This window comes from Ceratotherium simum, chromosome 5 (assembly GCF_057802395.1).
Source record: "Ceratotherium simum simum isolate JZ-2026a chromosome 5, ASM5780239v1, whole genome shotgun sequence".
Lineage (NCBI taxonomy): Eukaryota > Metazoa > Chordata > Mammalia > Perissodactyla > Rhinocerotidae > Ceratotherium > Ceratotherium simum.
Window position 1 is genome coordinate 33308956 of NC_141904.1, and position 481045 is coordinate 33790000.

At 37.8% G+C, this 481045-nt stretch overlaps 1 protein-coding gene and 1 long non-coding RNA gene across 11 annotated transcripts in view; both read left to right on the forward strand.

Moving 5' to 3' along the window:
- The first annotated feature begins 1333 nt into the window (after nt 1-1333).
- On the forward strand, nt 1334-254360 carry LOC147916995 (uncharacterized). 2 transcript variants are annotated; one of them, XR_015552182.1, is made up of 3 exons: nt 1334-1481; nt 63267-63335; nt 254228-254360. It is a non-coding gene; the product is annotated as an uncharacterized LOC147916995 (long non-coding RNA). The 2 variants fall into 2 exon arrangements; XR_015552181.1 differs by lacking the exon at nt 254228-254360 and adding an exon at nt 216164-216277.
- Nucleotides 254361-421146: 166786 nt separating this feature from the next.
- Nucleotides 421147-481045, forward strand: part of RBMS3 (RNA binding motif single stranded interacting protein 3) — a 674890-nt gene continuing 614991 nt past the window's right edge. For 3 of the 9 annotated variants that reach the window (XM_004419445.3, XM_004419448.3, XM_014790099.2), the window contains exon 1: nt 421152-422096. In XM_004419445.3, the coding sequence (XP_004419502.1) occupies nt 422022-422096 (75 nt within the window). In that variant the 5' untranslated portion in view covers nt 421152-422021. Of the gene's footprint in view, nt 422097-481045 lie in introns of all 9 variants that reach the window. The other 6 variants (XM_014790089.2, XM_004419451.3, XM_004419446.3 and 3 more) reach the window with 4 other exon arrangements.

Consider the following 481045-nt stretch of genomic DNA (forward strand, 5'->3'; position numbering starts at 1 on the left):
TGCCCCCTTGTCTCGCTCTTCTCCTTCCGGGACACCTATAACACGGATGTTAGTGCGCTTGATGTTGTCCCAGAGGTCCCTTAGACTGTCCTCACTCTTTTTAATTCTTTTCTCTTTTACCTGTTCACCTTGGGTAATTTCTTCTAGTCTTTCTTCCAGCTCACTGATCCGTTCTTCTGTATCCTCTACTCTGCTTTTGAGTCCCTCTAATGAGTTTTTCATTTCCAGTATTGTATTCTTCCTTTCTGATTGGTTCTTTTTTATATCTTCCATTTCTTTGTTGACATTCTCACTTAGTTCATCTATTCTTCTCCCCAGATCAGTGAGCATCCTTAACACTCTTAGTTTGAACTCTCTGTCAGGTAGGTTGCTCATTTCTGTTTCACTTAGTTCCTTTTCTGGGGTTTTGTCCTGTTCCCTTACTTGGAATGTATTCTTTTGCCTCTTCATTTTGCCTCCTTCCCTGTGCTTGTGTCTACATATTAGGTAGGTCAGCTACGTCTCCTGCTCTTGGATAGGTGACCTTAGGTAAGTGATGCCTTAGGAGGCTTCCAGTGTGCTTCCCTCAGTTCTCAATGTTCCAGGGGTGGCCCCTATGTGGGCTATGTGTGTCCTTCTATTGTGGCCTGTTAGCTCTCCCTATAGGCACCCAGGGAGGTTGAGTTATGCTCCTGGCCAGCTGTTGTAATGCTCAGCTGCTTGTAGTTGTTGTGGACCCTTCAGTCTCTTTATCAGGTGTGGGGAGCCCCAGCACAGTTGGCTGTAAGTTCTAATACCACATTTGTGTTGCAGTATTTCTTTTAAGTGAGTAGGTCCCCACCGTGGCAGGTTGTTAGGTTCAGGGCCTTAGAATTGCTGTAAACCTCTAGCCTATTAGGTCTCTTGTCAGCTCTCTGGGGATTGCAGCTGGGTGGGGCTGCCCTCAGGCACAGGAGCACCCAATTGTTTCAGGCTTTGGAAGGTGGGGCAAACCTCCTATGTGGGTCTTTGAGAAGCACAAGTCTTCTGCAGCTGACAAGCCCTGTTGCCCACAGATCCACACACACAGTCAACACAGTCCTGCCCCGTGTGAGCACCCCGACCTCCCCAAATGGACCCAGTCTCTCCACGGCGGGAGCCCCACACACTCCGCCACCACCCCACACTCTCCACCCGCTCCTTGTGCATACCCTGCCCCGCTCAAGTCAGCTCAGTTGCCAGGCTGCAGAGAATCCAGTCACCAATCTATGCAGGCCCACACGTTGCCTGAGGGCTTGTTGTTGGGTGGGGCCAGTCTCTAGGGTGGGCTGCCTGCCCTGGCTGAGCTGGATTAAATCGGTGCTCTAGCGGGTGGAGCAGACCCTGGGCTAGCAGGTCTCAGGAAAAACTCCAATGGCGTCTGTGTCAGCACGCTCACACCAGGCCACAACAATGGCTGCCGCCAATGTCCCAGTCCCTGGAGAGGTCTCACCCTTCACCGAGATGCACTCAGGGCCTATTAGGTGAGTCTCTTGTCACCGAAGCACTGTGCACCTTTCTTTCTGGTGATTTTAGGATGCTTTCTGGAACGGGTGAGTTTGTGCGCGGGCCCTTTAAGAGCCAGTTTTAGTTTCTTTGTGAACCGGGTTTTCTGGGGATGCTCCCCAATGTTTTAGTAGCAGGTAAAGTCAGATGTTATGCCGCTGGTCTCGATTGTGCTGGGTCCACAAAATGCCCACAGGGGGGGCGCTTCCGGCTCAGGACCCCGCGCCTCCAGGGAGGCTGCGTACCTGTGAGCTGCTCCCGGCGGCCGTGAAGCTGGCGGCTTGTGAAGGCGGCGTTTTTCCTCTCCGGAAGGGAGTCTCTGCCTCTTCCACCTCAATTAGGATTGTCCGTTGTTGCAGGAGTTCCTCTTATCCAGTTTTCAGTTCTGTCTCAGGGGTAATTTTTCCACGAGTAGTTGTAAATTGGCTGTGTCCACGGGAGGAGGTGAGTTCCGAGTCTGCCTACGCCGCCATCTTGACTCCGCCCCTTCTCTTTTAAATATTAAATTTTTTGTCTCTTCTATCACTTTATGGATTTTGGTGTTCAGATGAACATTACCAAACAAACTTTGGTCTAACCGAAATGAAATATATATTTTTGTGTGTCCTTGTGTTTTGTATTTTTCAGTAGTCAGACTGACTCCTCAAAGGGGACTAAATCACCTTTAAAGTCCTGTCTCACACTGAGATTCCCAGAAAGTGATTGTAAACTGCCTAGGTAAATAACCAAGGCATATTGCACACAGACACGCTCTTCCATTTCCTTCTAGCTTTTCCTTACACGAACTAGGTTGCCATGTTACCCTGCTTCCCATAGAGAGCACACCTGTACCCTCTCCAGTTTCACCCTGATATTTCCTCCATCACTGCCCTCACTGATTTCTCCTTTGTGAATGTTTTCAAAATTATATTACTGCCTCTCATTCACTTAATTCAAACCCTAGGCCAGAACAAAAGGTTATAAATCCCAGTCTCTTATGACCTCAAACTGGGACCAACTTGGTCTGTATTATAAAGAATATTTGCATGTGATTTACGTAGAATGATCCATCTACCTTCAATAATTTTTCATGGCAAAGCATGATTAGGACTTCTTTCCTTCCTTTCTGTTTTGATTTTCCCTATTATTTTGATGATGTCCATTCCAGGTTTGGCTCCTCTCAGAAGTTCCTAGCAGAATGGATTTCAAGAGATGCCTTGAACCACATACATGTTTACTTAAGCTCTAGCTCGTGTGTGGTAAGATCTTGCCCTGTGCCAGGTGGTGTACCATGAATTCCATACCTAGAGTTTCCTTTATTCTCTACATCAACACCACAAAATAGACGTTTTTATGCTTTTTTCTCCCTTTATAGATGGGGAGACTATGGGATAGTAATGTTTGGAGTAATGACAGCTGGGTAGTTATACCAACTTTCTGCAAAACACAAACCTCACCATGGTTGAGCAGAGGTGAGCTTGGGTTTTCTAAGTGATGAAAGATGCCACCAGTTTCACAGCCAGGCTCAGGGGCATGCTGCTGTCCCTTCCTCTCTACCATCAGCCTCAAGAAGAGCCTTTCTTTCTTCCCCTTAACTCTGCTGCTCTCTTCCCAGGGCTTTTGTGACCAAGGTGCTTCCATCCTTATTATGGAAGTACCTCACACCAGTTTGAGAACTTGGTAATTTGGAAATAAAACAGACACTACCAGCTAAAAGTAGGGTTGGACCGAGGTTCCAATATAAGGAGAGCATGATGAAGGCATCAAACCTAGCCCCAAAGATGAAGTGATATTGGGACATGCCACATGGTAAATTAATGTAGCAGGAATTTTCAAAGGGTTGAATATGTGATTCAGAGTCATGGGTGAAAGCCACAGTCAAGGCAAAGCTGAAGAACATTGGCTGGCCATGATGAATTTGCTCAGAACACCTAGAGAGTTTGGGACTCCATTTGAAGTCATGAAATCTTACCACTGTGAGCCACCTTTGTTAACCGTTGATTCTGCTGGTTATGAAAGTTTTGCTATATGCAGGAAAGGAAGTCATGGGCTTCTTCTTTGCCAGCTGCCTCACTAAGTCTTTGTAGGGACAAGAATAACCACTGAACACTGACCTCTCCTTGTATCACATATCAGACAGAGGCAGAGATGGAAAGAAAATGGGCGTTAGACTCTCACGGAATCGAATTTCGAATATGTTACTTTCTTACAATGTGACTCTGAAACATTTGATTATGTATTTTCAGCCTATTTCCCCTTTCAGCCAAATGAAGATACCATCTAGCCTACTTCTTGTGAGGATTAGAGCTGTATTCTACATGACCATCATACTGATGAATGTCAATTGTAGGTTAATATGGATGGAGAGATCAGACACAATGAGAACCAGGATAAACAAAGAGGGGTTATTTGTTTAAAGGATACAGAAGGAAGCCTGCACATTCAGGAAACAGGGAAAAGAGATAAACATTTCCCAATTCCACACAGAACCATATGTTTCTGACTTACTCCTAACATGGCCTCAGCAGAGGGCATGCAGTTGAGAAGAATGTTGAGTGAGAAAAGGCATATCCTGCTGCCTGCCTCCATGACCAGCTTATGTAACTAAAGCTACAGCAGTTCTATACTTATGCTAATCAGGACCAGTGCCAGACACCATGTCCCCTGACCTAGGTGCACCTCGTGATTCAGAGTCACACAGTGTTTAATATGGCCACAGAAGAGGGAGTGCTATGGTGCCCTTGGGCATGATCACAGCCCTCATTTGTGGGCCACAGCTTCATTTATGGCCTACAGCTGCCAAAGTAGAATAAGTGTCAGTAGCTCATGTGCCTCTGGTGTCATGTCAATAGGCCCTTAGGCTCCCTCTAGGACTTGTCATGAATAGATGTGAAGCACCTGTCACTGAGTAGACATACAGTCATAGCAGATATCATCATCATCATCTCATTATTTTTATTGATGTTTCTCTTTTTTTATTGCATGACCATTAGTCTCTTGGGTCACTCACTCATCAAACATTTGTTGAGCATTTACCATACACTAGGTATCAGCCAGGCACTAGTGATCCAAAGTTGAATAAGACAGGTACAGCACCTGCCCTCATAAATGTAAAAATGCCATTACGGCACAATGTGACAATTGTCATAATGGGGGAATTACAGGGTGCTTTGGGAGCACATAAAAGGAACACCTACTCCAGACTTAGAGAATTTGGAGAAAGTTCCCAAAGGAAGAAAAGCCAAATTTGTAAGCTGGAGATTTCTCTTATTCATTTATTCAATTATCCACCTTTACTCAGTCAACAAAATTACTTACTAATAATATTTTAATTAATTAACATATCCCAAATATTATCATTTTACATATAATCAATGTAAAAATATTAATGAGACAGTTTACACTTTATTGTGCTAACTCTTTCAAAAGCAAATACGTATTTTACACTTACACATTTCAAATACTCAGCACATTTCAAGTTCTCGATAGCCGTTTATGGCAAGTGGCTTGTATATTGGACAGCACAGGTGGGGTAGCTTCCAGGCATTGTACTAGTTGCTAGAGATACCATGGTGTGCACACTAGACACAGTCCCTGTTCTAACTGAGCACAAAATCTAGTCATTAGCTAGGTAAAAAGGGATTAGCAGGGGAGGAAAGAATGTTCTGGTCAGAGAATCAATAAGTGTGAAAGTCTATAGGTGAGAGACCATGGTGAGCTTTGAAATGGAATAAAGTCTCAAGGAGAAAAAGGGAGGGCAAAGCAAAAAGTGAAAGAAGGGGTACAGAGGTAATCGGAAGCCAGATAATGAAGCTCTCAAGTCATATTTAAAAGCTTAGACTTGATCTTAAAGCTAATGGGGAGCGCTGAAGGGTTTTAAGCAGGTGAGTGACTTAATCAGATTTGCATTTATGAAACATGTTGCTGCCTGCTTTGTGTAGAATGGATTGGAGTGAGTTGATCAAAGACGTGGAGATCACTTGGGAGGCTGCCACAGTAAACTTGATAAGAGATAATGTTGGCCTGGACTGGAATTGAAGAGAAGTGGAAGGATGTGAGAGAGTCTTAAAACGTGAGGGATTTGATGATGGATAGGTTGTAGTGAGTGTGATGAAGAGGAGTTATCCATGATGTCCAGGCTCTGGATAGTCCTAGAGGATAGATAGTAGAGCCATTTACTGTGGCAGGTAGTACAGGAGAAGGGTCAGGAGAGGGGTGCTGGGGGTGGAGAGATGAGGGATGATGAATGTCCAGTTTGGACTCAGTGAATTTGAATACAGATGCTTACTCAGAAGGCATAATTGGAGAGAATTCTAAGGGGGTAATGGAGGCCCATTCAGGAAAGAGTCTTTAAAAGAGAATTTAAAACAGTCTTTTTACAAAGTTATGAGCAGGGTAGAGTGAAATCAGTGGTGGCTAGTGAAGCACTCTGACATGAGCAATAACGGAAAGCCATTCTCACTCTCTATACGTCTGAAGGTCACAGAGGAGAGGTTGTTTTCACAACTTACTTTACCAATAGAAAAGTGCCACCAACAAGCCTTATGGACTTGGGTGGAGTTTTGTGGACTTGTCAAGGCATAGCCTGGCTGGAAGGAAACTGGAGAAATAAAGAACTCAGTCTCTTTCCTCTCCTCCTCTGAGCTCCTGCCGGTGGCTAAGTGAACTCCCCTAGAATTCAGAAAGCCAGGGAAATAGTTGATGAAGTTCATAGAGACAGTATCCCAGAGCCCAGAGCACAGTGAAGAAAGGAGGAGAGTGTGTTTCGAGGGACAAGTGAGAACTCAATAGCACACACTGCCTCCAAGATATCCAAGTGGAAATATATGGTAGGCTATTGCCTACGTGGGTCTGGAACTCAGGAGGATAGTTTGGAATAAATTTATGGATGTAGGAGTCGATAGTTTAGAGTGGAAATGCAATCCATGAAAGTGGATGACATCTCCCAGGAAGAGCATGTAAAGTGAGGACAGAGCCCTGAGGACCACCAGTATCCACGGTAGAAACTCTTTCCTGAATGGGCCTCCGTTGCCCCCTTGGAAGAATGACTAGGAGCTGCATAGCATGTTGGTCTGTTAATTTTTTAAAAGGCCCTTTCATGTATAAATCAAACTGCTTGCAAATCATTGACTTCACAAAATTGGCCACTTCTGTGATTATTTTTAATGCTTTTTGCTGTGCAGTTTTCAGGTTTTCCTTCTTTATTATTTCTTTAAACACCTAATCACCACTCCTGGGACCAACTTGCTTCCTGCTAATGATATGTACTTGCTGAGTCTGTATTTTTTCTTTTTTATTGTAAGATCCCATCATCTAGTTTCCCACTTCAGACTGGTGGATAAGACTGTTGGAACTTTCTAAAAGAAAATGGATATGGAAAACACAAATTTGGGGGAACTAAAACATTATGGGAAATATTTTATAGAAAAGAGGGCAACAACAGAGAAAGAATGAGAGGGAATGAGAGATAAGAGCAGTTCTAGAAGCTTGCTGTCAACTGAACAGGATGCTGGAATCTCAGTGCGAATAAGTAAAGGCAGGAAATATGGAAAAGAGAAGCGGCCTTTGGACGTGAGGTTGAAGGGGCTTCTGTGCAAAAAACTGAACTTTTGGATGTATGTTGTGGTGGTGGGGTTCCTAGTGTTGCTTCTTTGAATTGAATAGTTTGCAGTATTTGAATTGTGAGTCAGGAAACTACCTTGAAAGCAGAGTCTGGTCACCTGGGAATAGAAAGATGACAATACTTAAGTGAAGAGTTCAGGGCCCAAATTAGGGTTTTTGATGGGGCTCTAGTGACTGAAAGGAAACTAGGAGTCAGAGCCTGAGCAGAAGCCTAATAAGTTAAGCTCATTGGAATCAAATGGTGGAGATTAGAGAGTGAGGCTGCTGCCTGATGCTCACACAGGTGCCTGGGCACCAGTCTACAATGGGCACACGGGGTGTAAGTTTCCATTCCATCTCTGCACTATTGAGGGCACAATCTGGCAGTAAACCAGAAGCTCCTTCTCATTAGAAAGTGTGAATAATCTGTTGCCTTCCTACCATCAATTCTAAAACAGAATCATTAGTGCCGTAATAAAGGTAAGTGTAGTGCTATGGGACCATCAGGGATAGCTACTACCTAAGTCTGGTGGAACCTTGAAAGATGAGGAGGATTTAGTTTGGCATAGAGGGAAAGGTTACAGGTGGAAGGGACAGCATATGGAAAAACATAGTTGTAAGTGTGGGTATTGATGAGGAAAATCAGTCTTCATAATAAGCAGAATTTTGTGTCACTTATTCTAGAAGTCAAAATCTCAAAAAAAAAACCAATAAATCTTTAATGTAGTTCTCCAATCATTTATTAATCAAATACCATAAACTTTTTCACATATGTGTTATCAGCATCCCTCTCGGTTAGCTTTCTTGGATTGGCTAATTCATGTCCATATCATAAGGGCTACAATAATGGAAATTACAGGGAGCTACAGAAAAGCTCACGTGGAATCTAGCCTTGAGGAGTCAACGGAGGTTTCCTAGGAAAGTGACACCTAAGGTACATCCAAAACATGAGTAAGAGGTAGCCAGGTGAAGAGGGTGGAGGGGAGATAGGGAAGAGTTTTCCAATCAGAGAGTGAGGTAGGTATTAAATGTGGCCTCAATTCTTTACCTCTCTGGATGAATCAGGCCCATTGCCATGAAACATTGCAGTGTCCCCACCCCTCCAAGTCTGGGCTCAGCCATGTGACTTGCTTCGGCTAATGAGATTTTAGTAGACATAATGCAAACAGAGGCTTGAATAAGCAGTTTTTCATTTCTGCTTACCCTCTTCTTGCACTCTGCCATCATCATGAGAACATGCCCGCGTGAAGATGCTAGAGGATGAGAGACATGGAGCCAAGTCTAGTTGCTCTAGCCATCCTGCTGAGGCCATCCTAGATCAGCCAGAGCCAGCCAGTCCTTAGACATGGGACTGAGTCCAGCCTAGATCAGCAGAGCCACCTACCTAAAATGTATGAGCAGTAAACACATATTATTGCATATCACTAAGATTTTGTGGTTGTTTGCTCTGCAGCATTATTGTGGTAATAGATAACTGATAGAATAAGCTTGGGAGCCAATGAATGAATAGGGTACTTAAATCACTAAAAGGAGGTCAAATAGTAACCATTCCCATTAGTTCTTCATGTATCATTTCTGGACTGCTGTAAGACAGTTTAAAAACAGTTCCCATTGTATGATCAATACCAATAGAAGGACTATTGAAGAGTCTTGAGGCAAATACTGATGTGAGTCCTATTGACCTTAGTTAAGGAAATTGAACCCAGCTTAATGGAGTCTTATAGCTAAAGGGCTGGAGATAGCGGTGGAGGAAGAGTTCAATGGATTTGTTATTTAGTCTCCCTGAGTAAAGATTTATAATCAGTAGTACTCTTTTTTGTTGTTTCTTCAAAATTAGAACACAACTTGATATTGCTTGGACTATCAGATATGCCACTTAAACATGGAATCTATCAAGTAACTAAATCCCATGCAAGTAAGACAATTAATCACCTGCTCCTGTGTTAACACTTCTCTTTATGACCTAAATATTGAACCTAATATCCTAGTCCAGTGGTTCTCAGACTCTGGTGTGCATCAGAAACACTTGAAGGGCTTATTGAAATAAGATCACTGGGCCCCAGCCCCAGAGTTTCTGATTCAGGTGGTTGGTCTGGGGAAGGCCCAAGAATTTGCATTTCTAACAAGTTCCCAGGTGATGCTGACATTATGCTGGAAACTATACTTTGAGAACTACTGCTTCCATGACTTTGATGGTTTTTTTATATGTCAACTTGGCTAGACTATGATTCTCAGTTGTTTGGTCAAACACTGGTATAGATGTTGCTATGATTAACATGTAAATCAGAAGACTTTAAGTAAAGCCAATTATCCTCCATAATGTGGGTGGGCCTCATCCGATGAGTTGGAGCTTTGAAAGCAAAGACTAAGGTTTCCAGAAGAAGGAATTCTGTCTCAGCCTAGAAATCCTGACTGAGTTTCCAGCCTGTTGCCCTGTAATTTGGACCTAAGGATGCAACATCAACTCTTGTGTGAATTTCCAGCCCACTGGCCTGCCCTACAAATTTCAGACTTGCCAGTCCCTACAATCATACAAGTCAATTCCTTAAAATAAATCCTTCTCTCTCTCACTCTCTAAAGAATCTATTGGTTCATTTTTGTTCTGGAGAACTCTGATTAATACAGTGAGACTACAACGAAGTTTCCTAAAAAAAAAAAAAAAAGTTACAACTTTGCACATGTTGTTCTCTTCACTCAGAATGCCTTTTTCTACTTTTTCACCATTGGGAAGCCTCCTCAGCCAGAAGAAGATCCATCTCAAATATTCCACGTTGGAAGAAACTTTCCTGACTTCTTCTGGAGTCAGTTTCCTTGTTCTGTGGGCTGCCCTGTGGTTACATTATAAACTTCACCACAGAAGATGTTCTAGAGAGCTGGGCATCATTTTAACCTTATCTGCATGATAAAATTGTTCATGAGTTCTGGCCTGTAGTTAGCATTTAATATATGTTTTGAATGAATAAATGAGTGAAATAATGGCTTCTGTTCCTATTGAAATTTATTAATGCATCAAAGGGCTATAAAAATAAAGAACTGCCAATTAGCCATAAGAAATAGTATGAACACAAGCATATATTTTCACTTGACCAAGCTCACCAAAAACCTATGAGGACAATAGCTGCCAGATAAATAAACAAGCTGTTATTGTAATAACTGAACTAGGCTCCTGATTTGTGCGTGAGCATTTGGTCATGTAACTGTAGACTCATTCAGCCATTCAAAAAGTATTCATTGAGTGCCTACTGTGTACCTGGCTGTGTCAGATGATGTGTATGTTACTGATCACTCATTATGGCACTTTTCCTCAATGCTCTTAAAAAGTTTTCTCAAGCAATATTAAGACAATATGTCTTCACACATCTAGAAAATTAGAAATGTTTTTCTTACATGTTTTTAATTCCAGAAATAAAAAGAAAATTAAGCAAATGGCACTAGAATTAGAAAGAATGAGCAATTCATTAGGCAATAAGAATATTAACTAGAAATTGTGAATCTCTTTCCTATTTTAATATGCACTTGAGCTTAATTGGCTAAGTTTTGAATATGGGGTGATGAGTTGAGTTGTTAACACAAATCACACACCTTTTATATACTTAATAAAATCCAAGAGTCTGGGATGCATTTGCGTTGCAGACAATTTATGTGCAGGAGTCAGTGAGTTGAGTAATAGAAAGGGATAATAGGAAATCAGTGGCTGAGAAACCTATAAAGTAAATTAATGCGTGCCTTACTTTATTAATTTATAACAATAATGTAATGGATAAATCAATGAGGAGTGTTTTGAGAGAAATGGATGGAAGGAAGAGTTCCTCCTTTTTGCAATTTGTTGAAATCATTTCCTCTGCAGAGGAAATGTTGACAAGAGGTAAGGAAATGTCTTGCTCTTGGCACAGAGGGAAAGCTTGTAGTGTAGCAGAATCTGCTGGTGCTCTGCTCTATGCCTTAGGTCTTATGATTTTAGAGAGTTCCCTTTGACATCCAAATGCTAGTATTTGCATCTCTTTGCTTGAAGACTTGTTTCCAAAGCCTCCACTTTAGGAGGCTGGGAGTGCTTGGAAAATAATTTGTTCCCTGCTTCTCAGCAGCCCTCAACTAATGACTGATAGGGGTTGGTGTATAAATACCTCAGCTCCCTAATTCCTTGGGTGGTATAAATTTTAGGTATTATTTTACATAGTTTCCATTCAGGATTAAGTCCCATTTATCTACAAGAGAAGCTGGACTGATGGGCTGCCTTCTCTTCCCTGTGTCACTTCCCACTTTCTTAGTAGTGCGTCTTGCATCTCCCAAATAAATGCTTTGCACTTGAATCCCTGCTCAAGGTTAGCTTATCAGAAAACCTGAACTAAGATAGGAACAATGAAAAGAATAATAAAAAGAACAATGAAAAGAATGTTTGTTCCTGCTATTCTTTGTTGGACGCTGGCAGGGGCCTGATTTTTCAGGTTGTGCAGTCCTGACTTGGAAGTACTGGTTACAGAATCCAATTAGCTGGCACTCCCAGGTTTCAGAGTTTTGAAGAGCTGGTTAGAGTAGGATTCTGCTTACAGAGGAGCGTTCTGGATAGATGGGGGTCTTTTAAGGCCATTTAGCCGAACTCTTCCTTATTGTCCTTCCTCTCTCCCTATCAGTTGTGTCCTGTAGTCTTCTCATCAACACACACTTGCAGAAGACCGATTAGTGCTAATCAGACTGAGCTTTGTTCATTTTCCATTGCCTGTCTTCACTGGAGACAGTAAACATTTGTCTCAGTAACATTGAAAGCGAGCATTTTTCTCCTTTTACTCTTTGCGTTGCCAGCTTAATTAGCAGTTTGCGCAAGGCTACATAATGCCGTTTGGAGATGCTCTCTCTCTGTTCCATTTAGGGAGAGAATGTCCCCTTTTAAAACTTTGTGTACATCTCCGTGGAGGGAAGTTGTGCAATGTGAATTTTTCTCTCAGGTATCATCTTCCACCTAACTACTATAAATATTCTCCTCACTCTTCTTGTAAACCACAATGATCTAGTTTCCAACCAGCAGCCAGAATGGTCAGTTAAGATAGAAATTTGTTCATGCTCTTTCTGCATAAAACCCTCTGATGGGTTTCTTATGTACTTCTTATAAAATCCAAACTCTTCCCCCATATTACAAGTTCTCATTCCCTTATGCCCTTCAAGTCTTTGTTCAAACATCACCTTCTCAGAGAGGCCTCTCTTGACCACCCTATTTGAATTTGCTAGTCCGTACTTAGCACTTCCTATCTCCCTTCTCTGCTTTGTTATTTTTATAGCACTTGTCACTATGTGATTTACTGCATGTTTTGCTTATTTGTTTGTTGATCATCTTACTTCACCAGGACAGAGCTTCTCTTACTCAGCAAAATGCATTTAAGATTCATCCATGTTGTTGTGTGTATCAGTGGTTCATTCCTTTTTATTAGTGAGTAATATTCCGTTCTGTGGATGTACCTAGTTTGTTTATCCATTCACCGCTTGAAAGACTTCTAGATTGTTTCCAGTTTTCAGCAATTAAGAATAAAGCTGCTATAAATATTTGTGTACAGGTTTTTGTTTGAATATAAGTTTTCATTTCTCTTGGGTAAATACCTAGGTGTGGGATTACTGGGTCATATGGTAAGTATATGGTTAACTTTATTAGAAACTGTCAAACTGTTTTCCAAGGTGGTTGTACCATTTGCACTCTCACCAGCAATGTGTGAGAGTTCCAGCTGTCCTAAATCTTTGCCAGCACTTGTTATTGTAGGTTTAAAAGTGTGATGGGCACTTTAAAAGAGTACCTGAGACCCATCATTCTATTTAATCATAATTTCCAGGTGGGGCCCAAGGGCAGATCTCATTGTTTATTATTTTTAATAAGATTTATAATTTAAAAAATTATTAATATTAATGAGTTTATTTTTTAGAATGGTTTTAGTTTAGCATAAAAATTGTGAAAGCACAGGCAGTTCCCACATCTCCCTTTCCCCCTGCACGGTTTCCCCTATGATTAGCATCTTAGATTAGTGTAGTACATGAGTTACAATTGGTGAACCAATATTGATACATTATTAACTAAGGTTCATAGTTTATATTAGGGTTCACTCTTGGTATCATACAGTTCTGTGGTTTGGACAAATGCAAATGTTATGTGTCTACTACCACAGTATCGCACACAATAGTTTCACCTCCCTAAAAATCCCCCATGCTCCACCCACTCATTCTTTCCCTCAACCCACCCTGAACCCCTGGCAACCACTAATCTTTTTACTGTCTCTGTAGTTTTACTTTTTTCTGGATGTCATATAGTTGGAATTTTACAGTATCTAGCCTTCAAACTGGCTCCTTTCACTGATTAATATGTATTTAAGGTTCTTCAGATCTTTTTAAAAATCTTCTCAGGAAATTGTAATGTGCAGCCAGGTTTGAGAAGCACCAAATGAGAATATAAACGCCCAGAGGATATTTCTTTTCTTTGATGATGTTTTGCTGATTTGTATATCCTCAGGGCCTAGAACACGGCCTGGCATAGAACAGGCTCTCAGTAAATATCAAATGAGTAAATGAATGAATGATAAGGCTAAACTAGGTTCACAGAGATGTGAATATTCCTCTTGATGATCCTTTCATGATCTCTAAGGTAGTTTCACAGCAAATGATCCTCTGAGTTGATCATTTTCACTTGACTGGAGTTTACCACTCCCTATCTTGCTGTACCCATACATGGTTACTCCTCAAAATACAATACACCTTGAACTTCCCTCCATAACTTCTTTGTCTTCTTTGTTTGGAAACCTTCTCCTTCATTCTGCCTTTAAAATCCTTCCAGACTGTCTACACACAACTCAGATTTGATTTCTTACAAAAGACCTCCCCAAGTACCCCAAACCCTTCTCTAGACTCTAAAGATAATTATTGCTTTTAGATTCATTGGACATTGTGAAATACTATCTGTTCTCTCTATTCTATTGCTCTCCTGAAATCCTATTTAAACTTGATTGTGTTATTTTTCTGTGTTTCTACCCAGTTACCCAACCAGACTCTGAGTACCCTATGGGCAGGGATTATATTATTATTCACTTTAATCCCCTCTAACACCTAGCATTTTACCAAGCTTGATAAATATTTGTTTATTTGCTTTTTTTTTTAGTTCAGGAAATGATGAACTATAGGGACTGGGAATGATGTAATGGGAACCGCACAGTCCAGGCAACCAGACGTTGGGATACCAGTCATTTAACCTCTTTGGGCCTCAGTTTCCTTATTTGCATAATCAACATTTGTACTCACGTCTCTAATTTCTTCTCTATTTGTACCATTCGTGTTTTGATTATCATAACAACAATATGGTAATTGGACAAATGATATAATTGGCCTAAACAGACATAGCTTCTGTTGGGATTAAACATCAGTCTTTGAAAACAACAAACAAACAAGACTAAAGCTGTTGGCATGAGATCGGTTCTAATTTTCATGGAAAATTTTCATGAGTTGTTTTCCTTTCCCCTGTGCCCTATCCCTCACCTGGAATACCTTCCTTCCTTCTACACTTTCCCAGTCTTCAAGAGTACACTCAAGTTCCACCCCATAGAAGCTTTCATGGCTTGTAACGTTTTCATTTGCTTTTCACTTGTTTTTGTATCTTTCCCCTGACACCTACTAGCTTCATGAGAAAGAAACTGCACAAACCATGTTAATCATTGTATCAGTGCCTGACATGTAATAGGCCTTCAGTAAACATCTGTTAAATGAATTAATGATATTAACAGATGTGCTCTGAAGAAAAATATTCCATCAACAAATAAGTACTGGAAACACTGAATACTCTACTTTTCCTACTTGGAGTATTACAGTCCTGCATGTAAGAAACCTGTTTAATTTTATCACCCGAGGATTTGCCACATTGATTTGATCATGGGCCTCACATTTTTATTTTGCTTAGATCATCTATTTATTCAATAATCTTACCCACATCAATAAAAGCAGTAGCTAAGCACTATTAAACAACTCCCACGTGTCCAGGACTGTTCCCAGCACTTTATATGTATGATCCTCAGAACAATCCTAGTTTTACTATTTTTATTTGAGAATTATGGATGAGGAAACAGAGGCTTGGAGAGTTAAAGTAACTTCCTAAGTCACACAGGTCCTTGAGAAATGAGTAATCAGATAGCTCAGTATGAAAAATGCTGGTCTAATGGAATTCATAGGCTCTGGTATATGACCAACCTGCATTTGAATCTAGCATGGAGTGGATTCTGGAATGGACCACTGCTTTCTAAACATGGGTCTGGGCCTCATTTACCTTTATCTGTAGAATGATGACGCTCATACTCACTTGAAGGGCTGGTTGTAGAAATTAAATGAAATAATTTATGTAAAGAAGTCAACACTGTATATGGCTAGTGATAAATGCTTGAAAAATTTTAGTTATCATCAGCAGAGGCTTGTATGAAATAGTGCTTGATGAACATAAGTTACATTTCCTACCACTCTGCCTTTTCACCTTTGAGCCTTTGGTGATTTGGTTTACCTTGAAACTTCTGAGAGCAGTGCAGTAGTCAGGTGGGGATAAATACAGCCCTAAAATACTATAATTCTACTCAATAAAATTTATGTCTCTCTCACAAAAAATCCAAAGTGGATTTCCTTGTTTGGGCAGCTCTCTTCCAAGCTATGACTCAAGTCCTCCACTGCATCCTCTGCCTTTGGCATGGAGACAAGGAAAGGACAAGCAGACTGTCTCCGAGGGTTTAAAAAAATAATTAAAAACACAACACTGTTTTACTGCCCAGTTCTTAAAACACTGGCCCTGGATGAAGGCTCAGGCACCTCATGTACTTTCTGATTATATTTAGCTAATTGAAAGTCCAGTAGTCAAAATGTGCAATCTTTCGTAATTAGCACGATTGTGAACATGGTTTGAAGTTATTAGTTTTCCCATCTATAACTAGAGCCTGTGGCAGGTGGTCACTTTACAGTGGGAGCGGGTGGGTATGGTCGTTAAAGCTTCGCTATTTATCATCCCCACTCCTTCTCACCTTTCTGTAGACCTATTTTTAAAAATTATTTTATTGAGTCATATTGGCTTACAACTTTGTGTAAATTTCAGGTGTACATATTTCGGCTTCTGTATAGACTGCATTGTGGTCACCACCAATAGTCTAGCTCTTATCCATCACCACACATATGTGCCCCTTTACCCCTTTTGCCCTCCACCTACCCCTTTCCCCTCTGGTAACCACAAATCTGTTCTCTTTATCTATGTGTTTGTTTGTTTATTTATCTTCCACATACGAGTGAAATCATACTGGGTATTTGTCTTTCTCTGTGTGGACCTTTTTTTTAAAATAAACTTTTATTATGTTAAGAATATAGCTTGATGAATTTTCACACAGTAAAACACAACAGAAAAACTCATGTAATGGCAAACTTCGTTTTTTGTCCACATTGAAATGTCTTATTTCACTTTCATTTTCTTTTCTCTCTCAACACTTTAAATATTTCATTCCGTTGTCATCTTCTTGCACGCTTTGTGAGGAGAAATTGGATGCAATTCTTATCTCTGTTCCTCTATAGGTTGTTTTTTCCCTCTTGCTTCTTTCAGGATTTTTTCTTCATCTTTGATTTTCTGTAGGTGTAGATTTATTTGATATGCCTAGGTGTAGATTTTTTGACATGTATCCTTCTTGGTATTCTCTGAGCTTCCTGGATCTGTGGTTTGGTGTCTGACATTAATTTGGGGAAATTTTCAGTCATTATCGTTTCATATATTTCTTCCATTCTTTTTTTTCCTCTCTTTCTGGTATTCCCATTATGTATAACACCTTTTGTAGTTGTTCACAGCCCCTGGATGTTCTGTTCTGTTTTTTTCAGTCTGTTCTCTTTGCTTTTCAGTTGTTGAGGTTTCTACTGATATATCCCCTAGCTCAGTAATTCTTTCCTTAGCCATATCCAGTCTACTAATAAGCCAATCAAGGGCATTCTTCATTTCTCATAGTATTTTTTGTCTCTACATTTCTTTTCGGTTCTTTCTTAGGATTCTGCTTATGTTGCCCATCTGTTCTTGTATGCTGTGTACTTTATCCATTAGAGCCCTTAGAATATTAATCATAGTTGTTTTTAATTCTCAGTCTGATAATTTCAATATCCCTGCCATGTCTGGTTCTGATGCTTGCTCTATCTCTTCAAACTGTTTTTTGCCTTTTGGTATGCTTTGCAATTTTTTCTTGATATCTGGACATGATGTAATGGGTAAAAGGAACTGCTGTAAATAGGCCTTAGTGATGTCTTGTAGTGAGCCTGTGCCTCTGGACTGTGAACTTCACAAGTGTTTCTCGGTTGTTTCCTTTCCACAGAGGCGGGACAGAATGGCTAGAGTGGGCTAGAGTTGGATATCTGCCTTCCTTCAGGTGAGTTAAGGTTGGATAATACCCCAGCAGGTTAGGCTTTAGTTAACTGGTTTCCCCTGAGGGCAGGCCTTGTTAAGAAGAACAAAGTGCTCTGGTGTATTTCAAAATAGTTTCTTATCCCCTTTCTCTGTGGGAAGCCTGAGGGGATTTTTCTCAAATATTTACTGTGGGAATCTGGAGGAGCTCCTAGAGGTAAATCTCACAATATTGTGGGAACTCCCTATGACTGGGTCCCTCTGGAGTTTTTGACTCTCAGAGTTGTCTACACTGAGCCTCCAGCAATTCATCAATTACAGTTCACGTTTTCCTACCCCAGCACTGGTTCCTGTGGCAATTTCCACTTGTAGTCTCTGCTCTGGGAAGCTTTGATGATCTGTATTCACTGTCTCTCCAATCTTCCAGGCAGCGGTTTGCCCTTTGTCCTCCCTTCTCTTGTGGATCCAAGAAGAGTTGTTGATTTTGTCTCTTTAGTTTTTACTTGTTGTTAGTACAGAGTGGTGACTTCTAAGCTCCTTACATCCTCCTTACCTTCATTTTTGAGGTATATTTTCATGCGGTATAAAATTCTAAGTTGTATTCTTAATTTCAGTAATTGTATATTTTTTTTAATTCTCGAATTTCCACTTAGTTTTTCATAGATTCAAGTTCTCTGGTGAAATTCTTATCTTGACACTATTTTCTTGAACATATTAATCACAGTTATTTTCAAGTCTGTGTCTGGTAGTTCAGATATCTAGATCACCCTTAGGTCTGTTTCTGTTAACTGCATTTTCTCTTCTGTCTCTTTATATGCCTGACAATTCTGAAATGAATGTCAGACATTGTGCTTAATAAATGTTAGAGTCTATGGATACTGTTATCTTTCTCCAGAAAGGATTTTGTTTAGTTTCTTGCTAAAGGATTAGAGCTGATTTGAGGCTGCATTTCAGTCCTTGTAAGATCTGCTTTGTTCTAGCTATAGAGTGTAATCCTGCAGAGATTCTGCACCTAGATGGGCCCTAAACTTCTGAATTTACACCCTCAGCAAGTGCAATGCCAATAGATCTGCTTAGCTTCTCAGTTTCCTAGCAGCTGCTTTATGCTCTGTTTCTCCAAATTTGGCCAACTTGTTATATACATTGATAGATGATTAGATTGGTAAAAGTGGTATAGAAAGTCATGCTCACCTCAATGATGTTTTTGTTTCTGGTCAGTAACATCATAGTCCTTCAAGTTCCATCTGCTCTGATAGCTCTGTAATGCCTTCAAACATCTCTGATGACTTCAAAGAGACATTTTTAGTTTGTGTTTTGTTCTAGTTTGTTTTTCCATTCCATCTGTTTTTCTAGTTGTTCTCAGTAGGAGGATTGGTCTGACAGAAGCTGACACATTAGATCCAGAAGTATATAGGTTTTAGTGGCCAGATCTAGGAGTGGTATATATCGTATTCTTTCAGATTCCGTTGGCCAGAAAAGATCTCATGGATCCTCCTGGATACAAGTTGGGCCATGAGATGTAGTCTTCCTCTGTGCCCAGGAGGAAAATAAAACAGTTTTGTGCACATATAGTACTCTTTTTCTGCCATAGGCAATGATTTGTGGATTTATTATGTACTTTGAGGTATATAATAAGGTTTCAATGTGATCTTTCTGCATTTTCAGCCGAATTTTAAGATAATGTTTAAAAGATAGGGAAAGGGGCCAGAGAACAGTCTGTGTATAATTTTTTTGAAACTCAATATGTATTAAATTCCTTTTTTGTTCTGGGCTCTATGCTAGGCACATCCATATCTGTTTTATTCTTGAATCCTGACATGAACCCTACAAAGTAAGTATTATTATTTTCCACATTTTTCAAATGGTAAGTGTGAGACTGAGGTTGTTATTTAATTTGTGCTTGGTGATGCGGACTGAAGACTGATTCATTCATTCCATAAGATGATATTTTTTATTGTTGTAAGTTATTCATAATATCTAGATGCAATATAATATAATAATTAAAACCAAGAGCTCTGGAACTAGGCTGCTAGGTTTCAATCCTGTCTCCACCACTTCCTAATTGTTCAACCAGTAGGCAATTTACTTCTTTTCTCTGTGCCCCAGTTTCCTCCTCTGTAAAATGGAGATAATAATAGATTGTTGTACTGAAAAAATTAATTGAACAGAGCCTAGAAAGTGCCTATTATGTAATGAGCACTCAATAATTATTAACTATTGACATGATGATTCCATTGCTATTTCTATTACAGATTTACATAACACTTTGTAGCTTTGTAAGAGCTGGGCCCAGTGTAAGTTCCATGAGCTCAGGGACTTCGTCCCTCAGTAGCAAGTGCAACACTTGGCACCAACTAAGGTGCAAGCTATTGAATTTCAAATCATAAAATGAGAAATGTTTGGCTCCATTTTTTCTCCTAACCTTGTCAGTTCCAGCCAATAGTGTCTATCATATATTTTTTGCTTTTTTATTCGCCCTTTTTTTTTTTTTTTTGGCAAAGAAACTCTTTTCTCCAGTGTTAAGATCCTAAATAGCTCTGAATATGTTACCAACTTCCCTCGCTTGGGTTGAAGATCGCTGTAAAGCATGACTAAAATGTTGGGAGGAGCACATGCGATTCGGAGGAGGTGGTAGATACTTATTTTCTAACTTGATGGGAAATGTATGCATTTACACTGTCACAGAACAACTTGTACTGTGACTCGTGTTTCACCATTTCTGTCCTCGATAGCATGTACTTTTGACAGTTCTTTCCTGTTTCTGACAGATATTTTTTTCCCTTTTAGAAGTAGGAAGGCACACGTTTCTGTACTTGTTTTCGCTTTTGCTCTGCTTGCGGTAGTACCTCTCTCTTATCACACAAAATATAGTTATCTGTCAGGAAGCATTGACTCAGCACTTACTGCATCTCCACATGCACATCACTGCATTAGGGTCTGATTGCTGGAAAAGAGCATGCAAGGAAGAAGAAAAAGATCACATCTTAAATTGCTAGAGATGGCTTAATCTGTGCAAAAGCACATTGAAAATAAGCGAGGTCTTGTTTTCTTATTATTGTTGTTATCTTATGTATTAATTTCTTAGTGCTGTTAACAAATTACCACAAACTGGGTAGCTTCAAACAACAGAAATTTATTCCCTCTCAGTTCTGGAGGCCAGAAGTCCAAAATCAAGGTGTCAGTGGGGTTGGTTCCTTCTGGAAGATCTAAGGGAGAATCTGTTCCATGCCTCTCCCTCCTACGTTCCAGTGGCTGCTGACCATCCTCGGTGTTGCTTGGCTCATAGACACATCCCTCTGATCTCTGCCTCTGTCTTCACATCACCTTCTCTGTTTCTCCTCTTCTGTTAGTATCATCTCCTCTTATAAAGACACTTGTCATTGGATTTAGGGCCGACCATTTCATTTGCCAAATAAGGTCACATTCACAGGTTCTGAGTAGACATATCTTTTGTGGGACCATCATTCAACTTACTACATCTGCTATGTGTTATTTTTCCTTGAGGTTTCTCCTTTTTCAGGTTCCTAGAAATCTCCCTCAAGGACAAGGAGCATATCTTATATCTCTTGTGTCCCTAGAGCCCAGTTGAGTGCTGTATCTGGTAAAGCCCTCTTAATGTATTAAGATGTATATGTGTCTTGATGTATCTTAAGAAGTACTAAAGGAATGGATGGCACACTTATATATGCGGAGGAACAAAAGCAAGCTCATGACATGGAATGACACTGTTGGAGTTTAGTGATGAGACTGACAAACAGGAAAACACAACATGGTGTGAGAGTAGAAAGTGCTATGATATGGCTAAGTGCATGTAGAATAGTCATCTAACTCTAGTCTAGGGGAAGTTGGAAAGGCTTTCTGGGGAAGGAGACATAGCAAATGAATTTTGAAGGTCTGAATAGGAAGTGACCTGTGAGGACAATAAGTAGAGTATTCCAGGCATAGAGAACAACACATGTAGAGATTTACAGTGTGAGGTCTCTGGGACCAGCAAGAAGTATTTGCTGTGGCTGGAAGATATGGTGCATGAGGTAGAAGTATCACTGGGGTTTGGTGAGTGAAAGGTAAATGGCAAGAGATAACACTGGGGTTTCATGAGGACTGCATCATGAAGGATCTGGTATGCTCTACCAAGAAGTTTGTATTTATTCGTAAGAATAACAAAATCATTGACGTGGTAGCTGAGATATCATCAGATTAATTTTTCAAAAAATGGTAGTAGTTGCAAAAGAGATTGGGTGTTAGTGAGGCTGGCGGCAAATTGGTCAATTTTACATTGTTGGAGTAATGCAGGTGAGAAATGTTGGCGTGATGAATCCCTCAATTATGACAGTTTAGGCAGAGGGTGGAGGCGTCACATTTGAAAGTTATTAAAATGATATAGGACTGTTGGGATATGGTGGCTGATTAGAGTTAGCCATATGGAAAAGAGAGGCATCAAGGATGATTTACAAATCTCTTGTTGACTCTATTGGACAAGTAATGGTATCATTCATGGCAACTGAAGACAGAGAAGGAGGGGCATCGAAACCTTCTATGCCTCACTTCTCTCATCTGTACAATGACTAACTAATCCTTGCCCTTCCCATCTCAAAGCACTATTAGGACTAAAAAAGGTAAAGCGTTTTAATGTTTTTAAAATTGTAAAGCAATTTCCCAAGGTATTTTTTACGATTGGTTTACATTTAACCAAAATTTGTAATTAAAACAAAACAAAAATCATGAAGAAGTATGTAACTCTATGAAGGTAAAAAATATATATATATATTTGTGTGTGAGGAGATCAGCCCTGTGCTAACATCTGCCAATCCTCCTCTTTTTTTGCTGAAGAAGACTGGCCCTGGACTAACATCTGTGCCCATCTTCCTCCTCTTTATATGGGATGCCACCACAGCATGGCTTGCCAAGCAGTGAGTCGATGCACGCCCGGGATCCGAACCGGTGAACCCCGGGCTGCTGCAGCGGAGCGTGCGCACTTAACTGCTTGTGCCACCGGGCCGGCCCCTAAAAAATATTTTTTTAATAAAAGGAATTCATCTTTTGCAGATGGCAAGAAATATGTATCTATAATCCAGGTTCTCCTTTCCCTCTCTCTGCTTTTCTATCCTGCACCCTGATTTCGTCATGCCATATACCAAAGAAAAAAATCCACAACCATTCTCTAAGGCCTGTTGTTTCAAGCCCAGACTCTGCAGTTTCCCATTCAAGTTTTCTCAGTACCTTGCAACTTCACCACGTGACCATCCCACCTCCATCCCTGGCACACGTGTGCCCTCGCCCCCTCCATGTGCACACACTTACAGGGATTAAACTCAATAATCACTGGTTAAGATCTTGGGCACCATTCAGTATTCTCATCTGTAAAATGGGTGTAATTTTATCTATCTCACAGAACTGATGACCAGATGAAATTGAATGCACATAATATATGTGTGAATTGCTACTTACTATACCTGGCAAAAAGTAAGGACTCAATAAATAGAACTTTATTATTATTATTTTCCGACACAAACTCTCTGCAGACAGATCTACCTTGCCCTTGGAAATCTTTCTTTGCTGCTCTCCAACTTTACAAATTACTGAGACCCTGATGGACTTTGATCTCTGACTTCAAACTTAACTGTGTCACCAGATCACCTGGTTTCCCCTTCTCTACACTACCCACCTCTCTAACAATTATAGTGTTATCAATTTCTATAACATTTAGGGTCTGTCTCACAACATTTAATACTAGATTATTGAACTATCTGCTCTGTGTTCATTTTGTCTTTATAAAGTACAGTAGACCCTAAATTCCTCAAGTAGATGTATCTAGCACAGTGCAGGGCACCCAGAAGATACGAGAATTGGGATGATTTGATAATCAACGCGTCTTTTTGATCTTCACAGTTCTCAACATCTCTTCTTTGGGGGTCTTGTTGAAGTTCTTACTTCCTAGTCGTCTCTCTGTATATCAAAATCAATCTTCATGTTTGAAAGGAAGAAAGAAAGTGAAAAAATGAGGTGGAAGATATAACTTTTTTAAACTTTGCTCTCAAAAAGGTAGAGAATGTTGGCTTTAGAACATTTTGATCTTCTTGGATTTATTTTCTTTCATTCTCTGACAATTCAAAAATTGCAATAATAATTGCATTGTCCCCTAAATGCCCTAGTTAGAACCAAAGCCAAGACTATTTCATCCAATTATTAGGAAAGAGCTGGAGGAAGGAGCCCATAAAACACCCTTGCTTTCTTGATAAGAATGCAGATCACCTCACAGCTGAAGAAAAATCAGCCTCAGGCAGTGGAAGTCTTGGCCAGACTGCACTACTAAATGGCTTCAATGAATGCCTGGAGCAACATAGAACATTAGCAGAAAGGGGCTGCTTAAGATGGAAGTGTATTTATGTGGCAACTCTTTAATTTCATTTTCTAATCCTATTCATGGAATCTAAAGGTTGTATAACTTGGGGAAAAGACTTAGGCATCCTTTTGAGTACAAGCTTTGTACTTTTAATAAGGGCAAATATATTTAACCTTTTCAAGCTCAGTTTTCTTCTCTGTTAAATGGGAATGAAAATATTTCCTCCCAAAGAAAACATTTAATATCTTTCCATGTAGCTATTTGGAGAGCAATAATAATAAGACTATCCGTCTCTTAGCTCTTTAAGCAACCGTAAGCTACTTATAAATGTTTTGGCAACTCTTCCAACTTTCTGCCTAAGTATAATTAAAAAAAATTTTAAAACATGACTATCATGTCAAAGATGTATTTAACTCATTAGTGAGGGAACCAGCAAGATGTTAAAGCTGATTCAAAGAGAATTTGAAAAACTCAGTATATATAGGCTCTGAAAGAATTAATGCTGGGATAAGATTGCTAAATTTAGATATAAAATTTGTTCACTTCCTACAGGGCAATAAAACTGATAAAATGGTAAAAATATAAATAATAATAATGGTAACTTTTGGCGTTAGCATTTCCGCTGTTCAGATATTTGCATTTCTATAAGATAAAATCTAAAGTTAATATTTAACATCAAAGATTATGAGACCTAATCAATGGTAAATAGTTAATCAAACAAAGATACATTCTCCTAAAAAATTAAATAATCCTGGGGAAGACTTTTAGACAATATTCCTAATGACATTGAAAGGACATGCAGTCATTATTTTATCTTATGCCCAAGTTTTGAATATATATTTTAATATGATCTATTTGTTTTCAGTATTTCCCATAGTTTTCATTTCTGATTGGTACTTTCAATTCTTCTATTTTTTTACTTCTCTTTGTACCTATAAGTCCACCTGTCTCTAACTTTTCTTTTCCCATCAGTCATTTATTGCCCAATTACATCCTCTGATCTTTTTGCATTTTGTTTCCTCTTCAAGTGATTATTTGGGTCTGCCTTAATTCTTATGCTAAAAATTGACTCAAACCTAATTGGCTATGCACAACTATTAGCTTCCCTTTAGTATTAGAAATAGGTAACATTTGCTAGTCCCTTCCCAGTATCTCTACATGATATAAGGAAAACAAGTCTGAAACAGCATTCTTCTATACATCTGAAATCTGAAGCAAGCAAGCACAAAGTTCTATAAACTCAATGAAATCCTGGCTCTCTGTCCTTTTGTGTGCTCCAAAATCACTTTATATGAAAATTTCACTTACGGCAAATGTGCAATATTCTGTGGTATAAATTTTCTAATCATTTTTTTGTTTTAGAATCAAATGATCAATAATCTTCTAAACCAGCATCCCAGGACCAAACAGAAATCCAACTTAGGGAGCCAATACTAAGAGTGGAAGGTGTGCTAGATTTTTTAAAATTTCCTGTTCATGTAAGAGTAGGAATATATCTGTGTATTCTAGCCCATCCTTGTATGTTGAACACCATCACTTTCATCAAGGAAAGCCCATATCTAATATCCATTATGCTTATTGATTTCACTCATGAAAATCCATTTATAATATTCATTATTCTAATTAACAAACTTCTGTGTTGATCAGAGATAAAGCTAGCTGAAGCCTAGCTTTACATGCCATCTCTGGTGTGTGGTCTTCTGAATAAATGTCACGAACCACCCTGGAGTATCCTTGAATAGGGAAACTATCCTCCCCTAGAGGTGTCACATTCATTACATTATACAATCTACACTGGAAGTATTTTAAAATAAAATAGATTCTGCATCACCACCTGGACTTGGCCTGTTTCTAAACGGAGATATCACAACCCACCACTCTCTGTGGAAGGCAGGGGAGACATGGTATTTGCTGTGGTGGAAGTTTCCCATCTCCAAACTATGGAAGCTGGGACAATGGCAACACATCTTTGGGAATATAGGACGCATTTACCTTGGCCATAGGGAACTGAGCAAGGAAAGCACTAGAGTCTCAACTTCTCCCTGGATGGTTGAGATATTATCTTGGAAGAGACCTCATTGCCCAACAATTGCCATGGCTATTGGCTACTGGGAAAATATGAGGGAGTGAAGTAAAGCACCCTGACTTATTATAAAGAAAGAATATCTTTTTACATTGCTAAGTTCTTTTGGGCACTAGCGTCTATCAGAGCTTCCGGGAAAAACAAAGACCAAAAGCAACTCTGGTTTAAATTCAATTGTAATTGTGTCAAGTTTTATATTATGATAAAATCTTAGCCTGCTTATAAGAAGGTTAAATCCCTAGTTGATTCAAAGTGAATTTAGTTTCTCCAAAGATGAGCAGGATGAGACAAAAACGTGACCCATTTTTTTTCTCCTCAGAGTCCAAATTCTTACTATGTTTTTTTCTTTTTCCCTCTATCTTAGGAAGTTTTCTCACAGCCAACAGTGCAGAGGCATGCTCTTGCTGCTTGGGGAGTAGAAAGATTCATGGCTTCTTCCAACACAAAAGGCCCTGGATTATTTTGAGCAAAGAAAGCAGCCTGGAGTGATTCATTGGGCAGTGTGCATGTTGCTCCCTGGCCAGAGCTTTTCCCTATTTACGACAATATAATTTCATTTGCTTTTAGAGATGCACTTTATGCCCCCTCTGTCAGACTAACTCAGAAATATGTCCACCAGGCAAGATACTTAACCTCTCCTAGTGATCTACACTGCGTGTAGCTGAGTGGCAGGAGATAGAATTGGCGGTTGATTTCTATTCTTCTTTCTAGAAGTGAAGGGGTTGCAACAGTTGCTGAAACTCTCAAAATTTGTGGTGATGAAATTTCTGAATCCATGCAATACCGTGATCTGCATGCAAGGACTTCCTACAATTGAGAACACAGTTTAAGTGATTATTTCTATAAATGTTCTAGTGTTAGAATCATTTTTTTGCCACGCAGATAGTAAGGTATGATGTCTGGTTTTTGTGTGTTAACCTTTTGTGTGTTAACCAGGTTTCATCTTACTTTATTCCCTTTTTTCTCTTTATATTTATTTCCCAAGTTTTTTTATTAATGTAATTTTTAGAGATTTTACATATGCAAGTGATTTTAGTGCAAAGATAATGAGCCCCTGTAGATAACCTTTCCGCTCTTATCAGATCATGATGTTTTCCCCAGACTTGCTGATTCCATTCTTTTGTTTTCCTTTCCAGAAAGAACTGTAATCATGAATGTGATGTTTTTTATTCTCATACATGTTTTCATATTTTTAATACATACTTTTATATCCATAAATGATAAATAGTTTTGGTATGCAGGTTTTAAAATTTTGTAATTACTGTATGGTTTTCTTTTGTATGATTTTGCCATAATTTATTTATCCATTTTCTTAGGATGTTTCCAGTTTCTCACCATTACAAACAATGCTGCAAAGAACATTCTTATCCATGTTTCCATGTGTAAGGGTTCTCCAGAGAATCAGACTACAATGGAATTGCTAAGTTTTTGGATATGAATATCTTCAACTTTACTAGATATTGCCAAATTGCTCTCCAAAGAGAAATGTTGGAGTTCTTTATATATTCTGACTACTAAAATATTGTTGGTTATATACACAGAAAATGTATTTTCCAGTCTGTGGCTTGTCTTTTCCTTTTGCTCATAGTGGGTTTTAAAAGTAATTTTAATTCTTTATAGGTATCAAGTTTTCTTTTATGTTTTGCGCATTTTGTATCTTGTTCTAAAATTTCTTTCATTTTACATTGTCATGAAAATGTCATCCTCCCTCTCATTTTCTGGTTCCTTTGTCTATGTGAGCAAGCTTCCTGGATTGCCCTATTCTATATGAGCACTGGTTTAATCTATGCTAATCTACATGGAAGATTTAGCACCTCTTGGTATTGTCAAAATGCATTAGTGAGCAAGGTAGATTTTACAGCAGGGACAAAGGAGGAGTTCACATCTACTCCACGTTAGATAAATCAACCCCTCCTGTTAGCTATTTCTGTTCTCTCTCTTTGTTAAATCTTGACCTTACCAGCACTTTCTCTACCAGAATTAGTCCTGCTTTTTTCTCCCCTTGGGGAGCAAAAATAACTCCTGTCTTTGAAAAACTCTACCTGTTTTGCTATAAAATGTGGGTAACAGTTAACTTATAAATTAACAAGCAACAAGAATATAAGTGTCATCTCAATCGTAGTGGGTCTCTCACTTAAAGAAATTCTTACATTCATTCATTTCCTTAATATTTATTAAGCATCAACTAAGTGTCAAGCATTATACAAGACACTGAGTGAATAAAACAATGTCCCATGTGCGAAAGATTGAAGAGGGTGATCTGAGAAGGCTTCTCTGAGGAGGTGATATTTCAAGTGAGATGAGAAGAATAAGGAAGTAGCCATTTCAAGGTTGGGGAAAATGTTTAACAGGAGGTTAAATGACGCCAAAGCCAAATGCTATGAAAAGAATTTGGCATGTAGGAGGAACTAAAAGGATGACAATTACAGCGAAAAGTAAATGTTCAAGAAGGAAAATGATATGGAATGTGGATGGAGAGCAGTAGGGGTGAAATTATTTAGTGCCTTTTAGACTTTCATAAAGAGAGGCTAATGATTTGATTTGTGTTTTAAAAATATAACTTTGGCTGTATACAGTAGATAGACTGGCATTACCCAAGAGTAAAAGAAGGAAACCAATTAGGAAGCCATTGCTGGGGTCCAGGTGAGATACAATGGTGACCAAGATTAGTTTGGTGAAAGAAGAGATATAGAGAAATATAACTTAGAGGAAGGGATGACAGGATTTTTGAAGAGATAAAGACAGTACGGAAGAAAATGTAATGCAAAATGGTTTCTGGTTGGGTGACATGATTAAGAGTGGGGCATAAACTGAGATGGCAAAGACTACCAAGGTAGGTTTGGGGTAGGACAGGGATGGTAGCAGTGAAGAGTTTTGTCTTATGCACATCACTTGCAGCTGCCTATGTTGCATCCATGTGGAGACATTATGTATTCCGTTGGATCTAGAGCTCAGAGAAGAGGTAAATTTGGGAATATCAGCTGGTAGGAAAAGACAATTTTTTTCCATTTCATGATGAAAAGATAGATACATAGATAGGAAAAAGGAATGAAGGAAGATCTTGTTTTTGTTCCAGCCTAAACTTTAGATTCCAGTGACTATCAGCCGTGGCCGTGAACTTCTGTGCACGGATAGGGATCTTGGACAGACTGTATCTTAGGAAGAGTCAAAAGATGGCAATTATCCATTTGGTCCCGTTTATGGATCTCATTGTTCCTCTAGGAATCTGTTGGTTTTTAGAATTTTTAGAGTTAAGTGCTAGAAAGTACTGCACCAATATACTCCAAAAGTAATGAGGTTGATCACACACTTTAAAGGAAAAATTGAATTATATCATTGGAGGTTTGTTGAGAAATTTGTATCATAAAATGTGCATGTCAATAGGCAGCAAAACTGACATGCCTGTGTTTGAGCAATATTAAGAGTTCCAAAACTTTTAGTTGGATTTTTTTAATATTCCCAAAGTAGATTTGTTGATTATTTCTGTGTAATTGACAAGGAATTGGCACTTCAGTAGACTCTGCTTACTTTTTTTAATCGCAGGCAAAATGTTGAATAGTTGAGGTTCTTTGGCTGAATCTTTCGTAAGGTCATGAATGAAAGTATTTGCAGCTTATACATTGTGTTTACTGTTTTCTTAGTGTTTACTACACTTATATATACCTTCAGCTGCAACTTGCGGATGAAATTCTAGGCTCAGTCATCCAGTCTTACCAATGACAAGTATACCTATTAGTCAGAGAATATTAGGTGCCTACTGTGAACCAGCTGCTGTGGTACCCATGAGAGTTACCAGAAAACTAGGTCATCATCCTTGAGTCCAAGAAGCTTAGAGTCTGGAAAAGAAACAGGTTTGTAATTACCTACATACACTGCAAGATAGAATGGAAAAATGGTTATAACTGATTTAAAAAAAAAAATGTTGGGGCTGGCCCCGTGGCTTAGTGGTTAAGTGTGCGCGCTCCGCTGCTGGCGGCCCGGGTTCGGATCCCGGGCGTGCACCGACGCACCGCTTCTCCAGCCATGCTGAGGCCACGTCCCACGTACAGCAACTAGAAGGATGTGCAGCTATGACACACAACTATCTACTGGGGCTTTGGGGGAAAAAAATAAATAAATTAAAAAAAAAAAAAAAATGTTGTGTCACTTCCAGGTAACAATGACTGCATGACGTGGGTTTACAAAATATCCCTAAGGAAATGAATGAAAACTAGTAAAAAGTAGCAAGTAAACAAAATGTAGATCACCAGGAGAACAAAATAAAGGAAGGGAAATAATTGAATGCCCTAAATTTCTCCAAGTGGCAGCCAAGAAAAGAATTAAAATATTATAGTGTGACATAGAATGTTTCTGAACCACAGCTCCAAAATTTAAGAAGCAATATTGCTGAGTATATTATTCAGGGTAGGCTAATTGTTGAAACACTCAATGTTAACACCTCAGTGTCGAACATGTTACAAGTTTCTTTCTCACTCATTACACAGCGAAGTGGTTATTCCTTGTGAGGTAGCTTCCACGCTCTTTTCATCTATGAATCCTCCCTCCTCTAGGTCCTCAGAGTCCTCTCCATTAGGGGGAAGAAAGGGAGAGGATCAGAAATGAGAAGTTTTTAAGGAATACGTTTGGAAGTGGCTGACTCACCAAGCCAGAAGACCTCCGTGACATGGCCACCCTTAACTGCAAGGGAGGCTGGGAAATGGAGTCTATATGTGTGCCCAGGGAGAAAGGGAAAGGTTTTGGTGAATGAAGCAGTCTCTGCCACAGAGAGTCTACCAAATCCCTCAAATTCCCATTAATCATTTCCAAACTGGAGAAAAGTGAAACAGATTTTTCTTCACTTTGCTCTCTTTTGACTAGGGGTAGTGAAACAGCTAAATGAGAAGTGAACAACTGAGAAGGACCCTCCACGAGGAAGGAAGGGCTCCAGGGCTCCCCTATAAAGTGGGGAGCACAATCTGAACACTCAGGACATCTCCTAGGGGGATAGGATACACTGTTACATAGGTGGCACAAACCCTGGTTTAAAACGGACATCTATCGAAATCGGGAGACAATAGAGAATCTAGGTCTTCTAATAAAGACTGCTTGCAGCCTCAGCTAAGCTCCCTCTTTCCTTCTCATTCAGCCACTCCACTCAAGCTGGCTAGGTCTGCCACAAACAAAAACAAAGACAAAAATGAAAACAAAAACAATTTGCTAGGACCTGGAATGCCCAGGCATTATTATAGTTTAGAGAGATACAAATGGGTCTCCACGGAAAGGAACTTATGGGGAACTCACTCACTCACCCCGGAGCAGATCAAATAGAAATTCCAGACAAGTGTCTCATGATGACCATAAGATGAAAAAGAAAACCACATGGCAGCTATAAAACTCACCTCAGCGGGGAAAACACATAAGAGGAAAAGACAAAGAACCTAGTCTAGAAGAAAACTATAACTTGAGGAATAAAAGAAAACCCCATGCATATGCTCTCTGTCGTAGAAGAGCATAATAGGCTCAAAAATTCAGTTCATCAAAACAGACTCAAAGATGAAACCACAAGGTGACAGGGTATTACAATGGCAAGGGATCCTGGGTGATGACAATCACATTGTCAGTCCCCAAGGCACAGAGCAGGGCAGAAGACAGTCAAGCCTGGATCTGAGGGGGCAGGCAGACAATAATCATCATGCTCATCTATGCAGGGGAAGGAATTGAAGGTTTCCTAAAACCCAAGGGCAGGAATAAAGCCAGGCTGCCAGCAGAGAGCGGAACCAAGGATTGGGAAGCCCCCAGAACTCCCACAATTTCTTGCCTCTGCTGTTGTATTGTAAACTTCTCTCTCTTTCTCTGCCAAGTCTTCACAGGTTCTCTGTTCACATGGAAGAATATGTTTTATGTTATACTTCCAGCAACAAATAGACTCACTACCTGGCTCTCAGTCACAATTCCAAATTCCCAGAAGAAAAATTTGGTAGACCCAACTTATGTTATGTCCAATCACCTTGGTCCAGTCGACCATAGAAGAGGCATAAAGTCATAAAGTAATAATAGTGAACAATTTCTGAATGTGACCTGGATGTCAGACACTGTGCCAAGTGCTTGATATGGGGCATTTCATACAACCTTCACATATGAGAGATAGTACTATCATTATTTTAAATGGATGATTACACTGAAGCTCAGAGAATTTAAGTTATTTGCCCAATGTCACACAGATATTATGTTTCAGAGCCAGGTTTCAAAACCATGTGGCCAGCTCCAAAATCTGCCCTCAGCCTGTATGCTATATTACCCGTATACACAGGAGCCAGTTATCAAACAACTGAGGGTGATGGTCTATGGATTGGACAGATCCCCTAAAAAATAAGCATTATTTTCCTAAAATTTCTTCAGGATAGATTCTTAAAAGCAGACTTATTGGGTCATTGGATATATACTGCCCAGTGGCTTTCCTGAAAAGTTGCTCCCGTTTACATCCCGTGAGAAGCATATAAAAGTGCTTCTCTTATCACATTATCGCCAACATTGAGTACTAGCATTTTATTTCATCTTTGTTAGTTGAGTAGAGAGATAGATTAGGAAGAGTTTATTCTGACTGGGGTATTGGGGAAATCTTCACAGAGGAGGTCAATGAGGGTACAGCAGGAGCAAAGCAGAAAGGTCTGGAAGTCCACGGGCTATTTGGAGAAGGCAGGGCAGTCTGGGTGGCTTGAAAATAGAGTGTAGAGGGCTGGATCGAAGAATAATTCTAGAGAACCATGAAAGCGAGGGTGAAATATTGTGACTTTATTATAAGCATTTTAGAGCTGAGAGGTGATATTTTCTTAAAAAAAAGTAGCCCCTAAGTAATCTTTGTGTGAGATATTTGCCTATGATAAATACTTACATACACACATTTAGGTATACGTATATACTTTCCTTCACCACCACCCCTCCGCTCCATACAATCATTTTCAAACAAGTAACCATTTTTTTCTAAATGCTGATGGGGTTCATATAGGATTGCTTGTATTAGGGTAAAATAAATTCACTAATGAGATGACAGGTGTGAGGGCTTTTCAGCTTGGAAATGCATCCGACTAGCGACATTTGCATTCTATGAGAAATCTATGCTAATATAACATTCACACTCAGAGGAGAAGTTTAAATTGCAAATTTTGAAAAGCTTGAAGTCAGTAAATAATATTTTTAGGAGAAGGGTGGTAGTGCCAAGGCCATATCAGGGAGGAGAGCTGAATGGAAGGAAGGCATTTGCCAGGTGTGAATGTTCCTGGAGCTGAGATCACCTGTGAAGCCTGGGGTTGGTAATGAATTCTGCTCCTCTCTGACAGGGGATTGCAAGCTTCAGAGTGCATTAGAATCACCTGGGGGGCTTTTCAACACAAATTGCTTGGTCCCACCCCCCAGAGCTTCTGACTCAAGAACATTAGGGGTTGACTGAGAATTTGCATTTGGGGAAAGTTCCCAGGTGATGCCTGTCCCAGGGACTACACGTTGCGAATCATTGCTGTAAGAAAATCCTAATAGTATATTTTCTTGTCAAAATGGGAGGAAGAGAATAACTAAATAATAATAATAAATATTCTGCCTGATTAAGTTAAGTCTGGTTAATGTTTCTCTATAGCTTTGAAGGATTCCCATATTTCTTAAAAGGACCTGATGGAAGGAAGGAGCAAGGCCAGGAGACAGGAACAGAGATTTCTCTCACACTCTCAGGGACCAGACCTGGCCCCTCACTCCTTCCTCTTCCTCTGAGCTGCCAGTTTGGAGGAGAGAAATCCAATGTCTCCCGGGCTGCTGCAGCCGCTGCTGAGAGCAGCTCTTATTGCCAGTTTTCCCTTGCGGCTTCTGAGCCAGCCAGCCGCTCACCCTGGGTGATGATGTCAGCACTCTCTGCTCCATCACACCTGGCTGAAGGGATCAGATAAGCTCCGCGGGAAGAGCACAGTCTTGACAGGTGAACCAAAGACCCTTTTGTTTTCTGAGCTGGGGCCGGCTGTCAGGTTTGTGGATTTCTGTCAGTCAGCTGGCTGCTACACTTCTCTGCTTCTCTATTTTCCTGAAAAAGAAACCATTAGTGACTTGCAAAGCTGCTCCAGAGCACATGGAGCTTTAACGTGAGACCAAGATTGAGTTAGGATTGGGTAGCCATCTCCCTACTTTGGCAGGAAGCCACCTACAAGAGTGGGGTTCATTAATGAGGGCAACCAAAGGGGCTGGGCAGGGACACAGGTGCTCACTTGGGAGTGACTGAGTCCTGCCTGGAATCTTTTGGTGGAATTCCTGAGCAGTGCTGTTCCAGGTGCGGTGTGTGCTGATTGTGTCCCTGAGAAGGGGCCAGGCAGCGGCTTTTTGTCCAGCCCCTCCAGGCAGGTGACTCACCTGGGATTGTCATCTGATGCTCCTCTTCTGGGCCCCCACCGTGATTGGTGCCCTGTGCTTCTGGTGCCCTGTGCTTCTGGTGGAACTCACGGTGATATCTTTGAGAGTTAGAACATTTGAGGAAAATATTTTTTGTTAGAGGATTTTGAGCCAATCCTACTCATTTTGGACCAGCCAAAGTGGCAATGGGCTAACCTCAGCTTCTGGCTTTCTCTCTCACTGTGGTTTGTTGGGTGTGTGGGGATGGGGAGCTGTGGGAGGGAAAATGGTGACTTCCTCTTGGGATATGATTTATTCACACATCAAAAAGTTTGTAAAGGGAGTTGGCTTTTTTTTTTTTTTATATTATTGTAATTGTTTGCAGGTCTAGAGAATGGTCTCAAGAATATTCTCCTTAGAGAGAAGGGATAAAGGGCAAGGTGATATGTCCTTTTGATACTGGCTCTAGACAAGGTTGACATAAGGGAAGCCATATTGTAGAAAAGAAGCCCTATTGTAACTTTGAATGACCTCTGACAAACTAACCCAGCTGGATATGCACCCTCCAGGAGATCTAACTGCTCTGTAGATTTTACCACCCCTGCTTGTGCATATGCCTCCCAGCTGCGAAAAGATGATAACTTTGTTCTTTTGAGTTCCTTAGGAATGTGATGACCCCCAAACAGAGAATCTATGCTGATAGCCATCATCAGTGAAAACTGAAAGATCTGGTATGGCACTCCCAGTCTGTAACACCAGAAGGTCAACATTCCTAACCCCCTCCCCAATAACACAATGGCCTATATAACTGCTGTAAGATTTCCTGCCCCCTTAAGATGGTTCTTTTGGACATGAGTCGGCCATCTTCCCTCTTGCTAGCAAGCTGTAAATAAAAAGTCCATTTTCTCCTACCACCTTGCCTCTTGACTATTGGCATGTCTTGCGGTGAGCAGAAGGCCCCATGTTGGGCGGTAACACTTTCTGTGGTGCAAGATTTAGAAATGACCGCAGGGACTCATTCTGAGTTACCTGGACAAGCAGCAGCACCAGGGTCTGTCTTGTCCCAGCAGGAGGGGCCCACACCAAGCTCAGCTTCCCACAGGACTGTGGCTTCCTCTCCTCTCAGAGGGACTCCAACTTCTCAAGGGCCTCCAGGTGCTGGGCAGATGGTGCTCCCACATACCTCCTGTAAATTGCTGACACCCAAATCTAGGCACCAAAACGGTCTGATACTTCCCCACGGACTGAGTTGCTCTCTTGCTAGCTCTATGACAAGATTTCTCAACCTCAACATTATTGACACTTTGGCCCAGAAAATTCTTTGTTGTAGAGGACTGTTCCATGCCTTGTAAGATGTTTAGCAGCATCCCTGGCCTTAACCCACTAGATGCTAGTAGCAACCCTCATCACCTATTGTGATGAGCAAAAATGTCCCTAAACATTATCAAACGTCTCCAGGGGCTCAAAATTGCCTCTAGTTGAGACCACTGATCTATAAGAAGGGAGGCACGGCATGGGTGGGGATCTTCCACTGGAACAAAAGTCCATTACTGCATGACCAGGTGCTTGCTCAGGACCTAGCCTATGTCCCATCGGGAGAGTGGGCGGACAGGAACTTGTGCCTTCTCTTCTCTCACTGACCCCATGTCTCAGTTTTGGTTTGTCCAAAAGCAGACCCTGAGATGTGGGTTCAGGTAGTTTATTTGAGAGAACAAAGAAACACAAGTGAGAAAGTGACACTGGAAACAGAGGAAAAGTAATAAAATGTATGTTAAAGTGTAGATTACTGCTGTGGCTAAATGAGACTCAATGCCTCTGGGATCTTCTGAGGAACAGTGCACTTCAGAAATATCCTTCCAAAGAGTGGAGAGTTGGGCATTTATCCACTCATTCCCATCCCTCATTTGGTAGAGGCTGCCCCTGAGGACACAGTTCCCCTGAACTTCCTGGTTCCACCTACTTGCTAACTAGCAAGCTCAGGTGATGTTGGGAGAAAACCCTTAGGCAGAATTGAAGAGAGATGACAGATGTTTAAGGGAGAAAGCTTTCAGCATGCTAGAAACTTCCTACCATTCGCTGTAGGCGAACTCAGGTGTGCTGAGAGGATCACTAGGTTGGGGCCTCAACAGCATCTTTCTGTCTTTGTGAGTTTCTTCTTTCCTCAATAAAGTCTGTTCCTCAACCCATAGCATGTGATAATTGAGGAATTTGTCCCAAATCCTGTGCAAGACAAGTAGGATGCACAAAGGGACCCAACTTGCAAGACAGTCTCTGATTGCCATTCTGTGGGCTAAGGAAATAGGTTCCTGAATAGACCGTGGTTAAAAATACCAAAAACTACAAGTAGAAGTAGGGGAGAAGAGAAGCTCAGTGCTTTCTGAAAATGCCAGTGTCTGAAAGTTTGTTTTGCCGAGGGCCCTGAAAGTGTTAAAATTAAACGTTTACCCTTTTCCATGTTACATGTCTTTATAAGGGGTTTCTGATTTATTAGGGCCAGGCACGTGTTAAAAGAGCATGTGGAACATCCCCAGGACTTAGTATGCAGACAGCATTCTTACTAGATACTCTGTATTCTGGAAAATCTGATGAAAAATGGGAATTAGAGTTATTGCTGTCTTCTGTGAATAAGGAAATTGAGACTCAATGTGGAGGGTCTATAGGGATTTCAAAGACCTTCATCAGTGTTATGAGAGGCCACAATAACACAGGCTTATTGCTCTTGCTTATGGGTGGACAGGTTTGAATGCCAAGCTGAGGGGTTTGGATTAGCTATGACAAGCCACAGGAAGCTTCCAAGGCTTGCCTAGTAAGGAAGTGACACGATGAAAATGGTGATGGAGGGCTTCATTCTCACAGCTGTTGGAGGACAATTATTCTAATGGTGGCATAGCTACAGAAAAGGTTGAAGGAAGGAGAGACTGGAGTGGGAGAGGCCAGCCAAGAAGCTGTTACAATAATACAAGGATAAGATGGTGAAGATTGTAGAGTCAAATCTCAATCCAGATAAGAATTTCAATCTTCTGGCATCCCTTTCTAGATCTAAAAATAGTGAGGCAATATCAGACTGTCCTGATATTAATGAAGAAAGTGTTCTCCGAGAAGTTTCTCTATAAATCATGGAATCTTCTAATGTTGTAGCCAGAAAGATCTAGAGTCATGTACTCCAGTGGTGGCTAATTTGGATGCCTACCGAGCCCAGACAGGTAAAGTAGTGTGTGAAGCAGGTATGATTTTAATACTTATACCTATGTTGTGGGTGTGGAGTGTTGGGTACTGTGTAGTGGTGTGTTGAAACCATGGTAGCATTTGCTTATACCATGGTGTGCTTGTACCAGCTCATGAGAGCCAACTGTTAAATTTTCAGGAAATGTGTAAGTTGGTTGATGCATCAATGGTAACTTGAAATCAACTGTGGCAGGAGTATTTATACCATCGAAACTGTCAAATACTACAAATCAGGGCTCTCTCTCTCCCAAGAGCTGGTTATTAAATATTTACCAGCAGCACACCACTGGCTCTGTGACAAACTAGAGCAGACATGCCTAGGCTAAACTGGGCAGCTGCCACTCACCTTCAACCTCAATGGCCACAGTGGCCTGGTGGGCTCATTATTTCCAGATGTTCTAATTTTTCAAAAATCAAACACCTTCCTTTTACATATGATGTAACGCAGGCCTAGGTGGATGTGGCATATTTGAGGAAAGGCAAAGAGGCCAGTGTAGAGGGACTGAGGGGACAGATAGATCAGTCAAAATGAATGTTATTAAAAGCAGTTATCCATTCTTATCCACTGCTCTAAGGGAATTGAACAAATGGCACTCCACAAATAGGAAAAAACAAAGAGGCCATGGCATTCTTCTTCAGCCTAAGAATGTAACATTTCTTTCTTATTATTATTGGGTTAGGTGTGCATAGCCAAAGAACTGAGGAGAAGTGATCAGGGACTGCCAAGGAACTGAGACGAGTATTTCCTACTTCAAATATTCAGTTTCTTTCACTTAAGAGCAAGTATAAGTGCAAATATAAGGAAAATTAGACACTATGAGATTCAACTCTTGAGTGGGTCATCACAATTCTTGAATTTCCTCTATATCCATGGAAACAAATGAGCAATTTCTGTGATCCCTCTTAATTTAAACTTTGGGAGACAATTTTGCATGGCTGACATAAATGGCTTATGGTTACCTTATACTATGTGAATAGATGATGGTCTCTCACATGCCATTTTTTTCTTTCAATATTCAGAACTTCTCATCATTCTAGGCAACTCAGAGGCAAGTGGGGAAGGATCCTAAATTCCCCTAATTTCATAAGAAAGGATCTAAAGTACACTTCAGCAGCTACATACATGCTGAATAGCAAAAGAAGGCTCTTCTAATTGGCTGTTGTGCGTGTGGAATGTCCTGGAGAAAAAAAATAACCGTTGAATTAAAAGCTACCTTTGCATCATAAATCTAAGTACCTTGAAAAAGATGACATTTTAACTTAATTGCAAAGACGTTTTTTGTGATGCAGAATTTTGAAAGACTTTCTTCACAGAGAGAATAATATAGTAGTTAAATTCTTTCACTTTGCTTGGGAACTTTAATTAAGGTTTTGTGTTCTATAACCTTGTCAGATGACTGTCCTGACTTGGTCTTAAAATAAGTTTTATGGCCTTCTTGACCTTCATTTACCTTAGAAGCAAGCCAACTTTCTCTTCCTCAAAGTGAAAGTAGAAAAGGTCTGTACACTTTAAAATATTGCAGACTTACTGGGCTGGTGATTTGGGATTTAGTGGTTCTTTAGTGTTCTCTTGGAAATGCTCGCTAGCTCATTAACCACTGATCATGTCCTCTTTAATTGCTCTTTATCTTTACACCATTCGAAGTTTTGTTCTTTCCAAAACTGGTTTAATGCAGGAGGGCATCAGAAAGAGAGTTATTTTATTGACTGCACACAATGAGCAGAGCCGTACTATTTATACTTCAGATAAAGTCAAGCCTTAAAGGAAGGCTATGCATTCCTCCACTGGTCTCCTCTCTTCTGAGCACATGGGACAGTTGTACTTCTTAGATCCTTTTTGGCAAGTTGAGGCCCCACGAGCAGTTCTAACCAATGAGTTGTGAACAGAAATGACATGTGCTACTTCTGGGCTGGAGCATTTAATCGCTGATGCTAGAGCCTCTGGAAAACTCTCGTTCCCTCTGGTTTGGCAGTAACTGACTAGCAACATTCAGATTGATACCTGATTGATCAGCTGGGCCTCTGAGTGAGTGATTTTGACAGCAGAGGGCCTCCATTACCCTCCTCCTCTGGTGACCCACAATGGATGTGTAGTATAAGCAAGAAATAAATTGTTTTTATTTTAAGCCACCCAGATTTGGGGGTTATTTGTTACTGCAGAATAACCTATCCTGTCCTGACTGATATATATTCTCAGGAGGCCTGTGATTCTGAGAAAAGTGACTCAAAGTGGGAGGAAGTACCTTCTACCGAGCATGCTTTGTTGTTTTCTTAGTCATCTGATGACGGGGGGTGTGAGAGCTCAGAGAGTCCATCAATCATGAAGAAAATGTATAGCCAGTTTTATGACCACCACCACCACACTTGTCTCTTTCAGTTTTTTCAAATTGACATTTGAGCTAAGACCTGAGGGATTAAAAGAAGCTTGTATGTTTGTGTTTGGATTGGGGTAAGGTTTTAAAGTTAGAACAGCAAGTGCAAAGACCCAGAGGTGAGAAAGGGCTTGATATGTTAACCTCTATGAGAGGGTAAGAAGTTTACTGTAATGGATGCTGTGGGTGCCCCTCCCAGGTCCCATTTCCAGGACAGTACACTCAGGGAGTTGACTGCTAATGGCTCCCAGCAGCTGTCTTCTCTAAGCATTGCTCTCCACCATTGGGAGGCACCAAGGGAAGGAGATTATAATCCTCCTTTCTCCCCACCAAGGAGGGACAGCCCACAGCCAATGACTGGCTGATTTGGGAATAAAATGCTGGCCCCTTTGCCTCTAGGCAAGATAATTCTGTTTTGTAGTTTATGTTCCAGAGCTTCTTCTCACCCCTCATCAGGCAAATCTGAACTCTACCTGAAACTTCATCCTTGCTTAGCCCCTGTTTCTTTTCTGTCCTGCTTCCCTCATTCTATTATGTTTCTTCAGGTCTTCATCCAGGTCCCCATCTCAGGCTCTGCTTCTCAGGACTCAACAGAAGATATGTGCTAAGATAGGAAAGGATCCTATGGGCAAAATATGTGGGGAAACGCTGCATGCTATTAACTCCTCTTGGAAGTTCCTTATAAGTATTAGGGCACTAAATCCTCTTAAGTGCCACAATAGTGAAATTTGTTTAGCCTCAAATAACATATGCAACTTGGAGAAGTTAAGGAGCTTGGATATGGAGTCAGGAATCTCAGCTTGAGAGACCTGCTTTGCAGTTATTAGTTGTGTAGTCTTGAGCAAAGTACCTATCCTGCTGCACCTCCCTTTCCTCTCAGGAAAATGGGACTATATTCATTTCTGGTGGAAAGGTAGACAAGTAAAAGGACATAGCCACATTAGAAAATAGTTCAGCAGTTTCTTATAAAGTTAAACAAAAACTTATCTTATGAATCACCAATTCTCCTAGGTTTCTATCCTTCAAGATAGTGGACAATATATGTCTACACAAAGACGTATACACAAGTGGTCATAGCAGTGTTATTCATAATTCACAAAAATGGAGACAACCCAAATATCCATCAGCTGTCCTATAACCATATGATGGGATACTATTCAGCAATAAAAGGGAAAGAACTACTGATACATGCTACAACATGGACCTCAAAAACATTGTGCTATGTGAAAGAAGACAGGCATAGATGACCACATACTGTATGATCTCATTTATATGAAATTCCCAGATCAGAGGTTGCTTGGGCCTTGGAGTGGTAGTGGGGATTGACTGCAGGCACGAGGGAACTTTTGAGGATGATGGAAATGTTCTAACATTTGATTGTGGAGATGGTTGTGTAACTGTATAGATTTACTAAACATTTGAATTGTTTACTCACAATGGCTGAATTTTATGATGTGTATGCTATACCTTATTAGAGCTGCTATAATGAAACCCTTTGAGAATATGAGTGTGTGTGTATTTTCTTTGACATCCTCTAAAAATTTTGTAGATATCAGAATCTGTTCCTAATAAAGGAAAAGACAAGTTCTATATGATAGTAAAAAAAAGCGGGTAGGCTGTAATAGTTACCTCCTGGGGTTGCTGTGAGGATGACATGAGATAAACACATAGTGTTCAATACATGTTAGCTATTATTATTGTTATTTTTGTTGTAGTTGAGTCAACATTTCCCCACTTGTTTTTAAGAGCAAAACTTCTTTTTCTCAGAGTACTTGGTAACGGGATACTTTGGGACTGGTTGTATAAGACATTTTGTCCATTGGTTGTTTTTCTTTTTAACACTCTTTAGTTAATTTGTTTTTGCTTCTCCTTATAACTTGATTAGGGCATATTTAATCTGAGAAAAACTTTTTTATTTCCTGTGTACAGTCAGGTAGCAAGACCTGGTGACTCCTCAGTATTTCAGATGCAATAAAATGTGAACTTGTGGGTTCTAACAAGGACACACAATTCTACAACAGGTGTCACATTCTGATAAAATTCATATTATTTTTGAGAAATTGAATACAGTATGTTGGGCCAAATGTCTCTGAAAAGCCAATACATATATGCTCTTTATATCTTTTTTACATTAGACACCCAGAAAATCCCACCTAGATGGCCTTATGTTTTTGAAAGGCAAATACATCTGCTGGTGTGCTGTTTTTTTTGGCTTAGCTGGAAATGATTGTTAATTTTGCCCCCGAAAAGGCAGATTACCAAAATACATTAGTGTTTTGGGCATGTGCAGTATAGACCAATTTGGCCCAATTTAAGCCGTCAGAGCAAGATTGCACCCAAACAGAAGTGCTTGTAGAAATGAATTGACGACTCCAGTGGTTTTAAATCAATGCATGCTGGGCAATCAGACTCTCTTATCGCTCCCCAAAATGACCTGCTTAAAGAAAATTGAAGCACTGTTATAGTTGAGATAGCTGTGCAATCCACATGCTCAAAGTGGTGATCACCTTCAAATTTAAGCACTTAATTTAAGAGCTCCAATAATTTTAAATTGCTATGTGCCGCAAAGAGTGACAGACGGTTACAAGAGTGCGCCAGTATTTTTAAAACACTTCAGTGTTCAGTGTAATATATTTCTGTGGAAAGGTTCACAGCAAGTTGAATCAAATTTCCAAATTAACATTGAAAAACGAAATGCGACATTGCAACAAACTTCAGTTTGGTTTTCTTTTCCTTTCTCCTTCCCTCAGCCAAAAGAAGCCCAGTCACTCATCTTTCCTTTGGATTGAAAAACCTTGGAGATTTGTCAGGAGTTAAAAATAAGTCCTTATTTTAAAGTATGGACCCCCCGGTGGAGATACACTTGGCAGTGGAATATCTCTGTAGAGGGAACCAGGGAGATTGGCCCATGAAGCCAAAAGACAAGGGACAGTTTGCATCCTCAGGGCTCTGAAATCCCCGCTGGAGGCTGGAGTTTAGCAGCACCAGTGGGGGCAACAGCAATCCAGGCCCTCGGGCAGTAAAATTTAGAGCATGTGACCAGGATGGCTCAGAGAACCAGTGGCTACGTCTGGAAATGCCTCTGTGTCCACATACATCTCCTCTCCTGTCCTGAACCCCCACTGCATGCCAAATCCCTTGTCCCCCACCCCCAGATTCTGCTCACTGGGCCAGGTGCCATCCTTCTTTCCTCCTAATGCCTCTTTCTTCTTTCTTCCTCCCTTGATTTGAAGTTCCTCTGCACTCTCCTTGAGTATCTAAATTGCTAATTATGGCTCAGCACTGGTCCCTCCCGGCCTTCTCCGCTTGAATCTCTATCCATCCTGTCCCCAAAAATTCTTCTATTTTCTAATAGGGCCTAATATTTTTCCTGCAATTGGATTCATAGTCAACAGCCTCCTTTAAACTCTTAATTAAAAACTGAAGGCTTTTAAAAAATCGATTTTATTTTGTTATACTTACTTACAATCAACTATACCTATTTTAGGTGTGCAGTTTGTTTTTTGACAAATGCATACAGCCATGTAACCACCCTTACTAGCAAGATAGAATATTTGTCACCCAAGATATTCCCTTATGCCCCTTTGTGGTCAATTTCTCTGATCCTAGCTCTAGGAAATCACCAATGATGTGTTTTCTGTCACTGCAGATTAGTTGTGCCTGATTCTTCATCAATGAAGTGGCAATAGTAACATCCACCTTACCTGCTGTCCTGAGGTTGAGTGGCACCTGGTGTTTCCCAGAAACCCTAAGGGCAAAGGAGAGAGCCTGCCTATCCCTGCCTTCAGCTCCAAGAGCCTGAAGTAGCCTCCTACAGGCCTGAATTTCTCTTGAAGTTTTCTATTCTAAGCTAAAAAATTGTGCGCTTTTTTCTCCCCCTTGACTTCATTTATATCCATGTTTGTTGTAATTTTAAAATTATATTTTAAATTACTTACCATCCAGTAAAAATAATGCTCCTGGAAGAGGTACTATATTTACTTTGTGGTTTCTAGCATGTTCTAACATACTGAGACTCTCCCCCTAAGTGAGGAGCTATGTTGGCTTGGGGAGCTATCTAAAATATTTCTCCTGGCCAGTTCTACCACACAGCTGTGATTCAGGATCCTCAAGCTCTTATTAAGTTTAGTCATGAACAGAGCCTAGTCTAGCAATGTGAGGCTTCCCAAAGCAGTCCTTGGGAAGGAATATAGCTTGGGGAAACTTCCCTTTGGCAATATGGGTAGAAGGTGGAGATGAACCTCATCTGCAAGCCTTACATATTTGGGGGCTACCTCTACATGTGGAATTCTTGACTTTGCATTTATAGGGTTTATTAAAATACTATTGTTGTTTCTATTATTATGATTAGGTCATATTTATTGAACTTCTCATTCGCACCAGGCACCATTTGAGGTGCACAATTGTTTTTTGCATTTAATTTACAAGACAATTCTGCAAAGTAGAAACTAATATCTTCATTTTGCTGATGAAGAAACTAAGCGCCCCAGAGGTATTTAAACAAGTTATTTAAACTTGTACATGGAATCATAGCCATGTCAGACTACAAACTTATCCATCAGCAGTATCTCTCGATTAAAAAACATCTGGCACTCAAAAGGGGAAAGGCTAATGAACTTATGTCAGATTTAGTGGGTCTTTACATTGCGGAATGAGGTGATTTTCCTGGAGTTTTCAATGACGCGTGTGCACGCGTACGTGTGTGTGTGTGTGTGTGTGTAACCCCCCCCCCTCCCCTTCATTATCCCTCTGTCCACTTCATCTCCCTCTCCCTCCCTGGTTCAGAACTGGAAAGGATGGTTTTCTCTGGAAAGTCATATCTCTGGGGAGAACAAATAGCTTTGGTCTTCCACAAGAAAATCTCCCAGAAGGAAAATCCAAGAATGATAAACCATGGGGCTGGGCTGGGGGTATAAGTTATGCTGGGCTGCCTGGACCCCCGTGATGTGGGCTGAAAGGGGTTATGGATTCCCGTTAGAGCAGGAAGGGGGTTGGTAGTACTCCTTGATTTGAGATGCTCCTATTCTGTTGCAGGCAAGTAGCACAGCAATAGACAGGGCCTGGCTTCTGTGAGATGTGGGGGTGAGGGCACAACATGTCCTTGGTTCTGGGGAAGGATCTGGTTCCAAATGGAAGCTAAACATCTCAGTGCCTCCTGGCTCCCCGGCAGCCCCCTCCAATCCCCATAGAGGGAGGGCGACTTTTCATTTGGAACAATGCTAATGGAGTCATTCAGGTCAGTGTCTCCGAGATAAAATCTGTCACTCCCTTCTGCAGGCTCATTATTTCTACCTTCAGGCTGCAAGGAGACAGCGGAACACTAGAGGATAGGGCTGACTCTCAAAATATAGAGATGTGACTGTGGTCTTAAGGGTGTGATGAATTACAAGCAAACTTTTTGTCTTAAACAAAGAGGGTGTCAGTGTTTAAATTCCTTGCATAAATTTTATTGCCCCGAAACTCTGCTCCCAATCTACTTCTGGATATGCTTTGGTATTGCCGTTTAACAACAACAACAAATATGAGCTGCATACAGGGCTGGACTCGACCTGGAATTACACCCTACATAGTTCTAATTGTTTGGTAATTTAAACAGAACGGTGGCATTATGTTGACTCGGCGATTTAAAATTATGCTAAAGCAGGATTTTGCCAGCTGGATCCTTGGCCTCATTCAGGAACATACTTGGCTGTGTACAACAGGGACCACTAATCCATGAGGGTAGAGAAAATGAAATTTTTTACAAAGGTAGAGTTTTCCAGAAACCAGCGAACAATTACCAATCAAGGGACTAGAACTCTAGGATGGGTGGGGAAGCTGTGGTTATTTAAAGCAGAATTCACAACTTGTACTTTAGGAGAGAAAGGGGAGCATCTATGAGCTCAGCTGTCATTCAAAGGTGAGAGGACACCTTTATGTAACAGCAAAGTCAGGGGCATGTAGTCTGGATTTTTCTTCTCTGACATTTTAACAGATACATCCTTTCCTAATGACACGGCTCAGTTCTGCACCTTCCTGTCCAGTATCCCAGGGAAATGTTGACATTTAAGTGCCCCAGTCTTGGGGATCTCTAGGTTCTTGCAGCTGTCTGAACTCAAATGCCTGCAGGGTTTTCCTGGCTGCAGGTTGACTGGGGACTGTGGTGAACTGAAGACCGAGAGGGCAGCGCTTTATTTTCTGTCATATAAGTCCACATGAATGACCATGTGGCTACATTAATGACCATCATATAAGACCACATGGCTGCTTTACAGCCACCATGCCCCCGCTTTCCTTCCCTCACAACCAGAGCTGAGTTTTGCAATGTCTAAGAATCTGGACTCTGTGTTGAGAGATCTTCACAATTTTCATTCTGGATTATAACATAAATTTTTCCAATATTTGAATATAGGCAACTGACTAACCCACCAACAAACCAAACAAACACTGTTCAGGCTGGAGAAACTGCTTCTATGGGCCAGAGAGGGCTAGTGGACCACTAGTTTTGACGCCTGGTCTCCAGAGCCTTGGGTGCCCATGAATTGCTGTATGGGGTTCTCCAATCTTTCTTTCGGAGTAAGGCTGTGTCTTGCCTCCTCTGGGATGGCGCTGTTGTAGGAGGTGGAAGCACTGCACTTAGCATTAGAATTGCTTTAGGACAGGTCAAGCTTTTGGTGCCTTTTAACTGAGTGATCATAAGCAAGTCGTTTCTCTACTCTGCACCTCACTTGGCTGCCCCATCAGTGAAATGTGGACGAGTGCTGGCCTTACTCATTTCTTGGTGTTTTTGTCAGGGTTTAATGCAGAATGGATATGAAAATACAATATATTGTGAACTCTTGTGCATGCCAGAGGAAAGCTGCCCGGGCTGGTGGTCGAAGATCGGGGTTGTGTCCTGTTGAGTATACAACTAACCAGCTGTGAGATCTGGTCAAGTTGTGGGGTCCTTCTGGGTTTTGGTTTTCTCATCTGTAAAGACCAGGTTTTCTTAGGGGAGGCAATCGAGTGAGTAAGAGAAAGCAAAGCTGAGGTCTAGTCCAGGCTCAGGCGGTTGTTTGCTATGTAATCTGGGTCAGGCATGTGATCCTTGCTCTCAGCGTGGTCTGGCAGCATCAGCACCTCTTGGAGCCTGTTAGACATGCAGAGTCTCGGGCCCCACCTCAGACCTGCTGAGTCAGAATCTGTTCCCCAGGTGATTTGTAAGCACCTTAGAGTTTGAGAAGCTTTGACTTAATCCAGTGCTATTCAAAATGTGGTCCTGGACGAGCAACATCATCATCTGGGAACTTGTTAGAAAAGTGACTTCTCAGGGCCCCCTCAGACCCACTGAATCAGCAATCTGCACATGAAGACTAGGAAATCTGTGGTTTAACAAAGCCTTCAGACTATCCCGAGGCACCACTGATTTTACCTATTTGAGCTTCAATGTAATTCATCGTCGATGTAATTGCAATAATAATACGTATATCATTAGGATGTTTTTTTTTTTTTTTGAAAGATTTTATTTATTCATGTTTTTCCCCCCAAAGCCCCAGTAGATAGTTGTATGTCGTAGGTTCACATCCTTCTAGTTGCTGTACGTGGGAATCGGCCTCGCGTTGGACGGAGAAGTGGTGCCTTGGGGCGCGCCCGGGATCCGAACCCGGGCCGCCAGCATCAGAGCGCACGCACTTAACCGCTAAGCCACGGAGCCGGCCCTCATTAGGATGTTTTGAAGATGAAAAAAACATGATATAGTAGGGTGTAATATGGTAGAATATAACATACTATAATATATATTATGTATATATAGAGAGAAAATAACATACAGTGAGCAGACCTTGATAAATAGTGTGCAGTGGAGAGTGGAAAGAAATTGGAAACAAGGTAATTGGTAAGGGTCTGTATCAGTTATGGTACTTTGATTTCAAGCCAACAGAAACTAACCTTGGCTAACTTAAGCAAAATGGAATTTATTGGAAGGATATGGGGTAGGTCATAGAATTAGATTTAAAAGAAATAAACAAGCTTCCAGTGCTTGGAAAAGGCAACAAGGAGGGAAGCTCCAGGGGTCTAGGACGGTTATGGAAACTAATAAATGGTCTCTCCAGGGCATCTTTGTCAGGATGAATCCCCTCCAGTTGCCCGTGGGTCATTCCTCTCAAGATCCAAATTCTTGGTAAAGAAACTGCCTGGCAGGCTTGGGTCACCCGGGAGACAAGGCACCTGAACTGCCACGTGTAGTGTGGGTGGAGGAGTTTCTCAAAGGAATATGCAGTTGTTATCAAAAAATGTGGGAATGGGAACTGGGCAAGCAAATCAACAGACGCCCACTACAGATATTTCTAGCTCCAATATTCTAACAGTGTGCATGGACCTTGGACCTGGCACAGTGATAAGAAATCCTGCAGCAACAAGCTGAAAGACAGGTGCTAGCTCTTTCAGGAAATCTCCCGACTGCTCTCTTTCACGGCGCAGCTGTAGGACTTTTCTTTATATCCAGACGTGAGTGGTTTTGCCTTGGTGACTAAAGGAGTTGTGCGCGCCACCAGAACTGAAGTGTACCTTCATGTGCACAACTGTTGTACACCTTCCTCCCTGCTTATGGTAACGCTGTGAAGTTTCCCTCGAGAAAGAGCAGCTTCTGCCCTCTCACGAATGAAGCCATGAAGCAAAGCACGGAAGAGTGACACATGGGGCATCTTTTTTTTCCTCTCCCACAGTTTCATAAGTGATTATTTATAAAAACATGCTCATGTCTGAAATTTGCCATATTGGCTCCATGCGCTGTTTGTTTTTATGAATATTTTGTTCACGTGGGACAAATAGCTGTGCGTGGCTTGAGCTCCCGCTCTGTTATTTTTTTCTCCTTTTGATTCTGGCAGTTAATCACAAAAATGACCCTTCTGTGAGTGGGGGTTTTCCCTGGCGTGTGTCTGTGCCATGGTAACAGTAGCTGGTAATGGTTTGTCAGTGAGGGAAACTGGCGTGAATACTGGCTTATTTAATGTGCGTGTGAGGGAAGAAGGGGTTTCCAGAGCCTTTTAAAATGATTGTGCTGATACCTTGAGCATAATCTGATGTCTCATAACATTTGGTAATCAAAGCACAGAGACCTGGAGAGGCTGGAGGTCCACTGGTTACAGTACCTGCCTATCAAGTAGCCTTGTCCCAACATTAGCCATTAACTTACCTTTTCACCAAACACATTTGGTGTCTTATACTATACCTTACAATGGAGACTATTATACCATAAAGTAGTATTTAAAATAGTCAGTAGACCAAGGCCAAGATAGCCAATACCAATTCAAAAAACTGATTAGTTTTAGATCTGAAATTGTATGGAGTTCCTGAGCCCAGTATTAAAGATGTGTTTATGTCTGCAGGAGGAGGAAGGCTTGTGAAATGCTCTCTTGAGAATAGATATAGTGGTGTCTCCTCCTATGAAGAGGTTTTCATTCTAAAGTCCTTGTGGAAGTTAGAAATTGTGTACAATTAAGATTACCCTTGAAAATCTCTTAAATTTCAAATTAAGTTCAGTATCTATGGTTTTGTAAATATACATATGCAATAGTATAATATATAGTATATATAATATGTAATATCATTATATAGCATATTATATAATTAATATACTTATATAATTATATAATATGTGCATATAATGAGCAATATATATTTGTATTTAATATGTAATATATTATATAATTATATCAATATATAATACATTATATATGTATTATATAGTATAATATATATTTTATGTAATATGTAATATATTATATATACTTATGTATTGTACATGCTAATAAATATATTCATATGTTTATAATGTATAAATAAAATAATAAATATAAATAATGCATATAAACATTTATATTTATAATATACAACATATAATATCTATAATACATAATGTTTATATTATGTATATATGTGAACTATGTGGTTTATAAATTTGTATACATGTATATGTAGCATCTATAGTTGGATACATGATCAAAATGTAATTTTATAGAATTTTAATTATATAAACAAATGTACCTATATCTGAAATCCCAGAAGTTATGGTCCATGTGATTGACTTCTCTGCACCTCAAGGCCTTGCACTAGAGTAGAAAGTGCCTTCTGTTGGCTCCATTTGGGATTTCCTCATTTTATTCTTACATATAGGCATAATCTGAGTTCAGCTTTTTGCATTATGCTGGCTTTTCTGCCCAAATGCTATGAATATAAGCTATATGTAAATATGAAGCCTGGGTCATATTTGAAGCCTGGTTGTCTACCAATCTTAGTTTTGGACCTGTGTAGTTTGGGAGCATAAGAACCCAAAGAAATTACTTGTGTGCTAGAGATGCTTTCAGAAATGTCAATTGTTTAGTGTCCATTCAAAGAAAAATTGAGTATTCCTGGCAAATGGATGATATTTTAAATCCTCATAATTTATTTACTCTTATTTTAACCATCATAAAAATTGTATTTTATGAATTATACATGAAACTGAATGTTGCAAAACAGGGGAGAAACATGCTGGCACACATTTCCTTTCAACCTGGTCACCTCACATTAGAAAGAAGTTCTATATTTATATTTCTCTGCAAAAGTGCACGTGTATATTACATACGCTAAATATTATGTAAATCAGTAGTTATCATTGTCCCACACTCCATTTTCCTACAGACTCCAATTTGATTTTCATAAACAACTGTTTCTCAAAAATGATGTTTAGAATTTCCCTCTCCAATGATCTCTGTTTAATTGAGTATATTATGTGCCTTCTCTTTTCATTGCAGTTATGAAGCCAAAGAGTCCACCTTGCAAACTAAATTTCTTCCTGTCCTTGTAGAAGATGATACAATGGGGCTATTTTCTGATTCATTGCTAAATTGTTTTTTGCTCTAATTCATTCTGGACTGACTATAAAGAATTGAAATAGTTTTTTGAGTGCGGTTCTTGGAATCCATCTCATTATATTAGACTTATACCTTGCATTTGGTCATTGAAAAAGTAAACACTGTGGGGAAAAAGCCCAGATCAGGAAACAGAAATACAAGTCGTGTTTCAAATGAAATTTTCCACTTGGTTCTCCCTATGATCTATCTGTAGAGTATTCTAGGGAAACTCTGCTGACAGAAGAATTAGTGCCTTCCCAAGGTCCCAGATATGCACAACACCATCCGTTATGACAGGACTCTCTTAATTGTCGTTTCAGGTTGTTCAGAATGACAGGAATAAAACAGTAAACAAGAGTTTTATGTGGAATAAAAGAAGAGTTCATCACGGCTATTAAAAATTCTAATGACATGAAAGCCAATTATTGTGACTTCATGTGGTTATTCTGAATGCACTTAGATATGTGACAGCTGAAGTAAACATTTCAGCCCCAGACAGCTCCATTAATTAATTACTGCTCAGGATTCTAAAGCTTGCTAGTTGCTTCAAGAGCCATGTGGAATACTTATAAGATACGTATTCTAGGCAAGTCCAGACAGGCCAACTAGGTACTTAATAACATTTTTTCCATGTACTTGTTTGATATTTATTTATTAAAGTAAAGCTCAGATTTGAAAATATTTTACCCCATACTCCATTTTCCCCTATAGAGAAACTTATATAGAAAAATCTACAGCAATTTAAAAAGAAAAAATAGTGTGTCTGAAGAGGGCAGCCTTTCCACAATTTCTTGGAATTTACTCCACTTAAATACATATTGCATTGGGCAGTTAATTTTTTTTTGTGATTTAATGCTTTTGAATGCTTTTACACGTGCTGGCCCTAAATCCTGTTCTCTTAAAATTAAGCTCAATGCTCCACCTCTCCTCCTTCCTCCCACATTTTTTAAAAAGTTTCAAATAATATAGATGGCAACAAAATTTGGCTGTATTTGGAAAAATTAATTTTACCCCCAATTTAGTCATGAGTATTTTAATGGAATACAGTTGTTTATTTGGAGAGGTTGAACTAAAGTCAAGCTTTCTGTGAAAATATGAGCCTATTAATAGTCATGTATTACTTTATATATTTTCAAAGCATTTTCATATTAATGATACCACACAGTAGACAATGTTAAGTGGGAAGGATCCGGTCCCAAGCTGGCTAGTTTTAAACTTTATGGTTAAGTTGCCCCTTATTTTAAGAATTACGAAATCTTTAGTTTCCTGGGTGGAGAAAAACTGAAGTGCAGTTTTCTATTTTTCTACATCTTTTATGCCCACAAGAAGGATCAGCCACATGATAGTTTTCAGGAAGAATCATAAAAGTGTTCTCTTTGACATATTCCATTCAGTCACAGAGCAAGGACTTCAAAAGTTTTCCACTTGTAAACACACTCATCCTGGAAAGTGTGAATGCCAGGAGTGTTTTGTACATGGCAATTAGCATGGAGGACAAACCTGATCTGTTATGACAGCTGTGGCCATGCTCTCCTCAATACCCACAGCCAAATAGTCAGATCAGAGCTTTGTCACAAGTGCCCATAGTTGAGAGGCTCATTGCAGCTGAGGTGGAATCTGATGCTATCTTTGCAGAGGAGAACTTGGTCCTCCCATTCTGTTTCATGATGAAGATGAAGAGGTGGGATGAAATCCCTGGATAAGAATGGAGGGCTGCACAGTGTCCCAGGACATGTTCTTATGGGGGAAAACTTCAAGAGCTACATGTCTCTGTGTGATGAAGGCAAGTCTGGCAGATAGAAAGGGGAGTCTCTAATTTGATGTGGAGTTGATAAACCACTCTTAAAATTCAGCAACCACCACCACCCTCCTTAGGCTTTGAAAAGTTCAAGCTTTGAAAAGCTTTGTAGATTATAGTGCATTGGTGGTATCTAAGCTCAGGGAAGTCTGACTCTCCTGAGGATTCTCACGGTTTTGAAGAAAAAATGATTGGGTTGAAATTCCACGTTAGGGATAGCCACCTTCTGGGAAACTGGGTTCTAGCCAGCTTGGGACCAGATCCTTCCCACTTAACATTGTCCACTCTGTGGTATCATTAATATGAAAATGCTTTGAAAGTATATAAAGTAATACATGAATATTGATAGGCTCATATTTTCACGGAAAGTTTGACTTCAGTTCAACCTCTCCAATTTATAGATGAGCAGAAATGATTTGGTTAATGCCACATAATTAGTATCAGATCCAGGAGGACAAAAAAAACCTGCTTCCCAGATTTCTTTCCACATAACTTATGTGGCAGGCAGTCTCTAAGATGGCCTCCAATGGTCCCTGTCTCCTGGTATTCACACGCTGGTGTGGTCCACTCCCACATTGTACCAAGATTTGTCTGTTTGGCCAGTAATCACCAATAATCATAGGCCACTAAGGGAGAAATTCAAGATTTCTTCTGTTTAAAAGGACTCTGGCAATTCCTGACACCACTTTGTGTGTTTTATAAGTTTCTAAGACACTTTGCCAGAAAATCTTCAATTTGCTAACGTGGCCAATGAAATCAACTTTGAGTTTTAAGTTCTAGACATGTTAGTGCCTTGACATTTTCTCGAGGTAACGATCTAATCCATAACTTCCTAATATGATGGTTTTCTTACTACAAATTCCAAAAGTAGCAGTCACTTCTGGGATGGGGATGAGGGAAGGAGGAAGACACAGGAAAATGTGGCAAGCAGTCAGTCAGTTTTCCACAAAAGAAATAAACGAGCAAACAGACACAAAAAACCCAAGCACTTTTTAAGTTTTCTATCTTTGGGGCCATCCTATGTATGAAAGTCAAGGTATTGCTTAAAGTGTTCACTGACACTTCAAGTTCCAAGCCAGTTCTCTGGAGGGTTAGAATCAAATTGTTCACTCAGGATGATATACACTACAATTTAAGTAACTCATTATTTCCTCAGGTAGGTTCTACGGAAGACTAGATCTCTGAGATGTTAACAAATAAGAAAACAAGTTGAGAGAGAGAGAGAGAAAGAGAAGAGAGGAGGAGGGGAAGGGAAAGGTGAAAAGGTCAGGAGAGAAATAAGTGAATAGGTTCTTTGGACAAATAATTTTGGGAGACTAGATTGGACAAATTGATCCTGGGATGGATCTTCAGAGCAGAAATTCTCAATGCCTTTTATATGCCACAATGTCCCGAGATTCTTCAAGAGAGAGATGTCCTTGTGTTAACCTTCCTGCTTACTGGTGCTTAAATATTCCAGTGAAGGATAAGAACAATATACAAACTCCAGCCTGCAGAGCAAATCTGACCCAAGCCTGTCTTTGCAAATAAAGTTTTATTGGAATATAGCCACATCTATTTATTTATTTATCATCTATGGCTGCTTTTGTGCTACAATGGCGGAGTTGAGTAGTTGTGAAAGAGACCATATGGCCCACAAAGCCTAAAATATTTGCTGTATGATCCGTTATAGAAAAATTTTGCTGACCCATGGGTTGGATCATTTGGGAAATGTAGCAGTTCCCCAAACTGACCAAAGAACCATTTTTCAATAGGTCATTCTGCGGGTCCAGTTTCTGTATAACACAATTGGGGAACACTGAGTCAGCTCAAGCTTTCCTTATGGATCTGTGTGTGCCTCCCCTCCCCTTAGTACCTTGAAAGCAGAACACTTTACACTGCCCTGTTATGCAGCTGCTAGAGGAGGATTTCTGTTTCTCTGAGACATGGAGTGGCAGATTGAGCCCAGTAGCTAAAGAGAATCAGTTCTTTTTTGTAAGATACAGCAAGATCAAGTTGAGTTACAGAGAAAGCTGTATGATAACAGGAAGCTTATCATTTATTTACTGAGCATCCTGTTCACTGTTTTTAGTCTTGTGCAGAAAGGGAGCTGTAGGTTACCTTGTGCTCATGTCTTCAGGGACTTACAGTTCTCTGTCTCCTTGAAGAAAGTGACTGCAAGACATGTTAAATAACAATGTGAAAATTCAGGGACTTGATTTTTTTAAAAGATCTAAAGGAGGAAAAATCCTGAAACTTTTTTCCATAATTCAGAAGAATAATGTCTTCCTCTCCCTTAGGTATAATTCACAGGATACCACATGCTTTTCACAGACTTTTACCTGTATCATGGTAAGAGGGTAATAGTTTTTCTGCTAATAAGGTGAATTAGTTATCTATTGCTGTGTAACAAATTACCCCCAAATTTAGCAGCTTAAACAACAAACGTTGGTAGTCTTGCACAGTTTCTGAGGGTAGGGAATATGTGAACAGATTGGCTGGTAGTTCTGGGTCAGGATCTCTCTCAAAGTTGCAGTCAAGATGTTAGCCAGGACTGCAGTCTCTGAAGGCTTGACTGGGGCTGAAGGATCAACTTTTAAGTACACTCATGTGGTTGTTTGCCAGAGGTTTCAATTCCTCACCACGTGGAACTCTCCATAGGGTGGCTCATGACATGCCTTCTTTCAGAGTAAGTGATCCAAGAGTGGAGAGCATGCCCAAGATTAAACCTAATCTAGGAAGTGACATATCATTATTTCTACTGTATTCTACTGGTCAAACATACCAACCCTGGCACATTGTGGAGAGGACTACAAAATGGTGTGAATATTGGGAAGGAGGAGTCATTAGAGGCCATTTGGAGCCTGGAGACCACACTCTGGTTATTTAAAGCAGGGTCTATTGGTGAAGAAACATCTTATGGCCTCATTCCTTGCCCTGGCATAGGAAATTCAAAGCCTAAGGCCAGGGAATTGGGCCTAAAATCAACTCTGCCCATGCAACACCATTGCTAGCCTACAGAGCACCTTTTTGTAAATGAGAATAAGGTACTCTCCCTAAGATAGCTTACTTCCACTTGTTGGAAAATTGTCCTAATATACCAATTTTGTTAGAGCAAGACACTTTACTACTTCTGCTGGAAAAGTTGTAATATACCAATGCATGATTTTTTTTGTGTTGTGAATGGCTCCCTCATGCAGTGCACAACCTGCACAGCCTGCATATGTGTGAAAGGAGCAACACTCCTTCTTGCAATAGACTTGTGTATGTGTCAATCTCCCTCACTGGACTGTAAACTCTTTGGGGGTGGGAACTGAGTCTCTTCATTCATGTATTCATTCAACTCATATATAGTGGAACACTGCTATGTGCATGATAGTAAAAGTGATGGTTAAAAAGGAAAGTGGTAAAAAAGATAAAAACCCTGCTTTCCTGGTACGTACATTCTAGCAAGGGACATGAACAGTGTACAACAAAACAAGTCCATGCACAAGATAATTTCAGTAGTGATAGGAGCTGTGAAGAGATTACAATAGGGTAATGGGATAAAAAGTGGCAGTGGGTGGGCTTGCGTGTGGTTCTTTGGGGCAGAGTGGGAAGAGGAGGAGAGGAAAAAGCCTCTCTGAAGAGAATCTCACCCATCTTTGCAACCCTATTGCTAACAGAGTGCTTTGCACATACTAGGTATGCAACAAAATGCTTGTAAAGTTCAAGTGCAGTGAGGGCCCAAAGAACTAGCAAATAAAAACCCTGGGAACAGGGCCAACCTGGTGGTGTAGTGGTTAAGTTCGCTCCCTCTGCTTCAGCAGCCCGGGGTTCACAAGTTTGGATCCTTCGACGCGGACTGACGAACCGGTTATCAAGCCATGCTGTGGCAGGCGTCCCACATAAAATAGAGGAAGATGGGCTCACATGTTAGCTCAGGGCCAATCTTCATCAGCAAAAAGAGGAGGATTGGCAACAGATGTTAGTGCAGGACTAATCTTCACCAAAGCAAAAACAAAAACAAAAACACTGGGAGCACCGTTTGATTTCAGTAAATACCTACAGTATTTCAACTCCTAAAGGAAGGTGGAGCCTGTATTATTCTACCCCTGCTTTTTGTAACCAAAACGCAAAGACTTGGTTAGGAGTCTTTAAATAAGACTCATTTATTTCTCCTCCATCACTGAAAAATAAATAAAGCCAAGAGGCAAAGCCTATTGAATATACTTACTAAATCAATCTTTAGTACTTAACTGTATTGAGATTTTCTCCCTTTTATTTTTTGCAATGAGGCTAACTTAGATTTATTTTATTTTCCATTTTGTAATGGAAGGAGGACACAATGAGTAACTCATCCAATTTCAGATTTCACAACTTCAGAGGGACGAGTGGAGATTTTGGAGGTGGCCCAGAGGAAGGCGGTGAAATGACTGAAAGGCTGGAAACTAGGGCACACAGAGAAAAGTTAAATAAAACTGGTTGATTTAATTGAGAAAAGAATACCAAAGGATGCTTAGCATTAATAAGAGATGGAGAATATGTGAGCTGCTTGTCATATACCTTAATGATCTGAGCTTTTATGGAAACTGGAAAGATTTAGGTCAGCTTTTAGGTACCATTCCTTCCCCAACTATGAGGGTTTTCTATAGCATTAGGAATATGATAGCACTCCTTGACTAAGATAGTTGGGTCCAGAATTCTGTGATTCCATAATTGAGCTCAATAATTTCTTATTAAAATGAGGGTAATTAGTCTGTTGTTGTGTTTATAAAGGATAGGGAGAGTAGAGACTGTTTCTTATGTATTTCATGGACACTAACAGTATATAGATCCTCAGGAAAGGCCGAATCAACGTAGCAACACATATTGGAGTCTGTGTTCCAGGATATCACAACAATAGTGAGAAAATCATGCTGCTTTTTCAATAGCAAAATTGTTAGAGAGACTCCAGAACTTCACCTCATACTCTTTTGTTCTTTATCAATTTCCTTTACTTGGCTTGTCTGGTATGCATGATTTTTTTGGTAGCTACTAAGGTATGCATGGGTAGAACTTTTATCACTTATACTTTACAAAGTTTCTTGCCTTGTAAGAAAGGTTTCCGAGTCATCTCTCCATACTTTACTTCTTAAAAATATGTTACTGCTGTCTAGGTTATTTGCTTTTTTGGTCTTGTTTCTTACATGATTCATCTGGTTGGGGTTGGAAACATGATTTTCCATCTGAAATTAATATCGCAAACATCATGTCTGTCATCCAGAGTTCAGTCTGTCTGAAGAACCCATGTTGGTTCCTGGATCATATTTGTCAATGATTTTTGCCCTAAGATGTTAAATGCAGATGTCCTATTGGCACCTTCCAATGCTATTTATTGGTTTTTCGTTTTTCATTCTTTAAATGTGCTCAAGGTTTAATGCAGGAAAAACTTCTGCATTACTGAAAAATGTAAATGTTCTCGAAGTTTCTTGTCTTATGGTGGTGGGCAATTAGACTTGGAGGAAGCTGGCCAAGCAAAGGACAGTTGTGGGATGGAGTACAGGGCTGACTGGCTGGCAGTCTTACTGCAGCATCTGGCAGCTTTCCTCAATGATGAACTGCCATTGAGTTTGGTCTGTCTTCTAGGTTTCTGCATAGCACTTCTTTTTCTTTGTTTAACAGAAGACTGTTAAAAAGGAAGCCTCTTAATAGCACTCTCTGCATGCTTTTGTCACTAAAATGTTCTACACTGTACTCCTCCTGAACTCCCTACTCTATGATATAAATAACCTGGATTTCCACAAGCCTTCCCAGCCTGGGAATGGAGAGAGAGAAGATGCAAAGTGGGGTAAATATTTTAGTCTCAATATTTCTTTGACTTCTAGCTTCTGCCTGCTTTTGTAGAGCATCTAGTTCTTTCAAAGTTACTCCACAGTATTCCTGAGATGTTTAATGTGGTATATGACACGCACCCATTAACCCATACTCTCAACTGCAAAGTGGTGTCTGCCATTTTCCTTATTGCTTGCCTTAATTACTTTAGCAATTGATATTTTCAATGAAAGCATATTAAGGAACTCCCCATCCCAATATCTTGAAGTCTGGGCCAATGGTGCTACACTTTCTAAGAAATTATAGTAGCCATTGGGACTCTCGAATCCTACCAGTTTTTATGAGTATTTGCCCTCAAGAATGTCACTTCCATCACCACTGTCTCCTGTTGAAGCAGTCTCCTATTTCATACCTGCCAAAGTTGAATAGCGTTATGTTTTCTGAACCTATTAATTAATTAATTTGATATTTATTGAGTACTTACTATATTTCAGGCACAGGCATACCTGGTTACATGAGTAAGTAAGATCCAGTCCCAAGTTGCTACACCCCTCTCCCCATAACCTTGTGGAATGTAGAGTCTACAAGAGGAAGCTGCATTTAGAAGGCAATTACAAGACAGTACAATAAGAGTTTTGATAAGGGGTAAGTGTAGATGTGTTGGAAACATATCAGAAGGGCAGTAGCCCATTCCCTGTATTCAGGGGAGGTTTTCCAAGGGCAGGGGCTGGATATCTAAACTGAAACCCTTGCCCAAATATTTAATTGGGCTGTGGTGGTTCAAGGTTCAATCTATGTTAGTAGATTAAAGATTAGATTCTTTTCTCCCAAGGATCTTCCTACAATTTCCAGAAATATTTCTTTGGAGTTTGAGAGTTCATTTTATCTGTTTAGATAAAACTGCTATCAATAGTATCCTTGGGTCTTCATGCCTCTACTCTTCATCATTCTTGTCTTTCAAGGGAGGCATGTAGCAGTAGAAGAGAGTGCTGGGATTATTCTGATATTTTTCTTTGCTTCTAAGATTTAATGTGAATCTATTGAAACGCCTCTTAAAAATGCAAATTGTTGGATCCCACTCCCTGAGATCTGTAAATTCCTGGGGTCAGAGAATTTGCATTTAAACCAGCATGCTTCATTATCCTGATCTGGATACTGCCCTTTGATTAACCCCTGATTACAAATTCTTAGTAGGAGGAGAATGAGGGTATGAACAATTACTTATCTGGTTTGTCAAGTGAGTTTATTTTTGTCTAAACTGAAATCCAAGCCACATGCTATGGCTAGTTTATTCAAAAATATGTGAAGGAAACCCAACCAGATTTTGTGTTTTGTGCTATGAGACTGATTTTCAGACACAACCATATCTGTCAGAAGCTATGATTATAATGCTGAGCACTGTCATGTCTTTAAAATTTGTAATTAATGTTGACTAGCTGTTTTGTTGTCTCTCTGGCCTTTTACATTTATCGTTAGCACTAGAAAGGACATGAAGTATGTGAATCACAATAGACTGCAATTACCATTATAAAGTTAATTATACTTGTGTCAGTGCTGAAATGCAGTGTGACCTTTAGGAAAAAGTTAAGCGTGGGCGTGGAAGTATTGTGATACTTATCAAGAGGAGATAGATGTACATTTCATATTGAATTATCATTGCATTCAAATCCAAAAGTGCTCCTCTTCTGCCCTTCCCACTTAAAGATTCCTTAATAATTTGGGTCACATGTTCCAGGTCACACATCTTATTTTTCTTTAAAATGTATTTTGAATGTCAGTGCTCATATCTTGACTTTGCTTACCATAATTTTATTTTGATTCAAAAACCAAAACTTCTAAGAAGATGAGATAACAAATGTTGGCAAGGATGTGGAGAAAAAGGAACCCTTGTATACTGTTGGTGGGAAGGTAAATAGGTTCAGCCACTATGGAAAATACTATGGAGACTCCTCAAAAAATTAAACAGAACTATCATATGATCCAGCAATTCCACTGCTGGGCATATATCCAAAATAAATGCAAACAGAATATTGAAGAGATATCTGCACTCCCATTTCTTTTGCATCCTTTTTCGCAATAGCCAAGAAACAGAAATAACCTGTCTGTCAATGGATGAATGGGTACAGAAGATGTGGTATATATACAATGGAATACTATTCAGCCATGAGTAAGAAGGAAATCCTGCCGTTTGTGACAACATGGATGGAACTTCAGGGCATTATGCTAAGTGAGATAAGTCAGAGAAAGACAAATACTGTGTGATATCACTTATATGTGGAATCTAAAAAAGCCAAAATTGTAAAAACAGAGAGTAGCATGGTGGTTACCAGGGGCTAGGAGGTAGGGCAATTGGGGAGATGTTGTTTAAGGGTACATACTTGCAACTAGTAGATAAATAAGACCTGGAGATCTAATGCACAGCATAGAGATTATAGTCAACAATACTGCTACTAGTATTACTAGTAGACTAACAGTATCTAGTCTACTCCTGAGAGACTAGATCTTAATTGTTCTCACCACAAAAAAGAAATGATAATGTGACATGATAGAGGTGTTATGCTATGGTGGTAATCATATTACAATATACAAATGTATAAAATCAACACATTCCACACCTTAAACTTACATAGTATGTCAATTATATCTCAAAAAAAAAAAAAAACCCAAAGTTTTATTTTTCTGATAATAAAGATAAAACCTATCGCTACAATTTCAGAAACCCATATTGTGGCTTGAAACGATGGTGAATTATGTTTTCAAAACATAATGCCTCAAAAATTAGTCTGATGGTGAATTCCAAAAGTTTGTGAGTTAAAGAGACTTGAAACGACTCTGCTGAAGTCCAGATTGTTAGGCTGAAAACCAGCTGACAGCCCCTTCCTAAAGATTCAGGGAAGACAGAATCTATTAAAATATTCAGGCAAAGGGCTCTTTTGGATTATTAACATTATCTAATTTGCTGAGATTTAAGAAGTTTCTTTCGTATTTTAAACACATAATATTGAAAGGAATCCAATCTTTCCGTGGAAAGTCAGTGTTGCTACTATAATCAGTAATCATTTATATACTCTAAAAATGTAGAATCATTTAATTGAAAAATAGATTTGGGGCTGGATTGGAAGGGAGCATAGGGACTGTCTAATTTAACCTTATTTCATAATCAGGAAAATGAACGTCAGAGAAGGTACATGGTCATTCAATGGTAAAGTCTATTTATTTGAAGTTCATTCCTATTGCTTCTCACTGAGGAAATATGATTAAGCTTTTAGTTTAACTTCTAGCTACTTCCTTGATAGTTCTCCCTTTATTCAAATTGAAAACTGAAATGCTCCTCTCACGCTTTGCTGTAGGGCCCAATCCCCTTAACCTCAGTGGGCAGAAGAGACTGGGAGGGCCTGAGAGCTGGTCCCAGCCCTGTTGCCTCAGAGGGGCAGATGCTAGAGGGAAGTTGAATTGAGCAGGCGGAGTACAGCATTTAGCCAGCATGCCAACCTCATGGTGGCAGCGAGTCAGAAAAGCTGTCAGAATCAGCAAAGGCTAACACAGAATTACACAGAGATCCTGGAAGGCAGATAGAATGCAGTGATCGTGAAGGCAGGAGTTGGCAATACTATACTGATCTATTGATCATTTTCCAAACATACCAATCACTTTCACTTTTTCATGCCTCTGTCATTATGTTCTCTCTGCCTGAAGCATCCAGAAATTTCTGAGGAATTGAAATCTTGTAATTTGACTCTTCATTTGAATGAGCTAGCAGAATGTAAGATTACACTCTGCAAGTAACAGAAAACGTGATGGTATTCAATTACACAAGGAGGGTTTAGGCAAAAGTAGCAGCCCAAAGTTCTGGTTCAGCTGCTTAACAAGAGCAAGGTTAGCAGCTCTGTTCTTCTCTTGGCCTTTTCCTCATGGTCACAAAATGGTTGCTCCAGCTCCGTGTAGCATATCTGCCTTTAGAAAGAAAGAAGAGCAATGGGGACGGTACAAGCCTTATCTTTTCCCTTTTATCAGAAAAACAAAGGGTTTCCCAGAACTCCCCACCCCCTCAAAGAATTATGCACATGTCTCATTGGCCAGCACTAGTGGGAAGGAATGCTGAGAAAGTGACTGTGTAGCTTTTCTGGCTTCTACAGTACAAGCAGGCAAAGAAAAATGGTGTCAAGGTGGTTTTGGATTAGCTCATCTACAGTGAGATGGGGCATTTTACAAGCCCAGGTTGCTGGTAGCAATGGTGTTAGCTCTTTCGTAAGATGAAGGATCTTTTTGCAACAAGAATAACCGACTCTCTTGGGGCCGGCCCGGTGGCGCAAGCCGTTAAGCGCGGGTGCTCCGCTGCGGCAGCCCGTGGTTCGCCAGCCCAGATCCTGGGCACGCACCGAAGCACCACTTGTGAAGCCATGCTGTGGCGGCGTCCCATATAAAGTAGAGGAAGATGGGCATGGATGTTAGCCCAGGGCCAGTCTTCCTCAGCAAAAAAGAGGAGGATTGGCAGATGTTAGCTCAGGGCTGATCTTCCTCACAAAAAAAAGAATAACCGACTCCCAAACGACCTCATTTATTAACTCGCATATTTCTATACCAGTTTCGTTTCAAGCGGAAACTTACAATAACGTGTCATTTTCTACTTGTTGGATGAATGCTTTATCTATGTATGGCACTTTACTGTACCAAGTGCTTCACACCTGTTATCATGTTTGATCCTCACAGGAATCCCGTGACATAAGAATTATTATTTAGTCTCAGAGAAGAGAAAGTTGAGACAGAGCACTTGGGTGCCTTCACCGGGTCAAACCCGTAGGACAAACTGAGACTTGGATCCAGGTGCTTTTACTCTAGTGTCTATAAATTACACTTGCTGAGGAGAAGATGTTTTAAAAAAATGAAACAGAAAGATTCAGTTCAGACAGAGTGTAAAGTGATAATCTTTGGAACTGTAGACACTGAATAAATAATTTGTTTAGAGAAACATAAAGTGTGTTTAGTTTGTGTTACAGCCTGAAATCTTCTTTTTCTTCCCTTTTTCAGAGAACCTCAGCCAGCAAGTCTTCAAGTGCTGCTTCCTATAGCAGATGGTCCAGTTCACAGCCACATCAGGTAATATGCTCTTTTTAAGAAACTTGACATATTGTTTCCCTTGTAGTGTGCTTAAACTTAACAATTATTTCATCACTGGGCCAATGTGGCGGGTATTGGGATCCTGTCTGTTCTCACCTTGAAGGCAGGCCCCTCCACACAGGACTGTGCAGTTCCTCACTGGTTACTTTTCTCTACCCTAAGTTTTGGGTCAGGGCTATGTTAGGGGGACAGTGACAGAAAAATGCCAAAGTTCCACGTTCAAAGCCCTCTTCAGTGGATAGCTGATGAAATCATTCTAGCAATTGTTGGAAGTTAATTTTGCCTTTTTTTTCCTTCAACCAAAGATTATCCCTTCTGTCCTTTTTATTCCAGGAAATCGTGTATGCTCCCACATGTACGTGCATATGTGCACGTGTGTGGATGGCACACAGCGTCTCTGTCTGAGGGTATACACCAATATATCAGAAAATGTGCTAATATTGCAAAGAATCGCTTTTTTTTTTCCTCGCCTAGTTACTCAGAGTGATTAGCAACTTCTATTTAGGTCAAACAATAGTGAACATTATTTAACCTCTTCAGGGGAAGTTAAGCCAGCAGAGTGTATTATGTCTCTGTGTGTAAACAAAACAGAATCTTTTCTGTTGGTGAGCAGTTTTTACAGGTGACACACTGTGACCAGGTGGGCTTCTTTTCGAGCAGCACATGGTGAGAACATTAACTTTGAACTCTAAAAGCTGAGCAGGACTTACATTCAAATTACCTACCAGTTATGAGACCAAGAAGAAATGAACTCCCAGTTGTCTTTTGCTTTATTGGTCAGAATTCTCTCTTAGACTTTTCAGGTCACTTAGGCTGGCTGCAGTGATTATAAGAGGGGCAGAGTATAAATGGTTTATCTTCACATTTCCCCCCTCATTTTATTGACTTTCTGCAGAAATGTAGTGTTGGTGATAATTTACTCCAACATCAGCGTAATGTGAAAACTCTTTTTGTGTATTCTTTTACCTTTTTTTTTCTTTTGCAATTACGAATTGACATTTGTCAATAAAGCAATATTAAAGAATATTAATAAGAGAAAAATCAATGCTTCCATTATGCAATATTTTATCACAGTGCCTATTTTTATATTGAATTGGTTGGTAAAAAAAAAGTGGAGGTGATGGCTCTGCCTCCATTGGTATCAGTTTTGTGTGGATGCTATAGCTTCTGGTAAATTACTTTGTGAATGCTAGCTGAGAAAAGAGGTGGCACAGAGAGATAGGCAGTGGCACCAGTCAAGAGAGATTGCTTTGAATATCTAGGTTTCCTTTACTTCCTACATGGTAGGCACAACCTGAAAACGTACACTGGGTTATGAATCAGTATTTCTGATTTTCGTTCTCACACTTTCCAGAGACTGAGTTGAACAAGTCACTACTCACACCTCTGTGCTGAGACCCTTAACATTGGAGAGATGCTCTGATCTAATCTTCACAGTCTAAGGAAAGTGAGACCCAGAGATTATGTTGTCCAAGATTACATGAATTTAGTTGGTCTAGGATTCTATGGTTTTCTACTCCAGAACGTATTCAGTTTTACAAGTCCATACAATCCTTGCGGGAACTACACAATGAGATAATCTGATGTAGTCATTCTGTGACTCTGTGCTGGTCCTGCAAACTTTTCATATGCAATGAAATGAGAAGAGTGAAGACAGGGTATTATTGGGGACAGTCTTTAATTCTGAGAATATATCCTTTTAGTTTTCTGATATTACAGTGACCTTATTTTATGAAATCAGGGAATTAGTAGATGGTATTTGTGTAGTTTTTAGCGTCCTGGGCAAATTAAAGTGGTGACCACCCTACACACATTTCCCAATGTTTTTTTTTTAAGTTCTTACAGGTCTATGAAATGCAAAAGCAACCAAAAATGGGTTTCATTTTTACCCTCTCACGTATTGAAAGAAATTTGGTTATGTGGAGAGCCTTTCAATATTAGCAATGCCGTTTTGATTGAGGAACATAGTTCGATGGCATTTCCAAATGGTACTCTGATTAAAACTAATATTGCTGACGTCTCTTTTGTATTGAGGGTCCTTTTTAAGTGACAGGAGTGGTAAACTTTTCTGTATTTATAAATTTCCTTGGCTAGGGCCTATTGTGCTGGTCATTTGCTTGTTTGTTTTCAGATCTGCTCCATGCCCATCCCTTGACATCTACTTCCCAGGCTCCTTTGATAACTGATTCCTATGTAAGTTCTCCCAATGGGAGGGACTGTTGGCAGATTGGAAGGAGATAGAAAGGGAAAACCCAGGATATATTTCTCCCTTTCCATTTGCTTTGGGCAGTATATCTCCATGTCTGAGCCTCTGTGTGGATCCAGCTCCCATAAGGCAGCCCTGGCTTGTAGTGTCTAGGTACAATCCCCCACCCCACCTCCCAGGGGAGGTAGCAGCTTCCTCGCCTTTCCCTGTTTGTTTTTTTAGCTCTACTAACACCCTGATAATGGGCGCCCTATACTAAATTCCTTCTCTTGGACTACCTAGTATGGGCTCTCTTTTTCCAACAGTTCCTCCGACTGTTTCCTGGCTGATACACCTACCATGGGATGATGCACTTCATTCTTTTGTTTCTATAACAGTGGCTTTTAATTTTAGAAATATTATGTGAATATTTACAGGATCGCCAGGCTTGCAGCTGCTGAAAACTGTAATTTATTCTCTTGAGCTGGCCTGGTGCGTGGTAATCCTTTTACACCCCTATCCCACACAGAATAATTATTCCTCTTCTTTGTTATTCATGCTCTAATCCTTCCCTTTTAAATTTGTGTTTATTACAAAACCTTTGTCTTTTGTGTTTGCAATATAATAGGCTTATTGGCTTCAGTCTTTGAAAGTACCTACACAAATTCTCAGCCTGAGGTAGAAAGTACAATTGCAACTCAATCCTGGATTCCAGCTTTGTGTCTTCCTCTGACTTTTGGCATCAGCAGAACATTTAGGGGAAAAAAAATGAGCCATGGATTTATACTCACTAAGAATCCAAGTGGATCTTGTCCTGTTTGTTTTCAGAACACTATTTGTCAACCTCAAACATAAACATAGGTACAGCAATGAGTAAATCAGTACACAGGCAGAGACCTACTCATTTGAGAATTAATATCATCACCATTCCATCATAATCATTACCATCATACCTAACATTTATTGAACATTACTATGTGGGATCTGCTGGTTTCTTTACATGCACTATCTCTTATAATCCTCTTAATATCTCTATGATAAGGATGCAATATTTTACAGATGAGGGGACTGACAACGTAAACATTTAACTAACTTATCCAATGACACAGTTAGTTCTGTCAGATTCCAGCTCCCTGGTCCCTTAACCAGTGGTCAGTACTCTCTCTCTAAAGTTTTTAGACTAATTTAAGGCCACTGAAAACCATTTTAACAAATAATTCTGTTTTGAGCTGACCAGAACACAACTTTTTGGCCTCTAGTTACTGTTTCTACTCTGAAATTATTTTTGCATGATTAATTTTCTGTGTTGAAACAGGGGCTTATGTCTACTCAAGCATAGGTCAATCTATTTGCAGATAGACAACTTCTAAAACATAGACACTAATATATTTATTAACAAGTTTTGGTTAAAAATGCAGTATTTGGTATTTTATTTGGAATAATTTGAAAACATATTTGTAAGAAAGAAGTTACTCCTCCCATCGCTTTGCAGCTTGTGAGGAATGTACATAGAGTTTTATACGCCTTGCAAATACCTACCAAATAAAAGCCATTATGAATTGCACTTCAAATAAATGAAACAGATAGATGAGAATGATGACTGTCTGACTGGTATCTTCAAATCTGAAACACAGAGCAGTAAACTGAAATTGTGATAAGTTTTTTATGCTATTGTGTACTTCTTTTTAGAAAAGCTTCACACTGCCCATCATACCTTCTCTCATATTCAGAAAATTTCTTATAAATATTAAATAGCTATCTTCTTATGGTTTAGAAATGGAAAGTTTTTCTTTTGGATAATTGGCACCAATCCAAGCATTGTGTCTTAAAAACCCTCAGTGTAAAGTTTTGGTCAATAATGATCCATTGATCGATGATGACTCTTTAGCCTTTTAGTAAACTTTGTGTTTAGAGTAGTCCTGGGTAGGTAAGAACCTTAAAATTCATCTAATTGAAAGGGAAAAACAGAGCCAGCCCTAAGGGTCTAGTGGTTAAGGTTCGGTGCTCTCACCGCTTGGGTGGCCTGGGTTTGTTTCCCGGTAGAGGAACCACATCACCCGTTTGTCAGTTGTGATGCTGTGGTGGCGGCTCACAGAGAAGCACTAGAAGGATTTACAACTAGGATATACAACCATGCACTGGGGCTTTGGGGATAAGAGAAAAAAAAAGGAAAAAACAGTGAATTAAAAAAAAGAGATATAATATGTTAAGGAGTAACAATTGACTCAAGAGAATTTAACCACATGGTCCAGTGTCATCGTTTTCTGGTAGCAGATAAAACTGACAGCATTCAAGGCTGACAGCAGAAGTTTCAGTTATGGGGAAGGATTAGTGTTAAGTGAGAGAAGAGAGCATTTTATAGTTTTACTGTGTTTTTATAGTAAGGGAAAGAAGACAAGTGCACTCTACTGATAAAAGGCTACAGTGAGTATTTTTCCTGGATTGTCTTACATATTTTTTTCATACCTGTTGGTGAAACTCCCTGGACTCAGCACGTAGTAGGAGCTCATGAAGTATTTGTTGAATGAATGAATGAATAAATGAATTGTATGAAATGACAGCAGGAACAGAATGGAGAAGGTGGGCCCACAAATCTACATTTAGTTTTTTTCTTTCTTCCCAATTATTAGTTTCCACCTTCTTAACTGAGGCTCACATCAAAGATGATAATTATGAGTTGATCGAAGTAAAATGGATTTCACCTCATTGCTGCTGTTAGTTCTGATGATAAGCATTGTGATAGAAGTGGAGGCTGCCAGACGCCGGGAGAGTCTACGTTGATTCATTGGTCAAACTGGTGTTCTTCACTTACGTTATCCACGTTATGCATTTGGGATTAATGTGGTTGCCATGAGATTTCAGTGATGAAATAGTCAATGTTGAGACTCTGTGTATGGTTACTTGATGCTCTGGGGTCCATGGAGACAAATGTAAACTCCTAGTTTATTCTGTTCAGAATTCTGAACAAAATTGATCCCCTTTATCTGTGTGTGGGATTTTTGAACTTTGTTTGCAATTTAAAAAGATAGAAAACATTTTGTTTATATCTAAATAATGCTCGTCAACCAAAGACCACCAAGAACACACACGTGTTCAACCAAATTTGAACATATTACTTGTTGCTTGCTGCTATAAAGGAGACTGAACACCATGGAAAATTTAGACATCTGAATGAGAGATTGTTGTTGGGAGGGGCTTATTATGGAGCTTGGGCTTGGCTTAGGAGATTTTGGTGAGAAGTGAGGAAGTGGAGTTTGTTCTGGATTGAGTACTGTTAGGAACTGGGGGTAATTCTGTGATTGGGTATCTTAATAATTTTATCCAGAAGGTGGTAAAAATGGAGCAAGGCAAAAGATGTAAGTGATAAAGAAGCAGCAGTCACTCATGTTCCCTGAGGGTGGGGAATGTTTGGTCACTTTCGTGATTTGGACAGTGGTCTTGTTTTTCTCTCTACTTGAATGTAATTATGGAGTGGTCTTGTTTTTGTCTTATTCAATAAGGGTTATGAAGTAACCATGTCTAATCTGATGTTGATGTTCTGTGAATTGTTTTTGTTAAGTTTGGAACTCCTTAGCCTAGGGGCTAATGCCAGTCTATCTACTATAGACAGTTATATTATATATACATATAAACACACACACGTATACACACACATGATTTATATGATTGTACATATAAAATGGAAGGCCTGCACTATCCTCCCTGATCCTAGCATTCCTCATGATACCTGCACTGATGTATTTCAGAATCTGACCAGAATAGCAAGGTGGCAATGTTCTTAAGTAGAGTTGACACCTAGCTGACACCCTAGCATTAATAATCTAGAGATCAGAGAAGATCTACAATACCAATTCTTAAGCATTTGCAAACTGTCATGTCCTGTTTACAGTGTTTTAAAGGATAAGGAAAAAACTGTGGAAAAGCAAACTTGACATAATATCAACCCTTACAAATCTGGACCTGCATTTGAAAATGAATTATTTAGAGTGTAGGAAATTAGGGTCTGATTAAATGAAATGTCTGATTAATGATAGCTTGTCTCCAAAGATGGCACCCCCATGAACAATGCCTCCTAGTATACTCACACTTTTGCATTCTTTCTTGCAAGCTCAGCTGGCCCTCTGACTCACTTTTGACCAGTGGAGTGCAGTGAAGTGACACTGGGGGACTTCCAAGCCTAGGTGCTAAGAAGTCTTGCAGTTTTGGCCTTGTGCTGTTGGAATGCTTACTCTAGGAGAAGCAATCTGCCATGTAGAAGCCCAACTATCCTGAGAATGCTATGCTATGTGGAAGCCCAAACCAGTCTTGTGGAGAGTCTGCATGGAAAGAGAGATGCCCAGCCAGTCCCCAGCTGTTTCAGCCATCCCAGCAGAAGTATCGGACCTAGGAGAAAAGATGCCTTCAGATGATTCTAACCCTAGCCACCATCTGACTGCAATCACATGAAAGACCTCAAGTGAAACCACTCATTGAGCCTAGCTGGTAGTTTGTCATGTAGGAATAGACAACTAATACAGTCACTCATTGTAAAATAAACATTACCATTATCTGTAGCAATGAAAAGGTCAGCTATGCTGGTTTGAATGAATTGTTAATATTAATTTGCATTAATCATGCCTCTTACATGAAAATGAATACTATTTAGTGCTTGAAAATGTTAGCCAGAAATTTCACCCTACAATCATCTTTTCATTATTAATTTGTTGAATAAATATTTTCAGACATATCAATGCCATTTTAATTCTCATTCAATATTCAGCTCAAATTCTAGGATTTAAGACCCTAGAAATCATGAGCTGTATATTTCTTAAGGTATTGTCCAAAGGAGTGATGGGGATATAGTAGAGACAGTATTACTGACCAAATATTCCATTTGCTCTCCTAGATTTCTCTTTCTCTCTGCAGTCAGATGGTACTGTATGACAAATTGCAACCAATGAAGTGTTGTGGAAGTGACATGTCACTTATGTTCTGAGGCAAAAGATAGCCCATGTGTGATTCTCCAGTCTCTATTGCCTGACACAGGGATAGAGGAAGCCATGTGTTCCAGATGGTGCAATTACAAAATGGTAGAGTCTCCACTGGCCTGGATCCCTGGGTGAGTGAGGGGAGCAGAGCGCCTTGTTAATCCTTGACAGACAGTAGCACAAGCCAGAAATAAGCTTTGGTTTTTCTTAAGCCACTGGGATTTGGAGTAATTTGTATCTGTAGTATAGTCTAACCTCTTGTGACTAATATAAGAGGCTTTAATGTCCCGTAAGCTCCATCACATCTATCCCAAGCCATTCAAAATCAACTTGAAATCTAAATAAAAATAATGTGATTTCTATGTAAACAGATCTTCAAGACAGAATTTCTGATTTTTTCTTCAATTAGATTTATATCCCCAAGTCCCTCAATATAGAAATTCTGGCAACAGCACTCTTTATTTACTTGGGTAATTTGAGAACACTTGACACTTGAATCATTCTCAATCAAGTTGTTTTCCTTTTTATTTTTCAAAGTAATTTATTTTGTAGCAAGTCGTTAATAAAATAATTTATTAGAAGATTTAAGAATATTTATTCAATCAATGTAGTATCAACAAAAACATCTAAGTTAACCATTTTTTAAAGTAAAAAAAAATTATTATGAAATTTCCAAACACGTATGAAAGTAGAGAGAATAGTGTAATGAACCCCATGAACCTATCTACCCAGCTGCAACAATTATCAAGATATGGGCAGTTTTTCAAACAGAAGTTTGGCTACATAACTTTTATTCTGTTTTGATCATCCTTTCAAAGACAAGATAACAACTACCCTTTTCCCCCTACCTCCAAAAATAGATCTGAATTTTCTATGAACACATGTGCTTTGTGGTCATGATGGTATCTTCCATATTCCTTTCTGACTTTGCCCAACTTCAGAATATTCTGAAGTTATTCTCCTAGTTCTGACCTATTCTGACCATTTCTCCTAGTTTGACCAGGAGAGTCACAGTTTACACTGCTGTCTTGGGATAATTATTAATAGCACCCCTTTTCATTCTCAAAAGTGTCCTGATTTGGAAAACAAATTATATGGTCACCCTCATCATTAAACAGGTGTGCCTGCTCCCCTGTCTAGTTTGTCCTGTTTTTGCTTTTTCTATCTCCTTGAGCTGGATTCTGTGTCTTGCCTTGCAAGACCCAGACAAGTCTAAACCAGTCAGAATCAGTGAAGCCTTATCCCGATGTCTGTGGGTGCTTGCAGTATCTTCAGTGTCTGAAATGTCTTTGACGTCCACAATGGCCTACCCAGGACCAGCTACATAATTTCTGGGATCGAGTGCAAAATGTTAAAAAATTACTGAGAATTTCAAGATGGTGACAGCAAAGCATTAAACCAAGCATAGGGCCATGTGCGACAGCAAAGGTGGCACACCTGTGAATCCCCCTCTGGGCCTACCACTCCCCCCACCAACTCCTCACTCTCCACCTAGTTCCCTGTGTTGACCAATTCCAGGACTGCATTCCTGCACTAAACGCTCTGCTGTAGTCTGCATGGTTAACTTATTCCTCAGTTCTTCTCTATGGGTCTGAACATTGGCCTATCTGGCTATCGTTACCATCTAATGAGTACTTACTACTTACTAATGAGTGGCAGAGCCATAATTACAACACAAATGTGCTTCATTTCAAAGCGAATGATCATAACCCTTCTGCTGTTTTGACTCTTAGCCCTCATGGCCTAGCTAATTCTTGGCCGAGTTCCCGTCCTGGTCCAGGATTCCAAGGAATGGAATTTAGTCATTTATGAACAGATGTCCAAGAACCAAGATGCACTTTTGCTGCTCTCTATGTTCACATCGGTCACCTGGAACTTCTTTCTGACATGCGCACTGGGTCAATTGTACCTCCTCCCTGCCCACCTCCCCCTTCCCTAATTACTATACTTACCAAAACAAGCCTGAGCTTGAACTTTGGGGGTCTCCTGGCTAACCTTTGGATCTAACTTAGTTTTACCATCCACTCTTAAACTCATTTTGCTGTCTCATTGGTTACAGTGTGGCTTGAGCCTGAGCTGGTCCCCCCAGCCACAAATGTTTGGAGTTAATTGGAACATACAGACTTTTTGGGGGGAAATGCATGCATAATCATACCCATTGTGTTTTCTCCCGTGCTGATTATTGTTAGTCTATAGAATTAACTTTAGTCTTTCTGATGACCTCTAGTATTACTGAAGTTTTTATGTAACCAACTTTTATCTGCTCTAAGAGGTGGAACTGAGAAAAGGGATCTCTTGTGTACTGTTTTTGGGAATGAAAATTGGTGTAGCCATTATGGAAAACAGTATGGATGTTCCTCAAAAAAGTGAAAATAGAACTACCATATGATCCAGCAATTCTACTTCCGGGTGTTTATCTGAAGGAAATGAAATCACTATCTTGAAAAGATATATGCATCCCCATGTTCATTGCAGCATTATTTACAATAAGCAAGACATGGAAACAACCTAAGTGTCCATTGATGGATGAATGAATAAAGAAAATGTGGTCTATATATACAATGGAATATTGTTCAACCATGAAAAAGAAGGAAATCCTGCCATTTGGTGCAACAAGATGGATGGACCTTGAGGGCATTATGCTTTTAAATAAAACCTAAAAAACAAACAAACAAGGGGTGGAACTGAGATTGTTGCATGACGACCATTTCCTTGACGTAATCTCAAGATTTGTTTCAACTCAAAAATGAACAATCCTAGTGAATTCTATTAGAAAAAACAGCTGAGAGAAATAAAGAGGAAGGACGAAGAAAACAATTTAAATAGTGTCAGTGATTCCACTTGACTTTCTCTTCAATAAACACAAACCCTGGAGAGATGAGTTTATATATCTCCTGTTACCCAAAATATCTCAGTTACCATAAGCCCTCATGAAGAGACCATTTTGCTGTCATATGTATGATTTTACTGTTCAAAGACGCACAATTTTTGTATAATGCGGCTTGTAAATGTAAACTAGCCATCGCTGGATGTCCAAAGTGACAGAGATCTGTTTCATCTTTGGAGGAAAAGAGAAGGTGTTGAATGTGTTGAGCAATATGTATTTACATCCAATGTGATGCCTTCCTAAGGGATTTTCAAGTGAGTTTTGATGGTATTTACTGTTTGTGGAACTTAACCTTTTTTAAGACAGGTCTCCACTCACTTCAATATAAACATTGTATTTATCTTGTTAAAAGAACCCACTTGGACTAAAACTCCTTCAAGTTCCTTAAAGATAGCTGCTGATGGAGGAGAGAAGTCATTGATGGAGCTCTGTTATCTTAGCAGCCAAATATTCAACTACTTTGTTTAAGGGGTAAGCTCGGATTTCTTCTTGATTTTTTTGTGTTATAGTGAAGAGTGAGATTTCTGTAAAATTATTAAGATGCATCATTAATATTGAAATGAAAAATGAGGCTTGGAAATAATGAGGCTCTTGTCCTTTTCTATATTATTTTTGTTCATTTCACCACAAATGGAGATTCTAAAGCATCTGTTACTGGATCAGTAGTGAACGGGGCATTGATGGGTGTTAGAGGCCACTTGATATCAAATAATTTATGAATAAATGTTTTGCTGTGGGAAGAAGTCATGAGTTGAACAGGAAGAGAGTGCTGTGTTCGTCTGATGTTGACACTTCGATGTTAAACCATGACGTACTCTCACCCAGAGTACGGCAACTTCCTCGCTTCCACCTTAAGGGAAGCATGGCTTTATCAGTGGTCATCAGTGCTCCTTAAGACAATCTGTGCACTTAAGACTTAAGCGGGTCCTCAGTGGGATAAATGGAGAGACGTCTTGATGTTTTTTGGGACCATGGAAAATGGAGTAAGTTAGAGAAGCCAGGGGTGTTACTTCACTGTGAATCTACTCGTCAGTTTAAATGTCCATTAGCAAATTAAGTGTGAAAGCCTGAGGTACAGAAGCCTCTCCTGTTAACATGAGGCAGAGGAAAAGCTAGAAAATAAAGACAATAAAATCTAGGCAGTTGTTCTTAGCAAGTGGTTCAGTGGAGATGGACTTGGCGTCTTTCTTCTCCAGTTGCTGATTGCTGCCTGGAGCAGCAATAATGGCTTCACTGGCTTTGCTGCTGAACTGCACTGCAGTCTCTCCTGTATCGCCATTACTGCCCTCCTATGGAGCTTGATAGAACTATTTATCTTTCTTATGGCTACAGAATCTCCAAGTGTGTCTCTTTGGAATTTGGGAAATAAGATACAGGATTTGACTTCAGAATGATATGATTAGTCTAAAAAGTCTTTAGTTCCGTAGTGAGATACGGTTTTATAAGATAAGAATATCTTTATGTTTTATAAGATGTGTGTGTATGTGGGTATACAAAACCTTTCATACTACAGGTAAAAAGAAAATGATGAGACTGATGGGCTTGTTATTTTGGATGGGAGAGGCTGGCGATTCTTGCCACAATAATGGTTAAGAATTTGGACTCTGGAGACATGCAAAGCTAGATTCATATTCTATATGTCACTAGCTTGATCTTGGGCATGCCACTAAATCTCTCAATGCTTGTTTCCTTATCTGTAAAATACGGAAAATGATTGTAGCTAACTCATAGGGTATTGTGAGTATTAAATGATATCATAGTGTTAAATGATAAAACAGTCAGCAAAACCCCTAGAAGTTTAGTTTTCTATGTAAAGCATGCCATGATAATAGCTAAGTCATTTCTACAACTTGGCAATGGAATCGCATTTCTCTGCTTAAGGGTTGTGGTCTGAATCATTTCTCATGCCTACTGAACTAGTGCTATGTAGACAGTCTGAGATTTAGACCAGCGCTCATTTGCCACCATTCGAGGTTGGATTGGTCAGTTTATTAATCCAAGTGAAGATGAATTCTTTTGACCTACAGGTCAAATTAACTGGACACTTAATATGAAGATCATATTAGTTCTGGTCACTTTCCAGAGTGTATCTCCAGACTAGTGAATGTTTGATCAATGGTGTTTGTCTCTATAACTGAGAAGGGAACCAGAAAACTCTGGCTGTTAAGGAAACTTAGTTGACGCTTGGGATTATTAGAGGAAAACTCTCCACCCCAATACATATAAATCTGTCTTAGAGCTTATATTGACAGAGTTGGCCCTTCTCTTCATGGATAAGCTAAACATTACGACTATTATAAGTTCTAACTTATATAAAATATATTAAATTGCATCTACATCTCACACTAACATACTATTTCTCTATTAACATTTGTAAGAATTTTTGTTACTTTGCTTTTGAAATCATTTGACTACAAGAAGGAATACAATTTATGAGAGGCTATCATTTCTCAACAATTATTGTGCATACATGAGCATTCTTGCAAAGTGAGAAAAATTGAATCTATAAATTTTTTTCAAATGCAATGATATTTTATGAATACTAAATATAACCACTGATGAAGTAGCTGATATAAGTTTTATAGATTTTTGTGGTCTATGTTTTGTAGATTTTATTTTATAGTTTTCTTTTCTTTTTTTTTTTGGAGCTAATAGCTTTGTTTTCCAGTTCTCATATTTTTGTAGGATGTTAGAAATGTCATAAGCCTTGGATACTGTGTGGATAAAGTGACCCTGCTTGGTGACCTGTTTGAGAATAAGATGTAGGCTTAGGCTTATGCAGGGAAATTTAAGTTGAAGGTTAAGCATTTTGGACCATGAAAAAAATAAATCTAGGTGTTTGGTTATATTTTATATATTATTGTCTTTGTTTTAATGCAAGCCCATAGTCCCACTGAGCAGGTATACTTTAAAAATCAGAATATTTTTGATTTTTTAAAAAGGTAAAACAGCATATATTCCATATACTTTATAATACTCCTGAAAGGGTCTTGAGCAGAATCCTTAATCAATCCCATTAGCATTTCTGCATTGAAACTTATGAATATTCACCAAATGGGACTAAATAAATAAAAAGCTTCAAATTCAGGTCAGGTTTTACCACCAAATCTGTTCATGTCAGGTGAAGTTTTGCTGCCAAAATGACTTATGAAAAAATTTTGTTTTCCTAGCTTTTTGAATTTTGGAATACTATTGAGGAATTATAGACCTATGACCTACAGGCTATTACTAGTGTTAGATAATTTTACTTGACTTATAAAAAGGGAAGATATTAACATCTTCATTTTATGGATGGCCAAACTGGGATATAGAGCAAATTAATGACTTTTTTCTAGGTGACAGAGCAAGTAAGTCATGAGAATGGAGATGAAACCAGGGTGCCGTGACGTTCCACCCCAGGGATGTTCTCAATTTTTTCCTGGCCTACTGAGTTATCCAAATGGCTATTTAACTTGTAGCTTGCTTGGCCCGTGATGGCAGCCATGTCTCTCGACAGGCCAGGACTTCAGCACTTCTCAACACAACAGGGCTGTGTGCAGTTTCGTTAGCTTTTGATGCACTGGGGTAACTGGTTGTGTAATTGCTCTAAAGAAAAGCTCTAGTACTTACACATCAAGATATACATGTATGACATTTGTTGGGATGAGCTAGATTAGGTATGTCTGCTCCTGTCAAGGCCCATTTTGCTAGTGTTTTCCTTTCCTCCCTTTGCTGAAGTCAAGAGAACTGAAGCTAGCTTCCTGCTGTATCTCCTCCCAGCGCTTAAAATTTCCTGCTCTGTTTCGCTGGCACCACACATGCCAGTACCCATGGTGCATTTTATTGCTGCAGCTGTTTCACTCGCCTATTTTTGTCAGCACAGAGGTTAGTCTCAGAAGCGACGGCTTAAAATAATTCACCTGATGTAGACTTCTTGGACATCTGAAACCTGAATTATTTTCACAACACCTGAGGACACTGAGAAGCCTATTTCATCACTTGTGGTGTCTTTAGCAGAAAGCCAACATTAAAATTCAGGTTTCCTCTTTGCATGCCGGCATTCATTCATTCCTTTATTTGTTCATCCAGGAAGCATTTATCAAAACCCTAGTAGTGAGCTAGTTGCTAAGAAGGTCACATGAAGATCACTGGACAGCTGTCTCTTTGGAAATACAGTGGGGAAATAATGCTTTTCTGCACTGGCACAGCAAAGTCATAAATTAGCCTAAGCATTCACAACTTTCCAATGGAGTAAGCCAAGGCATCATTCATTTTTTTACAGCCACAGATAAGAAGCCAGGCACGGTAGTTAAATGTCATGGTTAGCAGTGTTGGGCTTTGGTGACATATGGCTTGGGTTCAAAATCTGGCAAACAATTTACTAGGCTGGCTACTTTGGAGAAGTTACCTATACATGGGGTACATTTGTGGTATGTTTGAGAGTCTCTTGACTTTTGGTTCTGCTGCCTGTGAAATGAGGGTTGCCAAGGGACTTAATGAAGCCATGTGTGTGTGTTAATTGAACCTGATGGTGATATAAACAGTAAATAGTTTTCTTTCCTCCCATTGCTGTCCTGTGAACTATTCCATCATATCTCCTTCTTCTGTCTCTTGATGAGAGATTCTCTAAATTTTTACTGCCTTCAACAATAAGGATAGTATTGTTTTCAGGCGTTAAAAAGTTTCAGTCTAGTTTAAATTAAAAAGTTACATAAACAACCAAAAAAGTTGGAGAAGATATTTCAAATATATAGACGTGTATTTATATATATTATATAATATATATATGACTCATCCAGAATACATAAAGAACTTCTACAAATCAGTGAGAAATAGACAAACAACCCAATAAAAAAATGAACAAAAGACTTGAACAGCCACTTCACAAAAGGGGATTTCTTAGTGGCTAATAAATCTTATGAAAAATTGCTTAAATTCATTAGTCACCAGAAAAATGCAAATTACAAATATAATGAGATATTACTACATAGCTACCAGAATAGCTAAAATAAAAAGAGAGAAACTCCTATGTATTGAAGAGAACATGCAGCAACAGGAAACTTCAATCAGCTGCTGATGGAAATGTAAATTCATTTTCCCAACATGGGGAAACTCTTCGGCCATATCTATTAAACCTAGACATAAGCACGTGCCATAACCCAGCAAATCCACTCCTAGGTATATACCCAACAGAAATGCATAGGTATGTTCACAGAAGGCATCCTCTGGAATGTTTATAGCAGTACTATCCATAATAGCCTCAAACTGGAATCTATCCAAATTCCTGCACAATCAAATATCATATGACATTGCAAATTAACGATTTATGACTCTAGGCAGAAACATGGATAAATCTCACAAGTTTAGCATTGAGTGAAAGAAGCCAGTCCCCAAAAGACTACATATTCTATGATTCAATTTATTCAAAGTACAGAAACACGAAAAACTAATCTCTAATATTAGAAGTCATGTTTTTGGAGGGTAATAATTGGAACGGGGCAAGAAAGAGACTCTTGTTTCTTGATTAGGCTGTTGGTTACATGGTGTGTTCAGGTTTTAAGAAATTATCAAACTATACATTCATGATATGTGTACTTTTCTGTATGTTATACTTCAGTAAAATTCTCTTCTCTTCTCCACAACTCTGGAATATATTTTCGCCAATCTTTCACTTTGCTTTCCTATATCTCTCCATATCACCTACCCATTCTTTTTACATTCCTATTATTAACAACACTCCTTTGAGCTTTAGGATTCTACAATCCAGAAGCCCAAGGAGACCCGTGCTGGAGTAAGCTCTTCTCTCTCCTTCCCTCTTCCCAGCCATTGCCTTGCACGTCCAGGCATAGCTCTCTCTACAGCTCTAGTCCCTGCCCCTAAAAGCTACTTTGGGCTACAGGTTTCTTAAATTGACCGACACTACCAAATATTGAAGTCTTCCTAAAGATTGAGAGGTAGATGAAGCAGGCAAGTTCACCCTATCAACAAATCTACAAGTTACGCCCAAATAGCTCTGTACCTTTGGTCCTCACAATTTTCTTAGAGTTTCCTAATAGTCTTATTTTTCAATTTTCTCAGTCTCTTTCTCTCTCCTTCCTCCCTCCCTCCTTCCTTCCTTTCATTAAGAATTTGAGTACCAACTAGGAACTAGACAATGGGCTAAGTGTAGAATACATAAAGATGAAAAAGCCATAAACTTGAGCTTCAAATACCTTCCTTTTAAGGGTGGATGGGGACACAAAGCTGATTAGCTGCTAACTTCCTTTCTTTATTACCATTACTTGAAGGCAGAAGGTTGTTTCTTGGGACTGCATGCTAAAAATAAAATTACTCCTGTTAGTCCCTTCTGGGCAAATGATCACCTAAGGGACACATTCAAAGGACAATGTCTTTGTGTTCAAAAGACATAAAATTGCTGTCAGTAGGGAGGACAACACCTAGGATATTAAGAGTTAAGGTAAACAAAGATCATAGATTTAAGTCAATGCTAGCTGGAGTCTCCTGGTTGCTTAAAATTTAAATAAGATTGATTCCAACACCCAGGTTATGGTCTTTAGAAGTCCAAAGCTCTTCTTAAATTTCTCTATCTGTGTTCCCTTTAAGTGGGAATGGGAATTTTTGTTCTCCACCTTGGGGTTAACACAAATGTGGGACTTCTCCTTGATCCTCCCTCCGAAGGAACTACAAATCTAGAACTTTTATTGCATGTTTTACATTAAACATGGAAGAGTAGGTTACATTGGATACCATAGAGCAAATAACTAGAGTATATTAATGAATTCTATTGAAATTTTTTTTTAACACGACCATCATCATGTAGCACTTGTAGCACGTTTCTCAGCATCTTCATGGCTCCTCTATGGGCCAAGCTAAAATCTTCTCTTTGTCTGATGGTGAGAATTTTATCACCTGTCTTTTTGTGGTATTGGTTTCTGCCAACCCACATGCCCACAGGTTTGCACACTTTCCACACCAGTGGTGTTATTTTCCCAAACAAAGATATTTTCATCCTTAAGTAGAGTTCTAGTACCCACTCTTGGTAATAAATTGTTAACATTCATTACCTAGGATAGTAGCTAAATCCAGCTTTGCAGATAGTTTTCTTGATCCCAGCTTATCTCCATTTTCCAAAAGCAGCAACCTCACAAAACATCCTCAAAGGGAAAATAAGAAATTGAGTTTGATTAAATAAAGCCTGGCCCAAATTTTCTCAGTGACTATTAGAACCATAGGAGTCAGGGATGAAATATCAAAAAATAATTGAGAAATGAGAGGCAAAGTGGCTTTCTTTTTCACGTACTCTGAGGAGTGATTTTGCATCTTTGCATTTCTAGTTCCTTCTTCCTGAAACGCACTCCCAAAGGCCCTTTCTGCCCTTTTTCTTCATACTTTGAGTGTTTCTTCTGTTATAAAGAACCCTGAGAGACATTTTAAAGTTAGCTACAGAAATTTAATCACTGTCTACTATGATTTCTTCTAGCACTTCATCTCTCTAATAAAGCTGTTATTTCAAGATAGTACAATCTGAGTTTGTGTTACTACCTTTCTTACTAAACTGTGAATTATTTGAAATCTGGGACTATACCTGGCCATAAGATTTGTTCTGAAGCAATGTGTTTTTATTTAATTAAGTTTAATTAATGAATTAATTTTTTGGTGAGGAAGATTGGTGCTGAGTTAGCATCTGTTGTCAATCTTCCTCTTTTTACTGAGGAAGGTTAGCCCCGAGCTAACATCTGTGCCCGTCTCCCTCTATTTTGTATGTGGGATGCTGCCACAACATGGCTTGATGAGCCGTGCATAGGTCCGTGCCTGGGATTCTAACCTGTGAACCCCCGGCCACTGAAGCAGAGCACGTGAACTTAGCCACTATGCCACCAGGCCGGCCCCATGAAGGAATATGTGTTTCTTAATGTGATTGGTAAATAAGCGAATGATGGCAGAATAACAGGAAGTTGTGTGGATTCATATGTGAGTTTGCCCAGCGTGTTAATGTTTTGAAACTATCAGATATAAGCTTTCTTACAATTAAAGAAGACAATTTAGCAATATATAAAGATCTTAAGAAAAAAACCTAAAAATTTTACCAATATACCTTCCTTTATGCAAGAAGTAGTTGATTTAGTGGCTTCAAGAACTACTAACTTTCCACTATGCTAAGTTATTGAGAAAGACTGCAAATGCAAAAGAAGATGTTGCAAAGATATTTCCCCCTGTGTTTTTAAAAAAAAATCATTGGTGTAGAGGGGTACTGTTGGGTTTGTAGGAGAGGAGAGACTTCCTCTATCCTCTTAGGTTCTGTGGCTGGACCTGAGAATTAAGCTGACAAAAGACAGATTAACAGGAGAAAAGCATACCAATTTTATTTGATGCTAATATTTTTATGTGCCATGAAAGCCTTTATAGAAAAGAAATGAAGACCCTAAGAAGTGGGTAGAACTGAAAGCTTATATGCTGTTTTAACAAAAAATGACAAATTGTGCAGATATGACAAGACCAAGGAAAAAGGAGTTTGACCTGGGGAGGTAAATGTGGAAAAGTTATTAGGGAATATATGGAGGAGACTCATGGAAGATAAAGGTTATTTTAGTATATTTGTTTGCAGAGATTCATCTTGGCATCAACTTCTTGCCACTGGTAATAAGAATGTTCTCCTCTCTCTGGTGCAAGTAGAGCAACTTCCTCATGGGAAATTTTATGCCTGCTCTTAGGTAGAAAGGAGGAGCTCAGAGAGCCCTTCCTGCATCTGCCGTTTCTCATGTTTCTTCGGCTCAAACGAAACAATATTCCTAAGTAGTGTATTTGGGAGGGGCATGATCTGATCTCCTTCAGATTGTAGTTTTAATTTTCATGAAGCTGGCTTCTATTAAATGTAAATGAATGTCTTCAAGGACCTACATCTCTGAGGAGGAGATGCGAGGAGGAGCACAAACCATAAGGTGTAAGGATTGCAAAAGATGGTAGAGATTTACTCGTGCTAATATTTTTTATTAAGGTTATTATGGTTTGTGTTAAAGTTCTAGTTTAAAGTTTCATAAGTTTATTTTTAAATGTTGTTGCGGTCACATTGGTTTACAACATTATATAAATTTCAAGTGTACATCATTATATTTTGACTTCTGAATAGACTACATCACATTTACCACCAAAAGTCTAGTTTCCATCATCACCATACACACGTGCCCCTTTACCTCTTTTGCCCTCCCCCTACCTTCTCCCCTCTGGTAACCACCAATCTGTTCTCCATATCTATCTGTTTGTTTATCTTCCACATATGGGTGAAGTCATACAGTAATTGTCTCTCTCTGTCTGACTTATTTCGCTTAGCGTAATATCCTCAAGGTCCATCCATGTTGTTGCAAATGGCACGATTTCATCTTTTTTTATGGCTGAGTAGTATTCCGGTGTATATGTATACCACATCTTCTTTATCCATTCATTCCTTGATGGGCACTTAGGTTACATCAAGTCTTGGCTATTGTGAATGATGCTGCAGTGAACATAGGGGTGTATATATCTTTTTGAATTAATGTTTTCATGTTCTTTGGATAAATTCCCAGAAGTGGAATTGGTGGATCATATGGTAGTTCTATTTTTAATTTTTTGAGAAGTCTCTATACTGTTTTTCCTAGTCGCTGTACCAATTTACATTCTCACCAGCAGTGTATGAAGGTTCCCTTTTCTTCACATCCTCTCCAGCACTATTTCTTATCTTTTTAATAATAGCCATTCTGACAAGTGTGAGGTGATATCTCATTATAGTTTTGATTTGCATTTCCCTAATAATTAGTGATGTTGAACATCTTTTCACATGCCTGTTGGCCATCTTATATTTCTTTAGAAAAATGTCTGTTAATCCTCTGCCTAATTTGATTGGGTGTTATTTTGTTGTTGTGTTGTATGAGTTCTTCACATATTTTGGATGTTAACCTCTTATTTTATATGATCTACAAATATCTTCTCCCAATTGGTAGGTTGGCTTTTCATTTTGTTGATGATTTCCTTTGCCATGCAGAGCATTTTAGTTTGAAGTAGTCCCATTTGTTTATTCTTTCTTTTGTTTCCCTTGCCTGAGGAGACAGGATATTCAAAAAGATGCTGCTAAGACCAATGTCAAAGAGCGTATTGCCTGTGCTTTCTTCTAGGAATTTTGTGGTTTCAGGTCTTACCTTCAAGTTTTGAGCTAATTTTTGTGTATGGTGTATGATAATGGTCTACTTTCATTCTTTTACTTGTGGCTGTCCAGTTTTCCCAACACCATTTATTGAAGAGACTTTCCTTTCTTAATTGCATATTCTTGGCTCTTTTATTGAAAATTAGCTGTCCATAGATGTGTGGGTTTATTTCTGGGCTCTCAGTTCTGTTCCATTGACCAGTGTGTCTGTATTTCTGCCAGTACCGTGCTGTTTTGATTACTATAGCTTTGTAGTATATTTTGAAATCAGGGAGTCTGATGCCTCCATCTTTGTTCTGTTTTCTCTGAATTCTTTTGGCTATTTGGGGGTCTTTTGTTGTTCCATATAAATTTTAGGATTCTTTCTTCTATCTCTGTGAAAAATGTTATTGGCATTCTAATTGGGATTGAATTGAATCTGTAGATTGCTTTAGGTAACATGGACATTTTCACTATGTTTATTCTTCCATTCCATTATCATGGAGTATCTTTCCATTTCTTTATGTCTTTAATTTCTTTCATTAATGTCTTATAGTTTTCAGGGTATAGGTCTTTCACCTCTTTGGTTAAATTTGTTTCTAAATATTTTATTCTTTTTGTTGTAGATGTAAATAGGATTGTATTATTGATTTCTCCTTCTGCTAGTTCAATGTTAGTATAGAGAAATGTGGCTGATTTTTGTATGTCAATTTTGTACCCCGCAACTTTACTGTATTCATTAATTATTTCTAATAGTTTTTGGTGGATTCTTTAAGGTTTTTCTATGTATATATAGAATCATGTCATCCACAGTAGTGACAGTTTTACTTCTTTCTTACCAATTTGGGTCACTTTGATTTCTTTTTCTTGCCTAATTGCTCTGGCTAGGACTTCCAATACTATGTTGAAAAAGAGTGGTGAGAGCGGGCATCCTTGTCTTGTTCCTGTTCTTAGAGGAATAGCTTGCAGTTTTTCACGGTTGAGGATGATGTTATCATGGATTTGTCATATATGGCCTTTATTACGTTGAGGTACTTTCCTTCTATACCCATTTTATTGAGATTTTTTATCATAAATTGATGTTGGATCTTGTCAAATGCTTTCTCTGAATCTATTGAGATGATCATGTGATTTTTATTCTTCATTATGTTAATGTGGTGTATCACATTGATTGATTTGCAGATGTCAAACCATCCCTACATCCCCAGAATAAATCCCACTTGATTGTGGTGTATGATCCTTTCAATGTATTGTTGTATTCTATTTGCTAATATTTTGTTGAGGATTTTTCCATTTAATTTTATCAGTGATATTGGCCTATAATTTTTCTTTTTTGTGTTGTCCTTGTCTGGTTTTGGTATCAGGATAATGTTGACCTCATATAATAAGTTAGGAAGTGTTGTGTCCTCTTCAACTTTGTGGAAGAATTTGAGAAGGATAGGTATAAAATCTTTGAATCTTTGGTAGAATTCACCAGAGAAGCTGTCTGGTCCTGGATTTTTGTTCTTTAGGAGGTTTTTGATTACTGTTTCAATCTCTTTACTTGTGATTGGTCTATTCAGATTCTCTATTAATTCTTGATTCAGTTTTGGAAGATTGTATGATTTTAAGAATTTATCCATTTCTTCTAGGTTATCGAGTTTGTTTGTGTATAGCTTTTCATAGTACTCTCTTATAATCCTTAGTATTTCTGTGGTATCTGTTGTAATTTCTCCTCTTTCATTTGTGATTTTATTAATTTGTGCTTTCTTTCTTTTTTTCTTAGTGAGTCTAGCTAAGGGTTTGTTAATTTTGTTTATCTTTTCAAAGAACCAGCTCTTGGTTTTCATTTGTCCTTTCTATTCTCTTTTCAGCTTCCATTTCATTTATTTCCACTCTGATTTTTATTATTTCCTTCTGTCTACTGACTTTGAGCTCTGTTTGTTCTTCTTTTTATAGTTCTTTGAGCTATGATGTTAGATTGTTTATTTGAGATATTTCTTGTTTCTTGAGGTAGGCCCATATTGCTATATACTTCCCTCTTAGTACAGCTTTTGCTGCATCCCATAAATTTTGGTATGTTGTGTTTTCATTTTCATTTGCCTCTAGGTATTTCCTGATTTCTCCTTTGATTTCTTCATTGATCCAATAGTTGTTCAGTAACATGTTGTTTAGTCTCCACATGTTTGTTACTTTCCATCTTTCTTCTTGTGGTTGATTTCTAGTTTCATACCATTGTGGTCTGAAAAGATGCTTGATATGATTTTAATCTTCTTAAATTTATTGAAGCTTGTTTTGTTTCCCAACATATGGTTTATCTTTGAGAATGTTCCAAGTGCACTTTAGAAGAATATGTATTCTGCTTTAGGATGGAATGTTCTATGTATATGTGTTAAGTCCATCTGGTCTAGTGTTTCATTTAAGGCTCATGTTTCCTTGTTGACTTTCTGTCTGGATGATCTATCCATTGACGTAATTGGGGTGTTCAAGTCCCCTACTATTATTGTATCACTGTCAATTTCTCCCTTTGGGTCTGTTAATAGTTGCTTTATATACTTTGGTGTTCCTATATTAGGTGCATATATATTAATAAGTTTTAGGTCTTCTTGCTGGAATGTCCCTTTTATCATTATATAATGTCCATCTTTGTCTCTTGTTATCTTGTTTGGCTTGAAGTCTATTTTGTCTGATATAAGATGGCTACACTTGCTTTCTTTTGGTTGCCATTTGCTTGGAGTATCCTCTTCCATCCCTTCACTCTGAGCCTATGTTTGTCTTTAGAGCTGAGATGGGTCTCCTGGAGGCAGCATATTGTTGAGTCTTGTTTCTTAATCCATCCAGCCACTCTGTGTCTTTTGATTGTTGAATTCATTCCATTTATATTTAGAGTGATTATTGTTATATGAGGGCTTAATACTGCCATTTTATCTTTTGTTTTCCAATTGTTCTATATTTCCATTGTTTCTTCTTCCTTGCATTTCTGTCTGCCGTTTCAGTTTGGTAGTTTTCTGTGATCTTTTTCTCAGTTTCTTGTTTTTTTATGTTTTGTGACTCTGCTCTGAATTTTTGTTTTGTGGTTACCATGAGGTTTGTATAAAAGATCTTATAGATGAGGTAGTCCTTTTGCTGCTGATAGCATCTTATCTCCATTAGCCTATGTAGGTTCTGTCTTTTTTCTCTTCCCCTTCTATGTTTTTGTTGTCACAAATTATCCTTTTTTGTATTTTGAGTTTGTTACCAAATTGAAGTGGTCATAATTATTTTTGATGCTTTCTTTCCTTTTAGCCTTTACATTATAATTAAGTGTTTACTAACCTATTCTGATATAGAGCTGCAATTTTCTGATTATGTCTGTCTGTTTATCACCTTACTCAAAGCTTTATATACCTTTGCCTTCTTGTTTCAGGTATGAGAGCTCCTTTCAACATTTCTTGTAAGGCAGGTCTAGTGGCAATGAAATCCCTCAGCTTTTGTTTGTCTGTGAAACCCTTTATTTCTCTTCACATCTGAAGGATAACTTTGCTGGATAGAGTATTCTTGGCTGATGGTTTTTATCTTTCAATATTTTGAATATATTATTCCACTCTCTCCCATCCTGTAGAGTTTCTGCTGAGAATCTGCAGATAGCCTGATGGAGGTTCCATTGTAAGTTATTTTAGTCTCTCTGGTGGCTCTTAATATTCTTTCTTTGTCATTGACTTTTGAAAGTTTTGATATAATGTGCCTTGAGGAAGGTCTTTTTGCATTGAGATAATTAGGAGTTCTATTAGCTTCATGTACTTGTATATCTAGTTTGTTCCCAAGGTTTGGGAAGTTCTCAGTTGTTATTTCTTTAAATAAGCTCTCTGCTCCTTTCTCCCTCTCTTCTCCTTCTGCAACACCCATTATCCAGAATTATGTTGCTTTTCCTAATTGAGTCAGATATTTCTCATAGAATTTTTTCATTTTTTAAAAATTTTAGTTCTCTCCTCTTTCACCTGAATCATTTCTAGATGTCTATCTTTGAGCTTGCTAATTCTCTCTTCCATATCATCTGCTCTATTTCCAATACTTTCTACTTTATTTTTCATCTCATTAATTTTGTTCTTCATCTCCAGAATTTCTGTTTTTTTTTTTTAAGAGTTTCAATCTCTTTGGTGAAGTACTCCTTCTGTTTATTAATTTTATTCCTAAACTTATTGAACTGTCTTTCTGAGTTTTCTTGTAATTTGTTGAGTTTCTTCATGAGGGCTATTTTGAATTCTCTGTCAGTTAGATCACACTCCTCCATGACTTCAAGTTTGGTTTCTGGAGAGTTGTCCTTTTCTCTCTGTTATACTGTATTACTGTAGTTCTTCAGGGTGCTTGATGAGTTAATCCTCTACTGGTGCATTTATGGCAGTAAATGCCTTTCTTATTTGGGTAAGGCATTGTTTACTTTGATTCTGAGCTGCTTCTGGTTGTATTTAAGAGCCTGCACTTTCAACCCTCCACTGTCTCTGCCAGAGGCATCGTCTAGTGCCCTCCTTGTGCTGCTTGTGGTTCTGAGGTTTCTGGTGTCTTGCTGCTTATGATGTCACTGCAGTTGCAGATGTCACCACCAGGGTCACCAGGCTGTGAACACCTCTGCTGCTTCTAGTGTCTCCTGGGTCTCATGTCCCCCCACTGGCTCTCCATGGGCTCTTCATGGACCTGGGTGTTGCTGCCATGTGCACCATCCGTGTTGCTGCTCCTAGGTTACCTGGGGGTGCTGGCAGTGTTGCTGCCAGGGCCACTGGTTTCACAGGTGTCACTGCCACTGCTAGGGGTCTGAGGTCTTGTATGAAGCACCTGTTGCTGATAGGGCTGCTGTTGGGGGTGCCGCCACTGGGAGCTGGATCACGGGTATGCTGTGGTTCCTGAAGCCTCAGGTCACAGGTGCCACCTGCCACTGCTGGGGGAGAAGTAAAGGGCTGAGCCATGAGCACCACTGCTGCTTCTGCAGCCTCTGGTCTCTGGCATACTTTTTGAAACCTCAGGTCAGGACCCCACTGTCCTTGCCATGGGTATCCACATTTTGGATGCAACCCTTGCTGCTGGAAAGACCGGCATCTGAGTTGCCACTGCTGGGGGAGGGGAAGAGGGCTGGGCTGACTGCACCACTGTTTCCTGAAGCGTCAGGTCATGGATGTCACCTGCCACCACTGGAGGAGGGGCAAGGGCTAAGCTGCAAGTGCCATTGCTTCTCCTGCAGCCTCTGGTCTCTGGCACTGTTGTGCTTTTGGAAACCTCAGGTCAGGGCACCACCACCACTGCTGGGGGTATCCATGTTTTAGATCTCTGCCACCAGGGGAGGGGGAGAGGGCTGCTCCCCTAGTTCCACTGCCTCCTAGAAGTTTGGCCCACCCACCTTCAGATGTATAGATGTGTGGATCTCTCAAACATTCTGGTGTGCTGTGCTGAGAGTCCTTTGTGGGTCAATGGATGTTTTACCGGTTGTAACTTAGAGGGGAAAGACAAAGGGAACAACTCACTCCACCGTAATGCTGATGTCACCCCCAGAGTTTCATAAGTTTTGATTGGCCTGCATGAATCCTTTTATTCCTATAAAATCTGTTATTTTTCACATAGAGGATGCAAAGTTTTTCAGTAAAGTATATTTAACATTAGAGCAAAAATGCAGATGTCTGCAATTCGTAGCGAAAAGAAGTTCTCTAAATATTTGCTAAATGGAAAGGAATTATAACTCTGCAAGTATAATATTCCTAGAACTTTTTATCTGACTGTCTCTTAGTTATAGCTGAGCTCACCTTTTCTCAGATTTCTAAAGAATCACTCCCGTGACAGTCTCAATTCCTTTGTGAAATAAACCATTTCTGGTTCTCATTATGCCTTATTTATTCTCCTCCCAACACAAACTCTTAATTACCTACATGTCTGTGTTTTCCTTTAGACTGTGAGTTCTGCCAGCCCTGGTACCTGATAGGCACTTCACAAATGCTAATGGTTGAATGAACAAATCAATGTTGAATGAGTGTTTGAATCACTTTCCGACCTAGAATCTTAATTTCTCTTGGGAGAGATGGAAAAATGGTAAGGTTTATCCAACAAGAACAACCTTCTCTGGTTCCACAGGGAAGCTCTTTCTAATAATATCTTGCATTTATTAAGTAATAAATACGAACTAGTGTATTAATTAATATAATCCTCACAACTACCGTATCAAGAAGTACTTTTATTATCCCCATTTCATAGATGAGAAAACTAAAACTGGGAAAGATTACACAGTCTGTCCAACACCAAACAGCCAATAACTGGCAGAGCTGGTGTTCATATCCAGGCAGTCTGATTTCAGAGCCTCGTTGTTAACTGGCATGCTATATTACCTCCAGATTTCAACAAAATTATTTCACTCTCAATGTTGTGCAAATGTGTGTGTGTAAATGCTGTGTTTCATCACAACTGAAGATGTTAAAGGACTTATAATTCTGACTTCAGTAAGCTGCTGTCATTGGATATAACTGAAGAGTCTTTCTATAGAAGGAACAGAGAACTTACTTTAACCAACCTTATTCAGACTTATGGACTCATTCCATCTTATCCAGAATTATAGTTTGCCAGCCTTAATTAGCCTAACCACCTGAACCACGCCACCTTTCTAGTGCTTAAAAAACCCAGATTTCTCTGCCTCCCTCCTCTCAACTATTCTAAAAATGTCTTCTTTGCTGTTGTTTTCTCTCGCTTGGCAAGGTAATAAACTCAACAACCCCTCTTCCTCCTCCTCCTTTTTCTTTTAAAGTTCTCATAGTCTTTGATTTATTCTTTGATAGTGTGCAGTGCGATGGGAGAATATTCCAGAAGGATATTCACTGCCATTAGAATCCAAACTCCAGGTTTAGAAAGTTTGCTCTTTTTCAATCTCAGTCAGATAATTAGACAAATGTACTTTGCTTCTGAAATGCCATAAACCTGTATAGCTTAAGACATACAGACAGTTATGTAAAATAGTGACAAGATGACATAAGATAATGCTTTAAAAAATGCAGAGTCCAAGTTCTGTATTCCTATACAGTAATGAGAAGCAGGTCAGCAAGATTTTGCCTAATGGAGGCCCTTTGGGATCCTGTTCAAAAGGGTAAGGAAGAAGGACTTAGAATTAGTTTACCAAAGGTTTATTAATGATTTCTACTCCAGGGTGTAGTGGTGCTGAGCATATTTTAAAACAGGTTATTCTTTTAAGCAAGTTAAAATATACCCCCCACCCCAAATTATCCTCCAAATCATGATCCCCAAATTATCTGGGTCATTCCAATTATTTTCACAGCCAACGTTTTATGCATAAGCTTCCACTGAATTCCAATAACTGAAAATTCAGTATTTGGGAGCCTGTGTTCTTAAGGTTTACTCTATTATATAAAGAGTGGAATTTGTGTGTGTGTGTTTGTGAGAGAGGGCAAGCATGTAAGAACACATGTGTGTGTATGCTTATCTGTATGTAGTGTAGATTTCTGCATTCCGTACAAAAGTATTCTTATTAAAAAGAAGAAAATTAAGGAAACAGACTTATGTAACTCCCCTATGCATATTCTAAGGAGGTTTTTTTTGTTTTCTTGTTTGCATATGTGTTTTCTCTGTAGATCTCAATTGATTATCTTGTGATAGGTATTCAAAGTTATTTTGAACATTTGACTGAATAAATAAGGAAAGAAGAGTGGGAATAGAGACAAGTGGGTATAATCTGTGATTTTGTGGGAAACCAGAAGGAAACTTGAAAGATTTTTCTCTAATTTGAGATGTAGAAGGAAACGGTGCCCTTTACAATTTGCTATTCTTTGAAGTTGGTATTTCAGAGATTTTTTCCCCTTTAAATTGGAAAATTTATAAATGAAGGCTCCCAAAGGAACTCTTAAAATCAAAGAAAAAATATGCTGCTTGAAAATTGATTTGTCACCAGTACTTTTTAGCCTAAATATTTTTCAACTCTGATAATTATGTGATTTTAAAATTCCATATGCTGAAAATTAGGAATATGCAAATAATGTAGATGGGAGGAATGAACCTGGTAAGAGTGTCTCTTGGGGAAATACTTCAGCTACATCTCTCATATCATCTTATGGAAATAAATCATTACTTCCAGTTACACTTATATGCCTCAATTTTAGTACAGTCATGCACCATATAATTATGTTTCAATGAAGGATGGACTGTGTGTATGACGGTGATCCCATAAGTTTAGTACCACATAGCTTAGGTGTGTAGTAGGCTATGCCATCTAGGTTTGTGTAAGTACACTTTATGATGTTTGCATAATGATGAACCTGCCTAACGATGCATTTCTCAGAATATATCCCCATTGTTAAGCGATGCATGACTATATTTGGGTTGAGGTGGGAAAGGAGAAAAACAATATTCATGCTGGGGCATCTGATCATCAGGTGCTATGCCTGGTGTTTTCTGGATGTCTGAATAGATATGATTTACTTCTCAAGGCATTCCTGTGAGGAAGGTGGTATCCTGATTCTACTGATGGAGATGGAATTTTACAAAGAGAGATTGGGAAATTTGCCACATTGACAATGAATTTAAACAGTTTTTATGGCTCTTCCAAACCCCTCCACTATACAAGCAGTTCTCAACCTTGAATGAACATCAGAATCATCTGGAGGGCTTATTAAATGCAGATTGCTGGGCCCTACCCTCAAACGTTCTGATTTAGTAGATCTGTGTTGAGGCTGAGAATCTGCATTTCTAATAAATCCCCAGGCAATGTTGATGTAGCTGGTCCTGGGGCCACACTTAAAAACCAGTGCCCTATCACATACAATAGGTTCCCTAAACGTATTTCAAACGTGCCCTGTTAATAAAAAGTGAGTATTCAGATTTCACTGAGTGAAATCTTGAAAATTCGTGGCCTGTTGTGCATTATGCTCCTTAAATGCAGTATGTGTTCCTTTGGGGAGTGAGGTGGTTTGCCTGGGGGTCCTCAAAGCTACCGGGTAAACATGATGCACCTCCAAAGAGTGCCAGTTTCCCTTGATGGTAAATAGTTTAACATGCTATTTTTATATTAAAACAAACACACAGCTGTGTTGTGGAGTAGAATACAAATGCACGTAGATTCCTAAGATAAAGCTCTAGATTTCAAAGAACGTTTGCCCTTATGCTAGACTGCTTTAGGCTACTCTTCAAGTCTCAGAGGGCACAGGTTAGCTCTCCTCTGGCAATAAGTGGATTTAGCTGAGGGAAAAAAATGGTTATTTTACATCCATATTAAATACCTTCTTGAGCTGAGAGTTTGTATCTCTGGATTCGAATTCTAGTCTCCTCTCTGACTTTATAGTGAGCGTTCTTCAGAGTCTACCCTTCAGGATCAGGTACACCAACCTTTTCCTGAGGACATATAGAAACCACAGCATTAGAGATGACATTTCTGTTTAATACTGGATACCATACACTTCAAATTTAAAAAAATTTTAAGGAAATTAAATATATTTTAAGCCTATTGTCTTCATGGAAGAAAAGAATTCAAAGTCAGTTGTGGGGGATTATTCTTCCTTCCCTGTGGGTCCTAGAAAAATTTGAGATTCATTGTATTGGTATATGCATGCATGGATGAACACACACACATGCACACACACACACACACACTCACACACCAGCAAATAGGGTCCTAGGTTTTGCTATACACTGGTTTCTAAATCAGGTGTCCGTTGTCCTAGGCTGTCTTATCCATTTGAAGTGAGTGGCCCTATTCTTTTATGCCAAGCATGAGCTTGGAGACCTTTCTTTAGATCCCTAATTTGTGGCTCTACTAAGGCCGGTAGAACTCACTCACCTCCTCCTAAAAGTTATCTCATTTTTCTATGGCTCACAAGCTAAGAATGGTTTTGCAGTTTTAAATGGTTGAAAAAAATCAAAATAGGAATAATGTTTCATGACACATGAAAATCATAAGAAATTAAAATTTCTATTGTGAGAAATGCAGTTGCCATAAATAAACTTTTATGGGAACACAGCCATACTCATTCAGTGTCTTATTGTCTATAGCAGGTTTTGGTTGCTTTCATTCTACAAGGGCAGAGATGAGTCACAGAGACCTTGCAGCCCACAAAGCCAAAACATATTTACTATTTGGAAAAATAAAGTTTACAGATCTTTCTCTAGACTGTACAGGAGGCAGGTGGATTTCTGCCTTTAGGGAACCTGTATATCTTAGATCCAGAAGCAGACTTGTTCCTCCACCGAGTAGGTTCTCTCATCTTTCTATTCTTCCCCCGAGGAAAGCTTTGGTAGCTAGTAGTTGTCTGAATGCCTGACAACTCTTTGCAGCAAAAACATTAATGTTTCCTTAAAATAGGGTGCTTAGGTTCAGAACTCAAGGCTTTTAGAGATGAGAGAGGGAAAATTACCTCTTATTCTTTCTTATACCAGTATTAAAAAAAAAAAACCCTAAATTAATGTGTCAGTACATTTTCTTGTCCTAATTCTTAAAGTCTTTGAAAGGAAAGGCTCTGAGAGAATAGGAATGTATATGGGGTCTGCCCCTTATCTCATCAATACAAGTACAGCAGGTAAAGAACCTTGTGAATCTCCCTAGGTGATGATGTTGATAGCAGAATCATCTTTTGACTTGTTCTCTAAGTTGAAATATACTCACTTATTCACTCACCCCAAACACATAGCTCCATTCTGCATTCTCCCCAGAAAGCAGAGCCTGAATCGGGGCTTGCATGCAGCTATTTTATTATGGAAGTTGAGCCAGGTTATAGGGACTTGGGAGAGGAAAACAGGAATGGGGGAAAAGTCAAGGCAATGGTGGATTTTTTTTTAAATTTCTTCTTTCTTAAAAAAAAAGAAGCTTTATTGAGATATAATTCACATAACATAAATTCCTCCATTTAAAATGTACAATTCAATAGTTTTTAGTGTATTCAGAGTTGTGAAACCATCATCACAGTCAATTTTTCATTATCCCAAAAAGAAACCATGTTCCCGTTAGTGGTCATTTCCCATCTTTCCTCAACCCTTTCCCAGATGCTGGTACACACCAATCTAGTTTCTGTCTCTATGGATTTGTTTATTCTGGATATTTCATGTAAATGGGATCACATGAGACTTGCTTCTTTCACTTAGCCTGTTTTTGAGGTTCATTCATGTTGTGGCATGTATCAGTACTTCATATCTTTTTATTACCAAATAACATTCCCTTGTATGAACAAACCACATTTTATTTATCCATTCACCAGTTGGTGGACATTTGAGTTGTTTCTACTTTTTGGCTATTATGGATAATGATGCTAGGAACATTAGTGTAGTGTACAAGTTTTTGTGTGGACATATGCTTTCAATTTTCTTGGGTATATTCCTAGGAGTGGGATTTCTGAATCATATGGTAACTCTATGTTTGACCTTTTGAGGAACTGCCAGTCTGTTTTCCAAAGTGATTGCACCATTTTATATTTCAACTAGCAATGTATGAGGGTTTAAATTTCTCTACATCCTTGGCAACACTTGTTATTGTCTGTCTTTTTGATTTTAGCCATCATAGGGTATATGAAGTGGTATCACATCATGGCTTTGATTTGCCATTCCTTGATAGCTAATGATGTTGAGCATCTTCTGCATGCTTATTGGCCATTTTTATATCTTTGGAGAAAATGTCTATTCAGATCCTTTGCCCATTTTTCAATTGAATTGTATTTTTGTTTTTGAATTGTATATCGTGCTATATGTCTTGTTATTATTGAATTGTATATTTGTGCTGTATATATTATAGATACAAGTACTTTATCAGATATATGATTTACAAATATTTTCTCCCATTCTGTACATTGCCTTTTCACTTTCTTGATGGTATCCTTTGAGGCACAAAAGTTTTAAATTTCTATGTAGGCCAATTTATCTATTTATTTCTTCTGTCACTTGTGCTTTTGGTGTTAAATATAAGAAGGTTTTGCCTATCCCAAAGTCATGAAAATTTACTCCTATATTTTCTTCTAAGAGATTTATAGTTTCTCTTACATCAGGTAGGTCTATGATCCATTTTGAGTTAACTTTTGTGTATGGCATATGAAGAAGGGGTACAACTTTATTCTTTTGCATGTGCATATCCTGTTGTCCAGAACCATTTGTTGACACACTGTTCTTTTCCCCATTGAATTGTCCTGGCACACTTATCAAGATCAATTGACCATGTATATGAGGGTATGTTTCTGGAATTTCAATTCTACAGGCATACTTCATTTTATTGTGCTTCACTTTATTGCACTTCACATTTTGCAAATCGAAGGTTTGTGGCAACCCTGCATTGAGCAAGTCTAGCGTCACCATTTTTCCAACAGCTTTTGCTCAGCTTGTGTCGCTGTGTTACATTTTGGTAGTTTTTGCAATATTTAAAACTTTTTAATTATTATTATATTTATTATGGTGATCTGTGATCAGTGATCTTTCTTGTTCCTATTGTAATTGCTTTGGAGCCCCATGAACTGCACCTGTATAAGATGGTGAACTTAATTGATATATGTTGTGTGTGTTCTGACTTCTCCACTGACCAGCCATTCCTCCATCTCTTTCCCTCTCCTCGGGCCTCACTATTCCCTGAGATGCAACAATGTTGAAATTAGGCCAATTAATAACCCTAAGTGTTATTATGAATAAGCCTCTCAGTGTTCAAGAGAAAGGAAGAGTCGCAAGTTTCTCACTTTAAATCAAAGCTAGAAATGATTAAGCTTAGTGAGGAAGGCATATCAAAAGCCGAGATAGGCTAAAAGCTAGGCATCTTGCACCAAACAGTTAACCAAGTTGTGAATGCAAAGGAAAAGTTCTTGAAGGAAATTAAAAGTGCTACTTCAGGAAAGACATGAACAATGATAAGGCAAAACAGTCTTATTATTGATATGGAGAAAGTTTTAGTGATCTGGATAGGAGATCAAGCCAGCCACAACATTTCCTTAAGCCAAAGCCTAATCCAGAGCAAGGCTCTAACTCCCTTCAATTCTATGAAGGCTGGGAGAGGTGAGGAAGCTGCAGAAGAAAAGTTTGAAGCTAGCAGATGTTGGTTCATGGGGCTTAAGGAAAAAAGTCATCTCTATAACATAAAAGTGCAAGATGAAGCAGCAAGTGATGTAGAAGCTGCAGCAAGTTATCCAGAAGATCAGCTAAGATAAACAATGAAGGTGGCCACACCAAATAGCAGATTTGCAACATAGAGGAAACAGCCTTGTATTGGAAGAGGATGTCCTCTAGGACTTTCATAGCTAGACAGGAGAAGTCAATGCCTGGCTTCAAAGCTTCAAAGGACAGGTTGACTCTCTTGTTAGGGGCTAATGCAGCTGGTGACTTTAAGTTGAAGCCAATGCTCATTTACTGTTTCAAAAATCCTAGGACCCTTAAGAATTATGCTAAATCAATCTGCCTGTGCTCTATAAAAGGAACAACAAAGCCTACATGGCAGCACATCTCTTTACGACAAGGTTTACAGAATATTTAAAGCCTACTGTTGAGACCTACTACTCAGAAAAAAAGATTCCTTTCAAAATATTACTGCTCATTGACAATGCACATGGTCATCCAGGAGCTCTGATGGAGATGTACAATGAGATGAATGTTGTTTTCATGCTGCTAACACAGCATCCATTCTGCAGCCCATGGATCAAGGAGTCATTTTGACTTTCAAGTCTTATTATTTAAGGAATACATTTTATATGGCTATGGCTGCCATAGATGGTGATTCCTCTGATGGATCTGAGAAAGTCAAAATAAAACCTTCTGGAAAGGATTCATCATTCTAGATGCCATTTAGAACATTCATGATTCTTGGGAAGAGATCAAAGTATCAACGTAGACAGGAGTTTGGAAGAAGTTGATTCCAACCCTCATGGATGACTTTGAAGGGTTTAAGACTTCAGTGGAGGAAGTAACTGCAGATGTGGTAGAAATAGCAAGAGAACTAGAATCAGAAGTGGAGCCTGAAGATGTGACTGAATTGCTGCAATCTCATGATAAAACTTTAATGGATGAGCAGTTACTTCTTATGGATGAGCAAAGAAAGTGATTTCTTGAGATGGAATCTGCTCCTGGTGAAGGTGCTCTGAAGATTGTTGAAATTACAACAGAGGATTTAGACTATTACATAAACTTAGCTGATGAAGCAGTGGCAGGGTTTGAGAGGATTGACTCCGATTTTGAAAGAAGTTCTACTGTGGGTAAAATGCTGTCAAATAGCATCACACTACAGAGAACTCATTGATGAAAGGAGTTGTCAGTTGATGCAGCAAACTTCATTGTTGTCTTATTTTAAGAAATTGCCACAGCCACCCTAAACTTCAGCAACCACCATCCTGATCAGTCAGCAGCCGTCAACATTGAGGCAAGACCCTCCACCAAGAAAAGGATTACAACTTAGTGAAGGCTCAGGTGATGGTTAGCATCTTTTAGCAATAAAGTATTTTTTAATTAAGGTATATATATAGTTTTTTTACACACAGTGTTCTTGCACACTTAATAGATTACAATATAGTGTAAACATAACTTTTATGTGCACTGGGAAACCAAAAAATTCATGTGACTTGCTTTATTGTGATATTTGCTTTATTGCAGTGGTCTGGAACTGAACCTGCAATATCTTTGAGGTATGCCCATATTCCATTGGTCTATATGTCTATCCTTATGCCAGTGCCACACTGTCCTGATTACTGTAGCCTGGTAGTAAGCTTTGAAACTCAGAAGTGTGTGCTATAGACTGAATATTCGTGTCCTGAAAAACTTGTATGTTAAATTCTAATGCCTAATGTGATGGTATTTGGAGGTGAGGCGTTTGAGAGTTGCTTAGGTCATGAAGATGGAGCCTTCATAAATTTGATCAATGTCCTTGTAAAGGAGATTCCAGAGAGCTTCTTTACCCCCTTTTCACCATGTGAGGACACAGTGAAAAGAAGGACATCTATGAACTAGGAAGTGGGCTCTCCACAGGCATCAAATCTGCAGGCACCTTGATCCTGAACTTCCTAGCCTCCAGGACTGTGAGAAATTTCTGTTTTTTATAAGCACCCAGTCTATGGTATTCTGCTATAGCAGCCCGAATGGACTAAGACAGTGTGAGTCTTCCAATGTTATTCATCTTCTTCAAGATTGTTTTGGCTATTCTGAGACTTTTGAATTTCCATATGAATTTTAGGATCAGTCTGTGAATTTCTTCTGCAAAGAAGCCAACTGGGATGTTGATATGGATTGTGTTGATTCCATAGATTGTTTGAGTGAGTGTTGCCATCTTAACAATATTAAGTCTTAACAATGAATGTCTTTCCATTTGTTTAGCTTTTCTGTAATTTCTCTGAGCAATGTTTTATCATTTTCTTTTTTTTTTTTTTTTTTTTTAAAGATTTTTATTTATTCAGTTTTTTCCCCCCAAAGCCCCAGTAGATAGTTGTACGTCATAGGTTCACATCCTTCTAGTTGCTGTACGTGGGACTCGGCCTCGCGTTGGACGGAGAAGTGGTGCCTCGGGGCGCTCCCGGGATCCGAACCCGGGCCGCCAGCATCAGAGCGCGCGCCCTCAACCGCTAAGCCACAGGGCCGGCCCTGTTTTATCATTTTCAAAGTAATGAGTTTACATTTCTTTTGTTAAAATACTTTATTCCTAAATATTTCATTCTTTTTGATGCTATAGTAAATGGAATTGTTTTCTTAATTTCATTTTCAGGTTGTTCATTGTTAGTGTATAGAAATACAATTGTATTTCATATATTTCTCTTGTACTGTGCAAACTTGCTGAACTTGTTTATTAATGCTAATAGTTTTTTAGTGTATTTCTTAGGGTATTCTATACACAGGGTTATGTTGTCTGAAAATAGAGATAATTTTACTTTTTCCTTTTCAATCTGGATGCCATTTATTTCATTTTCTTGCCTGATTGCCCTACCTAGCACCTCCAGTACAATTTGGAATAGAAATGGGGAGAGTGAACATACTTGTCTTATTCTTGAGCTTAGCGGAAATGCTCTCATTTTTTCACCATTAAACTTCATGTTAGCTGAGGATTGTTTCATAGATACCCTTTATCAGGTTGAGAAAGTTGCCATCTATTTCTAATTTCTTAAATCTGTTAATCGTGAAAAGGTCTTGGATTTTGTCAAATATTTTTTTCTGCATCTTTTGGAATGATTATGTGATTTTTGCCCATATTTTCCTAATTTTATGGTGTATTACATTGTTTGATTTTCAGATGTTAAACCAACCTTACATTCCTGAGATTAATAATACTAGGTCATGGTTTGTAATTCTTTTTATATGTTGCTGGATTTCATTTGATAGTACTTTGTTGAAGATTTTTGCATATATATTCATAACAGATATTGGTCTGAAGTTTTCTTTTCTTGTGATGTCTTTATCTGGCTTTAATATCAGGATAATAACTGGCCTCACAGAATGAGTCGGGAAATGTCTTCTCCTCTTCTATTTTTTAAAAGAATTTGTGAGGAATTGGCATTAATGCTTCTTTAAAAGTTTGGTAGAATTGCCAGTGAAGCATTGATCAGCAATGTAGGTTCCTAAGGCTGGATTCTGTCATATCCTTCTGAAAGATCAAGTGGACTGTATTTTAGAATTGTCCACCAAAGGGAGAGAAGAGAGGAGAATTTGTCTACCCACCAGCATCCATCCCCTATTTTTCAATAGTTTCTTTGTAAAGTGTTAGCTCCCTTGCACATTTGGGATTTCCATGTGTGAGTGCCAAGTAAATTTTTATAGATATTCTACACTGCAAAGTCAGAGAAGCGGCTTTATGTACAACTGCAGGTAGAAGCTTCCAGGTAGATGCTTGTTTTATCAATGGCTGGAGTAAATGGTTTGAGAGAAGATGTGAATTAGAGCACTAAAGCTATTCAATATAGTGCATACATTGAAGCACTTTAATCTGCGTGTGCCCTCTTTTATGTTTAATTATTCACAGAGACTTTAAGGTTGAGGTCACCCCCCAAATCTACAAAAGACTTAAACATGAGGGTTAGTGGAACAAACTCAGCTACTACTTCTGCAACTCATTCTGGGGCCATGATTAATATTCATCTCCTTTCTCCATCTCTCATTATAGATTTTACCTCACCTTTATTCAGTACTTGAGTGCAGACAAGTTGTTGACCTGGTAGGGTAACTCAGAGCTACATCTCTGAGGGATATGAGTCCTTAATTGTTGATCTTTGTTGAGCCATGGTTTCCGCAATTTCTTATTGATACTTATTACTCAGCATGGAAGCACTAAGTGATGGCCCAGAGGATCCCCTAGGGACCACATGTACTCCTTCCTGCCCTTCATTTTATAGCAGCAACTATACCTTCTCATGGTAACAAGATCAATTGCAATTGCTAATGTAATAACACCTTTCTTTGCTTGATGTTCTACTGTCATGAAGAACCCAAAATGGCAAGGTGGTAGTTAGGTTCAAGTTCAGTGGAATCCAATCCAGCAGAGCCTAAAGTTTTCAGGACAAGAAGAAAAAAATCCCCAAAATTGGAAACTGGACATGATGAGCATTGTCTATCTTACTTTAACCCCTTGGTTTTCTGGCCAGTTGATTCTGGCTTTGAAGGACACAGCACCATGTGCATCAGCCATCACTTCAATACCTAATCCCAGAGCATAGTGTCCCAAACTCATAGGATGCTGTCCCTGAGGTAGACCTTATTTGAGACTTCAATGGGCCATTCCATCATACTATTAGGCTGATTTCTCCTGAGTGATATGATATATGACAGGATTAGTGGATCAAGTGATCGACTGCCTGTCATTGCACCTCCATTGCCATAAAAAGTGTCCCTTAGTTGGTGATGATTGGTAGGATATGCTGCTGTAAATGAAGTGTTCTGTAAGTCTGTGCATAGTGGTACTGACAGAGGGACTGTAGGCTAGGAAGGCAATCCCATATCTGGAGTATGTGTCAATTCCGGTAAGTAAAATTCCAGGTAGAAGTTGTCTAATAAATCAATCTGCCAGTAAATGGCTGGCTGGTCTCCTCAGGAGATAGTGCCATACTAAGAGTTCAGCATCAGACTCTGCTCTTTGCAGGCTGAGCATTCAGCAACGACCTTGGTATGAGGAGTCCTATGCTGTTTGAACCATGCATAGTCTTCATTCCTGCCACCATAGCAACTCTGTTCAAGGGCCCTTTGTGCAAGCTCTTGGGGCAGTGGTGACTCTATAGTGAGCTATAATATGAAACAGCAGCCCTGGTGGTGTAGTGGTTAAGATTTTGTGCTCTCACCACCACAGCCCGTGATTCAGGGAATCATACTACTTGTCTGTCAGTTGTCATATGGTGGCAGCTGTGTGTTGCTGTGATGCTGAAAGCTGTGCCACTGGTATTTCAAATACCAGCAGGGTCATCTATGGTGGACAGGTGTCAGTCGAGCTTCTAGACTAGACAGTCTAGGAAGAAGAACCTGACCACCCACTTCTGAAAAAATTGACCATGAAAACCCTGTAAATAGCAGTGGAGCATTGTCTGATATAGCTCTGGAAAGTGAGAGGATGGCACAAAAAACCAGGCAAATTTCCGTTCTGTACACAGGGTGGCAAGAAGTGGGAACTGACTTGATGGCACTAACAAAAAATAATATGAAATGCAAATATGAGCATATTTTGTATCCTTTCCAATTGGTTCATCCATATGCCTCTTCCTGAAATTTCTGTGTCTTTGATCTGATCTTATTCCTTCCAGGCAGCTCACCAAAAAGATAAGCCATTCAGCAATGCCCAGAATTTGATGTTATTCTATACTTCGGGTCAGGTCATTTCTTCCTCCATACAAAGCAAATGACCACGTGTCCTATTCTCATCTTTGCCCACCAGGAGGATTTCCCTTCACCACTTTCCCTCAAGGCCTCCTATGACTGGGCTTCAGTGTGGCAGCATTTTCAGCTAGCACCAACATCCAGAGCCAATCCAACAGGGAACTAGACCTAAGTGTTTTTGTCCTCTGGCAATTGATCATAGGATCTCTATCCCCCTGGGGCTATAAGATACGAGTTGAGAGAGATGTATGAGTACAACTCAGGTAGAGGAAGGAGCCCTAGGAATCTGGGCCACCTCTTTATGTAAGTTATTCGTGCCTTTAAGACCTGCCTGTGCCTGATTCTGAATTTACCATTTCCATCATATGATGGATTGCTGCTGCAGCCGTCCAACATTACGACTTGATGGATCTGATAATATCAGTTCATAGTGGGCAATTCCAGACACACAATTACTTGATGTCCTGTGGTCAGGCTCTTAAGATTCTACTAGGGCTCCTTAGCACTCCAAGAACAGTTTTTCAAATGGTGAGTAGTTTTCTCCTGCAAAAGGCATGTCCTTATTTTAGAACCCAAGGGGTATGCACTTGATTCTTCTATTGGGACTTGTCAGAAAAAATACACTGTATTCAACACGAATACCTCTAGCACTGTTAAATCTGTTGGGTCGTATGGCCTGAGTGGCAGGACAGCTTGCACTGCATCCTGAAACTGCTGCAGAATCTTTTCTTGCTCTGAATGCCACTGAAAACTGGCACCTTTCTGAGTCACCTGATAAATGGCTTGGTACCATATTCCCAAATGTGGTATAAGCTGCTTCTAAAATTCAAAGAGACCCACCAAATGCTGTACGTCTTTTTTAGAGCTATGGGGTACAAGGTGCAGCAACTTGTTCTTTACTTAGGAGAGGATACCCTGACATGCCAGAGACTACTAGACATCTATCCTGCTCCCAAGAATACTATGGTCTGTTAGCTGTAGTCACAGATCTTTGCGGGTCAAGACACACTGGTTGTCACCTTGGCTTTGCTTTCTCGCACAGTAATTTCATCCATCTTGCCTCTGTCTGTTAAGTAATGCCACATGGCCTCTGCTATTGTGCAATTCCATTGTCCTTATTGAAGCTATAAATCCCAGTTCTGTGTCAGCATCTCCTACTGTTAATTTTATCTTGCAGAGTATAGCATTTAGGGAGCTTCTTAAACATGCTGCTGTTCCCCTCATCAGTGTAATTTCCAGGCCACCACTGACTCTACCCCCTGAACTTGTCTTTATGTCCAATCTTGGGGTATTATAGCTTTTTGAATCTTCTAATTAAATCTTCTACCAAAGCCCCTGTAAGCCACTGGGTATCAGGTATTGGGGATGGTAGCCTCATCCCACCTCTCCAGGATGCCATAATGTGGCTTCCTTGTGCCCTGAAAATATGTGGTACTTTGGGGAACCTCTTGCTTTCAGACATTTCCAGAATAGAAGCTAGTCAAGCTATCTATTCTCAGAATTACCTGAAAATCCAAGGGGACTCGATTCATATACTTCTTGTCCCTTGGGGCTGAATCCAAGAGGGATGGAATTGACACTAATTCCTTACTGGTTCTTGCTTTCTTTTATTTTTTCTGAAAATTTGTGTGTCTTCTTCCCCAGCTCAAAGCTTGTTTAGCTCTCATTTGAGGGGTGCGTATGGAGGTGTGATAGCCATTACTAGTGCTTACTAATACCTAGTTCTCTTTTCCTTCTGGGCATATGAGAAACAGAACTTTCTAGCCTCCGTGTAGTTAGGCAGAGCTGTTTGATTAGTTCTTGCCAATGGTCTGTGGTCAGATGTGATGTATGTCACATTTGAGCTAAGGCAGTTGTATTATTAGTCTGCTCAGGCTGCCGAAACAAAATATCATAGACTGGGTGGCTTAAACAGTAGACTTCTATTTTCTCACAGTTATGGTAGAAGGTGCTGGCAAATCTGGTTTCTGGTGGGAGCTATCTTCCTGACTTGTAGACTGCTACTTTCTTGCTGTGTCCTCACATGGCCTTTCCTGCATGTGTGCATGGAAAGAGAGAGAGTGCAAGCTCTCGGGTCTCTTCTTCTTCTTATAAGGTCACCATCCCTTTCAGATTAGGACTCTGTCCTTATGACCTCTTTTAATCTTAATTAACTCCATGAAGGTCCTGTCTCCAAAAACAGTCACATTGAGGGTTAGGGCTTCAACATATGAAATTTGAGGAGACCCAATTCAGTCTATACAGCAGTGAAAATCCTCTGAGCCACTCTCTAGCTTCTCTTTCCCTACCTTGGCAATCCTGGAAGTCATGTGTTCCAGGGGGCACAGTTACAAGGTGAAAGTCAGCTGAACCCTGAGTCAACACTTGAAGGGTGTTGCCTTGGAGAGCTAATGGGACCACAGAGAACTACTTTGATTGAGTAAGAAACAATATGTATTAAGTCATGGAGATTTGGGGCTGGTTCATTACTGTAGCACAACCTGTCCTATTTTAGTATAGGGGGAAAATAACTCCTGATATGTATATACTCCCTAGTTCTTTTTGTCTCATGACTGGCACAAGGTCCTTTAATTCTAGGATTTTTTTTACCTCTTTCTCTATAGGAGTGGTCACAGGGGAACAAGACACACCTTTTGAAGTTTCAGTGAATTGTTCTGCGTAAATGAATACGTCATATGCCATCCTGCTTTTTCATGCTTCTTTCTTCCCCATCTCTCATATAGAGGGTGATTTTCTTAGTTTTCTTTGTCATATTTAAATAATAGGTAATATTTTACATGTTTCTTTCTCCTCATGTCATCATATAGTTTCCGTAAAGATCATTTTATTGGCTCCACAATGTTTCAGTCTGAAGGCTGACATACTCTAATTTTGAAGACATTCTTTTCATACAAGTTATTATTTTATGTATAATTTTGTTTGCTAATGAAAAGACTTTCTACCATTTACATTGAGGAAAACAGTGCCTCTCCTGGAGTGAATTATCAGAGTTTAAAAACACACCTTTATTTTTAGTTTAAAGTTAATATAATGTTCAGATTCATTAAGCAATTGTATCTTTAACATCTCAAAACATGACATTTTCCGTGCTCTCTCTCCCTTTGGCTCTCAGGTAGCTTCATTTATGTGCTACTCTCAAGGGACACAGAGCTTTCTCATCGAATGATTGTGTTGAACAAATAACAAAAAGTTCCCACCCTAAGGAGCTTGGAGTCTGCAGGCAAGTCACCTAATCCAGGATGCAGAATAAAGAGCAAGCACTGTGTGTGGGTGAAGGTTGTTGTTTCTGGAAAGATCAACAGCAAAGGTGTGTTTTTAGCCTAGTGACACACAATTGATGCAATGGTACAATGATTTATCAGGTAAAATGAGACATTTAACAATAAAGCAGGCCATTAGGGAGCCACCGGTGAGTCATTACAGTAGGCATTTCCATTTTACAGATGGCCTCAACCTTGTAGCAGGGAGTGACAAAGAAATGGCTTACCCTTCAGGAGATCTCGGCATGGCTAAGCTATTTTTTACTGTTTTTACATGGTACCTGAAGGGAATGCAAGAGAACAGAGAAACAAATACAGTCGGCTTTCCATCGCCACTAGTGACAATACCATCGCCAATTATAGCCTTCCAAGAGATCTCTGAAATTGTATTTCTGAAATGACCATTTATTAAAAGTTTAAGGCTCTTCTGATAAATAAGCTGGGAGGTTCTGTCACACTCTTTATAGGGCCAAAGCAGACTGCGTTCATACTCAGTGTGAGATCAGCGGTGGTGTGGGCCAATGGGGGAGACAAAGTGCAGTTCAGAGCTGTGATTCAGCTCCATGAGTAATGAAGTGACAGGCTGGAAGGCAACTTCATTATCTGTGGTGCGGTGGATCCATCCATCTGTGGGAAGTGAAAGCACAGAGAGAAAGCAGGAGGCGCATAATTGGAAAGGAAGTGGCATGCGCTAGTTAAGTGGGAGGTCTTGGGAGTTAGGGAAATTTAAGTTTGAATTCTGGACTAACTGAGAGTTTGGGGACAGGTTACTTAGCTTCTCCTAGTAAAATGGAGATAAGAGTAGTGCCTTACCTAAAAGCTGTTGTACATATTCAATAAAGTAATTTTGATAGAGTACTGAGGATAATACCTGGTAACAACCACAATAATAATAACAACCATATATTTCTGTGACTACCTGCTAAGTGCTTTATATGTTATCATATAAAATCTTCTGCTTACAGCCTAACAAATTCCTGCAAGGTAGCCACACTCACCATTGTAGGAGGAAAAACTGAGGGAAAGTGAAGTTCAGTGACTTGCCAAGGGACACACAGGTAATAAGTGGGGTAGCTAGTTCTTTTAGCTCCAAGATTGGCCCTCTTTGCACTACATCATGCTGCAGATAGCTTGAATAAACATTCAAGATAGCCAGGCGGGGACCATTAGCTCAAGAGGGATATAGAAACAAAAAAATATCTTTCTGATAATCCCTGTGACATAATTTCAGTGTCCTGGCTGTTTGAAAGATGACAATCTAGGAGGATGGTTTAAGGGGAGTAATTCATAGTGAGTGTTTCAATATTTAATTTGGGATGGTAAAAATATTTACTATCTTCTTCAAGTATGCTGAGAAGATCAATTGAGACAATACATATACACATTATAAAATACTAGATATTATTAAATGACTAATGATGATTATTTTAATATAGATTCTATAGTTTCAACCAGTTTTTCTAGAATCAGATATTCTAAGCTTCGTTAGTCCCCTGGGGCCTGTTTGGTTACCTCAGAAAACCGGAATAAGTGTTTTATATGAGGATTGCTTCCAAGTGCCAATAGGCCAAGGTGGTGATATCAACACACCTTACAAAACACTAGACTCTTGTGCTAGTTGGGGCTGGGGCAAGAGTTAGTGGACCTGATTTCTAGTCATGGCTCTACTATTCATTAGCTGTGTTCACATTCATCAATAATTTATTTATCAGATATTCGATACAAATTTAACTAAGACTGAGTCCTGGCACCAAAGCTAATAGTCTAATAAAGAAGACAAACTCATAAGCAAACAACAAAATCTCTCCCAGAATAGACATGAAAGAGTATGTTGTCATTTCAGTTTGAAAGGATGAGGTGAATTACCTATCTGAAACAATAAAAGGATTTTAATGGCACCATTCACTTTCACACACATTTTGAAGTGCCTACTCTACATTAAGAACTGTGCTGTGGATTGAAGTTACGGGAAGGAAAAAAACACAAAGTTATGCCTGCCCTCAAGGACTTCACAGAATAGAATCATGTATATGAAAAGGGGAATTGTCATAGAGTGAGTCGGATGCAATAATAGAACTCTGGACATGAATGTTGAGGGAGGAGACTCATTGGTAAGACCATTGTATTAGTGGGGTTCTTAGTGGCAAGCAACAAAAATTATTTGTGGATTTTTTAAGCAGAAAAGGAATGCATTAGGACTGAGTTAGGTACCTCACTGAAGTGCCTGGAAGGATGGAAAACCAGATTGGCAAAATAGGCAGAAGTAAATGGAAGCCAGATACCCCAAACCAAATCTTGCCACTGAGTCAGTCAGCTAAGGATACCTTGGCTGTTCCCATTGAGCATCAGTGCACTATCCTGAACCATCACCACCGCTGGTACTGGATGCTGCCCCTGATCCACTCTGGACTCAATGTCTTTGACATGTGCGTGTGTTTGATAAAATATAGGTCTCATACTTTCTTTCTAGTTGCAAAGGGAACTGGAAAAGTGAGTCTTTGGCAGCTTCTATAGTTGGAGCAGATTCTGTTTCCCACTAAGTTTTATAAAATGAGGAATTCTCCAAAGGTAGAAAGAGAGTTCAGAAACTGGCCAGCCAAAAATACATGTTGCAGATAATGGAAGGTCATGTTTTTATCTTTGCTGACTTTCTTGTGCCTATTGGTAAAAAGCAAGTTGATTTATCATCATTTCACATTTATGGAAGAATATATGTAAAACTGCCATTACGTGCTATAGTAATTGATCAAAAGAAAATCTCATGTACCAGTGTCTCCATAAGCTGTGTGTTTGTTCCTTATTTCTTTGCAAGCCAGGTATAAGATGTGCACTTACACAAGCTCCCCAACTCAAAACATGGCTTCATACCAAAGAACTAATAAGCAAGCCCAGGGTTCTTTTTTTCCTTTCTTGGGGCGGGGGGGAGGGAATAATTACTTTCCCTATTTTTTTCTTACCAATTCAGCCAACACACTTTATCTCAAGGAAATTACATTTGCTCACGTAGGAGTGTGAATAAGCAGAATGACAAGAGTTCGTTTCAGCTAGAATTAGATGGATATTGCAATTACTTGGGGAAAGAACATTTTCCTAAATTCGGCTATGAATCCTCTACAGATCAGAGCAAGGATTACTTGAAAGATGATTCTCTTACCTTAATACATATTGTATTTTGTGAGCATATAACAACAACCTCTTATTTTGTGGTAAAATACTCTTTTTGCCACTGAGGAAAACAAATATATTTTGAACTTCACCACGATAGGGGATACAGATAAGCTGAGTTTTTTGGTCAAACAAAAGGGGATTACGAGCTTTTTAAGTGTGAGTGATAAAGACTGAAAAGGAAGTGTCATGATGTTTTTGCAGCTCAAAAGAGCATTAAACCTAGAATCCCCATTTAGGATTATAACTAGAGTATCCTTCCCTGTCCATTTTCTGTCAGGCTCTTTTAGGTGCCCTTTCCTTGGGTTTCTGTTAACATCCCATGATCCACTCTGCCCCAGCATCAATCTCAGTTTTTAGTTTACTGGTTTGTTTACCTAATGGTTGGTAATCTTCTTGAGAGCAAAGACTGTGTCCTTTTTCTCTAGAACCCTTAGCTCTTGCCATAGCTCTACTAACATGTAGTTAAGTCAGAAACCAGGACATCTGAGGGCATGAATGACTTGAACATAGAAAGCTCAATGGCATGATGGAATTAAAGTAAATATTTATTTTTTATTCAGAGTAAATATGTTGCTCAAATAGTAGGTTTTGAGTAGGTATTATAAGCCTGGTAGCATGTTAGGTGTTGATGTGAGATATGACACATAGCAGATGTGATACTTCTCTCTTGGATCTTGGAATACAGAAAAATGTGCTTCCAGAGACAAATAATGTAAAATTACATATGGTTTGAGGGTCAGAGAAGAAGTTCCAAAATGCATTTCTGGCCAGATGATTGTGAATAATCTAAAAGAACAAAGATATTAATGTATTTTAATAGAGATGAGCTGATAAACTTAGATTTTAAAATATTTCTACATTTTTTATAAATCTTGTCTGGTTAGCAGACAGTGATGGCAACTTCTCACCACTTCTGTCAACTATATATATATATGAAAAATGACATATATTAAATTAAGGATATGGAAGAAAACCACATCCTACAATATGTTAGAACAAAAAGGGATAAACCTAAAAGGTAAAAATGTCGCAGATGGAGATAGAAATATTATAGGTTTTCCTGAAAAATAATCAAGAACCACTGGAATAGAAGCAACAACCAAAAACATAATGAAAGGAAATATTCTGGGTTTGGAAACGAAAGTGGTTCTGAATATGTACATTGAAAGCCTGGAGGGAGGGAGTGGTTTGTAAAGATATCATTTCTTGGCAATATTTAAAAAAAAAATCCTCTAATAATATATATGGAAAAAAAATCCCACTTCAGGAATTTCTACAAAGAGTATAAATCATTTTTTATAATTAGAAATAAATGCAGATATATAAAAAAATAACTTTTTAAGGAAAAATACTTAAAGATTTTTTTTTTAAAGAGTAAGAGGCATATGTAAGAGTTTTGTCAAGAATTTAAAATTCTATAAGGATTTCAGTCTTTGAAAAGGACTCTCCCTGGCATCCTGTATCCTCCTTCCCAAATCACAGTGTAGCTATATTCATATCAAAGGAAGGCAGAATTAGCATTCTGGGAGATGAAGTGTAATGCTAACAAATGCCATGAGTAAGATAGAACTTATTTTTTATTTTGCATCTGACTTTTTTTGCCAAAGTGGAAAGTAGAATAAATGTTAATAAGAATATATTATTATATTATAGCCATGTATCACATAACGATGGGGCTACATTCTGAGAAATGTGTCCTTCAGCAATTGCATCTTGTGTGAACATCATCAAGTGTACTTACACAAACCCAGATGGTATAGCCTACTACAGACCTAGGCTATATGGTACTAATCTTATGGGACCAGCATATATGGGACCGGCATATATGCAGTCTGTCATTGACCGAAATGTCGTTATGTGGTCCAAGACAGTATATATGATACATAATAAAAATATAAATAATAGAAATAAATGTATACATAGTATATATCTAATATTATATTCTATATTATTATTTCAAGAAAGGAAAGACTACATTAAGCAGATACCCAGATATTTCACATGATTTCTAATATCAATCCCAGATAAATTCCACTCTGGAGAAGGGACAAACTTGTAGAGTAGATATGAGGAAGGAAGCAGAAGCCTTGAGAAAAATTTATACTGTTTTACTTTGTATATATGTGTATACGTATATATTTACCAAAAAAAGCGAGAGAGAAATGGATTATGGATATGACAGGTTGGTAAATTCAACATCAATTTCTACGTACAACTTGAGCAAATTAATAACAAATGATTTGTGAGTTCATAGAAAAGGGGCAACCACTAGATTTCAGAATGTGTCCAAAAGAACAGTCATACGAGTTACTCTTGATTTCTTTTCCGATAGATTACCAGACTTCTGATCAGGTGATTTTTAAAAAAATATCAAGGTCTTCATTAATTTGATTGAGACATTTGACAATCTTTACTGATTTCCTGTTGACAAACTGAAAAGCCATCAATAAAGAATGTGGGTCATGAGATTTTGCTCTGCGAGTGGTGTAGGGATGCCCAGCCTCACTGTTCTGCATTTGTCCCTGTCCCCATCTCTTTCACAAAGCTGGTCAACATTTAGATGTGGACTGAAAAGGTACGCAAATGCCTGAAAACTGAGGATCATATAATAAATATGGAATTCAAGATGATTTAGGCTAGTTGGAACAAACAGCCAAAACCAAGACAACTTCATTTATCATGATTAAATTCAAATACAATTGTTTAGGTTAGAAAACAAAGAAGAACAGAGGTGAGTAGACCTATTTGGACTGCTGTTAGTAAAAACATGAGTAGATTTTTATACAAACCAAATCTCTTACAGGGAACAGAATGATGTAGCTATTAAACATTCTCATTTCTTTTTGGATTGCATTAATAGCAGGTTAATGTCAGGTCCAAGGGAACTGATGGTCTTGTTTTAAACTGTGTTTCTCAGTTCACATCAGAGAATGGTATCTAACAGGTGCAAGCCAAGAGGAGAGTGATCAGAGATTTTCCATGAAATTAAAACAAAACCTCTCTGATCGTACTTTGGATATTTGGCTTATGGGAGAAAGATTTTAGGGCCACCCTGAAAACAGTCTTTATTTATTTAAAGGGCTTCTATGTAGCAGAGAGAATAGATTCATTTTGCATTATTATAGTAGGTGGTAGACATTGTTATAAGGATACAGAACACAATTCATCATGAAGAAGTTTTTAACTATTAGAACTGTGTGAAATTGGAGTGGAAATCCTTAGGAAATAATGAGTTCCAGTGATTGTTAACACTAACAATCTGACAGCTCTCCAGGTAGGGCTTTTTACATGGAGTGAAAGTTGAGTTGAATGGTAGTCTAAAGACTTCTAACTCTAAGGTGGTCTGAGCTTGTAGATTCTGTGTATGCTTACTGTTTTTTGTGGGGTTTTTTTGGTGAGGAAGATTGGCCCTGAGCTAACACCTGTTGCCAATCTTCTCTTTGCTTGAGAAAGATTGGCCCTGAGCTAACATCTCTGCCAGTCTTCCTCCATTTTGTATGTGGTTCGCTGGCACAGGATGGCTTGATGTGTGGTGTAGGTCCATGCCCAGGATCTGGACCTGAGAACCCCGGGCTGCGGAAGCAGAGCATGCTGAACTTAACCACTATGCCACGGGGCCGGCCCCTGTTTATGCTTACTTTTTAACTCCAAAAGCTAACTTGTAATATCTTAAAATCACCCTTATATTACAAGATGGCTTGGTAAAGATAGTAAACAAAATTGGGAGGAGATGAAATGCATTTGGCTTGCTATTCTTTGATGTCTTAGCTGAGTTTGACATTAACCATGATATATGTATGTATCAGGGTCCACCTGTACTTATGATTGTTGCTTTGTGTTGTATTTGATGCTGTCATTCTTCAAATATTTCAATCTTTCTTTAACTCCCCTCAGAATTAGCTTTAACAGTGAATAAAAACTTTAAATCACGATATTTTAGTATGCTTTTAAATAACCAAAACAAGAGTTTTGCATTTGAATGGAATTCTAATTTACCTGGCACACAGATTGTTAATGTCAACTTCCACAGCCTAGCATGTAGGCAACATTATTTGGCAAGTTTACACTTTGCATTAATACTATAAGTATGGCCACGCTTTTTGCATATGTACCCTTTGTGGAACATACTTCTGGTCACTTTATGTGCTTTATCTCGTTTAATCCTCACAAAAATCCTGATAGATACTCCTGTTTTATGGATGGGGAGCCTCAGGTTTAGAGAGTTCAAGTTATTTCTCATGGTGATTCAGAGCAAAGAGTTTTACCATTATACCTCATTTGGCTATAGAGTGGTGAGATTTATTCTGAATACACAAGAATCCACAGTTCCATTCCACTCTCCCCCTCCAGCCACCCAGGAGCAGACACTTCAGGAATTTCCTTTTATTCTTGCCTTTTTTTTTCTTTTCTTTTCTTTTAACCAGCTACACATGAAAAAAAAAGAAATCAGGCTTTGTTTTTTTGTCTAATCATTCCTCCTATCCAGCCTATTTTCAAGTTTTATTTCTTAACATTTAGGACTGCTTCCAAAAGCTAAATTTTAAAAATTTTGTACTCAGGTGAGTCTAAACTATGTCATGTTCCCAACCATCATCCTTCCGGGACCCTAAAATGTCTCCAAGCCTCACCTAAGATAGTAAATCAACTGAGACCATTCATTGGTGTCTGTAATGGATGGAGTCCTGACCTAGTTCCCGTGGAGAATAACCAAAGAAAGACTGCCAGCCTGTAAAACATGAAGTGATGTAGGAACACATTCAGAGGGATGTACATGGAGCAGGGATGAATTAATCAGACTGTAGGTGGTCAACTAGCCAATCTGTTGTATTTCTATGGAATGTAGACTACCATGGGTGAGAGTCTTATTAAAAGTTTTTCAATGCAAATATTATAAAAGATATTCTGCAGTCAGAGCAGATTCTCTACCTTTTTATTCCTTCCAGCCATGCAGGATTAGTCACTGATTTCAGCAACAAGGAGCACATACAATATTGTCACCTGCCGTTGATTGCCTCTCTCTTGTTCACTAAGCAGGCTACAGGAGGCAGCAAGGTTACTTAGTGGGATATATTAATTCAACCATTATCTAAATACATAGCCAACCTTATTGAGATAAGGCTGTAACATATCTGTAAAAATTCTCTTCTCTCCTCTTGTTTATATGAGTAAATTTGCTTTCCTCATGGATAAATCCTTTGAGACCCATTCTCGTTGGATACCCTATTGCAAAGGGGCCAGACACGGTATCTTAATCATTAGTTCCTTAGTAGCTTAGGGACCATAGGAAAAATACTTTAGACAGTGAAAACCTTTTCTTTCTCTCTCTCTCTGTCTCCATCTCTCTGTCTCCTTCCCCCCTCCTTGCCTCCCTTAAGTATATGTTCACTCTTATGTCCATTCCTCAGTTAAAACAGAGTTTAGTGTGAATAATTAGCTCCTAAAATCACAGAATGGGAGAAGATCTCTCTATGCTATAATTCTTTAGGGAGACTGATTGTAAAGAAATTATTTTGGTGCAACAGTGGTCCAAATTTCCGTTGAAAAGTCTCTAGCTAAAAGCCTCATGCTTATTCAGAGACATGATTATCTGATGGGATGAGGGGCTTGGCAGAAATCACTTTTCATCTCAGACATGGGATGGCGACAGAGTCTCATTACGCTAATTTTATTTACAGGGCAGACTGGTTTCCTGTGCTGTGAGCTGGGTGCTTATTCAGCTGCCTTGGCTTAGGTGGGTTTGCCGCACAGCGTATTTTTGTTTCCGAACCATTTTGGCCCTGGAAAGATGTCTGGCCTTGTTTCACTTTCATAACTCTGATGAAAGCCACAGGAGTTTCCAGGGAGCCAGAGCAGGCAACTTGTGGGGCCCTTCCTTGCACCACGTGAATGGCTACTGGAAGGTGGGAGAGTGCCACCCCTCCAACTCCTGAGAATTTTACCTTTGAGGAGGAAGGGAATGTTGTCACTGAATGTGGCATTGACCTCTGTGTGCCACACATCTAAGGCAGGGCTTACAGCCATTAGTGTCCTAGATCTGCTACTTTTCTTCTTGGGTTGTAGATGTGGAGTCATAGTACACCCTCTTGCTCTCCCCCAGGATGCTCTCAGTGTTAGTACTTATTACAAATGATGTGAGAAAAACTGAAAAAGAGTCTGGATTTGACTTTGAGGCTGCTACTATTGTTTTTGTTGCATTTGTTCATTCAATTACTAATGTTCTTACACATTACAGGGTGCCTACACGTGTATTCTCTCATATCAGCATCACAACACATGGATGAAGGAGGGGGAGACACTGATGATATGCCCACTTCGTAAAGGAGGTTCAGAGGGGCCAAGTGATTTATGCAGGTCACACAGCCCGAAAGTGCTGGAGCTGGGATTTAAACCTAAGTCTCTTAACAAATAATCAATGATTTTTTTTCTTATTCAAGAATGGCCTTAATAAAAATTAATATATTAATAATTATATTAATATTTATAAATTATTAAATTTGTCATAAACATCATATCACGTTTAGAAAACAATTATAGATTAGCCTGTACTCAGATCACAAGAAGATATTAATGATTGCTGAGAAATGAAATCATAAATAAATTTAAATTTATACTCAGCAACAAAAATGAAACATCCTTTCAAAATATTTGCAGCAGACAAAATTGTATTTTATGTTGGGTGTGGCTGCATTGAATAGGCTGTCAATGAAAGAGACTGAAGTCTCCTAACATAAGAGTTTTGGGGCTGACAAAGGTCTCCAAACAGCCCTGTTGTTTTTTTTTTTGGTGAGGAAGATTGTCCCTGAGCTAACATCTGTGTCAATCTTCCTCTATTTTGTCTGTGGGACACCACCACAGCATGGCTTGATGAGTGGTGTGTAGGTCTGCACCCAGGATCCGAACCCATGGACCCTGGGCTGCTGGAGTGGAGCGTGTGAACTTTACCACTATGCCACTGGGCCAGCCCCAACAGCCTTGTTTCTATGGTACAAGGTTAACTGGTTCCGAAAGCTCATGTATTTGCACTTCAGGACTGTGCACATGCACTTATTTATGCATATATAAGGCAAGAACGATTACTAGAGCTCATCCCAAACCAACTCAGACCAGTAGCTCATGTTTACCAAGCCCATGCTAAGTGCTTTGCTTATGTTATTTTGTAATTTACTAGTCACTATCAGGCAGCATGTTAGGTACCGTTAACCTGATGAAGACATGGAGGCCCAGAGAGTAAAGCATTTGCTTAGTAACTGGGAAATGGGAGTTGGAATGTAGGCCTAGCTCAAGAGCCCATACTTACATCTCAGTCTCCCACAGCCACTGCCATAGGTATCTAGCAGGATCTCCTGCTACTGATAGCTGCCTCCATTTGTCATCCTAGCCCAGAGCTTCTTTAGTACTGCAACAACCGGGAAGTAAGGGAGACCAGAAGCTCCTACTCTCATTATGACTTCCCTGGCCCACCCCCCACAAAAGAGTGACAAACTCAGTTTCCAATCGGAATTGAAATGTCAGACATTTATATTTGTTTTAGCACGGTTTTGGTGAAATAGGAACTTTCAACAATTATCCCTATGTTTCATTCCAGGAAAAATAAAAAGAAAATAGAGAGGGGAAAAAAAAGAAAAGAAAGAAAAGCCAGCGTTTGCTTCAGTGCGTAGACATATAAAGACTAAAATGTTTCTCTTATCCTAGAAGATCTGGGTAATTGCCTCAATTTTCCACTTCTCTTTTCACGTGCAGACAAGGCCTCATTTTTTTGAGAGCTTTTTCTACCAATAAGGTTCCGATATATTTGAGGTTTTCAATTGTCTCAAGTAGAATGTAATAAGATCTTTTTCTTTGGGGCCTCTTGTAAATGTATTTTAGAAGAATCATTAAAATATGCATACTTGACTTGGCAGTGTTAGCAAACGTTCACATCCTTTCAACAGAGGAGCTTTGTGGGATGATAGAAACTGTGTAGCAAGTTAGGACTGCAATAAACCATTGATAAATAAATGACAAGCAATAGGATATGTTGGAGTATATAAGGAAGCCATTTGGTGTAAAACTAATTCAGGCTGAACTTGTTTTTTCCAAAAGGGCCTCATGTGGCTGTTGAGCATGCATTGTATATCTGCTTCAAGTATTTACTATGTCCCAAAGACAGAAACAATGCACTTAAAGATAAGGATGTAACTTCCCCCACATCAGCATTTCCCTGGGGATAAGCATCTCTCCCTAAACTAAGGATTGATTGGTGACCTGCTGTGCTCACCTTGTGACCATCCACCTTGCAACCACTGACCCACTGTGTTCACCGAATTGCTGTGCCATCAATCGTGACTATTGTAAAAGGGACATTCCAATCACATGTGATGCATGCTCTTTGATGGAATATAACCACTCTGTACCCCCAACTTCTTTGGAGTGCTCCATTCCTTTGTGAAAGGACTCTCCTGGGCTATATGATCCTCGTGGTTGGCTCATAATAAACTCATCCCAATTTTGATTTATAGATTGTTTATGGATTATTTGAGTCGACACCATTAACACTGACCATCAGGTATGAATGTCATTCTTCTGCCCCCTCCTACCTCTGAAAAAAAATTAAGCTGGATTTTGAACTGAACACTTCTCAATTGTTATTTAAAAAATATAATTGTCTTGATTTTTCTTAGATGCTCAAAATTAAATTTCCAGTTTTCTAGATTTTTAAGGTTGACAAATGAAAAGAGGATATTTTAGAATGGATTTCTTCAGCAGCTGAGATTATTTTCTGTAACATTTTGTTCAAAAACAATTTCCTTAGTAGAATCATCAACCAGAAAATCAGGACTGATATGGAGAAAGCTACAGCCAGATGGGGACCACAGTTGGGTGGCAAAGTGTTTGGAATATAAAGAAGAAATAGTCTGTAAATTTCATAATGGGGAAATTGGATGAGCAGTTCAAATTTATGATCTCAACCCTCTGATTGAGCCAAAGGCAACTCTTGGTGCTTGAGTCCTGGTGCATCTTCCTTGTTCTACTAGGTTTTCTGACTTCAGGGAACCCAGCTGGTGGATGGGAAAAGTGATAGTAATAGTCATGGTTCAAATCGGCAACTAAGTTCACCTAACTTCTCCTTACTATCTTAATTAACCTCATTTAGAAATTTGCTTTTATATGGAGATTATCTTAACATCTAGAAAATAATGTAAGACTGTATTATTACATATTTTTATATGCATAATATATTGAAATATTTCATTTACATTCAATGCCCACAAATTTTAGCTGCTAGAACTCCAACATATAGCCAAGAAAATATGCCTTTTTTTAGTGTCCAGGAGTACTTGATAAACCTTTGGAGAATTAGCAGAAAATACTCCTGAGTCTTTTTCTCCTGATTGTTCAAAATGTCATAAGCAATATTGGCACGTGTAATGCAGAAACAGCAAAAGAGTTTGGGTCCTGCCTTCAGAGGTAGCAACTGGTTTTCAGGGAGGCCTGAAGCTCTGTGGAATATAGCAATAAAGTAACGACTCCCCATCTCCCAAATTAACAGTTGAGGCCTGACCCAGGAGAGCAGGTAAAGATATGGTGTGTCTGTCTTGAGCTTTTATTTCCTTTTCATTGAGTTGTCCATTCATTCATTCATTCAGTCAGTCAGTCAGACATTTGACAATGAGTGCCTATTTTCTGCCAGGCATAGTGCTAATTGCTGGGGGCAAAACAGTGAACAAGACTGAAGTAGTTACATTCTCCATGGAGTTAAGTGGTGGATATAGATAAATAAATGGGTAGTTACCACATAGGGTGCCAACACCATGATAAAATTGTGTAGAGTGATGAGGGTGCATATAGAAAAGCATCTAACCCAGGCTGTGGGATGGGGGTAGGATGATATGAGGCTTCCTTGAGCATGTGATATTTGTCCTGAAACTCAAAGAGTTGCTCAGGCAAAGGAAGACATGCTTATTAAGGTGGGATATTGTCTCCCATGAAACATTTATCTAAAATATGAGATGCAGGGAATAGAAGAATGCTCCAGAAGAATCTTCTGTGAGAGTCACCTTATCTCTACCAGGAGGTGAAGTGCCACCTCAGGGCATTTGTTTTTAGGTAGATATGAACCTCGAGACATGTCAGTTGAGTCCACCTAGTCTCACTGCTGAGTTTAGAGCTATCTTTAACTGTAGCTGTTTCTACTCAAGGATATTCAACTAATCCATCTTGTTCTGGATCGACTCATTAAGAATTGAACTGACAGTTGTGTGGACAAGGGCTGATGTCACGCTGACCTTTGGTCTTGTGTTCAGACAGTAAGAATTTATTTATTCTAGTCGCTATGATCATCCTAAAATCACTGAAAACTCAGGGCATCTAAAAGTTTAATGAAACCCCTAGAGAAGAATTTCAGTCTCCTTGTACCTGTCACTGGTTGACACTTTTAAAATATATTTTAAAGTCTTTAGGCTCAGTTGGGTTGGGAAGTTTAGATGGAACATAAATTCTGAAAATGGCTACTGTCTTCTATCCTTTGCTTGTATTAAAAAGAAAAACTCAAAAGAAAACTATTACACAGTAGTAAGAGAATCAACATGAAAAGTAGATTATCCTATTTTTTGAATTTGTAATTCTGTATCACCTATGAAATTGTATGAATTCCTATTTTACATTTGTATTCACTTGCTCAAGTTTCCATGACACCAGGTGAAGGGCTACATTCAATAAGTTTCAATCTTCTGCCCAAATAAGCTGAATGACTCACAGCCATTTTTGTGTTGAATATCATATCAGCTTTTAAGCCACACAAAAGGATAAATAATCCTTATTGGAATTATTTAATGTGAAAAAAATCACTTAATAGTCCCATAGCAAAATCCTGGAAATATTGCTGAATATGTTGTAAATAGTGGCAAATTTTAAAACTAGGGCTAAACTTTAACTTGCTACTTCAATACAAGTTCATTAAAATGTTACTAAATGGTTTCATGGACAATGTATTTGCTTTGGTCCAATTCAATAAACATGTATTAAGCTCCCACCATGCACAAAGAACTTTAGCTTTCAATGCAACTGTTCCACTCTTCTGGATCCCTTAGAGCTTTAATCCTATATTTTTGGGCATTGTATTAATTAGAAGAGAGACTAAGCTGCTGTAACAAAGATACCTGACCATTTAGTCATTCAGGTATGATAGAAGCTTATTTCTCTCTCTTGATACAGCAGAGATAGGCAGGTAACCTAGCTGTGATGGGTGGCTTTACTCTGTGAGGTCCTCTAGAAATCCACATTTCTTCTGTATTGTTTTTCGTCCATCTCTAAGAGTGTTGCCCTCTTCTGTGTGGTTGGAATTATTTCGTGAGCATCATGTCCTTGCCCTTTATATGAAAGGCAAATTACTTCCTTATAAAAATGTCATCTATTAAAACCTGGAGAGGAGAGTGGTGGTGTTATTACAAAATGAAGAAGGAGAGAATGGAGAGTGGGAGGCAATTAATTATGTCTGCTATAGGCATCTAGATTTTTTCCAATTTTTTCTATTATAAATATTATATAGAACTTTCTTGTACAGTATATCAGTATTAATGTGTATATTTGATAACTGATTTGAGGTAAATATGAAATATTAGGTAAAAATATAGTGTGCTTTTATAGCTTTTGATCTATTTCAGAAAGGTTCCATCTTGGTTATTATCTTTTATTTTAGTCTTTGGCAATTCTTTAGTTTAAAATGGCATTTCATCATGATATTCATTTGCATTTATTTCATAACTAGTAAGCTTCAGTATTTTTCAGGATTATTGACCATTTATATGTATTTTGTTATTTACCTATTGATATCCTTGGACAATTTTTCTTAGAATTATTTTTTTTCTGATATGTCAAATTCTAATGACCTGTTGTCATACGTATGGCACATTTTTTTCCACTCTATCATTTTTCTTTTAATTGTATTTTTTCTTCATACAGACTTTTTCATTTTTACATGTTTGGATCTATCCCTATTTTCTGTGATATCTTGTTTCTTTTTCTTTTTTTTGCTTTTTGTTTGTTTTGCTTAGTGAGGCTTACAAAAAATTGAATTGAGATAAATAATCGACATTTTTTCTTTTAATTGTTATTTTTGCTTTTTTCTGTTACATCTTAAATTTCTATGTGGTTGAAAACCAACAAGTATTTTTCACTGAATTAGTCAACAGTTCTTTTTATTGATTGTTGAGTATATGCCAGGCATTCTGGTAAGTAGACACCATAGACCTAAGATAGGTCTTGTGCGCTGAGCATAGTACCAATGAATTCTGTCTTTCTCTAGAGTTTGAAATGCCATTTTTCCATATATAAATCCTTATATATTTTGGATCTGTTTTTGGCTTTCTCTTCCATTAGATTCTGTTACTTTCTACTCCGGTATCAGTCTTAGCTAAGATTGGGGGCAATATGTTCCAATTAATACAAAAAAATCAAACAAAATTCAACACTCAATGAAACAAATCTCACCTATATTCCTAGAATGATGGTGATAATAATATTATTTTGCTACATAGTTCTGAGGAAGCTATTAAAAAACAAAACAGGGCTGGCCTAGTGGCGTAGTGGTTAGGTTTGCCGGTGGCCCAGGGTTCGCAGTTTCGGATCCCAGGTGCAGACTGATGCACCGCTTGTCAAGCCATGCTGTGGCCATGTCCCATATAAAGTAGAGGAAGATGGGCACAGATGTTAGCCCAGGACCAGTCTTCCTCAGCAAAAAGAGGAGGACTGGCAACAGATGTTATCTCAGGGCTAATCTTCACACACACATACAAAAAAACAAAGCAGATAAGAAAGTATGTATTATGTTTTTGTGTTAAATATATTTTAATACTCAATTATTAGGGTAGCCTTTGCTTTTTTTTTTTTTTTTGTGAGGAAGATTAGCCCTGAGCTAACATCACTTGCCAATCCTCCTTTTTTTGCTGAGGAAGATTGACCTTGGGGTAACATCCATGCCCATCTTCCTCTACTTTTATATGTGGGATGCCTGCCACAGCATGGCTTAATAAGTGGTGCGTATGTCCGCACCCGGGATCTGAACCTGCGGACCCTGGGCCGACAAAGTGGAGCACGTGAACTTAACCACTATGCCATCGCGCTGGCCCTTAGGGTAGCTATTTTTTAATTGAAAGAATCAGGTTTGGCAACACAGTCCTTGAACTGTCGTCAAAATACGATAGGTCCCCAGATAACTGAGTATAATAAAAAGTATAATAATAGTTTGTGAGCAGAAATTCCAGTAATTGGAGCAACTGCATTACCCACATATGTTCTTTTCTTCTTTCATCCTTAATCATTTTTGTACTGTGTGAAATTGCTACATGAGTAAGTTCTGATGCATTATGTGTGTGTGATTAAATATTTGCCCTCATTAATCGGTAACTACCTGTTATTTATTTCAGTGCCCTATGTATATATCTTTTTCAATGTTCTAGGTATGCATATTACATAGACTTCCTATTTACAAATACATACTTGCCCTTTAAAAATTAGTTTGATACATAATTTTATCATCACAATTATACCTGTTGCCAAGGTAGTTGAGTGTTTCTCTGTTATTAGTCCAAGTACATCAATTTGTTTTCAGATTTCATCTGCTATCATCAGTGACTATATTCTGTGTTATTATACTACATTGCAATCATCCTATTTTCAATCAAAGACTATTTACAAAAATTAAAGTCTCATAAAAATGAACTACCATCAATTACAGTTTGAGCTACATGATCTTGGCTAGATAGATACTGTGTGACTCTTTTTGCAGTCAGATTTAAATCTGTATCTTAGTGATAGATTTTCTGATGGTTAATTCTCTAACTTTCAAAATATTAGTGATTTAAAGACAAGCATTTTTTCATGACCCGACTTATATTGGTTATGATCTGAGCTACAAACTTATCCATGGCACTCATGTCTCTATTTGGTGGTCTATGAGTAATGCCACTGAATCGTATTTATCCCTCACTTTGTGCCTTCAATGTATCATTTATTTGGCATTTTAGGTAATATACTGGGAAATGTTTTCTATTCCCTTATTAAATTTAAAACTTTTTTTTAACGTTAAATTTGATTCATTTTTTTACTGTGATTTTCCATTAGCAATTACAGGTGACTGTGACAAAAGCAGATTTCAGATCACTAAATTAAAACAGTTCTCTTTACACAATCTTACACAAATTTCCAGAATTATATCAGTTCATCACAGTAATCCTGTAAAGAAGTGAGAATGTGCAACAATGTTTTGTAGTCTGTGGACACTGGGAGGTTCAGAGATGTTTAGCGACAGCCAAAGTTGCACAGTTAGAAAATATTAGACACATTCTTGAATTCCGGCCTCTAACTATAAGCTCAGAACTCTTTTCAGTATATACAAAAATCCCCCCAAAAACAAAAAAAACTTTTATAGTAGCATATTGACTGATATAACCTTCTAAGAATATTATTGTTTATCAAAAATATTGACTTGAATTGAGAATATTTCATAATTACATAGTAAAAGCTTTACTTAGTAAGTGCAATTGGTTACAATAAATAGTGAAAATTTGGTCATTCTGTATTGAACATTGGCTTACCTTTAGGTTTTGTTTTACTCTGCTTTTGAATTTATAATTCTAATCTCTTACACGTAAAACAAATTTGTTTATTATTGTTGATATTAAGCTTTTTATTTAAAAATGATTACTTTGTATTAATTTAAGATATATTGATTATAGGAAATTTTGAACACATTAAAGAAAATGAATTATAGGTAATTTCAGCATATAGATTTGACAAATATTGGAGATATCTTTTGTCAACCTGTATGTATATGTACATATATATGTATATATGTATGTGTGAACACACATGAACACACACATACTTAAATGGAAATATATACAAACGTTTTCTTTTTTGAACAAAATTGAGAATGTACTCTTTATTTAGAGTATATTAAGTGTATTATCTTTGATAATATGATTTTAAAATTTGCGTTATATCAATTTAAACAAACCATGTTTATTCCTCTCTTTACCCCTATTTTCACTGAATTGCTCAAACCAAATTTTTTATTACTACTGATAAATTTTAATATAACAATAGTAAAATTTAGTGCCTTTATTACTAAAGTACTACTATGATAGGAAAGAAAAAGTAACAACTTTTACCAAAAGAAAATTGTAGTTAATAATATTATACACTTTGTCTCATTAAGCAAGATAAAGCAGTGATACCAATAGTAATAGACCTTTTAAGCCCATATAAATCAGTAAGAAATAAGATGGTGGAAGAACTTTAGAAAACATAGACAACTGAGGAATGGGCCCTGTGATGTTCCAAGGATGTTTTGAGAACTGACTTAATCTTGAGGCTTTTCCAGGAATAAGAATCTTTGGATAGCCAACCACCATGGCCCAAAGGGTCACTGATGCTACATCCTCACCAACTTGTCCTCAGGACGGGTGTAGGTCTAGGAGAATTTCTGGCCCCGGGACTAGAGGTAGAAGATTAGATGGTGCTACTTTTCTCTTCTATTTTGGCCATACACAGTACGTAAAACTTTGTACTTTTTCAAGGACTTGACATTGAATGTTCAATTTAATGCCTTTCATGTGTAGGTTAAGGAGGATTGTGAGAACATTTTTCTTTATATATATGTGTGTGTGTGTATATATATATATATTATTTTATTTTTTTAAAGAAGATCCGCCCTGAGCTAACATCCATGCCGATCCTCCTCTTTTTGCTGAGGAAGACTGGCCCTAAGCTAACATCTATTGTCAATCCTCCTCCTTTTTTTTCCCTTTTTCTCCCCAAAGCCCTAGTAGATAGTTGTATGCCATAGTTGCACATCCTTCTAGTTGCTGTACGTGGGATACCGCCTCAGCATGGCTGGAGAAGTGGTGCGTTGGTGCGCTCCCGGGATCCGACCCCGGGCCGCCAGTAGCAGAGCGCTTGCACTTAACTGCTAAGCCATGGGGCCGGCCCCAGAGAACATTTTTCTTTTAGCTCTTAATTCCTCTAACTACTTCCAAGTCTGGCCATCCAGAAAACTCTAGTGACCATCTTTTAATTAAAAAAAAATTTGAGTTTAAATCAAGAATGAAAAAAATATTGATGACTCTCTCGTAAGATGGTAAATCGAGAAAACTTTTATATCTTCTCTTCCTGCAGGGGTATATGAGAGAGGAGAAAACGTTTGTTTTGAATTATCTGTGACTTTCAGTCTACATTATTACTATTTATTCATATAATTTCATAAATTATTTTTATATTCGCATGATATTTCTTTGCCAAATAATTGAAAACAATTATTTTCACCTGGGATGGGAGTCCCTTTCATTAATTGCTCAGGTGTGATTTAATTTTCCTATTTCTTTATTCAGTCTAGTCTTACTTGTCTTAGATCTTGTTGTAATTACTTAAAATGTCTGTCTTGTAGATAACATCCTTACCTTGTTTCCAAGGCTAGCAAAACATCTTCCCCATTTTTAATTTTGGCTTTTGATGTCAATAGGAATTGGGAGTGGAGGAGACTTAAAAATATGGATTCAATGTACTATATTGAACTAGGCCTTGGAAACATGACTTTGCAGCATTTTCTGATGTAGGGATAGATCCTAATTTATTTAAATATTTATTTCTATTTTTGACATTTAATTTATTTCTAAATTTTGTTTTAATCAATAATGCTATAACAACTTATGTGTATCTATAACTTTATCCATATATTTCAAAATTTCTCTGTCTTGCATTTATTCCCTCTTAACTCTAAGAAACTCGATACACTGTTTCTGGACAGCTTTTAAAGTGACATAGGACACACAATAATGGTGGCCAGTTACAGATCAGAAAACCAGTCTGTTAATAGTGCACCTCTATCCCTCCTCTCTCCTGCACCTGCATAATTCAAAGTGAGAACTATGGAGCAGACTCAGGAGAAGGTGTAAATTTTAAGGTGATATTTGTATTCCTGTATCTATAGTCTTTATCATTTCAGACATTTACAACATTAAAATCTTTAGCTTATAAAGGAGACTTAGGATGAGTTAAGTTCAACTACTATTTATCAGATATTTATTACATGCTAAACAATGTACTAGATAGTGGGAGGGCAGGAAATAAAACAATATGTAAAACAAGATTCTTGCCTTCAGGTACTTACTGGTTTCATTGGGAAGCAAAGTCATGCAGTTTTTAAACTTAAGTGTCAAATGTGTTAAGTAGATAATAAAATCTATTGAGTATAAGAGTAAGGAGAACTATTGGTGGCTGATTTATTTTATTTTTTTAATTATTGAAGTCACATTGGTTTATAACATTGTGTAAATTTCAGGTGTACATCATTATGTTTTGGCTTCTGTATAGACTGCATCATGTTCACCACCAAAAAAGTCTTATTTCCATCTGTCACCATACTTATGTGCCTGTTTACCCCTTTTGCCCTCCCCCTACCCCCTTCTCCTCTGGTAACCACCAATCTGTTCTCCTTATCCATGTATTTGTTTATCTTCCACATATGAGTGAAATCATACGGTATTTGTTTTTCTCTATTTCACATAGCATAATACCCTCAAGGTCCATCCACATTGTCACAAATGGCACAATTTTGCCTTTTTTATGGCAGAGTAATATTCCATTGTGCATATATACCATATCTTGTTTATCCGTTTATCCATTGATGGGCACTTAAGTTGCCTCCGAGTCTTGGCTGTTGTGAATAATGCTGCAATGAACATAAGGTTGCATATATCTTTTCAAATTAATGTTTTCATGCCTTTTGGATAAATACCCATAAGTGGAATAGCTGGATCATATGATATTTCTTTTTTAATTTTTTGACAAATCTCCATATTGTTTCATAGTGGCTGCACCATGTTGGTGGCTGATTTAAATGTACAGTGATCAATTGTTTGGAGGATTGATTGTAGTCATTGCTATACCAAGAAAATTGATTCTGGGATGAGTTTGTAAAGCTTCTTTTATTCTTAATATATTTACTTTTAATTACCTAAGTAACAACTGTGTATATTTGCACAAATTCAAATACAGAAGTATTTAGAATAAAACAGCAAGTCTCTCTTCACTTCCTTCCTTAGAAGTAACCATTTTGCATATACTTCAAAATCATATATACATACATATATATATATATATATATGATTCTATTTTGTGTTTTTGAGTTTTGTAATTCTGGAAATTGGACCATACTGTATGTATTGTTTTGCAATTGGCTTTTTTATTTTTTATTAATTATTTTATTTAATAAATCTAGAGAGTTTTGTGTCAGTAACTATAAATATAAGTCAATATTTTAACTGCAAATTACAATTTCATGAGCTGAATAAACAAATGTTGTTGGGGAAGTTTGTTACTCAGTGACATATAAACAGAGCATCCAACGAGAACTGGAATTTTGCATGGGTCTTAGCCTCACCTTTTCATCTTTATTTGATGTCTTACACACACACACACACATACACACACACACACATACATATCATATACATGTTTTCCCCTTGCTTAATAGCATCTTTTAAATAACCGGCTATCAAGTAAATGGACAAGGGTTAGAGTTGGAGAGAAGAAAAAATTATTCTTGTCGTATGTGATTCATTTTCCCGGATGGAATGGAAAAAGTGTCTGATAAAAGTGAGATTGGTGACCCCAAAACCGTAATCTGGATTTTATTCCATAGCATAAGATTCTGTTTGTTCCTGAGAGAGGCAGGGACAGCGGCCATGCAGTACACATGGCTGTGAGGGTCGCAGAGTGTTAGGAGACTTTGTACCTATTGGCAGCAACATTGACCTCCTTTTCTCTACCTACTGTATAAAAAGAACCATTTCTTTTCAACTTCGTTCTTCCTCTCACAAGCTTTCTCACTTAAACCCCGAAGCAACTTGGTTGATCGCAATCCCTGTCTACCTAGTCCCACCCCTAACGGAACCGATGAGCTCGGTTGACAAGTGAGTTTCACTTGTGTCTGCAGCATCAGCTTGTAACCTTTGGGGTATGTTTGCAACCAAATTTCAGTCATATTTATCAGCTGGAACCTAGTTCCCCTAAAAAGAGACTCATAAAGGTGCCAGACATGCTTGGTTACCTAACAGGTACTCAAGCGAGTACTGACGGTGGAAGGTAGTGCACTGATTCAGAAAAGAAGGAGGTTTCTTACCAAACTCCTAGGACTCAGACATTCCTTTTAAAGTCATAGACATGCTCCATGGAGAGGTAATGAAGTCAACTCTCAAGGACAGATAGTCTTCTACTCCTGCACTCCCCTCCTTAGGGTGTTATAATCAAAGGGGAAACTTTGCCTTCCTGGGAGCGGCACAATCCACAGTCTTCCTTTCACAGAAAACACTGAGCATTTACTTGATGAGTTCATGAGCAAACAGTCCTTGAGCCATGCCTTGAAGAATTTAGTTGGATGAATTTTTAAAATTAATACATATTCAACTGACTTATTCAAGGTTTCCAAGAAGAATGAAAGAAGAAAAAATCTAAGGACTTATTCATATCACCACGGAGACATCCAGGTACTGGGTGGAGGGCTGAGGAAAAGAGAGTCAGTGACAGCCAGAGATCTGGGGAAAGAATTTGGGGGATCTGTATTCCTTATAACCACATGGAGGACAGTGGCTCCATCTGCTGCAATGGTAAATCTCCTCCCACCGCTCAATTTCTCCTCCTCCATCTCTCAGAGCTGCCCTCACCTCCATCATCATTTCAGGTTACATGTTTCTCGGGAGTTTTACTTTGCTGCTTAGTAGGATGTGGCATGCCTGAGCACTGGGGGTTAAGCACATGCCACTCTTGGCTTATGAAACTAAGCCTGGTATTGGCAGCATTGACATTGAAGGACGGTTCTCTGCTCCTAATAACCTCCCACTGAGACCTGCCTGGCTGCTGCTGCTTTATGCAATTGTCCAACAGTCTTCGCCACCTCCACGGTTGATCCTGAGGTCACTCACAGACCTTTTATGAACCAATAATAGGAGTGATTGCCAGTCGTAGTGGAGAAGTTTGCCAGTCAAGAACAAACCACACCTCTCTGTTGGCATCCAGTGGTGAAAGTGGATGGTAGTTACTCTCAACTAATCACCGTAGAAACCAGGGACTTTACCAAGCATTAGAAATTCACTAACAGGAGGTTAAAGTATTCAGAAATTTACTAGCAGGATGTTGATCCATCCCTACACCTAAATAGAGGATTTAGGAAAGAGGAAACGTGGTGGAAGGAGAAAAAGGCAGGAAAAGAAAGATTTCAGAGAAGAGTAATTTATTTTATCTACCGCTTAGGGAAAATTCATAAACACAGCAATTTCTCCTTTGGAATAGAAACTTTGCTAATTGTTCCAGAAGCTCTGCATTCATGATTTTAAATATGTCTGAGATTCTGTGATGATATTTTATTTTTAGGGAAAATGGGAGACAGACTCTTTAATACCTTAATTTAGAAGAAAACCAGACCTACATTTCTTGAAACAAAATTGGCTTCTTGAAATTGAAGAGTTAAGTGAAATGAAATCTCTTTATCAGCTCCAGCCTCTTTCCTCATCTCTTCATGGAATTTACTAGCATTTCCAGTTGTAGGCTTAGTTCCCATCTCTAGTTTCTGAGCCAGTCCTCTTTGAGGGATGGACCTCTGCTCTCTGCCCCTCCACTCTGGTGGGAGAGGAGCATTAAGCCCCTTTTTCAAGTATATTGCCCTGAGAATGAGGGTCCTAAGGCTCACCAAGGCAGAATCCCTGCATCCTGTATGTTTCTCACTATGCTACCGATGGTCCAGTTCTGATCATGGGATTCTATAGCACAAAGGTACTTTGTTGGCTAGCCTCCGTAGAAATGGCTTTCTTTCCTATCCTAATCCTGATTTCCTCTGTAAAGACTGAGTCTGCAGAGTCTCCTTGTAACTTCAGCCTGGCTTCACTCTTAACAGAGCCCCTCTTTGGTGAAGCCTCTCTGTATCTAGAGGCCTCCCAGAACTCAGCTCCCTGTCTGGACTTCTGAAGTTTGGTCATTTCCTCTATTTCCAGGTGTTGAGCCTGGTCCACTTTGTAAGACCCCTTGCAAAGTTATCTTAGATCAGAGCTTGCAAACTCACAGGACTTCTGAATGGAGAGGGCTGGGTAAGGATTGGGATGGACTGGAAAGTGCATTCCTCATTTAAAGAATGAGGGGGCCACAAGTCATATCCTGCTGATGATTGCAATTTCAAGAGAGGAAAGAATCTGAATTTTGCTGTGGAATTTCCTGATTTGAAAATATTAGCAATTAATTCATTTTTTTTAAAAATGACATGTGTGCCAAATAAACTCTGTCTGCATCCTGACCTGTGACACAGCTATATGTGTATGACGTCTGTCTTAGACCATGTTCCTGAGCTATGTAATAACCCTTGTGGCTGTGCTTTTGTCTAAGTGGCTAAGCCTGTGCTGTCAGCTCCTGGGGCTGACACCTTACTATTTGTTCTAGCCAAGCAGATGGTTTATCTCCAGAACCATCTACCTTCCGCTGCATTTCCCATCTTGTTGCATGTTGGGCATCAACATATTCCCAAGGAACAATCCTTGGAAATATAATTTTCTAATCCAAGAAATTATTATTAAGCAACTCTAGTGTGCAAAGCACCGTGATGTTTGTTAGGAATATAAAAATCAAATATCAGTAAGACATAGACTTTTTCTCCAGCGGTGTGGAGGACACACCATAAGGTGAACCTTCAGTAAATAACATCCTTGTATAATCTCCTCCCCTTGATGACAGGCAGAGCCTGTGACATGCTTCTAACGGATAAAATGTAGAAAAAGTGTTGAGATGTCAGTTTCTTGATTAGGTTACGTTATATGTCAGAAGTGATGGAGTATCATGCCCATGATTATATTTTGTTATATGAGACTCCCTATTAGCAGGCAAGAGAAAGGAAATCTCCTGTTGGCCTTGAAGATGCAAACAGCCATGCTGTGAACTGCCTATAGAAAAGTTCTTGTGGCAGGGAACTGTGGGCAGCCTCTAGGACTTTAGGGCAGCCTCCAGACAAATGCCAGTAAGAAGCTTGTCCCCTAGTCATACAGCTGCAATGAATTCTTCCAACAACCTGAATGAACCCAAAAGTGGATTCTTCCCTAGTTGAGCCTCCACCCTCGCCACCACTTTGCTTACTGCCTGTGAGATCCTGAGAAGAGGAAGTAGCTAAGCTCTACCTGGACTCCTGTCTTATGAAAACTGTGAGATAATACATGTGTGTTGTTTCAAGCCACTAAGAGTATGGTAATTTGTTATACAGGAATAGAAAATGAGTACAACAATTTACAGCTTACCATGGAAAATGCAACACATAGAACAAGGTGGCGAGACATTTATTTACTTGAATTCCTCTTAGAGAGAGCACTGTACTCGTTTGGAAGAAAAGACTTGATTAGCTGAGTGCCAGGGCTGCCCCCGGGGCTACTGTGTAACCCAAAAGAAGGTGGTATTATTTTCTTTATCAAGAGAAAGTTGTGTGCTTGTGGATATTCTAGAGCTAATCAAGACTGAGTTCTTCTCTCTTGGGCATGTACTCCCTTGAAGTGGGTACATTCTCCCTGCTCAGCCACAGGAGGGCTGGCTCCTGGAATCTGCTTCTCACCAGATACCACCAATGGAAAGTACTGGCAGGAAAATTGGAGAGGGAGAGTGATGGTGAGGATTAGATATGTCAGGCACTATCTCCTTGACCTTCTCTAGCTCTGGTGGCATCTTAGGCAGCAGCTACATGTCCTCCAAGGCTCCAGCTCCCAAGGGAATGGCCTACTATGGTTTTGGCTTCTAGAGCTTCAGTGTGCAATATGGTAGCCACTACCGCATATAGCTCTATGCAGTTATATACATTTAAATTAAATAAGCTTAAATAAAATAAAAAATTCAATTCTTCAGTTACACTAGGCACTTTCAAGTGCTAAGTAGCCACATGTTGCTAGTGGCTACCATATTGGACGGTGCAGACGTAGATCATTTCCATTTTCTTAGAAAGTCCTATTGGACAGTGCTATACTAGAAAGTAATCTGTTCCATGGGCTCTGGTAACACCACCTCCTCTCTTTGCTATTCTAGTCTAAAGGTGGTAGTGGCTGCCCAATGCTGCTAATCTCTGGATTGTCTCACTGTCCTCTGAGTTCTCAGCAATTCTATCACCTGTATAACCAGTTACTTGCACTGAGTCCCTCTGTTCTAAATAATCAAGTGATTTCTTTTCTGATCAGACTTTGATTGAGATACCAGAAAGTGAAAGAATAGGATAGTCAACATTCCTATACTAGCTACCCATTATTATGAAACAAATTGCCCTCAAATTTAGCAGCTTCAAATGACAAACATGTATTATTTCATAGTTTCTGTGAGTCAGGAATCTGGGTAGCTAGGTGTTTCTGGCTTAATCTTTCAAAAAATTGCAGTCAAAATGTTGGAAGAAGCTGAAGTCTCATCTGAAAGCTCAGTTGGGATAGGATTTGCTTCTAGGTTCACTTCTGTGGTTGGTGGCAGGACTTAGTTCCTCGCCAGCTGTTAGCTGGAACTTCTTGCTACCTGGGCTTCTCCATAGACTGCTTGAGTGTTGCATGGGACTGGCTTCTCCCAGAGCAAGTGATCTGTGAAAAAGGGAGAGAGAGAAATTGATTGATTGATTGATTGATTGAGAGAAAGACTGAGAGGGAGAGAGTATCCAAGATGGAAGATGTCATCTTTTATAACTGAAAATCAGAAGTGACCTACCATCATTTCTTTTTTTTTTTAGATTGGCCCTGTGCTAAAATCTGCTGCCAATATTCCTCTTTTCTTTTTCTTTTTTCTCCCCACATCCCCAGTACATAGGTGTGTATCATATTTGTAGAGTTGTAGCTCTTCTATATGGGATGCCACCTCAGCATGGCTTGATGAGAGGTGAGTAGGTCCGCACCCAGGATCTGAAGTGGCAAACCCCAGGCTGGGCCGCTGAAGTGGAACACGTGAACTTAACCGCTATGCCACCGAGCCAGCCCCCTACCACCATTTCTACTGTATTTCACTGACCACAGACCAATCCTGGTACAGCATAGGAGGGAGTACACAGATTGAGAATGCCAGGTGGCAGGGATCATTAGAAGCCGTCTTGGAAGCTGCCTACCACAAGTGCTCCAGAGAGGTCGAGTAGATTTGGTATATGGGAGATTGTTCTTCCTCTCTGTGACTTAAATGGGAAAGGGCAGAAGTCACACAGCAAAGGGTAAATGAATGTCCTGGTGTAGAGGACATTGATGGGAAAAGGCCAGCAGCTCAGTGATGTCGTGTCAACTTTGAATTGTATGTGGCATTTGGAGGACAATGCTCACTGTTTTAATTCAAATCCAAGAAATGATGGAAAATTGTAAAAATGTTATAGTACTTGCTCTGGAAAATGATTTGAAAGCATTGACCTACTTAAAATCAAGATTTGGGGCAAACGTTGTAACATTCAGATGTAATTTTTTTTTTTTTTTGTGAGGAAGATCAGCACTGAGCTAACATCTGATTCCAATCTTCCTCTTTTTGCTGAGGAAGATTGGCCCTGGGCTAGCATCCGTGCCCATCTTCCTCTACTTTATATGGGACGCCGCCACAGCATGGCTCTATAAGCAGTGCATCGGTGTGCGCCCGGGATCCAAACTGCCGAACCCCGGGCCGCCGCAGCAGAGCGTGTGCACTTAACCGCTTGCGCCACCGGGCCGGCCCCCAGATGTAATATTTTGTCCAGAAGGGTAAAAAAATGCCTGGCTGGAGCAAAATTTATTCTAAGCTTTTAGGTTGGCTGGTTCTGGTTTCACATTCATGTGTGATGGTTTAGCAGCAGAAGCCCAGTGAGCCTTGGGTAGTTGTTCACCATGTAGGAATTTCTACAAGGAAAGATTTAGAAAGCACAGTTCTTAATCTGTCAGCTAACAGGTGAGTAAGTCAGGGACTGTTTGGATAGGTTAGGATGAAAGGAGAGAACACCTTCCTTTCAACTGTGGCTGGTGGTAAGGAGATGAGGCAGCCTGTTGAATATCAGCCTGTTCTTCCCCCATGAAAGTGAGCCTGAGGAATAAGTGACACTGAGACCCATGTGTTCAGTTGTAGCATGTGCATTCCTTGTCACTTCCTACTGAAAGAGGTCCCATCTTATCCCCAGTCACTTATATTTATGTTTAGCGGAACGCAATCTGCCTGGGAAATGACCCAGATCAAGAAAATTGCCATTTCGGAAAGAAATTTACCATCTACTACTCAAAATGGAGAAAGGAATTTCTATGAAGCATTTTTGTTCTCCTGTAAAGAGAAAGAGACAAAGAGTGAGAATGAGAAAGAAAGGAGCCTGAGGCTGGAGTAAAGGATGCAAAGTAAAAATTTTTTCCTAATAAACTTCAGCGAATAGTTTTTTTAAAAAATTTAAATTGAAAGGCATTTTTGTGGTTGAAAGTTCTAAGCTGTAAAAATAAACCCCGGAGTCGATTGCCCGGGGTAAGACTTAATTAAACACTGTACAGTAAATTAGCATAATTTGATGAGGATCAGCTTTAGTTCCTAGAAACTGCAACAGGCAGAAATTTTAATTTTGTAATATCTTTTAAAATTCTGCTGTCTCATCTTCAAAGTATAGTTTTAGAAAATAAAAACTAAACAAGGTGTTACCAAGCAAAGGCAATTTATTAGAGAGATGATGTACTGGCAGGGGGATATGAGGAGGGTCTTAATGCAGATACTAAATGTTTGTAAGAGGAATGATCCTTTGTAAAACAAAATATATGGAAAAAGGTGTTGAATTACTCAGCTTGAAGCAGAGAGGTTATCCAGTATTATCATACTAATATTTCCCTGGGCTGTGACTTAACTAGAATTTCAAGCAGAGGCTGGTCTGCCAGCCTCCCTCCCTCCCTTCTTCCCTCCCTCCCTTTCTCCTTCCATCTCTTTCTCCTTTCTTCATTTTTTAAAATTTTTATTTATAGTATATAATTATTTACTTATTTAATGTTTCTATTAAAGTCACTGGTTTAGAATGTGACATAAATTTCAGGTGTATATCATTATACTTTGACTTGTGTATAAACTAAACTGTGTTAAATAGAAGGGCTACTATAGATCATAGATAAGAGGTAAAAGTGGAAGGAAGGAAGGAAGGAGGGAGGGATGGAGAAAGGAAGTGTAGAGGAGGAAGAACTATTCCTCTACCCTCTAGATCCTTCAGGCTGGTCTAAGAGTTAAATTGACGTGAGACAGAATAACAGGAGAAAATCAAAGTTCAATAACATGTGTACATGTGGGCCGGCCCAGTGGCATAGCGGTTAAGTGCGTGTGCTCCGCTTTGGCGGCCCAGGGTTCACAGGTTTGGATCGTGGGCGCGTACCACTGCACTGCTTGTCAAGCCGTGCTGTGGTGGCGTCCCATATAAAGTAGAAGATGGGCACAGATGTTAGCCCAGGGCCAGTCTTCCTCAGCAAAAAAGAGGAGGATTGGCATCAGATGTTAGTTCAGGGCTGATCTTCCTCATTAAATAAATACATAAATATAATATGTATACATGGGAGAACGCCAGGAAATTGTGTAACTTGTCAAAATGACCAGAGCCACCACGCTAAATATATCTTCAGCTAAAGACAAAGGAGGGTGTTGGGGGTAGTGGTTTGGGACTTCAAAGAGGAGGAAGGCAATTTACATGGAGATGGAAAAGCAAATGTTTGATTTATAAACAAATGTCAATAGACAATGAGACCCAAAAGAGATCTTTTGATAAAATGCCCGTTGCTAGATGCCTTCCTATCTACCACACCTAGAACTATCTATGGTGATAGCTCCTTCCCAGGACAGGCCCTTCTATCTTAAATTCTTTTAGGCTGTTAGGGGGAAGGTCAAAGTTTCCTTCAGAGTCTTTGGTCCTTAAAAATAATCAAGCCAAAGAGACTCATTTTAGGTTGGCAAATTATGATCCCCCACAGAAGGAAGGAAGGAGGGAGGGAGAAAGGAAGGAAGGAAAAAAGAAAGAGAGAGAGAGACAAGCAAACATACATAAGAAAACCCTTCTGAGTGCAACAATGTTTTTGTTGCTGTTTTGCTCCTGCCTGTAATTCACCAAGCACATGTCCTCAGTATTACTCAGTGTACACCATTTGTTTGATGCCTAAGGAACCATCTGTACCCAAGAGTCACAACAGGCTAAATATGCTCACTCCAGAAAAAAAGGGGAAAGGGTTCCCGGACCACTAGTCTCCAGAGAAACCTCTCCCATGGAAGTTTTTTAAGGTGAAATGAAAGAACTTTTTAAAAAGTTTAAATCATTCTAAATGTGATAGGATTGCTGGGCTATGAATTCTGGAGAATTATAAGTGGGTCTTTATTGTGAGTGCATTCTCAGCACCAAGGAGGATGCATGGAACGTAGTGGGGGCCCCATTAATTGTGTTGAATGAAATTATGGACAGTGTCTTGCCCCATGTCTGAGTGGCTTACATGAGTGAAGGTTAATGTGTCCTCAGGTATCTTTACTTACCTACAACAACAAGTTTTAGAACTACAGACTTGTCTTTCCAGCTCCAAAGATTAGAGTCCTGAAAACCCCATAGTGGGAAAAGTAATGATTAAGAAACTTTAAATTAAAAGGAAACCAGAATTTCCTTAAAAATATATGTTATTTATTATAAATGAGTTATAATAGCCACTACACTCCTCATTTCCATTCCGCAGCTCTTATTTGCTAATAAAATTTCATGTTCTCCCTTCCATGCAGTTTCAATGTCATGTATATAGAGAGGTGTGCCATCGGTGGAGGGCACTGACCATTCAGAATGGACACTGGCCTGAGCCGGTCCAGTTTATTTCCTGTTCCCTGGTCTTGAGAATGCGTATGGTTCCCAGGGTCCCTGGGGAGGCGTAGGGGAGTAGAGGTTGCTGAAGGCATCAGCTATTTCACAATCAGTACAGACATATTTCAATGTTTTAATAATGAGTATGATGCAACTACAGTGTTCCAGGTGAGTATTGGTTATGTTCATAGAGTTGCTTCACTTTGTTGCCAGTGATGAGCACATTTCAAGATGTTTTCTCCCCTCTGTGTCTAGGATTTATCCCAAATATTCAACACCTTTGGGATTTTATTGGAATTTTATAGCACAAAAGCTGTTGACTCCATCTTCCTATGTCCCATCTCTAGCTTCCTCCTTGCCTCTAAAATGCAGAATAATGTAGGTGCTTAGCTTTGTCTGATATAAATTTATGCCCAGTACAAACATCAGCAACTATTGCACATACTACTGTTTCTCTCCTCCCAATAGGCATAAGGATTTAGTTTTAAGACCTAGGTTTTACTTGACTTCATGCTGCTTTGTGCAGTAGTCAGCAAGCCATTGTGGGGGGCTGGCCAGGCATAGGTTCCAAAGATAGGAGGAGTCTAGCTGATATGGACTTGTCCAGAATTTTGCTATTGGGGAAAAATAAAATAAAACTAGGAAGAAACTAATTTAATTTTGGTATACATTACACCCAATGTATAGGGTATAAATTTTTTGTTTTGAATTACATATAGAGTGAGGAGCTTACCACAATCTTTACACTATGTATCAGTCCCTAAAAGTCTTAATCTGGCTTTGATTTAAACTTATTTTCCTCTCTTCTCTCTGTCCACGTTTTATTTCCAAAATTTCTACACTGATTCTGCCTTCTGAGTTACCTCCTTCTTCCTCTGTAAACCTTGGTTTCTATTTTTTCTAATTATCCTCAACTGGAGTAATTGGCAAATCACTTATACTGGAACCCAAATTCTTGTGGGTTTGCTGAAAAAGGTTATACAGAAGTAAAACCACATATACTTGGTTTTGCATAAGGGGAACTCAAGGCCAGGGAAAGGTTGTGGTTTTGTAGGAAGATCACTCTCACTCTCAAAAAGCCAAGGGCATCTTTTCTTTAAAGGAGTCCCCACGTTGTTTATGTGGGAGGTTTTCCAGGGCACAGTGAGTCTCTGGCAGGACTTTTCTGGCCTTTTGCTTTCTAGTTGGCTGTTGTAAGCAAAACCAGTCCTCCAGAGTCTCCATGTTGAGGTGACATGTGTAGCTGCAGTTTGCAGGGAAGAGGAGAGGGAGAGGAGAAGAAAGAGAGGATGTTCTAACTCCTTTCCCGTTCAATTGTTTCAAATTTTGAGTTTGGAACCCAAATAAAGTACAGGGTAGCTGGAAGCTCTGGAATATCCACCTAATTTTCCTTAGGTCAGTCTATGAAACAGAAGCATTCTGAAGTCTGTCCATGGATTTTAACTTCCTGCATTCTGAGCTCTACTGAAGGGGAGGTTGGGGGGCCCTTCCTCTCAATGGTGTCCCCAGCACCCTATAAACCAGCCTCTGGCCCAGCAGGTATTTTCAGGCCATAATTCTTCACATTTTCTTTAAATCTCATGGCCAAGTCTAGACTAGCTGCTTAAGGATACATTTTTGGGTCCTTAAGATAAGAAACTTGACAACAAATAGGTTAATTTTAAGAATCTCGTGGTTTCAAAAGATGTTCAGACTTGAATTAGAGTGGACTAGAGATGAAGAGCCCACACTCTGTAGCTGTACTGCCTGGAATTCTCGTGTCACCTCTTATTAGCTGTGTGACCTTGGGCGAGTATTTGTTTAACCTCACCGAGCCTCTGTTTCCTCTTCTACAAAATAGGGATGATAATAGCACCTACCTCATGGGTTTTTGTGAGGTATAAAAGAGATCATTATTGTAAAACCCTTAGAACAGTGCCTGGCCATAATAAACACTCGGTAAATGTGAGCTGCTATTGTGTTTGTGGTTGTTGATAATGATGTCACTACTGTTACTATTATTATTATTTATTTATTTATTTTTTGGTGAGGAAGATTAGCCCTGAGCTAACATCTAGTGCCAATCCTTCTCTTTTTGTTGAGGAAGATTGGCCCTGGGCTAACATCCGTGCTCATCGTTCTCTACTTTATATGTGGGATGCCTGCCACAGCATGGCTTGATAAGCGGTGCAAAGTCCGTGCCTGGGATCCGAACCTGCAAACCCTGGGCTGCTGAAGCGGAGCATGCGAACTTAACCACTATGCCACCGGACTGGCCCCCTGTTATTATTATTATAATTATAATTTTTTATTGGGGGTAACTTAGGTCAGATTTTCTAGAAGCAAAGCCTGAGAGAGGGATTCTGGTGCAAGTATTTATTGAGGAAATACTCTCAGGTGAAACATATAAGCAAGTGAGAGAATTACGATAGGACATGGAAGAATCTAAGCAAAGACGTAGTTTTAGCTGAGGTCTAACCTCAGCCTGATCCCACGGGGAGCTCCAGAGTATGAATCACACCAAAAGCTGTCCCACTCTGAGACAAAGGGACAAACTTTTGTACTCCTGAAATAGTCATTGGCTTCAGGCTGCCCCCAGTGGGGAGAGCATAACTCCCAGGAATTTCCAGGGGAGGTGGCCCTGGGAAGGGGATCTGGGTGAATTAGCAGGAAATTATAATTAATTTGGAACCAGCAGCAAGATTCTATGAGTGCATCTCATTTAGAGAAACATTCCTATTGACGTGGTTGTGTGTGCCCAAGACCAGAGCATCAAAAACACGCGGGGAAAAGCTGAAGGGACTACCTTTTACAGACTTGCTCCTGGCTTCTTGGATGGAGACCAAGAGCACTCAGTTTGGATTTTCATTAGTATTTAGAGTTTGCAGCTTCTTAAGTCTCCCGCACAGCCTCACTGAACCAGGATTGGTGAATAACTTCTAACTCATGACCCTGGAGTGATTCATCTGCCTGTATTCCCTGGCTCCTTGTTGATGATGCTCAGAAATCATGCACAGTAGGTTGCCATAAGGTGTTGTTTGCCTTGTGGTTCTCAATGTTTGAAACCTGCTATTTTGAGGCCTGAGGCTGTTGTCTTTTCTTTGTTTGCTCTCTTTGGGAATGAGAAAAATTAGGTAGTGAGGAGATCAGAACCTGCCAGAATTCTTAAAGTGATTGGAATATAAAGCATAATTTTCAAGTCTCCTCCCTACCTACTGCTGTGGCACTTCACTCCGCCTCTAACTTCGCACGCCATTCATTGAAAGAGACTCTTTCATTTTGCACCATGCTGGGTTAAGTTCTTCCATTATATTCATTCACTGTGCTGCTTTGAATTGAAGTAGAAAAAATGCCTCCCATGCCCTGTGAATTTTTGACCAAGTTGAGGAAAGCCCTCTAATTAGTGCCTGAATTTGCAATTATTGTGCTCTGCTTAAAAGACCAGTTTAACCTTGGATTCTTGAATGTAGAATTAATGAAAGCTTTTGAGCATATAGCTAACTCCTTGTGTGTGGCTTCTCCACTTTGCAAGCCTAGCCTCTGTAAATATTTAAATCCAGACTCCCCTGCCCATTGTGTCTTAACCACTGCTTCCCACTGCCAACTGGTGACTATGCAGTGTGCTGAGTAATTTTAGCATAAGCCCAAGCAAAGTGTAATAAAGAAGGGAAATCAGATAAGATGGGAGACAGACTGCCTCAGTATCTTCCTAAGCAAATATAAGGGTAATTTTAAATATCTTATGTTTTGGAATATCCATGTTTCTTCCTTTCGTTTCTTCCTTTCATTGATACATGTTTTCAAGAGTTGGTTGTAAATGCTCTACTGGCTTTTGGTGAATTAATGATTCACAAAATACCATCAGAGAAACCAAGATTAAAAAAAAATTATTTTATTTGGAAGGTTTGTGTGTATGTGGTTTTTAAAATAAACTCTGAATTTTTAATAGTTTTAGATTTAATAGTGCAAGTTACAAAGGTAATACAGAAGGTTCCCATAAGCCCCATACTTAGTTACCCTATTATTAACATCTTACGTTAGTATGGTACATTTTTCACAGTTAATGAACCAATATTTTTGGTTTATTATTAACTAAAGTCCATATTTTATTCAGATTTCTCAGTTTTTACCTAATTTTTTTTTTTGTCCTAGGATCCCGTCCAAGATACCGCATCACATTTAGTTATCATGTCTTCTTAGGCTGAAACTGTGGTAGTTACTCAGACTTTCCATGTTTTTGATGACCTTGAGTCAGTTTTGAGGAGTACTGGTAGATATTTTGTAGAATGTCCTTCAATGGGGTTTTGTCTGATTTTTTTTTTCTTGATTAGATTAAAGTTATGGGTTCTCGGGAGGAAGACTGCAGAGGATTCTCATCATATCATATCAAGAATACATGCTGTCAGCATGACATTTTACTTATGATATTAAGCTTGATCACCTGGCTGAAATAAGTTTCTCCACTGTAAAGTTACTCCTCCCCTCCTTTTCCATACTGTACTCTTTGGAAGGAAGTCCAAACTTCCTTCTATGTCAGCCCACACTTGGAGTGAGGTGGGGAGGGTATGTCCCACCACTTTGAGAGGGAGTGTCTGCATTAATTATTTGGAATTCTTCTGCGTAGGAGATTTGCCTATTCTTCCTTATTTATTTATTTAATCATTTATTTATGTCAGTATGGATTCATGGATATTTACTTTATATGTTGGGCTATAACCTAACACTATGTTATTTATTTTGTTGCTCAAGTTGTTCCAGCTTTGGCCATTGAGGGCACTTTCAGTTGGCTCTTGTGTCCCTTTGGCATATGCCTATCATTTTGTTTTTTGAGCATTTCCTTACTTTCTGGCATTATGGTATACTCCAGGCTCCTCTTGTATATTCCCTGCTCTAGCTCTAGAATCAGCCATTTCTCCAAGGAGTCCTGGTTCCTCATATTGGAAAATGGTATTAGAAACTAAGACCTGGGCACTAGATGTGCTCATTGCCACTGGGATGTCATTGCTTTAAGGTCCACTCAGCAAACAGAACTTGGAAATACATATATGTTTACTCACCTGTGTGTATATACACGTCAATAACCATTTCTATATTTGTTCATCTGTATCTATATTAAGCTAAACACGAGTTCATTCTGGTGTCTCCAACTCTAATCCAGTATCACATGATTCATTCTAACCTCTTCTCCTTGCTTATCTGTAACCTCCCACTCTAACCATGAGAAACCTAGTGCCTACTATCCACCATCCATTAACCTAAATGTTCGGTTCCTGTATACATGTAAGGTGGTTTCATAACCCCGACCCCCATGAGAAACAACTTTATCAACTATAGTACTATGCCTATGTGCAGTTCCTTTTATCTTTAACCTCATAGTCTCCACTCATTTCCAAAGTTACTTAGATATGCACCTATTTTCTCCCACCCACTTCCACACAGTTGTCATACATTTGTTATGTAGATTATTTTTTCTAGGTCTAAGTTCCATCTTGGGAACTAGGACTTTTTCCTTTTACCTTCCTTTTACCTTTCCTTTTACCTTTCCTTTACCTGTGAAGATCTCCAATAGCTCTGTGGATAACCTGATATTATCACCATAAAATTGAATACAGAAATGGTACAAGGAAGTGAGAGAGACATAAATTGAGAAACATTAAAGAAAGAATGATTGACTAATAAGCCTTGCATGCCTCTAAGTAGCTGTCATCTGGCAAGTCACCTGCTGGCCTTGGTTTTCTTATCTATACAATTGGGTCCAATTTCTCTGGATTGTGATGAGAATTGAATTGGATAAAGAACGTGAAAGTGTAAATGCTGTAATAGACTTTCAAGTACAATTATTAAATGAAAAAAAAATAAATTCAAAACTTCTGGCAAAGAAGGGTCAGGTCAGGGATGTGAAGTTATGACTTTCATAGAACTGACTTATTTATGGTAGCTCTCCAAAGTTTAAACAAATGGATAGCTTAACGCAATTGATTTTAGTAACCAGGGTATTTTCTTTTCCTCAGTGGCTACATATGCATATGCACACATATGTGATTCTAGATATGTGTGTCTGTATAAATATATCACTATTTATATTTCCAAGGAACCTAAGGGATCTCTTGAGGGTCTTGGTCTTGTTAGATTCCTTGTTAGTCTCTCTAAGTAATGCTTGGAAAGACATCATGAGTTAGAGTTTTAAGAATTTAAATATTGTCCAAAGCCATTTGGAATTTTTTGGTTACTTGGCTTCTCCTCTTACATACCTATAACTAATTTCTTTTTCCCCACTTGATGACAACCTAGACCTGTTTACAATGTGCCTGGTGTTTTAATTCTCTAGGCCACATGTAACTAAAAACCGTAATGGTACTCAAAGTCAGAGAGGTTGGAGATACATTCTGGGTATGACACTATTGTATCGTTAGGATATATGAACTTGAAGAATTGATTTCCTATATTGGAATAGCCAAGTCTCGCAACCCTGGCAGTAGGGCCAATGAAGAGGAGGGAAGTGGGCAGGGCCTCTCCTTAAAGCCACATGTGTAGACTGCATATTTCTATGGGCGTCATTCCTATATATTTCAATGTGAATGGAACCCCCAGATCAGGGCAATGTGGTTTCCCTGAAGATCGGACCTGTTTCATTGTTGGAGGGGAGGTGGAGGGGAGAAAACACATTTAAGAAACACACACAAAAACACTCACCAAAAAAACCTTTGACTACTATGCTTCCTATGGTTTGATTCTTGATGCTTCTGTAGTGTATTTCACACTACTTCATCTAATATTTTTATCCTCATTCTCTCTTGTTTTTTAAACATTATCTTAACAAAGGGCTTGTGAACATTTTTAAAAGGTGCTACTTCTGGAAAATGTGCTACTGCCACTCCTAGGGTACTTCTGACTTATTATCTAAGCCTGAGTCTCCTCATCTATAAACTGAACTAGAAAGGGTGAAACAAGATAATATATAACACATTTTGTGAAGAGTGACTCATTCTGCTTTGATGGCCTATGTTGACCCTACTTTCCATCCAGTGATACCCTTAAGCTTCACAAATAAAACAGTAAGGCCACAAATACTTCTTACCTACCTCTCTCTTGGTTCCTTTCATGTGCTTGCCTTCTCTCTGTGCAGTGTTTCATTGTAAATATCTGTGGTATTTTGATAACTACATTAAAATGAAGGCAATGTTTGTAGCAATTTATTTATACAGCTTTTTACTTTCAGCTCAGCTGAATCCATAAATAAAAATGTCTTTTCCTTCAAGCAGTTGACTCTAAAAACACTCGTATTTAAGAAAACCTGCAAAAGAATATGCTATCCTTATGATTTATTAAAAGAAGATAAATGAGGAGTTAACAAAATACCTTTCAGCCTACTATCATGAACTAGAGGGAAAATATGTCAACTGGTATATATGTCAAGAAATGCTAGAGAATTATAGTTTTATTGCTCAAGGTCTATTTCAGACAAATGGGTGGAGACAAATATTCCTTGTACTTTGTGATTTATTTTACAAGTAAAGCTCTATCTATGCAGCACAGCTTAAAGTTAGGATTTGAATCTGATTGTCAGCTGTAGCCAAGCCAAGCAATTCAAACTGTGAAGTGAAACTTGGAGTTGAAATCTCCATCTTGTGTTAAGATAGAAGGCTTCTATATTGAGACTTTCCTATTGAAAATAAAGGAAACACTTTGCTTTAGCTATTTTGATCCCAGGTTTCCTGGAGTAGACCATCTCAATTTCAAATATTCCCTCCCATTCTATTGTATGTATATTCTTCTTGATTAGGATGTATATCCCTGTTTGTTGTTCAGCAAATGTAATTACCATTTACGTTGAAATCTAAATATTTCTACAATTTAGTTCCCTTTGAGAGCCCATCCTTTTAGCAAGATTTGTTGTTTTTTTAGTTTTAAAGTAATGGCTCCTTTAGATAACCATCTTTGATGGGAAATAGCATGGAATAGTGCAAGGTTTCCTAAACTGAGCTCCCCAGGATCCTGTTTCCCAAAATGTTAATGAAAGTTTTATAGAGAATGGATTATGTGACCAGATACATCTAAGAAATATTGAGTTGAACACAATTAAAGAGTTTTTCATTTCTGCAGCAATTTCCAGAATTGTTGACATGCACTCACACATTATGACTCTCCAAGAAGGAAATATAATTTCATTGGTTCCTGAATTTCTATGTGGAACTTCCTTTTTTTAATCCCACAAAAAGTCTGTTTTTCCAGTTATCTATTGTGGTATAACACACAAACCCCTGATTTAAAACAAGTTCTGACTATCTCTCACAGTTGGGGCTTGACTGGGTTCGGTTGGGTGCTTCTTGCTTGGGGTGTCTTGTACAGTTGCAGTCAGTCAGAGGCTGGACTTATCTGAAGATGCAACTAGCCTGGACATTTGTACGATTGGCAGTTGATAGTGGCTGCTGTCTGAGAGCTCAGCTGTGACTGTCAACAAGAGCACTTACCATGTCCTTGCTGCATGCCTTTGGTTTCTCACAGGGATTCTGTGAGGGAGCATTCTCAGAGCGAGCATCTAAAGAGTGAACATTCCAGGAGACCCAGGGGAAGCTCCCAGGCTTCTAATATTCCAGGCTCAGAAGTCTCAGAATATCACTTCTGCCATAGTTTCTTTGTTAAGCAAGGCCAGATTCAAGGAGAGGGGAATTAGACTCCACATCTTGATGGAGACTCATGAGCATAGAAGGAGGGGAGGACTGAATGGTGGCCTTCTTTGCAGATTACCAGACTTTTAACATCTTGTGGGACGCTGACATTCTGTGGAACAGTTCAGGTGGTGGTGAATCAAAGTGTGTGGGGGGAGGGGGTAGAGGGAAGTCCACCCATCAGAGAGAAGTATTCTGTCACTGACGTTGTTTAGAATTGCTGGGGTATCTTAATAATAAAATACATACCAAGTTTTAAATGATTTTATTATTGTTTTAAAATTCTCTACAGATAGGGTTGCTAGGAAAAACACAGGATGCCAGTTAAATTTGAACTTTAGATAAACAACAAATAATTTTTTACTGAAGATATGTCCCAAACATTGCATGGGACATACTTATACAAAAAAAAAAAAAAAAAAAAAAAGGTTATGTATCTGAAATTCAAATTTAACTGGGTGTCCTGTATTTTTATTTGCTAAATCTAGCAGCGCTATGTACAGATAAGGTACTCCTTTACTGCCAGTGTTGTTGTTGGACTCTTCCTCCTTCTCCCCCCAATCCCCCAATATTGCTACACCATTGAGTTTGGAAAAACTTGATGTAATGAAAAGTCGCGTTTTAGAATCAGGGCGATCTGATTTCAGATCCTGGCTCTGCCACGTACCAGCCTTGTAATTGTAAGTTATTGAACCTTAGTGAGACTTAGTTTCATCCCCTCTTGGGACTAGTCATAATTACCTGGCAGGATTGCTAGGCGCTTCGGTGAGATGATACATGCAATGCACATAAGTCTGTGATTGGGGCATAACAGGCATGGAGCCCAAGGTAGGCCCGACTCCTGTTCCCTCAGATAAAGCAGAAGCAAGAGGGAAATCCCCTGTAACTTTGTAGATGTTGTTTATTTGCCGAAGAATGTCAACAGGCAGGAATCTAACTGAGGTTTTTGTTTGTTTGTTTTAGTTTTTACAAAAGAATGGGGTAGTAAATGAGATATCATCTTAGGAGTTGCGAGTTTGATTCATGATGGAGAAGAAAAAAGGTTTTTGATTGATGACAACTGTGCTGTGAGCAACGTGACCAGCCCATGAGGTCTATTATGTAATTCTGAATTACCTACTCAATGACATTTTGATTTTTATTTCATTGGCTTGCACATCCACACTTTTATGTAAATTGTTACCTAAAAGCTGGTATAGTATAATTGACTGTAGGAGTAAATGTCATGATTGTTATTCTGATTAACCCCACCAAGAAAAATTCGAGGGCAAGTGAAATCTGAATTAATGCCGTGAGAGCACAGTTTTCTTGGATGAATGTTGAACATGCACGGAAATATGTGGTGAACATATACTCTGCCAAACACAGTGGAATTCTCTCTGAAGTAGATGTGCTTAGCTCTGTTTTTACAGCTAGGAAAATTGAGGCTCAAATTGGCCTCAAGACTTATTCACAATCACAAAGCTAATAGAGGTAAATATGCCGCTGCCCACCCACCCGTTGTTACAACCTTCAAGTAGGTCGCCAGTGGCATCCTTGTCATGGAATGCAATGGACATTTCTCAGGACTGATATTAGTTGCCCTTTTAGCAGCACTCCGCAGTGTTAACCATGACTTGCCTATTTGAAAGGCCCTGTTCTGGTCTCAACAATATTAATATCCTAGATTCCTCCTTCTCCAGCCTTTCCTTTATTTTCCTGGAGGCTTGTCCTCCTTGATTAGATAATTATGGTCTGCGATTCCTCAAGACCAGGCCTGGACCCCTTCCCTTCCATTTTGTTCCCCCTTTATTTCAATCACATGCACAACTTCAATTAGCACTTGTCACAGTTCTCCTGGTGTCACACATCTTTCCACTGCCCACATTAGAAGTGCATGTTTATTTTTATTGGTGTCATTTTTTCATTAGCTTCATGGCTGCTTTTACTCACCGTGAGATCCTTAGTGCCTTGTACCTAGTAAGCATATAATACAGACTTGAGAATTGAAGGAGTAAATAAATGAATGAACACAGATAGTATGACCTCAAACCTCTTTTTTCCACTCCCTATTCTCCTCCCAAATGACTTTCAGGATCAAAAAAATCCAAAAACTTCACTTTGCACACAAGAGGACTAAGATTCAGAGAGGTTAAGGAATTTCTCCAAAGTCACGTAGCCCTCAGAAGCTGGGTCAGGAACTCTGCTCTCTCAAAGGCTGGGGCTCCCAGTCTCTCTATAGATTTGATCCCAGCTTACCTGCAAGGCTGAACATGCTCACAAGAAGGCTGGTTTTCTTTTGCTGGTAATGGAAAGAAGGTCTTGGGGAATTGGATCAGCGTTATGTTGGTTCTACAATTCATCGCTGCCTTTTAGATCTGGCCAGAATCTGAGGTATGCATCTGTATCAATTTCTCTGTACTTTTCTCTTTTTCTCTCTGTCCTCTACAATGACTCAGCATTTTTCATCACTTCTTTTTTTTCCCTTTTCAGCGTATCTAAGAAAAATAGCCCTTTAACAAGAAAATATTTCAGTTTACTGAAATTTAATAGAATTTTTAGAGATGTTGATATGCCTAAGATTTGAAGTTTTATGTAGAAATGCCAAAAATATTAGTTAAATCCTATAAAGCTAAAAGCTTTTTCTAAAATTCCACAAAAGGAGTCCTCTGTTTCCATGCAAGAGTCCACACACATATGCTGTGGTTGGTGGTGTGGTGAGTGGTACCTTTTTTATTGACTGACAGAATAAATAGAGTATAAAGCCAAAACAGCCCACAGCAGATGACTAAATGCATGTTAAACTTAGCTAAGAGTAAAGGCACTTGTCATTTTAAAACTTTCCTTTGCTTCCTCTTTTTTTCCTGGTGGTGGTGGGGATGTGGTAGGGTAGTGTGGATCGCCAAAGCAAGCAAGAGGGAAAGGAAAAACATGAGAGATGTTAGGGGAAAAATCAAACAATATTTCCATTCTGTTACGAAGTTATAGAATTCCTGACTGATGGAGCTGAGAAAACTCTTAGAAACTCTCATCTTCCTCCCTCGTTTTATAGATTAAAAATTACAAAGTCCAGAGAGTTTATATGACTTATCCAGGATCACACAGTAATTTAACGGAAGAGTTGAGAATTGAGGTCTTTGATGTCAGTTCATTCTTTAAGGCTCAGCTCATTCGCTACCTTCTCTGTGATGCCTTCTATCAGCCCCCCAGGTATGGTCATGTGCCCCACCCCCAATATTACCATTGCACTCGATATTCTCTGTGCACCCCCCGGTGCTGTTTGAGTCTTTCTATCTATCTGTCTGCCTCTCCCTCAGTTTTTGAGCTCCACGGGCTCCAGGATTCTGCTGTTCATGCACTGAGGAGTATGGAGGGAAGAGGATGATTGGCATGTTCTCGCCTCTGATGGGATTTACTTCTCTTTTTCTTAATACAGGTCTCTTTGCCCATCACTATGTATGAATTTCCCAGGTGGCTCTTTTGTTGTCCCTCAGTAGTTTCATTTTTGCTGATTTCTAAGACCCAAGTGCTTTGCTGTCAGACCTGAGATCCTTTCTGCATCTGTACTAATGAGCTGGTTGATCCAAGGCAGGCTTATTTAGTCTTTTTGAAGATTTGTTTTCTCTTTTCTGTGAAATGGGTGTATAAGATCTTCATTCAGACTATATGAGATAAGGTAGAAGAAAGAAAATCCCTAATAGTTGCCTGGTCTACCTTTTGTCATTTTTCTATTGGCTCCCTATAGGACTGGGCTGAACTGGTGAGGCAGCAGAGTGGACCACGTGCTTCCTTAAAGACTTGATGAGTGATTTCAGCTGTTGCCGCATTGTTATGATTGTCGCTGTTTTGCTTCTGATCCTTAAGATTTTTTTAATATTTTGCTCATTTTATGTTATCTAGAATTTCCTGTTGATAAGATGGATTACACTGATTGATGTTTGAATATTGAACCAACCCTACATACCTGGAATAAATCCCATTTGGTTGTGGTGTAGAATTCTTTTTATGCATTTTTTGATTCATTTGCTAATTTTTGTAAGGAAGTTTACATCTATGTTCATGATAGTAATCATTTAGATATTAGTCATTAGTTTTCTTTTCTTGTAATACCTTTATCTGGTTTTGGTAAGAGGATAATGCTGGCCTCATGGAATGAATTAGGAAGTATTTCCTCTGCTTCTATTTTTTGTAAGAGATTGCAGAGAATTGGTATAATTTCTTTCTTAAGTGTTTGGTAGAATTTACCAGTAAAACCATCTAGGCCTGATGCTTTCTTTTTTGGAAGATTATTAATTATTGATGCAATTTTTTAAAATTACATATAGAGCTATTCAGCTTATCTGTTTATCCTTATGTGAGTTTAGTAATTTGTATCTTTCAAGAATTGGTCTGTTTCATCTAAATTATCAAATTTATAGGCATAGAGTTGTTCATAGTATTCCTTTATTACTGTTTTAATGTCTATGGGATCAGTAGTGATGATACTTTGATTTCTGAGATTGGTAATTTGTGTCCTCTCTCTTTTATTTTTGGTTAGCCTGGCTAGAAATGAGTTTAGGTGATGTTTCCCTGTAGGCTTTTAGAGCCATCTTAACCAGAAGACTTGTTAGGCAGTTTGTATATGTTGTTCATTCAGTCCTCACAGCAGATTTATGGGTCAGGTATTCCTATTAATATTTTACAGATGAGGAAACAGAGGGCTAAAATCCTTTTTTGTGAGAAGAGGGAACAATATTAAAGTTTTATAGGTACTCTTCTGTGCCTTAAAGTAGTTCTTGATTGCTTTCCTACCTCATCCCCTCTTCTCATAGGAATGGAAACCTATGCTGCATTAACTGGACAATCTTAGAGAAGGGGATCATTTGATAGAAACAAAACAAAATTGCTCAATGTTGGCAGAGTGTTGCCTTTCAGTTCCACTGAAATTAAAATGGCAGTGGTGACTCTAGTTTTATTACTCTTAAGTAATTTTTAATTAAGGGTTGATTCCATGCACAGCTGGTTGCATCATACAGACATGCTCTGTGCTCTCATTTGGTGCTACTTCCCAGGGAGAGCAAGCCAGAGATTTCCTTGTTCAGCAGTACCACTGCAGTGGGGTAAAAGACATCTTGGTTCTTGGTTTTACTTCCTCGGCTAAATTACATGTACAGCACCCTACTGACAGGGCATTTTGCTGTCACTTGCTAAATAGAGAAGCACAGGTAAGTAGGTGAACCTTGTTTGACATTTATAAGCAACCTGGGCAATTCCAAGAAATGCGCTAGATAGTAAAGACACTTCCATAAAAAGTGGCTGACTGATGGTTTAGCCAAAATACAATACCTGGTAGTTTATGGCAATTTTCTCTAACAGGAGTAGATATTGAATTTATTTCAAAAGTGCCTCAAGAGTCCTCCTTATGCTACCAAAGCATTATCACATTTTTGCAAAGCACACACTAGAAGAGAAGATACTTCAGGCCATAAAATAAGGACATTGTGTGCATGTGTGTGTGTGTGTGCATGCTGAAGGGAGGAGTGCTATTGACTTCTTGTAGACAGATTGATAGACTGCATTTTATGACTTTGTGGAGATTGCAAAATCATTCCCAATGCAGAATTTGTTAATGAAAAGAAAAAGGGAGTGATTTAAAGAAATTTATTTGATTTCAATAAGCAACCTGTGGGTAATTCCCTCTACAATATTTTAAACAAATATGCCAGTAAAGGCTTGCATCCCATTCTCTGCACAACTTCTCTCGTTCCTCTTTCCAAATTAAGTTATAGAATAGCGAAACCCAATCACCTACTTTAAAATTCTCTCAGGCATTTTAACTACAAAGTAAGAACTTTTGCTTGCTACTTCAATGGGCTGCTGGCATAATGTGAGAGAAGAGGGTGTGTTCTTTTCAGTAAACACTTAAGAGAATCAGGATATGTTTTAGTACTGTTTCTGCTGCAAATTAACTGTGCAACCTCTGCAAATAATGTGCCCTCTTGATGTCTAAGTTTTTATTTTTTAAGTGGAGATTAAAATACCTGTCAAATTTATATCAAAGTGTTGAAATGGTGATGAAATGAGATAGTATACTTGAAAATATAGTCTTTTCTGAATCTGCAAGCCTCTCTGGCCCATTTTGCATTGATGTGGCATATTTTGCAAATATGAATTTTGTTTCTAAAACTTTTGGAAATCCTATGTGGATAGCTGTGGACAAATTGTTGACACAGCATTCAGTTCTATGAATACTATGCCTTGCCTTCATCTGTTGAGATTCCTACGTTTTAGCACATAGAACTGAGAAATAAGAATATGCTAATATGTGTGTTTGTTCATATATATATATATGTATATACAAAATCTTGGCAGAGGTGAGGTATGATTCAGTGTCTCCTTCCAAACACTCCAAGCCCCAAACACAGCGCTTTAATAAAGATAGCTTAACTTGAAGAGACAATGAAGAGCAAATAATACCTTAGAATATCATGGATTTCTTTCCTGTAGGAATATATTGCTTCTTGGCCCACTCATGGTTATTTGAAGACGTTTCAAGTTCTTTTTACTTGGGGCAATGTAATTACTGATGATAAGAACACACAATGGTCTTACTTGTCAGGTTAAAACACTTTTCATTATATGGACATATGATTTAGCACAGTGAATATTTGAAAACTTTGAACAATACTGTGTTTTCTAAATGTATTTTCTGCCTTCGAAACTGTCAAGGACAGGGTGACCTACTACTTTATTCTTTTAAATTTATATATTATTCACATACCATCAAATTTACCCTTTTAAAGTGTACATTTCAGTGGTTTTCAGTGTATTTACCTACTTGTGCAACCATCAACACTATCTAATTTGTTTTCATCATCCCCAAAGAAACCCCATACCCATTAGCAGTCACTCTCATTACCCCTGCCCCTAGTCCTTAGCAACTGCTAATCTATTTTCTATCTGTATGGATTTGCCTATTCTGAAACTTTCATGTAAGTGAAATTGTACAATATGTGCCCTTTTGTGTCTGGGTTCTTTCATAATGTTTAACTTAGCATAACTTAGCATAATGCTTTCCAGGTTTCATTCACATTATAGCATATATCACGACATCATTCCTTCTTATGGCTGAATAACATTCCATTGTATGGATATACCACATTTTATTTATCTTTTCACCAGTTGATGGACATTTGGGTTGTTTCCACTTTTTGGCTGTTATGAACAATGCTCCTATGAAAACTTATGTACAAGTTTCTGTGTGAAAATTTTTTAAATTAATAGATTTTATTTTTAGAGTAGTTCTTGGTTTACAGAAAAATTGAGCTGAAAGTATAGAGAATTTCTATATATTCCCTCTCCCCCACCACTCACCACCACTCAGAGTTTTCATTATTATTAACATCTTGCATTGGTGTGGTACAGTGGTTACAATTGATGAACCAATATTGATACCTTATTATTAACCGTAGTCCATAGTTTACATTAGGGTTCACTCTTTTTGTTGTACTTTCTGTGAGTTTTGCTAAATATATAATGTCGTGTATCTACCTTTACAGTATCATACAAAATAATAGTTTTACTACCCTAAAAATCCCCTGTGCTCCATCTCCGTCCCTCCCTCTCTTCTCCCTCCCTCTCTCCTTCCCTTCCCCTGATCATTTTCCATGGTTTAGCCTTTTTCTAGAATGTCATATAATTGGAATCATATAGTCTCTAGCATTTTCGGACTGGCTTCTTATACTTAGAAATGTTCATTTAAGGTTCCTCCATGTCTTTTCATGGTTTGATAGTTCATTTCCTTTTATTACTGAGTAATATTTTCTAGTATAAATGTACCACAGTTTGTTTATCCATTCACCTATTGAAGGACATATAGGTTACTTTTAATTTTGGCAATTATGAATAAAGCTGCTATAAACATTCATGTGCAAGTTTTTGTGTGGACATAAGTTTTCAATGCATTTAAGTAAATACCTTGGAGTGTGATTGCTGGATCATATGGTAAGATTAGGTTTAGCTTTGTAAGAAACTGTCAAATCCTCTTCCACAGTAGCTGCACCATTTTGTATTCCTGCCAGCAAAGAATGAGAGTTCTTGTTGCTCTGTATCCTCACTAGCATCTGTTGTTATCTATGTTTTGGATTTTAGCCATTCTAATAGGTGTGGGGTAGAATCTCACTAATGTTTTAGTTTGTAATTCCCTAATGCCATGTGATGTTGAGCATCGTTTTGTATGCTTATTTGCCTCTGTTAAATCTTCTTTGGTGAGATATCTGTTCAGATCTTTTGCCCAGTTTTTAATTGGATCCTTTGTTTTCTTATTGTTGAGTTTTAATTGCACATATGCTTTTAATTTCCTGGGTACATACCTAGGAATGGAATCCTGGGTCATATAGTAACTCTATGTTTAACTTTTTGAGGAACTGTCAAACTGTTTTTCAATGCAACTGCACTACTTTACATTGCCACTAGCAATGTGTAAGGATTCCAGTTTCTCCACATCATTGACAACACTTGTTATTTTCAATCCTTTTTATTATATGCATCTTAGTGGGTGTGAAGTAGTATCTCATTGTGGTTTTGGTTTGCATATAATCAGATCATAGTTTTCTTTAAAAAAAAAAATCCGTTCCACCAAGCTGTGCCTTTTAATTGCAGTTTGTATTCCATTTACATTTAATGTAATAAGGTAAGATTTATGTTTTCCATTTTGCTATTTGTTTTCTATATGGCCTTTTTAATTCTATATTTCCTCTTTTAGTTCCTTCTTTGGTGTTAGATTTTTCTAGTGTACCATTTTAATTCTTTTGTCTTTTCTTTTATTATATTCATTATTTTCTTAGTTGTTGCCCTAGAAATTACAATTAATGTATTAATTTACAACAATTTAGTCAGATTAATACAAACTTAATTTCATTAGTATAAAAACCTTTGCTCGTATATAGTTCCACTTTCCTCATCATCCTTGGTGCTATTGTTGTCATACAAATTACATCTTTTTACATTTTATGCCCATCTACACAGATTTAGAATTATTGCTTTAAGGGGTTTTCTTTTCACCAGATAGGAGAAAAAAAGTATTACACACAAGACATACATTTATAGCATCTTTTATATTTATCTATGTAGCTAGCTTTACTGGTCTTTTTATTTTTTCATGTGGATTCAAGTTACTGTCTAGTGTTCTTTCATTTCATTTTGAAGGACTCCCTTTAGTATTTATTGTAGAGTACATCTACTAATGACTAGTTCTCTCCATTTTTGTTTATATGGAAATGTTTTAATTTCTCTCTAATTTCTGAAGAGTACTTTTGCTGGATATAGAGTTCTTGGTTCTATGAAATTGCTAGTTCAGGTCTTGGTTGACAGTCTTTTTCTTTCAGCACTTTGAATATATCATCTCACTGCCTTATGGCCTCTGTGATTCTCTGATGAGAAATCAGTTATTAATCTTACTGAGGATCCCTTTTATGTGATGAGTTACTTTTCCATTACTGCTTTCAAGATTTTCTTTTTGTCTTCAGATTTGATAGTTTGATTATGATGTATTGAAAAGTTATTTGCACTGGGTGAGCTCTCAGTTAGGTTAAATGAAAGCAAATCCTGTGAGAGTGGCTTTCCAGGAAATGGACAGACAGGTCAAATGATGACAGTTCTCTTGGTTTTGGAGTAGCTCCAACCCTGTTATACTACTTCCAGTGGCTGTTAGAATGTTGGTTTTCAAGGCTGGCCTGGTGACGTAGTGCTTAGTTCACATGCTCTGCTTTGGCAGCCCAGGGTTTGCAGGTTCGGATCCTGGGCACAGACCTACACACCACTCAACAAGCCATGCTGTGGCGGCACCCACTATACAAAATAGAGGAAGATGGGCACAGATGTTAGCTCAGGGCTAATCTTCCTCAGCAAAAAGAGGATGATTGGCAACAGATGTTAGCTCAGGGCCAATCTTCCTCACCAAAAAAAAAAAAAAAGAATGTTGGTTTTTACTGTGATTGTGAGACTCTTGGTTTTCAAGGCTACTGCAGAGTTGGGAGAGGGTGACAGAAATAGAACAAGTTAAAATGCTACAAGCTGTCTGTTCTTACTGGGATTCTGCCATTTTTCTTGAATATATCTTCCACAGATTGTTGCAAGTCTTTGGTTAATCTTCAGAGTTGTGAAAAAGGTGACTTTGTACAATTTTTTCTAGTATTCTCATTGCTTTTATGGAGGAGAGGGTTTTCTGAAGACCTAACTTCTCCATTCCCCCTTGATACCACCTCCTGATGCTTTAAAGATAATATGCATTTCCTCTTGAAGCTTTTTAAGATGGAATATCATCTGAGCAAAGGAATGTGTATTATTCAGGATTATGTAATAGGTCAGTTTCCCAAGAACCAGAGCCTGAGATGAGAATTACTGTGCAAGTAATTTACTAAGGAAAGGTTCCAGGGAGAAACCACTAAAGGATTGGGCAAAGCAGGCCAGACAAAGGGAAGAAGCCCAAGAAAGAATGTGATTTTAGACCAAGTCCTAGCCTTAGCCTTATCCTGCACAGGATCTCTGGAGTATCAGTCATGTCTCATTGTTTGTATCTCCTTGAGACAGAAGAGGTCGCTGTTATTGGCTGAATTGTGTCACCCTAAAAATACATATGTTGAAGTCCTTACCTCTCAGTACCTCAAAATGTGACTATCTTTGGAGATAGTGTCTTTAAAGAGGTAATTATGTTAAAATGAGGTCAATAGGTGGGTCCTAATCCAATATGGCTGGTATCCTTATAGGAAGAGATTAGGACAGAGACACACACAGAGGGAAGATCGTGTAAAGACATAGGGAGGAGACCAGCCAAGGAGATCTGCCTCAGAAGAACCAACCTTGCCAACACCTGGATTTTGCATTTCTAGTCTCCGGAATTGTGAGAAAATAAATTTCTGTTGTTGAAGCCATCGGGTCTGTGGTACTTGGTTATGGCAGCCCTAGCAAGCTGATACAGTAATTTTCATACTCCTACGCCTGTTGCACATTTGCCATTTTGCTATGGGGGACATTAGTTTCCAGACACTTGCAATTCTTTGTGATTGTGTACAAAACAGCTTTATAGTCAGAGGGCAGTCCTTCAAAAGAAAGTTGCAAGAGTTGCCTTTAGAATCAAAAGTACACAGAAGCTGAGAGAGGGAATCACAGCACTGATGACTGGAATCTGAGGGAACCCAAGCAAAGCATGGGCAGTGTCCACCACAGGGTTTTGGTTGCAAACAAGAAAAATCAATTCTTAGTGGTTTAAGCAGAAAATAAGCATATTAAATTATATTGATTAGGTCACAGTTTCTGGGAAGCTAGAGAAGTAGGTGCCAGGATCACATAGCAAGAACCAGTGAGCCATATCACCAGTTCAGTACTGGTCAAGCAGAGAAACCATGGCAGACACTTTTAATACTAGACATTAGGCACCAGCATAGAACCTCTGTTTGCTGTCTCTACAAACTGGGAGTATTTTAAGCCAGAAGGAATTTGAGGCAAAGCCTCCTTCTTTGTGCTCCAACTTCTAACTCAGTGTTTGATAGGCATGCTCTTGGTTATAATCACCTTTGAGGAGGGCTGTGTAAGTTAGACTTTTTTACGGAAAGGTAACCTCTGTTTTACACCAGGATTGACAAAGTGAGGAGTTTTCCCAAATGAGCAAGGGTCTTCAAAGCTTCTGGGCATCCAAAAGTTATGATAAATGTCTACTAGAGAAGGTTTTTGTAGAAAAAGAATTCTTATTCATCAGAATTCAAAGGAAAGATTGACAAGGCAACAGAGATGATTGTTGATTTATGATGGATTATAATTATTGGCCAAGGACCAGTAAGTTGTAGATGAAGGAGGTCCTCTGCTATGCTCTTTGCTATCGCTGTTCTAAAGTACTGCAGTTTCCTTAGGCGACCATGCTCCTTTTCATACATAGTTTTTTTGGCCATGCTGTTTTATTTTCCTGAAAATTCTTTCAGCTTTGCCTCTCCTCCCATCTTTCCCTGGATAAAAGCTTCTAATCCTTCAGGCAATTCTTTGCATATCTTCAAAGATAGTTTCTTTTCTGTATTTATTACAGGAAAGCAGATGTCTTTTCCACATGTTTCTCTCTGGTGTTGGGCTGTTTCTTAGTGCCTTGTTGCTACAAATATTCCCACTCCTTTTCCCATGTAGTGACCGTATCTCTTTAGAATAGGAAAACATAGAGAATATAAATATTTGTCTATCTCCAAACGTTAGGAGGTCTTATTGACTTTGCGATTCCTGCCAATTTCAGGGTAGCAGGCTATTCTCCAATCCACCTATGCTCAATTCATCATTTCAAAATCTCCTCCTAGATTGGCCCCTGTCATTCCCCATCACCATTAACAACTATGTCTCATATCAGGCAGAAGAGACATTGTCAGAAGAAAAGGAGAAATGAGTCCCTGATCCAATATTCAACTCCAATTTAAGAGAATTTCCTCCTTGAAAGTATTGTGAGATCTTGACACTTCCTATACACAGGGAAAAGATCTAGGGGGATCTGTTGCTCTTGACATTTTGACGTTAGTGGAATCTCCCATGTCTATCAACATAGATAAGATGAATATCACATTTATATAAAAGCTACCTATCAAGGGAAAAGGTAAAGGTAAAGAAAGTTCTAATTTATTTTCTGGTGTCCTTATTTAATCAACAAACATGAAGGATTTTTTTTTTTTTTTGCTATAATGGTGCCTAAACCTCGAGAAGAAAAGGAAAGAAATACTAAAGGATATTTTATTCCACATCCTCATCATGTATGCAGGGATTCCAGTTACAATATGTGTTTATGGCATACCCTGGTAAGTTAGAGTTGCTAATCTAAGTAGATGTCAAAATGGATCAAGTCAGTGATGTATAAATGAGCCCAGTGAATAGAAGTCAGACATCAAAGACACGGAGCTTTTAATTGGTAGAGTACTAAAATGGAGGAGAAGGCTGAACAAGTATAGTGGTAACTGGCAAACATGGTATTGTCATCTCAGAGAGATACAGATTGATTTCCAGGGCAGATGGGCAGTGAGAAGCACAGAAGTGAGAAATCCAGAGAAAGAAGAAATAAAACCAATTATTTAACTTTCCCTTTAGATCTTTGATTTGATATCAAAACCCTCATAATATGGAATACCACATGTAAGTGTATAGCAGGACACTCAGAGTTCTAAACAAGCCTTAAGAATGATCGTATACAGAAAGTTGTTCTCTTGTGTTGGTCAGGATACGTTAAGCTATGCTGCAGTAACAAACAAATCCTAAAATATCTGTAATTTAACATAGTAAAGATAATTTGTCACCCACATTATACTATAGTGTAGATCAGGCATCTCTCCTCAGTGATGACTCAGGGACCCAGAATGTTTGCATATTGAGGCTATGTCATGTGGAACTTGTCATTCCCAGTGTCACCACTGAAGGAGAAGAGAGGGTGGAGGAACATGAAGCATGTTTAAAATAATTTCCCTCTCTTATAGCTACATGTCATTGACAAGAACTCAGTGAGGAGGCCCCAGCCTAACTGCAACAGTGTCTGGTAGCCTGCCCGTGTGCCCTGGAAGAAGACATGGAGTCATTATCTCCGCCTCTGTTTTCAAGATTATAAGGAGAAAATGCTGTCTTGGCATGTGGCATGTGTGTGAAAGTCCCTGGAAAGGGTCCGTTGCTAAAATGAGGAAGAACCTTAGTGGTGATGGGAGGCGGAATAAACCGATGGTTGAGCTTTAAAAAATATATTAGCACTGGATGTTCTTAACAGAATTATGAACTATTTGAACTAATAAACATTTGAAACCTCACATAGAGAAGAATACATAGAGAAAAAAGAAAAATTTGGACATACACTATCAGAATTCCCGTATTAACATCTAATGCTTTTTAACCATAGGATTTCTAAGAATACATAGAGAAAAAAGAAAAATTTGGGCATACACTATCAGAATTCCCGTATTAACATCTAATGCTTTTTAACCATGGGATTTCTATCTGCTATTGTTACCAACTTTAAACTCTCCAGGCTGAGGTTTTAGCCTCTGTATGAGGATTAAACATAGTCTCTAAGGTCTTTTGCACTTCTGTCATTCAATGATGCTATGGTTTTCTCTTTTTTTTGGACACTTGATGGTAGATTCAATATAAACTCTGTAGCTGACAGAATTTTTAGTTGGGAAGAAAATTGTTGAAGGTAGAAACAAAAGACTGTTTTCTAATCTCATTTGTCTTATTCACCAGTGTTGGATTTTAAAGATTCCATTTGCCATCTGTTATTTCCTTTACTCCAATGATCATATACACATACTTTTTTTTCTTACTGAAATACTAATTTGCTTTCTGGAGTGACTTATTCAGAGATGAAATTCACATTCTGAGGGATCTACAAACCCTGCTCTCTGTAGTTTTTATTGTTTTTTCTTTTCTTAGAATACTGTTAGTCCCTTGGACTTAGAGTTTGTAAAAAAAAAAAAAAAAAGGGGGAGAGGGGATTTTGCATAAATATGAAATAAAGGTATTATTGTGTGAAATGTGCAGGTGAATTTTTACCCAAAGTTTAACCTAATTATTGGATATGTGTTTACAATGTGAGTACTCTCTGTTTCCATTGTCAGTTCTGTAAACAGGCACGTGTGGTTTTGGAATCTGATTCCACATTGTATTACTTCTGTGATCTCTTAAATAAGTTACTTGCCTCTCTGTGCATTAGTCACCCATCTGTAAGTGGGATCATTGTAGTACCTACCCAATAGGGTAGCTGTAAAGATCAAAGGAGGAAGTGCTTGACAAGTTCTTAGCATAGTGATACTGGTAAGCGAACGTTAGGTATTATTGTGATGATGATTGTTAATACTAGCATTTTATTCAATTATCAATTAATTGTACAATGATAGTTTAGTTAATCTTATTATTTATGAAACCCAACAAAAACATCTCCATTTTTATGGAGAATATGCCAAATTCTTCTATTACAGTATGAAATTTAGCCCAAGCTTTCAAGGGCATGGGATGAGGATCCTTTCTTTCCCTGGCTCTACCCAGAGTGAGTATTAAGGAAACATTTGTCATTCTTCTGCCAGATCTAGTTATAATGATATCTCAGTTTAATTGTGTTTTTTGTGGGTGATCCTCTGTCTAATACTGTACCAGGCACATAATAAGTACTTAATAACTATATACTGGATAAACTAGTGCATTTATGCAAAGAAATTACAAGCCCCCACTTAGAAAGAAGGAACTTGCTTCTGAAATTATTTTCCCAGAGTATACAATCATATTACCCGAACACTCATTATGTAAATTTAGAAATTCAGCATTTTTGTAACTAAAGCTCATCTATCTAAGAGGCAGACCAATCAACTTCCACGTCAAACACTCCAAGAGAAGCCTTATTAAAGAAAAAAAATGTTGAAATGATTGACTTCAGGTAAGTAGAAGAAACCTAGCTTCTGGTAGCCTCCAGTATTCCTTAGCTTGTAGATGGCCGTCTTTTTGCTGTCTCTCTTCACATCATCTTCCCTGTATGCCTGTCTGTGTCTAAATTTCCCCTTTTTAATAAGGGTACTGTCATATTGGATTAGGGCATACCTTAACGACCTCATTTTAACTTGACTGCCTCTGCAAAGACCCTATTTCAAATAAGGTCACATTCTGAGGTCCAGGAGGTTAGGATTTCAACATATCTTTTTGGAAGGACATTCATCATTAAATCAACATGTAAATTTTATGGATGTTTATTGGATTAGAAGTAGTTCAATCTATATGGAAAGAGTTTGAAAAGTATAAAAGATTTTAACACATGCAGGGTATTATCATTATCATTATTGTTATTAGAAGGGGGAGTCATTTATTTACAAGTGAACCTGAACATTGAATAGATTATACACTACTTTAATTTAAACAAAATGCACTCAGTAAATGATCTTTAGTCTTTAGGCTACTATTAAATCTTTGCCTCAGTTTTTCTGCTGAGGAAAACTTTTATAATTCTGTTTTCAACAAAGAATAATCAGTCCTGAAAACAGGATTCACTTACAGTTAATGAAACTTAAATGGAATGAGCTTATTTTGCCACTTACTGTTAAGTTAGGGGTGTATCTACATGTGGTGCCCCAGTCCCCACTGTGAATCGTTGTATTACTTTGCCTATCTTCGTAAAAAGAAGACTATTCTCACATAAACCTCAGAAATCAGAAAAACTACAATGACTATCTTAACCTTACTTTGTTATGATAGTTTCAAAAAGATAGAACCTTGGAAAGCCTCAAAGAGTAGAGTTCTTGATTCTCATGCTGTGACATGGTAAACACAAGTATTAGATCTGCAAGCATGATTTTTCTCTAATCAAATCAAAGTGGGGGAGGGGGAGATGCCTCCTAATGGGAAGGCATTGGTTACAGCTGTTGTTGCAGCGGTGGGTGACTTACAACTTTAGAAGAACGCTGAAGCTTTTAAAGCAAAAAACAGGAGACATGGAGCCTACTTTTGGCAATCCCAGTGCTGGCTGTATCCCCACAACATGGTGGTCACTTGGGATGAGTGATTAATAGTAATTAATAGTAATATGGCTTAAGATCTCAGAAAATCCCATTAGAAAGCCCCTTATACGCCTGGCTTGAACTAACCCACAGGACTGAGGCCTCACCTCAGATAACTCCTGAATGGCTACCTTGCAGTTAATTTTTCACAACCCTCCTACATCGTGTCAGTTGAGCACTATTTGAAGTGTATGGAACAGGGGCAATGGTCTTCAAGCAGGTCCATGTTGGCCCTCATTTCTGGTCTCCTTGATGCTAGAGCTATTAACAAAATGGCAGCTGTGTAGAATCAGGCAATGGTAATGCTGGTGTTGCTTGTACGTTAATACCATCCAAGGGTATATTGAAGCCGTCTTTTCACCTGGCAACTCTGCAGTTCAGTGTCACTCCTACTCCTCTCGTCCCCAAGGATGAGTGTAACTTGGCTCACAGATAGGTAAAAAAGCAACAATCTATTTTCTCCTCCCAACACTTTTTAGAACCAAAAGTATGATGTCATAGTACTAATTTGGTGGTGTTGCTTTTTAAAGTAAACTCTTTAGAACTGTATTTTGGAAAGGATGGGAAAAGTAATATGTGGGTGGTCCTCGAGTCTCTGTACATGACTTTTTTGTGTATCCTTTCTGCAAGAGCTGAGAGATTTTAATAGATAATAGAAAATTAAATAGAAACATCATCTAATAAGCATGATGTGTGCTGTCACTGTTAATTCAAACATAATGAACAATGACTGAATAATAATGGCTGCATACAGAGGTCTGCCATATGCTCATTCTGGATGATGGTTCCAGGATGCTTCTTTAAATATGGATGCCATGAGCTAGCCAACAGCACTCCAAATAATCAGATTTTCTGCTGCTCTCAGACTGTCATAGAGATTTTTGCTTTTTCCATTAGTTGAATCATAAAAATGAAATCAGATCTTAAAGGGTTTTATAGATGTGTATGCAGTGGCAGAGAAGGAAGCAGTGGGAAGATAAAGAGAGAAGGAAGAGAAGACAAAAGAGGGAAGAGAATGAAACCCTAATGCTATCTTTTCCTAGACAATGAGAAGCATCTTCTGAATTAGAAACAGCCTGTTTACCACTCCATTCCCCTGTAGGAAGGTAAATTAACTTCTGTTTTATATAAAGCTGGCATACTAATGGCACACAGTATATTTAAGTGGACATTTCTCTCTGTATAGCATTCTAATGTCTAGTTAAAATCCAAATTGCAATGTATTCTGATATGTAAGTAAAGCCAAATTGATCCTTCTATTATATTGTGTAAAATTAATTGATGTAATTAGTTCATACATTGACTAGATAATAGTTAGTCTGAATGAACTGATGGACTGCAGAATTTGTTCTGATTTGCTCCAAAAGACTGGGTGTCTCACCTGGGAGAGGTACAAGGTAAAGCCCTCTTTTGAAGTGGAAAGGAAATTAGATTTGTGTCAGATTGTATAGGTTGGAGAGTCCACTTTATTTCTTATGATCTTGAACAAGCCCCTGAAGCTCTTAGAAACTTACTTTTTTTCACTCGTTGGTATGGTGGGGATAGGGTGAGAATTATATAAGATTAGGTAAGTTAAAGCACTTTGTGAACTATAAGATGCTAGGCCCTGCTACTCAAAGAATGATATGTGGACCAGCATCATCAGCATCACCTGGCGGTGGTAAGAAATGCAGAATCTCAGGCCCAGCTCCAGATCTACTGAATTAGAATCTGCATTTCAACAAGATCCCTCGGTGATTCATATGCACATTAGAATTTGAGAATTACTTTGTTATGTATATATTAAGTTTGAGCGTATTGTAAAAATATTATTCAAAAATAATAAGCTATGAAAAGCCTAACCTATTTGTTGGACATAATCTTATAATCTTTTGAGAGAAGATATTAATGATGAACGAACAAGTCCCCTGCAAAGAAAAAAAACCTGAACCGAAAACAAATAATCAATGTTTTTTAAATCCAGAAACAATGCCCACGTATCTCTCTGAGTCATGTCCTAGGATACATAAACAGAAAGTTCAAACAATCCACCTTTTATTTTAACGTTTCTATGGCATGAACATCATTGATTAGTATAATACTCATGAATGTTCACAATGATCTAAAGGTTTATTATATTACCATTATAATAGTAAAGAAGGAAATGCATTTATAGATTCATAAAAGATTTTCATCCACAAGTATTGAAATATATTCTTTCATTATATTCAATAACTAGAAGATTTAAACCTTAATCCTTGCAAATTCTGGTAATTCATGCCTTTTATTGCATTTTCCTTTTGTTGCAACAGCAGCAGCAGCAGCACTATCTTATACTGGTAGAGTATGATTGAAGTGTCATGGAAAATTTCAATTCCAAACAGAAATAGATGCTGAAATTTCTATTCTTTTTCCAAACGAGAATTTGTTGATTCAGAGGAAAAGAAAGAGGATGATAGGAAATATTCTTTGATTAAATTTTTTAATCATGAGAAGTTTTGGGAAAATATAATCTGTTTACTTCTTACATCACTTTGATATCAACTCTCTATGGCCTGAAATTCTATGTTTTAGCAGCTTTTGGGAGGTACAGTGAATGTTTAGCAACAACACTCAATCTGAAATAAATAAGGTTTGAAAGTGACCTGGTTAACAAAAAAGTAGGAAAGCTTGTTATTTTTAATCACTGACTTAGATAAATAGTTTTTTAAATACAAGACTAAAATTCAAGTATGATTTATACTCTATGTCTATAAAACAAAAAGCGAATTACAGACTTACCAACCATCAAGTTTATTTCTTTACGGTAGAAAAGACACACACACCCAAAACCTTTTGAAATCTGAAATAACTGGTTTAATCAAATATGCAATATGACTAAAAATTTCTGAGTCTTTCCAGTTTTGAATACCCTACATATGAACTTTCTACACATGAAATAGTTCCCTCCATTTCTCTTTCTTCCCCAAATACTCTGCTGTCTCCAAGGGCCATTAGAAATGCTTTCAGATGCAAGTCATAAAACAGTGACTTAGACAAAAGGACATTTAATTATCTCAAAAAATACAAGAAGTCCAACAGTGGACAGTTTGCTTGGTGCAGTGGCTCAATCATGTCATCAAGGACCCAGGCTCTTTCTAACTCTATTTAGCTATTCTTAGTATGATGGTGATGTCTTCTTTAATTAGTCATGAAATGGCTATCCTAGTTATGAGCAGCACGTCTTCACAGCAGAAATCTTACAATGGAAGAACGTAGGAGGTGGCAAAAAGAACTTACCTCATTATCTCTACTTTTATCAGATAGGAAAATCTTTACCAGAAGCCACCCAATAAACATTTTATCATGTCTCATCATCCCCAGGGTGATCATTGCTACTCTTAGCTGCAAGAGTCATTTCTATACTCTTAGAAAGTACCTGGCTTTTTCAGTTTCATTAGTGGAAGGCGGGCAAGAGAGAAGGGGTTTGGGAATGGTTGATGTGTGGGTCACTGACAATGTCAGACAATACCCTAGGGAGCAATCAAATTGTCCTACTTCAGAGGGTTCCTATGTATTGTCCACTCGTCAAACTTTAATGAACATATGAATCACTTAGAGATCTTGCTGAAGCACAGATTATGATAAAGTAGGTCTAGGATGGAGCCTGAGAATTTGCATTCCCAACAAGCTCTCAGGTGATGCTCATGCTGCTGGATCATGGACCACACTTTGAGTAGCAAAGTTTTATATCATGTCTGGTCTATCACCTCTTCTCTTTGGTCCCGATGTATTTATATCTATCCAAAATCTGGTCCTTAAATTTCTTTTTTTTTTGTCATTCTCTGTGTACAGTTCACTTTGTTCTTTATCTCTTGTTTTCTCACTTATCACCATAGGCACTTTTAATCAGATAGTGTGTGTAGAGTGTTTAGCCCAAACAAATATTTGCTGCAAACCCCTTTAACCTTCCCTTTTCTTTTTCTACCCTTCCTTATTTAATTGATGAAAGATTGTTTGCTTCCCTTCCTTTTTCTCCTTCTTATAAAATTCCATTTATTAAAGCAAAATATAAATACCTAAACTGATAATTGTAAGTTTAGTGGCAATAATATCATCATGTCAAGGAAAATAAAAAGCTCTATGTTGTGATTTAAAGATAAATTGTAACATAGAATGATTTGTTAGCCACCTGTAATGTTGATGGAAATGCTGAGAATATGTTTAATGAATTGTCAGAGAATTCCCTATTCAGACAGACACCTCTTTCTGTAATTCAACTTATTACTTAACTACAGCATTCACTGGAAATAAAGCACTATTTCTCAGGCAATATTATCGTTTTCCTGTTTTGATTAATTACAAGTGTACAATAGAATTGTTTACAACTATGTTGCATTGTCAATTTGCAGGATTTCAGTTATATTGAAAGCTAAACAGACTTTTATGGACTCACCTAGAAATCATTTGTACTCGTGATTTTATTAGAAAATACATTTTGACCTCTAATCAATCAGCTTACATATACAATTTTAAGCGTGTTATCTTTTTATTAATCAAAGACAACTTATCTTCTACAAGTAATACTCTCCAATAGAGTTTTCTGTGATGATAGGAATGTTCCATATATGCACTGTCCAGTGTGGTAGCCATCAGCCATATATGACTACTGAGCACTTGAAACATGGCTAGTCCAACTGAGGAACTGATTTTTAAATTTTATTTAATTTTAATTAATATACTTTTTTAAAAATAATTTTATTTATTTATTTATTTTTTCCCCCAAAGCCCCAGTAGATAGTTGTATGTCATAGCTGCACATCCTTCTAGTTGCTGTATGTGGGACGCGGCCTCAGCATGGCCGGAGAAGCGGTGCATTGGTGCGCGCCCGGGATCTGAACCTGGGCCGCCAGCAGTGTAGCGTGCACACTTAACCGCTAAGCCATGGGGTCGGCCCTTAATTAATATACTTTTAAATTTAACTAGCCATTTGTGACTAGCAGCTACCATATTGAACAGACACCTCTAGAGGCTTGTCTGAAAGGTTGTTGGTTTTGTTGTTTTTTCCCACCATCGTTAATGATTGGTTCTGAAGGTTACCACTTCCTTCTTGTATACAAGTATTGTCTAAGAAATGGAATTTTTTAGAAATGGAATTGTGAAATATAAATGGGGCTAAACTAGCTAATTTTAGATGTATATCTAGTAAGAAAATGCATAGTGAATATTTTGGATAGGAGGACACAGATGTGGATTAAAATTTTCTGACAGGATAAAGCAAGGGAATAGGAGATTTTAATAATTATTTGAACAGTAATTCTCCTTTTTGGGTTGAAGACCTCATTGGACTTTATAGTTGTATTTCTATCTGAGTGAAAATTATTCCCATTTACTAATATAGTCGTCATCTAATTATTCATGTCCATGGCATGGATTATCGTCATGACTTTTCATTACTGTCATTAATTCACTCATTTATTATGCATGCTACACCAACTTTCAAAAGGAATTGGAGATGATTCATTCATGTCATCACTTTGGTTAAGCATTTGTCTGGATATTTATAAAGCTTGAATATGGCTTCTTAACATAGTAAAAATGCTCAGCTGTAAAGAACCTCACAATATTTATACGTTAATATCACACCTATCCTCACCTCATTTTTCTTATCCTTAGTTTCCATTTGATCATACTTTTTTTACTCACATTTTTTTATCTTGTATATAGATTAAAAAGCCAGCTGAAACTCTTTTGTAATAAGGTGGGATAAAAACCTACAATTAAAAGTAAATAAATATATTAAGATAAATACTCATTAGAGTTTACTTGGGGGCTAGAAATGTGAATATTTATAATCTTCTGGAGTGAGTTTTGGAAATATGTATCCAAAACAATTTAAAATGTACATACTTTTGATCTACTTCTAGATTTTTTCCTAAGGAAATAATTAATCTAGAAATACGTAGGTGTAAGCATGTCCATTGTATTTTTATTTGTAATAATTACATACAAAATTTTGAAAATAACATAAATGTTCACCAGTCACGTGTTGGATAGGTAAATTATGCATGCAAAAATTGAATATTAGGTATCGTTAAAATAACAGCATAGATCTTTACTTATTGACACTGAGAGATACTGATATTATATTAATGAAAAAACAGGTTGCAAAATAGTAGTATATGAAGAGTAATCTTGTTTGGTTCAAAATAGTGTGTGTATTTATATTTGTATATTAAATATATGACAACATTTTAATGGTGGCTAGCCCCATATGGTGGGATTAAGAACGATTTCAAGTTTCCTTTTGTTTTTTTCCTCTTTAGTGTTAACAACGTTTATATACAAGGCTGATTTTCAGCTGGTATGTTTTCTTAAAGCCATACCAGTGGTTAAAATATGGAAATACTTCCATATTATCTGAAAAATAGCTAATATCCTGAGCCCACTCAATAAGTGTGACCCTGTCTCTGCTGCCCTGGACACCTGGATCCCCTCCTGTGACCTATATCTCCTCTTCCTGTGTCTCCCCATGATTTAGCCACTAAAGTAACCTCGTGCTTTGGGAACCATCCAGGGCCTGCTTTGGTTTTAGCCAATGTCTGCTGATGGCTTGGTCCCCATGACACATTGGTTGATAAATATTTGAACATCATCCTTATCTATATATAACTTTCATGGTACAAAAATAAACCTATTTTTATTTTGAAACAAAAGCAAATCGAACATAGTTCATCAGTTGCAGTGGGAGGATGTGTTGCAAGCTAAAGCAATTATTTTCCTACGTCTGTAAAACTCCCTAGCACACTTTTGTTCCCGGGCAATTGAGAAAAGAGAAGTTTAAAATGAAATCCTAGCTTCATGTTGTCTCCTTACACCAAAAGATGAGGCAATGGAGATACATCCAAGATTGGAGAGCAATCAGAGTAAGACAGGCCAGAGTTTTCCTACCATCTCCATAGTTGGCCTTCACAGAGTAGAGATTTAATGTTATTTTTAGAACTGGTTTGAAATTCCAAAAGAGCATCCACACCTTTATTTAAATATAGGTACAATGGCACCTCACTTCTCTAGATCACACACCTTTCAATTTAACCTCTGGGAAAGAAGCAAAATCTGGGACCAATCACAAGAGGCTTATGGACAGTCTAGAGTCGGGTTTCAAAGTCAGGATGCTATTCTAAGGAGACAACTGCTCCCTGAGGGCCTCTCTCTTCAGATAGTTCCAATAAGCCTGGGGACCTGGTTTTGTCACCAATAGCAGATTTGAGGCAGGCAGGGTTTAAAGGCAGCTGGGAAAAACATGCATGGCCATGACAATATTTAGAGCTGACACCCATTCTGGTAGGGAGGGCCTGTGTCCTACTAGCTATTTATTTTGAATATGACAATCTCACACTTGGAAGTTTCCAAACAGAAGTTGAGAAAATCAAGCGCACAATCCATTGACTTTTATATAATAGTATTTTTTTCTTTAGATTATGGGGGTGGGTGTGGGTGTGTACATCCTATTAGAGCATCAAGAAGTGACTTATAATGAAAAAACAATAATTAAGTAGATTAAAAAGCTTAAAAAAAAAACCAAAAAACAAAACTAAGGCAAAACCCAGGCAGTTACTGTGGCCACAGTATGCTTCAAGTGATCCATTGACGTATGTGATGTTGGTCAAATTGTTTTATATTGCCCTCTTTTCCTCATTTAGAAAAGAAGGAATTGACTACATCACTAGTTCTCAAAGTGTGCTCTGCATTAGAATCACCTGGAGGGTTTGTTCAAACCCAGATTGGTGGGCTCTAAGGCTAGAATTTCTGATTCAGTGGGTCTGGGGTTGGGTGAAAGGATATACATTTCTAACAAGTTCCCAGGTGATGCTGATATTTCTGGTCTGGGGACCACATTTTGAAAACCACTGGATTGGTGACCTCTATCTACACTATCTACTAGCTTAACATTTAGTGTAGTGGTTATCAAAGTGTGAATCAGAAACTATGGGATGGGGCCCAGCAATCTGTGTTTTAACAAGTTCTCCCGTAAGCCATGACTGTATTATTTTCTTTCTTTTTATTGAGATATAATTGACATATCACGTTATATTAGATTCAGGTATACAACATAATGATTCAATATTTGTATATATTGCAAAAACGATCACCACAATAACTCTAGTTAACGTCTGTCACTGTATGTAGTTATAAAATTTTTTTTTACTCTCATGGCAACTTTCAAATGTTCAGTATAGTGTCATTAACTATAGTCACCATCCTGTACATTACATCCCCATGACTTATGTATTTTATAGTTGGAAGTTTGTACCTTTTGACCCCCTTGACCCATTTCACCCACCCTCCACCCCCCATTCCCTGCCTCTGGCAACCACCAGTCTGTATCTATAAACTTTTTTTTTTTTGTTTAGATTACACATGTAAGTGAGATCATACAATATTTGTCTTTCTCTCTCTGACTTATTTCACTTAACATAATTCCCTCAAGGTCCATCCATATTGTTGCAAATGGCAAGATTTCCTTCTTTTTTATGGCTAAATATTCCGTTGTATATGTATACCACATTTTCTATAACCATTAATCTATCGATGGACACTTAGGTTGCTTTCATATCTTGGCTGTTGTGAATAATGCTGCAGTGAACGTGGAGGTGCATTTATCTTTCTGAATTAGTATTTTCATGTTTTTTGGATAAATACCCAGAAGTAGAATTGCTGGATCATATGGTAGTTCTATTTTTAATTTTTTGAGAAATCTCCATACTGTTTTCCACAGTGGCTACACCAACTTACATTCCTACTAACAATGCATAAGGGTTTCCTTTTCTCCACATCTTCCCTGACACTTGTTATTTCTTGTCTTTTTGATAATAGCCATTCCAACAGGTGTGAGATGATATCTTATTGTGATTATTTTTTTTTTTTTGTGAGGAAGATCAGCCCGGAGCTAACATCCGTGCTAATCCTCTTCTTTTTTTTTGCTGAGGAAGACCGGCTCTGAGCTAACATCCATTGCCTAATCCTCCTCCTGTTTTCCCACAAAGCCCCCCAGTAGATAGTTGTACGTCATAGTTGTACATCCTTCTAGTTGCTGTATGTGGGACACGGCCTCAGCATGGCCGAAGAAGCGGTGCGTCTGTGCGCGCCTGGGATCCGAACCTGGGCCGCCAGTAGCGGAGTGCGCGCACTTAACCGCTAAGCCATGGGGCCGGCCCTATCTTATTGTGATTTTAATTTGCATTTCCCTGATGATTAGTGATGTTGAGCACCTTTTCATGTACCTGTTGGCCATCTGTATGCCTTCTTTGGAAAAATGTATTCAGATCCTATTCAGCCCATTTTTATGAGTGTATGATTATACACTACTTTGAGTTCTAAATAATGATCCTATAAAATCAAAATGAGTTAAATTTTAGAAAGAGTTCCTTCCAAATTAACAGAATATTTTAAAAAGTTGCTGTGTTATTCATGTTGGAAGTAACACGTTGGAAGGACCTGTCTCAAACAAGAACATTTTTTAGCTCACATAACTGGAAGTCCAGTTGGTTGATAGACTCAGGTATAATCTGCAGCTTAATGACACATTCGAAAATGGAGAACTTTCCATCTCACTGCTCTGCCATCTTAACGCTGGTTTCCCTCATGGTTCCAAGAGGCCCACCAGTCGCCTTTTAGGGTACTTATTTCGTTGTTTATTTCCAGCAAGAAAAGGAGAGAGAAATGCTCTCTTTCCCAACTGTGGCTCATAGTGCTTTCCCTCAGGGTGACAGCACTTCTTGGGTGACCTTCCTATGCTTAGAATGTTATCAGCAGAATGCCTGAGCTGACCGACTGAGAGTGATTAAGATCTACCCTGTGTCTGGGGATGGATCTCCATTCTCTGAGTCACATGGGGGAATGGAGGAGACCTGAAAATACTGAGTTTCACATTGTGAAGGCAGAAAGTGTGGGGTTGATGCTGGGTAGGCAAACAGCAGTGTCCATTTCAGGTGCTTACAGATTTGGTTGTCTACAGATTTCATTCTGGTAGAACCTATTATTCCTTTATAGTGTACACACACACACACACAAGCATGATTTAAAACAAAAAATACCATTATATAAAAGTGAATGGATTGTGTACTTTAGGATTAACATCACTACTTTCTTTACAATAGACATTATTATGAGTTGAAATGTATTTATTTGACTTATACTGCACCTTCATTACAGTGAGCCTAGGATCATGATGCCAGTGGGATCACACATACGTACATACACACACAGTCGAAGTTGGCTTCAAGACAAGCATTCGTGTGCAAGCAGCATATTTATGAAGTTCAGGGAACACTGGTAGGCGACTGGGAAATAATTACAGCAAAGAAAAGACAGCCAGTGTGTGAGTTATTAAGCAAGTCACTATTATAGGCATTTGGAGCAGGGAAACTATATAAAACATGGTGGCTCAGAAGTGTCCTACCTGAGTGAGGGATCTGGAGAATTTATGCACAACTTCCATCATTTATTTGTTAAGGGCTTGCCTCCATGGGTGTTAATTCTCTGGTACTTCTGGTTTACTGCATACACAGGCTAAAGGACCATCTTAGATTCTGGGGAAAAAAACTCTTGGCCCAGAGAAACAGATTCTGGTAGTTGGAAGTCATGGAGCACAGCGACATGATAGGATCTGAGGGATAGGGGTGGGGCTCTGATAGTGTCTGTTACATACCCACGCATATATATATATATATATATATGTATATATATATATATATATGTATGTCTCCATAGGCTATATATATATAAATGTATTTGAGAGATTATATATGTGTGTATGTGTATGATAAGTTACTATTAGTTAGTTACTATTATTTAGTTACTATTATAATCCCCATTTCACAAATGAGGAAACTGAGGCACAAAGAAGTTAAGAAACTTGTCCAAGGTTGTGCAGCTAGTAAATGGCACAAGGGGAATTCAACCCCATGTCGATGATGCGTGGGCCTCTCCCCTTAACTGCTATACTATTGGAATGAGAATTTTTTTTCTCAGTGACACTGTCTTATGGAATTAGATTATTGTACAAGGCCTTGTTACCACTGTTTTCACTTTCTTCTATGTCATACTAGGCCTTGGGGCAAATGTCATACTGCCCTCTGGAATAGGCCACCTTGTACAGAATCCAGGCCTTTTATGGCCCCATGTTTACATTGAATTGAATTTCCATTAATTGATAACCTTTAAAGGACAGGATCTCTTTGAGCTAATGCAACCAGGAAATTAATTTCAAGTGGTTGCAGTACTGTGTCACTGAGGCCATAGAGTCCTAGCAAAGGTTAGGAAATGCAAACGGTGACTCTCAGCATGACTTTTCTTGCACAGCAAACATGTAAAAATTTAGAGACCCAGTCAAGCACATACTATTTATTTCTGCTTTAATATATATTCTCCTATGATCAAGCCAGCACCTGGGAGCATCTGCCTTGTTTTACTGTTGTGCATTTCTTATCTGACACTTCAATATTGCTTTTGGTATTGTTGTCTAATACACTTCATTATCTTAAAGTGTATTATTTCCCAAGTTTGAGAGCATATTTGGCACCGTACAATGTGTAAGAACAGAAAGATCCATTCTGGGTGCTGGCGGCTGTCATCTTTCAGCTCAATTTGGGCGTGCCAAGAAGAAGCACCACTAAGTTGGGGGATGTATGGATGGGTTGCAGGAACGGAGGTTGAGGGAGCCTCCCTGTGCCTTGTCTTCATAGCATCTTTACCAGTGTCTCTTTGAACATCACAGAAATCCTGTGGATAAGATATGCCTCTCCTCCTTCTCATGATTATTCCTGTGGTGTAGAGAGAGTCATCAAAAGAGTGGACTAAGTATTCAGACTGCTTGTGTTCAAATCCCAACTTCTTCACATATTTATTTATTTTGCTTCTATCTTAAGGAACATATGCTGGCGCTGGCTTGCACCAGCTTGTAAGAGCTGATTTTGTATCTCTTCCATTCATATTCAGTGATGTCACGTTGGTAGCTTGAAATTGGCCATGGTTGGAATATAAATATAATGGAAAATGGCAGATTCTACAAACCAGGAATTCAATTCTTTTCCTTTCTTTTCTGGAGAGCCAGTTTACCAGCACACGACAGGATATAATACACATTACATTAAATTGCATATGACACTCCTCTTGAATATACAACGTAATGATTTTTACTTATGTATACACCACTACCTAGGTCAAGATATAGAGTATTACTCCAAAAATGTTCCCTCATGTCCCTTCCTGTCAAAACCATTCCCACACGAGGTAATTACTATTTTGACTTCTATGATCCTCAGGTGGTTTTGCCTTTTCTTGAAGTTTATGTAAGGAATCATCAGCATGTCCTCTTTTGAATCTGACTTCTTTTTTCAAGAATATGTCTGTGAGAATCATACACGTTTCTGTGCTCTGCTCGTTTTTTATATTTATGGAGTTGTACTGTCCCATACGTTGTATGGTAGTCCATAGCCCCATGCCGTTATTGAGTGCTTGAAATTGTGGCCTGGGTGACTGAAGAAGTGAATTTTTAATTGAATTGAGATATGCTGTAAGTGTAAAAACTCATTGAAGTTGGAAGTTTTTTAGAAAAGAAAATCTCCTAGCTTCTAGTGGTTGTTGGCAATCCTTGGCATTCCTTGACTTGTAGATGCATCGCTATGTTGTTTTCCATGTTTAGAATTTCTGTGTTTTTCTTTTTCACAGATTCCAGTTCTCTAGTGAAATGTTTGACCTTAACATTGATTTTCTTGACACATTAATCAGTTACTCTGGCATCATATCTGTTTTCTGGTGCTCATATCTGAGTCTGTTTCTGTTGTCTTTTTGTTTTTCTCCTAGTCTTATTTTAATAGTTGGTAATGGTTTACTGAATATTTAGCATGTGTTTGAAACACTGTGGAGGTCAGGGTGATACTGTCCTTTTCCTAAGGTGATACTCTGGTATGGGCACAGGGACATCACCTCAGCTAGGGGCTGAGCTGATGCAAAGCTGGGTTGCAGTTTTTATATGACTCAGTCTACCTTTGCTTCCAACCGTCCTAGCTTTCAGCCCTTGAGGTATTCCACCTAAGAACCTGAGAGATTTAGTAGGATCTTTTTCCTTTGGCAATTTTTAAAGTCAATTTTTATCTTCCTAGCACCATATGACTGTTAATAACTTTTCTGTGCTTTCCAGTTCTTTTCTTCCTTTCTACTCGGCTTCTTAGTATTTTGTCCAGCACAACTTAAGAATTGGTAAATACTTCAAGGGTAAAACTTGTGCTGAGAGTTGAGATCAGTTCTCTTTAGATCCTCGGCCTCTCAGCTTCTCCTAATTTGGCGACTCCAAGTGCTGTTTTTGTCTCGGCGACACCATGAGGTTGTCGAAAGCTCTGCTGGCTTCTCTGCCATTTAGTGGCTGACATCTGCCAGGCTTATTAGCTTCTCATTCTGTACCAAGAATTGGCAAATGACCCAAAGGGAAAAGCAGTGTGCAGAAAGTTGGGCTCAGCTCAAGGATCTTTCTTTCCATTATCTTGGCCTCTGCAGTCCTGGCTTTCCTTGGCAGGTTCTACTAACTTCAAACAGATGTTTTGTTTTGTCATCTGCCTTTTCTAGTTCTCGTTGGGAGCTTTGTTCTTCACTCTACTTCATCAGAAGCAGAAGTTGCAAGTTAGCATTTTAAGCAGAACTCAGAGAGACACAGAGTTTCATTAAAATTTTGTTTTAATCACAAGCATCATATCCTATTCTTTTCCTTCCTGAAACCCCTAACTGTTATGCTTTAAAATATAAATAGGAAACTCTCCTCTCTCCCTGGGCCATCAGCCCAACAATAACTGTTAAAAGAGCACAGTGTAACATATAATGGAAACACATTTCTAATGCAAGCTTTACTGGAAACTAAAGCTGTGTTCTAGGGTAACTCATGTCACTTTGCTTGACTCTCTGATGCCTCCTTTTATACACAGGCTTCATTTTGTGTGTGTGTGTGTGTGTGTGTGTGTGAGGAAGATCAGCCCTGAGCTAACATCTGCCAATCCTCCTCTTTTTGCTGAGGAAGACTGGCCCTGGGCTAACATCTGTGCCCATCTTCCTCCACTTTATATGAGATGCCGCCACAGCATGGCCTGACAAGCGGTGCATCGGTGCGCTCCTGGGATCCGGACCCTGGCTGCCAGCAGCAGAGCATTCACACTTAACCACTACGCCACGGGGCCAGCCCCATCACAGGCTTCACTTTTTACTCGGATTCGCTAAACTGGGTTGAGTTTTAAAGACCTGGGCCTAACTCACTCTATTACCTCTAATCTGTGAATTGGCCTAATTCCTTATCACTAATGTCAACTTTATTCTCTAATGTTATCCTAACCCCTCATCCCTCATCTTCTCCACTTCTGCCATGCTAACTGGCCAGGTTAGGATACACATCTTTAACTTATCACAAGATTCCCCCCATATTGCTCTACTATCTGGCATAGTCTAGATTCGAGTTCTAACTTTGACCAGAACTATCTCATTCTGCCACAGCCCAATTTCTGCCAATAGAGAACCTTTTGAGTGCTGCGTTTAATGCTGTGGTACAGATGACACACAAGTTTCAATCTATATGCCAACACAAATCCATTGGAGGTGCTGCCTTGGTTGCTGAAAGAGTACTATAGCTAATGGGTCATGTGTGTCTCAGATATGGAAGGGACTATACACATTCTACTCATGAAATTTTGGATAAGAAATGTTCCCTTTAGATCCCATCTAAGGAAAGGAGGAGGAAAAGTGTTATGTTGAATATCTATTATATCTACATATTTCTATATATTTTACCCCCTGTTTTTGGGTAATGAAATATCCAAGGGTGTTTGAAATCTTAGCAACAGAAGAATCTAATTAGCAAATATTCTCCTTGGTTTGGACATGAACACAGTTTAATACCAAACAAGTATTTATATTACCATAGTCAATTTACATAAATGCCTATTGATTTTCAGTCATATATAAATGCTTTTTATAACCAAATTTAAGTTTATTGAGGTATAATTTACATATAGTGTATGCACAGATATTAAGTATGCAGATTGATGAATTTTTGATGAAGGAGTACACTCATGTTACTCATTCTCCGTCAAGATAGAGAATATTTACATCACCCTAAAATGTTTTCTTTAGCCCCTTCGGTCAAGTACCCACCACCCAGAAACCAATGTTGATCTTATTTCTATCATAATAGATTAGTTTTTTCTATTTTAGAACTTTATAAAGATATAATTATATGGTATATACTATTTTGTTTCTGGAGTCTTTCAGAATAATGTTGAGATTCATTCATGTCATTGAATATATCAATAGTTTATTCCTTATTATTACTAAGTAGTATTCCACAAGATGAATATACTGTTAATTGCCTATTTTCCTGTTAATAGCTACTTGAACTTTTCCAGATTTGGGTTATTATGAATGTCTCTGATAAAGATTGGTATATGAGTTTTTTCACAGACATAATTTCTCATTTGTTTTGAATAACTACCTAGGAATGGGATCCCTCGGTCCCATTCTATGCATCTGTAGAATAGATATGTATTTAACTTTTTAAGAAAGGCCTGTACTGGGGCCGGCCTGGTGGCGTGGTGGTCAAGTTCGCACGCTCTGCTTCTGGTGGCCTGGGGTTCGCAGGTTTGGATCCCAGGTGCAGACCTACACACCACTCATCTAGCCATGCTGTGGTGGCATCCCACATAAAGTAGAGGAAGATGGGTATGGATGTCAGCCCAGGGCCAAACTTCCTCAGCAAAAGAGGAGGACTGGCAACAGGAGTTAGCTAAGGGCTAATCTTCCACACACATACACAAAAAGAAATGCTGTACTGATAATATTCTATGTATTGAAGTCTATTTTATCTACTATTCATATAGACTATTATTCATATAGTCATTGTGTTGTATATCTTTTTCCTTCCTTTTATTTTGAAAATTGTCTGTATCTTTATATTTAAAGGGTGATTTAAAGGGTGATATTTAAACAAGATATAGTTGGATCTTACTTTATAATCTGGTCTGGTAGTCTCTGCTTTTTATTATTTATTTATTTATTTTTATTTATTTATTTTTTTGTGTGAGGAGATCAGCCCTGTGCTAACATCTGCCAATCCTCCTCTTTTTTTGCTGAGGAAGACTGGCCCTGGGCTAACATCCGTGCCCATCTTCCTCCACTTTATATGGGACACCGCCACAGCATGTCTTGCCAAGCAGTGCGTCGGTGCGCGCCTGGGATCTGAACCGGCGAACCCTGGGCCGCCGCAGCAGAGCACGTGCACTTAACCACTTGCGCCACTGGGCCGGCCCCCAGTCTCTGCTTTTTAATTGGGGTGTTTAGTCTACCTCCATTCAGTGTAATAATTAATATGTTTGAGTTTAAGTCTGCCATCTTGATATCTGAATTATACTTGTTCTATCCGCTCTTTACTGCTTTCCTGTATTTCTGAGATGTGTCAAGTAATTTTTTGTACTCCATTTTATCTCCTTTGTTGGTCTTTTAGTTATGTACTGCTCTCTATTTTTCAGTGGATGCCCTCAAGTAGGGGTCAGTAAACTGCATTGTATAGGCCAAATGCAGTACTTGTTTTTTGTAAATGAAGTTTTATTGGAACACAGTCATGCCCATTTATTTACATATTATATATGGCTACTTTTGCAATTGTACAGGTGACTAGTTGTGACAGATCATATGGCCTGCAAAGCCTAAAATATTTGCTGTTTGGCCCTTTACAGGAAAAGTTTGCTAACCCCTGCTATAGAGATTAAAAATATGCATCTTTAGCTTATCACAGTCTACCTCAGAAAACATTCCACTACTCCATAAACAATATGAGTCTTATAATAGTATATTTTCAATTACCACACTACTTTCTGCACTTATCACAAATCATACCTCTATATATGCTATAAACCCCACAATACATTTTTAATAATTTCACTTTAGCCCATAATCTTCTAAAAATATTTAATCTTATAGTGCAGGTCTGCTGGAGATGAATTCCTTCAGCTTTTGTCTGTCTGACAATATCTTTATTTCTCCTTCATTTTTTTTTTTTTTTTGTGAGGAAAATCAGCCCTGAGCTAACATCCATGCTAATCCTCCTCTTTTTGCTGAGAAAGACCGGCTCTGAGCTAACATCTATTGCCAATCCTCCTCCGTTTCCCCCCCCACCCCAAATCCCCAGTAGATAGTTGCATGTCATAGTGGCACATCCTTCTAGTTGCTGTATGTGGGACGTGGCCTCAGCATGGCCGGAGAAGCGGTGTGTTGGTGGGTGCCTGGGATCCAAACCCGGGCTGCCAGTAGCAGAGCACGCGCACTTAACTGCTAAGCCACTGGGCTGGCCCCTCCTTCATTTTTGAAAGATATTTTCACTGGACATAGAATTCTAGGTTGACATTTTTTCTTTCAGTATTTTAAAGATATTTTCTCATTATCTTCTTGCCCTCATAGTTTCTGCTGAGAAATCGGCCATTGCTTTTATCATCGTCTGCATGTATTGTATCTTTGCTTTCTCTGCCACTTTCTGGATTTTCCTTATTCTTGATTTCTGCCTGAGTGTGCTTTGTCTCTGTGTGTATTTGTCCTGCCTGGGTTGCCAAGCTTCTTGTATATGTGGGTTTTGATATCTTTTTTTAATTTTGGAAAATTCTTCATTATTCTCTTTTAAAATATTTCTTCTGTTTTGTTTTCTCTTTTCTTCTTCTGAGACTCCAATTACACACATGTTAAATTGTGTGATATTGTCTCGCAGGTCTCAGTCACTCTGTTCTTATTTTTTACCCTTTTTTTTCTTTGTATTTTGGTTTGGACAGTTTCTCTTGAACAGTCTTAAGATTCACAGATCTTTTTTCCTCTGCTGTGTCCAGTCTGCTGGTAATCCCATCAAAATAATTTTTCCAGTTTTATATTATATTTCTCATTTCTAACATTTATACCAGGCTCATTTTTGTAGTTTTCATCTTTTAAGTTCCCTATCTGCTTGTGCATGTTGTCTACCTTCTCTACTATATAATTTGACATTTATATCATAATTATTTTAAAGTACCTGTTTAACAATTCCAACGTATGAGTTATTTGTGATCTGGTTTTATTAACTATTTTTTCTCTTGATGATGGTTTATATTTTCTTGCCTTTTCATGAATCTCACTAATTTTATTGAATTCTGAACATTGTATAGAAAAGTAGAAACTGAAGAAAATAATATCTAAGTTCAGAAATAGTCATACCTTTTCTTCTGTCAAGCTGTAGGGTTTATGTGTATGTGGGGGGGCCGAAGTGATGTGGTGAGTAAATTTAGTCAGTAGTTGAGCTGTGTCTGAGCTTTGTTATTCACCACAGTGTGTCTCAGTTCTGTTCTACTGTCAGACTTTAGCAGGCCGTGTGTATCTATACTTTGTGTGTGTGTGTGTTGGGGGTTCTCTCTCAGCAACTATGTGCCCCTCCAACCCCTAGTAGAGTATGGCTAAAATTGGGCATAGTTGAGGGGTTTTTCTCAGTTCTTGCTACTACTCTCACACTTCAGCAGGCCCCAGTACATCTTCACCTCAAGGGATTCCTTTTTAGCCTCTCTTTCAGCAGCAGACAGCCACTGCCTGGTATTCAATGTAAGCTGCAGTGTCTGTGTGGGGTTTCTTTTAGTCCTCCCACGCATACCCTCAGATTTAAGCAGTCCCAGTGGGCCTATGCCTGAAAAGAGGATCTCTCAGTTCTCCAGTTTGTGTTCTAGTGGTAGACAGCTATGCCACTCAGTTGTGAGGCCCAGTTTGCCTAGAACATTTCTCTCACTTCTCCTGGAAGAATTTACTATCATTGCCTCAGTTCTACTGCCCTGCCCCCAGCCTTTGTCATGATTATTCCTGAATGCCTGTGGAAAAGAATTGGCAGGGGGTATTGAGACACCCCTTTATCTGAGGCTTCCAGGCTAAAGAGTCATGCCAGTCCACACATAACCTTAAAATTTGCTGAAAATCTACTAGTTTTCTTCTTTTTTTGTTTTTCTCTTCCTTTTTTTCTCTTTTTTTTTTTTTGTGAGGAAGATCAGCCCTGAGCTAACATCCAATGCCAGTCTTCCTCTTTTTTGCTGAGGAAGACTGGCCCTGGGCTAACGTCCATGCCCATCTTCCTCTACTTTATATGGGACGCCGCCACAGCATGGCTTGACAAGTGGTGCGTCAGTGCGCGCCCGGGACCCGAACCAGCGAACCCTGGGCCCCTGCAGCTGAGCACGTGCACTTAACCGCTTGCGCCACCGGGTGGGCCCCATGGCATCTAAAGTGACTTCTACTTTCTTCCACTACTCAGCTAGAAAGAAAGGAAGAGAGAAACCATGATTCCCTTCTCTTCTAGGAGAGACTTGTCACATTTTGAATTTTAATTCAATAGAGTTTTTTGGTTATTATTATTATTATTATTATTTTACTACTACTACTTGTGACTTAAGTTCTCTCATAGGCTTTGAAAAAAATCTTTGTTTTTGTATATTATCTGGCTTCTCCTTTTGTTAGAGTAGGAACAAATTTATCTTTTGATTTGTTATTCTCAATGGGCATGGAAGTGCATGATTGCTTTTTAATGTCTATATCTCAGAAGGTCAGAGTAATATTCCTAGAAAGCGAATTGAAGCTGGCGTTATCATCTTCATTTGGCGATAAAATGAAATCAGGTCCAAAGGGTGGGAATAGACTGGAACCTGGATTCTTTGACTATATCTTTTCTCTTTTCTTCACGAGTGCTCCATGTAGCCAGTTGTAGAACATAGCGCATCTGAAACCTATCACTTTGCAGCCCTGGTGGGGTACTGTTGTACAGGTTAAAACTGAAATGTGTGAGGTAGAGGAGACGTAGGAATAAAGCTCTCTTCTAGAAAAACCTGCTGTACTCTTGAGGAGATGAGATCAAGAATATGTTCGTAGTGCTAGCTCTGGGTATAATTTTGGCTTCTGTTCATGAAAGCCTCTCCCAAACACTGTGTGTCTCACCCCTCTGGCATTTGGTTGGAACAACTTTATAAAGTGGAATGGATGAGTTAGAGCCTCATTGGAATTTGAGCATGTAGTTCTAGGTTTGCCAAAGCTGGCCGTTGAAATCATTAAGTTTTATTATTTTTTTATATAGACATCAATTCAGTGATCATGAAAGGAACTTCGTGTTTTCATTGAAAATTCACTCCAATAATTTGTTTACAGGAAATAATACAGCTCCTTGACGTCAGAATATAAATGCTAATATGAATTCCATATAATTGCAATTTTTCACACCTAAATTTAGAATCACATTAAAATAGCAAATCCCTTGAAATACTCTTGTACCGAGCTTCCTGTTGTTTGCCGGACTAGTGACATATTTGTTTCATCAATTACACACACATTATTTTATAAAATTACCTTTGCCTTTAGGCTTGACTTAAAAAAGCCTGGGTTGAATTAATTGAGGAATTTAGTTAGGTACAGCAATAGCTCTTGGTTTGTGTAAACCGCAAATGGTTAGAATTCAGATGGATGACAATATAACTTTTGATATACTAAATAGAATTTTATTAGCCAACTAAAAGTTTATCCAGTGAAGTTTCCGTAGCCATGTTAAGGCCACTTCATCTGGATGAAGATCTGATGGTCCTCTTTATAAGATGTGGCCTGTGCTACTTTTCAGAATATCAAGTTAGAAATAATTCTTAAGGAACTAAAAATGGGTTTAGGTGGAAGAGAGATTCTTGAGGCTGGTGGACAGCAGATATCACAGCTTTCTTTCTTCATTCACACACTCAGTTTGTGGCTGTGGATGGGAGATAGAAGTATAAATGAGTTATTCTGAGGTTTGAGGGCTCCACCTTGCAGTCAGCTCCACAGTACCGCATAGCAGGCTGCATCCGTTTCCCTAAGTCCTGTGTTCTTCTCTGTACTGATTCTTATCTATCAATGGCAGTTTGAATATTAGAAGAAACCAGTAGATGAATTGTTTAAAAATATATAATAGAACTGGCTTTTAAAGGTATTTTATGGAAAGGGAAGAAATTCATTCAGTAAAAATGAGCCATTAACTTACTCAGCCTATGCCCCAAAATATTAAATCCTAAATTGATCAGCTGTCACCTTGTATTATTTTTGGTGATCTCATATGACTTAGCAGCTCACAGAGGCGGGAGGCCATGGGATTATTTTTTTAGAGATTATGTTTTACTGATAGGTTTAAAGAATATATTAGCTATTTTCAGCCAAAGGAGTAATTTCCAGTTTTTTCTTTCAAATTAACAAACTTTATTTTTTAGTAGATATACCAAAATTTCTTTATGTGATAAAAATAAAACTAATAAAATTTCTAAGTGTGCACTGCTGGTTGAGTCATGTTAACTCTTATTTTTTAATTATTCTTGGGAAGTTACTGTCACAAGTGGGCCACATATAGAAAAACTAGATTTTTTTTTTTTTTTTTTTTTTTGAGGTATCTCTATCCGAATTGCTTTCCATCTTGGCTGAGTGAGAGTCACTCACGAAGCTTTTTAAAAAATCCCCAAGCCAGGCTTCCCCACAAACTATTGACATCAGAATCTTATTTTATAACCTCTCCAGGTGATTCTGAAAGTGCAGCTCAAGATGGGAACAAATGCTTTCTCTTTAATCTCTAAGGTAGTGGTACTCAAAGTGTGGTTTCCAGACCAGCAGGATTAGCGTCATCTGGAAAATGGTTAGAAATGCAAATTAACATATAATAAGCCATACATATTAAAAGCATAAAATCTGATACATTTTCGCATACTTAGTAATCCCTCCCTCTCTTATTCCTCATCACCAGGCAGCTACTGATCTGCTTCCTGTCGCATAGATTATTTTTCATATTCTAGAATTTTATGTAAATAGAATCATATAGTATTTACTTTGAAAAAATTAATAGACTTTTTGAGCAGTTTTAGATTTATAGAAAAAATTGAGGAAAAAGTACAGAGAATTTCCATATATCCACTTACCCCCTACCCTGCCCCACCCATGTTCCCCTATTTTTACCATCTTGCATTAGTGTGGTACATTTGTTACAATTGATAAGCCAATATTGACACATTATTAACTAAAGTCCATAGTTTACATTAGGGTTCACTCTTTGTGTTGTACATTTTATGGATTTTGACAAATTTATAATGACACCATTACAGTATCATACAGAATAATAGTTTTACTATCCTAAAAATCTCCTTTGTTTCTCCTATTCATTTCTCTCTCCCTTCCCCTGAACCCCTGGCAACCACTGATCTTTTTACCGTCTCCATTGTTTTGCCTTTTCCGGAATGTCGTATAGTTGGAATTATACAGTCTGTAGCCTTTTCAGATTGGCTTCTTTCACTTAGCACTGTGCTTTTATGGTTCCTCTGTGTCTTTTCATGGTTTGATAGTTCATTTCTTTTTATCACTGTGTATGGATACACCAGTTTGTCTATCCATTCGCCTACTGAAGGTCATCTTGATTGCTTCCAAGTTTTACTATGAGATTATGAATAAAGCTGCTATAAACGTTCATGTGCAGGTGTTTGTATAGACATATGTTTTCAACTCAGTTGGGAAATTCCAAGGAACATGATTGCTGGATCCTATGGAAAGAGCATGTTTAGTTTTGTAATAAACTTCCAAACTGTCTTCCAAAGTGGCTGTGCCATTTTGCATTCCCACCAGCAATGAATAAGAGTTCCTATTGTTCCACATCCTAAACAGCATTTGGTGTTGTCAGTGTTGAGATTTTGGCCACTCTAATAAGTGTATAGTGGTATCTTATTGTTGTTTTAATTTGCAATTCCCTAATGACATATGATGTTGAGTATCTTTTCATATGCTTATTTTCCATCTGTATATCTTTTTTGGTGAGGGTCTGTTCACATCTTTTGCCCTTTTTTAACTAAGGTGTTTTTTCTTGTTGTTGACTTTTAAGAATTCTTTGTATATTTTGGATACAAATTCTTTACCTGATACGTTTTGCAAGGATTTTCTCCCAGTCCATGATTCATCTTTTTGTTCTCTTAATGTACTATTTTTTGACTGACTTCTTTCACTGAGCAAAGTTATTTTGAGACTCATCGATGTTGTTCCATATATCGATATCAATAGTTCATTCATTTTTATTGTTGAGTTATATTCTGTTGTATGGACATACCATAATTTACTTATCAGATGGACATTCGGTTGTTTCTAGTTTTTGGCTGTTACAAATAAAGGTGCTATCATGTTCATGTACCAGTTTTTGTAGGAACATATTCTTTTGTTTTTCTTGTGTAAAGACCTGGGAGTGGAATAACTATGTCATATGGTAGGTATATGCTTACTTTTTTTTAAGAAACTGCCAACTTTTTTCCTGTCATGGTTGTATCATTTGACCTTCTTACCAGAAGAGTGTGAGTATTCCAGTTCCTCCACATCTTCACTAACAGTTGGAATGATCAGTTCTCCTAATTTTAGCCTTCTAACAGGTATACAATACTACATGATCTTGAGTATTGTAGCATTATAATTCATGAAGTCAGGTAGTGTAAGTCCAACTTTTTTCTTCTTTTTCAACATTTAGAGGAAGAGTAGAAACTGACATGAAAAAAAAAAAAACCAATTCTAACTTTTTGTCTCTTATTTATCTTGAGCAGCAGTTCTCAAATTGCTATTCAGGGACCTCTGGAAGTCTCCACAAGGTCAGCACTCTATTCGTGATAACACCAAGATAATTCTTGTTTTTTCTTTTTCACTCACAAGTGTGCAATGGAGCTTTCTAGGGGCTACAAAATGTAGTGTTGTGATGTTATTGCTTGGATGGCTAGTAGAATGTGTGCTTATACATACTTGTGTTTTAAAAATTCTCAGTTTTAATTTTGAATATGGTAAATATTGATACATGTAACCCACAAAAGCAACAGCTCTTTGGGATCCCCAGTGATTTTTAAAACTATAAAGTGGTTCTGAGACCTGAGATCTAGACAAAAAGTTAAAGAAAGAAAAGTTGTATAATAAAATGTGGGGAAAATATAGAAATTGAGACAAAGGAAGCAAATATTTTGAGGTAAGAAATGGAATACCTTCGAACTCCAAAGTTTACTGTATATTCTTCTTCAAACTGGGAAGGGAAGGGAATATAATCACATCTCTACATGCTGTTATTGGCCCTGGAGACCTGGCCCTTATTCTGATGCTGGCAAAACTCTGGTTTCTATAGCGCCAGACTTGCTGTCTCATTGCTTTATCCCAGGGTCATATTTAACCCACAGCCTCTTTCCAATGTGCCTGGTCAAACGGAGCATTTTTCAGAGTTTATGAGAAGCTGCTACCAGTTAATTTGCTTCCAGTATGAAAATATCACTGCAGGGGCTGAAAGAAGCTGAGGTTAGGTACAGAGGCCCACTCTGCATCTCTAGAGCTTCAATGGCTGCTAGAATCCTGCCACCCTAGGAGAACAGAGGTGTTGATAGAAGACAGAGCAGTGATGATTGTCAGAGAGAACCATAATGGTTTCCATTTCTCCATGTCTGTTGGTAGTATTCACTATTTGTTAATACATGGATGGTTTAACATGAATGAAGAGAGGGTTTCTAGAATAAATAATCAAAAATTTTCAGCTCTCGTTTGTTATCTTGTGTGGTCGTGTAATTAGTAGATGATGCCTCTAATTCCAACATCAGTATTCTTTGGCTCTAACATGCTCCCTTGCTAGATTTGTCATACAAGACAGATTTGCAAAGCTATGGGAGGAGCAAATAGTTTCAAAATTCTGCTAACACAAATCATGGTAATGAATTTTTTGTTAAATAATGCTACTTTAATGCTTTTTTGTGACTACCACACCAGTTTCTTTCACTATTTATAAAATTACTCTTTTAACGTTAAAAATCTCCCCAGAGCACAAGTCTAAAATATAAAATATTTAGGTAAATGAAATTAAGTCACATTCTTTTGAGACTATAGTTAATGGTTTCTTATACTTTCTACCTTCTGTGGACCTCTAACTTGCTTTTACTCCAACAGTTACAATGTTCATTCTTTATATTTATAAATAAAATAGACTCTTTTTTCCTTAGGTTAAATTTTAGGCATTCAAATTAAAACAACTGAATGAAGTTTTTCAAAAGTTCCATCAAAATAGATTAGCCATACATAAAAATATAATTTTCTCTTGTATATATTTTTGTAGATGTTTGTTTTGATTTTTGCCTAATAATTATGATATTAAACCTCAGTATTTTAGAATGAAAATATATCCCTTAGTTCTAAGGATAATTTTAAGCACTGAAATTTAAGTTCCTATCTGGACATTGCCCAAGTGTTCTTCAAAATATATTAACCAAAAACTTACAAATCTATTAATAATTTTAATTGTATCATACCGTAATTAAAAATTCAACAGTAAGTCAGTCTATGATGGAGATGCTGGCAGCGTAAGAGAATATTTAAGATTCTAAGATGTAAAATTCAAGGTGGAAATGTTGGTAGGTACTTTTCATTCCCTATTTTCACGCAGATAAATGAAAATGACTAGTACACAATATCATACTGGGCCATGCCATTAATGTTGCTGACTGTTCGTTAGTCATCACCAGCAAAACCATGACATTTTTATTGTAAATGCAATGGTCACTTAGTTTATTCAGCCTACATTTTTGAGCTACCTCTATGTGATGATTATGTTATAAATATACTTACATTTTCATGTTCTGTGTATACACAAATATAATTGTACAATTATGGTTTTACAGAAAATTTGAATCTGTGGGAATACCCTCAAGAAATTACTTTTTGAACATTAATATGTATTTAGATACCTTTTTTCCCCTACACGAGATTATATGGTTGGCGTATGGAAGTTGAAAGTACATTTTATTCAGATGAAATACAAGTCTGCTATTTGCTGTTATTTAGTTTTATAAAATAAATGAATTTGTTGAATTTTAGTATCTGACATCAACACTTGCCTATTTTTCATAAACTGACAAAAACTATAAGCAGAAGAGTGTCAATATGTAATAAAACATGAAAATGTGTGGTAGTTGTTATTATTGTTGTTGCCGTTGGTGTATGGAACAGACTTATTCTCAGAAAGGAAATTGAGGGGCATAAAGCAATGTAAAAAGTGACCTAATAGTCTAACATGTTAAGATACACAGAACTTTAAAAGTGAGGGCAGTATGATCAGCTGTGCATGGGTTTCCCTGTCTTGTATCTAATTTCGTCTTCCTTCTGCAGCTGACAGCTGCTCAATTCATGTGTCTTTGGTGCATAAGAATGAATTCCATAAGTTACTTGATGTGAGAGTGTATAACTTTTATAAAGCATTTGTGAGAAGTGAGGGCAGTAATAAAGTTCAGGCACCTCATGTGAGCACCATTGTTAGCGTTTGCCCCTTCAGGCCACGTCTGCCTGCCACTAGCCACCCTAAAAATCATCACAAAACCCAGGTTTAGTTTTGCTTCGATTAGCTCCATCATTGTAAAGGAGGTATTCCCAAAGAAACTAAGCTTGAGAGTCTGCTTCAGGTGCTTTGTCCCCTGGATGAGATGAAGCAGTAACAGATTACCAGGCCTGAGGGAGGAGGCTGGGATGGGGAGCCAGCACACACAGGAGAGTGGAAAGCAAGGCACCCCCGATGCAGAGCACAGAGCCCTCCTTTCCTCCCTAGGCCTCACTTCATGAGTGAAACTCACCAATGAAACACACCTGAGCCTTCAACATCCCAGATATTATTCAGTCTCCTTTCTCCTTTTTAAGAAATTATTACAGTGCTAGCAATAGTAAAGGTTCACTAAATATTGCAGAATGGATTTTGAATAGAGCGTTTGAATTACTTTAATATATACAGAACAGGTACTCATCTGTGAACTTGTACACTTTATCATTAGTTAAAAATTACAAGCCATAACGCTTTAGATTCTGATCATGATCTATAGGTCACATTGGCATAGTTCAGAACCACTGGTATAGAATCAAGTACATCAGAAGGATGCTAGGGATCAGGATGGGGATCAAGGCAGAGGATCCAAGATAAGCCAGGTGGGGCAAGCAGAACAAGTGTTGGAACCAACGAAAGGAATTGCAAGAATGAAACAAAAGCTACTTTATGTTTGTTTGCCTTGAGTTTCCTCCTGTTGCATTGAAACTGGATTCTGAAGCCTTGAAGTTCCAGGAAGAGCTAAGGGGCCAGCTCTGTGTGTGTGTGTTGCAGGAGAGGGTGTAGGAGAAAGCCAGAGCTGCCTCATACTGGCTAGTGAGTGAGAGCTGCTTGTGCGCATTTCTTCCCAAATCTGGGTTCTATGACCTCACATTCGCGGCTTTAAATTGGCCATAGCTGGGCTAGTCACACCAGAAATCACCAAACACTTCAAATCAGAGCTATTCCTCTACTGGATAGCCAGTTGTTAACCATATGCCAGCACACTGCTGGAAAGAGCTTCAGGCACCCTATTGATCAAAGATTGCATGTTACAACAGAAAGTGGCAAAAGAATCTTAGTACATGAATTCCCTGTTTTTTTGTTTATTGTTACAGTTTTGCAAGTATTTAGTGTCAAACATGTCTGTAGTTAGTTTGTTCACGTTTAATTAGCAACCCTAAGAGACAATAAAGCGAGAGAACTTCTAGGAGCTTATATACTCAAGATGAATGTTTGTCAAAGAACTAAAAAGATTCACGATACCTCCTCAAAAGTAAAAAAATTGTATATTTTTTTCTTTACTGATTTCATGTGGGTTTTTGTTTAGCTCAGTACTTTTCAGAAAACTTTCACGTGCATGTAGATCCTTTAGGGATCCTGTTAAATGCAGATTCTGATTCTGGAGGTCTGGGATGGGCCTGGGATTCTGCATTTCTATCAAGCTCCCAGGTGAGGCTGATACTGCAGGTCTAAGGACCATGTTTTGACTAGCAAAGATTTAGCTATTTGTGGCAATTAGATAAAAGTCAATAAACAAAAAGGCAAATAAGTGTTTTTTGCTAAATCTGCTTTCTAAGAAAGTAAACTCTGCATAGGAGGAAAAATTATGTGTTTTATCTTTGCATTGTGGATCTTTGAATCTGGGCTACTGCACTTTTTTTTTTGGCAGATGTTTGTTGAGTTCACACAATACAGTAAAAGACTAAATGAGCTGGAAACATTAGAGATCCCAATTATACAACTCACTGACTATCCATAAGCCTGAACAATGAAATGCATTCTGCGTGCTTTACTCATTTAACTTCATTTAAACCCTTCTTGGCATCTGAGTTGCATTAATGTGATAACTCTTGTGTAGCAATTAACAAACTGTGGCGATTGTGAACATTTCTGGAGTTTGTCATGTTGAATGGGAGCAGGCTCCGGGCATCTAATTCTTTGCTCATTTTCTAGGGTTGATCTGGCTTTATGGATGATTTATCTTTTTTTTTTTCCCATTTTCCTTTGCCACAGAAATCAAAAGTTGAACAAGTAAGTTATGGCTGTATCTTTCCACCAGACCTTTAGTTTTGGAAGTCATTTCTAATGGATGACTTTCAAGCAGTTTCTTCTTTTTTGCTCTTTTCTTTAGGAAACTCATTGAATCTTCAAGAAGATAATCACATTGTACCCACACAAATGCACATCCAACACTTCCACAAAGGTCACAAAAGCTGAGTGTTCTCCGATGCCCTGAGCCTTGTAAGCTCAAGCATATTGAAAGGCAAATGGTGAGCATGTTCTGTATGTATCCAGCGCTAACAATACTGGATATTGTGTCTATTTCAGTGCCTCAGAATTAGCTGTGTAGCTGGAAGAAGGCTTGAGGAAGAGAGAAAAACTTCTTTTCCAAACCCGGAGAGCAGAGAGTAAATGACTCAGGGCAGCAGTGCATGGTTTTTCAGCACTGAAATGCAGCATTGTTTTCATAACAACCCAACTGGTGTTTAGAAGACTAATTTAAAGGAACTAACTTATCACCTTCAGGCATTGGAAAATGCTCATAGATCTATTATTTCCTATCTCTGGAAAAGCAGGGAATGGACTTCTTTCCTTCATGCAAGTATACGTTACAGAGCTCTGCACGGATTAAGGCTATCCTATTACAGAGAACCAAGTATAGAAACATTCTAATTTTCTGGCTGAATATGTAAGTGGACCTAGATCGTCTAAAAGTCGCTTGACCTTACATTGCAAATGGGTTATCTCTAATGGATTCTCAAATCAAGTGTCCTTTTATTATAGCAAAATAGGAGTCTCTATCCCAAGCTCTGTGATCTGTTTAATCATTCATGGCTGAATTTTTCCTGCTTACCATCTTACCATGTTTCATCACGATATATTAAAACCATTTAGCATCTTGCTATTTTTTTAACTTTACTCTTGGTAGGATAAACTGTTGGCCTATATGTATAATCAGAGGAATTCTGAGCAAAATGTATTTTCTAAAGCATGCATAAGGAAGCTACAAAAATATTCCTTAAGAAAACATGAAAGCAAGAAAGAAAGAGGGAAAAGAAAGAAGGAAGTAAGGGAAAATGGAAAGAAAGAAAATGTATATTGTGTTACATACAATGTGAAACGAATTTTTTTGTGTGTGTGTGGAAGATTTGTCCTGAGCTGACATCTGTTGCAAATCCTCCTCTTTTTGCTGAGGAAGATTGGCCCTTGGCTAACATCCGTGCCCATCTTCCTCTGCTTTATATGTGGGATGCCTGCCACAGCATGAGTTGATAAGCGGTGCATATGTCCATGCCCGGGATCGGAACCTGTGAACCTGGGCTGCTGAAGTAGGGTGCGCGAACTTAGCCACTACGCCGCTGGGCCAGCACTGTGAAATAAATTTTTAAAGCTTTCAAGTGAAGTCTGGATTCTCAGATCATGTTGTTATGTTATGTATTGTCACTGCATTGATACTTCCCAGAGATGAAGTTCACCTTTATGATTTAGTGAGCAACCAGCCCCATATATCAGGCACCACTGTAAATTGTATATTAAGTATGCCCGAGTATCATATGCTTACACTTCAGGTTCAGACTGGTTAAAAAAAATATGATGTGTAAAGTTTGTAGAAACACAGGGGAAAACAACTGATTCCAAGGAGATCTCTAAGGATTGTCCAGCTCTGAACCAAATTGTTGTTTAGAGAGTTAGGACATCATTATCCCATGAATCACTCTAATAGTTCTCATGGTAAATTTTAGCTTAGCAACCTCTTTTGCAATACCTTTGTGCCTCAAGAATCACCATTGCTACATTAATGGGAAAAAATAAAATCATTGTCCTTAATGTAAATTGATAAATAAATGAAAAGCAATAAGATATATTGGAGTATATGAGGAAGCCATTTGGTTTAAAACTAATTTGGCCTGACCTTGTTTTTCCAAAAGGGCCTGATGTGGTCTGTTGAGCATGCATTGTACATCTGCTTTAAACATTTACAATGTTCCAAAGACAAGAATGATGCCCTTAAACATAGCTTCCCCCCATATTGGCATTTCCTTACGGATAAGCACCATCCTGGAAGCTAAGGATTAATTACCAACCTGCTGTGCTCACCTTGTGACCACTGACCTGCTGACCACCCACCTATTGGGCCAGCTAAGCATCTCGTGACAGTAGTAAAAGAGATATTCCTGTCATACATGATGTATGCTCTTTGTTCCACGACAGTGTATAACCACTCTGTACACCCCACTTCTTTGGTGCCCTTCCTTCCTTTAAGAAGCAAGGCCCCAGGCTATAGTCCTCAGACCTGGCTCATAATAAACTCACTCCAATTTTGATTTATAGATTGATTATGGATTATTTGCATCGACAAAACACACATGAAAATAAACATGCTTTGTCTTGGCATTCAAGAATCCTCCATAGGAAACTTAATGGTTAGTAGATAAATCAAAACAATAGATAGGGGTTAATAGCTAAGTGCAGTTTGAACATTGGCTCTTAAGACCCTATCTAGGTTGTGGTTTGTGTCTTTGTGTGACTCCTCCTACATCTTGGGCTATCAAGTAATCTAGCAAGAAAATTTGTTCATCAATGTAGATGGCTGGTGGTGGCATAACTTGTGAACTCCACAGGGAGAGGACTCTGTGGAGTCCTTGTACCTTGGATGAGTGCAAATATTGGGTCCCCAGAGAGAGTTTTCAATGCTTGTCTTGACCTAACACTTGTCAAGTGGCTACCAAGAGAAGTTCTTTTTTGCTTTCTCAGTAATTTTTACTTTATCTTTTCCCATGAGTGAGGCAATGGTGATGGAATTCCTTTATCATTATGTTTAGGAAAAAGAAAAGACCTTTCTTGCCAGGTCTTTCCATTAAGGCAGAAATCTCAGTTTCCTCTATTTCCTGGTGACATTTTTGAGTGTATGCTGGTGTTATCTGTATTACAAGAATCTATATTACAAGAATCTATACAAAGAATCTACTCTTTAAAATTCAAAACTTCTCATATGAGTTCTTTCTGCCTTAGGTGTAAAAAAAAAAGTCAATTTTTGTCTCTCATTACTCATATCATCAAAGGAACACAAGCTAGGGTAAATGGCCTTTGTTTCCTTAACCAAAAAAAATATTAACCTGAGTTCTCAATTCTAATTGAGGAAGTGTTTTACATTAGCTTGAGTCCTCCTCTTGGCTCTGACCAAAGGAAAAGGCAGCTGCTAGTCCCCCAAATCATTCAGGTTCGTTGTTACAACCAAAGGCACAACTTTTGAAAAATAAACTTTTTATTTTAGGATAGTTTTAGTTAGGCAAAAAAGTTGTAAATCTTTTCTATAGTCCTGAGATTGAATATCTGATCTTTTTACAAAGTAGACATCATACTGGCAATATATTATGTAAATTTAGTAGAAGTTTTCCTTTTAATTATTTGCTATGATAAATGATTGTACACACAGTGGAAAACACTAGCACATTAGACTGCTAAGAGCCTGGTTCGCTATTACAGTTATCACATAAAAGGCATTGTTAATACAACATTGCTGTTGAACCATCAGCCTAAAGGTGGCATTTCTACAAATATGTCAGCAGAGGCACTAACCTTCAGATATTGAAAAGTTTTCCATAGACTTTATCTAGAAAATTTGGGGAATACTTATTTTGAAATAATGTTTTAGTAAGAAATGTTTTATAAATTTCAGCTTTTATCATATCTTTATGAAATAGTTGCCATTTAAAAAATAAAATTCTCAAAACTATTCCCTTGATATAATATGATTTTTAGATTAACTTTTACAGTATAAAAAGCAAACCTGACTTCTGCTCTGGATAACATGGCTCCTGGTCTTCCTCACGAAGTATAACTATAAACTCTGGAAATAATGCAAGAGGCTACCAAAGGAGAAGTCTGGAAGTGGAAAGAAGGCAAATTGATTAGGAGCTCTAGGGTTGGAGGAATAACAGCAGAGGGACATTTTATTACCATCTACCCAGCAGCAGAAGACAACCCAGGTTTTGTGTCTCTGCATCTCCAACCTAACAGCAGAAGGTGGTCTAGTTGCCTCATTCCTCCCCTGGATTGCAAAGAAGACCCAATGACAAAACTAGGCAAGCTCAGGGTCTATCAGGAGTCCCGCTGACAATAAGCAGTTGGGGGGAATTAGTCTCTTTCCCCACTGGGCATGAGACTCCCTTTCTCCATCTAGAGACATAGGGCAGCTGAGTGGTTCCAACAGGGCAGATCCTGCGATGATGAATGCCCAACTCGGGAGTCTTCTTCTTCTCCATGAGCTGGAAAATGCCTTCCTCAATCTAGAGACACTGGACAGCCAGGTGGTACTGGCGGGAGGAACCTACCACAGCAAGCGCTTGTCCTGGGAATCATTCTCAGTCCTCTCTGGGCTGGAGAATCCCTCCCCACGCCTTGAGACATTGAAGCTAGCTGACACTGAGAGGTGTCCCACTGCAAAGGCCCAACCTGGGATATGCTTTGTACTCCCATTCTCCATTAGAGGCACCTGGATTCCTGGCCTCAGGAAGTGCATTCTGGCCCCTCAGGATGCATCATCAGAGATCATTGAGAGTCTCAGAAGTACCCAATCAGACCAAGAGATCATCACAAAACCTCAGAAAATAAAATTCTCGTTGGATTCACATCCCATGCAAAAATAGGCCAGGACCTGCATGCTAAGCCTAAACAGAGTGACTGCCTGCTGAAATAAAAGATTTAAATTGGATTCAGAGTCTCTCTATATAATAGCCAAAATATTCAGGATATAATGGAAAATAACCCAGCATATAGTGATTTCAACATGAATGAGAAAAAAAAATCAATTGATGCCAACGCCGAGATGAATCAGATGTTGGAATCATCTAACAAGGATTTTGAAGCAGCCATCGCAAAAATGCTTCAACCAGGAGTTACAAATGTTTTGAAACAAATGCTAGAAAAATAGAAAAATCCCAGCAGGAAATAGAAGTTAGAAAAAAATAACCAAATGGAAATTAACTGAAGAATATAATAACAGAGATTAAAAACTCAAAATATAGGCTCACTAGTAGAGTGGAGATGACAAAGGAGTAAGTAAACTTGAGGACAAATCAATAAAATTTACTCAATTTGAACAACAGAGAGAAATGAACTGAAAACAAAAAATGTACAGAGCCTTAGGGATGTGTGGGATGATAAAAACAGATCCAACATTCATATTGATGTCCCAGGAGGAGAGGAGAAAGAGAATGGGGCTGAAAGAGTATATGGAGAAATAATGGCTGAAAACTGCCCAGATTTAACAAAAGACATAAGCCTACAGATTCAAGAAGTTGAACAAACTCAATAAGATAGACCCAGAGAAATCCATGCTAAGACACAAGATCATTAAACTTCTAAAAACAAAGGAAAAAAAGTCTTAAAAGCAGTGAGAGAGAAACATCATGTTACCTATAGGAAAACACCAATTCAAATGACAGCAAGTTTCTCATTTAAAATCGTGGAGACCAGAAGGACATGACACCATATTTTTCAAGTGCTGAAAGTAAAGAACTGTCCATTGCAAATTCTATAACCAGTGAAACTATCCTTTAGAAGGAAAGGCGGCAGAGACATTCTAAAGTGTAGGAAAATTAAGAGTTTTTCACTAGCAGACCTATCCTTAAAGAATGACTAAAGGAAGTTTTTCAAAAAGAAAGGAAACGATAAAGACGAAATCTTGAAGCATTAGGAAGGAAGAAAGAATAATGAAAAGAGCAAAAATACAAGTAAATATAGTAGATTGTTCTTTTCCTCATGAGTTTTCTAAATCGTATTTGATTATCACAACAAAAATTATAGTATCACCTGTTACTCAAGATGAATTGATATTTAAAAGTGGGGAGGCTAAGGGGACCTAAATGGAAGTAAGGTTTCCAGGAGTAACATGTTGATACCAGTAGATTGTGATATATACATACATACATATACACATTCCAGAGAAACCACTAAGAAACTATACAAAGTGATACATTCAACAACACTATAAATAAATAAATACATATTGAATAAAAAAATGTTCAAGAAACCCATAGGAAGGCAAGCTGACTAAAAAAGATCCAGTCCCAAAGGTTACATACTGTATGATTCCATTTATATAACATTCTTGAAATGATAAAACTATAGAGATGGAGAACGGATGAGTAGTTCCAGGGCTTAGAGACTAGAGTGTTAGTGTGGAGACAGGAGGTTGTAGTTATAAAAGGGCAACACAGGGATCTTTATGGTGATAGAACAAGGATCTCAGGTATTATTTGTTACCCGTATAAGTGAATCTACAATTATTTCAAAATTAAAAGTTGAATTTTTAACAAATGTAGAAAGCACCCAACTCTTGAGAAAATGCTTTACACAGACTCTAATTCTTAAAATAATGCATCGATAGTTTTCAAGAATTTTTTTAATTGTTAGAAAAAGCAAGTTTTAATGCACACTATATACATTAAGATGCCATTTATATTACATCTAAATAAAACAATTTCATACGTTGTTGTGGATAGAGACGTAAGTAGTGAAAGCATAGAGATGTATATCTTACTATGATATGCACCAGTTTGAGTATAATGTCTACCTTTAATGAAAGAGCGAGTGAATAGAAATAGATGGGTATGATGAAGCCTTAGTTGTATTTGTAATCTTTTTCTTTTAGAAAAAATAAATCTGAAACAAAACATAGGAAAATATTATTTGTTAACTCTTAAACATTGTCTGTGTTATATACTTTGTCTCATAAATATTTCAAAATTAAAAATGCTTTCAAGGGACACAATTGAATAAATTTGACAAATGGTGTTGTTGCAACCTTGGTTAGACAGTCTACGTAATGGAACCATTTTGGTTTTTTAAAAGTGACTTCAGTTTAAAAACAAATTTCATTTCATTTCTACTATATGAAATAATTGCAATGAAAAAGTATTTCAGCTAGAACGACATGAAGCACCTTGGGGGTATAACATTTTTTCTGTGTTATAATGGGATTAGAGTAGTTAGAAGAAAATTAATTCTAAAGAAATGTGAAACTAAGGAATTTGAATCGATCCCTCATTTAGCTTGCATATTCAGCTTTCTAGCAGGATTTGAGGCAAATTATAAATTGAACAAAACAACCCACAGAATAGTACAATTTAGGATCAAAAGCAAACAAATGTGTAAAGGAAACAAAGAGATTAAGTACAAGAAGCACCACAAATCTGAAAAAAGTAATTACTTTTATTGAGTACTGTATTTGGATGTAAGTCTCTAAGACTAAAGCTAAAAATCTATTAGATTGCATAGTTTTTATTTGTTGCCAAATGAGATTAGATTACTGCATTGTTGGTACAATTTACCCTCGAAATTTAACTCATTTGGGGTTCAAAGTGTACAATGTAGTAGCACTAGCCCAGAACATTCCCCCTTTTTTTCTTTCCTAAATCATACTTACTCTGCTCCAAGGCACCCCTTGCCAATCTGGTAGGAAAGTCAGTCTCAGCCATTTTGGGAGTTCCCTCCCAGGCTATCCAAGATTTTACAAGTCTTCTGGCCTCTTGGGTGCTAGAGAAGTCGGGAAGGGACTAGATGTTTTGTCAGTGGTGGTCACCAGATTTTGCACAGAAGTCTTGCCCCTTGAAAGTCCCTGTCATCTGTGTCTTGAGTCCTGCTGCTCCGGTGACCCCAGAGACCCCTCTCACATTGTCCCGTCCACAGTGTGCAGCTCAGAGTCCACAGCCATTCCCTCCTTCTCTGTCCACTGTGCAAGGAGACACTTGTCCCACTTTTCCCCAGACTCATACTCAAACTGCCCCCGAGCTGAGCTGCTTCTGCCTCTGTTTGCTGCGTCCCCCTCTGTGTCCTCTCCATCTGCAAACATAACCTCACACAGTGGGCCTTGCTGAGTCTATCTTTTCCGGAGTGAGAGTGGAGAAAGGAAATTCTAGCAACTTGTTTTTCTTAATATAATTACAAAAATATTTTTCCAAAACAAAGTTTAGGAGAGTGAAGAAACTATACTGGTGTGGAAGCTGTCTGAAATCCTCCACGGTACTAGTACAACAGCCAGCATTGGTGGTCTAGTGGTTAAGATTTGGCACTCTCACCTCCATGGCCGGGGTTCATTTCCTGGTCACAGAAACACACCACCTGCCTGTTGTTGTCATACTGTGGCAGCTGTGTGTTGCCGTGACGCTGAAGGCTATGCAACCAGTATTTCAAATACCAGCAGGGTCATTTATAGTTTCAGCGGAGCTTCCAGACCAAGACAGACTAAGAAGAAGGACCTAGCCACCCACTTCCAAACAGCTTGGCCATGGAAACTCTATGAACAGCAATGGAGCGTTTTCTGATATAGTGCTGGAAGGTGAGATGATGGCACAAAAAGACCAGGCAGGGTTCCGCTCTACTGTACACAGGGTCGCTAGGAGTTAGAACACTCGGCAGCACTCACAACAAACTAGTACAACTGGTTGCAGTTCTACTAAAAAGAAGACAACTAGTTTTGCGGTGATCTATGGACAAACATCACAAACATATATACGTGTAGCTTGAAACGAAGGATTATTTAAGGGCAGTTGACTAGATTAATTTTTAACTTTATGGTTTTAAAAAATGTAAAAACAAATCTTTTCTTCTCAACGTGTAGGAGGGAAGACAGGCTAGGAGAAAGCCATACTCATTAATAAGAGAAGGAGAGACTAAGTTAATTTTAATTCTGAAGTGGATACATGAGAGTACTTGATAAGAAAAATGAAGACGTTTGGTATTGACAGCTGGAAAGTGATAAAGAGCAAGCTAAAAGTATAGAGAGAAGAGGAAAGCATGGGCATAAGATTACAACTCTGATTTTCAACTTGAGGTGGGGTTAAAATAAACCCATTGTAATAAGACTCTCTTGAATAATGATACTTCTGTTTGCAATGAGAGCATAGACATGACTGTTAAGGGCAAGCATATTTCTAAGAAGGATTTTTTGAATGGAATGAGAGACTTCTAATAAAGTTGTACTTTTGCCTTTGTAGAAACTTATTCCTTTTTCCAGAAGGCAGCTGAGACAAGCTGAATCCCATGGAGGGATAACTTCACACTAACCAAACAGTTTGATCAAAATTGATTTTTTGCTTGTCCGTATATGGTCAAACAAAAAACAAACATTTAAACAAAATCATTTGGCGATTGGTCTTGTCTACAAAGAGAAAAAAAACAATCCAGTGCATGTGCTATCGTCTGCAGCATAGGTTGGCAAACTTTGTCTGCAAATGGCCAGATAGTATATATTTCACGCTTTGCAGGCTATAAGGTCTCTGTCACACTGCTAACTCTCCTGCTGCAGCACAAAAGCAGCCATAGAAAAATCCATAAACAGATAGGTGTGGCTGCTGTCTGGTCAAACTTTATTGACAAAAACGAGCAGCTGCCAGATTTGGCCCATGGACCATAGTTTGCTGATATCTGGCCTAAAATATCTCGAAGCCTGGGATATTGGCCCATTGTTATTGTTCTAGAAACAGTTTACCAGGGATGCCATGAAAAAGACATAGGTTCAGAGGCTTGGGAAGTATAAGTTGTTGGTTGAACTACTGTTTATAAGAAAGGATACAAGACGGGCCGGCCCCGTGGCTTAGCGGTTAAGTGCGTGCGCTCCGCTGCCGGCGGCCCGGGTTCGGATCCCGGGCGCGCACCGAGGCACCACTCCTCCAGCCATGCTGAGGCCGCGTCCCACATACAGCAACTAGAAGGATGTGCAGCTATGACAGACAACTATGTACTGGGGCTTTGGGGGAAAAATAAATAAATAAAATCTTTAAAAAAAAAAAAAAAAAAAAAAAAAGAAAGGATACAAGCTGATCTCTTTACCATCATGCCTCTATACAGGTACAGTTCTTCAAAATTGCAAATACTTTATCCAGCCCTCTACTTTTAAAAACTAAAGTACTTATTGGTATGTAATTTTCCTGCTGTGTACAGATACGTATTTTTGAGTACAGGCATACCTCATTTTATTGCTTTTAGCGTTATTGTGCTTCATATATATTGCGTTTTTTTAAATTGAAGGTTTGTGGCAATCCTGCATAGAGCTAGTCTATCGGTGCCATTTTTCCAACAAGGTTTGTTCACTTTGTGTCTCTGTGTCACATTTTTGTAATTTTCACAATATTTCAAATGTTTTCATCACCATTATATTTGTTATGTAATTGTTTTGGGGTGCCATGAACTGCACCCCTATAAGGTGGCAAACTTAATTGATAAATGTGTATGTGTTCTGACTGCTCAGCTGACTGGCCTTCCCTCTGTCTCTCCCTTCCTCTGGCCTCCCTATTCTCTGAGACACAAAAATATTAAAATTAGTCCAATTAATAACCCTACAATGGCCTCTAAGTGTTTAAGTGAAAGGAAGAATCCATGTGTCTCACTTTAAATCAAAAGCTAAAAATGATTAAGCTTAGTAAGGAAGGCACATCAAAAGCTGAGACAGGCCGAAAGCTGGGCCTCTTGTGCCAAACAGTTAGCTAAGTTGTAAATGCAAAGAAGAAGTTATTGAAGGAAATTAAAAGTGCTACTCCAGTGAACACACGAATGATAAGAAAGCAAAACAGCCTTATTGCTGATATGGAGAAAGTTTTAGTGATCTGGATAGAAGATCAAATCAGCTACAACAGTCCCTTATTCCAAAGCCTAATCCAGAGCAAAGCCCTAACTCTCTTCAATTCCGTGAAGGCTGAGAGAGGTGAGGAAGCTGCAGAAGAGAAGTTTGAAGCTAGCAGAGGTTGGTTCATGAGGTTTAAGGAAAGAAGCCATCTCCATAACATAAAACTGCCAGGTGAAGCAGCAAGTGCTGATGTAGAAGCTGCAGCAAGTTATCCAGAAGATCTAGCTAAGACCATTAACGAAGGTGGCTACACTAAACAGCAGATTTTCAATGTAGACCAAATAGCCTTATGTTGGAAGAAGATGCCATCTAGGACTTTCATAGCTAGAGAGGAGAAGTCAATGCCTGGCTTCAAAGGACAGGATGACTCTTGTTAGGGGCTAATGCAGCTCGTGACTTTAAGTTGAAGACAGTGCTCTTTTACCATTCCAAAAATCCTAGGACCTTTAAGAATTATGCTAAATCGACTCTGCTCGTGCTCTATAAATGGAACGACAAAGCCTGGATGACGGCACCTTTGTTTATAACAAGGTTTACAAAATATTTTAAGCCCACTGTTGAGACCTACTACTTAGAAAAAAGGATGCCTTTCAAAATATTACTACTCACTGACCGTGTATTTGGTCACCCAAGAGCTCTGATGGAGAGGTACAAAGAGATGAATGTTGTTTGCGTGCCTGCTAACATAACACTCATTCTGCAGCCCATGGATCAAGGAGTCATTTTGACTTTCAAGTCTTATTATTTAGGAAATACATTTTGTGAGGATATAGCTGCCATAGATAGTGATTCCTCTGATGGATCTGGGCAAAGTCAATTGAAAACCTTCTGGAAAGGATTCACCATTCTAGATGCAATTAAAAACATTTGTGACTCAAGGGAAGAGGTAAAAATGTCAACATTGACGGTTTGGAAGAAATTGATTCCAACCCTCATGGGTATCTTTGAGAAGTACAAGACTTCACTGGAGGAAGGAATTGCAGATGTGGTGGAAATAGCAAGAGAACTAGAAATGGACCCTGAAGATATGACTGAATTGCTGCAATCTCATGATAAAACTTGAATGGATAATGAACTGCTTTCTATGGATGAGCAAAGAAAGTGGTTTCTTGAGATGGAATCTACTCCTGGTGAAGATGCTGTAAAGATTGTTAAAATAACAACAAAGGAAGTAGAATGTTACATAAACTAGTTGGTAAAGCACTGGCAGAATTTGAGAGGATTGACTCCAATTTTGAAAGAAGTTCTACTGTGGATAAAATGCTATCAAGCGGTATCGCATGCTACAAAGAAATCAGTCATGAAAGGGAGAGTCAACTGATGTGGCAAACTTCATTGTTGTCTTGTTTTAAGAAATTGCCACAGCCACCCCAACCTTCAACCACCACCCTGATCAGTCAGCAGCCATCAACATTGAGGCAAGACCCTCCACCAGCAAAAAGATTACAACTTGGTGAAGGCTCAGGTGATGGTTAGCATTTTTTAGCAATAAAGTATTTTTTAATAAAAGTATGTACATTGTTTTTTTAGACATAATGTTATTGCACGCTAATAGACTACAGTATAGTGTAAACATATCTTTTACATGCACTGGGAAACTAGAAAATTCCTGTGACTCATTTTATTGCAATATTTGCTTTATTGAAGTGGTCTGGAACCAAACTGCCACTCTCTCTGAGGTATGCCTGTAATAGGACATTAAAAATAATACCTTCCTCACTTATTTCTTATTTTTTTTTCCTGCTCTCAAATTCACAAATGTGTTTTATATTCATTTTTTCTCTTATAAGACAACTTTTAAATTCATTAAAATACCCAATGAAAATTGAATTAGGAAAGAGAGGAAATACATTAAAGTCTCAAAAGTAGAACTAATTAAGAAATTCAATGCAGAAGAGTTAACTGGAACTGTCTAAGGGTCAAAATTTTAAATGATTAAAAAGTTATTCATGCACGCATACACTTATTTAAATGATTAATTAAAGCCCTACTGTGTGCTAGGTTTTGTGATAGGCACTGTAAAGGGCATTCAAAGTATTAAAATAAGTCAGGATTCTCTCTTTTGACAGGGAACACAGACAAAATTGCATTGCTTGTTGGTGAAAATAGATATAAAGCGACTTTTTGAAGAGTTACTTTCCCTTTATGTAAATGCTGAACATTCAGCGGTTGGCCTAGAGGATTTTAGCCTAAAGTAATTTAACCAAGCTTCATTTTTCAGGAAGTAGCCAAGAGGTGAGCATCTTTTCTAATTCCAGTGAAACCTGTTGGTGAATATTGTACTAAGGTCCCCAAACTTTCCCTCTCCCCATTCTTTCCCCTACAGCCTTCAATAGCTAACACCATTCTGCTACAGTTCAGCCATACATTCACTCTTGTTAATTCTCTCTTTTTCTTTTTTTTTCCCACTGAAACAAACAGCAGTGCAAATCAAGATCAAAAGAAATTTGTTGGTCTTCTATAGCTTTTTAAATGCTTTTGATAGAGAAAGTGGAATAGTCAGTTGATTCTATTCAACTCAAATAGAATATTTGGCAATTTTAACAGTTTGCAGACTCCACATCTACCTATGTTTCACTTTTAAATAATTGTCGGGAGGCAGAAAGTGGTATCATGGAAGGATTACAGCCATTTGCCTTGGGTCCATCATGCATGGCTTTAAAAAAATAAAAACTTCAAATGTAAAATTTCAGTTATCTTCATTATCACAGAACGTGTCAAGTTGATATTCTTGCCCCACTTCCAATGTAGAGACCAAAGATGAGGTGGTAGTAAGGGTTGGAGTGAATGTGAGGAATGGTACTTATTATGAGTTGCATTGTGTCCTCTAAAAAGATGTGTCGAAGTCCTAATTCCCGAGTCCTCAGAATGTGGCCTTATTTGGAAACAGGGTCTTTGCAGAGATAATCAAGTTAAAATAAGATCGTTAGGGTGGACTCTAATTCACTGTGACTGGTGCCCTCATAGAAAGGGGAAATTTGGACACAGAGACTAGACACACAGAGGGAAGACTATACAAAGAGACACAAGGTGAACGCCCTGTGAAGATGAAGGCAGAGATCAGATCGGGATGATGAATCTATGAGCCAAGAAATGCCAATGATTGCCAGCAAACCACCAGAAGCTAGGTGAGAGGCATGGAACAGATTTTACCTCACAGCCCTCAGAACGAGCACCAACACTTGCTAACGCTTTGATCTCGAATTTCTAGCCTGCAGAACTGGGTGACAATAAATTTCTGTTGTTTAAACCACTCAGTTTGTGGTACTTTGTTACAGCAGCCCTAGGAAACTAATACAGGATAGGACTGTGGAATGAGAGATAAGTCAAAGATAATGTATATATGTTGATATACACAATTCTCTACAGTTTGGAAAGATCATGATTTTACCTTTTGACAAGCCCACTGAGTTTTTTCCAAATTTCAAGGGATCACTTAATATGTTGGAGACATGGAAGAAGGAGTGAGTCTCATTTTAGGTTAACATCTGTCCCTTTTGGCCCTGGCTGAAATAACATTATCTCACCTGGTCCTTGGTTGTTGATCCCTGCAGACCACTGTCTTACTGTTTCTTATTTTCACAAGGCCTCTGCAAGTCCAGATCTCTGCCAGTGCCTTTCTTTACCCTCTGGGTTATAGGGACTAATTCATATTTTTCCAATCCACTTTGGGGTTATGGGCAACTCGCTAGGGATGTCCAAATTCCTTCACCACCTCTTTAAAATATGAAGATGTGTGGACATCATTTAACTGCCAAGTGCACAAAGCTTGGTCCGGGAGGCTGTTGCAGGTTCTTTATTGCCTGGACTCATCACCCGGACGTTTCTACTCTGCTGCTGTGTCACTGCATTTTGTCTGTGTTTTTAGTGGTGAGACCCTGTAGTCGTACTGCTTTCCTGGCCTCTACTTGGTTGTAAACCTATATGAGGTTTCTGGAGTCTTTATACCATCTTCTTATTGGAATTTGGGGGCTTGACTAAGCCAGTGGGGAGGTTTGGCAAGTTTTAGGGAACAGGCTCCTTTTAAGGATACACTGACCAGTATCTCACTTTTTAGTTTTCTCATTGACTCACTTCCTTCTTCCATTTGAAGGACTTTTGCCCAAACTGTGAGTAAATAAATTTGGTCTTAAATGTGTGATCTACTAAAACTAATGCATATTTATCTTAATAAAGGCTATTAAAATGCAAAAGTAAACAATTTGACTTTTTTATTCTTTGCATTAGGCTGTTCATTCTTTCTCTGAGACATGGGCATGGAACATTATAGCAACTGTCTGAATAGAGGGAAAGTTATTGGATAACAGGAAATACCAGCAATGAAATACTAATAGTTTGAGCTTTAGGGAAAGGTTGTCATAGTAATTTGGACAAACCATTTTGCTAAAGACAACCAAAAGGTTACATGAAATATATTTAAAAATTCTTAAAAGCATCAAAGAACTAAGAATACAGTAAAGAAATACTGGATCAAAATCTTGGAGAGGACGAGAACCCAGATGGATTACCCTAGCACGTAAAACTGCTTTGATCTATGGGTATTTTTTTGATCCAAAAATTGACCTGTCAAAATAACCTGTATTTTAGCAGCTGCATGGAGCTAGGAGGGATCAAAAGTCAATACCTATGGCCCATCAAGGATAGAGACACCTGCAGAGCCACTTCTACTTCAAGCAGGGACCCCAAAGGTTATGTCCTAGGGTATGGGTGAACTTTGGGAATAGACTTGGAGCCTGGCTTTACATTGTCTAGTGATCCAGGGAATGTCTACTGATTAAAGTGGTCCCAGACTAGTGGAACTCAACACCTTGTAAAAGCAAACAAAACAAGAACCATCTGGAGGAATTTACCATCATCTCCTGCCTCAAATTATTCCTACAAGTAATTTTTAAAATAAAATGTCATGGACACAGTCAAATGTGATGAAACATTCAAGGGAATAAGACACCATGAATAATAACCCACAGAAACCACGGAGAATGGAAAGATTCACAAAGACTTCAGATGTTAGGACTATCAGATTTAGACTGCTTACTGTGTTCAAAGAACAAAAGTCAAAGTTGTAGATAAAACAGGAAACTGGAACTGTAGAAAATATAATAGAAGAATTGAATAGGTACCAAATGAAAATCTGAGATGAGAACAACACAATAACTGAAATAATTTAATGGGTATGTATTACTGCAGATTGGACATAGTTGAAGAAAAGTAGTGAATGAAAAGATGGATCAGAAAAAGCTAAACAAATTGCAGCATAGAAAGACAAAATGACAGAAAATACAGAAGAGAGCATTAAAGGAATGAGAGAGTCTGTCAAACTTCTATTTGGAGTCCCACAAATAGGAGTGAATCTAATGCAGTAAAGCTATTTTATATGGTCTGAAAGTATATAAAACACATTTGACAAACAGTAGAAATAGACAAATTCGTAATCATAGTTGGAGATTTTAACTACTTTCAGTAATTGACAGAAAAGAGTTAAATAGCATAATTATCAATTTTGACCTAAGGTACATAAAACTAATAGTGTATCCAACAACTGCAAGGTAATCATTCTTTTTAAGCACACACAGAACTTTTATGACAATTGACCATAAATGGATCAAAAAGCAAGTCTCATCAAATATCAAATGACTACAATCATTCAGAGTGTATTCTCTGATGACAATGACATTTTGCTAGAAATCAATAGCATAAAAATTACAAGAAAATCCACATGCTTGAAAATTAAAAAAAAAATACTTTATGTTATGACTTTCACATCTTTTTTTTTCCTTTCTTTTCTTTTCCCAGAATTTTTAATTGCCTTTTGTTTTTGTTATGTTGATAAAAAAGATACTCTCAAGTTAATCTGGAATCTCAATTATGTTTTATATTATTGAATTTCCTTTTTTCCCCAGAGACCTTGCTTCAAAAACACTTTGTCCTTCTGCTTCATTCAGGACTGGATGCTCCCTAAGCCTGCTGCATGGCTGTCATCCTGAGAATTTCCTTGGCTCTCCTACTGGTTTGGATCCCTATTTCCTGAAACTTTATCCTTTCTTTTTCTTAGATTCTTATTTGTTTTGGTAGTGATATCTTTATGTAATTCCCTCAAAAGCATAAGGTAAATTTTCTGAGTTTCTATGTGTTTAATTTGTTCTGCTGTCACATTTGATTGATAATTTGGCAAGTTATAGAATTCTAGGATTAAAATAATGTTTTTTGTAACTTTGAAGACATTGCTCCATTTTCCTCTAGCATTGAGACAGGGAGGTGAAGAATTCTGCTATGTGTCTAATTCTTTTTTATAGGTAACCTGTTCATTTACTTGGAACGTTTTTTCTTTCTACACATTTTTAGAATTTTCTTGTCACCCTTGAAGTTTCAAGTTAATGAGAGTTTTTCCAAGTCTAGGACATTTTTTATCATTCTCTTAGCATTTCTTAGGCCCTTTAAACCTGAAACACATTTCCTTCTACACTTCAAGGAAATTTTCTTTATTTCTATTATAATTTCCTTTCCATGGTTTGCTTTTCTTGTCTTACTTGAATAACCCCGTGGTGGTTTAATATTGGGCCTCCTGATTACTTCTCCATGTCTCATATTTTCTTTAGTGAGTTTTACCTTTTGAGTATAGAAATTAGGAGCAAGGGGCCTGGAGGCAGACTCACTTTATTTGAATCTGTGATATTCCTTTTCCTAGGCCCTTAAACTAATAGGTGATTATTTTCTTTCCTGTAAATTGGAAATAGTAGAATCCACCTCATAGAAGTGTAGAGGATAAAGTGAGTTAATACATACAACATATTTACAATAGTGCTTGGCACATGTAAGCAATTGCCATATGTTAGCTCTTATTATTTCTTACTTTCTAATTATTTTGTGGTGTAGCTATTTGATTTTATCATCCTGCCACTCCAATGATTTTTTTTTCTTTTTTTTCTTTTCGTTTATTGCAGTAACATTGGTTTAAAACATTGTATAAATTTCAGATGTACATCATTATACTTCTATTTCTGCATAGATTACATCATGTTCACCACCCAAATACTAATTACAACCCATCACCACACACGTGTGCTGAAATATCCCTTTCGCCCTCCTCCCTCCCCCCTTCCCCTCTGGTAACTACCAATCCAATCTTTGTCTCTGTGTGTTTGTTGTTATTATTATCTACTACTTAATGAGTGAGATCGTACGGCATTTGACCTTCTCCTTCTGATTTATTTCTCCAATGATTTTTTTTTTTAGTTTTTTTTTTATCTTGGAGAACACTTTTGTAGTCCCTGATTTTTGTTTTCTATTCGATTTTTGTTTTCTTGAGTGTATAATATCTTCCCAAATATTAAGGAGCACACTGAATCCTTTTTTTTTTTTTAAAGTTATCCTTAATTTCCTGTATTACTTATTTACTTGGTCAATTTGGTCTTTCTTCTCTGTTCTATTGGATTTTTCTCACATGTCTGATGATCCTCATTTGCTTTTTCATATTTGAGATTAATGAAAGATAGTGTAAGTTTTGTGGGTTTTGTTCACTATTGAATAATTTTGTCTATTTCACAATGGACCTCTACCATGAGTGGGAAATCTGACTGTATTGGTGGACAGGATACATAAGAGATCAGACTTGAATTCAGGGCAAGCATAGTCTAAACAGAAGAGGGCTCTATTTAAGATATTAACACACATTCTAGAAATCACAGTTTCTTTAGGGAAGAACCTTTGCATTTTTCTCCTTAGAGATTAGAGCTGAATTGCCTGCTTTTATGTGGACTGGGGATTAAAGAAGGGGTAACTGGCATGGTTATTCCATAGTGAGGCCTTTGTTTAATCGTCCTATCTTTATTTTGACAATTCAGTTTGATTTTTCTATTAATTTTAAGCTTAGCATCTATGCGGCTTTGATCAGCAGAGCAGCTAGTTCCATGACTGCAGTACTGTTCCTAATTGTAGAGGTTAACAAACTACAGCCATGGGCCCGCCACCTGTCTGGGTGAAGTTTTATCGGAACACAACCACATCCATCCTTTTAGGTGTTGTCAATGGCTGCTTTGTGCTACAACAACAGAAGTGAGTATATATAACAGAGACTGTATGGTCTGTAACCCTAAAACATTTCTATCTGGCCCTTGACAGAAAAGGGTTGCTGGCTGGTCCCTGCTTTATTGTTTCACCTATTTTATAGCTTTCTGAAATTTGTTAACATGTCTTGTCTGATGATAATTCCTATTCCCATTCTCTTTATAAGTTTGTTTTTTCTTATATACTTATATTTTTATCTCAATGTATTTCATGAGGGACATGAGGGACCTATGGGTTTTCAATCTGCCATCTTGAACAAAAGTCTGTTTTCTTTCATTTTAAATTCATTGAGTTCACATTGAGTACATTATTTTTAATCATTTCTACCTTCTAATTCTATAACCTTGACTTAAATCATATCTCATTTTCCTCTTCTTATTTCTATTATTCTCCAAAGTTATTGGCCTTATTTTTTCTCTCTCTTTCTGCTTTTACTAATACGTCCCACTTTTTTTTTTTTTTTTTTTTTTTTTTGGCCTCATTCTCTCCTTTAGAGCCATCACTTTCCTAAATTAAAGATTAATTAGTATCTAGATTGCTTACATCCATTGTTTTCACATACTGGCCATTTGAAACATTCTAGCAGTTTTGCTATAAAATTAGGAGAAAAGAAATTCAGCCTGCTTATAGTTTTATGTCTGCTTATACCTTCTGGAGGACATGGAGATTTCATCAAGTAACTTACTATTTTTAAGATAACTCATTTAATCCTACTAAACAATCATATAACTAGCTGTTTAGGAAATAACCAGCTCTTGGAACAAAGTCAAATTTGTAGTTTTCTCTTTTTCTAACCGACTGGTTTTGTATGCATGAGATTCACGTATCAGCCAACTTTGTTCTTTGTTATCTGTTATGGAGAAAACTTTCTGGTGGGACAGTCATTTAATGCATTGGCTAAATAAAGTTTGAGGATTAACGGTCGATTTCAGTGCTACTTCTCTGTCTCTCATTACTATCTTTCAATAATTAGGAGTCTTGGTACTTACTACCTTCATATCATAGCGATGGGGTAAAGATGAATGAGACAGGTGTTTGTGACATGCTTCTAAGATGTCAAAAGGACATCCTTTGTTAATATAGACATGTCTTAAGAGGCATTCTGTCTTTATTCCCTGCTTCATTCAACTTGATTATACAAATGGGAGTAGGGATCCTTTTCTCACTGCTATTCTTTAGGTCTGCTTGGGACTTAACAACAAGCCCACATTTTGTATAGATTCAGAACTCCTGAATTCACTGATACTTGTACCAGAACTTTGAGGGTAGAGCTGTTGCAATTCAGAGGACAAGCTGTGAAAAATCTATGGTTGACTTGAGATGCATAAAAACCAGAAATAAGTTTGACATCATGACAGTAATAACCGAAATTTATATAAATTAATAATTTCTCATAATAAAAAAACCCACAAACACATCAAGGGCCATTAGTTCCTAAGAGAATGAAATGAGAATGAATGAGAAATGGCAAACCTGGCTTACCAGATCTATCCTTGTTATAATTTAGGCTTGTTCTTGCCATGATTCAAGTCCCACACCATCCCACTGCACCTCTTGTAAGATGTACTCAACAATACATCTTTCAATCTTAATTTGAATAACTGTAACTTTCTTTTCACTTGGAAAGATTTTATGTGAGTCTGTTCACATACTGTATTTGTGGGCAGATATAATTAACTCTAGTGCTGAGAAAAAACTAGAGGTATAAAAAAGTTTTAATCATTTGGTCACCATGTAGATATTTACATAATTTAATCATACAAACTAATTAAATGTCAGGCCATTTGTAATACAGAAAACAAGCTATGACCATAGGTCATCAGATGTAGTAATTAGATATGCATGTATAATTGCGTTAGAATCATATTAAGAAAAATGCAACATCGAGACAGGTCATTTCTTTGTTCCTAATTACTTTTTTATAGTTTTGAGTTGATTTATCGGCACTGTTAGGAGCTACACAAACATGTAAGTGTGTGTGTATGTATCTCAGTGTGTGTGTGTGTTTTTAAATTGGCTTTATTATATGTCAAGTCACAGTTTTCAAAATGGATCATTTTGATGTTTGTGGGAGAGTTAGTTAAAAAATTAATGAGAAGGATAAACAAATAGCATATTTTAACCCTGTACTGAGCATCCTGCTTTTTTAATAGCTCAAGAGAGCCAGGAAGTTGAGTTTTTACTATATTGCCAAGATCTGAACGAAAAATAAGAAGGAAGCTTCTCAGCAGATAATAATGGAAAAGTTTTCCTTTATTTTATTAATTTTACCTTTTTTTCAGTAACCTTAAATAAAAATACATTTGTATCAAATCCTTTTTGGGTCAAGAATAGATGTAAACATAATTAATATTAATAAATAAGCTAAAATATTTGTTTTGTAAGAACAGGCAAAAACATCACAATACTTTATTAATATTAATCATTTGTTCTAAGCAAATAGAAGATGTAACTAGTGGCAATTTAGTTCTTTTACTCCGTACAAAGAGATGCAATCCTTTTTATTTTTAAAACAACAGTTCTTTTTGACTTAAGTGTTCGCTTTAATTGAATTCAGAGAATTTTGCTTTTGCTTGTTGTTACTTTAAATAATGTGTCTGAATGAAAACAGCCAAAGGTAATGGAACTTTCGAGGAGAAGTTGACTGCAATAAGCTGGTCGAGTTCTGTAACAGTAGGAGTCCATCATTAAACTGATTTTGAGGGACAAGGATGACACCTTCATTTTAAGCTTTCCACATTAAGTAAGAGAGTCTCTCTTTATCATGGGACATGGATTTGACTGGCAGGCATTTTATAAACACACTTAAGTTATAGCAAAGTGTATTGTAAAGATTTTCTAAGCAATTTAGAAGAGATGATTTTTTTAAAAGCCTGAAAGAAAAATCAGAGATGGGTAATAGGTTTTGAAAGCAAGTATCTGCTTCAAATTAATAACTAAAAAGCACAGAAATATATAACATATCTGTAAATTTAGGCCTATAAAAACTAAGCAAGCATCACGCATCAGAAATTCAAATAAAATGGAAACATAAAAGAATAGCCGTGAAAATTTAAGGAAAATTATGAAAAGTAAATAGTAGTGAGCAAGTAACCCTAAAAAATACTCAAACATATTTTAAAACTTTAATATTTAAAATAATTTATACCCATGCATAGATAGATGGTGCAATGTAATGGATGGAATAAAATAGAGTTTCTAGGAATAGATCCAATTATTTATTAGGAATTTACTATATATTAAGTTTGCATTTTAGATTCCTGGGAAACAAATTTATAAATAAATTATTTTGGTAAAATTCACTATACATCTAAAGAAAGAATAAAACTGTACACCTATTGAAAACATGCTAAAATCATTTTGAGATCAGCATCATATGTATAAACTGTAAAGTTCTAGAATAAAAAAAATTTATCATAGTGTAGATGAAGTCTTTCTAAGAAAGACACGAAGTCAAGAAGCCATAAAACAAAAGAAAAATTTACTAGGATTACTTTAAATATATACATATATTTATTTTTATTTATATGTGAAATTTACATTACAACTTATAATTATTGGCTCAGTTCCTTGTCCCTGTATTCCTATCACCTTTGAAATAGGGACCATGCAATGCCACCTTCTTGCTCAGTCCTGCCATACCTCTGGGACTGCTCCTGACTCATTTGAGGGCATTTTAAAAAATTATAGAGGAACAACTCTACGCCTATCTCCAAGCGAGACTTGCTGTTGGTTCCATATTGAATTGGTTTTCTGGTTCCAGGAGGAGTTAGGTTCTGAATTTTGTGATCAACATCTGTTCTTTCGTAAGTACTTTTTATTTTTTTCTGAAAGAGATGTGCCTTGGGGTCTCTCTTCATGTTCAGAGATGAAGGACAGCCCCATGTTTCTCCTGCACAAAAATTAGAGAAGTGTTTTTTTTTTTTTTTTTAATCAAAGTAGTTCTTTAAAGATCATAAAGACTAGAAACTGGATAGAGAACAAAGACATAGACAAAATGGTAAATACAGAGTTGCAAAGAAGGCATCTTTGTTGGGAAAGATCTTGAGAAAATCGCTGCTCTGCCTTTCTGAATCCCTGCAGAGTGAGATCCAGATTTTGTGGAGACTGAAGCTTGTACCATTTCAGAAGCCTTCTCTCAGAAAAATATTTCTAAATTAAGTACACAAAATTCAGTAAAGGAGTGAATATTTATTTAGAGGGTCCTGTACAAGTAAGGGGCCCTGAAGTTTAAGCATCATTACCTTTATGCTAAATTAACCCCTGCTCCTATGATAATTATTATCTGATTCACTGCACCTCATTCATCTGACACTTAATCATACACTGCCTAATTTTATTATTTTACTCTCCATGCCTAGAATTTAAATTCCTGGAGAATATTTTTCAAAATTCACTCTCTTGTGCTATACCTTCCTCTTCTCTGTCTCCTGCCCCTTGGTGTTCATCTGAACCAAATATTAGGTGCTCAGAGTAGAGGCTCAATAGATATTTATGGAATAATTTTTTGAATAAAGAGTAGATGAAAAAGCACTTCCTCTGAAATGGACATTTCTCTTTTGAAATAGGTAAATAAGAAATTACTAGGCTAAATGTTTCTATAGAAGATATTTTAAATCTAATTAACAAATTGGATATGGTTGACTCATTGGTACTGGAGGATATCAATCCAAGAGTGTATTAATATTAAGTTTCATTATTATTTTTCAAAATGGGTGACTTCTTAACACAATCAACTAATGCTGAAGCTTTCCTAGAGGACAATTCAATTAATTCAACAAAGTAACCTGCTACACAAAACACTGTCTTCCTCCCCAGTCCAAGTAAATGCCAAATTTGTATCATGATCTTTGTCTGCCATCAGTTTGATAATCGTAATGGTTTTGGCGTTACTGATACATTTTCACACCATCCTTTTGTCTCAGATGTAAATGTAGATGTGGGTGCACTTCTCTAGCTTTCTTCATCTGTCCTTGCCTTCTTCCTTATTAAAAAATTACCCATGTGGAAAATTAAAAAGAAAGCAAAACTAACTATGGAATCACAACTCACAGCACTCCAATGATTTGTAATTTTCATAACTATTAACAATACACTCCCTATGGACTACAGCATAGATGAGATAGGCTGTCGGTTACACAGGAGCTCCAACTTAATCCTTCCCTCCAACTCAAGGAGACGTAACAAAAGCAAGTAAGGGAAAATGACATTGGGACAACCTTGGATTAATCTTAATTTATTATTTTTTTAAGAAAAAGATTAACAGTGTTGGTCTTTTTTTTTTTTCTTCTGGCAGTAAAACAAATTACTTCCAATACCAGGATGCATTTTTTAACAGAATCAGGAAAATGCAAATTTGGAATTGTTACTTCTTTGCCATAAACATTTTGGCACTTATTGGTTTTTTTTTTATCATTGCCCAACTAAATTCCATTAGCATTTAAGACAACAGAAATGAAGAAAACCATAATAAGTATGGAAATTCTGCAAAGGGGGACAGTGACCTTAGGTTGATATGCATTCAATTGTACAATTGGAGCATAAGAAACACTACCAGCAAGTTTCAAGGGGTACAGTTAAGGGCCCCAAATTCTGCTACCGACTTAGGAATCGTGGCCAGGTTGATATTCTAAAACAGTTTCATCTAAATACATCTAATCCCAGTTCCAAGACCTCACTTGCCATATTTCTGTTTACAGACAGAGTGTCGAAATGCTATTTCGACACGTGACATTAAGCAAGTTTCTCAATCTCCATCTCCCTAAGCCTCACTTTCCTTACTGTAAGATGACAGTAAGACTGGATTTATCATGAGGATTATCTCATAGACTTATCATGAGGATTAAATTAGTTAATGACTACGAAGTGCTTAGGATATCGCCTGGTATGTGGTTAATTGCTATATAAGGTCTTAAAACATTATTTTCTAATAAAATAGGGGAACAGGGAATTTTAGGATAGTTCTGAGGCACCATTGTCTTTCCATTTGTGAACTCTACTTCAAACTTCTAGAAAAAGTCCCAATATGGACAATAGGAAAGAGGAAGAAATTTAATATATCATCAGAATAAGGAGTGCGTGAGGTGAGCTTCAGGTCCAGCAGATTCTAGATGCCAAACCTGTGACGTTCCCATTGTGGTGGCCACCATGATGTATTAATACATTTGGTTGCCAATGTTAGAAAGCTCCTGGATTCTTCTTTTGTTGACATCTGCAACAGCAACACAAATCCTTGGTGTGAGAGGATTTAAATATTCAGAGATGTGGTTCCCTTGAAAGTGCCTCTATTAATCTACTTTTTCTAATACTTAAAATGGATTATAAATGTTGCCCTGCTACTCCTACTTCAATTCCACTGAACTCCAGTGCCTTTAACAACTGGCTATATAATAAAGCTGAAATACCTCAGTCAGTTCACTTGTGCCCAAAGGAAGCAAGTCTTAAAAGTCACATCATAAGCAGACCAAAAAAAAAAAAAAAGAAAAATTCCGTGATGGCAGGGACTTCGTCTATCTTGGCCATGCCTATATCTCTGTGCTTAGGACTTTCCCCGGTATATACATTAATAGGCTTTCAATATGCTTTGTTTTGTTTTGAATTTGAATGAATGTATGGATGGAAGGATGGATAAATATTTCAATCAAAAGAAGAATATATTGTATATTTCTAGATATATATAGACATGAAGACAAAAAACCTGGTTTATGATCCTCCTTGCAATTTTACAGCTAGAAAAATCTAACTACAAAAACTCCAGCATTTCACTAAACCTGTATATCAGTTTTAGGATTATTGATATATTTACTATATTGAATCTTCCCATCCATTAACGTGGTGTGACTCTCCATTTATTTAGATTTTTGTTAAAATTTCTTTCATCGGGGTGCAAGCATACAAGCCCTGTACATATTCTGTTAGATACCTAAGTATTTTTTGAGTGATTGTAAGTGATACTGTATTGTTAAGTCCAATGTCTATGTGTTCATTGCTAGTATATGGAAATACAATAGATTTGTGTATGTTTATCTTATCTTCTGAGACTTTGCTGAACATACTCATTAGTTCTAGGAGTTTTTATAGATTCCTTTGGATTTTCTATATAAATAATCATGTTATATGGAAAGAAGGATAGTTTTATTTCTCCGTTTCTGATCTACGCATTTTATTTCCTTTTCTTGCCTTATTACACTGGCTAGAACTTCCAGTGCGTGTTGAATAAGAATGGTGAAAGTGGATATGCTTGCCTTATTCCTGATCTTACAGGTAACTAGGTCTGTCACCATTAAGCATAATTTTAACTGTAGCTTTTTTATAGATGTTATTTATCAAGTTAAAGAAATTCTCTTCTATTCCTTTTTTCCCTAAGAGTTTTAATCATAAATTTGTGTTGAATTTTATCAAAAACTTTTTCTACATTGATTGATTTGATCATATGATTTTTCTTTTTAGCCTGTTAAAGTGGTGGATTACATTGATTTATTTGATGTATGATGATGATTTATATGATGATGAACACATAGAATGAAATATTGAACCAACTCTACATCCCTGGAATAAACCCCACTTGGTAATGTTGTATAATTCTGTTTACATGTTGCTGGATTCTATTTGCTAACAATTTAAGGATTTTTGCCTCTATATTAATGAGTGATATTATTATATCTTTTTGTTTGTTTGTTTTTGTTTTGTACTGTCTTTGTCTAATTTTGGTATCAGGGTAATAATAACCTCATAAAATCAATTGAGAAATGTTCCCTACTCTTATTTTTTGGAAGAGATTTTGAGGAATTGTTAATTCTTCTTTAAAAGTTTGGCAGAATTCTCCAGTGAAACCACCTGGGCCTGGAGATTTTGGGGGGGAGGAGTTTTAAAATTATTAATTTATTTTCCTTAATATATATAGGCTTATTCAAATTATCTATTTCAATTTTGGTAAGTTGTGGCAGTTTGTGTTTTTTGAGGAAGTACTCCATTTCATCTAAGGTCTCAAATGTATATGTATAGAGTTGTCTGTAGTATTCTTTTATTATCCTTTTGATGTCTATAGTATCTGTAGGGATATCTCATCTCATTTTTGATGTTAGTAATTTGTATCTTTTCTCCTTTTTTCTTGTCAGTCTTGCTAGAGGTTTGACAATTTTATATTATAACTTCAAAGAACCAACTTTTTGTTTCATTGAATTTTCTCTGCCATTTTTATGTTTTCAGTTTTATTGATTTCTGCTCTTATCTTTATGATTTCCTTCCTCTGTTTGCTTTGGACGTAGTTTTCCTTCTTTTTCTAGAGTCTTGAAGTAGGAGCCTAGATTATTGATTTGAGTCACTTCCTCTTTTCTAATATGTGAATTTGGTGCTATGAATTTCTTTTTCACTACTACTTCAGCTATATCCCACAAATATTGTTGTTGTATTTTCATCTTCATTAAGTTCAGTGTTTTTTTGTTTTTTGTTTTTTTTAGTTTGCCTTGAGACTTCTTCTTTAACCCATGGATTATTTAGAATGTGCTGTGTAGCTTCTAAGTATTTGGAGATTTTCATATTATCTTTCTGTTTTTGATTTTTAGTTTGATTCCACTGAAGTCAGAGAATACATTCTGTATTATTTCAATTTTTTAAAATATGTTGAGGTTTATTTTAAGCCCCTAGCTATAGTCTATCTTGGTAAATGTTCCATAGAAACTAGAAGAGCTTCTATATAAATGTGATTAGATCCTGTTTGTTGATGCTGTTGTTGAGTTTTTCTATACTATTGCTGGTTCTCCATCTAGTTGTATAGATTGCTGAGAGTGATGTTGAAGTCTGCATATATCTGTGGATTTGTCTTTTCAGTTATGTTGCTTTTTGCTTCTCATGTTATGTAGCTCTGTTGTTTGGTGAATACACATTTAGGGTTGCTATGTCTTTTTGATGGATCGACCCTTTTATAATTATACAATGTCACTCTATGTCTCTGGTAATTTTCTTTGCTCTGAAGTCTAATTCATCTGATACTAAAATAGCTACTTCTGCTTCCTTTTGATTAATGTTTGCATAATATATATTTTTTCTCCTTTTGCTTTCAACCTTTCTATACTGTTATATTTGAAGTGACTTTCTTCATAGGCAGCATATAGCTGGGTTATGTTTTTGAATCCACTCTGCCAATCTCTGTATTTTAATTGGTATAACTAGACTACTTACATTCAATGTAATTATATATCTAGGGCTTAAATCTGCCATTTTATTTATTTTTTTTTCTGTTTGTTCTCTCTGTTTCTTTATTTCTGAGTTTTCCTTTTCCTGTATTCCTGTGGACAACTTTAACATTTTTTAGAATGATTTTTTGATTTATCTATAGTGATTTTGAGTGTGTTGTTTTGTATAGCTTTCTTAGTGGCTATTCTGTGTATTACTTTATATATACGTAATTGGTCTAATGGTGTCAACATGTCATTAGCTTAAGCGAAGTATAGAAACCTTACCTCCATTTACATCTCTTTATCCTGTCTAGTTTATCATGTAATTTTATCAAATATTTTCTCTATACACATGTATAACCACATCAGAGAGTGTTATATTCTTCAAGCATAATTTACAAAACTCAAGAGGAGAAGAAATATGTATTTTATTTACTCATATTTTTGCTGTTTCTATTCTTTCTTCCTTCTCGTTGTTCCAAGATTCCATCTTTTATTCTTCATTCATTCTCTTTCTGTTTAGACAACTTGTATTAACCATTCTTTTAGGGTAGATCTGCTGATGATAAATTCTCTCAATTTCCTTCATTTAACAATGTCTTGATTTCCCTTGCATTCCTGAAGGATATTTTCATGTCTATAAAATTGTGGGTTGACAGTTCTTTTCTTTAAGCACTTGAAAAATATTATGCCACTTCCTTTAGGCCTCCATGGTGTCTGAAAAGAAATCCACTGTCATTCTAATTGGTTTTCTGCTATTGGTAAGGTGCCATTTCTCTCTTGTTGCTTTCAAGATTTCTTTGTTTTCATTTTTCAGAATTTTGACTATCATTTGTCTTGGCCTAGATTTCATTGGATTTATCCTGTTTGGAGTTTGCTTATCTTCTTGAATTTACGTTTGTGTTTTTTTCCCAAATTCGGAAAGTTCTTAGTTGTTATTTTTTGAGTACTTTTTAAGCTCCATCATTTTCCTCCTCCTCTTTCAGGACTTCAATGTCATGAATGTTAGATCTTCTTTTGTATAATACCCTAGGTCCTTGAAGCTCTGTCTATTCATTTTGTTTTTCCATCTATTTTCTCTCTGTTATTCAAGTTGGATAATTTCTGTTGTTCTATCTTTAAATTCACTGAGATTTTCCACTCTCCCCTCTCATTCTGTGGTTGATCCCATCCATTAAGATTTGCATTTCAGTTATTGTGTGTTTCAATTTCAATATTTCTATCTGGTTCTTTTTTATATCTTCTATTTCTTGGGTGAGATTTTATTGTTTTTATTTGTTTCTAGTGTGTTCGTAATTGTTCATTGAATCATTTTTATGATGTTGGCTTTAAAATCTTTGTCAGATAATTCTGACATTTCTGTCGTCTTGGCATTGGTGTCTACTGATTATTTTTTTCACTGAAGTTGAAGTTTTCAAGACTTTGGGTATGAGAAGTGGTTTTTCAGTTGAAACCTGGACATTTTGTGTGTTTTGTTATGAGACTCTGAATCTTATTTATACCTTTTGTTTTAGCTAGTTTCCTCTAACACTGCTCCAACAGTAGAAGGGGTACACTGCTTCATTACTGCCAAGTGTGGCTAGAAATCCAGATGCTCTGCTCAGCTTCTGTTTACACTCTAGGAGAGGAGGAGCTCCTCATTACTGTCAGATAAGGATAGGAGTTTTAGCTGCTCACCAGGCTTCTACTGATACCACCCTGGCTCTAGGGGTGGGAGTGCCTTTTTACTGCATCGAATCTGGCTTCCACTGACACACAGCAGAGGGAGGGTAGCTTTGTTACCCCTGGGTGTTGGTGAAAGTCTTGACTCCACTTGGCCTTCTATGACATTGCCCCAGTAGAGCACTTGGGCATCTTATTACCGCTGATAGCAGTAAAAGTCCACAATCCTCACATAGTCTCCACTGATACTGCAGTGGTAGCCTCATTACCACCTGGCTAGGATGAAAGTCTCAGCTTCTTACTCAGTCTTCTCTGATACAGCCTGGTGAAAGTGCCTTATTACAGCCTGGAGAGGGTAGAAGTCTAGGTCCCCTGCTCAGCCTTTGCTGGTGAGGGTAGTGGTAGGCCCATAGTTTTCTCTATGATGTTTGTTTGGTGTAGAGTGGTTATTGTCTAAAGCTTTTGTCTTACTAGGCTGTCCCTTTCCTGGTTCTTTGGATAAAGAGAGCAAGCTTTTGGGGAGATTTTTTTTTTTCCTGTACCCATTGGTGTTTCTGAGTTGCTGGCTTCTTCAGTTCTAAGTCTGCGATATGTGAAGCAGAAAGTAAACCTAGAGACCTTACCACTGTGTCATTCCTTATGTCCTGAGTTCCCTGGTTGGTTTCCCTTCTTCTCTCCACTTTTCAAAATCTTATTATGTTTGTTTTATATATACTATTAAGGTTTTTGGGTGGTACTTAGTGGGAATAATAGAGAAACATATGTCTACTGCATCTTCCTGGAAACATTTAGAACTTTTCTCGTGAGGGAACTAAACAGATTTTTTTTTTTTTTCTACCAGGTTCACTATAACCACTTTGCTCTTCTCTTCACTGACACTGAAGATGGTTCTGATTTGTATTGTAGTTTTTTGTTTACCATGTTGGATTCCGATTGTTGTAATAAAGTATAAAAAGAGTCTGTTCAATATGTTTCCAAGTGGATTGTCTCTTGTAATTTACATTAAGAAGTGCTTTACAATATTGATGAGTTTCAATTAGTATGCTAAGCCCATAAGTTGGTATTCAATACAGAAAAGATATAGAGAAGAAATGAAGGGACAATTTAGAGAAAAAATACAAACACAGCTTGAGTCCTAAATATTGGTATAGGTTCAACTGGTTCTATCATTATGCTTAACGAACAAGCTTATACTTTGGACTAAATCTATAATATTCATATCAATGCTTTGGAATATTGCCTTGAAATGAAGTTTACTTTAAACATCTTGAAAATATGAGATCACCTTTTCATATTATGATATTTCACTTTCTTTTATCTAACAACTCAAATTAATATAACATAGGGTGATGCTACTGAAAGTGTGATCCATAGACCACAGCATCAGCATCACTGGGGAACTTGTTAGAAACGTAAATTTTTGAGCCCTACCCTAGACTTAATGAATCAAAACTTCCAGAGGTGGGGCTCAGGAGTCTGTGTTTTTAACAATTCCCAGGATCCACAGATCATGATTATGTACACCTTTGGTGAGGGGGGCGGTAATTCTTTGCCCTCCAGAGCCTCATTGCCCATTCCAGCTCCACCACTTCTTAGCTGTGTCACCTTTATTCCCTGATTGCCTCAGTTTCCTTACCTATAAAATAGGATAATGGTAGGATATAACTATGAAGATTGTTTTGAAAATTAAATAAATGAATAGATAAAAGGTACATGCAGTAGTGCCTAACATCTACTTAACACTTGATAAATGTTAGCTATTCTTGTTAAAAATGTATAGTATGATCATAGCAGCTAAAAAAGAGAACTTTCATTGATTTTTTTTTTCTTCTTTTGTGTTTTCACTTTCACTAGCATTTATATGGTTTGGAAATACCTGATTTACTTGTATACTTTAAGTCAGTTGCCAAGATAGTATCTCTTTCCAGCCGTGTAAATATGAGGCTATTATATATTAATTTTATATTCTTTGATGGGAGAGATTTGGTGCACAAAACAATCATAGATAGGGACATGCATATGTGGAGACACACGTACACACACACATAAATTGGTTTATATCATATTTGCAGGGGACAAGCCATGGAACCCAAGCAAGTTGGAGCACTGGGCTTGTCTCATAACTGCTCCCTTGTTCCTGTGACTCTGGAGGCCTGTCTATTCTCCATATGCTCTTGCCCAGTTAGCAGTTCTAGCATAGCACACTGAATCTATCCTTCTTCCTTACATCCTTCCTCACATCCTCTGCCCTCCAGAACTTCTGAACTTAAAAAGTGCTCCCTTCTAACTTCCTGAAACGCACTTTCTACTAGTCCACTGTAATAGTGTTCCCTTTGATCCTATCCAATCTACAAGCCTAAAAACTGATCATGTGTGTTCCTACCTCATCCTCCTCTCACCTCCTGCAACATGGCTTTGTTGGAAGGACAGAATTGACCCATGGTCTGTACTTGGGTCTTGATATTTACTTTGATAGGAATATATTCTGTCTCATCATCAGTTTACCCATTATTTTTAGGGCAGGGACAAGAGTATGTCTTTTATCTCTTTACATATCCAGCCTTTTGTTGTTCCATGTGTCATAAAAAAATTTAAGAACTAAAATTTTGATAATACTTTTCATTTCATGAATTATTTTTATGGGTACTCTACTACTACTAATAATATCATTGATTGAGCTGTTCCTTTACACGAGGCACCATGCTTTGTATAATCTGACTCATTTAAGTTTCATAACCCCTTAAGGTACTTTTATCATCCCTATTTTCCAGAGGATGAAACTGACACCAATAGCTTCCTAAGGTCACATTGATAGTACAAGGTGGTGATTGGTTTGTAACTCAGGCAATCTGACTTCAAAAGCCCTCTTTTGCAACCACCTTATTCCATGACCTCTTACTTAATATTATCAAAGAGGGTACAACAATTCAGAGAGGCTAGATAAACTTGGCCTGGGGTAACAACATAGGTTATCTGCCTGCAAATTCTGTATTTTTTTTATTTTAACACAGGACCACTGTGCAAACAAATGACTTGGGAGGACTTCTCCTATGGATTATATTTTTCCTACCTCTGACTTCTAGGATCTCACCATAATGATGCAAATTGCTTGTTCCAGGTATTAGAGAAAGAAACAGAGAGAGACGGAGAAAGGAAGGGAGGGAGGGAGAGAAGGATGAATGGAGGCAGGAAGTAGGAACATTTTATGAGGAGATTGGGTATTTGTGATTTCCTATGTACCACTCATGTTTTGATCCTGTTTTACTAATTGAAATATAAATGTCATCATACTTGTTGTCAGCATTCAATCATAGATGAAGATCTCCCTGAAAAAGCTTTTTAACAGGTTTTCCCCCTCCTTATTTATACAGAGGAATAAGAAGAAAACAAACAAACCTCAGTAAAAAGAAAAAGCCATACCTGTGGTCTTGGCAATCACCAACCACTAAATCTAGCTTCAAATTCTATTAAATTAATGGAACCAAAATAGGGAGGGAAAATCTGTACATATCCAGGGAGTAACAGAACATTAGCAATAAACAATTTGTTTTATAAAGTACAAATTGGGCTAGACAGGTTTGGTCACACTTTTCCAATTGAATCACAGAGTTAGTGAATGAAGAGAAAGAAGTAGGTATAATATACTTAGCCCGTGAGCTAGGAACACACAGCTATGTCTCTCTGTGTTAAAAGACCAATCCAAGGAGGAGGAAATTGAGGAAAACCAGCCAAATCAGCTATGGAAATTATTGATTTGTTACTTGAACAATGAGGATCAGCCAGAAAGCAAGGAATCAGAACTATGTGTAGTAGGAGTGGTACAAGGCAATAAATTGCTTCTCTATAGCTGAATCTTGTCAACGCATTTGCTAGAACTCTAGCTCTGTCCCAATTTGTACTGAAAACTCAAAGGCAGGTGTCATAACATACTATCACCTTCTACATGCCAGTCGGTCTTATGGTCTAGCTAGCCTCATCAAATCTAGGTGCCTGTTACCTGTACCTGGATTGCTGTATTATGGTGGCTATCATTGTGGTCACTTTAATTTGTGCACTTCTGGATTCCAGGACCACATTATTGCATGCAGGGAGTTTGTTTGCCAGGTACTAGATTGTGAGCCAAGGGATTATCTCACTTTTCTTCTAATTTCGTTGAGGCTAAAGATATTTCCATTGTCCTTTTTTATTCTATGGAACTATCGTCTCTCAGAGTGTTGAGCTATGGGACTATATGCAAGCATGTTGGCAGTTTCATGGTTTTGCTGTATTCCTTTACAGTCCTGGATAGAGGAGACTTGGCAGCTCACTGGCTCCCCTGATATGCAGGTCATCAGCTCATTCTCTTTCAAAGGAACTGCCTTTCCCCTCCATTTCTGGTTAGCCACTTACCCACAAATCAAAATGCTATACTTCAGCATTTTCTTTCTCTCAAAAACTTTCACTGTATGTTAAAAAAAGAATTGTGACTAGAGCCAAGAATACCTCACCAAGTTCAAGAGTAGGCTACTTCAGAATAAGATTCATCTTGGAAGCCATAAATTCCATTGTTTGATTAACTATATGCTTGTCCAAAATGACTTTAACATTACAAACTTTCCTTTTTAATTTTTTTCTTTTCAAAATTAACAATTGATCTTTTTTCTACCTATGCAAATAGATCTTCTCCCTGGTGATGGTTAAGAAGATTGTGATAGGAAAAATAAATTTATTATCTGCTCTCCCTTGCTATAACCCATCTTTCTCTCTGAATCTGATCTTATCTTCCCAACCCTAAGATACAATTCTCTATTTTCACATTGTCTTTGGACACCATGTCTTGAACGTTGGCCACCCATCTTTCTCTACAATCTGGATTAGTTTAAGAACATGAGGCCACGCCCGTGCCAGGTTTCTTCCCCTGTTGCGGTAAATGAGATGTCCTTGTTCACAGACATGGGTGTGAAAAAGAATTTCCTGTGATGTCAATAAATGGAGAAAATGAGATTTTTTATTTTTCCATTCTCAAATGGTTTTTCATGTGAGCTAAGTGAACAATGGAAGAAAGTCACAAAGGAACTTATATTTGTTGATTATCAACTATGTACCAAGAATTGATCTAGGTGTTTTACTGGACATTTTTCCTCTTTCGTGTAATCTTTCTAATAAAGCTACAAGACATTTCCATGTTACAGGTGAGAAAGTCAGGTATTAGAGAGTTCAAGTTACTAGCCCAAGATCACAGAGAAAGTGAGAAATAGAGCAGTTAAACACAAAGGGCTGCCCATTTTCTATTGGGAAGTATGCTTTTGGCCAACATTTCTGGAACAGGTGCAGACAGCACCTCTGCTTGCCTGCTCAGGTCTCTCCTTTTATAGGCATCTCCCTGCCACTGTTTCCCATTTTTACTGTTTCCTCTTCTCCATCTGCCTATAACATTTATTGATAACTTTAAAAAAATTGTTTATTGAAGGATAACTTAAATATAGAAAAGTGCACAAATAAGTGTATAACAATATATTTTCACAAAGTAGGCATACCCATATCAAGTCACACTGGACATCAAGAACTAGAACATTATTAGCACCAGAAGCCCACTCTTATCTTCCTCATGCCTCTTTCCAGCAAGTAACCCCAAAGGTAATCACTATCCTGACTTCTACCAACAGAGATTAGTTTTATCTATTTTTGATAGTTAGCTAAATAGAATCATAGAGAAGGCACTCCTTTGTGTCTGGCTTTTGTTCTACATTTTGCTCATGAAATTCATGCAGGTTTTACTGTTAAGCATCAGTCTGTTCATTTTCATTACTGTATAATAGTCCATGGTATGTTATATTTAATTTTTTCTGTTTAGTGGACATTTGTTCTTTTTCCAGTTTTAGGCTATTAGAAATAATATGACTCTTACCATTCTTGAACAAGTTTCTTAGTACTCATACATATGCAATTTTGTTGGTTATATATCCAGGACTGGAGTTGCTGGGTTATATGGATATATATGTTCAGATATGATGAGTATTGCCAAACAATATTTCAAATTCGTTTTACACCAACAGTGTACGAGAGTTCCATTTCTTCAGCATCTTTGACAGCACTTGGTATTGTCAGTCTTTTTAATTTAGGGAACTTAGTTGATGTTTTTAGTTATATCATTGTCCTTTTAATTTGCTTTGTCCTGATGACTCATGAGATTAATCACCTTTTCAAATGTTCATTAAACTGATAATCTTTTGATCTCACATCTCTCACATATCTAGGAGCTCTGAACTGTCCTTCAGAATATAAGCTTTGCTATTAACCTTGTGGACGAAAGCATCTCAGATGTGTGAAGGGACTCCTTGAGTTCAGGCCTTTCCCTGGGCTTTTGGTCTAATGCAGCTTCCACTCCAGCAAAGTCTATGTCCCAAGGCATTTTGTCAATTACTTTCTGATGACCAGCCCATTCCTCATTTTGCTATCCTGTAATGGCTCTTCCTTCTGCTCTGTTTATTCTCTATTTTGTAGATAAAGATTGGATGCATAGTTTTTCTTGAGCTGAAATAAGTCAAGCTTACTCTGCTCTGTGGTGAGGTCTGGCCCTAAGCAGAGGCCTCCAGTTCCTAGTCTCCTTCTCTCTTCCTCTTGCTTTGATTTGCGGCTCTTATGATTATGATCTGCCCAGGATTGTTCTGCCTTCAGGCTGCCTCTGAACACACGATTCATTCTGGATCCATCCACATTGAAGTGAGGGAGAATTGGCATCAAGTGTCTACCCCCAGAGTGAATGTGTTTTGAGAGGCATCCACAGTAGTTTTTTAAAGATTTTATTTATTCAGTTTTTCCCCCCAAAGCCCCAGTAGATAGTTGTATGTCATAGGTTCACATCCTTCTAGTTGCTGTACGTGGGACTCGGCCTCACGCTGGACGGAGAAGTGGTGCCTCGGGACGCTCCCGGGATCCGAACCCGGGCCGCCAGCATCAGAGCGCGCGCACTTAACCGCTAAGCCACAGAGCCGGCCCCACAGTAGTTTTTTAAATGATACCTATTCAGTAGAAACTGGGCTACAATCTCCACTTCTTTACAGTTATTAACTTTTAACTCCTCTCATCTTGGCCAAAGAAAAAGGGCAGCTTTCTTGCCCAAATATATCAGTTTGGGAAAAAAAATTAGTCTTGGTTTATGCTCAGTAATTTAACATCAAGCAAAATCATTGCTTGTATAATCTAAATTAGAGCCTTGCTATCATGGGAAACTGATTTTAAAAAAAAAGAAATTTCCACCCCTTTGTGTAAAAATACCTCTACAGTATGATGATGGATCAGATGTGGAAGCTGTTGTGTTTTACTTTGACGAATTAAAAGCATATTTAGAGTGTGGTATTAAGGATGTGAAACTTAAAATCAGGCTTTGCCTCAACGTTTAGTAAAATGGTCTTATCAGTCTAATTCTTTGAGTCTCTGTGAGAAACACTTTTTTTCTCATATTACTCACTGAGCTGTCTTGCATTCAAACGTTTTTTGATTTCACTACAAAAACTAAACCAACCAACCAATCGGCTAAATGAACATATAAAAGAGAACCCTCAGAAGTGTGTGTATAGTAACTGAAAGGCTGTAGTTTTGCTCTGTCTGGCATAGTAACTGAGGATTTCTCTCTGTTCCTAGTGCCTGATACAATACAATGTGGGTCCCATTGACTTTGCCGATGTCTTGAAGACTGACTGACAAGAAGCTTACACCAGGCTTTGTTAACAGAACATGAGAGTTTACCTTTAAACATTACGATTATTAATTGGTTATTTAAAAAATGATCGGTCACTTACCTTTAAAAATAAAGGCAACTTTAAAAATTTCTTTAAGTTGAAACTTGGTCATATGGCTGACATATCTTTTCTTTTTGGTGAGGAAGATTGGCCCTGAGTTAATATCCACGCCAATCTTACTCTTTTTGCTTGAGGAAGATCGTCCCCGAGCTAACATCTGTGCCCATCTTCCTCTATTTTGCATGTGGGATGCTGCCACAGCATGGCTTGACGAGCGGTGTGTATGTCCATGCCCGGGATACAAATCTGCAAACCCTGGGCCGCCGAAGCGGAGCACACGAACTTAACCACTACGCCACTGGGCCGACCCCAGCATGTCTTTATTTCTACATAAAATATAAAGAAAATTAAGTCAATAGTAGATGCTATTTTAGCTCCAGATGATGATATTTGTTTGGGCACTGATTATCCAATTCATTACTAAAGGTTTTCTATTCTCATCACATATAGACCTAAATCCAGGAGCTCAGGAAGGACCATTTCTAGAAAACATGTATACCGAAATAATAACTTTGGAGATGTAACACTCTATATCTTTGTACTTTAATTTCCTATTCATATAAACATAGGTTTTCCAATAACTTTCAAATTTGAAGTATAGCTCATTTCCAAGGTCCCATCCTCTGATGACAGATCAATCACTGTTGGCAAATACTACGTGCTGACCACATAGACATGGCCCCAAAAAGCTACATTACAAAGAGAGGATATATACCCTTGTCTCAAACTTCATGACACCTGATGCTCTGTTGGCTATTTTCAATTACATATTTCAGTTTGGGACCAGAAAATTAACAGGATATGCCTTTTCTGGAATGTCCAATTTTATATGTGATTCTCTGAATTCACTCACCATTTTTACCGTAATGAACATTCTGTGTAGCAAAGTGATTAAAAGAACTACTTAAAAATCCCAGTTCTACCATTTACTTTCTTTGTGAATTTGAGCTCCTCTTACACAGAGAGAAGCAGAGAAAATAAACAAAATAATAAATCCTGGATACATTCAGTTTCTTGATTCCAGTGGTCCTCAAAGCCATTTGTATGTCATCCCTCCTGGGGTCTTTGAGCCCCTTCTTGGAATCCATGAGTCAATAATTCTCCTCTTCCTATGTATAGTGCAAGTTGGGTTTCTGGTGCTTACAATGACTCATATGAGTTATGGTTACTGATGAAAGTATATATTCATATTTGCCTGTGTCCCTGATTTCCCTTTTGCCTTTTTATTATTATTTTGCTTTGTATTTCAGAACTGTATATCATTTGTCACATAAGAGGAAAGATTGACAAGCTGAATTTCAAAGTTTCTTTAGCATTCTTATATAACATGGTTTACAAAAATCTTTATACATGAGATTACCCTCATGCAGCCTCATTACTCACCATCCAAAAATTACAATAAAAATATTCCAATAATCCTAGAGTTTATAAGGGTAAGTATAGGAAATTGGTCATAAGGGTGCAAGGAGCTACACTACTCACTATTTGGGGCGATATTAAAAAAGGATACCTTTTCTCATTGTATGTGAAATAAAGATTATGAAAATACCTACTATTGCCAAGTGTGACTTATCATCGTCATCACTGTCATCATGAATAAGAGATATATCTTAGACCTGACAATCATTCCTCAGATTCAGTGAGGATTAGACTTTTCAGTTTGATTATTCTCAGATTGTTATTAGAAAGCATCTCATATGATCTTTGCTTTATGATTTTTTTTTTTTTCCTTTCTGAAAGAAGTTCACATCACATAAAAGTTATCCAAAAAGAATTAGAAATGGGTGGCAAAAAATAGAGGAACTAATAAATGGGATTTGCTCGTCAACCCAGAGCATAAATCACTGGACAGCGGCAGTTCCACATTATGACTTTCATGGGCCACTTTCTTCCTAAAAACATGTTTAAAATTATATTTTCGTACTCTGTTGGTAAAAAGACAAGTATACTAATATTACATGATAAAACATTTTTTGTGACTTAAAAGTTCATTTTTTTCTTCTAATTGAAAAAAATTAAAGAATTTTCATAGGTCTCTAAAAACGTTATGGTCCCTTGGCCCTGTGCCTACTGTGCCTGGTAGATATATTGGTCCTGAACAGCAAGTCACCCTATTCACTCTCAGACATTAGAATACATTTAGATTAGATTATCACACAATGAGACACCATCTTAGATAATGGAGGGCAAAGCTCTGGGGGAATGAAATGTAGGACAGGTAAATTTTAATAGAAAGGAGAAGATGATAGGATATGTCCTAGCGAGAGAAAACTCCGATCTGGTTTCAAGAGACAGGGCTAGGAGTGACAGGAGGAGTGGAGGTCCCAAGAATCTAGAGAAATGTTTGAAAATGGACCAGGTGGGAGGGTGAGGAGAACAAATAAACACAAAATCAAAATCCTGATCCCAGTGATCTCCAAGGTTATCAAGAGAATCGTATATGTTAGAAATGACTCAGTCCCTTATGGAAGGAATTGCTTTTATTTATATGAACTAAATAATTTACGATAAAATGTCAATTCATTTGCTTTCTGCCTTATCTCTGGAGGAAAATTATCCTCCATGCAATTGCAACTCTGAAAGAAAATTACTGTTTTTGCCTTTCTGTGTTTTTCCTAGCACACCTTTAAAGCTAACTAACTTCCTAAGCTTTTTACTTGCAAATCTTTTAACTGAAGGAATGTCGAAGCCTAATGTGTCAGTGGAGACTCACAAGCACAGGGCTCATTTCATTTGTGAAAAGTTAAAAGTCATAGCCCTTGTGGAACATTCTTACCTTCATTTCTGCTGAAAATAATGCCAAAATGTTAGAGAACTTGGGGTGGTGGTGTTTTAATTCAGCTTGTAAACAGATTTACCAAGATGTCTGTGAGGACTTCTTTGGGAAAATTGAGCTTAGACTGATATACGTATAAATATGTTATAATTGAATACAATCAGAATTATGTCACAGACTGAAGACTTAACTTTTTGTTCTGTACTCTATAAGAAAAAGCCAACTTTCCTTTATTGCAAAGCATGCCCTTTGTCTTAAAATAAAAATAGATTTTAATTGATTTTCTTTTGGTATTTTGGGTTGTCATTAACATGATGGTAAAATTTCATGTTATTCCTATCATTTTTCCAAGGTCACACATGTCACAATATTTCTGTCTAGACAGACTCTTACCTTTTGTTATGTCATTCATCAGGCAAGGAGAATAGAGAATCAAATGGAGGTGAGTGATTCTCGACCACATCGACCACAAGCTGATTTGAATATTATTAACACGGTGCATATCAACTCTAATAGCCACGTAGTTTCTTTGCATTCTCAGCAGGTTGTGTTTACACAGCGACAAAAGGACCGTGTGAAATCCAGGCATAGTTGCTCCTCAGGAGGACTATGAAACACGAAGGTTTGATGTGCATGCATTGATTATGGAGTGAGACTGTGTGGTGTTCCCCAAACCTCGAAAACAACACTGCAGCTTAAATCTTCAGTGAACTGCTTTGGGTCATCTTATCAGGGGCACACAGAAGCCCACATAACAACATCTCCAAGAGAATTTGTCCTCAGGGGAGAGAAGAAAAGAGACCATAAAGTTCACAATAGTCAATGTTGTCTGATTGAGTTAGCTGGTCATGCGTCGAAGCTGCCTGTCTTTGGACAGTCAACACTATTTCATGAAAAAAGAAAGGAAAGTTTCATCTTGCAAACTTTTTCTCCCATTTTCTCTCCCTGTTTGATGGCTTGTTTGCACTCACTCCAATAATCTGAATTACAGAGATGCTTTCCTGCACATTGTCAAAGCTGGGATAAAACTATATAGAAACTGATTTTATTAAGTGAGTACTGCATATAGAGATTTATTTTCCTAATAAACACTAAATGATTTATGCACTAATAGCATATAAGTTTCTGATGCTGTTTTATGGAATTCTGAAGGATTTATGACCTTCTTACATTTTCCAATCACCAACTTAGACCAACTTTAGGATTTTATCATCACTTTTGACAAAATACCTTGAATTGAAGGTCGTAGTAGAAACTGCTCCAACCACCCAATATTGGATAAAATCTGAGGCTGTTCAGAATGCTAAGGAAAATCTCAATTCAGCTGTCCTTCCAAAATTAAAAACCAAATCTGCAAAGCCTTATGTTATTTTTACATTTTTTGTGTGCAAATAAAATAAAATGTTGGACCATTTTTCATAATATTTAATTTGACTAAATCACATTTATTTTCACCAGATGAAGACCATATCATTTTACTTTTCTTTCTATGGCTGTTTTTTCCAAGCAAACAGATTTTGCAATCAGATGCCTACTAGCTGGGTGTTCACGAGCTGTGATGGATTACTTTTAATAGGTGCTATTTTCCTACTTCATTAACTGCTCTTTATCTGGTGTTGTTTCTTTGGGCAAGTTAGAAAAGAAACAATGGTTTAACCATTTACCCAAATAGGCAGTGACGCTAAGTGTATTTTTAAAAAGTTGATTATGTACACACAAAGATGTGTTTATTTTGGGAGTGTATGTGAGTAAGAGGTTGAGTGTGTACGCTTCTTTCAACTTAAAATTCTCTCTCTCTCTGCCTGGCTGACTGCCATCTCCATGCCAGTCTCCATGGCAACTTTCTTAAGGATAAAGTAACAGAAATGTGAGGAGGCTGCCTGCCCACAAAGAAAGCTGCCACAGCCTTGCCAGAGGCTTGACTAGACAGAATCCCACAACACTCCACATTCCACGAGAGGTACGCAGGTTACTGCAGCTGGCTCCGTTTAAAGGTGCAGCGCCTCCAGTCCTGGGAGAAAAGTTAAAAAATGTCTTCTGACCAGTATTCCCACATATTGGAATGTTGATGCACAACCCACGTCTTGACATTATTTTTCCCTTCCTGTCCGGTTTGAATAATTTAAATATTTTAAATCTGGCATTTATTTTTGAGTGATATTTGGAAATCAGCTTGATACAGACCATGGCCTGATACAGTGTGTTGAAAACCCAGTCAGGACACAATATAAGTACCTTTAAATCACTTGCACAAAATATTGGGCTAAGTGATGCTTTTAATATTTTGTCTCATCCTGCTTTCAGAAAAAGAATATGTTTGCTTTTTAATGAATCTTCATAGATTTATTCAACTTTTCCCAAGAAATTAATAAAATTATTTGTTAAAAGATATTGCTATGGACTGAATGTTTGTGTTCCCTCAAAATTCATATATTGAAATCCTAACCCCCAAAGGTGATGACGTTAGTAGGGGCGGCCTTTGGGAGGTGCTCAAGGTGTGAGGGTGGCATCCTCATGAACGGGATTAGGGCCTTATAAAAGAGGCTCCAGAGAGACCCCTAACCCCTTCCACCATGTGAGGACACAGCTAGAAGGTGCTGGCTGTGAACCAGGAAGAGCGCCCTCACCAGAGAACGTGAGCATGCTGGCACCTTAATCTTGCCCATCTGGCCTCCAGAACTGTGAGAAATAAATTTCTGTTGTTTATAAGCTATTCCTACTGTGTTATTTTGTTATAGCAGCCTGAATGGACTAAGACAGATATATACATAGTGTATATCATTAGTTCTTGACTAGGGACAATTTTTTCCCCCGTGAGATACTAGGCGTATCTAGAGACATTTTTGGTTGTCACAACTGGGGCCATGCTACTGGCATCTGGTAGGTAGAGTCGGGATGCTTCTAAACACCCTGCAATGCACAGAACAGCAAAAGATTACTGGCCAAAAATGTCAATAATTCCAAGGCTGAGAAACCCTGGTATATATATACATAGATGTAATATGTGTGTGTTGTGTTGTATGTGTGTGTATGTGTATAAATACACACCAATTTTAAGATAAAAATCCTAAGGTGTAGCATGTTCAGGAATAAACTCTGCTAGGGCACCTTTCTATCTTAGTTGTTTTTGCTGTGTCTGGTCAGACTGGGAACTAGAATTCTCATAACAATTGTCCTTGGGTCCACTGTTGAGATTTATCTATACAATTTGTTTAGCACTCCTATAACTGCAATTGTTTTTTTAAGACTGCAAAAGATTACCTGAGAACACCAGACCTACTCTAGGGAGTAGAACCTATGTATAGTTTACTCTGTCTCTAAGAATGATTTCTATGCAATGAACTATAAATAATATACAAAATGTTTTGACATTAACTATTAATTATTTCCCATTAGGAATTAGTAAAATGCTTAGTAAGTACAGCTAAGGGAAATATTTATGATCCACAGCATCCAGATTCCTCATTTCAGCACCAAAATTCTGCTAATGCTCTCTGGAGTGTTCAAGTGTTCATCTCATTTCCATCCAGTGCTATTCAGCGCAGTTTCCTTATGTCAGTTTTATTTTTTAACCAATTATGGAAAATTCTGAAGTTTCTGATTGTGCAAATGCAAAGCTCACTTTAAAGACAAACCAAGGAAGTTTTGTTATGTTAAGCAGTTTACTCAAAATATGGTTACCTGAACTGGTGAAGGACCACAAACACTTAATTACTGGTCTGCAACAATTTAGGTATAGAAATTGAAAGTAAGCTTTTAGAAACTTCTATAGCAATTTGAGAATGCACATCTCATCAAACAGTTCAGGTGTTATCAATTTTGCATGGTGAATCATGGGGTGACTAGCTATGAACTAGTCAGTGGGATCTCATGAACTTACATGGCAAGATCACACATTGGTCTGTGACAAGTTGGAAATTTAAAAAAATAACTGAAACTTTACCACTGATGATATGAGAAACAACATCATGTTCACTAAGTTTTTTTATTACCTGGAAATGCCTTCTTATTTTATTCATGCATATGTCAGTTCTGCTTATATCTGGACATGTCTGGTTAAGTTACCCCTGTGTTTTGTTGCAGTGTTGAGGTTAGTTGGTTTCTCTTCACAGGTAGAGTGTATGGATTTGGTGCAATCTACAAAGGGTTTTCTCTTGGAGAGAAATGAACATCATGTGTATCAGTAAGGATGTACTAGATTATGCTGCTGAAATCAACAACTCCCAAATCTCAGAGGCTTTAATCAGCAAAAGTTTATTTCTGGCTCACAGTACCTGCCTATCATGGGTAGCAGGGGCTCTTTCATTCCTCTCATTGAAGTCACTCAGGAACCCAGGCCAATGGAGCATCCACCATGTTTAACATTACTGACTGCTGTCCAGAGACAAAGGAAGACTTCGATTCCTCTTTCCTTGGGTACTTAAGTGCTATGCCTCAGAAGAAACTCACATGTCACTTCTCTCACGTCAGTGGCCAGATCTAACCAGTTGACCCCATCTAACCCCAAGAGAAAAAGAGTGCAAATCTACTATGTTCCCAGGAGCTGGGGGTCTAGAGATATTTGGTGAACCCCATTAATGACTATGACACTGGGAAACTTCTAGGTATTACTATTAAGCACACAACTTTGCTTTTAACATCCCTGAGTTTTACTCTAGCATGTCACTTCCACTTTTACATAGGCATAGGAGACAGTATAGGGAAGCAAAAAGATTATTTCCTTTGATTTCAGATAGAATCCCAACCCTCCAACTTAGTTGTGCTAAAACCATAGATAAATATTTTAATCACATTGAAATGGGAGAATAATGCCCACCTCATGGGTTGTAATGAAGATTAAATTAGATAACTTGTATTAAAATGCCTTACATATTGCTTGTTAAATGCAGACAAATGAAAGTGTATATTAGTAGGCTATGTTAGTTTCAAAAAAAAAAAAAAAATCTTGTTTTCATCTAGAAAAGTCTAAACAATATTGGAATCAATTTAGGTAGAATTGCTATCAAACTATAATATATCCATAAGCATCTTTACAATATTATCTATTGCTGTTGATCTATCCAACGTATCTTGAATTATTCTTTATGAAATCGTGGTGGAAGTGGGAGGATATGAATTATTAATTTGGGTAAAAATGTTTCTAGTCTTGCACACATTTCCCCTTTAAAGCATTTTGTGGTGCCACTTGGGTCTTTATTGTTCTAGATTACTATGTAATATTTCTAGGAAATTAAAAATGTGATCTGATAGGTCTTATTTCAAATCCCTTTTCAATTTCAGCTGACTTTCAGGCTAATTACACATATTTTCTTTTCTCTTTAAAAGTTGATTATGTAGGTTAATTCTTTTTAAAAGAAAGATCATTAAGTAGACTCAAACTAAACCTAATAATGATAATCAATATGTCAGAAGATTATTTCTACAAATAGCAGATGCCATTGATGATCAGAGCAATTTTGCATTTGTGCCAAGGAAAAAGCCCTCCCAGCAGTAGTAAAACATGTGTCAGTGACCGATTCCCACTGTAGGGTAACAGTAAGCATAGTAGTCTTCTTTTTTGGCTTTGCCATCAATGAATAGTTTGATTATACCACTGAATCAATCCCTTGCTCTTTCTCTTTCTGCCTTCTTCCCTCCCTCCCTCTCTAGACTCTGCACCATGCTATTAGTTGAGTGATTTTGAAAACTGATGTTTTGCAGGTATATCTGGATTCTTGGGCCTAACTTCCATTTGAAGAGTCATTATTATTGTTTCTGTCATGAACGTTGTGGTGCACTGATGCAAAAATATTGCCATTTTTTAACTCATCCCTGTAATCTGTCTTCATAGGGCTTTGCAGCTTCTGCCTTTAAGAGATGGAGTCTGTTTCCCTACTCCTTTAATGTGGGCTGGCTGTGAGACTTGCTTTGGTCAGCAGAAGTAATGATATGTCAGTTCAGAGCCTTGGCCTCAAGAGGCTTTACATGCTTCTGTTTTCTCTTCTGGAACCCTGCCACTGCCATGAGAACAAGCCAGGCTAGTCTGCTGGAGGATGAGATACCATGTAGAAAAGAGCCAAATCATCCCAGCTGAGGCCATCCTAGACCAGCTAGACTCCAACAGACCTTCTAGCTGACTAGCCAGGGGTGAGCCCAACATAACTGCCCAGATGACCCTTAGACTTATGAGAAATAACACATTTTGGTGTGTAAGTCACCAAGTTTTGGGGAGGTTTGTTGATGCTGTAATTGTTATGTGCACCATAAACATATTCAAACTTTACATGTCTTCGTGAAGGAATGGGGCAAAGGGTGTGTCAGTCTCAAAGAGATTCATCAGCTGAATCCTGTATCTCAGAGGCTCTCCTCCCCAAATAAACATATTCTTTATTCACCTGGAGCTTCTCATTTTGACCACTGTGTTAGTTTCCTTTTGTAGATGTAACAAATTGCCACAAACTTAGTGCCTTAAAACAACACAGATTTATTATCTTATAGTTCTATAGTTCAGAAATCCTAAAATCACACTTTTTTTGAAATCTGGATTGGCTGAGGATTTCCAAAATCATCAAGTCCTGGGTTTTTGTGCTGTTTTGTTGCTTAAGAGTTCTTTCTTCAAATTTTCTGTTTCCTCTTACATTTTACTATAAACGGCAAAAAGAAACCAAGCCATACCTTCAACACTGCTCGGAAATCTTCACAGCTAAATACTCTAAGTTACCACTTAGAAGTTTTGCTTTCCACGTATTTGTAGGACACATTTTAGCTAAGCTTTCTGCCACTATATGACAAGAATCTCCTTTCTTCTATTTTCCAGTAACATATTCCTCATTTCCTTCTGAGCTCTTGCTAACAATGCCTTTAAAGTCCACATTTCTACCAACAGTCTATTTATGATGATTTAAATATTATTTAAGGAAAAGATATGTTTTCTCCACTGTGTCCCATACTTCCATCTAAGTCCTCACCAACAGAGTCATTAATGTCCGTATTTTTACCTGCAGTCTGTTTAAGGTAATCTAGGCTTTTTTCTGTCATGGTCATCAACATTTTTCCAGCCTCTTCCCATTGCCCAATTCCAAAGCCGCTCTCACATTTTTAATTGTTTTTTTATAGCAGCAGCCTCCTTCTGGTGCCAAAGTCTGTATTTGTGTCCTATTGCTGCTGTAACACATTACCACCAGTTTAGTGGTTTAAAACAACATACATTTATTATCTTACATTTCTGGAGGATAGAATTTCTAAAATCAACATATTGGCAGGGCTGCATTTTTTTCTGGAGCCTCTAAGGGAGAATTCACTTCCTTGCTTTTTCCAGCTTCTAGAGGCTGCCTGCATTCCTTGACACGTGTCCCTTTCTTCTATTTCAGAGCCAGCAGCATAGCATCTTCAAATCTCATTCCCTTTCTCTCCCTCTCTCTCTTTTGCCTCTGCTTCTGTCATCCAATCTACTTCTCTGACTCTGACACTCCTGCCTCCCTCTTATAAGGACCCCTGTGATTACATAAGGCTCACCCAGATAATCTTCCCATCTCAAGTTCCTTTGCTTAGTCATATTTGCAAAGGCCCTTTACCATTTAAGGTAATATATTCACAAGTTTGGGCAATTAGGCTAGGACATCTTTGTGGGGGGCATTATTGTACCCACCACAACTACCTTTCTAGAAAGTTTTCTTTTAATATTAAAACCCGAATCTATAGCAAATAGTACTCTTTCATAGGTATGAAAAATGGGATGTATGTATCATAATTATGTTTCTAAAGAGGGAGGCTAAACTTTATCCTGTCTGAAATTGATATACAGTAAAAAGTAAAACAAGCCCCACACATTTTCTTAAAGAAGTACCTTTGAATTCAAAGTTATTCCAGAACAATTCAAGTTTAAACAGTTTTAACTAGCATTCAATTTTTATTAGTAAGAAACACCACCCTTCACAGAAATCTATCAACAATAAGCAAAGATATCTTTAGATTAGTAGGAAGATGGAAATATCCCATGCCCTGTTATTTCTCTGATGCTGAAGTTGGTATAACCTGCCTCCGAACCTGCTGATGGAGGCAACTGAGGTTGCACTTGGCCTGTAATGCCTGCAGCCCAGTCAGATTTCCAGCTTAGGGACAACGCATAGAAGCTAAACCAGACCTTTCAAGACCTCTAAGGTATTTGTCCATATCTTGGCTCGGGGTTTGGTCACCACTCACTTAGCTACCCCGTTGTCATCATTACTGTTGATCTTAAAATATTCAGCTTCTTTTTAGCTCCAGTCACAGTATTTGACATTTTGACCTTCAGCGACATTGAATGCCACAAGCTGATTATATCCTGCAGAGAAGAAAAATTTCCTTTTATATATTTTGTTTACTTGCCATTACCTCCCTGTGACCCTAGTTCTCGCTTTGTAAAATTGCATAAGAAGACAGAAGAAAACTGCACAGAAAACAGATCTCCTCCCCACCAAGATAGTATTAAAATAGCACTTCTCAGTGTCTTCCATTAGCAAAAATGAAAATATTAATTATTTTTGTTCACCTCATAAAATCTAAATGTATGACCACATCTCCCCCTGTACTTCTTTGAAGCCTCTTGGATTCTGGTCCAAATATTGCTATTTATATGGAAGAAAGTTATTTATTTTCAGTCTAGAACTGTTTCACTTCTTGTTCTAAGGCACAGGCGGTGAAATCAAATGTATTTCTTCTGCATGGTATTAGATTCTCTCCTTTTTCTCATTCTGCCAAGCATCCTGTTTGCTTTTTGAAAATTGGTTTTTCACAGTGAAGAACATCAAAGTAACTCCAAAGTAATTCCAAGCTATTTTCTCCATAGAACATTTGGTCAGTTGACAGCCCAGCTGTTGACAGATGCAAGTTACAAGGGAAAAGTTATCCTTCTGTGATATTTACTCTCTTGCATTCACATGTTATGCTCCTGTGACAGTGAAATACCGTGAACTGACTTTATACTAAGGTTAAAAAAAAATCCAAAATGCTGCACCTGAAAGTTGATTTGCTACTTTGCTGACGCTTATTATTTCTCCCTTTCTGGAGTTAGTTTTCATCTGCCATCAATCTGCCTCCTCACCCAAAACATTGGAGTCCATCTGGAGTTCCTTTAGATCATCTGTGTGTGGGTTTCCCTCTCTCATCAAATTGAGGCAAGTTAGCATCATCAGAAACCCTCCCAGTTACCATCTGCCACCTGACTTCAGATTTTGAGATGCTTACAGAATTCACAAGGCCATGAAACTAGTCATGGTTGCCTCACTTTTTTTTTTTAATTAATTAATTAATTAATTAATTTTTTTGTGAGGAAGCTCAGCCCTGAGCTAACATCTGCCAATCCTCCTCTTTTTGCTGAGGAAGACTGGCCCTGAGCTAACATCCGTGCCCATCTTCCTCCACTTTATATGGGACACCGCCACAGCATGGCCTGACAAGCGGTGCATCGGTGCGCGCTCTGGATCCAAACCCCGGCCACCAGCAGCAGAGCATGCGCACTTAACCGCTACACCACAGGGCCGGCCCCAGACCTCAAAGACTTTTTATGCTGAAATCTGTAGTATTACCATTACGTATTGATTTATTTTCTAGCATTTTATTTGCATGTGTGAGTGTGCTTTTGTGTAGGTATGTATTTAAACGCACACTATGGTCAACCTTAAATAGAATTTGAGTTACAAACTGGGAAATTTTATAGAAGGCAGTATGACTTAGGGAATAAATGTAAGACTTTGGGGTCAGAACACATAGGTGTAAATTATAACCCTCCCGCTTACTAATTTTGCATCCTGAGGAAAGTTACCTTTGCTCTCCAAGGCTCAATTTCTCCTTCTTTAAAATAATGATGTAATAGAACCTTCTTTATAGGATTTTTGAGAGCATTTAATGAGATCCTACAAATAATCCTTCCTTAGCATGGTGCTTGGCAGGTATTAAATGCTCAGTAGATTTCATCTTTTATTCTTTATCTTGATAATGATGTTAAACAAATGTTCAGGAAATTTCCAACTTAAATAGAAATATGATCATACTGTTTAAAAGGGAATTGACATTTATTCATTCAGTGTACGTTTATTAAACACTCATTACCTGTCTGGCACTGTGGATGTAAATTCAAGGTCCCTGCCTCTAAGGAACCCAGTATATAGGGAGAAAACAGTAAAACAAAGGATGATAACACAACACAACTGTAATGAATATTATGATAGAGGTATGGCCAAATGATATGAGGAAAAAAGTGGTACCTACCCTGAGTTATGGGAAGAGGATGGTAGGGAGAAGGCTTCTTAGAAGAAGTGAGGTCTAGATCGAGTGCTGAGTGGTGGACAACTAGAAGTTCACTAAGTGAAAGAGAAGTTATTCTAAGCATAGAGGTAAGAAGAAGAAGAATATGATCTTAAAAAAAATCTAAAAAATTGGATTATGATGAAAGAACTGAACTTAATTTCTGGCATGAATTTATATAACGTCAAAACCAGGTTAAGGAAGTAAATAGCTCATTGGGCAGGTCTCACTTAGGCAGCTCTATAAATACCCAACTTAACTTCTGCCCTTGTACAGAAATTAATAAAATAATAATGACTACCATTTATTTAATACCTACTATGGGCCAAATGCTGAAGTTAGTTTGTTTATTACCATCATCCTCTCCAAACATATGATATTTTGTTGGTTGTAGAACTAAGTACAGTGAGGGCATGCCACCACTGCAGAAACTCTCCTGTAGAAAATGTAAGGAATGATAAACAGAGTTGGAATGCCAAACTCTCTTGACTCTGTCCAGGTTATCTTTATTATGAGGATTAGAGTTGCATACCTAATAAATTCTCTCCCAGCTGTTATCAAACACTAAGTTTTTTGATATGGTAATATTCAATAGTTTTATGATTCAAAATAAAATTTAGAGTCTATAATTTGCCTGAATGTAGACAACCAGACTCACAACTTGTTAACAGCCGACAATTTTAAAGTATGACATTATCAAGTTATGAAATTTGAAATTTTACGTACCTTTCCCTCTGGCTGTCCTTCACTCCTTCCAGGGAACAGTGTGGACAAGTAACCTTCTTTAAGAGTTTCTAGACATGGGTGGCATCCAGAGGAAGCCATAAGAGGTTGTCGCCTTTGTACATGGAGGCCCCTATGCGGTATTAGAGAAAAGAGACAAACCAGTGGAGGGGCCCTTTCCTTCCTTTTTATAGGACACAGTAATTTGGATTGTGAAAAGGGTGTAAGCTTGAAGTTGTGCTCTTTAACGAGAGTGTGGGCTCTGTAGGAAATGTAAAGAGTCCTGCTGACCAGGCTTGATGCCTTGTTAGAGTTGCTGCTTTGGGATGTTAAAATGCCTATCAGTGTTGGAAATGGTTCCTGGATTCATTGTCTGTAGAAAAGAGAACTGTAGCTTCTTCATGAATATTGACCCTATAATGTGCACTTGCTTCCATTGATCACAATGAGTTTGCCAGTGCTAAGTATTTGTGCCCTATCTAAAAGGTTTAATTGTGATGAATTGAGCTAATAAATATTTAACCGAAGGATGCAGGTACAGATTGTCTTAACGGGATGTACCTGCTTTTCCACATCTCTCCACTTCCTTCCATGATATATCCAATACACCCACAGACCCAACACCTATCAGTTTTTGTTAGTTGCTAATTTGTCTTCTGAGGTCTGCGTTGCCGTCTCTCTTAAAGCAAGAACATTTAGAGAGAGATCATCTAAAATGGAGAGCAAATATCTATCTACCCATCACTTACCAGAGAAGCTATCACCAGTTGATTATAATCCTCTTTTTGGCTAAACTTAGATTTGGCCTCAGAATCCTCAACTTCTTGCTCTAGACAGACACTAACAATGGACGAGAGTTGGCAGGTGTGATGAAACTTGTTGGTCTTTTATGCCAATGCCATATTTTGCGTATCTAAAATAGGAGAATCAAGTGAAATTGGGCAAGAAGGCTTATATTCTTCCAAGGTCGTGAGAAGAAAAAAGGCTGTTTTGTGTTTGTATATGTGTATATGTTTGTTCATGTGTGTATCTATCAGTTTTAATATGCGTTTGAGGGAGAGACAGATATTGGTTGATTATGTACAGGCAAATGAAAATAAACGTGTATAGAATTTTCATAATCTATAATACATTCAATTAGTAAATTGTAGAAAATAATGAGTTTGTAATATTTTCCCCATTATCCACATTTATCATTTGTAGCTAAGAACTGCTCTTTAAAATTGTCTTTCTTGTAAAAGTAAAGTAACATTCTCTGTCTCCATGAAAAAGTAGCCTTCCATGACCTTCACAGGTTTATGGTTGAGAGCTATAACCCCCTTTTTATGGGATTTAAACAGAGAAATGGTTCACATTGATTTGGCTGTCACACGAAACCTAGGTAACACTTTGCACTATTCATCGCTCTATGAGAAACACAAAGATGGGTTGAGAGGAAAGTCATTATATTCCTATACTCTGTAACTGAGTAGAAGTAGATGGTTCTTTCTCCTTTGCTTTTGTGTTTCATCTAAAGAGTAGAATAGAAAACTTTCCCATCTCTTCATTTCAACTTGCTGAGCATTTAAAAAATGTATTTCTGCCTAGTTGTAGATGAGTTGAGCAGCTTACCTCTGGCAAAGGTTTTTTCCATTAGATTTATTTAGCAACTATTCAGTTTTCAAGCAGGAGCATCTAAACTCTCAATCTGAAGTTTGAGTTAATTCAATCAAGCTCTATCAAATGAAGAATGGAAACGACTATTCTGTTTCTTTTTCCTCACGGGAAGATAGTTTTCTTGCTTTGAGAACAGCGCTATTACGTTATTTTAATGTTTCTTTTTTGAAAGTTTGCAGGAGTTCCAACAACTTCCACTTCCCTCTTAAAATACTTCGTAAATAGAATTAAGAGCAGTGAAATAGATCATCCCTGCGATAGAGCGTTTTTGAGTCTTTAGCTTTCTCTTTCATTGTTCAAACTGTAGCATGTTTATACATAACATTAAACAAAAGATGATTTTTCCATGATGTTCAGTAGGCAGATGCCTGAATTTCAATAGCTTTTTGGTAAGCTAATTTGGAAGAACACATTGTCCTGGAAAAATGATATTTGCCAATATCATGTATTGGGAAATGACTTTCCATCTGACCAGTTGTCATACCCTATTGATGAAAATTACAGCCATTTTCAAAAACGTTTTCTGTCGGTTGGCTTTCTAGACATTTTTGGTTGAGTTTATTGTGATTCCATATGAATTCGTACACCTCAAAATTATTAGCTTGGAAGTTTAAGTCTGAGAGGCAACCGTTAATATCTCCTTGTCAGACTATGAAAGGAAGTTCTTCAGCAAGTCAGTCTGAAATTTACCACACATTCAAATATGTCTTTCCAGCCAATTTAAATACTCTCAGAACAATTTAAGATCCCTCCTTACCCTATAATGTCTGGAAAGCTGACAGTGGCATTGACTTCAGAGAGAAAAAGAAGAAAAAGCCATTTGGGAAACCTTTTATTCTTGCTCTTTGGCTTTGTCGGAGAACTTAGAAGATGCAAAGCTAGCGATTGGGAGGAAGACAAACTGGGTGAAAGAAATGGAACTAGAAGAATCTTATGTCTCTGATTGTGGAAACATATGAGGCCAATCACAGACCCTGCCATAGGGACTAAAAATTAACATTCGTGTCAGACAAATGTGGGATGTCCCTCTTTTTTATATGATGAAAGATTTGCATGTGATCTTTCCCTGTCTTTTCAATGTTTTTAATCTAATGATGAGAAGAAGATTAGCAGCAAGATACTTTCTCCGTGTTCATCTCAACTTCCCCCTCTTTACTCCTTCCCCAAAATAAATTCGTTTGAATTAGTGAAATTAGTGGTGGCAGTGGCACTAACAAGATCCTGGCTGCTAAAATATCCCCTTAGAGAGCATTGTATGGAATATTTTTTTTTGTAAGTTTTTGTTCTAAGTCAAGTCAAGTGGAATTTTAAAACACTTTGGTGGTAACTACATTTTGGAGCTTGTTTTCACATTGGAATTACATCTTACACAGGCATCCTTAAGTCAGTGAATAAGCAAAAAAATAAAAATCTCACACCAACAAGTTTTATCTTTAAAAAATCCTCTAAATTTTAGGACTTTCGTGTTCTGAATGGTACTTACACCTGAGCATGAGATGAGCCACAGAAAATTCATGTCTTTCATCTCATCTGATTCTGAGTCCTACACTTATTGAGTGAATGATTGAGTAAACCACCCACCGTTATTTTTATGTCCCAGAATGTAGAATTTCTATTAGTTAAATATACATGTGATGTTCCATCTACCTCAAATGCACCATTAAATAATGATACTATAATATTGTTTTCATGTTAAGTAGCAGGAATAATTTCTGCTAATTACTAATGTGAGAGAGACCATGCTGTTCAATAATTATTCACATTTCCTGACACATTTACTCCAGTTTCTATCTGACCTCCCAATCCTTGGGAAGTTCCATCTGCCATTGTCACATTGTTATCCCATCTCAACTATCTGTAATGAATGGGCAGCATAAAACTGCTTACAGATTTCCTTCTTTTTTAAGGCTGATTAATATTCCATTGTGAATATATATACCACATTTTCTTTATCCATTCATTTATCGACGGACATTGAGATTGTTTCCATATCTTGGCTATTGTCCATAATGCCATAATGAGCATGGGAGTATTATTCAGTCTTAAAAAAGAAAGAAATCCTGCCATTTTAAACAACATGGATGAACTTGGAGGACATTATGCTATGTGAAATAAGCTATAGACAGAAAAACAAATATTGCATAATCTCACTTATATGTGGAATCTAAAATAGTCAAATTCATAGAAGCAGAGAGTAGAATTGTTGTTCCCAGGAGCTGAGGAAAGAGGGAAATAGGGAGATGTTGGTCAAGGGGTATAAAGTTTCAGTTATGCAAGATGAACAAGTGCTAGAGATCTAATGTAGAACAACATGACTGTAGTTAACAATACTGTATTATATACTGGAAATTTGCTAAGAGACTAGATCATAAGTGTTCTCCCCACATGCAGAAAAGAAACAATGTCAAGTGATGGATATTTTTATTAGCTTTATTGTGGTGATTATTTCATAATGTATACATACATGTATCAAAACATCAAGTTGCTCACCTTAAATATATATAATATTTATTTGTCAATCATACCTCAATAAACTGAGAGAATAAAAAGTTTTCTAATTAAAAAAATTGCTTACCAAGCTAAGAGGCTCTTGGTGATCAGTAACTCCACCAGCCAGTAGGTTTTGCTCTTGCTTTGGCATATCTTAGCCACATTATCCAATAGTAGAATAGATAGATATGAATCCATTCTGTAGAGATATATGAGAACAGAAGAAGAACCACCAGCTGAACCCAGCCCAAATTGCTGGTCATGCATTAATAAATGGTAGCTATTTGAAACCACTAAGTTTTGGGATGATTTGTTGCATAACAATAGATTACTGATATAGTCAATACACATGGATTTTTAAACATTTTCTTTCTTTCTCTCTCTTTTCTCTTTTATTTTAAACCTCACATGACAGTAAGTTTGAGGGTAGGTAGTCCAGGGCTGGTGCAGAGGATTGATAATGTCATCAAGTAGCTTTCTATCTTTAGTGTCTTGGCTTGTTGCTCATGGCAAGATGGCTACTCTATCTTTAGACATCACATCTTGGCTCAGGGCAGGAAGAAGAGAAAATGGCTTCACCAACTGCTCCTACTCCACTCATTAGGAAAGCAGAACTTTCTCCAACACCCCTACCAGTCTTCTGCTATGTTTCATTGGACAACAATGTGTCATCTGACCACTGATAGCTACTAGGGTGTCTGGGGAAGTGAGTATTTAGCTTTTTCAGTCCCTTTAGTGGATGCAGAGAAATGAGTTTGAGAACGGCTGCTGCGTTATCTACTCAACAGTGTCAGATGTATTTCCTTTCCCCTCACATTGCTTTTATCTTCTCAGTATTACATGAAACACTAGAAAAAGAACCAGATAAACCTGGGTTTGTATCTATTCACCAGTTAGATAATACCTCTTTGAGCTTCAGTTTCCTTATCTGTAAAATGTGAAACAATGTGGCATACTTCAAAAATGTATTTTGAATGTGGAATTATAATATGAATAATCATATACAGACATGATATTCATTACAAGTAGGTCTGAGATTTACGTAAATTTTGTATTTGCCAATTTTCTGATACATAAGTTGATATGGCTTTGGATGATCAAACAGGTACATATTGACTTGCATTTCTTCTTGCCTTCCTAGTTAATTAGAGTCAAAATATCTCTGATAAATGAGTTTGAGTCTAGATCCTGAACTTGTTCTTTTTGTAAAAATAGTTGAGAGATGGAAAAAGTGAGGAATGGTTGTTTTATCTCATTTGGTATATAAATTTAGGAATTTGACTCATGGCATGAAGAGACAAGAGTTATGGTTATGGACAATTTGGGATGCTAAATTATGAGATAAAGTTGTGGGACATGGGAGAATCAGAAATTCCTCAGATAGCAACTATTTCTCCTGATAAACTTTCTTTCTTCACTGCCCAGACTTTGACCAGTTGATGTTACTGCACTTCTTTGACATTAGACATGACAGATGACCAATAAAATCCCTGAGGATTCATAAGCCAAACAGCCTCTATCTTAATTACCTTAGGAATCATGCTGATGAAGGATGAAGACGTATTATTCAGGCTTTGCTGTAGTAACAAGTAAACACAAATCTCAGTGGCTTAACACAATACATGCTTTTTCCTGCTCATCAAATTACGATGCAGATCCAGTGATTTCTCCAAGGAAGCTCTTTTCTTTTTGATTCAGTGACTCAGGGCTCCAGGCGGCTTGCATCTTGTGGCAGAACCATCTGAACATGCAGTCCTCACAGGCATAAGTAAATGGGTGATTAGAGATGGAGGAGGCACATCAGCTTTAATACTCGTGGCCTGGAAGTGACACTTGTTACTCCTTATCTCCATCTATTGTCTAAAATTGTTGCATAGCCCAACCTACCTGCAAGGGAGGGTAGAAAATGTAGGAAAATGTGGATATTTGGTAAGCACCAAATTGTCACTGATGAAACTGGTTTCTTGGTAGTCATAACTTTGAGGTTTAAATTTAGTGAGGTAGTATTTGTAAAATACCTAGTAGAATATCTGGCTCCATGAAGGCTGAGACCATATCTGTTTTGTTCACTTCTATATAATGCCAGGCACTGGGAAGATGTTTGGCAAATAGGAGAGACTACAGAATGTAACAATGAAAGACAGATGACTGCATGACTGACTGAATGAATGAATAAACAGATGGACAAGTGCTAACTCCATTTCTTTCAACGATATTTTATCATCTTTGAGTATAGATAATAAAACCTGTCATCATAGATTAGCAAAATGTCCAGCACATAGTATATACTCAATAAATATTTGTTGATGATGAGGTTGATGATAAACAAGACTAACAGTTAATGGTCTAAGTATGACTGTACTGAATAATTTTCTTTTCCTTTCATAGGTTAAAATTTTAAATAGGATGAATTGTTTCTCCCTCTGGCAGTTTGATTTGTGTATATTTTATAACTAGGATCTTGAAAAAACTTTGTTCAACTTTGAAATACCAAGACAAATGTTTACCATGTGCTGCACGAAGTTTAAGGCATTTAATATAACTGTACCATCTATAGCACATTGCTTTTCTTTCTTAAACAACCTAAATTTGCTGAGCTGGGCCTTAGAGAACTATGATTTGTTGACATGAATTCAACATGATCCCAACCTGCATAGTAAGAATGTTTTGATTCCTTTGCCAACTTTTATTCCTTTGCCAAGTTTTGTGAGACATGCTTTGGGTCTTGGCAGTCTGCTGCATATTAGCTATCCTATTTCATCTAATTTCCAGAGAGAGACATTAATTATTTTTCTCTGCACTCCTGAGAGTCATACACATGATATTACTAGAGAATAGCAGTGGATTGTCTCCCTGAGACATTTTAAGTTGGGGTGGTACCAAAGATTTCTCCAAGTTGGAAACTAGGTCTAAGTGGCTCACTCTCAGGTGGTGTTTGTCAAAATTTCTTGTTTCATCCAATGCAGCAAACATGTAGAGTGAAGTGCCTACTTTGCTCATGAGGACACGAAGGATGCCTTTCCATTTTTATTCACAAGAAGTAGTTTTTTGGTGGAAACTCTAGGTGGATGGGGAAACTGGCATTGTTGGGTTTAGGAAAGTAAAGATTTAAAACACTGAGAAACATGAATTGGAGAAACATGAATCTTAAGCATATAAGCATTTGATACTGATACTGCAGAGTCTGGCTGTTAATCTGGCAAGTGAAGAAATGATGTGGATTGTATAAACAGAGAGCTCAATTTTGCCACAAAGTCGTCTTGCAAAGTTTGAGACTCATTTGTTGGTTTTTAAAAAAGTATATTAATTCACTTATTCAGCAATTATTTATTGAGCTCATACTACATGCCAGGCATTGTTCTAGATGATGTGGACACAGCAGTGAGCAAAATATTAAAACAAAACAAAACAATACAAACAAAAACAATCCTACCTTAAGGGAGAGTTTAAGGGACTTACCTAAAGTCACACAGCTCCTAAATAACAGACCTGGGATTTGAACAGGCAGTCTGACTTATAGCCCATGCTCTTCACTGCTAAGCTTTGGAGCCTTCCTATATAGTTTTCATTAATAGACCTTATTTTTAGAGCAATTTTAAGTATACAGAAAAATTGGGCAGAAAATACAGAAGTCCAGTATACTCTCCCCATAAACACATTTGTTGATCTTTGATGCAGAAAACTATGGAAATTGAATCAAATGTTAGTATACCTAATGTACAGCCCTTCTACTTTCTCTGTAGTTGCATTACAATAGAGGTGACTGAAAATTTTCCTAGTCTTATTATTCATTCATCTTCCAAAAAATAATTATAGAGCATCTTTCATGTGTTAGGGTGATCAAATAGAGCGAGAAATAGACCTACAGGGTCCCTGCCATCATATACTTTATGGTAGAGTGTGAGCCCTGACATAAATAATATAAAAAATGAGTATAAAATTGCAAAAGACAGAGACTTTAAAAGACAAAGTGGCACACAATTTTAGATTGGGGATTTATACAAGTCCTGTTTGAGACAGTAATATTTAAATGACAGCTGAAGGACAAAGGAATAAAAGTTTCCCTTGCAAAGAGAAGAGGGGAGAGTGTTTAGAGGAAGGGAGAATGTTTAGAGAAAGGGGATCATATACAAAGTTACCTAGAAGGCAAAGAATTCGGAGCTTTGGAATACAAAGGAGCTAAGTTGGTAAAGGAAATGGAAAATGACTGGCCTGAGAGATAGGAGAAAAGGCAAGACACTTTGTTGTCACAATAGTCAAGAGAAAGTATGGTCACATAAAGTCAAGAAAGTGTAAGATTAAAAAAAAAAGTCCATTGATTGGAAGGCTGTTTGCGACCTTTCATTTTTTGATATCAGCATTAACACAAGGGTTGTTTTAAATTATTTTTTAAAAAAACTTCAAGAGCGTGTTTTCTTATCAAGAGCAATGTCCTCAGGTTTATGGTAAAGAAGTGTCTTTGAGGTGGGTTGATTAATTGATGGAAGATGAGAAAGCATTCATAGTGTGCAAAGATAATGCTTATGAGCAGCTTGCGTGTGTTACAGAGGAGGAGAGAGAGAACAATAGCTAGAAAGGGATGTGGCACGGAAGAAGTTTTTTGTTTTTTTTTTAAGTTGACACCAATTGGAGCAAGTTAAAATGACGATTTCAGAAAACTAGGAGAGAGAGAGACTGAAAATGCAAGTGGAAGGGGATAACCGAGGTGGCAGAAAGGTGAGAATCTGGCCATCCCTAGAGGGATTAGCCTTTGCTAGAGGGGCCTCGCTTCCTTCAAGGTTATTGGAGGGAAAAAGGAAAAAAAAAAGTAAAGATTTAGTTAGTTCATAGATTTGATAGCAATATTAATTATATTCCTTAAGAAGTATGAAGAAAGAAAGGAGTGTGGAGCTGAGAGAGAAAAGATGGATGGTGGGGAAGAAGGAAGTTTTAGATATCTGAAGGCAGTGAATGGTGGTTGTGGAGTGTCAGAGAGTGAATTTATTAGAGAAATGTGTTAAGAATGCCAAGCAGTGTTGAGTGGCCATTTGACCTGGTGACCGAGAATTTATAGTGATATTAGCAAATTAGGATTGAATTTAAGTGGGCCTAGACACAAAATGATAGTAGCTTACATAAAATTTCTCTCTCAAATTACTTGGTATTAAGTCCAGACTGGGTACAATGTTTCTACTAGTATGAGGGACCTAGACACCTTCTGTTTGGAACTCTGTTTTCTCATCATTTGACTTCCATTTCATGGTCCAAGAAGGTGTTACATTCCAACCAGCAGGAAGGGAAAAGGGACAAAAAGAGAGCGTCTATTCCCCCTTTAAGTTTGTTGTCAGAGAGTGAGATGAATGAACTGATGACTTTGGATCCTGAACAGTTTCAGATGTTGAAAGTCCATGATCCTACTGTGGGAATGGGGTGGCTGAGGTGATGTGAAGAAAAAGTCATTGGAGATAAGGAAGTCAAGGATCGAAGAAGTCATATTAGATGGGTCATTGACATGGACTATGATATTTAGATTGATGGCAGAATTCGAGGAATAAAGAGAGAGACAGAGAACTCAGAACCCAAATCTTTGATGAATGAAGGGAAGAAACCATGAAGACAGTAGAAAGCCACAAGGAAATTGGGAGTTTTTACAAGATATTGAATATAACAATTATGTATGGACTCTCAGCTGAGCAAGGAGGCAAATAAAAGTAAGAGCAGCCTGATAGTTGAGAAGAAGGATGTGGTATGGATGGATTAATGATATTGACGAGGTGGGGGTACTAGAGCAAATGATCTAGAAAATAAGAAGTTACCTTCTTTTATAAAAGAAGCTTAACTTTTATTGTGAAGAAATGGGATATGTTTGTTAATCACCAAAACACTCCGTAATTACTTTCTTCACGTTAGTAGAGCTTGAGCCTGTCAACTTTCAGGATAACTTTTGAAGAAATAAATGGATAAAAAAACATTATTTTGAGATTTATCATATAAATTAATAAGTATTTATTGGCTGCCCAAAACAAAAGTAAAATTTTTTATTTGTAAGATAAATCCTAATCGCGTTGTTTTTGATGATTTTTTAAATTTGAAGTATCTAAATCTTGTTGTGGTTATCCTCACAAATATGGCCTTTACCTTGTTTCAATGCTTCATTTGAATTATAGAATAATGTATGCACCTAGTATAAAAATATTCCAACAACATGGAAAGTTATAAAATTAAAATACAAAAAGTCTTCCTTTCTTGACTTTTCCACTACTAGTGCCACTCCTTAGAGACAATTGTCTTTAAATCTTTCCAGAACCTCCTTGGTGGTTAATCCAATCATTTAAAATAATGTACTAATTTGTATGTTTTTTGATTTATCATCTTTATATAGTGTTGTGGACTGAATGTTTTTGTCTTACCAAAATTCATATGTTGAAGCCCTAGTCCCTAATATGCTTGTATTTGAAGGTGGGGCCTTTGGGAGGCAATTAGGTTTAGATGAGTTCATGAGGATGGAGTCCTCATGATGGGAGTAATGTCCTTATAAGAAGAGGAAGAGACACCAGATCTCCCCTCTCTCTGTCATGGGAGGATATAGTGAGAAGGTGGCCATCTTCAAGCCAGGAAGAGGGCCTTCACCAAGAGCTGAATCTGCTGGCACCTTGATCTTGAACGTCTCAGCTTCTAGAACTGTGAAAAAGAAATATCTTTTGTTTAAGCCACCCAGTGTATGATATTTCTCTCTCCCTCTATTTCTTGATCCTAAACATGGACAGTCCTACTAAGTAGTATAAGAAAGTTAGTGTGCCTCCTTGCCTTCCTTCTTTCCTTCTCCTCCTCCTCCTACACTAGTCTTAGCATGTCAAAACTTAACGTCTTTTACATCTTGTTCTATGATTATAATTAATTATTCAATGCTTTATCCATAAATTGATACTATACTTTGAAAATTTTGTAAAGAGCATTTTAACGTTTTGATTACATTAATATTATTCCCTTCAGAATAAAAATGAAAAATAGAAAGTCTGATCCCAAGAGAATGTGTCAAACGTATTCTTCATTCTTATACTCCATCAGTCACTCAGAATGACACTCCATATTTGTTTGCTTCATATTTAAAACATGACTTATCTTTAAATATTTTTGCCTAGTTTCTAATAGTCTTACTATTGTCGTGGATGGAGAACACATGCCTTTATCTTATTATCACGTGCATGGAATGGAGTCTATGTTCTTCTTGAAGACATTCTTTACACATCCCTCCAACATCCTGACTGCCATTCTTTGATTATTTATTGTTGTTCTTGTTTATTTCATTCCTAAAGTCATTCCATTATTTCTAAGATACCATGATTTCTCTCTCAGGTTCCTCTCTCAGTTTGCTGGAATAGATTTTCAAGTTTATTTATTTATTGTGTGTGTGTATTTTTAAAAAGAAGAGGTGGAAAGTAAATTTTCAGAATTCTTCCATGTCACTCTTAATTGATACTTGTTATTGTTCTCGTAATTATTGATTATAAGAAAGAATTTTGATGCCATTTTGATTCCTATTCCTTTGTATATGACATGTTTTTCTTTTGGGGAAGATTTAAGATATTCTTTCACTGGATTGCCTAAATATCATCAAAATGTGTATGCCTGAAACTTTTTTCGTTGGTTCTGAGGACTTGAGATAAATTTCCTTCTATTTGTTCATTTTCTCCCTCCATTGTCTTTGTTCTCTTATCTTTGAATAATTTTCAAATTAAGTTTGGACATTCTTGTCCTCCGTGTCTCTTAACGTTCCTCTAATGTTTCCCATTTCTTTATTTTTTTGGACCATGTTCTAGGGGTTTTCCTTGAATTTATGTTACCTATTATTAATATGTCCTGTATCTGTGTCCATTCTGTTATTCAGTCTCTCTAGTCCACATTTTATTTTGCAATCATTTTATTAATTTCGAAGATCTCTTTCTTGCTTTCTAATTGATCCTTTTTTATAGTTGCTTATCTTGTTATGGATGACTATCTTCTCAAATTTCCCAGAGGAAAATGAATAGCATTTTTTAAAAAGCATCAGAAAGTTCATTATTTCTGTGTCCTCTGGGTCAGTGTTGTGAACTATCTTCAAATACTACGTGAACCTTGGTCCTCTACTCATAGTTACCAATGAAGAACTACATTGATTAGCGTAGATAGAGGGCCTGCATTTCTTTTACAGTTGTGGAACTGTTGTCCCTAAAGTCTTATGCTCTGAAAGGGAAGGCTGATGCTGTATAAGGATAAGGGCACTGTCCTTGTACAGATTTCCCTGTAGTGTATGTGGACAGGAAGTATATAGGTAGGCCCAGGGCCACAACTGTTGCCAAGGTAAAGAACATTTTATTTTGAGGTTTTATTGTTTAGAATTCTTAGGTGCAGAACCAAGAATCCACTCCAGTTGGTTTAATCAAGAGGAAATTTATTAAGAGATATTAAAATAACTCACCCAATTGTTGAGATAGTTGGAGGATCAGTTTCTAAAAGAAACTACCAGAAAAAAAACAGTTGCCAGAAATTCATTGAAGAACTTGCCTAATTAGGGAGCTTCTGCCACTTGGACCCTAGAGCCGACCTACCTCTACTGCCACCCACAGCAGCAGAAGGGATGTCCCGTGTCCCCTTGCTTCTTCACGTGGGTCATACCCAAAGCAAAGTTTTGTAGAGATACAACTGATTGGGGGAACTAGTCATATATCTGCATTCTAGTTGCAATAGAGGCTAGGAAATGAGGGCTTTAAAAATTGTACCTCAGGAAGTAGTATTCACAATGTGCGGGACGATCAAAAGTAGAGAGAGTGCCCAAAAGATTCAGAGCAGTCGTAATGTCCAATATTCCCTATAGGGAGACACATACTTGAATTTATTTACATCTCCTGGTCCGGCTGCCTTTCCTTTTATACCCCACTGATCCAGTGACATTATATTTGTTTTATATCTCTCTCTGGTCCTTAAATACACACTAATGGACTCTTTACAAATACATTTTTCTCATTAGAAAGCCCCACCTGAGGCTTAAGATGGGATTCATTGCTGCAGCCAACTAAACAGAAAATGAAATTGAAGGGGCTGACCAGCCCCAGCTGTGCACAGTAAGTCCTTTAACTAATTATCCTAATTCCCACCCCTAGTCTGCTTGTACTCCCTGTACCTGCAGGGCCTCTGGGGGGCAGTACCAGGGAGCATTGTGCCCACCTGCACTGCGGCTCTTCTATTTTCTCTGGTCTGATTTATGCATCAATAAGACCCTTCTAACTGCTATCTTGCAGAAATTTGTCAAAATTTCTCATTTGCTGATTGCATACTTCCTTTTTTTGTGCTATTATGGATGAATTATTTTTGTATATCTTTATTATCATTTCATTGGGAATTTGGAAGGAATTGGAGATAAATGTAGGTGCTGAGTCAACTATTTTATTACAAAGTTTAGTCCATATTTTAGAAAAAGAAAAAACAAAGAAAATCTCTTAGCCAATACCCCTTTATGCCCTTTGCCCTATGTTTCCCTCTATATTGCCTACCCAGGGGTTAGCAAACTTTTTCTATAAAGGATCAATAGTAAATATCTCAGGCTTTATTGGCCATAGAGTCTCTGTCACAACTACTCAAATCTGCCATTGTAGTGCAGAAGGAGCCATAGACAATACATTAAGCAATAGGTGTGTATAGTTGTGTTCCAATAAAACTTTATTTACAAAAACAGGTGGCAGGCCAGATTTGCCCAACAGACCATAGTTTGCCTACCCTTGGTCTACATGAAAGATCCTGAGGGAGAAGATACTGACAATTTCAGCCCTAGACGAGGAATAAAGTATTTGAGGATGCATCTGTCTTTCATAGTGGGTTAATATGATTAATCCAATTTACTGCTTAAACTCTCAGTCTCTCATTGTCCATAGATATTAAAGATATTTTGTTGGAAAATATAGGTTTAAGAACACACCATCCTGCCCACAAAATACTTTGTGTTACTCTTTCCTTGTGCCAATGAATGGAATGAATAATATCTAGCAGGCTTCTTTGTGACTTTGCTCTTCACAAACTGAAAGCAGCATTTAAAAAGAATTTTCTAACATATAACACCCTGATATCAGAAATAATATCTTCAGAAATTAGATGTTTACGTGTAAAGGAGAAGAAAGGTAAAATCTCCAAAATTAGCATTAGGAAACCACAATTGTAATGTTGTACACATACCCGGTAAGTTAGAACATGAGGAGAGAGAGCACAACAGAAGGCTGCTCACAATCATTTTCATCTGAGTTTTCACGGAAATGGGAAACATATTAAAATTTGGAGGCAGGAAAAGGGCAGAAATGTGTAAAGTAGGTATAATATAAAGTATTTTGAAGTTTAAATGGATCAGAAAGTTGCTGAAAACGTATTTTCCCTACACATTTACTAAGGTGGATTTGTGACAGAAGGAGATTATATTTCCCTCTTTCGTTCAATCCATGCAATACTTCAACACCAATAAAAATCCCTCTGACTCAGATGTTTAGCTTGACATTTGTATATGCAAACTGGAGAGAGAAAATTCAGCTCAGAAGTTGTCTTGGAAAGGGTAGTGAACCTTAGGAGGTTGGGCATTAACCCTCCAAGTGAAGGAAAATGTCCGCGTTCAGGAGGGCTGATTCTCCGTGCCTTGTCGGTTGCTTCTACTGCTATTGAGACCGGGGGCTCTCGCTGGGTGCTACTTTTGAAAGAGAGGTCTGAACTCATCATTTCCACTGCATTGCCACCCTGCCACCCCCTCGCTTTGCAGCCAGGCTTCCTCCTGCACCCCTCTTTCAAACATCACTAATAACTTCCTAACTGGCAACTCCAATGGCCTTGACTTCATCTTTTTTTGACTTCCACGTGGCATGTGACATCTTCCTTTGCAAACTTAAATCTTTGATTCCTAAACCCTTCTGTTTGCTGTTTTATTCCTAAATCTTTCCATACTCTAGCATGTAGAATACTTTCCCTTCTACTCCTATCCCATAAATATAAGGGTTTTTTTTTTTTTTTGCCAAAATTCAGTGCTTGTTGCGGGATAGTATTGCACAGTGATTCTGGGTGTAGATGCCCAATCTAGGTGTCATGGCGTCACATCCCAGCTTGGCCACTAACTGTGTGACCTTGGACAAGTCCCTTAACCCTTCTATGCCTCAGTTTCTTCATCTTAGGATGGGTCCAAAAATAGTGATTACCTCATTGGGCTTTTGAAGATTTTCTGAGTAAAAATGTATACAGCAGTGTTTCTCATACCATAACATGCATACAGATCAAATGGGAATCTTGATAAAATGCAGATTCTGATTCAGTTCAGGGGCCTGAGAGTCTGTATTTCTAACAAGCTCTCAGGTGATATGAGTGCTGTTGGTCTGTAGACCACATGTGAGAATTATGGAGGAAAAGTGCTTTAAACCAAGCCTGACACTATAGAAATATTAGCATCATCGTCACTGTCATCAACATCATATTCTTCTTTCCTTGAAACATTCTCTTCTTTCAATGATCTCGCTTATTTCCTTAGCATCATCCTATAAGAATGAAAGCTTTGTTAAGTGCAGAGATCTTATTTGTCTTATTATATCTAGATGTTCAATAAATAGTATTTGTTGGAAAAAAGAAAAAGAAGGAGGGGAGGAGGGAAAAATGGAAGGTAAAATAATATTCCATGTGAATAGCTCTGAATGTTTATCACCAGATCTGACTTCTCTGCAGAATTCCACTCCCACACCGCGGACTCTGCTAAACGTCTCCACCTGGAAGTCCGCAGGCATCTCATAGTCAATCCTTACAAAACTGACTCAATATCTCCTCTAGTCTTCCCCTTCCTTTCCTCTTTTCTCCAAACCTGTGACTCTACTGTGTTCTCTGTTTTCCTTCGTGGTACTCCCACATTTTTCTTTCTTTCTTTTTTATTGCCATTTTCTCTGGAAAGAAAAGCCCTAAGCCCACCTCTACCTGTCAAGATGGTAAATACTCTGGAATGCTCATCTCACACCCCATCTCCCTCAAGGAGTCTTCCAGTAGGCCCAGGTAGATGTATAATTTCAATACTCTGATACCAATATTGCAGATGGCCCACGTCTAATTGATTGTTTTATGGGTTATATGTGTTACCCCACTGAAGCCATGTATGTATTGCATTTATGATTTTTGACATATCCCTGTATCATCTCTATTATTATTGTCACTTTTGTCAAAAATATATATGCACATACTTTAAAGAGAATAAAGTTCTAAAAGTCTGTAGATAATCCCTAAAGCTGAAAACAAGAAGCAGAAATAGGAAAAGAACAATCCTTTCTTAAATATACATGCAAAATTTCCTATTCCTCGGGGGGCAACCAGTTTCAATTCTTATAGTTCTTTTGTTTTTAAACTCTACTTCTCTCAATAACATACTTATATTGCTGCTTATTCTTTTTTATTTTAGTGTTATGTATAAACTGTTCATTCTGGAAAGTGAAGATTTTAGTTCTCTTTCCCATCCTACCTCTTGCATACAGAGGCCCACTTCTCATCTCTCCAGTACTATAGATATCTCATGATTTGGATTAGATCTATATTTAGTGTTTATATTATTTTGACAGCTGAGCCAATGATATGCTTTCCTTTTTATGTACAATCATTTACTTTTCCTGGAGTTAATCATTGTGGTGTTTTTTCCCACTTGCTTAGTAATTAATGTACCACTAATTCAGCTCCCAAAAGCCACCCACTTAGGAACTCTCTTCTCAGTATGTTTACACCCATTGGGCTCTACATTAATTTCATCTTGTTTAAGACATCTCTCCCTGAGTTTTTCTACTGCTTCGTTCTATACTGCTTGCTCTTTCCTGAGAGCTGTTTTCCTAGGCTCTCTCATCACCATCATTTTGAGGATTTCCCTATGTCTCTCTAGTGATTGAGCTCCTGTTTCTGGGATCCTGGGCTTTTCCCATTTGGGGTTTACTTCCTTGTTTTTGTGGAATACAACTTCCAGTATATTTGTGGCAAAGAATGCATGTGAGGTAAATTTTTTGCAATGATGCATATCTGAAAGTGTCTTTTTCTACATCATACTTGAGTGATAGTTTGGCTGAATATAAAATTCCAGGTTACAAATTATTTATCTTTAGAATTTTGAAAGCATTACTCCATTGTTTTCTGGCTTCTGTGCTTCTATTAAGAAATATGACGCTATTTCGATTCTTGATCATTTAAATGCTAACTTTTTTTTCTTCTGGAAGATTTTAGGATCTTGATCTTTGTTTTCACGTTGTTATATGTGTACTCTGGAAAAGTGGTGGCCCCTTAAATCTAGAAACTCTAAGTTCTTCATTTCTGAAAATATTTGTGTATTTTTTGTATTGATATTTTTCTCCCATCCTGCTTTAGCTCAATTTTTCTTTCTGAACAGCTGTTATTCAAATGTTCAATCTTCTAGATTCATTCTCTAAACATCTTATATTTTCTTTCATATTTTTATTTTTCCATGTTTGTTTTATATTCTGGGAGATATCCTTATCTTCGTCTTTCAATTTTTCTTTGAGGTTTTAATTTCTATTAACACATCTTTTAATTTTTAAAAGTCTATTTTTGTTCTTTGAATGTTCTTTTTATATCATCCAGTTCTTGATTCATGAATAAAATATTTCCTATTCTTTCTCTGAGGATATTAATAATATTTGTGTGTGTGTGTGTGTGTGTGTATTTTGGTTTCTGTTTTGCACATTAGTGTTTTTTTCCTCAAATATCTGGCTATCCTTCCTTATCTGCTCAAACATAAGAGTGTGGTACCAGAGATGGTTAGAAATTCTTATATGCAGTTGATAATTTTCAGATGTGGGTTTGCTGGGCTATTTTGTTAGGGAATCCCCAGGATCATTACCTTTAGTCAGGTTGGTCGGAGTCACCAAAGAAGAATCTTCCAGTCTTTTGCAATCTCAACATTCATATGTGCATTTTTACTTATTCCCAGTGTTTCCTAAAGTATCTCTCCCTCACTACTTATAGGTATATTTATTTACTCTTTTTGGACAAGAACCCCCGTCTTTTGCAGGAGTGGGGCATTAGCAGTTGCCTAGCTATGCAAAGTATAAGAAAGAATCTGGACATCGAAGTTCTTCTTGAGCAAAGTTACAATGCATTCTTTAGTTTTTTCCACTGTCACTCTCTCTTCTAGAAGTTTCCGTACTATCCACTTCTAACTTGTGGGAGTTCTGTAGTAAAAAGTGGGTTGCTTCTTAGCTTCCTCAGTGCTGCGTCCAGATTCAGCATTCCCAGGACTGGGTAAGCAAGCTTACTCTAGTCCTTCGTATTTCAAACTATCAAAGTTATGTTGCTCCTGTCCGCTCTTCCCTTACTTTTGTCCTTGCAGGGTTTTTCTTTTAAAACATCCATTTACGATCATTTTATTGGCCTTTTGGGAAGAAGTGCATCTAAATGAACTTGTCCAATCTTCCCCCAAGTCATTTTTTTTAAACTTAAATACCTACTTTCACCTTCTTAAGCAATATTTATGAAATAATGATGTTTCTGTGTAGCTATGTTGTGCACAGCAAATAATCAAACAACGATTCTAATTGTCCACGTAAGACCCAAGAATATTTTGTGAACTTCAAATTTTAAGCATAACATATTTGAGAAGTACTATGCAATATTGCTCAGCATGGAGTTGATACTCCTTAGAGATTTGTTGACTTGAAGAATTAATGCTCCCTAGGCATTCTTTAGAATTATTGTTGTTAATAGTGTATTTTACGCAATATGTTCTTGTGTAAGTTGTTATGTGTGTGTGTATGTATGTGTGTGTGGAGCAGCTGATCATTCAGCCACTTAATGGAAGCAATACTACAGATTGTCTATGTACCCCCAGGAACAATTCCCCACTGCTGAGTTACCATATCACTCAGCAGGGTTGAGACCCTGGCAGTGGTATAAATATTATCATTAGTTTCAAGAATGTTACCATCTGCTCCTTTGATCCATTAACCTCCTATTGTACCTCGTAAAAGAAATGTCCAGCTATAGAAGCAGATACACTATAGAACTAAGCAGAGGAAAATACGTTCAACACATACTTTGCTTTGGGAACAGGGGTCAATGCTTCTATTTTCTTTCTCTTTCCTAAATAGTTCATTAACTTTCCTGAAGGGAGATTGTAGATTATCCACATAAATGAAATGATCCTGGTCTAGTTTGTTTATTTATTGCTGTTAACAGGTTTAGATAAATCAATTAACATTCAAATTAGTCATTTCTTTGTGTCTGCCAAGGGCAGAAAAAATAAATGAGCTCATAGCTGGTTAAATTCATGTACAGTTTCTCCCCGCCTTTCACAGACATGCAAGTTGGCTTTTTTAGCCAATCATTGTAACACATTGAAATGATGTAATTTTTATATTTATATTGAAATTTACATGAGTTTACAGAGTCTGAAAAATTATGTGATTTGGTGGTTTACCTGAATTATTTGTGCAGGCACTTTTCTTCATTTCCCATCACTTAATAATAATAGTAGTACTCTTATAATATATACTATGTTGTAGACATTGTTTTGAGAACTATGTCTATTAACTCATTTAATCCTCACATTATCTTTTGAAATAGATATTATTCCACTTAAGTAATAACAAGATGAGGCACTCAGTGAATTAAATAACTTCCCCAGAGTCACGTAGCTAGTAAGTGGTGGGTCAAGGGTCTGAAACCATGCCCATTGGCTCTAGAGTCGGCCTCTTGGCGTCACACTCCACCACCACCTTCACTTCTAAGATAATGCAGGTCCATCTTGACTGTAGTAGTGAACATCCTTGACTGAAGAGTAAATAAAAAAATTTTTTTTTGCTGGACCTGAGGTTATGCTTATTCTATAAGAGTCCAGAGTCTACAAAAGATATTCAATATAAGCCCATTGCTTTTTCTAAATTAAGTAATGGTTTCTCTTGGTTTATTTAATTTTAATCTTCTTTAAGGCTTCCCTAAAATTAAAATAATGTGAATTCAGTAGACTTCTAAACTAAAGAAATCATATTAAATTATCAAATAAAAATTCAAATGATGTGAATTTTAGGCTTTTAAACTTTTTGAAATCTTTTAAAGACCAAACAAAATAAAAAACCTCTTAAGTGTACAGTAGACCATTATCTTAGTTTTAAGTAGATTTAAAAAGGAGCTTTAAACTTGATAAAGAGTATTTGCATAAAATCTACAGCTAACATCATACTTAATGGTGAGAAACTTGAAGCTTTCCCACTAAGATCAGATGCAAGGCAAGGATGTTCCCTCTCACCACTCCTTTCCAACATTGTACTTGAAGTTCTAGCTAATGCATTAAGACAAGTAAAGGAAATAAAAGGTATACAGATTGGGAAGGAAAAATGTAAAACTGTCTTTGTTCACAGATGACATGATCATTGAAGAGGAGGAAGACTATCCTCTACCCACTCTGGATGTTTTATGGCTGGGCTACAAATTAAATTGACTCATGAGACTGAATAGCAGGAGAAAAATCAACCAAAGCTTTATAACATGTATACATGGGAGAAACTCAGAAAATAGAAACTGAGCAATTCGTTGTTCTGATTAAGCTGCTTGTTTAAGTATTTTCAACTAAAGGCAGGGAGGGTGTTAGAGGGTAGTGGTTTGGGATTTCAGAGGGGAAGAAAGACAATTCACACGGTGATGGAAATGCAAATGTTTGTCAGACAACTCTTTACAGGGCCACCTATAGAGAATGTGACTGGAGAGACAGAATTTTTGATAAGACGGGCTTATTGGTGCCTTTCTTATCACATCTATTTTACATTATCCTACAGCTATCATATGGTAGTGGCTTCTTCCTGGAACAGGCCTTCTATGTTAAATTCTTTAGGCAGTTTGGGAGGGGAAGGTCAAATGTCCTTCAGAGAAAATAATCAAGGTAAAGAGACATATTTTGAGGTGACCAATTTTATCTCCCACATCATCTATGTAGAAAATCTGAAAGAGTCAACAAAAACAACAAAAATTCCTGGAACTAATAAGCAATGATAACAAAGTTGCAGGACATGAAGTTAATATACAAAAGTCAATGACTTTCCTGTAGACCACCAATGAACACATTGAGTTTGAAATTAAAAACACATTACCATTTACATTAGCACCCTCAAAAATGAAATACTTAGGTATAAATCTAACAAAATATATACAAGACCTTTACGAGGAAAACTACAAAACTGTAATGAAAGAAATCAAAGAAATAAATAAATGGAGAGATATTCCAAGTTCATGGATAGGAAAACTCAATATTGTCAAGGTGTCAGTTCTTCCCAACTTGCCTATAGAATCAATGCAATCCCAATCAAAATCCAGCAAGTTCTTTTGTGGCTATTGACAAACTGATTCTAAAGTTTATATGGAGAGGCAAAAGAGCCAGAATAACCAACACAATATTGAAGGAGAAGAACAAGGTTGGAGAACTGACACTACCTGACTTCAAGACGTACTATAAAGCAACAAGAATCAAGACCCTGTGGATTTGGTGAAAGAATAGACAAACAGATCAATGGGACAGAATAGAGAGCCCAGAAATAGGCCTGCATAAATATAGCTAACTGGTCTTCAACAAAGGAGCAAAGGCAATACAATGGAACAAAGATAATCTTTTCAACAAATGGTGCTGGAACAAACGGACATCCACATGCAAGAAAATGAATTTAGACACACACAGATCTTACACCATTCACAAAAATTAACTCAGAATGGATCATAGACCTAAATGGAAAATGCAAAACTATAAAACTCCTAGAAGGTAACATAGGAGAAAACCAGGATGACCTTGGTTATAGCAATGACTTTTGAGTTGTAACACCAAAGGCACTATCTATGAAAGAAAAAATTGATAAGCTGGATTTCATTAAAATTAAGAACTTCTCCTCTGTGAAAGACAATATCAAGAGAATGGAAAAATAAGCCACAGACTGGGAGAAAATATTTGCAAAAGACATATCTGATAAAGGACTATTGTCTAAAATATGCAAAGAACACTTAAGACTCAACAATAAGGAAATGACCAATTTGCTTAGGCTAAAGACTGTAACAGTCACCTCAGGAAGAAGATATACAGATGGCAAATAAGCATATGAAAAGATTCCACATCTTATGTCTTCAGGCAAATGAAAATGAAAATGACAATGAGATATCATTCACACCTATTAGAATGGGCAAAATCCAGAATACTGACAACAACAAATGCTGACAAAGATGTGGAGCAACTGGAATTCTCTTTCTTTGCTGGTGGAATGCAAAATAGTACAGCGACTTTGGAAGACAGTTTGGCAGTTTCTTACAAAACAAAACGTACTCTTACCACACAATCCAGCAATCACATTCCTTGGTATTCACCCAAAGGAATTGCAAACTTACTGCCACACAAAAACCTGCACATGAATGTTTATAGAGCTTTATTCATAATTGTCAAAACTTGGAAGCAACCAAGATGTCCTTCGGTAGGTGAATGGATAAATAAACTACACTGCATCCAGACAATGGAATATTATTCAGTGCTAAAATGAAATGAGCTATCAAATCATGAAAAGACATGGAAGAATCTTGAGTGCATATTACTAAGTGAACAAAGGCAGCCTGAAAAGGCTGCATACTGTATAATTCCAACTATATGACATTCTGAAAAAGGCAAAACTATGGAGACAGTAAAAGGATCGAGGATTAGGGGTAGGAGAGGGATGAATAGATAGAGCACAGAGGATTTTTAGGGCAGTGAAAATACTCTTTATGATACCATAATGATGGATACATGTCATTATACATTTGTCCAAACCCATAGAATGTACAACACCAAGAGTGAACCCTAATATAAACTATGCACTTTGGGTTATTATGATGTGATGATGTGGGTTCATCAATTGGAACACATATACCACTCTGGTGGGAGATGTTGATAGTAGAGAGACTACATTTGTGGGGGCATGGAGTATATGGGAAATCTCTGTACCTTCCGCTGTGATCTTAATACTGTGATCCTAATACTGGTCTAAATAAGTTAAGTCTTAGGGGCCAGCCCAGTGGTGTAGCGGTTAAGTTTGTGCATTCCACTTCAGCATCCTGGGGTTTGCAGTTTCAGATCCCGGGCATGGACCTACACACTGCTCATCAAGTCATGCTGTGGCGGTGTCCCATATACAAAATAGAGGAACACTGGTACAGATATTAGCACAGAGACAATCTTCCTCAAGCAAAAAGAGGAAGATTGGCAACAGATGTTAGCTCAGGGCCAATCTTCCTCACCAAAAAAAATAAATAAATAAGAAATTAAGTCTGACAGGAAAAAGGAACTTTATGTTCAATGCCCATAATTTAATTACACATTGTTAAATTTATTGTCTAAGTGCTTTAAACCCATGGTTGTTTCCAGATGTATCAACCTAGTTGAAAATGTTATTTCATTAATAAAAATTGAGAAGGTCACTGACCCTCACTTATTTGTCTTTGTGAGGTAAAGGCTTCCGCAGAAAATAAAAAGCAATTAAAGAATAAAATTGACTCATTCCTTTCGATCCACCTCCACTTCTGTGACAATTTTTTAAAACTATTTTATTTTCTGCACTTTTGTAAGTTCATTACCACTTTGTTCCAAAAACCGTCCCCGTTGTCTGAGTTAAATTAGTTCTGTTATTTTATAGTTAGTTGATGAGGTAATCTTCTTTTTATTCTTGACAAAGGACTTTTTTACATCTTTATTTGGCCTCCAAGCTGAAACTGTTCTCATAGAGAATTAAAAATTGAGTGTTTGAATAGGAAGCTCAGATGGCTTGATGTATATATTCGAATGACTTAACATAGAAATGTTGAAATAATCTAGTCTTCCAGCTTTCTTAAAAGAAAGTACATGAGTTTTAAACTCATTTAAGAAAGAAAGGAATAAGGAAAGATAATATAGGCGTTCCTCTTAGAGTTAAATAATATTATCCTTTTAAGGAGAGTTCATAGGAAAATGTACATGAATATAACTTAAAATATTTAAAGAACAAGTGCTAAATATATACACATATTCAGATAACATGGATGAATGCATGCACAAGAAATATATACAGATATACACATAAATATATATACATATATTGAAATGTACACACACATTATTTAGATCCACATTGCAATTGACTTTAGTAAATCTAGACTCTATCTGGTTTAGAGAATCTGTGTTTCTCTAAGACAGTAAGTTACGACTCTCCAAGTTGTTTCTTTTCATCCAAACTTATCTATTTGATACAGGAAGATTAGATTGATGTAGAATATGAGACAAATACGCTTAACACTAAAACAACTTATTTGCCTACTATTTCAGACTAAAGTCGACCATGAAAGATGCTAAAGTAAGCCAGAAAAACAGTGAGGTTACTGAATCTGTAAATATCTTGGTTTTCAAAGGTATAAAGAAGCTATATCTGTCAGTGTCCTCAAAAACTACTCAGGTACTTTCAAACACAAGAAATTTAATACAGGTAATGGTTACAAAAGAAGGAGAAGGGCAAAAGAGCCAAGATGAGAAGGGGAAGTATCTTAGAATTTAATTACTCTAAGAGCTGCTAAACATTCTTATGTGTGGAAGAGGGAAAGGAAAACGGTGTCTGCCAGAATCCATGATGGCTGTGCTGTTGAGGCGGCTGGAGCATCCGCTGAGGCCGTCATTGCTAATGTACAAGCCATCGCTCCTTCCATTTTGCAAGAAGTCTGTACTCCCACTGCATTGCCAGTTTTTATATCTATTTGGTAGAATTTTGTTTCCTAATTGTTTTTTGCTGATGTAGAGAAATGCAAGAAAATTTGGTCATTTTTCAGTCTGTTCAGCTTTTTACTTGTTGTTAGGACAAAGTGGCGACTTCCAAGTTCCTTGCATGGGGAACCAGAAACTGGAAGTCTAAGATGTTCATTTTTCTTTAGATTTTTATTGGGATTTTTTCTTTTTTAAATTTCAGGATGAAAATGGGATTTTTTTGTTTGTCATTTGCCTGGGAGCACTGACAGTTTCTGGCCAGTTTACCTTTATGAATAAGGGCATATATGCCCATTAGGTTCCCAGCCTTATATAGTATCTCCGATTAGACCATTCACCTAAAGAAGGCCCTAGACTTTGTCTTCTGTAGATGCTCAAATTCATAGTTGGAAAATCCTCACAAGGCACAAGCCAGATGTCTTAGCTTGGGCTGCTATAATAAAAATACCATGAACTAGGTGGCTTAAATAGCAGAAATTTATTTCTCACAATTCTGGAAGCTGGGAAATCCAAGATCAAGGTCCTGACTGATTCAGTTCCTGGTGAGAACCCTCTTCGTGGTTTGTTGATGGACACTCTCTTACTATATCCTCACGTGGTGGAGAGAGGGAGTGAGAGAGAGAAAGCTAGCTCTCTGATTTCCCTTCTTGTAAGGGCACTAATCCCATCATGAGAGTTCAACCCTCATGACCTAGTAACTTCCCCAAGGTCCCATCTCCAAATACTATCACACTGAGGATTAGGTTTTCAATATATGAATTCTAGGGGGTTACAAGCATGAAGTCCATGGTTCCAGATAAATCTCCATTTCTGGCCTCAGCATTATATTACTTACTTTATTGGCAGATCATGGATGCATTCAAGAACATGTTAATAACACTTTATCAAATATTTTTAATTGTTTCCACTGGGATGTTCTTTGTACACCATGTTGGGAGATGGAATGCATAACAATAAAATGAAATAAAATTGCTCATAACAATTAAAGTTAGTAAATAAGCTAAATTTCTTCAACAGATGGACATCAAATAAGTAGATAAATACTGGAACATCCATGCTGTGGGGCACAGGATACTCAACAGCTTTTCAAGCAGAATTTATTAGTATCTATGTGTACATCTAAAAAAAGTAACTTAATTTTTTTTGTGACAAAAGCAGGTTACAGAATAACATGAGAGAAATACACAGACTCGGATATATAGGTAACCTAAATACTGTAAATAACTCTGCAAGGATGCATTCAAACTGTCACTAGCAATTACTTGGAGAGAGGATATTGAGGTCAGTAGTGGAACTGGAAATTGAAAAAGGAATTTTACTTTTTAATAGATTGTCTTCTGAAATGTTTACATTTTTAGGGAGTATATGTTCGTATATTAAGTTTTTAACAAAATTTTCAGGAATCTTCATAGAAGATAGCCTAACCACTAGTATGTTCTGTATATGAACTAAGATAGTCCTCTAAATATAACAGAGAGAGTTTACTTTGTGATATCTATTGATATCTTTATTTACTAATTTAATAAAAAGATTTTGCTGAAGCAAAAAGCTTCTATAAAAATAAATTTTATAACAAAATCTAAAGCATGAGGAAACGCTATTAAATCAAAATAATATTCCTTTGATATAACTTTTTTTATTCTAGTCTGCTCTTTACCTTGATTTGGCATTGTTTGAATCATCAGTACATTTTGCAATTTTCATAATTTCAGCTGTTGAAATTTATGTTCTATTAGAGCTAACTTTATTAAATATTATATCCTAGATTTGTTCTTTAAATAAGTTTAAATTAGTTTTAATTCAAAGCAGAAACTTTTTCTGTAGGCGTGTAAGATATGTTAAAAATAAATTACTAAATAACACATTTCAGAGAAAAGTTTATTCCTGTCATAGTAGTTTGCTATAACTCTTTTAGCAGTCTTGAAGATAATTAATTCTTTTCAATTAGATATTTCAATGGTTTTATTTAAAGCAGTAATTGCATCAATAATGTTGAGGAGACTAAAATTTTTCTTTAACACTTTTTTTCTTTTTCACAATGTATTTTTCACCATTTGAATGGTTCGCCATCTTACTTTTCACTATTTCACTGGAAGATAAATATGAGAAGCTATTTATAGGTTTTTGCTCAATCTATTAGCACGAGGACCTCATGCTAAAATAATATGTATATCAGAATGATAAATCTGTAGCCCCCGTCTTCAGAAAATACATTCGAAATTTTATTTTATTCATGATCAGTTTTGTTTTCAAATGCTGAAATCTCTTTAGTGTGGGTAACAAATGCAATCGAATACTTTTATTCACATTATAGCCCTCACATCACAATGGCCCCAATGTAAAGCATTGACTACAGTGGCTTTCCTTTATAGTCAATGATGTTTGAAGCATGGTAAGGTGCTTGGCAGGCGGTAAGGAGGCATTCCAAGTAGAGAGAGGAAGACAAGTAAAGCCTTCAAGTTCTGAAACAGCAACTACATTTGTGAAGAGCAAATAGTTTTGAATGCTGGAAGCTAGGCTGCTATCTGACTGGATCCTCAGGTACAAGGAGCAGTAGAGAGTCATACAGCTGAAGAAGTAGGCAGGAGTGAGATCAAATCATGTAGAAGCTTTTATACCACTTTGTGATTTACTGGATAGATTGATAGAGACAGGGAGATGAATAGAAGGAGCTAGAGTAATAGATTAAAAGATTTGACTATATGTTCCCTATTACACAAAATTATATGGAATATTACACATACTGACTTAAGAAAATTTAATATATTTCAATATTAAATTATATCTGCGTTTTTACATTTAATCACATATATCAATTCCCTTTGCTTGTTAGATGTTTTATATCTACACATTTGAAAATCTTTTGAAATACTACAGCCTTGTTTGCTGGATCAAAATTAAAGTTCCACAAAATCTCTATCAGTTCAGAAAACACTTGAATGAATTTCTAATGAGGATCTGGGTTATTAATTAGGCACGTTCACTAACATTTATTAAAGAGAACTGATAACAGGGCTCCCAATTTAAATTCGTCTTTCTGACCTCATCCTCCATTTATTCTTGCACATACCCATTGTGGTCCTGCAAAATTAATAGGATGGACTATATCATTAAGTGTTAATTATGTGGCACATATTATCAGTGATGTAGGAATTGAAAGATGGTAGAGCTGTTGCCCTTGAGATAGCCTAGAGATTTTAAACATGCAAAAATCTCTGTATTCTATGATCTACTTAGTACGTGTGTCAGAAGAGTATTGCTAATGGGCAAAGAAACTTATTAGAATATTCTTTGTCCACACTCCAGTATGTGCCTTGGAATCTAAACACAGGCCAAGTCTCGAATGTAGGCTCATTATGGACACCTCATCAAACTGTGTATCATTGAAATTGCCCTGTTGTTCCAAATGGATGTCCTTCCTTCTATGAATTCTGTATGGTGTTGCTCAGGGACTGATGTTTCTTTGCTGAAAGCTTAAAAAGAGGGAATTTTGCAAAAAATACAGCAAAACCTCTCCACCGCCCTAAAGCTCTTGCTTTGTCTGTTTTCTTTGGGTCTTCCTAATTCCAGGTTTTTAAACGTTTTTACAGGTCAAGGATGAAGGGAGGGAGTCTTTCCTCCCTTTCCAGTTTTTATTTTTATGTGCCTTTAATAATATATGATTATATTTTACTCAAGTCAAATATTCTTTACATTATTAGTAATTATTGTTTTGATACCTTAGAGACGACACCATCGTACCTCTTTTTGTCTATAACAGCAAAGCCTAGAAACCAAGGTTTCGCTAACATTATATAAAGTATCTGGTGATAGGTTATCATGTTATGATTGATACGGAATTTAATATATAAATATTACATATTATCATATAATATATATTATATTATATATAAATATATAAATAATAAGAATGTCAGAGAAATGTGCTATTCTGAATAGTTTAATTTGGGAATTTCATTGATTCTAAGGTGCATATTTTCCCATCCTAACATCTCTGAAATTGCAATGTGCCTTACAAACCATGACATCTTAGCATCTCTTTTGGTCAGCACAGTCTCGACATAATGGTCATTGCCTGCTCATGGGCAGACTTGGTTGTGATCCGTGGTGGCAAGTCTAGACAACTTCAACTCTCAACGTTTCATTCTACACATCCTTTCAGGACTGTTTGAGGAGGACTGTTTGAGGACATGAATCCTGCTGTTGCCTTAAAACCTTCCAGTAATCCCTTCTGTTGAGATTTAGAAAGAGTCAACACCAAGACTGGCAGAATTGGTGTCAGAAGCTTGGGAGAAAAGCTCAGAGACACTAGTGGAAGATGCCCTTAAGAAAAGGTTTGTTGGTTTGGAGAACGGTATTTGTACAGAAAACATTGGTAGTGACATCTCTGAGTCAAAAAGTAATACAGAAAATTCAGACTGGAATGTGATAGAACCTTACGAGTCCTTTTATTTCACTTATATTTTCCTTTTTATGGTTGCACAAAAGTGAGCGTTAAAATTCTATGTCTAAGTAAATCTCACAGAGCTCTTCCCATAAGTATAAAAGAAAGATTCTGAGTGATAATGACCTTGTGTCATTTTTTAATTGACAGCTTTTTAATTCTTTCATATAATATATAAAATACTGATGTATCATGCAATTAATGGCACCTTAGAACAGATGAAAAAATGTAATGGGCTTCTTTTTCATGGTAAGTGCAGTGGATATTATTAAACTTTGTTTTCTTATTGGGGGTTTTGTGGGATCATCCCTATAAGGATCAATTTGGGCTGTGCATATGGCCTATTAAGGTATAAAGATTAGAGATTATAGGACTGAATATAAAATAACATTCAGCCAAAAATTGTTTTTTTTTACATCCATGATACCGGCTCTTAATTTTTTTTGGCCTGACATTTAATTGCAGGGGAGAACTTAACCTAACCAATGCAAAAACCTTCATTTATATGACTTTTATTTTAATCAGAATTTTATTTTTGCTATATAGTTATGTTTTATAAACTATGTTAGAGACTTACCATAGACCATGTATGCACACATATATATTTATATATATATATATTTTTTTTAGCTGAGGGAGATTTGCCGTTAGCTAACATCTGTGCCAGTCTTCCTCTATTTTGTATGTGTGTTGCTGCCACAGCATGGCCACCGATGAGTGGTGTAGGTCTGCACCCAGGAACCAAACCTGAGCTGCCTAAGTGGAGTGCGCCAAACTTAACCACTAGGCCATAGGGTCAGCCCCTTACCATAGACCACACTTGACCTAATATTCTTGTGATCCGCTTTAACAATTTACAGGAAATTCATGGGTCCTGAGAAAAACAATTTAATGTAGATCAATAGGTGACTGTCCAATATCTAAGTCTTATTACCTTAGCATTTCATTCTCATAAACCTTATTCATTATTTAAAAAAACATAAACACTTGTAATGGGAAATAACACTTTTCGATGACAGCCGTGGTATGATCATCTATTACAGGCATTTAAAAAATGTATTCCATCAGAATAGAGAAGAGAAAATGTAGATATCATACCCTAATATAATGTTGTCTGTGCTTTCTCTGTTTAAAATTATTGATTTTAGGTCACTAGAGTATCTGTTTCCCTACCTCATAAATTCAACAGCTGACTGAAATCTAATGAATGCGATTTTTCTTTAAGATATTAGAAATGTGGGCGGGATAATGGCACTGTTTCCACTATCTAGATAATTAGGAAGCACTTTGTACAAACAACTCTTAGCATGTATCTCACCATAGAGTTATTATTTACCTACAACTATGTTGACTGAACCTAACTGCACACTTTTTGGCAGCAGGAAACTTTCGTTCCATTTTTAAACCCATAGTACCTAGTGCCTTGTCTAGCTCGTAGATGATTGTAAGTGCTCCATAAGGTATGGTGAATGGAATGTAAACTGCATGAGGTTATGGACCTAATCTGCCCTGTTCTTTTTGCCCAAATAGTAAATATCTTAAATTAGGAAGTAATGAGGAAAAAAGAACTATTGAACTTTCTGAGCACTTTTGAAGCAAATGACAACATAGAAGAGGAAAACTTTTAGCTTCATTTGTGCACCTGACCTTTGAGGAGCTGCCAAGTCACCCTTCCCACCACGGACCTCCCTTCAAAGCCCTCCTGTCCTGCTCAGCTGCAGACAGAGCTGGCAGACAGGAAGGAAGGCGTGCCTCGCTGACCCTGCTCCCACGGACTCTGGGCCAGCTGCAGGCCTGGGACAATCAGGTTTTCAATAGGTCGCCAAGCGGGTTCATTTGACTTAAATGAATATTTATATACATATCATTAAAAAGGCTCTAATTCAATCTTTAATAATGTTTTCTCTCTGACTGACTCCACTCTGAAGTTAGGATTCCAGAATATGATGATCTATAAATGAAAAGCACTTTTTTTGGTTGGGTGTTCATATCCTTAAGGCTGACTGCACATTTTAGTGTCCTACAATTGCTACTTAGGGCCATGTTTCTGGCTACGGATTAATATGGCTGAAATTCTACCTAGAATTATCAGTTCAAGAGCTGAATATAAATTGTGTCTCCATGATATCAGAGATGCAGAGTTGAATAAAGGGACATGACTCTCTTCACTTGGAGCAGGATATTATTTTATAGAGAGTAAAATTTATTTTTAAAACTTCAGCCCGTGACTCTCTGCTCTTGTACTTCTATAATTTTGCCTCTCTTCCATCAGGTTCCATGACCTACCCCCTGCCTTTTGCACATGTTTTTCTCTCTTTCAAGCCCTAAGATCTTTCTTTCATCCCTACAGCTCAACAGTGTGAATTTTAAAATGATTTATATTCCAAAGGTTTGAGGCATGATTATTTTAAGAAAGAAGGGGCTTGGAAAATTTAGCCATTTCCATGGAGCACAGCTATGTAAAATAACAAAAGTTTAGGCTTCTAAAAAGATATCTTTTTGGTAATCTCTGGGTGGCATCTTATACCAACTCCTGTCAATAACATGACTTGAGTCAGTTATCCTAACAGATGTTTCTGGAGATTATTGCCAGTTAAAAAGCATTCCTTCTTCTCAATAGATACCTCAGATAGCAATGTATATTATAAGAACTGAATAAAAAGGATTTATCTTAAGCAAAAATTGAAGAGACAGGATTGAAACAAAAGGAAAACAATGAGAAAAACTCATTGACTGCTAAATTGCTCACTTTTTTTCTCTCTCTCTCCCTTTTCCTCTTTAAAGACCCAGAGAACTATAGAAAAACACTCAAAGGTGAAATTTAGAAAGTCAAAACTGAAGAAGCAAGAGGAGGTTTTATGGGGCAAGAAAAAAGGTCAAGTGAAAGAAAAAAGATGGTAGTTGAATGTGGACCCTAATAGAATGATAGCCATTAAAATTAAACATTCAGGCAAAGGAAGAAAAGTCATTTATATTTTTGAACGCCTGTTGTACTAATTAATGAAGTAAATATTTTACCTAGGTGTAACTCTCACAACAACTTTATGAACTAGACATTAATATGTCTATTTTTAAAGATGAGGAAACTTAGGCTTAGATAGTTTAGTAGCTCATCCAAGTTCTTACAGCTTGTAAGAAGCATTAATAAGCTGGGAACTCGTCTGTTACTCCAAACAGGAGATGCTGAAGAGAATTGGAGAATGCATAAAATGTTTGAGAAGTTGAACTCTCAAACAAGAAACATGAAGGTAATAATGATGGCAATGGTGATATCAGCTTCCATAAGTAAGAGGTTGGAATAGAGAAGAAGAAACGGAGAGAATATGAGCTAAGGATTTGATTCCAAAAATACAAGCCAAATAAACGTGTCCTTTTATATATTTCGCATTCCAAATGTTTAGCACTATTGTTCTATGGTGAGAAATTTATACACGAAGCTGGGAATTTATCTGTTTTTCCAATGTACTGACTTTGTAATTCCCATCTAAGTGACATATTGATTGGAAGGAAGAATTCTAGGACCCATGAGATGAAGTAGTGAGGTGGGTGTAGGTGTTTGGGTGTCTGGATTCAGAGCTTAACTCTGCCACTTATCACTTCAGCTTCAGGGCCTCAGATTCCTCATTTATTGTAGAGGTAGTCGGACAAAATGACATTTAAATTTTCTTTCTCCATTTGTACTTTGTGATTCTATGATCCTTGATCAATGATATACAATTAAAATCCTTGAATGATTGTACCTGAGTGTGACTTTATTTTTTTCATTGTTCTTCCCTAATTTACTAAGCTGTGAGATTTTTGTTGCTGGTTTTTGCTTCCTTACAGACTCTTTTTACAGCCTTTAAGGAATAGCTTGTACATAAGCTGTGGCTTATTAATTCATGACCTTAAACAATATATAATCTCCACGTGCCTTTGTTTACTCATCCTGCAAATGGGGATAATATAGAGATATTATTTACCTCTTAGATTTGATAGATAATAGAGATAATTTAATAAGATTCTTAATATACTGCTTGTCATATGGTAAATTCTCAATAAATGATAGCTCTTCTTAATTTTCAAAACTAAATATTGATTACTTGCTTTTCAGAGCCTGCAGGCTGTCTCCCCAGAAATTAAATGTAGCATCACCTATTTCATTTTCTGGAAAAGTCATACTCCTTTCCATGGCTTCAAAAACTGTGGCTCTAGAAATTATGCTTCAAAATATCTCATTCTCTTCATACTAACTTGAATAAACACTTTTATTTTAGTAGTCTTCTGATTCAGCCATTGATCCTGGCAAATCTAGTGCTAGTTTAAACAGAGATTAATGATTCATGACAGTCCTTACTGGCCACAGATAAAATTTTGTAGTTATTTAGCCAAAAGTACACTACTGTAATAAAGTTAAATTGACAAAGCACTAAAGTCATTGTATTAATATTCTTAACTGCTTCACTTTTGCTAACAACCATGAATCTGCTCCTTTGGTAGTTTGTAAACTACGTCTTTGCATTGCTACTTTATATGTTTCATGTAAAAAATCGTGTCTGTTTAAAGACAAAAGAATGTACTATTTTTGAAAGAATCACCCAAGGAGCTTGGTAACAATTTTGATTTTTTGGCCCTACCCCCAGACGTTCTGATTCCATATGTGTGTAGATTGATTCAACAATCTCATTGTTGACGAGCACCCCAAGGTTCCTCCATTGGTTACCATAACTAAGAGAGCAATTTAGAACCTTAATTTTGATTTCACAAATAGCATCTACTCAATAAATTCTCGAATGAATAAATGAATCAAATAATAAGTGAACAAGTAAATGTCTGTATGTCATCTTAAGTGATTGTATACTCTACCATCAGTTCACGATTTACATATGTTCCTTTTTACTGCTTGCAGATATGGAAGTAGAGATCTATTTGTTTTTAAGGGACATGATTGGATTCATGGGACTATAGATCACTCTGCATTATTTCTAATTGATATAGACCTAAATTCCTGATATTTAGCATCTTGTTTTTCTGGTGTAACATTAAGTCCATACCACTCAACTATCACCTCTATATGCAGCAGAGCAGATCTGAAATAATTTCTTTATCATATAATAACAATTTCCCCTCTTCCTATAGTTTCCTCTTTCCAATATTTTTGCCAGCAATTTTTAAGAATACTAGCCACACCCTGGTCACCATTCCACACAATTTAATCATCACATTGTATTTTACTAGAGGGAATTTGTAACAAGAAAGGGATGAGTGAAACACATTCATTTACATATGTACCTTAAGCTCCTAGAATTGGCTTCGAATGATTTAATTACATTGTATTAATTTTCCTATACCTTGGGATCAATAGCTAATAATGATTGGATAAGTCTGGGGTGAGTTAGTGGAGGTCAGAACTGAATTATTAGGACTGTACATTAAAATGTAAGTAACCTGTTGAAAGGATTAAACCTCAAATTTTGAAAGGTAGAAAATGGTTGAAAATAAAAAGAAGACCTGATCATTCCAATTACATATAAGCAAAAGCTCTATTTTGAGTTCTATTTTAGAAATTAATTATTTTTCTTCTGATTCTAAGTAATATTTATTTGTTGGAAAATTTGAGGGAAATTAAAAAATGCATAACAGAGCAACAGCACATTATCCACAATCCCATTGCTTAGCTAAAACAACAATGAATCTTTTGGTGTACTGTCTTTATTCTCAGAAACTTAAATGTATTTGAAGCATATGTTTTGTATTTGCTTTTCTCACCTACTGTTCTAGTTTTAGCAATTTTTCATTTCATTAAGAATTATTAGACAACATTCCAGTTACTGAATTTTACTCTGTTATACAAATGCACTGAACTTTATATAGCTATCTCTTATTAATATATATTTAGGTTCTTTTCCTTTTTTTCCTAATACAAAGACAGATATCCTCACACATGAATCATTGGCTGTGCCTCTGATTATTTAATTAAAACAAGTTCTGGGGCTGGCCCCACAGTGTATTGGTTAAATTCAGCATGCTCCGTTTCAGCAACCTGGGTTCATGGGTTCAGATCCCAGGCACGGACCTACACCACTTGTCAGCCATGCTGTGGTGGTGACCCACATACAGAAACAGAGGAAGATTGGCACAGATGTTAGCTCAGGGCAAATCTGCCTCAAGAAAAAGAGGAAGATTGACAACAAATGTTAGCTCAGGGCGAATCTTCCTAAACAGCAAAATAAACAAGATCTAAGAAGTGGAATTTCTAGGTCCTATTGTCTAATCACTCTTTAGAAAACTTTTATCAATTTATATCTTTACTAGTATTGTTTGAAAGCACTCATCTTCCCATAACATCATCAACTGAAGACACATACAAAATAGTATCTCATTGATCCATTATCTTTCTTTCCTTTTGATTAGTAATAAGGTTGGAATAAATGCAAGCTTTAATTTCCCCTTCAATATATTTTTTCAGGATTTGGGGTGACAGGGGAGGAAAGAAACTTTAATGGAAAAATCTAACCCAAGTAAGCTTTTCATGGGGTCTAAAAGTCACTAGATCAACGATGGGGTTACTGAAAGACTTGAGATATTCAAATGTAATTAATCACCTGACCCGCATGATATTGGCCAGAGGATACTGAGAAAAACAAACCAGAAATTATGAAGACAAGAATGAGTCTATCCAAAAAACATCTTAAAAGTTCAATCTATTTGAGATCACCAGAAAGCAATCCATAATGGTTAAGACCATGGATTTTAGAATCCCACAGCTGTGAGTTAAAATCCCAGCTCTGCCGTTTATTTAGCTGGGTGGTTTTGACCAAATTGTTTCCTCACCATAAAGTGAGAGTAACAGGGCAATTTCATAGGATTGTTGTGAACATGAAACAACAATTTTAAAATTTATATCCTAACTCTTTGAAAAGAAAAGGCATTTAATAAATGGTAGTATGAGTAACAGCACAAAAGTGGTTATTGAAGTGTTATGACTGCTGTTATTCCTTACGCAGGACCAACTGACACAGAGGCGAGGTCCACAGTGACCTTTGTGAACCTATGTGCTAGGGTTGGGAAAACGCCATGAAGGTATTCCCTAAAAACACCCCCCACACACATTCCAACAACTGACCACTTGCCATTATTGCCTGAAATTCTACCTTAAGAGATTTGTCCACTTAAACATTATATATTTTAGAAAAGAAAAATCTAGAGAGATGAGACTCTTTTTTTTTAACTAACGATTTATACTTCAATGTGAATTAGTTGATCAGATTCTGAGTGCAGATTTGAATAACGAGAAACTTGAGAGCTCTGCATGCCTGAGGAGGGCAGTGAAGAATTATATATCTTGAGGTAACTCTGACTTGGGAAAGTGACAATCCATTGGTAGTGATGTAAGAATAGTTAGGAAGGAAACTTATTGTATTAGAATAGAGAATCAGTCATTTAAGAGCTGAGTACAGTGAATGTATTTGGTAAAATAATTTATAGAGGAAAATGTACACATTGTGTTGTGTTTTCAATTAGTAGGAATAAAATGCGCTCTTTAAAACACTGAATCGGGAGAATAGGTATTGCGTAGAAGCAGACAAGATAAGTGGCGTGAGACAGGAATACCACTGCAGCTCAAGATAACAAATCAGAAGCACTGGTTGCAGCTGGACGTGTTCAATTCTTGTCATTGGTCCTGGGACTCCTTCTTCTTGACAATGTTATTTTAATAATAAAAGCCACATGGAAGCATGTGTTAGGTGGCTGAACAACATGCTGTCTGGGAAACGTTGAAAGACAACTGTGTTACAGACAAAGGATGACACCAGGAGTGTGTGAATTCAGACTCTAATAAAACAAGTTCTTACGAGACAGCAAGATCCAGAACTTCTTGGGGATGTTGCAGACAAGTTGTTCCTCTCTCTTTCATCGTCAAAGTCAATGACAATAAATTATGTGAACTTACTGTGTCTCCGCTTTGCTTCACCTGCTCTACTGAAGGTGCTACTCAGAATCCCTGAAACAGGAGACACAGAGCTCCTTCTCCTGGTGGTTTGTGTGGATTGGATTATGACACCAGGTGTGTCTTTTTGGCCATGTGGCATCTTGTGTCAATATCTGTTTCCCATTTACTTGCACTCACCATGGAAGTAGCGACACACGCAATAGGGTTAGAATATTCAGAAGTGGGGATCACAGCAAGGGTATCTCCATAAGGATGGTGCCAACTTTCTTTCACTTTAGCCAGCACCCCCTGTAGGCCCCAAGGGAATCATTTTACTGTCTCAGGGTACATCGTTCAACCATTGCTGAAGTTGAACTTAGAAGACTGCATTTAGTGACTATTCAAATACCTAAGTAGACTCATTGCTTCCAGTTTACTTATAGTACAAGGTTGGGAAAAATAGAAATAGCAAGAAAAAATGGTGCTTCAAGGAATCACGTCACAATTTGATCTTCTGTAAGGCTGATCCTAGTCTAGCCATTTTCTTTTCCACAATGAATAATGATGACCCAATTAATCAAAAAGCTGTTATTCAGATTTCTTCCTCCAATGATACATTTCAGATGTCTGAAACTAAAATCTCAAGATTTGTTATTAGTGAGAAAACCCAGTCTTAAAACTTTGCCACCTCTTGATTATCCAAGAACTCATTATTGCTCTTTCATAGTGGCGTTTGTCAACCCTCTGTTTTTCTCCTCTGTCCCTCAGACTGCTTGCCTTGATCTATTTCATTCCTGATTTGCACTTTCACTAGAAGATGGATCTGTAGAGAAATTGAATTCAAATAATTCATTTTTATTGCTTATAGAGGAGAGTTGATAGGAAGGAAGTTGAAATGACAGAAATGAGATTTTAAATCTCTTCTATAGATTTCATTTATTCCCTCCATGTTTATTGATTGTCTACTGTGTAATAGGAACAGTAGGGGATAGAGAGAGCATAAAGCACGGCCCCTGCCCTCTGAGAGATTTTAATCTCAAAAAAGAGAAATGCTATATACGATTTATGCTATCTTAGATCCCCCATTAAGTAAGGTTGGTATAAATAAATACATACATAGTAAAAAAGAGCTTCACCACTGGGAAGTTATAAGGGTTACATAGATAGCATGGAAAAATTCAGTTTAGAGTGTGGCACGTTTCGGGGGTGTGTGATCAGGGAAAGATTTACTGAAGAGGGGATATCTGTCATAAGTTAGATTTGTAAGAACATAATACCTGTGGTTATTTCAAATTCTGAAAGTATTGTATATTGATTATATAAAATTGGCAAGTACAGAAAAGCATAAGGAGAAAAAAATCAAAATTACTCATAATCCCAACACCTAGAGAGATACCCATTATTGGATTCTGCAGTATATTGTTGTAAGCCTTTTTCTTCCTTTTGTGAGTGGATGTGTTTGTAGTTGTATTGTGTTAGTCAAGGTCCTGACAGGAAACAGATGGCATATATGAATGGGTAAAACATAAGGCAACACAGGGGTGATGTAGTAACCCAGAGCTGGTAATAGTAAAGGAGCTGTTACCAAACTAGACCTGTTAGTGAAGGGATAAGGGGAGGATGTGATTACTAGAACCTGGAACGAGAGTGTGTCAAGAAAAAGCTACCTTGAGAGAAGCAGTGCCCTTCATTCAAGAGACTCAGGCAGCCCAAGCAACTTCACAGGGAGAGAACCAAGAGAACACATATCCTGTTGTCCTTCTCTCCCCCATGTCTCAAATCTCATGCTGGGGCTTCCCGTTGGCTGAACCCAATTGGAAAACAGAGATCCGGGGGGCCCACTGAGTAGTGCATATAGATCATTTCCTGGGGCAGAGAGCAGAATGAGGAAGAGACCTGAGTAAACGTGGAAGGACCAATATGCATATCCTCCAAAACTGGATACATACAGTTTTGTAACCTGTACATTGTGACTGTTATACATGTTCTTAACTACTCTTCTATGATCTTATTTTGAATCATTATATATTACTCCATAAAATAGATGACTACAAATTATTCAATGAATTCCCTACCATATAATAATTAGGATGTTTCCAATTCTTTCACTATTAAAATTAATGCTACAACATATGTGTGGGTGTTTATTTATTTAGCTCCAGGCATACCTCTTTATTTTCTTAAGATTAATTCCAAGAAGTGGGATTATTCTGCCAAAAAGTATGCTTATGTTTAAGACTTTTGATGTATGTTGCAAAATTATCTTCCAGAAGACTATACCCTTGTATTAAAGTAGACCTTTAATGGGTAAGATTTTGACATATGGAGACAGATGGACTATTGATAGATGGAAATTTGGAGGAACTTCCAAGTGAGCACTGTGAAAAAGGGAATGGAGCTGAAAGGCCATGTTATATTCAACAATGGATAACTCATCTAATTTGACCTTAATAGAATTAGCAACAGGGTGTAAGAGGTCATTCATACTCACAGTGTTGGAAAGCCCCAGTACTGAACGGACTGGAACTTTACACAAGGCAGTGAGGCACAACACAAATTCAGGAAAAATGCACTAGATATCTGCATGTAGGTTCAAGAGTGAAACTGGTAAAATGGGGACAAGTTTAAACTCAAAGTAAAAAAAAGAATATGTAGCTGGTAGGATTACGTTCAGTGTGTACAGGGCAGCTTAGTACAAGAGAAAAAGCCAAAGGGGTATTGTTTGACAAATTTTGGTTCAAATCATGGCTCCACCATTTGCCAACTGTGTGACTTTGGACAAACGACATAAAGTCTCTTGGTTTGAGGATTAGAGACTTTGGGTTGAGAGTGCTTAGCACAGCATGTGGTACATGGTAGGGATTCAATCACTGTAAGTAATGAGTCAAGGAGAGTAAAAGGTGATTGTCTTGCACCCTGTTTTATTGGACACAGGGCCAATTGGAGGGGGAAAGGCAGCACATTGACAAGCCAGTATTGCAAGTGTTGAGCAGCATTCTTCTTAATGTTTAACAAACTGGATAGAGGTGTTCAGCTAGGAAAATAAAACACTAGCAAATATCCCTAATAGAAATCTACAGAAAGATAGAATTTTAGTTTTTGTAAACGCTTTGGAGCCTGTTACCACTTATTTGCCTTTGCACATTAGTAGAGGAATAATACTCATATATTAGCAGTAATTCTCTGAAATAGTGTAAGCATTAGTATATGTGTTTTATTTTGCCTGCTCAGATTCCATTTGCCCTTCTTTGGGTAAGGTTAGTACAGTTTTCCTTTAAAAAACTCCAGTTTCCAGTTCATGAGATTTGTCTGGACCTCAAAGAGGAGAACTTATAACTCATGCCTGCCTGTTCAGAGCCCAGGACGTCCCTAACCCCAGTGACTGATTTAAGGGTAATGTGACTCAAGTCGATCCAAGCAGAGTGAAACCTGGGGTTTTATGGAGCTTTTGCTAAGAGCTCACTTTTTTTTCCCCGTTGGATTTAGGCTTATAAGGGTGAAAACCTAAAGCTGCTGGTACCTATCTTGCTGTCATGGGGTTGCTTGAAAGAGAAGCCAATATGGAGATGGGCTGTAGTGAGCTAAGTTGAGAAATGGAGAGACCAAAACCAACTCTTGTCTCTTCCTTGATATCCTGGATCAAACTATACCTGAAGTTCATCTCCCCTTGGACTTTACAGTTACAAGAGATAATAATTTCTCCTTTTTCAGTTTCAGTTAGTTTGATTTGAAGTTTTCTGTTATTTCCAACTAAAATAGAGCTGGCTAATACATACACTCAGTTCAGTAGTTTATTTTTCATGGAATGTGAGGTCATGGTTAGGATCTTAATTCTTCCCAGTTCCCATGATGGGACTAAAAATTAAATTTCATGCTATTCAACAGGGTTTGAGAACTAATAAGCAAGATGTCAACACACCACTTCTTTGGACTTGAGAAAAAAATTTTTATCTTTTTTGCAATAGAAATTTCAGCTGAAGCCTCTCATCATGGAAATATTGCACTTTTAAAATAAATACATATATAAGGCAAACATGTAAAGAATCTTGCGGAATCTGTCCATTTCATCAAAATAGAATCTTCCAAGAGGAGAGAAACATGCATTTGCTGGGCTTTTTTTTTTTCCCTCCAAAGTTAGGATTGTCTGGCTCGGTACAATAAATCATTTGTATCTTTCTCTGTAGTCTTCTCATTCAGGATAAAAGCGACACATATAACTGCCAGCCCCAGTCCACTCCTGCAGACTGATTTCCTCATAGCTTTCATCTCAGCAGTTGCTAATGTCACAAAGAGGCAGGCTTTGAAGTCACAGGGAGGGGACAGGAGCAACACAACTCCTTAACTATACAGCAACCAGAAAACTTCTGCGGAAACTACAATTTCAGCATCAAATTCAGTTCAGGAGCTCTTGCTGGAGGCCGTAGGGTAATCCCTGACAAGTGATGTGTAAGACTATTTCTTTCCTCTTTCTCTTAGGCCCATGTGTGAGTAGAAACCCTGTCCCTGCAGATTCTTGGAGTGAAGCTGATGAGAAAGAGGGACAGAGAATCTGGGTCCCTTGGAGAATCCTTGCCCCCTGTGGCTGGTATTATCAGTGATTCCTTTGGTGTGGCTTTAGTGTATGGGGAAAGGTGGAAGCCAAACGGTCCTTGAAATAGAGAAGAAAGGAGGAAGATTTGATTTTTGCTTTCTTCCCTTATGTACTTGCTTTTCCCTTTATGTCCTGCTTTAGACATTGGGGCGTGAACAGACACTTGAGTAATGTGTGGATTGCTTTGAACTCTGGGTAAACATGCTTATACAGTCTCTTGCATTTTTGTTTATTTCCTCTGCACTGGGTAGCTGGGAATAAACCCTAAACCACATGGAGTAGGGGTGGGGAAAGGGAAGCAGAGGTCTTACCAAATGAATTATCTTAGGCCTTTCCCCCACTGCCTCTTCTCCCTGCCATTCTTCCTCCGTGCTTTATTATGACTTTCCATCTTGGAGAAGGAGGAGGTGTGGAGAATTTCTTCTGGAAAGTGCCATTGTCCACACACTGAGGACTCCGTGGCATGAAATCTAGTTCCATAGTTCGTAATTTTCCTCCTTTTCTTTCCTGTCCCTTAGCTGTGTGTTTAAATTTCCATCTTCCTGTCTTTGCTTTTCTCTGTTTCTCTCATTCTCTGCACTTGTTTTTAAGCAGCCTGGTCAAGCTCACCTCCAAACAACTCTATACAATCACTTTCCTTTCCTTCTCTCTCTCAGCATATATTTACCTCTAGCCTCTGTCTTTAGAAACCTTGCTTTTCTGAATTTCTTCTGAGTCTTGAGGCTCTGGGTAAGGCCTGCCGAGGGTGCCTATAAAGCTTCTTAGGGGAAAGGCCTTGGAAACTTTAATGGGACAGTAACATTCCAAGCTCGGCATGAATGGCTGACAATCCACAATTCTCCCTGGCATGAGATTTTTCCAGAGGCCCGTCCATAATGCTTGCACGCCAGAACTTGGGATTTCCAGATGTGATATTAGTGCTATGGGCAGTCATTTTGCCTACAAAAACAAATCTGAACCTTAGTTTCTCATAATTATTGAAAAAAAAAAAGCTATTTCCATGACTTTCTTCTCCTTTTTTTTTTCCCCACTTTTATTCTAATGCATGACTTGCTCACATTTAGACAAAAAATATCAAGGCACTGACAGTATAATTATTTCACAGTAGTTAAGACGGTGGGTTCCACAGACTTATATCCAGCGTCTATTCCTTCTCTAACAGGGGTTCACATTTCCTCTTAATACCTGTTTTAAATATGTAGATGTCACCCAAATTTTATTTGCATATTCATGAGAAAAGCTATTTCTCTTCCCATCTCCTAATTCCCAGCATGGTTAGGTGTGATTTAACAATTTCTCACAGTCATGGTGAAGGGTCTGGTCAATTTCTAAAGGTAAGAAGTATTCAGGAGAAGAAACTGTTAGGAACAGAAACCCCAGTGTAGAAAATGTCGCTAGGAAGGCTTCTGGTTTGAGACAGTATGCATCACACCCGGAAGATGGCCATGGTGTGATATAACAGGGGAAGGTTCCCGTTCCAGCCTGCCAACTCCCAACTCTGTGATCCTTAGAAAGTTTCTGATAGACTCTGAACCTCAATTCCTGGTTCGTAAAATGTCGTCTAGGGATAACGCTCTCTTGCAGATTTGTTGATAGGATTAGATAAAATAATGTTTGTAAAGTACCCAGCACATTTGCATTTATAATTTTATTTATTTATTTATTTTTCCCCCAAAGCCCCAGTAGATAGTTGTATGTCATAGCTGCACATCCTTCTAGTTGCTGTATGTGGGATGCAGCCTCAGCATGGCAGGAGAAGCAGTGCGTTGGTGCGCGCCTGGGATCCCAACCTGGGCCGCCAGCAGCGGAGCGCGCACACTTAACTGCTAAGCCACAGGGCCGGCCCAGCACATTTGTATTTAAACTTACATGAAACTTACTACATGCCCAACAGGCTCTGCAAATACTCACTCCTCCATTCCTCATACCAGCCCTGTGAGATAGCCCTGTTTATCATTCCCGTTTTATAGAGGAGAAAAATGAGCTACCAAGAGGTTAGCTAATTTGGTTCAAGTCACACAGCTAGTGACAGAACTGGGATTCAACCCTGGCATCTAGTCATCAAAGCCCTGCACCTCGCTACAGGGTGGCACCGTGCACGTAATATGTTACTCCACGTATGTTAACACTCATTCCTGTTTGCTGCTCATTGTGTTGTCATGAGTCTCTGTTACATCCTTTAGTTTTGTGACATGGGCATTGTTATTTTATCTATAATGTGACTGCTTTAACATTTGGTTTTTTCTTTTAATGTCATTCTGTTCTTAATTCTATTCACCTACACTTACATTCCCCAATCCTCCAACAACTTTCCACCCTTCTGGACCAACACATATTTTATATTTTATAATGCTGTAGGGTTCATCTTTAAAGCTCCTTTTCCTGAATTTAGAGATGTTAAGTAGAGCTCAATCAAATGCTAGAGTATAAATTATAGCCCACATCAAAGAGAGGCAAATTTGTATTTTGTTTTAAGTGTCTTTTTTTCTACAACTAAACTCTCGGCTGGTAAATAAACCACCTGATTTACCGTAAAATTTTCCTCAGCTTGATCTTCAAGTAGGTAACCCCAATCCACCAGACTTCTTGCTGAACATTAGTCTTCCTACCTCATTTGCTTACCCCAGTACCCATTTTGGAACACAAAATGGTGGGTAAATAAATTCAGCTGCCGGAATGTAATGTTAGATATATTTTTAAAAATGGAATGAGAATCTCTTTCTCTAGAGTTGGCCAGAGGCCCCATCACTCCCTTTTGTCTTACTCTCTACCACCAGATTCCTACCTTCAGGTTACCAGCCTGGCCCTGCAGTCTTCTGAGTCTGTGATGAGTGCTTCAGCATTCGATTTCTAGATACCCAGAGGTAATTGAATTTCAGTCATGCTTCATGCCCCTTCCCTTGTTTCTAACTTTGCTTTCTCCTTGCCTTCTACCTTGTTTTGACTCTACCAGTAGTCCCAGTCCCAGGTCCAAACTGACTCTGGTTTTTCTCCCCTAGTTGTGTGATTCCTGTCTGTCTTTGTTACCCTGTCACTGCTGGTTCACATTGGTTCCTCAATGGCCATAGGTCCCTCACTTGAACCCAATGTTTATTGCATCCCGCTGCACAGTCCTGAGCTAGACCTACATACAGCCACATGTCTACTTCTTTAGGCCACCGGCTGCCTCAGGGCCTTCCAATGCACTCAACTTCTATACTCCTAGTACCCAAGGGATTGTTTCTCCTTTTCAACCTCTTCAGCTTTTTGTGACACTTGAGTCAATCTTCAGGAACTACACAAGCAAAACCATCAAGATTCTCCTACTAAATGTCACTCACTTTCTTGGTACTTTGGAATAAGTTATGTGCATGCTCCCTCTTACTAAGCATTGACTGAATTCCTGTTGTTTCCAGAGCGCTATCTAGGGTGTTGTAGTAGAAGCACCATTATTTCCCCCTTATCTCAGTTTACTGCATGTCTGGGGAATCTGGTCATATGCCCCATGCCTGGGCTTTGGCTGAGTCTAACACACACAACTTGTACAAAAGAAGCTGTTAGTCCAGCACCAGACTCACATTCCAAAATATCCCAGAGAGTATATGTAAATTCCAAAAAGACACTGGAGTTTGTACACTAATGCTATAATTTTGACTGTTAATCCTGACAAAGAGTGGCTTATAGGTCTCATTAACTCTCTAGTATCTAACCTGACATATGCTGCACAATTTCAAAAGATCAATCCCCAATAAATACAGGATGTTCTCTGTTGACTGTGTATTGTGGTTAGCAAAGACGTTTTATATCAGTGCCCAAAAGACAGGTCTTTAATGGCCGCCACTTCTGTTTCAAGCTGCAGACAGTAGGGGTAGATAGAAGTGCGCGTCTGAAAAACAGCTGACGGTTTTCCTCCCACGCCAGAGGCTTCAGTGTTGGAATAGGGCCATATCAGAGTTGTCTGGATTCTTTGTGAGCCTGCTCCAAACTAACATATTTATTATCAAGGAGGAAAACTTGCTTGATGTTAGATCACTGATGTTTGCCTTGCAGTGTTTTCTTGAAGAAAATTTCAAGAAAGTGATTGAAATGATTTTGGTGAGGAAACTATGAAGAAATCCACCTTTGTCAAGGGCAAAATCCTGAAAATATCCTTGCAGATTGGGAAAACTGGTTATTGGCTTGTTACTTTATTTTCATAAGATGAATGATGCATCTGAAAAGATACATAGTGACAATATATTAGGAGCCAAAGGTATTTTGTTGAAGGTTGGAGCATTCTTACTACTTTAAATTTTTTTAGTTATGAGGATAGGGATTTATTTATAAATGATTATTTGGCCCAATGCTTATAAAATATCTGCATTCTGTTGGTACAACACACAAATCTTTTGCGGTGGTTTTGAGAAAACCCTAGACTTTTCAAGTCTGGGAACAGATGGAGCTCTAAACTCAACTGCATTTCGCAACAGGGACATGTGTTACTATCTGCCAGTCTGTTTTCACTTTATGTGAGATGCTCTACTCTAGTCAGCAGTTATTAAGCTTCTATGAGTATAAAAGCTTTTGAAGTGGATGTACTGTACAGTTAGAGAATTTAGGAAAACTCAGGCCTGGTTATGCCCTTCTTGGTAATTCTTAACTACATTTGGAAAGCGTAACCATTAAATATATTTAACAAGGGGCCGGCTTGGTGGTGTAGTGGTTAAGTTCGCGTGCTCCAATTAGGCAGCCCAGAGTTTGCATGTTTGGATCCTGGGCACAGAGCTGCACACCACTCATCAAGGCATGCTGTGGCAGCATCTCATATACAAAATAGAGGAAGATGGGCATGGGTGTTAGCTAAGGGCTAATCTTCCTCAGCAAAAAGAGGAAGATTGTCAACAGGCCGATCTTCCTCACTAAAACAAATATATATATATATATGTGTGTGTGTGTGTGTGTGTGTGTGTTTAATAAGATGAGCTCTGCAGCATTTGGTCACATGCACAAGTCTACAAGAAAACTTGAAGTTTGATGCTTTGAAATCATTAGGATAAAATAATTCATTTAAATTCTAAAATTTCCCATTCCCACATAACTGGCTAAAGTCCACTGAATGAGAACTACTTGGTTGTACATGTGGGGCACTGTAGATATTGTATGTGTTTCACAACCTTAGCTGGTATTCATGAACTTGGAATTTGATTGTGTAGTTATTTATGCTAAACCTTCACAGAGCACTCTCAAAGTATGGAATTTAAAATCACCTCCCATTTAAAGAGAAAAATAAATTTTCCCTCTTTCTCTTTCTCTTTCTCTCTCTCTCTCCTTCTCCCTCCCTCCCTCCTTTCTTCTTTTCTCTCTCTTCTTTACTTTTCTTGTTCTTTTTCTTTTCCCTCAAGTGATGTAAATAATAAGGGGCCAAATTTCATGAAAGTAAGGGTTGCCTTCACCAAAGAGCATAAAATTTTTGTGTCTCAATTTCTCATGTGCCAAATTTGCTACATCAAACCTGAAACTTACCAGTGTTAAAGAGTTAAATTATTTAACTTAAAATTATTTAACTTAAATGACTTATGTTAAATAATTAACATTAAATGTTTACTTTGACAAGCTAAGACCCTTACTACGCATAAAATGATTCAACTTACATGTACATACAGTTGACTCAAAATGTTTTCAGAATACATCTTTTCTATAAGTATACTTCTTAGCTAGTCTGCAAATATTGACTGGATAAAGGAATCAGTCTTAGAGATAATCCTTTGTACAGGTTTAACGACAACATTGTAAATCATTATTAACATAGGATAAACTTAAGGATATTTGTCATTTGGTGTACCTGAACCCTGGGGAAAACAGCATTTAAAATAGTCACATGTTGGCATAAATATTTCCATATGTTCAAGGTCTTAATGAGTTTCTTGCATTTCACATTTCCATGACTATAGTCTCTGAATCAAGCTTCCTAATTGTTTGTGTCATTACATCTCTGCTTTCCTTTGCATTGTCTGTGGAAGGCTCGAAATGCCAGCTGTGATCTGAAAAAGCTTTATTTGTTTGTTTGTTTTTTCAGTGAATTTGTGGCACTGGTGGGGGGATGGTGTATATCTAGGTAGAATCTTAGCTTTTACCCCTCAGCCAAATAAATATTCCTCTTCCTGTAATTTTGTTTCTCCAGACTTGGACAAACTGGCTGCTTTGTATGTTTTATGGCTAGAATGGGCCATGACTAAACTTGATTTTATAGTCAATAACTAATTAGATATACATCTGATAGAAGGTGCCAATTAAGCATAATGTAAAAAAGTTCATGTTCAGGGATGGTAGACTAGAAGTTAGGTTAGACAGCTGGGTCTTTGGTGCCTTCCCTCTATGTTGTGTGAAAAGGAAAGAGATGGTTTTAGACCAGTGGTTCTCCTAGTGTGGTTCTTGGACCAGCAGCAGGAGCATCATCTGGGAACTTCGTAGAAATGCAAATTTGGGGGCCCTTCCCTGATTGATTCTGATGGTAGAGGGACAGGAGCTTGAAGGAGATGTCTTCGTGCAGGTGGACCTTTGAGTGACTCTTAAGTCATAGAGCACAGGCAACCATCTGTTCCACCTACTCAACAGGTTGCCTGCGATTGGAAGAAATCTTGTCAAGTTGTATCTCTGTCTCTTGCCCGGTATGGAAGGACTATACTTCCATGCAGCCGTCCTAGTTGAAAATAATCCTATTTTAAAAGGGTCTACAGGTTATTAACATAATTTACTCAAAATTTAACAGCACTCTTCATCTGTAAATTTATCCTATGGCTTAATTAGTGCAAACCATTCTCTTATCCTATTTTTTAGAACATAAAAAATGGAAAATATCTTAATATCTTCTCCTTTTCCTTTGGGCATTTGAAAAACATTTTTTAAAGAGGCTATTTGCCTTTTACACTTCATGCTTCTTCATGTAATCCTTTTTTTCTAAGTTTATCTTTTCAAGACTTATTTCCCAGCACATGTAACTCCATAGAAATTAACCTAGTTCTTCAATTGGAAATGTGTTGAGGCAAAGTCCCCCTTTTACATGAGAATAGAAAATGACAGTCCTTTGGGTACAAAATTAGTTCCTCTTAATCCTCCCCCAAGGTTTACCATTTTGTGCTCCAATTTGTATGGCCTGGAAACCTTGAGGAATGTTATTGTCTTTGAACATTATCCAGCAAATCTCCTCTAATTAATTTAATCCCTACAGACATATGCTTGTTGATCAGTATAAATCAAGGCCAAAAATATCAGTCCTGCTTGGAAAGCTCTGCTTTTGGCAAGAACAATCCTGATCTGTGTTGTTTAGATCTCAAACAGCAAAGACACTTACCCCACCCTACCCCCATTTTAGAGGGACAACTGGCAGAAACAATATCTTCATGTATGTGCTCATCCCTTTTGACTTCCTTCTCCCAACTACTAATGAAAATTAACATTTTTAGATTTGCAGAAATAGGATAATCAGAAGGCCAAGCATCCTGAAAGGTCACTTAATACAACCTATTTGTAGAAACCAATTTTTCTCTAAAGGATAGCATGGATGAATGTCTTTTCCAGGACTTCCAGACTTGAAGACCCAATTGTCCCTCTAGATAACAGAGTTCCATGATTAACAACACATTTTGTCAGAAAAGTCTCCCTAATGCGTAAGCTCAGTGCCTTCAACTATATAGCTCAAGATCATTGTCTCTGCCTTGCCTTCTTCATGCCTGAAAGTCCAGGAGTAAATCACCCCTTGGCTTTCTTCTCTCCTCACTAAATTATCCTGATTTCTTTCATCTTTTTCCATCTATCTTAGTTTCTAGCTTTCTACATTCCCCTTATTTCTTTCTTAATTCTTTCTAAACTTTTCATATAAATCAGACTTAGTATTTGAGTAGGATCAAGGCAGTGCTGACCTGAGTGGGTAGATGGATTGTCTAATGATTCTTGGATATATTTTTATTCTTATATCCCAGAGTTACACTGCAAAATCGTAGACTATGGTGATTCCTTTATCCCTTCTTCACATACTTGCCTGTGGGTTTAGATACAGCATCTCTTTTTCCTGCCTATTTTATATGTTGGAAGACAAATAGAAAACCCACCTACTGATTGTTTTTAACAGTACAGAATTTGAAGTTATAGTGTCAACACATAATGCTTTTCTCAGACCAATTATATCTGAGGTTGGTAAACCTTTTCTTTAAAGGGCCAGAGAGCAAATATTTTAGACTTTGTGGGCTATATGGTCTCTGTTACAACTACTCAGCTCTGCTGTTATAGCAAAAACGTAGCCACAGACAGTATATAAACAAGTAGGCATGGTCGTGTTCCAATATAATTTTATTTATGAAGACTGTGATTTTAATTCATGTAATTTTCACATCACAAAATATTATTATTATTTTGGTTTTTTCCCAACCATTTAAAAAGTGTTAAAGAGGGCCGGCCCCGTGGCTCAGCGGTTAAGTGCGCGTGCTCCACTACTGGCGGCCCAGGTTCGGATCCCGGGCGCGCACCGACGCACTGCTTATCCCGCCATGCTAAGGCCACGTCCCACATACAGCAACTAGAAGGATGTGCAACTATGACATACAACTATCTACTGGGGCTTTGGGGAAAAAAAAAAGGAGGAAAATTGGCAACAGATGTTAGCTCAGAGCCAGTCTTCCTCAGCAAAAAGAGGAGGATTAGCATGGATGTTAGCTCATGGCTGATCTTCCTCACAAAAAAAAAAAAAAGGAATAAAATTCTATTAAAAAAAAAGTGTTAAAGAAGAAAAACATTCTTGGCTTGTGGGCAGTGTAAAAACAGACCATGAGCTGGATTTGGCCCTTGAGCTATAGTTTGTTGATCCCTGAATGATAGGAAAAGGAGAATTTTAATGAAGTACTGAAAACATTTATTAAGCTGCAGTATATCTCTTTGTCATAGAGCGGTTGTCTTGGTCCCTCTCACCCGTATTTACTGTTGCAATCTTTTATGAATCAGACCCATTTCCACTGTTTTCGAATGTCTTTTCTGGCACTACTTTAAAGCCACTACACCACACTCCTCCTAGTAGAATGCCTGGCAGGTGTTCAAACAACGCTGAGTGGAAGAATGAATGAATGAATGAACGAGAAGGGGGGTGGGGAGAAAGGAAGAAGGAAAGAGACAACCTAAAATGAAGGTCATGCATTTTATAATTGGTAAAGAGGAAAAATAAATACAAGTAAACTCTTTGAATGAAGGGATCCTCTGTTTGCCTCCATCTCAGTACTTTTATATATATATATATTTTTAAAGATTTTATTTATTTATTTATTTCTCCCCAAAGCCCCAGTAGATAGTTGTACGTCATAGCTGCACATCCTTCTAGTTGCTGTATGTGGGACGCGGCCTCAGCATGGCCGGAGAAGCCGTGCGTCGGTGCATGCCCGGGATCCGAACCCAGGCCGCCAGTAGCGGAGCAGGTGGACTTAACCGCTAAGCCACGGGGCCGGCCCAATACTTTTATATTTTGAACAAAGAAAAAAAAATGGAATTGAATGTAATTCAGTTGGTCTTTTACTTTTCCTTTGGTATTGCCACAGATTTGTGGGCAACTTTTAATTTTTAAATTTGTGTTCATATTAGGATATAAACACCTATGCTGTTAAAAAAAAAAAAAAAGATGCCATCCAGTATAATGAAGTTATGGTCCTATATGTGGCTGGTTCACTCAGCCAATAAGAATATTTGGTTAAATAAAATAGGGTTCTTGATTCAAATTTACCATGGACCAACTGCTTTGACAGCAATAGACCTAACATCGAAATGTGAACAGCAGGCCAGCAAATGCTTGCTTTTGATGAGAAGATCTAGGGAAGAGAATGTGGGTGTGTCAAATAAATTCTTCCCTGTAGCTGAAAATGTGCCTTATAACATACCTGTTTATACCGTGGATAAATGGTATTCTTAAATAAGTGAAGGACCACACATTTAAAAAAATATTCATGATTTATTCAGTCTAATATGGGATATAAAAATCCATCCTAGTCAATGAAAATCCCTCTTTTATGAATTAATCCTTTTTGAACACTGTAAATCTGTACTGTTATTGAGTATATTTATACTTTTCTATGCATGTAGATATTTACATAAACTTCCGTGATCTTTTTGACTTTGGAAAAACAATGTTGTTTTGAAAGCCATGATAACATGTATCCCTACGCTTTCTGTGGCTTAACTGCTTTAAGTATATATTGAGCAATACATTGGAAATGTTTCTTTAAATAAGAAAAGAAATTAAGAATCCACCAATTCAGAGATGTCTAGGGTGATTTGTAGTCCATAAAATGTGACCAGTTTGCTCTGGAAGAGTTTAGGCTCTTAAACAGTGGGAGAACAATCCAATCCATATCCATTAGAAAAACCTAATGAACCACGTTTCCATGGGCTTGATTTTGTCCAGTTAAATGAGAGAAAAGCTAGCTAATAGATCCATCAGATAAGTCAACTAAGGCCACTGCCTTTATTCTACATGGAGGGAGATTTCATTGGGAAGAGGCCAGCTCTACTGTTCCAGAGCTTTCCAAATATGCTCTGTGGAACTCCAATTCTATAAAATGCAATCAAATAAAGGGTTCTGTAGTGGAAGTCATTTAGGAGACCCTTTGAGATATGGTCTACTACTGGAGATTGTGGGGCACATTGACATATTAAGGGCTCTGAGCAGTCCTGCAGGAGATAGCTGACATCGGGAATACGTTTGCTGGTTCTTTGCTGCCCTCTACACTTTAGGAGGCTAAAATTAAGTAGTACTTTGTTAACCTAATATGTTACTTCAACCCCAGACTTTTGGATGTGGAAAATTCCCCAAGAAGATAAGATCAAAAGTTAACGAACTATTTACCTTTACAAAGTGGTCTGTCTCTCTACTTAGAGATGAAAAACTATATTTTTTCTGATTTTAAGTGATTATGATCTTGTATATTGTACACTTGAAGTTCATTTTCTTTAAAGACTTTTGAGGAACTGGCAGTGGAATGAAAAATAAAATACTATCCCTGTAAATTCTTTGAGAAGTGCCAAAATGTCTCCATTTAACTGGGTCATTTCTGAGTTAGGATCATTAATCCACAGTTTTAGTTATGCAACACCCAAGGGGTCTCTGATTATATTAAGGGATGTTGTAGAAATTGTAAAAAGAAAATTAGTTTTTGTGTACTCCCATTCATAAGATGAATACACGCCACATGGCAAGAAGTGTGTTTTGAAATGATAGGGTGTGGCAACTCCCAAGAGATTATGGATCGTGGGGCTGGCACAGGGTTTCTCAGCCTCAGCACTATGGACATTTTAGGAGAGACAACACTTTGTTGTGGAGGGCTGTCCTGTGCATAGTAGGATGTTAGCAGCATCCCTGGCTTCCATCTACCAAATGCCAATAGCATCCCCCCTTCCAGTAGTGACAATCACAAATGTCTTCAGACATTGTCTTTAGACCACTAGGAGACAAAATCATCCCTAGTTGAGAACCAGTTACATGCAGCTCTGCTCTGGGAACCCTTTGTTAGATTGTTGCCTGGTTGCTTTTTTATTTCTATAGGTTTTATGACTTGAGCTTTAACCAATGCCGTAAGGCCCAATTCATTCATCTGGAAATGAACTCCAAAATATGACTTTTTACTTATAAGCTTCCTGCTCATATTATTACTACATCCTTTTAAAATAAATCATATTTGGTAGAGACCTATTTCGTTGTTATAAAACCCAAATTGTGTATAAGGCCCCAGTTTCTACTGTTCCGGCCCAGAGCTTGAAGTAAAAACAGTTTAAGTGCCATAACTTCTAATATAGTAATTAAGTGATAGGATAATATCTTTTAGAGTCTTAAGATATATAAGACCAATGGGATGAAATATGAAAAACATTTTTGAGAGATGTCTGAATAATTTGTTTAAATATGTGATGTTTATAAGTGAATATTTATTTGGGTGAGAAAAAACAAATATAATGCACTTTTTTCACAAAGCTAATTCTTTGTCAGATTAAAGAAAATCCGTCTCTAAGCAAACTAAGAGCAGTGACAAATAAGATATTTTCTACACTGAACTTTTCACCTCAGGTTCTTGGGTCCACATCTTTATTTCTACTGAAAAGGATTCAGATGATTAAAAAAAATTCAAAAATGTGGACTAGCAGGAACAAGTTATAAAATTAATGCTGTGAATCTGTGAACTTGGAGAGATCCTGTGTGAGCATCTGTATTGCTTGCAAGACACTCCTTTAGTGTAACTTTTAAAAATTTATCAAATTCCTGATATATTAGTAACAACTTATGTAATATTTACATTAGTTTTGTTTATATTTTTACATTTCACTCTTTTCCTCTCCTGGTTATTTTCACTTTTCAATTTTATCTTTTATTCAGATCAGAACATTAAGAGAATGGAACGGCTAAAAAGTAAATCCACTGGGCAAACAATGATTTTTTTTTTCTCACAAACATGTATGTGCGTACATACAAGATAAAGAAAAAGAGAGCAAAAAGAGAAGGAAAGGGAGAGAAAAAAGTTAAGGAGTTGCTGAAAATATTTATGACTGGAAATGTGCCTTAGAGTGCAATCCTTTGTACCTATTTTATTAAAACAAAACAAAAAAGGAAAAGAGAACACTGAGCTTCAATGCGAGAAGTTGTAAGAAACTAAAGTCCACTGCAGTCGATGGGGCCAGACACTGGAATGACCTATGACCTGTCGTGAAATCTCTTGGTTTTCTGCAGGCTTGGGTGGCAGCAGCATGGAGACTATTTCTTCCTCTTGCAGGGAAAGCCGAGCAAAACCAAGCATAGTTGCTCTGTGAGTATGAGCTGTCCGATCTGTGGGTATGTGGTACCCATCGTTTGGAATCTCATTCCTCTCCTGAATCATCAGGATTGGCCCTGAGGATGATACAGGGGAAAATCACAAGTCTTGAGAAGCAGATCCATATTTTGCCATTTATTCACGGTGGGACCTTGGGCATCTCCTTTTGTTCACTCAATGTTTTTGCAAGAAGCTGTGGGAAGTACAAGGATGCTCAACAGATAGTCTCCGCCTTTTAGGAGCTTTTAATCCATTAAGCCCTCTAGGATAAGAAGTCAAGAGAAGGCCATCTTTTCTTTAAAGCCATGTTGAGGAGGCGCCAGTGAATATTACTCCTTGTTGCATTTGGAGCTTTTGGTCTTGCTAATACTCAGGCTGAGAACAAAGAATGATTAGAAGCATTATTTTAATGCATATCTTTCATTCATTTATTTTCTGTACCTGCTTTCTAGTTAGGAAGCAAAATTATTAAAGACAGGATTACAATTTATAAACCTTTTCTTAGGTCTTAATATATTATTTTGGAATGATCAGAGAAATATGTATTCAATATATTGAGATGATCTGTTGGATATATATTCAATATATTGGAATATCTCTCTCCTCTGCTTAACTACTAACTTACCAAGGTCAAGGTCTGTGTCTTATTCATCTTTGGAACCACAGTGTCCTAGCATTTAGTAGGAATTCAATAAATGCCAAACTGAAACAGACTTAGAAATGTGATATGCAATCTTAAGATCAGTAGAATGCATGATATGCATTTGTGATTAAAGAAAAGTGGGGTCAGGGTTTTCCTGTTTATAAACAGTCACATTCCCACTGACCAAGAGATGATGGAGGTGGTTCTTGTCAGATTATCTAGGAAGTTAGCTCTCCAGAGGTGCAAAGGAACGAATATTATTTTGTTCCCTTAAATACTCCTCTCTTGCCTGGAAAGAATGTGGTTGGCTTTCCTATCTACTCCTGTTTCCATTCATTCTGCCATGCAAGGAAATATCCATATATACAGTGAGCCTCAGTGTTCCTATTTATTTATTTCTACTTGATCTCATTTCCAAAGGGATCTGAGTTGAAAAACTCCAATAAGCATTACGTACCTAGTCACCCTGCTGGCTTGAGTCTTCTAGTCCCCTTGCCTGGTCTTTTCGAAGTGTGCTCTGAGCTGGCTTCCATCTCTAGTTGCTAACAACATGTCAGGTAAATAATAAATGAAGCAACATATGTATTTCTTATGTGCCATGGAAGACTTACTCTGAATAAATAATAAAGCATTCAGAGGATAGCGAAAGGTTATGAAGGATTGTTTCCATCAAGCTTTCCAGCCCATCTGGTGTATAACACAGATTTAACACAAGCAATTTCTTTTGTCACCATGAATTGTTCTTCCCCACCCACTTTGGGTAGGAGGAATCATAAGAGTAAAATGTGGTTTCTACCAGTCAGTTCAGAAAATGCTGATAAATGGCAGGAAATTCAAGGAGACAGGATCGAAAACACTGTTACTCAGTAACGGTTACATTGTAATGCTCAAAAACTTTCTTCCGTTTGTGCCTTTTCAGATGAAGCAGCTTGTCCGTTTGTGCCTTTTCAGATGAAGCAGCTTGTAAGAAATTTCACTTCGCTGAATTCTGAATACTCTTAATTCTTGAATCATCAATTTCATCTTCCTAATACTATATATACATATGTGGATGTGTGTGTGTTTAATACATTTAAGTACAGTGAAGCCACATGTGGCTTAGTTCAAGTGAAAATTTGAACTTTGACGATAACATTGACATCTTTCTAAAGCAGCGGTTGGCAGATGTTTTGAAAGGTCAAATAGTAAATATTTTTGGCTGTGTGGGCCATACCATCTCTGTTGCAACTACTCAGTAATATACTCAATAATACAAAAATGAAGCAATGTGGCTGTGTTCCAATAAACCTTTATTTACAAAAATGGGTGGCAGGCTGAATGTGGCCCAGAGGTCTGTAGTGTACTGATCCCTAGTCTAACAAACTGCAAAGCGGATAATATAGGAAAGAAGCCACCTGTCTACACAGCAGCCAGTCATCTTTGTGTAAACACATTTATAAGCAAGTTCAACTTAAAGAAATATTTAAATTCCTTGAGTATTAGATCTTTTTCCCCTAGGCCACATACACATCGGTTGTCATTACCAAATAAGAAAATAATGTCTTTGTCCCCATGAAACATTGCCCTCCTCCTTCACATTATTCCTCTCACATACCCCTCTCCTTTACGTAACTGCTTGGTGATAAACGTCAGTGGTGAGGACCAGAGATTTGCTGCCAGAATGACTTAGCATCCTCAAGCCCCTGCCTGCAGCTCTTGAAAAAACCCCCAAGCTCAGCTGGCCGCCCAGGCTGGCACTCTGTTACTTCGGGTTAGAGAGGGTATCACATTTCTAATGGATTAGCTGACTACTGGGAATGCAGAAGGGTTTTTAAAGTCTCTTCACTTCTAAATGCAGCACATAAATGGAGTTCTATGAATATTTAATTTGAGTGCAAGACCCGAAGTTCTTTGCAATTAGTTTAACTGTTGCTTTCAGAAGAGAGAGAGTATTTCCTTTGAGTGTTTTAGGATTCACAATGCACTCTTTGTTTTCCTCCTTTTGGAACTTTCCATGAGCTGGGTCATGACCACTTTTATAAATGTTCAGAAGCCATTTCTTTTGAGTACATCAAGCACATGTCTTCTCTCAGTCATTAGGAAAGAGATGGAGTTTTCAGGTACAATATCTCTTACATCTTCCATTAGCAACCTTCCCGGTGGATCTTAGCAGAACCTAGGGATTCAGGTTTGCCTAATGGACTAGCAGACTGTGCTGCAAAATTCACCTGCTTGCCTTTCCAATCAAATGAGCAGATTATTGGAAGCACAATCTGGCTTGAAATTACAGGTGACCTCCTTTTGTCTTTTGATATAAAAATATTAGAATAATGCCCTGGTACATAGTAGACTCTCAAAAAATGTTTGTATAAATTCTAAGGTTCTAATCCTAGTTCTTTCTCTAACAGTGCAATCTTGAATAAGACTCCTAATCTTTCTTAGTAAGAGTTTCCTCACTTATAACACAAGAGATTTCTATAAGGTGATTTTAGGTCCCTTATGGCTTTTAAATTTGATGCTTCTCTGTGCTCAACACTTTGCCAGGTACTAAAATGCTTACAAATTATTAGAACTCCCTGACCTCTCGGAAGCATAACATTAATTAGGAAGGCAATGGGAACACATAAAATAGCGAGGAAAAATAAAATGTATCACATAATCAAGAATGCCTAGTATTGTTTTCAGAAAAGACAGGTCATTGTGAATGTGGGAAGAGTTGACGGAAAGGAGAATTTGAAGTCGGTCACTGATATAGAAATCAGGCTGCTAAAAAGAAGAAAGGGGAAGTTTCCAGGAGAGTCATTAAGAAAAAAAAGCTATTAAAAAAGCATATGGGCACAAGGAAAGAAGATGATGCGTACTGAGAAAAACTGAGGATTCGGCAACCCCAAATATTAACCCTTTATTGACATTAGAACTGCTATGCTGCAGATGGGCTCTTTTTCTCTTTTTCGCCTCTTTCCTCCTTCCTTTTCTCTCTTCTTCTCTCCTTTCTTTATTTTAAAATAAACATGGTAGGAATATCCTTCCAATTATTTTATTCACCAAATACGTTGTGAGCACCTAATCTGTGCATGAATTCAGGCTCTAATCATTGCTTGCTTCAACTATTGCAACAGCTTCTTAACTGGTCTCCCTGTCTCCCGTTTGCCCGCCTTCGGTCTCTCTACTCTACCCATCCCAGAGTGACATGAACATCTAAAATTTCCAAAATGCAAGTCTGACGATGTCATTGCAGTTGCATCCCAGGGTCTGAGGACACAGGGCAAGCACTTTTCATTAGCATTACCAGTCCTTCAAGCTCAGCCCCAGCCACTTAATCTCGGGCCCCACCATGGCTCCCTCTCACTTGTGCATCATTAAAGCCTGATTTCTCTCCATTCGCTAAACATGCCTGAGTCCTCCTCACACTCCCCAACCAGTCCTCTATTGCCTTTTTCCTCATTTCCTCCTTTCCCCAACAGAGTTAATTATTCCCAGTCTGGGCCACTTTCTCTACCTTGCTTGTTAATAACATTCTATTCATTGCATGCTGACATTATTTGGTTGCAGCAACTGGATGGTGATTCCACAAGAGAAAAGTTTGTGCCTTTTCATTTTTAAATTCCAAGTACTCAGCATAATCTTTGGCATCTAGCAGGTGTACAATGAGTGTTGAATAAATATCCAGTCCTTTGCACTGAGGTACAAAGTTTGAGAAAGAACTCATGTTCTTTCCTCTATAAATTGAAGTTTCCTACGTTTTCACAAGGTTATTGCCTGGCTTTGCTGATTTATCACACTAGTTGGCTTTCTATCTCATTTGAATCTCATTTTGAACATATCTTTTTCTCTTGTCTATCTGCTAATGTCAGTCTAGCTCCATTATTAATCTTGTGAATAAATGTGCTAATGTATTCAACATATGATGTCTTAACAATTTTCTGTAATTTGTACCATCACCATCTGCTGTCTTGTGGTGGTGGATTCCAGAAAACATTGTGGGTTGCCATTTGTGGGAGAGCCTTTACAGATTAAAGCAAGGTCGTACTTCTTTTTCATAATGTACTCGCCACAACGGGACAACATAAGACCATCCATGGCAACATCTGTAGAGAAATAAATCCTTTTGTTTGTGTAAGCATCTGTTTCCCATTTATCTCTAAATGTTTAGGACATGCATTTCCTAGTATCTTTGTTTGTTTAGCACAAATAAACCTATTTTCCACAGAATAGTTAAAGATATATGAATATATCATATATATATTACACCCTCCACATGCTTTAAATATGAATAGATGCTAAAAATACTTCACATCCATGATTTATTCCAAGTTGATGACCATTTGATGCACCTTGGTAGGACTTTGAAATCAATAAAATGCATGTTTTGCCTCTTTATTATTTTTTATTTTAAATTATTTTAGTTCACTTAACTTTTCATTTATTTACTTTTAGTTATACAAGAAATCATAATTACACTGAATAGATCCCTCCCCACCTGTACCGTCATCTCCAACCTGGGCCACCTCCCCAGACACCTCTGTTATCAGTTATCACTTTGGTATGTATGTTCTCAGACCTTTTCCTAATCATTTATATAGATACAGATATAGATATATAGGTATATACACACTCATAAGCGTTTTCATAATATATACATGTATGTATGTATGTATGTGTGTATATATATATATAATTTTACAGCTTGCTGTTAACACTTAATATATCAGTAAATACAAATTTATATGATTCCCTTTAAAACTACTACATAATATTCCACAGTATGTATAATGGAGACATTTTGCTGAGAGTAACCAAAATTCCTTTAACTGTGGCAGCAATAATATAAACATCTATTTCACTTACAAGAAAACTGAAGGTGGGTATTTCCAGGGCTAATACAATGGCTCAGCAATATTATCCAGGGACCCAGATTCTTTTAATCTTTTTTAACTATCCTCACACATCATCCTTTCCCCTCGTGCTTTTTGACTACTTCGGTCTAGGCATCTGTTCATGCTGCATTTAAAAGCAAGAGCAAGAGGGCCAGGACAAAATAGTCTTCCTCTTATGCGGAAGCCCAATACCCTTCAGCATACTTCCCATTACATCTCACTCACCAGAACTGGGTCATTCCACACCAGCTGCAAAGGAGGGTGAGAACTTGAATGTCCAGCAAAGGGCAACGGGATGGTTATCACTGGCTTAGACCCTATGATCTATCATTGAGATTTCACGTATCACTGCAAATAAAACTGTTCTAGTTATAAGGAAGAAGAAAGGGATGGCTAATGATGGGCAGCTAACACAGGCTGCTGTAGAATGTAGTTATTTGATTTTCCATGTTTGTTAACATTTAGATGATATCTAATCTTTGCTATTAAAAAGAGTTTTATAGTGAAAATTATTGTACATGCTTTCTTGTTCATTTATGTATTTGTTTCTCTTATGGAAATACAATGAAAAGGAATTGATGCCATAGGATATGAAATATTTTACTTTAAACTGCCAAACTATGCTCTAAAATGGTTGTAATCTTTTATACTCCCTCCAGCAGTACATGGAAATATCTGTTTCACATACCAAGCTAGACTTACTAAGTGATTGTCCCAGCATCCTTCTTTGTTCTTAGTGGCCCTAGTAGTTGAGGGTGTGCCAAGATCCATTTCCATGTGGGTATTTTCTCATTCACCTGATGTGTAGGAGTTGCTCACTAGTTTCTGGATTTTTCAGAGGTGATTGCTCTGTGTGTAGCTGTAGATTTGATGTGTCCATGGTAGGAGGTGAATTCAGGATGCTATGTCACCACCTTGGATCAAAATTCAAAAAGGATTTTCAGTCATGGAGGCTGAGTGCTGTCATGCCACACTTGGGTATTCTTCCTACCTTAGAAGGAGAGAGGCTAATTCTTCAATTGTATTTTTAGTTTATTTGTTTACGCACAAAATTTAGTTCTTTAATCCATTAGGTTTTTTTTTAAATGGTGAAGTGTAATCCTATTTTTATTTTTATTGCAAAAATTAATAATATCTCTATACTAGTTATTCGGTACTAAATTATTTTCATTAGGATTTGGAATATCATCTTTGTCAAAATCTGCACACGTAGGCTTCTTCAAACTCTCTTCTGTTCTTCTAATTTATTTGCCTACTTTTGTGCCTATAATATATGGTTTTTAAAGTTAGTCACCTTTTACACTATCATGTTATATTTGGTAGGAAAAGTGTCCACTCATGGTTATTTCTTTTCAACACTGCTTGAATATTCTTGTATCTTCTCTCTTCCATATGACTATTATAACCAGTTTGTCAAGATCTATTAAAAGTAAAGTATTTTAATTTTGTCTTAAAGGCATTACATACTTCCTGATGGATTTATTCTTTGGGATTTTCTGCTTTTTATTGGTATTGTAAACAGATTCTTTTTCTTATTAAGTTTTCTAATTGGTTATAAGGAATATATATGAAAACTATTAATTTATGTAATTTGATTCTGAATCCACCCACCTTGCTGAAATCTCTTCATATGTCTACAATTTTAAAGTTAATCCCCGTGGAGATGGATATGTTATCTTGATATAAAGACAATTTGATCTCTTTCTACTTTTATAACTTTTTTTTGTCTTATTGGATTGGCTAGCATATCCAATTCAGTGATGAACAAGTAGCAGAATCCTTATCTAGTTCCTGAATAAATTGGGATCATTTCTACCCCATAGAAATGATCCATAGAAATGATCCCCATAGAAATGCCATAATGTATGGCATTTCTTTTAGTTTTCTACTAAATATCATTGATTAAGTAAAGTATGTTTCCTACTATTCCTAACTGGCTGAGAGTTTCTCACCGGTGAAGATGCTACATATTTTTCTCATTCAGCTATTGATGTAATGCTAAAAACAAACAACAGTAATGACAAAGACTAGCATGCATTGAGTTCTTTATGCCAGGTACTGTTCTAGATGCTTTAAATGCATTTTCTCATTCATTTCTTAAACAACCATTTTATTTGTGGAGAAACTGGGGCACAAAGTGATCATATGACTTGTTAAATAGTTGGTAAGTAGCAGTAGATAGATTGTGATAGGTAGATTCAGTCATTCTGAAACCCCTGTTTTATCTTGAAGTGTTTTTGTTTTGGAATATAGCTGGATTAATTTATTAATATTTAATTTAGTCGTTTTGAATTTATGTTTATAAGTAAATTGGATTTCAGCTGCCTATCCAACCAACCTACGTAATGTGCTGGGTAGTTTTTCTTTCTTCTTCTATCTTTTATAGGGTTATTCATGTATATGGATATAATTATAAGTATTTGAAATAGATTATATGTTCATTAAAGTATTGACAAAACCCACCGAATCTATTTGAGTCTAGTGACACTTTTAAAGCTAGTGCTTGACTTCCTTTCATTTTCCTTTGTGAGCCAATATAGTATACATAAAATATATTTCCCAAAATATATTGTCTGTTTAATATATTGGCTTAAAGTTAAACATAATTTTTCTTTTCTTCCTTTACTTAACTTGCTTTTATTTTTATTCAAATAATCCTCTGTATCTATAGTCATTTGCCCCCTTTCTTTCCGCTAAAGTTGGTTTCTTTGTGTCATTTTCCTTAAGTTGATTTCTTTCATCCTCTTTCTTCTTTGGAAGATCATAATTTCAAAAGTTTTTTTCCTCTATTTTAGTGGACACTGGTTGTATGTTCTTCTATTTTTTGAGTTTTAAGCATCCTTCTAGCTGCTGGATTTTAAAAAATATTTAGTAATTTATGGGGGTTAATTTTTTTTTTATTTTTTTAATTGTAGTAAAATACATATAACGTGATATTTACCATCTTAACCATCTTTAGGTGTACCTCTCAGTGGTATTAAGTACATTCATATTGTTGTGATTAGCTTATTTTTCTTAACATAATGTCCTTGAGGTTCATACATGTTGTAGCATACGTCAGAATTTCATTCCTTTTTAAGGCTGAATGATATTCTACTGTATGTATAAACCACATTTTGCTTATCCTTTTATCTGTCGATAGATACTTGGGCTGTTTCCATGTTTTAGCTATTGTGAATAATGCTGCTATGAACATGGTTGTGCAAATATTTCTTTGAGACCCTGCTTTCAATTTTGGGGGGTATATACCCAAAAGTGGAATTGCTGGATCAGATAGTAGTTCTATTTTTAATTTTCTGAGGAACTGCCATACTGTTTTCCATAGCAGCTGTACCATTTTACACACCCGCCAACAGCATGCAAGTGTTCCAATTTCTCCACATCATTGCCAACACTTGCTTTTTTTTTTTTTTATAGTAACCATCCTAATGGGTGTGAAGTAGTGTCTCCTTGTAGTTTTGTATTTCATTTGGGGGTTCATTTTTGTTCTTGAGATTTCCTATAAGTCCTTTAGTGAATGCTGCATTTTCTTCCCAGCACCTGCTTTGGAGATATAGATGAGTCTCATTGCTGAGAAGGGTGTGCTTCAGTTTATTTCCAAAGATAGTGGGAAGGGGACAGGGTGCTGAAAGGTATAGTGGGACAATAGGCCATCTCCTAAGAAAGGACTCTCCCACTTTTTCTGAGTGTTATTAGACCCTACGTTCTGCCTTGCCTTTTTTGAATCAAGCATCCACCCTCTTCAAATGCAAATTTTCCTTCACACTTTCAATAAAAATTTAGTAAGAGCCCATTATGTTGTAGACACTGTTTTAGGAGGTGGGAATACCATGCTGAAAAAAATGGATAAAATCCATGCCTTCGTGGAGCTTACATTCTATTGAGGGAAGATAGATAATAAAGAAAGAAAGAAGTAAATATGTAATACGCCAGGTGGAGATGAGTTCTTTGGAGAAAATAAAAAAGGTTGTATTTGTTCTCTGTTGCTGTGTGAGAAATTACCACTAACCTAGCAGCTTGAAATAAGAGAAATTTACTACCTCACAGTTCCCTTTGGTAGGAGTCTAGCATGGCACACCTGACTTCTCTGCTTAGGCGTTCATATGGCTGAGATCAAGGTGTGCGCCAGGGCTGCTACTGAATCTAGGACGTGGGGTCTCCTTCCAAGCTCATTCAGATTGTTGGCTGAATTCCGTTTCTTGCGTTTATGGGGCTAAGATCCCTGTTTCCCTGCTGTGTGTCTACCAAGGTCCTGTCCTCATCTCCTAGAAGCCACCCATTGTTTCCTGCCATGAGTCCTGGTCACACCATGGAAGATGCCTTTTTAAGATCAGCAGGAGAATCTCTGCTGCTGTGAAGCACTGACTCCCTCTATCTCTGACCTCTAAACTCAGATTTAAAGGATTCATGAGACTAGGTCAGGTTCACCCAGATAATCTTCCTTTGGTAAAAATCAACTATGCATATAACATAACCTAATCGAAGAAGCAAAATCCATCATTTTCACAGTCCTGGGGATTATGCAAGGCACGTACACAGGGAGGTGGGGATCTTGAAGACCGTCTTAGAATTCTGCCTACCACACAGAATAAGGGGATATACAGTGCACAAGTGGGAGTGTGGTGCCATTTTATATAGGTTAGTCGGGGCGGCCCCTCTCCCAAGTGACATTTGAACACAGCTATGAGATTTCTGGGGGAAGAGTTTTTTCCAGGATGAAGGAATAGCAAGTGCCAAGTGGCTGAGGCAAGAGCATTCTGAGTATGTGCTGGAGACAGCAAGGAGGCCAGTATGGCTGGAGCAGAATGGATGGGGGAAGTGGGAGGGGAGAACAGTATGGGAGGTTCAGATCAGGTAGCACCTTGAAAGCCATCATAAGAACTGTGGCTGTTACTCCAAACTGTTGTTTCTTTCTATAATATCACACCTTAAAATTATTATTTTGAGAAAAAGTTGATAAAGTTGAGTTGAGATGCATTTAGGAAAACATTTGTGAATACCAAATCGGAGAACCGGTTGATGGCTTGGAATGACTGAGGTTCACAATTGTTGGTGGAAGTAGTGATAGCATGGGGTGGGGAATGAGGAAGCTTACAAGCTCAATGTTCTAAAACAATTAACAAAAATTGTACATTTTTCTATGGTGAAGCTTCTGAAGGGGGTAAAGATGGCAGGACGTGCACACACACACACTTTATAATATTCACATTACTTAGTGATGTTTTCAGTTAGACTAAATATATGCCACTTTAAGACCATTTCAATTTCAATTTATACAAACAAACTTGCAAGTCTTGCCTAATCTTAACCATGATTTACCCCGAAGATATTTTTATTTCTTTTTTGTTAATTTATGGATTTGATCCTACAAAGTCGGAACTTCTGATGTGACAGGAAATGTGAGATTAGCTTTTTTAATCGAGCCACATATGTTTCCTTTTATGATTGCAAACTCCAATCTACTATATCTACTTAGGCATCCCATAGAAGAATAAAAAATAAAAATCTTCAAAGTCAATTCAGCAAATCAAGGCTTCTGCTTGAAAGGGTTACTGATGTGTAACCTGCAAACCATTTTGCCATATTGGCAGTTTTCTGACTACGGAGATACAGATAATCCTCATCCTTCTTTCCTACTCACACAGTAACTTTAAAAGTAATGTGCTGAATTTCCAGACATTTACCTGGATGTTTCAATGCTGCTCCAGGATCTGACAATTCCTCTTTCTCTTAGAGTTTCTTTTCTGCCAAATCCCCTCCTTGCTGACAGAGACACCATCTGGTGCACATGCAGTGACTGAAGCATCACTGCAATTCCTCTGTCAGTTTTATTCCAACATCTACACAATTGCTAGTTAATTTTTCAATCAGTTTCCCACTCTAAAGCTCTTCATTTACGCTCCAGTCATGCCTCACATTAATATCTGCAACCTCAAGGCACATGTTTCGAAGCAGCCTTTTGTTACTTGCCTTCCATTGGCTATTGTGCTTGCAGAGGGTGAATGACCTTGAGGCCAGATGCCTTCCTCATTGTCAGTCGAAACTGGAGATTGGAAGTGAGAATGGATCAGCGAGGGGTGAAAGAATTAGAATCCTATGGCTCCTCAATCAATTAGCACAGAACACCACCAAAGAAGCCACTGCAACAGGTTCTCAGTATTGTCACTGTCCAACCAAAAACCACAGCTTCTTCCCCTATACAATAAATCCTCAAATGGAAACATGGCTCTTGAGGGCCATTTCCCATCAATTTTTCTTTTGTCTCTCTCTGATTTGTTTCAGGTATTTTTTGGACCCTTCCGGTTACTTCTCCGACTTCTGTTTCTGAGATTTATCCATTGAGTAGAGGGCAGTGTAGCAAAGAGGATGCAGAGCATGTGTTCTGAGATTGGAGATATTTATTTCTGAAACTAAGTCACCATTTGCTAGCCCTAGGCCCAGAGTCCCCAGTAATGACCTCACCCACAGTTGTTGTGAAGATGAATTAAATAACGTACACAAAGTGCTGGGCAATGATAAGCATGTTTTCTCTCTCGATCTCTCTGTCTCCTTCACTCTGTGTGTTTGGTTGTACATGTGCACGTATGGATGTAATGTACATATATGTATACACACATGTAAAGTGAACCATGCTTCTTTACAAGTTTATTTGGTTCTGTTCCTTATGCTCTTCTTCTCTGAGAGCCTACTCACTTCTCTCTTATTCCCTGGAAGCTACAGAGACTCTTGAGCAAACTCTCAGTAGATTATATCTAAAGGCAGAGAGGAGATGAAGAAAACTGTCATGATGCACAACTCTAGGTGAATCATACCTATTTTATAATCACAAGAACATAAATGTCAATGTACACACATATAGAGTATTATGTATTTACACATGCATATGAATTTACAGGTATACACCTAAACTATTTAAACCACATATCCCACATTTACAAATGTGATCTCTAGAGTGAATTGGATTTGTGGCAGCACTGGAGAAAAAGAAACCAGGAGACTTAGAAGTTTTTATTCTTTGTTTAGGACTGTAGAATGAGATGTGATTGTGGCATACTTGTAAAAGTGACAATTATACTTAAATAGTGAGATTGCCTTAAAGGTGAATTCACTAGTTAGTATTAACTAACTTTCTCCTTTGTCCCTGTATTAGTCTGCCCAGGCTACCATAACAAAATATCATAGACTGGGTGGCTTAAAAACAGGAATTGATTTCTCACAGTCCTGGAATCTGGGAAGTCCAAGATCGAGGTGCAATCCAATTTGGTTCTCTGGTGAGGGCTCTCTTCCTGCTTATGGATGGCTTCCTGCTTGGTGGTGTCCTCATGTGAGGTGGAGAGAAAGAGGAAGTAAGCTCTTTGGTATCTCTTCTTATAAGGGCACTAATCCCATCATAAGGGCCCACCTCATCTAAACCTAACTGCCTGCCAAAGGCCCCATCTCCAAATATTATCACATTGGGGGTTAGGGCTTCAAAGTACGAATTTTGGGGGGAAACTATTCAATCCATAGCAGTCCTGTACTTGAAAATTGACTTTTCACTATAGATGACTCCAGGTCTTTGTTCTTAGCCTTTTGCTTCTTTTAATTTTTTTGACTTGGGTCCTCAGGAATATCATCTTCTAAGCTTCTCTAACCTAAAATTCTCTAACTTTATGTTTAGACTTCATCTTTGTTTCCGTAGAATATTTCCAATTGGATATTCTGTAGGTATATGGAGCAAAATACTGATGGATATACTAATTTTTCCACCAAAACACTTTTTTCTTCTTCCCTATCAATCTCGTCAATACTAATGTTTTATAGACCTACTATCTTGATGATCTTCCTCCCTCTGAATTTCAAAATTGCTTGTTTTCTGTAATCACATAAAGAAATATACAAGTTGATTCAAAGCCTTTTCTTTCAGTGTCTATTTTCATAGCATTATGCTAGTTGTTGGGGAGTGTACAAAGATAAATTTAAGAAGTTGACAATCTAGAATAGAGTTCAGCAAACTATGGCAAGCCAAATTCTGCCCACTGCTTGTTTTTGAAAATGAAGTTTTCTTGGCACTCAGTCATGCCCATTCTTTCACAGATTGTCTAGGGCTGCTTTTGCCCTACCATGCCAGAGTTTAATAATTGCTACCAAGACTGTATTGCCCACAAAGAGTAAAATATTTACTGTCTGGCCCTTTACAGAAAAAAATTTTGTCAACCCCTGATCTAAAAGATGGTGGAGGGCCGGCCCCATGGCTTAGCGGTTAAGTGCGCGCGCTCTGCTGCTGGCGGCCTGGGTTCAGATGCCGGGCGCGCACCGACGCACTGCTTCTCCAGCCATGCTGAGGCCACGTCCCACATACAGCAACTAGAAGGACATGCAGCAATGACCTACAACTATCTACTGGGGCTTTGGGGGAAAAAATAAATAAATAAAATTACAAAAGATGGTGGAATGTGGGTGTGTGAATGTATGTGCCTCTGTGATAGGGTAAGATATAAATGTTTGCATAAACACATATTCTGACAGCTTTGAACTTAGATGTACCTGCCACACACACACACACACACACACACACACGCACATACACACACACACCCACAAAAGATGTAGGTTTGAAAATGATGTGATAATCAAGATGGAGGAGAAATTAATTTCTGCCTAAGGGCTACAAGCTGAGTAACACTTCACAGAAGAGCTCACATCTCAGTAGAACACTTTAAAATTGGTATAATTTTGATAACAAGAGGTGAGCAGAGGCAGTCTTTTCAATAAACATTTGCTGAGTATCTATTGAAATGCTCAAATAGATAGAAAGTTTACTCAGGGTGAGAATTGGTCACTTTCTTGTGTTCTGCAGGATCTAGTACAATGCCTTGCACATAGTAAGTTAACAATAAATACCTATTATTTAATTAGCTGGTGAAATAGCATGCAACAAATACTTGATAACATTCTACAGCGTGAACTGTAACGATGTTGAGAAGACATAACTTCTGGCAGGATTTCTTGGAGAGGATGCATTGGAGGGTCATTACCACTAAAGTAATGTGGTAGATAGGACAGTTCTTGGCTAACGATTATGATTTTTTACTAAGATTCATTTGTTACTCTAGTCTTAATTCTCTGACACCCAGTCCAGTTTTTCAATCTGTGGTGATTTTCATGGCTAGTAGAGAGTATATTGTTTGCTTTGGGATGAAAACTCCTCATGGTCTGTGTTCTTTGAAGTAGAAACTCAGTAAGTGGTACTAATATTAGAATGAGCTTGATGCCAAGGGCAGACTACCCCTGGTACTTTGCCAACCTTTGCAGCATAGAAACAGTAATTTTATAGAATTTTCCACTAATAAGCCACTCCTTATATCTTTGGTTGATGGGAATTAATTTTTGAATACTGGGCCCAGTTGAATTAGTTCATCATCTTAAGCTTATGTTAATAACTTTGGTGATAGCCATAAGTTTTCTGCCTTCTCAACTCAGTCCATTTGCATGGTTTTAGTTACTGACGATGTCTAAGTCTCCAGTCCAGTTTTCTGCTGAATGACAAACCCACAGTTCTCTACATATTAGGCACATAGACATCTCAGCTTTGATATGTTCAAAATTGAATTTATTATCTTTTACACCATCCTACCTCCCAATAATAATCATGTTCTGGTGCTCCTTAGATTAATGAATGGCAATGTGGTTTACCACCTGGGAATCATCTATGATTCTTCACATCTTTCCTCTTACCGCTGCTCATCCCCACAAGTCCTAATGACAGCCCCTCCTAAATACATCTCAAATCTGTCTACTTGTACTTAACCTTGATTCAGGCCACCATCACCTTTTCTCTACACCACTGAATGCCCTTGCTAATCAAATTACCACACTTTGATCTGACCAGCCCCCATCCATTTTCCAGGGACTTCAGAGTGTCTGCTGTTAAATGCAAATCCAATCATTCACCCACCTGAGTAAAATATTTCACTGGTTACCGTTTGTCCTTGGGTAAAAATTTAAATTCCTAAAATCTTTCTGGACCTGTGTCCTCCCTACCTCTTCAAGATCAACCTTTTTTTTTTTTTTTCCCAGTTCCTCAGCCTTTCCCCTGAAGAACAGCCTCAGGGCACTGCTCTTTCCCTTAACTCTTAGCACACTGAACTTCCCACATTAACCCTATTCTCTCTTGGCCCTGAAACCTTCACATAATTAGGGCCGTTTTTTCAGTATCTCCATCCTCTCTTTGTCTGGAGCACTCCTTTCTATCTTTCAGACACTGTCTTAAATATCACTTCTTCCAGTTCAAACCCAGCAGTATGCACACCCTGCCTTGCAGCTTCCTTCCCTGCTGTCAATTTATGGTAGGGGCCCCTGTTGTATATTCTCATTTTACTATGTACTTCCCCATTAAAACAATTATATCACTATTTATGTGTTTATTGAAATGCCTGTCTCCCTTGCTACTTATTAATCCCTATTAATTTCTTTCTCACAGTAGTCCCAGCCCCTACACAATACTCATTGTAGGCCTTCATTAAATAAGTGTTTAATGAATGAATGGATGGATGATTCATGTGAAGCATCTCCTGTGTACTAGACAGGGTTCCAGTTGGAGAGATAAGAAGATTATTAACTCTTGCCCTAGTATCACTCATGGTCTAGCATTGAAATTCCTCTTAAAACAGATAAACTAGCTTACCTCTTGAGGTTAAGCTATTAAAAGACTTGTAAGAATCGTTTTCGATTTATCTTATTGTCATTTTTGTAGGCTAATTTGATTTCGGGGAATCAGCCCATTCCAGTCTCAGTCGCTCTGGGGCTGTGGGACTGTCCTCCAGGGATGTTCTATGTGACTTTAACTTCCAACACACTCACGCAGGAGCAATAGTGTGTTTGGGCTCATTGAATGTGCACTGAGCCAGGAAGTAGCTGAAAAGAGACCTTTAGTGTGGAGAAGAAAAATAAGTATTAGAATCAATTACTCAGATGTAAAGAAATTAGCCTCTGCTAGGTTGATATTTTTTTCCATTTAGGAGGAAAGAGAGGAAGGATGAAAGGAAGGGAGGGAAGAAAGGAGGGAAAACGGAAGGAAAAGGGGAAAGAAAGAAGGAAAGAAGGCTTTCATAAATTCTAGTCCCCAAAGTGGTGTGTTTGTATTGTTTCAAAATAAAAAATAAATAGTAGCATTTTAATTCAATAATAATTATGAGTAACATCTAATGAGTATGAAACATTATTAAATGTTTTATTAATTTATTTAATCCCAATGACAATCTTATGAGGTAAGTTCTATTATTAGTCCAACTTTACAGAAAAGGAGACTGAGGCACAGGAAGGGTGAATAGGAAGAACACATTTTTCCTGCGTGTCTCTCTTTTACTACTCACACGAAACACTTCACTTCTGATACTTCTGATCACCAAATGTGTGGAGGTTTTTCCCACACCAAGGCATTCTGTGACACCAGCTGGATGTCCTACAATTTAACTCAATTCTAACACTGTCTATCTGGAGATAGCAACAGATCCCACAGGTTAAGGGCTCAGTCCCACAAGACTGTCCCTTATCCACCCCAACCTGCCCTTCACACGTTTCAGAGGCCAATCGCAAGTCCAGTTTACCATTTGTGCTTCTGAATGATTGCCTACAGATCCAAGGTTCCCATAGCCTCTTCCTTGGGTTCCATTAATTTGCTAGAGTGGCTCACAGAACTCAGGAAAAGAGTTTACTTACTAGATTACCTGTTTATTATAAAAGGATGTGATGAAGGATACAGATGAACATCCAGATGGAAGAGATGTGTAGGGCAAGGTATGTGGGAAGGGGTATGGGGCTTCCACTCTCTCTCTCCCAGCAACTCCACGGTTCACCACCCTGGAAACTCTCCCACCTGAACTCTGCACTTTGGGGATTTTTATGGAGGCTTCAAGTAGGCATGATCGATCATTAACTCAATTTCCAGTCCCTTTCACCTCTCCGGAGAATGGGTGGTGGAGCTGAAACTTCCGAGCTTCTAATCACGGCTTGGGCTTTCTGGTGACCAGCTCCCAACCTGAAGCTATCCAGGAGCCCACCAAGAGTTGCTTCATTAGAACACAAGACTCTCCTATCATCCAGGAAATTCCAAGGGATTTAGGAGCCCTGTGTTAAGAACTGAGGTCAAAGACCGACTATTAGAACAAAAGATAATCCTAGTGCTCTTATCACTTAGGAAATTACAAGAGTTTTAGGAGCTCTGTGCCAGGAACCAGGGACAGAAACCAAAATATATATTTTCTATTATTTCACAGCCCACCGCCTGGTCTCTAGCCACAGACCCCTTACAGCAAAAGGATATATGACTCAAAAGATACTGGCACGTTGTTAGAATCTCATTCAGTCACTAATAATTAGTCCAGTCCATCATCATAGCATATGAAAATGTGTCTCCCTGGGCGAGGCCGCTCAGGTTTGCAGGCTTCCCTTTGATCCGTCAGGTTCCAAAAAGCAGAAGTGGTCTAGGCCAACATATGGCTCCACGCTCTCAGGCATCTGGTATAATTGAGCTAAGAGACAACATCGTCTCTTGCTCTGAGCCCCTTTACAGGTGTTAATGTAATATTGGATTTCTTTCTTTACATAACCATTTATTCATTCTTTTTCACTCAGCTACTATTCCTTCTCTCCATTTATACCAAATCTCTTCCATCTTTGGAAGGGATATTAGGTTTGACCACTGTACTGTCTAGATTGCAGGCAGCAATACTAGTCTGACAGCTAGTCTAGCAATGGTGCACTTCCATTGAGACAGGATAAGGTTATATAGGTGCAGAACTAGCAGGCGATTTTCACCACCATGTAATATAGCTACGTTCACTGTTAACCCCAATTGTGCCAGATGGGGTGAGGGCACATCCTGCTCCATCAGGCCCTTAGGAATTCAGACACAAAGATTTAAATACATAGTTTCTTGCTTAGGAATCACCCCTGTTTCTAGCACTTGTAATTGCAGCGCTGGTCCTGTGACCACTCCATCAGGTAGGGGGGAAAATAAAAGTTGAGGTGATATGGGAAAGAAAAAAAAAGATCTTCATTATACTAGCAATCTCTCCTCTTGGCAAGAATTACATAGTTATATGAGCCTCCTAAGGGTATGGGACTTTACCAAAATTATGAATCTGGGAGAGAGCAGGGCCCAGTTTTGACTTGCGTGATCCTTTCCCAGATAAGTATGTGTAAGCAACTGAGAGAATGTGAAATTTCGTCTCCATTCGCATTTAAGCCAGGAACCCTCTTTCTAATCTCCAAAGTGCCATGAGTCATTGTAATAGTTAGTACTTAATAGTAAACAGAGCTTCTTCTTATTCTATGCAAATAGAAACTTTTAATAGAGGTTTACTAGTCACTAAGTGGCAGGACCCAGCGTTTAGAGCATCTGATCAATCAGGGTGGGTCTGGTAACCACCTGGCCCATTCAGATACCAGTACTGAGTTGGGGAGTCACCTGATAGAATCTTGCTGCTCTAGGGACAGTCTTCAGTTGGAGCTGGGAAAGCATGAGAGTGGCTTTGGCCAGAGTCCTAAAACATGTCTGCAGAGCATGCAGAATGTTTTATCACATTCCACCCTTTGAAGTTTTGAAGCTAGACAATAACAATAAAGTGCCAGAAAGCACCAGGTTTTATGATTATTTTATAAAAAGGGCCTCTGATAAGCAAAGCTCACTCAGATACTTTATATTCACCACTCATGAAAAAAGCGATGTTGGAAAAAAAGACAGTCCCCGTGTCAGGGAAACAACAATAACATTAACAAAAAAGCCTCATTTTCCTCAGAGAAGGAAATCTGCGGCAGAGACCAAGTAAGAGACTCATCTTTGAGGAATGTTACAAAAGATAATACGTCAGAGAAGGCAGAGAAGAGAAGAACTTTTCTGTTCCTCTGGGGTGATGGGATGTGAGAGGAACTTAAAAGTTTCTACCCATTTCCTTGTGCAGCCTCCTTCCTTTTGAGTGTCATGATTTAGATCTGTTTAAAAGGATTTATTTGAAAGAAGCTTCTTATACCATAGGGGCAGTTTGTCTCTCTCTCTGTCTTAGGCCTTTGTAAATGAACAAAGTAACCACTTGTCCCACACAGGGTGCAAAGGGAGATTTGGTGTGGGTTTTACTGTCCATTCAGGCTCTGTTTGCAGCTGGTTGTAAGTGAAATCTTTAGAAACCACACAGTGGGAATCCTTTGCTTGGGGCATGGGATGGGGAGGGAGCTTTGAAAAACCTATTGAAAGTCTGAGAGCTGTTGGGTAGAAACTGTTCTTTTTAGACTTCCTCATGGGCAGTACGGGAAATAAACACACACAGGAAGTCATTTAGCCTCTCTGTGAACTTCGTGTTGACATTTGCTTACCAAAAAGTTCATTGTAGGTATTCAAGAAATTTATGTATGTGTGTGCGTATGTATACATGTGTTTGTGTATATGTATGCACACATTTATGTATATGTATATATAAACATTGTCTAATTCTCTCATATCACCATGTTTGTAATGTGATGCTAAAAAATGAAATTAACAATGGGAAGAAAAAGAATAACACATAAAATATAGGTGTGGATACCTTTTACAACGCTGTGTTTTTAGGAGTGGAAGAAGTAGAATATGTTATAATTCTAAACAAATCTTTAACAATCTGCTGATTGGCTTTTCTCACATGTACTTTGTAGTGTTTTACACTAAATGCTTGACCAAGAATGTCATTATTTATGTGTGATGTTTGGTCCATACTTTTTATCTTTACTTATATGATTCTTGCTTTAGAACTGAAACAAATTTAAAGTCTTCAATGAAGGGTCACTAAATCTCTAATGTCAATCTGAAATGCTGATTTAAAAAGCCATGGGAGAAGAACAATAAATACATTTTACAGGTGAAAATGAAGATATATGGCCAAAGAGAAATAATAGCAATGTCCAAAAAGTAACATTTGGTTGTTAGGATGAGAAATCCACTCAAACAAGTCACGACAAAGGCGGGGGGGGGGGGGGGGTCACTGGAATGGTTCACAGGATTCCTATGGAACATGTCACAGGCCTTCTGGGAACCAGAATGTCCTTGGTTTCTCTCTCCATCTGGGCCACATGGTCTTTCAACTCTGCTTCTCTCTGCACATCTGTTCCTTTCACTTTATATAGTGAGTCGTCATTTAATTGCAATTTCTACTCAAAATCACTTAAGCAGGAGAGAAGGATTTAATATCTGGATACAGGAATATCTTATGGAACTCAGGATCAGGAGTACAGCCAGGTGTTGCAAGAGACTGGAGCCAAAAACTATAAAAGTCATCCAGAACTGAAACTTTACTTCCATTTCCTTTTAGCAAGAGTGTCTCTTGTGTCTGTTACTGTCTATAGTTTCTTTTCCTCCCCATCCCCCCTCACTCTCACTCTTGCTTCCGCCACCCCTTCCCAGATGGGCTTTGTTTGTTTCTACAGTCATACAACCAAACCCCAGTTCGCCCTTTACATCACTTCTTAGTTCAAGTGCCCAATGGAGATTTACGAGTCACTGAATGGTAGTTCCGTATTTCCAGGAGAAGTCATCTGATTGGTTCAGGTTAGGTCAGGTGACCACCGGGTTCATTCAGACTCAGTTTGGGGAGGTCACCTGTAATAACCATGTCTATATAGGATAGACGTATGCTGTGTTCAGCAGGAGCTATGGGAAGACTAGCTGGGTTGCTAAGCTGGTGAAACATATCCACTAAAATAATTTTTATAGGACTCTCTGCTCTGTTAGTATGTGCAGTGTATTCCATATATTTTAATAGTATTTATTATAAACTAGATAAGTTCTCCTTAAGACTAACTTTAGCAGTATTTTTAGGTTGTCATTGGAATATACTTGAAGTAATTTCAGTGTAAATTTATTGACTATATTTCTAGAATTATCTTGCAGTTGAGGCAGACATTCACTTACGGAGGACTGAGCAATTTTTAAAGGAAACAAATGTGGGCAGTATGAGTTGGCTAATGTGTCATACTGATGATTGAACTTGAGTTAACTTTAGTGCATTATCACATGATGATATTACCAAAAGAGAAGGGTGATATTCCATAACGGTGAGTGGTGCTCATGCCTACATCTCACAACAATTTTGTGCTCTTTTGGATCATTGACATTCTCTATATATTTATATTAACTTGTACCTATAATAGTTTCTCTCTTAACCTCTCTTTCAGAGTAGAGTATGAGGTTTATTCCTAAACTTTACACTTCGGAGATGACAAATTGTTAATCACTAATCAACCCTAGTTCTGTATCCATTGAGTCTTTAATCCTTAGCTCTGTATCCTTTCTAGCTGTGTGTCCTTAGGCAAATTTCCTAAACTCTGTACATCCCTGTTTCTTCAGTAAAATGTGAATAAGAACACTTATGTCGTTGGATTGTTTCGAGGATTCAGAGAGACAATGCATAAAAGTGCAGCAAATGTTCTATAAACATCACTATTATGATTACTACCGTTGTACTTATTCTCAGAGAGGTGGAGAGGTGGTTCTAGTAGCTGCATCTGATGACCACATCACATTTCACCCAACCCCATCTCTGGTTCATCTCTGATTTCAACTGCAGCTCTGATGGACAGTTCTTATTCACCAAGCACTGACATCATCTTACCTGAGTTTACCTGTGTGTCTTTCCACTTTCTGCCCCAGAGGTTCCTCTGATGCCAAGAGAGCTCATTCTCCCATGTCCAAACACAGCTTGGAAGTGCTGGGGGTGATCATTTCCTTGAGGGCAATGCTTGACCAGTGGAGGACAGAAGCCAGTCCACGAATGCTCCAGCCTTCCATCTTTCAGTGGACAATTCTGGGTGGCATTTTGAACGCTTCTCAGAGGTCTCAGCAGAATCCACTGCTTTTTACCTTATAGCATAGATCTCAATAACACACATTAATATTGATTTTTCCCTTCATTTTCTGATCCAGTCTCACTGTTCCTTCTCTCCTGATTTTTGTAATTATTCTCCCTCTCACCTTCCCCCCCTCACCAAAAAAAACTCAAACCAGTTCTTGCCTTAGAATCTGTTTTAGAGAGAATCCAAACTCTACTATGACAGTGTAATAGTAGAGTAGTTGAGAGCATGGATTATGGAGTCTGCTGCCTGGTTTTGAATCAACTGTTTAGTCATTACCTGTCCTTGCATTTTTAAGTTAACTCATTCCTTTTTGCCTCAGTTTCCTTACCTATAAAATGCAGGTAATAATAGTAATTACCTCATAATATTGTTATGAGTAGTGCATGAGTTATCACAGTGTAAATATAAAACACTTAGAACGGTGTCTGATAGGTTCTAAGTTGCATGTAAGTGTTATGTCTTAACTTCCCCTTGCAGCACTCCTTCAGTTGTGTCTAGAAGTCTTAATGTTAGTTATTCCCTTCTTCCTCATTGCATTTTTACTTCATGCAGCTCCCTTCTGCCCCTCCTTTATTTTCCTTTTGTTTGCTCCTGCTCACTGAGGAGAGAGAACAGCAAGTGTTCCCTGGAGCTTTGTAATTTCTGGAAGCGTGTGAGAGGCCCTTCTTTTGTGCTGTGCTCCGTTTTTGTTGCTCCAACAGCCCTGACCCCTGATCTGTTGGCAGACACCAGATGATGCTGCCAGCTCTTGGTTATTCAGAGGCACTTTATCCAGACTCTTTGCTCTTCTCTCTGGCTGCCTGCCTTTTGGCTGTTAGCTGCTCCCTGGCATTGCTCTCAGAGGGTAAGCCAAGGAGGGAAAAGATAGCAGAATCCAGATTAGCCAGTTATGGAGTCTAGAAAATTAGGATTTTTGGATCATTGGGCTTCAGTTTTCTGAGCCATCTCTATTCTCCCTTACCATGGAAAATTCAGAATCAGTCTTTTGCAATGGCAGTATATTTTTCTTTGATTGAGATACAATTAAGACATAATTCAATGCACTGATCTCAAGTGTTCAGTTTCACGAGTTTGGGCAAATGTATGCCTTCATGTAATGACCACCCAAAATAAGATGGCAAATGTTTCCATCACCCTAGAAAATTATCTTATTCCCCTTTCTAATCAATTCCCCTCAGCTCCCCCAGCAACCACTTTCTTATTTCTATTAGTATAGATATGTTTTCCTCATCTTAGACTTCATAGAAATGAAGTCATATATATCTGTTCTTCTGTGTCTAGTCTTCTTTTATTTGGCAAATCTTGAGATTTATCCATGTGGTTGTGTATATCAGAAGTTTGATCTATTTTATTCCTGAGTAGCATTCCGTTATATGAAAGTACTTTAATTTTTTTTTCATCTATTTTTCTGTTGATAGATTACTGAATAAGTTCCAGTTTTAGATCTATTATGAATACAGCCACTATGCACATTCTTATAAAAGTATTTTTGTGTAAATATATTTTCTTTTGGGTAAATAATTGGAGGTGGAGTTGCTGGGTCATAAGGTGGAAGTATGTTTAATTTTACAAGAAACTATCAAACAGAGACCATATCATTTTACCCTGCCACTGACAATGTATAAGAGTTCCATGTCCTCAATAACCTCACCAACATTTAGTGCTGTCATTCTGTTTTTGCCATTCTAGTGGGTATGAACTGTTATCTTATTATATCTTTATCTTATATTTTCCTGATGACTAATGATTTTGAGCACCTTTCACCATGCTTAATTGACCATCCCATTATCTACCTTTGTGTATTGTCCTTTCAAGTCCTTAATGGTAGTGTAGTCAAGCCAATTTAACCAATATTTTTGAGCCCCTGCTCCTAATTCTTCAAAAGGAAAATGTGAGTGTCTGGGGTTCTATGACAGATACAAAGAAGTCCAGGGAGTCATCATGTTGGTACTAGATGCTATCAATGCTCTGCCCATAGCTTCTTGGCACTTACTTTTCCAGACCATGTCAACAATGTCCTGGGACTCTCAACGTGAGAACATTCTTTTGCCTTATGTGTAGGGTAGGCAAGAAATGCCAGGAAATTAATGCTGTTAGGAGCAGCCCTCAGGCAACAATTAATGGGAATCAGAGGTTAAATACCCCAGCTTCTTTGAACTTTCGGTAGAATAACTCAAAAGCATGTTCTATACTGTCTCCCAGAGTCCCCCAATGGAATCAAGCCTTAGTTCTCCACAGTAATAGCTTAATCAATGATGCAAACTTATTGGCTCCTTTCTCTGTCACATTTCTCATTCTCCTACTGATTTTCTCTAGGATCACTTCCAAAATGAATTACTTGTACTCAAATTCTTGCATTGTGATCTTCTTCCGGCGAAACTGAAGGGGAGCAGAATATGCCACCCCAAAATGTGTTACTATGGCATGCAGATTATTTTGAGCTGAGACAGCAAGGCCCAAAAGACTCAGGAAGAGCTTTTTACCTCCCCCTTAACTGCCTAAAAGAATTTAGATTGAAGGCCTTGTCCAGGAAGAGAGTTATCTCCAGAGATAATTACAAAGAGTATGGGTTAGATGTGGCAAGCTGGGGGAAGCTCGGTAGGGCTTTTTGTTCAAATTCCTCTCTGTGTCCCATTGTCTCTGCTTGGCATGACAAACATTTGTTTATTAAACATTCATTCTTCCAATCTTCCTGTGAATTATCTTCTTTCCCTTTGAAGCCCCAGACCCCTGCCCACTTATTAACTCAGGATGGCATATAAGCCTCGATGGTCTGACTGTCTTTGAGCCTCTCATGTCTTTGTGGGGCTCACATACATACAGAATTAAATTTGTTTTTCTCCTGTTAATCTGCCTTATGTCAATTGAATTATTAGACCAGCCAAAAGAACCTAGGAGGATAGAGGAAAAGTTTTTTCCCTCCCTACAAAACTTATCTGTCCTCAAAGATGTGTGTTTGGACATAAGAATTGTGTGAAAGACTAATTAAGAGATTTGATGAGTTATGTTGATGAAGCTATGACATTGATTTCCTGAGTAGCCACACAAAGGAAAGGATCAGATGAACATGGCAGAAAATGAGTAATGTCAGTGCCTAGGAGAAGCAAAAGTCCCTATGGGCTGGTGGCTGAGGGTTGGAATAGATTTTCCAGAAAAGGTAGAGTCTGGTAGAGTCATTGAAGTGTGAACTGAGAGGATGGGAGACGTAGGAAGTAGATGGGTTGTGACAGTGGCATGGACATACTAATCATATTTGGAGTAACAATCTATCTAGAGCTTGAGGTTATATGGAAAGAAACAAAAAATAAGACTTACAATCTTGCTTAGCATCAAATTAGAAAGAACCTCAAATGAAAGACTAAGAAGTTTGTACTTTGTCTCAGTGGAGAGTCATGGAACATTTTTCATCAGGAAGTGACACAATAAAAGCAGATTTCTAGAAAAACTAATCTAGTATCATTGTAGAGAGTCAATCAAGGCTTAAAGTAGAAGGTTCTTGATGTAATTTTAGTGACTCATATAAACTGATAAAACTCTAAAATGGGTAACGGTAATGGTAATAGAAAGGACAACATAAATTCAAAAACTATTTAAAAGATTAAACAGACTTTGGTGACACTGATAATGGAAGCTGGAGGACAGATAAGTAAGCCAATGTTGTTCTAAGTTTTCAAGGCAGTTGGTTTCAAGATATTGTCATAACATTAACAGAAATAAAGAAATTATAGAGAGGTGAAATTTCAGAGTATAACAATTAATTCATTTAATTTTATACACGGTAATTTAAACTTTGGTTACCTTTGTGGTGATTGATAGTTATACATCCAAATCCAGCAGATATTTTGGCATTTGGGACTGGAATTCAGGAGAGAGTCTGTACTTTTACATTGTATCTGAGAGTCATCTTCTTAGAAGTAATACTTAAAGCTTTGATCATGAATAAGATCACAAAGGAGGAAAGTTAAAAGAGTGAAGAACACAGAACTGAGGATTAAGCCCTGGCAAAATACCTCATTTAGGGAGAACAAAGAGAAAGAGAAGCAAGTAGGTGAGACAAGAAGGAACAGTCAGGAGGGTCATGGAGTCAAAAGGAAAGATGGTTGCAATGATGAGGGGATAAACACTATTAGAGGCTTCAGAGGTCAAGGAGAGTGAAGACTCCTTGAGCTGTGGAAAAGGCAATACAAAATCTTGACCTCATTAGGCTCTCAGCCTGGTTGGAGAGCTGCAATTTACATATGTAGGGAATAATACAAAATGACATAACCACTTACTAAAGTGTTTGAGCCACACTGCCAGAGCTATGTGAGGGCAGGAAGGCAAGGGATCAACATAAGCCAGAGGCATCAGGAATGGGACCAAGTACGAAGTGTAATTTGAGCATGAGTTTTGCAAAAGAGAGAAAGAAATTTGCGAGAGGAAAACCACCAGGAATAAAATCATTGAGGAGAGACTGATGCTATTTAGGAACATAATTAAACTAAGAGATGAGGGTATTTACAAACTTATTTATGCATACTCTGCCTGCTTTTCCAAGAATTTTAGGGTCCCTGAGCTAATCTAAATGTGAAAAGAGATAAAGGACTTAACCATGTCTAGACTTGAAGGAGCTACCTACAGAATCAACTGAGCTAGTGAGAGTGATTGATTTTAGTGACCATAGATGCAGAGCAGAATCTAACACATGTTCAGGGCCAAAAGTAGTTTTGTGATTGGGCTCATTTAGTCTTTGAAGTGACTGTGCATGTGGTATATTAACAGAGTTTGTTTATATAAATATGGAGCTTCTGTACTTAGAACCAAACACAAATATTCTAATTTTATAAAAGTCCACTATTGCTTCTCCAACACAGTTTTGTCCTAGGGAGGTATGTAGTAGTGTATACCTTCGTATTGCTGCGTCTGCACATCTCATTGAACTATTGAACACTTGGATAGCACACGTGGTTAGGATGATAATGGAGATGAGAGTGGGGAAATAGATAACCAAACAAATTTGTCTACCTTAACAAGGCTGTGTTCTCCAGTTTTTAGTTTAAATATTTTAAATTGTTAACTACCACTAAATCACTGATTTAAACGTTCTTTTCCATTTCTAAATATTTTGAGGCTATTGGGAGAGAAGTAGTGAGTTTGAATTGCTGAGGTCCTTACGTTCTTTTGGTTACTCCAAGATACCCAATCTTGTCTTCAGAAAAGTTGTTCCTCTAAGTATCTAATGGTATCAGAATGTAGCCCAATGGGAAATGCAATCTCAAATAAAAGTTTCTCCCCCACTAGGTTTCCTAAATATAATGGCAATGAGATTAGCACATTTTCCCACTGATTGAGTTGGCATGTGCCCATAGATTTATAAATAGAATTTATTGTGAAAGTTACTGTGCTACTTGGGTAAGTAGCTATTGCAATTTCATGATAGAAAGTATTCTTTGAAAAGAAACTATTATATGCTGTGGCCATCTGAGGACAAAGAAGAACAGAAGATACAAGTGAGTTTTATTTTCTGCTGGTTCTACCCTTTATACAATTATGAACAACCAGATATATTTAACATTTGGCAAATTGATTGATATTTTCCTATTCCTCTATTTTTAATTACATTGGTAGGGCCGGTTGGGGGTAAATGACGATTTCAAATCCTTCATCACTTTACTGTCTTTAGGCAGTGAAATGGTGACATGTTGGAATATGTCCAGATTTCTGCTGTCTGCCATAGGAGAGAAATAGACTCATGGAATTTGAAGGCCATTTAGAGTCAGAAACCAGTCTGTGCCTAAATCTAATCCTCGTAAACTAAGATTCTTGTTTACTGCATTCAGATGAGACTAATGGTGAATTTCCAAGGTGAATGCTGTGATGAAAGGACATTTATGTAATTGAAAATATCACCATTGCTGGTGAGTTGAAAATGTCACCACTAAAACATATCTCATTTCTGAAGGATGGAGTTGCATGTTGCAACTAGAAAAAATTTTTTTCAATAAGATCAATTTCAATGAGCCTGTGTGCTTTGTGATCCGTGTCAAAATTCTAATAGTGAGACTATACTTTTATCCTACAGAACAATATCAAATGCCTCCTCTTAAGAAATTAGCCATTTCCCTTAACCAGCTGAGTCCTGTGCCGTGATCATACATGAGAATGCACGCTGCCATATATGGCTGCCTTGGATTTATGCAGAGCTATCTTTACATTGCGTTTCTTTCTTCTTGATAGTCTAGCTCCACAGTGAGAGCCTATCAAACTAGTAAGTCACGAGTGACCATGAGCCCTGGCTTCAGCTCCCAGTGGAACAGCAGCCCACCAGCCTGGAATACATACTCCTTTCCAAGAGCAAGCTTGCACTACCAGTCCCATGCCAGCTACACCTACTGTACTGGACACCCTGCTGTAAGTAACCCATTTTTCTGTATTTATAAATTGGATGCGTTGTACAGGTACATTTTGAATTCAGGGTTGGTATCTATTGATTAATTGGGCAGTTCTCCCAATGCTATAACTCTTCTTAGGCAAGAACATGATGCTTTTGCGTAAAAGAAAGGAGCAATGGAGAACTTCTTAAGTGTTTAAATGACATATGTTTGGGTGATCTTTGCTGAAAATTGCTTCATTTAAAGTTATTTCTGGGTGAAATAGCTTCGCAGAATTTTCAGATGGGTGTTAGTGTGGAGTCTGAATGTATGTATGTCTCTGGTTTTATTTTCTGGCTTCTTCCTCGCTTTTGCTTATGAATGTAGTTGGTTGCTTTTGCACTTGGTGTCTTTCAAAATGGCACACAGAGTCCATGCGGCCTGTATGGCCCCACTTTCCTCAATGGCCTTGCTGATATAGTTAAACATATATTAACGTATAGATATAAATTCATCAGTAGGGTATTTTCCAATTACTATCACACGGAACGTTGAGGTTGTTGGCATAGATGACTCAAAGGACAAGAAAATAAACCTTTAGTAGGGAGAAATAAACTTATGGAATTTGAAAATCTTTTAGAATAGGGTGTCTGTTTCTGTCATTATGTTTTGCTGTGTCGCAATCCAATCCTTATAAACTAAGATTTTTGTTATTGTAAATTACACTCGCACACTTCGAAAAAATCATGATGAATGTTGATCAGGAAGACCTCTGTTTACTGCTAAAAATCTAAACACACAAATCCTGGGTAGTGAGAGACCTTTGAAAGTGAGTCATACCAGCTTCTCAGAGTAACTCCTCCAATTGTCAGAAACTGTAGACATGGATTCTTCAGCCGCTCAGAAGGCCCACTGTTGACTTCCGCACTTTGGCCATCCTCTCTGCATTTCAAGGTTATGGAATTATAAAGTGTCCTGAGCTTCTAAACTGAGAGAATGTGTCTCCAATACCAGGTCATAAAGTCACTTAAAAGAAGTCTCAAGGAATCCACTCAAAATGTAAATTGGTATAACTTTGTTAAAAGGTGATTTGGAAATAACTATCAAAATTTAAATTGCACATACCTTTGACTCAACAATTAAACTTTTGGCATTTAATTGGACATGTACAAGGATGTATGCACAAGGACAATGTTAGCAACATTTTTGAAGTTACTTGGAAAAAGAACCTAATGACCCATATTTACTTTTATTCATCCATTCTTTAAACAAAAATTTATTAAGCATTATTAGGCCTTTATTATGTCCCAGCATTCTTCTAGGTGAAAGAGGCACAGGAGTGAACAAAACCAAGTCTTGCTTTCACGGAACTTCCATTCTAGGGAATGGGAAAGTTAGTAATTATATAAATAAACATACGAATAAATGAAACAAACCAGGAAAATATACAGTAATGTTAAATGCTACCCAGAGACTCAAAATAGGTTGAAATGATAGAAAATGTCTGAGTGGCTACTTGAGTTGTATGGTTAACCAAGTTTTCACTCAAGAGGCCAGGTTTACTCTCAGATTTGAATAAAAAGAGATATAATGATGGGGTTCAGGAGAAGGAGCATTCTAAGCAGATGAAACAGTGTGAAGGGCCTGAGGCAGGAATGAGCCTGAATGTTCACCATACAGAGAGAAAGGCAGTGTGCCTCAAGGTTAGTTGGGGGAGAAACGGAGGGAGTTAAGGTCAGAAAGAAAGACAGAAGCCAGAGTATGTAGCGCTTTGTAATCCAGAGTAAGGAGTTTGCATTTTATTCAAGTACTATGGGACACCACTGGAGTATTTTAAGCAAGGAAATTATATGACATAATTTTTTTCGGACTCACTCTGGCTGCTGGGTGAAGAATTTCTGGTATAGGAACAAGAAAGAAATCAGGGAGTCAAATTAGAAGAGTACCAGATACACACACACATACACACACACACACGCACGCGCGTGCAAAAAGGCATGAGAGCATGTGTGTGTGGTTACCTCTGCAGAACAGAATAGAAGTTCTGCAGTAAGAGAAAGACTTTTTCTTATATATCCTTTAATCCATTTGATATTCAAAATATATACAACTTGTTTTCACAATAATAAAAAAGTTGCATATATTTTGCATAAAATTTTCTCTAGTAACCAGTTCCATGTCTAAAATGTTTCATTAGTTTTTCCCTTCAGTCAACATTTGTCAAGCCAGATTATGACAAATTCTAATTTAATGAAATATTTCAATTCATAGTCTTATTGGCTTCAAGGTCATCTAAAAGTAGCTGACATTCATTGAGCACTTAATATTTTCCAATATCTGTACTAAGCACCTTTACCTGTAATATATATGTATACATATTCAAAATAGCCCTAGGAGGTCGGTGTTATTGTTATCGTCATTTTAAAGATTAGTGAAATGAAGTTCAGAAAGATTAAGTATCTTGTCATAGTTATACAGCTAGTGGTGGGATCTGAGATTCAAACACTGGCTGTCTAGCCTCCAACCAATATTCTTATCGTTGTATTGTATCGCTCCTTGCCATTGAGTCCCTGTGTCTTTATTTACATGCTGAGAACAATTTCATGATTGTACCCTAGATTGAACTCTATATAATCATTTCGTTTAAATTTGCATGTTACTCCTTAGAGAAGTACTTGTATTTATAAGATGCTTGATTTTAGGTTTTGAGGGTAGGAATGAAGAACAGGTGCTAGCCTGTCTTGGAAACCACTGGGATAATTATAAGATGTCTAGCCACTTTTTGTGCTTTAAAATCCAGAAACTGATACTTTCGTTTGTCACACCACTGAGAGTAAAATGAGTCAGGTATGGCAAGTAGAGGGAAAAGATAAGAAAATCATTAAAAAATTGTCATGGGTACTGTGCTTCTAATTTCAAGGGTACTCTAAGGATCAATTTTAAAGCCTACTTGACATTCTTTCATTATTTTAACATGTAAACTTTTCTTTCAAATTTTCCTCTCATGCTCGATCGATGGCATTAAATACTTTACTTCAAGATCACTGCCTATTTAGCTCTCCTACTTCCTTGTAAAAGGAATGACATCATCTGAAAATAAACCAGGGGTTCCGTATAGGGAGACCTGGAGACCTGGGTTATGATGACAACATCCAAAAATGTTGACTACCTCCTAATTTTTACTTGGGTCCACATTACAAGCCAAAGTACTAGAGAAATATTTTGGGCTCCAAAATGCGAGAGTAGATTCCATAGTTGCCATGCCGTGTAAGATCCACAGAGGTTTTGTGGTTAAAACCACAGAAACGGAATTCTTGTCTGAATAGCTTGCCAGTGATTTTCTTGAGTCATATAATTTAGTAACCTTTAATGAAGCTATAAATGCTCTGCCTGCCTTGTGAGATTCTGGCCCTTTTCATTAAGTTACTAGGTCAATTGAAGACTTCCAACTCTTTAACTAATTTCCTGGGGTTACGAGGGTGTCAGCCAATGTGATATTTGTGTAGTCAGTAGATGTGACTCAAAAGGCTCCCTTTTGCTTCCATTCCCCTGCAGCTGAGGATTCTGATACCTCATGAGTGTCTGGTTAGTTAACTTGAAATTGGTAGCCTGTAGAAATCTCAGAATACAGTTAGGCTCCTCCCTGACCAATAAGGATATTCTCAGAGCCCTGTAGTACATCGTTGTATTAGTTTCCTATGGCTGCTGTAACAAATTACCACAAACTTGGGGGCTTAAAACAACACACGATTATTCTCTTACAGTTCTGGAGGTTAGAAGTCTGAAATGGGTTTTACTGAGCTGAAGTCAAGGAGTTGGCAGGTCTGTGCTCCCTCAAAAGCCTCCAGGGGAAAATCTGTTCCTTGTGTTTTCCAGCTTGTAGGGCTACATTCCTTGCATTTCTCGGCTCATGGGCCCTTCTTTCATCTTTAAGGCCTGCAACATAGCATCTTCACATCTATTTCTGCCCCATCTTCACCCTGTCTTCTCTGTCTGTAGTCATATATCTCTCTGCTTTTCTTTTATAAGGATACTTATGATTACATTTAAAGGCCTAGCCAAATAATCCAGGATAATCTCCCCATCTAAAGATTCTTAACTTAATGACATCTGCGAAGTTCCTTTGCCATATAAAGTAACACCCACAGGTTCCGGGGATTAGGTTGTGGACATCTGGGTGAACTGCTATTCAGCCTACCACAGTCATAATATCCAGTGACTCGGTGACTAACTTCTGAGCCATTAGGTAATAATAACCGAGGGCTTTCTGAAATTGATGAGACTTCTCACAGAGGGAGATAATGTGAGAGGGGTTGTTTGAGTGACAGAGGACTGAAATGGATACCCTATGGCAATTCAAAATTATTGACCATCACTAACTTAAGCTTGATTTTCCTGAAACCCACCGTCTTTCCACTTCTAAAATGAGATAACTATCCCCTTGATAACTACTCCAATACATATCTTAAAAGAAAAATATGAAGACAAGGTTACTAAAATTCTACTAATATTTAATCCATCTCACTAGTAAATGAGGAAACCATGCAAATGAAAAACCCATGTCCAGGGATTTAGGATGGCTTCTTCAACTTGGGATATAAAATGCCAAACATAGTATTCAAAATATTCAAGTAGTACAGTAATATAACTGATAACATAAGTCAAATATTAAATATACCATACTCTTTTAATTATCTAAGGAAGATAATATATCTTATAAATTTCTAAACTAGTCATATTATTTGTAACATTTAATTCATAAAATCATTCTAATAATTTCAAAATAGTATATTGACTAGTGTGTTGATTTTAGTCTTTCATTTGATACGTTTGTCAGCAGCTAAATGATAACCTTGTGTGCTTCATGACTTGACATGGAGACCTACATCAGATTTCCAACAACTTCCTATGAACTGGTAGCTATTAAGTGACTGGGGATCATGTTAATTATAAAAGAAGGGGAATCATTGAGCTGCCCTTCATATTAGCTCTCTGCTCTCCCTGCATCTGCTCCTCACTTGCACCTTTCTCTTCTCACACCTAAAATGTTATCATTTGGGTGATCCCAGAGAAATGGAGAGAGCGAGAGGGGAAGTGGGAAAAGATGAAAAGTAGATGGGCATTTTCTGATCCTCATTGCTGAGGCCAAGAGCCTATGTATTAATTTCTCTTTCTCTGGTGAGGAAGCACAATATGCCTCTGTGCCCCATTGAGGCTAATCAGGAGGCAGCTTGTGCCAGCCACAAGGCAGTGACCAGGTAGAGCCCAGTTAATAATGGAGACAAAGCAGAAAGGACTAAAGAAAAAAAGAGATAAAGAAAATAAAAAAGAAATGAGTATTCTCAGTGGTTGCTGCTCCCTGGAGGTAGAAGAGGCTTCTGCTAAGGGCCTGTCTCTCCTTCAAGAGAATGGCATACAGGTAGTGGGGGAAGAGTGGGCAGCCTGGTGCTAGATTTCTCTTTCTAAAAAAAACATATGCAAGGGAAAGGGTGGAGACATAGCACTGTCTTGCTGGAGGACTTTCTCTTTTAGTCATTAAATTGGTTTCCAGGAGATTCCCTCTCTAGAAGCACAGGGACAACTGCCTTGCATCAGGAGTTAAGTTGTCAAATAAAACAAGGGTTTCACAAACCTATCAGAGGGGACATTATCCCACAATGAAGGCATTTGCTGTCTATGTCCATGGCAACTGTCTATATCCATGGCTAGCCTTACTAGCTGCTTCCTGAACCCAGACCGCACTTCTCCCCTGGACAGAGACAAGCCTTTCTTTTGGAGGTTTATAGAAGAGACTGGAAGAGGTTGCAAGTTTCCTTTCTCCTATATAAGGACTTTTATGCTTCAAGGCTATCCATCAACTTTGGAAATAAATAGCAAGTCCTCTGTAAGAGATTCCCCAGCTCTGTGCTCTAATGCCCATGCCACAAAGATGTCTTGGAATCACAGCTTACTTGCTTGCTGTTTCTGAAATGAAACACACATGCTGGAATTTAGATTATCGATTATTTTTATTGGTTATCCCAATTACCGTTATTCTATTTACTAACATATGTGGAAATGTTTCAATACTTTAACAATTGATATGACTGGACACTAGCTTAATAGTAAATCTGCGCAAACTCTTGGGGCTTTGGAAAACATTTCAAGGAGTACTGAAAATGCACAGTTTTCAATGAAATAATGACCAGATCTTCAACTTCCCTGTATTCTCTTTTGTAAACTAATTCACTTGGTAACTTACCAGTATTCCAATAGCAAAGGTCACCATACATCCCAGTTTTCATGGTTTATGCTTATTTCCTAGAGTAGATATATTATATGGTCTCCCCACCACAGCCTTTTACAAAAGAAAGCATATTCTTTGCACATAAATCTTACTTTGGTCTATTGCCTCAGGGTGTAAAAACTTCCCAGGGGGCACCAACAAAGGAGATGCCTCATGTAATGATTAATCAGGCACCATAAACCAATGGGGCTTCCAGTCTTTCCCAGCTGTGTATATATCTTTGTGCTAAGGGAGAAGAATAGTGTATCATGGTCTGGAACTTAAATTCTTTGCAATTGTTTAAACTCATAATGAAATTTTTACATAACTTAAAAATGAGAAAGAGGGTATGTAATTTTTCAAAATTCTTCTAGGAACGCATGAACAGAGTTTGAAGACCACTACTCAATGGTAATTTTTCCTAAACTTTTTTTTCACATCGTGGGGGCTGCTCACAGTGAAAAAAGCTGTTCACAGCTCAGGACTCTGGTGGCCCCAAACCTTGCCCAGCTGCTCCAAAGGCCAAGAGAGTACCTATCTCTGCATATCTGTATCTCTTTCATATTATATCACATCTGTGGCTATCCCTTCCCCCTGCCTAAAAAAAAATCTTCTACAAGACTAAACATACAAAGCAGATGACAACATGGTTACTTTCATTGAAGTTGGCATAAGGAACTTTATCAGTTAGGATTCTTTTGCTGCAGATAATAGAATATCCAACTGACAGTGGCTTCAAAAAGATAGATACACGTTAACTGTCTTAATAAAAAGTCTTGATGTAGAGGTGCACATTTATGTTTGCCAATATGGCTGCAATAATACCACCCATCCCACATGCTTTTCTCCAATTGCCATTCTCCCACCAAGAAGTGGGATCTAAATACCCTCGTCTTGAATCTGGCTAACCCTTGTGACTCACTTCTACCCAATAGAATGTGGTAGAAGTGATGATGTGTGATTTCCAGATAGAGGTCGGAAAAGTCCATACAGCTTCTATCTGAGTCTCTTGAAAAGCTTAGTTTCTGCATGCTCTCTCTCAGGACACTGCCTTTCTGAACCCAATGACTAAGCTGTGAAAAACTCAAGCCACATGGAGAGGCCATGTATAGATGCTCTGGTCAATAGTTTCAGTTGAGCTCAGCTTTTGAATCTTTTCTACCCACATGCCTGATATGTGTGTAAAGAAGCTTCTAGATGACTCCATTTTCTAGCTGTTTGAGCCACTTCCGGTATCTGTGTCTTCTCATCTAAAACTCCAGACATGAGAGAGCAGAGAAAAGCCATTCCCACTGTATCCTGTCCAAATTCTTGACCCTCAGAGCTGTGAGTGTAATAAAATGGTTGTGGTTTTAAGTTACTAAACCTGGGATAGTTTGTGACTCAGCAATACTAACTAGAAGAATTGATACTTCCAAGTTTGGTGCAGCAGTTTTTCAGCATCATCAAGGAAATAGGCTGTTCTATCTTTCCTCTCTGCCATCCTCAATGTGTTGTGATGTCACCTTTCTTTGGCACAAGATGAAGCCCACAACTCCAAGCTCTGAGGCATCTTTCTAGAAGATTAAATCTCCTTGGGCCGGCCCCGTGGGTTTTTAGCGGTTGAGTGCGCGTGCTGCGCTGCTGGCAGCCTGGGTTCGAATCCCAGGTGTGCACCAACGCGCCGCTTCTCTGGCCATGCTGGGGCCGCATCCCACACGCAGCAACTAGAAGGATGTGCAGCTATGACGTACAACTATCTACTGGGGCTTTGGGGGAAAAAAATAAATAAATAAATAAATAAAATTAAAAAAGAAAAATCTCCTTGGAACACAGTTTTAAAAATCAGACACTAAAAGCCAATTCCTACCTTTATCACAATTTATAAAAGCAAGCTTGAATCAGCTGTGACTTCTACTGCTCTGTGTGGCTGGTTTGTTGCTGCTCATTTGTACATGGCTCAAGAAGAATACTCTTGTTCTTATTGTCCTAAACTTTCTTCCTTCTTTTGCATAATCCTTCAGGGCCTAAGGCTTGTTTCACTAAAGTGTGCTTGTTTCCTGACTATACTTTTTTAGTTGTCTAGTACTCATACATACTACCTAGAGCTGGTAAGTCTTAGCCATGACCCCTCCACACTCTTAAACTTTGAATGAGGTCATGTCTTTATTCAGCAAACATGAGTACATGCTGTAAGTTGGACATTGTGCTAAGTGGGCACAATAGTGGGAGGTAGGGTAGAAGTGGAAGGAAATGAAGAATAATAAAATGTGTCCATATTTTCAACTTGCTTAAAAGCTAGTGGGGAAGAGATTTGAGGAAATAGACTGATATTGGATGATAGTAGCAAGGTTCTAAACCAACGGTTCTCAAATACTAAATGTGGACCCTTGAAACACTGTAGGTTGAAGAAAATGCAGTCATGTAATGGCTAAGCATTTGAACTCAGGAATCAGGCTGACTTGGCTTTATAACCCAGCTCTACCACTTAGTAGCTGGATGACCTACTGCAAAGTTATTGAACCTTTCAAAGTCTACTTCCTTCTCTATAAAATAGGAAAATTATAACCTACTTCCTCAGGTCATTGTGAAAATTTAATGGGATAATACATGCAAAGCTCTCTAACACAGGCTTATCCCTTATAAATCACTTAATAGATAGAAATTATGTTAAAACAGGAAAGAAATCAATTTTAAGTTGGGTCATCAGAGAAGGCTTACAGACTCCCAGTTTGCACTATTTGGATGGCATCTTCTTTAAGACTCTGGGACTCAGGATTTAAATTATTGACAGCCGCTCAGGTACATGAAGACTAATTTGTGTCTGCCTGGAAATTTCAACCTTGCTCCTTCATTTGCTGTTGAACATTGTGCTTTAGTAGACCAAGACCAGGAAGGCATTATAACTTCGCCTAGAGTTGGTCATTTCTAGTGAGACCTAAGACTTAAATGCCATTTGTTTCCTGTAGTTTTCTTCCCAAAGGCAATGTTTTCCAGATAAAATTGAGAATCTTGTTCTGCTGCTCCCTCCTAACCTTTATTTTTTCCACACTGTTTGAAGAGCTGAGGTTTCATCTGGTGCATTTCATGCCCTTTGTTTGTTTCCTAGCCATGATAGCCTCATTTTTCATGGCCAGTTCTCTCTTCTAATAGTCCCTTACCCCACCACCTTAATGCATGGCTTGACATTACTTAATTCTGAGTACCCAAAACAGATGTTCTGGGGAATGGATTCAGCCATACATCCAGGCTTGGTCCATACCTCCTGTCACAGAAGCTTGGATTTCATAAGATGTTGTTGGAACTCCATTCAGGATCTCATTCTACTTAGTCTTAACTCCAACAGCTCTCAGTTTTGTATGTTTGATTTTTTTAAAATCCCCGGCCTTGACAGTTTTTAAAAATTAACATTTAAATTGATTAAATGTAATATAGCATCACACTCAATTGTAAATTTTAAATTCATCAATAAAATATTAGCTTCTAGAAATAAACTATTTTCAGAAACTTTGGTTGATAGCGTGGCATCTTGTACAATTTGGTTATGACCACTGGGGTGAGATTAAACTCTCTTTATAACAAGGAATCTGACACATGAGAAGAATTTAAAGATGATAAGGGAAAAAAGTGGCACCATTGTTATAAAAAGGCACATGAAATGTAAGGTTTTGGTTTATGATCAACACTATTCAAAATGCTAGGGCTGACATAAATTACCAGATTTGTCTGCTTGTTATCTATGTGGTTGAAGCCTCTTAAACATGAACTTGTTAGGCTGAGTCTAAAGAAACAAGGGGAAAATATGCTTCCATTGTAATGAATCCCTTTTGAAAAACAAATCATTTTAAGCTTAAAAACAAAAGACTCTGATTAGCTTCCCTCACCTTTTGGGGAAGGCAAATTTTATCAATCACTTTTATGAAGGGACTTTCAATACTGCCTCTTACAGCCAAGATTTGCAGCAATCACAGGCAGTGAAGTTGCATGGCATCAGCATATCAGCTCAGTTCATTGGAGCGGCTCTGTAATCTTTCGCGTATGAAGATCCATTAAGGTTGGGTCTTTTCTTTTCAATTACAAAATTAGTGCAGGTTCTTTTGGGATAAGTATTCAAACTTTTCAAATATACATTAAAATTAAAGTGAAAATTCCAACTTCCTCCTTCTCTAGCCATGGAATATAGTTGTTTATTCTTTCAGACACTTTTTGGTTGTGAATGCTTATTCTGCTTTAAAAGCTCTTCAAATTTAGGTGTATATTTAAATATTAATAATAGAGAAATAATAACAAAAATATAACAAAATCTACCTCTCTACACCCATAACTAGCTTCAGAACTAGAACATTATGGATACTTTTGAAGCTTCCATTTGCCCCTTTAATGTGTCTCCTTCCTAGCCCCGTGAGGTAACCATAATCCAGGATTTCATCTGAAGCATTTCCTTGACTTTCTTCATAGCTTTGCCATATATAGGTACTTAAACATATCATTGCCTACTTTTGAACTTTATATAAACGTGAAACATACTATATGTATTTTCCAATTTTGTTTTTGTGCAACATTCTGCTTTTGATATCCATGCATTATAATGTGATTAGTTATAGTTCATTCAATTTCACTGTTGTATTATGCAATTGTTTGAGGGTACCACAATTGATTTATCCATTTTAATGTTGGTGAGTATGTTGGTTTTTTCTTGTTTTTACTACAATGAGCAATGCTGTTGAGTTCCTGTCTCCTGGGATACGTGTTGCCTATGCCAAGGAGTGGAATAGCTGGGTTGTAGGGTGTGGCGTATTCAAATCGTCTAAACAATGCCAGATTGTAGCGGTTCTGCAATTTATGCTTGAGTATGAATCTCTCTGATTTCCTCTTGTGTGAAAGGCCTGCACTGTCTTTTCTTCATTTTGCCATTGAGATATTTGTCTTTTTCCCTATTATTTTCAGAATTTCTTTATATAACTGGATAATAATCTATTGACAGCTCTGTATATAGCAAATATCTTCTCTCATTTGTTGTTTATATTTCATTTTTTATGGTGCCTTTTGATAAACAACGTTCTTAAGTTGAATGTAGCAAAATTAATCAATCATTTTTAATGGGTAATTCTCTTTGTGTGTTGTTTGAGAAATTCTTTTTTACCACAAGGCAGATGATGGCTGCCTGTTCTCTCCCCTTGTCCCCCTTCTAGGACAACTGGAATAAAGAAGCAAAATTTTTTCCTCCTTTTCATAAGAAATTCACCCTCAGTAGTCATTCTTTTAGAATTTTTGCATTGGACATTTGAGGGGTGATTAAGAGGGGTCTACATTCAGTGCAGCATGTTGTCATGTACCCCACTCTATCTCCTTGTTTCTCTCATCTACTTTCCCTGCATGATCTACGGAGCCACGAAGTTCTCTGGGCAAGAACAATGCCACGTTTACTTAGGTCCCCTTGGGACCTCAGATTCTATCCCAGACAAGTATATCAAGGAATTTTTTTGGAACAATGTTACCCCTGGAAAAATTCTCTTGCAGTCGAAATAGGACTTAACAGAGATGGAAGCCCATTATACTTACTATACTTACTTTTCTTCACTCAACAATGTATCATGAACATCATTCCCTTGCTAGAAATATATCTTCCTTTTAATTGTTGTGTAAAATGTAATAATATGGCTTTATAATGAAATATCTCAATCTTCTCTTATAAGCTGCCATTTAGGTGGTCTCCAAATGTTCTTTATTATTATCATTATTTATAATGATAGAGTGAATATGCCTATGCGTGCACATACAAGCCATGTGTGTATATGTGTATATATGTGTGTATGTATATATCCCTATATACTTGTGAGATTGTTTCCTTAGTACTGTTTCAGAGAAATGCAATTGCTATGACTAATGATATTTTTGTTTAAAATTTTTATGGTAGCTGCAAGGTTGCCTTCCCATCAATGTTGACAAGGGTATGCTTTATCACACTTTAGCCTATATATTAGACAATATCAGTCATTTAGACTTTTGTTAATATGGGTGAAAATGGTATTCTATTGTTTTAATTTGCATTGTTCTCATCACTGGAGAGGCCCACCATCTTTTCAGTGTTTATCAACCATTTATAATTTTTTAAGGATTTAGCTCCTTCCCTGAATAAAAGTAGAGTGATAATATAAAGCAGTGTAACTGAAGAGATGTTTGCCATTTTGCTGCATTGTATTTTCATCATAAAAGCAATAGAATTGTATTCAGATGACCTGCAAATTGGTATTTTTGTGGCTATTTGTTAACCTAAAGCATCAGAAACATAACCATGCTAAAAACTACTGGATTTGTCTGGGTTTGCTACCTGAAATCTTTTAGTTTTGGGGTTTTAAAATAAGAATAGATTTTCAGAAAACTTTCACCAATGTTATTTTTTCTGATCCATTACATGTCAAATATTTTTAAATCAACAGAGGTAATTTAAACAAAACAAAAGACAACAAAATGCTTATTCATTTATTACTGCAAAAATTCTTTTCACAGGTGTTATATGTTCAGAATTCTAATCCTGGTTCCATAAGGCAAGTTTTTAGTGAAAATATTGTTATGTTAATGACAGAAGGTAATAAAAGCATTTAAAAAAGCCAGGAAAATTACAAAATTCAGAGTAAGAGGGAACATTGGGGAGGGTACATGAGGAACTCAACTCTGGTAATGTTCTATTTTTGAAGCTGGGTGATATAGACACAGGTATTTGCATATAAGCTTTACACTTTCTCATATTTGTAAAATATTCCTTAAAAATTAAAACCTCAGTACTTGTCTTTTTCTAATTCTGCAGTGGCACATAAAAAAGGATTACCACTCTAAAGCTTAATGATCACATCTGAGGGGTTCAAATGCCAGTATATTTGGCAGCAATTCAGTGCAGATTGTGGTGTCAGTTCACCAATTCTGAATAGCCTGGATGCCTGGCAGAGGCCAACACTCCAATGATAGCAATTACTAGAATTCTTTTAGTTCATATGGCACCACCAGTAATAAAAGTTCTTAAAGGCATCTGCAGGAAAGGATGAAAAATAGGAATGGTACATGACTCAATAAATCTACTCAAAACTACTCTGATAAAACATTTTTTTGAAATTTAACCAAGTGTTCTCCTTGATTGATACTTTGCGTATATTATAATATAGACCTGATGCTCACAACCTTCTACTTCTTAAATTGAGACAACGAGTTTCTTAAATCTCCCAAACGTGTTTGTTTTCAAGGCCTAAGGGTAAGTGTGATGGACTTCATGTAGTCACATATTTACACACCGGGCTCATTTTGAAAGATAATAGATTGAAGCCTAATTGTCACTTTTGAGTTTAATAATTAAAATGCATAGGAATATTTTGCAAAGCAGTATCTTCGGAATGGGGAGCTCTATCTTGTTTAAGCAAGTATAACTTCTGTTAGCAAAGATTTTTACTGACAGACATGAATAAAAATGTAACGTCAGAGGTGGGGGGCACACATATTTAATGGTGCACATTTAGACCTGATATTGGCTTTGCTTTTCTTCTCAGGTATCACATCAGAGATTTACCCCGTAGCAGCATTGCATTAGAGTGGTGTTCAGCACCGCTATCAGTGGCAGTTAACATTTATGGCACAATTCATTTAGGTTTTTATGACTACTTCATATTCCCTTTATGATCCCAAACAGGAAATGTCAGTGCAGGGAATGAGTAACACTGTACACCACAATCTCTTTGATTTTCTTTTTTATGTTAATATTCACTAAACCTCTAAACCCGAGAGGTGTAGTTTCCTGAACCTCTAATGATGTGTACATGTTTGAGATCTTCAAGCATCATCTAAATGGAATTTCTTACTGCAGAGTTATTTCTTCTTAGACCCACATTGGGAGAATATAGATTAGGGACAGAGACTTGATATAGTATGGCACATAATACCATTAATGTAATTATTTTGCTTATTTAAACAGTACTTGTTACATATTTATTGAGTACCTACTGTCTTAGCTGACTCACACTGCTAGAACAAAATACCATAGACTGGATGGTTTAAACAACAGATGTTTATTTCTCACAGTTCTGGAGGCTGGAAGTCTGAGATCAAGGTGCCAGGATGGTCAGGTTCTGGTGAGAGTTCTCTTCCTGGCTTGTAGATGGCCAGCTTCTTCTGTGTGCTCACGTGACCTTTGTTTGTTACCTGCTTGGAGAGAGAGAGAGAGAAAGAGAGAGAAAGACAGACATCTCTCTCTACCTCTTCTTATAAGGCCATAGATCCCATCATGAGGATCCCACACTCATGACCTAATTACCTAATTACTTCCCTAAGTCCCCATCTCCAAATACCATCTCACTGGGGGCTAGAGATTCAACACATAAATTTGAAGGGACACAGACATTCAGCACATGACACCTACTATATGCCAGGCAGTTTTCTAGGTCCTGTAGTATATTTGTTCAGGTATTCGTATGGCTGGTTGCTATAACAAATCCCAAAATATCAGAGGCTAAGCAAAAGAGAAACTTATTTCTTATTCATGTGAAGGTTTTCCACACAGTGATTAGGGTGCTAGTTTCATTATACATCCCAATTTTACAATGCCCTAGAGCCTTGGAGTCATCCCCAGGACCCTCTTCATCCAACCTGCAAAGAAGGGAGGAGAGAATAGAGAATTATAATGGAGAAGTTTTTGTGGATTTGGCCTTGAAAGGTCACACATCACAGCCATCACGTTCCATTTGCTGGGATTCAGCCATGTGGTCATTCGGGTTGCGAGGAAAGCTAGGAAATGTGGCCACATTTCTTGGACAAGAGAAAACATGTTTGGTGAGCTTGAAGCCAGTCTCTGCCAAATGTACTATAATATTGGGCAAGACAGATGAGGTTCCTACTTGTATGGAACATCCATTCTGATACAGCATGATGGACATAGACTTGTAAACAGATATATAAATAACAATTACAGATAGCGATGAGTGCAGTAGAAAAAACAACAAAGGCTAATGGGATTCAGGATGAACAGCAGAGGGAAGGAGCTCTTCTAAATAGCATGATGAGAGACAGAATCTCTTTTAAGATGAAATTCCATCGGAGTCCTGAAGGAAGGGAAAGAGTTAGCTATGCAAAGACCTACAGAAAAGCTTTCCAGACAGAGGGCAAAAGGCAAGAGTCAGAACAGGCTTAGTGTCTTTGGAGTTCAGAAAAAAGGTATCTGGGCCAAAATTACTGACTGAGATTGGGCATGGGATGGGTGAGCAGAGGGGGAGGAAGGGGAGCACCTTATGTCAGTCCTGGAGGTCTGCCCTGATTCTCAGTACAGAGGTTTTTGCTAAACATTTTGGAAAAATTATCTCATTTAATTTTTTCAAAAAATCTGGGAGGTGGATATTACTCCCCCTTTTAGAAACGAGAAAATGGAGTCTCATGGAGTTGAAATAGCCTCTTGAGTATCACACAGCCGATGAAGAAGAAGAGTGAGATTGACACCTAAGTCTGATTCCAAAGCCATGCTTCTACCAGGATGCAACCATGTTCTCAACCAAGTTCTTAGTCAATACTGAGAAATCATTTTCTATTCCACATGTGAAATGATGCAAAAGAATGTGCTCTGCCGTCTTAAAATTTCTGACAACTCAAAACCACTGAGACTGTTCCAAAACCAATGTATATTTAACAAGGAGACATTTAAAATATTTTTCATTTTTAAAATTTTCTATAATAAATATACTTTGTTCTTATATTAAGAATTTTAGTTATACTTGTCATTGTCAATTATGAAATTATTGTGATGTAAGGAAACTTGTGAAACTTAATGCAAATAATTTTATACAGAAATACTACTCTCAAATATTCCCTTCTCCTATAATGTATAGCAACCTTATTACAAATTTAACTCATAGGATTATCCAATGCACCTTTTGGTATGCCTTTTTTTTTTTTACTAACATCTAGCCTGCTGTTTTTAGAGTTTATATTTATTCAAATTGCCCCTCACCTTCATTCCCATCTTTATTTTCTTTTTTTTTTTTTTTAATTTTTTGTTTATTGCAGTAACATTGGTTTATAACATTGTAAAAATTTCAGGTGTACATCATTGTACTTCTATTTCTGCATGGACTACATCATGTTCACCACCAAAATACTAATTACAACCCATCACCACACACATGTACCGAATTATCCCTTTCACCCTCCTCCCTCCCACCTTCCCCTCTGGTAACCACCAATCCAATCTCTGTCCCTATGTGTTTGTTTATTGTTGTTATTATCTACTACTTAATGAAGGAAATCATATGGTATTTGACCTTCTCCCTCTGACTTATTTCACTTTGCATTATACCCTCAATGTCCATCCATGTTGTCACAAATGCCTGGATTTCATCATTTCTTATGGCTGAGTAGTATTCCATTGTGTATATATACCACATCTTCTTTATCCATTCGTCCCTTGATGGGCACTTAGGTTGCTTCCAAGTCTTGGCTATTGTGAATAAGGCTGCAATGAACACAGGGGTGCATGTACCTTTGCAAATTGGTGTTTTCAAGTTCTTTGGATAAATACCCAACAGTGGAATAGCTGGATCATATGGTAGTTCTATCCTTGATTTTTTGAGGAACCTCCATACTGTTTTCCATAGTGGCTGCACCAGTTTGCACTCCCACCAGCAGTGTATGAGAGTTCCCTTCTCTCCACATCCTCTCCAACACATATTGTTTCCTGTCTTGTTAATTATAGCCATTCTGACAGGCGTGAGGTGATATCTCATTGTAGTTTTGATTTGCATTTCCCTGATAGTTAGTGATTTTGAACATCTTTTCATGTGTCTGTTGGCCATCTGTATATCTTCTTTGGAGAAATGTCTGTTCAGGTCTTTTGCCCATTTTTTAATTGGGTTGGTAGTTTTTTTGTTGTTGAGATGCATGAGTTCTTTATATATTTTGGAGATTAAGCCCTTATCACATGTATGGTTTGCAAATATCTTCTCCCAATTGTTAGGTTGTCTTTTCGTTGTGTTGATGGTTTCCTTAGCTGTGCAGAAGCTTTTTAGTTTGATGTAGTCCCATTTGTTTATTTTTTCTATTGTTTCTCTTGCCCGGTCAGATGTGGTGTTTGAAAAGATGTTGCTAAGACCGATGTGGAAGAGCGTACTGCCTATGTTTTCTTCTAGAAGTTTCATAGTTTCAGGTCTTACATTCAAGTCTTTAATCCATTTGGAGTTAATTTTTGTGCATGGTGTAAGGTAAGGGTCTACTTTCATTTTTTTGCATGTGGCTATCCAGTTTTCCCAACACCATTTGTTGAAGAGACTTTCTTTTCCCCATTGTATGTTCTTGGCTCCTTTGTCAAAGATTAGCTGTCCATAGATGTGTGGGTTTATTTCTGGGCTTTCGATTCTATTCCATTGATCTGTGTGTCTGTTTTTGTGCCAGTACCATGCTGTCTTGGTTACTATAGCTTTGTAGTATATTTTGAAATCAGGGAGTGTGATACCTCCAGCTTTGTTCTTTTTTCTCAGGATTCCTTTAGCTATTCGGGGTCTTTTGTTGTTCCATATGAATTTTAGGATTCTTTGTTCTATTTCTGTGAAAAATGTTGTTGGAACTTTGATAGGGATTGCATTGAATCTATAGATGGCTTTAGGAAGTATGGACATCTTAACTATGTTAATTCTTCCAATCCAAGAGCACGGAATATCTTTCCATTTCTTTGTGTCTTCTTCAATTTCTTTCAGAAATGTTTTATAGTTTTCGGTGTACAGATCTTTCACCTCTTTGGTTAAGTTTATTCCTAGGTATTTTATTCTTTTTGTTGCAATTGTAAATGGGATGGTATTCTTAATTTCTCTTTCTGCTACTTCGTTGTTGGTGTACAGAAATGCAACTGATTTTTGTATGTTGATTTTGTATCCTGCAACTTTACCATATTCGTTTATTACTTCTAAAAGTTTTCTGGTGGATTCTTTAGGGTTTTCTATATATAAAATCATGTCATCTGCAAATAGTGACAGTTTCACTTCTTCCTTTCCAATTTGGATCCCTTTTATTTCTTTCTCTTGCCTGATTGCTCTGGCTAGGACTTCCAATACTATGTTAAATAGGAGTGGTGACAATGGGCGTCCTTGTGTGCCCTCTATACCCATTTTATTCAGCGTTTTTATCATAAATGGATGCTGTATCTTGTCAAATGCTTTCTCTGCATCTATTGAGATGATCATGTGATTTTTGTTCTTCATTTTATTAATGTGGTGTATTACGTTGATTGATTTGCGAATGTTAAACCATCCCTGCATACCTGGAATAAATCCCACTTGATCATGGTGTATAATCTTTTTAACATATTGTTGTATGCGATTTGCTAGTATTTTGTTGAGGATTTTTGCATCGATGTTCATCAGTGATATTGGCCTGTAATTTTCTTTTTTTGTGTTGTCCTTGTCTGGTTTTGGTATCAGGGTAATGTCAGCTTCGTAGAATGAGTTAGGGAGCTTCCCCCCCTCCTCAATTTTTTGGAAGAGTTTGAGAAGGATAGGTATTAAGTCTTCTTGGAATGTTTGGTAGAATTCACCAGGGAAGCCGTCTGGTCCTGGACTTTTATTTTTGGGGAGGTTTTTGATTACTGTTTCGATCTCCTTACTGGTGATAGGTCTATTCAAATTCTCTACTTCTTCTTGATCCAGTTTTGGAAGGTTGTATGATTCTAAGAATTTATCCATTCCTTCCAGATTGTCGAATTGGTTGGCATATAGCTTTTCATAGTATTCTCTTATAATCTTTTGTATTTCTGAGGTGTCTGTTGTAATTTCTCCTCTTTCATTTCTGATTTTACTTATTTGTGCCTTCTCTCTTTTTTTCTTGGTGAGTCTAGCTAAAGGTTTGTCAATTTTGTTGATCTTTTCAAGGAACCAGCTCTTGGTTTTATTAATTTTTTCTATTGTTTTTTTGGTCTCTATTTCATTTATTTCTGCTCTGATTTTTATTATTTCCCTTCTTCTACTGATTTTGGGCTTTGTTTGTTCTTCTTTTTCCAGTTCCTTTAGGTACATTGTTAGATTGTTTATTTGAGATTTTTCTTGTTTGTTGAGATAGGCCTGTATTGCTATAAACTTCCCTCTTAGAACCGCTTTTGCTGTATCCCATAAATTCTGGCATGTCGTATTTTCATTTTCATTTGTCTCCAGGTATTTTTTGATTTCTTCTTTAATTTCTTCGTTAACCCAGTCATTGTTCAGTAGCATTTTGTTTAATCTCCATGTATTTGTGGCTTTTCTGATTTTCTTCCTGTAGTTGATTTCTAGTTTCATACCGTTGTGGTCAGAAAAGATGCTTGGTATTATTTCAGTCTTCTTAAATTTATGGAGACTTGTTTTGTGGCCTAATATGTGATCAATCCTGGAGAATGTTCCATGTGCATTTGAAAAGAACGTGTATTCTTTGGTTTTTGGATGGAATGCTCTGTATATATCTACTAGGTCCATCTGTTCTAGTGTGTCGTTTAAGGCCAATGCTTCCTTATTGATCTTCTGTTTGGATGATCTATCCGTTGGTGTAAGTGGAGTGTTAAAGTCCCCTACTATTATTGTGTTACTGTCTATTTCTGTTTTTATGTCTGTTAATAATTGCTTTATATATTTAGGTGCACCTACATTGGGTGCGTAGATATTTACAAGTGTTATATCCTCTTGTTGGATTGTTCCCTTGATCACTATGTAATGCCCTTCTTTGTCTCTTTTTACAGTTTTTGTTTTAAAGTCTATTTTGTCTGATATGAGTACTGCTACCTCAGCTTTCTTTTCATTGCCATTTGCGTGGAGTATCTTTTTCCATCCCTTCACTTTCAGTTTGTGAGTGTCTTTAGGTCTGAAGTGTGTCTCTTGTATGCAGCATATATATGGGTCTTGTTTTTTTATCCAGTCAGCCACCCTATGCCTTTTAATTGGAGCATTTAGTCCATTGACGTTTAAAGTAGCTATTGATAAGTATGTACTTACTGTCATTTTTTAACTTTTTTTTTTTTTCTCAGTGTTTTAGTAGTCCTTCTCTGTTCCTTATTTCATCTATACAGAATTGATGGTCACTTTACTTTGACCTCTGTCTGAAAGCTGTACTCTTTAACTCCCCTCCTCCCTCCTTTTATGTTTTTGATATCATATCTAACCTCTTTTTTGTGCATTTGTATCCATTACGTTCTAATCATGGAAATAGATAATTTTTCCTATTTGTGGTCTTCTCTTTTCCCCTTAAATCAGTCCCTTTAACATTTCTTGTAGCACTGGTTTCTTGGTGACAAACTCCTTTAATTTTTGCTTATCTGGGAAAATTTTGATCTCTCCTTCCATTTTGAATGATAACCTTGCTGGGTAGAGTATTCTTGGCTGTAAGTTTTTTCCTTTTAGCACTTTAAATATATCGTGCCATTCTCTTCTAGCCTGTAAGGTTTCTGCTGAGAAGTCAGCTGATAGCCTTATGGGGTTTCCTTTGTATGTAACTTGACATTCTCTTGCGGCTTTTAGGATTCTCTCTTTATCTTTAATTCTGGACATTTTGATTATGATGTGTCTTGGTGTGGGCCTCTTTGGGTTTATCTTGTTTGAGGCTCTCTGTGCTTCCTGTACCTGGATGTCTGTTTCCTTCCTTAGGTTAGGGAAGTTTTCATCTATTATTTCTTGAAATAGATTCTCTGCCCCCTTGTCTCGCTCTTCTCCTTCCGGGACACCTATAACATGGATGTTAGTGCGCTTGATGTTGTCCCAGAGGTCCCTTAGACTGTCCTCACTCTTTTTAATTCTTTTCTCTTTTACCTGTTCAGCTTGGGTAATTTCTTCTAGTCTTTCTTCCAGCTCACAGATCCGTTCTTCTGTATCCTCTACTCTGCTTTTGAGTCCCTCTAATGAATTTTTCATTTCCAGTATTGTATTCTTCATTTCTGATTGGTTCTTTTTTATATCTTCCATTTCTTTGTTGACCTTCTCACTGAGTTCATCTATTCTTCTCCCCAGATCAGTGAGCATCCTTAACACTCTTAGTTTGAACTCTCTGTTGGGTAGGTTGCTCATTTCTGTTTCACTTAGTTCCTTTTCTGGGGTTTTGTCCTGTTCCCTTACTTGGAATGTATTCTTTTGCCTCCTCACTTTGCCTCTTTCCCTGTGCTTGTGTCTATGTATTAGGTAGGTCAGCTACGTCTCCTGCTCTTGGATAGGTGACCTTATGTAAGTGATGCCATAGGAGGCTTCCAGTGTGCTTCCCTCAGTTCTCAATGTTACAGGGGTGACCCCTATGTGGGCTATGTGTGTCCTTCTATTGTGGCCTGTTAGCTCTCCCTATAGGTGCCCAGGGAGGGTGAGTTATGCTCCTGGCCAGCTGTTGTTATGCTCAGCTGCTTGTAGTTGTTGTGGGCCCTTCAGTCTCTTTATCAGGTGTGGGGAGCCCCAGCACAGTTGGCTGTAAGTTCTAATACCACATGTGTGTTGCAGTATTTCTTTTAACTGAGTAGGCCCCCAGCGTGGCAGGTTGTTAGGCTCAGGGCCTTACAATTGCTGTAAGCCTCTAGCCTATTAGGTCTCTTGTCAGCTCTCTGAGGATTGCAGCTGGGTGGGGCTGGCCTCACACACAGGAGCACCCAATTGTTTCAGGCTTTGGAAGGTGGGGCAAACCTCCTATGTGGGTCTTTGAGAAGCACAAGTCTTCTGCAGCTGACAAGCCCTGTTACCCACAGGTCCACACACACAGTCAACACAGTCCTGCCCCACGTGAGCGCCCCGACCTCCCCAAGCGGACCCAGTCTCACCACGGCGGGAGCCCCACACACTCCGCCACTGCCCCACACTCTCCACCTGCTCCTTGTGCACACCCTGCCCCGCTCAAGTCGGCTCAGTTGCCAGGCTGCAGAGAATCCAGTCACCAATCTATGCAGGCCCACAAGTTGCCTGAGGGCTTGTTGTTGGGTGAGGGTAGTCTCTAGGGTGGGCTGCCCGCCCTGGCTGAGCTGGATTAAATCAGTGCTCTAGTGGGTGGAGCAGACCCTGGGCTAGCAGGCCTCAGGGAGAACTCCAATGGCGTCTGTGTCAGCATGCTCACACCAGGCCACAACAATGGCCGCCGCCAATGTCCCAGTCCCTGGAGAGGTCTCACCCCTCACCGAGATGCACTCAGGGCCTATTAGGTGAGTCTCTTGTCACCAAAGCACTGTGCACCTTTCTTTCTGGTGATTTTAGGATGCTTTCTGGAACGGGTGAGTTTGTGCACGGGCTCTTTAAGAGCCACTTTTAGTTTCTTTGTGAACTGGGTTTTCTGGGGGTGCTCCCCAATGTTTTAGTAGCAGGCAAAGTCAGATATTATGCCGCTGGTGTCAATTGTGCTGGGTCCACAAAATGCCCACAGCGGGGGCGCTCCCCGGCTCAGGGCCCCGCGCCTCCAGAGAGGCTGCGTACCTGTGAGCTGCTCCCGGCGGCCGTGGAGCTGGCGGCTTGTGAAGGCGGCGTTTTTCCTCTCCGGAAGGGAGTCTCTGCCTCTTCTACCCCAGTTAGGATTGTCCGTTGTTGCAGGAGTTCCTCTTATCCAGTTTTCAGTTCTGTCTCAGGGGTAATTTTTCCACGAGTAGTTGTAAATTGGCTGTGTCCACGGGAGGTGAGTTCCGAGTCTGCCTACGCCGCCATCTTGACTCCGCCTCTCCTCTATTTTCTTGATATCCAGTTTTCCTTAAGTTTAGCTATTTAATTGGGAAATTATTCTGAAGCATAGATTAATAGGCTAAGTCAGTACTATGTCTCCCTCAAATCTAGACCACTGGAAATCCTCAACCAATTAAGGATGAAGGGTAGCATGGAGTCCTATTCTAACCCAATCATTCAATTTTTTTTTCAATGCCTTCCTTTACCTTTCATTTTATTTTTTACTCATGACATCTTTTGTCTAAGGAGGACAGGCACAAACTCACTCTTAAACTCTGGGATACAAAAGTAATTCAACTTGAGGCATGTATGTGGAAAAGTTGTGCACTGATTTATTTTCCATAAACGGTGTGGAGTGACCAGAGAACAGGGACACTGTGATGTGTTGCTGTACATGGAAAATTTCTACTTTGGAAACCTAGTTGGTAAACTTTGAAATTGTCATATGATATGTACACCCCAGGATAGAAAGTCTCCCTTGTGTTCTTCTGTATTCTACTAATGCTTAAAAAATTCAAAAGATTAAAAAAAACAATGAATTTTTTTTTTTCTTTAAGGATAGGGAGAACTCTAATTATTTTCAGGGAAGATTAAACAGATATAAATATTCCATATGGTTGAAAGAGGAAGTTGAATAATATTTTGTAGAAGAAAACTAAAGGCATTTAGATCAGGTAATCTCTACTGACATACCACTGACATCTCCTTTTTACCATCCTCCTTTCCTATTATCTCTTGTAACGTTGACACTGTATGATGAGGAGAGAATATACTGTTAGAAGACCTAATTTGTGTCCTGACTCTCCCATTTATTTGTTTTCTGACTCTGTGCAAACCATTTGTAAATTCTGACGGTGTTCTTCTCTGCAGAGTATGACCACATAGGTGAAAGTACTTAGTAAATATTTAATGTTATATTAATGGGAAAATATCAACATCATTAGAATTAAATTTTTCTTATTTAATTATTAAGTTCTTCTCATTCTCTTTATAAAATCCCTATCTTTTCTGAACTGTGTATCATGCCTGGACCATCCTAACTTCTCAGCTCTCTCTTATTTTGCTTTATTCAAAGCTTTCCCTGTAATTCTTCTAGGATCAAGGAAGCATTTTTTAACTGTAGACAGTCATGGATTCATTCATTCATGCATTCCTACATCATGCAGCAACTCTCATCCCTCACTCCTCCATCCTTACACTTGCCCTTCCATTCGTCCTGGTCCCGTTTGTCCCCACTGTTCCCTTCTTCCAGGCAAAAGCATTCTTATTATTTCCTTGGACTTGATAAACTTTAAGACTCTTTGAATCAAATAATGCTCCTTTTCAGGGAATGAAGGGAGTCATTTAAAATTCCCTTAATTTTGAACTCAGTGGAGGTATCCCTTTCTCCAGGCAGTCCTTCCTGGCTCCATCCTCCTCTGTATCAAAACCTTGCTATAGGCTTGTGGTTATACAGTACACTATTGTGTAATGCTGTATGAATCTATTTTGGGGGGAAATGTGTTTTGAATTACAAAGTACTTAGAATATTCTTTTAAAACACAAGTTGTTTCTAATTGAAAGTGGCTTATATATTCATTCATTCATTTATTCATTCTTGTCACAAATATTTATTGAGCATCTGCTATGTGCTGCATGTCGGTCCAGATGCTTGGGGTGCAGAAATGAATAAGATGTAATCACTCAAGGAGTTCATAGTTTAAGGGATTAGGAGACAGTTAGAGATCACTGGAATCACAAGGGTAAAACAAAGCCCATGGAAAGTGACATGGAGGCACCAAATATGATTTACTGCCTTGACTTTCTAGCTAGATATGACTTGACAGAAGAAAGGATCTTTTAGGGGAATCTTGGAAAGTTAAGAGTTGGCTGTGTGTATGGGAGATCATGAAACACAGACAAAACAACAAGGCAAAGGTCTATTTCTTTACTCATTGTCAGTCTCTCTGGGCCCAAATTTATCTGTAACATGAGAGAGTTGGATTAGATGAGTTTTCATGTCTCTCTTCACGTTCTATGCTCCTAGGATTTCTACAGTTTTTTGAATATCTTCTACATGCAAAGCGATGTGCTGACCTCTATGGAGAAAATTTTAGCTCTGTTCTCAAGGAACTTACCCTCCAGTAAGACATGGAAAAGAGGTTTAATTTCTTCAGCTAGCCAATTGGTAGCAGTGCTTGAAGTGCTGTGTTGAGAAGGTTGTAGGATCACATCTGGATTCATTATAACAAGAACTGTGATCGATTACTGATGTCTGTTCTGATGAGGAGAAAGGAGTGGAGGTATGCATATCACTTTGTTTTAGTCTTAGAGGTTAAATTTAGTAAGTTACCCAAAACGTTACTAAAATAAAAAGTTGAAGAAATGAGTTTAAAAAAGAAAATGTCTTGAAACCAGAGTGCCATTTTACAGGGATTCACATCATTAAAGACAAAATCCTCAACTTAGTGGTTTGTTTTTTTAACAACTAGTCCAATGTCTGTAGACAATAGAAGTGATTTTGTGTTTTGAGGATGCAATGGGTAAATTCAGTTTAAACTGCCTTGGACAAATTAGATTTCACATGTTCTCCTAACAGCCTATTGTTCATTATAACACCCCTCAAAGATGTCTCCCCCACTATAGTATATACACTTGGAGGGCAGGAACCATTGGGTCAGTATATTGAGCGCTGTTCCTCAGCAGCAAGCACAGAGGTATGCACTATGTAACTGCTAACACAGGAGGTATTCAATATGTAACTGCTGCCTGAGTGTTGAGTGAAAAATGAAAAGTTCCCCGGATAGTTTGCATAACTTTTTGGGCTGTCAAGGTAGATGCAGAGAGTTCACATCTGTAGATCATAAACAAGATATGAGAGAATGTCAGCTATTCAACTGAAGCCAACAGTGCATGAGGAAAGGGAAGTTTAGAAGTGATGTTATTTCAGAAATAAAACTTTATGAATCTTGCATATAACCAAATGACAAGCTGGCTTTTCATTTATGCAATGGAAATGAATATTAAAGTATTCATAAAGACTAGTAGAGAAATATAAAGTTCTTCTGATGGAGCGAAGTTTTAAATGCAAAAAATGAATATATTTTATAGACTTATCTCAGCATGTAACAGATTTTGATGAATACAGTGTAGACCATGGGTATAGAATTCATTTATGCAGATTCTTATGGCACAGCCCATTAGAATTCTTGAAATACATTTAACCCAAGTTTAATAAAAACTCAAAAAATTTGTAATTTTCTTTTGTGCCTCTGTCTTTCCATTTTTCTTTTAACCTATTTATACAAGACAGGCTATTCCTATTGTTGGGTGTAACTTTGAGAGAAATTTCATTATTCATTAAATTGTTTAGAGAAATGTTTCAATTCTAGTACGTGCTTCCTTCCAGCTGAACCTGATAATCTTTTAAAGTTAGAGACCCATTTTTGACTTCACCAAGGCAACAAAACTCCTTTTTAAGCTAACACTATAGATGAAAATATTGATTATGAAAATTTCTGTGAATGTGAAAACTTCAATTTAAATGCTTATGAATTATAAAGTCTGCGCCTTCATCTTCAAACTATAGTAAATTATTTTGAATCCTATGGCAGCTACTTTTCAGGAAGTCTTCTCTTATTTTCTTTTTCTATCACAAGTTTAGTATTTCACAGAGACACAACTTGTGACTTTGTAAGGAGTCTGTCCTTGGACCTCCTGCTGTAGAATAGAGTTATAATGAGGGTCCTTTATCACTTCCAGGCATAAACACCTTTGGAAGGGTTCAAGACCAGCCTTACTCTGAACTCAAATATAGAAATATTTTTGTTATTTGAGTATTGTTCAGATATCCAGACCTATCTATTAGAACAAAATTATATTAGTAACCTGATTAAAAACCAACAACAGTTACACCTTCCAGAATACCTTCTTACTTCATTGTTTTGCTTCTTTTCTCTTTTTTCTTTTTGGCTAATCTGGTGTTAGACCTTTGAGAGTTCACAAGCAGAATCAGTTAATGTGCAAAAAGAGTAATGTGAAAGATTGCTAGAGAGAAAGAATTAACGTGAAAAGATGTGAATAACTCATTTTCTATTACTCCCTTCCAGAATTTAAATCCTGAACGTTATTGGATAGAGATAAGGAGGTTCCTGCACTTGACTCTGTTTGAAGAGTTTACTTGAAGGTGGATTGAGTACATTTCTTTAAGATGAAAATTTTAAGTATTTTGTTTTTAAACATAAAAATGGTCTAGGAGTCTACTTGCCCGTGAAATTCACATGATTAAATATAACGAGGATCTTTCCTCCGCAGAGTAAATAAGCTCCTTCCCATGTGTATATTGATATAAACTCTCAGTGCATTTGTTTTATGATTTAGCACAGATGGTTTCTCCCTTGTTTGAGGCTGAAAAATGGATTTCCTTTTGGCTCCCCTGGAGTTCTTTTTCTTTGATGGTTAGAGAGTAGGTGTTAGCTTTTCCTGAAAATCACACTTAAGGAAAACTATTGCTATGCCTTTAAAATGTTTTGTTTTTAATTTGTGTATATTTCAAAAAGAAATGCACTATAGTAGTATCTGTTGTTAGCACACATTAGCATTTATGTTCTCATGATAAGAACAATTCCTAAAGAGCCATAGATAGCCAGATGATTTTAAGAAAAATCACATGAGAACCTGTTGTAGTAAAACAGGTGTTTGGCATTTATTGTACTGTTTATTTCATGTGTTTTGTTAGTGTCAATATAAGATTCAAAAGCATATTATTTTATCTGTTTATCACTTTTAGATAGAGATAATAAAATTAATCAAAATAAGTAGGCTATAATCTGAAGATCTTTAGCAATATGGTGAAGAAGATTTAAATAATTCTTTCTCTATTTTATCTAAGCTATTCATAATTGTTAAATATGTTTCTAGGTCAATATCATTCAGTCTGGCATACATACTTGGTATTTTCTAAACCATTTAAAGTCAGTACTTCATAATTATCAAAACAATACCATGAAGTACACAGTGTTATGCTCTCTAATGTGGTAGATACAAAGAAACAGGAGGCTTAAATGGCTTGCCTTAGATGACCCAGGATCTGGGGGAAGGGAATTAAGTAAATAACAGTTCATAGTTTTTTCATGGGAACAATTCTGTCTTCTGAAGTATGGCACTTGAGCCGATCTCCTCATTCTTATATTGTATATTTCCAAATGGGAACATTCTCTCCTTGGACATGTTGTGTCTGAGATGAACCTTATGATAATAGTAGGAGTAACAGCTAACATTTATTGAGTACTGAATGTCTTTGCCAGTGAACAAAACTCTTTCAACATTATTTCATTTAATTCTGTTAATTATCTGTGAGATAGAGGCTATTGTTATCAGGATTTTATAGACGAGGAACCTTAAGTTGAAAGACTAGAAATTGATCCAGTATCAGGAAACTGATAAATATTATAGGCTAACACCAGATGTTATGCTTTGTATCAATATACTGTGTCATGAGAAGAATTTGGCCAAACAGGCAAACCAGAGCAAACCCCATCATTAGTTAGGATATTGAAAATGCCTGTCTTAATTCTTTAAATTACTGTTGGACAAATATCATTAAGCTTCCAAAGTAACTCATAAGATTAAGATCCTACAGTATAATTTAATCCTTTTGGGTTTTGGTATTGCTATAAGCACAAAGCTGTTAAGAAAATTGTAGGGCTTCACAAATCAAATGAATTAGTAGTTCTAACTCAGTAATGGTATATCTACCAAAGTAAGCTAAGCAAACAAAGAAATCTAACTTTTATGTATGGATCTTGGCCAAACTCATTTCTTCCTGGTGCCATTACATTTGCAATTGCCTCTTACCATGGCATGGGCCAATTTTCTGCCATGCTTCTACACTGTTCCTTCTAGCCCTGCTATTCCAATCCCTCACGCCCTATATTGCCACAACTTCAGCTCCCGTTCATGCTTTCTTCCATCTGCTCACTGTCTCTGAAATACCTTGCGAATCTTTAACAATTCCAAATGCAACTGGTATGTGATTGGCACAGGGTATAAGGAGTTAATAAGAGTTTATAAAACCAACTTTACATGTGCCGTAGTTCAGTGACAGTGGTGAATGAGGTGTCATAAATGAAAACCTCTGCTGCAGATTAAAACTAAATCAATATATGCTAAATGATTGGATGTCTGTATTCTTCCCTGTGGTTTTATCAACCTCCTTTGTCCTTTGTGTCTACCTAAATCTTCCATACATTTTCTGTGCATATGTCTAAGTCTTTTTCTCTGCCACCTTAAAATTTTGGATTTGCAGTACCTCTGCTCATTTTATTAAGGAGCAAAACAGCTTTGCAAACAAATGCCATCCTTCAATAGAACGTAATGAGATTTTCTGAGCATAATACACTGGGGCTTTCTTTTTCCACCATAAGTTGCTCATAAGCCACACGTACTGTCCTTTCCAAGTTGAGTTTGAATTTTATTTGCATTTACTCTGCCACAGATAAACTCTATCAGATTCTAAAATCAAAAGCCCCTAACAGACTCCCTGTGTAAAGTATATTAAAACTCAAAAAATCAAATGCAATACTTCAAAATGAGAATAATGAAAAAAATCATGTTTAATGCATTTGATAATTATTGAATTAACAGTTCTATTGGTTCCATTTGGAGTTGGCAGGGACAGGGGCACCGCAAGTGAAAATAAATCCAGCTTCATTCACAGAAGAGCTCACAGCCCTGGAATTTTGTTTTACACCTCCTATTGTTTTCTTTCTTGTGAACATTCCTACCACCCTCATGTAAATTAATGGGTTAATCTGCACATAATTATACATAACGATTATAAAGTTGGAAACACAAAATGTTAACCAAACTCTGATCTCTCCAAGTGCCTGATTCCTTGAAGGGTACAAAGTCAATATTGCTGAGGGATTGTTGTTTTCATTATCTACATATCCTTTAAATGTTTCCCACAAATGTCTCCCACCATCTTTCCCACTCCCAGGTGACTAACATATGTTCCTGTATTTTTTTTAAAAAAAAAGCAAGATTTCCACTGATCTTAAAAAACTGAATAAATAAAGAGAACCTGGAAAGCTTATGGAAGTAGAAAGGTCGTGATCTATGTAGGGATGATATAGTATAGAAACTAAAGATGTCCCCCATTTGGGGTTCTAAGTTGTTTAATCTGCTTCTGTTGTTCAGAGCACTAAAAGATGCTACTAAAACTACATAAATAGTAGATATTTTGCATAAATTCTATGCCCTTCTCACTAAACTAAGCCTGCCTTTTAAAAAGTAATTAGCTATTGGCAATTTTGTTTGATAGAATATAACATGTAGATAAGCTGTTATGATCATCACAATAGGCACATGATGAAATAGTTGCAGTTTTTCAGTCTTTCAGTATCATCGCTCATCATAGATAGCTGTACCCACCACGCTCTTCTCTTTATTCATGAGTATAAGTAGAAAAGTGGATATCAAGGCATTATTTTATCTCGTTCATTCAATAAGCATTTGCATTTTTTGCAAGATATTAAGGTATAGACATAAATAAAACATAATCTCCATCTCTAGGAATTCACATTCTAGTAGGGGATAAAAGTATACTAACAAAAAAATAGCAACGCTCACTACAACGTAATAGCTGATAGAAAAGACGTATGTACGTGGTACAATGGAAACTCCAGGGAGAATGTGGTCAGCTCCTTGGGATGGAGGTGGGGGAAGGGGATGGACATCTGGAAGCAGAGATCTAACTGAACTTCACTTGATTGCCCCAGTCCAAGCACAGAGAGGACCTAAAAACTTACCCTAGATTATTTTTTAACAAATATTTAAGATTTTACATCCTCACAAGTAACTTCCATCTTAGCTGCTCCTGCTTGCAGTTTCTGTTTCACCCCATATCAACTAGAATGGGAAACTCAGCTCCATCATCGATTTCCTTAAAAAAAACGCTCGATCACATCGTTTCTCTGACATTGAGGAAGTTCACTGAGTATTTTGTGACCCAAGATACAGGATAACAGATGTTGTACAGCCTTCCACCGTCTTCCTGGCTTGCACCATCTCTTTCTTTTTAGAACCCCGGCATCAAAGAATGTCTCTCCTGGCTCTCTTCAGGGTAATCAAATCTCCTTTAAAAAATCTGACAGTGGGTTTTTTGAAAATCCACTCATTCCACCCCAACAAACTCACCTAGCCCAACTGGTTTTATCAGAAAATTTTCTCAGCAAAGGCAGTTCTCCCTTAAGCAGGAATTGTCATACCAGCTGCTAAGAGAATGAAACTTGTAGGATACAAAGAAAACTTCACTGACATGATGAAAACTTGGATGAATGAATGAATGGCCTTGGGCCATTCCTAAATAGATTAGGTAATGCTTATTGAGTTCCAGGTTCTGTTCTAAGCATGTTAAGGATAGTAGCTCATTGCATTTAGCAGCAAGTCTGAGTGGTAGCACTAGTACTGTCCTGATTTTACTGAAAGCATGAAGAAATAAAGCACAGAGAGGTAAAGCTGCTTGACCCAAGTTCCACAGCTAATAAATGGTGAACTAGGATTCAAACCCAGAGATTGACGCAAGCCTGTGCTCTTAAAGATTATACAGTATGAAGTAAGAAGAGGCACTGGATGTCATGCTCAGTTTGTCAAAGCATTTTAGGTGTATTGGATATCAGTTTGAAAGTTATAAGAGACACTCAAAATAATAGCAATTTAAGCAATTTATGAATATATTCCATGACACATAAAAATCTAAGAATAACTCAGAAGTTGACACATCACATCTCATATCCATTGACTAGAACTTAGTCACATGGTAACATGTTCTTACAAAGAAAGGCTGAAAAATCAAGTTTTTATTTTGGTGACCATGTACCAACAAAATTCTAATACTATGTAAAAAGAGAACAGACATTGGGGGCAACCAGCAGCCTGTGCTGAAGTGTATTAACTCTTCATATTTATCCTCAAATTCTTGCAAAGTCCATTCCTTCTCTAAATAGTTTTACATTAGACTTGAGTTGCAGAAAAACTTTATAGTCATCATATATAACGGATGCATCCTTGTTTTGTCTCTGCAGAACACGGACACGTGGAATCATTAGGGTGGACTCTTTAATGATGTATGGGCATCTTTTGTATTGAAAACATCACAAGAGAACAGATGTACCCACAATGCCTACAGGTACAAGCTCATTCTGTGACAAAAACTAGCCCATGATTTTGCTCAAGTCAGGACCAGAAATGCAGGATGGCATACGTTTTCTGAGGGAGGTAAAAACATAGACCAGAGGCTTGACAGCCTTATAATATTGAGAGGATGTCTTTGGCCTTTCGATACTGAAGGAACACTATTTGTTCATTCTTTTCCACTGGCTTCTGATCCAAGAGTTAGTACATAAATAAATACTCTGAAAAGGGCAAACACATCATCGAGGGTTAAATTTGGTACTGTGAAAGAGGCATTGCCTTTATAAGGTTGTAAGTGTATCACTAATTAAATGATGAATCCAGAGCTGTTATTCATACTGTGTTCATGTACCAAGGTCAAATATACTGAGGAGCTGAACATATGACAGCAGTGAATCCCTTGGTTACTTCAAAAGTGAATATAGGCTAGGTGGGTGATGCTAGATAAAAAGGTATCCTGAATGTGGTACTATATACCAGACATTATACTAGGCGATGAGGATACAGCCGTGAACAAAAATAACATCTCTGCCTTTGTGGATTTTATATTCTGGGTAGGAGAGAACAATTAATTAATATCATTACTAAATATTATTATTATGATAGTAGTATGTTTAATAAGTAAATAATATTAAATAATATTTTAAATAAAATTAAAATATTTTAGAAATAATATTGATAATAAATAAATAAGTAGGTAATACAGATTTGATCTATCATGTAGTGGTGGTATGTGCTAAGAAGAAAAATATAGTAGCATGAGGGTTATAGAGCAATGACATGGGGTGTTTCGAGAGAGTGGTCAGGAAAGGCCCTCTTATGAGGGGACATTTAAATAGAAGCTGCATGGAAATGGAGGAGTAAGTCAAGCAGATGTCACAACACGTGCCATAGTGCTGAGTTGGGATCGTGCTCAGGTATTCTAGGAACGTGGAGACCAGTCTGACCGCAGCAGAATGAGCGTAAGGCAGAGCGGTAAGAGATGAGGTCTGCGATATTTCTGGGAAGCAGATCTTATAGAGATTGGCAAGCCAAGGTAAAGACTTTGTATTTTATTTGGAGCAAGGCTGTTAATATTTATAACTTCTTCCTTCTGTTATCCATTTCATATTTCTTATTCCATCAGCCAGCCCTTCATCTCAACAGAGTTTTTAAGTTGGTTTCATCCCTGAAAGTTTTGAAAGGCTTGAATTCCCGATGTCTGTGCCTTTATGTTTTCCTGTGGCTTTCCAATAAGTTATACTATTGGGCATGAAATTACTAAAAGGTATCTCAGAAAATCTCCTGGGTTCCAGATGTATTCCTTCCTGCCTCCGTTGTATAACATCAACTCGATTTCCTCTTGGTAAATGACATCAATTAATCAACCAAAATTTTAATCACCTTTGCCTATTGCTTCAATGGCACCGAGGGCCCATAAAATATGAGTGGGATATTAGTTGTAACAGTGAGAGAGACCACTCTTACTTTCACCATAGTATTCTGGCTATAGGAGAAACAGCACTGTGTATTGGTCCCTAGTTCAAAAGTTACACTGCATCCTATAGGTTAAAACTCCAAACTTTTGGAGTGTTACTTCCCAACAGACGCAATATCTGAGTCTTCAATAGGCCAGTCTATTTATCCATCAGGTCAGCTGCTTCTAGATAATACTATATGTTGTAACACCAGTGAATTCTATGGGCATGAGCTCATTGCTAGGCTTTTTGCTGTAAAATGAGTTCCTTAGTCAAAAGTGATGTTTTGTGAGATGGTAATGCTGTCAGAAGCATTCTGGAGAGGAAATGCATATCAGTATCTACAGGCATTTACACCTATAAAGACAAATTCTTGCTCCCACTGTGATAGAAGGATCCAGTATAATCAATGATGCCAGATCGCTATTTGGTTTCCCTGAGATTGGTGTCATGCAGGAGGTTCTGTGTGGGTCTCTAATGCTTGCAAGTTAGTTGCTCAGTACTGGTGAGAGCCTGATCAGCCTTGGTGAGGGAGTCCATGCTTTGGAATACATAGGTACCCTCAATCCCTGCTTCCCTGGTTACTTTTTAAAGAACACATTAGCTAGTGCTAGAACGGCCAGAGAAAGAGGCTGATTGACATCCACTGAGTGTATCTTCATCGCCACCTGATTATTGAGGGCCTCCTCTGTAGTGGATGACATTTGGTTATAATTCATATAAGACAAAAATATCTTTACAAGTGCCTTGAGAGCTATCTACATACCTTCTCCCCAGATTTCTTTGTCACTAATCTTCCAATTCTGTTTTTTTCAAGTCCCTAACCATTCAGTCAAACTATTAGCCACTGTCCATGAATCAGTATAGACCCTTTTCTCTAGCCATCTCTGAATCCAGCGAAAAGGACAGCAGAATATACTGCTTAAATTCTCTCCAGCAGGATGTTTCCCTTTCACTTCTGTCTTTAAGAGCTACCCTAGATTGGGGCAACAATGCTGAAACAGTTTATTTCCAGTGTCTTTCAGTGTATCATGCTATAAACCCAGCCCAAGTTTTTATCCGCAGTCAAACTGTGCGTTAGAACTTCCCATGAAGCCTTAAGTATGTATTGAGGGAGAGGAGACAATGCAGCTGGAGTAGGTGTATACGAATTACTTGATCATACAACTTGTTTCTTCCTTCAGGACCTGCTGCAGATCCATCTCTTATATCCCATTTCCACTTAGTGGATTGCTGGTGTATATGCCCAACCTTCTGGTCTGATAGGTCAAATAACATGGTGGGCAGCTCAGGATACATAGTATCTTGATGTCTTACAGTCAAGTGTACAGTATCTTTGAGAGCCCAGTGGCAATCCAAGAGCTGTTTCTAAAAAGGAGAATAGTTGTCTGTAGAATAGGATAGGCCTTTACTTTGAGACCTTAAAGGTCTGCACTGTGATTGTCCTATTGAAGGTTACTAGCAGGTCTATGAAACACACATATTTGCCACAAACGCTTTAAACCCCATTGGACCTGCTGGCTAATAAGGCCCAAATAGCAGAGGAGCTTTCACTACAGCGTGGATCTGTAGCAGAATCTTCTTTTGCTCTGGGCCCCACTCAAAATCAGAGACTTTAAAGTTACTCTTTAAATGGTTTGGAGCAGCGCACTGAAATGTGATATATTTTGCCTTCAAAATCCAAAGATACAAACCTAGCATTACGCTTCTTTCTTAATTCCAGGTAGTTCAAGTTGCCACAATTGGTCTTTCACTTTGGAGGAAGTATCTCAACTTGCCCCAGACCACTGGTGTCTCAGAAACTTCATAGAAGTAGTGGGCCTCTGAATTTCTATGTTTTTTGCCTACGCTCTGGTATTCATGTGTCTTAGTAAATCTTCTAAGCTTCATGCCAGTTCCCATTCTCCTGGTCCAATCAGCACAGTGCTATCAGTGTAGTGGACAAGTGAGATCATCTACCTAGTCTATCATCCGGACAAACTAGGTCCCTATGGACTAGATTGTGACAGAGGGATGGAGATCTGGCATAGCCCTGATGCACGATAGTGAAGGCATACTATTATCTATGCCATTTGAAAACTAATAACCAGTGTAGCAGTTAATCAGTTAATCAGGATAAAAATAGTATTTAAACTCATGAGACAGATAATTTCACCCAGAAAGTGGGTATAGAAAAAGAGAAGAGGGTTAAAGAGAGAAAAGGTGTGCTGAATAAACCCAGGGTCATTCTAAAGTTTAGAGATTAGAAAAACGAGGCTGGACCAGTCAGAGTGACTGAGAAGAAAGGTCCAAAGACCTATGAAGAAAGCCAGGAGAGAATGGGAACCCAGAATTCAGGTGAAGAAAGTGTTATAAAGAGAAGTTATTGATAGATATTCATAAAGTTTGCTGAAAGGTTGAGTAGAATAAGGATTGAGAATTCAACGTAGAATTTAGCAATGTGACGGTCTTTAGTGACTTGAAAAGAGCAGTTTCAGCAGAGTAGGGAGCAGAGGGCCAAAAAGCCTGATTGGAATGGATTCGAGAGAGAATTGAAGAAAGTAATGGAAGAGGGCAAATATAGAAAGGTCTTTCAATGAGTGTTATGGCAAAGATAATGAAAGAAATTAGTGCAAACTGGAAGGAGTTAATACAGCATGCTTGTGTGCTGATGGAAATGATCTAAGAGAAATGGAAAAAAAATATGTTTCAGGAAAGAGAGGAGACAGTGACATGAATAAGACAGTGAGTATGCAAGAATCAGGAAAGGGTTCTATGGTTAGAGTCCATTTATGAACTGTAGTTGGGGCTCATAAAAGGGAGGAAGGACAGTAACAGTTTGAACTTAGTATACTTGGTTATTCTGTGGCGGGTGAGCTCAGAATGGTTCTCCTTTTCCTCAACCTTCTCGACACATGCATACACACACACACACACACACACACACACACACACACACCCCTCCATGCAGACACAAATACATTAGCATTGAAGCATGGAAAACTTGAAGGCCAGATGGAGGTGTTCATAAATATTCATCAGAACATCATGTTGGTGTTTCTTGGCATTCTGTCCTCAAATATCACTATTGTGTCTCAGAATCAAGTATTTTTACTGTTAGATTACAAATTCTTTCAGGACCTAGAGAAGCCTCTGTGCAGTTTTAAAACAACAATGTACACTCCATGATTTAGCAAAATAAACACAAAAATCACTTAAAAACGTAGCTGCTCTGGATGACCTGTAGGGACAGCTGCTGCAACATTATCGAGACAGGAAAAAGAACATCTTGCTTTTCTATATTATAGAGTCAGATATTTTTTGACCTGGAGTCATAGATACAGTTTGCATATGTTGTTGACATAATAAATGGGCAAACTTTTTTTGTAAAAGGACAGATAGTAAATATTTTAGGCCTGTGGTCAATATGGTCTCTGCTACAACCATTCCATTCTGCTATTGTAGTGCAAAAACAGCCATGGACAATGCATAAATTAATAGATGTGTGTCCCAATAAAACGTTATGTACTAAAACAAGTGACAGGCCAGATTTGGCCTGTAGGCTGTAGTTTGCCAGTCAATGTTTTACATAAATTTGGAAAATAAAAACATTTATTTGTCAGTAGTTCTTAAATTTGAACCTTTCCAATATTCAACATAAAAGAGCTGCACAATATGGTTTTCTAACATATTTTGACGTGTTGTGTTTAGCCACCCCTAAGAACCTTCTGCAGCTTTGTGAGTTGTTGGCTTTTCTATAAATTCTTAAGCTGCTTGGCTCATTAAATTATGGTTAGGAGGAAGGCAGTCCTTTAAAAAAGAAATCTCACTATAAAGCAGGGGGAGAACTACTCCCAAATCAACAGAGAGCTATGGCATTTCGCTGGGATAAAATGTGCCATTCTATACACATACACTATTTCCAAGGATTTTTATTTTTTAAAAATAGTGGAAATAAACACGTTTACTCCTAAAATGCTTAGTTTGCTTAAAGCTGGTCACAATTAAGTAGTTTTATATTATAAAATTACATTCCTGTAAATCATATCATTGCTAATATTCATACTACTCATCTTTTGAGAAATACATGTTGTCTTGGCAGCATTCTAAGGTCTAACCAGTCAACATCAATTCCTCTTAACAGAAAGAACTTGACTAATTCTAGAATGTCTCCTTTGTTTATTTATGAATTATAATGTAAGAGAATGTCTACTTTTAGTGGATGTTAGTTGTTCTTTTCATGCAGTGTGATTCCTCCTCTTTTTCCTCCCTTTGGACAACCACCCATCCTTTACTCTCATATGTGTATTTCAGGTAGAATTGACACCCATCCTTGTTCTCAAGATTGGCATGTTGTCTAGGTTGGGATAGTCAGAGCACAGCACACTGCAGAAGTAGGCACAGCACACAACCCGAACTGATCAGTCTTAATTAGAGGCATTTTCAGGACTTTTCCTTGAACACCTGACAAAGAGGCATTTCCTTTACTCCGGGAGGTGGTCTTAGAGCCTTTGGCAGACATTTTGTCTCTATGAGGCTTGAATCTGCTGAGAATGGAGATTCTTCTAAAGGAAGCAGAGCCGAGAGATAGTAAGAGAATAGGCCACGGTGACTTTGTTTCAGCCCCTGGTTAAAGTCACAGTCATAAGAGCCAATAAAATCCCCTTTTTGTCCAGCCAGTTTCAGTTAGATGGTCTCTTACTAGCAATTTATCTACCACTATTTGGGCTGGTTGTTGTAATGAGCACTTCCCGTAATACCTTGATTTAATGCCACAGTAAATGTCTGAGGTGGGCTTTATAATTACTATTTTACAAATGAAGAAAGCAAGGTGAAATATATCAGAGAGCCTCTGTTTCTTCATTTATAAAATAAGTTGCCCAGTAGCATCCAGGATTCAAATTTAGACCTTTAAGCCTTCAAAGCTCTTAACCTCTATCCCTTCTTTTCTCTGGAAAGGGGAAGGTGGCGAGGGAGGAAGGACAAAGGCCCTTGCTTTTTCCTCCATCTTGTTCAGCCTCTGCCACTTGTTGCTCTGCCTCTAGAAACCAATCTATTCTTTGGCAGAGGAAATTGCCAGAAACACAAGGAAGTCAAAGCTGGAAGCAAATATAAGTAATGGAATTGGGTAACCTATAAATTATTATACACTATATTCATATAGTGTATATATATGCATATATATGCATTTTATAGTTGACCACATTAATGTGCCATTTTCTCATAGGAAGAAGTGAATTCCTCCAGTTACTGATAAGACAGCAGAGTCTGGTAGATAAAAGCACACTTCCTGGAGTCAGATTTCTTAGACTTAAATTCCAGCTCTGTTATTTACTAGCTTTGTGACCTTGGCAAAATTCTGTGCCATCTGTGTCTCGGTTTTCTCATCCGTAAAATAGGGGATAATACTAGTACCTGCCTCATAGAGTTGTTGTGCAAATTAAATACGTTAACATGTACAAAATGCTTAGAACTGGATCTGGCAGAAAATACTCTCTCAACCAGCGTCAGCTATTATTATTGTAATTATTGATAACTTTAAAAGAGTCTACCACATTCTCTGAAAGGTTTTGGTTTTGGTTAATTTTTGTAGCACTACAACTAGGATAGTCTTTACCTAAGCTTTCCTATGCTTTAGCATATGTGGCTCTGTTCTATTGGTATCAAGATCTTATTTTACTAAGCAAATGGATCCAGGCTGACCTTTCTTCCCTCCTTCCTTCCATCCTTCCTTCTTTCCTTCCTTCCTTCCCTCCTTCCTTCCTTCCCTCTTTCCTTCCCTCCTTCGTTCCTTCTCTCCTTCCTTCCTTTCTTCCTTCCTTCCTTCCCTCCCTCCTTCCTTCCTCCCTCCCTCCTTTCCTCTTTTCTTTCTTTCTTTCTTGGTTTTTTTGCCCTTTTGGAGGGGTTGATGGGGCTAGAGTTGGGGGGAGTATTTGTTAGGATAAGCTGCATTTTACTATAGCAACAGAATATCCCTGAAATCTCAGTGGCTTAATAGAAAAGATGTATTTATTGCTAATCCTACTTTTCTACATTGCAGTGAACTCTGTTCCAAATAGTACTCAGGGAATTAGGCTAATAGAGGGTCTACCATCTCAACATGTGGCATCAGTGTTCAGAGCAGCAGGAGAGAGAGCACTAGTGATTTTTTTTCTTCCTTTAGTATTTCTGTATTTTCCAAAATTAAGCATTTTGGAAAATATCTATAAGTGAAAATAAAATAATCTTATTTTGAAAAGAAATAAGCCTCAATTATAGTAAAATACAACCCAAACCAAAACAAAAATCAAAAACCAAAAAACTCTCAAAATATCTAAGGGAGAAAGGGAGTTATTTAATGACACGTTAATTTAGAAGAAAAATTTTTTCTTCTGACAATAACTGCAGTCCTTTTGTTTTATCATTGAGCACCAAAGTCAAAAAATTTAACAGTAATTCTTAAGATCATATAGTACTATAATATTGCAGCTACAATCTTGAGTTTAATGATGATTTAAATAAATCTAGTGGTGATAAAATTTACCTGATCACTAATAATATATAAACAGTTGAAACAATGTTTGTATGTACTACCAGTAAAATTAAAGTTTAGTAACACATAAATGCTTTTGAACTTAAGAAATTTTTGAAAGTGTCATTTCACTCCTCAAAGGCAGTAAAAAAGATGCAAAATAATGAGATCTTCAACGTTATTTCATTTTTAGTAATGTTATGTGGCCATTAAGAATTATTTTTAATTCAGCAATAATCCCTTCCCACATTATTTTCACTAAGTATTTCCTGGCTTGGGGAAGAATATATTATCGTTTACTTATACTCAAATAACTACCTTTAATTTTAGTGAGAGTTTCTGTCTAAGGATGGAAAATGAATTGGAAAATAGCTATGAAGAATGAATAAACTCTTGATCTTTTCTCCTTAAGAATATTAATCATACATCTTAGCAGATAGTTTATTAATTTTGTATCATTCTCAGAATGCCATAAAAGTCTTTGGATTTCTCCTGCCTGTCTTTAACTATGACAGAGACTTAACTATTGACTAATACTTTTAACTTCAAGTTTAGATATGAAAAATATTTTTCTTCCTTTCCTTCAACTTCCTATTTTTGTGATGGTTATTCATGTTCTTAGTTAATGCAATATTTCTAAATGAAAATTGTTATTGAAAATAACAATTCCCTGCGCTGCCCTTGCTTTCTGCTTCCAGAGGCAACTACTTGGAAATCTTCCTGTGGTTTCTTGATTATTTATCTCTGTAGTTCTCAGTAATAAGCCTATTGTTCTATTTCTTGATACTTTGATTTTGGATATTATCTACTATTTTTCTATCACAGATGTTGAAGATTTAACTCTGTTTCTCACACACCCATACACATCCTCAAAACTTACTTCTCTCAGTATAGCTATATCTTAATATTTAGTTAGGTAGTTATTCAGTATTTATATTATTATAGCACATCTAAGCCATGATTTGTACTAAAATTATACCCTTCTTTACATAATTTTTATGTATCCTGAATTAATAATTTCGCTTTTGTTGCTGTTTGGGTAGTTTTCCTGTTCTAATCTGGAAGGTTGCTCTCTAGACTGGCTGCAGAGCTGGCATCCTGGGATCTCCTTCTACATTTGTTTTGAAGATTCCCTTCCTCCCACTTCTACATTGGGTCCACTGCCTTCTGGCTCCAATGTCTTCTTTTCTCTTTGCTTACTCCCTCATTTTGGTGGTATATATCTTCCACAGTTTTTCATAAAGGGGAAAGGTTAATTTTGCTTCATTCTTGGTTCACGTTTGATTGACAATTTGGTTGGATATGGAATTCCAAGTTGGAAATAATTTTTTTTAGAATATTGAATGCATTTCTCCATCGTCTCCTAGCCTTGAATGTTGATGGTCAGAAATCAGATGACATCTAATTCCCAATGCTGTCTACATGGTCTGAAACTCCACAGTGATGTGGCTTGGTATGGGTGTTTTGCATCCATTTATCTAGGAGCTCAGTAAGCTCCATTAGTTGGGAATCTCATGTTTTCATTCTGGTAAAATTCTGTAATATATTTTGATAAATTTTTCTTCAGGTACAGCCTTATCAGCCTTGATAAAGTGTTTGATTTTATTTTGGTTGCAGGAAGAATCTATTAGAAAAGTCACAGACAGTGATGTGATAGAACAAATACATAAATCAAGCCATGAAACTAGTAATGTTTTACATCATATCTGAATATCTTTTTACCCATCAGTTCATCATAGTAAGTCCAAATAGCAACTATTAAAATTTAATTTTTAAGTAACTATCACAGTATCATGGTTCAAAAGTCACACTCCTACTTCTTTCTCCTATGGCCCACTTCCCAAAATCCACCAACATGTGATCATCATTTTTGTTATTTATGTGTGATTATGTCCTTTATGACAAAATAAGCAAATAAAAATAAGTACTCTCATTTTCCCTCATGTTTATGCAAACAAGCAATGAAATTTCACCTTACTTTTTAAAACTTAATATATCTTTAAAATCTTTACATATCAGTAATTAGAGAGCTTCTTCATTCTTCTATACAACTGCATAGTATTCCATTTTATCCACATAACATAATCTATTTGTCCAGTGCTCTATTTATGGATATAATATATATTTCCAAATATTTGCTATGAATAAGGAATAACCTTATACATATGCCATTGTGAGGTGTGAAAGTACACCTATAAGGTAAATATCAAGACTGAAATTGTTAGGTCAAAAGGTTAATGCCTTTGACTTTCTCCATCTGACTTATTTCGCTTAGCATGATACACTCAAGGTCCATCCATGTTGTCACAAATGGCAAGATTTCATTTTTTATATAGCTGAGTAGTATTCCATTGTGTATGTATACCACATCTTTTCCATTCATCCCCTGATGGGCACTTAGGTTGTTTCCAAGTCTTGGCTTTTGTGAGTAATGCCATAGGGGTGCATATGTCCTTACACATTTGTGTTTTCACGTTCTTTGAATAAATACCCAGCAGTGGAATAACTGGATCATATGGTAGTTCTATTCTTAATTTTTTCTTTTTTCTTTTTGAGGAATCTCCATACTGTTTTCCACAGTGGCTGCACCAGTTTAGATTGGTGGTTACCAGAAGGGAAGAAGAGAGGGAAAAAGGTGAAAGGGGTGACAGAGCACATGTGTATAATGATAGATGGTAATTAGTCTTTGGGTTGTGATCATGATGTATTCTACACAGAAATCGAAATATAACGATGTACACTTAAATTTATATAATGTTATAAACCAATGTTACCTCAATAAAAATGAAAAAGGTTAATGCTTTTATAATTTGGATGGATATAGGTTAATTTCTTAAAATGTTGTCTGATTTGTTAGTTAAGATCTTGGGTTCTAGAATCAAACTGGCATGGGTTGAAATCTCAGCTTCGCCACTGCTACCTCTAAAACGTGGCGTTCATCCACGTCACAGTAGATGCTGTTTCCATTCAGATGGGGTTAGAATCCAGTATCAAGTGGACTGAGGATATAGTTATTGAATGTGGAGTCAACTGTTTCAAAAAGTTTGTCTGTGAAAGGAAAGAGAGAATGTAAAGAGCTTGGAATGATGGATAAGGGGACTCTTTCAAGGTGGGAGAGATGCGAACTTGTTTAAATTTTGATGGGCATGATCTGATTGGGAAGAACTAGTACAGGAAATAAGAAGCGCAAAAGTAACTGAGAAGGAAGAAGATAATAGGAACATAAGAAGAAATAAAAAGGCTTTTGGGCTTAAATGATAGGAAGGGCACCCCTCTACAGTAACATGAAGGATCATGAAGTTCAAAGAAAAAGGAAGCTGTGGCATTTATAGTTTTAGTAGAAGGCAGCTGATGGCTTTTCCATCTAGACACTTCAACTGTTTTCACTAAATCAGAAGGCAGCAGAGTCATCTTCTGGGATTAAGGGGGAAAGGAGGAGTGGAAGGGTTAGAAGTTGGATCTTTGAGAAGAGTCAAAAGGGTTGAAGTTGTTGTTGCAGACGATGGGAAATTGAGTTGATCAAAGAAATGGACCATGATTGCCAGCCAATGCCATGCTCCCATTTGAGTTTGGTGATCATAAATTTACAGTGAAACCCAGCTGCCTTTCTGTGGGACTTTACCCAAGCTCAGCTACTCAGGTGTAGAATATATATTATTCACTGATTTTCTAGGTAAGCAGCAAGGCGGGTTATGGTTCACCAAGCTCATTTTAAAAACAATGAATAAAAAAATGAAGTGAAGAAAGCGATGGATTGGGAAAAAGTAGAGGGTTCAAGAGGGTGAGAGCAGTTTAATAAGAATTAGGGAGGAAAAGTTGTAATGATAGTTATTTTCAGTATTAAATAAGATAATAGACACAAACATTTAGTACCACCCCTAGCACATAGTGCTCAGTAAATGTTAGCTGCTGTCATCATCACGAATAGAATTGTGTTCTACATTTGTCCAACCTGACACATCTCTTTGAGTCCAAAGAGTACAAGAATCTTTAAACAGAGAAAGTAGGAGAGCCTACAAGCCAGCTGCTTATTTCAAAGGTGTAAAATCAATCCACTTTTGACAAGCCGACGGGCAGTTCATTTTTGTTTTCCTTATTTCTATTGCAAACACGTTGCACTAGCTTTGAGAGTGATAAAAGTACAAGACAAATGAAATTTGACCTGGTCAAATTGAGCATTTCTGTGATAGCTTTCAGAAGCTGCCATAAATTGAATATCTGATTTAAAGAAAGCATGATTCCCTTCCTTTCACCTCCCCATCTTTGATGAGATTGGGTTGTGGAATTGGACATAGGAAAGGTAACATCTAGGTCATTGGATGTTGCCAGAATCAGGATGTATATTGATCAGCTTTGGTTATTTAATCCTCTTATAATTTTGTTATTCCAATACAATGAGACTATGTGTCTCTAAGAGCAAGGTGTTTTGCTAGGGGTACTCTTGTTTACTGAATAGGAGTTAGAGGGAGTGGGAGAACAAATATGCACAGCTGAATTCAAACAACAAAAAAAGTGCCATGGAAATCATCTAATTTATTATCTATATGAATGTGCAAGCATAGAAGAGAGCAGAATTTTTAGTAGTCCTGGATGAAAGATTAAAATAATTCAGAGTGATTTGTTGTAAACTATGCGACAGGTCAGCACATTTGAATCTCATTTGAATTCAACAATGATCAAAGAAGAGGTGTAAGAAGAATATCTTTGGTTAGCTCTGCATGTCTTTTACTGGCAGTGTGAAAAATAAAACTCTTTAGCTGTACGTAGGAATAGAACTTAAATTGGACTGCTGTTAGATGCCCTAAGCTTTCCAGTGGACATTTTTATCTTGACTATTGATCCTTTTTTATTGTTTGTTTGTTTTGTGTTCTTTATTGTCTGTCTCCCCTGTTAGAGGGCATGACCTATGTTTGTTTTGCTCCAATTCCCAGAATAATGCCTAGAATATATTATTAGGTGCTGAACAAATGTTAGCTGAATGAATTAATGAATAAATGATGGGTGAATGTCTGAATTGTGCTTTCACCGTATAAATTCTATTTTTTCAAGAAAACATTTGCTTGAAACTATGTATGAAAATTTATTATTTTTGAATCACCTTCACAGATCATCAGTTTTAGGAGATTTAGTGGGTAGATCCAAGACATGTAGGGCAGAGGACTTGAACCACTGTTGGTTATGTAAAATGTCTACCATCTGAGCTGGTGCCAGCTGACACAGTGCCATGTCATGGAGGAACTGATGCTTTGCTTGATCAGAGTGTAGTGTGACACTTTGTTGGAAATGTCTTCAAGTAAAAGAATTTGGAAGAAAAAGACTCCAACAGCTATATAGACAATTTTTCCATTAATGAATATGAGCTGGGAAACCAGTGTTTTTTCTTTATCTGTAGAACTGATGGCAAATTGTGACTTCAGTCATCATGGTTACACAATACACAAGACTCTTTAAGAGCATTTGTAAATAGTGTGGCTTAGAAAGGAGAGCCTCTTGATTTGATTTTTTTTCTTCATAGTTCCTTTTCTTTTTCCAGTGAGTTCCTGACTACATAAAATATTACATCCTGATTTCCTAATATGAGAAGCAAATATATTTCTGCATCTTGGTTTTTGCTTATTTATGAATAGTATTTATATTTCACCTAGAGTAGAGTCCTTTCTGTATTATGCTTTTGAAAACTCTGAATAATCCGTACTTATTTAAAAGACTTGAAAAATCCAATAAAAATGAGAGAGCATTGTGGGATAATGGTTACCTTTCTAGCAGAGATGAAGCTTTTTGATTACACAGAGTTGCCTTTCTCTATTTAAGAATGTGTTGTCCTTTACCCTTGCGCCTCACCTTCTGTTTGCAGTGGTCCTATACATAATGAGGTACGGCGTGCACGGTGTCAGAGAAGGGTCCAGATAAGGGAAAGAGCGTGATCAGATAGTTCTTGTCTAATACACAGTATTTCTCTCCATTACCCTTATCTTCTACACTGTATTTCTCTTACTATACTTTCTCCAGTTTTCAAAACCAATATGTAGCTACGTAGCTCTTATACACCAATAGTATATTTTAATGGCAGGATTCACAGACATTATCTATTCATGTGTATTCCATGAATTAAAGAGTAGAACAGTTTTCCTTGAATTATCTAAATAAATTTCTAAGATTTAGAATAAAGTTATTTGTAGGGACACTTGCCTTCATTATCTTATTTTCGGCGACTTTCAAAGTCTAGGTCTTACTACATTTTGTGTTTATATCCCTTATCTTTTGAAAATCCCTAGCATTTGCTCCCTGAATTTTACTCCTAGAATTGCTCAAAGAGTTATTTTAATAAAACTGCTTCTGTTTTGTTTTTAGGAAAATAATTTTTCTAGTAGATTTGTTGTATTCCTATGTTTGAATAAATTCATGGAAAGGCAAAGACTTGAAAATGAATAATCATTAAATTTTTTTTATTAAGGTATAATCTACATACAGTAAAAATCACCCTTTTTAGTGTACAGTTCTGTGAGTTTTGACAAATGTACATAGTCATGTGACCAGCATCACTTCCAAATTATCCATGCCCCTTTGTACTCAACCCTTCTTCCCACTTCTAGTCCCTGGCAGCAACTCATTGTTTTTTCTGATTCTATAGTTTTGTCTTTTACATACCAATATATAAATGAAATATGCAATATGTAGCATTTTAAATTTGGCTTTTTTCATTTACCATAAAGTATTTGAAATTTATCTGTGTTATTGCATGCACCAATAGTTCACTCGTTTCGATTGCTGAATAATATTCTATTGCATGGACATACCACAGTTTTTTGTGTTTTTTTTAATTTTTTTTAATCCATTTCCCAGTGGAGGGACATGTGGGTTGTTGCCAGTTTTTTTTGCAATTACAAATAAGGCTGCTATAAACACGTTTGCACAGGTTTTTATATAAACCTAATTTTTTATTTCCCGGTGTAAATGCTTAGGAATAAGATTGCTAGGTCACATGGTTAAGAGTATATTTAACTTTATAAGAAATTGCCAGTTTTCCAGAGGAGCTGTACCATTCCGCATTTTCACCAGCAACGTATGAAAGTTCCAGGTGCTCTGCGTCCTCACCAACTATTGATATTGTTTCATGTCTTTCTTCTCTTTCTTTTTTTTTCTTGTCCCTCTAACAGATGTGTAGTGGTACTGTAGTGTGAGGTTTTTTTGAATAGGTGTTTCCCTAACGACTAATGATGCTGAGCAGATGTCCATGTGCTGATTTGCCATCCATATACCTTCTTTAGTGTAGTGTTTGTTCAAATTGTTTGTCTATTATTTACTTATTGTCAAGTTTCTAGAATTCCTTATACATTTTCAATATACAAGTCCTTTAGTGGGTATGTAATTTATGAATTGTTCCCCTCAATCTGTGACTTGTCTTTTCATTTTCAACGATGTCTTTCAGAAAGTAGTTCTTAATTTTGATGAAGACCAATTATTAGTTTTTTCTTTTGTGTGTCATTGTTTTGATTTTGTATCTAAGAAATTCTGTCACAAGGATTTTCTCCTATGTTTTCTTTTTGTTGTTGTTTTATTGAAGTATATCTGACAATTAAGAATTGTAAATATTTAAGGTGCACAGTTTGATGATTTGATATACATATACTAACTTAGTAGATTTAGGTTTTGAATTCCAGTTAATTTTTGTACAGAGTCCATGATAAGGGTCAAGGTTCATTTTCTGCAAGTGTATGCTCAACTGTTTCAGCACCATTTGTTGAAAAGACTATGCTTTCTCCATTTATTTGCCTTTTACCTTAGTCAAAAATCAATTCACCACAGGGGCTGGCCCAGTGTCATAGTGGTTAAGTTCACGGGCTCCGCTTCGGTGGCCCAGGGTTTGCAGGTTTGGATCCCAGGTGTGGACCTACATACCGCTTATCAAGCCATGCTGTGGCAGGTGTCCCACATATAAAGTAGAGGAAGATGAGCACAGATGTTAGCCCAGAGCCAATCTTCCTCAGCAAAAGGAGGAGGATGGGCAACAGATGTTAGCTTAAGGCTAGTCTTCCTCACCAAAAAAAAAAAAAATCAATTGACCATAATGTGTGGGTTTATTTCTAGACTCTCTATTATCCTCCATTAATCTATATGTTTTCTATAGTCCATATGTTGTAACTTTATAGTAAGTCTTGATATCTGGTAGTTGTGAGTCATCCAACTCTGTTCTTCTTTTTCAAAATTGTTTTGCCTTTTTCAGTTCCTTTGCATTTCCATATACATTTTAGAATCACCTTGTCAATTTCTACTTTAAAATCTTGCTGGGATTTTAATTAAACTTATATTGAACTATAGATCAGTTTGGAATAAAATGTCATCTTAATAATATTGAGTCTTGTAATCCACAAATATGGTATGTCTTTTCATGTATTTAGATCTTCTTTGATTTTTTTTACCAGTGTTTTGTGACTAATCACTTTTAACTATCTCATTATGGCTTCATTTTTCTTGTTTCTACCTTAAATTTTTGGAATACCAACATCACAGAAATAAATACGGTTTTCTAGGATTAAATAACAGAGGATAACGTGAAACAGTAGATAATAAGAGATAACATGGAGTTTTTTGAGAACTCTGTAGAGAGCGAGATTTTTGAGGCTACAGATTGTGCTTTCATCCTCTCATCGTATTCTAGGATTTAATACACAAAGCAAAATAATTCAGTCTCTAGAAAATTCACTAATCAATAATGTGCTCTGATACAGAAAGTGATCTGGATGAATCTCGTTTCACTGTCCAAGTATGCAGGGAGTAAGGCCTGCGCAAAGTCGTGGTGTGAAATTCAATGTATTCGTCTCATGAATTTCACTTGAAAGAATCACAATTATTCCTTTCATGAAAAGACAGAAGATTCTATTTTATTTCAAGGAGCACAAGGAGTATATATTCATAACTTCCTTAATAGCTATCTGCTGTATTACAGAGTAATAACTTAGCAATTGACATGTGGATATTTCAAGAGAATGCCCTTGAGGTCAAAGAGGTAAACCTTCTTGCTTTCCAAAAATTAGTTTTAAAATCTACTATTCTATTCTTTTTTTCCCCATTTCATTTAGCAATGGCTTCAAGACCACAGAATTTACAATTCTAGTTGTCAGGAAATTTGTCTCAAATACCTAATCAAGCCTGAGTTTGCTTATAGAATTACCTGAAAAGGATATATTTTATTAAAAACTAATTTGATATATTTTATTTAAAAAATTCTGAAGCACGCTCAGTGACTTATTATGCAGTTTACTTCTTTCCTCCGTCTGAATGGAGAGATTTAGACATCTAGTACCTTAGCCTACTTAGCTCATGCTGCAGCAACAAACCCCAAATTTCCGTGGCTTAACACGTAAGGTTTGGCATGCCTTATAATAGCTCCTATGCAGAGATTCAAACTCGTGCATTCTCATATTGTTTCACATTAATAACTTAAATCATAACAAATACATATCAAAGGAATATGTGAGACTACATCTCAAATAATCATTGTAATCCTCGTCTACAAAAAATATTGGTATTGCCTCTCATCAGATTTCAATTTAAAAAAAGGTAAAGGGATTTACACCTGAAATCAATCTGAGACTTATAGCCCCTTCATTTCACAGATGAAGAACTTAAAGCCTGGGTGAAATAACTTGGCCAAAGCCCCACAGCTAGTTAGCAGAACCATAACCAAAACTCATGTCTCTCGATCCAAAGTTCTTTCCCTTAAATATTCCTTGAGAGTTTATATGGTGTTTTGAAGCTTAAACCTAATTTCCTGTTTAAGAATGAATTAAATACATTGTGTGAGCCACAATTATCAGCAGTCTTTTGGCTTTTCTTTGCCTGCTACTTCTTGTCCCTGATTCCTTTGTTTAATTGGCTCTTTGGGGAGTTACTGATATAATACGTAGCTCACATAGGGTTTACTATTGGGATCATTCAGAAAGGCCTACCAAGGTTGATTTGGACATGACAGTAACTACGTGTACAAAATCTTATTTGTTGTATTCCTATTACGTGGCCTACTGCAAGCAATATCATGACACCAGAGATAGTTATTTGATGGTATATATGCAACAATTTAAATTCTATCAAATTATACCCTGAGTTTTTTTTGGCTGTTCCTGGAAAGCTGCCTACAAATCTTACATGTGCTTTTCCTGAATCTTCCACAACAGCCATCACCAAGTTCCTTCCTATGAAGTACTAATGTCATGAAATTTGGTGGGTGCTTTATGGAAAAAATACTTCTGTCATCAATAAGTTTGAAAAATTTTCTGATTAAGCAAAACATACAGAGAATCTTTATAAAGGACTTCTCAGAGCTGTTAACTGTCTAATATTCTAGCAGGTTGCGTGCATTCTCAGGACTTAGGATATGGCTGTAACAAAATTGTTTCAGACTTCTTGGTGGTTATACCCTCTTTGGGGGAGACAGACATTAAAAAATGAACTAAGAAGTAAAATATATGTTGAATCAGAAAGTGAGAAGTGCTTAGAAAAAATAAGAAGTAGAGAAAGGAGATGGGCAAGGAAGGAGGAGAACAGAACGTAAACTTGCATGCCCTCAGGGAGGATTGGACTCGTTAAGAATGTGATAATTGGGCCAGCCGGTGGTGTAATGGTTAAGTTCGCATGCTCTGCTTCAGTGGCCCAGGATTCTCAGGTTCGGATCCCGGACACTGACATATGCACTGCTCATCAGGCCATGCTGTGGCAGGCATCCCACATATAAAGTAGAGGAAGATGGGCACAGATGTTAGCTCAGAGCAAATCTTCCTCAGCAAAAAAAAAAAAGAGTGTGATAATTGATCAAGACTTGGGGGAGGTCAGGACATTAGCCATGAGAACAGAAGGGAATGTTCTAGGCAAAAACAGCCAGTGCAAACGTTCTGAGGTAGGAGTATGCCTGGAGTATTTGAAAAAAGGCCTTGTGGCTGAAAAGGATGTGAGGGTGTTGTGAAGAGGTGAGTGAGGCAGATAGAGGTAGTTATGACTGGAGAGATAATTGAGTGGGGCATTTTATGCCATTGAGAGGACTTTGGCTTTACTCTGAATGAAATAAGAAAGCAATAGAGATTTTAAACAAAAAATTTGTATAGTCTAACTCTATTTTAGAAAAGTCAGTAAGGCTGCTCTTTGGAGAATAGATTTTAGAGGAGCCAGGGTAGAAACAGGGAGACTATTTGAGGTTAATGTAGCAATCTAGATGGAGAGGAAGGTGGCTCAGTCTAAAGCAGCAGCAGTAGAGGCAGTAGCAAGTGGTCAGATGTGGGATATTTTTGATGATAGAGGTGACAAGATTTCGTGATAGACTGAGTATGATGTGTGAATGAAAGAAAAGTATTGAAGATGGCTTCAAAGTCTATGACCTAAGCAACTGGAAAGATAGAGTCACCATTTACAGTAATGGGGAAGATTGGGAATGGAACAAGTTTTTGGGAAAGGACCAGGACTTCAGTTTTAGATGTGTTAAGTTGGAGATGTCTATTAGACATCCTAGTGGAGCTACCAAGAACACAGGTGGATATGAGCGATATTGTGGCACAATGGTTAAGAGTATAAGATGTTGAACCAACTTATCTGGGTTCAGCCTGTCTGCCTTTGCAATTTACTGGCTGGCTGTGTTACTTTGAAAATGCTATTTTACCTCTTTGTGCTTCTAATTCCAATCTTTAAAATGATGATAATTTTAGGACGTATCTCATAGGTTTTTTTAAAACTATTAGATTAATATATCCAAATATATTAATGACTAAATACTTTTAGCTGTTATCATTATTGTCATTTGATTCTGAAATTTGGGGGAGAGAGATGGGCTGTAGATTAAAAATTTAGAAGCAGTCAGCATATAGATGTTATTTAAAGCTGTAGGACTGAATCCTATCACCAAAGGCACGTGTGGATCCAGATATTGTAAATAGTGTATGCTTCATTTTCAAAACTTCCTTGGTCCAAGATTTTTTTTCTCTTAAAACATCTTTTCTGTCTAATATTTTAGGAAAGAATGTTATGAAAGGCCCTGAGTGGATGCTCAGTGAAAATTTTTGGATTAGAAAAGAATGCTTCAAAAACTTTGAGAAGAAATTTTATAGTTTTCCCTGGGAAAGTCAGTTACGTGTCTCTTGCAAAGAAGACTAGAGTTCTGTATGTCAGAGGGCAAAGGCAGTGGACAGAAATCAGTAGACTCCCATGAGAGGATGTATGTAGCTACTCAATAGATACACCAGTTTTCTCCAGTTATTCCTGTCTGTCACAGATGCATGCAGGATACAAAGCCACAGTAATACTGTCTCCAACAGATGGGAAACTATGCAAATGAGTTTTGTATTATCAGCAATTACAAGCAGTTCTCTTATTGGTCACTAGCCAGATGCTTCAATTTTTTTTCGGGAGGTGGGAGAGAATGAAAAGCAGCAGCTCAGTGGTGCAATCCAGATACTGTCCTGAGCTATTTCTTCCCTTGTCAAACCTTTCCCACCAGCCATTTCTAGAGTCTCCTGAGTTTTCTCTGGCACAAGACATTCTGTTCTTTATGCAAGGCGATATAACTGACCCGTGGTGAGCAGGTCATAGCTTGAATCATTTCTCTGCTCTTGGTGGATAGATTTGCAGTGGTCCTTTCATGCGCTCACATCTGTTCTTACTTGTGGCCAGATAGTAGAATTAACGGAGGCTTGGCTTGAGCTAAGGGTTTGGCCACTGACCATGGCCCAAATTGAAATTGACTGACTCCTATGAGGCTCCATATAAGCCTCCATATCCTTGTCAGAATGATGTTCTAACCAGCATCAAGCAGTGTTGGGATAACTCTGCTTCTTTACGGAATCCAGGATTTTCCATGAGTGTCTATCATGTTGATAAGAGATAACCTTACAATCATTTCATAGAATTTATACAGATGAAAATTTTATGGTACTACTAATTTTTCTTCTCTCTACCAACGTTTTACCTAAGCACTTCCTATATATTATTTCACTTAATTCTCAGAGAATGCTATGACATTTTCCTGATTACCTCATCTTCCTGATGAGGCAGCTGAACACCTCAGAGGTTAACAGCATTTTGTAGGGTAATATAGCTAAGTAGAGATATGGGACTGACATAATGCCAGGGCCGTCCTACCTCAAAGCCCTTGCTATTTTTCTAGGCTTGTAACAACTCCTCCAACCTGGTGTTTTAAGTCAGGGTCCCAGAGATATTACATTCAGTCAAGCTGGCTCATTTAATTACTGTTTTTTGATGATTTTTAAGTCACTTGCAGACATGATGTGAAGGATCTGTGGACTGCATTCTCCCGTCAGATGGACTTTCCCACCCGGAGGTGTCATGCTGGTGTTTTCATGTATCTGCTGTAAACAGTCTCTATTTTTACAAGAGTCTCTAAGACTTTTTCTTCCTTTGTCCATTTACTGCTAGGAAGTCAGTCTATTCTGTCATGCAAAGAGCAGTTAGGAAGATAAGATGCTGCAGATTTAAGTTTTGAGGTCTTGCATCATTGAGGGCTTTCTTGGTGAAGCAATGTTTGGCTTTGATTCACATACACACACACACGCATGCACACATGCGTCCACTGATATAACTGTACATATATACACATATATATGTATGTATTTCATTGCCTTTATATATACACACACACACCTTGATGAATTTTTCCACGTGTACCCATGTTACCACCACCAATGTCAAGATATTGAACATTTCCATCTCCCCCAGGAAGTTCCTTCATCCCTTTTCTCGTTCAAAGCAAACACCACTCCCACATTCAACCCCCACACATACACATATACACACTTAGAGGTAACCAATTTTTTTTACTTCTATCACCATAGATTAGTTTTTTCTGTTCTTAAACTCCACAAAAGTGGAATCACATGGAATGCATTCTTTGGAATCTGACTTCTTTCAGTCAACGTGTTTTTGAGGTTCATCCATGTTCTTTTTCAATTAGTATTTGTTTTTCATCTCATAGCTTTGTAGTAGCTCATTGTCTGGATATCTTGCAATTTGTTTATCCATTTTTCTGTTGATGGATAGTTGGATTAAAGTCGCTAAGAGCATTCTTGTCACAATCTTTGTATGAACATAGGCACTTACTTTTCTTGAGTATGTACCTATGAATGGAATTGTTGAGTCATAGGGTCAGGCTTATATTTTCAAAAAGCGATTTGGAATGTTGTTCAGAGTGAAGGACGGCAAATCAAATGATTAAAATGAAGTAAAATAGTACTTATGATTGGAGAAAGAGGAATTGGGGTTACTCAGTCTGGAAGATATGGCTAAGATGTGATTTCCTAATTCTCTTGAAGTATACAAAAGATAATTTTAAGGAAGAAAGGAACACGCTATCCATTTATACAAAGTACAAGATCAGAGAAAATGGGATTAAATTTCAACAAAAGAGTGCTTAGGCAGAGTATTATCATAATTAACATAGAAATGGGTTACTGTCCCCGGGGTGTCTTCAAACTTAATGCTCTCTCTTTGGGTACAAGGTAGATAGCTGTGGAAGCAAACTTTTCCTGCTATCTCATGCAGTCCCTCTTTTCTTGATTTGTGTTCTGGAAGATACAATTTGCTTGCCAGTATGTCTTATGTGTAGGGTGACTATATTTTTTTTATTGCCATAGCCAGAACACTTTAGTTCAGTACAACTGCTAAACTGGTTAGTACGCCAGTACAAAGGCTTAACTCTGGACTCTCTGAGGAAAACTGGAGTATATGGTTGTGCTATTTCTGATTAACATTTCTGGGGCAAACCTGTGACACTTGGACACATTTGACAAAAGTACAGCTAGTGGGGAGTTCTGCTTCCAGTTTGACAGTGGAGCTCATATTAGACCAAGCTTCCTAGAGATAACGTATAAACTCTGGACAAAATACAAAGAACAGCTAACTGAAAGCGCTGAACAGAGACCTAAAGTGGGCAGGTTCTGGAGGGGAGTCCACATTTATAGGAAGGGAATGGCTCTGGGTGAATTTTTCATTTTTATGCCTTCTAACCTGAGAAAAGTTTGTAGTATGCCCCATGTTGGGTGCCTAAAACTCTTGAAATTATCTTCTGCTTCTATTTGGGACAGAGACTTATAACCTCCATAGATTTTGTGAGAGTGGGACACAGACGTCACTTTCATTTGCCCCTATAACCCTTGCAAACCTGAGTCTTAGCTTCTTTTATAATTTATTTATTTATTTTTTGTATATGGCTACAATAACATAGAAAGCCAACACATATTCCCAGTATCAGGCAGAACCAGAGCCACTGTTAACACATGTGACCACTGCAAGAATTAGAAAACACTTCCATTCTTGGGGAAAGCAGTCTGCCTGGAGAATTCTTGGTAAGCAAAGTACAAAAAGATGTTTAGGGCCACTGCATAACACAACTTCAGGGGATGCTGTTCTCACAGTAGGCTTTGTGAAGGATACCTTCTGGATTTGTTCAGAAGATATAACCTGTTCAGCCTTAAGGTGTTGCCATCAAGGGGCCCCTTCCTCTGAGAGGTCACTGCTCCATGCCAGAGCATATGGCTTTGTGAGCAGCGTGTGGCCTGCGTTTTAGCCACACCTTGCCTGTTATGCGGTGAATGATCTACATGGACGTAAATGGCAGCCTTGTGCCAACTTATTCTTTCATGGCTAAGGAAATTTCCTGTTTAATTTATAACCTGGTGCTTCCTTACCTTCAAAATTCAATTCTTGGACCATTGTTTGTGGTCCTTTCCTGCTGCTCCCTGGACTGAAAGAAATACTATAACTCAGAACTCTCTTTGATGTCAAAATTAGTTTTCAAGGGCATAAAAATTTGAAAACACATTCCAGAGGTTTGTATGTATAGCCTTTTCATTGTACAGCTTGAAGTCCTAAGACACTAATTCTGATGATCCAGTCAGCCATCATCATTTTGAAGAATGGTTTTATCTAAATTTTATTTCTGAAGAATACTTTCATTTTTATCTGGAAATGTAGCTAATTTTCTGTCTGTGCATGTCCTTTGCAAGAAAAAGTTGAGATTGTACTGTTGGAATTTGAAGGATAGTCATTTTTTTGGTCATGGGAATCCATGGCAGAGGTTCACTTTGGTCAATCTTCCAAGGATACGGTGAGTACTGTACAGTCATGTGTCACTTAAAAACAGGGATATGTTCTGAGAAATGGGTCCTTAGGTGATTTCATTGGAGTGTGCTGAGGGGGAACAAACCTTGCCACCCTATAATGTGTCTCTTTAACATGAGGATTATTTTAGGCTGATTATTTTTAAGAAACAAAAGACTCAACAAGTTTTTCTTGTTACCTCCCCCTTACCGCCTAAAAGAATTCAGATAGAAAAACCTGTCTCAGGTAGCAAGCTATCACCGTAGCATAACATGAACCAGGTGGTAGACAGGGAGGAACCTAGAAAAGCCTGTTTGTTGAGCTCCCTTCTGTGTTCTTCCGTTTCTCTGTGGCCAAACAAACATTTGTGTTCCCAACATTGGTTCCTTTTACCTACCTGCAAATTACCTTCTTTTCCTTTGTAGTCTCTGACTTTCCCCCACCTCAACACCTTTTGTCTTTAGCTGAGGATAGTATTTAAGGTGACAGCTTTGGCCATTTTGGCAAGTTACTCAATTTTCCTGGGTGTCTAACATTTGTTTGTTTTTCTCCTGTTAATCTGTCTCATGTCAATTTAATTCCTAGACCAGTCAGAAAAACCTAGAAGGGTAGAGGAAAATTTCTTCCTCCCCTACAGCACTTACACAAACCTAGATGTTATAGCCTACTACACACCTAGGCTATATGGTACTAAACTTATGGGACCACTGTTGTGTATGTGGTATATCATTGACTGAAACGTCATTATACGGTGCATGACTGTATTAGTTTTGTATTGCTGCCATAACAAACTGCCACAAACTTAATGGCTTAAAACAACACAAATTTATTATCCTTAGTTCTGATTTATTATCAGAAGTCTGATAAGCAACTCATCAGGCTAAAATTAAGGAATCACCAGGGCTGCATTTCTTCCTGGAGGCTCCACTTCCTGCGCATTGAGTTCTTGACAGAATTCAGTTCCTTGCTGTTGTAGGACTGAAGTCCCCATTTTCTTGTTGATTGTTGACTAAGAGCTATTCCCAACTTCTAGTGACCTCCACATTCCTTGGCTCATGTCCCTCTTCCTTCATCTTCAAAGCCAGCAGTAGTGAATTGAGTTCTTCTCAAGTCATATCATTCTGACTCACTGTTTTTCCTTCCTCTTCCAGTTTTAAAGGCTAATGTGATTAGACTGGGTCCACCAGATGATATAGTATAATTTTGCCATCTGCAGGTGCTTAACCTTAAACACATCTGCAAATTTGTTGCCTTTGTCATGTAATGTGACATATTCACAGATTCCTGAATTAGTATCTGGACATCTTCAGGGGGCCATTATTTGCCTACCACAGCCTTCAGATATTCTGCCCTAATTGAATTTTTAGATTAATTTGTTTATTAAACATTTAACAAACCCTTAGTTTGCAATGAAGGATATAGAGATGAATGAACTATGACTGTTCTTCCTAGGTGCGAATCACTACAGAAACCAGACTCATATTTACAGATACACACTGAATTTATTATAAATGTCAATTTACCTGGCCAGCTCCTTAAAAATAGAAATAATGGCTTTTGTTGCTTGATTTCCAATGCCAGGCTTTCTATGTGGCACATAATAAGCACTCAGAAAGTATTGCTGAATTTGTTAATTCTAAAAATATTTATTAAGCATATACCTAAAGCCAGATACTGTTCTAGATTTTAGTAAACATTAGTGAATAAAATAAACAGAACCCATGCCCTTGTGGAGTGTACTTTCTAGTGGGGCACTGAATATTTTAGCCAGGGCACTTTCATTCTATTGCTGGATGATTAAATAAACACACAAATAAATGAGGCTAAGTAAATAATCTGGCAACAGATCATCAGAGATTTTGAATGCTATGTTAAGGTGTTTGAATCTTTTTTTAGAGGCAGTGAGGAAACAGGGAAGGTTCTTAAGCAGAGGTGAATTGACAAGACCTGTTTTTTTAGAAACACTTGATGATAGAGTAGAGGAGGGATCAGAGGTAAAGAATGGCTTGCCAAAGGCTTGAACCAAATTAGTGACAGTTGGAATAAAAAGGAAGGCATGGGCTCAAAAGAAATTTATAAGACTGAAATCTGGAGAAGGGAAAAAGTCAGAGAAACTGTCCTGGTATGTGGGAGGATGGTAACAACAGAGGACATACATGTATTATCTATTTGAATATAGCCGATAGTTACTCTCTTTAAATTAGACACTTGCTTAATGAGAAACATTTTTTCGTGTTAACATATGAAAATGTACATACACAGAGACACCTCAGAGTAAAATATTCTAACATTTTGTATCATGCTACTAATATAACCAATAATGTATTGAGCGTCTGTCGAACATACAGTATCCTTCAACATTCAGAGAATTTAAACAATTATTCTTTTTGAAAGCAATAGAATTTATGTGCAGAGCCATCAGAACTGAAAGCTTGACCTGGGAAATTTAGCAGTTGAAATGCAACCAAGAACACATCAGAGGTGACCTACATAAAGAAACTTAGCACGAATGATTCCTCCTTTGGGGAATCTACTTTTGTTCTTTCTTGTTCAACTGGGGAGAGAAAAAAAAATCCTATCTGTAAAAATGCTAAGAAAGAAACTGGGATAGAGAATTGCTTTAGAGGGCCCATTTGCATTGTGTGTGTGAGAATTTCCAGTGGTTAGGTGTTAGAACTTATTCATTCCATCTGAATATGCTTCTTTTTTTAATGGTTTTTAAGTGATTGCTCTCTTGGGATTGTTTGGCCAGTGTCCTGCAGGTGTGAAACCGCTGATCAGGAAATATTCCTGCAGCAGAAAGAATCTGGAGGCATCTAGAAAGTCCAAAGGAATCTTTGAAATAGCAGCTTGCCTCCCGACCCCTCCACTGACAGTTCAAAATCTTTTCACACTTAACATAGAACACATTGTAAACCACAACATGAAAGGAAGCAACCACCTTTAACTTTATGTTTGTTGAGATAAGTACAAACACACAGACTCAGACGTATCTGTAAAATCTCAACACAGAACTGTAAGTGGGGACCTAAAATTCAAATGCACAAAATGTTTGTTCATATTATTAAGGACTTAATGTGATACTTGGAATGAACTAGCTCAGCCAGCTGCCTGGGAGTTTTAGGGTCCAAGAATCAATTGCCAATAGTCTTATGTCCAAGTTAATGTTATTGCAGGATATGAGGTGGTACAGTTTTACTATTCTCCATATAAAGAGGCACACACACACACACACACACTGCTTAAGAAATAAATATATAGAAAAATATGTAACTATTGTTTTGGTAATTATAAAGTTGTGTCAGATAATCTTGAATTCTCTCTAGGTCTTAAGGATACCCTGTACCCACTACCTTGTGCAATGGGCTACTAGAAAGACAATTTTGTAAACTTCCAATCACAGAGTTGTGAAATCTTAGAGCTGGAAAGGGGTTAGTCCAATCCCCTCATTTACAGAGGCGTATGGAATACCTGAAAATTTTCCAAATTCATAGGCTGGATAATTTCAAATCCAAACTGGTACCCAAATATCTTGTCCTTTCTTGAAGGATGTCCATTCAGTGTTCTTGTACTTATTCATTTCTCAACTGGTGTTAATGTTTATAAGGGGACAGGAGGAGTGGAATTTCAGTAACAAAGTCCAGAATGAAGGGAAATTCAGGAATGCATCTGTCTCTCTCTCTGTCTTGTCTCTTGCTCCTACTCACTGTCATTCTGACTATATCACTCTGGAAGGTTTTATTCAAATATTCTGCATATCTAAGTTTTATCCCTTCCGAATATCAAAACCCCTGGCCTCTTGCTTATCAAATGAAGATATTATGATAACTCAAGAGCCGTTTTTTTTAAAGAATTGGAGATCCTTGAGGGAAAATTCCTGAATTCTAAAATTAAATATTTAATATTTTATGAACATTTTATCTATTTGCTGATCTTAATGCTTAAGGAAGATAAACAGTCAAAATAAGCAAAATCAAAGGACTGAAAAGCAGATGATTTCATAAAATTGAAAAGAGAGGAAACTTGAAGGTGAGGGTCAATTTTTTTTCCTTTGCCTAAAGCTGGTTATTGTTGCATTAGTCATGAAGTTGTAATATTCCCGACATGTTAGAACGTGATATGAAAAAAACAATCAAGCTGATTGCACTAAGAAAATATTTATTCATCTTGTGTTTTTTATTCCAAGACTTCCACTTTCACCACCTGTTTAAAAATTGTTTTTAAAGGGCATGGTTTCTGAGAAAGTTAAGGATGATTGAAGAAATGACATGACATGACAAATAAAGAGAATTTTAAGTCCCAACATAATGTGCTGAAAGAAACTTTGTTGAAATATTTCTTGCTGTTATTCCCAGGTCAAAAAGTTAAGGGCTAAAGAGATTATAAGCCACTTAAGGATAGGGGCCATGTCTTACTCAATTCTGCTTCCTTTCAGGATGGTTATACAGAACACTCAACAGTTATTGTTATCCTCAACTCCTCAACTGTAATTAGCCCATAGTTCAGTTGTAGGATTTGGAAAGAATGTATATTTACTATTCCTGTCAATTTTTCCATTGCCCTCATTTGTGTGGACCAATTGTCTATAGACCATGTTTACCAGTAAATTAGTGGATGTCTAGGATTTACGTCTACAGTACTAAACCTTTAAATGAGCTTAACATTACCAACCAGCCATCAAGGATTGCTTCTATGAATTAAAAATTATAGGAAGGAATTTTACAGAGAGGACTATGAAAAAAGTTTTTTTAATTAACACTTGCGTATACTGTATAACTTATTTTAACTTATATTCAGATTTTTTAACCACAGTGTTATATTTCTAATTCTCACTGATTATTTATTATTTTCCTGAGGGTATTATAGTTGAAAGGAAAGAGGAAGAAATATCTACATCTTTTCCCACCTTTCTTTAAAGGATGACATGAAAACAAACTGTGTATTCTTATTCACTTATTAATTTATTTCCATTCTCTTTCATGGTTGTAATCAAGGAAAGGAATGACGACTCTAAAACTTGTCACTGCGGAACATGTTCTGTGAAGCTGCAAGATATGGCTGGAAAGTACATGGATTTTGGTGTAATACAGATATAGACTCAAGTGATAAATTGGCACATATTAACTTTAAGAGCTATTGAAACTTATAGAACCTTTCTCAGCCTCCATTACTTCATACCAAAAACAAGTTTTTTCTGAGACTTAATTGAGAAAATAGTCCAAGAATATCCAGTGTATTTTCTGGCATAAATATTTGTTCATTATATATGAGTTTTCTTTCCCAGAATTAGTTAGTGGCACTTTATTTCCAAGCAAATGATTGACAGTATGCATGGAAATATCCACTTTCTGTGATCATTTAAATACAGATCTGCATATCGTTTTCTGCTCATACTAGGTTCTAGCTCTTCTCCAAAGAGTTATTGCTAATGGAAACTAGCTACAGCTGCCTATTTAAGATGAGCGACACTTAACATTATCTTACTTTATCTTCTTTCGTTATCACTGTTACTGATTTCCCTATATTTTCAGAGAGCTATCCATCTTCAATATAAAGTTCTTAAAGGGAGTGGCCATTTTTTATGCACATTCTGTACAGTGGCTACTCTCACATTTTAAATAGCACTAAGAGATTTCTCTAAATTAAAGAGTTAATGTTGGTAGCAGCTGGCAAGCGCTATTAAGAATTGTGTTGGCTAAAACCAAAAGCCACCATAACTAAATGATCAAACCTAGCGTCACCCATAACTGGATCCAAGTAATAACATGTGCCTCCTGACTGATGCACTAAGAAGGACACAATATCACCTATGTAGAAATCCTGCCAAATAAAGTTTGCCTTGAATCTAATCATGAGGAAACAATCAGACAAATATCCATTGAGGACCATTTTAACTGGCTTGGACTGTTCAAAAAGGTCAAGATGATTCTTCACTGGATGCTGGATTGTTTTTTTGTTTTTTTTTTTTTTTTTGGTGCTAAGAGGGCCATAAGAAACAATTTTGGGGAGAACAACTGGGGAAATTTGAATAGGGACTGTATGTTAAATAATAGCTTCACATTGAAGTCAAAATTCTTGGGAGTGAAAATAGTATAGTGGTTCTATGGAAGAATATCCTTGTTCTTAGAAGACATATGCTGAATAATCAAGAAGAGAAGTATCATGTCTGCCAGTTTCTTTAAATGTTTCAGCAAAAATATGTGTATGTACGTGTGTGGGGAGTGTAGAGGTGGAAAGTGAGATAAGACAAGTAGATGTAGCAAAATGTTAAAATTGGTGAATATGGGTAAAGGAAAATGTGGGTCTTTATAGTACTGTCCTTGTAACATTTCTAAAGATTTGAAAGCTTTAAAAATAAAATGTTGGGGAATGAAACAAGTATCAGGTTTATATGCACGTGTAAATACTTCTCAAGAAAAGAAAGTTAACTCAAATAAGATATGACAGAAATGTGATCGAAAATGACTTTTAGTTTAAGTATCCATCTAGCTGCTCAACCCAAAATCACAGTTATCCTTCATTCTTCTCTTTTATCCTTACCCTGACGTTCTATGCATCAACAATCCTTTCTGCTCTCCCTTCTGACATCTGTTAAAGTGCCTCCCTCTCCTTGGCTACCACCCCAGTCCAATCACCACCATCACAGTCACCTGGCAATACAAGTGACTCATCTCTTAGCTTCCACCCCTGCCCTCCTATAATCTACTCCCAAAAAAGCAGTCACACTGATTTTGTAACATAATCAATTAAATCTTGCTCCCTACTCCTGCTTAAAACTCTCCAATGGCTTCCAAACCTACTTAGAAAAATAAAATTCAAACTCCTATCTCCACAGTCAGTCTTCTGTGTCCATCCCTGACCTCTGCCTACTCTTCTGAGCTTTTCCTTCCTCACCTCTCTGTTGCTCAACTATTCTAATCTCCTTCCTGCTCAAGTTTCTCTGCCTCTGCCTGGAATATTCTTTCCCCTCTTCATTACATAGCTGGTCCTTTCTTGTCTTTCACATCTCAGCCCAAATGACACCTCCTCCATGAGGCTTTCTCTGACTCTCCAAGCTAAAGTAGTGCTCAGTCTCTCACCCTCACATCACCTAGCTTTAACTCTCTGCACTTCACTTATTATCTGTTATTTTACATTTTTGTTTATTATCTCTCTTCCTGCAACTTATGAAGCTTCATAAGAGTAGATATACTGTTTGCCTTACTCACTGCCATGTCTCTAGCAACTAAAATGATATCTGCCACATTTAGGTACTCAATAAATGTTGAGTGAATTGAAGAAAAATTAATAGTCTGTAGATTAATGTGGGCCAGCCAGAAATACAGAATTTATGCTAATTATTTTTTTAAAAAAAGGAACTTGGTACAGGGAATTGTCTACACAGGTGTTGCAAGAACTGAGAAGCCAAACAGGGCACTGTGAGGCCAGTGAGGGATCATGAAGAGGGGGAAGCCACCATCACCCCTACGCTGAGGGCAAACGGAAAAAGTTTTGCTGCTGGAGCCAGACGAGTGTCAACTGGTAGCTGAAAAGAGACAAGCTGCTTGCTGATGGAGAAGCCTCCAAAAGCAGAGAAGAAGGAGGGAGTAACCTACTTTTTCTTTCTCCTGGCTGTCCAGTCTCTGGCCAGATGGAACCCTGGCAGATTCCAGCAGACACAGGAGCCTGGGAAACAGTCTGTGCACTGAGTCACCCCTCTAAAGGGGGATGGAGAATGGCAAGGAATGGTTATGTGGGCAAACTGACAAGGGATCTACCTGAACAAGAACCTTTCTCTGAACGAGAAAAACATAAATCCACCCTGAAGCATTTGTTCTCTATCAGTGCAGCTCTGTTTATATTTATGGGATAAGGAACACGTGAGAGTGCCCAAAATATCTAGTAACAGAGGAAAAATAGTGTATTTATTGTGCTTTTTTCCAGAAGAACAATTGACTCCATTGTTTTAAATTTGAGCTACTTCACCTGAAAACGTGTCTGGAGGTTAACGAAAATCATAGTAACCATATTATTAAAAAAATGTAACTAAAATATTTTAAATCCTATGTTTCCTGACTTGGAGGATAACCTATAGTGTTCTATCCCACATCTTTCTAAATTTTAATTATGGTCCCCATTAGAAAGTGAAAATCTCCAAGAGGAGACTGTGCTTAATCATATATTGAATTTGTTTCAATCCACTTGAACTCTGGAATTTGTTTTCTTTTCTGTAATTTGCAAGGACAAAAGTCAACAATTGAAGGAGATCATGTTGATCCTGTCCACTCCATGTCCTTGAAGCCACTGGCCTAACTGTGAGATTGCAAAGGGATTAGTGAACCAGATTGCTGACCCTCTTCTAGCTGTTTCACATCTGCTCTCCTCTTCCTGCCCTTCTTCTGCATGCCTATCCCTCCATTTCTGTCACTGCTCCCTTTAGATGCCAAAGGAAATAGAAAGTGCAGTCTCATTACCTCCTCATGCCATTTTTTCAGAAGCCACTCTCATCCCTCTCAAATATCACACATGAAAGAAAACACAAGACAGAAAACATCTTGGATAGCAGCTGTCCCGAGGGAAAGTACACTTCCACAAAATGAAAATAAATGAATTTATATTTTGTTATCTTGTGGTGATATACAGAACAGACATAGATTCTACTTAGGGTTCCAATCCCTGTAGGCTCATTAAACAATGGAGGCGGGCAGTCAGGGGAGATGCCATTAAAAGGGCACATTAATATACTTTTTAAAGTAATGGGCCGGATATATAAATCATGGGAGGAATGTAGTACAAAATAGTGAATGAAATATTTATACATTCCATTGAAGCTTAGCGTATGTTCCGGAGGGAGACGTCCTAGAGAGATGGGTTTTCCCCTTTGTCCTGAATCTATTTTTCCAATTGCTCTGACACAGCTGTTGGCTTCACAATCATTCTGAAGTTGATTAGATCAGAAAGCAGAGGCTTGCCTGCCCAGCATGACCAATGACAAATATCAAGGTTGTGGGTATTCCAGGCTTGTAGCCTGTATATTGAAGTTGTTTTTGGTGTTCTGTGGGCCTCCAAATGGTTCTCTAAATTTTATTGCTGCTGTATTTGCATGTCATCAGTGTCCCAAACGGTGCAGTATAATGTGCAGTGCATACACTTGCATAAAATCTACCAATCGAGTTTGAAAATGGCTGTCAGATTTATGGAGCATGGCTATAATTACATTCATGTGAATGCTCAGCTAAAAGTAGAAACAGAACCTTATTACCTTTGTTTTGCTTCTTTTAATAAAACAAAACACTTGACTTTAACTTTAAGGAAGTAAATTGTTACCTATTGAGAAATTCTTTTGACTTGCTGCTGGAATGATTTAGTGTTTCTAAATCGTATGGTGTAGATGAGCCTCAAGGCAGATGGTTTTCTGTCTGAAGGTCAGAGAGGTTTATAAAAACTTCTGAGAGGCTGGCCCTGTGGCATAGCGGTTAAGTGCGTGCACTCTGCTGTTGGCGGCCCGGGTTAGGATCCCGGGCGCGCGCCGAGGCACCGCTTGTCAGGCCATGCTGTGGCGGAGTCCCATATAAAGTGGAGGAAGATGGGCACAGATGTTAGCCCAGGGCCAACTTTCCTCAGCAAAAAGAGGAGGATTGGCATGGATGTTAGCTCAGAGCTGATCTTCCTCACACACACACAAAAAAAATGCTGAAGATAGTAAGAGGTATTTTGCTAAGTGCTTTTCAACCACTATTTCATTTAATCTTCGCAAAAACCTGAGGAGGGAAGTATGGTTATCAGTGTCCATTTTACAAATGTGGAGATTGAGGCTTACAGAAGTCTTTCCCCCACTTAGGTCCGCTCTTAGTATATGTTCTGATCCCAGATTCATCTGATCATAAAGCCATAGATAGGGTAGCATTAGTGAGCATTATCCTCCTTCAAAAGAAATTTTCCTAAGTGAATATTGGTTTCCAGGTCACTGTGACTATGGGCACGGCTCGGGATGATTTGGGACCTTTTTGGTGGAGAACCATAAGTGACTCTTTGCCAACAACAGCAACACTTCCACTTGCCTTCCTCAAGTCTCCTTGCCGGCTTGGATCCTTGAAAGCTTTGTCTTGCCAAGGGTACCTGGTGTCTAAATATAGGATCCAAAGTCAACGTCATTTTAACTATGTCATCAAGAGTAGTCAGCTGAATTACTGAGTCATACAATTTTAGAGTTGGAAATGACCTTAAAGTCTTTCTGATCAGAACCTCTCATTCTCCAGGTGAGGAGGCTGGCCTCCAGGGAATTGGAGGAATTTGCCTAAACCAAGCAAGGAGGGAGGGGCAATCTGAACGAGAAAGCACATATATTCATTCCCAGTCCTGAACTGTTTCAACCATACCAGATTGTCAGGACACACCATACAATTTCCCTTGGCAATTGATAGTTTCCTCTTGCCACTATATTATACTATGTTTATACTATATTATAGAAGTAAATATTGAATAGCTGGGATATAGTATACGATAAGATTTTATTTTTTAATCTTTACAGAAAAGAGCTGGTTTTTCATTTATTGTTTTAAAATTCATACTTGAAAATTGTTTATCATCTCTCATCAAGGAGAGAAACAGAAAATGAAATCATTGTCTTAAAATATCCTACCACAAAGATAAGCTTATAAGATACCATGACTAGTCACAAGTTTTTCTTTCTCTACTCTTTCAAATGCTACCTCTTTGTAGGAGTTTTGGCTAAGAATCCACAGGCCAAATCTAGATGTAGAATTCCTTTAAACTGATATAATTGAAACAAAACATGGGGAGGGGACACTGAGGGGGATATCATATCCTAGATGTTGACATTTCAAATAGCAGTGTTTTCTTTACAAGTGTGAATTCTACCCCTTAATGCATTCTGAGAACCTGACCTTGGATTTCTTTTATAGCTCTGAAAAAACTCAATTTAGAACTCAGAAAAATGACTTTCAAAAACACACCATTTTTTTTTACTGAGGATGCTCAGAGAGACTGCACCTTACTCATGTTTTGTAGTTTACAGAGGCATCCTGACTGAATATGATGATATGTATGAGTCCTTTTCATGTGCCAGGGGAAATAATCAGACAATTATGTAAATGCATGGATATATATGGCTGTTGTATTATTTTCAGTTTTCAAAAACCGGCTATTCAAATTGTTTTCTACATAGGAAAAGGTCGTTTCAGATAAGTGATATGTCTAAAGCACTTTTAAAACGTGGTGCTATTTTTGTGTTTGGAAATAGAGGGGGTTTGGGAAAAGCAATGAGTCTTTCAAGGGACTGAATTCTAAAGAAGGAGCCAGAATACAGAATATTATACAAACTAAATTCAGTCTTCCAATACCATTCTCTGGAGATTAGGTTTAGAGAAGTGAATGGAGAGAGAGTGTGTGGAACATTTCCTCCAATTTGTAATATTGGATGAGACCCATTTTAAACTGTGCTAATTTATTCTTCATTGAACCATGGAGATTAATTAATCCTTTGTTTTGCTGGATTAATGAGTAATCAATATGCCAAAGGGGGGAAAAAAGAGAATGATTTCTTCTCAAGGAAGAAAACAATCAGGTAGCCAAGTCATTTCATCTTTTATGTTTGCAAGGCACACCACAACTGGGATAAAATGTGTGGCATTCAAGATTTAAGCTCTTTTTTAGCTAAGATATCCTGGGTTTGTGTGTTTCAGATGGATATAGGCCAGTGGGACACATGCATGAAAATAGTGCAATGTGGGTATATTTTGTGGCATCTGCTCCTCCCACAAAATTTAAGTCCATTTCTACAGTTCTTTGACATCCTTACAGAATAAGGTCTCCTCCCCTGAGACGTCCTCCCTAACCACCAAAACTAAGTTTGACCATTCTCTTTTGCCACCAAACAAGTCCCTCTGAACCAACTCATCTTACTTATTTTCTTCATAGTGCTTATGACTATCTGAAATTATCTAGTTAGTCTATTTATTTACCTGCTTCTTCTCCATCCCGCTCACCCACCCCCAAGTATAAGAGTAGAGATTTTGTCAGTTTTGTTCACCATTGTATTCATTGAGTCTAGCTGGGAGCCTTGCACATAGCTGCCAAGCAACTAGTCAGGGAGTGAATGAGTTTACATTGGAATGGACTTGACCTAAAGCAACTTCTCTGAGAGAGACAGAATGATGTGAGAGATTGAGTCGGAGAACTTGGAGGTCTTAGTGGCTTAAAACCAAAGTGAGATATACTGAGAATGTCATAGCACCTTAGGAACCTCTACTTGGTCTCCAGAATACCATGGACCTTCTACATTTCCATGGATCGGGAGCTGTCCTCCTTGGAGGCCCTGGTTTCTTCTTTGCCTGTCTAGTTGAAGCATCCTTGCATATAGTCCAGGGGTGGGATAGCACGTTGGTAATATGGATGGGACAGATGGAGGGCATTTCTGGAAGGGAGGCTCCTCTTAACTGCAAGAATCATCCTGGTACTGCTCAGAGTCTATTGCCACCATATTAATTCCCATTTGGCAGATTAATAATAGATACCAGGACATTCTCTGTGGAATAGTGCATTGTTAGTTGTGTAGGAATTCATCTGTAATCAGAAACTCTGGGATATTCTTCTATTTTACCATAACTTAGTTATAATTTCACAATCTCATTAATATTTATATTTCCAACCTGAAAGGTAGGGATGCTAAAGTCTGCTAATATATTAATTTTTAGTTTGAGCAGAGGCTTATGTTTTAAAACACATAAATGGAATATGAAAGTGTCATTAAGGGATATCTGAAATCTTTTGACGTGTCATATATTTCTAGTGTGAAAATATTTAATCTTGATATGTAATCTGTTGATATTAGAACTGGCAAGTGAGCCTATACATCAAACATATATATTTATGAATACTCATGATATCGATCCCTTCAGATAAAATTGAGAATGCTCTTTTCATTTGCCTTTTCTTTAGACCATTCTACTTGGCCTTTTTTTTTTTTTTTTTTAATTTTTTGTTTATTGCAGTAACATTGGTTTATAACATTGTATAAATTTCAGGTGTACATCATTATACATCTATTTCTGCATAGGTTACATCATATTCACCACCCAAATACTAATTACAACCCATCACCACACACATGTGCCGAATTATCCCTTTCACCCTGCTCCCTCCCTCCTTCCCCTCTGGTAACCACCAATCCAATCTCTGTCTTTATGTGTTTGTTTATTGTTGTTATTATCTACTACTTAATGAGGAAAATCATACAGTATTTGAACTACTCCCTCTGACTTATTTCACTTTGCACAATACCCTCAATGTCCATCCATGTTGTCACAAATGGCTGGATTTCATCGTTTCTTATGGCTGAGCAGTATTCCATTGTGTATATATACCACATCTTCTTTATCCATTCGTCCCTTGATGGGCACTTAGGTTGCTTCCAAGTCTTGGCTATTGTGAATAACGCTGCAATGAACACAGGGGTGCATGTATCTTTACGCATTGGTGTTTTCAGGTTCTTTGGATAAATACCCAGCAGTGGAATAGCTGGATCATATGGTAGTTCTATCCTTGATTTTTTGAGGAATCTCCATACTGTTTTCCATAGTGGCTGCACCAGTTTGCACTCCCACCAGCAGTGTATGAGAGTTCCCTTCTCTCCACAACCTCTCCAACACATGTTGTTTCCTGTCTTGTTAATTATAGCCATTCTGACAGGCGTGAGGTGATATCTCATTGTAGTTTTGATTTGCATTTCCCTGATAGTTAGTGATTTTGAACATCTTTTCATGTGTCTGTTGGCCATCTGTATATCTTCTTTGGAGAAATGTCTGTTCAGGTCTTTTGCCCATTTTTTAATTGGGTTGTTAGTTTTTTTGTTGTTGAGATGCATGAGTTCTTTATATATTTTGGAGTTTAAGCCCTTATCATATGTATGGTTTGCAAATATCTTCTCCCAATTGTTAGGTTGTCTTTTCGTTTTGTTGATGGTTTCCTTTGCTGTGCAGAAGCTTTTTAGTTTGATGTAGTACCATTTGTTTATTTTTTCTATTGTTTCTCTTGCCTGGTCAGACATGGTGCTTGAAAACATGTTGCTAAGACCGATGTCGAAGAGCGTGCTGCCTATGTTTTCTTCTAGAAGTTTCATAGTTTCAGGTCTTACATTCAAGTCTTTAATCTATTTGGAGTTAATTTTTGTGTATGGTGTAAGGTAAGGGTCTACTTTCCTTTTATTTTCATGTGGCTATCCAGTTTTCCCAACACCATTTGTTGAAGAGACTTTCTTTTCTCCATTGTATATTCTTGACTCCTTTGTCAAAGATTAGCTGTCCATAGATGTGTGGGTTTATTTCTGGGCTTTCGATTCTATTCCATTGATCTGTGTGTCTGTTTTTGTGCCAGTACCATGCTGTCTTGGTTACTATAGCTTTGTAGTATATTTTGAAATCAGGGAGTGTGATACCTCCAGCTTTGTTCTTTTTTCTCAGGATTCCTTTAGCTATTCGGGGTCTTTTGTTATTCCATATAAATTTTAGGATTCTTTGTTCTATTTCTGTGAAAAATGTTGTTGGAACTTTGATAGGGATTGCATTGAATCTATAGATTACTTTAGGAAGTGTGGACATCTTAACTATGTTAATTCTTCCAATCCAAGAGCACGGAATATCTTTCCATTTCTTTGTGTCTTCTTCAATTTCTTTCAGAAATGTTTTATAGTTTTCGGTGTACAGATCTTTCACCTCTTTGGTTAAGTTTATTCCTAGGTATTTTATTCTTTTTGTTGCAATTGTAAATGGGATTGTATTCTTAATTTCTCTTTCTGCTACTTTGTTGTTGGTGTATAGAAATGCAACTGATTTTTGTATGTTGATTTTGTATCCTGCAACTTTACCATATTAATTTATTACTTCTAAAAGTTTTTTGGTGGATTCTTTAGGGTTTTCTATATATAAAATCATGTTATCTGCAAATAGTGAGAGTTTCACTTCTTCCTTTCCAATTTGGATCCCTTTTATTTCTTTCTCTTGCCTGATTGCTCTGGCTAGGACTTCCAATACTATGTGAAATAGGAGTGGTGACAGTGGGCATCCTTGTGTGGTTCCTGTTCTTAGAGGGATAGCTTTCAGTTTTTCACCATTGAGGATGATATTAGCTGTGGGTTTCTCATATATGGCCTTTATTATGTTGAGGTACTTTCCTTCTATACCCATTTTATTCAGGGTTTTTCTCATAAATGGATGCTGTATCTTGTCAAATGCTTTCTCTGCATCTATTGAGATGATCATGTGATTTTTATTCTTCATTTTGTTAATGTGGTGTATTATGTTGATTGATTTGCGAATATTGAACCATCCCTGCATACTTGGAATAAATCCCACTTGATCATGGTGTATAATCTTTTTAACATATTGTTGTATGCAATTTGCTAGTATTTTGTTGAGGATTTTTGCATCGATGTTCATCAGTGATATTGGCCTGTAATTTTCTTTTTTTGTGTTGTCCTTGTCTGGTTTTGGTATCAGGGTAATGTCAGCTTCGTAGAATGAGTTAGGGAACTTCCCCCCCTCCTCAATTTTTTGGAAGAGTTTGAGAAGGATAGGTATTAAGTCTTCTTTGAATGTTTGGTAGAATTCACCAGGGAAGCCGTCTGGTCCTGGACTTTTATTTTTGGGGAGGTTTTTGATTACTGTTTCGATCTCCTTACTGGTGATTGGTCTATTCAAATTCTCTACTTCTTCTTGATCCAGTTTTGGAAGGTTGTATGATTCTAAGAATTTATCCATTTCTTCCAGATTGTTGAATTGGTTGGCATATAACTTTTCATAGTATTCTCTTATAATCTTTTGTATTTCTGAGGTGTCTGTTGTAATTTCTCCTCTTTCATTTCTGATTTTACTTATTTGTGCCTTTTCTCTTTTTTTCTTGGTGAGTCTAGCTAAAGGTTTGTCAATTTGTTTATCTTTTCAAAGAACCAGCTCTTGGTTTTATTAATTTTTTCTATTGTTTTTTTAGTCTCTTTTTCATTTATTTCTGCTCTGATTTTTATTATTTCCCTTCTTCTACTGATTTTGGGCTTTGTTTGTTCTTCTTTTTCCAGTTCCTTTAAGTGCAATGTTAGATTGTTTATTTGAGATTTTTCTTGTTTGTTGAGATAGGCCTATATTGCTGTAAACTTCCCTCTTAGAACCACTTTTGCTGTATCCCATATATTCTGGCATGTCGAATTTTCATTTTCATTTGTCTCCAGGTATTTTTTTATTTCTTCTTTGATTTCTTCGTTGACCAAGTAATTGTTCAGTAGCATTTTGTTTAATCTCCACGTATTTGTGGCTTTTCTGATTTTCTTCCTATAGTTGATTTCTAGTTTCATACCATTGTGGTCAGAAAAGATGCTTGGTATTATTTCAATCTTCTTAAATTTATGTAGACTTGTTTTGTGGCCTAATATGTGATCAATCCTGGAGAAGTTTCCTTGTGTATTTGAAAAGAACGTGTATTCTTCGGTTTTTGGATGGAATGCTCTGTATATATCTACTAGGTCCATCTGTTCTAGTGTGTCATTTAAGGCCAATGTTTCCTTATTGATCTTCTGTTTGGATGATCTATCTGTTGGTGTAAGCGGAGTGTTAAAGTCCCCTACTATTATTGTGTTACTGTCTATTTCTGTTTTTATGTCTGTTAATAATTGCTTTATATATTTAGGTGCACCTACATTGGGTGCATAGATATTTACAAGTGTTATATCCTCTTGTTGGATTGTTCCCTTGATCACTATGTAATGCCCTTCTTTGTCTCTTTTTACAGTTTTTGTTTTAAAGTCTATTTTGTCTGATATGAGTACTGCTACCACAGCTTTCTTTTCATTGCCATTTGTGTGGAGTATCTTTTTCCATCCCTTCACTTTCAGTTTGTGAGTGTCTTTAGGTCTGAAGCATGTCTCTTGTATGCAGCATATATATGGGTCTTGTTGTTTTATCCAATCAGCCACCCTACGCCTTTCAATTGGAGCATTTAGTCCATTGACATTTAAATTAGCTATTGATAAGTATGTACTTACTGTCATTTTTTAACTTTTTTTTTCTCAGTGTTTTAGTAGTCCTTCTCTGTTCCTTTCTCCTTCTATACAGAATTGATGGTCTCTTTAGTTTGACCTCTGTCTGAAAGCTCTACTCTTTAACTCCCCTCCTCCCTCCTTTTATGTTTTTGATATCATATCTAACCTCTTTTTTGTGGATTTGTATCCATTACCCTCTTATCATGGAAATAGATAATTTTTCCTATTTGTGGTCTTCTCTTTTCCCCTTAAATCAGTCCCTTTAACATTTCTTGTAGCACTGGTTTCTTGGTGACAAACTCCTTTAATTTTTCCTTGTCTGGGAAAATTTTGATCTCTCCTTCCATTTTAAATGATAACCTTGCTGGGTAGAGTATTCTTGGCCGTAAGTTTTTTCCTTTTAGCACTTTAAATATATCATGGCACTCTCTTCTAGCCTGTAAGGTTCCTGCTGAGAAGTCAGCTGATAGCCTTATGGGGTTTCCTTTGTATGTAACTTGACATTCTCTTGCGGCTTTTAGGATTCTCTCTTTATCTTTAATTCTGGACATTTTGATTATGATGTGTCTTGGTGTGGGCCTCTTTGGATTTATCTTGTTTGAGGCTCTCTGTGCTTCCTGTACCTGGATGTCTGTTTCCTTCCTTAGGTTAGGGAAGTTTTCATCTATTATTTCTTGGAATAGATTCTCTGACCCTTTGGCTCGCTCTTCTCCTTCTGGGACACCTATAACATGGATATTAGTGTGCTGTTGACCCAGAGGTCCCTTAGACTGTCCTCATTCTTTTTAATTCTTTTCTCTTTTACCTGTTCAGCTTGGGTAATTTCTTCTAGTCTTTCGTCCAGCTCACAGATCCGTTCTTCTGTATCCTCTACTCTGCTTTTGAGACCCTCTAGTGAATTTTACATTTCCAGTATTGTATTCTTCATTTCTGATTGGTTCTTTTTTATATCTTCCATTTGTTTGTTGACATTCTCACTGAGCTCATCTATTCTTCTCCTCAGATCAATGAGCATCCTTAACACTCTTTGTTTGAACTCTCTGTCGGGTAGGTTGCTCATTTCTGTTTCACTTAGTTCCTTTTCTAGGGTTTTGTCCTGTTCCCTTACTTGGAATGTATTCCTTTGCCCCCTCATTTTGCCTCTTTCCCTGTGCTTGGGTCTACGTATTAGATAGGTCAGCTATGTCTCCTGCTCTTGGATAGGTGACCTTATATAAGTGATGCTTTTGGAGGCCTGCAGTGTGCTTCCCTCAGTTCTCAATGGTCCAGGGGTGACCCCTATGTGAGCGACATGTGTCCTCTGTTGTGGCGTGTTTGCTCTTCCTGTAGGCACCCAGGGAGGCCGAGTTATGCTCCTGGCCAGCTGTTGTAATGCTCAGCTGCTTGTAGTTGTTGTGGGCCCTTCAGTCTCTTTATCAGGTGTGGAGACCCCCAACACAGTTGGCTGCAAGTTCTAATACCACATTTGTGTTGCAGTATTTCTTCTAAGTGAGTAGGCCCCCAGGGTGGCAGGTTGTTAGGCTCAGGGGTTTACAATTGCTATAAACCTCCAGCCTTTAGGTCTCTTGTCAGCTCTCTGAGGATTGCAGCTGGGTGGGACTGGCCTCAGGCATGGGAACACCCAATTGTTTCAGATCTACTTGGTCTTTGAATGTGAAGGCAAAAGTCCATCTTTTAAGATTTTGTGAAATTATTGGATTTTTTAAGTTAAGAGTCACTGATGTAGTGTTCTTTGGTGTTAGGCAACAGAGACTATGACTGTCTAACAGCAAGACAAGCAATTTATTGAAATGATCTGTAGATTGGAGAATCAAAGCCCTCTCAATGAGGAGCTAAATTTGATAGATCAAGGAAGAGGAGCTAATGAGGACTCTCTTCAGGGCATCACTGTGGTGAGGAAGAAATGCCAGACATTTTCCATCCTTAGGTCAGTCAAGACCAACATTTTTGGGAAACGAATCTGATTGGTTCAATTGAGCCAGGTGTCCAACCTTCATATGGGTAGAAGACCATCTTTAATAAAAATTCAGAAATACCAAGGAACTGTTCCCCAGAGAAAAACTAGCATGCTATTACCAAACAAAAAAATAGAAGGAATGTGGGTCATGCAAAACCACAAATATACACTACAGTAACTGAGGTAATCCCATCAGTTTTTTACGTTTTTGTTGTCAGAAGCATGGGAAATAGTCACTCGTACTAATCATATCACATTGAGTAATGATAAAAGAAACTTAAATGAAATCTTAGTGTTGACTAAGGTACAACACAGCCAGTATGTTAAAAAGAAGTGTTCATTGATGGTGACAAGGTAGGAAAGTAGAAAGAAATTAATATTTGGAGAGAGCCAAGTACTATGCTAATTGCTTTGCAGGAGCGTCTCATTTAATATTCATGATGGTTATAGGAGGAAGGCATTCTTCAACTTATCTTACTAATAGGGAAACTGAGGATCAGAAAGATTAAGAAGTTTTTTTTAAAGGGCACATACTTAATGACATACAAATATAATGATGTGGTACAAGTGTTGTATTCCTGTCAGTACAATTGCAAAGGAAAACAATGTGTAATTGTTTGTCCACCTTGCTCAAGTGATGTTGCTGTTGTCGTGGATAATTACTACATAACTCCTCTCTGTTGGACCGTCATGTTATCTTGAGATCTAATAAAATATAAGCATCTCTTTTTCGGCCAGTATTGTCAGGATTATGAATATTCTTACTGAATAGTATTCTCTTTTCTTGCTAAAAATGTCAATTGTCAGTTTTTATTTGAAACCAGCCATATTGTTTTTAACCCATTTGTCTTAGGTCAGGTTTCCTAGAAGCAGATCTTGAGGCAGGGATTTGAGTTTAAGTGATTTATCATAGGAGTGCTTTTCAGGAAACAAACAAACAAAAATACACTAAAGGAAGTGAAGAAACAGGATAGGGAAAGGGAAAGAGTCAAACAAAGATGTGCTTAGGTGAAGACAGCCATCCTTGTCCTGATCCTCAGGGGACTCTGGAGCCTAAGTTATACTATAAAATATTTCTCCCTGGAAAGTGGGGATTGGGCAGGGTGTTGGCTGTGGGCAGTTATCCGGGGGTGGGCAACTGTGAGCCTTTAGCAGATGATATGCACAGGAGCTGGGGGATGAGTGACCAACTCCATGAAGGAGATCTGGGCCAGTCATGAACAGTCTACTCTCATTTGATATTCAGGAATTGAATCATTGCCAGGCACATCCCTGTGGTCAAAGGAAGACTAAGTATTTGCTTCCTTTTTCCTCTCTCCTTGCAAGAGAAATTTCCACTCCTCAGCAAACCTCCTTTCTAATAGCAAGCTACAACTAATAGCTGAGCCTGCTAATTTTTGGCAAGAGGGAATGTGTCCAATGGACACATTGGATGGGTTTGGACCTGCTTTCATAACTGCAACGGTATAGTGGCCTCACTTGGAGGAAAAGAGAGTACCATCGATGCCGTATAGCTATGATTCATGGCTGTTAGCACACCGATAGTTCAATGATGAAATCTTGTACAGGAAAAATAGTACCTTTTTTGTTTGTTTTCTTCATCTGAAGATCTAGCCTAAACGTTCATATCTTACTTTTACGGTTCAGGTAGATAGCTTTTGTTTATGTCCCTATTTTCCTTTTCCTTATCTGCCCCTCTTGAATTGAGTTTTGTTAACTGATACACTTTTATGGTTTAACAAATGTCAGACTATTTAATATTATTTTAGTGTGCTAACACTGAGGCATTTCTAGCAGGAGGATTTTTAAGGTGGCCTCAGTAGGTATTTTCTACTTTCTTTTATCTCACTTCCAAAAGATAGCCAATTTGCTTTTATTATATTTTTAAGAAATTAATCTGTCAGTGTGTCCCCATCCTCCCACCCCTTTCTCCTTCCCTAGATCACCATCTTAGTTTAGACCCTTCTCACTTCTTCCTTGGGGTATTGTAATAGATTGCTATGTGCTTGTCAAAAGCATGGTGGTGACTTACAGAGAAATCAAAGAATACAAGTCCCTTTAATATAAAGAAAAGATGCAAGATATCAATGCATGGAAATGGCTTTATAGAGCTGGAGATTCAGAAACATTCACCCCAGTGGAGAGACAAATGTATCTTGTCTTCACAGAGGGACCCTGTAGCTGATCATAGGGCCAGACGGATGAGTGAGCCCATTACTTCCTTGAGAATTTATCCTTGCCTTTCTCACATGGAGTTTTATACCCTCTCACCTCTCCCTGAATGTCTTAGACGGTCTGGCTACATGCCTGCTTACCTACTGAGTACAAGAGATGGAACAACCTCAACACATGTCTGAGTGCTTATGATGAGACTTAATTGCAGATCAATTCCTCAGAAGCCTGAATCCCCCTAGCCTCCTGAATTTTAGGCCCTTCTACTTTTGCATCTCTCAGCTGGTCTCCCTTCCTGCAGGATCTCCTCCATTCCCATACATTCTCTACACTGCCACTAGAGTCCTTTTTATTAAACCCAATTTTTGTATCTTTTTTTACCTTTTGAGTTTTTTCTTATGCATACTTTACATAAAGTAAAACAACACTTAAACATTTTTCAAAAATCAAATTATGTCATTTTCCTACTACATTTCACTGGTTCCCTATCATGTAATTGATCGTGAATTGTATGTAATTTCACATACACTCGTCTTGGGCCATTTTGCATCTTATAACCTGCACGCCAAGCTACTTGCAGATTCGTGAAAACAACCTGCTTTTTCAAACCTCAGAGTGTTAACACATGGCATTTTCTCTTTGATTCGGCCTTTTTCCCCCTGGTCTACCTAAGCAAATCTCAGCCATCTTCATGATTTCGTGATTGAACTCAAATCTCACCTTCTCAATGTAGCTTTCAGTGAATTCCCAGGCAGTGTTATTCACTCTTTCTTCTGTATTTCTATAGCACCTTTTATATATGTGCATTTTACTAATTTGTGATTATTTATGTATCTGTTTCTCCTCTGAGACCCTGAGGGCAGACATATAAATACATAGCTATGGTTCCCCAGTATTCAACTGGTTGTCTTCATATGATTATGCTGGTCAAACACTTTGTAGAAATACCACACCCAGTTGAAACCTGGGGAAACTTACTTTGCCTACAAGCAGAGTCAGTGATTCTTGTGTAAGTGATTTATTGAAGGCGCGCTCTCAGGAGAAACCTTTAGGGAGTGAGGGAAGCAGAGTAGGACAGGGGAAGGAGTTAGGCAAAGGCGTGGTTTCAGAAGTCCAGCTTCAGCCTGGTCCCAGGGCAAGCTCTGGAGCCTGAGCATTGCCTGCCTTTAGGCAAAGGAGCTAGACTTTTATGCCTTTGGTCATGATCCACCCCCCAGGAAGGGGAGTTGTTGTAACCTCTCAGGCAACTCTGGGTGGTGGCTCCTGTAGGCAAAAGACATGTCTCCAGAAAATGGGGGCATGGGAACACAAGCTTGGTGAAGGAGATCTGGTAGGGGCAGAACCAGCATCTGCTACACATAGTCAAATATTTGATAGATATTGAAGAAGGCAATAGTTCTCATTTGTTGAGAGCTTACTTTTTGCCAAGTGCTGTGCTAAGTGCCTTATGTGCATGATCTTGGGCTCTTCACTGGCCTATCCTGGAGTATATTTAACCAACTTTCAGCCAGGTGTAATATCAGACAACAAATCTAGTTAGTGAGCTGGGGAAACAATGTTTATTCCTGTATTTCATCAAATTTAAGAAGCGCTGATTGCAAGACACGTCATTATTTTGTGTTCTTCTCTGCTAGGAAGGAAAACAAAATGCTTCCTATTAAACTATAATTCATGTTTCATATTGTCCATACGTGACACAACCAGCTTTCAGAGATGTTGAAATGTTCTCAAAAAAGTGTACATGAAATTTGGAAATTTGTAAATATTGATGGCCAAATGACAATAGGAAGAAATTTATGTTTAGAATTTTACAATATTAGATTATTAATTAATTTAATCTTTTTGAAATTAATTCTACACTGGGTTATTTAAGATAATTATTACTAACTTTAAAACTAATATAGTACATACCAGTGCTTGTAAGAATTATATGTACTTCTAAGTCAATGAAAGAATGGACTTTGGGTAGAAGCTGCCTATTCTTTTTGAAACTTACATTTGGTTGAGGACAATTACATGATGTTCTCATACATGATCATTATGTGTCATATCTGAGAAGAGATTAATTGTATTTATCAATAGTTAGTAATTACTATGATTTGTTAGAATGGTATATACAATATTGGAAATAGTGTTTTCTTGTGCATATGGTTTTTCATCTTCAGCATAAAGCATAAAACCAGTGAGGCTATTGATAATTTCAAAAGATTTTTCAAGGGCCAGCCTGTGGCGTAGTGGTTAAGTGTGCACACTCAGCTGCTGGCGGCCCGGGTTCGGATCCCGGGCGCACACCAATGCACCGCTTGTCAGGTCATGCTGTGGCGGCGTCCCATATAAAGTGGAGGAAGATGGGCACAGATGTTAGCCCAGGGCCAGTCTTCCTCAGCACAAAAAGAGGAGGATTGGCAAATGTTAGCGCAGGGCTGATCTTCCTCACAAAAAAAAATTTTTTTTCAATAAATGAGGCCACTCATGCTTGATTTTGTATGCCACACCATCATCAATCCCCACCCATTGCTTCCCTCGCACTTGTCATGTTTCAAGAGGTAAAAAGCCAAGGACAACACCATTAATTTGATAAAAACAAGATTTTTGGTTGGTGTAATGGGCCATTCTATTACAGACTGATGTTTTTCTAATTCTCCAACATTAGTGTGAACATTATGATATTAATTATAATATTAGTGCGAACATTATAAATATTAACAATGGAACATTTTTTAAATGAACATTCTGTGAGCAATAGCCAAATGAAATGAAACAGTCATACTTGTTATGATTTGGTTTGGTTAGTTAATTGAAATATGAGAGATTTCTTTATTTAGTCTGTGTTCAAAACAGCTTATTGCCTTAGCCAGCTAGTTGCTATTACCAAAATTAAAAACTATATAAATTATACAAAGCTATCCACAGAGGCTAGCATAAAAATTACTGCCCCTGCTGAGGACAAAATGATGTCTTTGGTTGAACTGCCAGATACAAAATAACAGCAAGAGATAAATTATTTTCTGGACCATTATTAAAGGATTAAAGGTAGGTCCCAAATCTCTGTTGACCAGACTCATTTTCTCCTCTATGGTTGGTATGTCTTTGCTTGGTTTTGAGTTGTTTATTACAGAGGAAATTACTGCAATATTAAATAAAACTGAGTGGCAAAGAACAAACCTTATTTATTGTTTTTATTTGTTGGTTTCATTTTATCTACCATTGTCAGAGAGTCAGCTTTCAGACATTTTTCAAATTATCAAAATCTTCAACTAGTTAATGCCTAAACTGATTAAAAAAGTACTTAAAAGCAGATTTAAAGATGGGTTCAAATTCACTTATCATCATTAAGATTTTTAGAACTGTAAGTCTAAGTCTTCAGAATTGTTTCTTTCTGTGTGGGGGTGGAGGATTAGTAACAGAGAAACAGTTTTCATCACATGGTTTGGTCCTTAGATATAAGCTTCATTTTTTCTCCTGTCTAAGAAACAAAATCTCAAAAGAAAGCCAAAGGATAACCTTTTCAGAGAATGTGTGAGCTTCTCTCTGCTGGACCATTCAACTTGGCCCATGATGGAATTGTATCATAGAAAAATTGAATAGCTTCAGATGTTATGAAACTGGGTCATCTCCCACCATCATGATTGATCAGAAACTCCACCAAAATCAGTGGGAGTGGAGAAAACCCGTGGAAATAACAGCAGAGCTGAGATATGTTTTATGGGGAGTTTGATTCAACAATAGTTTAAACAGATATTCTTCTTTAGTTGTTCTTTAGCTTGAGTTCAGAAGAAATTTATTTTCCAGGCTAAGAAAAAGCGCAATGAAATAAGCAGTTTTATAAATTTTTTCTTTTAATAAATTTTTCTGGTTTTAAAAATCATAGGAAAAAAATACATCATTTATAGAAGGAAAAAATCACTTTTATTTCTACTGCCCTGTGATTCCACTTGACTTCTGCTATGGGCACTTAACTTAAGCAAGTTAAGCAAGAGGAACATGACCATGTAAGTTTCTCATTGCCAAAATATCCATCCAATCATCAATCCATTCTGCACATATTTATGGAATGCCTGTCATGTATTAGACACTGTTATAGACTCAGAGGAACCAACAATAAACAAAACATAAATACTAGTCTCATGGAATTTACTATCTGCTTAGGAGAAAGACAATAAACACACATATACCATGTCAGGTGGTGATAAGTGTCATAAACACACATAAAGTGGGGTAATAGGATAAAGAATGAAGGGAAGGTGCTGTGTTATATAAGATGACCAGGAAAAACCTCTCTAATAAGGTAGCATATGAGCAGAGACCTATAGGACGTAAGGAACTAAGTGGCTTGGTTATCTAAAGAAAGCTTGTTTCAGGTGAAGGGACGTAAAGTACAAACGCTCCATGGTGAGAGTATGCCTGCCTCTTGGAACTGCAAAGGGGCCAGTGTGGCTATAACAGAGTGAGCCGAGAAGCATGGTAGGAAATGAGGGGAGGACGTGGTGGGGTCACATGGGACCTCGAATCCTTCCTTGCCTGCCCTATCAGGGATCATTGCTGTACTCCTGTAGATCTCGGAGATGTTTATATCTTCCAGAACTCTCTTTTAGAACAGAAATGTCCCCAAGGAGGGGCAAGACTTCAGCTCATTGTCATTGTGATGTTAATTTTCAGTTGACTTCTGGGAGATTCATGGATAACCAGCAAAAAATTGATTAAAGGGAAAGCATCTAGGTGGTGAATTAAGGAGGGAAGGACAATGTTATCAGAGAAAAGAGAGTGATAGTGTAGGTGAGAGGGTAAGAAAGCATTGTTATGTTTATTTCAATTGTGTTTTGTCTACTCGAATTAATTCCGCTTTAATTCTCCCTTTCTTTTCTGGAGGGCTCCAGTTTTGCTCTATGGTACATGCTCCATTCTTCAGCCATACACAGCCATTGGCTCTGAGAAAATGATCTGTCCCCCAGGCTCAGAAGGGTGGTATTGTATAGTCTAAGCCAATCATGGAATTCCATTTCCTCATCAGTGAATGATTTAGAAAATTGCATATGATCAATTCTGTCCAATGAAACATGAGGAGAAGACTGCTGGGGCAGAAGCTTCCAGTAAAGGTTTCTTGTATATTTAAAAGATACAGGAGAAAAATGTAGCTTTCTCCAGATTTGGGTGGGTGAAGATAACATGGATGAAACTGCTGCAGCCATCTTCTGACCCTGAGGGCAGATATCAGCATACTGAGGATGGCTTGCCATGATTAACTGGTTGACCCTGGCACCGTCTACTGATGGATATTTGCCTCTTGCTGCAGAAAGGAGTTCCAGAATCCACACCAAAAGGGGAGACACCCCAAGACTCATATGAAGATATATATATGTTGTAGTCTCATTTGTGATAACAAACATAAGAAACAACCTATACATCTATCAACAGAGACTCATAAAATATTATGTTCCCATTAAAAGGTATTTTCAAAGAAAATGCTCACAATATGTTGTCAGAAGAAAGAAGTGCACAAAAATATAAATAAATATTTTATCCAGATCTCAGATATATGGACAGAGAGACAGAGAAACAAGAGATAGAACAGAGACAGAAAGAAATATATATTCTACTCATAGAGAGAAAAGCCAGAAGTAAAGACTAAATATTAATAGCAATTACCTCTGGGTGATAAGATCAGATGTGTGAATTTTTGTTTACTTTTATACAATTTGGTATTTCAACATTTTATAGTGAAAAAGTAGAGCTTTTATCATCAGATAAAAAATTAATTTTACAAAAATCAAACAAGGATGATCCAGGTACCTCATGGGCCTTCTCTAATGCAACTTTTAAAGTGTTGGAGCCCTTTCCAACTGGGCCCTTCAGTCCGCTTTCCACCTTTGCCTCAATCCAGCTGCTGTGTCAGGCTCTGGCCTCAATTGAAATACCTTATGGAAATCAGAGGTCTAAACACCAGTGCCTTAAAAACTGGTGAGAATTCCCTTGCAGTCCACTCATCCACTGCATTTCTCTATCTCCTCTGGCCAGTGAGGTAGCCCCCCAGTGAGTATGAGACTGTCAGCTCAAGGGTGGCCTGGGCTTCTTCTGTGGCATCCTGCCCTTGATTTCACAAACAGTGTAGGCATAAGATGGTGGACTCTGGTCTTCAAGAAGCCCTCCTCTTAGGTTAGGGCTCTACCCATTGATGATCTACATTAAGCAAGGATGACAGAGATGGATCCTACTGTGTAAATGTTTTTTTCTACCCCAAGGGCAGCATGAGACTTAAGCATGCAGATGGCATCGTGAAGATTGCCACATGGTACAAATTAGGATTCAAGTCAGTTTGTTATACAGAGGCTTGAGCCCTCTAAGCTAATTTATGGTGACCTGCAGAGGCTAAAATCAGGCAGAATCTGGACAGTTCCACTAGTTATGAGACTCTGGGAATGACTACTGTGTCATTGGTAAGAGGCTATTTAGGACTAAAATATTTAATATTTCAGAATACACGTCAAGGCACAGTCTTACTCCTCCTTCCTATTTCCTGGCATAAGCGTAGCACATAATCTGTCAGCCTAGATATATTGGGGCACTCTTGGTGCGTTGCTTATATGTCCTATGATAGGAAGAGAAAATAAACGGTGGGGGAATAGGTACATAGTGGATAGTCTCCTGGTGTGACCATCAGTGTGGTGATAGCCCAAGTTGTCAGCATTTGGGTTTCCTCAAATTCAGAGCCTGAGGCAAAGTCTTGGGTGTAGATAGTTTGCTTGGTATGTGCTTTCCTGAAGCAGGAGTGAGGGAGTGGGGAGAGTAGAAGGAAGGAAGTCCAATATCATGGTATGTAATCAAGGTCACTGCTAAGAAGTTTACAGAGAAAAAAAAAGGCTGAGCTTGGTCAGTGGGGTTCAGTTTTACTGAGACATCCTGAGAAGGTACAGAAGGACTTTCCAGAAATGTCTGCCTGAAGGCTGGGAGGCAGGAGCATTTGTCTACCAGCTGGTTTAGTGTTGCCTTGGTGCAGTCACCCTGCACCTCCAGGCTACACTTGCACAGCAGTCCAGCACTTCTGAAAGCCACCTCTGTGGATGGTTCTGGGGCATTTGCTCGAGGAGAGATGATATAAGCAAGGTGAGCCTGCGCTTGCACAGAGCTATTCCCTAGAGCTGAAATGGCCAAGGAGATATGACATGGGCCACCAAAGTTCCTGGGGTTTTGTCCAGGTGTGTGTACCTAAAAACAAAATTCACCCTGACCAACAGCCCTTAGACATAGCACTTTTGGGGTCAGAGCTTAAGACTAATTAGGTTTGGCCTATGTAGGCTGTATTTTAATTCATTTATTATGTTCTGGGTGATGGGGAAACAGAAATGGATAGGACACCTCTTAAGATACAAGTTTGGTACAGGAGATGAGCTGATTATAATTAAATGTATACCTACTCAAATGAGGTATGCATGGGATGCCTAACACGGTTTCATGGGGAAAGTTGCTTTTATTCTAAACTGAGGAAGACTCTCCAGAGGGAGGTAAGAGTTGGGACACACACACCCACACACACACAAACACACGTATATACACACATATAAGTATGTGTGTGTATACATGTATGTATATATAAAATTATTTCTTTCAGAAGGGGAATGGTTGTCTGCTTTATGTGAATTCTTTATCCTTATTGTCAAAATTCAAATCTAGAAGCATTATAAGATTCCTGGAGTACAAAATGATCACACAATAGACTGGTTTTAGGGAAAATATATTTTACTCTCAATTCATATTTATGCTTTGGATACTTTTATATTTTTGCTCTCCTGGTAGTTACTTATGTTCATTGAAAAAATAAAAAGCATCCATGAAGCTTATTCCTAGGTTAGAATTTGTATTCGGCCAAAGAAAACCTTTGCACCTGCCACTAAAATGCATCCACTTCTGGGGTGGAATGCACCAGCTGTTCCCCAGCCTCCAACGGCACGCCAGGCAGTTCAGGGCTGAAAATGAGGCTTCATGTCCCAGGCAGATGAAACTGGTGGGGAAATTTCAAGTCGACAGAATGCAATTACCAAAATTGAAATTAGGCCAGGGGCATATCAGGAGGCCCTTCCCATCTGTTGGGGAAAAGGATCACCAGATATATAACAAGGGCAAGTGGTCAGGATCTTAGTTCTAGGAGTCATTTACAAGGCAGGCACTTAAAAAAAATACTAAAGGAAAACCACACTTGGTATAAAAATCATATCCCTTCACTGGGAAGTAAATAACATTAAGGCCTTGAGACAATCAGCCCTTTCCTGCTCTGGGAAGAAAAAAATGTTTATGGATAGGAGGTTAAATATTTCTACATCAACTCCTCTTAGCAAGGACATGGGATAACGGACAATTGGTTATCCTGGAACTGACAAAAAGAGATTTCCCAAACCAAACATATTTAATTCAATACATTTATCCCTGGTCATAATGGATAGATCCTTCCATTATGAGTTTATGGAACAATGCTGTGCAGTTCTTCTAGGGACCTTGACACAAGTGTTGTTTCTTTACCAAGAAACTAAACTAATTTTTAGAGTTTGCAGCAAAAATAAATAAACTGGCATTGGACAGTGGCCTTTAACAGCTACTGTGTGACGATGGCACGTCAGAACCATCCATTTTAGCACAGTGATCCCCTGCCTGTTTCCCCTGTCCCTGGTAACATGTGCACCATTCTCCGGGAGGTAATAGAAGACACTTTCTTAGTCTCCATGCAAATATGAACCCAAGCATTGGCATAAGCTCCCCACACCTCTAGCCAGAGAGACGTGAAGAATAGGCATCTCACACGTGGTTTGATGGGAGTCCATCACACTGAGAAATAGACTGCCTTCCGTATGTTCCTCTCAATAATTTGCCCTCTTTTATGGACTGAGAACTCAGCATTTCCAGCCTAAGGGAGGAATAACAGAGAGGCATCCCCAGGCCAGATGTCTCCTTTTCCAATGGCTATTTTTTGGAGATGTGCTGTCTCTGAGCTCCTGTGTGCCACTCCTCAAAGCAAGGTACCAGGGGCTCTTCTCTGGATCCTCCCTGCAAGGGGCTCTTTGATGCCACACTGCTAATCCTGAAAAGCTCTCACTTCTCTTTCCCACTGGATGTAGAAAGGAAGGAAAGAGGTGAGCTGGGAAGGGGTCTTATTTAGCACTTAAAGGAAAACATTTCCTTTCTTGAGGTGGGTCACTTTTAACTCTCTTTGCTTGCAAAGGCAGCATGCTGGGGAACCTGAGAGAATGGCCACGGCTGGAGGGGGTGAGGCGAGGTTAACTGTCAAATTTAATGCAGCTGTCCACACACACACATAATGTCACCATTTACCTGTCACTGCGGCAGTTAAGATAGGAGATCAGGAATCCCAAAGTCGCAGGGTTTCTCCACCCCGCAGTGCCCGACCTTCCCAGAAAGTTTCCTAAGATGAGCTCAGTCTGACCAACAGCCCATCCTAGCCATAAATGAACACACTTCTTCACTCTGAAGAGGTGTGTTTGATTGTACTTGCTAAATTCTGACCTAAGTTTTACCACTTTTCTACTGATTGGCCAGAACAGGTTTCTTAACTTCTGTTTTTTTATCCTTTCTTGATAATTTGTGAGTAAGAATGTTTCTCTCTCACAGAGAACTTATTACATCATGTTGCTCCAGAGCTCTGTGAATGTCAAAAACTTGGCATTGTTATTTAGAGGTTTACCTTGGACTAATCACCTCTTAGTTTTACTAGCCCTATATAACAAACTACCTTCTGCACATTTTATGTGAAAGCTGGTTTTCTGACAGGATGAAAGTTGTAGGAGCAAGGAATGAAATAGTTGCTAAATTTTATTTCCTCCTAAATAATTCTCCTCAAGGTGGGTAAACTTTTAGTAGTTAAATTGCTAAAAATGAAGATTCCACACTACAAGAACAAATCTCCAAGCGACAATTATTTGTCTGTGTTCTTAGCATTACGAGTCTCAGTAAACAGTCAGTACATTTATGTTCCCCCCATTACCTTCGGTCATAAACTTCCTTAAAGAAAAACGAATAATTATGTTTCCGGACTGCATGATGAGCATGAATATGCTGAATACTGAAAGCCTCTGGGTAGGGTGGATAGTGGATCTCCACTTCCAGGGACTGAACTGTTTCGAGGCACTGGCAAAAGCGTCAGGCTGACCATATGGCCGTGATTTAGTGCCGTTCGGGGAGATGTCATCTCTAGAAGGCAAATCATAATTTGTGGTGCTGTTTTTAGAGTTGGGTCCTCCCAGCACGCAGCTGCTGGGAATGGCTGGGAGTCGCACAAAGCCACTGGCTCAAGTGTTTCCACCCTGTATTGTTGGTGTGAGCCATCTACCCTAGGGGCCAGTCCATGTGCCCATGTAGCCAAAAAGGTGCAGTCTCATCAAGTGCATCCTGGCATTGTGGAATATCAGAGTCAGAAAGGCCTTAAATGACCTCATTACAACCTGCATTTTACACATGAGATAACTGAGGCTCCAGCTGAGGAATCCGTCTCTTCAGGATCAGTCACTCACAGCCAAGAAGGCCTGCACCTCCTGGCTTCAGGTTTGGTACTCTTAAATATCTTCCATAGGGTCAGAAAGGTGGCGTAGGTTAAAGGGTAAGGAATAGACACAAGAGAATGAGTTAGGAAAACAAGAAGAGTACACTTGAGGGAATTGAATTTTTCCTTTGTAGTTCATGCAGGTTTCATTATTCTTTGTATTGCAATCAGAAAACACATCATTGTAACTTTTTCACCACTAGAAGTGTGCAAATGGAAATCAAAGGAAGTATGACAATTGTATATTTTCTAGATCAGCACTTTTCAAACTATCTGTCAGGAAAGACTAGTTTTTGTTCTTTTCTAACTGACTCTAGCTGATATTTTTGTAAAATAGAATAGAATTTACTAGAAAAATGAAATGCAAAAAGCAGACTTTAAAAATACAAGTCCAAACTTTTATTACTTAGAAACAAGAGACATAAAATTCTTCTGAGAAATTACTGTGAAGTTGCCAGACACTTCTTGAACCCTGTACTCGCTGGTCATGGACACGTGAGAGTTTGCCGATCGGCACTTGTCTGTGGACCTCACGTTGGGTAACACTGCCCATGATCTTTTCTCTTGTGTTTTGCACGTTTTTCTGGTTCTCTAAATTTGAGCTTTCCAATATCAAGGATGGGGATCTGGGCATCTGTCATTCTTGACAGGCATTTTATTGTGTTGAATAACAATTTAAGAAAAAAAATTCAAATTTCCTGTCATGCTAAAAATAAACAAGTTCACAATTATAACAAAAACGGGCATCCTAGAACACTGTATGGATTCATATCAGGAACACAACTGTGGTTTAAGGCCCTTAAAGGTAGACATTTTTGGTTTACCTAGTTTGAGTGTGAAGGGGATTAAAAATATTAACCATTGCCAGTTATTCTTAAATTTGAACTCTCTATCACTTCTTGTGTCCTCTGAAAGGCCTGTAACTGTCTCAGTGCATCAGTTAGGAGTAGGTTGGCTAGATTTAGGAAATAAAAATACAGAACACCCAGTTAGGTTTGAATCTCAGAGAACAATCAATAATTTTTCTAAGTATGGCCCAAATATGTCATGGGACATAGCATATACAATATTTGAGATATACTTATTTTTTTATTTTATTTTTTAAATTTTTTGCTTATTGTGGTAACATTAGTTTATAATGGGATATACTTATATTAAAAACTTATTCATCATTTGTCTGCAATTCAAATTTAACTGCATGTCTTGTATTTTATCTGATAACTCTAGTAATAGCCTTTTGGCCTGGACTTCTGTGACTCTAGATGTTTCTAGGGAGAAGAATCAGCCCAGCCAATAAAATCTGGCTGTATCGACCCAACTTGCTTAGTTATTGGCAGCTGGAAGCTGGACCATCAATACAAAGTGATGATATTCTGTTTAGAAAAATGTGACTCCTGTTGGACAAGGCAGCTACTCATCTATCCCTACGTTGAGTTCAGTGTTTTCCAAAGCTCTGGTCCACTGGTGGCACAAGTCATGGCAGAAGGTGGGCTTATAAGAAGGGCCGCTGGATTCTGCCAGCTGCATCAGGACAAAATTGGCTCCATGGACTGCAAAGAGTGGAATTTTTGCATGGACATATATAGGAGGCATAGTGGTAGCAAAAAAAAAAAAAAAAAAAAAAAACCCTATTCCTACAACATATTGTAAACAAGCCAACAGAGATGCAACAATATTTTTTACAAATAAATTTATGAGAAACTTAGAAGTACGAAGAAAGAATTAGTTAATGTTAAAAAAATGAGAATCTTAAGATAGATACACAGGTTTATATTAATCTTTTTGAAGATATGTCCTCTGCCATTGGTAGCTGTTATTCTTTCATTAAATGAGAATATTTGTTTTTAGGTCTTAAATGAGAGTTTTGACATTTTCTTGATGTAGAATTGATGTTCCTAGACTTTAAAGAAAGACTTAAAACTTTTCTCAAATTAACGTCTGATTCAGGTAAGAAGGAAATGGCTACTTAAAATATAGACGTAATTTATTTTGATATTGTCACCTCTGGGTGTTTAAAAATTTCCTGTCAGCAAATAATAAAAACCAGCTTAGGAATATACTTATCTAAAAATTTCTCTTAATATAATGTTTATTTTAAATAATTAAATATATGCTCATTTGAAGAAAAATTGGAAAATGCCTAAATTTATCCAAAAGAAAAGTAAAATCACCAATAATCCCACTACAGAGGAAAAGTTCCACTGTTGCTATTTCTATGTAGTTCTTCTATCCTCTTGTCTATGTGTTTATATTTCATAGTTGAAAACCTACTGCATATACAATGCTGTATTCTGATATTTTTGCATTAGCTATTCAACTTAAGTATTTCCCATATTGTTAAAATGCTTTCTAAGTATCATTTTAATGGTTGAATCATATTCTCTCCTCTGATTTATTTAACCAGAGTGGGACATTCAGATTTCTCTAATTACTTATTCTTAAAATTCTAATGATGATCTGTTTTAGATTCCTAGAACTGAAATTACTGGGTGATAAGGATGAAGATTTTTAAGGCTATACATTTTGTTAAGCTGTATTAAAGAGCATTATAAACATTTATTAGGAAAGTGTGAGTGCCCATTTCACTAACCTTCAATACTGCCATATTTCCTTTTCTTAACCTGTTGTATTAGGATTCTCCGGAGAAGCACAACCAGTGAGATATACATATACATGAAATATTATATTAATATTAATATATATTAATAAAATTAATGAACTATTATATTAATATTAATATTACTATATTAATATATATTTCATGTGTGTGTGTGTATATATATATAGAGAGAGATTTATTTTAAGGAATTGGCTCATGCAATTCTGGGGGCTGGTAAATCCAAAATAATGCAAGTCAGGTTGGCAGGCTGGAGACCCAGAGAAGAGTTGATGTTGAGTCTTGAGTCCAAAGGCAGTCTAGAGACAAAATTCCTTCCTTCTTGAAGGATCTCAGCCTTTATTCTTAAAACCTTCAACTAATTGGATGAGGCCCCCACATTATGGAGAATAATCTGTTTTAGTCAAAGTCTACTGATTTAAATGTTAATTACATCTAAAAAATACCTCACAGCAACATTAGACTGGTGTTTGACCAAACAACTGGGCACCATAGCCTAGCCAAGTTGACATATACAATTAACCATCACACTTCTCATCCAAATAGAGTTTATGCTATTTGATAGCAGGCCGTGCTTTTTCTTTCCAGTTTTCTCTGGGTTCAACACCATCTGTTTCTATGAAGACACACTGACTTATTTAGGACTTTTATGTATACTGTGAGTTTTCTGTTTTAACTACAAATATTTTCTCATCTAATTTTGGAATAAAGCATTTAAGATCTCCATCAAATGATGCTGAGGGAAAAGCCTGGGTTTGGGCCTTATACAAACATGAGTCAGGAATATTCCTCTATGTCATAACTGGATGAACTTGGATAGACTAGTTAAACTCTCTCTCTCTCCCTCCCAATTTTCTCCACTGTCATAACCACTTTTCAGGTGCATCTTTTTTTTTTGAGGAAGATCAGCCCTGAGCTAACATCCATGCCCGTCTTCCTCTACTTTATATGGGATGCCGCCACAGCATGGCCTGACAAGCGGAGCGTAGGTGTGCGCCCGCGACCAAACCCAGGCCGCCAGCAGTGGAGCACGCGTACTTAACCACTATGCCACGGGGCTGGCCCAGGTGCCTGTGAGTCTTAAGGGAGGAAATATTTATAAACTTCTATTGCAGTGTCTAGTATTTAGTTGGCCATCTATATTTTAGTTCACTTCGTCCTTCACCTTCTTTCTTTCTTAACTAGTCAACCCCACACCCCAGTGCCCACTCCCACTAGTCAGTGCAGAAAAGCCTTCCCCTTCTCTGAACACTCAGTACTGTAGCAATTCTCTTCCCAGAAAACTTAACGTTTCTACTTTTTGAGTATATGTCTCATTTCCCCTTCTATTACTTCATAAAGTATCATACATTAACCACTGATAAATGAGATGATTTTAGATGAACATTGTATTCATTCATTTATTTAACAAACATTTATTAAGTGTGTATTAAATCCCAAGGATCGTTCTAGGTGCTGGGGTGAACATGACAGATAAATTCTCTGCCCTTGTGGAGCTTAGATGTTAGTGGGAGAGATACTCAAATAAGGAAACCAACAAATATGTAATCCAACTACAAGCAATGTTGTGTTAGTCAGAGTAGGCTAGGTGATGCAGTGTAAGTCACCAAATCTCAACAGCATAATATAACAAAGGTTTATTTCTCACACATGACAAGTCAATGGTGACTATTTAAGGCAGCCATTCTCAGCTTTCCAAGATGCTTCCTTCTTATGGCTCCTCCGTATCAGCACATTTCCATCAGAGAAGAGTGGGCTGGAGAATCAAACAGCAGCAGTTAAAAACTCTTACATGTGTCATTTCTGCTTCACATTTTATTGGTCATAGCGAGTCACAAGGTCATGCCCACTTTCAAGGAAGTGGAGAAGTGTGAGTCTTGGTAATCCTAGTGGTAAAGGAGAACCAGATATGCCTACCTCAGCATTAAGTGCTATGAAAAATAGAGAGAGAGAGTGAGAGGATAGTATGTACTTTTAAAAAAGATAATAGAAGGAAAATAAACATGAACTTTCATGTATATCATTGCTTAGAAGTATAAAAAAGTATGTATTGCAGAAAAAAATTGAGTCAATTAAAAATTATTTAATAATTACTGTTATAAATTGGTACTTAGATATGAGAAAAAACATTAAGGTCATTTATGAGTGGCTGAAGTTTGATAGATGCTGAGTTGCTAAGTCTACCTGAGGACAAGGGTGGTAATATTTATACTGATATCCTTGATTATTTAGGCCCATAGTAGATGCTCAGTAAAACTTTGTTGAAGTTAATAATGTTCACTGTTTTAAATTATTCTTGCTTTTATATTTGATTAACTGTCTTGAACTATGGCCCTTTATAATTTTGTCCAGAGGCTTGAAATTTTCTTTCAAGGCCAATTTGTGTTGCCTGTATCTATACTAATATTTTTACATTCAATTATAGTTTACATTTGGACCATGAACACTTGAATCACTAGTAGTCTCTTTCTCCTAATTTGTCTCAGATATTTTCTTAAACCGTTGGTAAGTATTCAGTAGGAGAAAAGAAAGAAAGTTGTAACTGTTGGGATTTGCAATCTGCCATCTTGTCTTTTTTTTTTCTTTAAACCAACTTTTATGTTTAACACCCCTTTGGTAACTATTGTGTTGGAAAGCGATTTCACAAATTTGATTAAAGAAGGCAGGAAATGCCAGGATTTTTTTTTTTTTCTTAATTTTGTTCAAGGTCGTGAATGTCTTTCTTGAAGACAGAATAGTACACTTGCTTTCCAAGATAGTACAATTATGGTTTTTCCTTATATCTCTATTGTTCATTTCTTGGGCTTTTGAGTAAGTCTTTGTAATTTAAAAAATAAATCACCCAAAGAGAGGACACACTTATTCCTTGAGTGGACAGATCAAGGGAAAACCAGAAGAGAGTCTCCGTCTCTACCCAACTGACCCTCATTTCAGTACCCTCACTTCTCCATCTCCAGATAGTATGTGGGGCATCGTCTGAATCCTATTAGCCAAGAACTTGTCTTAAATGAGTGCCTCTTCAGTCTTCACTGTGAATCACATGACTCTAGAAGAGTCTATGCCCTTTGAAGCAGTTGGCTGCTCTTGGATTTGTACAAAATTTGTTTGTTACTTGGCAAATGGGACACGGCTGGCTTCTGATTTAGAGAGTGCCTTCAACTTGTTACCTCCTACCTTAACCTGATCATTTAAACGGAAAGCACTACTGCTCCAACAGAGCAGACATGGTATAAAAACTATTTCTGACATGAGAATCTTGCTTCCCGAATTGCCATGGCTACTGGTATCTCTGAGGGAAAAAAATAAAACATAAAAAAACACACATTTTACAATTCTTACAAGTGGTAAACTGTTTTTGCATTATTTACGAAAAAAGCTTTAAATGTTCAATGAATGTTCTTAGGCTAATGACAGTTGATGCTCAGAACATAACAATAATCCAGTGAAATAGAACAGCATTTTGGAAAGCGACAATTTGTGTAGAAATTGCTGAGAGCATCAACATATGCTGGGAACTTGACATATAAGTGGGCCATAGCTTGGGCTGAGGAGTTATTTATTTGGCCTTTCATTTGTAAATGTGACAGTATGCCTTTCCCTTCAAGGAGTATCTAGGCCAGTTATTAATGAAAGAATACCGATGTCCTTTGTCCATAGTGGCAAAATTGGCAGAACCAATCTAGGATCCTGATCTTATAGATCTTAGAATTTGGAGGAACATCAATAGGTCATTTAGGAGGACAGCATTCTATAGTTGAAGATGACTAGATCTAGAGTCAGAATATTTGGACAGAGTCCTGTCTGTACCATTAACTGCTACTACCAAGCTTTCCATACCAAGTTCTCACCAAGGCTTATAAGATCTAGCCCCAGGGTACCTCTCCAGCCTCATTTTATAGTCTTTACTCCTGGCTTGCTTCGTCCAACCTCTGCACCATTTCTTGCACATTCCGAAGACACATTCTTGCTGCCAGGCTTTCTGTACTTGCTGTTCCCTTGGCCTGGCATGCTCCTCCCCCAGTTGCAGGCTGACATGCAGATCCACTATGTTCCAAGGTGTTATAAACCCTGCACATATTTCTCTTGGTGAATTCTCACAATGACTGTATGAAGTGGGTAGTGAAGTTGGATGGATGAGGAAATGGAGGCAAAGCGATGCTGCAGAGGCAGGATTGGAATCAAGGCAGTTTGGGTGAAGGCCAAGCTTTCCCAGTAAGTGCTCTCACAGGGCATGGTTCACACCCTTCCTCTAACTCCAGCCTCTTCCTTAGAGAGCATTTCCTGACTGCTCTATTTAAAGTGGGATCCCTGTGACTCTGTCTCTCTTTACGCAGCTTTATATTTATTAACAGCACTAAATATCACATGATCTTATACTGGCCATTTGCTTGCTTATTCCTTTATTTCTCTCTCCCACCAGAATGCATTTCTATGTGAGAAGGGCCTTATTCTGATCTGTGTATCACTATATCCCCTGTACCAAGAAAAGTACTGAAGGAAGGATGAGAGTTGCGTTACAAGTATTTATCATGTTTAAGATGTCTTTCAAATAATAATGGAGCGTCTCTTTTGTGCCAGATACCATGCCAGTTTTTGGAAATACGAAGGTGAACAAGAATGGTGGGAACTCCTACATTCCTGCTTTTCCTGATGCTTTTAGAGTATCATAGAAGCAACAAGCAATTAACAGGCAGTTACAGTAGGATAAGCAGTCTAATAGGGCAAATATAAGGTGCAGTGGGGAAGCAAGGGTCCAGGGAAAGTTACTCGGAGGGGATGATATCCATGCTGAGACCTGAAGGATGGGCTGGAGGGTAAGAGATGTGGAGATGTGGTTGCGAGAGTACTCTAGGCAGAGACAATGACTCTGAGAGAGCACATTCCAGTCCTGAAAGCAGTTCAGGGTGACTCGGGTATAGAATGTGAGGGGCAGAGTTTACTGTCTGAGTCTGGAGCAGGAAGTTGGGTTTTCAAGTGTCTTGAAAAATCTTCTAAGAGTCAGGACTTTACTGTCTGAACAGTGAGATGCCACTGAAGGATTTTTAAATCAATGTCATTTTGATTCATTATATCATTCAGTTTACGGCCTTCAGCCAGTAAGTTGGCGGTAATTTCTATTTTCTAGATGGGACAACTGAGGCCCAGAATAACACATTTACATAGGCAGAGTTGATTTAATTTTCTCAATTATGGTGTTCTCAGGGTGCCTAACCCTCCCACCCTCTCTCCTTCCTTCCTTCTGATTGTTGTTCCTGTCAAAAGTCAAACAAAAAACTGTTTACCCACCATCCTTATCTTTCTCCAAGGAACATACATGCACTCACACAGCTTCCAGAAACCAGACTCCTGAGCGGAAGCCAGTTGCCTCGGGGGCAGTGAGACTTGTATGTGGATGGACACGATATTGTGGTAGAGCCCAGATTCTCTGTTCTTCTTGACTAAGAAGCTGCATTTGTACCAGGAACCATTTATCTGAAAAGACGACTCTGGGATGAGGAGAACAGAGCCGACTTGACAAAGTAGAGAAAAGCTCAATATTGGTCTGCCCACGCTTTGGGCATGCGTGAGCACTCACAGGAAAACACAGCTGGCATGTCTAATTTTAGCCTCGCCCGCCTTGAAAAGGGACCCTTTAAGGAAATATATTTTCTCTGAAACAATTTGTATTACAATGTAGCAGCTGATAGACATGTCAGAATATTACTTATTATTGGTGGGGAAAACTCTGCCAAGTAATTATGATTTTTGTTCTTTTTTTTTGTGCTATCAGTAAAGCGATTAAAGCATCCATGAATTAAAATACGCATAAAGAGATAGACAATGAGAGAAACAGTGATTTTCTTTATAAAGAAGCTCATAAACCTAAGGGGACATCTCTTTTGATTTTTTACAAAATGGATGTAATGATAAGAATGATGATTTCTGCTGTTAAGTTGGTCACTGTGATCTAATGGTGCCTGGCTTATTAATAGTGGTTCCAGAGCAGACTCTAAAATTTCTTCAACACTTAGCATCCTCCATGTCCTCCAAGAAGTAAAAGGTTAGTTTCTAAACCAGGTCTTGGATTCATCTGGCTTCAGCGTGTTAACAGGTTTCGAAAGCATCAGGGACACACTTTTTCCATTTTAACCAGCAAGGTTAGTCCCTCTGCATTTTTTTTTTTTCCTTTCTCCCTTCATCCTCTTCCCTCCCACGCTCTTCTATGTTTTGTTTAGCAGCGTGGCTTACCTTGAAACTTGGCAAGAAAAGAAAAGACGGCAGCTCTTGTGTGGGGTAGATGGAGGGAAGGATAAGAAATAATCCACTGCCCGCCTCTGAGTTCCCGGGTTCAGTTCCAGCGGCAGCAGACTAGCTGCAAAAATCGCTTTGCTATTCGAGATAGCCAGCAGAGGGAATCGGAACTTTGCTTGCAGCAGGGGTTGAAGCAGCCTTTTTTTTTTCTTGGAGGAAATACTGCAGCCTTCTGGACTGCGTACGCTGCTCCCTGGAGAGGCTCTCTCGGTTCCACCCACCGGCTGGAAGGAGGGGAAGTGAATGAAAGGACAGGACAAGCCCCGAACACCATGTCACTCTGGGAGGGAGACAGCAGCAACTAAGCTGTGCAAGGTTTTTTTTTTTTTTCTTTTTCTTTTCCCCTTTCTTTTTCTTTCTTTTTTTTTTCTTTTTTCCTTTTCCTTCTTTCTTTCTCTTTCTCTCTCTCTCTTTTTTTCTTCTTTAAGGTGGGGAAAGAGACGAACAGGAGACAGGAAGCTGATCTGCAAGGATTCGGAGTTGTGCTAAAAGGACTTTGATTTTTTTTTCCCCCTTTACAAACGCTGGCAACTGACATCACTACAGACAGCCTGGTAGAGCGCAAACTGCCTCATCCCAAGTGGACCCTGGCAGCTGGGGGAAGGCAGCAAGATCTGGGGAGGCTGTGTGTGGAGTTTTTTCCCTACTGATCTCCCCTCCCCTTTTATTTTTTTTATTTTTGTTTTTTTGGTGTGTTTCTTTTTTAAATTCTTGCTGTGTTGGAACTAGCGAGTGGTGGAAGACGAGGAATCTCCGAAGCCTCATCAGTCATCGGGACTGTCAGGAATAGTGGTTTGAGAGGAAGCTCGGCCTGGGGCACTATACCCTGTCATCCAGTTCCCTGCCTCGGAGATAAAGATTCCAGCTACATGGGCAAACGCCTGGATCAGCCACAAATGTACCCCCAGTACACTTACTACTATCCTCATTATCTCCAAACCAAGGTATGGCTCAGCCCACAGTCTGGTAATCACTGTGGTATCCGTCTGCACTTGGGATGGGAAACCGACAGGCTTGTGAATTATTATTTAACCACCCCCCCATCACGTCTTCCTGCTTCTTTGAAATTAGTAACATACCAATGGAGTTAATGAGGCAGAGGAGACTATAAGAAGAAAGCAAGCCTGGAATTGTGGCTTTCTCTTTAAGGAGAGATAATAGTTTCACTGGAGTTCCTTTGTTATTATTTGGCAGCATAAATGTTCCTGATATCTGTAAAGTCCTTTGCAGATGGGCAGGGTTGTTAGAAAGGAGATCATAACAGTGATTATCACGCACAAGAATGCCATTTCAGGGGCTTTTCTGGTGAGCTGTTCTTTGTTTGTGGCTCTAAAAGGGTTTTTCCCACTGGATAGGACATGCCAGGGTGGGGGCGACTTAAACTTTTAATCGCTGAGTATAGAATGAAAGAAGGGTGTGGGAAGGTATAGGACAGCTAACTAAAGTCTCTTAGAGTTTGTTTAGGTGTATTTTTGTTTTTTTATTTGCCTTCCATATTTTATTTTATATTGAGGATCATCAGGACGCTAGAGACTGAATTTAGGAGCTTTACAATAGATGTTCTTTACTTTTAGAAGCTCTATTTTTCTGTGTTGGTTGCCATCAGGAGGCCTGGGTCTTGAAATGGGATGAAATATAGCTGATGATAATTGGACGTGAATTGGTTAAATACTTTAGGCTTTATGTGTGCGCTCAAACGATCATTAGGGGGCCAGTGGCAAGCCCACGTAACTAAGCAGTGGGCAGTGCCAACCGTGAACTTTATCCTGCAGTTCAGACATGAAAGACTCTCAGGTGTGAAATCACTGCTCCAATGTGTCAATTAAATTGGACTTGATTTGGGGGAAAAAATGTTGGTACAGTTTCCACCTTGAATGCATGGATTATATTTCTTTACAGATGATATTTTATATTGTATTAGCCAGACTCCACTGTCTTCTTAATAAATAAATACGCCGAGAGTGAACAAGGCGTGCCTGAGTGATCTGTGCTGTCACCAGGACTCGTTGATGTGATTAGGGTTTGGTAATTCATGCTGTAGTTATCTCTCATTTATTCTGTCTCATCAAACAATGCCTATTTGTAAACCAGACCAGGCAGCAGACTTTCGATATTATATTAAAGATTGTTGCTTTTTTTTTTCTTTCTTTTTCAATTGCTCTGATTCGCCTTGCCCCTCCAAGGTCGACTCACGTTGCTTTTTGCCTTTGTGAGCATTTAGTTTATGCTGCTGCTGCTTAAATAGACCAGCCCTCCTGCCCCAGTGCCTGGAGTTTTAACTCTTTGGGGGATTGAGTAGAGAACAGTGCCTGCCTTCCTCAAGGAAATGGCAAAGCAAGGACAAGTTAAAAAGGGGAAATTTATAGTCATTTCTCATCCCCCAAAGAAACAAAAACAACAAACTCAAGGGCTGCATGAAAATATCAGACATTCCATCCCTTTTACTCATTTGGCTAAATTTTTCCAAATGTTTCAAAATTTACGCTTTCTTTTTGGTCCTTGTTTTCTACTATGAAGTATATTCAGAAAAGAAACTTTAGATCCAAATGAATGGAATAATTGCTTTTCTGCTTGAAATTTCTTTTAACCTATTACTAGCAGGAAATAATGTCATGCGCATTGTAATAAAGACACAGGATGCTGGATGAGCTACACTGGTGGAAAGTGTGTGTGTGTGTGTGTGTGTGTGTGTGTGTGTGTGTGTGTGTGACTGGGGTGAAGATGGAAAGTGGAACGGTAAGGGAAAAGAGGAGAGCCTGAAAACTATAGAGAAAATTTAAAAAAAAAATCTGTTTGGGGGTCCTATGTAGTTTAGTGTTGTGTAGACAGGCGGCATCTGGATCTTGTTACTTTCAAGCTAGTCAAAGCCATCAACTTCTGGAACATTTTTAAAGTTAGATCCATTAGGCGACCTAAGCTGATATTCGAGTAATCAGATCAGGGGGTAGGGAATATAAGATCAGCTACTTTGGCTAACGTGGTAGTTCATATTGATTACTATGTTGTAAAATTTCGACAGGGCTGTGAAGTTGTCTAATATTGTTACAGCGGCTCTGAAATGACAGGCATTAATAACATTCCTGGAAGCTGAAAATGTGAAAACGTGCCCTGTTTTGAAACTTGGGCACACAGGGAATGGAGGACGGGTCAATGCGCAATCATATTTTAAAATGTGGGGACTCTCGGTCAGCATTAATACTATATGATACAGTACTATCATGCTACAGGATAGCATGGAAACAACTGGGTTATTTCGGCATTACTTTCTGTCGCCTTTTACACTTAAATCTCAAAATATAATCTATAATAATTTTGAAGGAAATGCTTGCTGCTTATATTTATTTGGTAAACCTAAGTGGAATTCATAAAATCCACTGTCTTTCCAGCTTTGGCTTGTAGTTATATTTCAATTTTAATGTCATAGCTATTTAAAATGATGTTGATATACAAAGAATACTTATGGTTGATCAAAATAGAATTCTATTGGTTGACAACAAAAATCATATGCTGCTGAGAACATAACTTAAACTGTTGTCTAAATTCAGGTGTTTTTAAGTAATCCACAAAAGTTATTTGCTGACATTAGTTTTGAGTAGAAAATCTTTAAGGGATTTTAAAGAACTCCATTCAGAAAATGCAAAAATACTGAAACTTCTTTTTCTACTTAAATATGCATGTGAGAAGCAGCTGCTATTTTCTTATGATAAAACAAAACGAAAATGGGATTTTTAAATAAATACAAATCTTTTCCATTTCTGCAAATGCAATTAAAGTTTTAGAAAAACTTACAACACTTCTCTGCCTTTTCTGCTCCTCTGATTTCCCATTACATTAGAACCAATCTCTTAACTTTGTTGCTTAAAAAGAAAAAAAATTAGAAATCAGATATTTATACTTTTGTCTCTGAATAGTTTTCTAGTGCTTAAAATGTTATATTAGAAAAATGTATAAGTTAAATAAAATGAAAACTCAGGGTCTGACTCGCAGCTATACCTTGTAGCAAGGTTGTTATAGTACGCTTATTCTCCCAGACTTCACATTAAAAATTGTCATTTGTCAATTTCCTTTTTGGCCATTTTTTTTTTTCCTACCAAAAGAAGCAATTCAAAAAGGAATATTGCTTTTGGTTAAGAAGTAATGAAGAAATCTTGGTGAAGTGTCATAATATTTAAATAAGAGACACAACTGGATTTTTGAAAGAAAGAGTTTCATCAAAACAAATTTGCTGTTGGAAGGCCACCCAGAATAATCAGCAAATTTTAGCAAAGGGGGACTAAAAAAATAGTTCATTAGCTTAATGATAATATACATAATGATGTTTGATTGAGTTGTAACCTAATATTTCTCAAGAATTTTTTTTACAGCCCATTCAAAGCAACCAACCTGTTGCTATTGCATTATGAGATCCAGGGTGAATTTCAATCTGAATTTGAGGTACTTTTACGGGGTTTTCTTGGAAAAACAAATTAGTTGAACTGGGAAAGCTAAAAAGAGTAAAACATAGTCACAGCCTGGGGAATTGATATTTTGTAGTTGAGAAATAGATATTTCTGTCATATGTGATATTGGAAAACTTTAGTCATCTTCATAAAACTTTAAAATTCACCCAAGCACACACAGCAAGCCTGTCCTTTCTTCCTTTTCCACACCCTTACCAGTTCACTGTTTCTACCAATCCAGTACACAATTTCTGTTCACGTTTTTCTTACATCAATCTAGTGCCTTCCCTTCTTGGCCTATCTGCTTCCCCAGAAGATCTTGAAAAAAGGAGTTCAGACTATGGGACCCTTATAGAATTTCTGTGGCTGGTGGTACTCAGATTGTGTTCAGAGCCTGGTGTGAAGTTGGGGTCAGGTGTAAGGAGTAATTCGTCAACTGCAAACTGATTTCAGGCTGAATCTCCAGCCATCTGCAGCCTGGATGGCAGCCCGGCTCTAAAAGTCTAGCTGGAGCCCAATTGATCGTGCCATAGAAAGAGCAAGCACTTGAAAACACAGGACTGAGGAGTAGGCAAAGGAAGAGAGAGGCTCCAGTGGGGCAAGGGTATTCTTAAAGATGTGAATGTACAGATCCTTCAAAAGCAAAACAAAGCAACCCCTTAACACACTTCTCGCACATGAAAATGTAGAAAATCTTGCAGAGGGAGGGAATGAGTTTAGAATTTCCTTAGTACTTCCTGCCTCAGATTTGCATTGATAGCCAGAGTTGGTAAGTTGCCAGTTTTACAGCAGCCTTGAAAACTCCTAAGTTCTGTTTTCCTTTGAAAGGCTGAAACATACAAAACTGGTTTTGTAAAAATCTTCCAGCAATAGAATTTTTAGGTATAATTCCAAATATTTCTTTCGCTTCAGGGGGGTAATATGAGAGCATGAAACTATGATAAATCCTGTTTGTCTCATTTTAGAATGTATACAATTTTAATTGGTTTTAAGGAAGAGAAAAATAGAACAAGGGTCCACCGTTCCTTTTCAGTTGCTTTTTTTTTTCTTTACTCCTCCAAATCTTTATTATCACTGGGATTGTCTTTTCTATAATGTAGTCATTGTTTTCACAACACTAAGTTTAGTGCCTGCTTAACAGGAGTAGAAATGTAAAAAGTTTATGTGTTTTTCTCCAGAATAATTCCAAACTTGAGGGAAACACCATGTATATTTCTTTTAACAGTATCTTTCTAATTCATTTTCCTTTCATTTTCTCTCAATTTGGAAAAAGAATAACAGAATTATAACTCCACATTATTTCCATGAAGTAATAAAATCTATTTGAGGGTTGGAGGTAGGGGCGATTTGCAGGGAGGGAGGCAAAAGCAGAGTAGGGAAGATGTAAGTTCATTCCAGGTCTTTCTGGCTCCAGGAATTCTGGAAAGCTTCATTTTTACACTAATATGATTTTACACAATCCTTTTTGACATTATCAGTCTTTTTGGCAGAGAGAGGGCTCAATCACAATTATGCCCATGCCAAATTCTCAGAAAACCGGTCTTTTCCTTTAAAAGAAAATCTTTTTAGTGTCGGACTTCTTATGCAGAGTAAATGGTTGATGTTTATCCAAAATTGGCTTCGAGTACTACATAAAAATTGTGTTTTGTAACAGTCTCATAAGCCACAGCTGTATGTGATTAAATAGTGTAATATCAAAAACACGTGAGAATAGACGTTTTTATGCTATAGCTGTTGCACAGAAAGAGTGCAGATGGAACTGAAGGGAAACCAAGAGCGAAAATGTATTCATGTGTTGTAATACGTATGTTGAGGATATGTGTCGCTATTTTTTGCAGTAGTGGGAAAAAGGCTAAACTATTTTGGATGTGATTTAAAAATATGCTTTCTGAAAATGGGAACAGACATACAACACCAATTTTCAGAGTAAATATGGAGTGCCGTTTAATTAGAAAAGACATACTTACTGAATGGATCTGCCACCAATGCAAATGGAAAGATCAAAATGACGCCCATGGAGAACACATTCAAAAAGCAAAAGTGAGTTTCTTATTCCTGTTTTGAGATTATAAATGTTTTTCTTCTCTGTTTTTTGCTCCTTTAATCTCTGGAACTATTGTAAGAAAACCCTCAGGCCATTTGATCTAAACAAAAGAGTGATAGAAATAGGGGTCAGCAAATTAGAGCAAAATAGGCAGCAGCATGATTCTTTTTTAAGTTATATGAAAATATGATATTCAGTTTTGTATGAATATTACTCTTTTGTTGCCTGTGTTAAAAATTACATCGTTACACAAGGAGACACAACTTTTGTCTCTATTTCTTTAGCAGGGTTGTATTGTAAAGAGGTTTCTGTTTCTTATGGGATGTTTTAACTATAATGTGTTCGAAAGGATATTTGTTCATGAAAACTATAATCTGGTTTTCTAGAGATTATAAATCTATAGGATTACTAATACCAATAAGAGATTTATTGGTAGGTCATTATTTTCAGGTCCTTGAAAAAGGCTATAGAGTTGGCCATTGGTTTTCAGATTTCAGACAAAAAAGGCAATTTTAAAAAAGAAAAAAAGAGGAGTGGACGGAGGTAAGCTGGATTCTGTTTTTGTTCTAGTTTTTCTTTTTCAAGGTTGATATTGGCAGATAATTTGTTCACATTTAAAAAATTTTGATCTTTTTCCATGTCGATTTATTGGTCAGGAAATACATACCATGTGGAACAAATATCTGGATAAAGTTTTGTAATGCAGAACATCAACCTCTAATAGATATCAAATTTCAAGAGTATGGATACAAAATGATAAGATATGGATTCTGTTTTCTTTGGGGAAATTCTTTGATTTGTGTGTCAAAGAATTGGTTTCTAGGTCAGATTCTCTAAGATCTCTTCCAGGCTTAGCATTTGTGACTCGCTTTGAGATGGATGAGCCTGCTTTGATATATCAGTGGTACTGGGAGGTGACCTCGGTTTTGTGCCATTGGTGACTTTTTGTTTGGGTCTCCAATGCTTTCTACAGAGCAGATCAAATGCTGCTTTACTGACTCTGGTGATTTGACAAATTTAACTGTCTACATCCTTGGCCACATCTAAATCCAGTGCACCGAGAGAAACACATCCATCACCTGGGAGTAGGTGGAGAGCAGTTCCCAGGGGTGGGACGAAATGACAGGCATCAGTTAATCATTATCATGGCCAGCTTTGTTGTTGTGGTTAAAGTTTTCTTCTTTGAGTGGGTAAAATTAGAGCTTATTCAAAGACTTAATAGTGACGGTGTGATGCTTTACTTTTCCTCATTTAACTTTCTCTCTACAGGTGGTATAAGAGCTGAATGGTTATACATATGTGTGGCTAAACCAGTTGAGGTAATGAAGGAAGTAGGATTGCCTCATTAAGATCCTGACAATGCTAATTTCATGAATGAATCTAGGAGCTAGTGTAAATATGGAAAGAACAATCAAAAGATGAAATACTATTTTGACTAGAGTTTGCAAAACCTACTAATTTCTGAATTTCTGAATAGTAGCCTTTAAATCACGGGAAAGAAATACTGTAGTAACCATAGTACATGTTATTGTAGGAGGAAAATAACTTCTCCAGGACAAATAAATAAGAACATTATCTTTTCCTCTTTTTCTTACTGTCTCCCTCTCGTTCCCCCAAAAGCCCCTATTAGCTGAATTAATGAAAGTAAATGGAACCCTGAATTTTGTTTTTATAAATGATAAACAAATACAAAAAATAGCCTGTATACAAAGTCAAGGCAACCCTGATAATGTCCTTTCCAACTGTGTGGAAAGTAAGGTACAATAGAAGAAAAATAAATCTTATGGTATTCTAAATATTGGTAGTAATCATAAGAACTGATTTTTAATTTGTTTTAGAATTAGCTTTCCCATCATTATATTGTAGGGTTAAGAAATTGGTATATACTGCACTCAATATGCTAGATGCAGATGATTTTTGGTTATCTCTTTCTTAGCTGCTAGTTTTCAAGCTGACTAGGGATCATGCATAGAATTTAATGAGGACTTTTGAGAAGTCTTCCTATTTTTATCTAGTGTACTGTCTATTTATCTTAGTCGTATTGCTGATTGATGTTGATTTAGTGAAAAGGAAAATGGAAAACAGAATGCTAACTATCTGGTTTTCTGGAACTGGTTAAGATATCTTAAAAGCTTTTCTTATGTATGTGCGTCATAGTTACAGTCATATTTACAGACATATATCCATGGCTGTAAACTCTCATGTTTCCGCTTTTGAAACTTATTCACATAAATTGGGCGATGGCACCCTGAATATAACTTAAAGCTAAGGTAACTTAAAATTCAAGCAAATATACTTTTAAACTGCCAAGTAGTTTTGAGTAGATTAAGTATTTGAAGAAGAGTGAACAAAGTTTGGAATCATTCTGGTGATATTATTGCTAATAATCCACCTCTTCTCCATATTTATTTAAAATTTCAGAGCTTTTTTTCCAGAATAGCATACAAAAAAACCATATGACATATCTATGATGTTTAATTTCTTCTTGAGAGATGAGAAAAACACATTTTTTAAAAAACTTTGTCCTATTCCCTTGAAAGGTTGTGACGGTTCCTGGATTAGCCTTGGTCTTAGCTTTTGGCCCCATGGTCTCTTGTTCATTGCCATGAACACCAATTCAGAACTACACTGTTTGAAATGAGGATGTGGTGTTTTAATCTAAGGTAGGCAGGGAATTCTGAAAAGAATAAAATTCTGATGTTCTTTTCTCAATTTATTCCAAAAAATTTATCACTCCCTTTAGACTTCCTTATTCAACTGTTAGGACAACTTGACTTCATGTTAGCTATGGGAAGTTTGCTCTTTCTGGCTTATTCTTGTTCTTGTGTTTAACTTGGTTGATAAGGAGGAAAAAGATAAAGAAAAAGTCAGAGGGAATAGGTCAATGAACATGGGAGAATTTTTCTCCAAGTTTAGTGACTTCCTTTAACAATAAAAGAAGTGCAGGGTCATTTTAAAACCTCTATATTTTCTGGATACTCTTGGAGGCCCTCATCCCACATCCTAACAAATATAATAAGTGCACTCACAGTCCACATCAAACTTGACTGTTTTTGCAATAAAATAGGAAAGAGTTTTTATAATTTTGTTGCCGAAACTCTCTGAGTGCAAGTGAATTCATTTACATGTGCTTGTAAATTTTGGGCCATCATCTTGCATATGTGGGTGTTCTTGTAAAGTGAAAAAAAACTAATCTGCAAATCTTCTTGACGTACAAAGAAAGATTATCAAAGGACTAAGTAGAACAATGAATAAAGTTGACAATATGTTATGTTTTGTGGATATGCAAACATTTTTATTAGCTTTGGTTTCTTGGTTTTCTTTTTAGTTTGGAGGCAATACATTTTTCTCATCTCCTCAGTGTTTTTGTGGGTCCTTAAAATGGTCAGAGAACCTAAAAAGCTGGCCATATCTCTAGCTATTGTGGCCTTTTGGTATTCAAGATATCTCTGTATTTTAGTAATCCCAAATTTCCGGGGCGGGATACATGGTAGAACAGCACAGCGTATCGGAAAATGTCATTAACATTCTTTGACTAAAATATGTCGAAAGCAGACACATTGGATTGACCTTTGGCAGTGAGAGCAACCGAGAGTTCCAGATCTGGGTGCCAGGTTCACAGAATTTTTTCGTTGTGCAATTGGTGGAATTATTTACCAATTGGAAAGAAAAAGAGCTCGAATGTAACAGGTGTTTCCCTGGGCTCCCAGCTTAGGGGTACAAGCGGGAGGCAAATCAACGGCACAATATTTATTTTATGGCATAATGTTTCTAAATTCTTCTGTCTCTAAATAGGGTCATGGGTTTGTTACATGTGTGAAAACTGTCACTGCCTCCTGTTCCCCGTTGTCCATGGTTATTCACCTAGGATAATTTCTCTTGGTGTCCAGAGGTGCCTCCTAGCCCTCAGAATCTATGTACCTCTTAAAAAACACATGTCTCTACATGTATGCACACTCCAACCTCAGACCCACCATTACTCTTATAAGTGGTTGGGCACCCTGAAGATACTGCTTCTCCAGCCCAAAGCAAGCATGATGGCTTCCTTTATTTTCGTTCTTATCCCAGTAATACAAGAAAATCAGGATCCCAGGCCCAGACCATGGCTGTCTCCTCCCACCTTAATCAAGAAGGCGTTTTCTCTCTCTCTAGCTCCATGCATACTCTCATACCTGAAAATTCACTCCCTCCCCTAATCTTGGAGGGAGAATTCTCATAATGACCCAATGGTTTGATTCCCTACATAATACTCAGTTTTTCTTCCCAGCTTTCTACCCAGATCTCACTGAATTTCGTCAGCAGATTCAATGAATAAGCTCTGATTTATCTCACACATAATACACATGCACACACACACTATGCACACACATATACACATTTCTGGAAAGCCCAAGAATTATTTAAATAGTTCTAATTTTCCTCTGAGGCTAAAGGACCACAGAGAAATATGGGGAGGTAAAGTGGTCTTCAGGAGACATATACCTGTTCTTTCCAATTCTAATAAATTTTTTTTTGCTGCTACTTGGTAGCAAAAAGGGACGAGTCTCACCAAAATAAGGGTGATTAATACTTTTCACTTTCTTTCAAAAGTGTAGTATCTTCCCAGGATCTGAAATATATTGATAATGTGTTATGCAAGTTAGATATCTACTCTCTTTCCTCTGTTATTCTTGATAGCATCCTTTAGAAATCTTACTGATTGATTCTAATTTTTTCCCAAATAATTTCATAACAATTGTTTATACTGTGGAGATTCTAATGATCCTCAAAGCTTGTAGTGATGAGGGTGTCAAGAGCATGGTAGAAAAGAAAGATGGCAGTTCTACAATTTTAATGTAACAAATGATTTATGAGAAGCACCAAAAAAGATAAAACAAAGAGAAAAAGAAACAAAATAGAAAAGCTAAATGTATCAGATCTTAATCCACTTTTGAAAACTTTTAGAATATGATTACTTGTTTTCCTTTCCAAAGGCGAAGGATAAGAGCTGTTTGGCAAGGAAAAGATAGTTTACAAATCGAAGAACCATCTTTGGGAAGAACTGTAATATAACTATAGAACTTAATTTGGAGGAGTCATATAGTTGAGACTTTTGCTGTCCTGTGAAAAAAAAAATCAATGCTTATGAGGACAACGTAGTGCTTTGTTTTGGTTTTTCACGTCAAAGCACTTAGTAACATCCAGCACTAGCTTTTGTTGTTCTGGCTTACCCATTACTCATTCTTAGGGAGGACCTGGATAAAAGCCTTATCGATGCTTTTGATTGGAAACAGGAGTGTGTTTCGGAAAGTCTTTGGAATCAAATGTTAACACATATTTTGGAATTTCTGTATATAAAATGCTAATACGAAATCCGTATATGCTCAAAAAATAATCATGAGTGAAACTCTATTGTTCTGTATATAAAGGATTTGGCTTTGAGAGGGGAAAACAATAGCATAAGTTATAAAACTGGGAAAGCTGTATTGACATAAGAATCGCACAATACAAAGTGCTAACCAGACAGCAAGGATGTTTGAGGGCCACTAATGTGCCTAGGGACCCATAGAGCAGTTAAATTGAGGATATGTGTGCAATCATGCTTCTATGCTCTGAACTCTCAGTATGTGCATATGTTAGAGGATGGGACCTGATGAAAGACTGTCTAGACTTCATCATGGTCATTGAGGAGTTTAGGTCAATAGAGATCCAAGAAAAGTTAGCTATTACTGTTATTATCCTTGGTCTATTTTTTCTGCCAAGTTCATTTTACTCACTTCTCCATCCTTATTCCATTGAGGCTGGCTGGCTGATGTACATAGCATCCTTTACATCTCCCCACCTTTCTCAGATTGTCTTTCCTGGGGAACTAATTCTTTTCTTTCTGTCACAAATTCTACTCGCCTTGCAATTTCCTGCTCAACCCCTTTCTTCTGTCCTCAAGTTTTCTGCTGTGGATTTGCCTTCTTTGCCTCCTTGCCTTAGCTTCTCAACTTCTGCTTCCTCTTTTGTTCTCTTAGCTTTCTGTTCTCTCTTATCTTTTTAGTTATGGTGGGATTTTTTTGTTTTTTTCCATTTCTTTCCAAGGTAGAGTGGGATTAGGTTTCAACTTTCTTGTTCTTTTGCTTGGTTGTAAATTTATTTTTGCCTGTTCAAATGTACTTTTACTCCTCAGGGTCATATTTGTGTCAGAGTTAGTCTGTGAACCCCCTGAGGACTAGGACCACAGGGTCTTCATCTTTGAATGCCCTGCGGTATCCAGTAAAGTGCCTGATGCAGACTGAGTGCATAATGAAAGGTTCTCAGAATGCATTAATCTGTGGTGTTCTGTGTGTCTCGTATGTTACTCCATTGCTGAAGGCGATGATTTTTTAAACTAGAGTAGCTTAATGTCATCTTCACCCCTGTGATACTTTATGTCAAAAGGTGTTTTGTGTACCAGAAGTAAATCTTATTAAAATATCTTTCTTTACCTGTATAGATTGATGTAATCTCTCCCTGCCCCATCTTTCCCCCTGAAACATGTGGGTCACTGGGCTAGGTACCCTAGGACTGTTGGCTGGAGTTGGGTTATATCTCTAGGTAATGGGCCACACTATGATAGAAGGTGAGCTAAGTCAGAAACTGCAATAGAAAAAGAAAAGAAAAGAAAAGCTGCCACAGCACTGCATTCCAAGATGCTGGCAAGAGCATCAGGACATGGGCCAACTCAGGGAGGGGCAGAAGTGGATGTCAAAGACAGTCTGACTAGCTAGTATTTGGAATTTGGGGATGATAGTAAGCAAGTAGGTCAGGACTAAATGGTAGTGGTGGTGGTTTGGAAGGAATCAGAGAAACCATTCCTGAGCAATTGCCAAGGATATCAGCTTGTATATGTGGCTTCCTTTCTTGGGTTGGCAGAGAGTGGGCATATCAGGGGATGAACTTAGCTTAAGGAGCTAGGAGATGGGTTGAATGTTAGGCCCATCTTTTGTCTATCTTGCTTATTCAAGACAGAAGATCTTGAGTATAATAGTCATATATCATCTACTCATACCATGTAACAGTCCACAACAGTACTGACGTGGATTTTTTTAACTCAAAATTTTGAAAAGACGACTTCAAAGATCAGGTAAGTATGACAAAATTCCTATTTTGGAAAGAGAACTCTATACAGTTGTCCTCTACAATTAACTAAGCAGGAATAAAGATATGTCTAAAGTAATGATAGATGATTTACAATGTAAATCTTCAAAGCCTTCCTCACCGAGGAATGTATGAAAACAATAACCCAGTTGCGGCTAAGAGAACAAACTGTGTTTTTGGTTTGGATGTCTCTTGATTTTTCCAAGTTTTGCTGATTCTCTTATGTTTGTTCTGTAATTTTTTTTTCTATCATGTTCTTTTTTTGCATCAAGGTTCTTGTTACCATTTGTAGAAAATGTAGTTTCTATATGTACAATTCCTTAGCATTTAGTAAATTTTTCTACTGCAAAGTAATCCATACTCATTGTATCTAGTGAAACAATTCAAGATATATATTGAAAATATTAATAATCTCCTTCAGCACACTGCACCATTCTGTCAAGAACTCAGAAATAACCAATGTTAATAACAAAATCATGTGTGTCCTTCCATAGCATTCTTTGTGCTCATGCAAACATACAATCAGATCTATATTATATGAGACCATACTGAACAGGTTATTTTACTCCTTTTTTCAGCGAAAAGCATACTTTGTGCATTCTCACCAGGTCATTAGACATTTTTTTTTTTTTATTTCTAATGTCAGGGTAATTGTTCCTCGTGTGTTTGCACCACATTTTATGCAAGCATTGCCCATCAATGAGCATGGATTTTTTTGCCACTCTTTGCCATTATAAATAATGCTTCAATATATGTACAAGGTACTCATTTGAATGTTGAACATCAAATCAATGCTCTTTAAGCAGGTTTTCTTCCTTTTAAACACTGAAAAATGCCTTGATGAGTTTATTACACAAGGATTGACATCTCTGCTTAGATTCCTAACCTGAAGGTTCTGTGTCCTGCAGGATTGGGCTACCCCTTTGTGTTTTTGTGATAAGGGTTATAGTCTGCTCCTTTTGGTGAGAAGATGAACTTCCTGACTGAGGTTTAAACTGAAAGGGAACCCCTCGCATTTGGCAGAAGCAGAAATGTCTCATTTTCTTCATGACACCATCATTGGGATCCCAACCGGTGCTTGGGGTCAGCAGCGCTACCATTTGGTTGCTTCTCATCCATTTCATGTGGCTGCACTTATGTTCCAGCCAGTTGATTTCCTTTGTCGGCCACCTCATCTTCCAAGTTGAAAGAGCAATAGCAGGCAAGGACAGTTTCAAGCAGCCAAGATCTTCCTAATTAATTGGAATCCCATTGAGGCATTTTTGTCCTAGAGCAAATATTTTGTCCCAGGGGTTTGGGCATCAAGATTTTTCGGGCTGGCCCAGTGGAGTAGCGGTTAAGTGTGCGCACTGGGCTTCGGTGGTCCGGGGGTTCACAGGTTCGGATCCCGGGCGCACACTGACGTACGGCTTGTCAAGCCATCCTGTGGCAGCATCCCATATAAAGTAGAGGAAGATGGGCACAAATGTTAGGCCAGAGCCAATCTTCCTCAGCAAAAAGAGGAGGATTGACATCAGATGTTAGCTCAGGGCTAATCTTCCTCACAAAAGAAAAAAAAAAAGATTTTTCTTTTTACATTATTATCTTGGGAATACTGTAAAATTGTATTTTGTAATAGCCCTCATCTGTTGAACTTGTTTGATGCTACTTGACCATAAGGGAAATGTCATGGTATATTAATTAAGCTGGAAAAAAGTGATTCTGGAAAATCTAACACATCTAGGCGAAATTTGATTTTATTTCTTTTTTTTGCTCCTGTACTTGTCCTGTTTCTCACTTCCAGTATCAGTTTTAATTAAAGGCAAAACATTGCAATGAAAAGAATAAAACAAAAGTCTACCAACAGAAGATGCTGTGCTGGGCTGATATAGAAATTTTACTAATTAAAATCTGTCTAGAAGACAGTAGATCATAAAACCTCAACATTTTGCTCTTCCTATAAGAAAACTTAGACCAAGGACATGTATTTTTAATAACACTTAATTCTCTTTCACATATTCCCATTTCACAGAATTTAATCACACCTTTCAAAGCTTGATGACCCGCTTCCATGTACTTGTTTGGAAACTCAGAGAATTTTCCTAAACATGGACCTGTAAGGATAACTTCTTTGCTTTTACTTTCATGTGTGTGAGGTGGGATAGGGAGCTTAGTTCAACACTAGAGCCAATTTAGCGTTTTCTTTTTTTACAACTACACTACTCGCTATTTTTTACCCATACTTAAAAATCAACAGTGTACCATGCTTCCTATATATTTAGTGCAAGTAGAAACATTTTGACAAAGTCTGGAAAAGGAATTGAATGATCAAAAATGAAAACAGCACTTTGGTTAGGTGAAAGGACTCTGAGTGTGCTAAGAATGGTTCTGGAAGGCCCAATTTTTTTATTCTAGAACTTGCTATAATACCACTGCCCCAGGGTTTCCTTGCCTTTTTATATTTTAGTTTCCTGCCATTTCTTCCCATCACAAGAATATTTAGTTATTTGATAAGAATGTCTTGACGATCAATATTAGACTAGTCATAATGTGTTTCAATATTCTGCAAAGAATGCCAATATATTAACATATTATGAAGATGATAAAATATAAATAAGAGCCATTAACTCCAAGAGATTGTTATTAGTGATAATGGTAAGGAGAATGCGACTGAAAGGCCCAGAATTGACTTTATACGTGAATATATGGAGCACAAATCCTTATGATAGCTCAGATCAATGCTATTCATTGAAACATTTCTTTGCACTTCCATTATGTTTCTCTGTCATCCATCTCTGCAATCAGCTGGACTGAAATCATGTAGAGAGATTTGCTTTCAATAGTTCTCCTACTTCTTACATGAATTTTTTTTTATTGCTATTTTGTTTTGGAAAGCAATGCAAGTCTGTCTCAGCGCTCCATAGAAAATTCATCCTGCAGTCTGAGATGAATCTATTGGTAAATTGTCTGGTTTTTACATTGCTGTATTTCATAATACCTGTACTTTCCTCATTTAAGTTCCTAGGATGCCTTTTGTCCCCTAAAGTAACTAAATTAAGGAGGAAAGGGGTGTCATTTTCTTGCAGCCAGCTTATAGAGTGTCAGCTTTTGCTTCCTTAGAGCTAAACTTCGTGTTTAAAAATGCTTTGAGTGAGGCCAGCACTAGATCTGGGTGTGGTATTGGGTTTTAACTAGATAATTGTCCAGACTATTCTTTGAGGAATGAAGGAATTGAATTTTGTTTTAATTTCTCCAGTTTACATTGAGCTTTCAAATATCCTTCAAACTTGCTTACATGTAGCATTGCTCAAGTTTAATTTTACCCTTTTGTAAATCTTCTTCCAGCTACAATGGCTACCCTCACCAAGTTTTTCATGCTCAAAAATCCAAAGGCCATCTCAAAGGTCTTCAAGCTGTTTGACCTCAATCCTTGCCCAGCATACAGTAGGTGCTTAATAAATATCAATTGACTACGTGGAAGTTGCTGTTCCATATCCTGAACTCTAACAACACTTACTGATAGATACTCTTTGGACACTTAACCATTTTTTCTTCACTTTGGTATATCCCATTAGCTCCCTCTGCTTTCTCTTTGCATTGCCCTCAGATCCGACAACATTGACTTGCACATAGTCAGTGCTGGTCAGTATCTACTGAGTGAAGAATGTATGGTCTGACTCTATAAACACTCTTTTAATTGATTTTATAATCTTCAGGAAAGTTTCGTGAAACCTACTCCACCCTTATCTGTGTTTCTCTTATGGTTTTCTTTATTCCTTTTTAATTTCAAAATAATATTTCACTTTCAATTCCGAAGATACTCACATAAAACGAGGAAAAAATATAAAAGTGAAATTCTCCTCAAGGTGTTTGGCACTTTTTCTGTAAAGTATTTGCTTTCTTCTCACTTATTCACATGTTTAAACTCAAATCAGCATTGACTTAACAAAAAAACAGGTGTCTGAGTACATCTGCCTTCTCCCATACTTTTGTGTCTATTTGGTCTGAAGATGTTTTGGAAAAGAGGGAAATAAGATTTTTCAGTGTTTGTGCAATGTTGAATTATAATATCTTGCAGTCCAGTATGGTGCTCATTTATTTCATATCTTATAGTTATTAGGAAGGGATTTGGAACTTGGAATTTCAGAATGTGAAATAAAACGTATCAATCAGTGCATGTGCATGGAGCCGTTTCTTAGGTCATCACTGTATGGGGTGGTTTGGGCAAGACACGAGGAGGTTATAGTGTGAGTCTTGCTCTTTAGAAGTCGATAATTTATTTGAGGAAACAGAGGTGACACATAGAACAAAGGGGAGTGATTAAAAGCTAAGTTGTGTGACACTGACTTGAAATGAAAAGGTGAGGGCTGTTTGCGCAACAAGAGCTGTGAAGGAAGAAGACAGTCTTGGGTCAGTCTTGAGGTAGACAAAGTAATTGGGCATTTGGCATATTGGTTAAGTTGGGGAAGGATGGGAGGATATTCTTGCTTGAATAAGAGTAGAAACATAACAAAGGCATGAGGTTGGAATTAAGGGGAGGTAGGATAGTGAGAAAACAGACTTAGCTGGAATAGAGAATCAGTTTCTAGAGGGGGTAGGTTGGAGAGCCAGAGCACAGCAATTACTGAAACACTTTAAGAGGTCAGAAAAGAAAAAAGTGAATAATTGTTTAATCATTGTGCGGGTAGTGGTTTTTTTTTTTTTTTTGTGAGGAAGATTAGCCCTGAGCTAACATCCAATGCCAATCCTCCTCTTTTTGCTGAGGAAGACTGGCCCTGGGCTAACATCCATGCCCATCTTCCTCTACTTTATATGGGACACTGCCACAGCACAGCTTGACAAGTGGTGCGTCAGTGCGTGCCTGGGATCTGAACCTGTGAACCCCGGGCCACCAAAGCAGAGCACGCACACTTAACCACTATGCCACCGGGCCAGCCCCAAGGGAGCAGTTTTATAAGCTTCATTCCAAAGGCATAAACCATAAATGAAAAGAATGATAGATTTAAAATTCTTTATTGTTTTTATGAAATTTCCATATTTTGACTAAAGGAATGTTTATAAATCTTCATTTAGCAGACCCCTACCGTAATGTAAAATAAAGGCAAACAGACATTCTTGTAAAAAAAGATTTGCAGCATGATATTACAAAAGTTTAATACTTTAGATATAAAACATGATCCTACTACTCAATAGGAAAAAAAGAAAAAGAAAGCACTCCAATAATAAAAGGGACAAAAATTCATAATGAAGAAATGGAAATAGCTAGCAAGCACTCAAAAGTATGTCACTAATAAAAAAAATGGTGACCAAAATAACAGTGAGATATTATTTTCACTTGCTAGATTTTTAAAAAGTTAAACATTTTCTAACAACCAGGGTAGACTGAGGTATAGGGAGACAGTCACTCCCACACACTGTTTCTTCTCAGGGGAATATCAACGGATAGGTAGATTTTGGATCTCAGTTCAAAAGAATGTATCAAAGGCTTTAAAAACGTGCATGCCTTGCTATATAGCAAGTCTAATTCTAGAAGTATCTGCTAAGATGTTAAAGTATGCATGCACAAAGGTGCTTACTGCAGCACTGCTTTTAACAGAGAAGATTGTAAGCAATCTAAATGTCCATCAATAGGGAACAGATTAAATAAATGATGTTATATCTTTACAAAAACCCACCATGCAGCCATGAAATCAATGAATATGAATATATTGACTAGGTAAAATGATATATTATTAGGTTTTTAAAAAGCTATAAAACAGCGTTATAATATGATTCCAAACCTATCTTTAAAATCTGTGTATATGTGTGTGTGCATGTTTATGCTTATGTCTGTGTTTTTTTGTTCCTAGAAAAACAGAGGAAAGGTTTTGTCTGGGTTTTTAGAGTTACAGGCATTTTAAAATGCTTTTGAGTATGAGTTGATGATCACTGTAAACAATTAACACTGGAAATTCAGTTGTTTACAAAAATAACAATAACATTAAGAGGAAGCCAAGCAAACAAGTAAGGATCTTGATGCAATCAGTAGAAGGAAGCCATTACAAGTTGTTTAATGGAGAGAGAAGTAACATGCTTGAGAAAGGAGCGCTTTGAATTGATTGCTAGTATTTTGCAAGATGCAATGGAGCGCAAAGGTAACATTTAGGGATTCAAGCTAAACCCGAGTGAGCGTAGTTGGGAAAGCACAAGACATCAGACTGACCAGAGAATGGTCAGTATTGTAGGTGACACTAAGACTGGAGAAGTGTGCCTGCCACTGATTTGAAAATAAAAGTGATGATCCAGTTTTCAACATGTTAACTTGGAGATGACAAGGAGACACCCAGAGGAAGAAGTGCTATAGGCAAGGAGAAATAGAGCGCTGAGGCATGATCCGAATCCAACACCAAAAACAGAGATTTATGTATCATCTCCATGGAGGTGACATTTGAAGTGATCCGTGTGTGTGACAAAGCAACAACTGTAGAGGGGATAATGAAGACAGCTTTCTTCTCCCATTCTCCCTGTGCCATGCATTTCTTTATTTATGGTTGCAGATTGTCCCCAGCACATCAAGGATCTTTTAAATGTTAAGAAAGGAATTAGTTACTAGCAAGAGTATTTGAGTGATAAACCTCAGAGTTAAAAAAAACTTGGCTAGCAGAAACTTAACTTACCTTAAAGCCTGAAATTTTCTTTTCTGTGTTTAAATTTTATCCTTGCATACCATTATCCTCTGTCATTCACTTTCTATTTTGTTCCGATGATCCTTTCGTGTGGACCCATTTTGGAAAAATTTTATTCACAAGGAGTGAGTGCGTAGGTTTCATTTGTGTGCTTGTTTGAATGATTGATTTTTGTTTGTTTATTTTTTATTTGTTTGACTGACCAATTGATTATTTTATGTGAGATTTCTTTCTTGAGTTGTATGTTAGGGCACTGGTTCTCAAACTTTAGCACGGGTAAGAATCCTTGGGAGGACTTGTTAAGACACTGATTTATGTTTCTTTCTTTCCCTTTTTTTTTTTGAGATTCTGACTCAATAGGTTTGGAGTGGGGCCCAAGAAATATTTCTCATGATCTCCTAAGTGAGGCTGCTGCTGTTGGCCTGTAAGCCACAGGTTGAATAACACTGCCCTGGGAAATGTGCTTTTGAAGCCCACTTTCATTTTCATTTAGCCTCTTTTCACAAAGACACATCCAACTACATCACCAGTACTCTGATGAAATTTATTGAAGGTGGCATTTCATGATTTTTGTTATATACTGTATAGCCATTTATCTAGATTTTAATTTGCCTGTAATTTAAATAATTAAAATTGTTTTACAGCTTATGCCTCCTAACCCTGGTGCTGTCAGACTTTCATGATATGGTCGGAGGGAGGCTTCAAGGGGAACACAATGAGTTGTCCTCAGGATCTTGGCAAAAAGAAAAATTGGTTTGCCTTTGGAGACTTAAAATTAATCAATTGATTTTTATCAGTTCATGCCGAAAACCAATATTTTCCATGTATGTATGAATATCTAGTTGAATCAGTGATTTTTAAGAATATCTAAAGAAAGAACGTGTCACAGAAAGGACTGACAGTTGGCTCGATGTGTGCTGCCCTGTCCAAGCAGAGGAACTTTGCATCCTGAAGGCCTAACATTTCTGCCAATAGAGAAGGGATATGACTGGGATATGACTGGGATACTTCATCATGCCTCACCCTGGTCTGGGGAAAAAATCGCTCTTGTCTGTCCATTTCCCTGTTTTATATTGCATTTTATTAGCAAACTTCCTATGTTTTTATTTCTACAAAATGTGAATTTGTTGATCATAAGAATATCTGTTGTCTATTGATAAATTGGCCCTCTTGTTTATACATGAGTCTCATGTGAATTGATTTACATTGAGTCTGTCTCCAAGATTCTGGCCATCTCAGTGTGTGCTGAAAAAGTCCAGTTTCTGAATCTGCAGGGCTTGGGGAACAATCATGGGCCACCATAAATCCACCAAGACAGCCAACTGGTGGCTCCTCTGAACAGCCAACAACCATGCCTAAATGGAGACCATCCTCTTTTCTGAGCACTTTACCTGCTGTTCATTTGTTCATTCAGTAGGAAACAGAACTAGAGAATTTTATAAAACTTAAAGGAACTTTGAAGTCATCAGGACCCGCCCTTTCCTTGTGAGGTTGAGGCTATAACCTTCCATTGGAATCGGACTATCTCTTGAACCTGGAAACTGACATGATTCAAAATGCTAGGTTCACTGTTCAGAAATATTGCACAGCCTGGTGGGGTGTTTCTCCTTTATAGTATCTTAGTTTGAAGTGTGGTGCTTGGCACTGGGTTCAGATGCTAATATTAGAGTGAGAATTCATCAAACCTTAACCTCAAGGCCCCTTACTTAGTTTAATTGAAGGTGTGCACAAAACTGCATTATAAGACCTGTCCGTTTCGCTTACTTTAAAAGTGAACTTCCCTTCCATTGAATTTCTCTTGTTAACCTTTGTAGCACTGGATGACACTTCTTGATAAAAATCTCAAAGAATGAAATCCTATTGACATGAATATATTCTTAACAACATATCAGAGGAAAAATATACATCAGAGTACCAAATAAGGTTGAATGGATTCTAGACGTATTGCCGTAGGTCCATTCATTTGAACACATACATTCAAATATTCATTAATTAATACAGAGGAGTATAAAAACTTTTATTCTTTTCGTAAGGAACTCAATATTTGTTTTTATGTGCTGTGTATTATAATGGGAAAAAGTGATCATGAAAACTTGATTCTAAACATTTGCTATTGAGCCAGCCCTGATGACCTAGTGGTTAAAGTTCGGCACGCTCCGCTTCGAGGGCCTGGGTTCGGTTCCTGGGCATGGAACCATACCACTTGTCTGTCAGTAGCCATGCTGTGGTGGTGGCTCACACAGACGAACTAGAAGGACTTACAACTAAGACATACAGCCATGCACTGGGGCTTTGGGGAGGAAAAAATAAAAATAAACATTTACTACCATTTTTGGGTTTCAGTTTTTTATTCTCTAAAATAGTTGGTTGCAAGAATTTAGTATGATGTTCGCAACTTGCCTGGTATATGGTACTTGGTACGTGCTTGAGTAATGGTAGTTATTTTTAAGGAGTATATTCTAAATTAAACTGATATTTAGAATGGGTGGTAAGACTCTAAGCAAAGATAGATTTAAAAGCACTGAGAGATTATATCTAGACTCACTACTTTTTAGCCCTGCCTCTTCCTTCTTTAGCTTTTCACAGTTGAATCCAATGAGATCCTAATCCTACAGACAAAGGTCTGCCCCAGTCTTGACTAATGAAAAAGGGCTACTACAGCTTTAACCTCACTATTTGGAAGATCACAGAAGTAACTCACCCACCCAAGTATGATATCTGGTAGTCTGATTACAAGTACTGGCAATGCCTCAGCACTCCCCACAAGGCTACCTCTAGGTAGCCATGTTGCTCCTAAGTCTTTCTAGAACTGCACTTCTCCCTTAGCCCCTGCTGCCTAACTAGTCAGTTATTCCACCTGATGTTACTGTCCTCCCTGTGCTCTATGCTGTTTCACAGTGAGGTCTTGGATCTCCAGCAATGTTTATATCCATCCTCTTCCTCCTAATTGAAATCTGGTCTTTTTATACAGCCCAGTGACCTGAGTCCTCCCTGACCTCACTCCCCAAATTCCCACATATGGCTCTTCTCTGATTTGACTGTCTTCCTGGTTTCTCCACCATCCTAGTGTGCAGCCTCAGTGACTGCTTCTTGAAGCATCATCTGAGTTTGCCGTTTAGAAACTGCCCTTACTACTACCAGCCACCTACCTGGCCCCTCCCCAACTCTATGATCTTATCTCTTACCACTCTCCCTCTCACCCTCATATATTCCAGCCACAATGGCCTTCTTTCTGTTGTTCCAACATGCTAAGACCTTGGCAAGAGCTGTTCCCTTTGCCTCAATTCCCCTCTCACCATGCCCAATCTTAACATGAATGGTTTCTTCTTGTTTTAAGATTCTAACTTAAGTGCTTTTGCTGACCACCCAGTTTAAAAGCAGCCCCCAGTCAAGCTCCTTTGCTTCACTGTATTTTAATTCCCTGCAAGGTACATAGTTCCTATCATTATGGATATTTTTCTTGTTTATTTTTTTATTTGTTTACTATCTGCCTTCCCTATTTTTTTTTTTTTTTTTAAAGATTTTATTTATTTATTTTTTCCCCCCAAAGCCCCAGTGGATAGCTGTATGTCACAGTTGCACATCCTTCTAGTTGCTGTATGTGGGACTCGGCCTCAGGATGGACGGAGAAGCGGTGCCTCGATGCGCACCCGGGATCCGAACCCGGGCCACCAGCATCGCAGCGCGCGCACTTAACCACCAAGCCACGGGGCCAGCCCTGCCTTCCCTATTAACATATAACCTCTACAAGAACAGAGATCTAGTCTATCTTGTTCTCTGCTGTATCCCCAGAGCCCAGAACAATGGTTGGCACATAGTAGGCACTCAATAAGTATTTGTTGAGTGAGTACCCAGCTGTCTCTGAGGTTTATTTCTGTATCTGTCTCTGTTCTCCTAGTTCCTGTGCCAGGGTCATGCTTCCTTTGTCTCTGATAACAATAATGAACCTACTTACCTCAGATACATTGGCTGGCTTCCCCTACCCACCTCTCTTAGCCAGGGAGACACTGATAACTGATAGCTATGCCTGCCACAGCCTTGGGATCCTCCTAGTGTTCCAGAAGGCATCACCAGTTTACTTAAGCATGAAACCAAAATGGCATGTCCATCTTTGATCCTTAAAGTCGTTTCTGAATTTCCATTCTACAGGAATTGGATTGATGGTACCTGCAGTGAATTATCCACATTCTCTTTAAGTAAAGTGTTTTTTCAGAGGAAATTGTTTAGGGAAAGTTTGTTCTTCATTTTAAAAACACCTGAAGGAAGGTATCAAAATAGTAAAATGTAGATATCCAGAGTATGGGTCCCACTAGAGCTCAGCAGTCAGAGTGATCAAAAGGAAGCATGAGCCTCAATAGTCCAGGCAACATCATCAGTTGTTCTAAAAACACATAAAGAGGCAATGCACACACACGTGGGCACAATCCCATGCCCATGTGTTGTTTGACACTTCTTTTCTTTCTCTTCTCTTAGACCTTTAGAAAACCTCTATTCTAAAATTTGCATGGTGTCGACATCTGATTTTGCTAGTCCAGCTTCCATTCTCCCTTGATTTCATCATTGCAACCCAATTTTCTTATTAGGAAACTATTCTTCTATCGGATATGGCTTTGTTCTGTTGCTTATCAAGGGGCAAAGCACCTGCACACAAGGTAGACTCTTGACCCAATCTAAGAAAAACAGATGTTCTTTCCTAAGAAAATGTATCTTGATTTACTCATGTTAACTTTAGCACTTAAGCGAGACTGCCTATTAGCTCCTTCAGCCTAGATTCCCACAGTTTCTCTGGTTCCTAGCTTCTCAGATGCTTTCTTCTTCAGATTAGCCTTTGCTTTAGTTGGTCAGATGTTTTTGCTTTGGTTAATAAGAATCAATCACTGTTATTTGCAACCCTGGGACCCTAACTCATACCGAGTAAGGATTTAACAAATGTTGAATATTAATAAGACAAAGAATTGATATTTAGTATTAAGGGGAAATACAGCAGAACCACAGATTTTTCCCTCCCTTCCTTCTGTATTTCTGCCTTAACCAGAGCTACGTGCTGTGCATGTTTACATAAGGACGAAGCAGTTGTCACTTCCAAAGGATGTAGAGTCTCCCTTATGAGAAGGGTCCCTTCAGTTGATCAAGTTGGGGCTCTATATGCTTGACTTTATTTATACTGTCTCCTTTGTTTGGAATCTTTCTCAGGTCTTCTTGCCCCATCTCTTTCTTCCATAACCTGCTCATGTCCTAACTCCTAGAACTATAGCTTCAGAGATTAAAATTAATCTCTTTCCCCTGTCCTTTCTTTCTTTGATCCTTCACTGAGTCTTATGTATTTTGTAGCCCATACAGTACATAGCCAAGGGTCTTGTGTCTTGTTGCTAGACAAAAAGCCACATTTTAATTTAATCTGTTAAATGAAGGGAAAAAAACACATACACTTAAGAGGAAACTCACTGTTTTAAAAAATATATTCTCTGCTGCGTTGTTGATTTTGTTCAAAATAGTTACTAGTTCTATTTCTATTTCATTCATCAAAAATTCAGGCAGCCTCAAAACATCCTCTCCTCTCTATCTTCACCCCACTCCATTTACCAAATGTCTCCACCTGCATTAGTGTTCTTTCCATAACTGGTCAGAGAACTAATCAATGTGTAGTACTTTATTTAAAGAAATCATAAGTGGAGGATTGGAGGAAAGTTGAGCTCTCTCCAGCGTAAATATTTTTGCATGGCTTATAACCAATTAAGTGTGTGTATTAGTCCTATTTTGAGTAATTCATTTACAGCTGGTGCAGCAATGAGTAGGCATGTGATTTTCTATTTATAAAGTAGCTTCTACTCCGTGCTAGCCTGGCTAGTAACAGTGGTCTATATTGAGAGAGGGGTCTTCTGGAGGTCAGGATTTTGCTGAGAATGAGCAGGGAAACCCAGGAGGATTTAGGTGACTCATCACAGTGCAGTATTTGTGTTTCCACAGGACTGTGATGTCATTCAGTGCAAAGTCGAAGCCTGAGCAGAAAGGACGAGAAACCCCATGTAGAGTGCTAAACAAGTAGACAGCGGCTGTCTTTGGTGGTGGGGCTTCAAGAGAACAGAAAGGGGAACATGCCATCTATGGGGTAGAAGAATATTACAATAATCCAAAAGTAGCTTCATTCTACCAATGTGGAAAATAAAAGCTTTTGTAAATTAATTTTTTGTTTGTGTTATGAGGGGGTACAGATTAAGAGTATAAATTAACTATTGGTGTTTGAACAATTTTGTTATTCATATATCTAATATTATATATTAAATACATTTTGTTAAATGAATAAATCAATAAGTGAGTGAATAAATGATTAAATGCATAAATAGGTAAATTATATGAATCAAGAAAATTACAACACACTGCTTTTGAGTTAAATTTACTGAAAATGTACAAGATTCTTCACTGCTTAAAAAACGTAAGCATATATATAGGAATTACAAGTTTTTGTGTAATAGCATTTTTGTAAACCTGTAAAGTAGTATAAAACTTTTTTAAAAAAACAGTTGTGGAATGGTATGTTCTGGCAATTGGAATGAATATTTAAAACTGATAACTGTTGAGTGCAACTCCTCATAGAGTTCTAGCTTGTTATAGAGATTTGGAGAAGTGTTTGAATTCACGGTGCCTTTATTTCACCTGTGAGGTTAGGGATAATTCCATTCTACAAATATTTACTCAGCACCGCCATGTACCAGGCACTGTGCCTGGTTGAAAAGGTTGGCTCATTGGAGGAGAGAGAGTTATTTTCACATTGCATTTCCAGAGTCTATCCTACTGTCTGGTACACAGAAAATGCTCAGTCAACAATGAATGAATAAGGGGGATAAATTACTAAATAAGACATCAGTATACAATTTAGGAAGGGATTTAAGACAGGAACATACATGCCTAGTATGTGATATAGGATATGTTTAGTCCTGTAGTAGATACAGAAACTTGCCAGGGCCAAACAGAGTTTAGTGATTATATCAGTCTAGAAGCATTGGTGAAAACTTTATGGAGGATATGTTGTTTAAGATGTATTTTGAAGAATGTATAGAATATTGTGGCCACATCTGAAGGTCTGGTGTGGCCAAAGATCTGGAGTTGGAAAGTATGCACTTCAGCAGAATAGAATGTAGTGATGGGAAACAGGGAGAAGAAACTGGAAAAGAAAGTTGGGTCAGAAATCAGGAAGACCTTGAATGCCATGGTAAGGATGCTGGTATGTGTTCATGAAGATCATGAGCTGTAATCTTTTTTCAGTGTGGTATGATACTATCAGACAATGGTTTTGAACAGTTATGCTAGTATTGATTAGGATGGGGATGCTAACAAGAGAGCTTGGAGGCAGGAGGTCAGGTTAGAAAGGTATAGCAATTACCCAGGTAAGAGATCATGAACTTCTGGCTTTGGAAAGTTCTGTTGAAAGTGAAGAGGCATTGTAGAGGGATTGGCAGAAATCGAGTAGTAGTTCGATTACTGGGGGTAAGGGGTAGAGAGGTTTCAAAGGTGAGTCAAATGCTTCATGCTTGCATGACACTGAAGATGGGACATTCTCACCTGAGAGAGGAAGCATAGGAGGAAGAACAAGTTGTATGGACGTGACAGTGAGTTAAGTTTTGACACGTGAATTTGAAACTGTTGGTCTGTTGGCCAGCTGTAGATGCCTAGAAGTCTGTTAGACATTTGTATTGAGGCTTATAATAAAGATCTGGACTAAAGGTTCAGATTTAATAATATTCACAATAACAATAACAGCAACAACTAACACTTTTTTGAGAGTTTTGTATTGTACTGACTCTTTATATCCCGACAATAGCCTATGAGGTAGGCACTATAGTTACCGTAATTTTACTTATGATCGGGAGTGATCAGCATAGCTGTTAGAACAAACAAGATTAAAATGAAAATTGTAGAAGCAGAAAAAAAACTTCAAGGATAGGATCCTAGGGAATATGAAGGAGCTAGTCAGTGAAGGAGCAAGAACTGGTCAGAGAGATGGAAGAAACAGAAATGAGTATTATGATAGCAAAGGGAATGTGAAATATCATAACAAGAGAAGTATTTAGTGATTTCATGTATTGGAAAGAGTTGAGGTATTTGAAGACTGAGAAAAAATGCATGGCATTTAGTAATTTGAGGTCGTTGTTAACCTTTAGGAAAATAGTTTCAGCTGGAGGACAGGTGAAGCAGTCTTTGCAAGTTTAGTGGGATGTGATGCTTTAGTGTAGCCCACACTTGCTAGAAGCTTGAGATTAACAATTAGGACATGGGCAGATGTTAATGTGGGATAACCTAATTAAGGGAAGGTGTTTTTGAAATAGGGAGGCTTGAGCATATTTGCGGTCTCAGTCGAAGGAAGAGGTGACAGTGACGGATTGGAGATATGAGGCAGTGGGTAAGAGATGCCATTACACACACATCCTGGATCCAGGGGGCAGATATAGAACAGATCAAGGGCACAGATGGGACAAGTGGCCTTAGAAAACCTAACCCATAATCACTTCTTCCTCCAAGAGAGGAGGAAGGAAAGGGTAGATGAGGACAAAGATAAATTTTGAGTTGGGACAGAGTAGAAATAGATCATGTCGGAAAACTTTAATCTCGATAAAGTAGGTCATCTTCTGTGAGTGAGCCGGGGGCCTGGGAGAGGTCATATCTGGAGAGGCAAAGGCAAATTTCTCTGCCTAGTAGAACTGCATGCTTTTTTTTTTAAAGATTTTATTTATTTATTTTTTCCCCCCAAAGCCCCAGTAGATAGTTGTATGTCATAGCTGCACATCCTTCTAGTTGCTGTATGTGGGACTCGGCCTCAGGATGGACGGACAAGTGGTGCATCGGTGCGCGCCCGGGATCCGAACCCGGGCCACCAGCATCGGAGCGCATGCACTTAACCACCAAGCCACGGGGCCGGCCCAGAACTGCATGCTTTATAGTTCCAATAATTAAGGAATTTTGAAACAGAAGAAACTATTACTAAATGCACAGGAAACGCATGCAATGGAATTGGATCCCTTCCATTGAAATTTTTAAATACACTTGAATCCAAGATTTTAAGCTTCTGTATTTTTTAAAAAGCTTTGATTTTTAGTGAAATTCTAAAAACCACGATTAAGAATGAGAGGTCTATAAAACATATTTGTGTGTGAGCGTTTTAATATTGAGGTTCATTTTGTTTGTTTGTTTTATGGGTAGATGTTCTCTTCCTGGGGAATAGGAAACAAAACAAAGCCATGGGAGTTATCTCCTCTAACCCCACCTCTAATTCCCTCATTGTTATTAGGCTAAAGCTGGAGGGAAAAATCAGTCAAGACGGACTCCTTGGAGTAAATTGATGTAATGAAAATTTACTGTCGTGGGCCCTTTGGGAAGCAGCATCGGGCATATTTGTTCATGTTTATCTCCATGATGGTCATGTGTTATTCTATTTTTCTTACATAGATTAACTAGTGTTTTATTTCCACCGAGTTTTTTTTTGTTATTAGATAGGAGTGAAGCAAAGCAAAGCAAATCAAAACAAAACATAAAACCTTTTAGTTTGCACATTGCAACTCCCAGTGAGTCCAAATCTGTGTCTGATGTTATATATCAACAACGCCACTGTGTTATCACTCCTGAGTGCTGCCTTTTCTGTGGTCTAAGCCATAGACATTTCTTTTCAAACCATATCTCCGATTTAGTAGGTTAACGGCGCTGCTGAGCATGGTACTGGTTGATAAACAGAGTTAATAAGCAAAGCTAAACATTATCTTTTATGTGCAAACAGATTTGAGGTGTGTTTGTTTGTTAGGTTCTCTTTGTATCTCTAGAGAGCCCTGGCACGAGATACCATTCTCCAGTTCTCTAATATGGCTCTTCCCTTACTTGAAATTGAGATCTCCAGTGAGTCTGAGTTTGAAGAATGTAATAACAGTTTCTGTAGACTGCTTTATGCTCCATAGTCAGACCTCGAGAAAGGAAGGACACAGATAAGACAGGAAATTAGGCTAAGGTCTGAGTGTGATGGGCAGCAATTGCCAGATTGACTGAGCAATAAGTACTTGATATTCTAAATGTGTGTTTCCTATCACGATATACAAACCACCAAAGGAAGTTGGTATTGTATCAGGAGATATGTGAAGCCAGAGAATAAATATGGCATATGTTTCTGGTGTGTCCATTTAGTTCAGACATTTGGGGAAAGTTTGAGATGTACAGTTATAGGCAATTGGAAGCCACGATAGAGTAATAAGCCTGGGAACACTGCAATGAGATCCACATTTAGGAAGATTTGCTTGATTATGGCATATACAGTCATGAGTTGCTTAATGACAGGGATATGTTCTGAGAAAATAGAAATTGGAAAATTGTTCTAATTTCATTGTTGTGAGAACATCATAGAGTGTACTTACACAAACCTAGAAGATATACCCTACTACACACCTAGGCTGTATGGTACTAATCTTATGGGACCACTATCATATATGCAGTCCATCATTGACTGAAAAGTCGACATTGGGCATGTGACTGTACTTGTGGTTAGCAGAAGACAAGAAGAGGGGGAATGAGAGAGCTTGAATTGGATCAGAGATTCCTAAAGTGTGTTCCACAATGCACTTGTGCTGTGAGGTGTACTTTGAAAAAGAAAGGACTCTCTAATCAAGTCAGTTTGGGAAAGGCTGCATAGTCCATATGCATCATGGAGAATCCAATGCCCATTGATGTATTAAAGGCTTTGAGAAGATCTGAAGGGAGGAAACCTGTCTAAATTTGATGAACCCGCCATGTCCTGAATTTTGTGACCGCATAGTCTTGTGCAGAATAACACCTTCCATGTTATATTCTAACACTGGGGTTATATTCTAAATTATAAGACAATTATTAGGAATTTAAGATTCAAAACAGCCAGTTATTTTTTTCTCCAGCATTGTTTTTCTTTGCTTGAGCATGAGATAAAGTAATTAACTTGTAATTAGGGGCCATGTTTTTTTGAAGAATATATGCTCTAGTTTTAAACACTTGAACTGCTCTCAACCTGGCCAGAGGTTCATTTACATAGAGACATAAGAGAACCAAGAATGACCAGGGGAGGCAAATTCATATTTCAGGACTAGAGCTTACTCTCTATTATAAATTTATTGGTGGAAAGGTGATGGCCATAGTGAGGGACCACACATTTAAATCACTAATTTGTTTTCATTCTTTCTGCATGCTCACTCTTTCTGTCTGTCTGCATTTGTGTCTGTGCATATTTTCTGACTCTTTCCCTATGTATCTGCATCTCTATCTATTTCTGTCCCTTGATCTCTGTCTCTCTACCCTTTTCTCTCTCACTCCTGTCTTTTCCCTTCCCTCTCCTTCTTTTTCTTTCTCCCAAGCCAACACATTCACAAACATAGAGTTGAATTCTTGTAAATTAAATGTGCATGTTCTGGGACTCCCTATATTGACTTTTGCTGAACTACTATTCCCTGGAAACCGTAGACATTCTAGATAATCCAAAGATCCTTTGCCTTTCATCTGCTCACTCTCCTCTCCTGGCTTTTGTGGGTTCAGTTCTGCTTTTCCCGTTAACATCACTATCTCTGCAGTGTTATTCTCATCCAGCCCATCGTTTCAGGACAGGGGCATGAGAGGGATGAGAGAGTCCACCCTTGTTCTAACCCCTTAGCAAGTCATCTCTGCATTTCTCAATGCTGACCTGGAAAGCATTTTCTTACTGTCTGTGGATTATATCATTAATTACTTTTTTGAAGGAATGTTCACATTTCTTATCTCGCTTGTTATACACATCATTTTTCAAATCTTGGAACGATGAGTTGGCATTTCAAGTAAGGGTGGTCCCACAAATCAAACGCAGTGTGACTTTGGTTTCATTTCTTTGTTGAAACATCTGGTCTAGTTTAGTGTACGACCAGAAAGTGGTAGGAAACACGTAAAAGCCCTCACTGCCCTCAGCCCTGATGTCTTTCTCTTTCTACCATTGTACTATGAAACTTACTGCCTCCAGTAGAGAAATGAAGTTAATTCCACAACATCTAGACTTGCCAAGACTCATTTTCCTGCCCATGGGCACGAAAGCTCTGTGTGGCCAAATTCCAGTCAGGGTCTCCTGCCTTGAACAAGGAAGGGTGAGGCACAGGTCACTGGTGTCTCTGGTGACATCATTTACTTGCAACAGTGTCATGTTAAATGTCACGGCATTAATAAAGGTGATGTGAACCACCGCCACCTCTCAAATTTGCTAGTCACGAAGCAATGCCTCACCCCGTCAGGAATCCTAAAAGTCCGTCATAGGAATAATATTCTACAGCTTAGAGGACATAGACTTCAGATTGGCAATATTTTGTTAAAACAGCTTGATGCCCACAGGAAAGATGGTTTACATCTCCAGAGCAAGCACTGTGTACCGGGCAGATGATGGGTTTATAGATGGACAGCATGCTTAATATAAGTCCAGTCTCTTTTATAGAAGCTGTCTCTTGAATGCCAGTCTCAAGTCTTGGCCCTGTTTCCTCCCAGATTTTATCTGTGGACAGCTTTTGGCAAAAGGGAAATTCAGGATGAGTGGATAGAAGTCAGTACAGTGTAGACGACCCTTGAACAAATATATGGAAATCTTCTTGCTCTTACTTCTTATCATCCTCTTGCTGCTTGGTCATTGACAAATTCTCTTTGGTTTTGTCTACTTTGTGGTGGTGGAGTAGTGGCTGTGTCGGGGGCATGGTAGTGATCGAAGCAGTCATAGTGATAATAGCTGGCATTATATATATCACCTACTTCGCCCCAGGCCCTGTTCTAGGTATTTTACGTATTAACTCAGTCCTCATAGCAAGCTTATGGTACAACCCTATGACACTGTACCCTACTAATTTGGATATAGTGTAATTGGCAGTTCGCTCCAGAATCCTTAGAACTTTCAACCAACTAGCTAACTCTGGTCCTTTCATTACTCTCTCAGTAATGCATTCTCCTATTTTAGGGGATTGTATGTTTAGATCCCATTTAGAAAGATATGACAGAGGTTTACTATCCTACTAGTATCCTCATTTCAAAAATAAGGAGATTGAGATACAGAGTATTTAAGTAGCTCTCCCAAGATCGTATAGCTAGAAGGCAGGAGACTTATCCAGTCAGTGTGGCTCCGGAGTCCATGTTTTCCACTACTACAGTATAGGCTGAGGTTTATAAAAGATATCTAGGGGATAAAGTTGTTGCTTAACAGTCAGGAGACCATGGCCCTGCCCTTGGTTTAGTTACAGATACTGTATGTTTCAGCACTGCCTTCTGCGTCTTTCCCCAGGTGCATAGGGGTGGAGGGAACCAGACATGGTATGCACAAAGCCTACTGGGGAGCTGGCTTGTCAAGGGGCCTCAACTTTGAATTCAACGTTCAAGTTTTATCTCAAAACGAGTTTTATGAATTGGAAGGATTGTTTTGAACTTAGATTAATGTATCAAACGTGAGTGCTGTATTGTATTTTTCTGAATTAGAGTTGTTCTTTCCTAAAATGCCACAAAAGGGCATGTGCTTTTGCTTTTAGGTAAAGTGATGCCAGTGGCTGACATGTGAGATCAGTAAGAAATATGCCAAAAGAGTGTTGGATCCTCTATCTGGATTTGACTTTGGGGAATCCAAGATTGGGAAAAATTCTAAATGTCTGCAGTCAGAAATATAGGGCTTGAATGTTTATACTCTAATTACAGCCCTTGCTAAAATCTAACTTGAATTTTAACTTGAAAAAGAAAACATGTAAATTAGACTCTGTTGACACTATTGAAAAGCAGTGTGGCAATATATATCATAAAACGTTCATAACCTCTCATCTAATGATCCTATATCTAGAGTGGTAGGAGAGGTTTATGTTCAGAGATGTTCTTCACAGTGTTATTTATGTATCTATCTATCTTACTAAAGAATAATGTTCTGGCTGAAAAGAAATCAAACAAATATATAGAATAAAATGTCAAAATGTTCCTCACTCCAATTCTACTACGCAAAGTTCAATCACTCTTTTTCTCCAGCTTTACTGAGGTATAAATGACAGATAAAAGCTGTATATATTTATAGGGTACAACATGATGTTTTGATATACATATACATTGTGAAATGATTACCGCAATCAAGTTCATTAACATATTTATCACCTCATGTAGTTATAATTTTTGTGTGTGTGTGGTGAGAGCATTTAAGATCTACTCTCTTAGCAAATTTCAAGTATACAATATTGTATTATCTTCTATTCTGAACTATACAGTTCTTGGAAATGAGGCTTGTATAAATGGCTGTGCGGCTTAAACTTTAATTCCTACGCACTCAAGAGACATTGAGTGAATGGGTGAAAAATACTAACACCATTACTACTCACCTGTATAAATTTCAGTGCTTCTTATATGAACCATGATTATTGGATTGATTGACATACCAAAATAAAATTTGTCTAAAAGTCTAATTTCGTGTACAATTTTATACTTTTATTGCTCCTTTTCTCACATTCCAGATTTGGTTTATTCTTTGAGATTCACTCTTTTTTCAAAATGTTTTTAGAGATAAAAGGAGTTTATAAAAGACTCAGTCTAACATTTGAAAAAAGTCTTAAATCAAAATATGATAGGTCTAAAAGAAAGCCTATTCAGTTTGAATGACATTTATTCTTGTCTGGTAAGGTTTATGAGCATTACTAATTTGTTCTTGGCGTAACTAAACTAAGCTATGATAAATCTGAATAATGATATATTCAGAAAACAAACACAACATAGTGATAAAATTATTTTATTTTTTTACCCTTATATTTCATTACAGGGAAATGGGATGTCCTTTAGGAAAACTATAGTAGCATGTTGAATTTTGTTCAGTCTGTCTCTCTGGTTATGTTTTATCTGAACCCAAAAGCTTCTATAGTTGAAAATCTCACCTCTTCTATCCTTAGTGTGACAAGCTAGGGAATGTGTAATGAATTTGTAGCTGTTCAGAAGCCACAGAGGCAAAACATGTATAAACTATTATCAGTTGGATAGAAAGGGCAAGAATCAATAAATATCTACAATACATGCAAACACTCACAGAAATAAATGAAAAGAAAGGAAACTAGATGTAAATAATTAAAGGATTTAAGAAATTATAAAATGTGAAAGGGATTGTGTGTTTATATATTAAAGATTTGAGAAGGAATACTTCTGCCATCTGATTATAAAAGGTCAAAGAATACAGTGATGTCATGTCACTTAAACTACATAGTTCATCATCCAGAGGTAGCTGGAGTATGTTTTACTCACCTTTAGTTTTCTTACAAGACTCCACTTGTTCCGTCCACTCACGGAGAGAGCAGCTTGTCTTATTACCCTCCAGTGGAAATGAGTTATGAGCCTTTTATCTGGCGTTTACAGGGCAGCTTTAACCTCTTTATAGTTGAATTTCAGTGATGAATGCAATATCTTATTTCATCTTAGTTAATTTTTTTTCAAGAATTCCTTTTCCTGTTCTGATTTGTCGGTACATACAAGATAATAATGGGGAAGATCAAATTACCCCATTTGGGATCCTGTTAAACACTTTTCTATTGTCCTGCAAGTCTTCGGTATTAATTTCCTGTTTTTTCTTCTGTTCATGTCAATCCAACTAGAAAAACCAGGCATGGGTGACATTCATAACAATTTGGTGTCTTTACTATATTTCAAAGAAAAGCTTGTATTTTATGCAGTACCCATCTTAAATAATCCCTCGTGGTTTAATTTGGTTAACTTTTTCTTAGGTTCGTAAAATAGGCCGTCAGGAATCTTATGAACTAGGAATACAGGAACAGAGGTCACTGGGCATCAGTTGCAAGTCAAAATTAAGATTCACAAAGCTACAGATGGTCCTAACCAGGGTACTGTAAGCCATAGCAATGGGGAGAGGAAGAGGCACTGCATAAGAAAAATGGAAGGCCTTATGTGTCAGCTGGCCAATATCTTACTTCTTTAAAGCCCTAAAGATGCAAGGTCCTCATTGTTTTAACTCATCAAATACAAGAGCCGCTTCCCATGAAATGTGTCATCCCCTGACACTGATTAACAATTAGTTCTGAGTGATTACCTTTGGGTGATCGAATAGTTTGTGATTTGCCCAAAGTCACAACCAGTGTGGGCAATCGTGGAATAGCTCCTGTCTTTTGGCATTTCATTAACTCATTCACACATTCATCATTTATCGAGTGCCAACTGTGGGCCAGGTATTGTGCTCCGTGCCAGGGATATAAAGTTGAGTGAGACAAGATCCCAAACCTCCGGAGGCTTATAGTAAGTAATAAATATGCAAATCAATGATTACATTACATTTTTATCAGTGCTATAATAGAAGCCTGAACAGAATACTAGGAGAGCATAAGGGCATCAAAATCAGATTCAAGGAAAATCCCCTGGAGGAACCTATCTTTAGACTGAATTTTGAAGAACAAGTGGGATTGCTGGTTAAAGAAGCAATGAGACAGCATTGTAACCTGTAAAAAGTCAAGGAGACATGAAACCACACCAGGTATTTGAGTAATGGCAAATACCTCAGCATGTCTTGAGCAATGGGACCTGAGGGGTAGTTGGTAGGGGTGGAAGCTAAGGATAAAGCCAGAGGCCAGAACTCAAAAGGTTGAGACGCTAAGCTAGGGAATGTGATGCCATAACTTGGAACTAGGTTAAGGGAAGGATTCACCCTGCCCATTCCATAGCATTCCAGCATCATGCCAACCCCAAGCCACAAAACTCTTCCCTTGCCTCATTCTGGGCATTTCCATGGGGTTTAGGGTATAACCTTCAAAGTAAAGGCAGGCTTCCTCTCCTTAAATGGAATTCACATACCAGCTGCTGAGAGAATATCTTCTTTATCTCATTTCAACTGTATTTCCTCTCTTGAGCCTTGGGGGCCTGCTCAGCTTGCCTAGTTCTTATGAACAATTTTCCCTTGATTTATATTTGTTTGACTGTATATGAAAAGGGGCAGAGATGCTATCAGGGGAGGTATAGGAGATAATGACTCAGTCAGTTAGCTCTCTCTCCCCATAAAACCCTGTCCTCTCAAACCTCCCACAATAATATTCTGACAGGCACATGGTAGAAAGAATCAGTTTTGAGATTCTGGAGACTTGGGTATTAAACCTGGTGCTGACCATAACAGTCTTTGTGACTGGGCTTAACCTCTCTGAACTTCAGTCCCTACTATGTAAATGGAGGCAACTGACTTACTTCATCAAGTCCTTTTCCTCTAAGGCCGTGGATTTTGTTGTCTCTGGTGAGACATCCAACAGTCTATCTAGATCACCTTTGCACAAGACGCTGGGTTACTTTTAGATTAAAAAGGAGTTAATTTCACTCTGAGAGTAGACCACAGTTGACTGTAGATGGGAGGGGACAGAGGTTCTATAAAATAGGAGGACTTTGTAAATTCAGAGTTCTCTGAAAAATTCAGAGTGCTTGATTTTATTTTAACTCTTAATTATCAAACTTCTTGAAAATGTTCTCAAGGGATTTCATGAAAAATGTTCACTCCAAAGGTTAAAGGTGCCATTCATTATTTAATAAACTAGATAATCTTCCTTCTTAGAAGCATTCTAAAGCATAGAAATGGAGACATTTGTTCTATCACAGAGAAAAATTTGAAAATATGCAAATGTCACTTAGAGGTGCTTAATTCCTGGAAATAACAATCAAAGAGAATTTTATTCACTTAAGAGAAATACTTTTAAAAGAAGCATTTGCTGGCAGGTTGATTTTCTCTTTTATGTCAGCTACTTATTGGCAAGGTCATGCATGGCTTTGCTATTCAGGCAACTTGGAGTTATCAGGAGTGCGTTGGAGAAAGGATATTGTTTTTAGTTATGAATTAAGAGTTTAAATAGATAAATGTAGTTTTTTTAAGTGGAAGGCTACTAAGAGATACTGAACTGCCAGATAAAAATATCCTTTCACAAAAAGGCAAGGTAAACAGAATGTGACATATTGAAAAGAATAGGCTTTGAAGTCAGAGAGAATAGAATATAAACCATGGCTCTGGTGCTCTTTGTTTCTAAGATCTTGGGAAAGTCTTTGAGCTTTGTCCACTGTCCTGCAGTACCAGTATGTTTTGAGGAATAGATTGAGTTAAGATACATAATACATAGCCAATTTTTGTTAGTGCTCTTGAGTTGGTTCCGGCTCCTAGTGACCCTGTGTACAGCAAAGTGGAACCCTGCGCAGTCTTTTTGTGCCATCCTCTCACCTTCTGGTGCTATATCAGACAATGCTCCACTGCTGTTCATAGGGTTTTCATGGCCAATTTTTTCAGAACTGAGTGGCAGGTCCTTCCTAGTCTGTCTTAGTCTGGAAGCTCTGCTAAAACCTGTCCACCATGGGTGACCCCGCTGGTATTTGAAATATCAGTAGCATAGCTTTCAGCATCACAGCAACATGTAGCCACCACAGTATGACAACTGACAGATGAGTGGTGTAGTTCCCTGACCGGGAAACAAACCCCGGGCCACCACAGTGAGAGTGCGGAATCTTAACCACAAGACCATCAGAGCTGACTACTTAGCCGATATAGGTACCAAATGACTCCTAGATCTCCTATGAATGTCACAATGCAGGAGTCTGAAGATAGAATTCTGTAGAGCTTTTCCTTCATTTACAACCTGAATAGCTTCCAAATAGTCACTTTGCGTTGTGTTTTACCAATGTTTCCCAAACTTTTATGATATATTAGCTCTTTTTATTGAAATATGTAATCCTAGGAACTTTCTTAGGAATTAAAAATAATTGTTTTAACATTATCATCTGGTGTATAATAAAATGAAAACACAACACAAATTTGTACTGTTTTCCATTTAACAAATGATGTACCCTGTTCAATTATTTTCTTTTTTTTTTTTCTTTTCTTTTTTTTTTGTGAGGAAGATCAGCCCTGAGCTAACATACATGCTAATCCTCCTCTTTTTGCTGAGGAAGACCAGCTCTGAGCTAACATCTATTGCCAATCCTCCTCCTTCCCCCCCCCCCCAAAGCCCCAGTAGATAGTTGTGTGTCATAGACGCACATCCTTCTAGTTGCTGTATGTGGGACGCGGCCTCACCATGGCCGGAGAAGCGGTGCGTCGGTGCGCACCTGGGATCCGAACCCAGGCCGCCAGTAGTGGAGCGCGCGCACTTAACCGCTAAGCCATGGCGCCGGCCCTGTTCAATTATTTTCAAAGTTAACTTGTTAAAACTACTTATAAAAAATATATATAAAAATATAATAATAATTTGATCACAAAAAGATTTCAGGTTACAATATGTTTTGTGTGTCTAAATTCTATAATTTTCATAAGTTATATCTAAGTGATGAGATGGGGGCAAATTTCTGGTTGTGCGCTTTCTCACTTGTTACCTATTGCTGGCGTGTATAGATTTTATTCCTCATAAATGAAGACTCAAATTGGAAATATGTCAACATGTATTTTTTTCTTCTTATAGTTGACTGTGAAATACTAGTCAACTCTATAAGATGAATGCAAATTCTATCTCAACACGAGAGTTCCATATGCTTCCTGCCTTTCAATTAGAGCTCCATCAAGGATATAAATAATTAGTTATATAACTAAAAGCCTGAGTCATGGGCACATTTGTCCCTTCTCTTTTAACTGCTATCCCCCCTTACTCAGTAACACTGAGTGGCTCTAAATTTTTTTTTAGAAGAAAAACATGTCTAATGCATTATTTTATTTCTTGACTTTTAAAAATTAGATATTATGATCAACCCCAAGTGGCTTTAATGACAAAAATGCCCAAGAACACATGATGAAAAAGTGGGAAAATAATCAACAGTGATTTTACCAGGCACTATGGTAGTATTTTTTAGACTTTTCTACAAGATACTCCCCATGTGAAGAGTTCTTCTTTCTTTTCTTCTGTTCTTCTGTCCTTTCCTTCCTTCCCACTTCCTGTCTTCTTTGAGTCAACCAACATTTACTGTATCCCCACCAAGAGCCAGACATCATACAAGGCACTAGGGCTATGAGAAGCTAAAGAGTTCTAATCTAATGAAAATGTTTTCTGTTTCTTCGCTTTTAATTTATCCAGAAGTTGTCTTTATTTACATATAAATATATGAATTCCAATTAAGCTGTAATCACTTTGGATGCTTTAAAATACAGTAATATTTTGAAACCTTTATCACCTAACGTGAGCCTGCGCATGCCATAGACATGATTAAAAAAGTTCATTCTTTAACATTCAAAATGATCTGGTGAGTATAAGGAGTGCATTTCATGAATAGTAAGTCTTAGTCTTGCTATTCTTGACTGCAGTTCTCTTAAACTATCTAGTCCAGATCAAGTCACTTGCCATGCCAATAATTTTTCATATGTTGAAAAAAAATGGCCACACTTCGGCTACTGGTCTCTTTCAGGAAATATGTCATATAAGGAAACCCCACTATATGCAAAGGATTTGCAGGTAGTTCCTTGGAGTTAATTTTCACGGGTATTAGAAGGTACTTAAACCCCAAGCCATGGAGAGGGTTTATAAATGATTGCCATAAGCTCTTTAGCTACTTAAGTTAGATAGAGTAGCACCCCTTTGCCATTGAATGAATAGTTTGGAGAATTTGTGGGTTTGCTTAGAACCCTGGAGCAGCCCAGTGTTTGAAGATTATGTTTTTGAGATTTCTTGCTAGAAGTCATTCATTCATCTAATAAGTGTTATTTAAGTGCACACAGTATGCCAAGAACTGGACTTAGCATCACCATGGAGACCATCAAATTCTAGTCTCATCCTTTAGAACCAAGCAGAAGTTGGTGCTGTTACTATTAAGAGCAAGTCAAGAAAGACTGAGGCTCGGACAGAATGTCGCTTGTGAAGTCTCCATTTTTGAAGGTGCTGCTCTGATATCAAATATTTTACGTATATCAATGATTATCATGATGACAGATACACAGTGTATATATAAATTATTTTTTCTAAATAAAAATGGAAATATACTTTATTTTTTCACAGAAAGTTGATTTTTTCTAATAAACATGCATAACACAATAGAGTTTATAATAATTGCAGAATTATCTACAATTACTGTAGTAAAAAAAAAGCTGTACACTAGTTCTTATTATTCTTTTGATCTTTTGAATTTTTAGACAGAGCAGTGTTGTTAATTTGGCAAACTTGTGACTGGATAACTGGAATTTGGAAAATGCTGAGATTCAAATCTTCTATATTATTTACCTTATTCTCATCGTTACGTGACATAAAATGCATGTTTAACTCCAGTATGTGGAGTAAAATTAACGATACAAAGAAACAAAAGTCAGAGGCCTTATGTCACACGTCTATTATGCTCTTGGCTCCTTCCTTTCTCCTTTCTCTTCTGAAATGTGTGCCCTTTCTTAGATGGCTGAGTTCTAGATGAAATGTTAAAAGTCAACTATTTAGTATCTCTTATGATCATTCACACCCTTTCTTATCATTCCCCCATGACTACCATTTAAGCATAGCAGCAATTTCAGGCGTGAAATAAGATTTTTAAGGCATTATGCTGTTGTAGGCATTTTTGGAAATTGCTAATGAAGCCAATAAAATAGCACACCCAGTCAGATATTACCCTTGTTCAAACAGGGTCTGAAATGGGGCCTGTTTTCCTGGATTTGCCCACTCTGCATGGAAATAAATTCACTGTAGGATAAATCACTATCTTTAACAATACCTAGAGATTCTTTTTATTTTGTTTTTATTTTTAACTCTGGACTTTATTAGAAGACAAAGAAACTCACTGGAGTGGGAATAATGTAGATTTTACTGTGCAGTGAACTTAAATGCACTTCTATAAAGCAAGTCACGAACACTGACTTCAACCATTCATTTTCTTCAGGAGGGACCCAGTTGGAACCATCAGTCACTGTGGCTGAGCAGAGAGGCACAGTATTTTGGTCTGGTCTGGGTTCTTCTTGCCTTCCTCGATCTCTTCTTTGTCTCTTTCTATTTGCATTGTTTTTATGAACTTCCTACAGTTAAGGCCTCTTAACTATTTATAAGTTATATACAGTTTTGACTAATATGATTTACATTTGCCTCAAGAGCCAGGTCTTTGTATGTTGTTGGTTCTTTTTCAAAACATGTGGCTTCCGTCTGGATGGCTCTCTTGCTAGATAATCTGGAATGGCCATGTCCTGGTCCCTGTTCAGAGACGTCTGCCTCTATGTGCTGTATTTTTAGCCTCGGAAATTATTTCTCCTGTGTTGCGGTAGTGGGTAGGATTGTTCAGACAGGAAGAGTCACTTCCTTGTTATTTTCTCCCAGCATTGTAGAGCTCCCTCATATTTCCCATGTGCCCTTCCATTAAACCCCCCACCCCCTGCACTCCAGTTTAATCACTTCCCTTGTAAGATCTTACAGAAGTCAAGAGCTTTCCCCTCTCTTGATTATTTTTTCTCTCCTTTTTCCCCTTTCTTCTTCCTTCCTTGTTTTTGTCTTTTCTAGTCTGCCTTCCTTCCTTCCTTCCTTCTCATTATTTCCTTTTCTTTTCTCTATTATCTTTCTTCTACTTTTATTTATTTATTTTTTGGCTATGAAAACTAGATCTCAACTTACGGAGACTTATCCCACAGATCTATTTGCACACAGGTGAAAGGATACATGCCAATGATTATTAGTTGCAGCATTGTTTGCAATGAGAAAAGATTGCCAACAACTCGAAGTCTCTCATTAGAGGACATGTTGAATAAACTATGGCATGTCCATGTAATGGAACACTATGCAACTATAGAAAAGAGTCAGAAAGCACTCTATGTAGTAATATGGATATATCTCCAAGACATTTTGTTAACTGAAAAAACCAAAGTGCAGAACAGTCTGTATTTTGTACTTCCTTTTGTGAAAAAAGGTGGTGAGGAATAAGATTCTATTTTTGCTTTTCTATTTCAACTAGTAAACACACAAAAAAATTTGTGTAGGAAACACAGAAAGCTACTCATGGTTGTCAGGGGGTGATGGACTGAGGAATAGTGGGAGGGGGAGATTTCATTGTTTATGCCTTATTGTATTTATTGAATTTTAAAAACATGTTAATATGTTATCTATTCAAAAATTAAATATAGTAGTGTAAACCTCAAAAGCCAAAGTAAGATTCAGTTGAAAGAACACTACTGACCCATTAAGTGCTAAGAAAATATAAAGAATTGACATGGCTGGTACATTTGTCCAAACTCACGGGTGCCCTGCTGGCATACTAGTTGCTTAAGGTTTGAACCGTGTCAAATTTATCATTTTCATAGACAAAAAAACTCTTTAGTATTGGCAATTTCATATATTTCAATAGAGTGTTTATCTTAGTTAAGGCATCAAAAATCCATCACCAAATTGCCTGAGCTATTATACCCTTAAAGTATTATTTCATTTCTCTTTTGTGCTATAGAAACCCTTGGAGTCTTAATTCATTCATTTTCTTGGCCACCTGGGTAGTACTGTGAGGTGTGGCAATTCTACTCCTGAATTACCTTTCCAACCAAGCTTTATTAACTTTGCACTTAGCTGTAGATTAAGCCCTCATAATCTACCACTGAGATTATAGTGTTCTTTGGAAAAATCACTCTGAATTCCAGGCTTTCCTTGAGAGTCTAAAGTCCTCATTGCCACCAAATTTATCTTTCTCCAAGGCAGTTTGGATCATGTTACTCCTGAGTAAATTCACGCTGTATTAGTCAGGGTTCTCCGGAGAAACAGAACCAATAGCATATATATACATATACATAAGAGGAGATTTATTATAGGAATTAGCTCAAGCAGTTATGGAGGCCTAGAAGTCCCCCAGTTTGCTATCTGCAAACTGAAGAAACAGTAAAGCTGGTGGTATAATTCAGTCCCAGTCCAAAGGCCTGAGAACCATGAGAGCTGACGATGTAACACCCAGTCTGAGGCCCGAAGGCCTGTGACAGTGTAAGTGAGGGACGTCCCAGGTCAAGAAGAGAGAGAGAGAGAATTCACCCTTTTTCACCTTTTTGTTCTATTTGAGCCCTCAAGGGATTGGATGATGCCACCCACGTTGGTGAGGATGAATCTTTACTCAGTCTACTGGATCAAATGCTAATCTTTTCCAGAAACACCCTCACAGACATGCTCCAAAATAATATTTTGCCAGCTCTTAGGGCATCCCTTAGTCCAGTCAACTTGATGTAAAAAATTAACCATCATACATCCCATCTCTCTTCACTGCTTATGGAATAAATATGGACTCAACTCGTTGGAAAGCATGCAATTCAGCCCCATTCTCACCTCCAGCTACTGATTCTTTGCACAACCAGTCTGTACCTGTTCCTTCCCCAAATTGTACTCCCGATAGGTCTTCATGACTTTGACAATGACTTTCTACTTACCAAGAAGGACATTCTCCAACTTCTCTGTCTTTCAGACATCTTATTACTATGTAAAAGTTCTGCACAAATAAGTCTTCTCTCTGTAGCTCTGACTCCAGCCATCCAAAATTAATTTTTCTCTTATTTATGCAGTTCTTGGTTACCCTTGTATACCCTATGCTTAACCCGGTGTTTGATGTGTAGTTTTATGCTTAATAAATATCAGTATATTGAGTAATGACTCAATCTCACTCTTGGACTCCTTTTCTGTAAGGAAGTGTTGTTTTTATTTATTTATTTATTTATTTATTTATTTTTGCTGAGGAAGATTCGCCCTGAGCTAACACCTATGCCAATCTTCCTCTATTTTGTATATGGGTTGCTGCCACAGCATGGCTGCTGATGAGTGGTGTATGTCCACACCCGGGAACTGAACTCGGGCTCCTGAAGCAGAGCGCACCAAACTTAACTACTAGGCCACATGGCCAGTCCCAAGTTTTTTAAAACATCTTTTTAGAAAACATGGAAGTCTATTGTTAAAAAAGATCTTGGGAGTGGGGAAAAAAGTGCCTTTACATTATGACCTGAAAGTTGAATGTCTAAAGCAAACTCTCCAATTTCTTCACTATTTGCACTAAGGACAATATTTAGTTTTGAATGTATTCCACCAGGTTCTCTTTGATAATCTCCTTTGCTTCATATTTGTGTTTATTTTGGTGATGATTAAGGCAGTGTGCCAGTATGAATTGTGTTAAGACTTTTTGTTAATTATGGCTTAAAAAATTTTGGTCTTTCCTGTTGCCTTCAAGTCCTACGTTCATATTTAATTGTAAAAATTCAGGCTATCTCTATACCATAGACAGAGTTGAATGTTCTCCAAAAAATAAATCTGAAAATTCTGAGTGTAGAATAAACAAGAGGTTTGTATCTCCTACTTCTCCCTCTTTTCCTTTTCCTTCTCCTCCTGTTACTTAATATTGTTACTAATATTATTCTTTTCCCTAACCTGGAAAAATAATAGCCTGTTAGCCTAGCCTATCTAAGTTGGACTTTTACCTTTGTTGAAAAATATTAAGTGATCACCTTGGAGTAAATACTCATCCTAGACTGTGAATTCTTTGTTCGTAGGTGGGTCTTGTTGATTGCACGTGTACATTAAAGTGGTACTTGGAGTTGGAGAATTTTACTACAAGGAGGTGTTTTACTCATTATATCTTTATCTCCTCCAGGAATTAGACTCCTTGTTTTGTAGCTCATAATAAAAGCTAGCATTCATGTGTAACTCATTATTGCCTTTTCAGTTCATCAAAATTAGCGCCAAAGAACTATTATTCATCACTTTAGAGTGCTTTTTAGAGGTTGAGAAAAAGCAATATTAGTCCCTGCATCTTAGTTGTTGGGTGCTTTCCTTCTTCTTTTATCAATAAATGAATATTCATAACCAAAGGAAGAAATAAAATGGCATCATTTAGCAGTGTGCTCACTTAGTGGGACCTACTGTGGTCTAGTCTATTATATCATCAGTATGTCTTGCTAATGGCATCATGCAGTGCAACTGCCCTTCAACTATTTTCAAAGTGCCCCTCTATTTAAACAATGTAGCACATTCAAATGGTTTAGTAGTACCATAAAATCTTTAACTTATTGTACATTAGATTTTAAAAATGAGCAACTTTTCTATTGAGACCAAGAGTATATGACAGTGTGCATGACTTTAAATGTTGAAATGAAAGTTTTTGAGAATGGTGAGATGGTGATTATTTGTTAGAAGTGATAGATCTGTTTTCTGTAAACATGAAAAACTGAAATTAAATTATAAAGCTTGTAAGATTAAACAAAAAATGTATATTTAATATTACACAATTCCTTTTAATTTCCACTATCCCCTGCCACCCAATTCTTCATTCCAGAATTAGGGTTGATCTGTTGCTTTCCACAGGTTCCATACAATAGTTAGATGACTTAAGAACTCTGGAATGTGTCCTCCTTTCCCCTAAACTCTAAGTAAGTTTACTGGTAGTTAATGCCACTAGTCTTTTCATGGCCCAGAAAGTATACTCTTCTTTCTTCACTTAGCTAGCTTCTGTTTTTCCTTCTAATCTCAGTTCAGATCTTCCTTCTTCATGCAAGCCTTCCCTGACCTTCTTGGCTGGGTCAGATCCTCCTATGTAGGTGCTCAAGGCACTGCTTACTTTCTAACCCGTATCACAATTTCAAGTTCACATTTGTTTACACGATTATTTGATTAGTCTTCATCCCTCACTAATCCAAAAGCCCCATCAAGCTGAGGACAGTCTTCAGCTCACTTCTTGTATCGTCGATTTCTAGTATAGTCTTTTGTACATAATAGGTACTGAATAAATATTTTTGAAAAACAGAAGACTGTTCAGATCTAAAAATATTCATTTTTAGTTATAGTTTATCATTTGTGATAGCTTTATCAAATGTATATTCAGTTATGATTTTATGTTTTTATCAATTTTCTGAAATTCAAATCAATATCATTTCTTTACTCTGAAAAGTAAATTAACGTTGTGTTCAATGCCAGTATATAGATAACATAGGTGATTTTGGTTTTTAATTTCCCAACATATATTTTTTCCCTCTATAATTCAATTAACATTTCTCCAGTTTTTTGAAGATAACCCTTTTAGTTTCAGGGCACAGCCACATCTACATTTTCATGAACCAATTACTAGCGTAAGCATATGGGCTTTAAAATGTATATACAATTCTCCAGAGCTCATGGTGTAATTAAAATTTGGTAGGGCAGGTGTTTGAGAAGTTCCAGTAATTTATTGTGTTGCTCTAAGATCTGAATCTGAAATTTAAAAATCACAGCAGATTCTATAGTTAGCATGTGTCCAATGCATAGACAATGAAAGCCACAGAATCAGTTCCCCAGCAAGCGGATTTATTAAAAGATTTAGGATGAAACCAAAAGAAATAATCTACTAGGAGTTGAATCATAAAATAGGATCATAGAAAACTGGATAAGGTTTAGAGAAATCTCTTATTCTCTGCCCCTCTTTTGGGCAGATACTGCTACAGAGTATTAACTAGGTGCATTTATCGTTGTCTCAATTCACTCATTCAAAGCAAATTAAATGTTTCAGTGTGCCACGCACCGAGGCAGGATAATGCCTAATTAACCACAGATCCAGTATCTGAGTGGTGATCTGGTCTTCTACTCCCTAAAGAATTTTTAAAATTTTATTCCTGACCTAAAGAGACCATGATCAGATGTGGAAAATTTGAACCGCTTGTCACATTCACAGGATACTTTAAAAACTTATTTATTCCTCCAACTTCTAGAACAATTTGTCCTATGCACCTATTCAAATCTGTGTGAAATTCACATCGTCCTCTAGGACATCACTAGGCACTACCACCAGAATAGACTAGGTATTCAGAGCTCTGTGTCTCTACACCATAGACCGCAGACGGTGTTTGAACAAAGCACAAACTCATTACTTGCAACTGTTGCTCATCCAGGCCCCTGAGTACCTGAAGTTCATATATACTAAGATGTGGTATTTTGGTCTCTGTTTCTCCACACTGCAAAAATCTGCCTTCCTGGATTCCCATTGTCCTGTTTTCAGAGTGGGCATTTGTTTATATGTACTAGCTGTGGTTTACAATGCCAGTTATGTATATCATTCACTAGCTTCTGCATTCAACCACCCCTGTACGGGGTACACTTTGGAATAAGTAATATTTAATAAGTAATATTTTAAACTAAACTGCTTCATCTAATTTATAAAATCATTTGGGCTGGAAGAGACCTACAGTGAAACACATAGCTCATCCCCTTTTCTAGAGTAGTGGAATAGATTTTTATTGTCTATAAAATCCATTCTGGGTGGGTATCTATTCTCAGCCTTCATTATCTCCAGTGATAGCAATTCCACAGCCTCCCTTGGCAGCCTTCCCTCTTGCTGAACTAGCCTTGCTTATTAATCCTATAATAATACCTTATTTTCTCTAAATATTGAAGCAGAGCTTAAGTTTCCCCTGCTAACTCATTCCTCCCTGCCCACCCTCTGAAATGCTTCTAGAGGGGGACTAATTATGTAAGCACACAGCACCAAACAATGCGTTGTGCAGCCTTGTCCTGAGGCGTTCCACAAGGGACTTGTTACGATGGACGTTGTCAGTCCATAGAAAATTAAGCTATTAAATCTGCAGCACCAGGGTGGTGATTGAATTGCTTGTGCCACTGGGATGAAATTGCTCTGCAGACATATGAATTTCACAGCCAGTACTGTTCTTCTCTTTCTGTGTGCTCTAATTGTAGTGTTAGATTAATGCAATGATTTAGGGGCTATCCTGGCATGTTTGTGCTAGTGTTGGGACAAGGGCATTGACTGGACCTGTCCTAGCAGGGCGTGGTCCAGGAATTGTCCCAGAAAAGAATGGCTATGGTGATTAAGTAAAGAGTATCCTTACCCATTTTTGATCTGTGTGTGCACTACCCAATGTTGGCACTCTACTCATATCTTCTTGAATCCCTTTTATCATTTCTGTGCTCCCATCACCCAGGCTCTGGATGCTTTGCTTGTGCTGGCTAGCACTTGGGACATTCTTCAGAGGACTGCCCTAGGACTACTAAAGAACTAAGGTGCCTAGAAGTTCATGGCCTCTCTGGTGTGTATAAAAGCTCAGCTCCCTAGCCTTAAATTGGGACAGACTCTAACATGCAACTTACAGTCTGAAGTTCCCCAGTGGGATCAAACTGAAGCTACTCTTCATGGCACTTCACTTGAAAAAGTACTTTTGCTTGGCGTCTTTCCCTTTCCTGTCATGCCCTCTACCCTTACCAATTTATCCTGGAGGCACTTCTTTAATAAATCTTGGCCATACTCATCTTGGACATTGCTTCTAGGGAACCAGACTCAAGACACCAGTCCTTGTTCTATGATCTACCTAGAATATGGCTGTCGGGCTCCTCAGCCTCATGTGGTTAGCTGACCTGATTTCCATACATGCGTTTCTCATGATAAACACATCTAATCCTGCCCATGAATATCACAAATTCTGTTCCAAGATTGAAAAGGGTTAGTGCATAATATTGCTTTGAGTTTTCTGAAATTGCAAAGCCCAGTTGGTATTCAAACCCAAAATGGCTTCTTTTTTCTGGAATTTTCCTTAATTGCTGCATCTCTTGTGCTCCTTCTGAAATCAGGTTGTCCATCTATTAGAGCACAGGCTATGTATTACCTCCAACTACAGAATTTGTCTGTCTCTCAAACTGGACTGTGAGTTCTTTGGGGGGTACCTGGTTATCAGAATCCCTGAGAAGTAACTTGCACGGTATCTTCTACTCCAGAGCTGCCCAAAGTTGCTTGCTGACTTCTACTGATGAAAGGACTTAAATGTCTATGTTCATGGTAAAGTCCTATGGTTGACTTGCTTTGATTAGCCACTTTCGTTTCAGTTTATTCAGTTTAGCTCCTGAAACACTGTATGATTTATCCAAGTCCAATAAAATTTTATATCCTCACATCAGTAAATATCAGAATATCAGAATAATCAAGAACCAAGGGCAATGTAGGAAGGAAGTGATGAATTTGGGGACAAAACGACAAGAACCAGTCATGATCATTCTCTCACCTCCTTTTGCTCTTTCCTTTGGGTCTTTATCCACAAATAGAATGGTTTTTCCAGTATATTCTCTCTCTCTCTCTTTCTCTCTCTCTCTTTCTCTGTCTCTTTCTCAAATACTTTAGGAGTATTAACTGAAAAACATGCTATATCTTAGAAATGAGTATCTTTCCAAGAATGAAAGCTGACCTGAATGTAATGTCAAATTAGCCTGGGGGCACCAAGGACAACTTGCCTGGTCATGAATGTTCCAGAAGCTATTATTGAAATTTAGAACAGCACACTCATTGTGGTGTCAATTTTTCCTTCAGTTCTAAACTCTTCAAATGAATACCAGAAACATCCAGTTATATGCTCTCTTTCTAAGTGTGCCTTGTACATAATAGGTGCTCCATAAATATTTTTCAAATTACTGTTAAATAAATAAAACAAGGATCAGGCGAACTTGGTCCTATATTTTTTGTGAGCACAAAAAGCTATTTTCCAAATATATAATTGATAACACTAAAAGATAAATAAGGAAGTTTTATTTATGTTGCATGTTCCTGCAACCATCAGCAGGCTGACTTTGAAATGAGAATTCAAAGTATAATTAAATAATGACATTGTTCTAGGGTGACTTCATACCCTTGTTGTAGATTAGCATATGATTTTGCTTGTTATTATTTTCTCAACTGCTCTCTTAAATATGGAAAAATTTCAGTAGTGAGAAATAAATATTGAAAAATTTTAGTGACAGGAAAACTTAACCTTTTACTCAATGACCATGTATTTTTTTTCCATTCGGTTGATATTCTCTTCAATTTGTATATGTGCGTGAGTATATAGTCTGTGTGTATAGTAATATTTGCACATGCTACTTTTATATTAGAGAAATTAAGGAAAATGGTTTTGGCAAACTCTAAATCTGTAACTTAGTCTGTTTTCAAATCAGATGTCTGCCCTTTTCATGACATGATACTACCTGGTAGATTATTTCTCTTATTCTTACCACCAAAGGTGAGATAGTCAGTGGCCACTGGCACCCAGGACTCTCAAAGTTTTCTGCCCAATTAGAAAGCAGTGGCCATACTATGCAGTGTCAGTACATGTAGCATTCAGTGCGGAGAAGGTGGCTTAAAGAAGTCATGGGGCTACATAAGAAATATACGTTAAGAAAAATTCTAGTACATGAACCCATTCTTCTTTAACTCTATACCATTTTGGAGGGAGATGAAGCAAAACAAAACTACTTTCAACCTATTGGAAAATTTAACTCTTAAATTTATAATGAGGCTACACTTAAGGCAATTTAGCAATAGCCCCTGTTCTCAGCTGGCAATTTTCCTTGTAATTGAGATGGATGAGTCTTGAAATATTCAACAAAGAGTGATGCATGTGACCAAGTTGTATCTCAATTGCATAGTTGTTGAATAAGAACAGAGATGCAAAGTTGTCTTTGTTATTTTAGTATGACTGAGCTATAATCTTTGATAGGACAGTTAGGATAGTCTGACAACCCTATATAGTTTTCGTTTATGTCAGAAAAATTCCCCCCCAATCCAGTGGAGCAAGGAAATTTGGTAAAAGAATAGTTAAGATCTCAGTGCTTCTGTAATCAGAGAGACTTGAATTTGCATCCAGCCCCACGACTTCAGGGAAGTTATATACTTTGTGTTTTATTTTCCCAATCTGTACAATGGGACTACATTGGAGAGGTGATGTAAGAACGAAAAAAATTATGTCTAAATTGCTTAGCATAATACCTGACACCTAGCAATTACTTCTTAGTAGTGGTACTTAATAATATTAACAGAGTCCTACTTGTTACATTATCCTTTTATTTTTATTATACATAATTATTATCTAAGCTTTTCACAGTTCCTGTTTGCAATACAAATATAACCTAGTGTTCGTATCAAGATTGAGAATAAGGTATCTTCAAGAATATAAAGAAATCAGGAGGCTAGTCTGCTTGAATTATTTTCTATTCCTAATCTTGATTAAATAGTCTCTTAAAATAACCTTTTGCATTATTTAGCAGTTTGTTTGTTCCCATCATGCAAGAATATTTGTAAAGACTCTCACGTCTCTATATTTTTAAGAAACAAAAAGTGGTCTGTTTTTATATCCAGTTTAATAGTTTTTTAAAAAACTTTGCAGCTATGAGGCAGCAGATGATAAATCAAAAACTAATACTTCAAAAAATAAAAGTCTGTGACAGACTAAGTATGGGCTAAATGAGGCTTGTAGATGATTTGTTCTAATTAGATATAAGGTAAATGTTGCCACAATTGTGACTTTTATTGAAGTCAGAACATGTGGTTGTTCAGGCTTTCCTGCACTGCCCTTTTAAAAAATCATTTGAAAATATTTTGGGTCTGCTCTCGCTGAGACAATATGTCTTGGCAGTGTATTGGTAACTTAATAAGCTCACCACATTTGTCATGCAGAAACTGTTCTTTATATGCAAAGCTGTCAGACGGATTGAGTATATAATTCTTCTTCTCATGAAATAACATGATAAAACCCCAGTATCAAATTGAACGCTGTACTAGCGTTTGGAATCTTTCATGCATAGGTTGGAATTGTTTTACAATGGAAGCATTGTTTGATGACAAATATTCTTTTTGTAACATTCATCAGTTATGTTTTAATAGCAGGCATTATCCTCCTGACTATAGGTTCGCCTTTTTTGCTGTTAACATATTGGAAAATGAAGCCTGCTTCCCAGTTACGTTTGACATTTTAAAAATGGTTAACTGCTATAGTTCTACACTATCAGTGTTGTAGGTGTTTCGTTCTTCCTACGAAAGCCTAACATATCTGATTTTGCCAGTTTTGTGATAGAGCAGACAATATTTACCTCCTTCCTGGTTTTGATTTAATCTCCAATGATACTACTACTATGATGTTTTAAGTCTCAGCTCGTACAGAGGAGACTCGAATGTGTTATGCACACATATAATGCATGTTGGCATGAGCAGCAAGAGAATCAGTTGCAGAAATTATGGACAGAGCCCATGTGGCATATTCTAGAAGGTCTGGTGTTTGCATTTTGTTCCGTGATGGACATCCTCAAAGTACTGGCCCACCCATGTCAGTTTTAAGGGGCTAAAAGGCAAAGAAATTGCTACAACTATGTGCACAGCAAATGTGCTTAAAGCAGCTCTTTGCCAAGCAAGTTCCTGTTACAGAGTGGCCCCGTGCCAAAGCTCTTCCAAGCACTCCGCTGCGGCTTAATGTATTTGGTATGTGGGAGAAACTCGTAACTCTGGGACTGCCCATTGTACAACGTCTGTCACGTCTGAAGTGTGAGCATTCCAAAGGCAAAGCCGTGCAGCCACCCAAGTCAGAGCTGGGTTTTCAGGGAGATGCATTTTCACTGGGGGAGGGTGTAAATGGAGTAGAGACCAAAAAGTACTAAACTTCTCTCTCTCTCTTTCTCTCTCTCTCCCTCCTCCTTCCTCCCACTCTCCTTCCCTTTTTTCTTCTCTTCCTCCTTTCCTCCTCCCTCCCTCTCATTGATTTTGTTTTTTATTCTGTTTTAGTTTCGAAGAGAGCTCTGTTCTAAATGTGTTAAAAATGATTATAAAATATTCATGGAGATTCTTAGGCCTGGGCTTGGCTAACCTTGATTTTTCAGCTGATCATCTTCTCTGGTTTTTCTCAACAAAGGAAAGCTAGATCTTTTGCATCCTATAACTTCATAGCGAAGCCTCCATCTGGAATGAATTCGGCGTCTTTAACAAATATGTGTTCTCTATTCAAAAACCATCTAAAAATAGTGCTCAAATAAGTAAGAAAAAATATTTTGACATTTTCTTCATGTTTTGTGTGGTAAGCACAGTTGAAACAGGCTTTCTGTTAATTTTCTCAGGCTTAAGAGTCAATGTACTTTTGGGTGCATGTATGACCTATTTTGCTCAAGGATGCTTTCTGATCCAAAATATAATACAGCCATTGTGTTTGTTAGCAAGGCACCATACTTATCACTAGTCAGCCTTCACATAAAACTCTGATGCAAGTATCTGAAGTGAAATGTTCAATCACGTCTGCTGGCACATGCCATACTGATTTTTCTTATGCAGTTTTAAGTGAAGAGAAGCACAGCGAGCCTGTGAGGTTGTGTTCACAGCCTGAACTACAAACAATCCTGGATGTCAGTGACTTTAGTACCAAACCCAAGGATTGCCTTCTAGGAAAGCTGAGTGCTTCTAAGAACAATCACCACTCTTATAATTTATTAATCAACTACCATGTGTTAGGTGTCACGAAAGGGACTTGATGTACATCTTCTCATTTAATCTTACAAAGAAGTTCTTAGTTACTCTATGATGAGAAAACTGAAGCTCAGAAAGTTTAGCAAATTGTCAAAGGTAAACTGGTTGATAAATACTAGGAAAGACATTCAAACTCAGGCCTGACACTGTCTACTTCGCCTCCATGTTCACTCTTAGGAGAGGAAAAAGCAGCAAAATCTTGATCTCTTTGGCCAAATTCACATTTAAATAATTTAAAAAGTTATTAAGCTCAAATTCTATGTACCTCCTTCCTTTTCCTAGCCTTCTAACTCTATTGATGTCTTAAAGTACAGAGTTTTAGAAAACATGAAACTGCGTTTTTTAAAAATACTATCATTATAATTTCATTGTAACATGCTTAAAATTCTAAAAGTAACCCTGGAACAATAATATATATATCTTCGATTATTCTTAACCCCCAAAACCTATCCCTTTTGTTATTTCATGGAGATGATTAAGGAAAATACTTCAATTTTAAGTGGATGGACATTGATGGAGATGTTTATAAATTAATGAAAAAATTGCTATCACAGGATTAATTTCTAACATATTGTCCTGGGAGTGTCTGATAAAAAATGTTGAAAAATTCTCCCAGTCGATCATTGGCGTGGCCCAAGTGATTCGTAGTCTTTAGGAATATGCTAGGGAAAAGTACGTTTCAGATTTCCGTGTGTGTTCTGATGTCATACGTAGCTGCACAGAAGCAAAGAGTGATGCAATGTTAAAACCACCTTATCAACCTAAGACACAAATACAGAAGAACCTCACAATACTGCTTGTCTCTACTACTGCTTAGTGTTCTCAGGGGCATAGTTAAGGACATGTTTGGCAAGGTTGATCTTTCTAAATTACATTTATGGTGCAAAATAGTATCTGGTAATTGTGTGTTAGGAAAGAGCAAGTGATTTGAAAAACAAACAACTCCATTGACTGCCTGCTAACCTGCGTTAGAATGGTATACATGGAAAGAATTTAAGGCTTCTATTCTGACCTCCCCATTTTTGAGATGAGAAAACTGAGACCAACAGTATTAAGTGACAGGCTCAAGACCTAAGGCCAGTTAAAGATGGAGGGAGCTGGGAACAAAATCCATATGCCTGGTCTGTGCTCTTTCCTCTGCATTGTGATTGGGCCTCTTTAAGCTTTCTTGGACAAGCTCCACGTTTATTTTGTCTTTGATTTGTATTTACTTTTATGTACCAGCTATAAAATATCAATTCCAGCATCTTAAATATCATAAATGAGGCTTAGAATGTATTTTATACTTCGTCTGTGAGTTATATAAAAGCAAATAAAATGTATTTTGTGCTTTACAGATTGACGTCAACTGAGACACAAAAAAAGAGTAATGGGCTTGCCTTCAGCCCAACAATATAGTCTTTGTAAACTATGGGGTAGAATCTCTCCTGTAAAGGTTGAGAGCAGCGGTTCTCAAAGTGTAATCCCTGGACCAGCAGCTTCAGCATCACCTGGGAACTTGTTAAACAAGCAGATTCTGAGACTCCTCAGACCAACTGAATTAGAAATTCAGTGGGTGGGGCCCAGTAATCTGTGTTTTAAAAGCTCCTGAGGTAATGCTGATGCACGTTAATGTTTAAAAACTACTGGTCTACTGATTTAGATTACACTGGTCTAATACACAGCCTTCCTTCCTTCCTTCCTTCCTTCCTTCCTTCCTCCTTCCTCCTTCCTTCCTTCTTCCTTCCTTCTTCCTTTCTTCTTCCTTCCTCCCTTCCTTCTTCCTTCCTTCATTCCTCCTTCCTTCCTTCTTCCTTCCTTCCTTCCGTCCTTCCTTTTTTCTTTCTTATTACATAAGTACTCTAGGTTTTTGTTTTTGCCTAATTAATACTTTTAAAATATATAGTTATTAAGCAAGCACTCTATCAGTCATTATTCCGAACCTCCAACGTAGTTTAGAGCCGATTTTGTCAGCCCTGTGTGGGTGAGTGGACCAGCATCATCAGCTTTGATATGATTTTTGGCTGGTGCTTTCCTTGCTAATTTCAAATAATTGCTTCTCCTGTGTGTCTCTGTCACACTTGCTACTAATTGGCATCCTTGTTGGCAGGCCCCACCAAGAGGTCAACCATTGCAGAGAAGAGTCCACCATCCTCTCACTCCTGTGGCCCTCTCACCCTGCCTGTGATCCCTCCTGGGCAAAGGTGTCGAATGGGATGAGTTAGTTGGGAAGGGCTGCTTTCTCTAGAGCGCATTCCATAATTCTTCTGGAGATAAGTAGGGAAGCCTCATTTCTTAAGTTCTAGACCTAAATTCCCTTTTCACCAACACTAAGTTCACTTCATTATCTTTGTCTGGCTGAAGAAAGACCAAGACAAGTGGCATTTGCAAATGACAAAATCTTGGAGGCAAGGGCTTTGGAGTGTGCCTAATAAGAGATCAGTTGTTCTCTCTGTCACCCTTTCCTGTGCTGATGGGAGCGCCTGGAAGTGGCTGCAGGTCATCACAGATGCAGAATTTCTGATCTTTTGTTGTCCGAAAATGGCTGGAGAGTGCTATGTTTCAGAGTCATTAATCACGATTACTAAGCAACGGGAGAGGAGAGCTTCATAGCTGTTATTTAACTCCTAGCAGCCTGTGAAATAGTGTAAGTAAACCGTATCACTTTTTTTAAAAGAACAGAATGACGTTGTGAGGAAAGTCACATCTTTCTAGTGAGGAGGCCTGTGGTATTAAATAACCAGTTGCTGACGAGTACAAATTCCAAGAGTTCTAGCAAGAACCCCTGTCTAAAATAATATGTTCCTGACAAATCACAGATGCCAGAAATTCCTTTTATAGAAAGAAAAGTTTTGAATAAGTTTGAGGAAAACCTGAAGTGGAAATGCCTTGAGAAGAGACAAACTCTTGACTTAAAAGCACAAAATGGTACAGAGTTCTGATTTCAGATTATGCTCTGGGGTAGAGTAAGGGGCACATTTTGTTGGTTGCAGGTAGAAGGAAAATGAGAGCACCTAAGAAGATAATCACCAAGGGAAAAAATGGTGCAAAAAGATGAGATAGAGCTGGACATATACATTATCTTGCATTTTTGCTGAGGGCTGATTTTTACTGACAGATTTCTTCTGTCAAAGAAGTATTCTCCAAGTGACGGGGCCAATCCTAGATCAGAGAAACTGCAACCACATGTGGGGGGAAATTTTAACAGAGTTTGTCTGTCTTCTCCCAGGACTGGTTACATAATTTGAAGGGCGTGGTACAAACTGATAATGTGAGGCCTTTGTTCAAAAATTATTAAGAATTTCTAGACAGCAGCAGCAGTTTTTCTAAACCAAAGACGGTATCCTTCTGAATGAGGAGCCCTCTGCATAAGCCTTGTGCCCATGAAGACCGTCTTTCCCTTACTAATTTTGTCAAAATAGTTTCCCTCTTTTTTGACCAATGTGCATCACCATTGGAGTGCTATCTTATGATGGAATGCAATTTTGTAAAGTCTTTTTTGGACATTGTGTATTAAAAGTTCTCTCTAGACTTAATGGAGGCTTTTGAGAGTGGAGAAATACCTTCTCTAGTGGCCAAATAAACTGAAAGTTGAATGTGTCTCAAAACTACCCCTTATTTGTAGCCTTTATAACATTAATTCTGAGTTTGTACTACTGAGATTTGGCAATATGCCAATTCTGTTCTTTTGTTCAAAAGTCGTGTCCTTAGAAAAGAGGAATGCTTTTTGCCTGAATCCATCACATCAAAAGCAAAGCTGGTCTTATCACAAAATCTCCTGAAACCAATTCTGCTTTTTAGGAGAGGTCAAATATCTCAGTTTCCTCTATGTGTTTTTGTTTTGTTTTTTGGTTTGAGAAAATAATCATCTCACAGTGTTTCAGTGGCATAACAGAAATGGTAGAAAATAAAGTACATTTTGTGTTTTTGATCATCAACTTCCATTACAGTGTATATATCCTATTTTTTTTTTAAATAGAATTAGATAACTCCTTTTTGAATAGATAAAAAACTGTCTTTACTTGATGCTTTTTATTTTTTTACTTTTTTTATTTTTTGAGGAAGATCGGGCCTGAGCTAACATCCAAGGCCAATCCTCCTCTTTTTTTTCCCCGAGGAAGACTGGCCCTGGGCTAACATCCGTGCCCATCTTCCTCTACTTTATATGGGACACCGCCACAGCACGGCTTGACAAGCGGTGCATCAGTGCACGCCCGGGATCCGAACCTGGAAACCCCGGGCCTCAGAAGCAGAGCACATGCACTTAATTAACAACTAGGCCACCGGGCTGGCCCCTGTTTGATGCTTTTTAATCATATTCTTCCCTGTTTTATAAGTTTGCAACCTGTGAGATGTCGTTGTCATCAGCTCCATTCCTCTCTCGCAGTGAAGAGGAAGAGCTAACCACCAGCAATAACGCTATTGGCCTATTAGAGGAAAATAAATTATGTATCTGTCGATCCAACTATAATGCTTTGATACATATGCATATATAAAGTAAATAAATAAGCAGTGAAATCTTTCATTTAGAATATATGTAATTAAATTTATATCTGGTAATTACATAAAAGAAGTATTGATAAATACACAAGAATCAAAATGTTTCATATGTTCTCTCACTTAGTTCTTAATTCTGTGCAGTAGATTTATCACCCTTTTTTCAAATAAAGAAAGAGATTCAAGGAAATTCAATTATGTTGCCCATTTTCATACATGAGAAGGTTCACACATAGGTGGGTATTAATTTTAAAATCCATGTTCTTTCCATACTACTCTGCAGTCTCAAGCAAAACATTTTTCTTTTTCTTTTTTTTTTCTTTATTTTGGTGAGGAAGATTGGCCCTGAGCTAACATCTGTGCCAATCTTCCTCTATTTTGTATGTGGGATGCCGCCACAGTATGGCTTGATGATCAGTGTGTAGTAGGTCTGCATCCAGGATTCGAACCTGGGAACCCTGGGCCACCGAAGCAGAGTGCGCAAACTTATCCACTATGCCGCTGGGCTGGCACCAAGCAAAACATTTTTAATTTTTCTAAGTATTTTAATTTTATTATCTCTTTTTATCACTGTTCTTTTATATTAAGTAAACCATGTAATAAATATTCAATTTGACCAATAAGATTGCTAAAGATCAAGGAGGTAAGGTGACTTACCTGAGCTTGCTCAGTTCGGGAGCCCTTCAGAAACTAGAATGTTGCACCCATGACTTCAGCTCTGTGTTCTTGTCCCTAGACCATGCCGTCTCCTATCCTGGCTTTTCCTCCTGTTACAGCTCTTAACTAACAGCATACATTTACTTTAAGTAGTTTATAATCCTTTATAAGTCTCTACCTATTTAACAAGTGTAGAATTATTATTTTTCATCTCCCACCATCTGAAATAATAATTACTCTCAAACGAGGAAGTAAACTATAGCCATTTTCATTCTGAAAATGTAGAACTCAGCTCTTCATTTTAGGGACCAAACACTGCTAATTGGATTTCATTTAATTGGATTAAAACCAAAGAGGCATTT